A 569,629-nucleotide genomic window follows, 5' to 3' on the forward strand; every position below is an offset into this window, starting at 1 on the left:
GCTGGGCTGAATTTTTGTTCTTGGGGCTGTGGGTGGGTTTGTGACCATATCTAACCAGGCTGCCTGAGGTTCCCAGTTGTCTGATGAGTGTTTCTGTCCAGCGCTACCTCGTTGGTGAAATGCTACCTGATTATATTAATCTTCAGCACTGTCACTGGGTGCAATGTAAAGTAGAAAAGAGATCCATCTTCCAGGACTACCCATCCTCATGGTAGAAAACACCAAAATACTTCCACTAACGTGAAAAGAGCTTTGGGTAATGGGATGTGTTACAGTGGTGCCCAGTTGATCAATAACGTATGCCTGTACTTCATCCCAAATGAGCCATTCGGATCACAGCTATTCTGTGGAAGATTTAGCACAGACACAGCTGTAATGCACTTCTCTTTTTCTCTTTCCTTTTTTCTCCCCCCCCCCCCCCCCACTGCCACCCCCCTCTCACCACCCCCTCCCCCCAAAAAGGGTATGAAAATTTTCTCATACAGTATGATTCCTATATTGGGATAGTCTGAGCAGATATTTTATCTGACTCCAGAGTGTGCTTTTGCTGCCATGTTTCCGAACAAAGAAGGCCATTATGGCCTTTCACAAATAGTGTGCTGGCATTACTGGAGCTGTCAGACTTGCTCTTAAAACAAGCCTGGCACTAGTAAACCCATCATTAACCAACAGTGAAGAGTCATATTTCTGACGACCTACTTTTTGGTAAACGGGGCCTCAATGGCACTAAAATTGCTCCAATTTTGCTATGGTTTAATATTGTTGACAATTTCTCTGACAAAGTCCAAATCCTAGGCCAAAGACTGCAAGGAATTCTGGTGCAGTAGGAGATGTGTTGTCCTAGACTGTGTATAGAGAACAGAAGTTGTAAATGACTTGAGTTACACCTGAGTGGGAACAGCAAACATGATCACTGGGTGAAAATCTGAAGTGTTCATCTCACCAGTTGTCACCTACCACCTTGTTCAGCACCTCAGATGTTTTTTTGTGTTCACATTTTTGTTGACAACAATAACAATATGAATGTATAACGTTCTTGAGGTGTTGACCAATATAACGTTGTGCACAAACCAGAAAAATAGATTACAGATTCAAAGTATACAAAAGACAACTGCAATCGAAATCTATCCAACTGAGATCATTGCAAATCAAATCCCCTTCTACATCCCCCCCTCCCCCTAGATTACCAGTAAACAAAAATGTAGCAACTACAATGGGGATAAATTTTGTCAGTTTTCTGACATGGAGAATCCTGTGTTAGGATTCCACCAAGAAGGAGAGATCAGCTCAGCCAATCTCACCCCACTGCAGTCACTCCTGCCTCATATCCTGCTTCTGCTCTGAGCCACATTGCTGTGTTTGATGTTCCACCTCCTATTGATGAAACAGAGCGCTGAATGCACTGCATATTTATAGAGGGGAAAGGGAGGTTAAGCTCTTTTAAGAACCAGGTGAAGAGGAGGCCTGCCAAGGTAGGAATTTTGAAAAACGGATTGAAGGACAGCGGGGACAGGTGGTGTTCATGTTAATTTTCTGCCATTGATTTGACTGTTGAGCTGGCAACATCTACACTAGTGAGAACTCAACATTACTTTGTAATAAGCGATAGCATTGTGAGTTTTGTTTGTTCCAAATTCTTTAGTGGCGAATGGGAGCCAAATCTCAAATCTTTAGAATTCAGCTCCTATTTGACATAGTAAACAAAGTATTAGTTAGTCCCCTAGCAGCACTGGTGGCAATCCTGGCAAAGTATGTGGTCTGCTGTGCCTGTCTCTCGGTTGAAGGAGATCAAGTGGAGAAAAATTTCATGGAAAAATAAATAAAACCAAATACAGCCTATGAGGACTAGACTGAGAAAACATTTTGGATATGTTTCCATGTAGAATAATGAGGTGTTTTGGCCTGTCAGACGAGTACCACACTAATTACCTGGCTTCCCAGATGAAGCCAATTATCATTCTGTTCTCCCACATGGATAAACATGTTTGTGTGTGCTTGTTGCTGCCCTCCTTTGGTGCCTGTTTCAGTCCCCTTTAAGTTAAAAGTAATTTAGTTTGGGTTGTATAACAGCAAATAGCTATCTTTTTAAAATGTTTCCCTGCAGAGTAGCTCCTTATTACCGCAAGCAATTATAAATCAAGGATGAAATTCTGTCACAAACATTTCTTAAAATGTTAGTGTGATAATTAAAAAGATTTGTGTTTATCGTGGTCTTTTGTGCAGATAGTACTGCCTTGTCTCAAGGTGAAGTCAAGTTCTATAAAGAACTGTGGCAATCCTGAGCTTTAAGCCCCACATCCAGTCTCTCGCCAAGACTGCCTTCTTCCCCCTCTGGAACATTGTCCGATTACACACCGAACTCGTTCCACCGCTGCAGAAATCCTAATCCATGCCTTCATATGACCTCAGGGATTGATTTCTCAAATGCTCTTTTCCTTGGCCTTCACACTTCATAGTCTTCAGCTAATCCGGGTGAGGTGTGGGACGAAAGGGGGGCAAGACCTCTCTCGCACAAAGTCCCACACACACACACACACATCCACCCCATCCCATCACGACCAAGCTCCACTGGTTCTCTGCGCCCTAGCAAATCAATTTCAGAATCCTTATCGTCAAACCGCTCCACATCCTTGCCCTTCCCTTTTCAGGAAAAGCTTCTCCAACCCCCTGCCCCCATCCCATCCCCTTGATGGTGTGCACCAGTGAGTTATTGTACCATGATGAGTATCATAGCCAAGCTGATGCTGTTCTCACCAGATGCACGCACAACCACACTGTCCAGCAGCAGCAACTGGAGAGCAATCAGGAATGAGAAAGCTGGCTGATTTTTTTTTTCCCTATTTCCCTAGCCCAGGAGAACTGTGGGAAATGTTGGCATTCTAGCTGCTGACCTCCAGTTGAGATCGGCCAATTCTGTAACTTTCTAATCTCTTGACTTTGCAGCTGTACAAGATGCGGGGCAATGGAAAGATCTGAGATAAAGTGAAACTCATTAGATAAGAGGTGGGGCTTACAATCATTCTCATGACAATTGAAATACTTCTTTTGCCATAATCAACAACAACAACTTGCATTTATATAGCGCCTTTAACGTAGTAAAATGTCCCTAGGCGCGTAATCGTAATCTAATAGTGAATAATTTAGTCAAACCAGCTGAAGGATACCTACAACATTTGCAAAAACATTTTAAATCAGTAAATCAATCACTGTAAACATACAAATCTGATGGTTATGACACTATAGCCTCCTCAGAGAATAAGTAAGAATATGAACCCTCACAGTTAAAACCATCTATGATTATTTACAAAGTATGCCTATAGATTTGTATTTGGAAAGTGGCCAAGTTCTGTGGGCGAAGAAAACCTGGGAGGTCTCCCAGTGGCCCCACAAACACTATAAACCATGTGGAGGTTTGACAGTGTGTTTGTAACATCCTCTGTGTAAATAGAGGTTTCTGTTGTTTTTGTTTAAATAGTTTGAAGCTACTGCTGATGGAATCAGCAGCCAAATGAAGCCAGCAGTAAGGATGTGAGTGAGAGCAACATAGATTAATGCTCACCATTCCACACACAGCGAGCTTTCAATCGCGCTCCAGGGAGATACGGGGCGAGGTACTCCCTCCACCCAATGAGAAAGATGGAAAACCAGGGGCATGATTTCAATTCACTCACCACTGTCGGACACCTCCAAGAAACTAGCTCTTGATTGGTACTGATACAAGCCCAAAGGTCAACTCCCACTTCCTCTCAAATGTCAGCTTGGTTCAGTGGTCGCACTCTCATCTCTGAATCAGAAGGTCATGGATTCAAGCTCCAGTTCAGGATTTGAGCACATTATGTAGGCTGATATTTAAGTGCAGCGCCAGAGGTGCCGTCTTTCAGAGCAAACATTAAACAGTTTTACTGTTCAGATGGATGTAAAAGATCCCACTATTTGGGATTTGAAGAGGAACAGGGGAGATTTTTAAATTACATAGTTAATTGGCAGATTGATAAATTAGCAATATCACACTAATAATGATTATGGAACGATGGTCCTTTAAATCATCAAAAAGAAAACTAGTAAAATCTGTCAAAAGTTTAACCTAATTGTAAAGGAAATATATTTTTAAAAAGTGAAATAAAACAAGATTTTGTGTCTGTGTGTATTTAGAGCACAGTGAATTTAGACATGTTAGATGGGATTGAAAGGTACAGTGGGTTGGAACACTGACTTTTTAATCTTGATTCAATCCAACACTGGCTGATGGGATGAAAATCCTTTCTCAGGAGTGAAATGAGTTTGAGGCAGTTTCAACGTAATTCTTTTAGAGTAGAGATCCACCACACAAACTAGCTTACAATTCAGCACTAAATGGACAGTATCAGTCAGAGAGGCCAGGAGAGTGGCTGGATGCGGGGAATGGCAATGTCACACTGGTGGGGTGGGGGATGTTCATCCATGTGTCATTTTGGGGGCAAAGTAGAAGCAGCTTCGGTATGTATCTAGCCTGACTTGGACGAGGAACGCACCAATGGCAGGTGCCAAACCATTGCGTGGGCAGCTGGTTGCCTTGACCAAAGGCAGCAGAGACCTGGGTCCTGCTCATTGGGGCTGAGGGTGAACCTTTGGTGAAGATGCTCTGTCATCCCAGCTCATGCACTGCTGCAAACTGTCCCAGTACTCTAGTTGCATCAGTGATTTCCACCCTTCCACCATCTACAAGGCACAAGTCAAGAGCGTGATGGAATACTCTCCATTTGCCTGGATGGCGTGCAGCTCCAACAACACTCAAGAAGATCGACACCATCAAGGACAAAGCAGCCCGCCACCTTAAACATTCACTCCCTCCATCACCAGCATTGTGGCTGCAGTGTGTACCATCTACAGGATGCACTGCAGCAACTCGCCAAGGCTTTTTCGACAGCACCTCCCAAACCTGCGATCTCTACCACCTAGAAGGACAGGGGCGGCAGGCACATGGGAACACCACGACCTGCACGTTCCCCTCCAAGTCACACACCATCCTGACTTGGAAATATATCGCCGTTCCTTCATCGTTGCTGGGTCAAAATTCTGGAACTCCCTTCCTGTGGGAGAACCTTCACCACACAGACTGCAGCGGTTCAAGAAAGCGGCTCACCACCACCTTCTCAAGGGCAATTAGGGATGGGCCAGCAATGCCCACATCCCATGAATGAATAAAAAAAAGTCATATTCACTGAAGAACTGGAAAAGTTTTTATTTCAGACACAGATTAGCAGCAAAATAAACTTGAGAGTTTTATGTATTCATCTGTTTATAAAAGTGTGTACATGTAGGGAGCTCTTCAATTTGATGTTATTTACTTGAAATTACCTGATCAAAACTGATTTTATATATAAAAGCAAAGTACTGCCGGTGCTGGAAATCTGAAATAAAAGCTGGAAATGTAAAGAAACTTTATTGTCCCATTACCCCACCCCCTTTTGCCTTGCACCATCATCTCTTTTGTCATTTAATCATTCCTGCTGGTCCAATTTTAAATGGAAAAAATTTACAGGGCTATGGGGAAAAAGCAGGGGAGGGGAACTAATTGGACAGCTCTTACAAAAAACCGGCACTGGCACGATGGGCCGAACGGCCTCCTTCTGTGCTGTAACTTACTATGATATATGATACATACTATGATACTATAACCTGAAAGTGCCTGGTGCAAATCATGAGGAACTATGCCTAAAGTCCAAATCCATCACTTTAATGAGCTCAAAATTCAACCCCCGCCCCCACAAATAAAATGAAGAATATTCTGATTGCGCACACATCTGCAAACACATCTCACACCCTCCTCCAGTTGGCGTGCACTGTTGCCCTCACAACCCCCCCCCCCCCCCCGCCTAATTTTATAAATATTCCATCCTGACCCCTGACTAGCTCTTTAAAAATAATGTTAAAAATTCTTGCATCTGTTCTCTGGTAGCAAGCATGCAGCTTGCAAAGTATGAGAGGGGCTGGTGGTGAGGGGGGGGGGGGCGTTCTTTCAGCAATACAGTGGGTCAATTGATACGATTACTCTAACTTTTTTGTAAGTGCAGTAACTTTGTTGTGGGTTGTCCCAAGTTCAAACTTTGTCCCCCCTTCTCTTTCTCCCCTCCCACACATGATCCCTGGCCCGACCAATCAGCGGGCGGGTGGAGCTTGGCAGGCGTTTCCTTCAACCTCTTGCTAATCAACAGTTTCACAGAAACAATGAGATCGTTCAGCAAGGGACAGGTTTGATGATTCTGTAGAACCTCCTGCTACTGCTCGACCCACCGCAAGTATTTACACACCAGCGCTCAGCCACCGGCTCTGAGAGAGCTGACGGGGCAGCAGATTGAGTGCATTAGGAATTAATAATTTGCTGCAAAGTCTCAATCTGTGAGATTTAAAAATTTTTTTTTTTAAAAAAAAGCATTTTTTAAAATTGCAAACCACGGGATTTTTTTCCCCCCCCCTCTTTTTTTTTTGCAATATTTATTTTTTGCACTTTTTAAAAACAATACTTATCGTTCGGGTAGGTTCTCGGCGACGATGGTGGGCAGTCTGAACCTGCAGGAGGTGACTGGCCCCCTGGTGGAGTCGAAGCGGCTGGGCGAGCGGGTGCTGGACAGTCCCGACTCCGGGCTGCCCCCGAGCCCGAGCCCCACTCCGAGCGGGTGGCTGCCGTCCCCGGGAGGCGCGGAGAACAGGCTGCTGGAGCAGGAGGAACACGGCTTCCCGTCCAGAGGACACACTCCACAAACGGTGGGTAAAAAGCAGTGAGTTTGGATAAAACGTGGCCGAATTGTTTAGAGGTTCAGGGACGCGCTGCAGGTAAAATATTAATTTGCGTTGATTGAAACTAAATAAGTTAGAAAGGTTAATGAAATGGAGTGGAATTTCTCGCCGAGAACAATTAAAACGGTTTCAAATTAAAGATGTGTATAAATGTTATTTGTTTTAAAAATATATTAAAACCTACTTGAGAAATTCCATGATTTTTTTTTTTGTAAATGTTAACTTTTTGCGAAATTCATTATCTTTCTCCCGGATTATGAAATGTTAAAATTTAAACTTCCTCTTTTTCCTCCCCCCCCCACAAAAAAAAACCCATAATTTTTAATTATGTACGGATAGAGATTAATTAGTACTAATATAATCCAATTAAATGAAGAACAATTTGTGTTTTGAGAGAAGTAGAACAGCGAAGCCAAGATCGTTGTTTCTAATTGCGGTTTATCTCCGGCTCGTTAACTTTACGGGTTTGATGAGTTTCTACTTGCACTCGGGCAGTTTCCAAGTACATATGGTTGAATGCTGTGAGCCTGCCCCGCATGGAATCTCTGGGAGAACCGGCTCTCGCCTTTGAAAGGTGGTGACAGAATAATTTCGGTATATGCTAAATGTGAACTGAAGAATTTGTATAGATACATATTAAAAGAAAACCCGGTGGCTAGTGACTAGACTGGCAGACGCTTGTGTGGTTGGTGGGTGGGTATGTGTTTGTGGGTGGGGGCGAATAGGTCCTCCTTGCTAGCAGCACACGTGTCACTTCTAGCAACTGGATATCAACGGATTGGCTCCTGGATCTTGTCCAGAACATTAAGCGTCACATTAATAGTATTGTCAATGTTAAATAACACATTTGAACACTGTTATCATTATTAATGCTAATGACATAGTGCTGGATAGGTTATACAAATTGTGTGTACACCTTGTTGATATTGTCCCTGCACTTTTATCAGTCATGAACCACCAACATATATTGATTTGTTTCAATCTCATCAAAAAGAAAACCCTTTCTTAATTGCTGTAAAATATCCCTGGTATCAAAATAAGATTATCTTTAGAAATTTCTTTACCAACCTGTTTGTTCAAATTGGCTGGCTCACAGGCTGAGAGTCTGAAACCTGATGGTTTGCATGTCTCCCTTCACTCTGACTAGTAATGTGGAGTCCGACATGAAATTACTTTGGGCGATGTCAACCTTAATTCCAATGGGTGAGAGTCTGTTATGAAACTACCTATAATTCAGCATTAAATTGGCAATCTTCCTCAGGGCGTCCATATGGATGGATGATGTGGTACATGCCACGTTGGTGTAGTAGAGAGCTTTTTTGAGGCCAGGATTAAGAGGTGTCTTGGGGAAATTTTATTCTGTTTCTTGAGGCATGCTGTCTCTGACCTGAGAGTCGCAATGCTGAAACTGAGTGGCCAAAGTGACAGTGTTTCCTTCCCCAGCATTGACGTTCCTCAATCTAATGCGTGCAGAAGTTCATTCCAATTTTTGGGAACCTGGATGGAGCTGTGATTAGCAAATGCACTATCCTTTCATCTCTCGAACTTGAAATCCAGCTCAGACTGGTTTAAAAATCCCTTCTCTTGATTCTGAAAACCCTCTGTGAAATGTGTTTGGCCAATCTCAACCCACTTCCCAGTGGATCTGGGCCTGCAGCACAGGTGCCCATAATTTGACACATACTGATGCCAAATTTGCATTCTTACTGGTGTGGAAAGTGGAGGAATTCACACAAAAGCAGCTGGGGGTGATCTTCTGAAGTTGAGGTGGAATAGAACACTTTGCTGTGCACCTGGCAATGTTGCATCTGAGCTGGAAGTGCTCAATGCCGACACTAAAGTGGAGTAAGTGTTCCATTTCCTGGCAGTGACATCCTTCAGCACTTTTTTTTTGTTCCTGACACGCTATTGTTTTACCCTGGGACATTAGATAATGGGCATCTCAGTGAGACTTTCAGAAAATTTTCATCTCTGTAGAAAATATCCACCTCTCGTTAACTGAGCAATTTTTTTTCCCCTGTTTTTTTACATTTCACACCAAGGTTGGCAAGAAACCATCCAAAAAGGACCCTTTGCTGATCTCATTGGAATGTTTTGTGGTTTCCCACAGAGGATTAAAAGGGTTCCATGGATACAATTCTCTCTTCAAATTTCATAGTTTTAAGACCTCTTCTGTTTCAGTGGAATGGTGAACACTTGCTGTTGATGTCTGGAAAGGTTCCTTTTAGCATGTTGGCTTCCTAACATAGGTGCCAATGGGAAACTACAACTGATTGGTTGTTGTTAGGAAACTGAATCAGTAAATGGAAGAGCTCTTGAGTTGTGATTTTAATCTCTGGTGATCTCAATGGTAAATCAGTAACTCCTCCCTTCCAGCCACCCCCCCCCCCCCCCCCCCCCCACAATTGTCTCCTTTCTTCTTCAAAGGGTTGGCTCTTGCTGTGTTATAGTCAGCAGCCACCAAGTACCTGGTTCAAGTGAGGATGGACATTGACCATAAGTGAGTTATTGAACCGTTATGTACATCGTGACCAAGCCCAATCCACTCTCTAAATGTACACTTTCCAGCAGGGGTCACTGAATAGCGATTGGAAGCAAAAAATTTGGGTGTTTTTTTTTCTTCCCTTTGCCCCAGCTCAGGGATGGGCACTCAGGCCATTTGTAACAACCAACTGCTGCCCTGGCTGAGTATCTAACTTGGTGCAGACTGATAATTATTGAAGCTTTTGACTTCTGGTCAATACTAATTGGTGCTATACCAGTCGGTGCTTCTACCCATAGGTAAACTTACCCCAATTCTGGCCACTTGTTCAAACCCGATTTTCATCGCTCCACCGTTGACGGCCATGCCTTCAGCTGCCTAGGGCCTAAGTTTTAGAAATTGCCTCTCTACCTCGCTCTCTTCCTTTTAAGACACTCTTTAAAACCTGCCTCTCTGACCACGCTTTTGGTTGCCTGTCCTAATATCTCCTTATGTGGTTCGGTGTTAAATTTAGTTGGATGTTTTATTACATTAAAGGCCCTATATATATATGCAAGTTGTTCCCTGAGCTCAATGGTACTTTTTTTTGGTAAGTTATCCCCATTTTTCACTTTGCCTGGGCGTGCTTCTCTCTTGCTGAGAGACAAGGTGGACAGCTGACACTGTTATATTTTGGGTGTTTATTTTCCTTGTGCTCAGCACCAAAGACCACTCCTGCAAGTGCGCCCTTGCTCCCAACAAATCAGAGTGTAACTTTATAAGCCTGCTATCTGGTACTGTAACAAGTCCAGGGGCCAAAGAGAAGTCCTGGTCACTGTACTTGGTTTACTGGATTTGGCATTGAGCTCCTTTGTGAGCTCTTGGGCTTCTGAAAGTGATAGAACAAACAATGTTTCAGATCATGGATTAAGCTATGGATCAGGTTTATTAAAAATAGTAGGTTAACAGTAACAAAGATAGAGTTTGTGCTGGTTCTGCAGTACTTTTAACTTAACTTATGCTCCCTTGGATGCAAAATAACATAATGAAGACTTTTTGAACTCTGATAAACCAGGAGCTGTGTCCCTACAATAACTTGTATGTGGGGGTTTCATTGGACACATGGAGTCTCCAGCCCCTATCTTGATAGCCTCAGAAAAACTGGTGAACTGACAGCATGCTTCCTGGGATGAATTTCTGGTGTACTTCTGAAGTTTGAGACCAGGAATAAAGGAAATCAAAATTATATCCATCAAAATCAAATTGTCAAACAGAAGGCACAGCAGGCGTCTCTAGTATTTTAATGGATTAGCTCCGGAGCATAGCAAATGGAAGAATGCCCTGTCTGTTCAATTGCATAGAAAAGCCACAAATCTCTTTTGCAGTGGCTTGTTTATTTGGAGCTGAATAATGACTGTGGTAGTAACCAAATATTTAAAACTACTGTCAGTTTCCTATACATAGCTAATAAAATAAAGCTTTATGATTAACATTGCGATCAAACTTCCCTATTAGTCACATCCTTCCAGAGCTCTGCTAATGCACCTTTTGTCCAGCTGTTGGGAAGTATAGAGTTTGGATATTTAGTACTGGTTGACCTATTATCCAATATGGCTTCAAGTCTCTTTGCAATGAGACCTGGATAGAACAATCACTTTGGTGTTTCTTTGCTCAGCTTCCACAAAGCTCTGAAAAGTGACTGACTGTCCATCACCTGATGATGCTCCTCGTGATCAGGGGCATGATCCAAGTGTTGGGTATCACTTGGACACATCACCAGCAGGACGTTGGGTTACAGCCCAGTCTATTTTTAATTTTTTTTCCCCTTTAGGATAAAATCCTAGTCTTCCCCACCCTCCCCCTTCAAAATAAACTTTGGCTCCCTGGCGCGCACACCATCCTGCATTGATGTTTCATTCCCATGAAAATAAAAAGGTTGCTTATCGAGGGGTGAGGGGGATAAAATCAAGAAGCCAGATTTGGTGGCCTGAGAATCAATAACAAAGGGAGCAGGTCCTTCTACTGCCCCCTTCACTGGCCCTATCTGTATAATGTTTCTTAAAAATGATAGTTTAACTATATACATTGTGGTATGTTGCCTGGTAATTTTCTGCAGAGAACCCTTTGGTATTGCCATAGTATCAGTCATGTGACATATCTTTTTTCAGATCGTGTGTTTCAACTCACTGTTCCATTTTCACTGATACCACATTGCCGCCTCTTCATTCAGCATTGCATGTGCTCTTTTAAATTTTGCTGAGCAAGTTGAACTGGATCTCCCGATTTAACACAGAAAGTCACGATTGTTAATCTCTGAGGAACAGTTTCCCTCCTGCTAGTTGGAACAGTGCTCCTGTGTATCTTTTTTTAAATCATCCTACGCAGTCTTGAAAATGTTGGTGTTGAACTTGCTTAATACAAGAGGCTCAGCGATGAGTACTTTTAAAGGTTATGATGCAGAACACATTATAAAGGTGTTATAACACTCTGAGTAATGGAATGTAAACATCCAGGTATTTGTGAAGGGAGTGTGGGAGGTTTTGCCAGTTCTTTGCAAGTGAAACTCCAGCCTTGATTGAAAATGATATTACCCTGGCAGCCTCATTCTATTCATGGTAATGGGGTTGACTGTATTTAACCTCCAACTGCTTGGTCCTGTTTGGTTTGCAATGTGGTTTGAATGTTTAAACTTATCTGGGTGGTCCTGCTCAGTTTGTGGTGATAAAACGTAAGATTTTCTTAAAACAAAAATCAATGGGGATGATTTTTTAAAAGAGGAAAAACTTGCATTTATATAGTGCCTGTCACAACCTGAGGACCAAAGTGCTTTACCTGCAATGAAGTACTTTTGAAGTGTAGTCATTATTGTAATGTGGGAAACGCGGCAGCCAATTTGCACAGGGCAAAGTCTCAAACAGCAATGTGATCAGATTTTTTTTTTTAAAGTGATAAATATTGGCCAGGGCACCAGGGAGAACTCCCCATTTCTTCAAATAGTGCCATGAGATCTTCTATGTCCACCTGAGGGGACAGACGGGGCCTCTGTTTACTGTCTCATCCGAAAGACGGCACCTCCGACAGTGCAGCACTTCCTCAGTACTGCACTGGAGTGTCAGCCTAGAGTTTTATGCTCAAGTCTCTGGAGTGGGGCCTGAACCTTCTGACTGAGGCAAGACTGCTACCACTGAGCCACAGCAGCCGCCCAGTTAGATATTTGAACAGGATACAGTTCTTTTTGAGATCGGTTTTACAGGCTGGTTGTTTGTTTTTTTAGACGGGGAGAGGAGTACTAGACGTTGGGTCTCATCAGTTTCTATCCAGATATCTCATCAGTAATTGACACGTAGGGAGTGGAAGTGTTCACTGAAAAGCAGAAGTTTAGATTTCATCAAACTTAATAAGAAACCTGAAGTTAACAGTTACCCAAACAAAAGAGAGGAAGCTTCTTGTGTTTAATGTTCCTAAGAGGTAACCTTGCTGTGTCACTGACACGCTGCTGTCATTGTATTGATGTCGAAACACTTCACGTAGCTGCAAACAACTTTGCTGGGGTGGGGCATTGGTATCGCTTAAGTGCACAAGTATTGTAGCTTTGGATCAGATATTAAACTGAGGCTCTGTCTGCCTATTCCGGATGGCTGTAAAAGATCCCACAGCACTGCTCAGAGCAGGGGGTCCATTTGGTTTGCTGGCCAACATTCCTCCCTCAACCAACACCACCAAAGTTGGTCATTTATCATTTTGCTGTTTGTGGGAGCTTGCTGTGTGCAATTGCCTGCTGTTTGCTTCCATAAACAAGTGTTTCACAAGTAATGAAATACTTTTGAAGTGCAGTCACTGATATTTGGCAGGTCTCCTGTTCTGTGACACAGTCCATTTAGTGTTGCCCCAATTGGACGGTATAAGGTAGTTGCTGTCAATTTATTTTCCTTGGCTTTCCAGGTAGATACAATAATTAAAATAAGCTGCCATCACCCAGGGGGAGGTGCAAGATACCTATTCATTACCCTTGCCTCAGTTTCTACATTAAGTGCTATATAAATGCAGGCTGTTGTTGACAAACACCTCACCTCTCTAACAATGGCCACCTTTGAACTACCAAAGCTCAATGAACTGGTTCAGGTGGGCGGCAGCTCCTGAACACAAAACTCTTAAGCTATCCAATTAAGAGTTAAAACCTCACGCAGTAGAATCATAGAATCATAGAAGTTACAACATGGAAACAGGCCCTTCGGCCCAACATGTCCATGTCGCCCAGTTTATACCACTAAGCTAGTCCCAATTGCCTGCACTTGGCCGATATCCCTCTATACCCATCTTACCCATGTAACTGTCCAAATGCTTTTTAAAAGACAAAATTGTACCCGCCTCTACTACTGCCTCTGGCAGCTCGTTCCAGACACTCACCACCCTTTGAGTGAAAAAATTGCCCCTCTGGACCCTTTTGTATCTCTCCCCTCTCACCTTAAATCTATGCCCCCTCGTTATAGACTCCCCTACCTTTGGGAAAAGATTTTGACTATCGACCTTATCTATGCCCCTCATTATTTTATAGACTTCGATAAGATCACCCCTTAACCTCCTACTCTCCAGGGAAAAAAGTCCCAGTCTGTCTAACCTCTCCCTATAAGTCAAACCATCAAGTCCCGGTAGCATCCTAGTAAATCTTTTCTGCACTCTTTCTAGTTTAATAATATCCTTTCTATAATAGGGTGACCAGAATTGTACACAGTATTCCAAGTGTGGCCTCACCAATGCCCTGTACAACTTCAACAAGACATCCCAACTCCTGCATTCAATGTTCTGACCAATGCTTAGAATGTTTTAATTTGAACGAAAGTGAAGTGATTTTATGTGTCACTTTTTTTCTTTTTCTTCCTCACTTGATTTGCCTGAACCAGATGCCACTGACTCCGAAGTTGGGATGGTCAACTGGATGCTAGGCTGCTGAAGCCAGGCATTGTGGGATAAAATGTCCTCCAGTTTATTTCCATCATTTCTCTTTTTCCTCCCCCTGCAAACCCCCCCCCCTCCCCACAAAACCAGTGGGATCTGGTTTCCCTATCACAGCGTGACTGACATTGGTAATTCAGAATGGGAATTGCAGGTTCAAAACTGTCTCCTGGTGCTGCTCTGGCACGGTATCAGTTTTTCCTTTTATTGAGGGGTGGAGGTAGGTCCTAAATCTGAGTACAGGCCTCAAAAGTATTAAAATCGGATCTCAATCCCTGTACTTATTTTCTTGCTGCATATTTGGGAAAAAAAGCCCTTCTAAAGGTAAATGACTCAAACTATGCGGCCTCCTTGTGGAATGGGAGGAACCATACCCGATGGGTGGTGGTGGTGTTATAATGAGGGTTATAAAGAATTCCAGCTGAAAGTATTTGCCTACAGCTAGGTGACAGTCCTACAAATATCTCCGCAGCTTTGAAGCATTGAGACAGAATGGAGCAGATACAGGTATCATTTTATACACTGCCTGCGCCCCGTGTGAGCAATTAGTCCAGGTTTGGTTGTATTTGCTGTTGGAAGATATTTATGTGCTGAGAGAGAGTGTTATTCCCAGCAGACAATCCTTGCCATGAAGTGAATGTTAGGAATTGTTCACAGCTCTGTGAAGCTGCTGTGCCCCACGCACTGACTTAAAACCAGATAGAGGCTGCTCATTAGCAGAAACTATTTGGTTTTGGAAAGCATAAAAATGTTGAAGTTGTCTTGTGTACACCCTTTTTAAGTACACATTCTGATAACTTCCACCTCGCAGCACAAAGCCTCTCCTGAGCTGGGAATTAGCAATGCAGGATTGAGGAGCCTGCAACTTAGAATTGGGAGGGGGAGGGCTCCATGGGAGAGAAATATTGATCCTGGACACACAAATTTGAATCTCTGCATCTGTGAAACCGAGTGTAAATTTGGGGCACTTCAAGTCCTTTTTGTCTGTGGTTCTAACTGGTGCAAAACTTGGACTGGGTTTTATTGTAAACTGTTAATGAGTGTTCTGTGATTCTGTAGGTTTTACTACTTCTGATGTATGATATTTAGAATAGTACTTTGCACAGGAAATTGTGTTTTGGAGGCTGCTGTGGAGTTTGATTATTCACAGGGCAAATTCAAATGCAGCTTCCAATTTCTGATAAATTTGCATCCACAGAGACAGTATGTGTGGTGTAGTTGCTTTATCAAAATAGCACTCCAGGATTGGCTGCTCATCACTCTTGATTTTACTCCAGCTACTTTGGATTTACATGTCGGGCTCGGGGCTGGCTGTGTGTTTTTAAAGGGGCCACATGCCAAGCTTATTTTAAAAATGGTTATAGGATATGTGCGTGTTGGTTCTGTCGTGGGGTTAGCTGATCTGGAACTGATTCTGTCTGCTTTTGATTCATGTTCTGTCTCGTTCTAACAGAAGGTCTTTATGTGATCTTAATGCTGCATTCAGACCAGCTCCTGAAGTGAGAATTGTGACCAGAGTTGTTTTGAGGCTGATTCTGGAGGTTGCGGGGGGGGGGGGGTGGGGGTTGCAGAGTGTTGCCTGGCTGCTCACCTGTGAGGGAGCCTGGAGTCCAATCTTGTCCTCATCTAACACCTATAGGCCTACAAATCTAATGGGGTGACTGGATTGCAATCAAACAGGATACCTAGCTGACCTTTTCCCCCCCCCGATCCCAATGGACGAGATATTGGGCCAAATGGTAGCACCAGCTGAGATCAGTTAACCCCAGCTCAGACTAGGGATTGAGTTTGGTTCATGTGGTCTGCATTTTCTGTATGAATTAATTTTACCCAAGAAAGCATCCCTTCATTTTAGCAAAATGTGTTCAGATCGTGCTTGGCTTAATTTAAAATGAATTGACCTTGAGTGACCAGACCTATTTATGAAAGTGTTCTGAATGGAAAATGCTGATTACTTTTTTTGAAAAATGTAAGTTGTGATTTTTGTTTTCTTCTTCGTGGCAACAAACTCTGGTCCAAGTTACATTCTCGCTGAACAATTATTTCATAGAAACAAAATATGTCCCTCAGGCCTGTAATAAGCCGAAAGGGAGTTTTTGTCAGTGGGGTGTCCGAGAAACCCAGTGCCTTGGTTTCTCGTACAAAAGCCAGAGGTTTCAAAACCACATTCCTTATTGTTAATCATTGAAATCAGTTCTTGGCAAAATCATTGGCCCCTGCAAAACAAAAATGGAATTTTTTTCTTAAAAATCCATTTTTAGATCTTCTGATTTGGCCAAATTGGTAAAGGCAAATAGTCATACTGACTAGATAGGACCCAAATTAAATTCCTGGTCTCTGCTGAGGTGCTGATTTCAACCAGAGTAGAAGTATGGGTACTATTGGCTTCAGTGCATTTTGGGGTTAGAAAAGGGGGTTTGGGGTGGGGGGGGTGGAGAGGAGGGAAAGCAGGAAGAGAGAAATCAACCAGTGCTCATGGTCCTTTTTGCAGTTCAATGACTCCTGCTGAAAATGCATATGTATGGCCCTCCGGTGAAGACAAAATTAGCAAATAGGCTGCCAGCGTTCACTATCTAGGCTTATGCATGAAGAATGGCCACCGGCAAACCATTGGCAATTGTAGGACTGTTTCTTTCCCATGCATCTCCCCCCCCCCCCCCCCCCCCCCCCCTTGACAGTTTGTCACCTTCAGGAGAGGACGAGATAAAACTGGAGATGAAACGATGTGCGGATTTTGAATTGTAAGGACAGGTTAGTGCTGTGGATTTTTCTGCGGAGAATTCCTAATGGCAACAGTGGGAACGTCACTTTTAAGGAAAAGGTATTGCTTTGATGACTTGGAGCTGAGGATAATGTACCTATAATATTTTTCTAGTTTAAAGCAATAGCCTGCTCTGAAACTTTAGATTTTTCTTTCCTTGAAATGCTCTAAGCCAAAGCAATACACTTTTTGCACATCTGCCAGTTTTTCCTTCTGCTCCCCTCCCCCCAAGCCATCTTTGCTAATATTTGCTGCCAATCCCCACCCTATCTCTTCCTGAGGTGTTGGCACATTCCAGAGTACAGTTACATGAATGTTGAAACTTGAGTCTTGGGCGGGAGAGGTGGGGGCATGTCACAGCCGAACCTGATCTGTCCCCACCCAGAATCCCCACACACTCATTTCCAGCAGGGGTCAATGAACAGCAATCCGAAGTGGAAATCTTGACTCACTCTCCCCACCCTAAACCTGGGGACACGGAGGCCAATTGTTACAGTCCCGCCACGGCCTAGGTGAAGGTCAGCTAACTCAGTACAGACCATGAATCAAATCTGGGAGTGTTCTGCTTTGTATACCTCAGCTACTCACTCTGCAAACTCACTGAGTCATTGAGGATTTACTTTTTTCCCTGCTTTAACCCTTCTTCATTTGGTTGTTTTTTGGAGAATAGGTTTTTTTTTAAAAAGGGATTGGTGTAACTCAGTCACTGAGCACAGATACTTCCCGTCACCTTATCTTCAGGTTGGGTTGAATGATGGGTGAAGTTGGCAAATTCTCATCAATTTAAAAAAAACTACTACTATTGGTAAATTTAAAGCATAATTTCTTCAATGGAAATTTTTTTCCCCATTTGGGAAAGGGGAACATGGTTTGAAGTAGGTGATTGAAAACTGTAAACCTATGAAAATATCACAATCCAGCCTTTGGGGCTGACCCACCACAGAGTTACCGTAAGAGGCCACACACATGGCTCTAAATGCCACAGTGTATGCCTGAGAATCTGGTCAAACAGTCTTTGGTCCTGACAAGGATGATTTGTTGATACAATGGTAACTTGCCTTGAGTGCATTTTTGTTTTGTAATATTTATAAAAAGATGTCAAAAGTATAAACCGACTGACTCCCTTCAGGAAGCCAAGGGAGATGGTTAAAGAGCCTGGTCACATCGTAAGCATCTGTTAAACCTTCACCCCAACATGCCAAGTTATCTTAAATTTTGGAAATTCTGGGTTGTTGTTTAAAGTAGAATAAAAATTCGATAATATTCCATCTAATCCAGACTAAGAATTCCAAAGTGTCCTTTCCATTTGAGAATGAATGAGGTTAGAAGTGTGTTATGAGGCAGTTAATTGCAAGGTGTCCAGGCATCGTAAACTACAATAGTGAATCTTGGATAATTTATACAGCCTCAAAGCTGCCTCTAAATAGTTTACTTTTCCTTATTGGCAATTATTCTATCACCATCATCAATCTCTGCCATTATGAAGTTTTTTTTCCCCCCCTCTGGGGTCCCATGTTGTCTTAATATACCAGCATTGCCTAAATCCTGAGAATTAAAAAATAAATTATATATTCACCCATCCAATTTGAAGAGGAGCAGGTTCTTTCAGTGTCCTGACCAGCTTTCCTCCCTCAGCCTATACTACCAAAAGCACATTAACCTGCCATTCATCTCTACTGTTTCTGGATCACTGCTGACATGGAGCAACTGCCTACATAAATCACTACTTCAAAAAGTAATTCATTATGTTAAGCAGTTTGAGACATTTGGAATTGATGAGGCACTATGTATGGGCAAGTTTTATAGTGACGTGTGTGAGAGAAGTACATGGAGAAATGCAATGTGAAACTGCTTTCTAATGTTTCATATTGCCTCGTAATGTTGTTCCAACCAACTGAGCCACCGTGTTTCCCAATTGATGCTATTCTTGGAGGGAGTGAGAGGTGTATTAGGATATTTATAGGACAGACAATATAACTATGAAATTATGCTGTACCCAGATAGACTGACTTTCCCTTCCTTGGCCCAAAGGATGGTGAGACCAAACCCCATCCCTTGCTTTTTAAAAAAAAAAGGTACCCTCCTTCTCCAACTGTTTAATTTACTGACCTCTAGATACAGCCACCATCCAAGTGGCTTGCACAAGTCCCTGTGGAGTATATGCCACATTGCTGGCTGACAGCTGGAGTTGTTTTTTTTGTCTTTGGAAACTGCTTTTGAATCAAAGATAATTGTGCATTGTCAGTGAATGAATACAGAGGGGATGGATGGAAAATTACATAACTGGTAATTATCTGGCACATTATCTTCACAGCCAAAGGATCCTTAAAAGCTAACCACCTTGTGTAATCAATTAGTGTTTGTTTGTGAATTAAATAAATTAATGTTTTTACAGCCTGTGAAAGTTAGAATGGTTGAAAATGTGTTTTTAGCACTACTTGGCCAATCTCCTTCAAAACAAGGGAATGGCAGGCATGGAAAATGGAACAAGGACAGGCTGTTTGGCACATCAGACCTGCTCCTTTGTTGGATCAGTACAATCTGCCCATTGTGGGCCTGAATACACTTATTTAATTACCTAGTGCAGGGATGCTTAAGCTTTCAGAAATGTGGGACTGGATACTTGTGACAAAAAGAGGAGGAAGAGGCTATCCATCCCCAGAAAAAGCCAGACCCCAACCCAACACATGTGTGAAACCCCACCCCTCCCCATACACCAATGTGACCTCTCTCACCCAACAGTTTCCCTTCCCCTGAAGCTTGAAAGCTTCAGTCTCAACCCTGTAAACTTTCTGGGCTGGAGGACTGGTGCAAAAAAGTCTGCTCTTTGACCGGTGGATTTAGATTAATTGGGGAGGAGCCTTTTCTCATCCTCCATGCCTCGGACGTTTAAAAGGGCTGCAGCTGAGCTGTTCATCCAGCAGAACAGAACCCGCTCCCAGTACATTTACAACACTGCACTGTCTCTGGGCCTGCAGTAAGTGCAGATCTTGGCAACATTCAGAGAGAGGATTCTTTTGCTGGGCCAGTACTTAAATCTGCACACCCATCAGGATAAACTGTTATAAATTCCAGAATACCCACTATAAACAGGATGTTAAAAGGTAGAGCGAGGTCCCAATGTTACTACGACTGTTCATCTGGCGCCAGGTCCCCTCCTTACTCATATTAAGCACACGAGGACAATTTCAACTCCCAATGAATGGGTTTTATGTGCTTAATATCAGAAGAATTGTAGGTGGATGAAAGGATCTCGTGGGCTGGATTTGGCCGTGTTGGACACTCCCGAACTAACAGTTCTGCAAAATTTATCTGACATCCCAAGATAGTTGAATAAAACTTCATTACATCAGTCTATACTTAAACCTCTTAGTAAAACCTAGCCAATCACTTGTCACTGTTCTGATGACAGGTCATTGACCTGAAACATTAACTTTGTTTTTCTCTCTCCACAGATGCTGCCTGACCTGCTGAGTGTTTCCAGCAATTTCTGTTTTAATTTCAGATTTCCAGCATCAGCAGTACTTTGCTCGTTTCACTTTTCACAGATGCTGTTTACGCGGTCCCAGCAGTATTTGGTTACCTCTGTCTAATGTTATCCCCTTTGTTAACCAGATATTTGAAATGTTTTTTTTTAACCCTGAGGTTGTTAATTGACCCAGCTTTTACTGGGATTCTGTTCCATGTGGGAATGTCACATTGGTGCAGTAGAGTCAGACATTGTGAGCATTCAAAATTTAGTTGAATCCAATAATGGTTGAGTTGGAGTACTGCAGAGATGAGCATCAATTGACTGGGCTTTACTGCTCTTTGCCTTTTTCATTTGTTAATGCATTGTCCATTTAGAAGACTGGTCATGTGACTAGGTAATGCTGTCCCTTTGCACTGTCTTCCTCCTCCTCCTTGATAAAGGCAAAATTCACAAGTTCCAAGTACATTTCTATTCTTAGGACAGAAACAGCTACTTACGTTTTGATGTCATCTTGTGACCTGGCTGGAAAAAAGACTCTGTTTCTGAAGGGAGATGACTATCTGATGAAAAAGGCAGCTCGTCCACTGTCTCACTGCACCATCTTTTGTACTCCAGGTCTTGAATCAAGGTTTAGTGAAATAAAAACAGAAAATGCTGGAAACACTCAGCTGGTCAGGTACCATCGAGAGAGAGAGAGAGAGAGAGAGAGAGAGAAGAGAACCCTGTTCAGGTCGATGACCTTTCATCAGAACTGGATGAAGTTAGAGATTTAACTCTATAAGAACAAGGTAAAAGACAAATGGAAATCCCCTCTGAGAGAAGAGCATAACTTTTTCAAGTTGGCACTCTCGAAGAGAAGTGGCAGTGAATTAAATGCTCAGTGAAATTATCATCTTTTCCAGACAGTGCCTGAATTGGGGTTTGCTGTTTTTCAGATATGCAAAGCAATTTGTTTGACTGAAGCCAGCTCTGGATTGTCCCTGGAGCTGTGGGTGGCTGTGCTGCATTGTCCATATTTAACTCAAAGATTTCATCTTTCCTTTTTTTTTGCAGGATACTCTGATTACTTCCCCTTTTCTAATCACGGGCTTTGGGCCAAGGCTGCATCCGCTGTCGTTTGGAGAAGGTGTTGAAGTCGACCCTTTGCCACCAAAGGAGATTAGGTAAATAATGGGACACCTCTGCCAGAACTGCAGAATGTTTTTGTGTATTATGGCCATTGAAACTGAGGTTTTTGTAATTAAGAAATATAATGCTCACCATTTGCCCGCAGTCGAGGCTTTATAGAAAATCCATGTTGGAATTATGGTTTGTACTGAATAAACCAAATAGGGTTGGCCACCTGACTTCAACACCGACTCTGTGTATCCCATTTATACACCATACCTGGCGTTACAAATTTTGGGTTTTCTCTAGATATGCTCTCCAAATCAGTGACTGGTCTCTCCCATAAGCAGATCCCTCATCCCTTGCAATCGGGAGTTTATCTGTGTTGCCCAGTATCTCTAATAAAATACGCCATACTGTTAGTGGGCTAAATATAACTCATCTGACCAAGGCTTCCTCTGGATCTCGTTGGCTCTATTTTAAAAGGAGTAACTGTTCTCTCCCTGTTTCCCTTACCAGTTCTTAACTGACTTAAACCATGTGATGCCTCTTGTTCCTTAGCTGGTCAATAAGCCAGCAGCTTGACCTCCAACCATCTCTGTCTGGGGGTTGGCCAAGTCGGACTGACATTCATATAGGTTACTGCATCCCCCCACCCCCACCATCAACCATGTGCCCTGGGTCTGAACTCCTTGACACTAACTGCTCCTGGAGTCAAATGAATGGGCCATTCCAGTATCTGATATGAATGTTTTTTATGTTTTTAATGATTCCTATGGTCCTGCAATGGAGTGAAAATCAGGAGGCAACATTCTGGATAGACTATTCATCTGAATTCTCTCAGCACTGCTATTCAGGGAACAAAGTAACATTCTAATATAAATCACACCAAGATCCTTCTGAAGCGAAATAGTCAGAAGTCCCAAAATGTGGTTGACTCTAAACTGCCTTGCAAGCCACTCCGTTGTATCAAACTGCCACAAATGGATTTTTACCTGGTTTTCTGGTCATTTTCAGCAGACTTGCCACTCATGGGCCAATGCTTCGATTCATTTGTAGATGTGCTGCCATCATCAAATGTCTAATCCTCTCTTTCTCGTTCTTTCCCTCTTTTTTCCTTTTGCACCTTGAGGTGACCCAAATTGACACTGCCTCAGTCCTCCTTCCCTCATCACCTCTGTACACCAGCATGGCTTCCTCTCAGATTACCTATTCCTGTGGGTAGCATTTCCGTTTTTTAAAAATCCTGCTGCTTGTAGAGCAGTGTTGTCCAATATAAATTGCTGACTAGCCACTGGTGTGACCATATGATACCATTTTAGTCACAACTACTTAATTTAGTAGAAAACACCTTGCATACACTCTCAATACAAGTAAATGTATTTTATGTGTGCATTTACTTAAGCACCTACCTGCATTCATAACTAAGGAAGTAAAGCACTCACTGATCAAAACAGACTCGCCTGTTCTGCTTTTCGTGTGTCAATGTAACTGAGTATTGAGATCACCTGCCCAACGATTTTTTTCTTTAATATTCAGAAGTGCAATTATCCACATCTGGATTCCCAATTAGCCACATGTGGCTTATGGCTAATATATTGGATAACACTATTGTAAGGGAAGACCAGTCAATCTTCTAGACCTCTGCTAATGCTCCTGGGATGGCTGCTCGGAATGGCCTGGGGGTGACAGGCATTTCAGTTATTACTCGTTGTGGAAAAGTACTTTGGCTTTGCTCATTGTATCCCCCCAATGGTATGGTTGAGGAACTTGCCATCTGGAGGTTTGCAAGGGCAAGCTGTGTACTATTCCCCCAGTGCATTGGTACAGCAACAAGCTGAGCCACCTATGTACTGTAGTTTTTTTAAAAAAACATGGTGGGGGGTGTGGATATTATGCGATAGATCATTGGACAGCATTGTATCACCGAAATGGTAGGAAATGGATTGTGCCTTTGATTGCCCAGTGGTGAGTTCCCAGTCTCAACTGTGATTTCCAGGTGACTGGCAAGCACAAGGTGGGTCAACCTGATCGCACAAACTCTTACCCTCTCTCCGTTGCAGCAGCTGATTTGAAGACAGCAGTAAGAGAGGCAGCCTTGTCATCTCCTCTTGGCCATGGTCCAGTGAGATTCAATGTTTAGATACACTAACTCGTAAAGGAAAATGAGTTTTTTGAATAAAAGCCCCTTGTCTGTATGTTCCAGATACACCTCCTCCGTGAAGTATGACTCTGACCGGCACTACGTCGACAACGTGCTCCTGCAGCATACCTTGGGCATCAGCTCCTGCAGCCAGACTGTCATCTGCGTTCCCAACTGCACGTGGCGGAATTACAAGACGGAGCTGAAATTTGAGCCGCAATACAAACCGCTGCGATTCCTCAGCACGGTCATCGTGTACCCGAAGTACGCAAAGACTGTCTACACGACCACCGTGGATTACAACTACAGAAAAGCAGCACGGAAATTTTTGTCCAGCGTGGAACTTGAAGCCACAGAATACAGCAGCAGTGAAATGGTGCTCTTGAATGGCCAGTGACTAAAATAACAAATATGGTGTGTTTTTTTTCTTTCAAAGAAGGATTTTTTTTGAATCCAGTCATTCTTTAGGCTGTCCAAAAATTGCTTCTAAACCGTGGTGGCTTCTGAACCTGTTCAATACTGCATTTCTTTTGCTCCTTGCAACATAGTCTACTTCGTTTTTTTTTAATCGCACAATAAATTTTAGGATTTTATTTTATTGCCATTAACGTGTATAAGGCAGGAATAGATTTAAGGAAGCAAAACGCAAAGGAACCAGTTCAGTTTTTAATTGTTTTAATATGCACGGACTAGAGACGGGTGCCGAGGTGCAAGATATCAGCCTTTCGTTCGTCCACTGGGAGCCCGGGTTTCAATCCGTGCAGGAATGGAGGCATCGTCCTCGACGCTTACACAAGGACCCACACAGCGCGAGTACTGTGTGTGGGGAAGGACACGAGGTATAAGTCGGCAAACTTGGCTACGCCTGGCAAGTGACCAGTGTACACAGAGACTGGAGATGGGTGTAGCAGAATACCCTGTTCTGTGTTTGGGCATGGGACTGGGTGCCAGGGCAGTGCCTGGCAAAAGACACAAAACATGACTCAAATGAAATCCCACTGCATGCGTCAAAATTTTTGTCCTAAACGTTACATGAAAATAATTTAGCACAGCCAATATCACTATTTCTTTGCATTCAATATATGTGGAAATAATGGTGAAAATGCTGTGTTTGAAACACAGAATAATTCAGTTGAAGTACAGTCCACATTGGAGGGTTTGGAATAAGTAACCAAGATTTGGTAGTCTGGATTTCTCCACTATCATGCTGAACTGAACAATCGCAATTAGGTTTTAATCTGGGGTGTTTTAACATTGTCCATGGCTTGCATTGTACTTGAGTAAGAGCCTGTACTGTGTGCGATGTACACGTAACCCCATACTTGCTGAAATATTATTGTGGGCCTCGGCTCTGATTTGGATTAATTTAAAGGAGAATTCCATTATGACCCTACAGAAATAGTGTAGAGGGATTTATTTTTCAAATGTACTACTTGCCTGTTAAAAGATAACATTACCACACTCCTAGTTGTGTTGAAAACAATTTAATTTGCCTTATTATAGGGGTTATTATCTATTATTGCTTGGGAAACATTATCGGAGTTGATTGGGTGTGGGGCCACCTCAGCTTTTTTAATTGAAACTAGCTCTTCACAGGTGTGAAAACTACATGGGTGTTGTATGACTAAAGGAGTTATTCTCCTGATAGAACTGAGCAGAGTAACAAGATGGATATGGATGAAGGCCTTCCAGAAAGACTATACAGTTTCTCTTCCCTTCCCCCTCCCCTGCATCATGGCATCCAGCTGTTTCTTTAATTGCAGGAGTCTTGCCTACACTACCCTACCTGCAGTCCACTCATGGATTGAGCACTGTTGTCAAGAACTTCCTGACTTGCCTAAGTTTACCTTTCACCAGTTTGAACCAGTGTCCTCTTGTCCTACTGTCATGGTTTATTTTTCTTGTGTATATGTGAGTCACATAATCTACTCCTCAAAATTGAGCATCTATCTGTGACAACACTTTATGAAACTCCTGCAGTTTTGAAAGAAAATCGTAATTTTGTAAATTATTTTGGGTGATTGGTCGGAAGTTGGCATAGTGAGGTTCTAATCCAATTAGAACTGATTTTTAACACTATCTACAAATTTGATTGCATTCATAGGCCATCCAATGCTGCTGGAGCGAATGACAGATTGTGCAAGGGTGTGTAGAAACATGAAGGCCTGTTTTGATGGTGGATAGGATGGACTGCTCCTTTAAGACACATTGGATATTAGCATTGAGGGGAAAAACAAGTTAATGCAATCAAGTCTTAGCAGCTACAGTTGGAAGATGCAGCATTTGTTACATTTCACAGCAAGCTACTTTTGGGGAGAGGTGGAGGGTTCAGCCACTTTAAAACTGCTCAAGCACTTGTAATATTTGGAAGGGAACTGGTGAAACCACTTCCTAAATGTTTTTTTTTTAAAGGGGTTAAAAAGACCAAAGGAGGAAGGAAGATTTCTCTTACTAATGCACTTGTTTAGAGTATGATTCAACAAATGTTTGTACGAATACCCCAGCTCAATCCAAGCAGTTTAAAAAATACTGTAGAGGTCTTGCGTCCATTTTTATATATATTATATCATATAATATATATTAGGCTCAATAAATGTGGAATATTTTAATGTATCTGTAGTTGTGATTATTAAGGTTACTATGTTAATCAGATTGTCTGAAGCCATTGATTAGGGCCCCATTTATTTTTTAAACGATAAATTTTGCAGGACTTTGGATGAAGCCGAGCTTGATGTTGCCTCAAGCTGGCACTGAAAAGGAGAATTTAACCCAGTTGAAGAGCATGTGTTAAGATACGTACTAAGTGTAACCAACTGCAAGCATTTCAAGTTTGCACGCACAGTTGACTTGACAAATGTGTTGCATACTGGATACCTGACTAGGCTTTGCCAGCAATGATTTAAGTGGGGGGGGGGGGGGGGGGGGAGAGGAGAAAAGAGAGAGAGAGAGAGAGAGAGATGTGACACTTGCCCTGATATAGTTCAGATAATCCGTGAAGCAGACCAGCTCCGCTGATGTGTTAATTGAAATTGACTAAATCGCTGCAGTCTTAAAAGGGCATGGCCATTTGACTCTGAATTCAGTAGTCTCTTCCACGTTCAAAGTTGGGAACTGATTATGTTTTATTGAAAACTTCTACTGGTTAAACCAATATTTTAGCATTAGAACTGGAAAAAGTTATGATTTTAGGTTGAATTTTGGAGCAGCAGAAGTCCGCACTATTTTCAGACTAGCATGACCTGAAAGAAACTGCCCCAAGGTCTGTTTGTAAGCCAATTGGGGATGATGTATGCAAATCCCAGACAACAGTGTAAATGGACTATACAAATATTATGTGAAGTGTTTTGTCACATACTCTTTCAATGGCAACCAAATGATTCCAGAATTTCTCACTGCATGTAATAGTGGCGTAGAAATATGTGGACTCCACTGTACATAGCAATTACTCAAATTCCATTTAAATGTTTCTCATGGCAACTTTTTTTAAAAAGGAATAATTATTTGGGCTTATTTTATGCTAAAGGTATAGGCCATAATGTGTTGGGGAATGGAAAACAATTTCACATTCTGTACCTAATGTGTACTTCAAGTACTGGATTCTGGCTCAGGACCCAGTGGAGAGGACATACCAACCTCCAATTCCTTCATTTTGATTTTTCTTCACTGAATTGCTTATTTGTGACCTCTTCGCATGGTAGGTGGAATGGGTTGGGTCACTGTATGATGTTGGCTGCCTTCTATGCTGCTGTATGTTTGGCCAGTGAAAGATACACTTCACAGTGAGGGATATAGGACCAGCAGCAGACTTTTCTTCCTTCATATGTAGTACTGCATCATGGTGAAGTGATCTGTGGCAGCCCAGATCTGGCTGAGAATGGACTAAACTTGGCTGCAACGTGCAGGTCAGAATGGAAGGGGAGAGGAGTGTAGTGAGTACGTGATGTTAGCACAATGATTACAATAATCCAGAGGAGCAGTGCTTTGAATAGTAGGCAGCTCAAGGCTGTGGAGAGTTATACACTTAAGTAGCAGCCCATTGGTAATGCATTTGAACACTTCAGTCCCTTCAATTGTGTTATGCTTGGGTCATAACAATAGTTCTTAAACCAATCTCTGGCTTTATTTTGGATAATGCACATTAATTTGCTGTGGGGTGGAGGTGTGGGGGGCCCACCAGATAGTCTCAGTAGAGTTATATATCCTCTTTGGGATGGATGTTCTAGGAACCTCTGCCTCTTTATAAAGATAACTTTCCTTCTACCCCATTTTGATCCCTGCAAAAGCTGGGTGCCAAGACTGTAACCTCACAGCCTATCCAACCTGAAACTGGCCACTAGTAGGTGCACGAGAGCAGCCTGAGCAGGGAAGCAGGGGGCATAGTTAAGATCAGAGCTCAGCATGTGCAGTATGTTGGTGACCCAATACATTATGATGCCAATACCTGTTATTTTATTCAAAAGTAACTCTAATGAGCATCAAAAAGTTGCCAGTTGATTCTCCATGAGAAAATAAAAGGATAGCTGAGTTAATGTGCAAGAAAAAAGTCTTTCTACTGCCCTGCCCCGAGATCCTACGGTGTGATCAATGTTCTACCAGGATGGAACAGGAGGAGATATGGGACACCAGACTTCTCTGGATCCCCCAGGGTTGCCAATGTACCAAAACTAATGAGTTGTGGAAGTCCTTTTCTCCAGCTTACCCCATCCTGTCTTTTTTTATAGGTGGAGATTTGAAAGTGTGCAACACCACCCCTGTCTATAAACACTAAATGAATAGTTATAGATTGGCTTCATTGTATTACAGTTTGGATTAAGTTGCAAATACTATTAGAGCCATGTACCAGGAATAGCATTCCAGAGCACTGGGAATTTAAGAAAAAGGCTGAGTGGCTTGGTAAAAGACTTTGTATTTTTACTCCATTTCCACTTTTTCTTAATCTTAAAGATTAAAGAAATGCCTATATTTGAAGCACTAAAGTCCTGTTCATTGTGTTTTTAGAGTTGATAATTGGGAAGTGAGATCTTTCCTGCTATTTACCCCTCATGACTGCTTAAACTCTGCTACTCATCACAATTTGTTCAGTGTATTGAAACATTGTTTGGCCTGTCATGGGTACATCTTGTTGAAAAGGCTTTTTAAGAGGTTTTGTATTGTTTGAAGTACAGAGCTTTGTGATTTGAAAAGGCTTTGAATTATAAATAAAAAGTGGAAAAAAAATTGCTTACACTGCAGATGTTGCCTTTTGCTGTGTTATGGTGGTGCTGTGGGCTGTTCATATTTTAAAAAAAATCTAATTTCCATCCATTTTAATGTACTTTACTGAAACAGGTGTCTGTTGGAGTGGTGTAGTGCACTGTAGTGCCAACACACTGCCACAGTGTGGTAGGGCATGGGTTTGAATCTGCAACACTGCGCAGACTATTCCGGATCTATCTGCCAATGGAGAGAAGTCCTCAGAAGAGGTTAATATGCAGAGTGTGAAAAATCAGACAGCAAGTTAGCTTCAGACCACTCTTGTACGTCCTAGGGGCGTAGCAAATAATGCAGCCTCTGGGGGTACCAAAGGGGGAGGGGGAAATGAGGAAATAAATTACAAAAATTGGGAAAATGGATACTAATTGAGTTGAACATTTGTTACTATCTGGGTATGGCTCTGGTCATCTCGATTTGTATTGATGCTCCTCAATTCCTGCTTTTGAGCTGGTCCTATGACATCAGTGCAACCTTTTCATTGACACATCACTCATGAGCCTTTACAGTAATGCAGGATTGCTAACTTAGTTGCTCATTGAAACCCAGTGAAATTGCAGCACACTACAAAACTTTCTACTAAGCCAGGCTACTTTACTGCAAGCACTTTAGCAGCAAGGAATACAGCAAAATGTAGCTTTTAGAAAAAAATACTTTAATAATTCAACATTCACTCGGTCCTATAAGTTCTGTATACAACAGAGCAGCGAAGACACGGTTGATTCCTGAGGAATAATTTGTAAACTGTTAATGTTGCAATTCTAAAGCACACAAGATCAATGTATTTTTCTTTTGTAAACCAGTATCTAGTCCAGAAGAGATGTTTTTGTACTAAATTGTTTTACAGTGAGGGGCATTTTAATTTGTATCACTTTATTAGTGAAGAGTGCTTTGAGATGGAGGCTACAAATGGTCAATGTAAACATTCATTTAAATTTTGTGCCATTTTCTAGTCTAACATATTTTGTTTTTGAAATCTGTAAAGAATAAATGAGTGAGCCATCTTTGTACTCTTGTGAAAGAGATGGCTGTTTTCAATTACCTACAGAAAGTGGAAGATAAACACGCACTCAACAGTTCTGTAATTTTTTTGTGGGGGGGTGGTCTTTATAGTAATGTGATCCTAAGTTGGAGCTCTGGTACTAGTCTAACTCCCTAACACAATACATAATAACCTTCCTCTGGCTGTCTGCTGGATCACTGAGTCTTGCTGTTACTGATTGCCACATGGATTTGGGATGACAGTCACATTAATAACTGCTAATTTATAGACGGTGCAAAATTTTGCATATGTATTCTATGATTTAAAGAGCCCATGAAGCTTTTATTAATTTTGTTCTTAACCATATCGAAGGTTTTGATCAAATAGAGAACAAAAAGTTCCAATTGCTATCTCACTAAACACTACAGGCCAAGTAAAGGTTTAGTGCATTTGAAGAGATCTACATAAATGTTTAATCTACAGCAGTACACTGGAATACCTGCTGCTATTGAGGTTTTTTTTTATGCACGAGAAATGAATCTTCAGTCAGCCATCCTTTTACTCTTTTTAGTGCTGCCAATGATTTTGTTCTACAGCAACACAATTATTTGCATTTTTCTCTCACTAAGAGGCAAAGCTGGGAGCTAAAATGTTTTAAAACAAAATGTGTGCATGTTATACTCAACTCATTAAGGCACTCTTTCTCTTCCCCCTTTTTTCCAATTATGTGTGTCTATGCTGTGCGCAATCCAATGGTAAGGCAAACTGGTTCTGGACTGCCACCAATATCTGAGACTGGTTGTTAGTGGGTGTGCAAGAGAACCTTGGCGGAGTCAATAAGAAGCTGGCAAAATTAAATACCACCATACATAGCAGCCACTGATATGTCTAAGTTGAATGTAGGTGGTTACTGATCCAGCCTGACTTTGAACTTGTGTGCCTCCATTTGCTGGCCTGCCCAATCATCCAATGATATTATAATTTGCGCTTATATAGCGCCTTTAATGCAGGAAAATGTCCCATGGTGCTTCACAGGAGCACCATAGACAAAAATTGACACCGAGCCAAAGGAGGAGATATTAGGACTGGCAACTAAAGGTTTGGTCAAAGAGGTAAGTTTAAAGGAGGAGTGGGAGGTGAAGAGATGGATAGGTTTAGGAGGGGAATTCCAGCGCTTAGGGCCTAGTCGACTGAAGGCACAGATGCCAATGGTGAGGAGAAAGGCGTGGCACAAGGCCAGAGTTGGAGGAACGCAGAGTTCTTGGAGGGGTGTCGGGCTGGAGGAGGTTACAGAGATAGGTAGGGACAAGGCCATGGAGGATTTTGAACATGAGGACGAGAATTTTTTAATTGAGGTGTTGGTGGACTGGGAGGTAATATGGGTCAATGAGCACGGGAGTGATGGGTGAGTGGGGCTTGATGCGAGTTAGAATTTGGGCAGCAGAGTTTTGGATGAGCTCAAGTTCATGGAAGGTGGCAGATGGGAGGCCGGCCAGGAGAGCATTGAAATAGTCGAGTCAGGAGGTAACAAGGATAGATGAGGGTTTCAGCAGCAGATAAGCTGAGGTAGGAGTGGAGATGGGCGACTTTACGGAGGTGGAAGTAGGTGGACTTTGTGATGGCGAGGATATGGGGATGGAAGCTCAGCTTAGGGTCAATAGGACACTGAGGTTACGAACAGCACCTATTCCTATAAAGCCTGTTCAATGCCTATAATGCCCTTTAACTTGATCTTTGGAAGCTAGGGCAGCTTTGATTCTGAGCAACATTCTTTGCTTTCTCTTGTAACAAGAAGCAGCAGCACACAATGAGAGTGACATCAGATGATAGGATGGGCTGGGAAATAGGGGTACACAGACACATTGAGCCTGATAGGGAAGTAGATAGCAACATGGAGTAGACTGGATATGGTAAGGGTGAGATTGAGAAAAACCATCTGTCCTGTCGGTGCATTTATATAGCACCTTTCACGACCTTAGGACATCCCAAAGCACTTTACAGCCACTGAAGTACTTTTGAAGTGTAGTCACTGCTGTACTGTCGGTAAGGTGCTCCCAACATAAACATCATCTGGCTGCCTTTGCCATGAAGGCATCAGCCAATATTTAACCTGGCCTAGAGGCACGAGAGTGCTCCAGCCCACTATGGCAGGAAAGGGGGAAGTATTGCTCAAAGTTTCTGTCCCTTTAAATTATCTGTGGGATTTGCCATAGCATAAGCTTGCTCAAAAAACAGCAATTAATACATCATTTCTATCACTTCTAAATACTTCAAAACATTTTCCGTAAGTTCTTCACCTATGACAAACAAGATTATTGGAAAACGTAAGTAATGGTCTGACGTGAGAGCCATTTCTGTTTCAGTAACCACAGCTCACGAATGTTCAACTGCTAGATTGACTATTCTAATTACTCTGTTCACATATATTCAAGCTAAAACCCAGTAGTTTACGGATTTAACATGATGGAATCGCGGTTTTGCATATAGGAATAGCAGTTCCAGGTCACATTAAGTTTTATATAGTGATATGCGTTTACCAGCACTAAATCTGAACAAAGTGCCTGTTTAGGGCTATTGTTCCATATGATATTTTAATATTGCATCACAGGATTTCATGGGTTAGTTATATTTGAATGTGTTAATTTAGACCTGTGCTTATTATTTTAATATTGTCAAATTTTAAAATATTGCCAGTAAAATGCCAGGGGATATTCCACCAGGTTATTGTGGGATACTCCCCTGACATTCTACTGTCAATATTTTAAGATGTCTTTTCCATTAACTTCGATGACAAGCTGGCAGGCTCATCTAGCTCTCCCACAGTGAACCAGCTACTGTACACCCTGACTGATTTCATAGCAGCTACAAGATTAAATACAAGGTTGGTACAAAACAGGGTAAATAATGAATCAAACTCATTATTACAGTGTAAGATTTAACTGGCATTGTGTTCCCCTTTCCCGTCCCTGAAAGCAGTGCGTCTTGCTTGGGGTACAGTTCTACAGGTGCCAGCAGCTCACCATTGTTACTGTTACCTATCCCTGTGATGCTACTATGAAAGCAGTTTCAATGTTAAATGCTGAGGTAAGAGGTCACACTTGCCTGTCATGTCATACTCTCGTGTGGAGGGTGCTGATAGCTTGGTAAAGATTGAGTACAGCTATATCGCCTTCTCTGGTAAGTATTTTTCAATATTTGTTTTAATCAATTTTTAAATGTAAATGTCTGCCATGGATGGTGAATTTTATTTCCCTCCCTGTTGAATTTTGTGCCTCGCACCTTTTCATCCTCATCTTGCCCAAATGGCTGCTCTTAATGTGTGAGGCTCTAGCCAGCAAGGGTTGGTAGGCTATTCAATCATGGAGGGTATCACAGGCAAGTGCAGTCTTGTCCTCAGCATATATCCATACTTTTCAGAGGGATTTGTGGACTGCGATCAGGAGCAAGAATCCAGGCTGATTTTTCTAGCCCAGAAGTGATGAAACCAATTGTGGTATTCCAACTATTGCCCCATCTAAGATCAGCTAACTTACTGCAGCCTATATGTTGAACACAGGACCTTCGGGCCTATATGGCCTAATAAAGTTTTCCAAATGGGCCTGGAGATGTATATTCTCAAACAACATTTATTGCTTGAATCCAAAAGGTGAGGTATTTTGCTACTATTTATTTACTGTTATAAAAATCCACTTTCAATGTTTTTTTATCCTAAATGGTGTACGTTGCCAAGCAAATTTTTATGATGTATCAGGAAACTGGTTATGATATACAGGTCATGCTACTAATGTAAATTCCTTTACATTAGTTGTATGGACTGTATATTGGTATTTTAAAGTGTAGTCTACAGTGTTCTTTTGATCAACGGTGTCCCCGTGTGTGCAGTGTACCACAGAACTTGTGATAGTCTGTGCCAATTGAACAAGTCCTTGGTTGACTTCACCACAAGGGCAGATGTTAAATCAGGAACTTTGATGCATAGAATAGTTCACAAAACCTGAGGCTGACAGCAATTTCTTGTAAAAGTAATTTGGCTGAGATATATTTGCATAAATTATTTAAATTTAAATGTCCAATAATCTTTAAATTTGTGGTAAGTTTAAATGCACAAATAGTGAAATTCATTGGTAATGAAAATCTCCTGAGTTTTAGTATATTTTCTTTTGGTATCTTTGAAATATTGAAAATTATTTTTTGATACATTTTTGCATTTAAAAGCAGTGCCAATCTTGTCTTAGTCTGGGAACAATGCAGCCCTATCCTCAAGTATAAAGGAAATATAAGAAGCATTTTGAATGTGGGGATTCCACAAAGACAAGACTGAGGCTGAATCTAAAAATCAGATAGATAAGGCAGGATCTTCAACAGGTTGAACTAGTCCTGCTGTGAGTGCAGCCTTATTTGTCTCACCTAAACAAAATCACTGCAATAATTTGAGGTCAATTCTAACCATGGCAAAAAGAAAAGTTTTCCATGTTTTTCAATGGGGCTAAGTAATCATTTTTAACCCTCCAGAAGACAAAATGGTGTTTGGGTGCACTAAACATGCTTCGTGGGTCAGTGCAACATCACAGAATTCTTCCTTTGTAGCTTTCAGTAAATATCACTACCTGGTAGGTTCATCAGTTGCTAAAGTGTCTTCATGTGTATTATTAATGAAATTGATCACAATATCAGTATTAAATCGATCATGTGCCATCTGAGAAGGCAGGAATGGTACGGCCAATGCCACACCTGGAATGGCCACTCGAAGATGTGGAAAGTAGCCAGAGATGGATTAACAGTATGATTTTTCACCCCCATGGAACCATTTCTTAACCTAGATTGGGCTGCTCATCCTATTTGAGAGAAATTGCAGGAGTGAACTAGTGTGTCTTACCAGCCACACTTTACTCCACCTTGAAATCAAATTATCACCATTTTATAACATCTCTCGCCAATGAACAAGACTTCATGGCAAGGAAGAGGATACTTGGCCTCCTAGGTTTTAAATTACACATGAAAATCTCTGCTCAAACAGCTCAGCAAGTTTGGTTTGGTCTGAATTTACACGAGGAAAAAAACAATTAGCCTGAGCACTTGTAGGTTTAAATACCAACTGGTTTACCCTTGTGCTAACAATGATAACTGAAAGACAATCAGAGTGGTCATTTTACATGCAAGGATCTCTGTTATTTTCCACACAAAAGGAAGCACAATCAGATTCAAACCCCTTATTTTCTTCACATAGCTTAAAATGTTACGTGAACATTTCACATTGTTGCAGTGCCTACCCAGATTGCCTCAAATGAATTGAAAAGAGCACGAGTCAACATTCTGAAACCAAAACTGAAGGGGTTTGAAACAAGGTGGTGGCCTTCCTATGTCCTGGTTGGTTCAATTTAAGATTTTCTTTTAAAGCATTTGAAAAACCATCATATAGAAAGGGGAATTTAAACCACATTCATATTTGCATTTGTAGATTTATAGCTACAGGAAACATAATTATGATTGGAGGGGAATGGACTAAGTCTCTGGCTCAGGCAATTTAAATGGCCAGTTATGAAATCTGGACTTCAGAGTCCTTGGCCCACAAAATAAGAATTGGAGTGATCCTTAGAGGCTAGTTGCTGGTACTCTTTACTGGCGATGATATATGGGTTCTCCTTCTGAGATTGAATTTTGGAAAGGTCTTCTTGGCAGAATTGAATATCCCTGCGCATGCTCTTCTGGGCAGCCAGGTATCTCGCCTGCCGATTTAGTTTGTAAAGTTTGATCCTTTCCTGTTCTGCCACGGGGTCGTCAAGAACTCCATCCCAGCGCAGAGTCTCATTTATGGAGGTAGCAAGCTGGTCTACAGAGTAAAAGGAGGAAACACCTGTCTCCTGATCTCCATCGGGTTTATTGCTGATAGCCGTAGGTTTTGGACATTGCTTGGCATCCCCTTGACTAGCTGACGTTTCAATGCTTGGAGATGCAGAATGAGCATGGCGTTTGCTGCTTTTCCCATGTTTATGAGCTAGAGAGACAGGAAATGTTAGGAGCTGGACAGCAATAACATTATAAAGAGACAGCATATTTGAGGAGTTTAGTCATTTTTCAGGTAGGCTACTAGAAACAGGTTCCAGCAGCTCAAGCTCATGTGATAAAGAAGCACTGATGTGTGTCCCTGGTTGGTTTAGGGTGAAAATTCATTATCATTAAAAGAATCAAGATTTTATTGCAATATCACTGACCCTTCATTTAATTTTTTGTCAGGCATGGGGAGACTGCTCTCATTATGGCTGTGATATGGAGTGTGATTTATATCTGCTCAACATTTTGTACTTATTTAACATTTAGCTCCTGCTCAGTGAATCCCTACATGGCATAACTGAAATTAGGAAATAGGCATGTAGGGAATCACTGGATGAACCTGTATCTTACCATTGTGTTCAATCACTTATCAATACATTAATGAAGTAGCACCATTGTGCTGTCTTTTTATCTCTTTAATTCCCATCATTCTCCTGATTTCTCTCCAGATTGTGCAAACTCCTCATATCTGTCCTAAATCCTGATGAGAAAGTAAACAAGCAACCTGCTCCAGGTGTCTGAATTGTTTGAAACAAGTGGGAGGGGGGAGTTTTAGCCCCCAAGAATGGGTGGGAAGTTAAAATAATAGATTCATCCAGCACAACAGCAACACGGCTCCAATGTGCCCACTTTGGGATTAACAGAGGTGCGTTTGGGTGCAACGAGTAACCTACTCGCTGGAGGCGGCTCCATAATTAGTGCAAATGGTCGGATACTTATGGGAGCAATTTACCTCGAGATGTTGAGTAAGTGTTTTTAAATTGAATTTAAGAGACCTTCAAATTTAACGCCTCCAGCATGGGTTTCCTGGGGCTCGTGAAGCTCGCCAGTGAAACGGATGAGAGAAGGGCTGGATCCATGAGGTAAGCCTTTATTGCGCTACTTATGGGCCAGGAGGAGCAGGAGTGCTAACCCGCAGCTCACCAAGCTCACCTTTTAAACAGTCGGCCGACCCCCCCCCACGATCGCCCCCAATACAAACTCCGAAGACTCCAATCTCTACCCAACATCCCCCATACAAACCCCGATCTCTCCCAGCTGCTTTCCCATCCAACAGGCAGCGAGCCTGTCAATCTGGCTGGCTACCGGGCGCAAGACCTGTTGAAAAAATTTTAAAGACGGCCCAACGTCAAAATTGTCATGATGTGCGGGAAACCCTTACTTCCTGATTTCCCGTCTGAAAATTCTCTTCCTGGCTCCAAGTTAATATCCAGGCTGTGGATTACTAATTCCATCTCCCTTATGGGCAGCTGATCATGTCCCTCGGTTGCTCCACTTAAGTCATGAACTTACTGCCATGGGGAAATTGCAGGGGTGACCCATATCTTAACATTTTACAGTGCAGGGCAGGAATTCATAACATACTAGAACAGCTAACTTGTATAGAATATAAAACCTAACCAAGATTGGGAGTGAGTTAACAGCTAAAATTCAATCTTAAATTTCAGCTGACATGTAAAAAATACTTCAACCTATGATGTTGCATGAACCCTGTGATTCTGTAAATGTCTTGCGTCATTCTCAGATACCTATTTATTCCGTAACATAGTAAGGGGCGACATAATATTTTCACCAGGGTTGGTCATTACTAATTCCAAACATCAGGACTCTTATTGTGCTCCGTTACAGTTTGTAATCATAGGGTGCCATCTACTGGAATCCAGCTAAACTGCAATAAAATAATCCATATCATAATCAGCACATCAACCAAAAGAATTTGGCTGAATTCTGATAATGATACCTTGCTGTGTGGGTGGTGCTGCTTTCATTATTCAGTGACAAGGAGCAAATAAACTGAGATTAAGGAGTTTGCATTGATCCAGAATGGGTCTGAATTCCGCAGGACTTCAGGGAGCTTTACACAGCACAGTGCAACTCTGACACAAAATGGTAAGCTGGAATCTTGTTGAAACAAATATAAATAAAAGTTTATATATATGCGCTGCCATTATCCTATTTCTCTGTGGAAAGCTATACAGTGGTCTGGGCAGGTAAATCATCTTGAAATGAACAAATTTGGAGCTGTCTGGGCTTTGTTTTAACTATTCCTTTGCCCACTTTGTGCATCTTTCTTCATGGTGTATGGCAGACGTAAATGGGATTTACAGTTGTCCATTGGTTTGCAACATGAAGTACAATTCAAATATATTTATTGCCGTAACATCAGCAGAAGTGGCTCAAGCTTTGCTATGGGGATAAATGCAGTCAGAAAATCATACCATGTGGTTGCTAAATTCTACACCTCTGTGGCTGTAGAGCTTCCACTAGCTGTGGAGTAAAACTGTGTCGATTGCAGTTTCTGTTTAGGCCATTATAACATTGCTAGGATAAAAGGAAGCAGAGCAAAAATCCACATAGGTGAGACACAAGAAGCAAAATCTGAAACAAAAACAAAAATTACTGGAAGCACACAGCCGGTCTGTTGGTGCCTGCGGGGAGGGGAGATGGGTTGGCACTTTGGGTGGGTGGAGGCCCTTCATTGGAACACAGTGCTGATGTGTAGGGAGGCTATACCCTCCCTGTTGACCTGCTCTGTATCAGTAGGGAGGGAGAAGGCTCGTGTGGAGCATAAACACTGGCATGGACCTGTTGGGCTGAATGGCCTGTTTCTGTGCTGTACATTCTATGTAATTTTAGGGCTGGGAGACCCACTGCTCTTTGCCAGAATCTTCCCTTTTAATTTCAAATCTTTTCCAAGTTTTCCATCTCTCCGATTTTCTTGCCTTTCCTTTAGGCTTTCCACTGCTTAGCTATTCACCTGTACTTTATGTCTTTAATTTCTTTAATGCTTCTTTCCGTGTCTGAGATGATGTTATATCATTCAGCTGATTATTCCGCTAGTGCTTCCTCTCTGTTTGTCTGTTTTTAAGTATTTTTTCCTTCCCTCCCCCCTTTTCTGATATATTTGTACATTCCTGAAGAAGTGTAGAAGTCCAAAATGTCAACGGTCTGCTCTCATGACAGGTGCTGACTGACCTACTGTTTCTTTCCAGCCTTTTTTGTTTTTGTTACAGCCTCCTATGGTTGGGCTCCAGCTATTAAGTTGCCTGTTTTAAAGAGAATATATACCTTGTAGTGCTGTAAAAGCCTCAGATATTTTTGAGTATATACTACACATTTTGATTTTAATAATTCAGATACAAATTTTAAATTTGGCCTACCCAAACCAGTCTCATCTGAAGTCGATGGTGTACTTGAAGAATTTCCTCTTTTCTTACAGGATTTCTTCTTATCCTTATCTCTCTTTTTCTTAATTTTCTTCTTTTCAGCTGTTGCAGCAGTCAGATTTGTGGTTGACTTTGCCTTATGTTTGCTGGCTGGAATTTTGCGTTCCATCATTAACTATTGGCCTTTCTTATTCCACACTTTAGCATTAGATTTTTTGGTACTTTTATAATTTCCTCCCTTTTGTTTAAAGCTTTATCTGGGAAATTTCTGTTTCATTTTCCAGAATAACGAATGTCTTCTAGGGGTAGGGATTTTCAAAAGAATATTTCGATGCACAAATACCCACAGTGAGTTACAGATTCTCAAAGACTCTTGCAGCAGGTTTTGAAGCTGATCACTAGCTATTTTCAATGCTTTTCTCCTCCAACCGTGCTGGGTTGGATTTTTGTCCTTTCTCCAATTTCTTTAGGGCTCTAGATTATTTTTATATATATCCTCGTTGTTGAAGCAGTTGCTGTCCAGCTATAGCAGACAGGCCAGCCTGCACTTCATGCTTATTCCATCTGTCTCCTGCTCAATTTCTTTCTCTTTTTTTTTCTCCCAGCCTGGTTTATGAATTAAATTATTGTTTTCTCTGTGTTTCAGGACACAGGCTCTTTCTAGCCTTTGGCTGCTATGTTTTGGCCTCACTCGCTCCAGCCACTCGTTCATCACGGCCTCCCAGGGACGCGTTACCATGGAGACGCTCTTCTCCTCCCCTTCGCAACCGAAACACATCCGCCTAGAAACATAGTTCCTTTAAAAAAAAAACTAAAATGTTGAAAGCACCGATTCAAAAAAAATCGCTGTCTCTGCAACGTTCGAACATTTATTTTGTTCGTGGCTCTGTTTCTGTTTTGAGCTCACAATTTAGATTTATATATCCTTCCGCGGCCGCACACCGCGTAGTGCTCAGTCTGAGCTCCGGGTGTGAATTCAAAATACGAGGAGGGTTTTCTGGTTTCCATTAAAAGTTTTAGGCCTTGGCGATCGGCAGGGAACAATGAGGGTCATCGATACAGAGAGTTTAATCTGTGGACAGATTTATGTGCGACTGTTTATGTGTGTTAAAATTCCAATAGGGAACTGACCTTCGGCATCGACTCTGAGGTTGGTGGAGGGACGGTTGATGGGGTTGCACGGTCGCGGCCGGAAGTTGAATGGGGGACAATGCAGCGGGATCTGTTTGAGATCAGCGATGCGGAGCTGCTCGCTCTGGATGTGGATCAGTTTTGCACGGACATAGCGGCCAACCGTGGTATATAGTCCATCACTCAATGATAAGGCAACGGGCAGTTGCAGGGGCATTCTGTAAACACCATGTATTGTTCTATATGTATAAATGCGTAGGCTTCGAGGAGCTCCTGAACATTTACCTGAGGAAGGAGGAAGCCTCCGAAAGCTTGTGAATTTAAAATAAAATTGCTGGACTATAACTTGGTGTTGTAAAATTGTTTACAATTGTCAACCCCAGTCCATCACCGGCATCTCCACATCAATGATAAGGCATTACACTGAGGCCTAGTCAGAGCTAGGCCATTCAGGAGAGAAGTTCGGAAACACTTCTTCACGCAAAGGGTGGTAGAAGTGCGGAAATCTTACCCACAAAAAGCAGTAGTTGTTAGCTCAATTAATAATGTTAAACCTGCGATTGATAGATTTTTTTACCAGCCAAGGGTATTAAGGGATATGGAGCCTTGACGGGTGGATGGAGCTACCATACCGATCAGCCATGATCTGGTGGAACAGGCTTGAGAGGCTGAATGGCCTACTCCTGTTGCCAGTCTGCCTGTCTAGGTGGACATTAAAGATCCACTTTCGGAAGGAGAGTAGACGAGTTCTCACAGTGTCCTGATCAACATTCTTTCCTCAACTAACATCACCAAACAAAGATTAACTGGTCGTGTATCTGATTTGCTGTTCGTGGGACTTCGCTGTGTAATTTTGGCTACCACATTTACCTACTTAATAACAGTAACTACACTTCAAAAAGTAATTCAGATTCTATTAAAGTGTTTTAGAAGGACCTGAGGACATGGTAAGTTGCTGTCTAAATGCAAGTTCTTTTTAAAACCCATCTTTTTGACTAAGCTTTTGGTCAGTCCCATAACTCAGCATCTGTTCCCCTCATCTATTTTCAATTTGTGAAATGACTTGAGTTTTTTTTAACATAAAAGATGCAATATAAATGCTAGATGTTGATTACTAGTCATGACATTTTTTTTCCCCGAATGTATTGTCTCCGTGCTGAGGTGTGGTTCCCTGAGTTTTGGTTGTCCTCTAGTGCCTTGGTAAAGTAGCCTTTCTTCATGATTGAATTTAGACAGTGTGTCAGCAGCAGTTGGGTGCTGCTCTTGGCCTTGACATCCAAAGGCTAGGGAGACGGGAAAAAAAGTAATTCAGAGTTTTCAGCAATAGGGGTCATTACTGCTAAGCACAATTCTGTCGTCCCCTGATGTCCACATATACACTTCCAGCAGGTGTTATTGGAGTGTGATCAGGAACAGGAACACTGTCTTTTTAGCATAGATCAGGGATCCAATTTGGATCTTCTGGTCTGTGTCTGTCAGTATAAGTTCATTTTGAAGAATTTGGGTATAATTAAACATTTTACATTTCAAACCAAAGTAGTGACCTTTAGGAAAACAAATTGATTGAATGCAGAATGTTCATTTGAAGGTGGTGACTTCAGGAGTATAGTTGTGAGAAAGATTTAATTTGAAGATACTTTCCTCTTTTCCCCCCCCCAAAAAAAAATCTTATCCTGTAAGTCATTCTGTGTGTTTGAACGTATATTAGTTAAATAGTATAAAAGATGTCTTTTGGTTTATGTGTGCAGTGCAGTAGAATAAGAAAGCCCAAGTAGTTGCCCAAGCTTGGTGATGGCATTTCCATGTTGAGCTGTATACTGACATTTATTTTCTTGTTAGAAATCAGGACTCACTCTGTGACTTTTCTGATAAAGTCTGTATTGATTAAATATTGATGGTTTATCATTTGGCAAAATATTTGGATTTTACATACATAACTCAGATCTTGCCCAGCTTTTTTGTCTCTAACCCATTAGATCCCATAGTATATTCTGTTTATTTAATCCATTGAATTTGTTTATCTTTCTCCTCCCCGCTCCTCTTCTGAAGGTATTCACTGCCTTAATGGGTATGGTTCCACCAGTCAACTGTTGCCCTCCAGTACCTCATTAGAGCCTTGGTGGTTAGTGTGAACAGGCTGTCTGACTGTGTGGCTACAGCCATTCCATATAGGCTTGCACTATGGAAGAATATTTTGATAGTTGCTGTACTTTGATGTAGCCAGAGATGCCTAGAACTAGAAATAGCCGTACCTTGCAGGGAAGGAAAAAGAAAGAATTTGCATTTATATAGCGCCTTTCACGACTCCAGGAGGTCTCAAAGCGCTTCACAGCCGATGAAGTACTTCTGAAATGTTGTTGCTGTTGTAATATAGGGAAATGTGGCATCCAATTTGCGCACAGCAAGATCCCACAAACACCCCTGAGATAAATGACCTGACAATCTGTTTTAGTGGTGTTGGTTGAGGGATAAATGTTAGCCAAGTGGGAAGATGTACTGGAATAATTTTGTTGAAAAAAAATCGCACAGGATTGCATTTGAGGTTCTCATTATTGTTACACAGCATTAACTATTGTTATTAAACTTTGTGCATCATGCCACTTGTAACAGGTAGTTGTACTCTTTTTTTCAATCTCCCTCAAAAAAAATTGCTTCAAGATGGCAAGTGCCATGAGACTATGGCTAGCATTGAAGTGCAAAACGTCCTATTTAGTTATCTGTATACGGTTATAATGTCGGATCCTTCAGATGCGTATTTCCTGAGATCTGATGTAGATATGTAGTTTATTGTTTTGTAGACAGCCATGTGGATAAGAACCAAGAATGTAGGCCAATTGCAGATTTTCAATCTTAGATCAATTGCAATTTTTAATTAATTTGAAAAAAAGAATGTATAGAGATAGGTTTACAGAAATATAGTTAATGATCTGAATTCCTGAATTCATAGAAGGGCCTGAACCATGTGAAGGAGACAATGATCACACCTCAAGCCTATCCACTGAGTCTTGCTGTACTGCCCCAGGGACAGCTGAAGCTACCTGCAGGTAATTTTAAGTATTTAATTTTATTGATGTATTATTGGTGCTAATCCTTACAGTGCATTGTAATTACACAAAGTCTTGGCTTGGAAGTGTGGATTAGATTGCACTTTTGTGGTTTATATGGCTGAGTGTCACATCATGCAATGCATACGGTGTGTTTTTTTTAAAGGGGTTCCTGATGATGGTGCTCCCACTAAGCACTGTGCCTGGCAATAGCAGTGTTTGTGAAATCCTTTAATACTTTAGTGATGAAATTACTCTTTTGGTGAAAAATAGAAGAGAGCCTGTTTTTCTTCAGATTTAACAATCTAATTAAAATGCATTCCCAGTAATTGCATGTTTTAAAGCCACAAGTCTCCCTGATTTTGATAGTGGGCCGTTAATTACAGAGAAAACCATTAAAAGGTGGAATTGATCCCAAGGTGTTCTTTCCTTTGTTCTACCTCAGTACTTGAGAGGTAAATTTTGCCAAAATCTTTTCTCCCAGTGGACATGAGCAATCCTCCGATCAGCCATCCGGGTCGGCGAAGGAAAGTGACCCGCTGTCTGAGGGCAGTGGCACCAAAAGGAGAAAGCGGGACAGGAGGACACCGCTGGAGCAGTTCGGTCGAAAGCACCTGCGTGTCACTGACCTGAGTCGACAGGCCTGGTGTGAGCAGCAGGTGGTCTATGGGATGGAACTGCCGCACATTCAACAACTGCGAGAGGAGGTACCAGTTGTGAAAGCTGGTAGCAGTATACACCTGGCAAGGGGTAACTTATTCGACTTGAATGAAATGTTGCTTGTGGCCCAGTATGGTGGCGAAATAGCCACATACCACAGAATGCAAAGATGCAGATCTGTACCCATGATTCTGTAAGCAGTGCTTTTCAGATCTCAGCCTCTTTGGGAGACCAATAAGCAGGAGCGAAGTGCTTCCCACAGGGAGAAAAAAAACCTACTAAGAGCAAGGGTTATCTCCTAAAAGCCAGCTCAAGAGCACCCCATGAGTAGGTTAAGAACATAAGAAATAGGAGCAGGAGTAGGCCAATCGGCCCTTCGAGCCTGCTCCGCCATTCAATAAGATCATGGCTGATCTGATCCTAACCTCAAATCTAAATTCATGTCCAATTTCCTGCCTGCTACCCGTAACCCCTAATTCCCTTTACTTCTAGGAAACTGTCTATTTCTGTTTTAAATTTATTCAATGATGTAGCTTCCACAGCTTCCTGGGGCAGCAAATTCCACAGACCTACCACCCTCTGAGTGAAGAAGTTTCTCCTCATCTCAGTTTTGAAAGAGCAGCCCCTTATTCTAAGATTATGCCCCCTAGTTCTAGTTTCACCCATCCTTGGGAACATCCTCACCGCATCCACCCGATCAAGCCCCTTCACAATCTTATATGTTTCAATAAGATCGCCCCTCATTCTTCTGAACTCCAATGAGTAGAGTCCCAGTCTACTCAACCTCTCCTCATATGTCCGCCCCCTCATCCCCGGATTAACTGTTGTCTGTGTTTTTCCTCCCGTCCCACCTGACAAGGGATTGATTGGCTGGTGTCACTGGGATAATCAAAAAGGGTGTAAAATAGCTTTAAAAATTGGGGCGGGGAAGAGAAGTAAAATGTTCCTGTTCTTCCTAGTAATTAAAATGAAGGCTGTCACTGGTGCTATTCAAATTGATGGCAGTTGACTTTATTTAAATCCAGCTCCACAAATGCGCTCTGCACATTTGCAAATCTCACTTTTAATTTCCATTTCCAAAGATAAAAACTTTTGTGATATTTGATAAACAAAAATTTGTTAATCCTATAAGCTTATACTATTCAGTGTTACCACCGAGTGCGGAGGCTATTGAAACCTTGACTGAATAGCCTCACTGAACCTACAGTGGGGAACAGAAAATTGTGGCCAGACTCCCAAATAATAGTTTGAGAGATCTGTTGTCTTCCCCTCCCACTGGTTTCCCTAGGCTGTGTACACAGCTCATACCTGTATGGTATCAGTTTTCCGTAGTTTTTGTTTTTACTCTCCTTTTCTCTTGTTCTTCTGAAGGTGCAAACGTGCTGGAGGGGCCCAGTAGCTCATCCAAGTGACCATGGTTCACTTGCGAGTCTAGATAGTTAGTTATAGTAGATTGGCTTGTTATTTGATTGTGAGGTGTATCACAGCCAAGTCTGATCCTGTCCGCACACGTGTATTTTTCCAACACGGACACTAAATAGTGATTTAGTTGTGGGAACCAAGGCTCGTGTTCCTTTTCTCCTCTGCCTATTTTGGCTGAGATAATGTAACTCAGGATAGAGGAGGAATCAAAAATTGGATCTTCCGCATCTGAATGAGTCACCATTTATCCACTCATTTTCCTGTGTTTTAACTGATGTTTTGGAAGACACAAAGCTCCTGTTGAGGGAATGACAGTTTGATAAAACCAGTACTGCCCACAGTAGTTTAAGATCTAGTACCATTTCATTGCTGAATGAGGTGGGCTAGGATTGAACTCCTTGCTCTTAAAGTAGATCCTAGTGACAGGTTTAAAGCCATGGATCTCCCATGTCTATCCAGTTTCATTCACATGCGTACAGCAATTCTGCTGTGTACTATATATCACAATGTTCCATTGAGGGGTGTGTGTTGATAATATGTATTTGTGCCTCTTCTTCTATTTTAGAGTTGGAGGTCCATGATATTGTCCCAATAAACGTAAAGAGCCGGGAAGATAGCTGGGCTGTTAAGCTGCTTAATCTTCTCTCAATGATCCAGTTCTTGCAGACCGGTATGTAAAAAGGCACTGGCAGATCGCTACATAAAAGGCACTTACAGGCAGGGAATTTGTATTTCATCAAAAAATATTTGAATGCGTTCACCATTTTTCCACAAAGCATCTCAGACTCCTTCGGCTGGGAAGTTTAGTTTGTAGCCTTTTCCACAGCGGCACCCAGTTTGCCTGACTTGCTGGATGGAGTCTGATTTTTTTTTTAACCAGTTGCCTTGCTGCCCTCTTCAGAAGGTAGATAGCCCCACCATGGTGAGCTGCTCCACTTATAAATTCAGCTGAGAACTGACAGAATCTAGCAGAAAGGCAGTCGGATTTGAGTGACGGGTCACAGGACTCAAAACCTATAACCTGCTTTAGTAATGAATGCCACAAAGGCTGTTGGCAGACCAGTCAACTATACAGTATATCTAATGAAGTAACATGGTTATACGTTGTACAGGAGAGCGTGTACGAGAGCTGCCTGTGTTTGGAGAGCTGGAGGGAATTTTCCTGGTTGGTGTTATTGACGAGCTATGTTATAATTCCAAGGGTGAACTGGAATTGCGTGAACTGAAAACACGTGGTCAGCAAACATTTCCCGGTGCAGCCCAAAGAAAGAGTCATCACTTACAAGTAAGTGGGTGGGGCAAGAATAATTTGGAATGGATTAAAACCCTAAAAATCAGTTTTGTATTGGACTCACTCTATTAAAATATTCCCATCAAGTTTAACATTCGGAACAAAAATTACTGGTCATTCCAAGACCTCGCTGGAAGGCATGCCCTGTTGTGTTGATAACGTGTATAGCACCGGGTTAGATTTGTACCACTCTATATAGGATCGAATCTACACGGCACTAACTCTACAGTTCAACAATGTCCATGGGGACTTTGTACTTCAGAGCGAATTCGAAGTTCATATTTTGGGAGTATTTTCATGGACTTTTCCGTCTGGCTTAGTTGGCAGCACTCTCCCCTCTGGGTCAGAAGGTTTTGGGTTAAAGCCTCACACCAGGACTTTAACACACAAACAAGGCTGATAGTCCAGTGCCGTAATGTGGGTGCACTGCATTGTTGGAGGTGCCTTCTTTCAGATGAGATGTCAAAACGAGGCACCATCTGCTTGAACCAATGGTTCAGGTAGACATTAAAGATCTTTTGCCAAAAACATAATAATCTCTATCTTTACTGTTACGCTTTTGGCTCCATTCTACCCTTCTTACTCCAGATTTCTTTGGTTTCTGTAGTTTTAGATCACTCTCATAGGTGATTCGTAACTCCCTGTGCCTTTGAGAGTGTCTTCGCTTGTCGTCTTATCTAAATAAGTGTTCAGTAATATTCCCAAAATAACAAACAGAACAAACTCCCTGTTAATTGTTTAGCTACTGGAAATTATCTTGTGCCTCCTCAAGATGATTCTTCAAAAGCGACAGAGCATCACCTCAGACCTCGTTTTAGGTTTATTAAGAGAATTTATTAATCAAACTATTAACAAACCATTCTATAACAATAGTATAATATATACAGCAGAAATTCTATTATTTAGATCCTTGAAAGGAAAACAGTAAAAGGAAACCATTTATACCTTAAGGTATTCTTTTATAGATTGTGCACAATTCTTTTTTTGTAATCTTTTCTACCTGTAGGAGCTATAGTCTATATTATCTTTCTGTGCAGATTCCAATCGGCGTGATAAAAATCCACTTAGGATTTGCAGGCTTTGATATCCATCGATCGGTTGCTAGGATTTGTTGGATTTAAATGACGTGACACTCAGATTCAAAAATAATTGTCTGTTATACTCATAACTGAACCAATTAGACTGTGTGTGTATTTGAAATATGTGGCTTGGTTTCTCTCTCAGGCCTGTAACCTTGGAAACCAATTGAAAAACCTCATATCATTTGTATCAATATGGGCTGGCTTTTAAACACTTAAGTATTGTTACTGAATTAAAGAGACAGCTACCAGATTCAAATAAGACAGAACTGCTTAATTTTTGTCTCACTGACCAGTATTCCTCCCTCAACCAATTTCTCATTACTGATTGTGGGACATGACTGCTGGAGAATTGGGCTGCCGTATTTGTCTACATGACAGTTCTTACACTCTTTAAAAAGCGAAATCCTGATGTTTCAATGACATAACCCACTATTTAAATGCAAGTATTTCTTTCTTTGTGCTGTTGTGTTCTGCATAAATCACATGTCCAGCAAATTGAGTGCCAGTAAGCCTTGCGACATGATCTTGCTCCTGTTCAATTGGGAGGAAGTTGTGGGTTGCTGTTATGTCACTTTGTTTCATGCTTAATAACCCTTGCACAATCTATGCAGCAATACCAGGGAGCCTGTAATGAGCTCCAGTATGTGAAATGAATAGCAAGCAGATGTTGGAGTAATGTTGTCTCTGCGATACATAGATTGCATAGCTATCATCTAGTAAAACTAAATACCTTTTATCACCAGGTCATTGTATACAAACTTCTCTTTGAGGCTATGATCAAAGGCCAGCTGAACAAGGACACCATCACTCACCATCTTCACTTACGGACAGAGCAGACCTTTGGGTCAGAGGTTATGGTGCAAGCTCAGAAGGTGGGATTTACCATAAACACATTTGGTGACCTTCTGGATTTAATGTTGTTAAACCTGACATACTCGGAGATCCCTACCATCGACATCATGAAGATAGAATACTGTTACCAAGCAGATGCCTCTGTGATCGGAACAGAAGTGGTGTGCTTTGAAGAGGAGAAGGTTAAAAGGGAGCTGAAGTATTACTGCTCCTTCTGGAAGGGCCAAAGGGAGGCCCTGGGAGTGGATATTGAGGAGGCGTGGAAATGTCGATCATGTGACTTTGCAGACATTTGCGAGTGGAGAAAGAGAAAAGCTGAAGAAGCTACACAGAAGAATCGAGCAAATCAAAGCAAATGAGGATTGTACTCAACTTGTAGTTTTAAACAGGGACCATCACATTTCTCCTCTTGACTCTTAGTATGCTAAAGCCAGGGTGCCACACTAGAATGCTAGCACACTAATATCCGAGTGCCTCTCGATAATGCTAGCATGCCAATGCCAGCGTATCACTCGACTGCCCAGAACACACAGGTGTTTGCTTGACAAAAATGGTTAAATTCATGACAAGCCTTGTTTGCTGCAGAGAAGATTGCTATTAATACTTTACTGCTGCATCACAGTCCTGTGCTGTCATGTAAAGCAGTTTCCAGCTGTGTTGAATTGAATATATCTTTGGATGTGAAATGCCTCATGATACTGTTATCCGTTAACTTTATGGCATTTTGGATAGTGGACTAGGTTTGCCACGAGCTAGTGTTTCTTGCAGTATCAAGCAATGAGATTGCTAGTTCCTTTGTTGAAATTTGTCCAAATGCCTTTTTTTTTGCATTTAAGAAGAAAACCTGGCCCTTCACATTTTTGGGTGCGAGTCTCCTGACCATGATTAGCTGATGTAAAAGAAAAACTTGCATTTCTGTAGCGCCTTTCACGACATCAGGACGTCCCAAAGCGCTTTACAGAAAATGAAGTACTTTTGATGTACGTAGTCACTGTTGTAATGTGGGATTATAATTATGTTGTAATGTACAGGTTATACTAACCGATGTAAGTAGTGATCCAACTTGCATATTTAGAGAAAGTTTACCAAATTCCTCAATTCATAGCTCTTTGCTGTCCTGTTTAACAGAACTAGAGCTTTATGCACTACAACCCGAGTGTTCTAACTGATATTGTCCAGGGAATCCTGCAATAATCAAGATACCTTCATTATAAATTACAAGGATGGAGTTTGGAGGGAAAGTAATTTTGTAACTTTAAATGCCACTTAATATGTTTTTCAATCCTCGGTCCCTTTTTTCCCTTCCCTGTTTTGAAAGAACTGACTCCTTGGTAAGGCATGGTTTCAGGCATCTACCGGTACCTCATCCAAGTAGCCATTATTCATATGTGAATTATGACACTGGATATCAGCAGGCTATTCTGTTGGAGCAGGGGCATCACATGCGCACCATTCCCGCTGTCACCCAATGTCCACACACACCCAGCTGGGGTCAATGGATAGTGGGAACTCCAGCACATTCAACCTTTCCTAACTCTTGCCCGTGAGGCCAGTTGCAGCTTCCCTACTGCTGCTCTGGCTGAGATCAATTAGTTAACTGAACAAAAACTGGGAATTGAACATGGGATTTTCCTGGCGTGGTTCAGCTTTGCACCGGATAAACCCGTGGCGCCATCAGAGAATCCTGGAAAATGATCTTGAAGGCAAAATGCTTCAGGAGTATATCTTGGTCTAACTTAATCTTATAATCAGTGCTGGATAGTTATGGAGTTCTAGTCAGAGGGTTTGTATTGTAAATTGTAAAACAGTCCTTTTCAAGCAGTGCTCTGTCACCGTATGTTGGGGCACCAGCATGTGGTGCCATACAGCGGGGATATCATTTCAATTTCCCCAGTGTTGCTGAATTTCCCCGATACCTGCCGTCCCGGAAGGGAAGGTTAAAAGAGATTTGTCCATGGGCTGCTATTGTGTGCCATCTGGAGGATGGCACACAAGACCAGCAAAGACAGAGATCTAGGAGTAGGTCACCTTCCCACTCTTTTGGTTGCAGGAGATACACAGCCTGCGGAAATATGAATGGAGATAAAACTGAGGGGGCAGGGGCCGATATAGTGAAACGAGAGGTTGATATATCCTGAATGAAAGATTGAGGCCTTGCAGTTACACTGTAGGATATTAACATCTGTAGATATTAACATCCGAATGCTTATTCTGTTCATACAAAATTCCTCTATCCAGTATTCTAAAGGAATAATTTAACCCGTTTATTTTAAATGGCAGGAAAAGGAATTTCATATGAACATATTAAGCATTTGCATGCCAGTATCCCATAGTGTAATTTCAAGGCCTTTGACTTGTTAAAGGAATAAGCTACACTTATTATTAATATAGATATTGCAATATTTTTTAAAAGTTCTAAACCAAACCAATACAAAAATGCATAAATTATTTTTTTGATAAAATAGGGTTTATGGTTCTCGCTTTGAAACTCAATGCACTACATAGATATTGCACGTATTGCACCTTTACATTTTTTTGCCCTAACCAATCTCTGCTAATATTGTGGTAATGTTTTGTATCCATTCTTCTACCTGGCTTCTTTAGTTTGGAGTATTTTAAAAGTATAATGGAAAGCATACTTTTTGTGCAGAATCTGCATTAGTCTTTTATAAAACAAAAATAATAAACACTTTGTGTCTCTTGTGGTTTAGTTAAAAATTGAATGTTATTTTGCCTGGCTAAAGTGCTGATGTATTCACAGAAGATAATTGTGTTTGCAAAGTTTCCATTGACGGACATTGTATGTCGAATTTTCTTCTTTTGTAAGGATGCTCCTGGCCTAACTGCAAAAATCTGTAGTTTTAGCAGCATTAGCATGGAAGATATATTTGCTTGTTCCATATATTATTTGCCTCACTGTCTCCACTTACATTAACATGACATGATGTGGAGATGCCGGTGATGGACTGGGGTTGACAATTGTAAACAATTTTACAACACCAAGTTATAGTCCCAACAATTTTATTTTTAATCCCACAAGCTTTCGGGGGCTTTCCCCTTCCTCAGGCCTGAGGAAGGGGAAAGCCCCCGAAAGCTTGTGGGATTAAAAATAAAATTGTTGGGACTATAACTTGGTGTTGTAAAATTGTTTACAATTAACATGACCGGCAGAGTCAAGTATGCATCCTGGTTTGTTAGGATAAGTGCAACGCATGGCGGAACTTCAAACATTCGTGAAATTCCTTTGCCCACTATTTTACTGAGGAGTTAACTCCATCCAAATACACGTATTAGCAAGCAGAGGAACTTAATGCAATTGCAGTAACGCAATGATGTGCTAATATTGCACAGCACAATTTCATTCTGTTTAAGTCTAAGGTTAGTTATTACATACAAGTGGAGTTAGTGGCAACTTCTTTGTAATGTAGGCAGCTGCTAAAGGCACATATACAGCCCGCCATTCAATAACATTTCTGGATCCCATGGATGCTTATTACACTGAAATACAAAAGATATCTTTAATAAATAATCCATAGCACATTATCGAATATAATTATATAATCGTTACAGCACAGAAGGAGGCCTTTCGGTGCATCGAGCCTGTGCTGGCTCTTTGTAAGAGCAATCCAGTTAGTCCCATTATCCTGCTCTTTCCCCGTAGCCCTGCAAATTTTTTCCCTTCAAGTATTTATTCAATTCCTTTTTGAAAGCCATGATTGAATCTGCTTCTACCACCCTTTCAGGCAGCGCATTCCAGATCATAACTACTCGCTGCGTAAAAAAGTTTTCCTCACTCTCTTTGGTTCTTTTGCCAATCACCTTAAATCTGTGTCCTCTGGTTCTCGATCCATCTGCCAATGGGAACAGTTTCTCTTTATTTACTTTATCTAAACCAGTCATGATTTTGAACACTTCTATCAAATCTCCTCTCAACCTTCTCTGCTGTAAGGAGAACAACCCCAGCTTCTCCGGTCTATCCACATAATTGAAATCCCTCATCCCTGGAACCATTCTAGTAAATCTTTTCTGCATCCTCTCTAAGTCTTCACATCCTTCCTAAAGTGCAGTGCCCAGAATTGGACACAATACTCCAGTTGTGGCCGATTTATGGTAGACCTGAATTCATAACAGCCCCCATTCCTGATGCTTATCCACTGAGCCCAGCTGAAAAGTGCACGTGTACATCAGGAAAGAGTGTAATATCGCCGAGCAGTTGCTTTGAAAGACTTGAAGTTATTGTATCGCTCCTGACTAGTTGAGCAATGATGACACTCAAAATGTGATTCTAAAATATGTTATGCAGGGAATCTACATCTATAAACAAGAACATATCCTGTAATCGTAGCAGTATACTATAATAGAGCCCAGAAATAAACTACTTTTTTTATGAATGGAGAAGAGTTCACATCATCATGTAGCACTTTATACTTTTTATTTAAAAATTTAATTTGATTCGGACTGAATGCTACTATCTTAGTGCTCATGTCACCAGGGATGGATTAAAGCACAGGCCTGTGCCCAGGGGCCCCAGCCAAGTATGGGGTTCCTGGTAACGTTCACCATAATGCAGAAAAACTACACACAACCACTAGATCAGAATATTCTTTAGTATTTAGAAATACTGTCAGAAGGGGCGAAGCATTGTTGGCAGAATACTGACAATGTATAAACTTTCTACGGGCCTATTTCTCCATACATTTTACAACAACAACTTGCATTTATATAGCGCCTTTAATGTGGTAAAACGCCCCAAGGCTCTTCACAGGAGCATTATCAAATTTTGACACCGAGCCAGATCAGGAGATATCAGGACAGGTGAATGAGATTGGTTTTAAGGGGCGTCTTAAAGGTGGATAGAGAGGCGGAGAGGTACAGGGAGGGAATTCCAGAGATGGCAGCTGAAGGCACGGCCACCAATGGTGAAACGATTAAAATCGGGGATGCGTTAAGAGGCTAGAATTGGAGGAGCGCAGAGATCTTGGAGGGTTGTAGGAGGTTATAGAGATAGGGAGGGGTGAGGCCGTGGAGGGATTTGTAAACAAGGATGAGAATTTTAAAATCCATTTTTAAAAATGTTAGTGTTTGTGTTTTAACGTGTTTGGGGTTGTAGAGAGGCCCCATATGTTTGTGGTGCACAGGGCCCCAAGAATTCTTAATCGGGCTCTGCACATCACAGGTAAACAACTTCCCTGGTTTGCTGAAGCCTGTTCTCCCTTTTCCCCCCTCCCCTCACTGTTGCCCCCTTCCTCTCCCTCTCCACTCACCCTGCCCCATTGTTTCTCCATGCCTCCCTCAATATTTCCCCCCTTTCCTTCCCACCCCTCCTCTGACCATTGCGCCTTGCCTCCTTCACTGTTCCCTCTCACTTCCCCATTCCTCCTCCAAACCTTACTTCCCTGCCCCCTCATGCGGCCAGTTGCCAGCAGCCTTTCATTCCTCTCTGCAGTGGCAATCATCGAAACTGATACTTCTTTCAAACTGAAAATTACCAGAAACTTCCGCATTAGATTCACGAAACCGAAAGTGTAACCGGCCAACCCCGATATTCCCGGTGATCCGGAATTACAGCGCGCAGAATAAGAATCCACCATGTTTTTGAAGATATTCCTTTTGCACTTTTGGATTCTTGCTGCCGGTAAGACGATCAGAAGCTTCCAAGCCAAAGGAGCAAAACTGATATTTATTTAATGATTGTATTTGTGTTTGAAATCGGCCGCTCAAGGGATGCTTCCAATATGAAACTAACAACGCCCATGGGATCCTTGTAATGCAAGCACAGGATAAAATGAAACGTTGATTTGGGTGGCATAACTGCATCGTTAGGCTCCAAGTAATAGCATGTTATTAGTCTCCAAAAGGGCCGCACTGAATATAAAAACACTATCAACACGCAAGGGCAAGTCAGAGCACCATCAACATACGGTGTCAATGAGTTGAGAATAAGATGCTCCTTGGGACTCATCCCCCTTCCAAACAAACCTGCAAACCCGGGGCGGGGTTAAAGGATTAGAAACCCACATTCAATCCTCCCGGTAAAATGCACCTGAAAACGGCCAATGCGATAAAAATTCCTCTGCTCATTACGTCTTACGACCTTGTAAACTTGTTTTGTGAAGATTTCCTCTGGAAATTTCCTCAGAGGGGTTGTACTGACCCCTCTGAGGCACAAGGTTGTACTCGAGCACATAATTAAGGCTGACACCAGAGTGCAGTGCTGAAGGAGTGCTGCATTGTCACAGGTACTGTGCTTTCCATGAGAAATAAAACTGAAAACCCCATTCAGCTGCCAGAGGTTCAGCTAGATGTTGAAAGATCCAGTAGTACTATTTAAAGAAGAACAGAGTTCTCCCTGGTTTCATGGCCAGCATTTATCCCTTAATCAACATCACCAAAAACAGATGAACTGGTTGCCGTTTGTGAGATCTTGCTGTCCGCAAAATGGCTGCAACACTCGCCTACGTAAGAACAATGACCACACTTCAAAATAATTAACTACATATGAGGCAAAGTGGGGGATGTTTCTGAGACATGTGATCAGGTGCTATATAAAGGCTTCTTTTGTCTATTGAAATCATAAACACTTTCCAAGAGAATGCATTTACAATGTTACTGTGTTTACAATGTGTATCCTCATAAACATGTTCACTTAGCATGTATTTACGATTTCACTAGAAATATTAATCTGAGGAGGACTTCACAATTGTATGTACCATGTTCCTACACACAGTGACCCATACGTCTTTTAATGCCTGGAGTCTGAGTTCCAATCTAGTAAAGACTGAGGGAATAAAGTTTACTTCTCTCTATAAAGGTCTTATAGCAAATATGTTTGGCCCCAAGCTCTCAGCACCAGACTCACCATGATTTGGGACTAAAGACTGGCTGCTGTGGGAAATGGAAATTTCACACTTGTGCAGTAGGAGGTGCTTTCCTGAGGTTATGAATAAATCGTGTTATTGGGCCGACGTCATGGGAGCTTTAATCGGCTTCACACTCAATGCTATATCTAACCTGGGGGTATTTGATGAAGCCATGGGGTACAAAAAAGGAAAATGCACCATTTCATCAGTACATGATGAATGCAAAGATTACCAACATCAATTCCTTCTTATTTATTTTTCCAAATTCTCTTGCACCTCCTGAAGAGGTTACTTTTTTTCTTGGGATTGATCTATGGACATTGGCAGCCTTCCGGTACCTGCCAAATGCCTATTCTTTATATGTGAGCCCAGACAGTGAGTATCAAAGGCTATTTGATCATTGCAGCTAATCCCGTTGCTGTGCACCAGGGAGCAATAGATAGCAATCATTAGCAGAAAGACTTGTTGATTTTCCTCCCCACTACCTTAGGGACTCTGAGGGCAGTTGTATCATCCCAATTACTGCCCAGGCACCTTATGGTCTTTGCCTTAGTACTATAAAAAGGATGCATTTAACCAGTCAGCCACTGGAGGGAGTTCTCCTTCGTATTTCTATTGGTTTTGACATCAGTGTTTTAGTAAATGCAAATCAGGAGTTTGAACCTTATATTTGTGATGGGAAATGTTTAACTGAATAGGAGTGAAACACATCAAAGGGACTCTGTGCACTGGTTATAGAGATCTAGGAGTTTTGGTTGGAGATTCTCTGTGGGATTGTGGTCCAAATGGACTGGATTTGCAGTGTAGGACAGTCTGGTCCAAAGTTTTTGAAGCCTAGCCTAACTACAACTGGATCTGATCTGTCGAGACCAGTTCATACTATGTTAGGGTTGAGGCTAGCTGGACCGCACCCAATATTATAATCTAACAGTATTATACATAGACACTTGGATTTAAGACTGCCCTAATTGCAGGAATAACAAGCAATCTTATCAGCAGACAGCGAGTTAGCTTCAGCATATAACCAAATAATTGAATACTTTTACAGCAGAGCAAAACCCCAGCTAATATTCTCAAGTTCCACAATCTTACTCTGAAATGGAAAATTGCTTGTTAAAAACTGGACAAATACTTTCAAATTGCAATTTATGTTTTTGAATTTTAACTTGTAGGCCACTGCAAGATTAAATTACTTGGAGGAGATGGGAGTTAAGAGTTTGATTTTTCAGTGAAGCTGCTGTGTAATGTGCGGAGTGACTGTTTCCATTCTCTGATAAAATCTTTCTTTGACACTCCTTCATTCCTTTTTTTTTTAGGAATTGTGCAGGCACAGAATGGACATACAATCCCAAACAGAAAGGTGGACTGCGTGTTTCTAGAAGAGAAACAAAATGAAGAGGCTCATGTGTTTGGGCCCATAATCACCAAGAGGAAGGCATTACTGTTGTTTGGTGATATCAATACAAATGAGGAGGCCATTACTTTTAAAGTTAAAGGTAATGTGAAAAGATCAAGCGCATCAGTAAATTAATTTTCTGTGGCAAGTACCTTCTATAGTCAGGGTGACCGTTCAAAATGGTTTACCCTAAAATTGCTTGTAATAGAAACACCAACCGTGATTATTCCCATGGCACTGCTCATGGTAAATCAGACGATTAATTGATTTATAAGGACAGGAGCAATGTATGATGTAAAACACATTATATTCTTCTTCTGCTAAATGTAGGCTACAAAATCTATTTGAATCCACAGAGTGAAGCTGAGCCAGGAAAGTCACAGGTTCAATCCATGATCAGCATGTGTCAGCACCTTCAAGATAGTGGGGGTGGGGGGTAGAATTACATGCACTGCCTTTTGATTGTGATTTAATACAGTATTTACACAAATAAATGCTGTCATCGGAGACTCCGGCACGAAGAAATACATCAACCATGGGCTGTATGGCTGGTATTGTCAGAGTGCACGGAACAAAAAAAAGACAAACAATCTTGCACACCTCAATCCAGTTTGGTGGAAGTGGAGTTTAATGCAGCGAAGCTATGCATTTAATGAGGCTAAGCCAATAAAGTGCAATGCCAGAGGTATACCTGAGCAGTGTCGCACTGTGTAAATCGCCTATGACAGTTTAAAATGAAGCTGGGAAAGTGACTGATGTTTTGAATTGATAATGGCAACTTGGATCTAAATAGCAGAATTTTTTTGTCTACTGAATAGCTAAGACATTGTGATTGTCTGGTAGAATGTAAAAGGCGTGAAGCTATGCAGATAAAAATGTATCTTGACGTCTGTAGGGTACTGTATTTAATTGAATGCCGCAGGAAGCTGTTTATATTTTTGAATTGTGATATCATCAGGCTTTGTCTGTTTGCTCAGGATCCTATCTGCAAGCAACAAAAAGCAATGTCCCCCTCCACTCAAATGGTGATGTCATTGTTTGCTCTTGCCAGAGAAGGAGGCATTGGAGATGTCTGAGGATGGATGCTCGAATCCCCCAACAGATTAAAAACTGCACAGTTTTACAGTCCACTAGTTCTTAGTTCTGAGATTTGGTCAGATGGTGGCATCTCTGTAACGTGAGACTAGCACTGTATACACCCTGATTCAAGGGCAACTGACAGAGATTGAAAACTGCAGAATTCATGAATCAGGGGTTATTGTTTCCCCAAAGACTTTTCTCAAAGAGGATAATTAACCCATTATGGAGTTTGCTCATTACATTTATATAGAATTACATAGAATGTACAGCACAGAAACCGGCCATTCGGCCCAACTGGTCCCTGTTGGTGTTTATGCTCCACACGAGCCTCCTCCCTCCATTTATGTTTAATATTTACACTCGGTAGTATTTACCAAATTCCATTTGTGCTTCACTTTCCATTTAATTAGAAATAAACATTCTTAATTACTTTAGCTCGTTAAAACTTTGCTCCGTATTTTAATATTCCACCAATTCAAAAAGAATGATGTCATGCTATCAGACTAAGTAAATCCAGCAAGTAAGGGTAGTTGTTCATTCTCAAGTCATGTGAAGGGCAGATTATTAATAAGAGTACAGCTTCTGCAACATAGAGGACAAGATACAGGGATGAATCCTTTGAGAGAGAAAACAGTTCTGTACAACATCTGAAATTGTAACAGTGAGAGATTTATATGCACACCTCCATGCTCGAAACTTGTGCGGACAGGACTAGTTTACTCAGTAAGGGAAACCTCGTTCAATCAAAGATTGAAGTTAATTGCCAGTGATTAGTTTGAAGATGCCTTTTGGGAGAGACAGAATCCACTGGTTGTTTTGCTCCCTAAGTCAGTCTTTCAAACTGGAATTGTCAACCATTGATGCAATTTATTGGGAGAGGTGGATTTTCAGTTTGAAAGGATACACCTCAGGTTGTAGGAGTGATTTCCAATATTTGAATGCCCTGGTTGTTTTTCTTTAAATCACAAGTTATAACAGAAGGATTTGCAGAATAGTGCTACATCAGAGCGATGTGCTGAGTACTCCATTCCAAATACTTAGCAGAGATTGGAACATAAACAAAGCCAGCTTGCAATCTGAAGAGACCCAAAATACTTTAGAGAGATGCATTACATGGAGGCTCCTTATGCTGTGGCATTCAGCAAGCTTGCTGCAATTGGTTATAAAGCAGATTCCTGGATAGAGAATTCCGTGAAGGAATTCTTTAAATGAGGATATTTTTAAAAACTGAAAGTCTAAATATAAATTCCTGTAGAGTCAGCTGTGCTAAAATCTTTATAAATCACGCATTTGAATTCATTACTTCTGCTGGATATTGGAAGCGAGTGTTTTTAGATTTATTGTTACTTCACAGCAGTAGCTATGCTGTGCTGTACAAGTTCGAACATTTCCAAGGCTGAGTGACACGGTATCTATCACAGGTTTTCCATTAGACCCCCCTTTTTAACCCCTCCATGTTCACTCCTCTTCTCTCCTGAAGGTGCTGATTTATGCATGTTCACCCAAGTGAGTGTCGGCACGCTGTTCGACTGTGGGTGCTATCACAGCCAAGCCTGGCTCTGTCCCCGCATGAAGTCCACACACACGCACCTTTCAGCTTGGGTCACTGGATAGAGATCAGGAATGGGAAACCTGGCTGATTTTTTTAGTTCTTCCTTCCCCGGCCTAAAGATGCTAAGAAAGAAAGAACTTGCATTTGTACAGTGCTTTTCACAATGTCAGGACATCCCAAAGTGCTTTACAACCAAAGAAGTACTTTTGAAGTGTACTCACGGTTTAATATAAGGCCAATTGTAGTGTCCTTCCTGCCCTCCAGTTGGAATCAACCATGTCCTCACAGATTGGGTATTGAACCCTCCTGGACTGTGTGGCTCAGGATCACATGGAATGGTGCATTTATCCACCAAACCATCGTGGAAGCTCTAGAAATAGTGTTTCCTTCCATGTTTAGTACTGGAACCCTTCTTGATGTAAGTAACCAGCACCTCCTTCCATTAACTTGCTGTCTAATCAGTGTTTGAATCTTTCCTTTTATTTACAGAACCTTCATTAGACATATTCCAGCATGTGGATGAGAAACCCGACAAACTGGAATGTGAAATTAGCAGGCATTCTACCCTTGGCATCCAGGTGCCATGGCCACATCAGGGTAAAGTGCCCAGTGAGCAGGTAGCGGACATATGGTTCACAGTGACTGTAAAGCACGGCAAGGGCAGATTCACCTTAACCAGCTTCATGAGGAAGATCGGAGAACCCGAAAGCCAGAAGGCTGAGAACAGTGAAACAAAAACTGATGCTGAAGATTCATCCATCGGCAGTACAGACACACTGTTGGTTCAAGGTAATGTTCTACCGCTGGTAGGAAGCTAACTAGGGGGCATAATCTTAGAATAAGGGGCTGCTCTTTCAAAACTGAGATGAGGAGAAACTTCTTCACTCAGAGGGTAGTAGGTCTGTGGAATTTGCTGCCCCAGGAAGCTGTGGAAGCTACATCATTAAATAAATTTAAAACAGAAATAGACAGTTTCCTAGAAGTAAAGGGAATTAGGGATTACGGGGAGCGGGCAGGAAATTGGACATGAATTTAGATTTGAGGTTAGGATCAGATCAGCCATGATCTTATTGAATGGCGGAGCAGGCTCGAGGGGCCGATTGGCCTACTCCTGCTCCTATTTCTTATGTTCTTATGTTCTAACCAGCCCAGTACAAGTTGGGACGGAGTGCTGCAAAAATATATGTGGTTGTGGACAATATTTGCCTTTCATTTTGTTTTCTGTCTTTATATGGGGTGACAGAGATGGATAATCATTCGGTCCTGAGGATAGATTTGAAACTCTTGCGATTTGTTGTATTTGGAGTTGTGATGGGCTTTGAATTTAATACTTAACCTTTATTCAGTGGGGTTGCAAAATGGTGGATTTTCAAGAGAGCAGCTAGCAAACACTACACCACCGAGTGAGAGGATGCCACTTTGCCATTCGCCACAAAGATTGTAGTTTCATTCCAGGTCTTGGTTGGACTGCAGTGATGAGGCACTTCTCCCACAGTGGAGAAGAGAGAATCGGGCGGCAATCCTCCAGGCAGCCGGCTGGAGAGAGCAGTATTTGGAGAGGGCGAGGAATAGGTTGGCTGCCCACCGCTATCAGCATGGAAATGATTTGTCATGACCTCAGGACTTTCCAAAGCACTTCACAGCCAATTAAGTACTTTTAAATAGAAGGGGAGAATTAGGGGCAAAGTAAAAATGCATTAAAAAAAATCTTCAGATGCAATTTAAGATTAAGGCTAGTCATGTCTAGAGAGAGACATGAGATGTAGCCACAGGGTCAGCAGGTTATGGTTTCAAACCCCACACCAGGGTCTGAGCGCATAAACCAGGCTGACACTCCAGTACAGTGCTGAGGGACTACTGCATTATTAGAGGTGAAGTCCTTTGAATGAAACATAAAACCAGGGTTCTCTTTGTTGATGTGGAAAGTTTTGAAGAAGAGCAGGGAGTTCTCCCAGTGTCTGAGTCAACATTCCTTCCTCAACCAATATCACCAAACAAAACGGATTAATTGATTCTTCACCTCACTGCTGTCTGTGGGATGTTGCTGGCACAGTATACCCGCCTCGTTCACTGACATAACAAAGGTCACTGGACTGCAAAAGTAATTCACTGTGTGAGGCACTTTGAGAAGTTTCAGTGACGTGATGATGTGCTACATAAGTGCAAGTTTCTGTTCTAATGGGGAGTGTTAAAGTCCCCTCTATTCCAATAATAATGCAAATGAACAAAAAACTGTGTGGCATAAACAGCAAATGAATGGATGTGTGAAATGATGAGCTTATGAGGAATATATCATTTAAGTGGTTTTACATGAGTTACTAATACTGATTACCTGGTGCGAAATGCAAGATAATGGCTGTTTCTTTTTACTTTTTAGTGACCTACATTATCCGCACCAGCACCCCATTTATCAGAACCAAACTGAGGCAAGACCTGGTTTTGGACTGTGGCTACAAAATTGATCACATTACGGACTTTAACATCGAGTGGAGGTACCAGCACAGGGGGACCAAGAAGAAATTGTTCTCCTACAATGGGCGGCATCAGCAGGTTGAACACATCGAGAAAGGAATGGAAGTGTTCATGGACCAGATCAAGAACGGAAACGCTTCCCTCCGCATAAAAAATGTTGGCATTAAAGATGAGGGATCGTACACCTGCTCCGTATATGTCCCTCCACTCTTTGGAACACACACCATCAACTTGGAGATTATGGGTAAAATGCTGTTTAATTAAATGGTAAAGAAAATGAGCGGGTTAGGGGAAATGGCGATTAGAATTTATTTGGGTGACGGACTAGCGTGGACTAATTAGCAGAAAATTGAAGGGACAGTTTTGATCTTGCTGTCTCCTGACGTAAACGAGGGTCTCTGCTCCAGAGATAATGCCTAGATTAATTATTTCAATCTACATACAGCCGAATACATACATTTGAACATCTGGAAAAATTGTACAGTGCAGGTAGTTAAGATTAGTACCAACACCTGGAAAAAATCTTCTTTAATCTTCAACCTGATGGTCAGCAATCAGCGTGGTTGGAATCAAGCTCCGCTGAGGACAAGGTTACACTCATTTCTTGTGGCAGGGTGTTTTACAACTGTGCCTGAGATAGTCCTTACGAGAGGTATAATGTCAGATCTGGGGGGTAGGCGTTCCATTGTGTTCCTCAGGGGTCACTACTTGGATCCCTGTTTTTTCTACTCTACATAAATGACTCGGAAACCAAACATCAGATTTGCTGACCACACTAAAATAAGGAGAACAGTAGAGCCAGAGGATGCAGCAAAAGGTTTGCAGAAGAATTGGCAATGCAGCTGGCATAGTAAATTAAGAAAGAACGATCTTGCAATTATATAGCACCTTTCATGTCCTCAGGACATCCCAAAGTGCTTCACAGCTAATAAAATATTTTTGAAGTGTAGTCACTGTTTTAATGTAGACAAATGCTGCAGTCAATTTGTGCACAGCAAGGTCCCAAAAACAAGAATGAAATAAATGACCAAATAATCTGTATTTAATGGTTGAGGGATGAATATTAGCTAGCACACCGGGAGAATTCTTCTGCTATTTGTCAAATAGTGTCTTTTCTTGCGTCCACCTGAGAAGGCAGACGGGGCCTCAGCTCAACATATTATCCGAAAGACGGCACCTCCGACAGTGCAGCACTCCCTCAGTACTGCACTAAAATATTATCCTAGATTATGTGCTCAAGTCACTGAAGGAGGGCTTGAACCCATGACCTTCTGATTCGGAGGCAGCAGTGCTACCACTGAGCCAAGGTTGACATTCAATTAAATAAAATTTAGCGATGATAAATTGGTTGGACTTCGGTCAATAAAACGTGTGTCACACGGTAAGTTCTCTGATTCTGTACTCCCAGCTTGAAACCACACTTGAAGAGAGCACGGTTCCCCACTGGGAACACGATCAGTGAATTTACCCTCATAGGTATGCAATGAATGGAATTGAACTGGCAAAGTTCAACTTGGAAAGGGACATGAGAGTAATGGTAGACTCATCACATTCAATGTCTGGACATGTGATTGTGTGGGAAAATATTACTATCAAAAAGAGCTTTGTGTAGGAAAAATTAAATAAAGGGATTTTTTTTTAGATTTGCGTTTCCCATATTGGTTACTTTTTGCTACGGAGACATGTTCATATTCTGGTCCTATGTGGAATACTAGATTATTCCAATTTGATTACAATTAAAAGGGGTGCAAGCTACGAATCTTAGAAAACCCCAAGCGTCAGAAGGCCTATAAATCATTAATGTATGTCCAGTTGTCGTGACTTATTCTGACAACAGTTATTTTTTGTTTTCTTTGTAGAGTTGCCCATTGTCTTCATGAACACTGATTCACTTTCCCTTAAGGAAGGGGATGAACAGAAGCTGCAATGTGATGTGGGGCGGTATTACCCACTTGACGTCACAGTGAAGTGGCTGCGGCAGCAGAGGGAGGAACATTTGCTGCCTGTCTACATGACCAATGTCGTCTTTTCGCCCCACAAGCAGAACATAGACGGCACCTATAATGTAACCAGTTACTTCAGGTTCAAGGCTTCCCTCAATGACAATGGCATTATATACACTTGTCGAGTTGAGCATACCAGCTTGGAGAAACCGATCAAACGTTCCGTCCGAGTAACTGTAGAGGGTAAGCAATGAGGAGAATCCTATGATACTGTTGACTTAGAATTGTTCCAAAGTGTTTCACAGAGTCAATATGGTTGAATATTGGATACCTAAGGATGTTCATGTCTTTTATTTTCCCTCTCAGATTAATATTGAAGTAGCTCCAATACAGTGAAAACATCTAAATGTACTTAATGTTGGAACAGTTTTGGAACCATCCTGGTTCCTGCGATTACTCAAAGGTTGACTTTTTGTATAAGTTTTCTGCCTGTCAAAAGGCTCATTTCCTCATAATCTCCTTCAGTTGGGAAGATAGCACTGAACAAATTATGAATTCTGCGCAAATTTGACATGTTTCACTCCAACCTCAGTCAAGTAGAGATGCATCTGTCAGTTATTTTCCTTCTTAATTTCCAACTCAGAAAACTTACAAAGGATACTAAGTTCTTCTAATACTTAGTATCTTTGCAAATACCATAGCGTGTAAAAATGATAGTAACAAAAGTTCTTGTAATACTTTTGTTACTATCAATTTTACACTCTCTGGTATCCTCATTACCATCAGCAACCTCTCCTTTAGCCTGCTAAGATGTGGTATTCTGGGCTGAACATTCTCACATGGGTGTTGTCAATGTCACTGCAAGATTTTCTGACAAGAGAGCATAGGTCAGTCTTTCCCCCTTCTCCCCACAATGGAGCACTCTGCCATTGCCAAGTGAACTGAGCTGTCGGGTCAAGAGCTCCTGAGAACCACCCTTGATGAGAGCCAGTGTCACAGAATGCCAGGGCTTGAGGTTATAACCTGTCAGTGAGAATGCACAGCACAACCAGTGCGACCTGTCGCAGTTTTGATTTTGTTCAAACTGGTCTTCTTGCCACATCGCCCTAAATATTATAAAGGGAGATTTCCACACTCTCTGTCCTGCCTAAGCGTATGTTTAAAACTGCTGGTAAAGAGCAACCGTGACACAGATTCCAAGCCCTGGGTCTCTTCCACTACCGGTCATTCACTCTGTGTGAGAATCACAGGTCTGCTCCAAGTCTTGGGTCTCTTCTACTACCAGTCTCCCAATCCTCTCCATGAGAGTGCCCAGTCTCCTCTGAGAGGCAGGTGTTTACCGTTTCCTGTCTTCCTCTCACATGAATATTAAATAATACAAACATTCAACCTTTATGTGGCAGATTGGATGAATGCAATTCAGTAAGGAAGTGGTAAAGAAGAAAGAAAGAACTTGGATTTATATTGTGGGTTTCACATCCTCAGGACGTCCCAAAGCGCTTAACTGTAATTGCTGTTGTAATGTAGGAAATGCAACAACCAATTTGTGCACAGCAAGGTCCCACTAACAGCAATGAGATAAATGACCAATTGTTTTAGTGCTGTTGATTGAGAGATAAATGTTGACCAGGACATTGGGGAGAACTCCCCAGCTCTTCTTTGAATAGTGTCATGGGATCTTTTATATCCACCCGAGATTTCAGATAGGGTGTTGGTTTAACATCTCATCTGAAAGACAGCACCTCCGACAGTTCAGCACTCCCTCAGTACTGCACTGAGGGTCAGCCTAGATTGTATCCTCAATTGTCTGGAGTGGAGCTTGAACCCGTGACCTTCTGATTCATAGGCAACAGTACCATCACTGAGCCAAGGCTGATACCAGTAGTAATTAAAGGAGCTGACAGGGATATAGGGAGTGGGTTACAGTGAGGAAAGCTGGCAAGCAACCCAGAAAGAATACAGGAGCAAAGCAGGAAATACCATTAACAAATAGGTTTCAGTGATTGGTTTACACAGGAAAAGGACCAAGGAATTGAGAAGAAGTCTGAGAAATTTGTTGGCAGTGGTTATTCTAGTGAACAAATCATTGACAATTTGTGATCTTCCGCAGGGTTGGAAGCAAGAAAGTGTAGTGCCTACGTTTGTAAAGGAAAGATCTCTGACTGAGGCAGTGGCAGGTCCTGGGTAAAATAATAGAAACTCTTGTAAGGATTGGGCTGGAGGACTGCCTATATAGTAATATCTGAAGAGTCAGCTAGCATGGATTTAGAAGGGAAAGATCCTGCTTGACACACCTCCTTGAGTTATTTGAGGACATTATAAACAAAGCAGTGGAATTCCTTGTGATATAGTTTAACTGGACTTTCAAAAAGTTGTTGGCAAGATTCAACAAGATTTATAACAAAACTAAAACCATGGGAATCCAGGGTAAAACATGGGGACTGGACACAAAGTTGAATAAATAGTAGGAAATAAAGAATTTGCAGGACGTGTAATGTTAGAGTGGGGGTGGGGATGATGAGTGGAGTACCCCAGGGGTCTGAGCTTGGAACCTTGTTTTGCATCAACATAAATGACCTTGGAAGCAGAAACCTAATGTAAGCTTCTTAAATGTTCAGACAACTCTAAAATAGCGCAAAAGGGGCAGAGGATACAGTTAACTATTTGAAGAAGTATTTAGATCTGCTATGCAACTGGGTAAACAAATGAAACTTAATACCGACAAATGTAGCATATAACATATTGGGTGAAAAATGAGTATGAGCTATCTGTTTTTGGTGGTGTTGGTTTGAAGGATAAATGTTGACCAAGGCACCAGGAGAACTCCTTTCGCTCCTAATTCTCCTTTTAAGGTAGTTCCAGTTTCCAATGTTTGTAGTGACATGTGACAGAGGTCTCAAAGCACTGACGCTGATGATCTTTTCTTTTAATTCCACAGCACAACCTCAGATACTTTTATTTATCCTACTTTCAATTCTGACCCTATTTTTCTTTGCCATTGTGATCATCCTGCTGATTCACTTGAAAAAAGGTGAGTATTTGCTATTGTGAGTTCTGTGCTGTTAATCAGCACTGGCTGACACAGTGCCTTAATGGTTCCTTTTACAGCCTTCACAATAATCAGCTTTACTATTATTTAATCTCTGTAGAAACATTTTTCAATATCACAAGAATCACAGGAATGCACAGAAATAGCAAATGTTTAATTTGGAATATCAGACAAGAGAGGAACTTTCTTTTATTTTAGGGATACAGACATCACTGCAGGCCCCAACTAGATAGAGCAAATAGCCATGAGCGAAATCAAAGCAGAATTATAAATGTGTCATAGCTCGTAACTTTGAACAAGGTATCGAGAGACAGTTATCAGTTGCACAAGATTTGCAGATCTAGTTGGGCTGCCTTATCAAGATTAGTTTACAAAGACATTTGCTCTATCTTAACAAACAGCTTTATTGGGATCAGATAGAATTTTAGCTATATAACTGGTAATGTTTCAAATCATCTGTATGAATGAAACAACGAAAAGAGTCAAAGATACGGACAGATTTACAAAAATGAGTTTTGTGTGACACAAAAACACAGACCCATCTGAACATTGAATGATTCTTTTTCAGCCAGTATGTTTGAAATCACAACTTCACCTTTTATTGGAATGTTCTGTTAGTGGTTGGCTTTCATTGAGCCCAATTGTGGTCGCTGATTGAATTGATTGCGTGAGAGGAGCTTGTGGTGGGGTCCAACAGAATGTGTGAGAGGAGCTAGTGGTGATGTGATTATGTCACAGCAGCTTTAACTGGTCTTTTCCCATAGAATGACAGCAAGAACAACCAAAAGGGGAATAGCAGCTTCCTGGATGGTATGACCAGGGAGTGCCTTTGACTTTGCTACCAGGTGCACTTAGATACAAGGAGTCCAGCAAGTTAATAAGCCAGTATCATTGACAACAACCTTTAACATAGTGAAATATCCAAAGGCACTTCACGGGTAGGAATGGAAGGGACACTGAGCAGGAGATTGGAAAACAGGGGCTGTGACTGAAGATGTGGCTGAAGAGATATGTTTTCAGGAGACTTTTTAAGATGTGGAGAGATATAGCAGGATGGAGGGGTTCAGGAGGAGAATTCTAGAGGGCAGGGGTGTGACGGTTGAAGGCTCTGCCACTGATGCTGGAGTGGAGGGAGTGGGGAACGCACAGTAGGCCAGTGTTGGAAAAGTGCAGGCTGTGAGATGGGACCACGGGCTGGAGGAGGTTGCAGAGGCAAAGCGGGACAGCATCACGGTAGAATTTGTAAACAAAGATGAGGATTTTGAAATCAGGGGTAACAGTAAGCCGGTGGATGTTGGCAAGGACAGGGGCTTAGTACCAGAAAGGATCTGTGGACTGAAATTTTGGACAAGTTGGACTTGAGTAGAATGGCGCTTGGAAGGCCAGAAATGAGAAGTGAAGCCTGGAGGTGACGAAGATATGGTGAGAGTTTTGGTACCAGCGGAGGTGAGGTAGGGACGGAGATAGGTATTGTTACAGAGATGGAAATGGGCAGCCTTGTTGATGGATATGATTTGGGGTTTGAAGCTCAGCTCAAGATGCCTACATCAGACGTCTAATAATGTCCAATTTATTTTTAAATCAAAAGCCTCCGTGGGAGTGCAGCAGTTAAACAAAAGTTTGTGCTCAAAAGACTCGTGAAGCCAATTCTTTACCTTATCCACTATACAAAAGAATGGAAAGGTGCTTGAGTGATATCAGAACTGATATTCTATCTGTTCACTGCATGATATGATTCCAAATGACTCTTTATCCTTTCCTTTGCAGTCATCGAGAAAAACAAGGTAAGAGCAATATAATTTGAGTTTTATTAGTGCCACAAAGTCTCACATAGAAAACCTGTGAGAAAATGATAAAGGTCATTTTAGTCAGATAAATGTATGGGGATCACTTAATATTTTGGATAGTGTAGCGGTGTTTTTTTCCCCCTGACAAACCCTTGCTGTGGCATGGTTCCATGCTCGTTGGTGAGCCTCCAATATCCTAATTGGCTAATCTGAGCTGGGGCACCAGTAGGGTTCTACAGTTTGGCCCAGCATTCCTGGACTAGAAAGGCTAAAAGTTTCAAAGTAGTAAGCAGCCCAAGGGATGTCACAGAGTGGGAAACAGATGCCAAGCAGTGGTAGAAGAGTTAGGAGGGACCATTGAAAGCATGATAGGTTTTGAGTAGGCTTTTAATGGCTAGGAAAAAGTAGTAAGGTAGTGAGATTTGGGGAGGGAACTCCAGGGAGTAGGACCAAGATGGCAGATGGGCCTGCCACGGCTGGTGGAGTGGAGGACGGGTAAGATGCACAGGAAAAGAAAGAAAGACTTGCATTTATATAGTGTCTTTTACGACTTCAGATCGTCCCAAAGTGCTTTACAACCATTGAAGTACTTTTAAAGGGTAGTCACTGTTGTAATTTAGGAAACGTGGCAGTCAATTTGCGCACAGCAAGGTTCCATCTAGGTGACAGCAATGAGATAATGACCAGATAATCTGTTTTAGTGATGTTTGGCTGAGGGATAAATAATGACCAGGATAGGAGGCCAGAGTCAGAGGCCTGAGGGAATGGGCTGGGTTGTAGGAATGAAGTTAATTGAAGAGATGGGGGTGTGGTGAGTCCATGGAGGCATTATTAGATGAGGAGGATTTGAAATCAATGCTTTGGGAGACAGGAAGCCTATGGAGTTTAATGAAGATGGAGGTGATGAGTGAGAGGGACTAACTGCGGGCCAGAATGCAGGTGGTGGAGCTTTGAATGAGTTGTAGGTGAAACTCAGGAGGCCGGTGAGGAGGACTCTTGAGATTTTGGGTCTGGAGTGGTTAAGGCCTTCCGCAGCAGAGGGGTGAGGTGGGGGTTGAGACGGGTGATGTGGGGGTTTAGTGATAGATAGGATGTGGGGTTTGAAATTCAGCTCAGGTTGAATCAACCATTTAGACCAACAAGTAGTGAAAATGAATATGATTTAATAAAGTTTTTTTATTCCTTTATCTTTTTAATTATACTCCTCAGTCATTAAAACCAACATGTGCTGTTATGTTATGTTATAGTATTTTTCATTGTTCTTCCTTTTATCCTTTCAACAGAAGAAACCATACTGAACATTGGAAAAGAGGATTCAGTGTAAGTATCGGGAAGTGCTAGTAAGGAAAGAAAGAACTTGCATTTATGTAGAACCTTATCATGTCCTTGGAGCATCCCAAAGTGCTTCACAGCCAATGAATTACTTTGAAGTGCAGTGACTATAGGTAAATGCAGTAGGAAAATTGTGCACAGCAACATCCCACAAACAGCAAAGGAGTGAATGACCAAATTAATCTATTTTTAATGGTGTTGGTTGAGGGAGGAATATGGACCAGGACACCGGAACAACTCTGCTCGTCTTCAAATAGTACCATTGGATGTTTTACATCCACTCAAACTACTTGAAATGGAGGACAGGGCCACGATTTAATGCCTCACCTGAAAGATGACACCTCTGATAATACAGCACTTCTTCAGTACTTTGTTGATGTGTCAGTCTAGATTATTTGCTCAAATCCTAGAGCGGGGCTTAACCTACGACTTTCTGACGCAGAGTCAAGATTGCTACCGACTGAGCCAAGCTGTACTCATCTTGGAACCCACGGTCACTGAAAAATGACAGAACTTGAGTTGGACCTGTGACTGATCACAGGATGAGGTCCAGCATAAGGCTCGTCCATCCCTGGTCTAGGGGGCTCTATCTTCTGCACTGATCCAGAGCAAGTTGATGCTGCCAACTAAGTATAGATCAGTTTTTTGGACAGCTGTAGAGAAGTTCACACCTAGATGGTGCCCTGCCCCTTCCATCCCCTGCAATATTCTATGGTATTAGAGAACTAATGGGATAGTCAGCTCCCGCTAACATTAAAATTTAGATGTCATCCAGATGCCAGAGCTCAATTTTTCCTGACCAAAAAAGTAATACAGAGCCAGCAGTATAACTCCAGTCTGCTGGCCATATGTTGCTGGAAGCAGTGATCGGTTTTAAACCAGTGCCTATAATGCACTAAATTTCTATTCAGTTTCCCGCTGGTACTGCTCTGTGAAGACTACTGCCCATTAATGTCATTCATCAGACAAGACTAAAAGCAAGACCAGGCACAGTTGACAGCTGTTCAGTCAATTGCCTTCAGTAATTCTCAAAGGCTGCAGCATCTATATTACAGACATACAGTGAACCCTGCAGTGTTTGTGCATCAGAAAAATATAGTTTTAACGTCTCATCCAAAAGATGTCATCCCTTACAATGCAGCACTCCCTCAGCACTGCACTGAAATGTCAGCCGAGATTATGTGCTCAAGTCTATGGAGTGGGACCTTCTCATTCTGTGGTAAGGATGCTACCACTGAGCCAAGACTGACACTTCCAGATATTCCAAATTTGCCTATTATTTGTTCTGAGGACTCTCACTATATGTAAAAAAGAATACAATAAAGATTATTCATATTGTGCCACATGAATTCAAATTGAATTGAAACTGACATTACTGACAGGATGTGAATTCGACCAAGGTGACTAATTCTCTTCTTTTTCTTCTACTAGGAGTGACCACATTGTCCTACGGAAATGGGCTGAACCACCGTGACCCAGCTGACAGGACACGACTTATTGCTTTGTTGGTCTCCCCCTAAATATGTTAAATGCCGACTCCATTCGCAAAACCAAGTCCCGACCCTGAAGGAGACTGATTTTCTTCAAGGACTGGCTAGGTTGATGACACAATTTTGGATTGGAACTGGAGTACGATGCAGAGGCGGCTAGCTTTTGGCTTCCTAAAGAAAGTAAAGTTTCTCAGGCAAAATGCGTTTGTATGGGTCAACTGCCAAGACATTTTTGTGCTGAGTGTGCCCAGATTGTCTCGAATATTGGTGTTAAACCAAATTTCTACAACATGGCCAGCTTGTTACATTGTAAATCTTCATTTCTTTCCCCTCCCTTCAAATTTAAAAATACTTCCATCTCCTTAAGGTTACGCGCTCTTCCAGAACAAGGGGGGTGTAACCTTAAAATTAGAGCGAAGCAGTTCAGGGGTGAAGTCAGAAAGCACTTCTTCACACAAATGGTAGTGGAAATCTGGAACTCTCTCCCCCAAAAAAGCTGTGGAGGTTGGGGTTCAATTGAAAATGTCAAAACTGAGATTGATAGATTTTTGTTAGGCAAGGGTATTAAGGGTTATGGAACCAAGATGGGTAGATGGAGTTAAGACACAGATCAGCCATGGTCTAATTGAATGGTGGAACAGGCTCAAGGGGCTGAATGGCCTACTCCTGTTCCTGTGTTCCTTTAGGTCTTCTGTGCCACGCTTTAATTCTTGACAACCTGATCCCAGGCTTTCTTTCTCTCCCACCCCCCTCTCTTACTCCTTGGTTCCTCGACTTGCTCTGTAGTGCCTCTCCGAGATGTATGGGGAGGGCCCAGCGTAAGTCATCTACCTGATTTTCCCTCCCTCCCTTGGATGAACTGCATGGATTATGACCCCTGTCCCATTGACCGCACCCCAACCAAGAACAGGAGCTTACCATATGGAGAATGGCAACCTCAAGCTCACTTGTCATTGCAGAGCACCGATGCACATTCTTCCTGATCGGTAGTGAATCTCGTCTTCCCCCTGCTGCTTTCCGTTGCATTGTATCCGCCCCAGAGGTGTCCTGAGAGGGGCCTGTGGGTCATTCTCCACCCCATCCCTAAAACAACCAAGCAATTGCCCAAGTCGTGCCCTCCTCTCAGAAAAATAAAACAATGTCTGGATTTTCTGGGTCAGAACAAACAGGAAACTTATGGACCCCTCCCCCCCCAAAAAAAATTCAATGAATTATATTTTTGATTAGAATAAATAAAAAATCCATACTTGAAGGAAAAGCTGCGGGTCGACTACCTTTTCATCTGGATACGTGGGTTTGGAGAGCATGATTTGCTGCCCATGCACTGCAATTTCCCGTTGAGGAGTCTCAGTGACCGTGAAAATGCCAGTGTCTGAATGACCACCAATCTCCTGCCCAGGTAATTATTCACCAGCTTTCCCAGACCTGCCGATCATTCCGTCCTTTTAATCCACCAAATCAATGGAAGGTGCCAATCCGTCCCATGGGAAATTAAGCCAGTAATTTGATTGCTGGAGTGCTTTGCTTCTTGCAGGGGCATCATTGGCAGGTAAAGTGGCTCGCCAGCCACCTTGTGGGCTACGTAAGCGGAAATATGTTGTAAAGCCAGCCCACTACCCGTTGCTAATATTTTAATAGTTAAACATAATGTTCATTACAATCAGATGCAAACCCCCCGCCCCCCCCCAACGTTGTAGTCTTTGAGATTTGGAGATGAATTCTGTGTGAACCCTTGCCGCTGGAGAGGACTTGCATTCAGCCAGCTCTTGGTGGAAAATTGCAGGGATGCGGAAATCAATGGACAGAAAGTGGAACCCGTGATTTCCTGAAATGCATTGGTTGCGTGTGAGGCCCAGTCGGTGATACGGAGGGAGAGGGGGTTGTGGGGGTTTGTCGGTTTCCGTCTGTACCGCCCGGGTGTTCTGCAGGGCAGAAGCTCGGGCGGGGATCTGGCACACAGCCCGAGGCCTCCTGATTTTACCTTCCATTCATTTCAACGGAGGGAAAATGCATAGGGATCCGTTCCGGGTGTGCAATCCCCTCCGCCTGATTCTTCCGTTCTGCGCACCTCCGGGGGTGCTTTAGGCACATATAGGCAAAAATCGACCCCGAGGTCTTGCAAAATTTATCCCCTGGAGTCTGCTGCAGTCTGACCTTTCTTAGACGACTTTTCTATACAAAGCCCTGGTTAGACCTGGAGTACTGTGTTCAGTTCTGGGCACTGCACCTTAGGAAGGATATATTAGCCTTGGAGGGAGTGCAGCGTAGATTTACTAGAATGATACCTGGACTCCAAGGGTTAAATTACGAGGAGAGATTACACAAACCAGGGTTATATTCCCTGGAATTTAGAAGATTAAGGGGTGATTTGATCGAAGTTTTCAAGATATTAAGGGTAACTGATAGGGTAGATAGAGAGAAACTATTTCCGCTGGTTGGGGAGTCTAGGACTAGGGAACATAGCCTAAAAATTAGAGCCAGGACTTTCAGGATTGAAGTTAGGAAACACTTCTACACGCAAAGGGTGGTAGAAGTTTGGAACTCTCTTCCACAAACAGCAGTTGATGTTAGCTCAATTGTTAATTTTAAATCTGAGATTGATAGATTTTTGTTAACCAAAGGTATTAAGAGATATGGGGCTATGGCGGGTATCTGGAGTTAGGTCACAGATCAGCCATGATCTCATTGAATGGCAGAACAGGCTCGAGGGGCTAAATGGTCTACTCCTGTTCCTATGGACCTACCTCCTAACCTGGTATTTTGTTGGCATTTAGGGTATTTGTTTTTTTAGCTGATTATTCTGGATCTGGAGCCTTGCACATCGGTGCTGCTGCTTTTCCCAGTACTCCTGCTTACTGTTTGGGTGTCCTGATTAAAATGGGACAGTTGATTGGTGTGCGTTCAGATTACGTGTGGTCCTGTATCCAAATTTTTGGAACCATCTGCATCTACCTGTTGCCAACCCTCCAGGATTGTCCTGGAGTCTCCAGGAATTAAAGATTAATCTCCTGGACACTGCTGCGGGCAACTGGGGAGAAAGATCATAGGGACGTTGAAAAAATTGTGTGTTTTTCTCATTTTCCTTGTACACTTTCATTTATTTGTTATAAAAATAGTGGAGATGGGAAAAAAGTTAGTTTGACTGGGTGGGACAGTTGGAGGTGGGCGGTCATGCGATTAAAACCTCCAGGAACACGTCCAAGCAGAGTTGGCCACCAGAGTTCCAGGACTGAATGACCACCAAAGCGAATACCTCACCTAACACCATTGTGGGAGCACCATCACCACAAGGATTGCAGCGGTTCACAGAGAAGGTCCACCGCTCCTTTCTCAGGGCAACTAGGGACGGGCAGTAAATGCCACCTTGCCAGCGTCGCATACGTTCCGAGGACAAAAAAAAGTACCAGGTGCGTGCCTTGTTAAACTTTCACTACCTCAATCACTCAATTGTTTTCGATTTTTAAAAAGTTTGATCACCACTTACTCTGACCGTTTTGACTATGGAGATTAACATTCTATTGGCTTTATTGATTGTGCGATACGTTGGTTGGACATGTTGAGTTTCGAGTCTACCAAGACTCCAAGCGTTCTTTAAACTTCATCCTTAGCTATTGCAACACCATTCATGGGCTAAGTGTGTTGCTTATGTTGCTATGATCAGTATGTTACACTTTTCTGTATTAAATGTCAGCGGCCATTGTTCCGCCTATTTAAACATTTTGTCCGACTCATTTTGTCATTTCTGAGCTGCCTCCTTGGATTTCACTGGCCCTTCTGGTTTGGTATCATCTGCAAACCTGACCACTTTACTTCGGGTTTCAGAACCCAGGTCAATGCTGACAGCCGTTTTACAGTAAAGTGGTTCTACTTTGAATCTGTCTCAGAGGCAGCATATTTAATGACAGGAATCCATCTTAAATACAACACGATACCATCAGGGGGCGTGCTTTACCTGCACTCGTTGTTTTAACCATTCTTGTAATGCAGTTGCAGCAACATTTAGGAAATATATACCACAGCTTCTTACTGTTTTGCCATCTCTCACCTGTCAACTTTTCACGTGCTGTACCAGCCATGTGATGTTCTTAATTAAAACCATTTGCTTACACATGTACACAATTACAGCTCTTCAAAGGGAAGGTCCATTTAATAAAGAGAGCTGTATACATTCTTTGATGTTATGGGTTGAATTACATTTTTTTTAATTGAGTTTGTAAGTGGCACAGGCTGTTGCAGCCTCATTAGTCTGTATTTTCATGGTTTCACTGGAATTAATGCTGTGACACCTCACAGGTAGCTGTGGTACAAAAATAAAACCAAGGAGCAGACAGAACGATGAGGTCTCTAATCATTTAATTCTCAATGAACAAGTGTTGACCATCAGTATCATTTTTTTTTAAAAAGGGCACGTATTAGCAATCTTACTCAGCTGACACTCCAGTGCAGTGCTGAGGGAGTGCAGCGCTGTCGGAGGTGCCGCCTTTCGGATGAGACCTTAAACTGAGTCTGCCCTCTCAAGAGGATGTCAAAGATCCCATGGCACTCTTCAAAGAAGAGCAGGGGAGTTTCCCCGGTGTCCTGGCCAACATTTATCCCTCAACCAACACCACTAAATCAGTCTTATCATCTCAATAATGTTTGTGGGACCTTAGTGTCGTGTTTGCCTACATTATAATAGTGACTACACATTAAAAAAAATTAGTTGGCTGTAAAGCACTTTGGGATGTCCTGAGGTCGTGAAAGGCGCTATACAAATGCAAGTTCTTTCTTTATTCAGAGAGCCCACAGGATAGCTGGTGTACGAAATGGAAAAATTCCGTACTGGTGCTGTAGAGGGGCATTCCTCTGCGGCACGAGCTGAGTTATGTCTTTGGGGCAGAGGAGTGGGAGCGTAACTCTGCATCAGATGGGGGCTATATCTGAACTGGCAGTGCTTGGTGCTGACACTGGGTGCCTGAAATGGAAAGTGATCCATTCCCCAGCCCTAATATGCTTCACTCTGATTAGCACCAAGAAATGGTTTTAAAAAAAAATCTAAATGTTACAAAGAATTAACATTTGCTTTTATTTCTGCATTTTTTAATGTTCAGATTCCATGTGCTGACGATACTGTTGGGGATTCTGTTCTGTTGAAATTGGTTCACCCCAACATTAATACTGATTAAGGTTAACTGACGTTGAACCTTAATCTTCACACTGTCAGGCTCAGTAACTCACCAGTGCAGCACTGGTGAACTCGTCGAGATTCACTACTTAATGTGAAAATAGAAACTAACAAACAGGTGTTGTAGTTAATGCTGATTCTTTGTAGTGGTTTGACGCCTTCTGAAAGAAAAAGGGATGGAATCATTGTTCATTAATGTCCACTTTGGTTTTCAAAGTGCGCATCGTTCCTAAAGACCACCCAGAGCTACTGGCCCATTCCTCCAGTGGACATTTAGAAAGTCAGCAGCCTGGGTCACCTGCTCACCCGAAGTAGTCGTAGAGGGAGGCGTGTGTATCAGGCAGAGAAAATAAAATACATTAAAAAGAGGAAATGAAAACAAATCAGAAACCAGTTTCTCATGCTTAGTGAAAGTGGTGGGACAGGTTTTTAATTGTAAGGCATCTGTAGGATTATAATATTGACACTGATGTGATCGTGTGGTTGTTAGTATAATGTATTATATATGGTTTTCTGCAGTAACCAAACCCATATCTTAATAGTTTTAAGATGGTTTTGCATATGTTATATTCCATCTATTAGCTGGAACAGGCATGGCGGGCTGAATTGCCTCCTTCAGTGCTGTATGATTCTATTCTGTGTAACACAGTGTGATGATTACAGCGTGACACGTTCTCAAAACTTACAAACATCCATAGATTTTTAGATTTTAGTTTTAGCCTTTTCTCTATTTTATTGCATGACTATGATCAAAGGGAAGTGGATAAGTGATTGAAAATGAAGGATATCGAAGGATACGGGGAAAGGATGGAGAAATCAGAATGGAGTAGCCAGCTGTCATTGAAGAGCTAGCGACTGGCACAGGTCTCATGGCCTGACTGGCCTCCTTCCGTGCTGGAAGTTTCAATGATTCATCAAGGAAAAAAAAAACGATTATGGGCAATCTGACATAAAAACAGAAAATGCTGAAAATACGCAGCATGTCCATCAGCATCGGAAAAGCAAAAACAGATTAACATTTCTAATAGTCGTTCTTCTTCAGACCAGCTCTGACAAAGGGTCGTAGAATCATACAGAGTAGAAAGAGGCCATTCAGCCCATCGTGCCTGTGCCGGCTCTTTCAAAGAGCAGTCCAATCAGCCCCACACCCCTGCTCTTTCCCCCTAGACCTGTAAATGTTTTCCTTTCCAAGTATTTATCCAATTCCCTTTTGAAAGTTACTATTGAATGTGCATCCACCACTCGTTCGGCCGGTGCATTCCAGATCGTAACAACTTGTTGTTAAAAAAAATTCTCCTCATCGCCCCTCTGGTTCTTTTGCCAATTATCTTAAATCTGTGTCTCTGGTTACTGCCAGTGGAAATAGTTTCTCCATCAAAACCCCTCATAATTTCGAACACCCCTATTAAATCTCCTCTGCTCTAAGTAGAACAATCCCAGCTTCTCTAGATACTACCCAAAAACATTAATGCATCTTTCCTCTTTTCAGATCCTTATCGATCTGCTGTGTAATTCCGAGTACTGTATGGTATGAAATACTAAACTGCCATGCCTATTTATTTTATAACATATTTGTGTAAGCAGCAGGTAAAGGTCAAGACTTTAAAGCTGCATGGAATGAAGAAGTTATTTGCTTCAATAAACCCACTCCCTCCAGCAGACAATGTAAAATGTGTTCTGAAGGAAGCGCAGGTAAAATCTCCATGGGAAAATCTGAAAATTCCCCTCCCCCCTGCCTCGCTCTGCTTTTTCAGGCAATTCAGTTCTAATGCTATGCATTATGGCTTATTGCATTTTCATGGAAGGTTTGTAGGGAATCATGCACTTAAAGATGCTGATAGGAAAAGTAATTGCAAAACTTTGTAAAGGATTTCAGGCTCTATTTCTTAAGTGTTAGGTTGGCTCAGAAGGCGGAACTTTCTTCTGAATGGGAACGTCAAGGGTTCAAGCACCGCCCCTCCCTTCCAGGAGTGAGCACACAGTCTAGGTTGGTACTTCGGTGCATTAGTTGAACGAGTGCTACATCATGAACAATGCTGGGGTACATTTCCGTCGTCACGTCCTGGGCGGTAATCTGGCGGAGGGGATCGCCCCGCCCCCTTGTAGTGCCCACCCGGTTTTCAGTTCATTGCTACAACAGGCGTGCGCTGTGTTCCTCCGGTAAAGATGGACATTTATCCTGCTGTCTTTGGGATAAGACATTAAACTGGGATCCGGTTTACCTGTTCAGATGGATGTGAAAGGGCGCTTTACAAAGAGTGAGCAGTTCTCCCGGTGTCCTGGTACGTTCCTCTCGGCACCAGCACCATCACAAAACAGGTGTCGTCTCATTTCCCGTTTGTGGGATCTTGCTGTGTTGCATCTGTCTCCACCACTGGCTACACTTCAAGACCAACTCAATGGGATGCTAAGTCCTGAGGATGTGATCAGTTATTATGTAAATGCAAATTCATTATCATGTTTAGGCCCCTATCTTATGTATGTATATGTTTTTATTTCAGATTTGCAGCATTTTACATATATAGCAAATAAAATGATCCTGTACTTATTAAAAAAGAATATTTCTGAGTTACCACATGTCAAATTATAACTATATTCTATATGTTTTTAATACTGCACTGGTTATGTTGATAACATTCACTGTTGAGCATTTAGTGAAATGTGGGTAACAATCCTCTGCTGCATTATTTCTCATTCCATTTTATTTTCTGCTGTGTGCACGTGACTGTGATACCTTTTGCTGTTGAATAGTCGACTGATCAAAGCAAGAATAATCGCTTCTTGGGCAAGGTAGTGGCAGGCAGCTGACACTGGTAGAACCAAATATAGCAATAGAGGAGAGAACCAAAAATAAAACTGAGTTAACAGGCAGTCTATGTAACATTTGAGAGCTCGTTATCATGCATTAGGTTACACTGCCTCGTTAAATGGAGCTGGCTGGACAGGGTCCCCAAGCTGTTTGTAGGAAGGTAAAAGTCAAGGAAGAGAAAAGGCCATTCGACTCACCGAGCTTGTCTGGTATCCTAACTCATCCAACTGTGAAGACTCTCTACTCTATTGCCTGTCTGGCAGATTATTCCACACATTTATCATCCGTTGTATGAAGAAGTCCCGGCTGACATCTGATCGTAATTGACTTTTCACTGGCTTGCGACCTCTGATCCCATTATCTTCTTTTAGTTTAAAAGCCATTCAGGATTTATCTCATCTACGTCAAGGTTCTCAACGTGGGCTCCCAAGAACTTTGGAGGCCCAGGAGTCAACCCAGAAACTTAACGAGGTCATCAGATTCCTTAATTGGTTGACTTACATTAAACCAAGGCCTCATCTGCCCTCTCAGGTGGACGTAAAAGATCCTCTGGCACGATTCGAAGAGCAGGAGAGTTCTTCCAGTATCCTGGCCGATATTTATTTCTCAACCAACATCACTAAAGCAGATTATCTAGTTATTATCTCATTGCTGTGTGCAAATTGGTTGCTGCATTTCTCTACATTCCAGCAGTGACTACACTTCAAAAGTACTTAATTGGCTGTGAAGCGCTTTGGGACGTTGCAAGGTTGTGAAAGGCGCTATATAAATGCAAGTTCTTAATTTCTTTACCAGCACATTATTTTTGTTCCTGTATTCTAAGAAAAAAACATTGGGGTAATTTTTACTTTTTAAAAAAAAATCGCTGAGCAAAAAAACGTGTGCTCGCGAGTCAGCATCACGTTTCACATTTTGCCCAATCTTCATTTCCAGTGTGGAAGGTGAAGTTTAAAGCGTGCCCACTGATTTGGGATGTCTTGTTGAAGTTGTACAAGACATTAGTGAGGCCACACTTGGAATACTGTGTACAGTTCTGGTCACCCTATTAGAGAAAGGATATTATTAAACTAGAAAGAGTGCAGAAAAGATTTACTAGGTTGCTACCGGGACTTGATGGTTTGACTTATAGGGAGAGGTTGGATGGACTGAGACTTTTTTCCCCTGGAGAGTAGGAGGTTTAGGGGTGATCTTATAGCAGTCTATAAAATAATGAGGAGCATAGATAAGGTAGATAGTCAAAATCTTTTCCCAAAGGTAGGGGAGTCTATAACGAGGGCATAGATTTAAGGTGAGAGGGGAGAGATACAAAAGGGTCCAGAGGGGCAATTTTTTCACTCAAAGGGTGGTGAGTGTCTGGAACAAGCTGCCAGAGGCAGTAGTAGAGGCGGGTACAATTTTGTCTTTTAAAAAGCATTTGGACAGTTACAGGGGTAAGATGGGTATAGAGGGATATGGGCCAAGTGCAGGCAATTGGGACTAGCGTAGTGGTATAAACTGGGCGACATGGACATGTTGGGCCGAAGGGCCTGTTTCCATGTTGTAAACTTCTATGGTTCTATGATTTGCTCTCACATGTTTTCTGCCCAGCGATAAAAATGACCCTCTTTATCTGCAGTGGTAGCTACCCAAAGGGGAACGATGCTAACACAGTCTCTCAGCAGTCAGGACTTGTTGGCTCCGGAGTGTGTTGATATCTACAGGGTGGTCCTCACACAGGCAAGTTTGAAGGTCACTGACCTAAGCCGTTGAATATTCTAGATACACTTCAGCGAGCTCCCTCCTCAGCCATATTCCTTCTGGCCTGTATAAATTGTGCTTGGTTAACCTTCCCTTACAACACAGTACCCTGTTAACGAGCCCATCGCTAAAAGTAGACAATTTATGACTCAAATCATTTTGACACAAAATACATTTATTATTGTGTAGCGTTACACAAAACACACTAACAGGAAACAAAATATACAAACAAGGTATTTGAGATCTTCCAGTTTTTACATCACAACAAAAGAAATTTGCCGAAGTAGCAATAAATTAATTGTACAATATTTACATCTATGGATAGATCAGCCAGCTTCGTAAAGCTCTGCCGCGTCTCAATAACACTTCCCCTGCGTCGTGTTTCTGCACAGCAATCGTTCAGCCACATTCACCTCGTAAAGGCCTCAACCGAAGACCCCATTTCCAGGTCCATTGACTCAGATTTCAAGTCTTCCGCATTCTGTGCTTGATCACTGTTACACATTGGCAGGATTATACCCCAAAAACCTCCTGCGTTTTGAAGTTGGGTTTGTTTATGTATATGTGTGTGTATGAGAAAGAGAGAGAGAGACACACACACACAGAAAAAAACACCTTACAATGGACTTGGAGTTAGTGGGTGCCAAATGATGCCACTGACTTCAGGGGTTTACCACAACATGAGCAACAAGAATCACATTTATATCGCATCACACCTTTAACAAAGTAAACATCCCAAGATGTTTCACAAAGCAAAAAGCATAACGCCAAACGGTAGTCGAAGAGCTAGGAGAAATGGCCGAAAACATAGGTGTTGAAAGGCAGACACTGAAGGGGCAAGGGAGAAAGTTTCAGAGAGTAGATCTGAGACAGCTGAAGGCTCTGGCACGATGGTGGAGTGGAGGGATTCACAGGACACCAGAGTCTGACACCAGCAGACATGCTGGCACGTGATGTCTGCGCACTCAAATCTCACCCAGAGAGCGTTGTCTGCCGAGGTCGTCTCACTTTGACCCGCTACCTCGCCCAGTTTGTGAGGAGGGAGGACAAAAGGGCCGGCCGAGCCCTCCCCGACCGCCAGTGATAATACCACTCTGCGCGAGAGAGAGCCTCTATGATTTTCACCGCTCTACAGTACAACACGAATGAGTCACCTGACCAAGAAGAAACATGGCCGTCACACCTGGTGAACCTCAGTGTCTATCTGTGTGCAGTCTCAAACGCCTGACCACAGGGAAAGTACCCAAAGGGGCATTAACTGCTAGCCCACCAGGTGGTCTTCTCTATCCTTTGAACATTTTAAAGAAACAGAATTTTGTGTCCATTTGTCCAATTAAACTGAAGTTTAAAACTCTCTAATCAAAAAGGGAACTCCAACACATACTCTTAATTTATTTCAGACTCTTAATACTTGCCAGTTCAAATAAATACTTTCTACAAACTTGCCAGCAAATCAGCCATTTTGATTAATTGTTACCCTCAACAGTGAAATTCAAACCGAGAAAAAAGGTGGCAGAACTGACACATGATGAACAAAGAAACCTAGTTTTAGATTTTTATGTCAACAGTTGCAATAATAAAAAGGCTAAGTGTTGCTTGTTTATTTTGTAGGTAAGTTTTTTTGGTTTCTACTCTGTTTCCTTGCCAACATACAGATAGGCTTCTGCCCATGTCATAAGGTTACTGGCTGATGATAGGCATTCAAGTGCAGCCTGAGGTGAATCTCCCTTAGATTTTCCTGCAGAAAGTGAGGGAGCGAGAGCGGAACGGGGAGGGATACCTGGACCCTATTTGTCACCTCCCTGGTACGGCAGCTAAGATGAGAAGTTTTCCATGATGTGAGAAATCAGGAGCACAAAATTGAGTTCAGTCACACAAGGGAAGGGCGGCTTTCTAAGTGATTAAATAATGAACAAATTCCTGCAAGACCAAATTTCACCTTTGATAGTGACCTTACAGAGCACATAGAAGAATGCAGAAGACTTGTTTTTTTTTGGGCCCAAACACAATACTGTACAGGATGACTTTCATTAAACCAGTTAATAGACGAGTCTTTGGGGGTGGAGTCATGTTGGCTCCTTAATCTGTTGCCTGATCCATAGTTAGTTCATTGAAAGGCACCATATATTAGGTTAACATGGCAAAACTATCGAGTGATGGACACTATTTCAGGTCTGGAAAAGGCCAAAGTTAAATGATACAAAGCATGCATTGAAATGTTTGGAAAACTGTATTTTACATACAAGATATTTTCAGATTTTGTTTTCCTTTTCTTTTCCCGTAGTGAGAGGGCTATTTAATGATGTGGACTTATTTTTTGTGAGAAACTGGAAAATGACCGGACAGGCTCATGTCACTTGTGACAGATTTGTGAGGGGGGAAATAAGACAAGTATAGAATTAAAATGAGTGGAAAACAAAGAGTTGCGGACGAAGGCGACAGATAATAAAAGTCCAAATGAATGGGAGAGGTAGGGAGGAGAGAGTAAGTCAAAATTTATTGGAGAGAAAGGAGCCAACATGAAGAGAGATTGAGGGAGGAGACAGCACAAGAGAATGCCAACTTAATGGGAGAGTGAGTGAGAGGACAGAAGAAAGAGAAACAGTCAAGACTTAGGAGAGTGACCAAGAATTAGTGAGAGGGAGAGAGAAAAAGAATGAGGGGGAATGAAGAAAAGAATAACGAGGAGAAAGAGAAACACTGTGTTACAGGAAGGTGATGGGGGTGTGAGAGAGAAAATTTTTATTCCTTCTGTCTAAACTACTTCAAATTCGGATCCGAGAGATTAAACACCTTGTGCTAACCGATCAGTAAGGGTTAACCATGGCAGGACACCAAGGCAGCTCATTCGTGCTTTGAACATTGGGCTCTCCATGTCTTCAGAACTTGGTGCAAATTTTGACGTAATGTTTTTATATTGTCTGAATTAGCTGAGTGATACTGCCTACAGGCAAGTAGGCCAAAGTTGTGAATTAAGCCACTTTAAATTAGCCAAGTGAGAACCTCCACATTTGCCCACAAACGTTGGCCCTTCACTGCTCCAAATACAAGCATTTAAACTGTTTTGTGCTGAAGCCCCGTTCATGACAATTATTGTTGAACTCTCATCTACTGGTTTCTGACAGTCACCACTGAGCTGATTTTGGGCCCCAAACATGGTCCAATGAGCTTTTTTTTTAAAAAAAGGACAAAATCTTCATGAAAAAGTGTTTGACAATCCCCCCTCCTTCCCCCGCCCCCCCCTCCCCATTACTTAAAAGTTCAACACCTAGATGCAAACTGCACCAAAATGCGTCGGCATATCTCTTTGTCGGCATTTTTATGAAAATGATACAACACGGAGACAAACACGGGCTCCGACTCCCCCGACAAACCGGAGAGTTTACCAAACACCTTTTCATAAAAAGAGCATCAATACAAGGCCAAACTTTTACCATCTTTACAAAAAATACAAATTTTGTTTTTTTTTGCTAATTTCTAATGCTGATTATTGTAAAGTAGGATCAGAAAAACAAACAGGACCATGGATCCCCCATCAGCTCTTCCAGGGCTAGAGTAGCATGTCTGCACCAAACTGTGGCACGGCTGTAATTTGTTTTTGAAAGTGTGTTTTAAGCAGGCTTTGAATTAAGAATTGTTGTTTCTGTACATCGCTCTCCATTTTTGTAACGTTCATCTTCAGGAAGGGACACAGGAGTTGTTTTGAAAACCTTCTCGAAAAGATACAAAGGGCGCAATATGAAAGATTGATCAAGTGGGGTAGCAGATGGTGCCGGGGAGCGCTGGTACACCCTGGAGCTGGGGGCGGGGAGGGGAGGGCTGGCACATGCTGGAGCCGGGGGCAGGGGGGCTGGTACACGCTGGAGTCGGTGGGGGCTGCTGGTACGCGCTGGAACCGGGGATGGGGAGCTGGTACACGCTGGGGTGGGGAGGGGGACACTGGAGCTGGGGGTGCTGGTACACGGTGCACAGAGATGGGATGGATGGAGGCTGAGGTCGTATTCACCTCAGTTCCTAATCCTAGCACAGGGAGGAACAATTGGAGGAGAGGATACCTCCCAGTGCTCATCTATAGGTGGCACTGGTGGCAGCCTGGGAACAGGCCGTGTGCCAGGCCCCTGAGGTTCAAAGGTCGCAGGCCGGTTGGACAAAGAAAAGGAGATAAAATGACAGAAAATTGGATAAGAAAAACTGATAAAACCTTTCGACACTCAAAAGGTATTTCATTCACATCGTTCTGTGAATAAACTAAAATTAATTGTAGTCTTGTTGAACATTTTGGTTTAGTGCAGACATTTTACTGTGATCCCCAAAGGATTAATTCACCCAAGACTAAAAAGGCAGATTTTTTTTTGCACATCTATCACGTTTAAATGTAATATCAGATATACAGACGACAAACCTAGCAGGACACAATGAACATTTTTGTTAATTGGCAGTGTAAACATGGCAGATAACAGATTACAACACGAAGTTTAGGCTCTGGTACAAGTACTGTGCAAAGCAACATCGGCAGGGGCTCAGGTATGCTGCATCACCACTTCAGGAGAATTAGACAAGGGGAGATGGACAACCTTAAGGTGTTTGAACACTGACAGCCCTGTTGATTTCTGACTTTGCTGCCCTGTATCCTTGGGTGGGAGGGGAGGCAGTTAATTCACCTCAGATTTTTCTCAGTGCGCTCAGAAATCATTGGCAGCTCTGGTTTCACAGATGTTCCTCCAACATCTGTCCCAGGTACTTCCCTTCACAAGTTGTGAGGGGCTGGCACATGGAAACCACATTAGGGCCTCCAACAAAATCTGCCCCAGGGCACTGTACAAATGCCTAAAGAAACCTTAATGTCAGAAGAGATAGCAGCAGGCAAGGAAGCCAAGGGTCTTTCAGGTTACCCATACCACATTCAATGTTGCCTTATACTTACATTAGACTGCTGACGTACTTAAATTGTTAAAGTCACACGTCTCCGGGGGCCCTGAATAAGTTTGCTCTGAAGGTGGAGCGTGCTACCTGAACCCCTGTAACAGCAGATAGGACGTCCTGGTGATCTCCTTCCTCCCTGGACAGAGGAAGGTGCGATTTAGATGCAGAAAGGACGGGATACAGCTCAAGTAGCGAAGGGCATGACTGAACCAGCTGTAGCTACATTTGCGATGAATGCAAGTTCCCACTAGTTGTTGGAGGAATGAAGGGCGCCTTTACTGGTAGCTGGATGATCCCTGAAATGGTGTTTACTGAAAAATAATACATTTTTAATGAATTACTTCCTTTATGATGAGTATAGAAGACAGATTTGAAGATTAATAAAAAATACATTTTTCAAAATACATTTTTTAAGTAGTTTAGAAACTAGGGCCTAGAAGTTAGCCTGTGCAATATTAACAAACCTTAATGCTTTGACTGCTATTTTAATAGCGACCTAGATCCATTCACTTTAAATTGCTTAAAGTCCCTATTATAACAGCATACAGAGGAATTAGATACTAGTGCGCAAATTTGTACTATTACATAACACTGTGATTTCCAGGCCCAAATATGTTCTGGATACTGGTTGCTGGTAAACACCAGTCGATGAAACTAACAGGTTAGCAAGAGAAATGCCGTCTTATTCTTAAAAGATTCCCTCCCCTCAATCTTCAAGGGATATGGGGATAGGGCAGGAAAGTGGAGTTGAAGTAAATGATCAGTCATGATCTGATTGAATGGCGGAGCAGGCTCGAGGAGCCATATGGCCTACTTCTGCTCCTATTTCTTATGTTCTCCCCATCTCTCCTGAAGGCACTGGGAGTGCAGCTGCACTGGTGTCAGGCACACTCAGATACCCTCTCCAAGTGGCCTTTCCTGCACCTGATTGCCAGACAGTGTCAACAGACTATTCGACCATCAGGATTCCAGTCCAATCTGCTCCTGTCCTCAATCCATGGATTTCTGCGGGAGTCAATAGACACCAGACTGATTTCCCACCTCTCCCTCTCATCCCTCCCCCTCCCACCTCCAGCCCCGCCAAACAGCCCACGGGCTCTGGGGCCAACTATGGTGATCCTATTGTAACCACGGCAGAGACCAGCTAACTCAGCACAGTCCAGCGGTTGATTTGGAACCTCCCAGTCTGTATTGTTCAGCTGCACAATTGGTAGCGGATTTAGCAACTGGGTCATTGGGGCAGCTTATTCTCTCCTTTTCATAGGTGAAATTGATGCTTGTTGAGGTAAGGGGTGCCAAGGCAAGAGATAATGTAAGGGATACTAAGCCAAGGAGTGCCAGGGCAAGAGAGTTAAGAAGAGGGGCACCAAGGACAGAGAAAATGTAAGGGACACCATGGTAAGACATGCTGAGGTATGGGATACTGAGGCAAAGGACATAAATGTTGGGAACTAAATTTCTTTCTGCACTTTTTGCTTCCAATGTAGTATCAAGCACTCTCAGATCAGGTATCAGATGGTTAGATGCAGAGTAAAGCTCCATCCAGGCTGCCCCAACCAATGACCTTAAACTTAGCCTTGGAAGAGTACATCTTAACTACCCCATTGCGACGTTTCTATTCCCTGCATCATTATGGACTTCCAAAGTAAATTTGCCAATTTAGTGTTGAATTATCTTTTTGCTGTGGACATATTGCTAACCGTCCTGACTCTAAGGGAGGATCGTAGTAAGGGTTTCCACTATCACCATATGGTAATTTAAGTCGCTGAGTTTAGCGCCAAGTGTGGTACTACCTAGATTTCAGATATCAACGTTCTCTCTTCTCCCCCATTAAAACAGTAACAGTAACTACTAAACGGGAAAATTAGGTGACAGTCTGATTCGTGTTAGGAACATAAGAACAGGAGTAGGCCATTCAGCCCCTGGAGCCTGTTCCGCCATTCAATTAGATCAAATGGATGACCTCACAGTTCCCCACTTTAAACTCCATCTGCCACAGTTTTGCCCACACACTTAATCGATCAGCTTTCTGCTCCCATCGACACTACTTACTGTGAGACACCTAACTTAGTGTCATCAGCAAACTTGGATATACGGCTCTCTATTCCTTTGTCTAAGTCATTTATAAATATAGTGAAAAGTTGAGGCCCCAGTACAGATCCCTGGGGGACAGCACTGGTCACATCTTGCCAATTTGAGCACATACCCATTATCCCCACTCTCGGTCCCCTACCTCCTAACCAATTCCCTATCCATGTCAATAGGAATATGTTGATTGTGACCATTGTTTAAAAAAAAAACACACATGCAAGGAATGGAGATTAAACAAATAAAAGGACTGACCTTACAAGTGCATGTTTCCAGGCGGGGTACTGACTCCTGCTAGTGACCCTGCTTAAAAGATAAGAACAAAATCAACTTGACCTGCTGATTAGGTTTTTAAGGCTTACTAGCAATACAGTAGTGACCCAGCTTTGAGTTCAACAACTTTACATCATAACCACTGCTCCCATTTCCTCAGGCAGCAGGTGCTGGTAATGGTTCTGCTGTAACCATTTACACATTCTCTGGACCCATCTTTTCTTTCTTTACTTCTCCCATTCCCACCTCCTTTTGCCTCGCACCCCCTTTTATCATTTAATCACTCCTGCTCTCCATCCTATCGCAGACTTTGTTCTTTCCTCTCGCTAACCCCTTTTTTTCACCGGCTCTGCACTTGCTTAAAAACTGTTAAATCTCTCACTTCTTCCAGTTCTGATGAAAGGTCATCGACCCAAAACATTAACCCTCTTTCTCTCTCCACAGATGCTGCCTGGCCTGCTGAGTATTGCCAGCACTTTCGGTTTTTATTTAATTCCTGGCATTGCTGGTTAAAACTAAAGGGCAGTGCAACTGTCACAGTGTTCTCTTCCTCCTTCCTTTACCTCAGTCATTGATCTCCACACTACAAATAGGTGCACAGGCCATGCAGTCAACCCTAAATCCCAAGGATCATTGGAAGTCAGCCACCATGTTCCCTCATATGCCTAAACCTGAGGGATCGAGAACAAATACATTATTTCACCCCTTAATTCTGCATAATTCCAGAGACTTGAGCAGTACTGAGGGGAGTGCTGCACTGCTGGAGGTGCCGTCTTTTGGATGAGACATTAAACAGAGGCCTGTCTGTCCTTTCAGATGGACGTAAAAGATCTCATGGCACTACTTGAAGTAGTGCAGGGAAGTTCTCCCCGGTGTCCTGACCAATATTTATCCCTCAACCAATATCATTAAAAACAGATTATCTGGTCATTATCCCATTGCTGTTTGTGGGAGCTTGCTGTGTGCAAACTGGCTGCCGCGTTTTCTACATTACAACAGTGACTACACTTCAAAAAGTACTTCATTGGCTGTAAAGCACATTGAGGACGTGAAAGGTGGTATATAAATGCAAGTCTTTCTTTGCATACTGCCAGTAAAAACACAACCATGCACAAAGAACATTTAATATGCCAACACATTCCTCCTGTAAGCACTGTGTAATCGTAATGTCTAAGGGCTTCGTAAAATATATATGTGTGTGCGAAATGGGAACTCTTGGAAATATATCATATAAAAAAAGTGGCCGTCTAATAGCAAAGGGAGGAGGAACGGCACAGACTCTCTGATTCTGGAGAAGCCTGGAACACTTCAGAAGCTACGGACATTACCCACCCCTTTAAATTGGCTGTTAGCTTTGTGCTAGGATTTGTGACAGCACTAGATATCTGCATCACTGACGGGTTTCCAGCCAGCAACCTTGTTGACACAGGCACCCAGTCCTGTTTTTAGTAATGTAACTTTGAATCTGAACCCAACTTACAACAGCTTTCCACTGTGGGAGAAATGACAAAAACAAGTTGGGGGAATGCAACCGTAGGAGTTTACAGCACAGAACAAGGCCATTCGGCCCACCAACTCTTTGCTAGAGCAATCCAATGCTATTCCCATTGTCCCTACTCTCCCCATGACCTTGTATCTTCCTCCACTTCAAATGTTTCTCTCTCCTTTTTCCTCCAAAGATGCAATGGTCTCTGCCTCTATCCATGCTCCAACAACTCTCATCACTCGCCCTACTCTTCTCGCAAAAATGTAAAGATTAAATCATTGAGAGAAGGGAGAGGATATTGTTGCTGCACTATTGTGATCCTGTCACAGAATTTCATGAGAAAATCTTACTGCACTTTAACCGAGGAATTACTAAAGGGTAATGAATCACTCTGCAGCAGGGGCAACACCGTACTTACTGGGTTTGAGCTGTGATGAAGTTTTTCAAATCTGAATTTCAAAGTATTTCTTGGAGAGGTTTTACACTTCGTTGTGTCTATGAAGGAAAGGAAAGGAAACGAGGTTCAAAAATTATTCCTACACAATCCAGTGCTGAGTGATGGAGAAGCCACTCGTGACTTTAGCTGGTGGAACTATGGATACCTCAGCTTTCTTTTTCAATTGGGAAACACAGGTGAAGAGACCAAGGCAGGACACACCCTCAAGGTTGGAAAGAAGAGAGAAGCTGAGATAAATCAAGATGTAGCAGTTAGCTCACTCGTCAACGATGTACCCGAGTGCACCTTATCATATTGAAACATCTCCAGATGCTTCACACAATCAATTGCTTTGCAGAAGTGCAATGACTGTTATTATGTAGGCGAACTATAGAAGGTTGAGTTACACCACTTCCCCATATTCAGGCTGCACTTAAAGGTTCAGAGCCCCTCCTCCAAAGCTGCCCATTGCCCCTCTTTAAACTACAGACACTGGGTGGGAGGGGAGGCTGGGCTTAATCCACCGAATGGGTTTATTGACCAACTGCCTTTTTACACCACAACTTTGGGACAAGTAAATGAATGAGGGTTAATAGACAAGTTGGGCCGAATGGCCTGTTTCTGTGCTGTACACTCTATGCGACTCTACGTAAGTGTGCGACGGGTCACTGACTGCATTCCACGGCTCCACACACTTTACTCCAGAACACCGTGCCCTTACACCGCTCGATCGCAGCCTTGTGAGAATACATGAAGCAACCACTCAGACTGCCTGCTCCTCGTGTACACCGATTAACACCAGCTTTTCCTGTTGTATGGTTTTATTTATATAGCCCTTGGTTTAAATAAATCAACCAAAACCTCAGCAATCTGACGGTCAGGTGATGTTCAGTGATGTTCTTGCCCTGTGAAAATGTTTCTTTTACTCATTCTCGGGATGTGGGAGATGCTGGCAAGGCCGGCATTTTTTGCCCGTCCCCGGTTGCCCTGAGAAGGTGGAGCTGGATCTTCTGGGTTTGATACAACGGAGTAGTTTGCTAGGCCACTTCAGAGGACAGTTAAGAGTCAACCACGTTGGTGTGGGATTGGAGTCACATATAGGTCAGACCGGGGAAGGTCGGCAGGTTTCCTTCCCTGAAGGACATTAGTGAACCAGTTGGCGTTCACAATCCGACAGCTTCATGGTCACTTTTACTGAGACCAGCTTTTTATTTCCAGATTTTTTAAACTGAATTCAAATTCTCAAACTGCCATGGTGGGATTTGAACTCAGTTCTCTAGATTATTAGTCCGGGCCTTTGGATTACTAGTCCAGCAACACAACCATCACATTAAAATTGGTGAAAGCTCTCAATGTCGGTACACCCTGTCCCTGCAATAAGTTATTCTGACAGGCTGAGGCCAACATCCAGCTACAGTGCCGCCTACTTTGAATGAGAAATATCCAGCTGGTGATTTGACTGGCTCTTTTATAGTTTGCAATATCCAATATTAAAAATGTAATTCCATTTCCTTTTTTTTTTATGTAGCCTAACAATGGTCCATATGAAACGGGTATGCAATTGGGGCAGCCAATCTCATCTCAAATCTTAACTCACCTTAAACCCAAGCCCGTCCCACAGTTGAATTCTGCTCCCACTATCTGATGGGCCATCCCTCTCACCCCAAGCCTCCAAACTCTCCTTCCAACCTTTCTCTATTTTGTTGACACTGCCTGAGGTCATTGTTCTCCTGAACCTTTCCCCTCCCCCTGATCCTCCTAAGTCTTCTTGTTGAAGTCAGGAGTCATTGTACCTCCTCCTCTTCCTCTAACTCCTTCTTTCCCAACACCCCCAAACTGTGTGGGAACTCCTTACCTCCCCTCAGCCTTACCCCTCCAAGAATCTGCAACCTTAAAAGCCAAGCTAGGTGTCCGCTATTTATCCCATTTTCTCTTCTGTTTTTACCCTCCTCGATGGGGGTCCTGCACAATCGGTGTGGCAAATCGACTAGGTTTCTGCATGAAAGGGAAGCTAGACCGGTGAGATTGTATGAGACCAGAGGTGCAGACCTGTGGGGCTCTTGCATGAGCTCACTTGGCTCGAGCCGCTTTGGTTTTCATTACTGTAGACAAAAACATCTTGTCGGAAAGGAGATGCTGTGGATGGCTGGCTACCCTGTAAGGACAAAAAGAACTTTTACCAATTAAGCAACTGATATAAAAATGATCAATAATTTATACCCTAAGTTACAGTACATGTACACATTATTATTTTCTGGTCTCCCCTTCTGAAGGTGGCGACTTAGGTTTCACGGGTGACGACAGCTCCCTCCCCCCTCCCAGTACCTTCCTTAAGTGGCTAATCCTCATGATGTTGGGTGTTGGATGGTTATGTGACTGTATTTGGGGGGACCATCACAGCAGAGTTTGATCCTGCCCTCATACGTAAGTAAACAGTGTAGATGAAAACATAAAATTACAAAGCGATATCAATAGATTAGGTGAATGGGCAAAATTGTGGCAAATGGAATTCAATGCAGACAAATGTGAGGTCATCCACTTTGGATCAAAAAAGGATAGAACAGGGTACTTTCTAAACAGTAAAAAGTTAAAAACAGTGGATGTCCAAAGGGACTTAGGGGTTCAGGTGCATAGATCATTGAAGTGTCATGAACACGTGCAGAAAATAATCAAGAAGGCTAATGGAATGCTGATCGAAGTTTATAAGATATTAAGGGGACGGATAGGGTGGATAGAGAGAAACTATTTCCGCTGGTTGGGGATTCTAGGAGTAGGGGGCACAGTCTAAAAATTAGAGCCAGACCTTTCAGGAGCGAGATTAAAAAACATTTCTACACACAAAGGGTTGTAGAAGTTTGGAACTCTCTTCCGCAAATGGCAATTGATACCAGCTAAATTGCCAAATTTAAATCTGAGATAGATAGCTTTTTGGCAACCAAAGGTATTAAGGGATATGGGCCAAAGGCGGGTATATGGAGTTAGATCACAGATCAGCCATGATCTTATCAAATGGCGGAGCAGGCACGAGGGGCTGAATGGCCTACTCCTGTTCCTATGTTCCTATGTTCATACCTCCCCCCCGACCCCATGTGCATACTGTCCATTAGGGAATCACTGGATAGCGACCTGGAGCAGGAAACTCTGGCTAATTTTATATTTTGCCCACTCCTCTCTAGTCCAAAGATGCTGAAGGCAATTGTACTCATGTTGCCTTGTCGAAGATCAGCTAATTCAATGCAGTCCAGGGATTGAAGCTGTGATCTTCCTGGCCTGTATCACTGAGTAGCCTCATATTTAAAACCTTTTACTCCATGCTGTCAAGTAAAAGTACCTTGTAACCATCTGCAGCAGGGCCCAAACGATTCATGTGGCAATGTTGAAGTTTTCTTATACTGATACTCTGCCACAGATACATTAACCTCACCCACCTTACTGTTCACCTATGGCCCAGCTCTCTGCCCGATAGATCCTGCAAATACTCACTGTATTAGTCTCGTATTCCTCCATTGCTTCACTCTCGCCAGCCGTGCTGCTGAAGCTACTCGTACTTGACGACGAACGCGAGATGTTCCCCTTGCCATTCTCCTTGAGTTTAATGCAGGTCCTGGTGAAGAATGATGAGAAGCAGCATGAGAAGCCTGGAGATTGCAGGACTCGGGGGAGGGGGGATCGCGGGCCTTGGGTGGGGGAGTACCGGCAGCCTGGGAGGGACGATCGCGATGGCGCTGGCTGCCTCTCGGCAAACCAATCTTGCAATGGGGACCTCAACCAGGCGTTAGGCTGCTTATCTGCATATGTAAAGGGCCTAACGCCTGTTTCAGGTGTGGATAAAGGATGCCTCTGGTTTGTCCATACCAATATGGCGGGCCACGCACCTCCAACCCACCATTTTGGGGACTTAGGAAGCCGGGTAGCACCTGAATAACAGGTACTATGCGGCCTATGCTTCTGACCACTCCCAGATAATAAATTTGAAAGAGTACAAGTACCTGTATTCTGGTCTCAACAACCCTCCCTGACAACCTGTTGACCACAAACTTGCCTATCACAATCCAAAACCAGTGCCCTCTTGTCCTTCCTGCCTTGGCATATCTGAAAGTATTGCTGCAGGTTTATTTTCTTATCCCATTAAGTATCTTCTTGACCTCTATAAAGTCCCCTCTGAGTCATTTATTTTTGAGAGCTCATTAGAAGTGAGCGATACACACTGTTGGAAACATGCGCCTGAGACGATGCAACCATAGAGTCCATGGATCATCAGCATGTGCCACAACTGATTCACTATATGATGCTGGCCCTCGTGATGCATATGTTTCATTACACAGAGTTTGTGACTTCAATAAGTATGCAGGAGGGAAAAAAGGCCACTCCGCACATCTAGAGCTCCCTTTTGTTTAGGTCCATGCAAAATACTTTCACCTCATTCCTCGGTCAGAAGCCCGTGGACCCCATAAGCTATTGAATGATGTCCCTTATTGCTCCTCAGATCGAGTACAGAAAATGGTCAGTTCCCCAACTTGGCAGATACATTGCCTGACGGGAGACATCAAAAGAAATACAAGCTGCTACAGATGCAGTTTGAAATAAATGGTGTTCCTGCAAATGCTGAGGGAGGCATGCGCTCGTGTTTCTAGAAGAGGCCGGCTGGTGCTTAGTGCTGCTGAAGTTACCTGTCTTTGTTGGGGCCCATTTCAGGTGAGCTTGGGTTGGAGGACGTTTCCCATTTGATGTCCGGTGAGATCTGGCCGCTCTCAGGGGTCCTCGACAAACTGGACAAACTTTCACTGCCGCAGAAAAATTAAAGTGAACATGTCAGTTTCATCTTGAGAATGTGTTAGCTATTCTCTCCTTGAATTCATGCTTTAATGTTGTGTTAACACCACAGAGAAATTTCCAAGTTCTTCTGCAATAGCCTTGACTCCTGGTGCTGTGGAATCGTCCCTGTTTATACCCGAGGGGTGGGTCCAAACAAACAGTGCAGTTCACGGATGATTACCGTCAGCCAAACCAGAACAAGTCCAGTTTCTGCTTTGGGTGTGAGTCAACCTATAGAAGGATATGCTGACAGGGTGAGATGAAGTAGTGTGGGAGGAGGCTTGTGTGGAACATAAACACCAGCAAAGACCAGTTGGGCCGATCGACCTGTTTCCATGCTGTGTAATCTATGTAAATTCTATGTAATTCCATGTAAGCTCAAGGAAACAGTCTTGCACTGGCTGCAATATAATTGTAACCAGTGAGAACTGAATTTTTTAAACTATAAAAATGGAATTGAGGGATATTGAAGATCACCAACATCAAGGGACCCTTCGAGTGCAAAGCAGGACAGCCGTCAAAAAGGAGAAAAGTCCGAGTGTGGGGAGGATTTCATGGGCTGTCCTTCCTGGCTGGAGCTCAGCACTATGATTTTGCTGCCTCCTCTGATCTTTAAAATGAACCACGCCTCTTTAACAGAGTCGAATGCGTTATCCCGAGCACACCTTCAGCCTTCCATTAAACTCGTGCATCAACAACAACTTGCATTCATATAGCGCCTTTAACGTGGTAAAACGTCCCAAGCCGATTCACAGGAAATTTGACACCGAGCCACGTAAGGAGATATTAGGACAGGTGACCAAAAGCTTGGTCAAAGGGGCGGGTTTTAAGGAGCGTCTTAAAAGGAGATAGAGAGGCAGAGATGGAGAGGTTTAGGGAGGGAATTCCAGAGCTTGGGGCCTGGGCAGCTGAAGCTACAGCTGCCAACGGTGGGGCAATTAAAATCGGGGATGCGCAAGAGGCCAGAATTGGAGGAAAGCAGAGATCTCGGAGGGTTGTAGGGCTGCAGGAGGTTATAGAGATAGGGAGGGGCGAGGCCATGGGGGAATTTGAAAACAAGGATGAGAATTTTAAAATCGAGGCATTGCCGGACCTCAAAAGTCGGCCCAGTATCGCTGAAGCACTGCATTGATCTAAGCTCTGGTCCTGCTGTTCATCTCAATTCAACAGCCGGCTGCCTTAATCAGTCATTTTTATTCAGAATGATCAGGCATCTAGTTTAATTAAGGTAGATCTACAGCTTCGTTAAGCAGCCCATTTAGCTACAATCATCATCTGTTAAAAAAAAATGGCAGGTCACTAATATAAATCACTAAAAATAAAACCTTAATCTGGACCTAGCAGCTGCCTTTAAAGAGTCTGGATTACTGTTAGGAGGTGATGATGTGGAGATGCCGGTGATGGACTGGGGTTGACAATTGTAAACAATTTTACAACACCAAGTTATAGTCCAGCAATTTTATTTTAAATTCACAAGCTTTCGGAGGCTTCCCCCTTCCTCAGGTGAACGATGTGAAAATGAGAGACTGCTACATCATTACAGAAAAGGAAGTTAATCTGAGGGGGTGAAAAATGGGACACAGAACTGGGACAACAGCAATTGTGGTTTGGATGTCTAGTAGGGTTGCCAACCCTTCAGGATTGTCCAGGAGTCTCCAGGAATTGAAGATTAATCTCCAGGACACTGCTACGATCAAACCCAGGAGAAAAAAAATCACAGGAGCAGTAAAACAAAAGTGATTTTTGTCATTTTCTTTGAACATTTATTAGTTCTAAAAATATTGGAGACGGGTTAAAAAAAAGGCTGTTTAACCTACAGTCAAGCATCATTTTCACATCGTTCACCTGAGGAAGGGGGAAGCCTCCGAAAGCTTGTGAATTTAAAATAAAATTGCTGGACTATAACTTGGTGTTGTAAAATTGTTTACAATTGTTAGGAGGTGGGTTGCCAACCCTCCAGGATTGTCCTGGAGTCTCCAGGAATTAAAGAGGAATCTCTTGGACACTACTGTGAGCAATCTGGGAGTAAAATTATAGGGTCATTAAAATAATTGCGTGTTTTTTTTCATTTTCTTTGAGCACTTTTTTGTAGAAAAAAGTGCTCAAAATTATTGGAGATGGGGGAAAGAAAGGCTGTTTGACTGGGCGGGACGGTTGCAGGTCCTGTAATGAAACCTCCAGGAATACGTCCAACCAGAGTTGGCAACCCTAGTTAGGGTTTATGCACAGAGTACTTCATCACTGGCACCTGGGTTCTGCAGCTTTTTTCCCCCCCAATCGAGGAACCTAGATGGAAGAGTCAAAGCCCATAGCAGAAGACATTGTAAGGGTTTATAGTTGGTTTAACACCACCACTCAGAAGAGTGTCTGCACCAGATCTCTCAAGCTTTATCCCAAAATGGCTGTTCATGGATCAGCGCACAAGGGAGGGGGGAGGGGAAGTAAAAGGTCATTTTAACTATAGTGTCAAACAGGCGATATCGGATTGCCCGATTTTCCTTTCCATTAACTTCAAAATCGGTCGGGGTGTATAACGGGCGGCTGATCCGATATCGTTGGTTTTACACTCTCGCCAAAAGTTAAAATGACCTCCTATGGTGTTTTTTTCCCAATATCAGTCCCTGACCATCTCTATTCAACTTTATTGATATCATTACAGACACCAGCAAGCTTGAAAAGTGAAGGCAAGGTAAATTGGGGAAGTACTGAGTAGGTAACGGGAGGAAGAAAAGGCAGCTAAGGAGTTCCAGAGTTCACACTTACCAGCGTAGCCTGCCATCCAGTTGACCATCTGAGCTTGTTTGGGGTCGGGGGAAGAGGGCTGATCTTCTTTTCACCGGGCTCTTCAGAAGTTTAGCTTGCTGTCAAAGAAAAAGAGAAGCTCACTACACAGAGAGACTGCTACATCATTACAGAAAAGGAAGTTAATCTGAGGGGGTGAAAAATGGGACACAGAACTGGGACAACAGCAATTGTGGTTCGGATGTCTAGTAGGGTTGCCAACCCTTCAGGATTGTCCAGGAGTCTCCAGGAATTGAAGATTAATCTCCAGGACACTGCTACGATCAAACCCAGGAGAAAAAAAATCACAGGAGCAGTAAAACAAAAGTGATCTTTGTCATTTTCTTTGAACATTTATTAGTTCTAAAAATATTGGAGACGGGTTAAAAAAAAGGCTGTTTAACCTACAGTCAAGCATCATCCAATCGGGTAATTAAGAGCCTGTTTGCCCGCCAATTGGCTTGGGAAGGCGGGGCAGCACGAGGATGGTCGTGTCGGGTGGCCAATGGCGGGAGTGTGGGGGGCGATTGGAGGCAGGAAGTCATGTGATGAAACCTCCAGGAATATGTCCAGAGTTGGCGACCCTAATGTCTACAGAAGCCAAGCATTTTCCAGATTCCAGCAGCTTCTCTTGACCCCTGATGACAGTGTGAGGGATTGCATATCATCCACATCAGGGGTTAAACTGCCTGTTGGATATATCCAGTGAAATAAAGCCTTCAATCAAGACTAACGTTATTCTGCCGAGAGCTGACCCCAAAACCCTCATGAGGTTGGACCAATTACCATAATGTCCCAACCAAATAGGATGAGAAGCACAAAATTAAAACATATATATTTGCTACGTGTGAAATACACATTTCTACTGCAAGGGAAATTTGATAAAATTTGACCAACCAGGTTTGATGGAGCAAATGCTGGATTGCTATTTTCCCCAGGGGAGATGGGGAAGGAAGTTAGGGGATGAATAGGTGGGTGGAGGGAAACCCATGATAGAATGATTATATATGGACTCTGGTTGCCTTTTATAATGTAACCAATGGCATCAACCAAAAATCAAATTAAATGTGTCCCCTTTTTAAAGGGGCCACAACTACTAACAGAACTTAACCAAAAGAAGAAAGGAAACTTATCAAACTAAATAACAATGCTATTCTGGACATCCACCAAACTCTCGGTTGTGGAAGGCCTCAAGTGTCTGCGGACTCCGCATGTTCCCTCCCCAAGGCCTCCCGGGTGCAGACAAGACTGAGGAAGAGAGGGAGGCAGGCAGGTAGAGCGACCCCTCTCACCCCCCGCGGGCCATGTCCAAGCTGGACCTGTGGATGGCCACACTGGCCAGGCCGAGGAGCAGACCCACGAGACGGTGTAGATACTGGATGAAGCAGACTTGATGGGCTGAATGGCCTTTATGTTTGATTCTTGTCTTTGTTCTTTTTGAGTAATCCATTGATCTATTTATTGTAACTTTCTTACACTGTTGATATTAAAAAAATAAATCTGTATTCAGTGTCCAGTCTGAGGTTGGGTAGTTCCCTCAGATGCTTCTTGCAGGATAAGGCTCCATGTCCTGTACAGTTACTAGTTATTTGACATGGATATCACTCCTCCTGCACCTGGGCTTCAGCAGGTCTGATGGGTATTAATAGGCCTCTCATGGCCTGACTAACTGTTGTTGTTGACATTGAAGGTATTTAGTCACGTTCTCTATGCTTTTCATGACCTTCAGTAAGAGAATGCATTTGGGAGGTTGGGCTATAAATGTGGGTTTATCTGCATAAAATCATTTTAAACTATTATTGTTTTATGTGCAATTTTAGTTATAAACCATTTCTAGTTCTAATATAATTTTAGTTCATGAAAATCCATTTAAATTATTAACAGTTAATGAAATCCCCCAAGGCGGAGGGGAACGATCTCACCATCTATTATGTAGACACTTACATTAATCTATTTAATCATAGGACCCTGTAGTTTTTTCCCCCCATTTCTGTGGAGAAGTGCCTGTCCTCATCTGGGCAGATGCCCGCGATGGTCTGATTGTGCCCGGGGAAATCCTGGTGCACAACTGTGACCCACCATCCCATTTTGTAACGTTTTGCTGTGAATGGGCCCTCCAGCAGGATGGGAACGAGGGCCTCAGCCAACAGTGAGACTCCGCTGCGTGGTTAAGGGTGGAGTGACATGTACTCACATTAGGAGGGTGCTTGATGCTTTCCATCACGCTGTGCGGGATCCCTCCACTCTGGCTGCCCGGCAACCCTCCGCTGTGGTGCTTCTTGTGGCTCGACACCATGGTCTCCATCGAGTGGCTGCGCACGCGAATCGCCCTCTGTGTTAGGAAGAAAGACACGGGTCTGTGTAGTGCACAAAAGTGCCCCTCTCTGATTCAATTCAAAATCAATGATATAAATCTGCATAATTTATTTTGACAGATTTGCATTTCCCAGCTCATTAAGATTTTCCACCTGGATGGCTCATCATTATCCAGTCTATCTCTATAGCTCAGCCTTGAATGTCAGCACCCCCCGTACCTATAATAATAGGCAATTACGGGCAGATATTAGTTTGCATACAATAGTTTAGGAGCCAGCCAAGTGTATTTTTTTTACTGTTTTGCTGAATTTGGTGAGAGATGTTAACACTGGAGAAACGGAACCTTTTTCATGTCAGGTCGTGCCAGAATCAAGAACTCCTAAGTCAGATGTAGAGAGTGTTATTTAATCATTCCTGCCCTCCGCCCCATTTTCCCTGGCTCTGTACTTGCTTAAAAATCTGTTCATCTCTAACGTCTTCCAGTTTTGATGAACAACCACCGATCTGAAATGTTAACAATGTTTCTCTCTCCACAGATGCTGCCTGACCTGCTGAGCGTTTCCAGCATTTTCGGGTTTTATTTCAGACTTCCAGCATCCGCAGTATTTTTGCTTTTGTTTCAGGTATGGTACGGTTGGTTGGCTGCAGAATATAGTGCCCTGTACCCAAGTCTCAGCACCAAACTCACAAGAGCATCCTATATTGCACCAATCTGATATTGTTCCACTTATCACACAGGACGTTTTATGGCCTCTGAGCAGGGTTACCAATTTAATGCTGAATTAGGGGCGATTTGTGCTCTGGGTCCTCAGCCAAAACCTATCCCAGCTTTAAAAAAGAAGTATCAGCAAGTGTAGACTGATTCTCAGCTCCGCACTACCCTCCTCCAGGTGGGTCTGTGGGATAGTTGGACTGCGAACCTTCATAGGCCCTGTAAACGTCAGCTGAGCTGTCCCTATATCACAAATCCATTTTTACGAAAAGAATTCCACGTTTATCCTCATTTATTTCCACACCTTATAATCTGTGGGCTATCAGGATTCTCACCATAAGCAAGCAAGACAACAGAATCAAAGCTACAATTCCACCCTTGCCCCTGTTTTAAAGGTATACATTACATAGGAACAGGAGTAGGCCATTCAGCCCCTTGTGCCTGCTCCGCCATTTGATAAGATCATGGCTGATCTGTGATCTAACTCCATATACCTGCCTTTGGCCCATATCCCTTAATACCTTTGCTTGCCAAAAAGCTATTTATCTCACATCTAAATTTAGCAATTGAGCTAGTATCAATTGCTGTTTGCGGAAGAGAGTTCCAAACTTCTACCAGCTTTTGTGTGTAGAAATGTTTTCTAATATCGCTCCTGAAAGGTCTGGCTCTAATTTTTAGACTGTGCCCCCTACTCCTAGAATCCCCAACCAGCAGAAATAGTTTCTCTCTATCCACCCTATCCGTTCCCCTTAATATCTTATAAACTTCGATCAGATCACCCCTTAACCTTCTAAACTCTAGAGAATACAACCCCAATTTGTGTAATCTCTCCTCGTAACTTAGCCCTTGAAGTCCGGGTATCATTCTAGTAAACCTACGCTGCACTCCCTCCAAGGCCAATATGTCCTTCCGAAGGTGCGGTGCCCAGAACTGCTCACAGTACTCCAGGTGCGGTCTACTATGGTCATTTTGTCCCATCCCGTACGTCCCTCCCCCAATCACCAAAAAAACCTCCTAAAGTATTTTTAAGCAGGTATTGGTTTCTGTTCCCTGTTTGAAGTGGAAAATTAATTGTTCAAGGATGACTGGGCCTAGAATGTGAAATATATTTCACTTTAGAAGCTACGAGAGCTTTTGTCAACTGGGCTTATGTTTCATTCCGGGCTCACTAGCTGCTAAAGCCAATGTCCTTTTGTATTATTTTTCTCTTGCAGAGAAAAGCAGCCAAGGGTGAAAAAGAATTTCATTATGAGAGGTTTAACTGCCTCTCCCAATCATTCCGAACTTTGATTCTTTATGTGATTCTGCAGGTGAAATTAAAGACTGGGATTAAACAGCTTTTTTTTTTGACATTGCTTTTGCTTCAAGGCAAAAGGCTGGAGATGGGGATGCAAAAATCTAAATACCAGAAAATCCTATTCTTAAGTAGCATCTCAGTGCAGAGTTATATGAGGCGCAGGCCTGAGGGTGCAACTTGTACACTGCTGTAAGAGATCCTTTCTCCTCGTTCTTTTTGCCTGTCTACTCATTTAAAAAAAATCACAAACAAAATTGCAAATTGTGTAAAAGGCGACAAGAGTTTCAATTTCTGAAATTTAAAGTAAAGAAAGAACTTGCATTTGTATAGTACCTTCTGCGTCCTCAGCACAACCAACTTCACAGCCAATGAATGCATCAGTAATGTAGACAAACATGGCAATCAATTTGCACACAGCAAGATCCCACAAATAGCAATGTGATAAATAATCAGATAATCTGTATCAGTGGTGGTGTTGGTTGAGGGATATATTTTGGCCAGGACACTGGGGAGAACTTTGATTTTCTTCAAATAATGCCATGGGATCTTTTACGTCCACCTGAGAGGGTAACTCAGGGCCTCAGTTTAACATCTCATCCGAAAGACCGCCCCTCCGACAGTGCAGCACTCCCTCAGTACTGTACTGAGGTATCAGCCTTGAGTGTGTGCTCAAGTCTATGGAGTGGGACTTGAACTCTTCGCCTGCTGACTTAGAGGTGAGAGTGCTACCAACTGGGCAGCACTGAGCCACAGCTAGACACTTTAAAATTTAAGGTATTCAGCACAGCAAATAAAGTAAGACCATCAATGACTCAAATAAAACCAGCAAATGGTAGTGATGCACAGCAAGTCAGGAAATGAAAAAAAGGAAAAGATATCTTGGGTGGAACCTTTCATCAGAACTGATTAAAAGGAAAAACTTTCCTTTATATAGTGTCTTTGATGTCTGTCCAAAATGTCTCAAAGTGATTCACATACAATCAAGTGCTTTGAAATAAAGTGACTGTTATTATACATGGAAATGTGGCAGCCATTTTGTGCGCAGCAATATCCCACAACATCAATTAAATGAATGACCAGTTAATCTATGTTTGGTGACGTTGGTTGAGGGAGGACATTGGCCAGGATGCCAATAGTGTCGTGGGATTCTTCAGATGATGTTACCTGTTTTTCAGCTAATTGAATCCCTGCCTGTAGTTCACTGACAGCCATCTGCTAATTTATATTATGGAGGGGATTGAATTTCTGATTTTCTTTCAAATGATTGATATCACCTTCCCAGCAGCATCATCTTTGATGTTGCAATGACATGCGTGCCTTTTGATGTAGGACCGCACAGGATATCGAGTCACATTGGATGGTGAATTAAACAAAATTTCACTTCTCTCCATATAATAGATCATATTCGTGTGTTGTTTTTATTGGGAAACCTCGGTGAAGACTGAAGACCCAGAGAAAAGGACACCAAGAGTGAAAAAAAAGAGGAGAACCTGGGTTTTAAAAGGCCTGTAGATATAGGAGGCAGGCAGGACTGAGGACCTTGCAATTTTGGGGAAAGAATGAGTTGAAAATAGTGTGTTGAGTCTTGATTTCAGCAGAATAATGATGCATGATCAGTGTGGTGTGTTAGTCTAGGGAGTTTTTTTGGGGAGATTCGGGGGAAAGAGAGGTATTTGACATGGGTTGGTAATTGGTTGGGAGGTAGGAGACAGAGGAGTAGGGATAAAGGAAATGTTCTCTGATTGGTGGGTCGTGACAAGTAGTGTTCCCCAGGGATTTACACTGGGGCCTCAGCTTTTCACCATGTATGTTAACGACTTGGATGAAGGACTAGAGAGTTGTACACACAAGTCTGCAGGTTACACTAAGTTAGGAGGCACAGTAAGTTGTGTTAGATGGAAACATTTTGCCAAAGGGGGATAGACAGACTAAGTGAGTAGGCAAAACTATGACAGATGAAGTTCAATGTGGGGAAGTGTAAACTCATCCACTTTGGATCCAGAAAAGACAAATTGTAATATTTTCTTCATGTTGAGAGACTAGAAGCTGTGGAGGAGCAAAAGAACTTGGGAGGCCATGTACACAAATCACTAAAGACTAATGCACAGGTACAAAAGTAATCAAAAATCTAATGGAATGTTTGCCTTTATCTCAGGGAGTTCGAATACAAAAGTGAGGAAGTTATGCTTCAGTTGTACAGAGCCTTGGTCAGACCCCATCTGGAGTTTTTGCATTCAGTTTTAGGCACCAATCTTTAGGAAGGAAAAACTGGCCTTGGATACAGCGCATATTCACCAGAATGATACCGGGGCTTAAAGGGTTAAGTTATGAGGACAGGTTGCATAAACCTGGCTTGTATTCTCTTGAGTTTAGAAAGTTGAGGGATGATCTAATTGAGGTTTTTATAATGATAAAAAGGAACCAATGGGGTATATGCAGAGAAATTATTTCCTCTCGTGAGGGAATCCAGAACAAGGGGGCATCATCTTAAAATAGCTCATAATCTTAGGCCATTTAGGAGTGAAATCAAAGGGTAGTAGAAATCTGGAACTCTCTTCCCCCAAAAGGCTATTGAGGCTTGGTCAATTGAAATTTTCAAGACTGAAATCGATAGTTTTTTTTTAGGTAAGGGGTATCAAGTGAAATGGAGCAAAGGCGGGTAAATGGAGTTGAGGTGCAGATCAGCCATGATCCAACTGAACGGCAGAACAGGCTTGAGGGGCTGAATGGCCTACTCTTGTTCCTATGTTTTTACTGAATTCAAATCAAATATCTGACAAGAGTACATCCGATGTGCCAGGTTTGGATGTAAGGTTGTCCTACTAGTTGGCTTTACCTTGAAAGACTCTAGGAATCCTCCATGGCCGCCATTTTCCATCTTCTCTTCATCAGAGCCCAGCCCCAACATAGCCTGTGTCTGGCTGTGGAGTTCGTCATGCAAGTTGTCCAGCAGCGCTGCTCGTGTACGGTCCTGTGTAGAGAAAGAACGAAAATATACATAGTGCTTAACGGGACATACAACGAGGGCTTCCTAGAGGTCTTATTATACAGTGTTCGAGTTACACCGAAGATTAAAAAGAACACAGCTTGACCTGGCATACAGTGAAGTACATTTCATTGTTCTGATTCTTGCCGTTAACCCCAAAAAAGTATCAAAGATAGTTTACTTTGATTAAAAAAGTTTCTACAACAATTATCCCTCCTGATTTTAGACAGCAGCATTGACATGACTGTGAAAGGAATATTTTAAATATGATATACATATTTATTTCACTCTCGTGCATTCCTCACATTGTTCCGTGAAACAGCCTCAAAATGTGCATTCTTACCTCCAGCTTTGCAAACTTCTCAGACTTGTAGCAAGCAGTCTCTGCGTTGATGAGCTTTGTGAGCAGAAACTCTCTGAATTCAGGGCCCTGGGAATAAAAAGTGCATGTTCATGAGCTCCGTTCCTGAGTAAAATACATTTAAGGATAGGATGGCGCAGTGCCCTGAGGATCCAAAGCGCTGTGCCACAAGAGTGCTGGGTGCGGTGGATTCATCCCTGTGGTGCCTTGCCAATGTATTCCCAATCTCAGCCAGTTGCCACGCAGAGGCAAGAAAAAGGTAAGCTGCTTCTCCACTGGAAGGGGCTGGAAGGAGGCAAGAAAAGTCTGAAGAGGTTCATGGATGCAAACCATGTTGTACTATTCTATGGCACAGTACATTGGTACACAGTTGTACCACCATGCTATCCTGGAGAATCAGTAGTGTAACACGTGAGAAGCACAATCACGTGTCTCTGGACAATGCCAATGGGAGGTCAACAAGTTGAAAAAAAAATCTATTTAAATAACCCAAGGGGCAAATTTCAAAAGCTTCGGGTTAAACATAAATCTTTACAAAATTCTTACTATAAAGAGGTCCTGAGGCTAACAGCCTCTTGCAAATAACATCAGGGATGAGAAAGAGGCATCAAAGCCATCCCTCTAACACATCAACTGTCCCATCATAACATCTCACTGCATTCTGAATAACCCCAATGATTTTACTTTCTTGTTTTGTTTGCTATTTTGTTACAAGCATTTACCATTTTGGGGATTTTCTGATAGCTGTATTTACTTTTCAGTTATTTGCATTTATGTCATCTGGTCCTACTTTCTTTGCATACTTCAAAGTAATGGAATCTTATTTATATCATTTAGTATTCTATATACTCAGTGAGCTCCTCCCTTAACTACCTATTTTCATGGCCTATGCCCTGGTATCTTGTTGCTTTTTTCAGTACCCTTGCCCTTTATACAAGGTACCCCTCTGCCTCGTATAAAAGTAAAGATCCTCCTCTCTAGATAATATGCACATCTTCTGTACAGAAGACACTGTTCTACTATATAGTAGGCATCTCCTTGCTCTATATAAAGTGCACCTCTCTTTTACATAAATAGTCACTCTCTTGTACTTAAGACGCCTCTGTAATGTATAACGCACCCTCTCCTTTCCATTCCAATGGAAGTAGTTAGTAATTGTGCTTCTGAGGTTGCTCTGTTTATGTTGTGGGATGGATCTGGCAACAACGTATCAACCAGTTCAATGTCACATTCACGTCCAAAACCAAAATGGTGGACCTGACAGTGCGCTGTTGGGAGTATTTTAAGCTTGGTACACATTCACTCTCTCCTGTATACAGACTCTTCGCTCCTTTATATAAGACATGCCTCTCCTGCATAATAGGCATCCTCTGTTGTACAGAAGATGTCCATCCTGTAAATACAAAATAGTTAACTGCACTTGGCAACATTCAGCACGTAAATCAGTCCTTCTTACCTTTCTAAACACAGGTGGGCTTGGTAATAGGGGGCCAAAGGGACGCACGCCCTCTCGAGCAGTGACTGAAACCTGGCAAGCGATGGGAAGATTATTATTAGAAAGTTTTTTTTTGAATGAATCTGAGCCCAGGTTAATCAGATATACAGTGGATGCCGTTTATCCGAATGTCAGTTAACTCCAAATGACTTCAATGAGAAAGAAAGTCGGGCATGGTGCAAAACATGCTGCCGATTCGCTACGAGCACAATTTACGTTACTGGCTAAAACTAATTTCACCCCCTTCATGTTTAAACTGCACTTCCTATGGATTGATGAGTTTACTGTATAAAAGATGGCAACGAGGCAATACCAGAATACACAAGCTGGCATTAATACACCATTTTTGTTTTGTGCCTGGTTCAATTGGGCCAGGGGAGCATTCCTCCCCTTTTTTTTTAAACCCAATATGTTACTGAATAGGTTAATGCTATTACCTTATAAGTAGTTTTATCTGTACAGGGAGTCTCCACCTGCACCACAATGTATGCGTGAAGGAAGTTTGAAGCAATCATATCTGGAACGAAAGGTGTGTTTTCCTCTTGGAACACGAGTGCCACAATGTCATTCCCGATGTGCCGTTTTCTTTGCAGCTGTGACAAGAGAAACTGAATATTTAGCCAAAGCGAATACTACATCTTAAACTAGGAAGAAATAGCATTTTCTAGATGCCAGGGATAATTTGAATGGAAGGTTATAATACTCATCCATTCACTGAGTTTGATATTGGGATATATCTATTTATTAACCTGTAGCTTTCTCCCCTCTTCTTGTGAAGGAGCTGTCTCACACTGGGGATGGTTCCAAGGGCATCAGCTGACCTCTGGTTCTTCACTCAACTGGGCAAACCGTGTATGGGCTTGGACAGTGAGCGTTAGCAAGCTTTTCCACTATGGTGAGCATCACAGTCGAGACTGATCCACAGATAACATTCAGGAGAGGAACCCTTGGCTGATTTCTTCTCTCCCTAGCTCAGGGACACTGACGAATATTCTGGCATCCATACTGAAGCTCCAGCCAAGGTCAACTAACTTAGTACAGACCTGGGACTGAGCCTGGGACCTTCCTGGTGTGTGGCTCAGGTTCTTACTGGCCATTATGGAGAACTAAGCCACTGACATTGGAATATTTCCATTTCTACGTTCTTTTTTTTTGAAAATCTATGCTCAGATCACATCATAATAAGTTTCCTTATGATTTTGGGTAATACATTGCTAGGATATAATGAATTGATGATAGATTACTCAGACATAAGAACATAATAAGATAAGAATTAGCAGCAAGAGTAGGCCATACGGCCCCTTGAGCCTGCTCCGCTATTCAATAAGATAATGGCTGATCTTCAACCTCAACTCCACTTTCCCACCCAATCCCTATATCCCTTTATTCCCCTAGACCCCAAAAATCTCTCTCAGCCTTGAATATACTCAATGACTCAGCATCCACAGCCCTCTGGGGTAGAGAATTCCAAAGATTCACAACCCTCTGAGTAAAGAAATTCCTCCTCATCTCAGTCCTAAATGGCTGACCCCTTATCCTGGGACTATGCCCCCCTAGATCTAGACTCTCCAGCCAGGGGGAACAACCTCTCAGCATTTACCCTGTCAAGCCCCCTCAAAAGCTTGTATGTTTCTATGAGATCACCTCTCATTCTTCTAAACTCCAGAGAGTATAGGCCCATTTTACTCAATCTCTCCTCTTAGGACAACCCTCTCATCCCAGGAATTAATTTAGTGAACCTTCATTGGACCGCCTCTGGGGGGAATATATCCTTCCTTAGCTAAAGAGACCAAAACTGTGCACAGTACTCCAGGTATGGTCTCACCAAAGCCCTGTACAATTGTAGCAAGACTTCCTTACTCTTGTACTCCAACCCCCTTGCAATAAAGGACAATATTCCATTTGCCTCCCTAATTGATTACTGTACCGGCATGCTAACTTTTTGTGTTTCTTATACGAGGACACCCAGATCTCTCTGAATACCAACATGTTCTATTCTTCCTACCAAAGTGAATAACCTCACACTTCCCCACATTATACTCCATTTGCCACCTTCTTGCCCACTCACTTAATCTGTCTCTATCCCTTTGCAGACTCTTTGTGTCCTCCTCACAGCTTACTTACCCACCGAGCTTTGTATCATCAGCAAACTTGGATACATTACACTCGGTCCCTTCATCTAAGTCATTAATATAGATTGTAAATAGCTGAGGCCCAAGCACCGCTCCTTGCGGCACCTCACTAATTACAGTCTGCCAACCTGAAAATGACCCATTTATCCCTACTCTCTGTTTTCTGTCTGTTAACCAATCATTTATCCATGCCAATATATTACCCCCAACCCCATGATCCCTTATCTGGTGTAAGCAACCAAAGAATAGCAACCAAATTGTTAATAGAAGCAAAGGACAAGAGCAGGGAGCTTCTTAACAATGCTTTTCTGGAGAGAAAAATGATTGAGGGATACGGTGAGATGCAGGTGGGTGACAGGTAGATCGATCAAGAAAGAAGCAGTTCCTAAAAATGCTTGCGTTCACTTTTACAATGTAGTGTACTGTCAAGGTCGTTTTTAACTGTACAATACTCCTTTTCCCCCTAGAACTGGGAAAAGTAATAGTAAATGGGGGAAAAAAAACAAGGTAAGGTCCAAGCCTTGAAAGTTTGTGGGCTGTGATCACGGCAGTTACGCCCCCGCCATTGTCCTCCAGCAATGACATTGCCTGAGTTTGCTAGGTCAGTGAGAGGCCACCTTATTTGCATGGGGCTGGCCTGTAGCCGCCTCTCCGGTGCCCGCATGCCCTCCACAGCTGGATCATCTGGCACCTGGCCACCTTTTGGGGGTGGGGAGGGAGTTGCCCAAGCCCCTCCTAGGCCCAATGATGCCCCCCTTGCCCAGCCTTTGAGGGACCAGACTTCTTCCCTGGCCTTTACCCTTCCGCCTCCGCCTCCACCCCCCCCTCCCCCCCCGGGGCTCTCTCATGCTCATTTTGGAGCCCACTATGCCTCATCTCACTTGGTGTACTGGCCTCCAGTCCTACGTCGAGTCCCAACTGAGCCAAGGAAGTGGGAAATCCTGGGGTACGGATTCCCTGACCTCTGGGGACCACGCCCAAAGTTATTTGCCTTATAAGGGGCGAGTGGCGGTTCTGCACCTCACAAAGGCCCCATGGAAAATCCCAGAAATGGCGGAGACCTGGCATAACGTGATGGGGTTCCTTCGGACTCTCGCTGGAGTCATTGAGGGACCTTCCAAACGTTAAATTAAAGGCCATTCTGTTCCAAAAGAAGGTACAATGTGGGCGCGAGCACATCTGTAACTCCTCACACAGACTTTCCGTCCTCAGCCGTGAAGTGATGTGAAAGTACAGACCTGAGGGGTGATTTTCCGTGGGGATTTCTCCCATTGGTCCCCCATAACTTTGGCAGAACAGCTGTGGAAACCCTGGGATAATGGCATAAATGCCCTTTACACTGTTTTTCCGGCATTTCCATGCTTCATCCGACGTAATTTCAGCGGATGAGGGGAAAACCCTGGCAGAAATTCACCCCCTGAAGATTGAGCAAGAAGAAAAAAAAAAATCAAGAGAGTCGTCCCAGATTGCTCTCATACCCTTCCTTAAGCCTGGGATTCAGCAATACTGGCAGAGCAATGGGCCTGCTTGTCCTATTGGCTTGGGATGCTTCATGGAGCAGAGATAACACAGGGGAAAAAAAAAAAAATGCATAAAATATCTTTTAAAAATCAATATTTAATCAGCTTCTTCTCATTTGTACAGAGGACCAAAGAAGGCAAAGAGGTGAAAAGGCAAGACCGACTCGAATGAAGAAAGACCTTCGGCCCATTTGACCTCATCCTTCGAGAATACTAACCTTTATTCCCATTTCTTAAAAATGTCCAGTGCCCTGGCCTCAAAGACCCTTCCTGAACCCATTCCAGAAGGAAATAAAGAAAGACTTGCATTTTTATAGCACCTTTCACTACCTCAGGACGACCCAAAGCACTTTACAGCCAATGTGTGGTCACTGGTGTAATGTAGGAAATGCAGCAGCCAATTTGCGCACAGCAAGATCCCACAAACAGCAATGTGATAATGACCAAATAATCTGTTTTTAATAATGTTGGTTGAGGGATAAATATTGGCCAGGACACCGGGGAGAACTCCCCTGCTCTTCTTCGAAATAGTGCAAGGGGATCTTTTACGTCCACCTGAGAGGGCAAACGGGGCCTCGGTTTAACGTCTCACCTGAAAGACAGTTGAGGATACACCAGATGACTTTTAAAATTACGACGGGTTTCGATAGAGTGAATAGGGAAAGACAATTTCCTTTGCTTGGGGAATCACTGATAAAGGGGGGCATCAAATCTATCGCTACGAGTGAGATGTTAGGAGAATTTATTGTCCGCATATGTTTGATAGAGCATGGAATGCTTTGCTACGGGAATATTTGAGACAGGGACCATTTTAAGGGAAGAATAGATAAGCATTTGAAGAAGAGGAAGATGCAGCACTATGAGGGAAGAGTGGAAGGGGGGGGGGATTAGTTTTGGATTACTCTAGCAAAGAACTGGCACTGACACCATGGGCCAAATGGTGTGCTTCTGCTCTATAAACGTCTAAGGTTCTATTAACTTACCTGCTGAGTGTCTCCTTCTGTAAACGGCAGTTTTGTGGAAACATGGAACATTATCTCTCTGTCTTTGAAGGTGGTGTAGACAGACTCTGACCCCGTTTGACCATGTGCAACATCAAGGCCTCCTCGGAAGCTGTATTGGGTAGACATTTTATATTCAAGTTACTCTTTTCTTTGTGTGAAGGCTTTCAAAATCAGATACATCCTGATAGTGGTTTGTTAAACTTCACTTATGTATATTTACAGACCGATGAGCAATACATCAAACATGGAACATGGAAACAGCCTTCTCTTGGAGATGCTATATAGTATCATAGTAGGTCCAACACAGGAGGAGGCCATTCGGCCCATCGTGTCTGTGCCGGCTCTTTGAAAGAGCTGTCCCATTCCCCTGCGCTTTTCCCATAGCCCTGTAATTTTTTTCCCTTCAAGCATTTATCTAATTCCCTTTTGAAAGTTACTATTGAATCTGCTTCCACCGCCCTTTCAGGCAGTGCATTCCAGGTCAGCTGCGTAAAAAAATGTTTCCTCATGTCGCCTCTGGCTCTTTTGCCGATCACCTTAAATCTGTGTCCTCTGGTCACTGACCCTTCTGCCACTGGAAACAGCTTCTCTTTATTTACTCTATCAAAGCCGTTCATGATCTTGATCACTTCTATCAAATCTCCCCTTAACCTTCTCTGTTCTAAGGAGAACAACCCCAGCTTCTCCAGTCTCTCCACATAACTGAAGTCCCTCATCCCTGAAACCATTCTAATAAATCTCTACTGCACCCTCTCTAAGGCCTTGACATCCTTCCTAAAGTGTAGTGCCCAGAACTGAACACAATATCCCAGCTGAGGCCTAACCAGTGTTTTATAAAGGTTTAGCACAACTTCCTTGCTTTTGTATGCTATGCCTCTATTGAAAAGCCCAGGATTCCGTATGTTTATTTTTTAAATAGCTTTCTCAACGTGCCACCTTCAAAGATTTGTGTATGTGCACTGCCAGGTCTCTCTGTTCCTGCACCCCCTTTAAAATTGTATATTGCCTCTCCTCATTCTTCCTACCAGAATGCACCACATACAAACCTAAACTCAGTGAGGAATCTCAGAACTTCAGTAGTTTATCCCCCAGGTCATCTGCTTCTTTCTGTTAATGTTGTGTTAGGGGTTGACTCACCTGTACAGGTGAGCAGGTGGTTTATAATGAATGTTATCAATCACATTGCCAATCAGTCAATCACTGCACATCTTTTCAGAACACAATATAATTTTGAAATATGTGCTTGCAAGCAAGTAATTTCTGCTGGTAAACAAAGGTACTGATATCAAAGATGGTAATTTCACTACATATAAAAAGAACAATTAGTGAGGGAACCATTGCATATACAAAATTAACTTAATCAATGGTTTAACCATAGGAAAAAAAAATACAAAGCACAAATAGGTCTTTGGGATTCCCAGCCAATATTAACAATGTACGAGTTTTTCACTCACCCTTTGAAATCCTGGAGTACAATTGTGTCTCCGAGTAAATTCAGGAATTCCTTAAAATCAGGGCTTTCTTCATTGTTCCCGAATAATTCCGCTTCGGTGGTCTGAAAAGTAGAAATAAAGTACTTTAACCTTAGTGACACAGATTTATTCGAATCACTTTTAACAACCTGTGATTGCAGGAAATGAACTCTTATCCAGGCAGCTATCAGATGGTATATTCTAGTACGCCTGAAAACAGTGAGACGGGTTCAGTTGTTCAACCCCTGGGTCTTGCTACATTTACCTTGATATTGGGCAGGTGACTATCGGGGACACAATTGGACAGAATAGTGTTAAGGCTCCGCACTTAACAGACATTAGCATATTAAACCAACAGGGACAACATATTAATGAATGCCTATCAAATTATGTGTCTTCAATCAGACCATCATGTGTGGTCTTTGCAGCATGCAGAAACAACTAGTGGAAGCCTTGTGGGTTCTGTGACTAGCAAGAAATAATTCAATAAATATTCCATTATGGATAAAGAAAACTTAATTTTTCTCTTGAAATAACGTGCTTCAATAGTTTGCATTGCAACAGAAATAGCACTGCTGCAACATTAACTTTCCTGGCAGCTAATATGGATGCTCTGACCTAGAAAGCAGCCCTTGGTTGTTCCAAAACCTGACCCTCGTCCGTGCAAGCTCCAAATTTGCTCTGATATCTCTTTAGGATAAGCAATAAGAATTCTTTAACTTAAGATCGCGTGACTCCACAGAAATCCATTTCAGGTGACAAACTTATACCTGCAACTAAACCCTTGGGCCTGGTTAAAATGGTAGCACATGCCTGTAGGTTAAATAGTTAACACAGCCCAAACAGATTGAAATTAATATTTAGATAATGTCTTTATAAATGTTTTGGCTGGAAGCCTCCTCATTTGTATGTACAGGAGGCTGTAAATGTACCAGTGAGTGATGTGGTTGCTATCTCAGGCCCTGTAACCACTCTATCAACAGGCTCACATTAACATTGCAGAACATTGCCTGGTAGTAGTCCCAAGTTGCGACCAGAAGATACCTAATAAAGTGGAGCTATTTTGATAAATGCTGGCTCAATCCAAGATTGAATCTTATATATATATTTTTTAGGACAGCCATTACTCACCTGTCTGAATTTCTGATAAATCACGCCAAACTTGAAGTTATTATTGATCTCATGTTCATCATATGTGACTATTAGCTGGGATGCCTTGGAGAAAATAAAACAAGTCAATGGATTGCACCTTGACAAGAAAAACTTGCAGAGTTTTTCCTCCCTAAAGTTTCTACTGACTTCTGAGGAAAGTTGGGAATTTGATCCAGAGAGAGAGAGAGACTCACTCCCCCACCCAGTGAGAGAGAGAGAGAGACTCACTCCCCTACCCAGTGAGAGAGAGAGAGAGAGAGAGACTCACTCCCCTACCCAATGAGAGAGAGAGAGAGAGAGACTCACTCCCCTACTCAATGAGAGAGAGAGACTCACTCCCCGACCCAATGAGAGAGAGAGAGACTCACTCCCCCACCCAATGAGAGAGAGAGACTCACTCCCCCACACAATGAGAGAGAGAGAGAGACTCACTCCCCCACCCAATGAGAGATAGAGAGAGAGAGAGACTCACTCCCCCACCCAGTGAGAGAGAGAGAGAGAGAGAGACTCACTCCCCTACCCAATGAGAGAGAGAGAGAGAGAGACTCACTCCCCTACTCAATGAGAGAGAGAGACTCACTCCCCGACCCAATGAGAGAGAGAGAGACTCACTCCCCCACCCAATGAGAGATAGAGAGAGAGACTCACTCCCCTACCCAGTGAGAGAGAGAGAGAGAGAGAGACTCACTCCCCTACCCAATGAGAGAGAGAGAGAGAGAGACTCACTCCCCTACTCAATGAGAGAGAGAGACTCACTCCCCGACCCAATGAGAGAGAGAGAGACTCACTCCCCCACCCAATGAGAGAGAGAGAGAGACTCACTCCCCTACCCAATGAGAGAGAGAGAGAGAGAGACTCACTCCCCTACCCAATGAGAGAGAGACTCACTCCCCCACCCAATGAGAGAGAGAGAGACTCACTCCCCCACCCAATGAGAGAGAGAGAGAGAGAGACTCACTCCCCCACCCAATGAGAGAGAGAGAGAGAGAGAGAGACTCACTCCCCCACCCAATGAGAGAGAGAGACTCACTCCCCCACCCAATGAGAGAAAGAGAGAGAGAGACTCAATCCCCCACCCAATGAGAGAAAGAGAGACTCACTCCCCCACCCAATGAGAGATAGAGAGAGACTCACTCCCCCACCCAATGAGAGAGAGAGAGAGACTCACTCCCCCACCCAATGAGAGAGAGAGAGAGACTCACTCCCCCACCCAATGAGAGAGAGAGAGACTCACTCCCCCACCCAATGAGAGAGAGAGAGACTCACTCCCCCACCCAGTGAGGGAGAGAGAGAGAGACTCACTCCCCCACCCAGTGAGAGAGAGAGAGAGAGAGAGAGACTCACTCCCCCACCCAATAAGAGAGAGAGACTCACTCCCCCACCCAGTGAGAGAGAGAGAGACTCACTCCCCCACCCAGTGAGAGAGAGAGAGAGAGACTCACTCCCCCACCCAGTGAGAGAGAGAGAGAGACTCACTCCCCCACCCAATGAGAGAGAGAGAGAGACTCACTCCCCCACCCAATGAGAGAGAGAGAAAGACTCACTCCCCTACTCAATGAGAGAGAGAGAGAGAGAGAGAGAGAGACTCACTCCCCCACCCAATGAGAGAGAGAGAGACTCACTCCCCCACCCAATGAGAGAGAGAGAGACTCACTCCCCCACCCAATGAGAGAGAGAGAGACTCACTCCCCTACCCAATGAGAGAGAGAGAGAGAGAGAGACTCACTCCCCCACCCAGTGAGAGAGAGAGAGACTCACTCCCCCACCCAGTGAGAGAGAGAGAGACTCACTCCCCCACCCAGTGAGAGAGAGAGAGACTCACTCCCCCACCCAATGAGAGAGAGAGAGACTCACTCCCCCACCCAGTGAGAGAGAGAGAGAGAGACTCACTCCCCCACCCAATGAGAGAGAGAGACTCACTCCCCCACCCAGTGAGAGAGAGAGAGACTCACTCCCCCACCCATTTGATGCATAGAAAGCATTATCGAGACAGCCAAGCTCCAATAAGAACTCAATTTTATTTTATCAGGAAGGGCCTGGTTTGTAAAGGCTAGGAAAGCATTTAGTTAATAAGGAAAAGGCTCTGGAAGATGCTGTGGGTTGGCACATCTCACTGTGATTTCACCCCTGGGACTTAGTTTGAATCTAACCCAGACTGAAGGGATGAAAGTCTCCTCTTTCTTTCTGTGGCTGTGAGGCCCTGTTTTGGAGTCTCAGCAGTCTCAACGGTTCCTAATTGACCCAAGTGCCCAGCACAAATCTCTGTAATTCAACATCTCTGAGCACAAATTGGTAATCTCACTCAGAGAGGCCACAGGGAATCCGAAACGTCACAATGGTGTGGAATGGAACGCTCTTCTGAGATTGTGATTAAAGGGCACTGGTAGGGTACATAGCGGAAGTTTCATGACTGTATTTAAAATCTAGTGCCCATTTGATTTGGCCGTGCTTGATCAGAAAACTGAACAGTGAATTTTCAGAAATTCTTGTTCTTTTCGAAACCTGCAAAAACCACGAACAAGCTTTATAATTGAAACAAACAGAACATTAAAAACATTTCTCACAAGAAGGATGTGATCTTTATCAGATATGAATCCAGTCGTGTCATTGGCACCTCTCCACATTTTGTCTAATTTTATCTTGCTGCCCAATTGGTTCGAAGCATCGTTCTCCAGCCCAGAGTGAGGAGCAACCAGAGGCACAGATCTCACCACAACCATCTAAGGTATGTCATAATTATCTGGCAGGATCTGTGATTGAAGCAGGTTAGGTTGGATGCTTTCCAGGGCAGTCATTAAAAGCTATTAAACATATTCTATCCACAAATATATCAGGGCAATGATTGCTATATGATATGTTATTTTCTGGTACTTCTCCCGAAGAAGAAAATGCAAAAGATAATTTGGACATGACAACTTCATTGAATACTTACCTTGGGATAAAGTACAGGGAAGAATTTCACACAGGTCAGGTCATCACAGAGAAGCTGAGGGAGAGACAACAATCCATTAGAATATTTAAACGCTCTGCTGCTTTTTATTGTGAGACCTGAACACAGTTTTAATCTCTGCACAACAGATGTGTTTTCCACCATGTCAAAGTTTATTTTTCTTCCAGGGCTACAAGCGTAATATTCAATGATAACATAGAAAAGGCCCATGGAGCCAATCTGTGATAGATGTTAGTTTTTAAGGCCCAATGGATGAGGGGCTCCTACATCTTTGCCCACAGTAGTTTTAGTTGTCTTGCTTCACTGCCCGGAAGAGACACCAACAAGAACTGCATGATTTATTTGATCAAATGACAAACTTTCTTGATTCTCCCTGCATCTTCTCACTGTTCCCAGTAGAGTAGATAAGCAATCTGCTCCCAGGCCTCCACCAATGTTGCTCTGAATCCAGTAGGCCTCTAGGCAATCCAGAAGAGTGGCTGCACCCCTTATTTTCTCTCCCTACCCGCTAGGAGATCTGTGGCCTCTGCAGTGCTTTCCCATCATGTCGTACTGGGTTTGGAACTCAGTTTAGAAAACACTGTGGTCATAAACCCTTGTCCAATTGTGCTGTGGAAGAGCACATGGCTGCTCCAACCCACTTCACCACTACACTGACCAACTCAAGCAGGGTACTGCACTGTATATCGGTTGGAGTCTCCTGTTAGGCGTTGGGGTTGCCATCTCAAAAAAAAAACAGGCAGAGAGCAGACCATGATGGTGCTTTAGAAAAAACACTTAAAAAGGATTGCATTAAAACAAATTATTTAAACTATTGCATGGCCTCACCATTCATCCGGCATGGACAGTACATTTATATCAGTGCAGTCTCTCTCTTGCTTTCTCTCTCGGTTCACTTTCTCTTTCAGGATTTCCTAGCTCCTGCCTGTTTGTTTTTGAATCTGCAGATTTAAATGTGGTGCCACTGGCTCTATATTATTTCTTGGTATTTATGTTTGATTTTGTACTAATTTTTATACTAGTTTCTACACAAATTTAAGGTAATTGGTAAAAGCAGAGGGGAAATGAGGAAAACATTTTTCTGAACGCACTGCCTGAACGCACTGCCTGAAAGGGTGGAGGAAGCAGATTCAATAGTAACTTTCAAAAGGGAATTGGATAAATACTTGAAAAGTAAAAATTTGCAGGGCTGTGGGAAAAAGAGCAGGGGAGTGGGAAATTGGATAGCTCTTTCAAAGAGCCTGCACAGACACGATGGGCCGAATGGCCTCCTTCTGTGCTGTATGATTCCATATACATTTGGAGGGTTATGTTAGAAATAAAAACAGACAACCTGCTCCAAAAGCAGACTCTCTGGCCAAAAAAACGAATGTGAGATAATCCTCACGTGATGAGATGCGAACCAGTTTTGTGGGGTGTCCCATCCTGAGGTTCACTTTGCTTTGCCAAATGGAACTAAATCGCAGGGAGTTATCAATCAAATCCCCAGCAGAGTGTTGAAGAATATATTTGTTCTTCCCGGCTGTTGCCATTCTCCCTCCGTACAGAGGCTGCACGGGAGTAATGGGAAGAACTTGTCTGTTCTTAAGCCGTGGAGAGTGATCAGTAAACCATTTATACTGAACGCTCTACTTACTCTTTGAGGTGAGGCTGGTTAATAAAAAACTATTATATATGAACCTTGTTTCATACAGCCCATAGGAAATCATTATAGCCCCGACAATGGCTATCAATGGAGTAATGTATTAATTTGATGTGCGTTTAAGGGGCTATAAAAAAAGCAATGGAGAAATAAAATGGAATTATATGGTACAATTAACTACCTTACCTTTGCTATTAGTGGAATACTGGGCAGTCGAGGTGCTCCAGCAAGAGGGAGTCGCTCATGTATCGTTTTGGATTTGGACCTAAGAAAACAAAAAAGTCTAAATAAAAGTTGTATGTGGTTAAAATTGAAACATGTAGCTTTTTTTTTAATATATGGTGAGTTCAGCTCTACAGAGAGGAAAGTCCACTCCGTAGGGAACCAATGTGGGTTAAACGGTTAATCACCAACTAATCTTCAATAAGTGTCAGATCTGTTTCCCATTTATCAAATGTACGCAGGTGCTTGGGTGAAGGATTGTGTGTCAACTCATTCTGGACTTCAAACCTGTTATGCGAGATACTCAGGTCCTGCCTGAGTCGGATTTGCTATCGCTCAGAAATCGGGATTTTCACCACTTCTCAGGATTTTTAAATACCAAATTCTCAGGCAGCAAATGGTAGAATTTCATGGGGTGTCACGCCCCATGACATCACTTGCCTTAGTAATAATACATCACTCTTCGTTACCTCAAAGACCAGTATTTGCCTGGGATCGAGTAACTATTCCGCAACGGAATCTTATGCCAAGCTAATTGCCGCACAACTGCAAAACTCCCTTTGTTCAAACTCAAAGCATTTCCTCTGGCAAGTTAAAAAAATAAAATAGATTTAACTTGACAAAGAAACGTTTTCAATTCAACGTTAGGTCTGTTGAAATGGGTTAGTTGCGGAGCTGACTGATTGGGTTGTCATGTGAATGCCGACAGGATCACAGACTCCAGTTTAGGGTTAATTTGGGAACTGCTTTAGAAGCAAACCTCCCGTGGCATTGCTCACGGTGAATCAGAGGTTACATTATTTTATAATAATGGGGGTGTTATCATCAAATTGTGATAGGTAAAGTGTTACAGGAAGCAAGTATGACATTTATAGGAAGTAAAAGCTATACTCAAGACATAAAATATATTATATATAAATAATTTTGACTCTATTGCACTTCAAAATGTACATGTCCAAATCTCAAAAATACAGAAAAAAGGGAAAGAAAGACTGGTTCCTTCCGCCCTGCTCCTGAAAATCTACGTGCAACTCCCAATCTACAAATTTCCATTGCCTACAACAATTATTCTCTAATTTACAACCATTAGATTTTGAGATCTTAAATGGACAAACCACAAAAAACACAGCTGCACCTTAACAGCAGAATAACAGGTAGGAGTATTATACCATGTACGGTCAGTATAAAACAGTGCATCAGTTGGTTTATTGTGAGCAAGAGCATGGGAGATTTGCTCGTGAAATAAAGGAAACTGTAGGGTCATGCTGTTTTGTATATTATACAGAAGAGCTGGCTTCAGTTACCTGAGTATTATCCTCAAATATTCTTGGGCATCATTATCTTCATACTTGACAGAAATGACCAAGTTTCCAAGGATGCTGCACGAGGTATAAAAATTCAAATGATCCTAAAAGAATGAAAATTGTTGTTTATATTGGCCCAAAGAGTTCGATACCAGAACATTCAAATTTAAAGAGATCTCCTCCTCCCCAAACTGGCATTACAACAAAGATTGCAATTTACATACTTCTTACTTCAAGATAATATCTTTGACTGCCAGTCAAAAATGCTTTGTTGTGGAAAAGTCATTCTCCAGAAGCAGGGATTTTCCGACAATCTCCAGGCCTGCACATCCATAATTGAGCTGATTTATCTTTGCTAATCTACGTAGTGTACTCACTGTGTATATAAAAAAATCTCATCTCTCCCCTGATTCTTTTGCATGTTTTAGAATATGTATTCCTCGTAGATCTCCCCTATCATTGCGCATAGATGACAAGGGAACTGACTCCAGTATTGGCTTGGAGTGCAAGAGGCATGCTGGGGCGTGTAAGCTTGCATCAGTGTTAACATGTAGCTGGCGCTGTGCCACTTGGTTGTTATGATCTGGAATGCACAGCCTGAAAGGTGGTGGAAGCAGATACAATAATAACTTTCAAAAGGGAATTGGATGTATCCTTGAAAAGGAAAAATCTGCAGGGCTATGGGGAAAGAGCAGGGGAGTGAGACTAATTGGATAGCTCTTTCAAAGAGCCGGCACAGGCACGATGGGCCGAACGGCCTCCTTCTGTGCTGTACGATTCTATGATTCAAAGTCGCATGACCACTGGCCTTCATCTCCCTCTCATGGGCTCTGAACAAATACTTTAGAATGTAAGTTCTGAGCTCAGAAGTTTAAAAAAAACACCTGCTGTATTATGGAGAGAAGGCACCAGTCCACATCCCAAAACATAATTCAGAGTAGGAATAGCAGGTTGGGATATGTAATTGAGTAGCTTTAAAGAGAACTTTTCTGAGGTCATGCAAGTTGTTGGGCCAGAGTTGGAGTTGCTGTGCCTGACCAGGGGGAGATCGCTGCTGCTGTTATGTGCCAAAAGTGGAAAAGTGTTCCAATTCCCCAAGTTGATGAGGAGAAAACAAAAATCACAAATTTTTTTTTATTAAAGTAAAATATACCGATACCATTTGTCCTCATTCTATTTCTTTTCACTTTCACATAAGCTTAAACTATTTCTTTAATGCCTGTTCCATTTGGTAAAGCATCTTACACAGCTTCCAATCCTGTGCTAGCTCCTGACTCCCAGTGGTCCAGGTACTTCGCCTGGAGCAGCACAGAAGTGAGGTTTGCCTGCACAGGTCATGTGGGATCTTCTCAAGTGACTTGCAAGTCATAACTTAGTAGCAACATTAAGACTTATGACCAGTTTTGTTTAGTAATTTCTCTTAAATGCTTTGAAGCACTTAATAAAAACACGACCGGTTTTGCCCATGGCTTTCTGCTTGTTAGTGATTGATATTTTCATTGTACACAACAAGCAGGCCATTTGGAGTTTCAATCACTCCCTGTGCCACTGACCTTGTTGAGAAAGTGCTTTCTGTAGATTCTGGCTGTGCTGTTGCATTCCAGTTTGTACCCAAAGGTGCTGGGACTCAGATTCTCCACCACATCTTCCTCGCAGAAGCTGCTCTCTGATGATGTTGGGGTGGTGACGGTTTCCATTCCTTCAATCCAGTATCCTCCAAACTGGGGAAGGATAATGGACTGATACGGCCCTGCTTTCTCTATTACCTGGATAACAACATTAATGCCATTTATTAATCCACAGCTAAATGCCTGGATCCTGTCAGTAAGCTATGGGTGGCCACAGAATTTTTCTTCACCTCTGGAGAATTTTACACTGAAGGGAACATTTTTTGTCTTCACTGCCTGGGCAGTAATCTGGTGGAGCAGATCGCCCACCCATTCTAGAACCCGTCTGATTTTCATCCAGTTGATGGGATGAAAATTGGGTGAGTTCTACATCAGGAGGGTGGACAGTGAAGATGAAATTTACCCCGGGATTTATTTTGGCAAGGAGACCCTAGTTGAAAACCCAGTCTTGACTGAAAGGTGCACCTCAGGTTTCCCTTGGGTGGGCAATGGCTGGGAGCACCTGTCTAGGAAGGAAACCTTTCCGCTTCACCTGAGTGAACTTCGTTGAGGTCCTGGTGGTTTTGCAGCCACAAGGATTATTCAAATGGATCTCATTTCGATATCGTATTGTACACCCAGCAATACTCAATCAAATAAATTTGCCGAAAACCCAGAAAACTGGGCTTTAGCTGTTCAATTTACAAGTAAAAAAAACTAATGACCTGCTCAAAACCCAGATATAGCAGTCATAAGGGCACAAAAAGATATTAATGACCTGCTAAAAAGTCAGGTCAGTGGAAAACCTCCCATTTGAAACTTGTGTGCAGATGAAGAGATAAAATTAATTAGTGCCAAGAATTAGATATTAAGAAGTGTCCATGAATTAAATAAAGTATTAAAGTCAGAAGATTTTTTACACCTTTAATATATTCCAAGGGAGTCGAGAAAGATGGCTCAATGGAATGGTTACTACTGGACAAAAAGTCTTGCCAATTCCATTTAAACCCTACAATGCTATTTTTCTGCAGTTGAAGTGTAGTTTGTAGGACTCTCCTAATTCCTATTCCCAAATATTTCATTTGTACCCCCAAAAACCAGACTGTCTGGATAGATACCTTAACTAGAGTTAAGATAGACTTACCTCATCAATACTGGGATAGGGGATGTAATCATCCTACAAAAGAAAAACACAGACACATTTGAATTTGTGTAAGTTAAAGACAAAATTGCCAGTTTAAATACAGCACGTGGTAAAGTGTTTGTTGTGGGAGAGGGCAGTATCTCCTCAACCTCCAACACCTGCCCCTGGTAGAAAGGGTGTGAAAATTCAGACATTGACCAGATATTCAAACTCAAGACTTGTATGTAAGTTCTGTGTCTAGCCCATGTCTAAAAAAAAACTAGGGGCCATAAATATAAGATAGTCGCCAATAAATCCAATATGGAATTCAGGAGAAACTTCTTTATCCAAAGAGTGGTAAGAATGTGGAACTTGCTACCACATGGAGTAGTTGAGGCAAATAGCATAAATGCATTTAAGGGGAATCTAGATAAGCACATGAGGGAGAAAGGAATAGAAGGATATGCTGATAGGGCTGGATGCAGAGGGTTGGGAGGAGGCACATGTGGAATGTAAACGGCAGTATAGACCAATTGGGCCGAATGGCCTGTTTCTGAGCTGTAGGCTCTATGTAATATATGCCCCATTTTATATTAAGCACCAACAGGTCACAACTGAACAATCTTAAAAGAAAGTACACAAAGAGTATAAAGAATGTCATTTCCTGCTGTTTCTTCGACCTTTCGGTAACTTGGCCTCTCCCCAAGTAGAGCAACTAAACAGCTGCCAACCTAACGAAACTTCCAACACCAACAGTAATTATCCAGAAATTGAGCTTTGGTTGAGGGGTGAATGTTGGCAAGAGTAACTCCATGCTTTGCTTTTGAATGGTGCCATGGGACCTTTTACATCTACTTCAACAGGCAGATGGTTTAACATCTAGTCTAAAAGACGGCACCCTCTGGCAATGCAGAACGTCCTCATTACTGCATTGATGTGTCAGCCGAGATTATGTGCTCAAATCCTGGAATTGGCCTTGAACACAGGTCTTTCTAATTCAGGCGCTGGAGTAAACAGTGAGACTTGACTGGGGGAAGCTGCCCTGAAGAAGTTACTCAATGTGAGGAAGCTTCAAACTGAGATTCAGTCATAAACCCAAGAATGATTTACCATCAGCCAATTGCTCCCTCACATCATCAGGCTCAGGAATCCTTCCAAGCCTCTGATGATGTCATCAGCAGCCACTGTTTTAGCAGCGAATCATAGAAATTTCAGCACATAAGGCCATTCAGCCTCTTGGCCTGTACCGAGTTATAAATCTACTTTAATCACATTGCTTCTTTTCTGGTACCGTTTAATGTTGTTTTCTTTAGATATTTATTTAATTCCCGTTAAAATACTGTGATTCACTTGGCTCCAATAGCCACTTGTGGAATACATTCCACTTTCTAAAAACCCTTCATAATCCTAGGGCCAATCTGCAAAAAGCAGACTTCTGGAATCAGACTAGTTTTATTATTTTTTAAAAAATGCTCGTTCAACATTTGTTTGTAACAAACCTTCTGCCTGTAGCTCTTGTCCTTCTGTTCTTCCAATTTTGGAGTTTGCTGCAACAAAAAGAAAGAACAGCACGTTTAGAAGCAATAATGTTGAAATGAGATAAATTAACAATGCGCATTCCATTCTGTAATTCGGCGCCATTAGCACTGTCTTAGGGGAGCAGGGAAGTTAGCTGGACGGTAGCTTGCTTGTCCATTTTGCAGTTAAATCAGCAGACTCAGATGTCCCATGTTTCAGAGTGTCACCCCATCAGTCACTGAGGCTCTGCAGAGCTTGGGAAAATTGACGCCAATGCATATCGTAGGGGGTGTTGGTGGTGTCGCAATGGTCAGCTGCTAACACCCTCTTTCAGTAAGGAGATACGAAAACATGAGCGGGAAAAGATCATCAGGCCCGTCAATGCTCACCCTATCCAACCTTGGACATCGTCCTCCTCAACCGCCAGTAATGCCAACTTCTTGGAGAAGGAAGAAAAACAGAAAAAAAGCCCGGGGCCAAATCCAAGAAACACTCTGAGAAATTCCTCCCCGGTTCCATAAGGAGTGCTCACTTGCCGTGTCCTGGGGCTCATGTTCTGTTAGGATAATAAAGGCTGATCACTTCTCTCGTGCACAGTGCCCTTTGGCACTAGCCTCCCCTCAGATGTTGTACTGGGGGAGCTAGTGGTGGAAGAAGGGTGCCAGCTGAACTGAGGTGCACATTCAGGTCCAATGTCCGTTCTGGTACATGCAAAATGGGTTCTGTGTGTCGACCAGTCCCACTTCAAGTAGGCCTCACCTACACCAGTGTTGTCACAAGCCATATTTAATGTTTGGTATTAAGAAACTAGAGAAAAATCACGATGTTGGGGAGGGGGAGCATTTTTGCATTATAATCCATTTTTAAAAACGTTGTTCTTGGGGATGTGGGTGACTCTGACAAAACCGCATTTATTGGCCATCCCTAGTTGCCCTGAAAAGGTGGTGGAGGACCTTCTCCTCAAATCACTGCACTCTTATGGTGATGGTAGGTCGGGGATTCCTGGATATTGACCCAGTGACAATGAAGGAATGGCGGTATATGCCCAAGTCAGGATGGTGTATGACTTGGAGGGAAATTTCGAGGTGATGGTGTTACTACGACACTGTTACTCTTGTCCTTCTGGATGATATTATATTGGATTACATCGAAACTACAGCAGAGAAACAGGCCATTCGGCCCAACTGGTCTATGCCGGCATTTATGCTCCACACAAGCCTCCTCCCTCCCTACTTCATCTAACCCTATCAGAACACCCTTCTATTCCTTTCTCCCTCATGTTATTTTCTAGCTTCCCCTTAAATGCACCTACGCTATTTGCCTCAACTACTCCTTGTGGTAGTGTGTTCCACATTCTCACCACTCTTTGGGTGAAGAAGTTTCTCCTGAATTCCCTATTGGATTTATTAGCGACTATTTCATATTTATGACCTCTAGTGGAAACATTTTCTCCAAGTCTACCCTATCAAACCCTATCATTATCTTAAATATCTCTATCCGGTCACCCCTCCAGCCTTCTCTTTTCTAGAGAAAAGAGTCCCAGCCTGTTCAGCCTTTCCTGATAAGAATATCCTCTCAGTTCTGGTATCATCCATGTGAATCTTTTTTGCACTGTCTCCAATGCCTCTGTATCCTTTCATAATATGGAGACCAGAACTGTGCACAATACTCCAAGTGTGGTCTAACCAAGGTTCGATACAAGTTTAACATAACTCATAGGGGAGGGATGGGCTGCTGAATTACAGTTATAGTTTGAATTATGAAGCACTGGTTGCAGGTCTGTCTTTGGTGGTGCCTGTGATTGAGGCAAATTGAGGTGATGAATTATCACAACCAGCATACTTTCCCACATTAAAGTGTGATGACTTAGCTGTGATTTTCCCTATAGTGTATCCCAACCAATACGCTGAATAATGACAACATTGCTCTCGCTCTTTTCTTGCATCAATGCTCAAGACAAGCATATTTCTCTTGGCATGAAATGAAAGTACTCAGCTTCTACACACACACTCTCAGTCCCATTACGACACGCTCCCTGGTACCAGCCATTTCGGACGTTACTAAAAGACGCATTAAATAACAAACTATGAACATGGCATGAGCTAGCCAGGTGCCAAGCTCCAACCGTCTTAAAGCAGAGGCAGTGTTATGACCTACAGCCTTATAACGAGTTGTGTGTACAGCACAGATTGGGGTCAAATCTCATAAAGTCTGATCAATTAATACTCTGGATCACAACAGTAACACAATAGCCGAGCAAAAGGACTGCTGAATTTAGTCATGATTTTGTATAAAACATTGATTTTCTTTTAAGTAGTGATGTTTCATGATTAATTGCAGTACAATGGAATCCTGAAATCAAGCCCTGGCACGTGCCCAGTATCACTCTTATCTGGCTTTTGTCAAAGTGAACGGAAAGCTCCAACTCCCACAGGGCTTCTTATTTGCCTGTATTCTCTGCTCTCACACAGCAAAGTGACAATGTCACCCTACATTCCCTTTTGACTTTAACTTCACCTCACTTCTTCAGTGCTGAGTTACTATTTGAACGTTCAAGCTGCTAATCGATCGCTGGCTCCTCTCCAGCTCCTTGTGCAGAACAAGGAGGCAGGCGACGGCCAGAATGTGGTAGAGAGCGGCTGGTAACTAATCTGCTTTTATCAGAATCATTTAATAGGCGGACGATTTAACCGAGAAGATCACATGCACTGTGAGACACAATGGTTTCCCCGTACTCCTGGGATTGATGGGGAGGGTAAATGCTCACTGGGGGACGACAGGTCGAGGCTCAAGAGTGGAAATGTGAGTGGATGGATGAATAGTCAGGAGCGCTGCTTGATTGCCTTTGGGGATCAGGGAGTATTTCAGCAGAGCATGTTAAATGGATGTCAATGAGAGGGTAGTTTGTACGTGGTCTGTTGAAGGAACATTAGATGACAATTGGTTTTTCTTGTTCGATGCTTTCTTGTGCAATAATATATAAAAAGATTTTAAAGTGTATTTTGTATAATGTATACATAATATATAAATATTATTCAACGTATATATATTATACATATATACGGATGCCTCTTTTTCTGCCCTCACCAATATGGCGGGTGGCGCACTTCCAGCGTGTAATGAGTGCCCGCACCCTGCCCACCATATTGGACGCTGAGGCGCCTTTTTTGCGCCTGAGAAATGGGCACGTGCCGTTGAATTTTGAGGCCATTGAGCGCAAAATCACGGGCTGCCCTGCGATTTCCCAAGATGCATTCCCTGCGACCTCCACTCCCTCCTGGGAGAGTCAAATCACAGAATCACCGGGGGGGGGGATCTCATTTCAAGTCTTCGAAGGGTTTTTGAGCATGCTATATTTTGCCATCAGACACAAATAACTGCGGGAGTTATTTCAGCAGAAATCTTTGGGTGGGGCTCCTGTAAAACCGCCCATTACCGTCGCTAACATTGCATTAAAAAAATAGTTTCTTCATTGTGTTGATGGCAAGTGCAGTTGAGGTAGAAGATCAGCCATGGTCCCATTGAATGGCGGAGCAGGCTCGGGGGGCCGTATGGCCTACTCCTGCTCCTATTTCTTATGTTCTTATCTTATGGAAGGGTTGGCGACAAAAAGAGGCCTGGAGCCAGCAATGGTTGCTGATTTAAAAAATTCAAGGGAAAAATAACCTCAGTATTTCCACAGAGGTTGGTGTTTTCTGTGTAAAAATAACTGCTCCTCACATATCTGGGGGTTTCAGATGACTTGGATGCATTTGTTGAGCATAGTTTACAGGGTTTCATTCCCTGAACATATTTCTGTAATAACTGTCTCACAGCTCAGGCATAACACTTCATTACTCCCTACTGTTCTAAAACTCTGTTATCAAAATATAAGCTGTACAAAGTACCCTGGCTCATCATCCTGCCAATGTGTGCTCCCCCCAGGGGATTATGCTTATTAACCGATCGCATGTAAACAGCGCAGGTAGGAGCAGAGTCAGGTGTTAACTGACTGCTCACTTTTACCATCTGTGGGTCTCCAGGCTACATGTTAAATTTAGACCTTGAAAGCAACACTGTCTTCTTGGAAAAGTGCCTCCTTGGCAAACACAAGATACAGTGACATAAATCTATTAATATGCTCTTAAAAAAAAGTATTAATACAAATCAAAAGGATCAAATCTCCCTCCTCTCTCTCTCTCTGCTCTTTGATGAAAACAGCACCCAGCAGCTCCACGGGGGGTTCATAGGCTAACTGCATCAGTTGATGTGCAAATGAGGCCGACAGACCAGGGAGGTCCCCAGTACGAAGAGCAACTTACCTGCATCTTCTCCAGCATGTCGAAGAAATCCGTAGTCTGTTGAAGAAAAAGAAAAACACAATTAGTAAATATAGACGTCAAAATATTGTTATACCAACAAACCATCGCTGTGCAGGCTCCGATACTTCAAGGTCCCTGTACACAGACTATTTACCATAGCTTCCTCTTATGTTAGCTGAGAGAAGCGGCCTACCATGGAGTGTATAGTGCCTGTAATAAATCAGACTGTTCGAATGTACTGGACTCAGTAATATCCATTTTATGTTACGGCTGCTGGCAGCCCCCACTTCAGTGGCAGTGGCTGTGATCTACATGAGGCAGCAGTTCTGCCTCTGGAGGTGACTTTTGAAGCAACCCCGACTGCCCACCACAGGCATAGGCTGTCAATGTTTCTGGCCGCAGCTGGGCCGAGCGCTCAGCTTCCCATGTAGGCCGATTCTGGGTGTGCTTGTATTAGCCCAGTGCTCAGGCCGCCCATATAGGCTCAGTGCACAGACCACCTGTATAGGTCCAGAACTAAGACTGCCCTATAGACCCAGTACTTAAGCTGCCCATATAGGTCCAGTATTCAGGCTGCATATGAGCCCAATGCTCAGGCCTCCATTTCGGTTAGCATTATGGTACATTGCTGGCCAGAAAGGAACTTCCCTTGACATTGGAGAAGACCACAGTAAGAAAATGAAAATTATGATCAAAACTTTTAAATAACTGTGCACGTGGAAGATTGTGCAATGTAAATAGGAAAAAAGGAACAGCAGCAGGCCATTCAGCCCCTCGAGCTTGTTCAACCGTTCAATTAGCTCATGCCCGATCTGTACCTCCATTTACCTGCCTTTGCTCCATATCCCTTAATATTCTTACCTAACAAACATTTATTGATCTCAGTCTTGAAATTTTTAATTGACCATCCAGAACCTTTTGGGGAAGAGAGTTCCAGATTTCCACTACCCTTTGTGTGAAAAATTGCTTCCTGATTTCACTCCTAAATGGCCTGGCTCTAATTTTAAGATTGTGCCCCCTTGTTTGAATGCCCCCACCAGTGGAAATAGTTTCTCTGGATCTACCCTGTTGAATCCTATTAGCATTTTAAACACCTCAATTAGATCACTCCTCAACCATCTAAACTCTAGGGAATACAAGCCAAGTTTATGCAACCTGTCCTCATAACTTAACCCTTTAAGCCAGATTCTGGTGAATCTGCAGTGTACCCCCTCCAAAGCCGATATTTTTCCAAAGGTTTGGTGCCCAAAACTGAACGCAGTACTCCAGGTGGGGTCTGATGAAGGCTCTATACAACTGAAGCATAACTTCCTCACTTTTGAATTCCAACCCCCTTGAGATAAAGGCAAACATTCCATTAGCCTTGTTGATTAATTTTGGACCTGTGCACTAGCTTTTAGTGAGTTGCGTACATGGACATCTAAATCCTTTAGTTCCTCCACAGCTCCTAGTCTCTCATCGTTAGGAAGATTTAACAATTTGTCATTCTTGGATCCGAAGTGGACGACCTCACACGGCCCCACTCCATGGGGCAGATTCCACCACACCAGCAGCTCCAACACTTTGAAAAAAAACTGCTTCAAAGAGAAGCAGCTCACCTGGATAAAAGTGATGCAAATGTCACTTTGAAAATGTTATTCCACACTGCGTAGTGGGAGAAGCTGAAGATTCCTGGATAAACTCCTGTGCCTGCAAACATCTGATAATGGACACTCTGTCAATTAGAATACCTGATTAAAGAGAACTTTTACTCAGGCATTAACTATATCTCTTGGGGATGGTGGGAAGAATTTGCTAATAGCGACTATTGTCATCTAACTTCTAGCAGTGAGTAAATGAACACAGACACACGCACACTTATACACTCAATGATACCATCAAGCACTCCCTGATCAGGTCTAACACAGGTCACATTCAGGTTAAAACTCCCTCCAACAACACTGCCTCAACTCCCTCAGGCAACTCTTTTTAATGCATATCCTATTCGTGCTACTTAATAATTGTTCAGCTAAACTATTTGCAGACACTTCAGCTATGCAAGAAAATAATTTAGTTTGCGCTAGGGAACATGTACACATATGGTGTGCCAGCACAAGTAAGAACACGCTGAGAAGTTACTAAACGTTTGATCTACTGCGATTAATAAACAGTTTATTTGCAGTTGGGGATACTTAACTTGCACGTGGACTGTATTTATTGTTCTGCTCTTTGGCCTAGTTATTTTTTTGTCTTTATTCTGCCAGAGTCAGCTTCGCTCAGTTAATAGTATTCTCACCTCCAAGTCAGAAGGTTATAGGGTTCAAGTGTTACTCCAGGACTTGAACACGTAATCCGTAATCGATGCTGATACTCCAGGGCAGCACTGAGGGGAGGTTAAACTGAATCCCCTGCCTATCTGTTCAGGTGGTCATTAAAGATCCCACGGTACTATTTCTATCACAGCGGCAGAGACGAAGACATTCCTAGCCCTGGTGTCCTGGCCAACCTTCTTCCCTTAACCAAGACGGCCATTATAGTGTTACTGTGCACAAAATGGCCGCTGTGCTTCCCACATTATAACCGTGACTGTTCTTCAGAGTAGTCCATTTTACATGAAAGGCTTTAACTCGCTTCTAAGTGACGTGACAAGGCACTATATAAACACAAGTTCGTCCATCTTCACAACCTGGCATCAGTCCCCCTGGTTAACACATCCACAGGCTTTAGTTATTCTTTAACGCAGTACCAAGCATATCCTGGCACACAGTTATTAACAAGCAAGGGTTCAGGACATCCACATTGAATAGGGAGGATGATTCTATCGAAATTCCATGTCAAATCAAGATTATCAGAATCGAAAACGTAATAAACTATGTTCGTGGATGGGCAGATTGGAGAATCATGAAATGTGCCGTTTTATAAACTCTCTTTCATACTTTACAGCTGCACCTGTTCTGCGGGGATCAAAATGCTTCGGAACAGATTTTCGTCTTCACTGCCTAGTCGGTAATCTTCTGGAGTGGATCACCCGCCCTTTATGTAACCTGCCCGATTTTCATCCCATTCTATTCAATGTTCACCTCCTTTAACAGTAGCGACGTTGATTGTATGTGTGGCGGTGAGATGTGATGAGGCGCTCTTTAAATGCCAGATCTTTCTTATACCCTGATGGCAGAATCGCAGGCGCGCGGACACCGCTCTCCCGCAATCTTAACTGTTCAAGCCACAAACGTGAACGCTCATTCTCGCACATATCCGACTCTGAGTAACAGCTCCAAACTTTGTTTATTCCACCCTCAAGAAAAACTGGTGGAGTCGAAAAAAACCAAGGCATTTATGTTCCTATGGGTGTCGAGGGATATGGAGCAACGGCAAAGGTAAATGGAGTTGAGGTACAGATCAGCCATGATTGAACAGGATGGCGGAACAGGCTGGAGGGGCTGAATGGCCTACTCCTGTTCCTACTTAACAGTTCTTAACAAGTGCCTGTTCCCTTTTGGTGGGCTAACTCAGCAGGGGGAGCAGCAAAAATAACATAAACTCTACGTTGGTGAATTCCACCAGCACTGTTCACCTGTCTACTTACATCTGCTTCACAAAACTTGACCCACAGAGGAAAGTAGAGACCCTTGGAGTGCTGACACAAACTGTTCGAACTTTTTCTCTAGGCCGTTTTTGACAGGTTTTCTGTGCTACTGCAAACGCTTTGCATTGGTCTGTAATCCTCATGGAGGGGCCTTTCTTAATAGATTGGTAAAGTTCCGCATGCTGGCAGTATTTAAAACAGAACAACAGACGGGTGCCAACTGCTGCTTCGCAAAAAAAAGGGGCAATGGATCTGGTGCTGCTGGCACAGCATGGCATAGGGAGTCCTGCAGGGATAATATACAGTGCCGTGCCTTCGTGCCACTAAATGGTACTGTAGCCTCATATTGTGCTGACAGTGTTATTTGGCAGTGACGCAACAGGAATTAAATCCGGCCCCATCGCCTCGATGCCAAGCTCTACTTATTTATTTGGGATAACGCCATCAACCGAGCCCGCTTGCACCTCCTGTGCTGTTACTGCGGATGAGCTGTGATCTGTTGCTCGGGCCCCTGTCGTTTTTGAAGTGCTGATGTGCAGGAAGGCGCAAAACGGAGGCACAAAGTGATAAAACTCCAGATGTTCAGAGGTTCCCTGCAAACGACAGTCAACGGCCTGACAATCTGCCCGCAGCAGTCGACAGTAAGACCATTTTGATTTGGATCCAATAGGTGGCGGCATCAAAACGGGTGCCCTCCTCTAGAGGGAGCCACTTGCAGTGCTATCTCTGTCATGGTGGCACTGGGTTACCATGACAGAGATAGCACTGCAAGTGGCTCCCTCTAGACGAGGGCGCCAGTAACGTAACACTACCACAGACGGTCCAGTCTCACGGAGAAATGTACAGAACAAAATACACCTAAATCACGATCATGTTTTCCTCATCAATGAACAGCCTACGGTGCCCACCGGTCGCAGAAGGCCTCACTCGTACCGTGTGGGCACAGCGTGACGTCTCTCCAGGGCAACCTGGCCGCATACGAGGCCGTGGAAGAGAGAGTTGACAGTCAGTTAGGCAACGCTTTCAATACACAAGTGTTTCTGCAGTAGGTACATTCCCTCTAAATGGCAGATTCATTTGAGAGTTTTTTTTTAAAGACGCTCCCTGACAACCACAATCCTAAAATGAGAGTTACATTGAGTTACATAGAATATAACGCACAGAAACAGGCCATTCGTCCCAAATGGTCTATGCCAGCGTTTATGCGCCACACAAGCCTCCTCTTACCCATCTTTATCTAACCCTATCAGCATAACCTATTCCTTTCTCCCTCATGTGTTTATCCAGCTTCCCCTTGAATGCATCTATGTTATTTGCCTCAACCACTCCTTGTGGGAGCGAGTTCCACATTCTGACCACTCTCTGGATAAAGAAGTTTCTCCAGAGTTCCCTATTGGATTTATTAGTGACTACCTTATATTTATGGCCCCTAGTTCTGGTCTCCCCTGCAAGTGGAAACATTTTCTACAGGTCTACCCTATCAAACCCTTTCATAATCTTAAAGACCTCTATCAGGTCACCCCTCAACTTTCTCTTTTCTAAAGAAAAGAGCCCCAGCCTGTTCAATCCTTCCTGATAGGTATAACCTCTCAATTCTGGTATCATCCTTGTAAATCTTTTTTGCACCTTCTCCAATGTCTCTATATGCTTTTTATAATATGGAGACCAGAACTGTGCACAATATTCCATTTGTGGTTGAATCAAGGTTCTATACTCGAGAAGGAAGGGACCCTTCTTTAGGAGCCATCAGCTACACAAAGATATAGCAAGTCTCAGCACAGGCTCCATATCAGGTTCTGTGAGTAAACTAACCACGAAAACACTTTCCATGTACTTACCGCATTCTTTAGCATAGCAATCATCTTGAGCAAGAGAAGTATCACATCAGAAGAGAATTAAGTCTCATTATCTGTGTTGTTTTAAACTGGAGGGGGGGTGGGTTGCGAGGGGAAGATAAGGGGACCTGGACCAGATGACACATTCAACCTTACTCCATATCAGTGACCTTTGCTGCCTTCTCCTTTGTGTCAGCTTCTCTCCCTGAAGATGATGCTGGGTCCTGACTTTTACTGTCCGACTGTGGGAGAGTAGAACTGCACCTTCGGAACAGGTTGTACAGGAAGTGGAGGGAAGGCTTAAGCTGCACATCTGCATTTTTCTCCACATTGGCCACAATTCAAAACCTGCCGTTTCGTTGACACAAAGGAACAGGACTGGGCTATAGGTGGAGGCAATGTGTGTGCACCAGTCATCTCACTGTATCTAAAGCAGTGGCGAAGCTTTGAAAATCACAGCATAACTTAATAAACAATAATGGACAGCTATGTGCATGTGTTGTATGTGGAATTAGCCCGTTGATCACAGGTCAGGGATGTCAAATTGACCTGACTCTCCTCAGTTCCCAGCTACAGTACAAGTATTTTATTGCTTAGCCATATAATTTGCTTGTGTCAAACTCTACAATTGCTTAATACAAGTAAATCGATTGGATTATGATGGGATAATTGAGCCCACCTTTACAAAGAATTACACAGAATGTACAGCACAGAAACAGGCCTTTTGGTCCAACTAGTCCATGCCGGTGTTTATGCTCCACATGAGCCTCCTCCCACCCCTCTTCATCTAACCCTATCAGCAAATCCTTCTACTCCTTTCTCCCTCATGTGTTTATCCAGCTTCCCCTTAAATGCATCAATGCTATTTGCCTTAACTACTCCTTGTGATAGCGAGTTCCCCTGTCTGGCCCTCCTGCCTGATCACGCCTCTCTCTATGGGAGGGTTTCCCTTTGGGCACTGAAATTGCGTCGGCCGGGAGCGCAAATTACAAAACTGCGTAATCACAGCCTGTAATTTTCCATCCGTTATGGAATATTGGGGTCTGGCGGTGTGCAATTTCCTGACGGGGCTTCCCAGTAGGAATGGTTCAGCACCAGGAGCACCAAAGTGGAAAACCTCCCATTATTCCTTTGGTGCGTGGATGTAGAAAGTGCAGCCGATGGGCTGTAGAGAGTCAGTATGGGTATGTAATAGGATTCTGGGGGAGGGGCGGGGTCAGTAAAGGGATCCGGGGGTGGAGGGGGGAGGGGGTCAGTAAGGGGATGGGGTGAAAATCGGTAAAGGGATTCTGGGGGGTCGGTAAAGGGATCCCGGGGATCAGATATTATGGGGTGGATGCAGCAGTGTTGGAGACACAGAGTGACTCATTTCATTCAGACAAATGGAGAGTGTTCAGGACACGTTTTTTAAAATTCCTTCACAGGTTGTGGGCGTCGCTGGCAAGGCCATTATTTATTGCCCATCCCTAATTGCCCTTGCGAAGGTGGTGGTGAGCTGCCTTCTTGAACCGCTGCAGTCCATGTGGTGACGGTTCTCCCACAGTGCTGTTAGGAAGGGAGTTCCAGGATATTGACCCAACGACGATGAAGGAACGGCGATATATTTCCAAGTCGGGATGGTGTGTGACTAGGAGGGGAACGTGCAGGTGGTGTTGTTCCCAAGCGCCTGCTGCCCTTGTCCTTCTAGGTGATAAAGGCCGCGGGTTTAGAAGGTGCTGTCGAAGAAGCCTTGGCGAGTTGCTGCAGTGCATCCTGTGGATGGTACACACTGCAGCCACGGTGCGCCGGTGGTGAAGAGAGTTAATGTTTAGGGTGGTGGATGGGGTGCCAATCAAGCGGGCTGCTTTGTCCTTGATGGTGTCGAGCTTCTTGAGTGTTGTTGGAGCTGCACTCATCCAGGCAAGTGGAGAGTATTCCATCACACTCCTGTCTTGTGCGTGGTAGATGGTGGAAAGGCTTTGGGGAGTCAGGAGGTGAGTCACTCGCCGCAGAATACCCAGCCTCTGACCTGCTCTCGTAGCCACAGTATTTATATGGCTGGTCCAGTTAAGTTTCTGGTCAATGGTGACCCCCAGGATGTTGATGGTGGGGGATTCGGTGATGGTAATGCCGTTGAATGTCAAGGGAAGGTGGTTAGATTCTCTCTTGTTGGAGATGGTCATTGCCTGGCACTTGTCTGGCGCGAATGTTACTTGCCACTTATGAGCCCAAGCCTGGATGTTGTCCAGGTCTTGCTGCACGCAGGCACGGACTGCTTCATTATCTGAGGGGTTGCGAATGGAACTGAACACTGTGCAATCATCAGCGAATATCCCCATTTCTCACCTTATGATGGAGGAAAGGCCTCCAACAACCACTACCATCTTCCTTTGTGCTTGGTATGACTCCAGCCACTGGAGAGTTTCCCCCCTGATTCCCATTGACTTCAATTTTACTAGGGCTCCTTGGTGCCACACTCAGTCAAATGCTGCCTTGATGTCAAGAGCAGTTACTCTCATGTCACCTCTGGAATTCAGCTCTTTTGTCCCTGTAATGAGGTCTGGAGCCGAGTGGTCCTGGCAGAACCCAAATTGAGCATCGGTGAGCAGGTTATTGGTGAGTAAGTGCCGCTTGATAGCACTGTCGACGACACCTTCCATCACTTTGCTGATAATTGAGAGTAGACTGATGGGGCGGTAATTGGCTGGATTGGATTTATCGGGCCTGATTTTACCAGGCCTGCGGGTTTCCGGCGGGTTGGGTTTCGGGAGCGTGGTCAACACGCTCGGAGAAATTAGTGGGTTGCCCGCGCGATCGTAGCAGGCAACACACTAATAGGAATCAATTACCTGATCCTCCGGGGTCCGCGGCGCTGGCCTGCGCTTCGGGCGGGCTGCGCATGCGCAGTACGATCTGTCAGCTGGAGGCTCTCTAGTTAAAGGGGCAGTCCTCCACTGACAGATGCTGCAACCAATGGAACAAATTGCAGCATGGAGCAGCCCAGGGGGAAGGCTGCTCCCAGTTTAATGATGCCTCACCCCAGGTATCATCAGATGGGGTGAGGAGGAGGGGGAGGACACAGATCTTCCACCCGGCGGTCGGGAGGAAGCAGCCTGCCTCTGCCACCAAGAAGGCCTGGCTCGAGGTGGCAGAGGGGGTCACCTGCGCCACCAACATATGGCCCACCTGCATACAGTGCAGGAGGCGCTGCAATGACCGCAGTAGGTCAGCCACAGTGAGAACACAAAGTCTTTCCCCTACATTCCGTCTGCCACAACACTGCCCCCACCCCACATCTCCTTCGGCACCGCCAACACTACTCTGTCACATCACCCTTCATACCCACTCAAACCCCATCCTCATCTTACCTCCACCTACTCACCTCGCCAGTACTCATCCTGCCACTAACACGCAACCCAATCCTCATACAATCTCATTGCTCCATCCCATACTCACCCTCTCGTGCATCTCCCTCACGGCCAGCCTCACTCAACCTGCCACCACCTGTGCTGCAGCCACAGGGCATGCATCACATATGTGCAGTAGGCAGCATAAGGCAAACGTGTCGTGAGCATGAAGGGGGTGCACAAGGGTGTCTGAGGGTTTGTCATGGGTGTTACCTATATTGAATTTCAGAGCAACAAACAGCACACATTATATTGACACCACCACTGCCACGTCTCCGCGAATCCTGTCCGCTGTGTCCAATAATGCCCGCTCCTGGGTATCACTATGAGGACCCACCACTGATGCCACCCATCGTGTTACTGCAGAGTAGGTGCAGGTGTATTTGCAGGGCTCGTCCGCGCAGACGACTGAGAGACATCGGCGGTGTAGCCGGCTGCACCCTGGAAGGATGCGGAGGAGAAGTTGTGGAGGGCAGTGGTGACTTTGACAGCGACAGGTAAGCAGATGGTGCTGGGGCCAGCCAGGAGCAGCTCGGCATGAAAGAGGCTGCAGATCTCCACGACTACATGTCGAGCGAATCTGCGCCTCCCTGTGCACTGCTGCTCGGAGAGGTCCGGGGAGCTGCGCCTCGGTCTGTGGACCCTGTGGCGAGGGTAGTGCCCTCTGCGATGCGTCTCTCTCTGCGGTAGCCCTCCCTCCTGCTGTGCAGGTGGGCGTGCAACAACACCGTGTTGGGGGGCTCCACGTCTCTGCGGCGGACGGCGTGGACTGCGAGGCTGCTGGTGCTGGTCATGCTGTTCGTCCTCCGAGGGTGTCCACACACCACCCCTTTGGCAGGTGTTGGTCTGAGGGGTTGTGCAGGGTAGGTGGGTGGTTCCTCGGACTGGGGCTGCGGTTTCGTGTCGGTCTGTCCTCTGGCTTGGCGGGGGGTGGTGGCGGACAGGGGTTGCCCTATGTGACGCGGTGGCCTCCTGAGTGGGTGAGGGCTCTCCCCCGTGGAGTGCACCTTGGCACCTGCCACAGGCTGCTGGCTGCAACACGCCTGGTTGGAGAGAGACTGTTTCACCCAGTGTGTGAAACTCACTGCCTTGAACCTAAAATCCCACACTTCCTCTTTTGACAGCTGATTCAGCTCATTAACTGACCTCAACAAGCAAGGTAAGTACTCTCAAGTGGAACCCCGCTGGCTTTAATTGCCTGCGGGATTCCCACCAGCGGGGCTTTCGCGCGCAGCCCCGCACGTCAGCGCGGTACCTGGAAGTGGCCGGGATTTCGTCGCGATCCGGTCACGTGACCGGATATCGGGATTTTCGGGGCCCCCCCGCTGGAAACCCGCCGCCAAAATCGAGCCCATCGTGTTTTTTTGTGGACAGGACATACCTGGACAATTTTCCACATTGTTGGGTAGATGCCAGTGTTGTAGCTGTACTGGAACAGTTTGGCTAGAGGTGCCAAGTTGGCTATTGAAATGACAGACTAGGTACACTGCGTAGATGCGTCAATACAAAGCAGCATCAGGTCGGCACTAAGGCAAACCATGCAGTGTAATTCATCTGTGAAATTTCACAACTTGAGGAGTTAGTCTCTCTCTGCTTTGCATTGCAATGACTGCACTATAACTTTGATCAGCATGAAGCTAAACTTACAAAAAAAAATCTACCTATCCTGTTTAATGCCTCAGACAGCCGGCCTCTTATCAGCTATTCTTTTTTTCTGACATCAGGTTGTAACTAGCGAGGGGAGCTGGCACAGATCTCTGTTTTCCTTGGCCAGAGTGCGACACAGAGCCAGTAATAGAACTCGGGTCGGATGGCCTGTGTTGCTCTCAGCAGCAGAAACGCAAAGCTGTTGTATAACAACAGCCACAGACAGCAGGCTGTAAAAGCCCGTCACTCACACGCTGTATTCGACTTTGAGCTTCACCCTCCCGTCTATGTAATTTATCAACAAACACATTCAAACAGCTCTACAATTTGTATTGGGGGGGGGAGGAATGGCAGTTGGCATCTTGTAGGATGCCAATCAATAACAAAGAGTGACATTTTTGGATTGTGATTTATCGATGGCTTACAATCCCTTTGCTGCCTACCAAAATACTCACTGTGCTATAACGTTAATTCAACCAGACAAAATTGCACTTTGCTGATGAAATCATCGACAATTAAGGAGGGACTGGAGAAGAATCTTTAGGAGATTAGGAAAAAAACGCTGAAATATCTCGTTCAGGGTGACCTTCGTTACCTCCAATCTGATCTTTTGATTCGCAGCGAGCCACCAATTTCATGTTCATTACACTTCTGTGAGAGGCTATAAGTGGTGAAATAGTTTGTCTTCTGTGGGAATAACTTGTGCGAAATCGCAGATCACCTCAATTTGGCAAAGAGAAGAGGTTGATTTAAAGAGCAAATGGATGATTTTTGCCCTTTAAACATTTAATGTCCTTTGCGGCTTTTAAAGAGCAAACTTGTTTTCCTAGAATGCTCTATGCCTCACTATAAAAACATACTTTGGTGAATTTTGTGCTTATTAAGATAAGGATTGTCATTGATGTGGATTAGAATGTTGTAACATGGGTTAGGTGCCTTAACCCCTTTCCTCTTAAAAGCTCCTCACATATTGCACTGCTGTGGCATTTGCATCTCGGACAACACTTTTCCTGACTGAGATTGTGCAATTTAATAGCAAACTGTGGGAGGTTTTCTGCTGTTGATTCATGCCCATTAGACACTTGGTTGGAGCTGCCTCAAATCTCCAGAACCCTCCATTCAAACAACAACCTGCATTTGTACAGCGCCTTTAACATAGTAAAATGTCCCAAGGCGCTTCACAGGAGCGTTATCAAACAAAATTTGACATCGAGCCATGTAAGGAGATATTAGGACAGGTGACCGAAAGCTTGGTCAAAGAGGCAGGTTTTAAGGAGCGTCTTAAAGAAGGAGAGAGAGCTAGAGAGGCTTAGGAAGGGAAGAAGAAGAAGAAACATTCATCCTATCAGTCTGGCAGGCTTTTCATCTGATTTGGATCTTGACCCTTCACCTCAATTAAAAAGAACTTTGACCCTAACTAATATCAAATAAGTAATACATTTAATACCCAGGATTCACCCCAGACACTCTGACACCTCTGTCTCTAGTTATATGAAAACATTTGCAACCTCTTAGTAAAGTTAAATTGTTTTCATATCAAGAGTTCGAGCCACATGGAGACCTGCTTTCCACCCTCCTGGCTGGAGGAGCTAAGTATGGGCCTTGAAGAGCTCATAAGTCCCAGAGACTTGAGCACAAAATCCAGGCTGACATCCCGGAGTAGTATTGCACTGTCGGAGGAGCCGTCTTTTGGATGAGACGTTAAACCGAAGCCCCGGCTACCCTCTCAGGTGGATGTAAAAAATCCCATGGCACGATTTCGAAGGAGAGTTCTCCCAGTTGTCCTGGGCCATTATTTGTCCCTCAACCAACATCACTAAAAAACAGATTATCTGGTCATTATTTCATTGCTGTTTGTGGGACTTCGCTGTATGCAAATTGGCTCCTGATTTCCCTGCATTACAACAGTGACTACACCTCAAAAAGTGCTTCATTGGCTGTGAAGCACTTTGGGATGTTCTGAGGTCGTGAAAGGCGCTATACAAGTGCAAGTTCTTTCTTATAGGGGAAAGAAGTATGTAGGAAGAGGGCAAGACACGATACAGGAAAACAAACATCAAATAAAGCGGGAAATGGGGCGCAAGCATTGGGGTGGGTTTGATCTATTACCACTTGCCAACAAAAATGAGGAAGTGAAAACTTACATCGTGTGATGCAAGAATACAACTGGACACATTTGATGAGTTAACTGGAACTCTCTCTGACGGTAACGCAAAGCAAGCTGAATTTCTTTTTAAAAGAACATAAGGACATAAGAAATAGGAGCAGGAATAGGCCGTACGGCCCCTCGAGCCTGCTCCGCCAGTCAATCAGATCGTCGCTGATCTTCGACCTCAACTCCACTTTCCTGCCCGATCCCCATATCCCTTAATTCCCTTAGAGTCCAAAAATCTATCTATCTCAGCCTTGAATATACTCAATGACTCAGCATCCACAGCCCTCCCAGGTAGAGGATTTCAAAGATTCACAAGCCTCTGAGTGAAGAAATGCCTCCTCATCTCAGTCCTAAATGGCCGACCACTTATCCTGCGACTATGCCCCTTAGTTCTAGACTCTCCAGCCAGGGGAAACAATCTCTCAGCCTCTACCATCAAGCTACCTCAGAATCTTAAATGTTTCAATGAGATCACCTCTTATTCTTCTAAACTCCAGACAGTATAGGCCCATTCTACTCGACCTCTCCTCATAGGACAACCCTCTCATCCCAGGAATTAATCGAGTGAACCTTCGACACACTGCCTCAAAGGCAAGTATATCCTTCCTTAGATAAGGAGACCAAAACTGTACACAGTACTCCAAGTGGAGTCATACCTAGCACAAAGGAAGATGGTAGTGGTTGTTGGAGGCCAATCATCTCAGCCCCAGGGCATTGCTGCAGGAGTTCCTCAGGGCAGTATCCTAGGCCCAACCATCTTCAGCTGCTTCATCAATGACCTTCCCTCCATCACAAGGTCAGAAATGGGGATGTTTGCTGATGATTGCACAGTGTTCATTTCCATTCGCAACCCCTCAGATAATGAAGCAGTCGGTGCCAGCATGCAGCAAGACCTGGACAACATCCAGGCTTGGGCTGATAAGTGGCAAGTAACATTCGCGCCAGACAAGTGCCAGGCAATGACCATCTTCAGCAAAAGAGGATCTAACCACCTCCGCTTGACATTCAACGGCATTACCATCACCGAATCCCCCACCATCAACATCCTGGGGGTCACCATTCACCAGAAAATTAACTGGACCAGCCATATAAATACTGTGGCTACAAGAGCAGGTCAGAGGCTGGGTATTCTGCGGTGAGTGACTCACCTCCTGACTCCCCAAAGCCTTTCCATCATCTACCACGCACAAGTCAGGAGTGTGATGGAATACTCTCCACTCGTCTGAATGAGTGCAGCTCCAACAACACTCAAGAAGCTCACCACCATCCAGGACAAAGCAGCCCGCTTGATTGGCACCCCATCCACCACCCTAAACATTCACTCCCTTCACCACTGGCGCACTGTGGCTGCAGTGTGTACCATCCACAGGATGCACTGCAGCATCTTGCCAAGGCTTCTTCGATAGCACCTCCCAAACCTGCGACCTCTACCATCTAGGATGACAAGGGCAGCAGGCACATGGGAACAACACCACCTGCACGTTCCCCTCCAAGTCACACACCATCCCGACTTGGAAATATATCGCTGTTCCTTCATCGTCACTGGGTCAAAATCCTGGAACTCCCTTCCTAACAGCACTGTGGGAGAACCTTCACCACACGGACTGCAACGGTTCAAGAAGGCGGCTCACCACCACCTTCTCAAGGGCAATTAGGGATGGGCAATAAATGCTGGCCTCGCTAGTGACGCCCACGTCCCATGAACGAATAAAAAAAAAAGTGAGGTCTCACCAAAGCCCTGTACAACTGTAGAAAAATATTTTCACAGGATTCAGATTCCAAAGGAACTTTCAAAAGGCAATTGGGCATGTACTTGAAGAGAACTAATTTACAAGGTTATGGGGAAAAAGCTGGGGTGTGGGGCTAAATTGGACAGCTCTTTCAAAGAGCGGGTACAGGCACAATGGGCCGAATGGCCTCCTTCTGTTCTGTAAGATTCTATTCTATGATCTTGAGTGGCTGCCCAGTTTACAATCAAGACTGTCTACTGTTCTTATTTACCTTTGACCCCAGCGAACAGGTATTTAACTCGATTCCTGAGGACTCTAACCTCCCGACTTTGTGCTTTTATTTAAATGAAAGGAATCATAAAACACTTCTTGGAAGATCCCCCTGGAGCGGGAGTCTGGAATATACCTACTGAATTGTAAAACTTGTGACTCCACTGGCCTGCTGTTGTGACAGAGGTGGGGACTGTGCACTTCATGTCTCATTTAGTTAAACTAGTCCACACATTTAGTAAACATTAAACTACCCACATTCTTTATTAGGCCTGGGTAAAGACTGCAGCTCAGAACCCATTAGCATTTGTTCATTTGCAAAAAAATTAAACTTTTACTTCATTGAACCATGTTGACATAAAATCCAATTTATAATATTTATAATTGTATGAGAATCTTCACAAGGTCTCAGGTGCGTTATCAATTTGACTGCAGCAAAGTTACAGACAGTCACAGAAAAAAAATCCCTGCCAGATTCTTAATAAGAGAAAATTGCTCAAAGCTCGTTGTCTGATTGTCAATCGCCCTCCTACATCAAACTACCATCTTCTCTCTCCATTACTATCTTGCTCGTCTTTCTCTATTTTATCAATACTGCAATGGTCAGTGTTCCTCTGAACTTCTCATTCTTGTTCCATCTAAACCCCAATGTACCATTCTACACGCCCTTCCTTCCCCTACCCTACATCCCCACTGACTTTGGGAGGGGGGAATTCTCCTCGTTGGGGCAGAATTCTGCCTGGGTGGGACTTCTGCCTGCACCTCCATTTTCACCCCGGCCCCGACCCATTTTCCTGGGTCGGAGCTCATTAGATATTCACCCCAGTCTCCCGGCGGGATTCCCACCATCAAGAGGGAACTCGCCAGCGTAAAGGAGAAACTCTGCTGGTATTGCAGCCTGGGTGTTGCTGTTAGCATCGTAATATCCAGAGAGGGACTTTAAAAGGGACATTGGCACCTCGAAGATCTGAAACCAAGACCCACTGGAGGCCTTGAAGACAATGGCCTTCAACAGGTGAATCACTAGGGACAGAATGGAGGGAGAGAAAGCAGCTACCAGGCCCTCTTCTACCATGGGGGCACCTGAGGGCAGTTATGCCACTTGCCCATCATTCTTTCCCATGCCTCTCCTCGCTTCCCTCAATCTACCTTCTATTCTACAATCGACAAGCATTTAAAATCCAAGTGTGGCATCACTCTGTCGCTACTTCTTGATTGATCTCACTTTATCACAACTCCTTTTGACCTTGGTGGTGTGCAGCACTAGGGACCTTCACCTTGGTCTCTCAATCAAAAAAAAAGGAAGAACTTGCATTTATATAGTGCCTTTTGCGATCTCAGGTCCTCCCGTAACACTTCACAGGACAAAGCAGCCCGCTTGATTGGCACCCCATCCACCACCCTAAACATTCACTCCCTCCACCACCGGCGCACTGTGGCTGCAGTGTGTACCATCCACAGGATGCACTGCAGCAACTCGCCAAGGCTTCTTCGACAGCACCTCCCAAACCCACGACCTCTACCACCTAGAAGGACAAGGGCAGCAGGCACATGGGAACACCACGACCTGCACGTTCCCCTCCAAGTCACACACCATCCCGACTTGGAAATATATCGCCGTTCCTTCATCGTCACTGGGTTAAAATCCTGGAACTCCCTTCCTAACAGCACTGTGGGAGAACATTCACCACACGGACTGCAGCAGTTCAAGAAGGCGGCTCACCATCACCTTCTCAAGGGCAATTAGGGATGGGCAATAAATGCTGGCGTTGCCAGCGATGCCCACATCCCATGAACGAATAAAAAGAAGTCAATTAAATACTTTTTGAAAAGTAATCACAGTCGTAATGTAGGAAATGCAGCAGGAAATTATATGCACAGCAAGGTCCCACTAACAACAACAAAATAAATGAGCAGTTAATCTGTTTTAGTGGTGGTAGTCGAGGGATAAATGTTGGCCAGGACTCTGCTCCTATTGGAATCGTACCATGTGGTCTCTCACGTCCGCCTGAGAGAGCTGACGGGACCTCACTTTAACATCTCTTCCCTTGGTACTGCACTGCCAAGATTATATACACAAGTCTCTGGAGTGGGGCTTGCAACCACAACCTTCTGACTCAGAGGTGAGAGTGCTACCATTGAACCAAGGCTGACACCCAATTGATATAAAGTGAGTTATATATTTAGCACTTAGGGGATACTCGATGTGGGGAATATAATACAATAAAAGAATTCAAATGATATGAGGAAGAGCAGGTGAAACTTGACTAGCCTCCTGCAAAGTCTGTGTTACAGACTACGAGTATAAATACACACCCAGTTAATCTGTTATCTCATACAGTATTTATTAACACTTGATGTGCTGTTGATGAATTTTCTGGTTAGGCTGCCAACTGCGCACACAATTTGTCCTCGTGACCTTTAGTTTGTTGCTAGAAAAACACATCAAAGGTTGACCTGAGTCAAAGATTCAACCAGAGATCTGGACCCTGATTGACCAGGAAAAAAACTGCCTTTGGAGGCAGTTAGTGGCCTACTTTTTTACGGTAGACCCTACCTCCAAAATGGACAGTGAAATCCACGTGGCCATGGATAAAAGATAAACAAAGACCCACCCTCCAAAGGTCCACGAGGAATTCCTGTTGGATATGGCATTTATCCAGTCAGTAGATCCAACGGAATCACACACAAACAGCAAATTATGAAGAAAAATGCATAGAAAGAATGGAATTTAGTTTATAAACGAAGTTTAAACTAAAGACAGAGCGAGGAGCACTTGTTTCTGACGTGTGTCATTATAAAGTGGTAATTAAAGAATAATTTAGATGCAGAGCTAGAAAAACATCAGGAATATCAGGGGCAGTGAAGAGAGAGAACTCAACAACGAACAAACTGCGTGCAGTAAACTTACCGAATGTTAACATGAGAAGGATTCATGTTGCTTCTGTGTTAAGTCCAAACTTAATTTGTGATAAAAAGTACTCATGATTGAAACAAAGGCGATTTGGTTCCCACCCAGTATCCTACAGAAAATTAATTCTATCTTCTGCAGAAATTTACTGTCGTTTTTGGATGTTGGTGGTGAATCCAATTCATTGGCTCGGTGATGCCCAAAAGTTGAGGAAAATAGTTCTGCGAAAATCTTTCATTCAGTTTACAATGGGGTAAGAGTGGAAGTGAGCAGGAGACTAAAGCCAAGAGATAGTTAGATGGGCCCCCAGTTCTACAAAATGCTCTCCATTATTGTGCAGCCTAGGTCTATTCCTGGCAATTCTGGTCAAGACAACTGATGAACTTTATTACACCATTAGATGGTGGACTTTGGTCTCTGAGCTCAGTGACTAGATAAATATTTAGCTTGTTCGCTAACAGGAATGTTTATTTTATAAATGTTTTGGGTCTAATTCCACAGCCTTTAGCATAATTAAACAATGGATCTAGTCAGATTGATTGTCACTCGCTAACCTACATCACAGCTTCTATAGAGCAGTGCTGGAATGAGCAGAAGAAGGGGTGGGCGAAAGAAATGAAGGAAGGACTTTGTCTCAGAGTGAGGGAAGAAGAAATGAGAGTGCAATCTGACCCAGTGATGTTATTGTTGATGGTTCTTTGGCCCAATCAATCAATCAATCAATCACAAAATGGCTACTTCCAGTACAAATTAAGTGATTGTTCATCAAGAGTGAAGTAAAAGTTGACTTTCTATTGAAAACACAGCTGCTTTAGTATGGGTTGTTGATCTGCCATTTCCCTTTAAATCACATTGCATTCATATATTGGAAGTTGGACAATGCTACTATTGTAATCCCCACAAAAGGGAACATCCCAGCAATGTGTATATTACACTAATCCCACCAAGGTTTTCTTTCCAGCAGTGCAACATTTTACCCAGTGCAAATTTGTTCAGATTACCAAGAGTATATATAGTTTGATGATCAGAGGCGTGACCATACTTTACGCAGCAGAGGAATCATTGAGACTTGCTATGGGCTTGGTTCAGGTCAGCTGGCAAAAATAATAGTCTTGTTTGAAACCACCTAACCCAGCTAGTACAATCTGTTCAAGGCAGTGACAGTTCACAATCCTGATTAATGCTAATATAGGGCTCTTGTTTATCTTGCCTAATAAAGCAGCCTTCAAAAGACGCACAGTTGAAGATTTAGGAGTCTGGATAGCCGTTGCGGTTCTTCCCCAAATTTGTATTTTAAAGAAAAGCAGACTTCAAGATTTGAAACAAAGCTGTTATGACTAAAAGCTGCCTGCTGAAGGTGGTGCAATGGCTTTGACTATCCCTTCCATGTATACTCTACCTAGTCACCAAATCATCTATACTGAGGACATCAAACACAAGTTTCTTTAAGTTCAGCAAAAGGCCAACTAGACCCGACAAGAGTAGAAATGAAATCTCATGTATTTGTGTTTCTGTGGTTCTCAGTCTCTCTGTCCCACTGTGTGTCCGTGGTTCTCGTTCTCTCTGTCCCACTGTGTGTCCGTGGTTCTCGTTCTCTCTGTCCCATTGTGTGTCCGTGGTTCTCACCCTCTCTGTCTGTGGTTCTCACCCTCTATCTCAGTGTGTATCTGTGGTTCTCACTTCTCTGTCTCAGAGGCTAGATTGCTACCTCTGGGCCACAGCTGACACTTGCCGACACAGGTGATAGTAACAGCTTTAGGATTTGTTCTGATTCAGGATTCATCCACCAGTGAGGCGACAGAACCAAGAACATCTCTTCCCAAATCTCCAGGCCCACAAACAGGATAAACCAGTGAATAAGAAATATAAGCACAAATGGGACTGATTTGCCTGGCCTTCACAGATTGGATTACCAGAGCTTAGGGCCGTGTGTGAGCCATGGGTCCTGGTTTGGACATCCCTGCTCCAGAGTTGATCTTAAGAGGGACTTCAATATATTGGAAACAGTAAACTAACTAATATTAATGGGTCTACCTATATTTACAGATAGACGTTGCTATAGTAATGTACTGCAGATGGGTGCCAAAACATGTTCAGTTAATGAATCAATAAACTCAGTGTAATCTATTTTGTTTGCCAATTGATATTATATCACGCCAATTCCGGAAAGTCATTTACATCATAAATTCCCTCAAGATAAATCATTAGTGTCATGTGCATTTTCAATCCCAGTCAGTAATTAACAAGCAGATAATAGCTTCCGGCCTCATTTACACACGCAATATGCAACTATAGGATCCCAGGGGACTCGCAGCTTCTGGATTCATAATAATGATGATGAGGACACTTTACACTTCGACAATTTAAAAAAAAATCTAGTATTTAAGATAATTGGCAAAAAAGCCAGGGGGGAGATGAGAATTTTTTTTACGCAGCGAGCTATGATGATCTGGAACGCACTGCCTGAAAGGGTGGAGGAAGCAGATTCAGCAATAACTTTCAAAAGGGAATTGGATAAATACTTAAAAAGGGAAAATTTACAGGGTTACGTGGAAAGAGCAGGGGAGTGGGACTAATTGGATAACTCTTTCAGAGAGCCGGCACAGGTACGAGGGGTCGAATGGCCTCCTTCTGTGCTGTATGATTCTATGATTTCGCGTCGAGCAAGTTAACCGCATGATGAGTTGCTCTATCAGTGTTATTAATGTTGGAAAGGACACTGCAGTGTGAAGGCTACAGACCATTGCCTCTTCCAATTGTAAATGATGATCCAGGTTTTAGACTCATTCCCAATGATCAAGGTATGGCTCTGGGTGGTAAGATAGCACATCACGTGGACCTCCAACACACTATGTCACAGGGTGGCATAAAATGGATTCCTGATCTTACTTGTGTCTCGGGTGATGTGCCAAGCAGAGGTCGGAAGCTACCTCATAAAGAAGGAGGGAGAATTGCAAGCTCCCTCATCCGGGGCCACCCGTTTGTCAGCTTGGCTCGGTTGCCCATGGGTCCAAAGATTCACGCCCCACACCAGGATTTAAGATCATAATCTAGGCCGACACTCTAAAACAGTACTGAGGGCACAGCTGCATTGTCAGAAGTGCTTCCTTTGAATCAGACATTAAACTGAGACCTTGTTCTGGTGGTTCAGGTGGACATTAAAGATCTCATGGCTACTATTTGGAAAAAGAGCAGGGAGTTCTCCTGGTGCCCTGATTAATAACTCTCTCTCAACCAACACCAACAAAAAAACACTTCATAAACTTGCCATTCATCTTGTTGCTGTTTATGCAATGTTGCTGGTACAGAATGGCTTTGTTTACTTAGCAACGGTCAGTGTGACTACAACTTACATTTATATAGCAAATGTTATTAATGTAGCAAAACATCCCAAGATGCTTCACAAGAGCATTATCAAACAAAATTTGACACCGAACCACATAAGGAGATATTAGGACAGGTGACCAAAAGCTTGGTCAAAGAGGTAGGTTTTAAGGAGCATCTTAAAGGAGGAGAGCAAGGTAAAGAGGCGTAAAGGTTTAGGGAGGGAATTCCAGAGCTTAGGGCCTAGGCAGCTGAAGGCATGGCCACTAATGGTGGAAATCGGATATGTGCAAAAGGCCAGAATCGGAGGAGCATGGAGATCTCGGAGGGTTGTAGGGCTGGAGGAGGTTACAGAGATAGGCGAGGCCGTGAAGGGATTTGAAAACAAGGATGAGAATTTTAAAATCGAGGCATTGCTGGGCCGGTAGCCAATGTAGGTCAGCGAGCTACACCGGTGACGGGCGAAAGGGACTTGGTGCGAGTTAGGATACAGGCAACAGAGTTTTGGATGAGCTGAAGTTTATGGAGGGTGCAGGTGAGAGGCCGGCCAGGAGGGCATTGGAATAATTGGAGTGCACTTCAAAAAAAGTAATTCATTCTGTGAAGCACTTTGAAACATTATCAGTTAATTAATGATATATGAATCCCTGTGGTAAGGCAACATAAAGGCAAGTATTTCTATCTCTTTTCACCATGTGGTGACCAGCTGTAGAGTGGCACTGGCTTAGGCCTGGGAGCAGACTTCCGGCCTAACTGCTTTGACCAGGTAAGATGGATAAAGATCAACATTTACACTATAAGAGGTGGTTATGAATCAGTAGGACAGTTATAGATAATCCAGGTATTTGGGGAGGATTGAATTTGACAATTTCATTAAAGGCATTATTGCAACTTTCTGAGATTCATACATCTTTAATGAACTAATAATGTCCACATTATGAGTAGTGAATGAGGTACTCAAAGTCTCATAAACTGGATGAATATAACTGAAACTAAGGCAATCTGTTATGTGTGAGCTTTATATGGTAATTGCCGTCTTCTCAGCACTGATATTGTCAAAGTACAGCTCCATATCTTGCTGCCTGAAGAAAGGATCACCTGATGTTTCGGATGAAGTAACATTCATCATCACACAGCTGTCAGCCCATAATGACACCTTGTCTCTGATCTGGAGACAGTTTGCGATAATGGTGACGCTAGTCAAAGAAAAATTGTGGGGCACTGATGATGCAGGAGACTAGACGCTGGCCCTTCACCTCAGGGAGACCTGGTTCAAATCCAGTCCAGATTCATGCAATGAAAATCTCCTCTGTCTTCTAGTTACAAGGGTCCCATGTGAAATAAATTCGGGCAGCTTCTATTCAGTTCTGACCCATCATGAGGCCACACGATTGCTACAAAAGCAAAATACTGCGGAATTGACAAGAGGAAACATTTTTTACGCAGTGACTTGTTATGATCTGGAATGCACTGCCTGAAAGGGAGGTGGAAGCAAATTCAATTAACAACTTTCAAAAGGGAACTGGATAAATATTTGCAGGGAAAAATTTGCAGGGCTATGGGGAAAGAGCAGGAGAATGGGACTAATTGGATAACTCTTTCAAAGAGCTGGCACAAGCACGATGGGCCGAACGGCCTCCTTCTGTGTTGTATGATTCTATGCTGGAATTCTGAAATAAAAAACAGAAAATGCTGGAAACACTCAGCAGGTCAGGCAGCGCCTGTGGATAGAGAAACAGAGTTAATGTTAAGGTCGGTGACCTTTCATCTGACGGTTAACTCCGTTTCTCTCTCCACAGATGCTATTTGGTCACTATCACATTGCTGTTTGTGGGACCTTGCTGTGCGCAAATTGGCTGCCACGTTTCCTGCATTACAACAGTGACCATACTTCAAAAGTTACTTCATTGCCTGTGAAGTGCTTTGGGATGTCCTGAGGTCGTGAAAGGTGCTATATAAATGCAAGTTATTTCTTTCTTTCTTCTTTACCTGGCCTGCTGAGTGTTTCCAGCATTCTCTATTTTTCTGCATCCACAGTATTTTGCTTGTGTTTTAATGTTTAATTCGTTGCCACTTCTCTTGCAGGAATGCCCACCTTGAAGAAGTTCTGCTCTTCTCACACAATTGCTCATTTGGCGATCTCACTCTAAGAGGCTACAGTACGATTGTTGTGGAAAACGTTGCTGTAAGGGATGCTCTTCTAAGGTTAAACACAAGAGGGAGCTTCAATCTGCATCGAACTGCGCTATACCTGACCGAGGAGTGCTTAGTGCTAACACTGGATGCCAGGTCACACGGTGCCAGACTGAGTAAAATTATTGACTGAGGAACTGTGCGAGCCCAATTTCATATTTCTAACGGAGCATTATGGTTATTTAGGCCCAGTTCCCAGAACAGCCTGAGCTACAGAACCTGCATCAAAAGCAAAACACCGTGGATACCTACATCCGCGATGCTTCCAATGCCCTCCGCCACTTTAACAGTTTCCAGTTCCCCGGCCCTAACCATCATCGTCTCACCACGGACGTCTAGTCCCTCTACACCTCTATCCTCCACCAGGGTGGCCTGCGGGCCCTCTCTGTTTCTTCCTTGAACAGAGGCCCGACCAGTCCCCATCCACCATCACCCTCCTCCGCCTGGCTGAACTTGTTCTTACGTTGAACAACTTCTCCTTTGACTCCATTCACTTCCTCCAAATAAAAGGTGTCACTATGGGAACCCATGCGGGTCCCAGCTATGCCTGCCTTTTTGTGGGATATGTGGAACATTCCTTGTTCCAGTCCTACTTAGGTCCACCCCCTCACCTCTTTTTCCGGTACATTGATGACTGTATCAGTGCCACGTCCTGTTCTCTCCCTGAACTTGAAAATTTCATCGATTTTGCTTCCAATTTCCATCCTCCCCTCGCCTTCACGTGGTCTATCTTCGACTCTTCCCTTCCCCAACTTCTCTATCTCCATTTCTGGGGATAGGCTGTCAACCAATATCTATTATAAGCCCACCAACTCCCACAGCTAACTTGATTACACTTCCTCCCACCCCGCTTCCTGTAAGGACTCTATTCCCTTCTCCCAGATTCTCCGTCTCCATTGCATCTGTTCTGACAATGCCACCTTCCACACCAATGCTTCCGATATGTCTTCCTTTTTCCTCAATCGAGGATTCCCCTCCACTGTAGTTGACAGAGCACTCGACCATGTTCGTCCAATTTCCCGCACTTCTGCCCTCACCCTTTCCCCTCCCTCCCAGAATCATGATAGGATCTCCTTTGTCCTCACCTTCCACCCCAACAGCTTCCACATTCAACGTATCATCCTCCACCATTTCTGCCACCTCCAGTGCGATCCCACCACCAAACACATCTTCCCCTCCCCTCCCCTTTCAGCATTTTGAAGGGACTGCTCCCTCCGTGACACCCTGGTCCACTCTTCCATCACCTCCAACACCCGCTCTCCTCCCCACGGCACCTTCCTGTGCGAGCGCAGGAGATGCAACACGTGCCCTTTCACCCCCTCCCTTCCCACCATCCAGGGCCACAAACACTCCTTCCAGGTGAAACGGCAATCTACTTGTACTTCTTTCAATTTAGTATACTGTATTCGCTGCTCACGATGCGGTCTCCTCTACACTGGGGAGACCAAATACAGATTGGGTAATCACTTTGCTGAACATCTCCGCTCAGTCCGCAAGTGTGACCCTGACCTGCTGGTCGCTTGCCATTTTAATTCCCCGTCTAACTCCCACTCTGACCTCGGCCTCTTACACTGTTCCAATGAAGCTCAACGGAAGCTCGAGGAACAGCCCCTCATCTTTCGATTAGGCACTTTACAACCTTCTGGACTCAACATTGATTTCAATAACTGAGATCATAACCACTGCTCCCATTTTTTCAGACAGCAAGTGCTGATAATGGTTCTGATGTTGCCATTTACAGCTCCTCTGGACCCATCTTTTGTTTCTTTACTTGTCCTCCTTGCCTTGCATCATCATCCCTTTTGTCATTTAATCACTCCTGCCCTCCAGCGTATCAGAGACCTTCCCTTTTGATCTTTCCTCTCCCCTCCCTTTCCCTGGCTCTGTGCTTGCTTAAAAACTGTTTAATCTTCAACTTCTTCCAGTTCTGACGAAGGGTCATTGACCTGAAACGTTAACTCTGTTTCTTTCTCCACAGATGCTGCCTGACTTGCTGAGTATTTCCAGCATTTTCTGTTTTTATTACAGAACCTGCATGATTGCTGTAGGTGAAAGTCCACATTGTTAAAGACTCCATGCCTTTCCTAACAAGGTTTTTACATCAATTCTTTGATGTGTATTTACAATCCAATCACATGCACGGTATCATGAGTATAATGCTATGGTATGAGCATTTATGGATGTTCCTTAACTTCAGTGGGTCTTTCAGACAAGTTTGAGCAAGCAATTTAGAGACTTTCCCTTTGCAATCAGTATCTGAAAATGCTTTAATTAAGCAACCAGTTTCAAACATGCTACCCGAGGCAGAGGACTGAGAATGGAACTTGTTAGTTGAGACTAAACTGCTGAATGCTGAGTAGATAATGTTGTTTTACATCTTAAAAGACTATTTCTTTTTTATTCAATCTAGGATTACAAAGCTTCAAAATTGGAAGGTTAAAATGATATTATTACACACACAATTTAGAGTCCCCTCAGATAACAGGCTATTTTACATAAACGTTTTAAGAGCATTTGTCATACTCTCGATATCACACTTTGTAGAAATGCTGATAAAGTACAACTGACCAATTTTTAAAAAAAAGTATGCTTAGGAGAAAGAAAGCCAGGTTTCTCCCACTGTTTTTCCTGACGATGAGATAGCCCAGAGAAGTTGTTGAAATAACAAGGAAGAGCCAATCTACAGAAACTCGAGTAGCAACAATAATTAGCTTCCTTTTGGCCTATTTAGATAATTTTTAGATAAAAACATAAAATTACAAAGGGATATTGATAGATTAGGTGAATGGGCAAAACTGTGGCAGATGGAATTCAATGTAGACAAATGTAGACATCCACTTAGGATCAAAAAAGGATAGAACAGGGTACTTTCTAAATGGTAAAAAGTTAAAAACAGTAGATGTCCAAAGGGACTTAGGGGTTCAGGTACATAGATCATTGAAGTGTCATGAACAGGTGCAGAAAATAATCAATAAGGCTAATGGAATGCTGGCCTTTATATCTAGAGGACTAGAGTACAAGGGGGCAGAAGTTATGCTGCAGCTATACAAAACCCTGGTTAGACTGCACCTGGAGTACTGTGAGCAGTTCTGGGCACCGCACCTTCGGAAGGACATATTGGCCTTGGAGGGAGTGCAGCGTAGGTTTACTAGAATGATACCCGGACTTCAAGGATTAAGTTACAAGGAGAGATTACACAAATTGGGGTTGTATTCTCTAGAGTTTCGAAGGTTCGGGGTGATCTGATCGAAGTTTATAAGATATTAAGGGGAACGGATAGGGTGGACAGAGAGAAACTATTTCCACTGGTTGGGGATTCTAGGAGTAGGGGGCACAGTCTAAAAATTAGAGCCAGACCTTTCAGGAGCGAGATTAGAAAACATTTCTACACACAAAGGGTGGTAGAAATTTGGAACTCTCTTCTGCAAACGGAAACCTGGCTTTCTGCTAAATTTAAATGTGAGATAGAAAGCTTTTTGGCAACCAAAGTTATTAAGGGATATGGGCCAAAGGCAGATTTATGGAGCAAGATCACAGATCAGCCATGATCTTATCAAATGGCGGAGCAGGCACGAGGGGCTGAATGGCCTACTCCTGTTCCTATGTCCTATGTTCCTATGTTTACTCAGGGAGTAAGTACCTGAGCAGTGGCCTTAAAGGGATAGGCTTACAATTACCTGTGAGCAACACCACGTGAGATCCACGAGTGCTCTTAAAAGTTCAGATCTTTGCAGTTTTTCTTTGGAGCGACATCATTAGAATGTAAACGTCATCTAAACTGTACGTATTTAAGTGGGTTTTTGCTGTCTCTGATTTACTACCGCACGAATAAAATGAAAATGTAAGTTAGCACACAATTTATCCCAGGTGAGAGTTCAGAGCGGGCGACATACCTTTGTGGTTGGGGGAGCTGTGTGAGGCGGTGATAAGTGTGGCTCGAGCATGCTCATATCGGCCCCGTTAGCCATCTCTTGCCTCCTGTCAAAGAAAAGAGAAATCGGTGAGGACATGAGAAAGCATAGGAAAGAGAAAAGGCCATTTGACCCATCAAGCCCACTCCTTACACAGACTGTGACCAGTCTACCCCACTCTACCCCAATTCTTTTACTTCCTGAGGGCAGGTTCTGTGTAAATAGTCCCTGATCCCCAGAGGCGATAGAATGAAATCGTAGGGTATTCAACCTTCCCGTGATGTCCGCGTCACCAATCCTTACCCAACTCTTTTCCCCCTTCTACCCAGCCCACCACCATCTCTCCCATCCCTCCATTGTCAGCCCCAGCAGTACAGGAGCCTTGGTCTTCTGTGAAAGAAGGAATAAAGACTTGCATTTATGTAGCGCCTTTCACAACATCAGGACGTCCCAAAGCGCTTTACAGACAATGAAGTAATTTTTTTTAAAAGTGTATTCACTTCAAAATGTAAGAAATACAGCAGCCCATTTGCACACTGCAAGGTCCCACAAACAGCAATCTGATAATGGCCAGATCATTTGATTTTTTTTAGTGATGTTGGTTCAGGGATAAATATTGACCAGGACACTGGGGAGAACTCCCCTGCTCTTCTTCAAATAGTGCCAAGGGATCTTTTACGTCCACCTGAGAGGGCAGAAGGGGCCTCGATTTAACATCACATCCGAAAGACGGCACTTCCGACAGTGCAGCACTCCCTCAGAGCCATGGCTGACATGTATTTGTGATAGAAGAATATGACAAATACAGTTTATAGTTTCCATTAAGACATTTGCGAAACGCTTTCGTGTGAAGGGGTGCTTACTGTTGGTAAAGGCAATTCACTGTTCTTAGCAACCAAGTTAATTGTTCATGAAAGAATGACCCATTAACAAGCACATAAAACAGCTGATTACTTGCTATTTGTGCCACACCTGGAAATCACACGGCTCATGTGTTCTCATTCCAAGCAATCTGTCCAGCTACCGTTGCGAAGAGACAGAGGAACAGAGGGTCTGTTTCTAAGGCAATCTCATTAGGGCCAATTTAAGGCTGGCTATTGATTATCCACTGGGTTATTTGTCTGTTTGCTCACAGCTTGTTTCCACATCTCAAATTAACAACAGAGTTAAGAAAGAACTATCCCGGCCTGTGTAGCAGCAACAAACTCTTAACTCACAGGCTGCGTGTTATGACAAGCTTTGTGCAGTTTAAGGCATGTCTTGTGGGGGGCAAAAAAGGGCCCTGTTAAAGTAGATCCAGTTAGGTGCTCTGCAGCACCAATGCAGTGTGTCACGGGGCAGGTTTAAAGAAGGACTCTTTCAAATGGCGTACCTTCTGTTTAAAAATTTGCAATTGCGACTTTCACGTTTGGCTGCGGGTTTTCCCCGGTTCTGGAGGGAGGTCCATACTGGTCGTCAGTGTAAAGGCTGCATTGTGTGTGGTCCTGTAACGCCTCAATTTTAAAATTCTCATCCTTGTTTTCAAATCCCTCCATGGCCTGGCCCCACCCTATCTCTGTAACCTCCTCCAGTCCTATAACCCTCCGACATCTCTGTGTTCCTCCAATTCTGACCTCTTGCACATCCCCAATTTTCATCGCTCCACCGTTGGCGGCCATGCCTTCAGCTGCCTAGGGCCTAAGCTCCGGAATTGCCTCCCTAAACCTCTCTGTCTCTCTACCTCTCTCTCATCCTTTAAGATGCTCCTTAAAACCTAACTCTGTGACCAAGAGGGGTCACTTGTCCTAATATCTCCTTATGCGGTCCGGTGTCAAATTTTGTCTGATAACGTTCCTATGAAGCACCTTGGGACATTTTACTATGTTAAAGGCGCTATATAAATGCAAGTTGTTGTTATTGTAGATCCAATTAGGTGCTCTGCAGCACCAATGTGACGTGTCGGGGGACAGGTTTAAAGGACATTTTCAAACGCGCACCAGCTATTTAAAAATTTGCAATTGCGACTTCCATTTTTAGCCGCGATTTTCCCTGGTGCTGGGGTAGGGGGGGTTGTGGGGGGGGGGGAAAGAGGGTGGGAGGGCAGGTGGGAGAAGAGGTCTATACTGTTCCTCAATGTAAAAGCTGCATTGCGTGTGGCTGTGCGCCACGGTGAGAAAATAAAAGAATCCAGTGGCATCAAACAGCACCACGACCTTTGACTTTTTGTGGTTAGCAGGTACCGCTGTGCCTCTGGGAAAACACTACCTCTTGCTGTGGCGCTCGCCCCTCGTTTACGTTACAGCGCTCCCGCTGACACAGGGCACTGCCCCCGGCGGCAGAGCTGTAATGTAACTGGGAAAACTGGAGAGCGAGCTGTCCGAGGGTTACACAGAATTACATAGATTACACAGCACAGAAACAGGCCATTCGGCCCAACTGGTCTGTGCTGGTGATTATTGTCCACACAAGCCTCCTCCCTCCCTACTTCATCTCACCCTATCTGCATATCCTTCTAAATTTTATTCACTAGTGTTTGTTTTGACCGTGAAGTTACTATGATACTGAGCACCAAAAGCACTGCTGTAAAGCTAACCACCTCCCCTTGACATTCAATGCAATTACCATCGCCGAATCCCCCACCTTCAACATCCTTGGGGTCACATTGACCAGAAACTTAACTGGACCAGCCACATAAATACTGTAGCTACAAGAGCAGGTCAGAGGCTGGGTATTCTGTGGCGAGTGACTCACCTCCTGACTCACCAAAGCCTTTCCACCATCTACAATATGATGGAATACTCTTCACTTGCCTGGATGAGTGCAGCTCCAACAACACTCAAGAAGTTCAACACCATCCAGGACAAAGCAGCCCGCTTGATTGGCACCCCATCCACTGCCTTAAACATTCACTCCCTCCACCATTGGGCTCATAGCGAATGGGTTGAAATTGGTCTTCACCAGTAGTGCGAAATGTGGTAAACAATATGGAGGATAGTATCAGATTTCAGAAGGACATAGAGAGACTTCAGAAGGACATAGACAGAGGGTACATTTTGGTTGGAAGAATAAGGAGGCCACATACTCCTTAAAAAATAGGAGTCTAAATGGGGTAGAGGAGCAAAGTGATCTCAGGGTATTGATACACAGATCTCTAAAAGTAGCATTACAGGTTAATAAGGCCATAAAAAAGCAAACAAAGCACTGAGGTTTATTTCTAGAGGGATAGAATTGAAAAGCAGAGAAGTTATGTTAAGCTTGTTTAGAACCTTGGTTAGATCACACTTAGAGTACTGTGCGCAGTTCTGGCGTCCATTTTATAAAAAGGATACAGGAGGCACTGGAGAAGGTGCAAACAAGATTCACAAGGATGATACCAGAACTGAGAGATTATGCCTATCAGGAAAGATTGAACAGACTGGGGCTCATTTCTCTAGAAAAGAGAAGACTGAGGGGTGACCTGATAGAAGTCTTTAAGATTATGAAAGGGTTTGATAGGGGAGAGAGAGATGTTTCCACTTGAGGGGGAGGCCAAAACTAGGGGTCATAAATATAAAATAGCCACCAATAAATCCAATTGGGAATTCAGGAGAAACTTCTTTACTCAGAGATTGGTTAGAATGTGGAACTCGCTACCACATGGAATAGTTGAGGAGAATAGCATAGATGCATTTAAGGGGAAGCTGGATAAGCACTTGAGGGAGAAAGGAATAGGTAATGCTGATAGGGTTAGATGAAATGGTGTGGGAGGAGGCTCGTGTGGAGCATAAACTCTGGCATGGATCTGTTGGGCCGAATGGCCTGTTTCTGTCCTGCAGGTTCTATGTAATTCACTATTAGAGAGTGGAGTCACTTCCCACATCTGTACTGCAGTCCCTGCTACATTGCAGATTTAATAAGACAGCAGCAAATAACCAAGTTATCAGAGCTCGGTGGTAGACAACCTGCACCCCGCAGCCACTCGATGAAACCTCCATCCTGGGATCCTGATGAGCTTCGATCTAGTGCAGGTTAATGAAATTACTCAGATCAGCGAAATGACCCAGCAAAATGTTTTAAATGGTTCAAAAGACAATCCCATTATATTATTCACTGTTCAAGAATATTAATTGCTTCCATTTTTAAAAAAAAAGTGTTAAAAAAAAAAGTTAAATGACCCATTTGGTGTTTTTGGTAACTTTAATGTAAAAAAAGTCTCAAGACACAGAGAGGCATATAGAAAACGGGTACTGAGCCAGCAAGGGAGAGGTTAGGAGGGGTGATCGACCGGGAGATAGGTTTGAAGGAGTTTAGCAAGATTGTCCGAATAGCAGAATAACACAAAATGTTGGAAATACGAAGCAAGTCATTCAGCAACTGAAAAGAGGAGTGACTGGTTAATGTTTCAGGTGCAGATGAAAGGCTCAGACTCAAAATTGCAACCCATCTTTTCCCTTTCAGGCACTGACTGCTACCCCGCTGTGTTTTTCCAGTATTTTCGGTTTCTATTTCAGATTTCCAGCATTAGCAGTTTTCTCTTTTTTTAATCTCCGCTCTTTAAGATCGCCTTGGTTTAAACCCTTTCATGAGCAAGTTTGATACTTTTAAAAGGCAGGCGTGTTATATTAAATAGTTACGTAATCCGAAATGTTATGAAGGGAGATGCCTGTCTCCATAGTCACTCCTCCTTACTGCGTTTATGTTAAAGTTAAAAACATTGCATGTAGCAGGATGCTATACAGACTCGAGGGCCCCAGATCCTATTCCCGACCTGTGTGGAGTTAACTGACCTCTGCCAGAGCTTTAGTTGCCGTGCTGGAATCGGACTCAATGCTTTCGGGCTAGTGAGAGGAAAATCATCCAGGATCTCCTGCTTCTGGTTGCTACCCGGTGAGTCCTGCTGGCAAATGCATGCGTGGATATCTGCTAAGGACAGGATCTAGCTAGGTTGTGATGCTCCCCACAGTTGAATAGCCGACTGCCATTCGGGCCAGGGTTTTCCGCCTGCCAACTTGCAATTCTTTGCCCATTTCCCCCTTTAATGGGAAGAAATCGTGGGATGGCAACTGCAGAGATAGAAAACCCCAACCTTGTCCAGATTGATACATGAAGAATAGCTACACAGGTGAGGCAGTTGGCCAGGACACTAGGAGAACTCTCCTGTTTGTCGTCAAATATTGGCACGAGATCTTTTACGTTCACCTGAACAGGCAGACAGGGACTTAGTTTAATGTCTCATCCAAAAGACATCACCTCCGACAATGCAGTGCTCCCTCGGTACTGGACTGAAGTGTCAGCCTAGATTATGTGCTCAAGTCTCTGGAGTGGGGCTTGAATCCACAACCTTCCTGACTCAGAGGTGAGAATGCTACCACTGTGCCAAGGCTGGCAATGTCCCAATATATGAAAGTTACGTGCGATACAATAATCCTGCAGCCAAATACTAATGGGTGTAAACTGTGGCCTCCAGCATAACACAAACCAGGGGTCCATCTGGCAGATTTTGAGTCATCTGTCTTAAGAGAATCACAGCTCCTTCACACCCCCAACTGTGAATACATTGGAACTGTGGGCGTATCATGGCACATATAATGTGCTCTGTACTGTAATCTTTTTCCTCTAATGGCTCCCAAATGCAGTGTTATTGCTAAGAGGGCAACTTATGGTGTCATTATCATTATCCAGTCTCTCAAAGGCATCATGAATCTATTAGAGAAAATGAAATATTTCTAGGTATGGAAGTAAGCAGTCCATTTGTTGAAAAGTGAGACATAAACCATCCACTCAGAGCTGAAAGCCCTGCGATAAATAATGCTTTGTATTGAATTACATTCTAGAAATCTAAAACATTCTTCCTTTGAAATATTTTTTGTCAGTGTGATTTGTTCTCCTTATCCTTGCCTAAAAGTTGTAATGGTACCAATTAGATTGTTTATATGGCCAGTGTAAATAGGTCCCTCATTTAACAGTCCATCACATCTGCTCTGTATAAAAGTAGAGAGATAATGAAAATACTGGAAACACTCAGCAGGCCAGACAGCATCTGTGGAGAGTGAAACTCTCTCAGCTCTTTGTTAGTGAGTGGGTTTTTTTGGTGCCTGTGTCTGAACATCCTAGTCAAGTGGAGCAATGATAATTCCATATGATCGTCTGTGTCTTGTTCAACAGTCAGCCTTTTGAAGCCAGTGTCCACTTGTCCATTTTTGATGCTGTAAACCAAATGAGCCGGTAGGTGAATGAAAGTGTGTGCTTGGTTTTGACCAGTGAAACAGCGGGCTTTGTTTTGGTTAGCTCAACGAAGAAAGTGGGGTTGGGATTGGGGTGGGCCAGTGAAAAAACAGAACAAGGTTTGATCAGCGCTGGTCAATAAGGTGGCTGCGTTTATACTGGAGGAGTGGTCAATATTGTCCCTGGAAGGTAGACATTAACTCGGGCTTCAGAATGGGAAGCAAGTAATCATCTCAGTTTCTCATGAGATAAAAATTATGTTAATTGGAGTGGCTAACCTCAGATCATCAGATTTAATCTTAAATGGTTTAGTATTGTACTGAATAGGAATCCCAGTGTGCTCTTACTACATGCATTATTTTCAGATAATGCGGGGTGGGGGTGGGGGGGGGGAGGTGGGATAGAGTGTCTACCTCGCAGCGAGAACGTAAAGAGAAATGAGTGGCAAGGACTGAAAATTAGAGGAGAAAAAAAGGAATCATTAATACACGCCCTTTATTAACATAGTAAAATTAATGTCATATTTGAATTCTTTTCAGCCCACTTTTTTTTTCTTTCAAAGGTGCACAATTTACCCAGTTTAAATGGTCGATATAAGACTCAAAGACTCCAAATACACAAACAAAGGATGCAATCAACCGCTCCGAGACAACCTGAACAATGTAAGAATGATCAATAAGAATACAATGTGCAAAGTGCGGCACAATGTGAGGAGGGGGAAGATTTAGCCTGCGCACTACGTGTAATGATATTGTAAGTCTGTCCTTGATAAGTTTTTTTTAGGATTTTGTTAGTCTGAGTTAATTTATTGATAAATCTGTAAAAAAAGAACACTGCTATTCTTTCCTGTACAAAGGTTCAATTTTATTTCTAACAAAGAGTTTAGAAATTGAAATTGCAGTAACTTTTCCTAGCTCTTGTTTCACAACCTGTAATGAGTTAGCTTGTTTTACAAAAAAATCCTTTCTTGTTCAGTCACGGAAATTTGCCAAACTTGTTTATCTGTTCAGTTATTAAACGTAGATTGATTCTATCAAAACCTTTTAAAAGTCAGGGTGTGCCAATAATTTATTAACTAATTGTTATTTAAGTTCTTTGCACCAATATGTTTGTTCCCTGAATCTTGTTTTATATGTCTACTTTAATGATTTTAAGGTATTGCTAGCATTGCTCACGGTATATTGGAGGAGATACTGTTTCATAAGAACAGGAGCAATATAAAGAAAGAAAGATTTGCATTTATATAGCACCTTTCACGACCTCAGGATGTCCCAAAGCGCTTCACAGCCAATGAGGTACGTTTGACGTGTAGTCACTGTTGTAATATAGGAAACGTGGCAGCCAATTTGCGCACAGCAAGGCCCCACAAACAGCAATGTGATAATGACCAGATAATCTGTTTTTTGTGATGTTGGTTGAGGGATAAATATTGGCCAGGACACCGGGAAGAACTTCTCTGCTCTTCTTTGATATAATGTCATGGGATCTTTTACGTCCACCTGAGAGGGTTTAACGTCTCATCTGAACGAAGGCACCTCCGACAGTGCAGCACTCTCTCAGTACTGCACTGAAGTGTTAACCTAGATTTTGTGTTTAAGTCTCTGGAGTGGGACTTGAACCTACAACCTTCTAACTCAGAGGTAAGAGTGCTACCAACTGAGCCATGGCTGACATTATACCATGTGACACACAGCTGTTGAAGATGACTTGTCCTTTAAGGCCACAAATTCTAAATGCTGTGAATTATGAGGTCCATTAGAGGTCAATTGCTGTTGCCGAGAGAAGTGTGCTGATTGGCAGATGCTCACAGATTTCTGGCTCCAGGTCAGAAGAAACCAGCATGAAACAACATTTGAAGTATTATACATCTATTATTATATCATTAAGCTATGTTTGGTTCCTGGCATCAGAGGACTGAATTATGAGATGAAGACTGGAAAGACATAGGCTATTCAGACTTGAAAGTAGGCAACCAGTAGGGGCCCTCATAGGGGTATATAAAATACCAAGTGGCATTGAAAAAGGTAAATCTGGGACAGTATTTCATGTAGGCTTTGTAAGTTATGTTCACTGTTTTTAACCTACAATACAATGAGTCACTCGTAACATCCCATAGGCCTGTAATCAGGGCTTTTATGAGTTGGGAGGGGTTTTGGGGCTGCCTCAGCTTGTTGGAAGCATTTGCTAGTTTTTTAAAAAAATGGTCCTGAAGGGGGAAGCTGGATTTTGGAGCGGCTGAATACTTTCAAGTGGATCTCTGGAATCAAAAGACCAGTCCAGGTGTGACGGTTTAATGCTGTGAGAATGATATTTATCAGACGAGATGAGGAGGTAAATCTTTTGCGATTAAGGTTTAGCTGGCAGATTCTGCAAAAGGCTTTAATGCTGGACCTCATGGCTCGAATCATGTTATTAAGCTCCCAGGGGATGATAATATCTTTGAAATGAGCTTCAGAAATATTCAACTGCTGAAATTATTTTGGGACACATGTTATGTGGAAAAAGTACAGGGATCCAATGGCAGAGATTTTGGCAGAGACGACTTCTTGAGCAAGAAATTGTAGCTGTACCAGGGCATCTATGCAATCAGTGGGAGTGTGACGGTGATGTAGAGACATGGCTAAAGGGGCAATGTCTGGTATTAACCCTGGCATCTGAAAATAATCAATGAGGACTGGATATGAACTGGCGTGTTCAAGTCCTGGAAGGGGGCTTGAAATCACAACCTTCTGACTCCGAGCCATCAACTGAGTTAAACCAATGTCCTAATACTGCACAACTAAATTTTCTTCAACTTTAAAAGCATAAAGTTCTTTTCCTCCAGGTAATTTTAATTTTTTTTTTACAATGTTACATTAGATTTTAAAAGAAATATCAAATCAAAGAACATTTAATATTCATATATTCTTGAATAAGGTGATTCTTGAATATGTAAGGAATCTTACAACACCAGGTTATAGTCCAACAGTTTTATTTGAAAATCACAAGCTTTCGGAGGCTTTCTCCTTCCTCACCTGACGAAGGAGAAAGCCTCCGAAAGCTTGTGATTTTCAAATAAAACTGTTGGACTATAACCTGGTGTTGTAAGATTCCTTACATTTGTCCACCCCAGTCCATCACCGGCATCGCCACATCATTCTTGAATATGTGTGATCTGATCATGTTTTCACTTTGAAAAATTGGGAAACAAAAACAAACTCAGCTAAGTCCTGCCCCAATTAAGTAACTAAAAGGGGGATAGAGCTGGTGGGGGGAGGGGGGAGGGGGGAGGGGGGATAGAGCATTGTGAATGTGAAGTATTGATTTCCCCTCATAGCTTTCAGACTCAGCAAACTAACTCCTCACAGAATGCACCTGTTGACCATCGTTGCTCACTAAGTAGACGGTCTTTAACAGATTAATTAGGACACTTATGTATATAACAAAACTGCTGGCTCCATCATTTATGCAGTGCACAATTTGATGCCATCATGACACATACTGGCTAATTCCCCACACTGAGTATTGTCATTCTTTGCTGGGGGGAGAACAGGTTTGATTGAACAAGTGATAGTGACCACAAACCCAAGTTTGGCCGATCATCTAATCGCAGGGTCCAGATGTTTAAACTGTGAGGACAAAGCGAGATTGTATTACTAACTTCAAATCACTTCAGAGGATTGGACTCTCATTAACATACACTGCTAACTCGAATACAGTAGTTTAATTAGTTTTGAATCTATCCCCGTGTGTGCTCTGTCTCGGATATATGCAAACATTCCCGCTGAAGCATTAGCAGTTGGGAACTCATTACCGTAAGTTTATCAAGAGATAATTTAAATATTTTAATAAATTTAAATAATTACATGGGGAAAATCTGCGCACCAGTACCTACGATTGTGTGATATTACTGAGTACACTGGAGCTAAAGTACACAAATCTTTGGGATCACGTCCGCAGATTGATGGCATTAATATCCCATTATGACTTAAGGATTGATGACAGTGACCTTATTACAGCAACTTTATTGAGGAGAGATTTGCAGTCAAATCTCAAATTCTGTGGCTTATATACATCATAAATATTTATTGGTCATTTCAATTTATTCAAAGAGGCACTTAAAGTAGCAGAGGCTGTGCTGCCACTGGATATCCCCGCCAGGGATAGGTAGAGATGTGTGGTCATTCACATGTAATTTAATAAATGGGCACACGGAGGAGGGCAATTTTGATGAAAATTGTGCCACCTGCCCTTGCCATAGGAAAGAGTTCAGAAAAACTTCTTTTACCCATATAACTACAGGAGGAACTCTGCCAGGACCACTCACACACTCCCCTGATGCCCCCGTTGGTAGATATACCACCTGGCATTGAACTGAGCCATATAGTTATCCCTATATGTGTTCCGACCTATATTTATCATTCAACCAACATCACTTAAAAAAAATAAAGATTATCTGGTCATTTATCACATTGCTGTTTGTGGGATCTTGCTGTGCGCAAATTGGCTGCCACGTTTCCTACATTACAACAGTGACTACCCTTCAATCATACTTAATTGGCTGTAAAGCGCTATGGGACGTCGTGAAAGGTGCTATATAAATGCACGTTAAAAAATATTTGTTGTTTGGTATAACCGCATGTTATTATTAATGCGACCAAGGGTTGTAAATCCCTCTTAACAATAACTCAAATCTTACTTTTTCTCTTTTTACGGAACAAGAAGGTCCCAGGCACGGTCTGTGCTGAGTTACTGTCCGTTGATCTCAGCTTCATTTACGAGCATATGAATGATGAAAGGCAGGAATAGACTCTCTGGTCCCATCCAGCCTGTCCCATACAACGGCGCTGCCTTGTGCATCACGATTTAATGTACACTCCTCACCCCACCCGAAAGTCACGGGAGAGATGATAAAGCAGAGAAAAAAAAACCCAGGCCAATTTGTGGAGGGGTAGGTGGGTGAATCTGGGAAATTCCTCTCCGACCATCTTAGGCAATTGAAATTTAAATGAGGCCCGGGAGTTAAAAAAGCCTGAGGCTGAAGCCGGGGGTGAGGGGGGGGGGGCGGAAGAAGAAAACTCAGCCTGCTTTCCTGCTCCTAACCGGCATTCTGCGATCCCTGCGGTGAAGTGCGTGCGCGAGGATGTTGAGCGAGGACGGGATCAGATTCCGCTGGAACGCCTCCCATAGTCGAATAGCATAAAAAGGGTGGGGTACCGGAGGGTGCCAAGCAGCTGTGGAACTGTACCCAGCATGGGTCAATGCCCTCCGCAGAGAAGGGGAGAAGGAAAGAAGCAGCCACTGTGGGTTTTCATGAGGTAGCCCCTCTCCGTCCCCCTTGTAGCGTTCTGACCCACTCACCTCGTCATCCTTGGGATTAGGTTCTGTTATAATAGTGACATTCATGTTGAGTCTGTTCCTATTACGTTCTGTCATATACCGGGAGCACTGACCTCCTACTTGCTAAACTTTCTTACATTAGGAAAACAGGAAAGATTCCTTGTACCAGTCAGTCCTAATGCTGATGTTGTCACATTCAGTGTCAGTGGCAGATGCAGCAGCAGGCCTCAGACACAGGGCCTGAATCAATTCTCCATCATAGCTGTCAAGTTAATCTTTGCAAATAACAAAAAAAAAAATCTACTCTCACGGCCATATCTTAAATCATACAGAGACAGCTAGCTGTGTTTCTGGGGAAACGCACATCTACTGACAGCCTGAGTCTGGTCTAAATTGGCTGGTTTACTATGACAGCCGTTTGTAACTGGGCACCAGGGCAGATGATGAACAGCTGCTGCTATTCCCCGGAAACAGCAGTCACCTCGTGTTACCGTAGCGAGGAGAAAGTTAGGGCGGGGGGGGGGAACAAAACAAAATAAAACTGGATCGAACGGCAGGGAAGGTCTGGAATTTTTGGAAAGAAAATAAAATGAGATGCCACAGGGACCTGACAGCGAGCATTCAGATTTCACTGTGCCCTTGGCAAACAGCAGTAACATCCAGTTAAACTTACCAATTTAACAATGGCACAGTCTGCACCCAATCTGCGCAGGCATTGATCCCACTACTAAATTTGTGGGGCGCTTTTTTGCTTAAGTGTCTCAGATAGAAGCTTAAAATAGGCGATAGACCCTTTAAATATGTAAATTGATGTCCGAACGCCTGCTGAACGAGCCCATCCAGAAATTAATTGGCGATGAGTGGGGAAGGCCTCGGGCCTGGCCTGCTCAGGATTCGTCAATGGCTCCCCCCCCCCCCCCTCCCATGGCCACCAACAAATAGTAATTATTTTTTAAAATGTAAAAACCATTCCGATGGAGGCAGCAGGAGCAAGAGTCTCGATCGTCACACCACATCCCACCCCACCGTCACTGGCTCCAACCCGTTTCCAGGGATCTACCCAAGAGCCATTTCCGGCCAGGTAGTCAGCATGACATTGATCTCTTCACTCAGGCGAGCTGCCCATGGAGGCGTGACCAGCGCCAATTGAGGCGCGATGACCAAATTCCACCGATTCTTGGGCCTCTCGGTTCAGCCCCAAGTCTGGGCCTGAAAACACGCCCAGACCCAAGATCTAACCCTGGATTTCTGTCAAGTGAATATAAATTGAAAGTGTCCCTCTGAGCTGCAACCCGCCCAAATGTGGAACTGAGGCATTCACTTTAGGAAAATCCCAGGTTTGATCCTTGGCCTGTGAAGAGTTGGAGTTAGAGTTAGGGTAGCAGGATGAGGCTCAATCGGCTGCAGCGCCCTGAACTAAGGAGCAGAAAATTGGGAAAGGGGTCCCACTCCTGATCACTATTTAGCGTGTGTTTGACCGACTGGTGGGGACATGTTAGGCCGCAGCTTTGGTTTATAGCCTGTCAATAAAACATTATCGAGGTTCGCATTTGAAGAATGGCCACTTTGGCAATGTACTAGAAGCTCACAATCTCCCAGCGAGGAGTCAGGGGAAGAGACAGAAAAAAAAGGGGGAGAAAACTGGAGGAATAACTGAAAATCTCTATCGACAGCCAACGTTCAATGCAACATTTTCTTAACTGTTGTTAATGTACTTCTTGTCCCACCTTACACACAGAACTTCTGACAAATTAAACTTTTGGAGTGTAACATCAGTGAAAGTAAGAAACACTGACACATTCTGGGAAAATATATATTGACTGAATCAGCCCAAAATGCTTCTCCCAGTGAATTACTTTGAAGTGCAGCAGTCCTTTTGAAAAGCAAGGTCTGACAAACAGCAATCAGATTAATTAACCTGTTTTTTTGTGACGTTGATTGAGGGAAAATTGTTGGCCTGGACACTGGCAGAACCTCAAGCCCCTCCTTTAATAGTGGACCTTTAATGTTCCCCACAACAGGTGTTTTAAGGCTTATCTAAAGGACACCATGTCCAATAATTCAGCACTCGCTCAGTACTGCTCAGTTAGTCTAAGTTACGTGCTCAGGTCCTGGAGTGGGCCTTGAACCCACATCCTGCTGTCTCAGAGGCAAAAGTGCTACCAACTGAGCCAAGACTGATAATTCAAACTGACATGAAGTAAATATAATCTGGAAAAGTGGCTGTTCGCTACACAGGACTGAATTTCAAGAATGGCATTCTAGTAATGGCAACGTTAAACTGCTCATTGCTACTGACACGGGGATTCTGACCTGTCCAGCCCTGACTGGACAAACGTCTCCATAAATGAGGCTGGCCACATGACTCACAAGTGGCAAAGTCATGACGGAGTTGTGCTCGTCACCTGACAGGAGACATTTAACACCCGTCAATCAGGGTGGGGCATAATCTATTTCTCAACTCAAATAACATTTATATCCGCTTTACATTACAGTTCTGCTTCCAACAGCTGCCCTGACTACAGTGGCAACTCTGAAAAGTTAATGAGGCCGACTCTGCTCCCTCTCATCGAGCAGAGAACTACTTGAGGAGATGGATTCGGCCTACTCCTCTGGAAGTAAAAGGCTGAATATTCAGCTGCCCGCACAGTTTCTGCATGACTGACCTTCATGGGCCTCCTCACTGGGAAAGGTGCAATGACCAGAAGTCTTTACATATTTAAGGGGCAGACTCGGAAAAATACCCTCTATATCTCAGCAAGCTTGTGGGTTGCATGGCACGTCCTGTACACTCAGACCCACATTATGACATATGCCTCAAGCTTTCTATCAGATCAAGCCTTCTCCCTTTACAAAATGCAAAAATCTGTTTCTGTGGCATGAGGAGAGGGGAGGCTGGACTGTGTCCTGGGGTCCCCTGAATCCACACCTCAGACTGGAGCGATCGAAGCTGCTCAATGAAGACGAGGGAAGAGTTCACGCTTCTCAGTGAGATGAAAACCTGACGACAGAAATCGACTGGACAAGGATACGGAAGCTGAGCTGAATTTCAGTGTGACCCGGTGACCCCATCCATCTGTGTGTGGATTTACGGCTATAATTATGATGGATTACAGTCATATCCCACACGTACATGAATGGAACCTAGAGGGGGGAAAGAAAGTAAATGAAATGCGTTGAGATGTCAAATCAATAGAGACAGAGTGTTCCATTCAAATCTAACCTTTCGGACCGTTATTATAAAGTGTAACCATAGCACCAGCCGCATGGTACAATACAGTATTGGTACCTCCCCTGTCTACCTCTTATTTTCAGCATAGATGGAGCAGTTATTCTCTCATTTGGAATAACCACCTACATTTAATTCTCAGTATGTTTATATGCAGCATAGATAGAAAGAACTTGCAATTGTATAGGAACCTTGCATGTCCTCAGGATGGAAAGGGAAATGGTCAAAAGAGGTCGAGGCAGCAGGTCAGATGGCCTCCATTTTGGACACAAAGAAACACTTTATGAGCTTCTTGGTGTCCAAGATGGACACGGGAGGTGCAGAGGTCAGAGGGTGAAGGTTGGAGCAGGCTGCTAGTTGTGAGAAAAGGGGAGTTTGGAGTCGTTTCTGCTTCGCAGGAAGAGGATTCGGACGGGGAAAGGCATGCGTCGGTAAAGCTGCTGAGTGCTCGGGCAGGGCAAGTCTTGGAAATACCACTGTCGGGAAATTGTGTGTCACAGATCGCTTTACCGCAGTTAAAAGTGTGGCCAACTCCACGGACATGCTAACTCGACATATTTAAAATCGGTTTGCGTTTTTATTTAAATTGGTCATAAATACAAGATGGTCACTAATAAATCCAAGGAGGAATTCAGGAGAAACTTCTTTACCCAGAGAGTGGTTAGAATGTGGAACTTGCTATTACATGGAGTAGTTGAGGCGAATAGCATAGATGCATCTAAGGGGAAGCTAGATAAGTACATGAAGGAGAAAGAAAGAGAAGGATATGCAGATAGGGTTAGATGAAGTTGGGTAGGAGAAGGCTCATGTGGAGCATAAATGCTAGCATAGACCAGTTGGGCCGAATGGCCTTTTTCTGCGCTGTAAATTCTATGTAATTATTCCCCCCATTTGTTTCAATGACATTAATCGCCATTAAAAAAAAATTGTACAGTGTTTATTTACTTTCATCCCATTTCCATCACTGGAGTCCAAAACAGGAGAATGCCGGTTTATTCTCTGACTAGCAATCTGCTAATGAAGTCACAGGAACACTTAATCTTAAAGCATGTCGTTTCTGAGAACGGAGATTTTATCAGTGACTTGTTAATCATGGAGAAACAGACACGCTTTCATTTTTCATCAAAGAAGGAATCTCAGGCTGTGCGTTTTGCCCCGGGCAGAAGAGACAGCAGGTGACTTATTCCCAGTCCTACGGAAGGAGGTGTGTGATATTCACTCACTCACTGTGTAGAAACATCTAAGCTCCAATTTTAACTAGGGGGATAAGTGCTGCGCGCAAAGAGGGGGGGGCCTGAAGTGAGTGAAGGGCTCGCATGGCCGTGCAGGTATGTGGCCCGATCCCTCTTAACTCCTGGGCCTCATTTAAATTTCGGAATGCTGACTCCCGCCTGAACCCGGAGGCAGACGGGAGCAAGGCTTCTGAAGGCTGGAGGCGGCCACTGGCAACCGAAGGGAACGGGCCCTGGCACTGAGGTTAAATCATCCTGCTCCCCCTGGCCCAGAAGGAAACCAATAAACATTTAAAAAAAAAAAATCTTATACCCTGCTGGGGCTTTTTCCGGCTCTTTAGCCGTCTAGCACCAGCTTTCCCAGGCGCGTTCGGCCCTCAGTGAGAGTCGAACAGCACGGGGTTAAATTCACGTCGGGGTCCGAACGGCATCATTGGATTCCGGCTTTTGAATATTTATTCCAGGTTAACGTTTGCTATATCCTTAACTATCTTATCTAACTCTGGGAATTCACCTTTCAGACGCCTCCTCTCTCAGCTGAAATTCCCAAATTTTTCCAGTCTGTCCTCATAACTCAGACCCCTAACGCTGGGAGATCAGCCTTGTGGCTGTTCTCTGTATTGCCTCCAGCCCTTGAATACCTCACTTGTTTCTTGGCTCCCAAAACTGGATGTAATGCTCAAGGTGCAGTCTGACCAGAGCATTATAATATTTGCTCATCACCTCCTCTAAATATATTGTATTGTTATGACTATGTAGTTCAACATCCTATTGGTATTGGTCATTGCAACTCTGCATTGGTTGGTATATGCAAAGAGTTTATATATTACATGCTATGCAACACAAGCACTAATAATAGCATGGCCCAGGACATCGCTGCAGGAGTTCCTCAGGGCAGTGTCCTAGGCCCAACCATCTTCAGCTGCTTCATCAATGACCTTCCCTCCATCATAAGATCAGAAGTGGGGATGTTCGCTGATGATTGCACAGTGTTCAGTTCCATTCGCAACCCCTCAGATAATGAAGCAGCCCATGCCCGCATGCAGCAAGACCTGGACAACATCCAGGTTTGGGCTGATAAGTGGCAAGTAACATTCGCGCCAGACAAGTGCCAGGCAATGACCATCTTCAATAAGAGAGAGTCTAACCACCTCCCCTTGACATTCAACGGCATTACCATCGCCGAATCCCCAACCATCAACGTCCTGGTGGTCACCAGTGGCTACAAGAGCAGGTCACAGGTTGGGTATTCTGCGACGAGTGACTCACCTTCTGACTCCCAGAGACTTTCCACCATCTACAAGGCACAAGTCAAGAGTATGACGGAATACTCTCCACTTGGCTGGATGAGATCAGCTCCAACAACACTCAAGAAGCTCAATGCCATCCAGGACAAAACAGCCCACTTGATTGGTACCCATCCACCACCTTAAACATTCACTCCCTTCACCATTGGCACACTGTGGCTGCAGTGTGTACCATCTACAAGATGCACTGCAGCAACTCGCCAAGGCTTCTTCGACAGCACCTCCCAAACCCATGACCTCTACCACCTAGAAGGACAAAGGCAGCAGGCACATGGGAACAACTCCACCACCTGCACGTTCCCCTCCAAGTCACACACCATCCTGACTTGGAAATATATCGCCGTTCCTTCATCGTCGCTGGGTCAAAATCCTGGAACTCCCTTCCTAACAGCACTGTGGAAAAACCTTCACCACACGGACTGCAGCGGTTCAAGGCGGCGGCTCACCACCACCTTCTCAAGGGCAATTAAAGATGGGCAATAAATGCTGGCCTTGCCAGCAACGCCCACATCCCATGAATGAATAAAAAAAAAGTCAACACTGGTGAAGTGAAAAATCTCTAAAAGTTTATTTCTTTGACAATGAAGTTACTTAGTGCCTACAATACAAATTCTTGACAACATCTCGCTGGCACTACAAGATTCCCAACCTTTTCTCTAATTGTCTTTCAAAAGGCACATTGGTATTGCTGTCTCACTAAGCTGTTACAGCAGCATTATTATTATTGAGTTGTGTGTGCAATATAGTCAACCATAACAAAGAGTTAAAGGTGAATGCAATGACGCAAGGACAAAAGTTCAGGTCATATATGTACCTTGCAAAGAGATAAATTGATGAGACTAAGGAGGCATCAGCTGCACGCTGCACTGAGAACGCTGTTTGTTAATCACTCAGGCATGATTGCAGCATGTCGCCCAAATCACTTGTCTTCCCATCCAAATCCCACCAATTTCACACTTTCCGGGAGTTGTTAGACCTGCAAATTGAGATTTCTATCAGAGACTCACACCTTTTTATTCCCAGGGACATCAGCAGTAAGACAAATGGTATAAGAACAGAATTGGATTGATTTATCGACTACTGCAGCAAATACTGCATTCAGTTTATCTGATATGAGTCGCATTCGTTGGGTTTGGCTCAGCCATCTGTCTGGGCACTCTTCTTGTGCAATGGAAAACTATTGTTACTTGTGCAAAATCGTTTCCTTTTAATGCTTAAAAAATAATTTTTAAGAAGGATCCTTTGCTCTTCATCCTTGCTGTCTTCCTGCCTCTCCCACGTCAAGGAGGATGGGAGAAATCGGGCCTGGGAACTTTGGGGGGACTTTCCGAGGCCCAGTGCCATCGGTGGGACCTTGCACGCAGTGGGCAGCTTATCAGAACATTGCGGGTGTACCGCAAACTATTTTCTGTCCAGTAATGTCAATAGATGGAAAATCAAGGGCAAAGCACTCATGATTTTCCAATACGTTGCCTGCTGTGAACAAGGCCCCCACCAGCGGCATGAAGCCTCAGACAGCTGCCCACGACTCCTGTCGGCCAACTGTGGAAATCTTCGGAGAGGTGTCACATAAATTGGCACGTAAATGGGCGCTCAGTCTCACCTGACAGCGGGCGTGCCTTGTAGGGGTTGGGATGGGCCCATAGGCATGTCTTGATGGTGCTTTGACCTGGGGTTCATGTAGCTGGAACATCTTGGAGAGGCCAGAAAAAGCAAGGGAAGAAGCAAAATCATCAAGTGGAACGACATGACACGTTTCCTGTCCGCTGATAAAGGGATATGAGGTAGTGGATTTGGAGAAGATATTCAAAATGCATAGTGATGGTAGAACTAGAGGACATCACTGTACAATACATGGGCAAAGGGCTAGGTTAGGTGCCAGGAGTTGTTTCCTCTCTCAGAGGGTTGTCACAGTATGGAACAGGTTAGTTGAGGAATGTAAATACAGATGCACTTCAGACCTTTAAGAACTAAACAAGTCCCAGAGTGAGGAAAACATCGCCACCTATCGCGGGCGTATGTCTAGACAAGTTCACCGAGTAACGAGTCATGGGCAAGCATAGTCCTGTGGCACTTACTTAATTGCCTTATGGAGTCAGGGAAGAATTCCCCAGTTTTTTTCTAAAACTAACCACAGGTCTTTTTCTCTTTTATTGTTGCTTCCCTCAGAAGGTGGCATGAGGGCAGGTACAAGAGGTTGCAAAATGCAACTTTTAGTTACTAATAACCCAGCTGTCAGAACCATGTTGATCTCCAATGACTATTTTGGCAACAAATGTTTTTTTTTCAGATCGCTATTTAATTGATTGAAGGAAATAATAGTTATCGCTGACTGTCTTTTCTCACCCTTCTTCTCGTATCCTCTCAAGAACACAAAAAAAAGAAAACACCTTTTCGCCTTCCTCGTTGCCACAGCAACTTCATCAAACCTAACTAAACCTGTCTGGTCCCAACAACTGAATTAAGGGAGATGAAAAAACAAAAGATAACTAAGGTGGCTATCCATTAGAAAGTCAAACGCAGCTATAATAAACCTTTACAGATTCTCCTACAATCACCACGTTGATGATGGATTTCAGGAATCAGAATGAAGATAAAATTCTCAGGTCACATTGCCTGTTTAAGTCAGTGAGCCTTGCAGTACCGTTTCTGTAGTTCATCAATAAAACCAAGATTAGCTGCTGGTTATGGGAATACTATTACCAGGAAGCAGTACTTAGTGAACTCATTGCCAGTCATCTTCATAATATTCATAATGAATTTTGAGAGGTAATTTTTCACTGGGGTACTAGACCTCTATGTTTAGCCTCAGACTAGAGCTCTCTAATTATGTTTACACCATATAAACACAGTGAGAGTACAGGAGAGTGAGAGGATAATATATATACGCAGAACCTCGGCTCTCCAGGGTTGTGGTATAACATGCATGGGCTCCCAAGGCCTTTCACTAGGCCGCTTTCTGATATACCGTAATATCTAATATAACCTGCACCCTCTCCAGAGCACATCCCTCACTATAATATGCAATCCGGCTGACTGCCTTGCAAAGAGGGTTTACTAGAACTTTCGAAATGCAGCCAATGTTGTCAGCTTGTCTTCCAACATTACATGGATGGAACAGCTACCTAAAAGGCCATAAATATAAGACAGTCACCAATAAATCCAATAGGGAATTCAGGAGAAACTTATTTACCCGAAGAGTGGTAAGAATGTGGAACTCACTACCACAAGGAGTAGTTGAGACAAATAGCATAGATGCATCTAAGAGGAAGCTAGATAAGCACATGAGGGAGAAAGGAATAAAAGGGTTTGCTGATAATGTTAGATGAAGATGGGTGGGAGGAGGTGTTCGTGGAGCATAAACCCCAGCATAGACCAGTTGGATCTAATGGCCTGTTTCTGTGCTGTAGATTTTATGTAATTCTATGTAATTTCACAGACCTGTCTATTTAATTTAAATCTGAAGCCAGGGGAGCCTTTAACATATATTAGGTTTATTGGGTATCAGGGACAAATAGCTGTTGAGGTGTTTGGAAAGCAGAATATCTTAGATCCAGTCCGCCTCTAGTGAAACATCATATCCTGCAGATTCAGAGGTACAATATTTAAGAAGGTATATGTCCCTTGAATTGCCCACTCGGTCCATCATCAAACCACCTGGAGGTGCGTCAACAAAATTCCCACCAATTATAGTCTGGACTCCCATTGTTTTGACTGCAACGCAGCCCAATATATTTATCCATTTACCACACGTTTTACTATTTCTAGGAAGTGTAGATTTCCAAACGATTCTAAGGCTATTGTGTCACTGCAACATGGTATCAGCGCCATGATGTCTGCTGCTAAAAATATTGGGAAGGACACAAACATATCAACCCTTATTAAATGCAGCACGATGTTTTAACACGTCTCAACTGGTGATGTGATGGTTTCAGTAAAATACACACTCCTGTGATATTGCACTGTTCAATTTTTCTCATTATTGCAACTCCGGCTTAATGGTGGACTAAGAAAGCTTTCACTACCATATGAGTCAGGTATGGGGAGAGAGCGGGCTTGAAGGGCCGAATGGCCTACTCCTGCTCCTATTTTCTATGTTTCGATAACAGACATGGTATTGGTACCCGCAGTATCAACCCGTCCTGGGACCTAAAATATTATATAAAGGAAAGAAAGTCCTGAGACTTCAAAGAGTTCCACAGTTTTGTGATCCTGGGAAGGAACTGGTTGCAGTAGAAGACAATGCAATAAACTTTGATTACAACTGGTCAACATTTATCCCTCAGCTAACACTACCAAAAACAGTTTATCAACTCATTGCTGTTTGTGAGACCTTGCTGTGTGCAAATTGGCTGCGGTGTTTCCCTACATTACACCAGTGAGAACACTTCAAAAATACTTCATCAGCTGTGAAGCGCTTCGGGACGTGCTGAGGTCATGAAAGGTGCTTTACAAGTTCTTTCTTTCCTTTAACACAGCGAGGATGTAGAGAGGAGTGAGAGTGTGTAGGATGGAGTATTTAGAGCTAATAAAAATAGTTTACACTATTTATCAACTGACCCCATTTTAGTCCTGATCTTTTATCTTAGGATGTGGAGTCTCACCAAAAACTCTACTACGGATTTAAGCACAAAATCTAGGCTGGCACTTCAGTTCACAACTGAGGAAATGCTGCATTGCCTTTTAGATGAGACGTTAAAGTTATCTCCCTGTTCAGGTGAACATAACAGATCCCACGACACTATTTGAAGAAGAGCAGGCGAGTTCTTTTGGTATCCCAGCCAAATTTTCTTCCTCAACCACTCCTACCAAAAATAGATGTAAGGAATCTTACAACACCAGGTTATAGTCCTTCGTCAGGTGACGAAGGAGGTAAACTCCGAAAGCTTGTGATTTTCAAATAAAACTGTTGGACTATAACCTGGTATTGTAAGATTCCTTACATTTGTCCACCCCAGTCCATCACCGGCATCTCCACATCACCAAAAATAGATTAACTGGTCAGTCATTCATTTGCTGTTTATGGGTCCTTAATGTGTACAAAATGGCTGGTGCATTTCTCTACATTAACAACAGTGACTACACTTCAGAAGTAATTAATTGTTTGTGAAGGGCTTTGGAACGTCCTGAGGGTATAAAATATTTATCCCTCAATCAAAATCACTAAAACAGATTATCTAGTCATTATCACATTGCTGTGCGTGGGAGCTTGCTGTTTGCAAATTGCCTGCCACATTTCCTACATTACAACGGTGACTACACTTCAAAAGTTCTTCATCGGCTGTAAAGCGCTTTGGAATGTCCTATGGTCGTGAAAGGCGCTATATAAATGCAAGTTCTTTCTTCTTTCTCTTATATAAATGCAAGTTTGTTCTTTTAGTTTCTTCTGCTAATGTTGGAATTTAAGCAGTTCCAACAAAAATTAAAACGAAAGGTGCACTTGAGTGGGGGGAGAAGAACAGATTATAAAAGTAATAATGATTGAGGATATAACACACCGAGAGCCACTCTCACTGTTTGCACCATCGGTAGAACACAATCTTTTGACAATCAAAGCCATTGTAGATTCTCCTTAAACTTGGTTTTGGCGGGAGCCGGGCGGGGAAAGAGAGCTAGAGCTGATGTTTATCACTGTATTTTACTTATTTTTTCAGAATTTGTTTAATGTTTCTTGAGGTCCCCCTTGTGAGATCCAGTGCTAAGTTTATACAACGTAATGTTGCATTTATTTCCAAAGAAATAAAATTAAATGGAATCAGCAAAACCCCAAATCACTTTTTATTGTCTAATAAGAAGTTGCATTTATATAGCACTTTATCACATCAAAACGTCTCAAAGCCCGTCACACAATGAATTCATTTTGGTGAACGTTGTGATGAAGGCAAAGGAAAATGTCTTTCCTCGGTGTTGATGCTGTTATCATAAATCTCAGTTTGTTATATAAGAGTATGAATTTATAATGTGTCTTAATGCAGATAGTCCTGTCACTCTCAATTACTCAGGGACAATGTAATCATTTCCTCTTGTTTTTTTTAAATGCCAGTGTCTCACGCATACCTCTTAAAGGGACCGTTAGAACACGGAAACAAAATCAGTTTTTTTTCCTGGTCTCATGTCAGGTGTACAGCAAGATATAATTGATACACTGGCCTCGTATCTGGCTGCTGTGTCCTGTGGTCTCAGAGCTGTCTCAGACTCAAATCTACTTGCTACACTTGTGATGGGTTTTGTCTGCTCTCAGCTGCGTCATTGTCGTTTCTCTGTGCGGCTCTCCTCATGGGATAGGAAGACAGACGCAGGCCATCTCGCTTCATTAGTGCCAGAGTCACGGTGATGTTTGCAGCTCACTTACCTCCTCCCCATCTCGGTTCAAGAAGGGGAGGAGGTATCAGATATAAGTATGTGTTCTTACCTAAATTAAATGCCAAAGGACTTGCGTTTATATAACATTTTGTCACGTCTCACAGAAACATCTCAAGGCTTCAAGCAGGGAATTATTTTGATGGCTCTTATGGCTGTTGTTATATAGACAAACGCAGCTGCCAGTTTGCACTCAGTAAAACTGCAGCCATGAGATGAATGAGAAATTAATCTGCTTTTGAAGGTGTTAGTTGAGTGTGGAATGCTGGCCAGCAGAAATCCCTACTCTTCTTCAAATAGTGCCATGGGATACTTAACACCCAGAACAGGCAGGTGGAGCCTCGGGTTAACATCTCATGTGAAGGATGGCATCTCTGACAATGCAGCACTCCCTCACTACTGAGGCAACAGTCTAGCAACTGAGCCAATTTGTCAGGCATGTAAAAAAAAAACTTTGTTCAAAATATCCGGGATTAATTATTCCATCTTTAAAGATGTATATATATATATACACACACAAATGCTCACTTGCATTAAACCTTTCAGTTTGGTTCAGTTGGTATCATTCTCACCTCAGAGGCAAAAGATTGCGGGTTCAAGGCATGACTTCAATGAAAATAAAAATTGTGAGAGATGTAAAAGGGGCGGCTGACTCCCTTTCACCCGTTTTACACTAATGCCCAAAGTCAAGGTCTACCCGTGTGTGTCTGTTTGGCCCAGTTGGTAAGACTATCAGCTTTGAGTCCAGAAGATTGTGGGTGCAGGATCATAATCTAGTTTGATAGACTGTCACATTTGAGCTGCTAAACAGAGGCTCCGTCTTGCCTGTTCTGGTGGTACAGGTGGATGGAGAGACACAACCCCATACAAAGAGTTGGGGAACACATCAGGACAAATCCAGGATTTGGAGCAGAGGAGAGCTGGACATAAACTTCGCTTGTAGGGTGGGTGGGGGGTGGGGCGGGCGGTGGCGGAAGAGAGGCTATGTCTCCTTCCCTGTGACTGAATCTTATGGGTAAATGCTAATGATCCCATCGTACAATTCAAAGAAGAGTGGAGAGCTCTTCTGGCTAACATTCCTCTCCTCCACCAATACCATCAAAAAACAGTTCATCCCATTGCTGTTTGTGGGATATTACTGGCACAGAATGCCTGCTATATTTGTTTATATAAGTCAATGCACTCCAAAAATTAATTCCTGGTGTGAAATACTTTGAAACTTTTAATTGTGATAAGGTACTATATAAATGCAATTAATATATTACTTCTGGGACTGCCATTCGATTTCGGTGCTAGAAAGTGTGCTTGCGCACAAAATGGACTCACCTCGCAGCAAGGTGACATGGTCTGTCGAATAATGAGCTTCATTTTATTGTTGTCATCACGGTGAATACAGGGACCATTCTAATCGGCTAATTTAGATCCTTGTTCAATGGCTGCTCGGGCAATATTTATTTGGTGTAGCATTTTCCCCAACTTGCAGGTGAGCGGTAGATAGCTGTTAGGTGTAAACAGTGAGCAAGTTCTCTTATGCCCATATAGGATCGTTTTTTGAAGTTTGTATCTGATGATATTATTTAAATGGTTTAACATTGTAGCCCTAGCTACAAGCTGTTTTCTATTGATAAGATATGACAATGTTGTTTTTTGTTGGGGTGGGGAAAGGTTATTACTGAGGAATAATATCTTCCTCTTTTGATTTTGATGTTTTCAAACACATACCCACATGAAACTGTCAACAGGCACATGATGAACAACAACAACAACAACAACTTGCATTTATATAGCACCTTTCACGTAATAAAACGTCCCAAAGTGCTTCACAGGAGCGATTATCAAACAAAATCTGACACCGAGCCAAATAAGGAGATATTAGGACAGGTGACCCGAAAGCTTGGTCAAACAGATAGGTTTCAAGGAGCGTCTTAAAGGAGGAGAGAGAGGCGGAGAGGTTATAAGGAGGGAATTCCAGAGCTCAGGGCCTCAGCAGCGGAAGGCACGGCCACCAATGGTGGAGTGATGGAAACCGGGACTGCGCAAGAGGCCAGAATTGGAGGAGCACAGAGATTTCAGAGGGCTGGAGGAGGTACATATGAGATTAAAACTAAAACATTAATCTCCTTCAGACACTGACTGAACTGCTGTGTATTTCCATAATCTGCAGGTTTTTCTTTAAATTTGTGGTCATTCATTTTTTAAATCTGATATTACGTACCTTGGTCTGTGTGTAGGAGAAAATAAATGTCTCCGAGCACTGAAAGGTCAATTTTGTGGAATACATTAATAAACATGACTGGGCTGGGAACTCTATGAATACTGAAAAGTTCTGTTATTTTTTATTTCCATCCATCTTGTCTGTAAATATTTATGAGGAAGCAACATTTGCAAACAATACCATCTCAAAGCCATTATACCACAGATTAAATTGCCGCGAATAGAAGAAACACAGAATTAAAAGCAACAGTTCAATGAGGATTTTTAGACGGCTGAATCAATGGATCGACAAAAAAAGGAATGAATCTGATTTATGTACTGGTTCAACACTGGCTGTTGTACTGCCGTCTAAAGCAAAAACTCACAGACAAAAAAAAAACACAGGCATTTATCAATTCAAAATCAGCACAAGGTTTCTGTCATTAACTGTGTCATCTAGTCTCTCATACTCAAGTTCTCTCTCACTCACTTTATCACTTGCCACACCTTTTCAATATTACTTGATCTCTTTTTGTCCGCCAATTAAATTGGGATATCAAAAAAATACTTCCTTTAAGAGGACACAAGCCCTTTTTGCTTTTATTTTCTGAATGTCAAAAAATTCCCCAGCAATTTTTAGAACCTGTTTGCTGCTAGCAAATAACTTTGTTTTTTTTCCCTCAAATGTTCGACTGTTTTCCACTCTTCGCCAGGACCGTTTTGATGGTGCGACCTCTTACTGCCACTTTTATATAGTGGTCACCTATTTAGTACAGCCAAACAGGCCAGGCCTGTGGATGACCTTAATAGACTGAACTGCATGTGTTCAATGCTGTACATTACTGGTAATTATTGATTAAATTAAATCAAAGTCATTTATTTTAGGTTTATCCCACCTCCCGTTCCCCTCTCCTGCTTTACTTTTTGATCTGTGTTAAGTTTGAGAGGTTTATTTTGAGGAACAGCAAAAGAAATCTGAATTGGCACCCCTCCCTGTACAATAATGACACATTCCACTCAGACCCATAGAACTTTTGCACTGAACTATTCATGAAGTGATTTAAGAGTGCAACCACTGCATTTTCTAGCAGGAAATCTGTACCACGGGTGTTAAAATTGCTGAGACTTTTTTTGACATCCAAGTAATAAAAAGGTGAGTCCTCAGCAGTGATCTCTCAAAGAAAGTAACAAATTTAGATACATTTAACATCCCGAAAATATTCAGCATCAGTGAGACTTTGGTTGATCCATTCATTCAGGGAAGCCATTTACTTAGTGTGGCCATACTGATGGTGCCAGGTCTTTGAAATTGTCAAAAAGCAACTGTTTATTCTCCTGCGGACTAATGCTTCAAAGTCTGCAGTTTGCTACATCCATACCAATCGAGCGTGAAGTGAGTGTGAGCTAGGAAGAGTGAATGTGAGTGAGTTAGCGTGACTGTGTGGGAGTGAGCGAGAGAGTGTTAGCATGGTGCAGGAGCGCAAATGGAATTTATTTAATAGTTATTTTCACCAAGAGAATTTTTTGTAACAGAACTCAATTTACATCCAGAGAGGTTCAAATGAGGGGAAAGCCAAATTTAGGATTGATAACAGAAAGACCTTCACACAAAGAGTGGTCAACACTTGGAACGGGCCTCCCAGTAGAGTAATGGAAGCAAAAACCCAAAACAGTTGGATGCTGTGGTGGAGGGTCAGCAGGTTCTTCCTTTAGATGGATGAGCTACGATTGGCCAAATGGCCATTGTCATCTGTATCTATCTTGTGAAACATTTTCTTTTTGTGTTGATGTTAAATGTTTAATATTTGAAACAACTGGTATTGCAACGTGAAGCCTTTGAGTTACTTACTCAGCAGAATGATGGCTGTGACATCTTGTGCACAAGTCTATATTTGGTGCTTACTTTTAATACCTCCAAGTATAAGGGACAGCTTTACACATCAGTGGGATTTATACATGTTTAAAAGGGAAGGAAAACCTAGATGGAGTACTTTCTGTTCAAAGTAATCCCAAAAGGGTCCATGCAAAAAAAAAAAGGGACCTGCCCACTCGTAGATTTTTTTTCCCTCCATAGTTCGTCTGGTGGGATGCGTGACGGGGAGGGGCATGTTAGGAATTTTTTATGAGCTAATCTGGAGGCGCCCACCCCCAGGAAGTTCTCTACTGACTGCAGTACATACCTGGTGGTGCTTTCCCCCAACATGGACATTGGTTTGAGCACTCTGAACCTTCTTCGTTAATCGCTTAGGTGCTCTGGTAATTTGCTGAGGTGAATTTGCGGCTGTACTCCTTCCTGAGCTGTTTTTGAATGTTCCGCATGGATTGGAGGGAGGTGCAGCCTCACGGGGAGGAAGAGCGGGAAAAAAAAATCAACAAGTGAGACATTGTAGGCCATTCTCATACACCTCCCAGTTACAGAGTGACAGTGGCACTGCCCATCTACTCAGCTGGAGATAGGGGCCTGCTCACTTGGAATGGAGGGTGGGAAAGAGGGAACAGAAGAACTCCAATAGAGGGAAGAAATAATTATTTTTGAGCTATGAATTATTGAACGAGGCTTGCAGATTTTGTAGGCGCTTGGAAGAAGTGTGAGAAGTGAGGCCTGGTGACAAACTGAACCGGATTCAGCTCACCATCCACAATTAGCAAAGTCTTCACCTAAACAGATTGCAACCTGCACTCCTTCAGGAAAAATTCGAGGGAGGGGGGAGGGCTCCGAATATTTTTAAGGGATATCCCAAGATCTCATGCTTCACTGTGTGAAATGCACCGAGACCTTTTGACAATGTGTATGATGCTATATAAGTGCAAGTAGGATTATCAGGAGATACAGTTATGGTGAGGAACAAATTAAGATGTAATTCTTAAATTTGCGGTTGGAGGCAAAACTCGGCTCTGATCACTCCGGTCTTCTGATAAGTTCCCTTTTTTTTTATTCCAGCATTGAAATGGAAGCCTGGATTTGAGCCAGATGTTCACCTAAATCCTTTAAGGTGCTGATGATGGATGTGGGATTTGAGCAAACAGGGGTTTGAGGTGGCGTGACATCAAAAATGGAACAAATACAACTTGCAGTCAATGTAAAAATGCAAGAAAATAACAGATCTTTTACACACATTTGTCAGGCTAAATCTTTCGCACTACACAACTAAAACCGTTCAACAAGAAGATACTGTTAAGGGATCGCAGGCAGGAAATAATTATATTCGGTACGTTAACTTTAGCTCTCTCAGGCCTGTCAACTTTCTGTGAAAGCATCACGCCTGACAACCTTGTGAAAGACAATCGTAAGGGGTTCAGTCTCATAGAGTTATACAGCACGGATAGAGGCCCTTCGGCCCTCTTTTTTTTTATTCGTTCATGGGCCAGCATTTATTGCCCATCCCTAATTGCCCTCGAGAAGGTGGTGGTGAGCCGCCTTCTTGAACCTCTGCAGTCCATGTGGTGAAGGTTCTCCCACAGTGCTGTTAGGAAGGGAGTTCCAGGATTTTGACCCAGCGACGATGAAGGAACGGCGATATATTTCCAAGTTGGGATGGTGTGTGACTTGGAGGGGAACGTGCAGGTGGTGTTGTTCCCATGTGCCTGCTGCCCTTGTCCTTCTAGGTGGTAGAGGTCGTGGGTTTGGGAGGTGCTGTCGAAGAAGCCTTGGCGAGTTGCTGCAGTGCATCCTGTGGATGGTACACACTGCAGCCACAGTGTGCCGGTGGTGAGGGGACTGAATGTTTAGGGTGGTGGATGGGGTGCCAATCAAGTGGGCTACTTTATCCTGGATGCTGTCAAGCTTCTTGAGTGTTGTTGGAGCTGCACTCATCCAGGCAAGTGGAGAGTATTCCATCACACTCCTGACTTGTGCCTTGTACATGGTGGAAAGGCTTTGGGGAGTCAGGAGGTGAGTCACTCGCCATAGAATACCCAGCCTCTGACCTGCTCTTGTAGTCACAGTATTTATATGGCTGGTCCAGTTAAGTTTCTGGTCAATGGTGACCCCCAGGATGTTGATGGTGGGGGATTCGGTGATGGTAATGCCGTTGAATGTCAAGTGAAGGTGGTTAGACTCTCTCTTGTTGGAGATGGTCATTGCCTGGCACTTGTCCGGCGCAAATGTTACTGGCTACTTATCAGCCCAAGTCTGGATGTTGTCCAGGTCTTGCTGCATGTGGGCACGGACTGCTTCTTGCAGTGCACTAGTTAATCTGTTTGCATAAAATACTTTTATGTAGTATTTGAATGCAGTCAGTGACCCCACTATTTTTAAAATAGAGCCTAAAGGAAATAATCAGTGCAGTGCCAGAGAAGGTGGGTGAAGTGGGGCTCCATCCCATACCTAGATAAACTAGTAAAGCCAATTGTGCTTTTATTCACTCTTACCCACAGTGCCGTCCCATGGCACACACACAAAATCTAGGCTGACGCCCCGGAGCTGTTCTGAGCCGGTCTGCTCTCTCAGGTGGACGTAAAAGATCCCATGGCACTACTTTGAAGAAGAGCAGGGGAGTGTCCTGGCCAATATTCATCCCTCAACCAACATCACTTAAAAAAACAGATTTTCTGGTCATTTATCCCGTTGCTGTTTGTGGGATCTTGCTGTGCACACATTGGCTGCTGTGTTTCCCCACATAATAATAGTGACTACACTTCCAAAAGAAAAAGTACTTCATTGGCTGTAAGGCGCTTTGGGACGTCCTGAGGTTGTGAAAGGCGCTATATAAATGCAAGTTCTTTCTTTCTTTTATTCATCATCTCCCGTTGACCTTGTGCAGAGTTCACCGTGTCAGATCTCACACAGCTGGCCGCTACGTCAAACTGGCAACCAGAAAGACACCTTTCTTTTCCCGCCGGGTCTTCCATCCCCCCCAACTGCTGTTAGTTTTCCAGGGGCCACTAAACACGTTGCTCCGGTGGCGGCAGCGCGCCTGGATGGTGACATCACGGCGCACAGTCAAGATGTCATCGTGCACGCACGCTGCTATTCGCTCCGCAGCGACATCCCGACATCATTGAGCGTCGGCCATACTGTCACTGCCAGTTTTGCGCCTGCAGGGAATGGCAGCTCTCTTCCCCGCCTCCCCCCCCCCAACCGACACTGTGGGGGTGATTTTAACCCCCAAGAACGGGTGGGAGTTGAAAATAGTTTTTTTGGGTCGCGACCGCAACCCGGCTTTATTTCCGGGTTTAACGTTGGCGCGGAAAAGTACAGGCTTTCCACTGGGAATGCAAAGTCTGAAAATTTTGTGGTTGCGACCAAAAAAAACTATTTTCAACTCCCACCCGCCCCCAACCCACCAATTCTTGGGGTTTAAAATCACCCCCTGTGTAGTTGGTTTACTGGAAAACTGGCTGCGCATTACAAAGGTTAATGCAGGACTGCTGCACAGTGTATGTGGACACAGTAGCCTCATGGTTATGACACTGGACTAGCGACCCAGAGGTCATGAGTTGAGGAATTTGTGGGCTAGCACCAGAAAAATGGCCATGGAAGATGCCGGATGGCTGTAAAAACCCAACTGGTTCACGAATGTCCTTCAGGGAAGGGATCGGCCACTCCTATCTGGTCTGGCCTACATGTGACTCCCATCCTACACTATGTGGTTGACTCTTAACGCCCTCAGGGCAATAAATGCTGCCTTTGCTAGGGTTGTCCAGAAAAAGTTAGCTTGCTCTCCCAAGACCAAGGCTGCAAATAAGTAAAACCAGCCTTAGAGCTTCTAATCAGTCTCAACTAGAAGATGACTGGAAGTACCAGTGGCAACAAGAGCATGGGGCATTGGGACAAATACAAAATCCTTATATTGGAACTTCATCAGGAATGGCATTGCATATATTATGCAAATTAATCCATATACTAGAAATTTGCATTTATGGAGCACTTCTCAGATCCTCAGGATGTCCCAAAGTGCTTGAGAGCCAATGAATACATTTTTGAAGTGCAGTCACTGTTGTTATGTAGGCAAACACAGCAGCCAAATTGCACACAGCAAAGTTGCACAAACAGCAATCAGATGAATAGCTGTAGTGTTTTTGGTGGTGTTGGTTGAGAGGTAGCTATTGGTCAAGATTTTTTATGTCCACCTGAGCAGGTAGATGGGGGCTCAGTTTAATGTCCTAACCAAAAGATAGCACCTCCAACAAGGCAGCACTTTCTCGCTGAAGTGTCAGCCTAGATTATGTGCTCCACTCCCTGGAATGGGGTTTGAACCACATGACCTTCTGACACAGAGGTGACAGCACTACCTCTGAGCCAAGCCTGACACTGTATTAGATTTTAACTCTCACAGCACTGAAGGGCAATCCTCTTTTATGCATTTTTCAGCTGCATCTGACAGTCTCACATCTGTACCAAAGACTCTGACAGACAAACCAACTCACTCAACTCTACGGGTTAATGAGGATGGCCTGGAGCTCCTGTTGGGGATGCAGTGAGAGAGGACCACACTTGTCTAGGCTGTGTTTAAGGTGCCTCCTGTTGGTTCACTGCCTTTAAGAAGAGCTTTGGGGAAGTACCTGGTGCATCCACACAGATTTTAGGTGATCTTTTCTCTCCTCCACTGGCCTGCCACCGGCCCTTTAAACCAAAGTCCTGCGCTGGAAAATTCTGGGCAACATTCCAGTTGGCAAGAGATAGCCAAACAACTTGAAAATAGCGCTACAAGGAGAGAAAGAGCCGCTGGCTTAAAGGTAAGCCTTTAAAAATGTAGAGTCCTTAGAATGAATTGGGGGGCATCGTGTGATCCCTAGGCTATTTTGGCCAGACACAAACTCCCTCCACCCACCATACCCACCCCTATCTCCAGTTTAATCACACTTTCTCCCCCTCTCGCTCTCTCCCCCTCCTGCCTCCGTATACAAACTATATATTAGGAGAGCGTCTCTATTGTGAATGGATTGTATGGGAAGTTACTGTCACTCAGGGTTTGATTGGCTGCAGGCTGGCAGTGTTACACACACCTCTCAAGTGCTATCTTGTGCACCTTCCTTACAACCACACATAAAATAAATCAGTTAAATGTTATCAGTTTGCTAATTTATTCCAAGCAGCTGAAGAATTAAGAAAAGCCATCTGGTCCCATACATCTCCAACATTCCAGTATACCACAGTCAGGTATTAGAAATACACCAAACATTTTTTAATTTGATAGATCGTGAGTATATTCCAAAGAGGCACCAATTGGTATGTTCAGCTATTAGGGGCATAGACCCTCAAGCCTGAGATGCTTGTGATGTTTTCCTAAGTTAAAGACGCTATATAAATGCAATGTGAGTTCTGTCTCCATATTTGAATGAATTAATACAACATTAATACTGTTGCATGTCACTAAAAGGTATGCAACCAAGTTAAAATGGCACTGTCTTCATGGAAAAGTGTCCAGCAAACTATCCCCCCACCCCACCCCAAACCCCATTTGTTTACAAACACATGACCCCAATGGGACGAACCTTGCTGAATCTCATCATCGCCCGACTTACGGTTGTCATGGTGATGAGAGTGACCTATCCCTCCTCTAACAAAAAAAACGGTTTGCCAAACATTTTTCTTTCCAAGAAGGCAGTACCCCTTTAAATAAACATCAACCTTGAGTTCATAGGTCCCGACGAGTGGTCGAACGTATAGTTAATAAGCACAATCCTATCCTTTCAATGCACTTGCAAACCACAGTTTGCACGGACAATGTCATTTTAATAAGTTTCCCCTCAACTGGGACCCTCTGCATGCAGTCTTATCAACGGCATTTAAGCAGTTAAGGAATTGGTAAAACAGAACTCCGACGAAAAGCAATTTTACCTTCTCTCCTTTTCCTTTCGGGATCTGTGCAGTAACCCTATCAGTACCACGGCTGCTCGAATGCCTGCCTTTTTCGAGGGCGCCCTTTCGCTCCTCTCAGCCATGTCTTGTCGGCGCGCTGGTTTCTTCGCAGCTACTTCTCGGTGCTTCCAGCTCGCAGCGCAGGATCCCCGCATGTAAAACAAGTCTTCACTCCAGCACCCCCCACCCCGGCAGCTCCTTGCCCGTTAGGTACTGCTCCCGACTCCTCTACTCGTCAGGTGATTTTTTTTTTCTCTCTCTCTCTCTCTCCACCTCCAGTGACCTTCAAGTCACCTGGCTGGCTTACCCAGCCACGGCAGCTGCTTCCCTCATGGTTCCTGGGACTGGAGCTCACAGAAGGCTGGCAATCCCAAGTCGGATGTGATCTGTTCTGTCCTTTACCTCACTAGATTTTAATATGTCAGCAGTCGTACGCAATCTCTGTCTACTGCTGTCAGCTGAGAAGTCCCTCAGCTCCTTAAAACACACTTACACACACAGGTGAAGCTTTCCTGACCAAACTGTCCACCCTTTCCATGACCTCACCCACCCCCCCCTCCCCCCCCCCCCCACTCACCTCCCTTCATCATATAAGTTGCTAGTACTTAAGGATTTAAATACATTATCTACTCAATAGCTCCCTTCCTCGTGCAACTGCTCGGTTTGCTAAGCCACCAGGATTTCCCATACCTTGTCTCATATGCACTTTTCCGACTGTGTGTTGCCACGGTGACATGACAACTGAGGAGGCTCCGCCCTCCCGTATAGCCGTTCCCTCCCAGGGCTGCTCACAGCTGCCTGGTTCATTAATGCTATCGTCAGAAGGTAAAGATTGTTCTTCTTCCCATTAACCCTTTTGAGACAAAAGGGAAAGTGGAAATCAGGAACTCTCCACCTCCTCCCCCCCCTCCCTGCCCCCCAAAAAACTGTTGAGGCTGGGGGTCAATTGAAAATTTCAAAACTGAGTTTGATAGATTTTTGTTAGGCACGGGCTTTAAGGGTTACGCAGCCAAGGCAGGTAAATAGAGTGAAGATACAGATCAGCCAGGACCTTATTCCTCTGGCTGGAGAGTCTAGAACTAGGGGGTCACGATCTCAAGATAAGAGGTTGGCCATTTGGGACTGAGATGAGGAAAAATTTCCTCACTCAGGGGGTTGTGAATCTTTGGAATTCTCTACCCCAGAGGACTGTGGATGCTCAGTCGTTGAGTATATTCGAGACAGAGACTGATGAATATTTGGACACTAAGGGAATTAAGGGATATGAGAAAAGGGTGGGAAAACAGAGTTGAGGTAGAAGATCAACCATGATCTTATTGAATGTTCCTATTTCTTATGTTCCCTATTGAATGGCGGAACAGGCTCGAGGGGCTGAATGGCCTACTCCTGCTCCTAAGAAGGTAACTGGCAAAAAGAACCTTGGGCTAGAATAGTCAGTGACGACAGCTAAAGTGGGCGGAGAATTCAAAAAAGGAAAAGATTCCTGGGATTGATTCCATAAGCGGACATTCCCAACGAGGAGTGGTCTCATAGGGCGGCACTGGCCGGCAAATTGTGGAGCCATAGCCTCCGATTTTCTTTGCTTGGAAAGTGCAATCAGAAATTCAAAGATGGGTTCCTGCTCCTGATCACTACCCAGTGATACCCAGCTCAAAAGTGCAAACGTATTTGCGGGGCGGAGGTGGTGCGAAGACAGGATCAAGTTCAACTGTGATAACTCCCCATGGTTGAATGACTTGCTGACATTCAATGGCCAGACCTGCACGTGGAAAATGGTCACTTGCAGAAGGAAATAGAAGGCAGCTGGTGCCCAGGGAACAGTAGCCCGGTATAGATCTCCTTTAGGAGAGGAAAATGTTTGTGAGGGAAAGGAGGGGGATGGCAGGATAAAAATGCAGCTTCTATAATATTTTTAACAAAGACATGCAATCAAATGTCACATACAGACCTGATATAGTGTATTTTGCGCAATTAGCTCATTTAAAGGGATATTAGTACTGCATATATTTGTGGGCCACGATTGCTCGGCCGTTCTGGCAAGCTCCTGCTGTAATTTCAGCAGGACTCTGCCGGAACACCAAGAAACTCTGCCAGGACCTGGAAATATCAGCAACTTGCATTTATATAGTGCCATGTAACGTAGTAAAAACGTCCCAAGGCGCTTCACGGGTGCGTTATCAGACAAAAATGAAACATCAAGTCCCGGCTTTGCACTGGAGTTCCCAATTGGCCTTGTGGGGGTGGTACCTCCACCCACACCTACAAGACCCGAGGCGATTGAGTTAACCATCTAGTGTGGGAATGGAGTTGGCAGAGCCTACATGGCAGCTGATATAGCAACAATGAATGGGAAATGCTAACAGAAAAGGTGGCAGGACAAGTGGAGAAGGTGGTTAAAGCCCAGGATCCCATATGCTTTTTTATTAATAGAGGCATAGAGTACAAAAGCAAGGAAATTATGCTAAACCTTTATAAAAGGTTAGGCCTCAGCTGGAGTATTGTGTTCAATTCTGGGCACCTCACTTTAGGAAGGATGTTAAGGCCTTGGAAAGGTTGCAGAAGAGAATTACTAGAATGGTTTCAGGGATGAGGGACTTCAGTTATGTGGAGAGACTGGAGAAGCTGGGGTTGTTCTCCTTAGAACAGAGAAGGTTAAGGGGAGATTTGATAGATGAGTTCAAAATCATGAACGGTTTTGGCAGAGTAAATAAGGACAAACTGTTTCCAGTGGCAGAAGGGTCGGTAACCAGAGGACACAGATTTAAGGTGATCGGCAAAAGTGCCAGAGGCGACATGAGGAAACATTTTTTTACGCAGTGAGTTGTAATGATCTGGAATGCGCTGCCTGAAAAGGGCGGTGGAAGCAGATTCAATCGTAACTTTCAAAAGGGAACTGGACAAATACTTGGGATAAAGTTTACAGGGCTATGGGGAAAGAACAGGGGGAATGGGACTAATTGGATAGCTCTTTCAAAGAGCTGGCACAAGCACGATAGGCCGAATGGCCTTCTCCTGTGCTGTACCTACTATGATATTATGATAAAAGCATGACCAGAAATCATGGCATCTGGTTTGTGGACAGAAGTGCAATCTCTACATAGGATTTAGATAGTTTGATAGTTAAATAGAGTAAGAGAGTAAACAAGCCAGTCTGTCAAAACTAAGTTTTCAGACAGTTCCCCTTATAGATGATTTTTTAAAAGTCCTAAATCTATCGCTCACGAGAGCCAGGGGGCCTTTCTAAATCTAGCATCTGGTTGAACACGATCAAATCCTCACACCCAACCTAACAGGAACAAATTTGCAAAACAAGCTTGAGCAGTTTTGCTGAGTGATGCGGGTAGGGGTTAAATTTCGTGATATTAAGTTTGGAAAGGGAGGAGTTGCATCTGCTGATGGACTGAGAGAGAGTTGCCTGCGTGAGACTCACGAGTGCATCGACTTTAAGGACATTGTGTCGACCTAAACTTGCACAAGGACAAGGATAAAGTAAAACCAGGATATCCTGGAAGTCTGGTCAGTGTAGTCTTTTTCTGTGAAGTCTTCCAACCTAAGCAAAGTTTTGAGATTGAAAACTCAGCCAAGTGCAGAAGGTATCTGGTGTAGCCAAATCTGACAGGGATTAAGGCAAAAATTCTCAGGTCTAATTGACTTCAGACACAATCCAAAACATGTCTGGGACTCTGAGAGGCATCCTGGTTTTTCGCTTTTTGGGATAAAACAGTCGAATCTACATTCAAAGCCTGCCCTCACTTTCAAGTCTTGTACCATCTTCCAAAACCCTTATGTTCCGACTAATAAATCAACAACTCTGTATTGTTGCCATTGGGATTTCCTGACATGCACGTTCTCTCAACCTCAGTGGAGCTCTGTCCTTATCTGGTTGGATGTTCGATAAGAAGAGGGGAGGGGATAAAAGGACTTGTGCACGGTCATGCGTAGGCGTCAGTGGTAGTATCTTGCCTCCCAGTCAGGAAGTCTGAGAGTTCAAGCTCCACTCGGGAGACCTCAGCACATAATTTAGGCTGATACTTCAGCGCAGTACCGCGCGAGTGCTGCACTGTCGCAGGTGCCGTCTTTTGAATGAGATGTAAAACAAGTCCCAGGCGAATGCAAAGGTCCCATGGCACTTTTAGATGAAGAGTTGGGGAGTTCTCCTGGTGTTCTGGACAACATTTATCCCTGAACTAACATCACTATAACAGATTATCTGGTCATTTATCTCATTGATGTTTGTGGGACCTTGCTGTTGTGAAATTGACTGACACCTTACCCTCCATTACAACAGCGAGTACACTTCAAAAGCACTTCACTGGTTGTGGAGCACTTTGGTACGTCCTGAGGCCACCAACGGCACAATATAAATTCAAGTCCTTTCCTTCTTTCTTTACCAGCACCAGAAGAATTAAAACTTGCCACCAGCCCTCCATTTATTGTCTTTGACACAGAATGTATCAGCAAACTTCGTGAGAGGATAATGTTAGCATTAAAAAAATGGGGGTGATGTTCATTGGTACATCACAATTTAGTTCTTTTTATGCCAAACATTATTCCTTAACCGAGATCATCCTGCCTAGAGCTGCCAAGTCCAAATCAGGACAGGGTGCAGAATAGAGGTGTGGGTGGGTAGGCAGTTGGGTCATGGTTTTGGTTCGGAGCCTAAATTTTCCTGAGCACACGGTGGAGGAGAGGAGCCCCTGCCTGCAGCCGGCGTGTAATAGAAGCTCGTGGGAGTGCTGCCCTTGATTTGCTGATTTGCACAGCAAGTGGGCGAGGCTCCTCACTTCCAATATTTACTTTGCTGATGACGAAAGTGAATTGAGAACCTTAATAACTGAAGCCTTTTCTTCATTAAAAACACAGAAATAAGAGGTATCTAAGACTTTAGGGAACCACTTTATATTTTACATATTTTGCAGAGGGCCCATTAAAAAGTGGACTTGTGGTGACCCAGACTTGCCATTTGTAGCCTCTGACCAGCAGGTGCAGAACCAGTCTCTTGGTTGTTTCACCCTTTTAATTTGCCTTTTGTCCTGCCTTGCAGAGGCAGAGATAGATGGCCCATTACTTCAAGGATGTTCAATTTCTTTCTCTGTGGACTGCACAGGTGTCTACCTCCAAATGGAACCTTGGGTGGGGAGACACATAGAATAATAGAATCATACAGCACAGTACAGACTGTGTCGGCTCTTTGAAACAGCTATCCAATTAGTCCCACTCCCCTGCTCTTTCCCTAAAACCCTGCAATTTAGTCCTCTTCAAGTATTTATCCAATTCCTTTTTGAAAGTTGCTATTGAATCTGCTTCCGCCAACTTTTCAAGCAGTGCATTCCAGATCATAATAACTCACTGTGCAAAACAATTTCTCCTCATCTCACCTCTGGCTCTTTTGCCAATTACCTTAAATCTGTGTCCTCTGGTTACTGACCCTTCTGCCAGTGGAAACAGTTTGTCCTTATTCACTCTATCAAAACCAGTCATGATTTTGAACGCCTCTATTAAATCTCCCCTTAACCTTCTCTGCTCTAAGGCGAACAATCCCAGCTACTCTCATCTCTCCACATAACCGAAGTTCCTCACCCTTGGTACCATTCCAGTAAATCCCTTCTGCACCGTCTCCAAGGCCTTGATATTCAAATTTTAAAGTTTAAATCCATATTCCATTAATTTGCAGATGTCTTGAGTTGCTGATGCTATCATATCTTGGTGTTCTGATTTAGGATTTATGCACCAAAGAGGCGACAGTGTTAAGAACAGCCCTTGAGAAACAACCAGGTCTACAAAATTCAAAGAGGACAAACCAGCGAATACGAAATATAAGCACAAATAAAAAGCAGTTGCCTAGGCTTCGAGGGCTGGAATACACACGTAGCCCTGGACATCCCTCCTCAGTGATCCATTAATAGCCATTGGGATGATGTGAGAATTGGAAACGCCATATTGGTGTCAATACTCTTCTGGGGTTAGGGCTGTTAAGTGGAGGATCGCTTGAATCTACATCTAGCCCAGACTATTCCTAATTTGGGAGTGTTTGATACTGACTCAATGAGCAAGAAGTGGGACAAAATGTCCCCTTCCACCACCACCCCCACCCTTTACTGGCCCGCCAACATTTTTAAAAAGGAGAAAAAAAAAACTGCGGGCTAAAGCAGTTTGGAATTGAAAGGCTGAGCTTCTTTATCCCTTTCATTTCTGGTTTTGGCAGCAACATCTTTCCCAACTGGCGCAATTTAAAGCAGCACAGTTGGATTTACCAGGCGCTCTAACCTGAGGCTGATCTGATTAACACCACAACTAAGCAGAAGGCTGCGAGGATATTATTACAGGCCATCTCCAGAGTTGTTTAATCAAAATTCATAACAATTCCTGACATATTCAATGGAGTCAAACCGATGCTTCCTATTAAACTGCAGGTGTTTGGAGAGCACAAAATAATATTAATAAAACAATTGCCATATTGGCTGCACTTTGACTGCTGATTCCCAATAAACCGCTTGGCACTGACGTCACCTCAGCACAGCCCAAGCTGGGGAGAACTATTTTACTAACATCTCTTTGGCATTAAATTTTTAAAAGTTCAATGTTGACTTTTCATATATTTCATGATGACTTAACAGCGGTTCCACAAAATGGTTTGATCGGAAAATATTGAAACATGGAACAGCCTGTACTAACACTGAACAAACCACCGACAGCACAAGATACATTAAGTACAGGTGATAAAAGAGATATTTCCCCAGCTCTTCAAACGAGAGACAGTTCCTGTAAAATATGCTGTCAAGTTCATTGCAATCAGCTCCTTTTAATAGAGGCTGAATGCAATTTTCCATGATATGACTTTCATAATTCACCCCCTCCCCGCCATAGACATTCTTTTTATTGTTTTATTAGTGACTCTCCCGTGTCTTTGCTCACAGTTAGTCAGAAGAAGTGGTTTGTCTTTTAGTTATGTTTGTTGCATGAAGGTTGAGAGAGGTGAAAGCAAAAATAGCTAATAGATATTACCCCTGAAGCAAGTAATAATAAGAGTTTACTGGTACAGCATTACTCATTAACATCAATAGACTGGAATGTGACAGTGACACCCACTGATTTCAATGGACTGGAGTGTGAAAGTGACACCCACTGATTTCAATGGACTGGAGTGTGAAAGTGACACCCACTGATTTCAATGACTGGAGTGTGAAAGTGACACCCACTGATTTCAATAGGCCAGAGTGTGACAGTGACACCCACTGATTTCAATGACTGGAGTGTGACAGTGACACCCACTGATTTCAATAGGCCGGAGTGTGAGAGTGACACCCACTGATTTCAATGACTGGAATGTGACAGTGACACCCATTGATTTCAATGGACTGGAATGTGACAGTGACACCCACTGATTTCAATAGGCCAGAGTGTGAGAGTGACACCCACTGATTTCAATAGACTGGAATGTGACAGTGACACCCACTGATTTCAATAGGCCGGAGTGTGAGAGTGACACCCACTGATTTCAATGACTGGAATGTGACAGTGACACCCATTGATTTCAATGGACTGGAATGTGACAGTGACACCCACTGATTTCAATGGACTGGAGTGCGACAGTGACACCCATTGATTTCAATGGACTGGAATGTGACAGTGACACCCACTGATTTCAATGGACTGGAGTGCGACAGTGACACCCACTGATTTCAATAGGCCGGAGTGTGACAGTGACACCCACTGATTTCAATAGACTGGGCCACGTCGGTGAAACCCACTGATTTCATTGGCCTGGAGCAAGTGAATAATGGGCTCCTATGTGAATACAGCCCATTCCTTTCAGTAGTAAGGGACATGTATTACAACAAAAACCGAGGGTGGAATCATTCATTCTGGAGGAAAGTTGCTACTGGAATTTCAATTAGCAATCAGGAGCAGGACCGCTGGTTGATGTCTTTCCCCCCCCGAGCTTTGGGCGACTGAAATCATTGCTTTGCACAACTTCCAGCCATGAAAATCAGCTGACTCGGATCAGGAATTACATCGCTGGTCTTCCTCCTCGGTGCCGCAATAGGCAATACATTTACTAACTGAGTCACGACACTAGTAAAGGTGAAATAAACGTTTTGATTCACAGATTGATACGTAAGGGCATGTTGCAAATGGAAAGAAACAGTTCAGGCTCGTCACTGGCTGCGGAGATGGCGTCACTGCTTTCTCGAAGGACCGGATTACTTTCAGAGACAGACCAATTTATTCTTTCTGGGCAGCGAACGGTACCAGAACTGAAATAAAACCACCACCACAATCTTTCAAAAGGTAAGTCCCACTTCTCAAAAATCTTGTTGACACAAAAGCACCAGCAAATATTGCAAAACCCATTGCCCACCTGGCCCTGCAGTTTGATACCTTTTGATGGGTGAACTGAGAGCAAGAAGTCACTACAAATGGAGAGCTGGAGTGACAAATATACAGTAGGTTTTTCAGCATGAGTCTTTTGACAACGAAAATGCCATCTTGTAAACTATAATCTTCCGGAGTTTTAAATAGCAATTCAGATGCTTCCTGGGTTGGTTTTATAAAGACAAACAGACCAGAAAAGTGCACGGTTTAATCTGCTGAGCTTTTCTGGAGTGGAAGTTGGGCACAGGTGCTCTCAGTAAGCCTGGGCTAGGGAGAGATAAATAGTCTGCTTACTATCCAATGAACCCTGCTGAGCACCATTTTAAATTTTTGTCTGATAACGCTCCTGTGAAGTGCCTTAGGACATTTTACGATGTTATATAAATGCAAGTTGTTGTTGTTAAACACCTTTGCCGATTTTCATTTGTATTGAAGTCAAGGAAAACAAAAAGCGGGAGAGATGTTTAATGGGCGGCCAAGCTAAAACTGTGCGTTTTATACTATTGTCTAAAGTCAAAATTACTCTGTGTGTGTGTGTGTGTGTGTGTGTGTGAGAGAGAGAGAGAGAATGGGAGCAGGCTTGGTTGTGATGCCCCATAATCAAATAACCTGGTTGTGATGCCCCATAATCAAATAACCTGGTTGTGATGCCCCATAATCAAATAACCTGGTTGTGATGCCCCATAATCAAATAACCTGGTTGTGATGCCCCATAATCAAATAACCTGGTTGTGATGCCCCATAATCAAATAGCTTCTTAACATTCATAGTCCAGACTCACATGTGGAGTCTTGGAAGAGGCACAGGAGGACGACCAATACCTGAGGACCATAAGCCAGCAAGCGTCAGGAGAGATGGGAACAGAATTGGATCAACCATTGTGAGGGAAAAAGATACATCAACCCATCGGAATTTCACCCCATCAGTGTTAGCGTAAAACAAGTTAAACTAGTAAAAATTATGCAGCCCACGCTCTGTACTGCACAGGTGCAACATGTGCCTGACTTCACTAGATACTGCAATGCTAGTCCATTTACATAATTTATTGGTGGCTTGGGTGTGTCGCTCACAATATGTTGGGAGCAACAGGGCTATATCGAGAATCAGCAGTCTGTTTGTCTTTATAAAACCAACCCAGGAAGCATCTGAATTGCTATTTAAAACTCCGGAAGATTACAGTTTACAAGATGGCATTTTCTTTGTCAAAAGACTCATGCTGAAAAACCTACTGTACATTTGTCACTCCAGCTCTCCATTTGTAGTGACTTCTTGCTCTCAGTTCACCCATCAAAAGGTATCAAACTGCAGGGCCAGGTGGGCAATGGGTTTTGCAATATTTGCTGGTGCTTTTGTATCAACAAGATTTCGAGCACTTTCCTGGCATGAGGTTGGGGGACATTCCTGGCATGGATGGGGAGGGGGGCATGGAGGGCACCAGTGTCAGGAATATTGAGGCAAAAGGCAGGAGGTGCCCAATGTTAAAAATATATATATTTTAATGGCAGCATCTTCTTCTGTGCCAGTTCCAAATGGACAATGTGCAACTTGAGTGCTGCTCAGGTGTTCCAGTGCATTTTGGGACAGCAGCCTAATTAACATAGGAGCTAATGAATCTAGTGCACAGCTTATGCATAGAGTGCCTATCCCCTGTGTCCTTGCCACTCAAATTTGGCAGACGTTGGGTACCTGGAGGCCTCAGGCTTCCACACCTGATTTTCTGAGGAGCAAGATTGGCCAACTTGATGCTCACCTTTTGCCAGGAGAGTAACAATATTAGCTGTCTCTTTTCATTCCCACCCCTTCTTCTCCCCCAAGCTGGAGCCTTCACTTTTGTCACATGTGTCACCAAGACACTCAAAAGACAAGTGGTGATAATTATCCCACGGCAGGTAGATTTGAGTGACCGGAAGAGATGGGCTCAAACCCACCTACAGCGGTTGTGATTCACCATTCCCTGTATAAAGATACACGCACATCTGGAGTATTGTGTCCAGTTTTGGGCCCCCTAATTCAAAATGGATATTATGTGCTTGGGCAGACTGGTATGTACAGCTCTCACTACAAACTGGGGGTCCAAGTTACATATAAAATGTTTTTGCCTTATTTTGGGGTAGGGGAGTGAAATGGATACCTGAAGCCAATGTTGTGGCTCAGTTGATAGTCTTGCCCCTGAATCAGAAGGTTTTGGGCTCAAGTCCCACTCCAGGGACTTGAGCACAAAATCCAGACTGACACTGCAGTGTAGTACTGAAGGAGTGCTGCACCGTTGGAGGTGCCGTCTTTTGGATGAGGTGTTAAACCGAGGCGCCGTCTGCCTTCTAAAATGGACGTAAAAGTTCCCATGGCACTATTCGAAGAAGAGCTGTGGAATTTCCCTCGTATCCTGGCCAATATTTATCCCTCAACCAATATCACTAAAACAGATGATCTGGTCATTATCTCATTGTTGTTTGTGGGACCTCGCTGTGCCCAAATTGACTGCTGCATTTCCCACATTACAACAGTGACTAAACTTCAAAAGTACTTAATTGGATATAAAGCGCTTTGGGACATACTGAGGTTATGAAAGGTGCGTTATAAATGCAAGTTTTTTCTTTATTTTTAGCCTGGTAGTTCTATGCTTGACAGTTTGCACTCAGCAGGCCTACTCTTCCACCCATCCCCCTCACAAAATAAATCTTGGTGTGTCATCCTGTTAGCAGCCCAGCAAAGTTACAGACAAAACTCAAACATGGAGGTGGTTGGTTAGTGCATCAACCATCGTCACCCCAGGGCATGAACCTGCCACCTCAACACTGTGAAACCAACACTTTCCCAGTCAGCTCAGAATAGATTAGAATTACAGTTCTCAGCTGCAAATACCTCCCCAAACCATAGAACAGAGCATAAAGCCAAGGTGCTGTAATAATTAGTTCTTATAATTTTTTAAGAACAATATATAACACTTTGAATTTCGATAGCACTTCCCAGTAAGATGTGTCCAAGTGTTTTATATTGAAGAAAACACAATGCACTCTGATCAGATGGGGATAAAGGGGAAAACAGTAAGGGTTTGGATGGGGGAGGAGGGAATTGAAAATGGGGGCTTAATATACAAGTATGAACTTATTGTCCCTGGCTCTGTACTTGCTTAAAAGCTGTTCATCTCTAACATTTTCCAGGTCTGATGAAAGATCATCAGCCTGAAACGTTTCTCTCTCCGTAGATGCTGCCTGACCTGCAGAGTGTTTCCAGCATTTTCTGTGGTTATTTCAGGTTTCCAGCATCTGCTGTATTTCACTTTGGTTTTAAACCTATTTCCTATTGTTTTCTGCCTCCCCACCCACTTTTTTTTGTTTTTCCTTCTCTCCTCTTCTCCTGGAGGTGGCGTTTCATTCTGGGCATGGCTCCACACATAGCTGACTGCCCATTCTTCAGATGTGAGCCTAGACAGCGAATGTCAGTAAGCTGTAGGGACCATCACAGTTGTGCCCGATCCATGCCTTGCCTGAAGTCCACAAAAGAAGGGCACGTGGTAGAACACAGCCAAGGTGAGTAACTAGTCATATGCAAGGACTAAGCAGACTTAAGCAGAAATACTTTTACAGGTTACTCTCGGATGAATGGGGGTAGTTATCGTGCTCAATCTAAGGCAACGAACGTAGCTATTAGAGCAGCCAAAAGGCCAGTGGAAAAAATGGTAATGGATAATTGCAGTAGCAATAGTAAAATCCTTTTTAAGTTAGATTAGGAGTCAAGTGGAGGAGGGGATCAGTGGCTGTGATCGGGAGCGTGCACTTTTCAGCATGGATCAATGAATAGGTAAGAAGCAGCGAGAAGGCTGGCTAATTTTTCTCCCCCCCTCTCTAGCGCAGGGGAACCAAGGCCAATTGATAGCGCCCCTATGGTCACCTCAGTTGAGATCAGGTAACCAAGCAAAGATTGGGACTTCAACCTGAGGAGAAAAATAATCCATTTCACCATTTTTTAGATTATATATTAGCCACGGCACCTAGCTTCTGTATTCTAATTACTTGGTTGTTGACATTTGAGATCATGGCATTGAGTGCAAGGTTTTTGTCTACCTCTCTGCAGCCAACTGAAAGATAGCGTTTGACAAATTTATAAATCCTGTAAGAGATAATTAGAAAGAAAGAAAACCCTCCAAAAGAGCTGAAATTGTAATTTGAATAAGATGTCCTGTTTGGCAATTTTTGTCACTGCAGCCAATTTATTCTGTCAGAGCTAGATGGCACATGGAGTGGTTAGAAGGGCACCTTTAAAGCCGGAGATAAAGAGAGCTGCATTTCACACTGTGCAAGGACACCGCACACATGTCCCACTAGGTTTAAAAAAAACAGGAGGGAGAGAGAAAAATGCAGCTGGGGCCATGATCTCTTGTGGACACAAGTTTTCTTCTTTCCAGGAAATATAATTCACTCTCGTTATTTGCAGCACCTTGAAATGGAACCTTTCCTTCTCCTCCCCCCCCCCCCCCCCTCCTTCTTTTCAGTTCTCTTGACATTATTCAGTACTGCTTAAAAGTATTTTGTGTCATGTTCGTTGAGGTGAAGGATTGAGAGCGCTGGAGGATGGAACATTATACACTCCGCTCCACATGACAGGACTTCGCGCAGAGGACGGGTCGAAGACTCAGGCTTCGCAGATTGGATGCTGAAATATGAGATGGGTGATCTGGCGCGCGTGGTGAATCGGAACTATTGTGAGGCAGCAGCGCGAATCTGAGCGTCTCTTCTTATTATCTCCTCCTCGTGTGTTAAGGGCCAAAAAGGTAAGTGCTTAAAGGGGGCTCACTGGGCAAGAGCGTTTGGATGCTATGCAGTCCCTGTGGCTGTCCAGGAGAGCTGTGGCCTGCTCGGACCCGCTCATTCAGCAGCTGGTTGCAGGCTGGAAGAGCACCAGGATGTGTCGGTCTCCTTACTGTCCACGCATTCTGCTCAACCCTCCCCTCCCCTGTATCGAGCCCCCGCCATAGCACTTAGAGCTGAAAATTTAGTGCTAGTACCAGATTTCAAAAGGGCTAGATTTGCAAAGGTGGCAGGGGGGACTTGAATTGGATGGACTGGTCAGCCCTACCAGGTATAGACATTACCAACACACAACAAAAAATGGAATACCTTTAAAAGCATCCCAATGCAAATGGCAGCCATGTCTGTCCCTAGAGTTAAAATAAGGGTGTATGGTAAAACAAAGTGGCTAACTGGTCATGTGCAAGGACAAAGCAGACTACTTCTACAGATTTAAAGAAAACAGTTCTCAGGAGAACGGGGATACATATCGGTCTCAGCTAAAGGCAACTATCAGAGCAGCCAAAGGTCTTTGGAGAAGATGATAGTGGATAGTTGTTGTAGCAGTAGCAGAATCTTTTTTTTAGCTATATTCGAAGTCAGAGGGCCATTAAGGACTGCAACGAGCCCTTGAAGGATTCCTCAGGCCAGATTCAGGTGGACTCTCAGGATATGGCAGAATGGTTACTTTGTATCAATAATACATCATACAGTTGACGCTAAAGTTGAATGGATCAAAGTGAATGCGGATATAGTCCTGGCTATAATAAGAGGTCTCCAAACGGGTTGGACTGTAGGGACAGGCTTGATGGACCAACTAGTCTTTTCCTGTCGTATGTTCGTATGTAACAATTCAAGGGAGCTTGGCACAACCCAATGTACAGGCAGTTCCAAGGCAACTTCTCTCTTCTAAACGCCCATAGGAACTATCCAAACACTGCCCAATAAACCCCATGACCTTCACTCTCCTGCTTAGCCTAAGCCTCCAGCCAAGGAACGGTCCTGGCGATGCAGGTCATCCAAACATACAATATAGTGTGAGCCCCACAATATACCACGTTCACACACCATGTAATCCGTCACTTATTGCAATGTAGCAGAATTTCTGTATTTGTACCATGACCTGACAAAACATATTCATTTTGTACAATTCAATAATATTTGATCAAAAAGTACAGATAGTTTGGGGAAACTGAGTATTGCAAAATACTGTCCTTTCCATTTAAGGATATGGGCTTGAATGTAGCCCAGCCTGATGGGATGAGAGTGTTGCACCTTTGCCACCATTAAATGCACCTATGTGAAAAGAGTTTGAGCAGTTTCAATGGGCACGGCTCAACAACATAGAACTGGATGCATTTTGACTCTTAACTAACTGTCTTACTCAGTGAGGCCACATGGGTGGCTGTTTTGGGAAATGGAAAATTTCACACCAGCCAAGTAGAGGATGCGCTTCTGACATTGACATTGAGGCGTGTCATTGGGGTTGGTACAGCCAGCACAGTTAGATTCTAATCCCAGTTTGAATCCAAGCCAGAGAAGTGAAAGGGCAGTTTGCTGGATTATTACAAGACCCATATTATTATTGACCGTGGGATTAGTGCCAATGAATTCTATCAGCAGGGTGTAACCTGGCTGCTGAATCCCTTGATGAGATAACTTGGGTAACTGATAGGGTTTCCTTTTTGGCACTGGAATTAAAAATCACCCCGGTCTTTATGACACAACCCAGTAAATCCTGAACCTCAATTAGCTGGAAAAATGTAGTTTTTTGAATCTGCTTTCTGTCTAATTGGAGGCCAATATTTACCATGTAAATGCCACCTTCAAAAAGGCTCAGGAAATGGTGAATAAAACTGTCTAAACACTAAACAGAAACTTAAACATTCAAAAATAGAAACTGAAGAAAAAGCACAGGAAAGAAAAAAGGAAGACACGGATTTTCAGGGCTGGCAAGGCGAACAAAATTGTTTTATATGAAATTATTTCTTTTAAATGCTCACTTTAGTTGCAAAGGAATTATATTAATAAACCTACTGCTGATATCTGAGCAGTTTTACTCCTGTAATGTTAGGATTTCTTTCTGCATTACAGTGTGAACTGAAAATTAAAAATAAAATGGTTGACCCAGGGTCCCATCAGCAGCTGGGAACCCAAGGGTTAAGAAGAAAACAGATTAAGGAAGTTAAATTCTATTTTTACTCCATGCACACTTGTAGATACCAACCCAGCAAAGATTTGGTAGAGAGCAATAATAGAATATTTCTGAATTTGAAGTGACATTTTAAAGATAGGTTCAGTCCAACAGCTAACAAAAAAAGCAACACCTCTTCCTGCTTTGTCTCCGGGGAGGTTTCTTGGACATGGCAGCTCTCTTAACAACGTCTACGCCTGTCACACCTTATCTAATGTAATAGGCAGTAAAGTCATAACAACACAAGAACAATATAAAAATAAAATGGCATTATGGTCAGCAGTCTGAAGGCTACCTAGTAGGCCCAGTCTCCCCATCAGTCTTACTGTATTACGAATGGATCTCTTGCGATGCTTCTCACTGGTAGTCTGAGGTCTGGAGCATGATTGTCATGTTGAGCTTCTAACCCCAAAAATGTCCTTTTAAGGCCACAGCTCAGCTACTCCCTGTGGGAATCCAGGTAATTATAGCTGCTCGTATAGAGGTTTAGTAAATTGCTTGTAAACTTGAGGCTCTAGGTTGAAATACCTGGCTTACCTTCTCCTTTCGAAAGATTGGCTTGCATCTGTAACCAAAGTGGGAGGTCTGAAATGTAATGGACATGTGCCAGTTGCAAGATCTCCTGGAGCATTGCAATGGAATGTAGAATATATTACAGCTACTGATTAACAGTGATTGAATAAGTCAAATTATTGCACTGGATTCCGGGAGTGTCACTGGTATTTTCAGGCGTGAATTACATGATTGTGTCCTTATTTTTGTGGACATTGACAATCAGTGGCCTTGATTATTACTCAATGCTTGTGTAGCTGTTTAAAAAAGATAAGGGATATAATTGAGTAAATCCAGGATACACAGAGAATATGTAGGTAAGAGACAAAAAGCATTACTGGGGAGTATGGTGGGAGGTGGTGTAGATTGGTAGCATTGGGAGGACGGTCATGAGGCTTGGTAGCACTGGGAGGGGGATACTGGGACATGCAAGCACTGGGCGTGGGGCTGTCAGATATGGCAGTAGTGGGACACGTTGTTAAGGTTGTGGGTGCATTAGAATGATGTCTTGAAGATCTGGGTACCATGGGAGGGGCTATTAGGTTTTGGGAGCTGCAGAATGGTGTGCCAGGATCTGGGAGAATTGGAGAAGAGAGTTCCTGGGTGCTCTTGTGAGACGAGCGCTGGAATCTGGCACCATTGATAGGGATTCCAGGAAAGCAGGAGAGGGGACTGAGGATGTAGAAGGATTGGGGAGAGGGGTTTTGGAGGTCTAGGTGTATTGGAAGGGCTAGGGTCTGTGCTTTTAGGAGGTTTAGAATTTGGTTGTGTTTAGGGGGGCTGGGTTCTGTTAATATTTCTGGAGGGAGAGGACTGCAGGAGAATAAGCCTTTGTTTGAGCCCTGCCCCAGAAGTTTTAAAAGTGGCTGGTTAGCTGGTTTTGTAAGACTGAGCTGAGAACCAGCTCTCACTTGTTTAAAACCCCTACTGTATTTAGATTATTATTGGCTGATGGCGTGTCCTTGCTCCCAGAACAGCCATGTATCTGTGACGCCAGCCATAACCTGGTTATCAGCTTTAAGTTCTGTCTTAGTAAGAACACAGTGATTGCTTTAAAAGAATGTAAAACTGGCTCCCAAATCATGGGCAAGAACACAGCAATATATCCTTTCTCGAGAGTGAGGAGGAGGGAAGAGGAACCAACTCTTGGGATGGGGTCAGTGGGTTGGGAGCACGGAGGGGATTCTGGCTTTTGAGACAGGCACAAGTCGGGAGCAGGTAGTGGCCAACAGCAGGACCGTGAAGCGGGGAAAGGCAGCAAGAATTTGGGTTGAGGGAGAGACTTAATCTTCACGGGCAATGGGCACGGTGGAGCTGATGCAACCTGGAGAGAGTCATGTGGGAAGAATGAACTAATCAGAGGTATATTTAAGAAGTAAAGATAAACACAGGCAAGATTTTCCTCTGGAGTTACGCTGGCTCCCTGTGCCACTTCTGGGATGTTTCATCAGAAAAGATGGGGGATGGGACATCCAATCCATCAAGGGGCCATTCCACCAGTCTGTACTTCCAAGGACACTCTAACAGAACACAAGTGGCCATAAGTTGTGATACGTTTTCTCTCTGCTCCTGATTAGATGTTCAAATTTGGCCACTATACACTTTGCTTATCTCATTCCATGTCCTTCCGGATCCCTTGATGTCCTACAATGTCCGACTAATATTTCGGAGCTTTTTTGTCGGTCTCAAGTGGCTAAAATTTTCCAGTAAGATACTCATGTACCCAAATACTATAATAGCGAGAGTTTCTTTTTCTATTTGTGCTTACTTTCCTTCTGTGGTAATCAATAATTGCGGGGCTATTGCTATAGGCAGCCGTTGACTGACTAATATTTTGGAGTACAGTACATTGATCTAGGAATCTCCAGATAAAGGTTTTTCCATCTTGAATCATCAATTGGCCTTGCCGTAGCTCAGCCTGGTAACAGTCTGCTATCGAGCTTTCGTTTTTTCAACCATTCCTCTGCCCTTAGATTTCATCTTCTTGAAACTTGTTCCTTATCTTCAGTAACTGATTTGCTGCAGCCAGCAAGCTGTGCAAAACAACATCTACATATGTATTTGCCTCTGCTTGAAAGCTTTGATCTGTCCGAATTCCTCCCTGATACTGGGGCTCATTGCAAGATATTGCCTGGTGTCGGATTTTTCTGTGAGTGATCATATACAAGAATCCCATAAGATGTAGGGGAATTTAAGAGACATTTTCCCAATATTTTTATGGCCCAGGAGAGGTATGAACGTCTTTTGGTCAGTCTCAAGTGGCTAAAATTTTCCAGTAAGATACTTGTGAAATCTCTCATGTACCCAAATACTGTAATAGCGAGAACTGCTTTCTCTATTTGTGCTTACTTTCCTTCTGTGGTAATCAATAATTGCGGGGCTGTTGCTATAGGCAACCGTTGCCTTTGTAGGGTCTTATATGCAGAATGGCACCTAAGCCGCACGAGGACACATCCACAGGGGCACAAGCCCCGATTTTAATTCGGGGCGGGTATCGTGCAGGCGGGGGCTAAAGTGGACGGCAAACCATCCGGCCCCCACCAGATCGTGAGGTGCAAGAGATTTTAACTCCCGACCTCATTGACACAAGCCAACATCAACTCTCGCCTGAAGCCAGCGGTAATGACGTCTCCGCTGGCGGGCAGGACTAAAAATCGGTTCAGGCTACTGGTGAGGACCCACGGACACAGTCCCCAGCAAGGTAAATAAGGATTTGGGGGAGGGGGGTGGAAATCGGGGAACTCCGCATGGTCCGGATTGTTGCTGCCCTCAGCTTTAGTTAGCAGGCCTAAGACTGTGCTGCCCTTAGTCAGCCTGTGGTTAAAATGGCCTGCATATCGCAATGACGTCACTGAGATGCGACTTTGCTATTTAAATTTAGCCCCCCGCTCCTCTGGGGCGGGCGGCCTTCTCGTGCCTGAAATCAGGCAGGTTAAAATGGTGGGTGGGGGGAGAACAAGGCCCGATTCCCCCACCGCCGCCTTAATCGCCCAACGCACCGTTCCCGCTGGAACCTACGGGTTGCGGTCATATAACATCATTGTGGGCGAGGCGTTTCATCCTCTTTTTATCTCTCAACATTCTCTCTATGCCGTGTTTATGTTTTGCTTGGGAGATCTCTCAAAAGTTTAGATTTCTGCGCCAAGATCAGTGAAAGCTTGCCTAATTGATTTACCGTTCCCACAGGAAGCAAAACCTCAAGCCTGGTACTTGCCAGGGCTGCTTTAACTCCTGAAAAATCGATTACACCCCCCCAAAAATTAGATTCTGACCTTTAGGAATTTGAAGTTATCATTGAAAGTAATTCCTTCCTCTTGCTTTTACTACAACAGTCCTGAGATGTCTGTCATACTCTGATTGAGTCTTTTCTTATACTAGAATATATACACACATCTTCGAAGTCTTCCAGGAGTATTGACTTACACCTGAGCTGAAAAGATACCAATTAGAAGTCAACGGGATTGCCCAATGCATGCGTCAAAGGTTGCAAACAGAACAGATTCTTTTACTAAGGGAAGGCTTGCCAAAATCTAGAATTGGCATCTAATTTTCAAAATACTTTTGTTTTCCTTGGCTGAGCTGGAGTGTGATGGACTGAGGGTGTCAAATGGTTTCCCAGCACACAATATCATCTAACTTGGTCAAGTCTACATAAAGTTGAACAGAGCTCTTTGGCTGCAGGGCCACCATGATTCCAAAAAGGTTCTTTCACTCTTGATATCAAACCCAACTTTTCCATCTTAGTCCATTCTTGTTTTATTTTCAATCTCAGTGAGATAGGAATTAGAGAAGATCTGATATGGAAAAGGGCTTCAGTTTACTATGGTATCCACCTAAGAGCTTATCTAGTCTTTGACTATCTAAAACTCTGCCTTAGAATCTGCCTCATCTACTTCTGCTGGAACTATCCACTCCAGAGACTTGAGCACAAAATCTAGGCCCCCACCTCAGTGCAGTACTGAAAGAGTGCTGCATGGTCAGGGGTGCCGTCTTTCAGATGAGACGTCAAACCGAGGCCCCGTCTGCCCTCTCGGGTGGACGTGAAATATCCCATGGCACTATTTCAAAGAAAAGCAGGGGAGTTCTCCCCATTGTCCTGGTCAATATTTATCCCTCACCAACACCACTAAACCAGATGATCTGTCATTATTACATTGCTGTTTGTGGGACCTTGCTATGCGCAAAATGGCTGCCGTGTTTCCTCCATTACAACAGTGACTATACTTCAAGAGTACTTCATTGGCTGTAAAGCGCTTTGTGACGTCTTGAGGTCATGAAAGGCGCTATATAAATACAAGTTCTTTTTTCTTTATATGATTTCAAGGACTTGAGGCTCTGGTCTCTTTTAGGGGCATGTGGGGGTAATTTTTACCTTTGGTACCTGGGCAGTAATCTCCTGCCCATTGTAGAACCTGCCCAATTTTCATCCCATTGAATTCGACAACCCTCTGCCAAAATTACTGGGGTAAAGGTGAACATTCCCTCCATGGATCTGGACTTCATGCTGCCATCGTGTTGAATTAGAGTTCAATGAGGATAGACTCAGACATGCAACACCAACAACAGTTCGTACATCTCTCCACAGCTTGGCGTCTTATTCCTTATCCAGTCTCCATTGGCTGTCATCTATGTGGACTCCTCCTGACCTTTTCTTGCACTACGTGTAATTAATTTATAATCTTGTATCATAATTAAATAACCCTACAAGTTTGACCTCAGTCCAGCACCCTGCTTGAATGATGCAGTGATTATGAATGTTAGGTACACTCAGATTTTCAGGAGGATGCTGGGGTTTGTTTGATAATTTGACTAATTTGTTCTGGTTTAGAGTTTTTGAGATAACCTGTACCACACGTGAGTCATTCTGGTCTACTACAGTGAAAAATGACTGTAGATGTGTTAATGCTGGTGCTATTTTAATCACTTATGTTGGAGATGGAAATATGAGATTAAAGACACACTAACAGTCCCTGTGAGTCACAGATACATAGAACATTTCTCACCTGTGCTGCTACAGCAATGCACACTTTTACGTGCACAGAATAATGGGTGGTAGTTGTTATGTTTTTAGGGTTTCTTTACTCTAAATAGCTTCTGCATTTCAGAGTCCTCCCATAGGTGAGGAGCAGTGCAGCAAGAAAATGAACAGAGATGCCTCTTGGGTTTGTTTCAGCTATTGGTTTTATCCTTTGATTTTTTTTTGTGATCCCCTTGTCTTCGTAAAGTGACAGAACAACATCACTCTAGACTTAGACGTAAGCTTTAACTGCCAAACAGTAAAAGAACAAGTGAACAGTGATACAACAAATAGTTAAACTATGCTAAGGTAACTCATGTAGTAGAATAATAAATAGTTTGGAACTATTGTGCTAAACTATGATATATGTAATATCGCTCTTTCACCATCTACGAAAGTTGTCTGACATGCCTCTTTATGAAGGCTACAGATTCCCTGCTTTAAAAAAGACAGGCTGATAAATACCTTCAACAAAGGGCCCAGTGAATTTAAATAATTGTCCATTAAAATCAAAAAGAGTTGCCAATCTAAAATCACACCAGATGTTTATATTTGAATTGAATACTTGGCTCCTCTCTCAGGCGCCTGCCCAACAGCAGCCACTCATTTGGCATCAATGGTATCAAAGTGAGTTAGAACATCTTCTGTGAGTGAAGCTGGTTTTCAACCAACTATAAACAGTGACAGAATTAAAGAAACTTATCGGGGTTCCTGATCCTGATTGCCAGGGACCGCTTTGCTGGAAAGAGAGTGATTGAGTGTGGGTGTGTGTATAGACACCCAGTCAGGACAGAACTGGCTGAGGTTGTGATGTCCACCATGGAAAAACAGCCTGCTGACACTCACTGTCCAGGCTCAGAGATGAAGAACGGGCACTTGGACAAGAACTGGAGAGTGGCCGTTATCCAAGGAACAAACTCAAGGTCAAAACAAATGATCCTTGCTATTTACTGCATAGTTAAGAGTGAAAGCTGACACGATTAACTCTTCCTACGCTGGTGATGTTTCCCATTTTTATCAGTGAAACATGTCTCCGGAATAGTTAAAGCAATTCTCCAATTACCCGAGTGTCAGAGCTGTGCCAGATTGAAGCCTACAGGTCAGTGAGCTCGAAAAAAAATGTTACTGTTTTAGTTTGTAAATATTTTCAGCTCAGTGCTCTGTATGATAAGGTGCACAAGGTCAAAAAAATACCTGCTTTGAGAAACATAGCTCTGGGGCCATGACAGACACTCCCCACATTCTGTGATAAATGATGAATAAAATGAACAGCACCTCTAAAGACATTGGAAACCAGCGCTCTATAATTATTCTTCACAGTGTTTTCTCAAGTATTCAGTGTAATCTGCAGATCTCAATTTAAAAAAAACACTCAAATCCACAGTAAGGTTTCCATGGTGCTGTTAGTTAAGTCAAATGCTAAATGCGCGCAAAAACGTAACGAAGTCTAACATTCCCTGGTGTTGCATATTGGCTGAGTAAACTGAGCACTTAGTAACTGATTAACTCAAACACTATTACTAGCAAATGTGGGGCTCATTTGTCAATTGAAATGTCTATTGCACCTTTAGTGGTTTTCACGGTCCCACAACACTGTTATTTTGTCGAGGCTGATTCAAGGAAAAAAAAGGAACATAAAGTCAGGGAGAAAAAAAAAAATCCCTAAAGGCCCAAACTAAATTCTTCCTGAATCATTGGAAAAATGCACTCCAAAAATCTCATTATTCTTGCTGTCGAGATTTCAGTGTTAATGCTGTACGGAATCAGGGAGCAGGGCGCCTTTAATTCTCTGCAGTCCTCAGCAAGTTGAATTTTTAATATATAGCAGAATCATCAGATGCAACGGTTAAAATAATGCCTCCTTTCCTCAGATGATTCAACACAACAGCGCATTAAATGGGCTGCACCTTACGGGGGTGTGGGTCCATGATGGTCCAAGCCGGGAATAGCCTTCGATAATGATGGTCTCTAGAGAAACGTTCTCCTTGCAATCTGCTGAAACTCGATATTTTTCTCTAGTGGCTTTCATAGAAATACACGGAATTTTTATCAAAAGAAAGACTTGCCTTTATATAGCGCCTATCGCGACCCCAGGACGTCCCAAAGCACTTTACAGCCAATAAAGCGTAGTCACTGTTGTATTATAGGAAGCTCAGCAGTCAATTTGCATGACAGCAAGCTCCAACAATGTGATAATTAATGATGTTGGTTGAGGGACAAATATTGGCCAGGACGCCAGGGAGAACTCCCTTGCTCTTCTTCTCTTGGGATCTTTTACGTCCACCTGAGAGGGCAGACAGGGCCTCAGTTTAACGTCTCATCTGAAAGACGGCACTTCTGCCAATGCAGCACTCCCTCAGCACTGCACTAAGGTGTTCAGCCTGGATTTTATGCACAAGCCTCTAGAATGGGACTTGAACCCACAACCTTCTGACTCAGAGGTGGGAATGCTGCCACTGAGCCTCAGCTAATGTAGAAAAAAATGATGATCCATGAAATTTCATGAAGCCATGATCATGCCCTCAGCATCACTAATAGTAGAATTCCGATACAAAAAACACTTGAGAGACACTGAGTGAGCAGCAATGCCTCCTTTTTACCTCCAGTTTCCTCTCCTAATATCCCAGTCTCTGCTGAGGTGCCAAAAGCTATTTGGCCTTGGAGGGAATCAAAATCGAGTCCAATGCTGTCCACACACATGCATCCCAGTAGGAGCCATTGGATAGCATCAGGAGGGATACCCTTACTCATTTCTTTCTTTCCTTGCCTCATGTGGGGATACTGAGGTTGACTGTAGCGCCCTGACTGAAATCAGCTAACTTGGTATAGACCAGGGATTGAAGCCGGGCACTTGGAATCTCCCGATCACCCGCCGTAAGCTTCAGTAGGAGATCAGCGGAAAACCCCTGGAGAAACACGATCGGCCATTGACGCCATTTCTGCAGGGTCTCTGCTGACCTTCCACCAACGTTACAGCGGGAGATCGAGGGGAGATCTGCGGGAATTTTACCCTGGGACGTTCTTCACTGGCTCAGCACCACCCCTGTGAAGGATTTTTGGACTTTACCTGGATTAATTACCTGTTAAAAGGAGCAGAGTTTGGCTAAAAGAACTGTTAAACTGACTGTTCAAGCGGGCATGCTGGGAAGGTTGACCAAACTGGAAAAATGTTACACAGACTGTCTGGAAGGCTACAGATAAGGAGGCCTTGAGAGACTGTGGGAAACCATCGTAAGCACCAGGTGCCGCTTGGTATCATCAGTCTGTGCAACCAGAGGAAAGAGAGAATGGAAAATTACTGAGAGGTTATGATTGTCAGCAAGAATGGTATAAGAGACAGCCCACGAGACCGACCAGTGCTCAGTACACGACTCAGACCAGAAGAACGTGACGCAGGAAGTCAGTGGATTATTAACCTCTTACCTCACAGGATGTCGGCAGAGAATTAAACATTCAGTGTTCGCGAAGCAGAAGAATTAGCCATTCTAAGTTTCAAATTGTACTACTCATTTAAAGGTTGTGTGCATCCCCATCTGTAAACCTGTACTGTTTTAATGTTCATAAAACCATTAGTTAGAAGTTGAAAGTGTTGGTCGATCTCACTTCTGATTACCCTAAAGAGTTAAAAGAGTAAAATCAAATACCCTACACCAGCCACTGAGCGATCAGTGGAACCTGGCAGTGCCTCATTGGCCGGAAAACATGGATTGGGAGACTCAACCGAGATAAATAGACACTCAAGACGGAATAGCAAGTAATACTCACAAATATCACGCAGCGTTACTGTTGAGAAAGCTATTAAGGACTCTGCCTACTGATTCCAACTTTATCAGGAGCAGAAGTGGACCTCTGCTTATTTTCAGGAGCTAGTTTATATCAGGGTTGCATACATGTGAATTGAACTGTTTGAAACAACTTGGGAAAAAGAACCTTTGAAATATGATAAGGACTGAAAACACACATTTGTAAAGGTCAATGAATACAGATAATGGTTTTTAACAGTGCGGCATTAGATGATTGACACAAAGCGTGGTTGGATAGATGGATATCAGACTCCGCAAACTAACCACTCAAAACGTCGTACCTTTTATCTTCAGGATCGGGATCAAAATCTCAAATGGCATTTGCTTTACAGTATTTTTAAACACGGCCCACCCACAATACACACACGCTTAATCTTTCTGTCCTAATAATGGCATAGATTCTTTCAATGTAGGTACACATTCTCCTAATTATATCCCTTATCGCTGTATATTTATATCCATTTCTGTGAAAGTCACAGCATTTCCTCCATGTATTTTGAAGTAGAATCATAGAAAGGTTACAGCACGGAAGGAGGCCATTCAGCCCATCGAGTCCGCGCTAGCTCTACGCAAGAGCAATCCAGCTAGTCCCACTCCCCCGCCCTATCCCCGTAGCCCTGCAAATTTTTTCCTTTCAAGTACTTATCCAGTTCCCTTTTGAAGGCCATGATTGAATCTGCCTCCACCACCCCCTCAGGCAGTGCATTCCAGATCCTAACCACTCGCTGTGTAAAAAAGTTTTTCCTCATGTCACCTTTGGTTCTTTTGCCAATCGCCTTAAATCTATGTCCTCTGGTTCTTGACCCTTCCGCCAATGGGAACAATTACTCTCTATCTACTGTGCCTAGACCCTTCATGATTTTGAATACCTCTACCAAATTGAATTTAGCTGCTTGTTGGCATCAACTCCTGCTTGCTTCATACGAAAAATTTAAAAGGGGAAAAGCAACATATTTCCCAATTATTTATTTATTTTCATTTAAAACATGTTTTTATTAAAAAGCATTCCGTTCCCCAGCAGGAACATCTCTTGCCAAAAGCTTGGTCAAAGAGATAGGTTTTAAGGAGTGTCTTAAAGGAGGAGAGAGAGGTAGAGAGGCGGAGAGGTTTAGGGAGGGAATTCCAGAGCTTAAGGCTTGGCTGAAGGCATGGCCGCCAATGGTGGAGCGATGAAAATCGGGGAAGTGCAAGAGGCAAGCAGAGCAAGTAGATTATGGATGTAACAGATAGCTAGGATGAACACTCCCAGAACACACTAAAAGCAGCTTTACAAGTGTCTACAGTTCTCCATGCACTACTCTTGTGTTATTCCCTTACTTTTCTTCCAAGCAAATAAAAGCTTAGCCAAGCAATAAAGTGTGTTACAAAAAGGTACAAAAGCCAATCACCTACAGATGGAAGAGGAAGCAAAGGAGCCTTCCTTCAATTAAAGTATGGATACTGCTTTAAATCTCAAAGCACAAGATACTGTCGGTTTGTGAGTACCATGTGAACCGATTAGCAGTGTCCAGAGCTGGTATCATTATTAGAATGATATGTGGCTAGATTTTACACAGACAAATTCGTTAGCACTGATGAAAAGACTCATACAAGGGACACTTGATTTGAAAGTAAGTCCCACAATTTAAATTACTAACAGCAAACATTTTAAAATTCTGACATAATTATTGTAGGGACCTGTATCGTGCAGGGGATTAGTACATTGTAGTTTCATCTCTGGGATCTGGATTCATATCCATTCGACTACCAAGGAACTTGCTGAATTTAATGTTAGAAGAGAGACAATTATTGCATAAGTGTTCTCCTAAAAATTTCACTCGAATTCAGATGCTGGTGAGTGGAGTGTTCACGAGCGCAGAGCAGTGCAGGAGGTGGCAGTGTCTGCAGGCCCTCCATTACTCAATCCAGGTACCAGCCACAGACCAGAATTGTTGTATTACCATTCACAAATAGGACTGCTCCATCTCGACCCCCATACCCACCCTACACCGTTCAACAAGGCAGAAAGTGCATTGATCAACTAATATGTCAAGACTGATAAAATACAGACTGCTGAACACAATCTGGCTCTTAGCCCACTGCTTGTTACTATCGAGCTTGAGAATAAATGTATGAAGTTCACTGATGTAGGGAAGAGATTGCAGCTTTGTACAACAAGGTAGGAAAGATAATGGAATCCTTACTCAAAGATGTAATAGAAAAACATTTAGAAACCGAAAATATAATAAAGAATAGTCAGCACGGATTTCAAAAGGGAAGATCATGCTTGACCAACCTTATTGAATTCTTTGAAGAAGTAACAGAAAGAGTAGACAAAGGTAATGTAGTAGATGTAATATATTTGGATTTTCAAAAGGCCTTCGATAAGGTATCGCATTGTAGACTCATGACTAAAGTCAGGACATGTGGAGTCAGGGGACAAGAAGCAGAATGGATAGGAAGCTGGCTACAAAACAGAAAGCAGAGAGTAGGGGTTAAAAGGTAATTATTCAGACTAGCAAAAGACAGGAAGTGGCTTTCCACAAGGATTGGTGCTGGGACCACTGTTGTTCACCATTTACATAAACGATTTGGTCTCGGGAATTGGAAGTACAATTTAAAAGTTTGTGGACGACACCATATTGGGGAGTATGGTTAATACCGAGGAGGACTGTGACAAGATATAGGAAGACATTAATAAACTTGCAGAATGGGCATGTACTTGGCAAATGGATTTCAATATAGACAAGTGTGAGGTATTATGTTTTGGTAGGGAGAATAAAGGGGCTACATACTGCTTGGATAATAAGAGTCTAAATGATGTAAAGGAGCAGAGGGATCGGGGGGGAACAGATAAACAAATCACTAAAAGTAGTGACGCAGGTTAATAAAGCCATTAAAAAAAAGCAAACCAAGCACTGGGGTTCATTTCTAGAGGGATAGAACTGAAAAGCAGAGAAGTTATGTTAAACTTGTATAGAACCTTGGTTAGACCACACTTGGAGTATTGTGTACAGTTCTGGTCTCCATATTATAAAAAAGGTATAGAGCCACTGGAGAAGGTACAAAAAAGATTTACTAGAATGATACCAGAACTGAGAGGTTATAACTATCAGGAAAGATTGAGCAGGCTGGGGCTCTTTTCTCTAGAAAAGAGAAGATTGAGGGGTGACCTGATAGAGGTCTATAAGATTGTGAAAGGGTTTGATAGGGTAGATGTAGTGAAGATGTTTCCACTTGCTGGGGAGACCAGAACTAGGGGCCATAAATATAAGATAGTCACTAATAAATCCAAAAGGGAATTCAGGAGAATCTTCTTTACCCAGAGAGTGGTTAGAATGTGGAACAAGGAGTAGTTGAGACGACTAGCATGGATGCGTTTAAGGGGAAGCAAGGTAAGCACATGAGGGAGAAAGGAATAGAAGGATATGCTGATAGGGTTAGATGAAGCGCGTGTGGAGCATAAACACCGGCATGGACCTGTTGGGCCGAATGGCCTGTTACTGTGTTGTACATTCTATGTAATGACACTATTTGATATGCAAAATACTTGGTGCTGTTCCTAGCGGGAAAGCCAAAAGACTAAACTTAGTAAAAAAGTAGATTGCGAATCAAGTAGGGAATATCATTTTATACTGGCATGTAAATTCTCCCCAAAATTAGCAAGCAAAATTGAAGAGAGAGAGAGAGTGTGTGTGTGTGTGTGTGTGTGTGTTAGTTAAGGAGAGAGTCAAAAAGACAGAATTTCTGAATTCCCCAAATCGTTCCAACTGAGCTGTAATGGGTTTCATTTGAGCCAGCTTCCTCATGCACTTTGTTGAGACTACCCAAGAAAATAATGGCATCTTGTCTGTTTTCTTTTACTATAAATAGACTTTTGCTAATTCTCCATTAGTTCTGTGCGAATATTCCATGTCCCAGCAGCAGATCTATGCTGGTAACTGGGGAGGAAGAAAGGGTTTTGACTCACACTTTTGGCTTTGATGGTGCTAGTTTTAGACTCTTGTTGGTACACATACTATAGTGCCAAATTGGATCAGACTGGTCCATCTCCTAGCCCAGGTATGTCTTTCATCTTTCATTTCCTATCTCCTGTCCTGCACCCTCCACCCTCCCCCAATTGAAAAAATGCCTTAAGATGTTCTTCTACACGAGGGGTACTATATAAATACAAGTTGTTGTCGTCAGATAGTTTGTGCTATTTTTAAGAAATGGTTTGGGTGATGTAGGGATAGGGTGAGCTGGCAGTGGTTTGGACTTTGAGTGTCAGTTTAACCTGGACTGATCCCCAGCTCAGTAAAGCGCTGAGTGCATTAAAATCAACAATGCTTTGGAAAACACGACTCAGCTTCAAGTTTTCTCTCAGTACAGGGTCGGGTTTCAGGGTATTAGGCATTGGCTTTATAAACGAGTCCCTCTTTTAATTCATGCGGCAATTCTCTCCATATTTAGCAGTTCTCCTGTTCTCATAATCCAATCACTGAAGGGCATCAGCTACTTTGAAGGGATTAAGTGTACTACCAGCTGATCTTCCACAGTTGAACATGTTGACCTCAGTTGTTCCTGTTTGTTATTTAGTTCATAGCAAATAGAAGACAGCTGCTCCCAGCATTACTACTTGCTATACCACAATGAACAATCCTAAAAGTCATATCTTAAAGAATGTGGTGATTTTATAGAAGACAACAAACAACAACAAATTGCATTTATATAGCACCTTTAACACAGTAAAACGTCCCAAGGTGCTTCACAGGAGCTTGGTCAAAGAGGAAGGTTTTAAGGAACATCTTAAAGGAGGAGAGAGGTAGAGAGGCGTAGAAGTTTAGGAAGGGAATTCCAGAGCTTAAGGCCGATGATTGCCACCTCTACAATACATTTTAATAAGTTTTAAAACTGCTACAAAAACACATAAAACTATTTTCCAGAGGTCAAATCTCAAAACACCTTCCATTGCATTGAGGTGATTTAAACAGAATCTCTCATAAGAGATTGGTGCCATATCTACAGTACCTGAGTCTTTGATCTCCTATGTTCAAATCTGTCTTAATGGGGATGGTGAAAAAGTCTGAATGCCCAAATCAACTGGGTCAATTAATTTCAAATTCAAAAACGGCCCTAAGGCACTGCTTAGGTAATCTTGCTCAGAAAGGCCTGAAGGATAATTATGGGGTAGCCTGTGAACAGGGTGGTGCAATGGGCTAGTCACTGGCCTTTCAACTCTGTGTTCAAACCCAGCCTGGAGTGATGGGATGAAAGTTTTGCTTATCCACTGGCTGTAAGATTCCTATGTAAGATGAGCTTGGGCAGGCTCAATCCAGTTGTTAGTAGGGCACGGGATCACAGCACAAAAGTGCCACGAATTGACAATGTCACTCAGAGGTTATAGGGATGGCTGGTGTGGGAAACAGGGAAAAATGTCACATTGGGGGTGCCTTTCTGAGGTTGGTACTTAAGCATGTTGTTGGGGCAGAATAGAGGGGTCTTTGTGGTGGGTGTGGCTGCATTATATCTGACATGGTTATCTGAAAATAGGAAGGGTTCCATTTTCCGGCACTAGCATCTGACACTTTAATAAACACAAAAAAAAAATCAATGGAAATGACTGTATGAGGAAAGATTTGATTGAGGAGATAGCATATAGTCTGAGTATGTGGGAGAGATGTACATTTGCATCCAGCTTTTGGCAAACTTCAGATTCAGGAGTGCTTGATCAAGCGGTTACTAATAAATGTCAAAACAATCAAATACATTTTATATTTTATTTCCAAAACAAAACTTTAAATAATACAAGTTACACTATTATCCCTCTTTGTTGGTAGAAATCGAAAGTAATGTTCACAACATTATGTGGGGGAGGCCAAAACTAGGGGTCATAAATATAAGATAGTCACCAATAAATCCAGTAGGGAATTCAGGAGAAACTTCTTTATCCAGAGAGTGGTTAGATGTGGAACTCGCTACCACAAGGAGTAGCTGAGGTGACTGGCATAGATGCATTTAAGGGGAAGCTAGATAAACACATGAGGGAGAAAGGAATGGAAGGTAAAGCTGATAGGTTTAGATGAAGAGGGGTGGGAGGAGGTTCGTGTGGAGCATAAAGAACGGCATAGACCAGTTGGGCCGAATGGCCCGTTCATGTGCTGTACATTCTATGTAATTTTATGTAAAACATATTTTAGGCAAAAATTAAATGTGGTGGATGTATTTCCCTTTGTGTGGCATTGAATGCCTTTTAATGGAAAGTGTACAGTGCTGTGCTCCTGGCTGAAGGTACACTGTGAACATGCCACCTGTTCAAATGTCATTGTGAATGTTCTGTATGTCAGTGGTAAAGTCATGCAATGAAAAATTGGAGTGGTGACCCTGGTAATAATCATTGATCAAAGGCAGAGGTTTATGCATTGAAAGTGCTTTGACACCACCAGCTAGTGGCCAACAAGTGTCTCACTGCAGGTGGGCAAGGGGCCGGGGTACCTTACTGCAGACGCAAAATAGCTGCAGGTAATCTGTGGGTCAACAGGGCAGTGAATTGTGAACAATTGCTTCTTTAATTTTGGTCTTTGCTTGGGTTCACTTTCCATCTATCCTGAAGTGGATGTAAACTCCTTCCCAGAAGTTTGACACAGCTTCCTTCAGCTTGGCAGAGAACAGGTCAAACAAGATGGGTGCCAGAACACACAACCTTGTTTGACCCTGTTGGTGGAGGAAAGGCCATCCCATTGGTAACCGCTGTATCCAAGGACTCATCGTGTAGCCGTCAGATCATAGTGATAAAATCTTGGGACAGCCCACTGGGCTAGGAGCCTCCATTGTGCCCTTCTGTTTACAGTGCCAAAGACTAATGAAAACCTTAACCAGTTCCTTGGTTTGATCTTTATATTTCTCCTGAATTTAACTGGTAACAATGTCCATTGTGCTTTGCTTGGAGTCTCAGGATGAACATTGTTTATTTTAGTCTTGTTGGGGTTGTTCGGGAGAATACTGCCAACCAACAGATAGGAACGAGATGCCATGGTAGTTTCCTGTCAGAATGGACACCCTTTCCTACATTACAACAGTGACTACACTTCAAAAGTACTTCTTTGGCTGGAAAGCACTTCAGGACGTCCTGAGGTCGTGAAAGGTGCGATAAAAAGTCTTTCTTTCATACATTTGCACAAAGCGACTCTAGACAAATCCTTCAGCTCCAGAGGAACCGCCTTTTCATCACAGATTAGTTAGAAGATTTCTGAAAAGATGTTTTGCAATGACGAGGCTTCCATGGTCAGATATTTCAGCTGATATGCCATCTCAACCTAGTGCATTATCATTGAAATGAGCTCATCGAGAATGATAGGTAGATCAGAGAATTTTGAACTGGTTGCTGTCGAATTCTGGCTATGGAAGCATCATTTATTGATAAGGGTCTATTGAGAAGCTCATTTTGAGGAGTCAAAAGGTAAAGTACATTGACAGGGAGGATTGCTTAAGATCCAAATTTGGCCAATTTAAGCATGGATGTGCTGATCTTTGGTCTGTGGAAGGAATGAACTTGATGGGCTGAATGGCCTTTTCTCATTCCATGCTTTCCCTCCACCAAAAACAGATCCACTGGTCATTTATCTCATTCTGATTGTGAGTTCTTGCTGTCTGCAAAATGGCTGCAGTATTTGCCTAAATATTGGTCATTGCACTTCAAAGTAATTCACTGTGAAGTGGTTTGAGACGTTTCTAATAGATGTGACGAGACACTATATAAATACATGTTTCTTTATAACTTGTCCCTTTTAAAAAATAATAGGGTTGTGCCTATGCCACAGTCAATCTGCATAATGCTAATTTCTGCCGCTTGTTAAACGTTTGCCTCTATCGTGGTATTTGGTTGCAGCTCAGAGTAATTGGAAAAGTGGATACAGGTTTGTTCACGGGCACCTTGCCCAACTGTCCATTCTACATGGGTGAGCCTAGAAAGTGAGTGTTAGCAGGCTAATGCAACCAAGCGGAGGGTAGGAGCATCACAGACAAGCCCAGTGTCATCCTCACCCGAGGTCACACATGCACACTTTCCAGATTCATTGGATAACCAGCACTTGGGTTTTTTTCCAGATCATTTCCCTTTACTTTGTCCAAGGGCATCAAGGCGAACTGTATCATCATCATCCCAGATGAGAGCAGTTAATTCAGCACAGGTCAGCGATCAAACCATCCTGGCCTGTACGATACACAGCCACAACAGTTGGTGAACTTACGTACGGACCACTGGATGAACAAAATACCTACTGAGTTAAAAGTTCAAATAACTGCCTACTGCTACTATATCTTCTTCAGTTGTTTAATTTAAAATAGTGGTACAGAAAAATAACACTTTTTTATATCTCTCTTCTTTTAAAGTTATATTTTTGACCCCATTTATTGCCCCCTTCCTCCCCAACACCCCACATCAGTAAGGTACGGTAGCATAGTGGTTATGTTACTGGACTAATAATCCAGAGGCCTAGACTAATAATCCAGAGTCATGAGTTCAAATCCTACCACAGCAGCTGGGGAATTTAAATTCAATTAATTAAATTAAAAAATCTGGAATGAAAAAAAAATTAGTATCAGTAATGGTGGCCATGAAACTACTGGATTGTTGTAAAAACCCATCTGGTTCACTAATGCCCTTTAGGGAAGGAAACCTGCTGCCCTTACCTGGTGAGACTTTATGTGACTCTAGACCCACAGCATTGTGGTTGATTCTTAATCGCCCTCTGAAGCCATTCAGTTGTACAATCAAGGCGGCAGCTCACCACCACCTTCTCAAGGGTAATTAGGGATAGGCAATAAATGCTGGTGACGCCCACATCCGATGAATGAATTTTAAAAAAAATTCTGTGAAAAAGAGGCCAGGTTGGCGGTCTACTATCAGGCCTATTCCCAATGCTGTTCTGAGAAGATGTATAACAGCATCTGATGATGCTTACTCATTCCTTCGCTGCACATTGTACTCCCTGGGAGTTTTGAAGTGAGGCGGAGTTAAATCTCAAAGTCAGATAGCCAAAAATTGATTCACGATGAGGTCTGATGTTAGGCCTCAATCCTACCATAGCCCGGTTAGAGGGAAGACACCTGGCCTCCATACAGCATGATCCCACCACTCCCTGATGGCACAGGCAACTCTTGTAGTGAATCTTGGAGGTGGACTTGCACCTTCCTACACACTACACTGCCAACAAACTGCTTCAACTTTCTTTTATACAGTTCAAATAAGACTGGCTGCTTGGAGTTTCTTCCTTTAAAAGTTCCCCAACACAATGGTGAATCTATTTCCACATTTATATTTTCTTCAAGCTACACGTCTTCAGAGGTAGTCAATGGGGACAATTGGATTCAGACTTGAATCAGGCCCTGGTAGGGATCAATTTGGAGATAGGAGATTTGTAGATTTTGCACTTTTCTTTTTAAAAGTCTCACTTCAAAGTCAAAGGCAACAGAACATGCTTCTGGTTCTTTTTATCGATCAACCACTTAAAATTTTTTCCAGATCCTTACACACAGGTTCAGATATATTCTAATTGAAAGTGCTGCTAGATATTAAGTGGCCACAAGTTGCTGGCTCAAATGACCTTTGCGAGCACCAGGCAGCGCTCGGATCTAAAAATAAAATCAAACGGAAACAGCAAAGGAGATTTAAGGTAATTCTTCAACATAAGCTTCTCTCAGAAGAGAGGAAGAACAAAGCCATTCTTTTAAAGAGCCAATATCTTCATGATTTTTTTTTTGCTTGAAGTAATTATTTGTCTCATTAAAGGTCAGAACAGAAAGCCTGGGTCCACTGCAGTTTAAACTGTCTCAGTAGATAGGGTGATTTTGTTAGCCTTTTTGGAGGCTAAGTCAATAGTCCATTCAATAATATTAACAACCATATCTTTAAAATAAAGTGACCACCAACTTGTCCTTTATGATCTTTGATGAATTTTATGGAAGGTGTCACATATTCGAGTCTGCCAAATCAAACAGAAATGGCACAAGGAGATTTTAGATAATTCCACAACATAAGCCTCTCTTAGAAGAAAGGAAGGAACAAAAACCATTCTTTTCAAGAGTCAATGGGGTAGATCTTGACTTTGTGCGATAGTGTAAAACAGGTGATAGCGAGTCGGCAGCCCGTTTTACATCTCTCTCCATTTTTATTTCCATTGGATGGTGCCCATGAATCTGTAGATTGTACATGGTTTGTGAAGAAGTGGGTTTGATAGGCCCATTTTGTCTGAGCTTGCTTATGTCTTGATCGGAATAATGCTTCAATCAAGCTTACGATTAGTTGGAGTCAACAGTCCTAAACATGAGGGGGTTACTAATTCTTTCCTGCCGCAATAGATTACAAATGACATTTCAGCTCTCTGCTTTCCTGAGCTGAGACACTGTCAGGTCCAATGGGGCAACCAAAAGACGTTTCCCCATCTGGTACTTAACTTCATTCTATTTTACTAAGCTGGATTTTAAGCAAACTGCTCGAGACTAGTTCTAATACAATGTACCGTTTGAAGTCGGATAGCTCAACTCCTTGACCTTGAAGCACAGGACACAAGTCAATTGGTAAGTATAAATGTTCAGCTGATCACTGTAATTCATGGCAAATAAATCAGCACAGCTACACTGTCTACAGGAGTTTAGACATAGATTTACACCAGTTTTATCATCTCTATTTTTGGATTCTCAATCTTTCTTGGAGAACTTTTCATCTTCCCAAATTAACAATTTAAGTTCTGAATTACTTGTACAGTTCATGCTGTACGAAGTGGCATTTCATATCAGTGAATAATGGTTCCAATATGAGGCTTTGCATGTAATGTTTAGTAATATAAAGGAATATTTAAATGGATTTAAAAGGGTTGTATTGGCACTAGAGCCTAGTACAGCACCTCTCTTTTTATCTCTGTGACTTGGGTTCAAATTTAGCCTCGGGAGTCGCAAGAGATGAAACACTTTCCCATTTAACAGTCATTAAGTGTTTCAAGTGCAGCTTCATTCCACACACAAAACAAAAACAAGCCTCAAACTGGATACAAACGAACATGAGCGCAACAACCTCACTATGAGGCCCCGATAGTAACAGGGAGCCAGGGAGGATGCGGGGGAGGCCCATAATCGGCCGAAGAACCCGACAAGGCCAGGAGCATGGAGGCCCTGCCGATCTTAATGGTGAGGCTTCATTAGGATATTCTTGGGCTGCCTCTCACCCGGCAGCTGGGGACCGGTGGGGTTAAAAACAAGGCCTGAGAATCTGTGGGGATTAAGAGGAGTGATTGCTGACATTCCATTTACTGATGGGCATGATAGGGTCAGGCAGAACTCTAGAGTTACATGGATTGCCCAACTGAAGACAAGGACATACCTACATTAGCTTCTTATTAGAATAATGGGAATGCTCAGGTCCAGAAGGAGCCATTGCAGTCCATTGAGTTAGGTTCAAAGTTCTTTTTACACCTCTCAATTGCTTTCTCTACCCAATATCTATCCAGTTTACTCTAAACCATGTCAGTTTGGCTCAGTTGGTAGTACTCTGATTTATTAAGGTTGTGGACCATGGTTTTGAGAACATAATCTAGGCTGACCCTTCAGTGCAGTACCAAGGAAATGCTGTATTGTCAGAGGTGCCGTCCTTCTGACTATTCAAAACGAGGAGGTAGTTGTCCTGACCAACATTCTTCCCTCAATCAACATTAACAAATACAGATTATCTGGTCATTTATTTGTTTTCTGTACATGGCACCTTGCTATGTGCAAATTGCTTGCCACAATTGCCTACTTAACAAAGGTCACTGCACTTCAAAAGGAATCTATTGGTTATAAAGTGATTTGCACTTTTACTTGAATTTGTTGATACTATTCAATTTCACTGTCTCCCTGGACAGTCCAATCCTTCTAGTCATTACTCTCAGTATGAAGTAGTTAAATCTAAATTGTCTGTTCCTTTCCTTTTCTGAGCTTGAGTCAATAGCCCCTAGTAGAGTTAGTGATATATGATCTATTATTAGGGTTCATTTCTCTATACCCCTTGGAATCTTGAATACCTCAGTGATAACTCCCTGAGCCTTCTTTTCTTCAATTAAACATTCCCACTTTCCATAGCCTCTGTTTGTAGCTCAAGTACCAAATCTAAGGTATTCATTTCGATGCTCTTTGCTCTACCCTCCCTGCATTCCCCAAAGCCACAATGGCCTCACTGTACAACACTGACCAGAATTGCATGCAGTATCCCAGGTGAGGCCTAATCAATGCTTTGTACACGCTGATTATCAATTTCTGGGCCTTAATGCACTATCCCTCTGGCTATACACCCTAACACCTCCTTCACTGCTGAAGGTTTTTTTTATATGTAACATAATTGCTGATAGCAAATTTCATTGGACCTTGGGTTTTTTTTCTGTTTATTTTTACCTCTCCCAGGAGATCACATAGCTGCTGGTAGGTAGGAGGTGTCCAGTCATGAATGCTCCAGCCACCATCACCAAGTGGGACAGGCTTAATGCTCCATATGGTCTTTTCCTGCCCGTCATTCTCATACGTATGTATGATTCAAATACTGAATGGTCCATTTAAACTGAGATAATACTGCGTGCAATTAAAGCAGGTACCTTCATTTCTGATTACTGAACATTTTGTATTCATGTGCAGTGATTATTAAGTTTATATAAGCATGTTAATGATCAATTAAGATTCTAATAGGACTGTGACAAAACACAGTGAAGTATCGTGGTTATGAATGGTTATGAGTGATTTATACAATATAGTAATCAAGGGTGTAATTATAACCACAATTCTGGTCTTAAAATAGTTGTTAATTGTTATATGAAAAAATGCTCAATGGACAAGATGTTCATGCTAAATAATTATAGTTGTGAAAGTAGTTTTAGCACAGAGATAGCTTGAGAAATCTATTATTGGGGAATTGGGTGATGCAGGGGGTTAGGTCACTCTCCTTCTGGGATTTGGGTTCAAATTCAGCTCAAACTGAAAGATGAAAATCTCTCCCTCTCTCTCTCTCTCTGTGCTTGGTTTATCCTACGTGAAATAAGCGTGTGCAGTTCAAAGCCATCTTCTAGTGGGTGCAATCTGCCCTCAGATCAGCAACAATTGCTATTAAATCAGCAATCTTACTCAGGGGATGGCTGGTGTGGGAGATGGAAGAGGAAAATCACTCTGGTGCAATAAAAGGTGATCTTCTGAGGCTGTTGGGGCAAAGGAGAAGGAGTTTTGTTCTGCGTCTGGAATTTTTGAGCTGAGCGCTGGAGCCTGGATTTTCTAATCAGACTTATTTTATCACAGGTGGTACTCCATTTAAGATAACACGGTTAAAATGACACCGATCAGTAGATTCAGGCTTGGGTTCAAAAACTTGGGAAAAAAACATCCATTTTCCAGCACTGACACCTCTCACTCTATTAAGAAAAACATTTCCCTGTATATATATCGAGACACACATCCCCACACCGAGAAGTAACAAGACAACTAGAATGCAACCTCCATTTAAGACTGGGATTTTCCATCCTTTCACTAACGGTCAGAAAATTATGGGCTGGCAGACACAGAAGCAGAACACCCCAACCTAAGTATTTGCTTGCTCGATTATCCACCAGGGTATTTGCAAAACAACGACATGATTGAAACATCAGCTCCACGCACAGACATCTCTATTGTTAATGAGAAATGTACTTGTTTTCATTCCCATGCCCAGGGTTTTGCTGCACCAGTGTACCACCACATTTTGAAGACTCTCAATTATCCATCAACATCCAATATTCATCCAACTCTCTCCAGAAAGGAGGGCCCACTGGATTTGACCATACATTTCATAGATATTTTAGTAAGATTGGTTCCCTTCAATTTTCTATCCTCGGCTTGGATAAATACTTGAAAAGGAAAAAATTTTAAAGGGTATGGGACTGAACCTAAGTAGGAAGCTCTTTAAATGAGCCGGCAGAGGCACAATGGAAAGAATGGCCTCAGTTTGTGCTGCATGGTTCTATGATTCCTGTAAAGACATGAAATGTGCTGGGATATGGTTCCAAAGGCACCAGGCACTTCATTCAACTACAACAAATTGCATTTATATAGCGCCCTTAACTTAGTAAAACGTCCCAAGGTGCTTCACAGGAGCGTTATCAAACAAAATTTGACACCGAGCCATGTAAGAAGATATTAGGACAGGTGACCAAAAGCTTGGTCAAAGAGGTAGGTTTTAAGTAACATCTTAAAGGAGGAGAGGTAGAGAGGTTTTGGGAAGGAATTCCAGAGCTTGGGGCCAAACTTCACATGTGAACCTGGCCAGTGAGTGTTGTCAAGCTCTTTGAAGATGGTGTCGGAGGTGGGGGGGGCACGGGTATCACAGACAAGCATGATCCCGTCCCCTCTCGATCTCCTCACACACAAGCACTTTCCAGCAAGATTCACTGAATAATGATCAGCAGCAGGTACCCTGGGGGATTCGTCATCTCTAGGACCATGGCACGGAGGCCAAATGCACCATCCCTGGCCAGATGAACTAACTCGGCACATACAGGGATTGAACCTAGGACATTCCTGGACTGTGTACTGAGTAACACAAAGGGCAGTGCATATACTCACTTACCCATTGGGACGCTCCCTACACCATTTCGCTATATCAAAGGTTTGTATGTGTCTAGTTGATTGAGCTGTATGTGATGTGTGAAAAAGACATCACTGAACACAGACGCCAACCTTAGACAGAGCGAGAAAACAAAGATGGGTCAACATGTGCGGAGCAAAAACAGCCTGTTAACCCTCGCTGATGAAGAGAAAAATGACTGAATGAATTTAATAATTACTTGCACAGAATGACTCGTCCCAGAAACTTAATTTAACAACAAAAGAAAAACTGAAGCAATAAGAACTGATGCACAAGAAATCGGAGATAAGATCAGGAACTAATAGAAGCAAAGCTGACCGAAGAGATCCTGAGGCATTTAAAAATGATCAAGCTTAGGAATGAGTGCTTTACAAAGTCAGTTAGTGCACAGGTGCGGATTATATTTATAACTGGAGCACTATTAGTATGTGAAGTATATTCCACTCCCACATGTAGACTCAACAATAGATAATTAGCTTTCACTATAGGCAGGTTGTCCCTTCATTATAACAGGTGTGTTGCTCCATTCAGTTATAGAGTGAGGGGTTGAATTTTTCCGGGGTGGGGGTTCTCCCAATCGTCCACTATAAACATGGCAGAAGATCCGTAGAAACCCTCGAAGAATGGAGCAAATAGCTCCGGATTTACGCTGCTTCTCCAGGGCTTCTGCAGCTCTTTCCCCGCAATTAAGTTGGATGATCCGAAGAACCCCAGCACATAAATAACTGGCGTAAGTAACATAGGATGTTGACCCCTGCCCTCCTTCATAGTCAACTAGGCTGCTGGCACTCACCATTTCAGCCTACACTGGTACTGAACAACCTCCTTTGCTTGTGGAGTTGTACAGCTTCTGGAATCAACACCGTCAGAAAAGGCTGGACAAGATTGGAGGGCGAAAAGAAAGAAATCCAAGCATTATCTGGTTGGGAGTTACTAGCACACACAGAGCCAAGCTGCCGAAATAATACTTGGACTTGTACGTCAGAAAGAGCTGCAATTATAGTCTCCTAACTTTTTATTTACACCATCAGGTTGCCCGTGGCATTGCTCATCAGAGCAGGCACTATTTTATAACAATAGAGGTGTTATCACCAAAGTGTGACAGGGAAAGAGTGATGGGCATAGTGTTAAAGGAAGTAAGTGTGACACAGGAAGTGCACTTTATTAAGCAAGACTTTTAATATATTATAAATATAGAGTAAACCTGCTAAATACTGACTGTAATGCATAAAGCTTATCTAAGGCAGTCTTTTCAACCAGTGAACTTTTTTATATATCTGAATTAATAAGCAAATTAACACGCATGATTTGGTAATATTACCGTTCCATTCTGTTATTATATTGCACTAGAATTACATTTTATTGCACTGTGCCTCAATCCCACCTGCCTCTCAAGGGTCCATTTCATTAAAGGGCTGAAGCAAAATTAATAATAAAGGCACATAGATAAGAAAGCTGCAACAAGTAAAGATGCAGCAAGCTAATTTATTTAAAACTGCACTGGATTCACAAAGTAAACACAGACTAACTGAACCATTGAGCAGTCGTGCAAACAGTGTAGAAGCTGTAATTTCTCCATTCATGACATTACTGGAGATTGGAATAGATTCTAAAGATCAAAGGCTAAAGAATATTAAGAGTATTATGAACAGTCAGGTAATTCCATAGATCATAGATTTTCAAACTGGGATCCCTGGACCCTGGAGGGAGGGGGGCTCTGCAGGTAGATCCCAGGGTCACACCAACATCAGAAAATTTTGGTCCATTTGTGGCAGGGCATACCATACCATACACCATGAGCACAGTGCCTCTGCATTCTACATTTTATCTGCATTACCGTAACTCAGACACTCTAACTTCTGATTGTTGTCTACTCCTGTTAATTCAAAGTCATTTGTCTAGTAATTCAAATTAAAAATTAACAGGAGTAATTTGTACAATGTAATACAATATAGTAAATACGCCACTGTATTGGGACAGTATCAAGTAACCCCAACACAAAGGGACAGTGCTGACTGATCACAACATTTGAAATAGTGTCACTAACCCCACTGTGCTGGGACAGAACCAGCTAATGCTACTACACTGGGACAGCACCAACCAACTCCGTGCGCTTGGACAGTGCCAACTGATCACAACATTTGAGATAGCGTCACTAATCCTATTGCTTTGGGACAGCACCAACTAACTCTATTGCACTGGGGCAGTGCCAACTAATCCCAATGCACTGGGACAGTGCCAACTAATCCCAATGCACTGGGGCAGTGGCAACTAATCCCAACGCACTGGGACAGTGCCAACTAATCCCAACGCACTGGGGCAGTGCCAACTAATCCCAACGCACTGGGACAGTGCCAACTAATCCCAATGCACTGGGGCAGTGCCAACTAATCTCAACGCACTGGGACATTGCCAACTAATCCCAACGCACTGGGACAGTGCCAACTAATCCCAACGCACAGGGACAGTGCCAACTAATCCCAACGCACTGGGACAGTGCCAACTAATCCCAACGTACTGGGACAGTGCCAACTAATCCCAACGTACTGGGACATTGCCAACTAATCCCAACGTACTGGGACAGTGCCAACTAATCCCAACGTACTGGGACAGTGCCAACTAATCCCAACGTACTGGGACAGTGCCAACTAATCCCAACGTACTGGGACAGTGCCAACTAATCCCAACGTACTGGGACAGTGCCAACTAATCCCAACGTACTGGGACAGTGCCAACTAATCCCAACGTACTGGGACATTGCCAACTAATCCCAATGTACTGGGACAGTGCCAACTAATCCCAATGTACTGGGACAGTGCCAACTAATCCCAACATACTGGGACAGTGCCAACTAATCTCAACGTACTGGGACAGTGCCAACTAATCCCAACGTACTGGGACATTGCCAACTAATCCCAACGTACTGGGACATTGCCAACTAATCCCAACGCACTGGGACAGTGCCAACTAATCTCAACGTACTGGGACAGTGCCAACTAATCCCAACGTACCGGGACAGTGCCAACTAATCGAACGTACCGGGACAGTGCCAACTAATCTCAACGTACTGGGACAGTGCCAACTAATCCCAACGTACTGGGACATTGCCAACTAATCCCAACGTACTGGGACATTGCCAACTAATCCCAACGCACTGGGACAGTGCCAACTAATCCCAACGCACTGGGACATTGCCAACTAATCCCAACGCACTGGGACAGTGCCAACTAATCCCAACGTACTGGGACAGTGCCAACTAATCTCAACGTACTGGGACAGTGCCAACTAATCCCAACGTACTGGGACAGTGCCAACTAATCCCAATGTACTGGGACAGTGCCAACTAATCCCAACGTACTGGGACAGTGCCAACTAATCTCAACGTACTGGGACAGTGCCAACTAATCCCAACGCACTGGGACAGTGCCAACTAATCCCAACACACTGGGACAATGCCAACTAATCCCAACACACTGGGACAATGCCAACTAATCCCAACGCACTGGGACAGTGCCAACTAATCCCAACACACTGGGACAATGCCAACTAATCCCAACACACTGGGACAGTGCCAACTAATTCCAACTCACTGGGACAGTGCCAACTAATCCCAATACACTGGGACAGTGCCAACTAATCCCAATACACTGGGACAGTGCCAACTAATCCCAATACACTGGGACAGTGCCAACTAATCCCAACTCACTGGGACAGTGCCAACTAATCCCAACACACTGGGACAGTGCCAACTGATCCTAACTGGGATTATATGACCAGCCCCACTGTACTGGGATGGTTGGGGACAGTTCCAACTAACCTCAAATGTGCTGGGACAGTGCCAACTAATTCCAACACACCGGGACAGTGCCAACTAATCCCAATACACTGGGACAGTGCCAACTAACCCCAACACAATGTGACAATGCCAACTAACGCCATTGTACTGGGACAGTGCCAACTAATTGCAACACACTGGGACAGTGCCAACTAATTCCAATACACTGGGACAGTGCCAACTAATCCCAATACACTGGGACAGTGCCAACTAATCCCAACACACTGGGACAGTGCCAACTGATCCTAACTGGGATTATATGACCAGCCCCACTGTGCTGGGATGGTTGGGGACAGTTCCAACTAACCTCAAATGTGCTGGGACAGTGCCAACTAATTCCAACACACTGGGACAGTGCCAACTAATCCCAATACACTGGGACAGTGCCAACTAATCCCAACACACTGGGACAGTGCCAACTAACTCCACTGCACTGAGACAGTACCAACTAATCCCAACACAATGTGACAATGCCAACTAACGCCATTGTACTGGGACAGTAATTGGCTGGGCACAATTTTCCTCTTACATTTTATAAATAAGAGAATAATTCCAGTAAAGGTACTTCTTGGCAAATGAACTTGCCTTGATATCCCCTCCTGCCCAGCCTCCATAAGGGGTTCCCTGAGGCAGGATGAGGCTGTATCCATTGGTTCAACAATAACGTAATGCAAATTACTCCTAAAAATGCCGACGAGAACCCTATGAGTTGAGATTAAAACTATTTGGCTGGGAGATGGACATTCTTCCACTTGTCCCTATAGATCTAAAACACTACAGGTTTATTGGAGGGCGGGGAAAGGGAATTCTGCTTTTCCACAAAGATTACTGCATCTGCAGCAGATATCCACGTAGCAGTGGCAATAAACAAAACACAACACTTTTGTGGCCAGTGATCAACTCAGATATTATTGGGTCAGCAAGATTTTGTGCACTCAGATCTAGTGGGATACTCCTGAATGTTTTCACTGTTCTAGTTGTAGAGTGTCCTGAAATCAAACTCCCATTCAGAATTATCAATCCGGGATTCAAAAATTCCAACATCTGGTCCCTCTGACTCAAAGTCATGGATCGGATTGATTGTATTCAAGAGTCTTCACTCTTCAGTTGCCTATCAACTCCTTCCCCAACACTGGATCCATCCAAAAAGGCATTCAGAAGTTAAGACATGCAAGATGATGGGGTTGTTTGGTGTAACGAGCAAACAGATTCAGTTCTCAGATGAGTAAATTTCATCCAGACACAGAATTCTCCCCTTGGAACCATAACATCAGTTTCACAAATTGCTACTTTGGGAGATAATGATTGAGGATAACACGTCTACAAATCATATCCTGTTGTACACCAATACAGAAAAACAGAGAACATTTCAGAGCTGTCATTACGCGCGTATGAAAGAACCCCACAGTAATTATAACTGCTGACTGTGGTTGTTGAAAGTAGAGTATTCAATATTCGCAAGCCAGATTCGAGCTAGCAAACGCTATGACACACTCGAACTGGCGCTCACAAGGGAATCATAAAAATAAATAGTGTCAAGTGTCTGAAAAACAGATTTTTTTACTGCTGAAAATAAGCTGGGGAAAAAAAATTCATTTTAATTATCTCAATCTTTTTATTATGGGCTAGACGGGTTGAATACTGAGCCAACTGACAAAACGATGGGTCGACTACTTAACCTCAGCAAATTACTATGCCTCACAGTGGTGCAATAGCCATACGTTTATTGCATGAGCTAAAAGGAGCTCAGAGAATGCTGAAGGGCAAGTGACGTTTTCCCAAAGACTACAGTGTGTATTGTGGGGGGGAAGAGGCAATTTACAGCACTTGACAATGGGGCGATTTGAAAAAAATCTTGTGACTGGAGAACGGATATTAAAAGAAACCATTTTTATTGATCGCATTGGCTCATTGGAATTGGGGCCATCAAGAATGAGAGCCAATTAGTCAATATACTTCTGTGAAAAACACTTTCTCTGGGTGTTTGAATATTCTTCTTCTTCCAGTATTCTTTGCCCTTCTACTCTGAAGGCGTGACTCCTTGCCAGTTCCATGGAGGCCAGACATCATCCAATACACCACCGAATTGGCCATTCCTTATGTGCAAGCTTAGACAATGTCAACAGGCTATTTTACCGAGCGGGTCGTCACAGCCAAACTTGATCTCTTCTCATCTGACATATACGCACTTACAAAGGGGGCTGCTAGGTAGTGGTCAGGTGCGGTAACCCTGGCCGATTCATCCGTCCCCATCCCAGGGATGTCACAATAATTGCAGAACCCCTACTGCCTCCTTACCCGAGATCGGCAGACTCCGCGCAGGCTGGGGAGTGCAGCTGAGAGATTCCTGGACTACTCTTCATTGCCGTAATCAGCAGGGCATTCAGGGGAGGCCAACTTTCATGTCTTTAATGAAACTTGGATTCATTACTGCAAGGACTCTGTCTGATCGCATGTGTCTCTGGAACTAGCAATTTATAATAGTTGTAAGGCATCACTTGAGACTGCAACGTTTGACTGCATTAGAGTGACTAAAGGAGGGGTGGAGGGGCAAAAACATCAGTTCTAATTTTAGAGAAATATAATGATGGGTTGGGTTGAAGGAACTCGACCGTTTGAGCTTTGATGATTCGGTGTATGTCGATTTATAGGGTGGCGTTCACCTTCCCCAGAGCTGTGTGTCTTTGACTTTTTTTTAAAAGAGGTAAATGTGAACCATGCAGAGAAAAATTGATCAGAACTGCACAGAGAAAGCTTTTATAAAAAAAAATTGTTCTTGCAACTTTTCTGTTCTCAATTTTTGTTTATTTTTGCTTTCTTACTGAGACTGACACCCTTGAAAACTTAACAGGGCACAGTATTCATGAAACAAAAGTTCCTTTTTTTCTTTTAATTTCCAGGCATAAGACACAATGACATAAATCACATAAATCATATCGAGACGGTTCATTGTGTCACCTGCACAAGACGTAAGTGGGGACGCAGATTTATTGTGATGAAATTGATCCTCCCAATACACAAAAAAGCCTGCCAAACATATTTTTATGCAGATAATGCCCCTTTAACAGGCACATGAACAGAAATATGACAAATGATTGGCACGGGGCCAGGGTGGTAGGATATGTATATTAGTGTCAGACGTGGCTCGGTGGTAGCACTCTCACCTCTGAGTCAGAAGGTTGTGGGTTCCAGTGACTTGAGCACAAAATCTAGGTTGACACTCCAGTGCAATACTGAGGGAATGCTGCACTGTCGGAGGTGCCGTCTTTTGAATGAGACATTAAACCGAGGGTCCGTCTGCCCTCTCAGGCGGACATAAAAGATCCCCCGGCACTATTCGAAGGACAGCAGGGGAGTTCTCCCCGTTGTTCTGGTCAATATTCATCCCTCAACCAACACCACTAAAACAGATCATCTGGTCATCACCTCATTGCTGTTTGTAGGACCTTGCTGTGTGTAAATTGGCTGCCGCGTTTCCTACATTAGAACAGTGACTACACTTCAAAAAAGCACTTAATTGGCTGTAAAGCGCTTTGGGATATTCAGAGGTCGTGAAAGGTGCTATGGAATTGCAAGTCTTTGTTTTCTTTATAAATTAAACATTACAACGTGTCCGTTGTGAAGTTCTTTGCATAAACCACCTTAAAAGATGACACGACTCCTGGTGCTTATTACCTAAAGATGACATCCCTGAGCTTTTGAAAGTTTATATCACAGAAAAGAAGATGCGACAGAAACCATCACCTTGACCTTATCTGTGGTTCTCATTTATGATGAATGATGTCATTGTACATCCAGGTTTGTAATAGATTTATGGAATTAAAACTGCAACTGAATCGAAGGATAATTGCCTGGATTCCAAATGCATAGGTGGCTGTCTGTTGCAAAGTCAATCTCAGACCTGTTGAAGAGGGTTTAGATGTCTTTCACCGACTCGGCCTCCCTTGTTACAAAAAAAGAAATCCAATCAAGGACAACGATGATTCTCATTATGAGGGCTCCTGCCAGCGAGTGGCAAGGGGTGGCATAAGTGGGCTAGACACAGTCAATTTAGATTGGAAGATGGATAGCTGAGGACAGTCTCAAGGGTGAACATGTAAAGGAAGCTGGAGCTGCACTAAAGCCCACAAATTTAGTGGTTGCATAACCGTTCAGAAAACTTGTTTTTTGTTAAAAGCCGAAAACATACAATCTATCTATAATGAGTTTAACATTAAAGAATAAAATGATGACTCTTTAAGGGCCATTCAGGCCAGGAAGGTCCCAGGTCATGCATGAGGCTACTAGAATCATCGAATCTTACAGCACAGGAGGCCGCCATTTGGCCCGTCGAGCCTGTGCCGGCTCTTTGAAAGACCTGTCCAATCCCACACCCCAGCTCTTCTCCCATAACCCTGCAAATTAATCCTTTTCAAATACATGCCTTTTGAAAGTTCATATGGAATCTGCTTTCACCATCCTTTCAGGTAGCGCGATCCAGATTTAACAAACCTCTGCGTGAAAAGATTTCACCTCATTTCTTCTCTAGTTCTTTTGCCAATTATTTTAAATCTATGACCTCTGGTTACTGACCCACTTGCCAGAGGAAATGGTTTCTCCCTACTCGCTCTATCAACACCCCTCATTATTTTGAATACATTTATTAGGCCTCCCCTTAACCTTCTCTGCTCTAAGGAACATAATCCCAGCTTCTCCAATCTCTCCACATAACTGAAGTCCCTCATCCCTGGTATCATCCTGGTAAAACACCTCTGTATCCTCTCCAAGGCCTTGGCATCCTTCTTAAAGTGTGGTGCCCAAACTTGTTCACAATACTCCAGCTGAGGCCTAACTAGTGATTTGTAAAGATTTAGCATGACTTCCTTGTTTTTGTATTCAATGCCCCTATTTACAAAGCCGAGTATCCCATACGCTTTCTTAACCGCCTTATCAACTTGCCCTGCCACTTTCAAAGATTTGTGAATGTACACTCACAGATCCCTCTGCTCTTGCACCCCCCTCATTTATATTTAGATTATACTGCCTCTCCATGTTGTTCCTCCCAAAGTGCATCACTTCACACTTATCCGGATTAAATTTAATCTGCCATGTGTCTGCCCATTTCACCAGACTGTATCTGTCCTTTCCTGAAGTCTGGTACTATCCTCCTCACTATTTAGTACATTGCCAAGTTTTGTATTATCTGTAAACTTCGAAATTGTAATCCCTATACCCAGGTCCAGTTCATTTATACATAACAAGAAAAGCAATGGTCCTAATACCAACCCTTGGGGAACCCCACTGCATACTTCTCTCAAGTCAGAAAAACATTCATTCACCACTACTCTCTGCCTCCTATCCCTTAGCCAATTACGTACCCAAGTTACCACAGTCCCTTTAATCCCATGTGCTTCTATTTTCCGAATAAGTCTGTTATGTGGTGCTTTATCAAATGCCTTTTGAAAGTCCATATATACAACATACAACACCTGCAGCACTACCTTCATCAACCCTCTCTGTTACTTCATCAACAAACTCAATCAGGTTATTCGGACACGATTTGGCCTCAGTATTCCAGGGTTAGAGTGGAAATAAATAACCAGGGTCTCTGCTCCTGGCTGTTTACTCAGTAAACATTGTCGGAAAGTTTGAAGGGTGAACATCAGGTGAGGATAAGGCTCAACAGTAAGTAGATACATTGTGTGGTGTGGTACTATGCCACAAGGGCCAGGAAGGTCCCAGGTTCAGTGCCTGGATTGTGTTGAGTTAGCTGGTCCCAGCCAAGGGAGTAGTGGAGACTTTACAAATGGGCTCAGTGCCCCCGGACTAGGGAATGGAAATATTGGCCAGGATTCCTGTTCCTGATCACCATCAGGTGATATCTGCTTGAAAAGCATATGCATGGATACTGGGCGAGAACAGGCCAATACTCCATGGCCTAGGTTTACCAATCAAAATCATGATCTAATTGAAGCTCAAGGGACTGAATGGCCTGCTCCCATTCCTATGTAAAACACCAACAGTAACCCATTAAAATGAACAGGCTACTGTCAGTGTTAACAATTTTTTAAAAATTCATTCTCGGGCTATGGGCGTCACTAGTAAGGCTGCTATTTATTGCCCATCCCTAGTCAGAAGATAATGGTAGGCCTTCTTCTTGAACCGCTGCAATCCATATGGTGAAGGTACTCCCATAATGTTAGGTAGGGAGTTCCAGGATTTTGACCCAGCGACAATGAAGGAACGGTGATATATGTTCAAATCAGGATGGTGTGTGAAATGGAGGGAACTTGGAGGGAATGGTGTTCCCATACATCCGCTGCCCTTGTCCTTCTAGGTAGGTGAAGTCGTGGGTTTGGGAGGTTCTGTTGAAGAAGTTTTGGCAACTTGCTGAAGTGCATCCTGTAGGTGGTACACACAGCAGCCACGGTGCGCCTGTGATGGAGGGAGTGGATGTTTATGCTGGTGGATGGGGTGCCAATCATGTGGACCAAGGAATTGGATGGTGTTGAGCTGCTTGAGTGTTGTTGCAACTGCACCCATCCAGGCAAGCAGACAGTATTCCATCACACTCCTGACTTCTGCCTTGTAGATGGTGGATATCCTAGGCCTATGTTTGGGTTCACACATGAACAATGGCTATTTGACCGAGATGCCAAGGGGCTGTCAGTGCTTGTGAACCAAACCCCAACATTATTCAGTGCCTTTAGGAAAGAAGTTGTTAAAACTGGTGAACAAAGCCAGATCATAATTGGTAAAATTAACATTTAAAATGCGTCAATCATTATTATCCTATGGTAAAGGACAAATAATTTTAGGTACATACAGAATTTTTTAAAACAACTAGCATTTATATAGTGCCTTTAACATAGACAAATATCCTAAGATGCTTCGCAGAGGTATTACACACAGAAATGGCCACTGAGCCTAAGAAGGGGATATTAGCTGGGGGGAGGGAGAAGACTAAAAGCTTGGTGAAAGAAGTGGGTTTTACAGAGGAGAGCGAAATGGAGAGGCGGAGAGAATTCCAGAGCATGGGGATAGACAGCTGAAGACATTGCTGCCAATGGTGGGGTGAAGGGGTGGGGGAATTCATGAGAGAAATCATGAAATATCTAGAATACAAAATATTTACTCTGCCGAAATATTTAATCTTCCAGAAAATATTTAATATTTTTGCAATGAACCGCTCAGTTGCCCAAATGTTATAGAGAGCACAGCGGGCTCCAGGAATAGGTAGCTCTGTGTTCAGAGGGCAAGAGGAGACCACTTTTATTCTCATGGGGACCGTTTGAGACCCTTCCTCGTTTGTTGCTTAAACTGATGGATTTGCAAACAAGCAGGTTCATTTAGTCGAGAGTTCTCTGTCGCTGGGATGCAGAGAACTGCCTGGCGTTTGAAGTCTCTTTACACAATCTGCCAGATGGTGGTCTTATCAGTCTTTCTTTTTTATTATTAACAACAGAATTTATGCACTTTGTTAAGCTTGTTATTGCTTCAGACAACCACTCGCCAGTTATCATTAAACAATGCCTCATCTCTGAGCCTTATTTGGAGTGGAAAAAAAAGCCATGCAAGTTGATTATTTAGTTGGTGCTGTCCAGAGCATGCTAATTAGGAAGCAATACAGGCCATTAATACGCTGCCCACTCAGAGCAGATTTATTGGGCCGGATCTTGCTGGGAAAAATAACGGAGTGTTAACGATGTACACCGTTGTAAATGTGCAAATCGGCCAGCAAGTACAGGGAGTTAAGAAATAGGCCATGAGTTGCAAATTTCCAGAACTTGCTGGTCGATTTACGCCACTCCGCCATTTGCTTTGCTCAATTGGCATCTTGCCCTTAGTCTCCCTGTTATTTTTAAGAACTTGCTGGATTTGCATATCAATTGCCCATTAAACTCGCTGCAGAAAGTTAAGTCTGGCAATTAAGAGTGTAAGTACCTTTTTAACAACGTGATACTTGTTAATGCCTCAGGCCCAGAAATTGAACAATTTAAACTGGGGAGTCTCATTCCTTCAAGGTGGTAAATTGTTTCTGAAGCGAATTTTAAAATTTAAAATTTTCCATTTTTTTTCTTATTTTTTCTTCCTGTCTCTTTTTTCTCTCTCTTAGTGCAATTTTTCTTTCTCTCTCTTTATTTCTCTTTCAGTACATGATCTGACTCTAATTCACTCACTCTAAATCACCCTCCTTCGCAGTCGTTCCTCTATTTCTTTCTCAATCCTTAAATCTCTTTGATTAAGGAGACAGACTGACGGTCCCACCGTTCACGGAGGTCCCAGGTGCCCCGTTGCCCTCACCATGTCGTTATCAGCTCGCACTTCCAGCAAATTAGGGTGCAAAATACTTTTGAGCTGATGGGTGTAGGAAAAAGTCTAATTAACGGGGAATGCTGCTAGATACCCAGCTCCAGCACAACATCTAGGATACCAGTTAAAACACGTATGTAGCGCTTTATTCAACAAAGCCTTGTTAAAATGGGCAAGCTCTAATTTCTCACCCAAGCTAGAATCATAGAATTTAAGCACAGAAGGCCATTCAGCCCCATCCTCCTGTGCTGGCTATTCGCTCAGTTCCAATCCTATGCCCTATCATTATACTGTTTTAAATTTCTCTTTTTCAAATATTTAATCCACTTCCCTTTTGAAATCCATTATGGATTCTGTTGCCAGCACTGTTGCTGGTAGGTCACTCCATGTCCTAATGACCCTTGGTGTAATAAAAATTTCCCCTTGTTCTTTTGGTGCAGTTCTTAAATTGCTGCCCTCAACAATGCAGTGAAAATAGTTTTTCCCGATTTACGTTAACAAAGCCTCTCAGTTTTGAACACCTCTCAGTTCTCCGCTTAATCTTCTTTGTTCTGGTGAAATGAGCTCCAGTCTCTCCTAATAACTCATCCTGGTATCACCTTTCTGAATCTCTTCAGCACCCTCTCCATGACCTTGACATCTTACCTGACGTGTTTTACTGACATACGGGGGTTGGTTTTGGGTTTTGAGTGACCGACCGGCAAAGTAGCGGCTCTGATTTTGAGCCGTGGCCTCAATAACACCAGGCTGGCAACCTGTGGGGTGCCAAATTGAGGCCTACCAGTATTGGGCTGCCCCAGCTGGCAGAAAGTTAAGTCTGTGAGGGCTATCGTGACAGTTGCGGGGGGGGAGGTGGGAAAGAGCGGGGGGAGCCCACAAAAATATCAAGCTTTTTTTTATTATTCGTTCATGGGATATGGGCGTTGCTGGCAAGGACAGCATTTATTGCCCATCCCTAATTGCCCTTGAGAAGGTGGTGATGAGCCGCCTTCTTGAACTGCTGCAGTCCGTGTGGTGAAGGTTTTCCCACAGTGCTGTTGGGTAGGGAGTTCCAGGATTTTGACCCAGCGACCATGAAGGAACAGCGATATATTTCCAAGTCAGGATGGTGTGTGACTTGGAGGGGAACGTGCAGGTGGTGTTATTCCCATGTGCCTGCTGCCCTTGTCCTTCTAGGTGGTAGAGGTTGCGGGTTTGGGAGGTGCTGTCGAAGAAGCCTTGGCAAGTTGCTGCAGTGCATCCTGTGGATGGTACACACTGCAGCCACAGTGCGCGGTGGTGAAGGGAGTGAATGTTTAGGGTGGTGGATGGGATGCCAATCAAGCGGGCTGCTTTGTCCTGGATGGTGTCGAGCTTCTTGAGTGTTGTTGGATCACTCTCTTGACTTGTGCCTTGTAGATGGTGGAAAGGCTTTGGGGAGTCAGAAGGTGAGTCACTCGCCGCAGAATACCCAGCCTCTGACCTGCTATCCTAAGCTTACCTTAGCTGGGCCTCGTCACCTCTATCGCCTGTGGAAACGATTGGAGCCTGCATGGCGCACACTCCGACCATTTCCAAATTGAACAGCAATTGGGGTCCTCGGTCCCCAATTTGCATTTTAAAGGGGTCGACACCCTGAAACAAGTAAACGCTTTGGGCGCCCAGAGGTAGGTCCCTTTCAAAATGACATCGGGCCGCATCACCGGGGTTAACGGGACGGAAGGGCTACCGACCCCACATGGAGGCCGTTACCAACTCATTAATATCAGCCCACACAAGTTAGAATCAACCCCATTGTCTCCCATTTTTTTTTTCCTGTTTGTTTTTTTGTTGAATGTGTATTTGGGGGTTCTGTAGGTGACACCTCTCTGTCTGAACACGGTGATTGCCTTGGCAACGGGCAGTTGCAGGGGCAGTCTGTAAACACCATGTATTGTTCTGTGATGTATAAATGCGTAGGCTTCAAGGAGCTCCTGAACATTTACCTGAGGAAGGAGGAAACCTCCGAAAGCTTGTAGATTTCAAATAAAAATCGTTGGACTATAACTTGGTGTTGTAAAATTGTTTACAATTCCCATTTTGGAGTAATAGCTCTCCTTTCTCCTTCTTGCTGGGTCAGTAAGGTCGTCAAGTGACCCAATATCAGACCTCTTGCAGCACTTACGAGGCAGTGGAGTCTCCAATTGCCTGTCAGGGCTCTGACTGTGGGAGTCCATTAAAACTCCTCTGCACATTTTCCAGAATCCAATATTGAACGCAAGGGGGAATAAATTCAACACCGTGGTGGCCTGTTTTATGGGCGTAAAATGGGCACAACAGTAACTAATTTAACAAGACATGAACCTGCCCCCCAAAATCTTCCCAGGCGTTTGGCCCACTGCTAAATTGGTTATGCTGTTTTTTTCAGGCGGCAATGGCGGCTGTCTGAAATGATCGCAGGACTAAAATGAGACGCTCCTGCGCCCATTTCCGACTCGGGTCCTTAAATTTAGTTAGCGTGGTCGGAGCACGTGTTGCTCATCTCCGCTGCTCGGGTCTTGAGCGGCCCAAGTAGTCGTCCTTAAACTGGAGGCGGCTCAGAAAAAAAAGGCCGCAATACTTTAAGAAATTTCCTACTCTGTTAACTCATAATTTGTCAAAAACCTTCTTCAGTCCCCAAATAATTTCTCTACGCCACATTTCCTTGCCGAGTGTTCTCCTCATAAATATGTTTTTATGGTTAAAAAAATTAAAATTATGCAAATATTCAAATCATACATACATAAAATATACATAACTGATTGATGTTGCGAGTTAATGTCCTCATAACTCGCTCATGCACATTGAAGAGGCAGACTCTTGGAATAAACCTCACCTTTCCTTTCCCTGGGGAGGGTCCCGTCTTCTACACCAGAATCAGTTTCCACTTAAAAACTCTAGTCAGAACAATTTTGAAAGTGACAGGCAGAATAAGTGACAATTACAGAAGCTGATGTCTGGCCTGTGTTCCTGGAATCGTGACTCATCGCCCTTTCTTCTTATTCCCCCCCCCTCTGCCGCACACCACTGCTTTCCTAAGAGGCGAGTAATTTCTTTACCAGTACAGTGCAATGTCACACTGTCACACTGTCGCACGTCGCTATAGCTGCAGTTATCTCCCAGAGAGAAATGTTACTTGTCTGACTCCAGTCATGTCACAAACATCATCATTTTCCCAGGGAGAGGTATTGTGCTGGAGTGCAGAGCCCCTGAGGTGCACGGTTACCCAGAATTACAGGTACGAATACTGAGCAATGGGAGTTTTGAGCTATGATCGTTCTGTACATTGGATTATTTCACTAAATCATGGTTCTACATTGACACATTGGGTTGGGGATTAATAAATAAGTGATGGGGGAGGGATGGAGAGATTACCTCTTCATGCTATTGGTAGCAAAATTGTAACTTCATTTGTGAAGAATGTATATATAATTACTGCCGCAAGATCGTCCCCTGCAGCCCTCTAGTTGTTACAAGCAGAATGACAAACATCACAAGTTATTAACCTGTATGAAACACTTTTAACAGACACACAATAACCCCTCACCACTGCATTGAGATATGCCGCACCCTCTAATACAACACGCATTGTTTATGGTTCCCTTGGTGATGCAGAAGTGTGTAAACTCCCTGATGGCTCAGTCAGTTAAGATGCTGCCCAGGGTGGTGCTATACAGTAGATAAGGAGAAACTGCTTCTACTGGCAGGAGGGTCGGTAACCAGAGGACACAGATATAAAGGTCATTGGCAAAAGAACCTGGGGGAGATGAGGAGAAATTTAAAAGTAACCATTGGTTGTAAAGCATTATAGGATGTGAAAGATGCTATATAAATGAAAGTTCATTCTTTCTTAATGCATTGTGGGGAAATAAGAATTCGTAGTTCCTGTAATTTGACTCCCCTCAAAGTGCCAATAGTACAGAAACATGTTTTTTTGAGGGGGGGAAACGTGGAAACAGAATCTCTCCATTTCAATGGTTCCACACAAGAGAGTGTTAGGAAAAATGGAAGAATATGGAATTGTAGGCAACCCATTGACACCAGTAGGGAATTGGTTAGGAGGTAGGAGATGGAGAGTAGGGATAATGGGTATGTTCTCCAATTGGCAAGATGTGACTAGTGGTGTCCCTCAGGGTTCTGTACGGGAGCCTCAGCTTTTCACTATATTTATAAATGACTTTGATGAAGGAATAGAGAGCCGTATATCTAAGTTTGCAGATGACACTAAAGTTAGGTGGACAGTAAGTAATGTAGATGGGAGCAGAAAGTTGCAAAGGGACATTGATGGATTGAGTGAGCAGGCAAAACAGTTACAGGTGGAGTTCAACATGGGGAAATGTGAGGTCATCCACTTCGGACCCAAGAAAGATAGATCAAAGTATTTTCTAAATGGTCCAGAACCAGGGGGCATAACCTTAAAGTTAGAGCCAGGCTGTTCAGGGGTAATGACAGGCAGCACTTCTTCATACAAAGGGGAATGGATTTTTGGAACTCTCTCCCTCAAAAAACTGTTAAGGCTGTTACTTGTAAATGTCAAAACTAAGGCTGATAGATTTTATTAGGCAAGGGTATTAAGGGATATGAACCAAGACAGGTAAATGGAGTTAAGATACAGATCAGCCATGATCTAATTGAATGGCGGAACAGGCTCGAGGGGCTGAATGGTCTACTCCCGTTCGTATATTCCAAATGCTTAATTGTGGCAAATTCAGCTGAATTCAGTGCAAGCTACATATTTCTGCAGTTCACGAATAGCCCAAGCTATTATTATGCCTTTTACAATTGAATGACCTGGAGATTACTGCACAGTTCAATGAGACAGACCAGAGGAACATCAACATGAACCAAGAAAGACGCTCACAGGACTAACAATCCAATTTGTCCGTGCTTACACGTTCCGTGGGATCTTCCTCAATCAACAAGATTTCTTATGTTAGCAAAGGGCATTCTTCATCACTAGGAGTCTCAGGACACCCGCAGTCATTTGCTGCACGTTTCCCCATCACCTGTGGCCTGCAGCAGACTTGCTGGTCTGTGTCTCTCGGGCTCCATTAATGGACTGCTCAGCTGTAGGATGTGGGCCAAGCTGGGATTCAGCACTGTTGAAGAGGAGACGGAGAGGGCTTCATTCCCCAGTGACCTGGCCAATATTTATCCCCTCAACCAACACCACTAAAACAGATTATCTGGTCATTACTGCTGTTTGTTGGACCTTGCTGTGTGCAAATTGGCTGCCGCATTTCCTACATTACAACTGTGGCTACACTTCAAAAAATACTTCATTGGCTGTAAAACACTTTGGGACATCCTGAGGTCGTGAAAGGTGCTATATAAATGCAACTCTCTCTTTCATTGTCAGACTTGCCATCTTTCAGATAGGTTCCATCTGTCTGTTCAGGTGGATATTAAAGATCCCATGGCACTAATTGGAAAAGAGCAGAGAGTCCTCCTGGTGTCCTGGCCAACATGCAGCTCCAAAACCACCAAAGAAAAACAGGCTAACATTTCATTGCTGCTTGTGGGATCTTGCTGCGTACAAATTTGCTTACATAACAGCAGTCGCTGCACTTCAGAAAGTAATTCACAAGAAGCGCTGTGAGGTGTTTCTCATGGCAGTGATAAGATGCTATGTGAATGCGAGTCTTCCTTTTTTTCTTTTTATCCCAGCTTTAATAAAGTGAGTCCTTTAAGAGACAATGAAACAGAACATTTGGCCCAATAGTTTTATTGCTCCCTTCTTGCTGTGTGGGGAAGTGTCTGGTTTCCACTTGCCATGGCCCACAGTAAGATCCATAAAGATCCATAAGAAATAGGAGCAGGAGTAGGCCATACAGCCCCTTGAGCCTGCTCCGCCATTCAATTAGATCATGGCTAATCTTTCCCACCCGATTCCCACATCCTTGATTCCCCTTAGTGTCCAAAAATCTATCGATCTCAGTCTTAAATATACTCAAGGACTGAGGATCCACAGGTCTCTGGGGTAGAGAATTCCAAATATTCACGATCTTCTGATTGAAGAAATTCCTCCTCATCTCAGTCCTAAATGTCCGACCCCTTATCCTGAGACTATGCCTCCTAGTTCTAGACTCTCCAGCCAGGGGAAACATCCTCTTAGCATCTACCCTGTCAAGCCCTCTCAGAATCTTATACGTTTCAATGAGATCACCTCTCATTCTTCTAAACTCCAGAGAGTATAGGCCCATTCTACTCAACCTCTCCTCATAGGACAACCCTCTCATCCCAGGAATCAATCTAGTATCACAATTCAAATCAGCAGTTCACTCTGTGGGGAACTGCATGTTCAGACCCATATCCCATCCCGCCATGGCGCACAATGTTTTACAGCATGCCCGAGAGTAGCTTATTGATTAGGATAGTGGCCTTCAACGATTCGTTATTGGGGATCATTTTCCTGAGTCTGCGTTGGAATATTGGAAAATCTTGCGTGCGCTGCCTGGAAATTTTCATCCAGTGAAATCAAGTAGCACTCGTTCAGATTTCCGCTATGCACTGCTGGTGGACAGTGCTCCTCACCAGCAGCACAGATTGTCCAAGGGTGGTCAAGACTATTCAACTGAGGAGAGCATCGCAGATGAACCTGAGATTGTGTAATGACAGCATGGGCTGGAAATTGAAGTGTTGGACCTCACTGCTACCCCAGGTGGTGCCTGTACCTGCCAGGTCAACAGGGGAACTGGATTCATCTAGCTTTAAGTTACCTCTGCAAAGTTATCCCTTCATTCAGACATCTCAATTGGCTTCTGAGACACGGAGCTAATCAGCTGAGTCCGTTTTTATTTCACTGTTTCTTGTTGCTGAACTAGAAACAGTAGCATTAAGAAGCCTGCAAGGACTTTATTCCCCACCCAATTTATCACTATTTAGTGCAACATTTAAATCCACTAAAAGCAGCAAATTAAATGAAGGTTAAATTCAGTTGACAGTTTTACACATCACCACCACCTTGGAACTTGGAGGAGTGTAAATTTGGTCAGTGACAAAAGCTATTAAACCGGCAGTGTCCTCAGTGGCTCATTGAGTTCCTGCCAAAGCTTGTATTACAACACAAGTTTCCGACTTACTATGTGATTACAATGAAGTTCTGTACTTAATGAAGGTGGTAATTCTTCCTACAGGGACAGTTCCATCATTGTCAGCTGCTCCCCATATAGTTCCTTCCTCACCTCAAATCACTCGCTCTTCATTCTCTTCTCCCTTCCTGTTGTGAAGGGGTGAACCCCTTTACCAGGGTACTGCTGCCAGCATCCTATCACCACCCCACCCAAGTGACCAGTGAGTGTCACTAGGCTAGTAGACCTCAGTTTGGGTTCCGCCAGGACCACTCGGTTTGGGTTCCGCCAGGACCACTCGGCTCCAGACCTCATTACAGCCTTGGTCCAAACATGGACAAAAGAGCTGAATTCCAGAGGTGAGGTGAGAGTGACTGCCCTTGACATCAAGGCAGCATTTGACCGAGTGTGGCACCAAGGAGCCCTAGTAAAATTGAAGTCAATGGGAATCAGGGGGAAAACTCTGCAGTGGCTGGAGTCATACCTAGCACAAAGGAAGATGGTAGTGGTTGTTGGAGGCCAATCATCTCAGCCCCAGGGCATTGCTGCAGGAGTTCCTCAGGGCAGTGTCCTCGGCCCAACCATCTTCAGCTGCTTCATCAATGACCTTCCCTCCATCATAAGGTCGGAAATGGGGATGTTCGCTGATGACTGCACAGTGTTCAGTTCCATTCGCAACCCCTCAGATAATGAAGCAGTCCGAGCCCGCATGCAGCAAGACCTGGACAACATCCAGGCTTGGGCTCATAAGTGGCAAGTAACATTCGCGCCAGATAAGTGCCAGGCAATGACCATCTCCAACAAGAGAGAGTCTAACCACCTCCCCTTGACATTCAACGGCATTACCATCACCGAATCTCCCACCATCAACATCCTGGGGGTCACCATTGACCAGAAACTTAACTGGACCAGCCATATAAATACTGTGGCTACGAGAGCAGGTCAGAGGCTGGGTATTCTGTGGCGAGTGACTCACCTCCTGACTCCCCAAAGCCTTTCCACCATCTACAAGGCACAAGTCAGGAGTGTGATGGAATACTCTCCACTTGCCTGGATGAGTGCAGCTCCAACAACACTCAAGAAGCTCGACACCATCCAAGATAAAGCAGCCCACTTGATTGGCACCCCATCCACCACCCTAAACATTCACTCCCTTCACCACTGGCGCACTGTGGCTGCAGTGTGCACCATCCACAGGATGCACTGCAGCAACTCGCCAAGACTTCTTCGACAGCACCTCCCAAACCCGCGACCTCTACCACCTAGAAGGACAAGAGCAGCAGGCACATGGGAACAACACCACCTGCACGTTCCCCTCCAAGTCACACACCATCCCGACTTGGAAATATATCGCTGTTCCTTCATTGTCGCTGGGTCAAAATCCTGGAACTCCCTTCCTAACAGCACTGTGGGAGAACCTTCACCACACGGACTGCAGCGGTTCAAGAAGGCGGCTCACCACCACCTTCTCAAGGGCAATTAGGGATGGACAATAAATGCCGGCCTCGCCAGCGACGCCCACATCCTGTGAACGAATAAAAAAAAAAGGAGCAGGTGAGTCCTACCCAGTGTCCTGGCCAATATTTATCCCTCAACCAACATCACTAAAACAGATTATCTGGTTATTATCACATTTGTGGGACCTTGCTGTGTGCAAATTGGCTGCCACGTTTCCTACGTTATAACAATGACTATTCTTCATTGGTTGTAAAGAGCTTTGGGAAGTCCTGAGGACATGAAAGGCACTGTATAAAAGCAACTTTTTTCCTTCTTATGGGAGATGAAATTTAACAAGTGGAGAGGCTACAAATAGGAAGGAAAAGCAGATAACACTCGTACTCCATGAATAGTGCTGAACTAGCCGATAATATTGAACGAGACCCAGGGGTCTTAGTAAATTCGCCACTAAATATGTCCATTCAATGCAGAGCAGCAATTAATAAAGCCAAGAGGAATTTGAACCACACAGTCAAAATAATAGAATGAGAAAGTGCAAGATTTACAAGCATGATACCAGAACCGAGAGATTATATCTATTATCAGGAAAGACTGAACAGGCTGGGGCTCTTTTCTCTTGAAAAGAGAAGGCTGAGGGGTGACCAAATTGAGGTCTTTAAATTTTGAAGGGGTTTGATAGGGTAGACGTAGAGGAAATGTTTCCACTTGTGGGCTAATTCAAAACTAAGGGCCATAAATATAAGATAGTCATTAATAAATCCAATAAGGAATTCAGGAGAAACTTCTTTACCCAGAGAGTGGTTAGACTGTGGGACACACTACCACCAGGAGTAGCTGAGGCGAACAACATAGATGTATTTAAGGGAAAGCTAGATAAGTACATGAAGGAGGGAGGAAGGAAGAGAAGGTTTTGCTGATCGGGTTAGATGAAATAGGGTGGGAGGAGGCTTGTGTGGAGCATAAACACCGGCATAGACCAGTTGGGCCGAATGGCCTGTTTCTGTGCTGTAAATTCCATATAACTCAGAGGAGGTACTGATCAAACTGGATAGTGTCCTACACCTCGAGTCCTGTGTCCAACGTTAGTCACCAAGAAACAATTGAGGTTGATCGCCAGTGTTGGGGTTCTGAATTATGAGGAAAGACGGGAGAAACTGGAAAGGAGATGTCCGGCAGGTGATCTTTATAAGATTGTTAAGGGTATAGAAAAAGTTAACCTGGAGTAATACTTTAAATTAAGCTGTGGGACTAGAACTAGGGGCCACAGGATCAAAGTAGAGATGGGCACTTTTAGGAAAGATATCAGGAAATTCTTTGTCACATAAAGAATGATCAACATGTGGAATAAACGTCCAGGCAGAGAGTAGTGAAGGTAAAAACCCTGGAATTATTGAAGAAACAATCAGATGCTACAATGGGGAGGGGCTTTTAGGATCTTTCTGACTGGATGAATTAAGATTTAAGATTGACCTTCCCCGTCTGTAATTGTCTTGTGACTTTATGAAACCACAGCCTGTCCTATTTGGTCTCAATACTCACTATGCCATTGGTTGCCATGGTTACTTAATGGCTATTTAATATAAACTGACTGATGAAAGCAGTAAGGGATGCTGGGAATGCTAGCTGAACGCTGAAGTGACCCCATTTTGGGAAGCTTCAGGTTAATCACCAATACCCAATTTAGCCAAACTTGTGCAATGTTAGGCTGCAGTTAATCTGTCCATTTAAAGACAATGGTATACAGAGATACAAGATGGATAATCTCTTGATGGTGTGATTTCCATCCAATCCCCAGGCAGTTAGTGCAAACGTGACTACATTAGTCAATTTCAAGGGTGGAGACAGTGACAACCAGATTTAAAGAATGGTCACTGCTGACTTGATTGGCTGAAGCCTCCTGCTGCTCCTTCGTAATGAACATGTGGCCTCAGTCACTCAGGCTTGATGCAGTCATGTATCTTTGGCCACCATTTTTGCCAGGCAAGTGGGTAAAGCCCCTGAACGTAACACTTTGCTTTGACCCTACGACCTCTGCCTACTCTGCCTTTCTGATGAAGCACGCGTGTCGTAACCTGTGTTTTTTCTCTCCCCCCCCCCCCCCCCGCCCGTGTATTTCCAGTATTTCATTTTTATTTAATATCTGATTGTTCTGTTGACTGAAGTGAGGCTGGTGACTGTCCTTTGGTTCTCCTGTTAACTGCGGTTAACCAAGTCAGGGAAGCCGCTAAACTGAGGTAAACCTCATTCCAGATGATGCTGTAATAAGATTGGTTGGCAGCACCAAAGAGTTACATAGAAATAGCAACATGGAAACAAGCCATGCAGCTCGACCAGTCTGTATTGGTGTTTGTCCTCCATGTTAGCAGTAGTCCTAATCACATGGCCCCTGCTTTGTTCCCGTGTCCCTTTAACCCCCTTTTCTTCAACCACCTATCTAACCTATCCTAAATTTTGACACGGTCTCTACTTCCATCGTTAACTCTGCTCGTACATCATACAGTCTCAAAACCCTATGTCATAAAAAATAAGTTTCTCCTGCATTCTGTCCTGAAACTGTCACATTTAATCATGGCTATATCCCCTTGTCCTGGACCCCTCAATCACTAAAACCTGTCTGTTTTCTATCTACTCCGTCCCACTTCGGGTTGCCAACTTTGGTTGGACGTATTCCTGGAGGTTTCATCACATGACCCCCCCTCCTCCGACAGCCCCGCATAGTCAAACAGCCTTATTTTCCCATTTCCAATATTTCTATAACTAATAAACAAAAATGTTGAAAGAATAGGAAAAAAAATGTTTTTAATGCCCCGATGATTTTTATCCTGAGTTGTTTGCAGCAGTGTCCAGGAGATTAATCTTCAATTCCTGGAGACTCCAGGGCAATCCTGGAGGGTTGGCAACCCTATTCCCACTAAAGCTGACAGGCCGATTAGAGTGACAAGTTCCAGGGATCTACGTGCATATTTATATTGTCTCTTTTTGTTAAGATAATCACTGTTGAGCTTAACGATTTGTTCATGCGATTGGTTTTTAAAGCTTGTGTTGTGTTTCTTTAGCGTGTAATCCAATACCTAGAATCCTAAGAATGTGCAGGACTGGGAAAGGCCATTCCAGCTCACAAGTTAAAAAAAAAACACCTCCGTCGTTTCTTTCACCCAAAAACAAACCTATCCTGCTCCCTCTTGTACTTATACTCACGTATGTTTTATAGATATGGAACAAAACTGCTAAACAGGGTAATCAGACACATCAACCACAGAGCACGATGGACACCCTAACACTGACCTCTACTGGCGTTCCTGCGCACAGCAGCTGGTGGCTTGTTAACAGGTTTTTCAGTCAAAAGGATCTCGCCGCTAATTAATGTTTTGTCATTTGTGAGTTCAATCCACAACAGAGCGAGAGGATTAAGGACCTGAGTTTACCGTGAATACAATCTGCAGCTCCTTGAGTAGTTAACTGTTTATAATTAGCTGGAAGGGAAGGTGTTCCTCGAGGGAACACTCAGTACACTGGTAGAGGCTCCGGCCAATGACCTAGATTATGTGTTACGTGCTCCAGCAATTATATCCTTGACAATCCAATCTTTCAGCTGCACTTGGAGAGGTTGTTTGCAGAGATGAGACTGGGCATCTGGGGTCCAGTGTCAAAGTGATGCGTTATTTAATCAAACACAACGGCTGTGTAAAAAAAAAATCTTTCTAAAGGTCAGTGGTTGGCATCTGGTCTGATATTTCAAGTTTTATGGAATACGAGGGAGGTTCTCAAGTATCCAGACTGGGAGGAACACATTTAAAGCATTTATCCCTGTGATTAAACACTCACCCTCTGTAAACGTCTGCTCATCCAAAACTCTTGTCTGTTTCCTATTCCGTACCAAGTCCTGCTAGCCCATCACCCCTTGTTGACTCCCCAAGTCCCCCATTTGGCTCAAATTTAAAATTCTCATCCTTGTGTTTAAATCCCTTCATGGCCTCACTGTCTATCTCTGTAGCCTCCTCCAGCTTTACAACTCCCCCCCACCCCTCCCCCATGAACTCTGTCCCACTGACCCTCGCCTCTTGTGCTCCACCCTCTTCCTTCATGCCACCATTGGCGGCTGTGTCTTCAGCTGCCTAAGCCCCAATTCCCTCCCTGTAACCTCTCCACCTCTCCTTGGCTTGAGACCCTCCTTAAAACCCACCTCTTTGATCAAGTTTCTGGTCATCTCTCCTAATATCTCTTCCTTTGGCTTAGTGTCCACGTTTTTTGACAGATCAACGACGTCCCATGGTGCTACAGACCTGACTGCCTCAGGTACCAGATTACCAAATCCACCACAGACCATCGACTCAGTCCCAACCTCCGATTGTCAGTCGTGTCATCTTAGAGCTAACTCGACCCCCAGAGATACTAGCTGGCCACTTGCCATCTAAGAGAAGCCTATAATCTGTGGGGGCTGGTGTCACGTGAGATCCCAAATGATGAAACCAATAAGCAAGTTCATGAAGGAGCAGCCACCATTTTGGAATAAAACCCCCATAAACTTCATTAATTGTAAGAAATATCAGATACGTATCAGAAGGCTTCAGCCAATCATCTCTCCCAGCCTTCAACTAACAAAATAAAGAGTGTAAACTTCATTTTTGCAGTCCATGACATGATCTGGACTGTTTGATTAGAATCAGATTACATCGAAACTACAGCAAAGAAACAGGCCATTTGGCCCAACTGGTCTATGCCGGCTTTTATGCTCCACACGAGCCTCCTCCCCCCCCCCCGCCTTCATCTAACCCTCTCAGGATATCCTTTTATTCCTTTCTCCCTCACGTGTTTATCTAGCTTCCCCTTAAATACATCTATGTTATTTGCCTCAACTAATCCTTGTGGTAGTGCGTTCCACTCTCTGGGTAAAGAAGTTTCTCCTGAATTCCCTATTGGATTTATTAGCGACTATTTTATAGTTTTGGACTCCCCCACAAGTGGAAAACAGGGAATTCTGCCCTGTAATCCACTGTCAGTCACCCAGTACCCTCCATGTACTCAACAGTCAGTCCTGCTATCTTCATGGCTGGTTATAAGTAACAACCTATTGTGTACAACAACACTGCCACTGTAGGTCAGCTCTCACCATGAACTGCTGCTCATTGTATTGAAACCTGATTCACTGCACTGTGTCTGGGCACCAAGGTCAGCTGCCAGCTACTCACTGCTCGTGATTCTGCCGAATTATAATGGGGAACAATCTTGCAGCCAGTATTATCTGGCTGTCATTTCCACATGAAAAGGGCTGCAGCTGATTTATTCATTGCTTTCATGTGGTTCAAAAAACTATTTACACAACGAGCCTGGGACTCGTTTCCCCTCCATTCGCCCTGCCATTCCAAATCCTGGAGAAGCCCCTCGTATCTCCAATACCTCTTGCTATGTGGTTGGACCTGTATGGCGAAGGGATCTGGTTCTAATTCATTGCACCACCTGGTCCCCAATGTAAGCATTAATTAAATTCTCGAGCTCCCTCCCCTTCCCTCCTCCCCAAACAATGATTCTGTTGATAGACGCACTCCCCATTGAGAAACTAAGCCCTAAGCACGGAGAATCCTGCGTTTGAGGTGACAGCTGGGGGTTGCTACAGCTGCCCTCATCAGCCTGGGCCCACCAAGAAGAGGGAAAATCAGCTAAGGTTCCTCCTTCTGATTGCTAGGCAGTAATTGCTGCTGAAAAGTCTGTGTGTGTGTGTGTGTGTGTGTGTGTGTGTGCGTGTTTGTGTGTGTGTGTGTGTGTGTGTGTGTGTGCGTGTTTGTTTGTGTGTGTGTGCGTGTGTGCGTGCGTGTGCGTGTGCGTGTGTGTGTGCGTGTGTGCGTGTGCGTGTGTGTGTGCGTGTGTGTGTGTGTGTGTGTGCGTGTGTGCGTGTGTGCGTGTGTGTGTGCGTGTGTGCGTGTGTGTGTGTGTGTGTGCGTGTGTTTGTGTATATCGGAGATGTGAAAAAAGTAGCTACTTGGGTGAGGAAATCAAAGAGCACGGCCCCCATGTGGACTGCATCCCAATCAGAGTCAGCACCTTCAGGACAGTAGGAACAAAAACACGGCCCTGAGGGAGTCTGAATCGTGCATTTGGGTACGGTCCCTTACAACTCCTCACCAACAAGGAAAATCAATCAATCAATCAATCAATCAAGGCACATGCTCTTTAGGGTTGTTGTTAACTTTTGAAATCACCCTGCGAACAGCCATCAAGTTCTTGGTTATTGCTGTTTCCATGGTTACTTCATCTGCACTATGGCCTAAATACAGCGAGGTCACAGGGACATCTCGAGTATTACTGGGCTGTGGTGCCACCTGGTGGAGGAGAGTAGCTAGAGCACTAAGGCTTGGTCAATTTCATTGGACTGGTTTGCAGAACGCACCCTGGGTAAAAAGCCAGCCCTGACAAACAGATCGAAAGAAAGGCAGACTTGCATTTATACAGCACTGTTCACCACCTCAGGATGCCTCACAGCGCTTTACAGCCAACTAAATGATTTTTTGAAGTGTAGTCACCGTTTTAACGTGGGAAACGCGGCAGCCAATTTGCGCACAGCAAGATCCCACAAACAGATATGGGACAAATGACCAGATAACGTGTTTTAGTGATGTTGGTTGATTGATAAATATTGGCCGGGGCACTGGGGAGAACCCTCCTGCTCTTTTAAAAGTGTCTTGGGATCTTTTACGGCCACCTGAGAGCGCAGATGGGGCCTCGGTTTAACGTCTCATCCGAAAGACGGCACCTCTGACAGTGCAGCACTCCCTCAGTACTGCACTGGAGCTTCAGCCTAGATTTTGTGCACAAGTCCCTGGAGTGGGACTTGAACCCACAGCCTTCTGCCTCAGAGGTGAAAGTGCTACCACTGAGCCACGGCTGACACCAATGGTCATTAGTGACTTACCAATGGTGTCTTAACACAACACCTCTTTGTGTGAAGAATAAATTCCTAACGTGAATCCTAAATTTGCTTTTCACCAGTCTGAACATCTCCCTTCTCCCATTTGTCCAAATCTTAATCAATAGGATGAACATTAGTCTTTTCCATACAGAGGGTGTTTAACATAGGATGTATGTTAGGATAAAGCAAACACAGTAAATAATATATTTTAGACTATTTTTCTCTGCTTTAGGTATAAAGTTCGTTGAGTCAATTCCTAAAACCAGTCTGCCCTCTGGTGGTCATGGACTGAAAAGTGAGTGATGTTGCTTCATAACATTAAATGAGTTTCTCCATAAGCCATAGGTTGTGGGAAACTGTTCAGCATTTAGACCAGTGACTATTAATTAATTTACAATCTTTGTGACAATGGAAATTGGCATTGAGGTGTATAGGCTGACAGAAACAAAGAAACTGAGAAGCAGAATGAAAAAGTGTCCCACATCTTATTCTTGATTATTGCCTGTCAAGGTCGACTGAGACCAGAATGACTAATTGTATCCCAATTATAGCGTGGTAGCTGACATCTGTCTAAAATGTAAAGGGGAAAACATCCAAAATTCTCTCTCTGAGGAGATATGATGGAATTTATTATTTTCTTCCTTTCCCTCCCTCTTGAAATCTGTGTGCCAGGGTTAGCAGGTGATCAGCTACCATCCCTCTGTCTGTAACCGGTCACTGGGAGGTATGTGAGGGGGAGTCTGTCACCCTGAGGGGTCACAGTCAGTCTCTGCGGCAGGGTTAGTCGGTCCTGTCTGTTGGCTAACTCTGCTGCCCATATCCTAACTTGCATCAAGTCCCGTTCTCCCATCATCCCTCTGCTCGTTGACCTACGTTGGCTCCCAGTCTGACGATGCCTCGATTTTAAAATCATCATCCTTGTTTTCACATCCCTCCATGGCCTCGTCCCCTCCAATCCTACAACCCTCCGAGATCTCTGCGCTCCTCCAATTCTGACCTCTTGCGCATCCCTGAGTTTCACTGCTCCACCGTTGGCAGCCATGCATCTGGGAATATGATATTGAGATGGGAATATGGTATTGAGATAGAGGATCAGCCATGATCCTATTGAATGGCGGAGCAGGTTGGAAGGGCCGAATGGCCTACTCCTGCTCCTATTTTCTATGTTTCTATGCCTTCAGATGCCTAGGCCCTAAGCTCTTGAATTCGCTCCCTAAACCTCTCCGTCTCTCCTCTTTTAAGACGTTCCTTAAAACCTACCTCTTTGACCAAGCTTTTGGTCACCTGTCTTGATATCTCCTTATGTGTCTCGGTGTCAAATTTTGTTTGATAATCGCTCCTGTGAAGCGCCTTGGGACGTTTTACATTAGAGGTGCTATATAAATACAAGTTGTTGCTGTTGTGGTTGCTAAGTCCCATGACAGCATGGCTAGGACCAGGGAGTGGCTGGTCGGAACCACAAGGTACCAGTCTGTGGCATGGTTGCAGCATGTTGTGCCACAATACTGCCCATAAACTGGGCAACGCTGTTCCACAAACAAAGATGGTTGTCTCATTCTAAGAATTCACCCTTAATAGGATACTAATAGGAGTTAACAACAGGCAGGGTCACTACGCATCAGACAAGTGAAACTTAGAAAATTCAAAACATTCCCAGACACAATGGCACGGTTATGTATGAAAGAAGGTGCCCTCTATGATACTTTTACTACTGGGGAAAAGAGCAGAGCAAGAGAGAAGCAGTGAGACCAGGCATTTTGGAAAATCAAAATCAAGAGAATTTGGCTGTTATACAATTCCTAATCAATATTATCTTCATAAAAAAGTTTATTTTTGATCCCCCCAACAGGACAAATACGCATCGAAATCTGCTGGCTAGAGCTTTTCTCCATGTTGCGATTGGATCAGCGATGAAGTAGAACTAAGACATACAGAGCAAAGAGGTTTGATCCCTTGTCTGCGCTGAGTTAGCTGACCTCAGGCAGAGCATTGGTCAGATGCTACAATTGGCCTTTCATAGAATTACATAGAATGTACAGCACAGAAACAGGCCATTCGGCCCAACTGGTCTATGCCGGTGTTTATGCTCCACATGCACCTCCTCCCCCCTTACTTCATCTAACCCTATCAGTACAATCTTCTATTCCTTTCTCCCGCATGTATTTATCTAGCTTCCCCTTAAATGCATCTATGCTATTCACCTCAACTACTCCTTGTAGCGAGTTCCACATTCCAACCACTCTCTTGGTGTAGGAGATCCTCCTGAATTCCCTATTTGATTTATTACTGACTATCTTGTATTTATGGTCCCTAGTTCTGGTCTGCCCCTTACATCGTCACGATCTGTGCCCACTCGGGTAAGGTACCATATGACTGCTAGTTCTCACAGGACCACTGGTGCCCATAGAACTGTAGTCCTAGCAGCAGTTAGTCCTTCAGTAAGGGAGGGGTTAAAAGTGGAAATAAATAAAAATATTTGATGGGCACGCTGCTTCCGCTAGTAAAACCTGACATTTATTCATAATAACGACAGCTTCAAGCGTAATGTTCAAATAAGGCCACAGGTGTGAGTGCAGTGTTCACGTTGTGGTTAAGAAGTAGTTGCTCCCACCTTTGTGGCTTCGGGGTCAAGAGCGGGGCAGCTGTCAAATGTGTGATAAACACTTTTGGGTGTGCCCCCTCGGCATTTAAACAACTGCACTGCTTCAGAACTGGGATGTGGGCTTTTATTTTGTTTCGTGGTGAACCCAAGGCAACGACTCACTTTATTTTTAAAGTTGTCGAATGGCCACGATGAGGTGGGGAATCCCAGCTCTTTTCCTTTGTCAGAGCTCGAGGCCATGAACTTGTTCCTTTACATCTGCAGAGATTGATCGGGGAGCTCATGATACGTTTAGGATTTGTGTTATCAGCACTGCCTGTGGTCTGTGTGATACTAGAATTACATAGAAAATGTAAAGCACAGAAACAGGCCATTCGGCCCAACTGGTCCATGCTGGTATTTATGCTCCACACGAGCCTCCTCCCACCCCTCGTCATCTAACCCCATCAGCATAACCTTCTATTCCTTTCTCCCTTGTGTGTTTATCAAGCTTCCCCTTAAATGCACACTGAGCTGTAAAGACCAGGAAGGGCCCAAGGCTTGATCCCCAGCCTGTGCTGAGTTTGCTGATCTCAGCCAGGGTGGTGGTAAGGGGTGTTATTATCGGATTTGTTACCCCCTGAGTTTTAGGGGAGAGGGAAGTCAGCCCATGATCGCGATCCAGTGACCCCCTGCGTGGATGGATGTCGAGCGAGGCCAGGATCGGGCTCAAGTTTTGATTCCTCCTGGGTGGGCCTCACTGTCCCTCACCAAATAACCTGTTGATAATCAATGGCTGGGCTCATGCATGAGGAATGACGGCTCGTACGAGATACTGGAGCCCCACCACCACCACTCCCAGTGCCTTCAGGAGCGAAGGAGAGAAATAATTCCCTTCCAGCAATTTCAGCACAGTTGTCAATCCTCCAGATTGCACAACATCACGCACTAAAGGCGGCAGAGCTCACTGGCCTTTGGTGTGTTCTAGGTACGAAGCAGAATTAATATGAAATAAAACCAGCCCCATGAACCCCACAGTAAATATAAGGGCACGTGGAAGAGGTTTGAAGGTTGCAATTCATCTCTGGTACTGGTGATGGCTCCTTGTAGAGATAGGATGATCACAAGGCCCCTCTAATGAGGTTGTAATCTCCCTGATTAATATTCTCTACAATAGATGGGAGGTGTCCAAATGGGCCACTTAAGTGCACACCATGGAACCTCGGGGTGGGGGGGGGGGGCAGAAGTTGAAATCCTTATTCCTACTACCTCATGTTGCTGACCCTAAAAAAGAAATCTTGGTATTTAGATGTAGGATTTATCAGCGATACAACAGTGTGAGAAAATAATCCTTTCCGATTCACCAGGCCCACAATGTTCAGACAAGACAAACCAGTCAGAATTAGAAGTGCAAAATTGCCTGGATTGAAAGAAAGACTTGCATTTTTAGAGTGTCTTTCACGACCTCAGGACGTCCCACAGTGCTTTACAGCCAATTAAGTACTTCTGAAGTGTAGTTACTGCTGTAGTGTAGAGAAACACAACAGGCAATTTGTCCACGCAAACAGCAATATGATAATGACCGGATAATCTGTTTTACTGCTGTTGGTCACAGGATATTGGTCAGGAAGAACTCGCCTACTCTTCTTTGAAATCGTGCCATAGGATCTTTAACATCCATCTGAGAGGGCAGACTGGGCCTCGGTTTAATGTCTAATCTGAAAGACAGCTCCTCCGACAGTGCAGCACTCCCTCAGTACTGCACTGCAGTGTCAAACTAGATTTTGTGCTCAAGTCTCTGCAGTGAGTCTTAGAACCCACAACCTTCTGACTCAGAGGTGAGAGAGCTACCCACTGAGCCACAGCTGACATGGGACCTGTTTTTGTATCTTTGTAAGAGGAGGATTGAACTAATTTTAAAACTGAACTTATGACAATTAACAAGTATTTTAATTCCCCTGCCTTAGATAGAGGTCATTGATTCAAACCATCCTCTGCTAATCTTAGCGAGAAAATCTGCTGAATTCAAAATATTGCACAGTGCATATCATTTTTTGAAAACTATATACAGATTTTCCTTGTGCCACTTTTGTTATGGAAGTTATATTTATATTTGAACAAATTGCATTAATTTTGGACTGCAAAATTTATCTGGAGTTGAAACAATGATGACTCACAATTGTGTGTCATTGTGTGGATGAAAGAGATATGAAACTCATCTAAGTAAATAACAATTTTTGCAGAATTAGAAAGAAATTGTCAGTAATCAAGAGGCAAATGCAACACTGACAACCACTTCTCAAAGACCAGGACATAGTGTGGTACTGACAGCTCCTGCACAATCACAACTCTACAGTCACAGGATTCATTAAAAAAACAAACGCATTTTGGGGATTTGTTACCACCCAATTAATATGTTACATAGAATTACATAGAATTTACAGCACAGAAACAGGCCATTCGGCCCAACTGGTCTATGCTGGTGTTTATGCTCCATACGAGCCTCCTCCCACTCTTCCTCATCTAACACTATCAGCTATTCCTTTCTCCCTCATGTGCTTATCTTCCCTTATTTACGGAAGGTGGCTTAAGCAAAATCCAAATACCATTATTTAATTAACTAAATAAATACCACCAGATCTCCCAAGGCATTGTTCAAAGTAAGTTGGATGATATGTTGTTATGTTATGACAGGTGTGTTATAAGGAACTGGAGCCTGTGAGCCACATGTAACTCACAAGCCTAGCAATTCAGCCCTCAAAGTCCAATGACTCATTTCTAATTGTACCTGTATTTCCTATACTTGCTAGTTTGTTCTTTTCTTTCCCCCAGTTTGTGGGCCTGAATGTTTGGATGTGCTGTACTTGGCACAGCTGGATAATTTTTTCTTTTTATTCATTCATGGGATGTGGGTGTCACTGGCGAGGCCAGCATTTATTGCCCATCCCTAATTGCCCTTGAGAAGGTGGTGGTGAGCCACCTTCTTGAACAACTGAGTGGCTTGCTAGGCCATTTCAGAGGGCGATTAAGAATCAACCTGTGGGTCTGGAGTCACATATAGGCCAGACCAGGTAAGGACAGCAGGTTTCCTTCCCTAAAGGACATTAGTGAACCAGATGGGTTTTTATGACAATCCAGTAGCTTCATGGCCACCATTACTGATATTATTTTTTTATTCCAGATTTTATTTAATTAATTGAATTTAAATTCCTCAGCTGCCATGGTGGGATTTGAACTCATAACTCTGGAATATCAGTCCAGGCCTCTGGATTACTAGCCCAGTAACATAACCACTATGCTACCGTATCCGTAATTCCTAAATAAGGACACCATGATCTGTTGGTACCAGTAACTTAGAGATGTATGCAAATGAATGGGAATGTAGATTTAACACAGGTGTGGGCCAGCGATGCTCCATGGTATATACTTAAAATCAAAAAGCTCGAGAGGCCAGCCGCTCACCACCTGGTAGAAATGAGCAGAGCTGTGTGTGGCGCGCGCTTCGCTCATTCACGTGTCAGCCTTGGCTCAGTCGGTAGCACACTCGCCTTTGAGTCAAAAGGTCATGGGTTCATGTCCCACTCCAGAGACTTGAGCACAAAATCTAGGCTTGCACTAGAGTACTGAGGGAATGCTGCCGTTTCTCGGATGAGACGTTAAACAGAGGTCTTGTCTGTGCTCTCAGGAGAATGTAAACAATCCCATGGCACTATTTCGAAGGAGAGCAAGGGCATTCTCCCCGGTGTCCTGGCTAATATTTATCCCTCAGCCAACATCACAAAAACAGATTATCTGATCATAATCACATTGCTGTTTGTGGGAGCTTGCTGTGCGCAAATTGGTTGCTGTGTTTTGTACATTACAACAGTAACTACACTTCAAAAGTACTTCATTGGCTGTAAAGCACTTTGGGATGTCCTGAGGTCATGAAAGACACGATAGAAATGTAAGTTCTTTCTTTCCTTCTTCTTTATTTGTACCTGAAAATTGCAAAAGGGGTCCTGCAAACCCGATTTGCCTATTTAAGCAGCCTTACATCCGAAACGGGCAGGCATGTTGCTCACTCTCTGACAGGCCGACCTGAGTATTGCGTCAAGCAAGCCACAGGTGTGGTGCCCTCTCCCCAGTCACAACCCCCAACCAATTTTCAAACTGCCGACTGCCCAATTTTCCGGGCGGGAAACGGGTGGCCAGCAGTTGAAAATTGACGGCCCCGGAGAGCGTCTCCCTCTCACTCCGAACACAGAAGTGCCGCAGCATTTTTGAGCTGGGACGTTTGGTGAGATGGGACGGGCACTTCCACTGCTGTACTCACCAGTCCAGTATCTGCCCGCCATTCACTCTTAATGAGTGGAAAATCGGGAGCTGGTTAAAGGGCAGAAGTGGAAAACCTCTGACCAGGGAGTTACAAGAAAGGAGGGAAAGAATGTATTTTCCCCCACGGATTTTGTGCTCATCAGGGTGAGGATTGTTAGTACTGGAGAATGGAACAATTTTCATTTCAGACACACACTCCCAGGTCAGATACAACAGCAACAACTTGAATTTATATAGCGCCTTTAAAGTAGTTATACGTCCCAAGACGCTTCACAGGAGCGTTATCAAACAAAATTTGACTCCATGCCACATAAGGAGATATTAGGACAAGTGACCAAAAGCTGGGTCAAAGAGGAAGGTTTTAAGGAGCGTCTTAACGGAGAGAGATAGGGTGACTGAGAGGTTTATGAAGGGAATTCCAGAGCTGAGGGCCTAGAAAGCTGAAGGCAATGCCGCCAATGGTGGAGCGATGAAAATCGGGGATGCGCAAGAAGCCAGAATTGGAGGAGCGCAAAGATCTCGGAGGGTTGTAGGGCTGGAGGAGGTTACAGAGATAGGGAGGGGGCGACGCCATAGAGGGATTGGGAAACAAGGATGAAAGCAAAACTCCCTTCTCTGAGATTGCCAGTGTAATGACAACAAGTACTGAATGGGGACAGCTTTGTGCTGTGGGCCCATGCCGACTGGAATTTGGATTGAGGCTGCCCAAACTCATTTCACATTGGGTCTTTACAGAATGAATTTGAACTTTATTTGAAACTTCTCAAGTGCCCAAAAATAGAGGTTCCTTAAGCGTTCTGCTTGTGATAGAGGAAATGATACTGTGCTTTTCTGCTGCCTCATGGGTGTAACCATTGTATTTCAGTGGTTCTGATCTCAGCCTATTTACGGCTCCACTGCAGGGACATACCGCACACCGCATTCTTGAAACTGGGCGCCCTTGTAGTGGTTTAAATAAGGTTACAATGAATACACCCAAACAATCCCTGTTTTTGTCTTTCATGTACTGTAGGCCATTCTAAAATAGAAATTATTGAATGCACATATACTGGGCCTGAATTTGCTTCAAAAAATAACAGCGTGTGAATGCTGCACGCTGCTATTGACGTGCAAAATCGGCCAGCAACTTGTGGCGAGGAAGAGATACTCCGTGAATTGTCACCAGTTGCTGGACGATTTGCGCCACTAGCTTGGCGAAAACAGCATCTTGCCCTTAACCTCCCCGTGAGTTTCATGACGTTACTGCACTTGCACCTTAATTGCCCATTAAACTCACCACAGAAAGTTAAGTCTAGTGATTAATAGCGCAAGTACCTTTTTTAGTGACGTGATAATTGTTCATGACTGCCAATCAACCTCTCTGGCTCAGAAAGTGAACAATTAAAAGTGTGGAGTCTCATTCCTCCAGGTGGTGAATTGTTGGAGATTTTAAACATGTCAAATTTTAAATTTCAATTTTTTTTTTCTTACTTTTCCTTTCTGTCTCTTTTTTTTTCTCTCTCTCTTAATCTAATCTTTCTTTCCCTCTCTTCATTTCTCTTTCTGAACCTGATTTGACATTGAATTCACCCTCCTTCTCCGTCCTTCCTCTGTTTATTTCTCAAGCCTTAAATCTCATGGGTTAAGGAGGTAGATTGTTGGTCCCGTTGTTCACTAAGGTCCCAGGTGTCCTGTTGCCTTTGCACTTCCAGCAACTTACAGGGCATAACATTTCTGAGCTGAAGGGTGCAGGAAGAACTGTAAATAACTGGGCAAGCCATGAGATGCCCCACTCCAACAAATTCCAGCCCAATATATACAAGATTACTTAATTTCTATAACAAATACTGAGTATCCCATACCTCTTTAATACAGTACAGTATGTTATTCCCTGTAATCTATACAGGATGTGCTATATCCCTTTTATATAACAGGGTATGTTACTCCCTATAACATAGATATGGAGATGCCGGTGATGGGCTGGGGTTGACAAGTGTAAGGAATCTTACACCAGGTTATAGTCCAACTGTTTTATTTGAAAATCACAAGCTTTCGGAGGCTTTCTCCTTCATCAGGTGAGTGTGGGATACCTGACGAAGGAGGTAAACTCCGAAAGCTTGTGATTTTCAAATAAAACAGTTGGACTATAACCTGGTGTTGTAAGATTCCTTACATCCCTATAACATATACAGGGTATGTTACACCTTCTGCCCCAGCCTCAACCCACTTCCCTTGGTTGCAGCTCATCAAATAAGCACAGCAGGCTCCCAACATAGTATTAAATGGGCCCTCTCCCGCTGGGCACGGGTATTGTCTTGCCCTCACTGCAGCAGGATTCCAGGTGTGTGTTTATCCTGCATTGGGGGTGAGGTAATGCTTTAGAGATTTCTTTAAGAGTTCAAAACCTCACTGCTTGAGCAGGATTTCTTCATAGTGCTGCCTGCAACCGGGGGAAAGAAAACTGCCTAATGTCAAATTGGATAGTTATTTAAACATTCACATGCACTCGTCCTGCTACAGCTGGAAACGGAATTACTGCTGATGGCAACTGAAAGAAAGAACTTGCATTTCTGTAGCTCCTTTCAGGACGTCCTAAAGAGCTTCACAGCCAATGAGGTACTTTCGAAGTTTAGTCACTGTTGTAACGTAGGGAAATGCAGCAGCCAATTTGCGCACAGCAAGGTCCCACAAACAGATTATGATCAGGTGATCTGTTTTTGGTGGTGTTGGTTGAGGGATAAATGTTGACTAGGATATCCGGAGAACTCCTCCGCTCTTCATTGAATAATGCTGTGGGATCTTTTACTCTACCAGAGAGGGCAGACGTGGCCTCGGTTTAATGTCTCATCCGAAAGACTGAGTTCCATCCCAGCTGTGAATGGAATCAAAGTCAGTAAACGTCTTTACCCCACCTAAGCCTTGTAGAAGGTGACCCCCCGCCCGCCCGCACCCTTCCCCCTCGTTCACTTTTCAGTCTGGTGTCGGTCGAGGTGGGTCCCATTGTGTAATTTGAATAGATTGCTTTAAAGCTCAAACTCAGAGGACCAACTCACCCAGTGCTTACTCTACAGGGACTGAGCTCGAATAGCAAGTTCAGGGACTGACCATGCCATCAGTTCCAGAGAGGTCAGGTTGTTTGTACAAAGGAGAACAGTGAACAGAGGGAGACAGGGTGTCTGCCATTGCACTCCTCTACTATAAAAATGTCGATGGACCTTTCCTAACATGGCTCTATGCTTTACACTAAATTTCTTTCAAGCCCATTCAGAGAAGCTGAATTTAAAGCTGTTGTAGACCTGACCCATGGCAGTTTATCAAAACCCCTTGCATTATAAAATTTTGTATTTACGTACAAACATATGGAAAAGGAGGACAGGAAAGGACCAGCTGGTCCATTGAGCCTGTCTTGTCCTGGCGTGGTGTAACTTACACACATTATCACCTCCATTGTCGCCCTCTCCCCCCGCAACACACACACACACCCACAGTCATGCAATCTCCTGGAGAGGCACCAAAGAAAAACCTTAGGCCAATTTAGGGAAAAGTGTCTGGGAAATTCCTCTCCGACACGCAAGGGCGATCTTGCTAACTCCAGAAGACATTGCCCCCTCATTGATACAACCACCTTCTATAAGTAGAGATGCTTACTACCTGTAGGTACTCATCCAGCTGCCTTTTCAATGCTTGCAGTGTATCCACACCCACTGCATGTGCTGGTAACTTGTTCCGGAGGTCGACAACTCTCTGTGAAAGTACTTCTCAGGATCTAACCTAGTTCTCCGCTTTTGTATCTTGTATTTATGTCCCCTGGTCCTCCCTAACCTATCTAGCTCAAATAGCCTACCTATACAGAGAGAACCTAATCCCTTCATTATTTTAAAGATCTCAGTCATATTTCCTTGAACGCTTTTCCAAAGTAAGAAGCCCCAACTCTCTTTGCCTGTCCTGGTAACTAATGGCCTTTAAACTAGGCATTAATCAAGTGTCTGAAAGAGAATGAAGGGCTGATTCTGTTGTTGAGCGCTCCTCGCGTGTGCTGCTCTGTGCTGGGAGTTCCTGACCTGAATCGATCTTTGGGAATCCATAAGCTACTTTGTGCAAACTCTTAAAAAGAAAAAAGAAAGACTTACATAGAATATTACAGTATAGAAACAGGCCAACAGGTCCATGCTGGTGTTTATGCTCCACACGAGCCTCCTCCCACCCTACTTTATCTCACCCTATCAGCATATCATTCTATTTTTTTCTCCCTCATGTACTCATCGAGCTTCCCCTTAAATGCATCAATGCTATTCGCCTCAACTATTCCATGTGGTAGCGAGTTCCATATTCTAAAGAAATTTCTCCTGAATTCCCTATTGGATTTATTAGTGACTATCTTATATTTATGGCTCCTAATTTTGGTCTCCCCCTCAAGTGGAAACATCTTCTCTATGTTTACCCTATCAAACCCTTTCATAATCTTAAAAACCTCTATCCACCAAGGAGCCCTAGTAAAATTGAAGTCAATGGGAATCAGGGGGAAAACTCTCCAGTGGCTGGAGTCATACCTAGCACAAAGGAAGATGGTAGTGGTTGTTGGAGGCCAATCATCTCAGCCCCAGGGCATTGCTGCAGGAGTTCCTCAGGGCAGTGTCCTAGGCCCAACCATCTTCAGCTGCTTCATCAATGACCTTCCCTCCATCATAAGGTCAGAAATGGGGATGTTCGCTGATGACTGCACAGTGTTCAGTTCCATTCGCAACCCCTCAGATAATGAAGCAGTCCGAGCCTGCATGCAGCAAGACCTGGACAACATCCAGGCTTGGGCTCATAAGTGGCAAGTAACATTCGCGCCAGATAAGTGCCAGGCAATGACCATCTCCAACAAGAGAGAGTCTAACCACCTCCCCTTGACATTCAACGGCATTACCATCGCCGAATCCCCCACCATCAATATCCTGGGGGTCACCATTGACCAGAAACTTAACTGGACCAGCCATATAAATGCTGTGGCTACGAGAGCAGGTCAGAGGATGGGTATTCTGCGGCGAGTGACTCACCTCCTGACTCCCCAAAGCCTTTCCACCATCTACAAGGCACAAGTCAGGAGTGTGATGGAATACTCTCCACTTGCCTGGATGAGTGCAGCTCCAACAACACTCAAGAAGCTCGACACCATCCAAGATAAAGCAGCTCACTTGATTGGCACCCCATCCACCACCCTAAACATTCAGTCCCTTCACCACTGGCGCACTGTGGCTGCAGTGTGCACCATCCACAGGATGCACTGCAGCAACTCGCCAAGGCTTCTTCGACAGCACCTCCCAAACCCGCGACCTCTACCACCTAGAAGGACAAGAGCAGCAGGCACATGGGAACAACACCACCTGCACGTTCCCCTCCAAGTCACACACCATCCCGACTTGGAAATATATCGCCGTTCCTTCATTGTCGCTGGGTCAAAATCCTGGAACTCCCTTCCTAACAGCACTGTGGGAGAACCGTCACCACACGGACTGCAGCGGTTCAAGAAGGCGGCTCACCACCACCTTCTCGAGGGCAATTAGGGATGGGCAATAAATGCTGGCCTCGCCAGCGACGCCCACTTCCCGTGAACGAATAAAAAAAAAAGGGGTCAGCCCTCAATCTTCTCTTTTCTAGAGAAAAGAGCCCCAGCCTGCTCAATCTTTCCTGATAGGCATAATCTCTCAGTTCTGGTATCATCCTAGTAAATCTTTTTTGCACCTTCTCCAGTGGCTCTATATCCTTTTCGTAATATGGAGACCAGAACTGTGCACAGAACTCCAAGTGTGGTCTAACCAAGGTTCCATACAAGTTCAACATAACTTCTCTGCTTTTCAAATCTATCCCTCTAGAAATGAACCTCAGTGCTGTTTGCTTTTTTGTTTAAATGGTCTTATTAACCTGTGCTGCTACTTTTAATGATTTGCGTCCCTGTACCCCTAGATCCCTTTGCTCCTCTACCCCATTTAGACTGTTATTTTCTTGTGATCCTGAGGGAGAAAAGAATAGAAGGATATGCTGATAGGGTTAGATGAAGTAGGGTGGGAGGAGGTTTGTGTGGAGCATAAACATTGGCATAGACCTGTTATGACAAAGAAAACTGATACATCCATGGCTAACTAAAGAAGTTAAGGATAGTATTAGATTAAAAGAAGAGGCTTGTAATGTTGCTATTATAAAGTAAGCCTGAGGATTGGGAGAGTTTTAGAAACCAGCAAAGGATGACCAAAAAATTGATGAAGAGGGAGAAAATAGAATATGAGAGTAAACTAGCAAGAAATATAAAAAGATTGTAAGAGCTTCTACAAATATGTAAAAAGGAAGAGAGTAGCGAAAGTAAACGTGGGTCTCTTAGAGGCTGAGACAGGAGAAATTATAATGGGGAATAAGGAAATGGCAGAGACTTGAAACAACTATTTTATATCTGTCTTCACAGTAGAAGACACAAAAAACATACCAGAAATAGTGGGGAACCTTGGGTCTAATGAGAGTGAGGAACTTAAAGTAATTAATATTAGTAAAGAAAAAGAACTGAAGAAATTAATGGGACTAAAAGTTGAAAAATCCCCTGCACCTGACGGCCTACACCCTAGGGTTCTAAAAGAGGTGGCTGCAGAGATAGTGGATACATTGGTTATGATCTTCCAAAATTCCCTAGATTCTTGAACGGTCCCAGTGGATTGGAAGGTAGCAAATGTAACATCGCTATTCAAGAAAGGAGGGAGAGAGAAAACAGTGAACAACAAGCCAGTTAGCCTGAAATCAGTCGTCGGAAAAATGCTGGAATCCATTGTTAAGGACGTGGTAGCAGGGCACTTAGAAAATCATAATATGATTAGGAATAGTCAACATGGTTTTATGAAAGGGAAATCGTATTGACAAATCTATTAGATTTTTTTGAGGATGTAACTAGCAGGGTAGATAAAGGGGAACCAGTGAATGTAGTATATTTGGAATTTTTTTTTATTTGTTCATGGGATGTGGCAAGGCCAGCATTTATTGCCCATCCCTAATTGCCCTTGAGAAGGTGGTGGTGAGCCGCCTTCTTGAACCGCTGCAGTCCAGGTGGTGAAGGTTCTCCCACAGTGCTGTTAGGAAGGGAGTTCCAGGATTTTGACCCAGCGACGATGAAGGAATGGTGATATATTTCCAAGTCGGGATGGTGTGTGACTTGGAGGGGAACGTGCAGGTGGTGTTGTTCCCATGTGCCTGCTGCCCTTGTCCTTCTAGGTGGTAGAGATCGCGGGTTTGGGAGGTGCTGTCGAAGAAGCCTTGGCAGGTTGCTGCAGTGCATCCTGTGGATGGTACACACTGCAGCCACAGTGCGCCGGTGGTAAAGGGAGTGAATGTTTAGGGTGGTGAATGGGGTGCCAATCAAGCGGCCTGCTTTGTCCTGGATAGTGTCGAGCTTCTTGAGTGTTTTTGCAGCTGCACTCATCTAGGCAAGTGGAGAGCATTCCATCACACTCCTGACTTGTGCCTTGTAGATGGTGGAAAGGCTTTGGGGAGTCAGGAGGTGAGTCACTCGCCGCAGAATACCCAGCCTCTGACCTGCTCTCGTAGCCACAGCATTTATATGGCTGGTCCAGTTAAGTTTCTGGTCAATGGTGACCCCCAGGATGTTGATGGTGGGGGATTCGGTGATGGTAATGCCACTGAATGTCAAAGGGAGGTGGTTAGATTCTCTCTTGTTGGAGATGGTCATTGCCTGGCACTTGTTTGGCACGAATGTTACTTGCCACTTATCAGCTAAAGCCTGGATGTTGTCCAGGTCTTGCTGCATGCGGGCACGGACTGCTTCATTATCTGAGGAATTTCAAAAGGCATTCGATAAGGTGCCACATAAAGGGTTGTTATACAAGATAAGGGCTCATGGGGTTGGGGGTAATATATTAGCATGGATAGAGGATTGGTTAATGGACAGAACACAGACAGTAGGAATAAACAGGCCATTTTCAGGTTGGCAGGCTGTTACTAGTGGGGTGCCGCAAGGATTGGTGCTTGGGCCTCAGCTATTTACAATCTATATTAATGACTTAGATGAAGGGACCGAGTGTAATGTATCCAAGATTGCTGATGATACAAAGCTAGGTGGGAAAGTAAGCGATGAGGAGGACACAAAGAGTCTGCAAAGGGATATAGTCAGGTTAAGTGAGTGGGCAAGAAGGTGGCAGATGGAATATAATGTGGGGAAATGTGAGGTTATTCATTTTGGTCGGAAGAATAGAAAAACAGAATATTTTTTAAATGGTGAGAAACTATTAAATGTTTGTTTCAGAGGGATTTGGGTGAACTTGTACACGAAACACAGAAAGTTAACTTGCAGGTACAGCAAGCAAATAGGAAGGCAAATAGTACGTTGGCCTTTATTGCAAGGGGGTGGAGTACAAGAGTAAGGAAGTCTTGCTGCAATTGTACAGGGCTTTGGTGAGACCACACCTGGAGTACTGTATACAGTTTTGGTCTCCTTACCTAAGGAAGGATATACTTGCCTTATAGGCGGTGCAACGAAAGTTCACTGGATTGCTTCCTGGGATGAGAGTGAGGAGAGGTTGAGTAGAATGGGCCTATACTCTCTGGAGTTTATAAGAATGAGAGGTGATCTCATTGAAACATATAAGATTCTGAAAGGGCTTGACAGGGTAGTTGCTGAGAGGCTGTTTCCCCTGGCTGGAGAGTCTAGAACTCGGGGGCATAGTCTCAGGATAAGGGGTCGGCCAATTAGGACTGAGATGAGGAGAAATTTCTTCACTCAGAGGGTTGTGAATCTTTGGAATTCTCTACCCCAGAGGGCTGTGGACGCTCAGTCGTTGAGTATATTCAAGACTGAGATTGATAGATTTTTGGACTCTAAGGGAATTGAGGGATATGGGGATTGGGCGGGAAAGTGGAGTTGAGGTCGAAGATCAGTCATAGTCTTATTGAATGGCGGAGCAGGCTCGAGGGGCCGCATGGCCTACTCCTGCTCCTATTTCTTGTGTCTGATGTCTTATATAATGCCTTTCATGATGTTAGGACGTCCCAAAGCACTTTACAACCTTTGAAGTGCAGTCACTGTTGCAATGTAGGAAACAGCCAATTTGCACATAGCAAGGTCCAACAAACAGCAATGTGATAATGACCTGATAATCTATTTTAGTGATGGGGCGTAAATGTTGGCCAGGACACTGGGGAGAACTCCCCCAGTCTTCTTCAAAATAACACCATGGGATCTTTTACGTCCATCTTAGAGAGTGGACGGGGCCTCGGTTGAACATCTGAAAGGCGGCACCTCCGACAGTGCAGCACTCCCTCAGTACTGCACTAGCGTGTCAGCTTAGATTTTGTGCTCAAGTCCCTGGAGTGGGACTTGAACGCACAACCTTCTGACAGTGGCGAGAGCACTATCACTGAGCCACAGCTGACACTGTATTACTTACCACACTGATACGACATTCCTTTGTCCACTATTTTATTGGGGGTGTCAACCCAGGTTAAAGATAATGGACAAGGTAACGGAATAATAAAGACATTCAATTCCCATAAACTGATATCCCAGATAGTAGTTTCTAGAATAAGACATTAAAACAGATGAAAAAAAATCCACTAAATTGAATAGTAACTTTTTTTTATAAATTTTACACATAAAATCTATATCGGGTAGACCTGAGCAGCAGTGGGTCTCTGGTTAATTAATGTCTTTGTGATCCTTATTTTCTGCGGACCCTCTTCACCATCGTTTCACCCATTCCCTGGATGTCAAACGAAAAGCAATTTGGACAAAAATAAAGTGAACTCACCAGAACTTCTTCGGTCTCCTGTGTTTTGCTGCCGGGCAGGACATTGCCCTTTCTCTCCTGCAGGATCACGACTACTATCTCCCACTCAAACCCCAACCCCCCCCCCCCCCCCACCCCCCCTCCACCCCACTCCTCCAGAAATAAATGAGCAAATGGACGGCAAGCAACGCAGAGGACAAATCTGACTCAGGCTCGAAAGAAATTTAGGAGATGTCGAAAACGCCAGAGTTTTTTTTTTCTTCTTCTTCTTCTTCTTCTTCTCCTCACAAAGATGGTCGGACGGATTATTTTGCGAATCGAAGAGCAGGACGGCTTTGCTTCCTCAAGCCCAGCTGCGAGCCCTCTCCATTCTGCAACGCTGCGATAGTTTTCCTCTACATCCGAATCCCTCAACAATCGTTTTGCTGAGTTGCCATGGAAACTAATGAAAAAAATGAATTCTGGAAGTGCTTGTATTCTCGTGAACCGCTGTGCCGCATAATTGAATTTATTAACATGAATGAAAATCGAGGCAGCTGACAGGATAATGATGCAGAGTTGAGCTGCTTTGTGATCAGATGGACATTAGACGATCCCTTTTATATCGGGGGCGTTTAGAAGAGCATTCCGGACCCCGTAGCTTTGTAAATTTTCTCTGCTGTTCTTATGGGAGGACTGGTCTTTCACACTGAACAGGTCCAATTAAAGGGGTGTTGTCAACAGCAATTTCTGCCCCCTGACCTGGCATTTTCCCAGTTGGGGATGTCTTCACACACTATAACCAAGTCAATGTCAAAATTCAAGTGAAAAATGTAATGGTAAAAGTCTCAAAAAATAAAAACGCTGCTTCTGGTACACGAAGAAGGGGGAAGAAAAAAAATCAGAAAGCAAATGACCCTTAAAGGGACAACCAAAAATCAGCAATTTCTCATTTGCTAACCACAAACTCCAGTGGGTAAACAAATCAGATAAGCAGCATTATTCAGTATTATTTTTAAAACTGAGAAACCTAGAATGGGAGGCCGACAGTGCAGCAACTAACCAAGAGCACCTGAAAAGAGTGGGGCAGAAGAGGAGGTGAATCAGGGGTTAGGGCTGTGTATCCTGCACCAAATTCACTTTTTTTTTGTTGCAAATTTCAACACTTTAAAAAAATGCTACATTTAAAACGTTGCCAGGTGGCAGATGTCTTGTGAGAGTAGGAACATAAGATTCCTAAATTCAGTTCTGGGCACTGCACCTCAGGTAGGATTTATTGGCTTTGGAGGAGGGTTTGCAGCACAGATTCACCAGAATGATACCAGGGCTTAAAGGGTTAAATTATGAGGACAGGTTGCATGGACTCGGCTTGTATTCCTTTGAGTATTTTTTTATTATTCGTTCATGGGATGTGGGCGTCGCTGGCGAGGCCAGCATTTATTGCCCTTCCCTAATTGCCCTTGAAAAGGTGGTGGTGAGCCGCCTTCTTGAACCCCTGCAGTCCGTGTGGTGAAGGTTCTCCCACAGTGCTGTTAGGAAGGGAGTTCCAGGAGTTTGTCCCAGCGACGATGAAGGAACGGGATGGTGTGTGACTTGGAGGGAAACGTGCAGGTGGTGTTGTTCCCATGTGCCTGCTGCTCTTGTCCTTCTAGGTGGTAGAGGTCGCGGGTTTGGGAGGTGCTGTTGAAGAAGCCTTGGCGAGTTGCTGCAGTGCATCCTGTGGATGGTACACACTGCAGCCACAGTGCGCCGGTGGTGAAGGGAGTGAATGTTTAGGGTGGTGGATGGGGTGCCAATCAAGCGGGCTGCTTTGTCCTGGATGGTGTCGAGCTTCTTGAGTGTTGTTGGAGCTGCACTCATCCAGGCAATTGGAGAGTATTCCATCACACTCCTGACTTGTGCCTTGTAAATGGTGGAAAGGCTTTGGGAGTCAGGAGGTGATTAAAGGGTGATCTAATTGAGGTGTTTATAACGATTAGAAGATTTGATAGGGTGGATAGAGGGAAACTATTTCCTCTGGTGGGAGAGTCCAGAATAAGGGAACATAACCTTATAATTGGAGCTAGGCCATTCAGGGTGATGTCAGGAAGCACTTCTTCACACACAAGGTAGTGGAAATCTGGAACTCTCATCCCCCAAAATGCGGTTGAGGCTGGGGGTCAATTGAAAATTTCAAAATTGAGATTGATAAATTTTTGTTAGGCAAGGGTATTAAGGGTTACGGAACCAAGGCAGGTAGATGCAGTTAAGATACAGATCAACCATGATCTAATTGAGTGGTGGTACAGACTGAGGGGCTGAACGGCCTACTCCTCTTCCTATGGTCCGAGTATGGAGCGACTAAATTTGCCAAGTGTACTCGCATATTGCTGTGCCTCCGCTGCAGCTTTGCTTGTTGCCAACACTCCTCCTCGCCTCCTGATTTCAGTCACCACGTGGATGTTGCACTAGGCCCAAGTGAGCTGTCTGTTGATTTGATGTGCAGTACACCAGAAAAGCCTAAAGCAGCAAGGCCCAAAGACAAGCACTGCCAAATGTAAAATACATTGCTTCTCTGCTAACATCCCTTCTTCCTCCCCCCCCCACCCCCCCATTCGTTTCTGCTGATGGAGAAGCAACTGAACATGTAAATAGGTTTGACATTGTCGACCTTCTAATTTGCTCCATCGCTCCTAGCCTCTACAATTTTTTTTTTGCCATGATCACTCTATTCATAATTCTGGTAATCAAAGAGCAAAGAACCCACGCCCAGTCTGCCCCCCACGCCATTCCTCGACAAACACAGGGGAGGCTCTCCCAAAATCCTGGCCAACATTTATCCCTCAACCATTACCCCCCCCACAAAAAAGCAGATAATCTGGTCATTTAACTCATTGCTGATCATGAGATCTTGCTTTAAGCAAATTAGCTGTTGTGTTTGCCCACATTACAACAATGACTGCACTTCATAAAATACTTCCACCGCTACGTGCCATGCTGGGACATCCTGAGGATGTGAAAGGTGCTATATAAATGCAAGTCCTTTCTTTTTTTTTTCCTCCTTCACCCTGATCTGATTCGTGTACTTCAAGTTACTGTTTGTTTACTTGAACATATTCATTTTCGAGGGAATGCCTGTTTGTGAGACCCTTTGTGGGGAACTTGGAGATGCTTGTGGTGTTACTGAGCTTTGCCCAATCCTACCAGCCACCAGCATGTACAAAACTGGATGCATATCGAAGTAAGCAGACACCTATAAATGCTGCTACCGTAAGGTACATTCACCAATCCTGCACTTGCAACAAGGGAGCCACACTCAAAAGGAGTGTGGTTGGAGATAGTGCAGGTTCTCTGACCTCCAATGCCTCTGAACACAGGTACACGTGACGGTTTGTTGGATTAGCACACATTTAACAACATACAGGCACTCATTTATCTTCATTATCATATATTTACACAGCTCCATTTTATTAACTGAACTGTTCATTGTTTTAGTTCCTATTATACAATCAGATCGCTACGTGGCAGAGGCGACAATGAAATCAGTTACTGTTTCATCAATCGAAAATCATTCTCTATTGATTGAACTTGTTTGTAATAAGCAATTAAGAATGTTCCGAAAAAGGCTAGAAAGATATTGAATCTGATATTACAATGGTAGCTGGCAAATTCTTATTAAATTAATATGAGCATAATATTAATTAGGGCTCTTTTGTGACAGCAAATCACCAGATAAATAATTACCGTAAAGAACACCTTCTGGATATCTGAACAATTCTTGTAATTACAGTTACTTGGTTACATAAATTACACGTTAACTTTGCAACACATCAAGTATAAAAGAGACCTCAATTATTTTTGCACAAATTAGGATGTTCAGGGAGGGAGGGAGGGAAGAGAAAATATACAGAAGGAGAAACGGGCAGAAAGAGAGAGAAAGACAAAGAGAAAGAGAAAGGCAGAAGCTCAAACAGGGACAACGTGAAATAGAGACTGAGAAAGAGAAAGGCACGGAAAGGAGAGAGAGGCAAAGGCAGCAAGAGAGAGCATTGTAGACAGGGAGAGAAAACAAAACAGAGAAGCACAGACGATGAGAGAGAAGCACAGAGAGAGAGGCAGAACAGTGAAGCACAGAAAGGGAGGGATCGAGAAACACAAACTGAGAACCATAGACAGGAAGAGAAAAATAAAGGATCACGGACAAGGAGAGATAGACACACAGACAGGGAGAGAAACACAGACAGGAAGACAGGGAGAGAAAGAGAGGGAGGGAAACAGACAGGGAGAGAGAGAGAGAGAAACATAGATAGGGACAGACAACCGCAGACAGAGAGAGAGAAGCACAGACAAGGTGAGAGAAGGAAGCAAAGACAAGGAGGGAGACACATGTAGACAGGGAGAGAGAAGGCAAGAAGCACAGAAAAGGAGAGAGAAACACAGAGAAAGAGAAGCATAAGAGAGAGACAAACAGAAGCACAGAAAGGGAGAGGAGCACAATCAAGGAGTGAGAGAGGTACAGAAAAAGAAAAAGAGAACACAGACAGGGAGAGAAGGAAAGCAAAAAGCACAGATAAGGAACAAGAGAAGCAGAGACAGGGAGAGAGAAATAGAAGCAAAGTCAAGAGGAGAGAGAAGCACAGAAAAGGAGTGAGAGAGAGGGAAGCACAGACAGAGAAAGGAGAAAGAAAGCAGCACAGACAGACAGACAGACGAGAGAAGCACAGCACAGGAAAAAGAGAAATACAGAAAGGGAGGGAGAAAGCAACATAGGGACATGAAGCAGGAGCAAGGGTTTTTGGTCATTGTCGTCAATGATAGACATGTTGCGTGAGACAGTGGTGCAGGAAGACAGGCTCACAAAATACAAAAATAAAATAATTTTGCTCCAGAGCTGCAGCACTTGACTCCCAATCCCGAGAAGCATTAATTAAATCACCTCAAACTCGTGCTTGGGTTTTAAAAGGCAGTAGAGTGTCGGGGGAAGGGAAGAAATTAAGAATATTGAGATCCCAAGAAAAAGTGAGCTACAGTAGACGACAGATGGATGAGTTCTTGAGGGTAAATTCACCAATCCCACACTCCCAAGGGGGAGCCGTGTTCAAGGGGAGCACAAGTTGAGGTAGGTGTGACAGCACTGAATCTTTGACCCGTTTACCCCCTTCCTCCACCCCAGTGGTTGCATAACTTGTCGACATTGACTGTCAAGATTCACATGAATAATAAGCACTTGAGCAAGGCACTGGGTAGTGCCTGGTGTCTGTGAAACCCTGAGAAAGGAGGGAGAAAGTTAATGAGAAAAAAAATACATTATTTGAAAAAGTACATCATCCCATTTAATATGCATTGCTTGTGGTGATATAGATTGTGTCTCAGTAATCTCTATACAGAAATTCCACAAATCACGGTGCTATTTTTGTACAATTCCGGTCATCACCGAAAGTGAGTTTAGACATAGGATATATCCCTAGAATCTAATTAAGCCAGAGAATTAAGTAATTACACCAAAGGGATATTGGTTGTTGTGACTGATCAGTGTATAGGATGCGGTTGATTTATTTTCTGGTTACACATCTCATTGGGAACTGAATGATCTGCCAGCTCCCAATATCTAACTGTGTTTACCACTCACAATGCGTGAGCAACATTTGAAAACATTCAACCAATTTCCCTTAAGTATCAAGGGTCAAGGGATAAAAGCATTTACTTTCAATTAGATTGGTATCATGGGAATCAAAGTGATTTTTATGGTATGTCATGAATTTTCTTTCCAGTTATATCGAGGCTGTTGTGCTGCCACTTGTACCAAGCCATGCAGCTATAAAACTAATTACAGAAAGCAGTGTAGCAAGATGATGTAACGCCACAAATCCACAAATGCTCGAGGAATTACTTTGGATCAGCAGGGTTTACACTTCCCTACTTTGGATCATTAATCATTGATAATGTAAACCCTACTGATCCAAAGTGGGATAATGTATGGAATCGGTTGATGGTAAATGCATGGCACAGACTGGACATGTCTATGTTCCTATATCAATAGTAATGCAAATAACATTAAATCATACCTTCCCTGCCTGGTTTGGTGAAAGGTGGATTGGATGGGTTGGAAGCAAGTTGGATCAATTTTAAGTAATAGCTGAGGGAGGTGAGATTTTAAATTTAATTTAAAACTAAATTTTTTTTTTAAACTGTAGGTAGCTGCTTGTCGCATCTCTCAGAAACATCTCAAAGCACTTCAGTTATAGTGAGTTATTTTGAAGCCAGAGTTATACAGACAAACTATTTTGCATACAGCAAGATCCCACAAATAGCAATAAGACAAATGACCAGTTAATCTTTTGGTGGTGTTAAAGGAGAGTGGGATTTTGGCCAAGGCAGGTTACATGACAGATCAATGAAGCAGGCCAAGAGCCCCTTTAAGTGGCATTTTTGCTTAAAAATATAATTCAATGTTTTGCGAGAGAATTTACTGAATCAATTAGTGAGAAAGGTAAACTTTTTCTACTTTCTGTATTTCTGTTCATCGAGGCAAAGGTTATTTCCACTGCAAGGAGTCAACGAGAGAGAAAGCACCTCTGCCCAGTTTCACAGAGAGAGAGAGGCAGACCGAGAGAGCTAAACTCTTATCACTCTGATTTTTCTATCAATGGGTCTCGTTATGGTTTAATTTGGCTTCTCCACCTGCTGCGGAATGACTTGTTCTGGGAATTGAATGTGTGATTGCTCGATTCACCTTCCACTGCCACCAGCAGCTTTGAATTTACTCCTTGTGTGTTAGTGATGGCTAACCTGCAGCCACAGTGTTAATGAGAAAACACAGAAAGAAATACATTGCAGATTACAAAACACTTGAGCTGCTTCCCAGGCAATTTCACAGCTCATCTGAGACGCAATACAGGCAAGTGACATTTTATTAAAAGAAAAAAAAAGGGGGCATATTTTCTGGATAAACTGTCACATCGGTTTATACGAGAACTTGCCCAGTGCTATGTTTTTGCTGATCTAATTTATAGGATGAAAAGCCTACGGCAGCTTTTTGGTATTTTAAACACAACTAGACTCGGAATTCATGCATTCCCAATGTGTGTAATACAAGTTACCACTGATACTCCGTCTAATTAAAGTGATATGGAGGCACTGGAGAAGGAGCAAAAATCAGAACAAGGATGAAACCAGAACTGAGAGGTTATAACTATCAGGATAGATTGAACAGGCTGGGGCTCTTTTCTCTAGAAAAGAGAAGGCTAAGCAGTGATCTAATAGTCGTCTTGAAAATTATGAAGGGGTTTGATGGGGTAGATGTAGAGAAGATGTTTCCACTTATGGGGGAGTCCAAAACTAGGGGCCATAAATATAAGATCGTCACTAACAAATCCAATGAGGAATTCAGGAGAAACTTCTTTACCCAGAGAGTGGTTAGAATGTGGAACTCACTACCACATGGAGTAGTTGAGGTGAATAGCATAGATGCATTTAAGGCGAAGCTAGATAAACACATGAGGGAGAAAGGAATAGAAGGTTATGCAGATAGGGTTAGATGAAGTACAGTGGAAGGAGGCTCGTGTGGAGCATAAACACTGGCATAAACCAGTTGGGCCGAAATGCTGTAAATTCTATGTAATTCTATGATACCCCAACAAGCTCTGTCATTATTCGTCCACTAGTACCAGGGATACAAGCTATTGTCCAATCTCGACTGTCAAAACACTGTCTTTGCAGGTAGTAATCCTTGCTGCATCTTGGGCTCCCATCCAAAACACTGTGCGCACTGTACAACTTGCTTCGCACTGACCAGTTATCAGTTCTGCTGCTAACTGAGGGCAACTGCATGCCAGGTGTCTCTGCTAGTGGATTAAGAGATGGAGCTAAGAAAAGCTTAGGACAACTTTCTTGGTGGCACCACAAGCACTGTATTATAAAATGATAAAAATTGTAAACAAAAGAAAAGGATGTTTACTTTTCAGTGACTTTTCTTCTGGAGACAATGTTAGATTTTTACCTGTACCCTCACCAATTTTCCAGTTCTCTCTGTTACAGGCACTGCTTTGGATGATACCCATCATACCAAAATGTTTAAACAGTCACTGCAGGAAACTTTCATGGAAATTGGGCCTTCTCGACATCTACAACAGTGCCAGTGCTTGTAGATTATAAACAGGGGTCCATCAGTGACTGGAATGGACACCAAAACTGAATTGTAAACTGGTGAAATTTATTGACATCACTAAAATAGGGAGAGCAAATAGAGGCAGAAAATGCAGCAAAAGAGATTTGAAATAGATCTACCATAGATCAGTTAAACAAATGGGGAGACATATGGCAAATGAAATTTAGAATTAATAAAGATAAAGTATTACAGAGAGGTTGAAAACATATAAGGTATAAATATATGATAAAACTGAGTTAAAATAGGAAGGAGTACTAGTAAGACTTATCACTTTCCATGTGAAGCATTGAAAAAGCTAATAGAACGCTGGGATATATTGCCAGAATAGTAAAGAGAGAAAGAGTGCATTTATATAGCACCTCACCACATCCTCAGGATGTCCCAGTGTGCTTCACAGTCAATGAGTTACTTTGAAACGCAGTCACTGTTGTTATGTAGGTAAATGCGGTAATCAATAACTGCACAGCAAAGCTGCGCAAACAGCAAATGAATGATCAGATAATCTGTTTAATCAATAGAATATAAGCCTGCAGAAGTTCTGCTAGGGTTTTACAATGTACTGGTTGGGCCACGTGTCGACCACAAAAATAATATACTTGCATTAGAAAATACACAAGAAACAGCTCCAAAGTATAAAGGGTACAAGCTAAGGGGAAAGGTTAGAGAAGCTACAGTCTAGAAATAAAGATACATACAATAATAAATGGTATATTTAATTTAAACCCAGATTATTATTTCAAAATATGGTAAGAAAGTAGGGCCAGAGGCATAAATGGAAATCAGTGAAAAGTAAATCTAGAACAGATATCAGGAAAAACATCGTTATTCAATTATAAATAATTGAATTAACCGACCAAGAAATTTAAGAGGCAAAAACATTGGGTTTATTCAAAATACAATTAGGTGCCGTAACAGATGAGTTAATGTGCTAGAGAGATAAGCTTGAATGGCCTTTTCTGGTCCCAAATTTTTCTGATATCCAACAACTCCCAGATTATATCACTGGTCTGTATGACTTTTATAGAACGAGTGGTTTGATACAGCTCCTTTCTTAGCCCAAGGTCTCACCAGTAAATCCCAAGGAGCCAAGGCACCTTGACAAAATGCAGTGGAAACGTAGGATTCTTCTTGACACCTCACTAAAATCAATGTATGTGCGTTTCCTTTCCTGCTGGTTATCTACGACTGTGCCAACAGTCCATGTCCACTTAGCAGATCAACTTGAAGTTCAGTCTTACAACAACTTGCATTCCTTTACATTCTTGCAATTAACGTTGCAGTTCACTGCCAAAATTCCTACTTCTCACACCACTCCAGTGTAGGACCTACCACTTTTGTTTTGAATTTGCTGTGCATTATATAAAAAAAAAATTCAAGTAACAATTCAAAAACAGAATTGCTGCATTAGGTACAATAAAGTCTGGTCTGGTCAATAACTGCATTCACAAAGTGCGAGTTGTGTGTTTCTATGCAACGGTTAGCAAAATCAGATTAATATTTAGCCAAATTAAACAAAATGTACAAATTTCATACCTGTCATCAAAGTGAGCTGGTGTTTACTCAATTTGACTCTAAATCTGTGCGGTAACCTGTGTTAGGCAATTAAAGTTAATTGTTTGTTTAACGGGACATTACACACATGATTTAGGAGAACGCAATTTCTTCTTCTCGGTTGCCATGGCGCACACAGGTTTTATCGAACATTTACAGTATCAGAAGATCTATTCTTTTTTGGAAAATGTGTTTAAATGGGTCCCGAGAGAGTTTGGACAGGAAACTGCCAGAACCTACGTCATAAAACAAAAAGCCAGTGTGAGAAACTTCTTTTACTCAGAGAGTGGTTAGGACGTGGAACTCACTACCACATGGAGTAGTTGAGACCAATAGCATTGATGCCTATAAGGGGAAGCTAGATAAGTACAGGAAAGGAATAGAAGAATATGCAGACAGGGTTAGATGAAGTAGGGTGACAGGAGGCTCGTGTGGGGCATAAGCACCAGCATAGAACAGTTGGGCCGAATGGCCTGTTTCTGTGCTGTAAGTTCAATGTAATTCAATGTGATAACGCTACTGCACACCCTGACTGGTGCCATTATCCCTTTGTCACCCTTGAGTTCACTGTGTGGATGTACACTGTCTGGGAGGTTTATTCTCCTGCAGCAAGCTATAACGAGCCTTAACTACAATTAAAGACTGCCTTCGCTTATCCCTTTAATCCCAAAAGGACACTGTTATCTTGCAAGCCATCACCTCTCAGCTGGTGAGCGGTGGGCACATGCAACGACAATGTGCTGTGCATATTATATTTATATGTTTCAATAACAACAACTTGCATTTACGTACCATCTTTAACGTAGTAAAATGTCTCAGGGCGTTTTACAGGAGCATGATCAGACAAAATTTGACACCGAGGCACATAGGTCAAAGAGGTAGGTTTTAAGGAGTGTCTTAAAGGAGGTGAGAGAGGTAGAGAGGTTTAGGGAAGGTAATTCCAGAGGCGCTGGATATCATCATGCTGGTGAGGCTCTGTAGGACTGGAAGCGGGCAACTATAGTATGTATAGTTAAAAAGAACGACAAATCTGAACAAGGCAACTACTAACCCATTAGCCTAACATCAGTAACAGGTAAAATAATGGAATCTATTCCAAGGTGTTGGCTGTAGTGGTAATTGTTTAATAAGGAACAGTCAGCATGGATTGACGAGTGGAATTTCAAACATCCTTGATGTCTCTGAGAATTTACAGATTCCCAGAGGCATGGCTTATTAAGGTTTGCAGAAAGCTTTCAACAAACACTTAAAAAAAAAAATCGTTCATGGGATGTGGGCGTTGCTGACAAGGCCAGCATTTATTGCCCATCCTTATTGCCCTCGAGAAGGTGGTGGTGAGCCGCCTTCTTGAACTGCTGCAGTCTGGGTGGTGAAGGTTCTCCCACAGTGCTGTTAGGTAGGGAGTTCCAGGATTTTGACCCAGCGACGATGAAGTAACAGCGATATATTTCCAAGTCGGGATGGTGTGAGACTTGGAGGGGAACGTGCAGGTGGTGTTGTTCCCATGTGCCTGCTGCCCTTGTTCTTCAAGGGGGTAGAGGTCGCGGGTTTGGGAGGTGCTTTCGAAGAAGCCTTGGCGAGTTGCTGCAGTGCATCCTGTGGATGGTACACACTGCAGCCACGTTGCGCCAATGGTGAAGGGAATGAATGTTTAGGGTGGTGGATGGGGTGCCAATCAAGCGGGCTGCTTTGTTCTGGATGGTGTCGAGATTCTTGAGTGTTGTTGGAGCTGCACTCATCCAGATCCAGGCAAGTGGAGAGTATTCCATCACACTCCTGACCTGTGCCTTGTAGATGGTGGAAAGGCTTTGGGGAGTCAGGAGCTGAGTCACTCGCCACAGAATATCCAGCCTCTGACCTGCTCTAGTAGCCAAAATATTTATGTAGCTGGTCCAGTTAAGTTTCTGGTTAATGGTGACCCCAAGGATGTTGATGGTGGGGGATTCGGCGATGGTAATGCCGTTGAATGTCAAGGGGAGGTGGCTTAGTAAAGGATAAACTATTCACTAAAACTTCCAGATGATCAGAGAAGTGAGTTGAAATATGAATTTTTATTTCATTTTAATTCTTTTGTTAAATTTTATGCAGATAAAGGTGAGGGCTATTGGTGTTTTGCACCCAGTGTCAACATCAAGTCCTCCAAGGCAAGTACTATGTGGATTAGGTAAGGAGTCAAGCTCCTTCTACTCTGCACCAAAAATGTACTTGTTCCACATTACACTCTAACCATCTTTATAGCCTTTCTGAGTGAGACCATGCATTTGTGCTGATGGTTTTATGCTGCAAAACTGTACCAACAAGAAAATGGGTTGAGAGCACTAACATTTACAGCATTTAACTTGGGAGCCTTAGGCAGAGAGAGTAAAAGGAGATTGGGATTCCAACCCAAATCACAGAAGTGAAAGGACAGTTTCCTACCCACTGCACCACCCTGTCCCCATAAATAGGATATTTACTTCCACTGGTGTTTTGATACTAGTACAATATTTTATAATAGTCTTCTCTTTTTGGATAATCCAATTCTAAACACTCTCACTTCAATTTCATGTACAATGTAGTTTTTAGGAAGTTAGAAGCTTCGACTCTGTGGAGGTTACAAACCAGATATAATCATAGAATCATACAGCACAGAAGGAGGCCATTTGGCCCATCGTGCCTGTGCCGGCTCTCTGAAAGAGCTATCCAATTAGTCCCACTCCCCTGCTCTTTCCACATAGCCTTGCATTTTTTTTTTTCCTTTTTAAGTATTTATCCAATTCCCTTTTGAAAGTTATTATTGAATCTGCTTCCATCACCCTTTAGGCCATGCATTCCAGATTACATCAAATAGCTAGAGAAATTTTATTAATCATTTATCAATCATGAAATGAGAGGTCTGGACTGTTGGCACAGTGGTGCAGTGTGTTGGTTCACCGATACATGGTACCATGGAGTACCTCCCGAGGTTGTTCATTGCTCCTCTCAGGTTCAGGCTGGGAGCATGGCTTCTACCTAACCTCAGTTGTCGAAGGTGCATGGGCTGTGAAGATCAGAATGGGCAGATAGTGTGGCACCAAGGAGCCCTAGTAAAATTGAAGACAATGGGAATCAGGGGGAAAACTCTCCAGTGGCTGGAGTCATACCTAGCACAAAGGAAGATGGTAGTGGTTGTTGGGGGCCAATCATCTCAGCCCCAGGACATTGCTGCAGGAGTTCCTCAGGGCAGTGTCCTAGGCCCAACCATTTTCAGCTGCTTCATCAATGACCTTCCCTCCATCATAAGGTCAGAAATGGGGATGTTCGCTGATAAATGCACAGTGTTCAGTTCCATTTGCAACCCCTCAGATAATGAAGCAGTCCGTGCCTGCATGCAGCAAGACCTGGACAACATCCAGGCTTGGGCTGATAAGTGGCAAGTAACAATCGCGCCAGACAAGTGCCAGGCAATGACCATCTCCAACAAGAGAGAGTCTAACCACCTCCCCTTGACATTCAACGGCATTACCATCGCCGAATCCCCCACCATCAACATCCTGGAGGTCACCATTGACCAGAAACTTAACTGGACCAGCCATATAAATACTGTGGCTACAAGAGCAGGTCAGAGGCTGGGTATTCTGCGGCGAGTAACTCACCTCCTGACTCCCCAAAGCCTTTCCACCATCTACAAGGCACAAGTCAGGAGTGTTATGGAATACTCTCCACTTGCCTGGATGAGTGCAGCTCCAACAACACTCAAGAAGCTCGACACCATCCAGGACAAAGCAGCCCACCTGATTGGCACCCCATCCACCACTATAAACATTCACTCCCTTCACCGCCAGCGCACTGTGGCTGCAGTGTGTACCATCCATAGGATGCACTGCAGCAACTTGCCAAGGCTTCTTCGACAGCACCTCCCAAACCCGCGACCTCTACCACCTAGAAGGACAAGGACAAGGGCAGCAGGCACATGGGAACAACACCACCTGCACGTTCCCCTCCAACTCACACACCATCCTGACTTGGAAATATATCGCCGTTCCTTCATCGTCGCTGGGTCAAAATCGTGGAACTCCCTTCCTAACAGCACTGTGGGAGAACCTTCACCACACGGACTGCAGCGGTTCAAGAAGGCGGCTCACCACCACCTTCTCAAGGGCAATTAGGGATGGGCAATAAATGCTGGCCTTGCCAGCGACGCCCACATCCCATAAATAAATGTTTTAAAAGTATAAATCCCTAACCTAGGAGTCTTACATGAAATCCTGTGGATGCAATCACTCACAAGGCTTATGATTCTTTTTAAAACAAAAGGTAACAGTAGAAACAAAATAACAAAATAAGGTAATATACATTCTAGACTGCAGAGGAACAACTTGAGTTATGTGGGGTGACTAGAGAAGCAGGGATGGTTCTCTTTAGAGCAGAGAAGGTTAAGGGGAGATTTGACAGCGGTGTTCAAAATTATGAAGGGTTTTGAAAAAGTAGACAGGGAGAAACTGTTTCCAGTGGCAGGAGGGTCAGTAACCAAAGGACACAGATTTAAGATAATTGGCAAAAGAAACAGGGATAAATGAGGAGAATTGTTTTACGCAGGGAGTTGTTATGATCTGGAATGCACAGTCTGAATGAGTGGTGGAAGCAGATTCAATGGTAACTTTCAAAAGGGAATTGGATATAAACTTGAAAAGGAGAAATTTGCAGGGCCATGGGGATGGAGCAGGGGAGTGGGACTAATTGGACAGCACTTTCAAAGACCTGGCACAGACACGGTGGGCCGATTGGCCTCCTTCTGTGCTGTACGATTGTATGAACTTGTGCTGTTTGGGTGTGTAATGAAAGAGATAACTGGCATGGCTGAATGCTACCGAGAGACTGAGAGCAATTGACTGAAACCAGGTATCAATGCGATGAACATTACTGGATTGTGACAGTTTGACTTTTTAAAAAAATTCTGGATATACCTTAGATTTCCCATGAGGAAGAAAAATCCATCATTTAAAGAGGCGCGGTCACACTGACTTCTCAGGAGAAGCTCCAACCTTAGAACAGTCTGCTCCAAATAGGTCATATTCAGCACCCCCAGTTTGGCCATCTGGGAGAGGCTGTGTTGCGGCCATTACAACTGTCAGAATGCAAATCACAGTGGGGCAGTTCTTGGCATTTTATTATTCCTTTGGAAGCATATCAGTAAAAAATGTTTTGTGGTGGATACGATTGTTGATCAGTAACATAATCACAGCCCTCACTGCATCATTCTGAATTTCTCTAGCAAGACGTGACCCACAGGTCACTTCACCAGCACAGCAATGCTCCTTTAAAGTCTAGCAGGTAGATTTAAAAATCTGGTACTGCAGGACTTCCATATCCATTCATTGACTTCAGTCTCCTCATTGGGCACAGAGTTGCTCTGCAGTCATCATTGCCTCACCATTAATCATCACTGCCTTTCAGCTGTGTCATTTTCACATTTCCACGTTCAACCTATTTATGGGATTTATTTACTGAGCTGCGCAGTTCCCGTACGAATGCTTAATGTGCTCTTGCTAGATCCCGGCCTAACATAGGCACGAATCCACACATTGCTTCGGGCGAATTTGACTTTTGAACCAGCATAAAAAGATGGCGGAAGCTCCACCGTAAAGTGCTTATCGGCGTAACTCACTTACACTTAAAATTCTTTTGCGCTATTTCATTTCATTCTGCCCAGATTCGGTTGTTATCTGGGCAGAAATCATGTGGAAACTCCGGGCCCCTATCCAGTTTATTTTAAACGCGTTTAAAACAGGTTAATGCATGTGTTCAAAAAGACACACAGAAAGATTCATGTGTTCGCATTGAGCATTCATATAGAAACAGCGTCAGTCAGAAAATATAACCATACATAACAGGGTGAGATTCCTACGAGGTTCTCCCGATTTCACAAAAACATAAGAAAGAGGAGCACGAGTAGGCCATGTGGCCCGTCAAGCCTGCTCCGCCATTCAATAAGATCATGGCTGATCTTTGGCCTCAATTCCACTTTCCCGCCCAATCTCCATATCTCTTGATTCTCCTAGAATCCAAAAATTTATCTATCTCAGCCTCAATGGGGTAGAGAATTCCAAAGATTCACAACCCTCTGAGCAACGAAATTCCTCCTCATCTCAGTCTTAAATGGCCGACCCCTTATCCTGAGACTATGCCCCCTAGTTCTAGACTCTCCAGACAGGGGAAACAACCTTTCAGCATCTACCCTGTCAAACCCCCTCAGAATCTTATATGTTTCAATGAGATCGCCTCTCAATCTTCTAAACTCCAGAGAGTAGATGCCCATTCTACTCAATCTCTCCTCATAGGACAACCCTCTCATCCCAGGAATCAATCTAGTGAACCTTCGTTGTACCGCCTCGAAGGCAAGTATATCCTTCTTTAGATAAGGAGACCAAAATTGTAACAGAACTCCAGGTGTGGTCTCACCAAAGCCCTGTACAACTGTAGCAAGACTTCCTTACTTTTGTACTCCAACCCCCTTGCAATAAAGGCCAACATGCCATTTGCCTTCCTAATTGCTTGCTGTACCTGCATGTTAACTTTTTGTGTTTCTTGTACGAGGACACCCAGATCTCTCTGAACACCAACATTTAATAGCTTCTCACCATTTAAAAAATATTCTGCTTTTCTATAATTCCTACCAAAGTGAATAACCTCACATTTCCCCACATTATACTCCATTTACCACCTTCTTGCCCACTCATTTAACCTGTCCATGTCCTTTCGCAGACTCTTTGTGTCCTCCTTACAGCTTACTTTCCCACCGAGCTATGTATTATTAAAAAAATTGGATACATTACACTCAGTCTCTTCATCTAAGTCACTAATATAGATTGTAAATAGTCAAGGCCCCAGCACCAATCCTTGTGGCACCCCACTAGTTACAGCCTGCCAACCTGAAAATGACCCGTTTATCCCTACTCTCTGTTTTCTGTCCGTTAACCAATCCTCTATCAATGCTAATATATTACCCCCAACCCCATGTGCCCTCATCTTGCATAACAACCTTTTATGTGGCACTTTATTGAGTGCCTTTTGGAATTCCAAACATACAACATCCACTGGTTCCCCTTTATCTATCCTGCTAGTTACATCCTCAAAAGAACTCTAATAAATTTGTTAAACACAATTTCCCTTTCATAAAACCATGTTGACTCAGAATATCATAATATGATTAGGCAAAGTGCCCTGTTTCCTTTCCCACCATAACGTCAGCAGGAGACTATCGGAAATCAGCGAGAAATGGCTTAAATGCAGTTTTTATGTAATTTCTCTGGGGGGGTGGGGAGGAGTCTGCTGATCTTCCGCTAAAGTTATTACAGCAGATTGGGAGTAAATCGTCACGGAAATTTTGGGCGAACACATCTAAAACATTGACTTATAACGTGATTTTATAATGGCACAAGATAATGAACAAACTCTACACAGCATTAGGCAATGACATCAGGCAACAAAGAATGGCATCAAATGGCCGTCAAAAGCATTAGCAGAGTACACTGGAAGTATTTTGTGATAAACAATCTGCCCCACCCCCCAAATCCCAGCATTTCAAACAGTAAAAAAAAAATCAGACTTCACCAAAGTCACGTAAATAAGCCAAATGACAAGAGGCAGAAAATTGCTCAATGCTCTTTCAAACAACGGCACTGAGCACAGCTACATAACATTCTGACCTGAAACTTGGAATATGATTAGCCTACAGTCACAGACTGTCTTGCACTGTATCCAACCCCCAAGAGGCCAATACCCAGTAAGATTACTCACTTCAGTCTCAGGGCAGCCACAGTAGATTTGTCAATCCTGAAAAATAAAAGATGAAACATAAATCAATCCACAAATTAAGGGTAGAAAATAATACTTGCAATAAAATAGCCTTCCTTTTGAACCAACATAGCTCTCCCGTGAGAGAATGGCGTGCATCCGGGGTCAATTTTTAACCTGTCCGTAAGTCAGCAGTTAAAATCGACCGCAAGACTTACCCACTGACATCCTGCCTGGGTCCTGCCGTTTTCCTTTTTAACCTGCTCTTCTGAGTGGGGGACAAAGCTATTTTAACTGCAACCTGAGCAGGGAAAACCCTACGGCTTTCCCGCCAGGTAAATTTAAGTCGGAAGAAGAGCGGATGCAGGAGATGCATTCCAGGTTAAATGTTTTTACTTTCCTTTGTGGGGCCTGGAGGAGCAGGAGTGCTTCTCTGGACCCCACAAAGAAAGTTTAGGCCTCTCCTGCTCCAGATTTCCCCCCAATGAGCCCTCCACGTACAATCAAAGCCTCCTAATGTGTGGACTCACCCTTGCCAATGAATAAAACTATGTAGGATCCTCTGTGCACTTAAGTGCGACACCAATCCATTAAAATGTATTGGAAAATAAAGATCGGAATCAATCTGAAAAATCTGTTAACTTGGGACACATTTGGAAGAAATGTCTCCATTCAAATTGATTCCTAGCCTTCCACATGCCTAGAATCAGACGGGAGATTTTACACTTGATTACTCCGAGACACAGTGGCGGCACACAGAGGGAAATTGCACACTCCCAGCCCTGATTTTCTGCCCGTAAAATATAATGGATGAAAAGTGACGAGCTGGGAGCTCGCAATTGCCCACCACGCACTGCCAGTGTGCGCCAGGAGCAGTGAAGCAGAGTATCTCTCTTCATATCCCTCTCCTGTGGATCTGTGGCGTAATATTTCTTGTTTTGTCAACCATTGAAATAATGCACTGACACGTAGCACAGTGGATTTCTTCCTCTACCAGCTGTAATTACTGTGAAAAAGAAAATGTTTAAAGACCGTTTTAGTAAAAAGAAAAAGGGGAAAGTCCCAGTGTCGTCATTGATTTGGAGACGATCTGGGTACGAGGTGAGAGTTAGTACCTGGCCCTTTCACCTCTGGGATATGGGTTTGATGTATTTAAGAACAAGGAATACTTCCAAAAAACAGAAAGTTCACCAAATGTTTTCCCTGATCCTGGAAAATGATCGAGCAAAAATTCCAGGGTTACAATTTAACTACTCAAGCTGTATAGATTTTCTGATTGGTGTTATTTAAATGGGTTCACATCAGCGTTAAAATCATGCTGTTGGAAAAATTAAGCCTGTGATTTAATTCATTCCATACATTACATTTCCCATGGTTCTGGCAAGGCAGCATATTGCCTCTTCTGCATGTCTATGGTGTCATATATCTCATTTGGTTGACAGCCATTGAAATAGTGCAATGCCATGTGTTTCAGTATCTTGCACTGCCAGCTGCTGGGATAGTTGAAGAGTGCTGGTTATTCCAATTTGAACCGAACTAGCAAACAAACTCCAACTCATTCAAATCTCTGCAGCCTGTATCCTGTTCCAATCTTAGTCTCAATTGCCCATCACCACTTCCCAACAATCTTTGCTGCCTCCTCGTGCCCCAGTGCATTACAATCAAAATCCTCATCCTCATCCACTGCTTCGCCCCACCTCCTCCGGTCCTATGCCCTAGGCTGTGCCCTTCAGTCTTTCGGCCCTGGTTTCCTGTGCATCTCTACCTCCCTCTGGCCCACCATTAGCGGCAAAGCCTTCAGTCATCTCGGTCCTTCTCTCCCTAAACCCCTCCGCTTGCTTCCATTTTCACTTAGCTTCAAAAGCCTCCTCAAAACCCACTTCTTTGGCCATCTTCTCTAATTCTGCCATTACTATTTGGCATCCATGTTTTCCTCTGCAAAGTGCCTTGGGACGTTAAAGACGCCTTGGGGGTGAATTTCCTCGTGGCTTCTTCTGCCCCACCACCGTAGCTTCGGAGGAGGTTTGCCAGAAACCCTGTTTATGCGCGTCAGTGGGGTCACCTCCAAAGTTACGGCAGCAGAGCAGGAAAAGCCGCGAAGAAATTCTCTCCCTTATATAGATACAAGTTGCCCCTTCATCTCGAGGTTTGAAAGTCTCCTCAGGGGTCCTACGTGAAAGGAATTTGAACAATCTCATATAGATCTTAATAGGCGAGTCTCTCCAGCACAAGTCCACCAACATACAGAAAATCTGCCTCACTGCATTTACAGTTAAGAGGTTCTTGTCTGTAACCCTGATAATCATGTACCATGAATAGGGCAACAGGAAGCATTAACTTTCTAAATTATGCAAAACTCAAACTGTTTTCACAAAAGCACAGTACAGTTGGACAAACAAATGGGATCATTCGCTGTTTAATCACCGTGCCTGAATACTGTATCCCATGCATTATTAAAGGATGGCCTGAGGCTAAAGTTCCTTGGGATATGATCGCAGGGGTTACACCGGGATTGTGCCAGAGTCTGCAGGGTCAGTGGGAGGGCACCTAATTAGCATGGAGCAGGCAGGTACAAGCGCCACTATGGATGCACGTCTGGTACTTACCCCCCCAATGCAGCTGGAAACTCTGCCTGCCGTTGGGTGGGTGTTTGCTCAGGGCCTCCCCAACCCTGGCCATGATTTCTGAGCACAGAGGCCAATCCTGAATTTATTTATTTAAAATCACGTTTATGGTTCTTCGGGTGGTTAAGGCCGCTTCCCTGGCCTGGACCCTACCAGTGGGACCTACATTTGTCCACGTGCTGGTCTGTACACCTCACTACGGTACTGTCCTCCACTGTGTTCCAGAGTAAAAGGAGTGGGAACTCCCAGTGTAGAGTCTCTCCATTCCTGGCTCCATCCCCTTGCTGCCCTTTCTCCTTGTAAGGGATGGATGGAGGTTCCACCAGAGTCATGGCAAGAGACTGGCAGAACCCCTGAGGAGCCTTGATCCCCATACCTGTTTGCCATGTTATGCTTTATTTCAGAATAGCAAATAAAACATAACACATACGCTGGGCTGCTAATTTAATACTGCCAAATAGATGAACTGAAGCGGGAAGCTTGGGCATCCTGGCGCTAATCCAAATCATGTGCATTCAAAGTTAACACATTTTCAATTTGTGAATGTAGCTGAAGTGCTTGTTTACACCACTTCCCATTTAAGGAACAGAGCTCCTGTTCAGCTTGGAACCAGCAGTCAATACACCTGATGTTGTTTCACAAAAGGGTCCGATTACATTACTGTTCTCTTTGTTAAAGTATTTGCATCTGTAACTGGTCAGAGTCTAAAATAGCCTGTTTCTTGATGTTTACAAGAGCATGTGGTGAAAAGGGACACGTGAGAGGCCACTGTTTCACAGAGAAAGCTCATGGTCCTATACAGTGCAGCTTCAATCAATAAGTTCCAGGCTTCTTGCACTTCAAAGAGTATTTTAACTGATGTTGGTGACATTTCCAAATATTAACAGTGACAGTAGGTAAAAGCGGGGAAAACTCTCTGATAACTTTTAGAGAAAAAAAAGTGTTGGAACAAGGAGCTAAACATCAGGTTAACGGGAGGGGCAAGATGACCATTTTTGGCTGTTCCTCTTACCTAACGATCTTTTCTTCCCCCTTAAATTTTCTTCCCTCCTCTCTTGAAGGTGCTGACTCACATTGGGGTACAGTTCCCTGGCACCAATCATCCACCAGTACCTTGCCCAGTTATTCTTGCTTCACTCACGAGCCTAGACCACCAGTGCCAGCAGATTCCTTGGCCATGTTGGGGGCATCACAAAGAAGCCCTACTCTATCCTCACCCAATGTCCACATATGTGCACTTTCCAGCAGGAGTTAGTGAAGCCCCAACCATCACCCTAGCTGAGACCAGCTAACTCAGGATAGATCAAGCAGGCTGGCCTCGAAGCATGTGTTAGGCATTTGGAAAGTAACAATTTCATAAACTCTTTCTTTGCTTTACATATTTAGTGTGGCAACTCTCGCTTGTTTCTACTGAGTTGGAACAGTGAGCTGAGCAGAACACATTTTAAGTTGCAGTCAATGGTTTCCTCTGCTAAGATTACAAACATTCATTTCTTGGCTTAAATGGCAATATAAAAAAAAAATCAACAATGATGTAAATCGAGCTTCAGCATGAGTCACTTAAAGTTTTATTCCTCTTTATTTTAGGTTGTGCTAAAATATTTTAATTAAAAAAAACAGAATAAAGGGTTTTTAAAGCAAACCCTTATTTCAGTAACAGATTGCAAGGCCTTCTTTCTGCTCTAGTTTTGTCTCTTGTGTCAGTTCTTGTCCTCAGTTGGGTTTTTTTTGTAGTGGATTTCCTGTAGTGACTCATGATTTTCTTTTAGTTTTATGGTCAGTTTGGATTTTTTTTTCATCTCATTTCCTCTTCTGGGAATCAAATAATCTGTTATTGGTGATGTTAGTTGAGGGATAAATATTGGCCAGGACATTGGGGAGAACTCTTCTGCTCTTCTTCAAATAGTGCCATGGAATCTTTTACATCCACCTGAGAGGGCAGGCGGGGCTTTGGTTTAATCCGAAAGACGGTACCTCCGACAGTGCAGCACTCCCTCACTACTGGATTATATGCTCAAGTCTCTGGAGTGGGATTTGAACTCACAATCTTCTGACTCAGAGGCAAGAGTGCTACCACTAAGCCAAGGCAGACACATATTTGGCTTCTTTCCCTTCTCTATCATCTCAGTTTATCTCTGATCATCCATATCTAGGTTGTCCTGTATCACACATCTGGCTGACAACGTGCACTGGAATCCCAAACTGCAGGTTCTTCCACAAGAATCATTATGTTCCATTGTTCTTATTTATCTCTTTCAATTCAGATCCCTATCATCTTTAATCTAATTTCTAACCAGATAGATTTAGAGCTCTATTTGAGGGCTATGTTTTGCTCTTTTCACTAATCCAGTTATGTACTCACATATATTGTAGAAACTAATGAATCAAAATCAAGTTGGTGGATGAAATCAATTTTGAATTCTGAAATTTTTATGTCTGATGACAATTGTAAACTGATTGATCAGTGCCCATCTGTAATAACGCTGCCTTCACACTTCTCAAGCATCTACATTGGGATGAAATCGAGAAAACTGACAAACAATTCTTTAATCAGTCTGGGGAGTACGGGAAGCTTAAGCAAAATGGCCCCAAAGAAGCTTTTGCAAATCCTAACCCGACACAACCCGACTTCCACTTCCACCTCCAACCAGGCCGAGTTGGAAACTATATTAGCGACCTCTACTAGGTCTTGCTCACTTCATAGAATCATAGAATGGAGAATGGTTACAACATGGAAGGAGGCCATTTGACCCGTCGAGTCCGTGCCAGTTCTCTGCAAGAGCAATCCAGCTAGTCCCACTAGCCCGCCCTGCAAATTTTTTCCCTTCAAGTACTTATCCAATTCCCTTTTGAAAGCCACGATTGAATCTGCCTCCACCACCTCCTCAGGCAGTGCATTCCAGATCCTAACCACTCGCTGTGTAAAAAAGTTTTTCCTCATGTCGCCTTTGGTTCTTTTGCCAATCACCTTAAATCTATGCCCTCTGGTTCTTGACCCTTCCGATAATGGGAACAGCGTCTCTCTATTTACTCTGTCTAGACCCTTCATGATTTTGAATACCTCTATCAAATCTCCTCCCAACCTTCTCTGTTCCAAGGAGAACAACCCCAGCTTCTCCAGTCTATCCACATAACTGAAGTCCTTCACCTCTGGAACCATTCTAGTAAATCTCTTCTGCACCCTCTCTAAGGCCTTCACATCCTTCCAAAAGTGTGGTGCCCAGAACTGGACACAATACTCCAGTTGTGGCTGAACCAGTGTTTTATGAAGGTTCAACATAACTTCCTTGCTTTTGTACTCTGTGCCTCTATTTATAAAGCCCAGGATCCCATATGCTTTTTATCCACTTTCTCAACCTGCCCTGCCACCTTCAAAAGATTTGTGCACATATACCCCCAGATCTCTCTGTTCCTGCACCCCTTTTAAAAGTGTACCCTTTAGTTTATATTGCCTCTCCTCGTTCTTTCTACCAAAATGTATCACTTTGCACTTTTCTGCGTTAAATTTCATCTGCCACGTGTCCGCCCATTCCACTAGTCTGTCAATGTCCTCTTGCAGTCTATCACTATCCTCCGCACTGCTTACTACACTTCCAAGTTTTGTGTCATCTGCAAATTTTGAAATTGTGCCCTGTACACTCATGTCCAAGTCATTAATACGTATCAAGAAAAACAGTGGTCCCAGCACCGACCCCTGGGGAACACCACTGTACACCTCCCTCCAGTCTGAAAAACAAACATTCACCACTACTCTCTGTTTCCTGTCACTTAGCCAATTTCGTATCCATTATGCCACTGCCCCTTTTATTCCATGGGTTTCAACTTTGATGACAAGCCTATTATGCGGCACTTTATCAAACGCCTTTTGGATGTCCATATACACCACGTCAACCACATTGCCCTCATCGACCTCTCTGTTACCTCATCAAAAAACACAATCAAGTTAGTTAAACACAATCTGCATTTAACAAATCCGTGCTGGCTTTCCTTAATTAATCTACAGTTGTCCAAGTGACTATTAACTTTGTCCCGATTATCATTTCTAAAAGTTTCCCCACCACTGAGATTAAACTGACTGGCCTGTAGTTGCTGGGTTTATCCTTGCATCCTTTTTTGAACAAGGGTGTAACATTTGCAATTCTCCAGTCCTCTGGCACAACCCCCGTATCTAAGGATGATTGGAAGGTTATGGCCAGTACCCCCACAAATTGCCACCCTTACTTCCCTCAGCAACCTAGGATGCATCCCATCCAGACCGGGTGACTTATTTACTTTAAGTACAGCTAGCCTTTCTAATGACTCCTCTTTATCAATTTTTAGCCCATCCAGTATCTCAACTACCTCTTCTTTTACTGAGCTTTGGCAGCATCTTCTTCCTTGGTAAAGGCAGATGCAAAGTAGCCACTTAGTACCCCAGCCACACCCTCTGCCTCCATGAGTAGATCTCCTTTTTGGTTCCTAATCAGTCTCACCCCTCGTCTTACTATCCGTTTACTATTTATATGCCTATAGAAGACTTTTGGATTCCCTTTTATGTTAGCCACCAGTCTATTCTCATATTCTCCCTTTGCCCCTCTTATTTTCTTTTTCACTTCCCCTCTGAACTTTCTATATTCAGCCTGGTTCTCACTTGTGTTATTAACCTGACATCTGTCATATGCCCCTTTTTTCTGCTTCATCTTACTCTCTATCTCTTTCGTCATCCAGGGAGCTCTGGCTTTAGTTGCCCTACCTTTCCCCCTCAGGGGAATGTACCAAAGACTGTACCTGAACCATCACTTCTTTAAAGGCCACCGATTGTTCAATTACAGTTTTGCCTGCCAATCTTTGATTCCAATTTACCCGAGCCAGATCGGTTCTCATCCCACTGAAATTGGCCCTCCCCCAATTGAGTATTTTTACTATAGATTGCTCCTTGACCATTTCCATAACTAATCTAAATCTTATGATACTATGATCGCTGTTCCCAAAATGTTCCCCGACTGACACTTGCTCCACTTGGCCAATCTCATTCCCCAGAACCAGATCCAGCAATGCCTCCTTCCTCGTTGGGCCAGAAACGTACTGGTCAAGAAAGTTCTCCTGAACACACTTCAAAAATTCCTCCCCCTCTTTGCCCATTACATTATTACTATCCCAAACTATGTTAGGATAGCTGAAGTGCCCCATTATCACTACTCTATGTCTTTTCCATTTCTCTGTAATTTCCCTGCAAATTTGATCCTCCATATCCTTCCCACTAGTTGGTGGTCTATAGAATACACCCAGTAGTGCAATGGCACCTCTACTGTTTCTTAACTCTAACCAAATAGATTCTATCCTTGACCCCTCCAGGACATCCTCACTCTCCTGCACCGCAATATTCTCCTTTATCAATACTGCCTCCCCTCTCCTTTCTTCCCTTCCTTATCTTTCCTGAACAACTTGTATCCAGGAATATTTAGTACCCAATCCTGCCATTTTTGAGCCAGGTTTCTGTTTTTGCCACTACCTCATATCCCCATGTGGCTAATTGCACCTTTAGCTCACCAACCTTGTTTACTATGCTTCGTGCATTTACACACATGCCCTGTAAACCTATCTTAGACCTTGCATTCTCTCTTAGTCTGATCCCACCTAATATTGTACTGTTTCTTACTCTAGTGCTATCTGTCTCTCCCAATCCTTAGTGCACCTTGTTTCTCCTTTCCAATGCTACATCCTGGTTCCCAATCCCCCTGCCAAATTAGTTTAGACCCTCCCCCACAGCACTAGCGAACCTCCCTGAGGATATTGGTCCCAGCTCTGTTGAGATGTAACCTGTCCAGCTTGTACAGGTCCCACCTCCTCCAGAACGGATCCCAATGCCCCAGGAATCTAAAGCCCTCCCTCCTGCACCATCTCTCCAGCTGCGCATTCATCTGCTCTATCCTCCTATTTCTATACTCACTAGCACATGGCACCGGGAGTAATCCGGAGATTACTACCTTTGAGGTCCTGCTTATTAATCTCCTCCAAGTTCCCTAAAATCTGCCTGCAAGACCTCATCCCTCTTTCTATCTATGTCATTGGTACTGATATGGACCATGACCTCTGGCTGTTCACCCTCCCCCCTCAGAATGTTTTGCAGCTGCTCAGTGACATCCCTGACCCTGGCACCAGGGAGGCAACATACCATCCTGGAATCACGTTTGCGGTTGCAGGAACACCTGTCTGTTCCCTTAACTATTGAATCTCCTATCACTAATGCTCTCCTCTCCCCTCCCACCCCCTGTATAGCTGAGCCACCCATAGTGCTGTAGACTTGGCACTGGCTGCACTCCTCAAAGGAACCCTTTCCCTCGCCAGTACCGGTTAGAAAGTGAGATGCACTCAGGGGACTCCTACACTACCTGCCTGGTCCTCCATGTCTGTCTGGAGGCCATCCAGTCCATCTCTGCCTGCACTCTCTTAAGCTGTGGAGTGCCCACCTCTTGAAACAAGCTATCCACGTAGCTTTCAGCCTCGCGGATACACTGCAGTGACACCAGCTGTTGCTCAAGCTCTGAAACCCGGAGCTCGACTCCTCCAGCTGATGACACTTCCTGCACCTGTGGTTGTCCAGGACACGAGAAGCGTCCTGGAGTTCGAGTTCCGACATGGCACAAGATGTGCACTCGACGGGATTGAGGTGCTCTGCCATGCCTCTATTTATTTATTTATTAGCTACTAACTAAACTTACCAGAAATAAACTTAAGACTTAAAAAAATACTTACCAGCTACTCACCAATCTGCTCCTGCCCTTGTGATGTCGTCAATCTGGTTTTATTTAATTAGTTTTTAAAAGTTTTCACTCAATCGGTTATTTATAGTTTTCTTAATCTAGTTAATAAACTAGTTTAAGTTATTAAATTTAATTTGTTTGCTGACATCAACTTTTTCATTAAATTTAACCCACAGAGGAAAATGTAGACCAAAGGGAGTTGATGAACATATTAACTGTCATTCTGTCCTATAGCTCCATTATATGGGGGAAACAGAGGCGAGATATTATTGGGTTTGAGATTGGATGAGAAACCTGACATTGCTTTGCCCACATCTTAGCTTAGATTCAGTAAGAGGTTGTTCACTGCTCTCTGGGTTGCAGTCATACTTTGTATTAAAAAAAAAGACATTCCTTTTTAGTTACTGAAGAATATTCTTTTATGAAGAAGTGCCTTCTGGTTCTGTGCTCTTCAATAGCTCCATCTTAAAATATTCAGTAGGAGGATCGTTTTGAAAGTTCTGAATAGATATTGATTCCAGAAATATTAGAAATATGTCTGAAAACCTGCCAAACATACCAGAAATTAATCTCATATTTTAAATACTATTCAAGTCAATGGTTAGGCCACAGTTAGAATATTGTGTCCAGTTTTAAGCACCTTACCATGAAGCAGTGCAGAAGAGATTCATTAAGATGACACCAGGGGTGAGAGGCTTTAATTATGAGGAGAGACTAGAGGCTCTTTTCACTTGAGCAAAAAAGCTTATGAGAGATCTGATAGCTGTGTTCAAAATGATGAGAGGTTTTGGTAAGATAAATAGGGAAAAACTATTTCCACTGGTCAGTGAGTCAGTAAATAGAAGGCATACATTTAAGATCATCACCAAAAGAATGAAGGGAGAGGTTAGGAGATTTTTTTTTTATGCAGAGGGTTATTAGGATATGCAATACCCTGCCAGAAACAGCGGTACAAGCAGAATCCATGAAAGCTTTTAAAAGGGAAGTTGATAAGTATTTGAAAAAGAAAAAATTAAAAGCACACGGGGAAAGGGCAGGGGAATGGGACCAGATAGAAAACTCTTTCAAAGAGTTGGCACAGGCACATTGGGCCAAATAGCTTCCTTCTGTGCCATATCTGTGGTTCTATGACTAAGCTGTTTATATTACCATAATAATGATGCTTTTAAAAATAAATATACTCATTTGAACCAGCACAACAAAAATAATGTAAGAAAACTGAGTGACAGACCTGATTCAGCTGTCAACTTTATAAAACCATTTCTTATGTTGCCTACAAAATGACCAGAAATTTTCTTTTTTCATTGGTTAAGTGCTTTAACTTCTTCCTCACTGATTTAATCTCTGTGTTTTCCTCCTTTCTTATTGATTACTTTGATTACTTTCTACTTTTGTCATTCACCAATCATATTGCTCGCTCCAAAATTTTCTCACCAATCACATTGCAGCAAAAAAAAGAAAAGCCCAATCACATGACACCCAATTTTTGTCCCCATGATAAACTCAACACTCCCAAACCAGGGTCAGGCTAAGAGACAAGTGTTTGATAATAGCATTGCTTTATATGTTGTGATTTGTGAGGTGACTGGAATGATCATATGGTCTAGGAATAGAGTGACGGAGAGAGTACCTGTACAAGCCTGCAACTCCATTTACAGCATGATGATTAGAGATCACAGAATCCAAAGAAACAACAGCACAGTAAGGGATACTAGCCATTAGCTCTTCAACTACAGCTGTCTGCTTCAATTCCATTGCCCTACTTTTCCCCTGCAACCAACAAAGCCAACCAACCAATGAAACCAACCAACCAATGAAATCAACCAACCACTTTCTCTTTCTTATGATTTATTCTCTGCCTCAATTGCCACTTGTGGTAAAGCATTCCCTGTTCTAATTATCCGGTGTGAAAGATATTCTCCTAATTTCCCCTTTCATTACTTTAGTGATATTCCAGAGTCCTGGCCTCCTTGTTACCAATTTATTAACCAGGGATAACAATGTTTCATTGTATATCCTCTCAAAACCTCTCAGAATTGTATAAACATCCATTAGGTTCCCCCCTTAAAGTTCTCTGTTCCAGTGAAAAAAAAGCCCAAATTTTTCAAGCCTCAGCCTCCACAATCCTTGGACTCAATTTAAAAGGACCCCTGCCCTCCCGCACAGCCACTTCTGCCCCCCATTTGTACTCCACCCCCAAGCCAGAGTGTGTGGCACCCTCCCAGGCCCGGTTGTACCTCCTTCCCAGACCACGTGTGCTCCCCTCCTGGGCTTAAGTTTTTATTTTTATTTAATTTTCTTTTCTAAAATGAACCCCCTCCTCATCATCCAGCGCTATCCACACAGCTCAAGCCTCAACTTGTCACCCACCCTCACCATAAATCTCTGGTCTTGCCTTCACTGTCCAGTGGAGTCTGCTTTCCCTACACCCGGCCCCATCACACATACAGCGGATCTCCTCGGCCCAGAAGCAGCACTGCTTAATTTTTTTTTTAAAAATCAGATTTTTGTAGAATAGAAAACTCATTATATAATGAAAGCTATAAAATACATTCTCTAAGGCTGAATGTTTACAATTCCTTTCAATAAAATATTTTATGCGAATTTGGTTGCTAGGCTCAGTTGCTAAGTAATATACTTCTGAATTCTTAGAAAAGTACTGTGTTGCTATTGGTAACCAATAGGTAACAAATAGCTATTTTGTGAATTGGTTGAAAGGCTATTGCTCCATTATCCAATTTCTACGAGTGACATTATTTTTACAACATGTACACACCCTCGTTGAGCTTTAAACTAGATCCTATTCACTATTTAACACAAATAATTTTTTATGTTTCTCAAGGTAAGAGAACTCAGCATTTGGAAATGGAACAACTCTTCATGGTCAACATCAGCACTCTCAGGCAAAGTATAATGTACAGCAAAGCTCCCTGTACTTTGCCTCGATAATGATGACTTAGCTTCGACCTCCAAAGAGTATCTGCTACTGCATTTACTCCATAAACTTGAGCTCATTCAAATCTCTGCTGCCCGTATCCTAACTCGCACCAAGTCCCGTTCACCCATTACCGTTGTGCTCGCCGACCGACATTGGCTTCAGGTCTGTCAATGCCTCGATTTTAAAATTCTCATCCTTGTTTTCAAATCCCTTCATGGCCTCGCCCCTCCCTAACTATAACTTACTCCAGCCCTACAACCCTCCAATTCTGGCCTCTTGCGCAGCCCCGATTTTCATCGCTCCACCATTGGCGGCCGTGCCTTCAGCTGCCTAGACCCTAAGCTCTGGAAATCCCTCCCTAAACCCTTTTTGCCTCTCTACCTCTCTCTTCTCCTTTAAAACGCTACTCAAAACCTACCTCTTTGACCAAGCTTTTGGTCACCTGTCCTAGTATCTCATGTGGCTCGGTATCAGATTTTGTTTGATAACGCTCCTGTGAAGTGCCTTGGGACGTTTTACTAAGTTAAAGGCGCTATATAAATGCAAATTGTTGTTGTTGCTTTAGAGTGACACTTTTCCCTTTTTTCCACACCAACCATCCTTGCGGCTTCTCTGTGTGAGATTGCTAATTGAGTTCCAATTTAGGAACAGGTCTGTGCTGTGGGTCCAGAGCCCTCAGGAAATCTGTCCCGAACACAGAAAATACATCCAAGTGAATTTGTTTTCCAAAGCACCGGTGACACAATTGATCCAAACACATTTTCTTCTTTTCGTAAGAGGAGGTCGGAACGTTGTTGGAAGTCAAAGTTAAGAATAGAATCGCCAGGGCAGCATGGGCCGCAAAATCCTAGGAATCTCACAAAAATGTCTAAACGTGCTCTGGGAGAGGAACACACTAGAAGAACAGTTTGAAACAAAGCTCAACACTTCCATGTCACAGTGCGTCATTTTGGAGCATCACTGCACGAGAGGGTTGCCAACCCTCCAGGATTGCCCTGGAATCTCCAGGAATTAAAAACCAATCTCCAGGACACTGCTGCGAGCAACTTTGGAGAAAAATCATAAGGGAGGCATTAACGAAAATGTGTTTTAAAAAAATTTTCTTTGAACACTTTTGTTTATTAGTTATAGCTGTTGGGCTATAACCTGGTGTTGTAAGACTCCTTACATTTGTCCACCCCAGTCCATCACCGGCATCTCCACATCATAAAAATATCGAACACGGGGAGTAAAGGTTGGTTGACTGACAGTCGATAATCATCCAATTGGGTAATGAAATGTGCATCCACTTTCCGATTGGCCTGGGAAGGCGGTGTATGGCAAATATGGATGTGTTGGGCGACCAATGGCAGAAGTGTAAGGAAGAGGTGGTTGGAGGCAGGAGGTTATGTGATGACACATGACCTCCTGCCTCCTTAGATGAAGGGGCCGAGTGTAATGTATCCAAGTTTGCTGATGATACAAAGCTAGGTGGGAAAGTAAGCGGTGAAGAGGACACAAAGAGCCTGCAAAGGGATATAGACAGGTTAAGTGAGTGAGCAAGAAGGTGGTAGATGGAGTATAATGTGGGGAGATGTGAGGTTATTCACTTTGGTAGGAAGAATAGAAAAACAGAATATTTTTAAATGATGAGTAACTATTAAATGTTGGTGTTCAGAGGGATTTGGGTGTCCTTGTACATGAAACTCGGAAAGTTAACATGCAGGTACAGCAAGCAATTAGGAAAGCAAATGGTATGTTGGCCTTTATTGCAAGGGGGTTGGAGTACAAAAGTAAGGAAGTCTTGCTGCAATTGTACAGGGCTTTGGTGAGACCACACTAGGAGTACTGGGTACAGGTTTGGTCTCCTTACCTAAGGAAGGATATACTTGCCTTCGAGGCGGTGCAACGAAGGTTCACTAGATTGATTCCTGGGATGAGAGGATTTCCTATGAGGAGAGATTGAGTGGAATGGGTCTGTAATCCCCGGAGTTCAGAAGAATGAGAGGTGATCTCATTGAAACAGATAAGATTCTGAGGGGGCTTGACAGGGTAGATGCTGAGAGGCTGTTTCCCTGGCTGGAGAGTCTAGAACTAGGGGGCATAGTCTCAGGATAAGGGGTTGGCCATTTAGGACTGAGATGAGGAGAAATTTCTTCACTCAAAGGGTTGTGAATCTTTGAAATTCTCTACCCCAGAGGGCTGTGGAGGCTCAGTCGTTGAGTATATTCAAGGCTGAGATCGATAGATTTTTGGACTCTAAGGAACCGAGTGATCTGGAGATCGGGCAGGAAAGTGGAGTTGAGGTCGAAAATTAGCCATGATCTTACTGAGTGGTGGAGCAGGTTTGAGGGGCCATATGGCCTACTCCTGCTCCTATTTCTTATGTTCTTACTATGACACCTCCAGGAATATGTCCAACCAGAGTTGGTAACCCTACTGCACTCTGAAAATGAAGATAGCAAGTGCGAAATGGTTCTGACCATCTCAGTATGTGCTATGGCCTAAGGAAAATTTTCAAACAAAAAACATAGGTAAATAAATGTAAGTTTAAATTTCATTTTTCAACCTGATATCAGAAAGTAAAGCTCAGAAATCTAAATCTCGTAAGCCTCCCCTGGACTATTTCTATAACATTCATTATTTGTGCTACAACATCCTGATTACATGTAAGAATTGTTACCGTTACAGATTTCTGTAGCTATATTTTGCAGCCCATGGTAGAATTTGGAACACAATAGATTATTTGAGAGAAGGCCTGGAAATGTCATCGGTCCCAATCATCCCTCTGCTGGTTGATAGGAGCAAGTTCTCCTAAAGAGCCAGTTTTAATCAATGCTTGGGTTTCTCTCCTATTCAATTCTCTGGCTTTATATTTTGATTAAATCTGAGTGTTTTCAGTTTGATTTCCAGCCTCAAAGATTTTCACTGATCTAAAGTGACATTATACTCATTTGCCCCAAAGGTTCCCTTATTCTCCAGACATGAATAGGGCACACTGAATCAACTAGGCCGTGGAGCATGTTAATAGTCAGTTCTTTAAAAGGTGAGAAAATAAGTTAGTGTTTGCTTCAATTATATATAAGAACAGGTTTTATGTGTATTTCCCAAGTCTCTAACTTAACAGATTAAAAAAATGTTTCCTTCGGCCTAAAGTAAAAAACATTTTTATTATAAAATACAATACAATAAATATGCAACTCTGCCCCCACTCCAGATTTGAGAGGGGAGGGAGAAGGAGACCCAATGTCAGGTCTCTGCAAATACTGTACTTGACCCAGGATTGGAAGATGCATAAAAGGAGCTCAGGTTGCCTCATTCTGACTTATTCCCTCTCTCCAGGTGGAACCCACCCCAGCCCTTGACAGCAAGGTCCAGATCTATACCTTATTTTTACAGTTAAGTAGTAAACCTCGTCAGTCCCACCTAATTATTCTTCTGCAAGTGAGAGTCAGGTGAAACAAGTGAATCTCCCATCTCTATAAAAATTTAAATTAAGACATGGATTATCTTAATTTACAGGACATATTAATTAGTCTCCAATACCCACTTTATGTTTCAAAAAAGTGGGATACTGCTCAATGAGAAATGGGAGTAGATTCGAATATCTCAGTATTTACAAATCTAAAACATTACTGAATGTGCCCTGATTTATTTGATCAGAGTTAGCTGCTGATGTCTTGCATAGGAGACTTAATACAGCATGAGGGATAATACAGATCATAAGAAAACATGAATGTGAAAAGGCCATTTGGTCCATCAAACCCACTCCTTCCCCAAATCATGTACAATCAACCCCTATGCTGAATACACTCATTTAATCTCCTGAGGGAATGTTCTACAATAAGCACATTCTGATCTCTCAAAACTAAACACCAGAATATTCATCTCTCCTCGCCTCTCCATTTCTATTCAACCTGGAAAACCACCTGTCCCTCCACATCTCTTGAGCCCAGCAACACAGCACCAATTTTGTCTCATGGAATACTGAGCATCTCAATCTCTATCTGATTAGACAACCTTTGGTTCCATTCCCTACTAGGGCCTGGAGTTTCCTCTGCATTTGCACCCAGATACACTCAAATGAATAAGGCTGCCAAGGCCTTGGAGAGGGTGCAGAGCAGATTTACCAGAATGGTACCAGGAATGAGGGAATTCAGTTATGTGCAGAAACTAGAGAAGCTGGGATTGTTCTCCTTAGAGCAGAGAAGGTTAATGGGAGATTTGATAGAGGTGTTCAAAATGATGAGGGGTTTTGATAAAGTACATAGGGAGAAACTGTTTCCACTGGCAGGAGGGTCGGTAGCCAGAGGACACAGATTTAAGGTAATTGGCAAAAGAACCAGAGGGGAGATGAGGAGAATTTTTTTTACACAGCGAGTTGTTATGATCTGGAATGCACTACCTGAAAGGCGGTGAAAGCAGATTCAATAATAACTTTCAAAAGGGAATTGGATAAATACTTGAAAAGGAAAAATTTGCAGGGCGATGGGGAAAGGGCAGGGGAGTGGGACTAATCGGGTAGCTCTTTCAAAGAGCCGGCACAGGTACGATGGGCCGAATGGCCTCCTTCTGTGCTGTATAATTCGATGATCTCCAGTCACAAAAATGGCCATGGCCCCAACTCTCAATTGCAAGTATCATCTACTTGTCCTTGTCCAAAGGGACTCTTCACACAGATTTTCATCCTAATATGCTGAATTTTAATTTATTGGATCTCTTCTGACTCAGACGCAGGAGCACAACAGCTTTGAAAACCCACAGCCACACTACAGGAAGTTGGCAGGTCAATCTGTATTCAGTTATAACCAGAATTTCCAAATGTATTGAAGCCTAATGAGGGAAGCAAGAGATTCATCTGTTAATTAATTGTAAATAAACTCCAAACACAACAGACTAGTAAGATATATTCATAGTATGCAGAGAATTCCTGGCACTCACATTGGTGCTGATGCCTTACAAGCTCTTTCACTGGTGTGTGAGACTTGTAACTCACAACCCTGCAAACTAGTGTGAGCAAAGATGTGCAACACACATCTCCTGGAGCTCACTGACCATTGTATCATTTTGGATTCTAAAACTAGATGCTGTTTAGGACTTCCATGTCTAGTTTTCAAGAGTCCAGTATTGGATTCAAAGAGTCATGGTGGGGAAAAGGATGATGCAGTCATGCTGTTTTGCCTCCAGATGTCCCAAGCATTCTTTGCGATTAAGAATGGAAGAAACACTTATTAAATCTAATCATGACAAACAATGACAGAACATCAACACTGTATTAACTGTGCTTTATGCGTATTCATAGGCTGGACACTTGGATTCCTTTTAGAGTGTCTAATTTTAATGTTATCCCTTGATACAATAACTAGATCTAACACTACTGCAAAGAAAAAGGAAAGACTTGCATTTATATAGTGCCTTTCACTTCAGGACGTCCCAAAGCGCTTTACAGCCAATGAAGTACTATTTTGAAGTGTAGTTACTGTGGGAAACAGGGCAGCCAATTTGCGCACAGCAAGGTCCCGCAAACAGCAATATGATAATGACCAGATAGTCTGTTTTAGCGATGTTGGTTGAGGGATAAATATTGGCCAGGACACCGGGAAGAACCCTCTTGCTCTTCTTCGAAATAGCACCATGGTATCTTTTACGTCCACCCGATCTTGAAAGTCTCATCCAAAAGACGGCACCTCTAGCAGTGCAGCATTCCCTCAGTACTGCACTGGAGTGTCAGCCTAGATTTTTGTGCTCAAATCTCTGGAGCGGGAGTTGAACCCACAGAGGCGAGCATGCTATCCACTGAGCCACAACTGTGAGATCTGGTGAGATACGGGGGGGGGGGGGATAATTTCACCTTCACTGCCTGGACAATAATCATTGAAATCAACAGGACCGAAATGCGTGGGGGTTCCACAACAAGCGACTGAAAGCTCCACCAGATCACCACCCAGACGGTGGAGGCAAAAATTCCTCCCATTATTTTTACTTCTGACAGAATCCTAATTGCATTATCGAATTATTTTTGGAACACAACAACCTACTGTTGATGATATGAAATCTCACATGTGTGAAAATATTAATCCCATAGCAGGGAACATTATCCCTCCCCATAGAATATTATTGAGCACTATGCTAAAAACAGCTCCAATTAAACCATCGTTGAATTGCTCAGCATCAAAGATGTCTGGCTGGTCAAAGACACAAGGCTGTTTCTCAACAGATTACAACGTTCGTGCATCAAGCAAGTCAACTGTGGTTCATAAGAACAGAAAAAAATCTTCCAAACAGATCAATATTGAGAATCAAAGAATCTTACAGCACAAAAAGGAGGCCATTCGGCCCATCTGGCCTGTGCCAGCTTTTTGAAAGAGCTATCCGATTAGTCCCATGATACAGGCCAGCAGAAGACTGGCTATTGCTTAACGCTTTGTGTGTGCAGCTTTCCAAATGGGTTTCTCATCACATTGTGTCAGAAATTAGTGTTGTGTACATTTCTTCCCCCTCACCCTCCATTTTTGAAATGTTTCCCTCCGCCCTTTTTAAACCACTCCCTAAATCATCCCAATCCTCGGTATGAGATATGGCCAGGTGATCTTTTCTAGGTGGCAACCAATTCCATTACTGGGTATGTGCAAATAAGTAGGTGAGTTCCCTCTCACCCTTTGGGTAGTGCTTGACATCCACCTCTGTGCTTCTCCTTGGCAGTCACAGTAAGGAACTTGCCCTAGGGGAATGATGGTTCAACCCAGATTCTACCACAAAACCAATACCCGCATTTTTATTTTTAAGTCTACTTTTTAAAAAGTGCAGAACAAAGAAATAAATTCACTGGAAAATAAAAGCCGAGTTGCCATGCCGCTGTTATCTTACCTTCAATTATGCGATTTACTGCTATAAAACACCATGAATCAAGTGAAGAACTTTAACATGTTGTATCTCTGCTAATAACCTTCCCCAGGCACTATAATTAGACTTGAACGCAACACATTTTGCAAGCTATCTTAATGCTTCATCATAATGACATGGGTTGTTAACAGAAAGCCTTAATGATAATGATTGGTGCAGTTGGGAAATGGCGAATCGGAAAACTAAGATCAAGTCGACATGGTTAATGTGATTTCTTCTAGGTGTGAGTGAGTGTAATCTGAAGTGGCTGAATCAGGCCATTTTGGATCCATTTGGAAAAGTTCTAATTTGGTCGCTTTTGGAGCCACTTTTGCTTCAAAGGCTCTGATCCCCGTTTTAAAAATAAAAACAGTGCTACACATATCCTTCCAATCCCTGGCAAAGAATAGTAGGACCTGAGTTTACGGCCATCGTAACTCCAAATGATGTTCTTAGATACTAAGTAATTTAAACCAAAGCACTGTAGACTAAGACTGAGCGGAGCATAAAGGGAGCCACACGAGGAATCTAAACAAGGCAAGAAGGAGCGCCGAGGGCAAGTCAGTATTTAGTTCATTGGGTGGTGTAAATCAGCCCACTACATCTTCAATTCCCGAGGAAGGGCACAGTGGATCTCTGAGAACTGTAGGTCTCTGATGGGTAGAGCTGTAGATTGAGATGTGTCTGTGTTTCTTGTAATGGATCATGATGGAGAATGCAGGTGGTGAGGCCTACTGCTGCCTCATGGCCCTGACCGAGAGTTACCTCGCCCTGCCCCGTCCTGTACCACCTCTGGCCTTTCCTTTCCTGCCTGCCATCTACAAATAGTGGTGGGATTGGGGCCCAGGTCCCTGGAGGATTTCCCTTCTGTCTGTCCTTCTTACTATCGTTTCTCAGGGCCACCATGTGAAAGATGGTGGTTGATCCCAGGAAGCCGTGGTACCAATGGAGGGAGAGGGCCTCCTGGCGGCCTCCTCTCCCTCCAATCTGGCCCTTAAATTACCTACCCACATATCGAAGCCTACAGGGCTGCAGCTCCATCTGCCTTCAGGGAGTTTCTGCCTCTTTAACTCTATTCCCACCTCTTCACGTGCTGCAGCACTCTTAGCATTTTCTCTCTTTGCACTGGCTGACTGGCTCTTGTCAGTACAAATTGGAGCCTGCCATGCATATTTAACGAGCTCCGACCCAGGGAAATGGGTCAGGTCTGGGGTGGAATCGGAGGGGCAGGCAGAATTCCCAGCCCTCCTCACCGGAACTCCGCCCTGGTGGAGATAATCCCGACCGGTGCATCTGTTCTCGGGACGGTATCTATTCTCAATCTGTTTTTTTTCCTCCGGTGAGGGAGAAGGGCCAGAAAAACAACGTGCGATTTTAATTATTTCACATTTAAGTGTCAGCGTCACGAATCTTGCTGCAATTTACCTCAATCTGTCAAAAAGTAAGAAGTTTGCCAAACACATGTTTGTGAAGACAGCGTCCCTTTTAATGTCTGGCACTAGTCCATCTTGCTGAATTAAGCCAATTGAATGCTAATGACATTTTTCCATTAGAGAGCTTTGCTGTTCAGTGCTGTTAATCTCTTTGCATCTTTGACTTCCTGCTCATCCATCCTCATTTGCAGGTGCAGAGTTACAGTTCTTGGCCTCCTACCAATTGAGCATTTTGAAAAACACAAAAACAGAGATAGTGTTCTGGATTCAGTTTCTAATTAGCAGAAGTTCAACACAGAACAAATTCCCTTACTCATTACCTTAATTTCATTCATTATGTCAAGAGTTTATCAATCACTGCATTATGTATCATTTTTTCAAGTGACATTTTCACACCAACTTTATATCTGTTAAGCCTTTGAAACTCCAGTGGCACATTTGAGCAATGACAATATGACCAGGTTACAACCTACACAGTCTTCATGGTTGTGCTAACGAGGCCCATTGTTTGTCTCCTCAGTTTCCCCCTTCCTTTTATTCTCCTCATCTCCTATGCTGGGGTATAGAGGTCCATACCAGTGCTGGCAACCTATAAATGGGTGTTCTTGGTTCCAGCCTGGACAATGAGCATCGAGAAGCCATTCCACCATTGGAAGGCACCACGGCCCAAGACAGACACATTCGGTACCCAATGTCCCCACACATGGCACAAGAAGGGGTTAATGGATAATAATGAATGGGAGCCTTGGCTGATAGTATCCCCCTCCCTAACCCAAGGCTACGAGCTCAATTGTAGTGGCCTATCATAGAGTGGCTGAGATCAACCACGTCAGCACAGAGCAAGGATCAAACTTTGGATCGCCCTCGTCTGTATGGCTCAGTGTCATACCAGATAGGGCATGAACCTAGAAGGATTTGTTTTCTTTGTTGCTAAAAAAATTACCCTTAGTCTTAGAGGGATATTTAAATTTTATTAATATTAAAATCAGTGTCTCACAAAGATGAATTTATCTATCTACAGAGCGTGTGGGAGCAAATCCAGCTCATAGGAATTCCTAGAACACACGGAAGAAAAGCAGCATACTTCCAAGCATAGTTGGCTGAGTTGGTAGCACTCTCAGAAGGTTATGAGTCAAAAGGTTAGGAGTTCACGCTCCACTCTAGGACTTAAGCACATATAACCTGGAGTAACACTCCATGACTGACGGAGCGCTACATCGCTGGAGTTACTGTCCTTTGCTTGAGAGGTGAAACCGAGGGCCTGTGCCTTTCCATTGGTTCATGTGGATATTCAAAGATCTGCTTGAAGAAGAACAGGGAATCCTCCCAACAAAAACAAATGAGGCGGCCATTCATCTTGTTGCTATTTGTAGGATCTTACTTCATGCAAATGGCCGCTGTGCGGCTACGTGACAAAAGGCCACTCTAATTGAGCTACAAAAGTAATTTATTGTACATGAAGTGCTTTGAGGTATTTGAGTAATGGGATAAGAGCTATATACGTAAAATATATGCAAAGCTTTCTTCTAGCCCACTGAAAGGTTAACTAATTTCAAACTACAGTGGAACGTAATTTTTAAGACTGAATACAACTGCAATATTTTGGCTGGAATTAATCATCGACGAGAGACCACTTGCTGAATGCATCCAGCACCTAGATTCTAATCTAAACCAAGTCTAATTGCTTTATCTCTAATCAACAATCACACTAGTCCCAGAAGGAAGCAGCATTTGGAAGTAAATTTAGACAATGGGATTTTGTTTGTAAAGGAAAAAATGAACAAAGAACAGTTTTATGGGCCGAATCTTGCTTGTGGATTGTCACTTGAGGCCATGATTGAAAATCCTTCCAATCTGTATTGTGCTGAGGTGGAGATTCTAGATGTAAGTGAGGATCTCAGTGGTTGTGGTGCCGGGAGCTTGCTTTACGTTGTAGTGCACGCACGATCCAAATGTTGGAATCAAAACCCTACAGACCTATCAACCAGGTGCCAGTGATTAATTGACCCTAAATATTGAGAATCTCACTGTGGATCAAGTGCTGCCAGAGCTAGAAACATAAGAACATAAGAAATATGCAAGAGTAGGCCATACGACCCCTCGAGCCTGCTCCACCATTCAATAAGATCACGGCTGATCTTCGACCTCAACTCCACTTTCCCGCCCAATCCCCATATCCCTCGACTCCTTTAGAGTCCAAAAATCTATCAATCTCAATCTTGAATATACTCAACGATTGAACATCCACAGCTCTCTGGAGTAGAGAATTCGAAAGATTCACAACCCTTAGTGAAGAAATTCCTCCTCATCTCAGTCCTAAATGGCCGAACCCTTATCCTGAGACTATGCCCCATAGCTCAAGACTCTCTATCCAGGGGAAACAGCCTCTCAGCAACTACCCTGTCAAGCCTTCTCAGAATATTATATGTTTCAATGAGATCACCTCTCATTCTTCTAAACTCCGGAGAGTATAGGCCCATTCTGCTTAATCTCTCCTCATAGGACAACCCCCTCATCCCAGGAATCAATCTAGTGAACCTTCATTGCAACACCTCGAAGGCAAGTATATCCTTCCTTAGGTAAGGAGACCAAAACTGTGCGCAGTACTCCAGGTGTGGTCTACCAAAGCCCTGTACAATTGCAGCAAGACCTCCTACCCTTGTACTCCAACCCCCTTGCAATTAAAGGCCAACATACCATTTGCCTTCCAATTGCTTGCTGTACCTGCATACTAACTTCCTGTGCTTCGTGTACAAGGACACCCAAATCCCTCTGAACACCAACATTTACTAGTTGCTCACCATTTAAAAAATATTCTGTTTTTCTATTCTTCCGACCAAAGTGAATAACCTCACATTTCCCCACATTATACTCCATCAGCCACCTTCTTGCCCATTCACTTAACCTGTCGATATCCCTTTGCGGACTCTTTGTGTCCTCCTCACAGCTTACTTTCCCACCTAGCTTTGTATCATCAGCAAACACGGATACATTACACTCGGTCCCTTCATCTAAGTCATTAATATAGATGGTAAATAGCTAAGGCCCTTCATCTAAGTCATTAATATAGATGGTAAATAGCTAAGGCCCAGCTCTGATCCTTGTGGCACCCCACTAGTAACAGCCTTCCAACCTGAAAATGACCCGTTTATTCCTACTCTCTGTTTTCTGTCCATTAACCAATCCTCTATCCATTCCAATATATTACCCCCAACCCCATGAGCCTTTATCTTGCGCAACAACCTATCATGTGGCACCTTATTGAATACCTTTTGAAAATCCAAATATACTACATCTACTGGTTCCCCTTTATCTACCCTGCTAGTTACATCAAGGGGAACCAGTGTCAGAAAGGCCTCTGGACAGAGAGAAGTAATCTAACCATAGATTAGTGCTGCCTGCCAAGGACAGAGGGTTCCCTGAATGGTTTGCTGAAATAATAATCATAGTTCAAGATACTAATGACAACAAGCCTGTTTCTCTGCAGTCAGTGTATAGGGTTAGCATGTTAGAAAATGAATGCAAAGGTACCTTGGGTGATCACATGAAATGCCACCAACTTGGATGATGTTTCCAATGGGGAGATACAGTAGTATGCTCTTTCAGTAGCCGTACTTCTGTTAGAGTCCGTAAAGTGTTTAATATATATATATATATATATATATATATGTTAATTTTTGTCTGCTCATTTCCAGGCTTGCTTCATGCAATGTCCCTTCACTGTTTTGAGAGACCACTTTTTCTTGGCAGAACAGGTTTTTGGCATTAGTACTTCTTGACGCAAAGAATAGTGGAAATCTGGAACTCTCTTCCTCAAAAAGCTGTGGAGGCTAGGTCAATTGAAAAATTCAAAACTGAGATCGGTAGATTTTTGTTAAGTGTTGTAAACAATTTTACAACACCAAGTTATAGTCCAGCAATTTAGTCCAGCAATTGTTAAGTGTAACAAGGGATATGGAGCAAAGGCGGGCAAATGGAGTTGAGGTACAGATCAGCCATGATCTAAGTGAATGGCGGAATAGGCTCGAGGGGCTGAATGGCCTACTCTTGTTCCTATGTTTCTATGTAGTTTTAAAAGGCAAGTTGCACTGCACAGATGACCAGTGAAGCCAATTCTGAAGCAGTCCCATTCAGCTGGAATTCAGGCATTCTGAAAACACCGAATTTCAGACTAATTTACATTTAGAGCAATACCACACGTAGGCAGGGGGACATCGTGCTGAGTTTGTACCTTCAGTCCATGTGAGTTACTTTATAAAAGTTGGAGGAAATGATCCCCTTCAGGCCTGTTGAAGGTGTTGCTGGAGATAACAAAGAGGGAAGCCAGTGGCTAGAAGGATGTGACTCAACTCAATGGTTTTAAAAAAACAGAACAAAACTGATCTCATTTGTCCTGCTGGCTCGAATTCCATGTCATTCGGGGAGGGGAGGGAATTGCATTATTGGACTTCCCTGCTGGTCTGGGGAGGAAATGTCTCTTTGCATTTTAATAGAGAATCTGGGTGGATCTCCAGCCTCTCCCCATCCTCCCATTGGCCCCAGTCCAGGGTGGGTTTCTAGGCTTTTCCCCATCCCCACATTAACACAGTTTCCAGGTTGTCTCCACCTTCACGCTGACCCAGCCCAGGGTGGGATTAACAGATGTGTTACAGATGCTGGTTACTGCGTGTAGATGAACTAATGTAAAGTTGACTGTTGGTCCCTGGTGTGTGATAGGTTGCCCAGTCATACATCTGCTAGACATAACTGGGGGTAAATTCAACTTCAGCAGGGGAAGCAAAATGGAATCAATGGAAAGGAAAATCGGGCAGGATACGGAACGGGCCGTCGATCCACTAGCGTCCATTTTGCACCATTTGTCTGTCATCGGACTGTGTTTCGTGATAATTATAATAAAGTTATGTCAATGTCCAGTTTACTGTCCCTGCTGAAACATCCTTTCAAACATCACTATTGTGCCAGCAGCGCATTACAATCCATAATATTAAGCTTTCCACATATTTAACAAGGATTTACAAATGTACTCTCAGGTTTTGGTGATCGCTAAGATTGTATGAATAGTCTAATGACCCTACTAGCCAATCACTATAGGCAAGAGACTACTACGTAATACTGTCATCAGAATTTAGTACGTTACAAATTCATAAACATAAGGGTGAGCATGAAGTGTCAACAACTTGGGGGGCGGGGGGGGTGGGGGGAGGCACTCCAGTCCACCAGAGGTGCTGTTTTGAATCACCTCATCACTTAAGGTTTAGTTCTCCCTTTCTTTTAGCTTCTCATTTTTGATCCTCCAATCCCCTCCCCTCCTCTTCCTGAAGGTCTTAACTCCATTGCTGACACTGGTTCTACAGGAGGCAGGCTTCTTCTGGTACCTCACCCAAGTGGTCACTAGTCACGTGCTCGCCTTGACAGTGAATGCTGGCAGACAGCCAATGGTGGAGAGCACCTCAGCTAAGCCCAATTACTGTTCTCATCCCATGGGTGGTGGAAGCAGATTCAATAATAACTTTCAAAAGGGAATTGGATAAATACTTCAAGGGGAAATATTTGAAGGGCTATGGGAAAGGGCAGGGGAGTGAGACTAATTCGATAGCTCTTTCAAAAGAGCCGGCACAGGCACAATGGGCCGAATAGCCTCTGTCTGTGATGTATCATTCTATGATCCAGGGTCTATACTGTAGGGGAATCCTGGCCAATTTTCTCTTCCCTAACCCGGAGAAACTTGGACCAAAGTTAGTTCTCTTAAGCAAAGATATTACATAATGCATCTCATTCAAACTTTCTGTAGGGATTTGCAAAGACAAAGGGATTTTCATTTTTGTCCTGTTGAAACTCCATGTATCTTATAAACACAATGGGATTCAAGTAGGAGTGTGTATGGAATTCAAATGCAATTCTCTGGTGGAAGCACCTGTAGTCAAAAATCTATTTCGATCTTAAAAGAAGTTTAATTCTCTTATAAAGCTGTTCCCTTTGAGCAGTATCTGGTAACTTCAGCAGCACAGTGCTGGATTCTTCTGTTACCCCGCCCCACATAGCCTCTAGTTTGAAGTCCAATGTTAAGGCAGATATTCAAACTCAATTCCTCTTCATATGAATGGCAAGTTTCCTGAAAATAATCAATGCTTCTCAACGACAGGGCACTCCAGTTGAGGTGGGAGTTACGGTGAGAGGGAAAATCTGACAGGAGATATTCCATGGATATGTGGCTTCTGCCTGCCAATATCCACAGAGGAATCTGTTGGCCGGCCTGCAATGATATATCAGTTTGAGTATGAGAACTTAGAAATGTTTCTTTAGCACTAATTAGTGCTGTATCAATGTTATAATTAAGCAATGGGTTAGATCCAGACTAGAACGGTCAGTCAGATGTCATTTGTAAACTACCAATAAAGTTGAAGTTCAAGACTATAATATAATCATTATACCATGCTAGATTATTAGGAATCCTAAAAATCCCTACAGAACAACACACAGTCTGCACTTCTCTCCCCCAGCCTAAGGAGATAATGGTTGAGTTTGAATAGCAAAGCACGTGGCTTAAAATGGGAAGAGAGTATTTTGTTGTCCGTTAAGGAACGGGAACACGAATCTGTCAAAAATGACGTAGCTCATAATTTATCTCTGGCTTTTCAAATTCACTGGCTCAGATCAGCCTCAGTCAAAATGAACACATTAGAATCAGTTCAGGATTAATGGATATGAATTGAGGTTGTGTCCTAGGTCTGTAGGCAAGCATACAACATCTCGAAAGCCACCGTATGGTTGTAAAAGTCATTGGTGCCAATCTGATCCTGGGAAGTTCAAACATTTCTCATTAATTGACCAGAGATAATCCCCCCACCCCCTCCTCGCTTTCTCTCCCCTGTGCGCACACTGTTCAGGTGCGTCTCCGATTACTTACACGATCATTTGTGCCTTTGGTGCCACAGATGTCGGTCATATCAGCAGGGAATTTTATACACTAGTAGAAACTGATGAACCGCAAGATAATCGGCACACAAGTAACGCAATGGGGTGAGGAGGTCAAACATTACCAACTAGTAGATCTCTTTTGCTGAAGGGGGGACACTGTTCCATAAAGACAGAGGCACCACACTACGCAATGCACAGAGTATTATTCTGCTGCTAATGCACAGCTGTATCTAACTGATAGTGTCCCTTTAAGGTCACATGGTTAATGTGCCTCTCTGGATCAATTAAATAAACGCCAATAGTTATTAAGCAGATAGTTAAGTCAGTTAGGAGATCAGACTGGCTTTTTTTTCAAAGCATAACTGTTGAAGTCAATTAGAAGGTATTTTCTATTGGTGGGATATTTTCTCTGTATATTTGAAATCATTGCTTTTTAAATTACTTTTAGGTGCGACACAGGTGTTTTAATGTGTGATACTTTGAGTGCGACAGGCACATCTCAAAACTTCCATATGTACTAATGGATCTCCCATTTTTACCAGTGCTTTGGGGATCAATTTGACCATTCTTTCCAGTTTTCCATGCAAACAATAAATCAGTGGCCTTGATTATTGTCATTAATTGTTCGTTTGACAAGAGTTTCAATTTTTATCTTAACTTTTTTTAAAGCCAGGAATAAAAAGCAAGATTGTACATAGGAACAGGAGTAGGCCATATAGCCCCTCGAGCCTGTTCCGCCATGCAGTGAGATCATGGCTGATCTGTGACCTAACTCCATATACCCGAATCAGCACCATATCCCTTAATACCTTTGGTTAACAAAAATCTATCGTGCTCAGATTTAAAATTAACGAATGAGCTAGCATCAACTGCCATTTGCGGAAGAGAGCTCAGCAAGACTGAAGGCAAGATGTACCAAGTTCGAGGTAGATATGTGGCATTTAGCAGAAGTAGCAGGTAGGAATGTGTAGCGCTCCTGCCTCTTCTGGGCCCACAACAATACAAACAAATTTTCCTGGGCTGTTCTTGAGATGCCGCCAGAGGTCCCTTTAACGACCGCTGGTTAGGTCGCTCAACGCCTGGTACAACTAGATGGAGCTGACACGGTGCATAATCTTGCCCATTTGTATCTGAATTGGGGTCCTGCACTGGGCATACGGCCAGTATCATAAAACAGTCTTGCTCTCGTTTCAGGCGGTCGGGCTGCCCGCCCATTTATAGACCCGCCTAAATATTGCATCAGGCGGGTCTTGAGTGTCAAAAGGGGCTGTCATTCACAAAAAACAAAGAGGGTGCTAAGCACTTAACAATTGGCATGTTGCAACTCAATTAAAACTGAGCACTCCCACCACATTAATGTACATAATAAGTGAAAAAACTATAATCTTGGGCTGGACTACAACAATAACAACAGACTGCGTTTGTATAGCGCCTTTAACATAGAGAAATTTCCCAAGTTGCTTCACAGAGACGTAATCAGACAAAAATGGACGCCGAGCCAAAGGAGGAGATATTAGGAGGGGTGACTGAAAGTTTGGTCAAAGATGTGGGGTTTTAAACGTGGAGAGAGAGATGGAGAGAGGAAGGAGTTTAGGCAGGGAATTCCAGAGTGTGGGGCATAGACAGCTGAAGACACAGCCACCAGTGGTGGGACAAAGGGAAGGGGGAATACACAGGAGCCCAGAGTTAAAGGAACAGGGAGCTCGCAGGGTGCGTTGTAGCACTGGAGGAGGTTATAAAGATAGGTAGAGGTAAGACCATGAAGGGATTTAAACGCGAAGATGGGACTAACAACCAAACCATTCACTTTGTTTTATTCAATTATTGCTGGCTTGCATAACCACAGTTTCTTTTAAAAAAGGAAAAGCAAAAAAGCTCTGATAGATTTACTGGCACTGTACCACAATGGGTGTGTGCAGCTTTAAGTCAAGGGAGGGGTGACACTTCCTGGTAACAATCCTTTAAATCAGCAGAAGTTATCTGATGGTGTGATCGAGCAAGTGCTGAAAACCTAGCCTACTTTCCACACTGAGCTAGAGTTCCACATTGATCCAACACTATAAGACAAATGGCCATTTAAAACATCTTACCCAAACTGGGCAACATGTAGTTATAACGAGGGGCGACACATACAAGTACAGGTAGATAACAGTGCAACATAGATACAATTATTCTGAAACAAAAAGACACTTGAAACCGAAATACAAAATTCAAAAATATTAATTGTCGACAAAGTGACAGGATTGTTGTCACAATGTTTAACCTCTTAATGTCAATAAGGTCAAGGGTGGTGGCAACACCTCTGTATTGACGATCGCTTTTAGAGCAAAGCCTAGGCCCCGAGCTCTGGAATTCCCTCCCTAAACCTCTCCGCCTCTCCACCTCTTTCTCCTCCTTCAAAACGCTCCTTAAAACCTAACTCTTTGGTCACCTGTCCTAGTATCTCCTTATTTGGCTCGGTGTCAAATTTTGTTTGATAACGCTCCTATGAAGTGCCTTGGGACGTTTCACTACGTTAAAGGTGCTATATAAATGCAAGTTGTTGTTAAAGGCAAACCTGTAAAATTAACACATACTGCTGTGGCTTCAAGGTAGGAATCTAAACTTGTGCAACTCCAACATCATGAGATTCCTCCCAGGCATCCACGATACTTAGACTATTACTATATTAATAGTAGTGGGCCCAAATTCCTGGGTCTGAAGGCAGGAGGCATGCAGTTGCAATGGAATCAGAGCAGGCGGGCCAGAATTTGGAGTGGAGTCAATGTCTACTCCTTCTTTTGTATGTTGCCAAATTTCACCGAGGCAGGGCTGGGCGCTTCTTGCATCTGCACCATTGGAAGAGACAGGTCTGGGTGTAGGGTTGCCAACTCCGGTTGGATGTATTCCTGGAGGGTTCATCACATGACCTCCCACCTCCCGCTCAGCCAAACAGCCTTTTCTTCCCATCTCGAATATTTCTATAACTAATAAACAAACGTGTTCCAAGAAAATGAAAGAAAAAAACACACCATTTAAAAAAAAATCTCCTGGGTTACTTGCAGCAGTGTCCAGGAGATTGATCTTTATTTCCTGGAGACTCCAGGACAATCCTGGAGGGTTGGCAACCCTAGTCTGGTGGGATGATGTCCCCTACCGGAATCTGGCCAGTTTTGCCCCCATTGCTAAACACAGCTGCATGTTGTAGATGTCTGAGTGAGCCTGGGGCACATACTGGTGGAAGTGAGGTGTCCATCTGCTTCAAATGCTGGTGTCCCCACGGCAGTCGATCACAGAATGATTAACTTGCAATTGGAAAAGCATTAACTTTGAATTTTAGAAAACTTTCTCCTTTTCTGCCCATCTTAGGGCAAGGTGCTGCTACTAAAGTCCTGGATTATAAACAATCCTTGCTGGCCTTCCAAGCTTTGCCCTACGCAAACTCCAATTTATTCAAAAACTCAGATCAAGAACATGGGACTTTCCTAGTCAGATTTCCTTGCCAGATTTTTCACTGCTGGTTGACGGTTTTAATCAGTAATTGTTTTTAAACTGTCAATTGGCAACCAGTGGCAGTTTCCTAAAACTGGCTTGGCGTTAACTCCCTAGTGTATATTGCTCGGCACCACATCACACAGTGCATTTACCTAGTGAACCATTAGCACAATTCACACCAAATATAAACTCTTCAATTAACAACAGCTTGCATTAATACAGCGCCTTTAACCCAGTAAAATGTCCCAAAGCGCTTCATAGGAGCATTATCAAACAAAATTTGACACCCAGCTACATAAGGAGATATTAGGACAGGTGACCAAAAGCTTGGTCAAAGAGGTAGGTTCTAAGGAGTGTCTTAAAGGAAGAGAAGAGAGATGGCGAGGCAGAGAGGTTTAGAGAGGGGATTTCAATGGGGGAGCGATTAAAGTCGGGGATGGGCAAGAGACCAGAGATCTCGGAGGGTTGTGGGGCTGGAGGAAATTAGAGAGATTGGGAGGGGCGAGGCCATGGGGGGGAGGATTTGAAAATAAGGAGGTCAATGTCGGTCAGCAATCTGCAGGGATGCTCTCTACCTTTATGTTCAACCCTTTGAAAATGTAAAAGTCACAGCCCATTTAAAACAAAATTAATTAAAACATTACTGCTTTCTCCAGATTAGGCACTATCTCCAGAACCTTGCAATACTTTGCAGACTTCGGCATGAGCCGACCGCACCCTTCCCCACCTGGCTGAACATTTCCGCCACTCCCCAACCGTCTCCTGGGAACACCTGTACATTATGCTCTCTTTCATGACCAAAGACAGGACAGAAAACCTGAGGGAAGCCTGGGAACAAGACCCAGAGCGTCTGTTAAGGGAGGAGGAGTAGCAAGAGGTACGGAGACGGAGCCTCAACACTATTACCTGCAGCAAAATTACATAGAATGACACGAATTTTGCAGCACAGAAACAGGCCATTCGGCCCAACTGGTCTATGCCAGTGTTTGTGCTCCACACGAGCCTCCTCCCACCCTATTGGCCATCAGTGTGGTTTTGCGGAGGAAGCTCAGTTCCTGGAACTGCCAGCTCTGAAGCAGCAGCTCCAGAGCTAAAACCATGACAGGCAGATAAAGATCACACAACGACAGATGGGATATTGCACAAGCCTATTGAGGCAGGGATTTCACACTGTGGTAGTTATCTCAATAAATTGGAACGTTCTGTTTGTGGAGATAAAAATAAACAATTGGAAATCTGAAATTAAAAAGGCTGGATCTGCACAGCAGGTCACAAGTTAGGTTCAGGTAAAGAAGATCCTTCAGCTCATTTGATTTAATTCGTTTAAAACACCGACCCTTCTGTTTTACCTTGATAACATCGACCTGCCCAGGTAACACTGAATAGAAGGCATTAGTCTTGTACCGCCAATCATGTCATTGCATTTTCCATGACATACCAGTTGTATCACCAGGGTGTAACAGCATCTCAGATTCACTCGGTGTTATAACTGGGGAGAGATCTCTGGCCTGATTCACTGTACCAGTGGGACTCAGGTGATCCACCCAGCTCATTATGGGGCTCAGCATCTGGCAATTGGCCATCAGCATCTGAACAGACAAAAGTTATGGTAACTGTTCAAGTTGAGATCCTTCATGAGAATAGAGCCTGGCTTTTTCCTTACACATGCACTTTAGTTCTGATGAAGGGACTCCATCCACAATGTTAGACCTCTAATTGAACTGTTAAATAGGCCACTTGTCTTGATGGACGCTAACTGATTTATTTGTATTTCCAGCATTTTCTATTTTTTTTTAATGCACTATAATTGTAGTCTAACTCCATTTTTATTCTCCTGTTACTGGTCCTGACAGGTCACGTGTGAGATGTGGCTCAGTTGGTGGCAGTCTCGTCTCCGAGTCAGAGGGTTGTGGGTTCAAGTCCCACTCCAGAGACTGACTCGCCCAGTGCAGTACTGAGGGAGTGCTGCATTGTCGGAGGAGCCGTCTTTTGGATGAGATGTTAAAATGAGGCCCCGTCTGTCCTCTCAGGTAGATATAAAAGATCCCATGCCATATAGGTAGCGCTACCAAACTGCAATGAACGGAAACGTTTTAGACATCTAGGACTTGGAAATATATTGCCGTTCCTTCATCGTCGCTGGGTTAAAATCCTGGAACTCCCTTCCTAACAGCACTGTGGGAGAACCTTCACCACATGGACTGCAGCGGTTCAAGGGCAATTAGGGATGGGCAATAAATGCTGGCCTCGCCAGCGACGCCCACATCCCACGAACACATTTTTTTAAAATTAGCAACGCATCATCACTTTATCGTCCGTTGTGTAACTCCATCCTTATGTTTAGAAACCTGATAATCATGCAAAATATTTCATCAGAATAACAAGACCCCATTCATCGGCTGGTAATAGGGCATCAGACAGTTGATAAAGTTCACACTGAACTATTCATAGTGATTTATAGAATGCAGCAGTGCCATCTATAGGCAGTAGAACATTATCCACAAGTTACTTTTTTGGGAATACAAATAAAACGGTTATACTTTATTGTCCTCTCAATAACAGGGAATGAAAATCTGGATCCTCTGACCACCCGTACATATCTCCTGCTATTACCATAATAGGAGTCAAACTGCTCAAGTCAAAATGATGACAGCACAGTTTTACAGAGCAAGAAAGACGTTCATTTATTACGACCTGCCTCTCACGACCTCAGGATGTTCCAAAGCACTTTACAGCCAATGAGGTACTTTTGAAGTTTAGTCACTGTTGTAATATAGGAAGCACAGCAGCCAATTTGTGTACAGCAAGGTCCCACAAACAACACTGAGATAATCTCTTTTTTAATGATGTTGGTTGAGAGATAAATATTGGGCAGGACACCCCTGCTCTCCTCCAAATCAGTGCCAAGAGATCCATTACGTTCACCTGAGAGGGCAGAAGGGGCCTCGGTTTAACATTTCATCCGACCTCTGACGATGCAGCACTCCCTCAGTACTGCACTAGAGCGTCAGCCTGGATTTCATACTGAAGTCTCCGGAGTGGGACTTGAACCCGTAACCTACTGACTCAGAGGCAAGAGTGCTACCAACTGAGCCACAGCTGGCACTTGTAAATTTTATAAGTGTGTACCTCATATGCACTTACGACACAATGGCAGAGATGACACTTGGCTTTGCCAAATTGTAATCCCAAGCATCCAAACTTTGAACTTAAACCTGGAGAACCTCTGTCATTTGGATTTGGAGTAGGGCAAAGTCAACATCTGGTCTCACATTTCCAGGAATGGGCAGATGCAGTGTCTGCAGACTGAACTGATCTTAAATTAAAAAGCTCAGATCTGAGTTGGGCTTGGAAGTATCGTATTCTCCATCCTACCATTCCTGACCGAAATGAGACTTGAATTTGTGCAGCAAATTCCCAGCTGTCCTTAAACCCTGGAGCTTTAACAGGTTACTTAGAATAATAACATTCTCCTCAGGGGAGCTGGTTACCAACACCAGTATGTAAAAGAACAAACAATACTAGCAACATAGCGTCTTTATTTGTCTCTCTGCTTCTGATTCTTTGCTCCCCCAACTCTTCTCCTTTCCTTCCCAACAGTGATTTGTGGTGGAGTGCAGTTTAATGGCTATATCAGCAGCCCATTGATAGATTGCCGAAGCAACCATTCTTCACCCGCGAGTCAAGGTAAACGGCAGGAATTTCCTCGGGGTTTCTGCCTCTCGGTCGACATGACTTCGGTCGAAACCACAGGAGGCTCCAAACTTCCGCCGTGGGAGAGGTCCTGAGGAAATTCCCGGCCAAAGAGTTTGGGCAGGCTATTTAACCACGGGAGGCATCACAGTCAAGCCAGTTGCTGTCCACAGCACAGGCATTTGCTAACGGGCACCACTGGATAGCAATCAGGAACGGGAACCCTGGCAGATTTATTTTAGCCCAGGGTACTGAGGCCAATTATAGCTCCCCCAACCACTACCCTGGCCAGAAGCCAGTTACTGACCGGGATTGAACTTTGGGACTTTCCTGCTCTATGTGGTTCATTCACTGAGTGGTGTATCTATCCACAAACTCATCAACGGTGCTGTGCTCCGCACGTGTAATCACAAAACACTACCGCAACCTACTACAGTTACAGCTAAAGGAACTTCATAAATGCAGCATGATCTTTTTATCCGTATAACTCTTTTAAACGATTATCTTTCAGTGCTAGGAATGGTTGCACAGCACACATTGCTTTGCACAGCTTGCATCTTTTAAGTACACCAACAGCTGGAAGAAAATAATCACAAAGTGACAAAAGGCTATACAGGTCACAACCATCACAACTGTAAAGCAGGTAAAAGCACTTACCATCCGAACCCCCCAAAGGAAACACTGCGTTTTCTTCGAAACATAGTTGCTGGAGTCTATCTGTGTGTGCTTATGAGCAAGAGAGACAGTGTGTGTGTGTGTGTGTATGCGAACCTGCTGCCTTTGAAGTCAGGCAAGAGATGCTCTCTCTGACGATGTGTACATAAGCTTCCAATTACTCAGTACTTGAAGCAGTCGAGCAGGAAATCTATTTACACCACTTCCTTGATCTTTTTGCATAGATCACTCTGCCACCAACTATGTAAAAGATTGGTATTAAGGGGCATCGTTGCTTTTACATTGGGGTGTAGGGGGGTGGTGGTGACAGGGCAGGGCAGGCTTCAGCTGGATTTCGAAAACTAGAAAAGCAGCATCAATTCCTCTTTTCTTACTTCAGCCACATACAGGAAAAGAAAACAGATTTCCCTTTAAGCGAAGAATGCAGGGAGCTTTAATTTATATTTTTTGGCCTGTTTTTCAAAATTGAAGATTGCGCAATTTTTTTTTGCATCAGACACTAGTAGAAATCTGCGTTCAATAAAAGCGCCGATATAATCTTTGGACTAAAGTGCGTTGAATATTTGGCTATTCATTTGCCTCAACCCCAGAAGCCATACAAAGTTTCAGATCATTTTTTAATATCTACACAACCATGTTTTTTTCCAACCTTGATCGGACACACTTACAGGAGGTATCAGTTCTTCTACTGATTAAATGCTTAGAATTTAATATTAACCCTGGGGCTAGAAAGGACTAAAAAAATTCAAACATTCACGACACAAGTTTGCTGTGCTGAAAGGATTCATTACATGTCCGATTTTCAGCATCTCTTGTCATTTTTGCCTTTGCCACAGCACAGAAATAATTAAATCAATAAAGGACACGGTGCTTCATCTGGTCTGTGAGCAGTGCAAATAATTCCTCTTTGCCCCCAGAGTGAAATTTTCAATCAAAGCTCCTCTCCTTTCCAGAAAGTCTTGCAAGTATAACTATCAGGAAGGATTGAACAGGCTGGCTGGGGCTGTTTTCGCTAGAAAAAGAAATCTGAGGGGTGACCTAATCGAGGTTTTTTAAATTATGAAGGGATTTGATAGGGTAGACATGGCAAAGATGTTTCCACTTGTGGGGGAGACCAAAACCAGGGGACATAAATATAAGATAGTCACTAATACATCCAACAAGGAATTCAGGAGAAACTTCTTTACCCAGAGAGTGGTTAGAATGTGGAACTTGCTACCACATGGAGTAGTTGAGGCGAATAGCATAGATGTATTTAAGGGAAAGCTAGATAAACACATGAGGGAGAAAGGAAGAGAGAATAGAGTAAGGTATACTGATGGGGTGAGACGAAATGGGGCGGGAGGAGGCTCGTGTGGAGCACAAACACCAGCATAGACCAGTTGGGCCGAATGGCCTGATTCTGTGCTGTACATTCTATGTAAGCTATCTTGCACTGCATTTTGAACACAGAGGCACATGGAGGATCACATCACCCTGCTCTCAATCTGTGTTGAAATCATTTCAAATAAAAGAGTTTCTCCAGTCTAATTTGGGAGCATCGATGCGACTGAAGGAAGGTTAGTGCAATGGTGTGAAGCATTGAAGCTTCAACATGCTGTGCTGTGGTGTGGTGTGGAGTCGCTTCCATGAATCGAAAGGAGGGGGGAAAAATAATGACCAGTCCCCGGAGGACATTTGTTTAATGATCTAATAGCTGGCCTTTTTCCTTGCCTATTCGTCTCTGCCTCCCCCTATTCTGAAGCCATTAACACTCACTAGGGTACAGCTCCCTAGGCACTTTGCCAAAGTGAGCATTATTTATATATCAGCTTTTGACAGGCTATTCGACTGCAGGATAAAATCCCAAAATCTGCCCCAACATAGATTTTTAGCTGTGAAACTTGAGTGGGAACTCTGGCTGATTTTCCTCTCCTCTAACCAAGAAACACTGAGGCACCCTATCCCTTACCTAACTTGGCATAGATCCGGGATTGAACCTCAGACCTTCCTAGTCTGCATGGGTGAGCTACTCACTGCCTTAACTAACAGAGCTAACAGGTACTTGTTTTTAAATATGGCTACATATAGTGACAACACAATTCACGGCCAGAATGTTGATGATTGGGTAATTCTCCTGACAATTATGCCTGGAGACCGCACTGCTGTAAGTGTCTGGGATTGATTTTACACACATAATTTGTATCATGTAACGATCCTCCATTCACTGCATTTTGCTGGAGAAATAAACCTGCCTTTATCGGGAGACTCTGCTATCATTTCGTTCATGAGTTCTGTTTGCTGTAGTTCGTAGAGGCTCTTTTTAAATAGACTTTGTTTGCCGAGTAAATAGACCGTGTTTGCTGCAAGTCCTGCTGTAAGTCCCGCCCCGCCTCCAACTCATTGGCTGACAGTGGTGTCTACACTCACTCCGTTTAAATATAGGCAAGCTCGTTCAGCGATCCTTCATCCCCTCCTCTTTTCTTCTCCTGAAAGTACCGCCTCATGCTACGGTACAATTCCACAGATGTTGGCAGCCCTCCTATCCCTCACCCAGCTGCTCATTCTTAACTTGTAAGCTTTGAAAGTGAGCAGGCTGATCAAGCACAGCGTAAGAGCTGAGCATAATCCTGTCCACACCTGACATCCATACGGGCACACTTTCCAGCAGGAGTGCTTGGATAATCGTCAAGAGCAGGAATCATGGCCAATGTTTCCCCTAACTTGCCAAAAATGTTTTCAGCAAACCACAGCAGCTGTATAATACAAGTCAGCTGAAATTATTACAGTCCGGATCTAGAACCATGATATTGTTTGTAAATTTCCTGTCATGTGACACCCAGCCGCACAGCTCAACTCAATTGAATGTTTTTTTTTGCGTTATTGAGAAAGCTTCAGGCAAAGGCCCAGGGGTCACAGAGCAGGTCAGCACTCAGCTTGAAAACAGCAGTTGGGATGGACAAGAAAGATTAAGAAGTGGTGACTAGGTGACCTTAAGCTTGCATTTAAAAGCCTGGAGATTGGAGGAGGACAGAAAGACTGAAGGAGTTCCACAGTTCAGATGGCAAATGCATAGCTTGTGCAACGGAAGGTATAGGAATTGATTTTCCTGGTCCTGCACTTCAGTGCATTGGATCGCCTGGGAACAGCAAATACAGGAAAATTGGGCAGGGAGGTGTGCCCAATTCTGTATCCAATAAATCAAATGGTCAGAAATTAGACAGGAAGAGGGGATCCCGTACAGGTGTGTACTCCAACCCCCCGATTTTCTTGTATCTGTTGCCCCCAGGTCATCCAATATGTCCAGGTGCAGGACCAAGAAAATCTGCCCCAAACAGCTAATGCTGGGAAACAACAGTATTGAAATTCTGTGTCTCTCTCTATATATAAATATATATACTATATATGTATGTGTGTGTATATACGTGTGTGTATATACATATGTCTATGTGTGTATATACGTGTGTGTATATACATATGTCTATGTGTGTATATATACATATGTCTATGTGTATATGTGTGTATATATACATATATCTCTTAGTGTATATGTGTGTGTATATACATACGTCTGTGTGTGTATGTGTGCGCACACATATGTCTGTGTGTATATATACTAATGTTATGTATGTGTATTTGTGTATATATACACACACAAGTTATGTATTTATGTGTGTGCATATATGTGTATATATATATATATATATATATATATATATGTATGTATATATGTTGAATATATCTCCACACACACATATTATGGATTTTTACAGCTGTAACCTATTCTCACAGTCGAGGTGACCATGTGAAGCTTTTCAGTTTCATTCACACATGAACCCCTCTACATATTACTGCCTTATAATTATTGGGGCTTATCTCTATATAGTTAAAAACTACCGTGCATAACTGTATCAATCTACAACATACGCCGCAGTCCTTAATTTAGAACTGAAGATTTCAATGTCGAAATATGCAGGAAAGGGATGTTTCTCCTGCCTTGGAAACAGACTGACCTGTCTTCGAAATACAAGCTTGACTACTTTAAAACACATAAAATATATTGTGTTACTCACTCACCTCTCTCCCCCATTGTCAGGTGCGTTATGAACAGACTGTACCATTCAAGGTACAATAGGACTGAGTTTCCAATGTTCTGTTGCAATCCCGGAATCTGTGATAATCAATGTGATGATATCAGCGTGCCAGACTGTTCTTGATTTATACGAGTGTAAACGTTTATTACGTAGGGCCATTAGCTGAAACACTTTTTCCAATGGGATTAGTTCCAATTCCTACTAATGCAGCAGGTATGATGCGTTATTCTGCAGAGGAAACGTCCATTGGAATAACCTAAATATATTCTCAATCTACCAGTGCATAGTATGGTTGCCAACCCTCCAGGATTATCCTGGAGTCTCCAGGAATTACAGATTAACCTCCTGGATGCTGCTACGAGCAATCCAGGAGAAAAATCATAGAGGTATTAAACAAAGTGTGTTTTTCCCCCCCATTTTCTTTCGTTTATTAAATCATTTAAAGGTTGGAGATGGGGGAAGAAAAGCTATTTGTCTGGGTTAGGGGTGGGAGGTTATGCAATGAAACCTCCAGGAATTCATCCAACAGGAGTTGACAACTCAAGTACACAGGCCTGAGCTATGGCCAAGGATAACACAGGTAAATAGAAAGGAATACACGCCAGTTTCTAGCAGTCCTAATCTATCAAAATACAGTCTGGATAAAGGGGTTTGATTTTCTTTTTAAATAAGAAACCTGAGCAAAGACCCATGCTGAGAGACACTTCCATGATTGGAAAGAGTGCGAGATAAGATGAAATAAATCAAGTTTGTATTTTAGAAGCCTATGGGTTGTAGAAAGAAGAAAGACTCATGAAAGTATGAGTTCCAGTCTTGAAGTTCATTTTAAAAACAAATTATTAGGTGGATTAGTGAATCATTTCTGCCATTCTAAAATGTTGATGTGATTGCAAATATTAAAATCTACATTCGTTACAGATATTCTGGAGCTCTTGGGCTGGGTTTTGCTCCATTATCCAGCCTGATATTGGGTGGGATAGCGGTGGTCACCCCTTCTCCACCCACCCCATGCAAAGCTGAACCATGGCGGTAGGCCCAGGGTAGTGGTGAGAAGGGCCTCAAATGCTCCAAATGGAGAGGGCCTTGTAGTGGCCTCCTCTCCCTCCAACTCTTCATGATGCCTTACCTGCTAAAGGCTTTGGCCGAACCCGAGGCCTTCAGTCGACAACTTAAGTCAGTTTTGGGGGGGTTTATTTTCATTTAAGGTATCTCCTGTCTCGGGTATATCTTCCTGGGGGTCACTGGCAGGCTCCTGCTTGCTGACCAGAATCTCGCTTGGAGCCCACCATGACTACTGACCCAAAAAACAAGGCCAGGGCCGGGGCCGGTGGGCTTAAGCCCAGCTCCTCATCTCAGTCTATTTTATGTCACCTATTAAACGTGTAAATAATAGGCTGAAGCCAAAGATTTCTTGATCGTCAGACTTGGGATGTCAGAAAGGTTTTGATGGATGATTGCATTTTATGAAATGGAAGCCCAACTAATGAAAACAGTCAATTCCTTATCCCCGAGTGGTGTCACAGCAACAATATGGTGAATTCAGTAACTAACTAGGGATGAGGGGGCGCAGTAAATAAATTAGTATGAAAAATCTTTTAATTAACCATAGGACATTTGAATAGGAAGTTTATAGTGGGAAGGCACAGGTGAATTTCTGCTCTTATGTTTCAACAGGAAACCTACTCTCCACAGTTAAATCAATGTGTGTGGAAGAGGCTGCTAAAATAGGCTCTGAAATTCCCATCCAGCGATAAAGTAGATTTGAGTAAAACCTGCTGTTTCACCATTTCATACTCCAAATTTTTCACTAAAGTGAGCACACACCAGAATTTCAGATCCATGTTTTCAGCCATTTTTTAAAAACACAATTGCAATTATTGAACACAAATAAACCATCTCAGAGTGACATCAAAAATTAGGCTTAATATCATCTTTAAAGTTAGCTTTTCTGACATCGAGATACAATTTACACCTTTTAACTCAAAGTTGCTTTATTCAAATTATCTGGCAATGCATCTCTTTTTAACCACTGAATTCCCACTTTGCTGTGTTGTTTACTACAAATATTTTCAATACAGAAGATGGCTTGATTATCAGGAGTAGACAGTAGCTTATTTCTTAGCAGTCTGCTGTTTGAAAAATACTTTTTTTGATGTCGGTATTGTCATATGACATTATTTCACCTAGTCACTTCACTCAGTGAGGCTGCTGCATAACTGCAAGAAAATCATGAACCTGATTAAAATGGAAACCATACTGTAGTATAAAAACTGCCAACCATTTGGCACTGAGCATGAGGCTATAACTCAACATTCTGCTAACATCCATGAACCACTTGAACGTTGGTCTCATAATCTAGGACTTCACCAAATCAGTTGCCTTGAATTACTGCCTGTAGTTCACGGCCAGTTATGTATTAGCCTAACAAAGCATATGCTGTCTCTTGATTCACATCACTGCATTGACAGACTATGTTCTGTCTTAATAGGGTAGATACCACCAAATGATTTGCACTTCGAATAGCTGTGCTTTGTAAGCACATTTTGTTTCCATCATGTCAGTATTGTGATTCTTCTGGATTATTTCAGTGGTCCAGTTTAGCAGTTTGCAGAAATGAACTCTTCTCTCATGGAATATATTAATACTTATTACACATCTCTCCTTTTCTCAGAGTGTAGCTTTTGTGACACATGGTTGCTGTAGGAATGTAAAAGGAATATGTTAAGCAGGCCTTGCTCTGCTGGTAAAAGCAGGACGCAGCCACAGCATTCTGTTGTGCTCCCTGTTGCTTAACTTCAATGCATTCCTTATTCTATCCTGCACAATCATACTTTCTAGAGGGAAAGAGTAACTGACTTGCAAAGTGTAAAGTTTCCAGTCTGAAGCAAAAACATGCAGTCAAAATACTTTATGCTTACATGTGCTTAATTCAGAGACTCCATCTACAGGACATCACATCTGTACACAAGAGATAATGAACAATTCAAGACTCCGGTCTGTGGTTTTGATAATACAACTTCCCCACTGATTCAAAGCCATCTTTGAACAGATCAGGTCACAACAAATCCAACCAGCATATTATATCCATCAAACCACTGATAGCCAAATAGGCTTGGTGGGGGGCAGAAATTGTGCATTGTATTTTGAGAGTTCACACTATCAGAAGGAAACTGTTTTCTTGGTTATCATATCATTACATGATTTTCTTTAAATTTGTTCTCAGGATGTGAGCGATGCATCTATTGCCCATCCTTAATTGTCTCTGAGATGGTAGTGACGGTGGACTTGATCTCAATAAGTCTGGTCATTTGTGGCTAGCACCAGAAAAATGACCATGAAGGCTGCCAGTTTGAAAACCACTAATGCCCTTCAGAGAAGGGAACCTGTTACCCCTGCTCCATCTGGCTTGCACAGTGACTGAATGTGATTGACTCTTTGATCCCCTCTGCAAGCCACTCACTTGTAAAAAAAAACAATCGCCACAAAGCAAAGAAAGACAAGTACACGAGGGAGAGAGAAATAGAAGGATATGTTGATAGGGTGAGACGAAGAGGGGTGGGAGGAGACTCATGTGGAGCATAAACACCGGCATAGACCCATTGGGCTGAATGGCCTGTTTCTGTGCTGTAAAATTCGATGTAAAAGCCCAGCACCACCACAGGGCAATTGGGGAAGGGTAATAAATGCGGCCACATCTGATAACAAATAAAAACAAAAATATGTAAAGCAAGTTTCCTGTGTGATTTCAACTAACCGCTGAGAGACACCTAGAAGGGGGGGGGGGGTCTGTCTTCTCACACAGTGGCAGGAATTTAAAGGGATACATCATGATTTTTACTTGCTGCAGAATTGAAAGGGAATGTGGACTGAAACTTTGACATAGCCACGTCAACGAAATATCGCATGGGTTACAGCAGCACAACTGAAGCTACTTCTGTAAGAGGTGCTCCAAAGAAGGGATGCCCTGTTTGACATCCCATAGCACCCACCCCGCAGGAGAGGAAGGCAGAGAGTGTGTCTGGTAGGAGGTGATAGCTTTTGAGAATGGCAACAGCGTCATGGAGGCAGAATGTTTTGGGCATCCAAAAATATGCAAAGATATGGCTACCCATTATTTCCCTATAGTAAGATTACAGGCAAAAGTGTGCAAGCTAGAAAGTGTTTTCTATCAACCTATTATACATTGTTTGCAGCAATGCACTCAGACAGCAACACTGTTCTTTCATTGTTTAATACTCATGGCCATATATATATATTTTATAGCTGTTACTTACAACTGGAAAGCTTCTTGTTGCATTAACATCTTAAAGGGTTTGCTTTAAAAAAAATTCTTCCAACAAAACCTAGCTACATGATGCTCCTTCATTTACTTGCCCTCACACAGAAACACACAGGGATGTAGGATGGACAGTTAGATTTCACTGTGTGCATTCCCGAGACTTCTAACATCTCAATACTACTTCTCTGCCCGCAGGGCAAATTGGCTCATAGCACAAGGGAACAAGTTTCAGGTCTCCATCAGCCTTCAAGGAGGCCTCTCTGAATATAATCGGCATCAAAGTGGGTGAAACCCGAAGCTTTCCCCAACCTAAGGGCCAGAACCGTTCTTCTCATTTCTTCTCCCCTATGCTCACTCACTCACTCACATACAGGCATACATTCAAGCACATCACCGTGACACACAACATATTGATATGTAAACAATGATTTAAAAGGGTGTCTTGCAGCCAACAGTATAATATGCATTCCTCTTCTGTTTCAAAGGGCATCCCCAAAATATTGCTGCAGCTCCCATGACCGTGGGAGTACGTAACATCTCACAACCTCCCTGTGTCACTCACCCCATCAACTTCGAGCAGAGGTGCATCCACCTCCAGGGATTTAAATATTCACAGCTTGTGGAGAAGGCACTGGCTGAATTACAGGTCATCAGTGAGAAACGTGTGATGGTGGCAGTGCAGGAGCAGGAAGCTGCTGGCTGGAGGGCCAGTCCTTATCCTTCCTTAGCTGCACAGCATAAGGACTTGGACCTCATGTGGGCTGCCTATAGAAGAAGGTTGTTACTGAGACTGATCTTCTCCTGGAGTCATGTGATGCACTGCACCCCTGTAAGGATTGGTGGTGACTGAAGGGTTCCAATACCTGCATTTGTGCAGTCGTGTATGGCCACTTATCAGAACTGCAGTCCACCATATAGCTCCCAGGACACAAAAAAGGCAATAAAATGAATAGTTTGCTCTAGAGGAGGACCTCAGTGAGACTAAGAATAGCTCCACCAGTCAGCTGGTAAAACCAGTGACATATGTGTGGAACTCAGATGTCCAAACTGGTCAGAACCCTGGTACAATTCCTGGTTAGTTCTTCTCTGACATGCTGGAGATAAAGTGCTACAATTGGACTCCACATCCACGGTCTGGGGGTAAAAAAAAATTCAGCCAGTCCATAATATCCAGTGCCTCTTGCTGTGAAGTTTGGACGTGGGGACGTCAGGTGACGACAGCACCAAGCTAGAGTGTGATGCCTCTCCACAATCAAATAGCCAGTCAACGCTCACACATGAAGAATAGCCAGTTGGCGGGTATTTCTGGCGGGAGGGCAGTTCCTGCGCAATCGTACTCTGGAGTGAATCAGGAGGTGAGGGGAGAACAATTGGACTGGGGTTAAAAATAGACGTGACAACCATAAAGAAACAGCCAGGGACTGGAACGAGAGGAGCAGCTGTGTCGAAAAATGGGAGATGGGGGAACAAACTTACTGATGTTATTAGCAAGCTGGCGAGTTGCTTTGATTTTTCATCACAGCAGAATTGGAAAGCATCTTTCCTTTAGCGAGTTGAATCTTTCCGGCCTTGATATGATTGGTCAGTCTGCATGATTTTTTTTTACAGCATGTGAAAACTGCTCAGTTGCATCACTGGCCCATCCTGTCAACACGATGAGGTTGTGCTGAAATTTTCAGCACCAATGCACATCTTTTCCTGTGTTATGACATAAAAGCCACTGATGCCTTCAGAAGAATTTCACAGCACACTTCACGCTCAATGCGGGCTGACAACATTAACAGCCATTGGTAAATGAACAAATTGCACAGCAGAACCCTTCATTGTAGTTGGAATTCAATTCTGTATCATTGTTTTTTAAAAATGTTAATCCATAAAATGGGGGGGATGAGGACACAGTCCTTTCACCTTTGGGACCTGGGTTCGACTCCAACCCACAGTCAGATGGAATGAAAGTCTCTGCCATCTGTTGGCTGTAATGATGTCATCGGAACTGAGTCTGGGCAATGTCAACCCAGTCACTAGTAGATGCAGTCCTGCAGCACAAAACCTCCTATAAATTGACAGGTGTCAATCTCACTGAAAGCCACGAGGAAGACTGGTATGGCCAATGGAGAGATTCATACCAATGCAGGATGGGATGTTGTCCTGAGATTAGGGGGGCCGGTGTCGGGGAAGGGTTAAGGCACGTTGTTAGGACAGAATAAAAGCAGCTTTCATTTGTATTTTTTGTTTTATTCGTTCATGGGATGTGGGCATCGCTGGCGAGGCCGGCATTTATTGCGCATCCCTAATTGCCCTTGAGAAGGTGGTGGTGAGCCGCCTTCTTGAACCGCTGCAGTCCGTGTGGTGAAGGTTCTCCCACAGTGCTGTTAGGAAGGGAGTTCCACGATTTTGACCCAGCGACGATGAAGGAACGGCGACATATTTCCAAGTCGGGATGGTGTGTGACTTGGAGGGGAACGTGCAGGTGGTGTTGTTCCCATGTGCCTGCTGCCCTTGTCCTTTTAGGTGGTAGAGGTCGCGGGTTTGGGAGGTGCTGTCGAAGAAGCCTTGGCGAGTTGCTGCAGTGCATCCTGTGGATGGTACACACTGCAGCCACAGTGCGCCGGTGGTGAAGGGAGTGAATGTTTAGGGTGGTGGATGGGCTGCTTTATCTTGGATGGTGTCGAGCTTCTTGAGTGTTGTTGGAGCTGCACTCATCCAAGCAAGTGGAGAGTATTCCATCACACTCCTGACTTGTGCCTTGTAGATGGTGGAAAGGCTTTGTGGAGTCAGGAGGTGAGTCACTCGCCGCAGAATACCCAGCCTCTGACCTGCTCTCGTAGCCACAGTATTTATATGACTGGTCCAGTTAAGTTTCTGGTCAATGGTGACCCCCAGGATGTTGATGGTGGGGGATTCGGCGATGGTAATGCCGTTGAATGTCAAGGGGAGGTGGTTAGACTCTCTCTTGTTGGAGATGGTCATTGCCTGGCACTTATCTGGCGCGAATGTTACTTGCCACTTATGAGCCCAAGCCTGGATGTTGTCCAGGTCTTGCTGCATGCAGGCTCGGACTGCTTCATTATCTGAAGGGTGGCGAATGGAACTGAACACTGTGCAATCATCAGCGAACATCCCCATTTCTGACCTTATGATGGAGGGAAGGTCATTGATGAAGCAGCTGAAGGTGTTTGGGCCTAGGACACTGCCCTGAGGAACTCCTGGTCATGACGAAGGAGAAACAAGCTGTTGCTCCATTAATCATGAAGAAGCTGACCCACAACATAAACACTAATGTTTAATAACATTGGGACGACACATAGCTTATCATTATCTAGGTTTAAGATCAACTGTATCAAATACTGTGGCAGGCTGAAAGCCCAGCCGACTAGTAACATCCTTGTACCACAGTGAGAGAAATGCACCCAAATTGTTGCATAAAATAAATCAATGGTAATAACCATCATGGCTAGGATCATCCTATCTCTGGTAATAGTTAGAGCTATGGTTTACTTCTTGTAACCCTGCTTTTTGACAAGAGTGCTGCAAATCTGAATCTTCTGAAGCAAACTAGCTGCAGGTATGAGTATACACTGACAAACATGCCAATGAAGCCATTTCCAGTCACCTGACTGGAACGAGGTAAACTGCATTTTTCCAATTGGAAGTTTTGTCATTATTCCACATGTTCTATAAGTGATTACTGGAGTGCCAATTGCACACCTCCTTACTCCTTTAGTTGCACAGGAGCAATGTCGTCTGACGGGAGCTTTCGTTTTGGTTCCAAAAACTTTGCAGTAACCGACAGGTGACGACTCTGGAGCATGAGGCCTTATATCCTCTTTAGAAATTCACAGGCCAGAGACCAGCCAGCTGGCACTGACCATGCAGCAGCATCTACATTACTTCTCATCTCAGCAACGGTGTGCTGTTGGTCACAGTATCTGTGATAGCCACAGTGCCACCTGCAATGGCGAAGGTGAAAATGGCTATGAATTTCTAAGCTACCGGTTTTAGTGCTTTGGTGATCATACTCGCATAATCCAATCCACAATGTCCAACTGCATCCAGCAGATCAGAGACACATGAATAATGACAAATTCCAGATTTATCCACATTCCTTAATTTGAGAAGCACTAGCTACACACTACTATTCACTCCAATAACAGTCTCCACAAGTTCTAGTTCTAGTGGACTGTACATGTGAAGTGGTGAACCTGGCCACAATACAATAACGTATGTGGATAAGGGCATCCCTCAATAAACACTGCCGTGTTTCCCTACATTACCACAGTGCCTACACTTCAAATGTACTTCATTGGCTGTAAAGCGCTTTGGGACCTGAGGTCGTGAAAGGTGCTACATAAATGCAAGTCTTTCTTCTTTCTTTCTTTGTGCTGTTTCATGCACAACTTAGAATTCAACAGGACATTGGTCTCATTGATCCTGAAGATCATTCATGGGTCTGGAGGGGAACTGGTCTGTGAAGGAGATGCCTTGTCACTGACCTAGAAATTAAGGAAAATACAATCCAGGGACATTTTTCACAAAACCAGGAAAAACTTCATGACAGCTGTTACCTTTCTTAATGGGAAATGGGAAACAACATCCTCTTGTCAAATTCATAATCGGAAGCAGTACAAACATGTAACCTACAATGCAATTGATACGACTTTGGACAACCTGCCTGAATGTTTCACACTTTGTATACACAGAGATGAAGCTGACATGCAATAATTGTTGTTTCTACAAATATAATGTTGGAAACGCTGTATCAAGTACATACAATGTATTCAAAATAATGTTGCAATATTTTCTGAAATGCTATTTACTGTCAAACTCTTGTATGTGACATGCCCTATTTGGTAAACTCAGTTCTTCTGAGGTCCACGTACTCCTCACTATTTGTACAGTTGGGATCTATATTTACAAACCTCAGGGTAGAAACTGGTTATCATTGCGCTCATTTTCCGGATGGAAAATGGGGGCAAAAATGACTAATTTCACAAGGCTAAGCCCTGCACCTGAAGCACGCCTGAAAAACATTCAATGCCAACTTGTTCACCTTTCCTAATATCTCTTTATATGGCTCAGCGTCAAATTATGTCTAATAACGCTCCTGTGAAGCGTCTTGGGACGTTTTACTACGTTGAAGGCGCTACATAAATGCAAGTTGTTGTCGTTGTTGAAGTGAGAGCTTAGATTATGTGCTCAAGGTTCTGGAGTAGGGCTTGAACCTTAACCTTTTGATTCCGAGGGGAAGACGCTTTCGGATGAGACGTTAAAAAGAGGCCCTGTTCGCCTCTCGGGTGGACGTAAAAGATCACATGGAACTTTTCGAAGAAGAGCAGGCGAGTTCTCCCCATGTCCTGGACGACATTTATCCTTCAATCGGTACCACCAAAAACAGAATATCTGATCATTTATCTCATTGCTGTTTGTGGGACATTGCGGTGCACAAACTGGCTGCCACGTTTCCCTTCATTACAACAGTGACTACACTTCAAAAGTACTTCTTTAGCTGTAAAGCAATTTGGGATGTCCTGAGGTGATTGCAAGTTATTTCTTTCTTTCTATCACTGAGCTAAGGCTGATACCTTCCAAAGCACAATTCATTGTTCATTTAGTAAATTTCTAGCACTTAACTTCCTCAATATCTTTATGGGTCCTTGAGGCACTGTGCCATAAAGTGCAGACGGTTACAGATTCAAATTCCAATCTGTGCAGAGTTAGCTAGGCCAGCAATTAGGGCAATTCGATTGATCAAAGCATCCCCTGCACTAGGGAATGGGAAAAAACTAGCCAGGATTCACACTGCTGATCACTATCCAGTGACCCATCCCAGAAAGTGCTCATCAGGAGAGTGTGGCATCGGCTGATGCCCTGCATGCTCGAATAGCTTGTATGGGCTCACACGCCGAGAATGGCAAAGTGGTTGAGCTATTACATGGTTGCTAGCACCTGATGACTCTCAGTGCAAGAAAGGAGGAAGAAGACGTTTTCAGTACTGCACTAGGCCATTACTCGAGCTCCTGAAATGGTCCCAAAGCTATTTCTGTATCCCTGCGACAGAGCAGCGAACCAAGTGGTCACTTGAAACACTTCTGTGGGTGTTGGGGTTTCATTTGAAACCATTCTGTTTGCCTACATAACACTTCATAGGAGTTCATTGTATTTAAGAGCTTGCTAAGAAATATCATAAGGTGCTAAATAAATGCAAATCTTTATCTTTTATTCTACTGCTGTTTGGTTGGGGGAAAGAAAGTCGATCGGGGAATATTTCTGTTCAAGGTTTTCTCTCTTTTTATATTAAAAAATCAAAGTCTTACTTGAAATTTCTTTGATTTTTTTTTGAATAGTCTTGTTAACATGGTGATCCTCCAGAGGTGTCATTCAATAGAATGTACAGCACAGAAACAGGCCATTCGGCCCAACAGGTCCATGCCGGTGTTTATGCTCCACACGAGACTCCTCCCACCTCACTTCATCTAACCCTATCAATGTATCCTTCTATTCCTTTCTCGCTCATGTGATTAGCTTCCCCTTAATCGCATTTATGCTATTCGCCTCAACTACTCCTTGTGGTGGTGAGTTCCACATTTTAATTTATCATCTTCTCTCCTAGTACACTGAATTAGTACCCTACGACGAATCATCACATGTAATTATTAGAAACCATATGCTTTCTGCTCTCTTTCCCTCAACGATCAGTGCATCAGCCATACTGTGCGTACAGGATGTGGCCTATGGATGGTCAGCTGTATGATATCTTTTGATTTGTATCAGCAGACTGCCAGCAAAGAAATGCAGGGGGGAGGAAAACAACAGCAACAACTTGCATTTATATAGCGCCTTTAATATAGTAAAACGTCCCAAGGCGCTTCACAGAAGCGTGAGATAGAATTTGACACCGAGACACAGAGAGATATTAGGACAGGTGACCAAAAGCTTGGTCAAAGAGGTAGGTTTTAAGGAGCATCAAAGGAAGAGAAAGAGGTAGAGAGGCGGAGAGGTTTTTTTTTATTCATTCATGGGACGTGGGCGTCGCTGGCAAGGCCAGCATTTATTGCCCATCCCTAATTGCCCTTGAGAAGGTGGTGGTGAGCCGCCTTCTTGAACCGTTGCAGTCCGTGTGGTAGGAAGGGAATACCAGAGTTTAGGGCCCAGGCACGGCCGCCAACGGTGAGGTGAATGGAAATTGGTGATGCACAATGGGCCAGGATTGGAGGAACGCAGAGATCTTGGAGAGTTGTAGGACTGGAGGAAGTTACAGAGATAGGGAGGGGCGAGGCCATGAAAATGTAGCAATATGAGTCATGGTGTGTGTGCACGTTTTAAACCTGTATTGATTTGTATTGACAAAAAAAACCCACAGAGATATCTGAAACACAAACAACTACGTGTCATGAATTTTAAACCCTCCTGGACTGGGTGATGTGGTAAGAATACATTTAGGGCCTCGGCTTGAACCCCACCCCAGACTGCGGAGGACAATCTCACTGGTTGCCAGGAGCAACCATTCTGAAAAAGTTTTGGGCAGGCTCAACTCAGCTTTGACACAGTCGTAAAGAGAGACTGCTCACAATTCAGTACTAAATTGCAGCACAGAAGGAGGCCATTCATCCCGTCGTGTCATGCAGATGCTAGCTCTTCAACTGGAGCTATACTGTTCCAATCCCATTTTTCTGCCTTTTCTTTGTATTCTTTTATATTCTTCCCTTTCAAAAATTTATCTAATTTCCTTTTAACAACAACTTGAATTTGTATGGCGCCCTTTACTGTAGAAAAATGTCTCAATGATGTTGTAGTCTCTGGTACTGAAATTCCTGGATTCAGTGAGGGGAGAAAAAAAATGTAACCGGGGGTGGGGAGAGGGCCAGGGATTTGGGGTGGAACCCGGTTACACTGGGATTATGCCCCTTTTACAGTGCCTCTTTAAATTCTGGGCACTACAGGCAGGTGTTGCTGTGAGGGCATTTCACACTGTTATTTTTCGTAAAAATCTCAATCAAGATCATTATTCTGAAGTTCTCAGCACAAGCAATGGGTGCTTGAAATTTCTTGCACGCTGTCTTTTGCAGGTTTTAGCTGTACAATGGGATAGTCTAGCCATCAGTCAGTGAACACGCTGGTGATTCGACTGAGATTTAACAAATTCAGTACCAGAATTTAATTCTGCATTGTAATTGTGTACGCTTTATGTCTCCGTCAACATCTGGGATGTCCTGAAGGCCTGATAGGTGCTAAATAATTGCAAGTTCTTTCTTTATGCAGGATTGTAGATGACGCTACCTCATTAATTGGCTGAGGGTTTTCTACTGCTGCGCCCGCCAGACTGTGATTTTCTACCTGTTCACTTTAAAGGGCAGAAAACTTGGGAAGGAGGGGAGAAGAGAGGGAGGAGGAGGGCAGGGGAGAGGAGAGGAGGGAGGGAGGGAGAGAGGAGGGAGGGAGGGAGAGAGGAGAGGAGGGAGGGAGGGAGAGAGGAGAGGAGGGAGGGAGGGAGAGAGGAGAGGAGGGAGGGAGGGAGGGAGGAGAGAGAGAGGGAGGAGAGGAGGGAGGGAGAGAGGAGAGGAGGGAGCGAGAGAGGAGGGAGGGAGAAAGGAGGAAGGAAGAGAGGAGGGAGGGAGGAGAGAGGGAGGGAGAGAGGAGAGGAGGGAGAGGGAGGGGGAAAGGAGAGGAGAGGAGGGAGGGGGAGAGGAGGGAGAGGGAGGGAGAAAGGAGAGGAGAGGAGGGAGGGGGAGGGGGGAGAGGGAGGAGAGGAGGGAAGGGGGCTGGCCAAAGGGGAAGTCCCAGCCTATGACTCACTCTGGAACTCTTCCACTGGTTCCTTTTTTATTGCCTCAGGGTTTATTAGTTCAAGGGATGTCTAGGCAGAACAGCAACTGTATTTCATAATTAAAAAATAACTTTATTTTTACTTTAATGGAAGTGTTTTTGTTTCCAAAGATGTGAGACATCAAAGCAGAAGTGGATCTCCATGGAGCTGCTGTCAGATCGATAAATTCTGGCGTGAACTTCCTGTTGAGGCAGAGCTGCAGCTGTCTGCATGGTATGAAAACTGACAAAGTGCCTCTTAAACAATTTGCTTTTTTAAAAAAAAAGTTAGTCAGGGCGTGGTGGGAATCTAGAGGTCAAACATACCCTCATGAACCACCAGCTATCACAGGAAACCCTGATATATCGAGCCACTCGAGCTGTTGATGTGCACATGAAACATGAACGTAACAGAAATTCTCATGCCACTCTTCAGCACCGCTGTTTCCAGCATTATAATGCCGTGCGTTTTTGTTAAGAGAAAATATTCGATATTGTATTAAACGTTAATGTGAGGAGGAAGTGCAGATTTGCTCTTTTTCTTTTACAGCTATAGATATGAAAATCTTGCAAATGGTCTTGGGTGTGGTCAAAGTGCTTTAAACAGCCCACCACCTACACATCATTTTCTGCAGGGTCCTGAACCTTGTTTATTGTTATTTACTTGCTGTTGTGCACATGGTTGAACTGCTGAAAACCACAGTTCATCATTTTAAGTGGTGCGTCTCCATTTCACCTAACGTGAAAACACAAGCTAGAAGATAAAAATGTAATGAGTCCCTAATGATGATTGCTCCGAGGGCCATTTTCACTTTGGGCTCAGATGGTAAATCAGCGGTTGCCAATCATTCGCCCGTTATACGCCTCGCCCAGTTTTCCCATTCTATTTTGTCTTTTAAAAAGCATATGGACAGTTACATGGGTAAGATGGGTATAGAGGGATATGGGCCAAGTGCAGGCAATTGGGACTAGCTTAGTGGTATAAACTGGGCGACATGGACATGTTGGGCCGAAGGGCCTGTTTCCAAGTTGTAAACTTCTATGATTCTATGTAATTGAAGTATGAAGGGCGGCCAATCTAGCAATCGCCAATTTGCTGCCCGCACTGCAAGGGTAAAAACAGCCACGTGGTTAAGGGATAAATGTTGGCCAGGACACTGGGAGAACTCCCCAACTCTTTTTTGAATAATGGATCTTTTACGTCCACTGGAAAGGGAAGTTTAACGTCTCAGCCAAAAGACGGCACCTCTGACAATGCAGCACTCCCTCAGTACTGCACTGAAGTGCCAGTCTAAATTATGTGCTCAAGTCTCTAGAGTGGGACTTGAACCCATCACCTTCTGATTCAGAGGCTACCCACTGAGCCCAGGCTGACACTTATAAAGAAATTTAAAAAAAACAATTGTCACCTTGTGGCTAATCTGCAAATACAGGACAGGCACCTGTTCATATAGGAAAATTGCCTTCAAAATGTTTACATACCATTTTAATGTCAAAAATCATGATAACAGGAAGTTGGGAAGTACAGACATGTGCAAGATTTTCAATAATAGTTATGTGGCATTGGTAATGCAGGGGAACTGTAAAGATGCACATTTTATGTGATGCATTCAATTGAGTTCCGTTTTGTTATTGTAGGCAGAATCCAGTCATTGTGTTGTATCCTGGTCTCTGTTGCTTTGCTTTAGTAAATCTCTTCACTCACAATAAAAATGGAATTAAAAGGAAAAGCAGCTGCAAACTTGAACTGAGTAAAGGAGGGTGGAATTTGGGTTGGGCCCAAGCACACTGATCTATCATTGCCAGTGCTGCTGCTCCAACTGCACTTTGTGCCAATCGATCATGGCTGCAAATTAAGATGGATGCACTGGACTGAGACCAGTACAAGTAGCACTAGGCCGCTGACTGTGCTAGTGTTTTCTGGCCCAATTGGGCCAAAGGATGCATTCAAATGCCAACAAGTGCTCTGACACTCAGCAAGACTGTCACACTGACCTTTAGCAGAAACCGCCCGCAGCAAACCTTCATTATGCTCTTAAGTTTATATATTATGGGAGCAGACGTGTATATATCTTTTTTTTTTAAAGTGGCAGACAAGTGAGCTACTTGTTCCTGTGGCTAGCATTTGTGTAAATATCACCTTAAGCCCTTCAGGCTATAAAGAATGGTGTTTGTGTCAAAATCATAGACTGCAAAGGTTAAATGTTGCCTGGACAAATAGTTATATTAAACTTTTAAATGGCTTTCTGTCACCGAATGGATTCTGAGATTATATTATACGTAGAAGGCATTTTAAAACAAATAACTGAGATTTGTGGGAGAACATTTTACGGACTTCATGCAAAATATATCTGGCAATTTTATTTGGTCAGAAGAGGGTTGTAGATTTTGACTTATTACACTGAACGCAGAAACAAGTGACAGTTTAAAAGGGACGGTTTCACCACATTCAAGTAAATTGAGTAACTACAATGGGCAAGAACAGGCTGAAAATCACACTGCAGAGCTGCCACGTTGGTTTCCCCCAGAATTGTGTCTTAACATCAAACAGTCAGCCCTGCCCCACAAATTTCTAATATATGCTAGTCAATCTCCCTGGGATGAAAGCATTGTCCTATGAAGAGAGATTGAGTAGAATGGGCCTATATTCTATGGAGTTTAGAAGAATGAGAGGTGATCTCATTGAAACATATAAGATTCTGAAGGGGCTTGACAGGGTAGATGCTGAGAGGCTGTTTCCCCTGGCTGGAGAGTCTAGAACTAGGGGCATAGTCTCAAGATAAGGGGTCGGCCATTTAAGACTGAGATGAGGAGGAATTTCTTCACTCAGAGGGTCGTAAATCTTTGGAATTCTCTACCCCAGAGGGCTGTAGATGCTCATTGAGTATATTCAAGGCTGAGAATGATAGATTTTTGGACTCTAAGGGAATCAAGGGATATGTGGATCGGGCGGGAAAGTGGAGTTGAGGTAGAAGATCAGCCATGATCTTAATGAATGGCGGAGCAGGCTCGAGGGGCCGTATGGCTTACTTCTGCTCCTATTACTTATGTTCTTATGCTGATGTTGCACATGGGGAATCAAGACCCAGGTATAGTCTTGAGGTGGAGCAAGTCTAGGGGGCAGGGGATAATTGGACCAATGTATGCAATTCAATCCCCATTTTAAAGTCACATATTCTTTGCATGGAATTACATAGAATTTACAGCACAGAAACAGGCCATTCGGCCCAACTGGTCTATGCCAGTGCTTATACTCCACACGAGCCTCCTCCCATTCTATTTCATCTAACCCTATCTGCATATCCTTCTATCCCTTTTTCCCTCATGTGTTTATCTAACTTCCCCTTAAATGCATCTATGCTATTCGCCTCAACTACTCCATGTGGTAACAAGTTTCACATTCCAACCACTCTCTGGGTAAAGAAGTTTCTCCTGAATCCCTCATTGGGATTTATTAGTGACTATCTTATATTTATGACCCCTAGTTTTGGATTCCCCATAACCAGAAACATTTTCTCTACGTCTACCTGATCAAACCCTTTCATAATTTTAAAGGCTTCTATCAGGTCACCCTCAGCCTTATCCTTTCTAGAGAAAAGAGCTCCAGCCTGTTCAGTCTTTCCTGATATCAGAACTGAGAGGTTATAACTATCATTCTGTCTCAATTTTTATACAAGATACTTTTATTTTGTATGAATATCGATATGAAATTGGTAAACTTGTGGCAATTTGGGAAGCATTGAATTAAAGTGAGTTGGACCATCAGAATTTCTCTGCAGCTGAGGAGATGACAGCACAAAACCGAGGTATCACAGAGCACCTACTGGCAGGAAGGTGTAATAATACTGTGACAACTTTATAGGGCGGAATTTCTTGTTTATTTGCACCCAGAGACATGTGTAATCGGGGCGTAAAGTAAATACCCGGAGTAAAAGATCGAGGAAAGTTGGCGCAATTGTTTTACGTTACGCTGATTGTAAATTGTAATTTCCTACATTGCAACAGTGACTACACTTCAAAAATATTTCATTGGCTGTAAAGGGCTTTGGAATGTGCTGAGATCATGAAAGGCGCTATATAAATGCAAGTATATGTATTAAAAAAATGGACAATGTATCAACTAGGCGACCAGTTTGAGATAGACTGCCCTGTCGCGAGACTAAAGAGGGAATTTTGTACGCTGAGGTTGAACTACTGAATGCAGCTAAATATGTATAAAGCACCTTTTAAACCTTAATAAAGTTCTTCCTTTCTCATTCAATCTTGAATGATTAAGAACCTTAAAACAAGCTCAAAATAAAAACATTATTTTAGCCGAGCACCAATTTATACAGTTGAATTTTTTTTCACCTCTTCTGGAGAAACGCTTGGAAGCGAGACACCTGCCAAGTAATTGTCTTGTGTAACATGGGCAAAATAATAACCCTCTGTTAAGTGGAAAAAGTTATAGAACACCATGCCCATTATGTCAGTTATTTATGTTGACCCTCCCACTCTCTCCTCCTCCCCAAGGTCAGCTACACCGTACCAAGTAAAAGTCCGTGCAAGGTCACAAAAAGCCAACCCAAAGTGTCACGTTTCTGGATTTTTTTTGACAGAAAGGATATAGATTTGAGTAATTTTAAAATGTGCTTTAAAGTTAAAGCTCACTTTAAAAGGGCTTCAGTAGAAACTTAAGCAATTTAGAGCATGTTCCAAGGTCAATATCACCTTAAAACACATACAGTAAGAAAGGAATATTTCCACTTCGCTGTAGTTTTTTTTGATTTCTTCTGGAGTAAATAGATTCACATTGTCACAGTCTTTTCTTCAATAGCATTGTGCGGTAAGATGAATGGTTTCCGGTTGAAACAGGAATTCGTGCTCTACTGCCCATGTGTAAATAGTCCAAAATATATATATTTTTTGCAGTGTGTTGAGATTCATACTTCTGGCTACTCAGTTCAGGACTGTTATAATTTACCAGAAGAACATCAGGCCAGTCAGTTTAGCCTCGGTGGTGGGGAAGCTTTTAGAAACATTAATCAGGGACAAAATTAAGAGTCATTTGGACAAGTGTGGATTAATAAAGGAAAGCCAGCACGGATTTGTTAAAGACAAAATGTGTTTAACTAACTTGATTGAGTTTTTTATGAGGTAACAGAGAGGGTTGTAAGGGTAATGCAGTTGATGTTGTGTATATGGACTTTCAAAAGGCATTTGATAAAGTGCCACATAATAGGCTTGTCAATAAAATTGAAGCCCATGGAATAAAGGGGGCATTGGCAGCATGGATATGAAATTGGCTAAGCAACAGGAAACAGAGGGTGGTGGTGAATGGTTGTTTTTTGGACTGGAGGGAGGTGTACAGTGGTGTTCCCCAGGGGTCGGTACTAGGACCACTGCTTTTCTTGATACGTATTAATGATTTAGACATGGGTGTACAGGGCACAATTTCAAAATTAGCAGATGACACAAAACTTGGAAGTGTAGTAAACAGCGAGGAGCATAGTAATAGACTTCAAGAGGACATAGACAGGCTGGTGGCATGGGCGGACACATGGCAGATGAAATTTAACGCAGGGAAGTATAAAGTGATACACTTTGGCAGGAAGAACGAGGAGAGGCAATATAAACTAAATGGTACAATTCTAAAGGGAGTGCAGGAACAAAGAGATCTGGGGGTATATGTTCACAAATCTTTGAAGGTGGCAGGACAGGTTGAAAAAGCGGTTAAGAAAGCTTATGGGATCCTGGGCTTTATAAATAGAGGCATAGAGTACAAAAGCGAGGAAGTTACGTTGAACCTTTATAAAACACTGGTTTGGTCACAACAGGAGTATTGTGTACAATTCTGGGCACCGCACTTTAGGAAGGATGTGAAGGCCTTAGAGAAGGTGCAGAAAAGATTTACTAGAATGATTCCAGGGATGAGAGACTTCAGTTACATGGCTAGACCGAAGAAGCTGAGCTGAAACCTCCTTCGAGCAGAGAAGGTTGAAAGGAGATTTGATTGAAGTGTTCAAAATCATGACTGGTTTAGATAAAGTAAATAAAGAGAACCTGTTCCCATTGGCGGAAGGGTCGAGAACTAGAGGGCACAGATTTAAGGTGATTGGCAAAAGAACCAAAGGCGACATGAGGAAAAACCTTTTTTACGCAGCGAGTAGTTACGATCTGGAACGTGCTGCCTGAAAGGGCGGTGGAAGCAGATTCAATCATGACTTTCAAAAAGGAATTGGATAAATACTTGAAGGGAAAAAATTTGCAGGGCTACGGGGAAAGAGCGGGGGAATGGGACCAACTGGATCGCTCTTACAAAGAGACGGCGCGGGCTCGATAGGCCGAATGGCCTCCTTCTGTGCTGTAACCGTTCTATGATTATATGTAGGGAAGGTCAAAGGTGAGCAAAAGGCCATTCGGTCCATCGAAGCTCATCCTCTCACACATAACTAATAAAAAATTTGAATGGTCAGGGAAGCTGGGCTGCTTTGTTGGAACAAATTGCTTGGAGGAACAGAGATAATTACTCGAGCATGAAGGAGAAGTAACTGGCAATAACCTGCATTACACAGCAGAAAGCCAGTCCTCCCCTGTGTACATGAAAACCAGCCCTAAGGAAAAAGTCACCCAAAAACATTAAGTCCACAAAGGCATAGTTGAGGCAGCTTCTGTCCGTGAAAGAGCGAGTAAAAGAATTTCGATTTTCAAGCCATGTGCAGTCAGCTGACCAAATTTGCATCTTCTATTCCGGACACATAAGTAACTGGTAAAGTAGCTCATTAGAGATGGCAGGCGGGAGGGGCAAAATGACTAAAGGTTTAAAAAGAAAACTAATGAGCAGGATAAAACCAAGATGTTTGGTCAACGTACAGTGAAGGCAGGTAGTAGTGGGTTGCAATTTTCTGCCAATGAATGTTAGGACTGATAAAACAGAGATTGAGTGAAACATGCTCCTATTATGGTGAATGTCCTGATGGAGTTCAGAGCGCTAATATGTCCCCACATGAGGATGTATAGAACTGATTACAAACAATCATTGAAAGGAGACATCGGGAGGAGGAGAGAAAATTGGAAAATAATAATTGCTGGGTTTGGGACTCAGTAATGTCGCTGATAGTGTTTTATTTATAGAAACAGATTAATAAAGAAATTAAACTGGCTGCAAATTATGGAATTTGGATCATTAACTCTTTGCTTTCTGCACTCATTGGACAACTTGTTTTAACCTTTGCTCCCTGGTCGCATAGATTTCCTATTTAATAGGTTGTAACAATCCCAGAACATTCATAAAGTAACATCACCAATATACTGGACATTCCAGACTCCAAGTGTGCTAAACTGCATGTACCTTCAGTCCACCTCATGATGTTACCAGGAATGCAGAGAAAAAGGGGCTGTGATAACACACCTGCCCCCAAGCTGATGGACTCCTTGATTGCACTCTGGCCCTCCCCCTTCATTGGAACTGGGACCATCTCCATTTGGACAGCTGGGTTAGTTTATGTTCCTCATATATTGTGGATGTATTCCAATCATAATCACACGGTGGAACAGCCATACCTGGTGTGACTTCCTCTGGGAGACAATTACTATGAAACACATTACATACATCTTCTTAGCAGAACCTCTTACCTAAAACATGGCTTTCCCCACATTTCTTTTTGCAGCACAACAGAAATTTGCCGAAAACAGTTCTGTACACGACTGGGGGAAGACAATATTGAGAGGAGCTAATCATATGAAACGTTGAGGTGCCCTGGCGAATCATGAACTTTCTCTCTCCAGTTTTGTTTTCTCTCTCCAGTTTTGTTTTCTCTCTCTTCACCCCCCGCCCCCCCAGTTCATCCATTTTACTCTACTGCAATTCTTTGTTATGATGCAGGATGGTCAGCATGCCTGAGGAATTGACAAGATATGTGTTCTCAACTGTATTGCCCTGATGATGACAATTCTGTTACAAAATTGTCACAGAAATACGACTGTGATGATGCATTTAAGGGGAAGCTAGTTAAGTCCATGAGGGAGAAAGTAATAGAAGGATGTGATGATAAGGTGAGATGAAGTAAAGTGGGAGGAGGCTCGTATGGAGCATAAGTATCGGCATAAACCTGTTGGGCCGAATGGCCTGTTTCTGTGCTGTAAAATCTATGTAAAATGCAATAAACATAATTTTATTATTAAAAAAGATTTAAAGTGACAGGGATTGTGATAGATATAACTTTGCAATCTGTTTTCAGTTTGCTTATCTGAGCAAGGACACCCAAGGGTAAGAACTACCCCAACTGCTACGTGTAGTGAGATCTTAAATGCATTCATGAAAATTTCCTTTGTTTGGAATTTCTGGTGAAATTGTACATATGCTCCGTTTGAACACGTTAGCATACAAACACTGGAGAACCCACAAAAGAAATCTTGTATGATGTCCCTACACATAGAAGAATTCTTCCTCTCCACCCCCGCCCCATAGCTAATATAGTCGTAAAAGAAAATCTTATCACAGAAAGATTATAAAACAAAATGTCTAGAATCCTGTCCCAACTGGAACTGGTGTCAAGGAGTTAAAGATATTTCCAAAACATAATCACAAGTGTAAACAAATTGCAACCTTTGTACTCTTGATACCAGATGTACCTGGTCATATTTATAATTATACTACGCAAGTTGGTGAGTGTAATCTAATAGTCCGCACATCATATGATGCAGACCAGAGTGAACTTGACATGCAACATTCCTCAGGTTACCATTCCAACATCCTATTGCCAGGTCAAGATGATAAGGAAAAACATGATAGGGTACTTCTATGGGACAAACTAGGGACGAGCATGTGGTTTTACTTAGGATTTGGCACGTCCTATAGTTGGATCTTCACAATGTAAAGCCAGTGTTATACTATCCTAAACTGCCAGGGAGATTTACAGAAAGTCATACCACCACTAGATAATTAAGGTTTAGATGGATGCTTATCACTAAACCTGCAGGGATTACATTGCTGCAGGAGTTCCTCAGGGCAGTGTCCTAGGCCCAACCATCTTCAGCTGCTTCATCAATGACCTTCCCTCCATCATAAGGTCAGAAATGGGGATGTTCGCTGATGACTGCACAGTGTTCAGTTCCATTCGCAACCCCTCAAATAATGAAGCAGCCCGAGCCCGCATGTAGCAAGACCTGGACAACATCCAGGCTTGGGCTGATAAGTGGCAAGTAACATTCGCGCCAGATAAGTGCCAGGCAATGACCATCTCCAACAAGAGAGAGTCTAACCACCTCCCCCTGACATTCAACGGCATTACCATCACCGAATCCCCCACCATCAACATCCTGGGAGTCACCATTGACCAGAAACTTAACTGGACCAGCCATATAAATACTGTGGCTACGAGAGCAGGTCAGAGGCTGGGTATTCTGCAGCGAGTGACTCACCTCCTGACTCCCCAAAGCCTTTCCACCATCTACAAGGCACAAGTCAGGAGTGTGATGGAATACTCTCCACTTGCTTGGATGAGTGCAGCTCCAACAACACTCAAGAAGCTCGACACCATCCAAGATAAAGCAGCCCGCTTGATTGGCACCCCATCCACCACACTAAACATTCACTCCCTTCACCACCGGCGCACCGTGGCTGCAGTGTGCACCATCCACAGGATGCACTGCAGCAACTCGCCAAGGCTTCTTCGACAGCACCTCCCAAACCCGCGACCTCTACCACCTAGAAGAACAAGAGCAGCAGGCACATGGGAACAACACCACCTGCACGTTCCCCTCCAAGTCACACACCATCCCGACTTGGAAATATATCGCTGTTCCTTCATTGTCGCTGGGTCAAAATCCTGGAACTCCCTTCCTAACAGCATTGTGGGAGAACCGTCACCACACGGACTGCAGCGGTTCAAGAAGGCGGCTCACCACCACCTTCTCGAGGGCAATTAGGGATGGGCAATAAATGCTGGCCTTGCCAGCGACGCCCACATCCCGTGAACGAATAAAAAAAAAGTGGAGCCCCACAGCCAGGTCAACAGCAAACACAGAAGCATCTCCCCCAAAGAGATCAACAAGGAAGACACACTTATTTTCCCCTTCCTCTTCCAACCCCCCAGTAACTAGGCTGCCCAGGAATGTAGCTTAGTGCGAGTGCCAGCTATAGTGTCAGCCACCAACACCAGCCGGGTATCTGGCAAGCGAGGGAACTCATTCTATCTATGTAGAATTTCTGCTTGCTCGGTACAATGAGGACTCTCTACCCTTTCTCCCTCTCTACCCCTTTCTCCCCCTCTCCCCTAAGACACACTCGACTTACATAAGCCCAGATCTTGCACATGGGCCAGAGGAGGCCCCGCAGCTGCAATCCTAGCAGCTCTGAACCATGAAGGAGAACTGTTTGTGCATGTCTTATACACCACGAGCCTGGCCTGCAATGGGACTTTAATGTCATTGAAGAAAGACAAAAAAGACCAAAGTTTCCTTCATCCCATCAGCACAATCCCAAAGCATTATATCTAGGCGAAAGTTGAAAACAATGTAAATGGATTTCCCCTGACCCTTAAGACACTCTTCGATCTTAAATAGAGCCACAAGCATCCTATATATTCATTACAAGATTGGAATTCAGCCTGTTCATTTCAGATTACTCCCCAAGCTGTCAGAGCATCTGGTATACTGCTGTGATAACCTAAAGAACCACTTCAGGAACCACTGATTCATTGGTACTTTTCAGGTTTAGCAGGATCCCCTTTATTGTGGCTAAAAACCACAACGGTGATCTGGAATATCACAGGTTTGCATGCTTCAAAAATCAATCCTATTCATCAGCTTCAGAAGAGCATCTCCAAGATGAGTCAGTGATTCCTGACACTGTTGCCAAGACTATTGCTGTGGTCTCCCTGGCCTACTGCAGCTTTTAGGAATTCAGCATGAATTCCATCCATGCCTGCTGCCCTACCAGTAGCTAGGCAGTACAGTGCAAGGTCCACTTCCTCCTGTTGAACTGGTTTATTAAGGCTTTCTATTTGTGCAGCACACTCCATCTGACCTCCGTACAGCCTGTTGGGTAAGACACCAACTCAGTATAGTGCTCACTCCAGACCCGAGTATACCCTTGTAGATTCGTTAGAGAGCACCAGACCTGCCAGTCATTGGTATTGGTCCAGAGCAACTGTTTTGATCATGATTGATAACAGACTTTAGCCAATGGAAAATGACAGAATCGTTTTTGAGCAGATGCATGTACTTGTGGATAAACATAACCCACTGATCCCACTGTATCCTCCTAATAAAGTGTCCTGGCAACCAACACCTGAAAAAACAGATTATCTGGTCCTTATCACATTGCCGTTTGTGGGAACTTGCTGTGCGCAAATTGGCTGCTGCATTTCCTACGTTACAACAATGACATTACTTCATAAGTGCTTTGGGACGTCCTGAGTTGTGAAAGGCGCTATATAAATGCAAGTCTTTCTTTTAATAGCACTCCGGACCTCACAACATGTTTTATTATAACCTACCCTTGCAACCACTCTTGATCACTCTTAAGAGGCTCTAAGTACCACTTTAAAGGCTCTTGGCTTTTGCCTAACGGATCTCCTTGCCTTTAAAGTTAGTTTAACCGGATACACTTCCTTGAAAAAAACACAAGAAGGGAGCAGATGCATACAAGCATGAAATGTCCAACATATTTGTACACTTTGATTCTCTCCACCCTGTTATGAGGCACTGTGGGTTTCAATAGCGCACAGGATTGGAGCACAACGGAAATGGAAGCTGGCCTGGGCCCAAACACTGCTCAGCTTACCCAGAACGATGGTTCAGCGCAATGTCACTTCTCGTACGATGATTCTAAACGCTAGAACATGGACTCTCACACGCAATTCCAATTGGCCATGTTATTGGCCAAGGCTTGATAGTTCCCCTAACAAGAAGTCAGCCACTGGGGAGAAAGACAAATTAATTTAGGAAACAAATGGTTAGCAATCAAATCTTTGACCTTTACTTTCCGCTCTTCAGGTGAAAAAAAAGTTATTTCCTCCATGATGGTTTTTCTAGAAGCACCGGCCAAATTGATTTTTTTGTAAAAGTTCGATCAACTTACTAATAGGATAGGTCAGTAATACTTGGCTGAAGGCTCCAGATATAACCATGCAATTACAAAACAACATGGTAACAATTCAGATGTCTGACGTGGATGGAAACCATCACCATACATAAGAGTCTCCAAGCCAAACTATTAAGAAAATCCTCATGAATAGAAATTTGGTGTACCTGATTTGGACTGTGCACACTCTCCCTTTAAGTACATACCCCACTTACCTAAGCTTAGTGTATTTAACTGTGGACTGGCAAGATTTAAGACTTAGGGATCCCCAGGTGTGCATAGCAGTGCTGCTGGAATTTAACCAGCTACAACTGCACAGCTCACCACTTGCTGCTGCATATCCAGCTAGGACCACCATGCCTATTCGGGAATTGACTTCCAGGGATATCTGGAGCTGTGTGTGTGAAAATTCCAGCATTCAGTGACAGGTCGACCTCTCCACATCCCATCGATGAGTCATAGCTGGTCAATCATCAACAGTGTCCAGGTATACTGTGAACTTGACTGCATCAGGTATTGGATTACTGAGTCTACCATAGAATCTTACAGATTGGAGGCCATTCAGCCCCTCGTGCCTGTGCCGGCTCTTTGAAAGAGCTGTCCAATTATTCCTACACCCCGGCTCTTTCCCCATAGCCCTGTAAATTTTTCCTTTATAAATATATATACTATTGAATCTGCTTCCACCACCTCTTCAAACAGTAGACTTGATTCCAATCACCCAATGTCAGGTGTGTTACCCTGAAGCCAACTTGTTCGCAAGGAGATCCTGCTTACCTCTCCCCTCAAAAAACAATAGGCAACAATTCTGTTGAAAATCTTAGTGAAATGACTAATGGCTTAGTCAATGAATATAGTAACATTCCCCTCTCACATCATATCAGATTATGTTTTCTGCAATGAACCAATTAATTGGATGTCAGTGATAGTTGATAGCTTTATTATTTGTGGACAAGAAACTCCTGAAGATCCATTATGTCCAGGAGGCAAATATTCGATCAAACAAGAAAACCCCTCTCCCAATCTCTTTCTCTTCATTCCAAGGGCCCAATATAAACAAGTATTGTTTGGTTCACTGTTAGTTAGAGAAATATTCAAGTGTCTGGAATCATATCAGAACCTTCTTTCAGCATTTTGACAACAAAGAAAACCTGTGGGTTGGTTCAACAGTCAGAAGAGTTGCAGACCGGGAGAGTGTTCAGGAGCAGAGACGGACAGAAACAAGAGTCTCCCAATTCATTCTGTCTTTTTGTCAAAACACCGTTAGTAGGGCAGCCTGTCGAAACTCCAGTACGGTGTGCTGTGCGTTCCACATCTGCTGAGTCACTGATCTGAGCCACACCACGAAAGAGGAATGGGGTGGAGACCAGTCACTGCTCAACATGGAGTTTGAAGGGGAAGACCATTGAAGGGAAAGAAAGACTTGCATTTATGTAGTGCCTGGCCACATCTCAGAAATGACTAAAAAGCAATCTACACAATTCATTACTTTGAAATGCATGAAATTTTGTGCATAGCAAGATCCCACAAGCGGCAATGAGAAAGAGAGTCACCCCCAGGCCACTGGCTAGTGCCTCCTAATGTGAAGCTACAGCAACAATTCCACTGAGTATTGATTTGTTTTTTTCCTCTCTGGTTTTCCATCTTCTTATTGTTAATAGTTTTCCCAGGAGACACCTTTAAGGTGTATGAAGCTCCAAAAATGAATGCCTTACCATCGGGGAAACAAATTGTTCTCTCCTCGAATATAAGTTGATTTAAACTGACTTTTTATTGCTATTCCCCAAAGTTATTAGGATTAAATTGTTGGAAAATCATTTGTTATCAATCTTTAACATACTTTGGGAAAACCTGCTCTATCACAGGTCATTTCTCAATTATTCTTTTCCTAATTGAATCATTTCACCCTCTTTGTTCCCCGCCTGCTGCTCAGTCTCATCACTTCTCGTTCTGCATGATTAAATCATTCACGCTCGGGGGATTGTTGGATGTCACAGTGCATGGCTAACACAATTGCATAAAGCACAACCCGCGCACAATGAGCAGAGAAGCAGTAAATGGAGTAAGACACTCGGAAGCTTTCAGGCCTTTGTCTGAATGGAAACATACACAACCATTTGTGAGGCTGATGGTTTGCTAATTATGTGCTTTAATGTAGTAACATGTAGAAAACATCTACAAACTGCAACAATTTCCCTTACAACCAATGCTCGTAGTGAGCTTTTGATTCCTTCTCTCGACCCTTCTCTTGCTGCAGGATCATTTTTCTTCCTTCTTTCCCTGAAGTTCTACACATGCTAGCCCAAGTCTCTTAACCCAACCCCATTCTTCATGTGTCAGCCTAGATAGTGAGTACTGGCAAGCTATGTTATCATGGGGGCCAATCGCAGCCAAGCCCAATATTGTTCTCACATGGTGTCCACACTTTCTAGCAGGGGTTTCTCCATAATGATCAGCAATGGATGCCCCGGTTGACCTTCTCCTCCCTCGCTCAAGGGCACTGAGACCAATTATGTTGACCCTACTACTCCCCCAATTGAGACCAGCTAATTCAGCACAGATCGGGGATTGATCCTGGGGCCTTCTAGTCTGAATAGCTCAAGTAGCACTCCAACCAGTTACCTGCTAAACCATCCGGGGTGGGGGGGGTACTAACGCACAGTAAGGGCTCCATAATCCTCTGCTACACCGCCCAGGTTAAAATCAAGGAAAATTGGGAGGGGAGGCCTACCACTACATCCCCACCTGACCTGGATTTTCCTCCCCTCGCCCCAGCGTGAAAGGTCACCAGCTGCCCATTCTCTGCCCCGCTGCATGTAAATGATGGAGAAATGCAGATGGTTTATAGGGTTTCCTTTTGAAATTTCTCCAGGGGTCTGCAATATTCCCTAAAGAGCAACTCTCACTCAATTCCCTTAATCCCCCACCGCCTCCTTCTCAGTTCCACATCCAGATTGTCGGATAACTCAAGACCCCAATTAATAGACTTTGTCGAGTTTCCCATTCAAAACTTTTCTTTGGATCTTTCAGTGCTCGACTTAATACAAACTTTATCCCTTCTACAAATCCTTCACCATCACTCTAACAGTCAATAGGCCAGAGCTCAATCAAGCACTTCACCAAAGCCATCTTAATGCCTTACGAATTTGAGGTACCTAATCAAAGCTTTAAAGATGTCATTTGGGGAGTTTCTCAAGTTTGCTGGGATTCAGCAGTTCTCAGTTAACGTCAGAGATGTGTCTTTGAATGGGTAAATTTTCTGTGTTAAGGTTCCTAATGGCTCGAGGTTGTCCATGCTTGAAATTCAATGAATAGCAAAAAGTCAGAGCCAATAAAAAGATGAACCATCCTTCTGACATCGCCTCTATCCACTCCCAACCCAACCACTCAAGAAGCTGCCAGTGGAATTCCATAATTCAAACAGCTCTGGCACAAAAATGGAACAACCACAAACCTTTCAGAATACGTTTTACGATGTCCATGAACATGACTCCGATTCCTGTCTGGATCATAAGACCTCATACTTCAGTCTTACAATTAAAGGAGCTTTACACTTTAATCAGCGCTATTGGTGGTAGAATTGTAAATATGATTTTACTGCCAGTCTGCAAAATTAGATATATAGTTTTAAAAATGTGTTTTTTTAAAAAAAAACAACATAAAATGCAAATGGAGGAACATTCCTGTCACCCTGCAGGGCAGACATTTTCGACCTGGGCACGTTGACCAGTCTGGGTGATGAGTGATCCACCCACCTGAAGTCGGACCCATTGTTTAGACAAGAAGCAGCTGAGAACGCTCACTATCACATTCAACACACTGCCCGACAGGACTGGACAGGGCATATTGTTGTAGTGGTGCCAACTATAAACAATTAAAATAAATTGCAATCATTTTAAAGAAACCAGTGCCCTCTGGAGGAATGAGAACACATTACAGTCATTAAAAATGAATGCAATAACAGTACACAGAATTTACAGCAAAGAAACAGGCCATTCCGTCCAACTGGTCTATTCTGATATTTATGCTCCACACAAGCCTCCTCCCACCCTAATTCATCCAACCCTATCTACATATCCTTCTATTCCTTTAACCTCGTACACTTTTCTCGCTTCCCCTTAAATGCACCTCAACCACTCCATGTGGTAGCAAGTTCCACATTTGAACCATTCTCTGGGTAAAGTAGTTTCTCATGAATTCTTTATTGGATTTATTAGTGTCTATCGTATATTTATGGCCCCTAATACAAATAAGACCTGCACCTCCTCTGAGGACGGAACTGCCCGGGAGTGTTCATTAATTATTTGCCACTAACATTATACCCAGGGTTGTGAAATTTGCAGTTCCTTCGGGCTGCAGTTACGGGCCTGAGACCAATAGTTAGAGCTCGACCCATCCACATTTACATGCTTGTGCAGAGCTGACTCCATGTCGATCAATTCTGATCAAGAGTGAAAGCAGAAGGACCCGCTTTCTCAACAACAAAAAACTTGTAAGTGCCCAGGAGTGTGAAAGAAGCCAAGCTTGGGCCTGCTACAAATTATAAAATAGTATCAATATTTTTTTTTTCTTTCGTAACTTTATGTGTAAGGAGATGTGAATGATTCTGAACTAACTAGGGTTAAAATGGAAACTGTCTTTCCTTGTGAGACCACCAGCTGAAAATGGGCTCAGGCTACCTGCAAAAATAGCAGACCAGATTGTTATGATCAGATAAAGGTAAACCTTATTTATATAAAGGGGCAGATGATTCATTGCCCTCTGTATTTAGTCATTCCTGGGAATGCAAAGTGTAGATGAGGTCAAATGATGTTATGTTCAAGAGAGGAGTGGAGTGGGCATCCTTACTATTTCAAATTTAAGCACCCGCATTACAAGGGGTAATAAACAGGAAAATGATTCCCAAAGCTCTACATCACTGGGGTCTTCCTCGTGTCATGTCTGGGACTGTTCTACACTAACTGGTAGAGGGTGATTGCTATGATTAGTCAACAACTTCATTATTATATGCTGCGACTACCAGGATAGTAGAAGGCGAAGTAGATGGACCTTGGGTCTTTTATCGTCTAGCAATTCCTATGCATAAAAAAAGAGAAGCTATCAGTGCTGGGAATTTGAAATAAGTACACAGCAGGCCCAACAGCATCTGTAAAAAAAAACAGGTTAATGTTTTGGGTGAGTATAAGGACAGATCATAACAATCACCACCGGCGCACTGTGGCTGCAGTGTGTACCATCCATAGGATACACTGCAGCAACTCGCCAAGGCTTCTTCGACAGCATCTCCCAAACCCGCGACCTCTACCACCTAGAAGGACAAGAGCAGCAGGCACATGGGAACAACACCACCTGCACGTTCCCCTCCAAGTCACACGCCATCCCGATTTGGAAATATATCGCCGTTCCTTCATCGTCGCTGGGTCAAAATCCTGGAACTCCCTTCCTAACAGCACTGTGGGAGAACCGTCACCACACAGACTGCAGTGGCTCACCACGACCTTCTCAAGGGCAATTAGGGATGGGCAATAAATGCTGGCCTCGCCAGCGACGCCCACATCCTATGAACGAATAAAAAAAAATCTGGTCTGCTACTTTTGCAGATAGCCTGGCATGGACATGATGGGCCGAAAGGCATCCTTCTGTGCCATAACTTTCTATGATTCCATGATTCTTTTGGTTAACCCTGCCGCATGCTATCCCAGTCACTTCATGCATAAGTTTTGGTTGGTAAGAAACTCAGGCCTGCTTACAGAGGCTGCTGTTTACAGTGAGTCAAATTGTAAGAAGGAGGTCCTATCAACCACCAGAACTTAGGGCTGCAGCAGAGAACTTGAGGTAGAGTTTCCGCTTTGGGCGCAATCGGGAAATTGCACTGAAAATGCACTTGAAATTACACTGGTTAGTTACAGTTCAAGTTTCCGCTAAATTACAAATGTAAAATCTTCCATGAACCAGCGCAATTGGGCAGCGTAATAGTTTATTTCTCTTTTCTTTCCATTAAAAAGTATTACTTGATGTATTTAAGAGTGGTAACCTGGTGCAGTTTTATCAATACAGCTAAAAGTGGGTTAATCACCAAAAATCAGCATTTTTAATTAAGGTGTCCAGTCCTCCATCTGTGAGTAACCTGGTACAAAATCGCTGAAAATGACTTTTAAAAAAATCTATACTGAACCATTTACTAGTTTCATTGGTGTACACTAGTGAGTTTCTTTGTAAATTAAATATTTTTTGAAAACATTTTTTAAAACGTGCCTACTAGAGCCTGTGCGCCTAGGAAAACGAGTGTGATTTGAAGAGCCTTCCCTAACTAGCACAATCAGTGGAATCTCGCACTCTCGACCTGGAGGCGGGGCCAGTATGGTGGGCGGGGCCTGATTCGGGCAAATTGAATCTTGAACCAGTGCAAAAGATCGCGGAAAACACGAATGGTTTTGGGTGTGACTCACGTTTAAAATTCCCCGATCTTTTGCGGTGGTTCGGTCGATTCCGTCTGGATTGCATTGATATAACTAGTGGAAGCAAGCAGAAACTCAACCCTGTACTCTATGTGGGCCTAAGTAGTGTGAGACAATCACCCCCTGGGGGTTTCATACCACTGTCAAGAGTCAGATCAGAAACCGCCGCACATCAATGTGAAGGTGACTGTGCAGTTGTACCCTTAGACTCCCACATCCAGTTCTCTTGAATTAAAATATTAAAAATCAAGGAGTGAAAACAGACCTTAAGGTTGACTTTTCTACCCTGAGTATCTTTGTCATGATTGCATATACTGGCAGATCTCCTTCCTCTTTCCCCTCTCCCAGCTTAGCTCCTCTCTCTACTCCCTTTTCCCCCACCCCTATCCCTCAAGCTTTGGCGGGGTCAACAACAGAGTTCCCTGGCAGATATACCCTGGCATTTACTCCAGGTTTCAACCTGCCCCTCACACAGGTTTTAATTCCCTATGTCTCTAGATGCAAAACCAAGAGTTTCACTTGCCTTTTTTTTATGGCTTTATCCTCTTGTGCTGTCAACTTTATTGGTCCCATTATGGGTCCTGGCTCTACATCTAGGTTTCTCAAAAAATAAAATGGTTGAACTGCTTGCTGACACCGACTGCTTCAGGCTCCCGCCTGAAGAATGAGCAATTGAGTGAAATGTCGTACTCCAGCACGTGTCAGCCTTCAGTGGGGAGACAGAGAGAATGTATTCATTGTGGCTGGGTCAAAATCCAGGAACTCCCTACCTAACAGCGTTATGGTAGCACCATAGAAGGCGGCCCCACCACCATCTTCTCAAGGTCAACCAGGGATGGACAATAAATGCCAGCCTTGCCCACATTCCAAAGAATGATTAAGATAGATAGCTGTATGGAACTCGTGATAGTTGGAGTGCCGTTATCACTGATTTCATCGCAGATGGCGATTGCACAGATGGAGAGCTTAATTTTTAGATTATGATATTGTCACCAAAAGAAGTGAAATGTAGAAGTGATATTTCACAGCAGTACTCTGGCTCTGTTTGGAATTTAGAAAATGGACAGGAAGCATAGGAAATTCCTCAGCTGAAAGAAAACTTATCAAAAGAACTAGTAAATTGCCCATTGTAAGATTAGTACAGTGGGCAAGTGAAATAGCTATAATAGTGTCTATATGGATATCTCTTCATGATTTTGTGTAGTTAAATACTTTGGTGCTGGATGTGTAAATTGAGCCGGACTGCGATCAGGGCAAACCATTAACTGGCAGGAAAGGCAGCCTTAGCATTCCACCATCTGGCCGGTTTACATGAACAAGCTAAAAGATGAAACAAACAAGTATTCTTGACTTAGTTAGGGCTGGGACTCTTATCAGATGCTGGGTAGTCGGAAAACAATGAAGCCTTTAGGCTGGTCCAGGACACCTGGCCTGGAATCTAAAGGAGTGAAAGGTGGCCTGGGGGACCATGAATTCCCAGCCTTGATGTAAAGGCAGGACCAGGTAAGGTGAGGCAAAACAGTCTTAAGCCACTGTGTAAGGTGATGTTTGGTTAAGGCCCGAGGTGGGACACAAGTTGGTTTTGCAAACCCCTGAAAAGTGGGGAAGGCTGACCCTTTTTCCTAAAAGAAACAAAGAACTCGAGGCACCATTGGACACCTTGCCTTTTGGGAGACCCCAATAGGGCAAGGGCCCATGTCAACAGCAAACCCTGGGTCCACCCCCAAAAGGGGCATAAAAAGAGCACCCTGCACTGATATCAGGTTGTAGTGACTTAGCAGGAGTAACGTAACTTTGATCAACGATCCAGATCAATAGAAGTGGCTCCAGGTGGAGCAGGACTGAGGACGAGGAGTCCAAGTGGTCACCCCAGGCGGGGCAGAAAACGTGTGAATTGATGAAGATATCCCAGGCAGGGTGGAAAGTGAACTTTCTTCAAGACTCCTGGACAGACATGACCCTACCCAGTGCAGAACGGGTGATATGATCTCTGCTCTGTGTCGTAAACCACTGCCCCAACACTGCGTGTGTTGGTCCTTTTGTGAATTTCAATATAGTACCTTTTTACCAAATTGGAGTCAGGTCAATTACCGGCAACTGAGATTAAAATCTCACACCATGATCAAACTGATGACTATTTTGGTTTTTACACACAAGATGGTGACAGAGTTGGGAGAGAGATTTCAAACTCTACAGAGCCTCCTAGTGGTCAGATCCTACAACTATATCATGACGGTTGACATAGCAAAATTGGATTGTAAATGTTGACACCAAAGTGTGAGCAAAAATTTCAACATCAGGAAGTAAAGTTTGTAGACGGGAAGTGTACAAAATTTTAAATAACATATGTCGATGTACTCAATATGTAAAAATATTTAAAGCTGCTGAGGTGAATAATACTGCCCCACGTGGGGAAGGAATGATAAGAGTTAAAGTTGGAGCATATTTTACTGAAATGTCACAGCATCAAGAGGGACAGCACTACATGGCACATCTCATTGCACGTTTTCTCCAACTACATATTGGTAAGACTGAAGCCATTGTCTATGGTCCCCGCCACAAATTCCGTTCCCTAGCCACCGACTCCATCCCACTCCCCGGCCACTGTCTGAGGCTGAACCAGGCCGTTTGCAATCTTGGTGTCCTATTTGACCGAGATGAGCTTCCGACCACATATCCGCTCCATCACCAAGAATGTCTACTTCCACCTCCGTAACATCGCTCGTCTCCGCCCCACCTCAGCTCACCTGCTGCTGAAACCCTCATCCACGCCTTTGAAATAGTCGAGTCTAGGGAACATAGGAACAGGAGTAGGCCATTCAGCCCCTCGTGCCTGCTCCGCCATTTGATAAGATCATGGCTGATCTGTGATCTAACTCCATATATCTGCCTTTGGCCCATATCCCTTAATACCTTTGGTTGCCAAAAAGCTTTCTATCTCACATTTAAATTTAGCAATTGAGCTAGTATCAATTGCTGTTTGCGGAAGAGAGTTCCAAACTTCTACCACCCTTTGTGTGTAGAAATGTTTTCTAATCTCGCTCCTGAAAGGTCTGGCTCTAATTTTTAGATTGTGCCCCCTACTCCTAGAATCCCCAACCAGCGGAAATAGTTTCTCTCTATCCACCTTATCTGTTCCCCTTAATATCTTATAAACTTCAATCAGATCACCCCTTAACCTATCACCCTCCATGAACTTTAACTCATCCAAAACTCTGCTGCCCGTAACCTAACTAGCACCAAGTCCGGTTCGCCCATCACCCCTGTGCTCGCAGGGAAAACCTCGATTTTAAAATTCTCAATCTTGTTTGCAAATCCCTCCAAGGCCTTGCCCCTCCCTATCTCTGTAACCTCCTCCAGCCCTACAACCCTCCGAGATCTCTGCGCTCCTCCAATTCTTGCCTCTTGCGCATCCCTGATTTTCATCGCTCCACCATTGGCGGCTGTGCCTTCAGCTGCCTAGGCCTCAGCTCTGGAAATCCCTCCCTAAACCTTTTCGCCTCTCTACCTCTCTCTCCTCCTTTAAGACGCTCCTCAAAACCTACTTCGTTGACCAAGCTTTTGGTCACCTGTCCTAATATCTCCTTATGTGGCTCGGTGTCAAATTTTAATAACGGTCCTGTGAAGTGCCTTGGGACATTTTACTATGTTAAAGGCGCTACATAAATGCAAGTTGTTGTTGTTTTACGCTCAAGGCAGGACTCCCAAAATTTGACATCCCAAATGGAATTCTGGATGGTGGGTTAAAACAATATACTTTCACCTCTCAGTCCTGAGCTTGATTCCAGCCCTAGCCCACTACCTAAAGTTCAGATTACAGTACACAGCTGGCTATATTTTGGCATTGATAGGCAGTGCCACTCGCAAGGGCCAACAAGAATGGCTGGTGTGGGGAATGGGAAATTTCACACTGTGTGCTTCTGAGAGGTTCTGGTACCTTGCTGGATTGGCGGAAAGGGAATTTTAACTTGCGCTGACCCGACACTGCACTGAGCAGGAGCCAGTGTGAACCAGGTATCCAGATAGTGTTTGAAGCCACATTCCAATCTTGAAGCATTTGCACTCTACCTCCCTCTGTGTTAGCTCAAATCCCCTTCTCTCCCTGGCTGGCATCCTTCAAAGTCCTTATCATATCCCACCCAATCTATTTTCCTCTGTAAATAGCAGTGCTTCCTTCTGCCTCGTACCACAGGGCAGGGAGCAGCACTATAATATGGAGGAAAATGTAATGGCCGGGGATGGGACAGGGAGAGTGACTCGGTGGCACACGGGGGAAACTCAGATAAAATGCAAAAATCACTTGTCAGCATGAAATCAAAACTTAGCAAAAGGAGAGGCAAAATCAGAGATAGGGGCATGGGGAAGGAGAGGGGTCAAAGCATGAAAGATAAATCAACTTGGAAGGGGTACAGCACAGAGTCTCCAGAATGATACCGGGGCTTAAAGGGTTAAATTATGAGGCCAGGTTGCATAAACTTGGTTTGTATTCCCTTGGGTTTAGACTGTTGGTCGGGGGTAGTTGGTGGGGGGGGTTGATCTAATCAAGGACTTTAAAATGATAAATGGATTCAATAGTGTAGATACAGAGAAACTATTTCTTCTGGTGGGGGAATCCAGAACAAGGAGGCATAATCTTAAAATTAGAGCCAGGCCGTTTAAGAGTGAAACCTGGAAGCACTTTTTCAGACAAAGGGTAACGAAATCTGGAATTCTCTCCCCCAAAAGACTGTGAATGCTGGGTCAATTGAAATTTTTAAGACTGAGATTGATAGATTTTTTTTGTTAGGTAAGGGTATCAAGAGATATGGAACAAAATCAGGAAATGGAGTTGAGATACAGATCAGCCATAATCTAATAAATGGCAGAATAGGTTCAAAGGGCTGCATGGTCTACTCCTGTACCTATGTTCTTACAGCGTGACTCAATCAGTAGATTCAGTGAAGGCCCGCAACTAGGAACCTAGGAACAGCAGTAGGCCATTTAGCCACTCGAACCTGTTCAGTCATTCAATGAGATCATGATTGATCTGTGACCTAACTCCATGTACCTGCCTTAACCAAAGGTATTAAGGGAAAAGGGGTTAACAAAAATCTATCAATCTCAGATTTAAAATTAACAACTGAGCTAGCATCAACTGCCGTTTGCAGAAGAGAATTCCAAACTTCTACCATCCTATGAGTGTAGAAGTGTTTCCTAGCTTCACTCCTGAAAGTCCTGGCTCTAATTTTTAGGCTATGTCCCCCTAGCCCTAGATGTCCAACCAGCAGAAATGGTTTCTTTCGGTTCCCCTTAATATCTTGAAAACTTTGATCAAATCACCCCCTAATCTTCTAAATTCCAAGGAATACAACTCTAGTTTGTGTAATCGCTTCTCGTAATTTAACCCTTGGAGTCCAGGTATTAGTCTAGTAAATCTACACTGCACTCCCTCCGAGGCCAATATATCCTTCCTAAGGTGCGGTGGCCAGAACTGAACACAGTACTCCAGGTATGGCCTAACTAGGGCTTTGTATCGCTGTAGCATATTCTACCCACTTGCATTCTAGTCCTCCAGATGTAAAGGCCAGAAATCCATTAGCCTTTTTGATTATTTTCTGTACCTGTCTATGACATTTTAATGATCTATGTACGTGGACTCCTAATCTCAGCTGGTGGGAGAGAGTTTTAAAAAGACACAGCAGTTAAAATACATGTCTTTCCATTTGTTGCGTAAACATATTTCATACACAGTTGGGAGGGCCGTGCAGATTTCTAGCTACTCAAAATCATCTTAGTAATTAAGTCACACGGACTTCCTGCCCATGTGATAACAGGTCTTCATTTTACCCCCATTTCAAAGTAAAACATTGCTCTTTTTGTCCCAACTGAATGACAAGGTTCTCAACTTTTGCTGTTTTTTTATGCCATTCAGAGGTGGGCACACATACTAGTGCCAGCCTGCCAATAACACCGCCTGTACCCAACCGATGGGAGGCTCCCAGGGCTGCTCTGGTGTTGACCCATCTGACTTTCCCTTCCTCACTTCTGGGAGAGACTGCAGCCTCTGCCTGATGTCCTCCCACTCTACATGGCTCAGATCAGGAACTGAACCAACGTCAGAGTGTTAGCAAGATAAATTCCATTTTAAATGCTTGCAGTTCCCCTGACTCTAAGCTTGTTCATTATATTAAATTACACAGTTTCAACTTCCTGCCTTTGGGCAAACTGCGATTGCCTGAACCTTATCGTGGGGACATGTACTTCGATGATCAGCGAGTCCTCCTGGATCATACTTTCCCCCCCTCTCCCCCTCTAACTGATTGTCTTTTTGATCATATGGATGAAGTCCTGTCCCATTGAACATTGAGGAGTGCAGAGAATGTATTTTTCACTCAAAGCCAAAAAATATACTCGCGTTAATTGACCAGATCTTTTCTGCCACATTAAAAATGGGAGCTTCAGCAATTCTATCTCCCTGCCTCAGTTTACTCTATACTGCCCCTTAGGAGGTAACTCATTATCAAGCACCAGGAGGCGAGTAGTTTGACAGGTTTTTGAAAAATTCTAAAATTATTAAAAATTCAGCAGATTACTTTACCATGTAAATCTGACCCGAATATAATTATGGACGGGTAAATTTAAGACTAACTATAATTATAGCTGGGTAAATTTAAGGTGGATATAATTATGGCCAGGAAAATTTAAGGTGGTTACAAAACATTCATGTTAATCTAAGTTGGTTACAACATATCCAGCTAACATAAGGTGGATACAATATGTGTAGGTAAATCTAAAGTGGGTACAATATATGCAGGGAGATACAAGACATGATACGAGATATACAGGTAAATTTAAGGTGTAAATAATATACGCAAGTAAATCTATAATATACGCAGGGGAAATTATGGCATGATACAATATAATGCAGGGAAACTTAAGGTGGATACAATATGCACCGATACATTTAAGGCGTGATACAATACATACAGGGAAATTTAAGGCGGATGCAACATATATAAATAAATTTAAAATGGATACAATGTATACAGCTACATCTAAGACATGATACACTATATACAGGTACATTTAAAGTGTAATAGAATATTTACAGGCCATAGAATTTTATAGGCAATCAACCGCGGATTGTTCCTCTCTAAACTTGCAGTGAGAACATTAGCAGCCTGGTATGACCATCACCATCCAAAAGCACACAGACACTCAGCTGTAGCAACAGCTGCTCCCGATACGAATATAGACTCAAAACTTCACACTGCGCAGGGGTTTTTAAACAATCGATAGAAAAAACATAAAAGCAGCTAGTGTGGACTGATCTGAAGGCTGCAGTTTTATCTTAGAGTTCTGAAGGTAGGTATAAATGCTCAGGCTTCACTCCATTCTGGAGGTCATCTGCACGCCCTCAATTATGTTGCTGCTTTATAATCATTCCCAGTTATTCAAGTGAATTTTTTTTTTAAAAGTACTATGTTACAGTATAAAACCCATTTGTGTTTTTTCTTAAACCAAGCTCTTATCTAAACATTGCTAAGTTTTTTTAAAAATCGGTCAATTCAACATGATGTCGAACCCTTTCCCCCCCCACCCTAAATCTGGAATTCAATTAGGGAATACATGTCATTTGTGGTTCACTTTTTCCAAAATGTTATGCCTTGTACCCACAGGACCCTCTATAAAGGGTTGAAACCCCTATTATGTGACCCACTGCATGCCATTACATGAAAGACAAAAGATATGATTTTTAAAAAATAATCACAACTCAGACCTTACAAACATTAATTATTCAGATTTGCCTGCCTAATCAGGATTTCCACTCATTAGTAGCCCCATTTTCATTAGCTTACACCCGTCCCATTTTATATTTGCATCTTTCCCTCTATTTCAAATACACTCATTTTATCCCTTGTTGCATCAGTACTTTCTATTTTACTGTTTCGCTCCCTCTCTCAATCTGGCTCATCCTTGTGGTTTCCATACATCACAGTGCATTTATATATATATATATTTTATCTTTACACCAAATTAATATCTTCTCAGTATCTGTGCCATCACCCTCGTCGAATCAAGAGAAAAAAAAATACTTTTCATTTTTTTTTTAAGAAAAGACCAAAGTATTCGATGTCTTACCTTCTGCTTTCCACAAAACACTTCAGATGGTAGGGAACAGCCAGCAGCTTGCCAGAATGATGTCAGCACTTTGCTGATGCAGTTGCACAGTAACCAAGCTTTCCTGAGGTGGAGCTACAGACAGCAAGTACTGTGTTAATTTTTTACCAGATTATCAAGAGCCGTTCTCTAACCTGGCTTTGAGAGCTCCACCGACTCTGGGCATGGGGCCAGGGAGGTGTTGACACCCAATACCAATGACAAAACAAGTTTAAGATGACCAAGCTGCTGGGATTTCCAGTCCCCGAGCTCGGATGGGGTTTTCTCTCGATTAAAAAAAAAACAAATCCCTCTTGATTGGCAACCCCTTTCTTTACCGGGTCGGCTGGGCAATATTGGTGAGCACAAAGGGTCAGGAGCCAAGGCCTACTGAGCCTGAGCCAGGCCCTTCAGTTCAATCATAGCATGAAAGCTCGTCATAGCAAACAACTTAAAGGGGGATGATAGCTCTTTAATTTTTGTTAATGAGGTCAAACAAATGGAAATCCTCATTCCATGGAACAGATGCACTGAAAGGAATCCCCTGTCTGATATCGTGCCAGCGCCTCTGCCTCACACGTGGGTTTCTGAAATGGCTCTGTGGAGCAGCTCTGCAAATGATGATTATTAAAAAAAAATTAAAACATTTTATCAGAGGTCCGGGGAGAAATCTATGGATAGAGCCATCAGTTTACACTAACTGAATAAGTCAAATTCATTTTTTTTTTAGGAGAAGGAATTCCAGGATTTTTCCCCATACAAAGGGTAGTGGCAATCTGGAACTCTGTTCCCCAAAAAGCTGTTGAGGCTGGGGGTCAATTGAAAAGTTCAAAACTGAGATTGATAGATTTTTGATTGGCAAGGGTATTAAGGGTTATGGAACCAAGGTGGGTAGATGGAGTTAAGATACAGATCAGTCATGATCTATTTGAATGGCGGAACAGGTTCAAGGTGCTGAATGGCCTACTCCTGTTCCTATGTTCACATGGTGTTTTGAGGTCCACATTCCTCTGTTTTTCTATGAAAACAGAAAAACAGTGGCTTAGTCTATAAAATAAAGAGGGTGCTGTTGCCTATGATCAGGGGCACTGATTAACAGTGACTGAACAATCAAACTCTGTCTCTGTGAGAACTGCCAATCAGAAGCCATGGGTAATCGTTGATCATTGATGGTTTGCATCCATACTGCTATCTCTCTCTTTAAGCTTCTTCAATTGATTCTCTGCCACTATTGATACCCCTAAAACAATCTGGACATCCATGGGTTGGTGGGGGGTGGGGCGGTGGGGGTGGGTTGGTGGGGGGGTGTTGAGAGAAGAAGTGAGTTTCATCGCAAACTCAGCAATTCTGGAATCAGTGTGTCTGGTGAGCTTGTAAAGAGACCTAAAGACGAGTTCCTTTCTGGCAGCATCTCCCTGTGGAGTGCAGAAATCTCTGAATAACATTAAACCGAAAGCTTTAGCTGTTTTGATGCAACTCTAGTCACAAACCAGAGCAGACACTTAAACACCAATTGTCATTACACAGGAAATGAATGAAAGGAAGAGGGAGAGGAAAGGCAAATTGATCTTGAACAAGAACAGATGGATTGTTTTGGCCTCTGTACAGGTCGACCATTTTTTAAAAAGGGATAGACACAGCTGAATCCAAGATATCAACTCAGGTAGTCAATGGATTAACTGGAATTGTCCTTTTTGATTTGGCTCATTGCCAGCAACAAATAATTGGATTATTGCAGGTTGGTATTCAGCATTTTATATTGATTTATTTTGATCGATATATATATAAAATGATGAAAACACACACAGAGTTAAAAACATGATGTGATCAGTTGATATCCCATAGCAAACCTGATGAGATCAGCTGATAATGAAGACTGTTTTATAACCACAAACAAAGTCCACTATCCATACACAGCTAGGTTCACTCACATATGATGCATACAGCCTATGTTGAATTAGGTGGAGGTGTGTGAAATGTGTTTAGAAAAGGTTGTGTATTGTATTTGGATAGTGAGGGCACATATTTGAATTGCAAAATATTTACCATCATTATCTGTGTGTAGTGTGCACTTTTTTTAAAATAAAGATGACAACCCTTCCCACCCTGCAATGTAACACATCATTGCTATATCATCAAACTTACAGGAATAACAGATTCCTCTTTCATTCCCATCCCTCCTCAAAGCAACAACTCTCACTGGGGTAGTTCTACAGGTGCCAGCTGCTTTGTGGTGAATCAGCCAAGTGTGAGCCTCGCCAGCGAGTGTCTGCAGCATATCCCACCACACTGTCGGGTCTGATGCCCATCTCACCCAATATCTACACTGATCACACTTTGCAGCAGGGGTCATGGGCTAGCAACCAATACTGGTAACCATGACTAATTCTTTCCCCCTCTGTAGCACAGGAGAATTACGACAATTGTATCACCTCAGTTGAGATCAGTTAACTCACCACAGACCAGAGACCAAACACGAGGCTTTATCCAGGGAATGGCTCAGTGAATTTATCAAAACAAGTTGCTTCTATGCATTGCTAATGTGATTAAGGATGTTTCTATTGTCCTTTACTTGGGGGATTCATTTGTCTGTTCTTGTTGCCTATCCACTTGTGTTTTGGTCCCAATTGAGTTAGACATGTGCCTTTCCATTATTTTGGTCCAGATCACAATTTTGTTCAGTCCCAAGGCTGCAGTTTTATCAATGGAAACTGCAGCACTCGAAACACTGCTACTGAAAACAGAATGATTTGTTGCATAACTGCACAAGACAGACACAGCCCCTTTTGGATTTCTATCTCAATCAGACATCCAGAAAGATTCTCACACCTCTTCCCCACAGCTTCATTGCAGCTTGGTTGGATCTTTACAGCTGAGAGGGCCAGTCTTGCACCTTGGGCCATCTGTTCAATCAATCACATTGCTGCCTTCCCTCTCAAGTAACTACTTTAGGTCAGAAGTTCCTGTCAGGAACCCCTGAAGCCCTGTCTGAAACAAGTGTATCGCAATTCCCAGGAGCTGAAACACAGCAGAGTCCTTTGCAACTGTCACTTTCAATTTGCTCAATTAAAAAGACGACTGTAAGTGTGAGGCAGCATTAAGAATGTTTCACTCGGGTGTGATCTCGGTCCCCTCAGAGAAACAGAAGCCCACTTTACCCGTTGCAAAAAAAAAGCCACTTACTGCAATGCCACAAAAAACAAAACAAATAAAATTTGCACAAATGAACATAGAATTATTAGAATGTTAGAGCACAAAAACGGGACATTCAGCCCATCAATTCTGTGCCAGGCTTTCCCCCCCACATAAGCCACCTAATTGAATTCCATTTTCCTGCTCACTCCCCATATATTCATTAATATTTTTCAAGAAATTATCTAATTCTCTTTTGAAAAAATTTATGGCGTTTGATTCAACAATGGTGGAAGGATCTGCTGATAGGATCAGATGAAGAGGGGTGAGAGGCGGCTCTTGTGGAGCATAAACGCTGGCAGTTGAGCCGAATGGCCAGTTTCTGTGCTGTAAACACTATGTGACTCTATGGTTTGTGGCAGAGAATTCGACATTCTAACCACCCTTTGTAGAAGATGATTTTTATAATCTCTTTAATTTGTTTTGTGATTATCTTAAATTTATTACCAGCTTGCTGACTAGTGAAAGCAATCAACTACTATTTACCTCATTACAACCCTTCGTTACCTGGGAAACCTTTATCAGGTCACCCTTTAACCTTCTCACCACTAGTTTAAAAAAAATTCTCAAGGCTCTCTCCGCAACTGTAAACCATAAATTCATGATATGTGAATCTATTCTGCACCTTTTTCTATTGCTTCCTATAATGAATGGGGTGTCCAAAACTATACACAAACTGCAGTCTGAATCAGGATCAACACTAAGTTCAACATTACCTCCTTGCTTTTGTATCCTATGCTTCTAGATACAAAAACAGGGATTCTGTTTACTTTTTTTTTATGGCTTATCTACTTGCGTTGGCACTTTCAATGACCTGTGTCTCTGCATGCCAAAGTCAATCTTCTTTCATAATTTAGGGAGTATTTTCTTTCATTATTCTCAACTCCAAAATGTATTTACTTCATGTTTTTCTACATTGAACTCCATCTGTCACCAGCCTGTCCATGTTCTCCCAAGTCCATCTTGTATTTTGTTCAGATGTATGATTTGTGGGCAGCTTTTTCTCATTTAAAAATTCTCCTTCCTAACAAACCCCATGGGTCTCAAAACCCATCAATAAAACACGCAATCCCAAACTACTGCTTTAATTAGTGGACTAAATATTAAACCATTCAGGCATGCTTTTGTGTCCCTGGACACATAGCTAACTTGTAGTGGCAAGACCTGGATATGGCAGTCACTTATTCTTTTATACTGAGATCTGGAAAAAACTCATCTCCAATTTAATTTGTGACGTTGCTATTCTGGCCTCAGATCCTTCCCTATAAAAGAGGAGGATTGAAGTAGGCAATAACTACATTGCTAGCTCATATAAGTGAATGGAGAGGTCAGCCCAACCACAGCCAGGATAAAATGGCAGCCCGAATACCATCAATGTCTGTGGTACCAGTTTAATTCTGCCGCAACCCACCCCGCCTCATGGGGATGGAATAAAAGCATCTTGTGAGCTAGCGTTCCCTGCCTCTAATGACATGTACATTAGTTCATTTATATTAGTGCTACATGGAGAGAGAAAACTCTTAATATAAATGAGTTCTGCCCAACTGTATCACTTTCACATGACTCAGTAAAAAATTGAATGGTAATCCTTCTTCAGAGTCGATGAATTAAAATAAAAATAGTGGTGCTGGCTTTGCTGATTTTCAATCATTTTTAACGCAGCTAAAATAAAGAGCAAGGTTTCTGAGAATTTTATAGCAGAGAAGGGGACCATTCGCCCATCATGCCTGTGCTGGCTCTCTGAAAGAGCTATGTGCTTGTGCCTATGCCCCTGCCTTTTCCCCATACCCATTAAATGTGTGCTCCCAGTGGGAAGCCTCTCCCACCAGTAGTGCACATTGGGAAATCGCAGACACGCTCCCCAAGATTTTCTGTCCATTAATTGAGGGATGAATGTTGGCCAGGACACCAGGAGAACTCCCTGCTCTTCTTTGAATATAATGCCATCGGATCCTTAGTGTCCACCGGAACCATGTGGAACAGGCAGATACAGCCTCAGTTCAATATCTCATCATGTTGATGAACAGCACCTCTGACAATGTAGCACTGCCTCAGTATTGCGCTGGATCGTCAGCCGAGATTATGTGTTCAGGTCCTGAAGTTGCAGTTGAACCTATAATCTTCTGACTCAGAGCTGAAAATACTACCACTGAGCCATGCTAACACAAGGGTATTCTTTTTATTTTTTTCCCCCATTCATTGCATCTTATAACGTGGAAGTATTAGTTATTAAGCAATTGATCGTCATCAGCAGCAAAACAAAACTGAGAACTCCAGCCGTGGCCCATTCCTCACTTGCCTCTAACCTGGCTGCTGTCCAATTTTGTACTTGGTAAAAGTTTGCAAAAGGACAGAACTGAACTCGGTAACAAAATCTGTCAAACAAGTATCAGACTGCGAAACCCTGAAACCCTGTTGAACTATTTTATGGGGATTCTTCATCACACCAATCAATAGCACAGCAAAGATCACATTAACAGCCTGCCTTAAGAAACCACGGTGTTCCTGCCAACTGCAATTTAGAGAATCAGAGCTGCACTGTCAGAAAATCTACAGAGAAGGTAACCTACTTTAATGCAATGGAGATGCCGATGGTTAATGGCTGCTCTGTTAACAGCTTGAAGGACGATCCTGTATTTCAGCACTATTTTGTCAAGCATCTATAGTAAATGTGACAGGACAGCTGTCTTAATAGAACGGGGTAAATGTGACTGGCCAGTCCTACACTCTGTTTATTTTGGTACTGGAAAGGTTTAATTTTTTTTTTGCTCATCATGGAATTCTTCCCATTTCATGGGTCCTTCCAGGTCAGGTAGAACAGCCAGATGTAGAGGAAATCTCTCTGTATTCTGCCCCAACAATGTGCCTCAGCTCCAACCTCAGAAGAGCACCCTCTACTGCACCTGGGTGACATTTTTCCAGTTCCCACACTAGCCACTCTGTGCTCCCCCTAAGTAAGAGTGCCAATTGGTGCTAGGTTAGGAACGATTTTGTGCTGTGGTCCCATGCCTACTAGAAATTGAATTAAGACTGGATCCTTCTTTTCAGCAGACTCTCATCATTCTAGGCTGGATTTCAAACCATATCCCAGGGGTCAAAGGTCAGTGGCCATACCCACTGCACCACTCAGTTCCTTGTCGCGCAAAGATGATATTACTGTAATAAAGTTGCTCACCATATTTGAATATCTATCATATTATTAACGTTGGTTTCCGCATCATTGGGGCTGACTTTAAATGCCTCCTCTGGTGTAAACAGAGCGGGGTAACAGCCTGAAAATGGTGTTGGGTCACTTATGGCCCTCTTTACACTGGCGTTTTTGCCGCTGCTATCTTGGGTATGGCCCCGAGAAGGCCAGCTGGAGGGCCTACCTGTCTCAGGTGGGAGGCATCAGGGTCCTCTTTACATATTGCAATTTTGAGGTACAAATGGGCGGAGAATGTGCCACTGACGTTTCGCTAGGGTTACCATCCCGAGTCTCCAGGAATTAAAGATTAATCTCCTGGACACTACTGCGAGCAAACCTGGGAGAAAAGTCATGGGGGGCATTAAAAATAAATTGTGTGGTTTTTTTTCTTTTTTTTTGAATACTTTCATTATAAAAACATCGGAGACGGGAAAAATGGCAGCTTGACTGGCAGAGCAGTAGGAGGTTGGAGGTCTTTTGATGATACCTCCAAGAATACGTGAAACCAGAGTTGGCAACTCGATGCTCCGCCCGTTTGTACCGGCTTTCAGCAGCCTAACCATTGATCACTAAAAGGGACTGCCGGAGGCCACTCAGAAAACAGCTGAAAATATTTTTAAGTTGTACTTTTGCGGGGCCAGGAAGGTGGGACTGCTCCTCCTGAGCCCACAAAAAAACTCCGACCCACTGTTGGCCCGTGCGAGCTCCCTCTCTTCCAGAATCACTTCCCCCTTCCCCCCCCCACCCCAGCCCACTTCGAAGTGCCTGTTTGGCGCCCGCAACATGCAAACGAGCCCAGGACTCAAAATGGCTTGAGCCTTACGTAGGGTTGCCAACACTGGCTGGAAGTATTCCTGGAGGTTTCATCACATGATCTCTCACCTCCCACCGCCCCGCCCCCTGGCTCCCACTAATACGTCCATCCTTGCAATGTACCGCCTTCCCATACCAAGTGTAAAGTGAACAGACTCTTTGTTACTCGATTAAATGATTCTTGACTGTCAGTCAAAACAGCCAATTTTCCCATCTCCAATATTTGTACAACTAATAAATAAAAGTGCTCAAAGAACATGAAAACAACATACAACTTTTTTTATGCCTCTATGATTTTTCTCCTGGGTTGCAACAGTGTCCTGGAGATAAATCTTCAGTCCCTGGAGGGTTGGCAACCCTAGCCAGACGGCAGTAACAAGAGGTGGGCAGCGGGCAAGCTCTGCCCTCTGGCTGCCCATTGTGCACCTTCAATTAAAATCAGTCCCTTCGTATGTGAGCTGAAGACCGCAAGAAATAAAATGGCTGACCCGGGGAATTTCCCTTGACCTACCCGGAAGCCTAAGGTTAAAATCATTTGTCAAACAACAAATAGATTTTTTTGTGTAATTTAAATTTGTTTATGGCAATCAAGATTTTGAAATATTTTCCAACACAATTAAATTCACAAACTATCACATTTATATACTGACATTAAAAAGTTCATTAATGAGAGGTTTCATTATTTATTCCTACTGAACACAGCGTGCTATTTTATAAGCAAAGCTGTTCAATGAATTTATTCATCTGGAGAGAGAAACTGCTGAGAAAGGTTTGAGTTTCCAAACTCATTAAACTGTGTATGAGAACTCGCAGGGGTTCATCCAATTAACAAGTTCCTGTAACTTCAATCAGTTTCCATCAGAAATGCTCTGATTAGTTTGACGGGTATTAATATCTTTCTTCCCCGTCTTATAGACAGCCATCGAAGGACCAAGGTAGTAAATTGTATGGGAAACATTTCAGTAGCAGTGGCTTGACTTTTTCTACCGCTTGGTTATGTGTTATCCTGCAGTGGTCCCAAGGGGAAGGTGTGAATGTACAATTGAAAGTACTTCACTTGCAACAATATTGATGTGAATTAATAAACAGGGCTGGTGGACATCATTATGTATTGTTGTAGCTGCTGGAATTAGAGTAGGTCACTACATGTATTTAAGGACTGAAACTAATGGGAACCAGTTCTGAGCCACAATATTTTAGTTTGTGTGATTTTGTGAGCAGTAAGGAGACATTGAGCAGTAAAGGACCTAAGGGTTTACTTTCCTCTCGGAGTGCTATTTTTAGCCACTGGTTAACATGTTTGTGTTGAATTCCTGTCCGTGCTACTTTAATAGAGTTTATTTATTCAAATGGGTTAAAAGGAAATTGTACCACCTGCTGAATTTGATGTGAATGAAAACATTAGTCATGTTATCATACAGACACTTAATGTGCTCATTTCAAATTCCTCTCTCCGATATTATAGTGGAGGTGTTAACCTGTTTAAAATAACTGTTAAAATAGCAGAGAAAAGAATCTGATACAAGTACGTTAAGGAAAGGCGTTAACATTCAAACCCTTATCTATATTTATATTATTAATAGACCACTAGAGGACGACAAACCAGCAATGCATCGTTAACTGATCAGGGGGTGACTGGGACAGCATTTCAGCTCAGCACCACTGCCAGGTGGAACTGTACGCTTCTGATCAAATTGTAATCAAATCACCTCCACAATACACAGTCCATTAAACAAGTGTATGCAGTACACACCGATTAAGATCTGATACTTCACTCCTGTCTACTGCTGTAGGCTCGTTTGTGCCCCGATAGCTGGAGAGCTTGGTACTTTCAAAATGCCCACTATTCGGAGTGAAAAGTTGTTTATCCCCCTAACCTCTGACCTTGCTTGACCTGGTTAAATTTGTGTCCTCTAGGTTCATGCTTATCGTCCAAGTTAAATCGGTTTACTTCAATCTCATCTATACCTTTTATTATTTTGAATACCTATATTATGTTTCCTCTCAGCGTTGTTTTCTCCAGTGAAAATCAGTCTGAGCTTGTCTTTATAACTTAGTCCCCTAATGCCTGGTATCATCCTGGTCACTCTTCTCTAAACCCTTTCTAATGCATCTATATTCTTTTTGAGGTGGAATGACCATAACTACGTGTGTACTCCAGAAATGGCCTCACCATTGGTCTCTATATAGATCTTAACTGTGCTACTATGCTGCACTGGGAGGTACCACAAAATGCCCATAGTTTCCATTGTCATGCACCTCCAGCCAGAGGCAGGATGCCACCCTACCCTCCAAGTAATAGAATCATGGAATCTTACAGCACAGAAGGAGGCCATTCGGCCCTTTGTGCCTGTGAAGGAGGTGCCTCATAGGAGGTGTCTGTTAAATTGCCTATTGGGGATCTGCAAAAGGGAGAAGATGGGGAAATACAAACAGTATGCCCCAAACTGGAGCTTAAATACCCTGAAAGAATAGGAATGAGGAGTTTATTGAGTCCACCCAGCACACTATCATTCAGATCAAATTATTGTTCCCAGTGCAGAGATTCACATGACAGCAGTGCACATTGAGAATTCAGGTGCAGGGGTCAGTCTGCTCCAAGCAATCTATTAATTCTAATGGGCAGAAAGTCAGGCAGGGTGCACTCACCTCTGCAGCCCAATTCCCTATCTGTGCGTGAAGTTCTGAATCAAAGGCATTAATTTGTAAAATCTCCCACCGTATTTAAAACTCCCTCAGACCATTTCCATTTCCTCCCTCCCTCGGACCCTGGTCTGTATTCCATTTGTCTGCTGCAGTAGGGAGGGCAGTCTATTCCATTCTAAGTGAGAAGTACTTAGTCCTCAAGCCATGTTAGCTACATCTTAGCTTTTATTAATGGTCCCTACTTTCTTCTCCTGACTCAATGCAAAGAACTTCTCCAACATCCACCTTACTGATTCCCTTCATGATTTGAAAAAAAAACAAGTTATGTTCACCCTTAAGAGAGACCAGGGGAGGAAAAAAACCCAACTGGTCCAGAGAAGAAGAGGAGGCACCCATTTCCGATGTGGAAACGGGCACCTCTTAACTTAACGTCGGGTAAACCAATGTAAACTCAATACTGTGCAGAGCGACAGGAGTCAATGTAACCATCCCTGAGACCAAGGCTTTGATTGTTTAATTTAAGCCTTACAAGTTGCATGTGTTGTGATGTGAATACCATGAAGAACAAACATTACAAAGGACAGGTGGTGCAATGAGTTGGGAAAGCATCGTGAGGTGTGGGCTCTTGTTCTGCAGACCCACCCCCTTCTCACAACCCTTCTGACTTCCCCTCGGCATCATCAGATCACTAGGGAGAAGCCAGCCCTTCACACTGTCCACATCAATGCTCCAGGAGTCTGCGTTCTGCCCAAATGCCATTCGACCCCCTAATCCAATCTCTCTGCAAGCCCTAAGCCCCCTTTTACCAAGCAAAGACTCAGGCCCTGTCAACACACAATACCTTGTTCACCAAAATATAAAGAACTGCGGCCTGCAAGACCTATAATAGGTAAAATTGTATAGTACTGAGTAAAAACCATTAAAAAAATTAGAGATGGAAGGGGGTGATGTGCTAGAGAAAGGGGTAGGTTTATAGGACCCTGATGACAAATAAAGTAAATTTAATCCAATTTGCAGTGTTTGTTTATTGCCGTCGTTTGTTTATTGCCTTCAGTCATTAATCGACCAACTAACTCTGGTGAGAGCAGACTTCAAGTCGTTGCTTTGTTAGACCCTTCTGATAGGTACAGAAGCCATATAAATGATAAAATTCTGTGCCAAGAACATATGTCTGAAACATAAATGATATGCACAGGCATTACATAGTTTGGATTGTGTTCTAGACATACAGGGCTTGACTTTTCTCCATTTGGCTACCCATTTTCGAGTACCCAGCTTGGCCAACGGCAAAAAACCAAGGGGGCGCGGGAGGAGTGAGTTAAAGCTCAACGACAGGTCTCTGCCCCAAAAATTTACCATTAGATCCTCTTTGGGCCCCACTAGGGGCAAACATCGTTGGCTGCTGCTCCTGTGCCCCACATAAGTGATGGTGGGTGTCCCAAGTCCCGTTCACTCATCACCCCCGTGCTCGCTGACCTACATTGGCTCTCGGTCCTGCAGTGCCTCGATTTTAAAATTCTCATCCTTGTGTTCAAATCCCTCCGTGGCCTCACCCCTCCCTATCGCTGTAACCTCCTCCAGGCCTACAACCCTCCGAGAATTCTGCATTCCTCCAACTCTGGCCTCTTGTGCCCCCCACTTCCTTCGTACCACCATTGGCAGCCCTGCCTTCAACTGTCTAGGCCCTAAACTCTGGAGTTCCCTCCCCAAACCTCTTCGCCTTTCCACCTCTCTCTCCTCCTTTAAGACTCTGCTTAAAACCTACCTCTTTGACTAAGCTTTCGGTCACCTGTCCTAATGTCTGCTTCCTTGGCTTGGTGTCAATTTGTGTCTGACTATGTTCCTGGGAAGTGCTTGTCATCAGTATTGTCTCTGTGTCACCATCCAAGGGCAAAGCAGTATGCTTGATCGGCACCCCATCCACCAGCTTAAACATCCACTCCCTCCACCACCGGCGGACTGTGTACCATCTGCAGGATGCACTGCAGCAACTCGGCAAGGCTCCTTTGTCAGCACGTCCCAAACCCATGACCTCCACCACCTAGAAGGACAAGGGCAGCAGGCGCATGGGAACACCATCCCCTCCAAGTTCCCCTCCAAGTCACACACCATCCTGACTTAGACATATATCACCGTTCCTTCATCGTCGCTGGGTCAAAATCCTGGAACTCCCTACCTAACAGCACTGTGGGAGAACCTTCACCACATGGACTGCAGCGGTTCAAGAAGGCGGCCCAGCACCACCTTCTCAAGGGCAACTAGGGATGGGCAATAAATGCTGGCCTTGATAGTGACGCCCATAACACGAGAATGAATATAAAAAAAATTAAAGTGTGGAAGGAAAATGTATTTAATGGGATTCTGTGCCACAATTATGTCAGGCCACATGGAGAAAGTGTGACTTGTGGTAAACTGGGAGCGGCATGTAAGAATTAGAAAGTGTGTTTTATTAGAAAATAAACACAAAGTCAAAGCATGAAAAAACCATGAGGTATTTTTTCAGTAAAAACTGACATGGTAGAGGTTTAATCATGCTCATTAAAGAAATTACACCCTGCCATCAGGCTTTGAGTTCTTGTAACTTCTCAAGTCAACAATTATTAAAAGGCTGACTGCTGTATCACAGCAAGTGTGCAGAGGTTAGTCTTTTCCTAGCAGATCTGAGAGTTATTTTCCAGCTGCCATTTATGGCAAGATGCCCAATTGATGAAAGCAGATCCCAGGCACAGTGGTAAGCGCAAGACAAACAGTATGATTGAAACCAGATCCTTGTGGGACCCTGCCTCTCCTCCCCCCCATCCCCCAAACAAGCTCAGATCACATTCAACTACCTGACACCCCACCAGCACTTCGACCTGTGAAGAATGTAAATCTTTTATAGTTGGCACTAAATGCTGGTGCAATTAGTGGTTATCAAAGCCTTCAACCATTAGAGCATAACTGAATTACTTTCATTCGGAATTAAATTCTGAGTCAGCTCCATGGTCATAAGGATGGATAGTTAACTTGAGATACTGCCAAGGATGAGGTAAAGGTCCCACATTGCCGGGAGCTTACATCGCAAAGTAGCGGACTCCCTACTTTTCCATTAACTTCTCAGCCTTGGCTCAGTGGAAGCACTCCTGCCTCTGAGTCAGAAGTGTGTAGGTTAAAGCCCCCCTCTAAAAGACCTGAGCATATAACATAGGCTAATGCTCCAGTGCAGAACTCAGGGAGTGCTATACTGTCGGAAGGTGCCGTCTTTCAGATGTGATGTTAAACCGAGGCCCGGCCGCCCTCTCAAGCAGACCTAAAAGGTCCCCGTGGCACTATCCGAAGAAGAGGAGGGGAGTTCTCCCGGTATCTTGGCCAATATTTATCCCTCAACCAACATCACTAAAATGGATTATCTGCTCAATTATCTCATTGCAGTTTGTGAGATCTTGCTGTGTACAAATTGACTGCTGTATTTCCCTACATTATAACAGGGACTGCACTTAAAAAGTAATTCATTGACTCTGAAGTGCTTTGGTTCGGCCTAAGGTTCTGAAAGACGCTATATAAATGCAACTTTTTTCTTTCTTTGTACCTAATGGGCACAAAATTGCTGGTTGGGAGTGTGTGATTTTGCGATATACGCCTTCCAGGAGCACCAGCAGCAGTGGAAGTTTTACCCTGATATTTCTATCTTTTTGATTATTGAGAAACCAGGGTGAAAGGCCGAGGCCCAGAGTGCAAGACACCATGAAGGGTAAAAGCAGTAAGAGAGATGAGACAAATCAGGAAGTGGTTTGCATATCCCACTCATTACATTTGCAGTTCCCACTGTGATTACAAATGAGGAAGGCCATACAGCCCATCTTAATTCATCTAGCCAGAAAGACCCTACAGAATCCCCATTGCAGCATCCAATTGGGTCGTAAATGATTTTAGGGATTTTGCCTCCGTTACTCTATTGCATGGACTCCTGGAGCAGATGGTGAAGATGAAATCTCTGGAAACACTTTAATATATAAAAAAAGGACACTGTTTCACAAGGTGCCAACAGTGATGGCTTTTATTTCCTATGGTCCTTCTCCACCCAAGTGTTGTAAACTATTGCTTCACTGTATAATCATATCAGTCCCTGTCAAACCTCCATATACTCCCTCAAGAGTGTTTATTTCTGAATTTGAATCACCCTTTGTGCACTTCTGCATAAAACTGCTGCTGCAGCATCATTATTCCAAGTTTACACTCTGCTGGGAAACCACACTGCTCTCTAGTTAGAGGTTTAGAGAGCTTTTCTTCAATATTGCGAGGATATGAGAATAGCACATACCCAGGAGTGATTACCAGGCAGTAATCTCATCCAAGGGTTCAGCTGATATCCTTATCTTGTAAGGCACTTGCTAACATTTCAGGCTGCTTTAAACAGTTACCAAAATAGGTTTTTTTTGCCCGCATTCGCGACAGAGGCGACACTTACCCTTTAATAAAGGGGACATGAACACGAGGAAGAAGCCACTGGAAACATTTTCATTTGTACCACTGAAAAACCTTTATTTAGAAACCTATTATATCTTTTTTTTTAAAAATCACAGGATTATAACAATTTAAACATCGCAAAGAGAGACTAAATCATGAGACACAGTAGGAATATGTCCAGCGATTCAGAACAGGTTTCACCCAACATCTTGGGGGAAAAAATAGCTGAAGGAGTTTCTGATCCAGTTTCACGTTGTGCAGTAGAGGCCAAGAGACAGGTATTTAAAACATGTTCAGAAATTTTACATGTCTCATTCCCATCACACACTCCTTGTGGTAAACTACACGTGTTATATTGAGCATACTTGAGCCTCAGTTGGAAAAACTATTCCATTTGAACAAAGTGTAAATAAGAGAAATGTTTGAAGCAGGTGACACGGTCAGTAAGTAACCAGGGTCTGTTGCAAGCTGTTAGTCAATTGCACCCTGACCTGGGAAGGCAAACCTTGTAAAAAGTTTTATTCAAGACCCCAGGTAAAGCTCAGGACCACCATCGAAGTTATAACACAGATACAGGCCATTCGGCCCTACCAGTCCATGTCAGCATGTATCCTTCATGCCAGCAGAAATACATAGAAGCTAAGCTGAGCTCCTTTTAGTCCTGGTGCAATTCAGAGCTTGAAACATTTACAAATGACTTTCCGAAACTAACATTAGAGCCGTAGGGAGCTTAAAAATAATATTCCTCTTCACTCCACAACAGAGATATAGCAGAACAGTTAAACTCCATCATCCCAAAAGCTAACAAGGCATCACTTCAGAAATTTTATAAGGGATAAAAATTTTAATTCAGAATAGAAGTAACAGAAGATGTTACATCCCCTTTTGTCACTCAAGAAGTCAGATTACATGTGAAGATTATAGACACTGCCTCAGCGTTAATGTCTGATCTCTACTTCGTTCAGTGGTAGCACTCTTGCCTCTAATTCAGAAAGTTGTTGGTTTAAGCCCCACTTCTGGGACTTGAGCCCACAATCTAGGCTGACACCCCAGTGCAGTACTGAGAGAGTGCTGCATTTTAGATGAGATGCTAAACTGAGGTTCCATTAACCTGTTCAGGTGGTTGTAAAAGACTCCGTGGACAATTTGAAGAAGAGCAGGGGAGTTCCCCCTCGTGTTCCGGCCAACATTTAGCCCTCAATCAACATCTCCAAAAACAGATCAACTGATCATTTACGTCCTTGCTGTTAGTGGATCTTGCTGTGTGTAAAATTGGCTGCTGCGTCTGCCTACATATCAACACTTTGAAAATGATTCATGGGCTTTGGGTGTCCTGAGAAAAGGAAAGACGCTATAGAAATGCAAGTTCTTTCTTCCTACCTGTTGGGACTCTCCAGATCAGCTCTGCTGACGATGCGATGCTGGTAAGGAGTGTATAACCAGTTGAAAGCTGTGAGGGTCCTTTCTTCCATTTTGAATTTCCCTTCTCTCACATACCTGTAAAATAAACCAAAGTGTTTGGGCACCCAGTCTGAACATCAACAGGAGTAATCAATTAACAGGATTTATTCATTGGTCTATATTACATTGCCATGTCTACATTTCTCATTGAAACATACAAGATTCTGAAAGGGCTCGACGGGGTGGATGCTGAGAGGCTGTTTCCCCTGGCTGGAGAGTCTAGAACTCGGGGGCATAGTCTCAGGATAAAGGGTTGGCCGTTTAGGACTGAGGTGAGGAGGAATTTCGTCACTCAGAGGGTTGTGAATCTATGGAATTCTCTACCTCAGGGGCCTGTGGATGCTCAATCATTGAGTATATTCAAGACTGAGATCGATAGATTTTTGGACTCTAAGGGGAATCAAGGATATGGGGATTGAATGGTGAAGCAGGCTTGAGGGGTCTTATGGACTACTCCTGCCCTATTTCTTATGTTCTTATTAGGCAACCAATAACTTCCAATGGAAATGCTGCAGGTTTGTATAACAGTTGACACTGGACTTTCTGCTTCATGAACACAATTCTTAGCCATCTCCACTGGCCTGTTTCTGTGCTGTAAATTCTATGTAATCATCTATGTAATTTCTTCCAGGACATTCCAGTGCTGACTATTTGGCATAGCATGTGTCTTGATCATATCACTCCACTATTTAAGAAAGGTGAAAGAAAGAAACTAGGGAATTATAGATAGCCTAACATCTGTTGTCGGGAAATTACTAGAGTCTATAATTAAGGATGGAGTGACTGAACACCTTGAAAATTTTCAGCTGATCAGAGAGAGCCAGCATGGATTTGTAAAGGGTGGATCATGCCTGATGGACCGGTTTTGAATTTTTGAAGAGGTGACTAAAGGAGTGGACAGGGGAATGTCTATGGATGTTATTTACATGGACTTCCAGAAGGCATTTGATAAAGTCCCTCATAAGAGACGGTTAGCTAAAGTTGAAGCTTATGGAATTGAGGGCAAATTATTGACTTGGTTAGGAAATTGGCTGAGCGGCAGGAGACAGAGAGTAGGGATAATGGGCAGTTACTCAAATTGGCAGGATGTGACTAGTGGGGTCCCACAGGGATCTGTGTTGGGGCCTCAACTATTCACTGTATTTATTAATGACTTAGATGATGGGATAGAGAGCCACATATCCAAGTTTGCCGATGACACAAAGATAGGCAGCATTGTAAGCGGTGTAGATTGAAGCATAAAATTACAGAGATATTAATAGATTAAGTGAATGGGCAAAACTGTGGCAAATGGATTTCAATGTAGGCAAGTGTGAGGTCATCCACTTTGGACCTAAAAAGGATGGATCAGAGTGCTTTCTAAATGGTGAAAGGCTTGAAACAGTGGAGGTCCAAAGAGACTTAGTGGTCTATATACATAGATCATTAAAATGTCATGGACAGGTACTGAAAATAATCAAAAAGGCTAATGGAATGCTTGCCTTTATATCTGGAGGATTAGAATATGAGGGGGTAGAAGTTATGCTACAACTATACAAAGCCCTGGTTAGACCACACTTGGAGTGGTGTGTTCAGTTCTGGCTGCCGCACCTTAGGAAGGATATATTGGCCTTGGAGGGAATGCAGAGTAGATTTAATAGAATGATACCTGGACTCCAAGGGTTAAATTACGAGGAAAGATTACACAAACTAGGGTTGTATTCCCCGGAATTAAGAAGATTAAGGGGTGATTTGATCGAAGTTTTCAAGATATTAAGGGGAACTGAAAGGGTAGATAGAGATTTTCAGGAGTGAAGTTAGGAAACACTTCTACACGCAAAGGGTGGTAGAAGTTTGGAACTCTCTTTTGCAAATGCAGTTGATGCTAGCTCAATTGTTAATTTTAAATCTGAGATTGATAATACCTTTGGTTAACCAAAATCTAAGAGATCTGGGGCTAAGGCAGGTATATGGAGTTATTGAATGGCAGAACAGGCTCCAGGAGCTAAGTGGCCTACTCCTGTTCTTATGTTCCTATCAGTTGGTTGACTGGCCACAGTTAAATGAATTATTGTACCTGAATTCTACTGTACTCAAAGGATGATGATATGGTATATTTTATTCAGTGCACTTAACCTTACACAGATAGTAACAACACAAAGTGTCGTTAATCTAGCATCATTAATCTCTCTGCTTTTTCTAGACAAATTTAATTTGTTCAAGTAATTGAAGGCCAACAGCAATGACATCACTTCAGTTGATACTATGTATTTATTTCAATGATTTATTTTTAGATGCTGCAATTTTACAGCGGCATTAGAGCTTTCAGACAGGGATTCGGAGCAACAAATGCCCGGAAAATTTTCTAGGACAAGGTAGGGATCATGCTTGATTTTAACCAGCAGTTGAGAAAGATCACTGGATCGTTACCTCAGGGACCAGTCACAATCTTTGGAACATAGGTACAAAATGTGGCTTACCGAGCAAACAGAAAATCTTGTTGATTTTATCATCTGGAAGAGCTGGTTGGAAAAGCAGGGAACGATAAAAAATAAATAAAAAGAAAAATAAACTGAAGATTTTGGAAATCGGAAACAAACAGAAAATGCTGGAAGTACACAAACAGGTTCATCAGCGTTTGTAAAGCTGAGGTCCGGCAATTATCGTTTTTGCCTTGCGATTTTCCGCCTATTTACTTTCGTGGGCAGAAAATCACAGGCTGACGAATGAACCTCTGTCAAAGGATTATACCCAAAATGTTGACCTGTCTGTTTTCATTGCTGACTGACCTGGGGTGTATATCTAGCATTCTCTGTATTTAAGCTATTTTTTCTTCCTTGAAAAGCTGAGAGCTTGAGCGTTGAGTTAAAAGTTGTCAGACACAGAATCATGGAAAGGTTACAGCACGGAAGGAGGCCATTCGGCCCATCGAGTCCATGCTGGCATGATGCCACTATTACATTTCATGTCTACACTATCTGAAACATTCTCAATTAACATGTAGCATTCAATATAGGTCCTACCAGCTCTTCTGAATAATTAGATATTAGAGGTGCTAGTTTTAATTTTGCTTTCCAAGACCACAATACTTCATTGTCCATTGAAATTATGGACTACAGGCATTTATCTTTTAAAATGGATAAAGCAGGAGTGGAGCAACTGAGTTTCTTCATTTATGACCATGTGGAGGGTGTTGCTAGAGATTAGGCTGGTTATTAACGGTATCATGTAAAGATCAATCTCTAGTGAAGTAATCATAGAATCATAGAAGTTACAACATGGAAACAGGCCCTTCGGCCCAACATGTCCATGTCGCCCAGTTTATACCACTAAGCTAGTCCCAATTGCCTGCACTTGGCCCATATCCCTCTATACCCATCTTACCCATGTAACAGTCCAAATGCTTTTTAAAAGACAAAATTGTACCCGCCTCTACTACTGCCTCTGGCAGCTCGTTCCAGACACTCACCACCCTTTGAGTGAAAAAATTGCCCCTCTGGGCCCTTTTGTATCTCTCCCCTCTCACCTTTAATCTATGTCCCAAATGTTCCTCAAGGGCGGGATTGCCACCAGAAGTGGGTCAGGACGGGTTTTCCAATCCCACCGGTGAACCCCATCCCATGTTTTCTGGATCAGGGTCAATTATGCTGCAGCCAGTGCCCACTGCAGTGCCACATCTGTTGGCTCCCTGGCAGTGGCAGACTCTATTGTGGAGTGGAGACACTGCTGGGAGCCTATCCTGCCAGGGAGGTAAAGGTTCTAGTGTTAAAGGAGGAAGGGACAATTTTAAAAAGGTACAGAAGCCTCCTAGAAGTGCAGGACAGGAAATTGTTGATTGGCTCTGGATGAGCCCAGCTGAAGGACAACAAGCAGTTTGCCGAGTTACGAGAGGAAGAATGTGACCAGACCTACTAACTTTGAGCCGGAGAATCATTTAGCCGACATCTCACCGCCACCACCGTCTCCTTCCATCTGGTCTTCCCCTCCATCAGTGATGCAGAGGCGAAAACTAAGGCGAATTGGCTCAAATCATAAGACCCGCCCTTGTCATCATTTACATGAGGAAAGGTGAGAAATGGGTGGGCAGCTGTCATCAACAACAGCTGATTTTAGGGGGAGGGATTTAGTGGGAGGTCTCCCTGCCCCGTAATCCTTCAGTCTCCATCAAGGAATCACCAGCTTTAGAACCATATAGCACAGGAGGACGACATTTTAATCATTTTAATCATGCCAGCTATTTGAACATAGGAACTGCTAGACAAAAGAGACCACGGTCCATCTAGTTGCCTTCTACCATCCTGGTAGTCTCATGATACAATGAGAATGGAGTTTTTGATTAATTGTAACAATTAACCACCATCAATTAGTCTATGACAGACCCAGAAATGTCACAAGGAAAACTCCAGTGGTGGAGAGCTTTGGGAACCATAGGTCCAGAGTCACCTTTAGGAGAAGTGTTCAAACCATAATAAGAACCGCTTTATGGTCCCTGCTTGATTGCAGTAACACTGTCTGACTTATGTATTGCATCGCCTCTGCTCTCCTTGCCATTTTAGTCCAGAGTAAAGTGACAAACTCTCACCCAAACAGAAAAGATTGCAGCCAACAGTTACTGCTGAGTCGATCAATATTCGGATATCGGTCACAATTAAATCAGGTCTAAAATCACACCTCACCATCTCCTTCCATTACACAGCATACAGTCACCCATCCTCTGCAAGGACAGAAATAGGCCAAGGCTGGCTTTAACCGAGTATCTCGTTAAATTTGAATACAGAGTGTTAGGGAAGCAGTGATTTTGCTGTTGTGGCGGATATATTGAAATTCTCTGGAGAGGTGCTGCCTCAGTGAGCTTTGGTATGGATCAGTAAACTTCCTTTGATGGGGACGAACCTGTGCCCAAATCTTGAATGCGGACACATAATGGCTCAACGCCAACTTGAGACAACAAACTGCTCATCCCTCAGTTTATATACATAGTGCATTCAAGGCAATAAATTATTCAATATCAAACTATAAAATAAAAGTTTTGGAATGACCTTGTGCGAGCATGAATTGAGTTACAATAGCTCAGAGAGACTTACAGCAGCAGGCAGAATTCCATGAAACTACAGAGAAAATGATGGTAACAATCAGCAGGTCAGTCAGCAGATGAATTAATCAGAACTGATTCTATGATGTACCTTCAGAAGAACATCAGCCTTATTTAAGCTGGGAAGAGCTCCAAGTGTGTTCAGCCTATATTTTCACTTTCAGCATCTTGACATAGAACTTCATCCACAGAGATTGCCTATTGTAAATTCAGGAGCATGCCCAAATTTCCAATAGGCGTTCCCAGCTGGAGAAGCTCTATGCTGGGATAGTGAAGATGATAATCTAGGCTGAAACCTGGTGGTCCATTCTTCAACTCACAGGCTCTTTGCAGATTTTGACTGGTCCGTTGTGACAATGGGGTCCACACACTAAAAGTTAGCCTACTTTTCAGTATCTTTTCAGACGCTGTATATATTCAATATTTTCAGCTTCCATTTCTTGACTGGTTTACATCTTGTAAGGAGCTGGGATCAAAATACCCTGAACCTTATTGCTCCCTTTGATTTAGGGATCCTTAAGAAACATCTGATCTGAAATGTGGTATCTTTAATGCTGTTTTCATTCAGACTTCTCTCATTGCCATTGTTACCCTCCAAGTACCATTGTAACCCACCGAGTACCATTGTTACTGTTACTCATTGCTACCCTCCGAGTACCATTGTTACCCGAGTACCATTGCTACCCACCAAGAACCATTGTACCATTGTTACCCACCGAGTACCATTGTTATCCTCCGAGTACCATTGCTACCCGAGTACACCAATGTTACTCTACCATTGTTACCCACCGAGTACCAATGTTACCCTACCATTGTTACCCACCGAGTACCATTGTTACTCTACCATTGTTACCCACCGAGTATTATTGTTATCCTCCGAGTACCATTGCTACCCGAGTACCATTGCTACCCACCAAGAACCATTGTACCATTGTTACCCACCGAGTACCATTGTTATCCTCCGAGTACCATTGCTACCCGAGTACACCAATGTTACTCTACCATTGTTACCCACCGAGTACCAATGTTACCCTACCATTGTTACCCACCGAGTACCATTGTTACTCTACCATTGTTACCCACCGAGTATTATTGTTATCCTCCGAGTACCATTGCTACCCGAGTACCATTGCTACCCACCAAGAACCATTGTACCATTGTTACCCACCGAGTACCATTGTTATCCTCCGAGTACCATTGCTACCCGAGTACCAATGTTACTCTACCATTGTTACCCACCGAGTACCAATGTTACCCTACCATTGTTACCCAACAAGTACCAATGTTACCCTACCATTGTTACCCACCGAGTACCATTGTTACTCTACCATTGTTACCCACCGAGTATCATTGTTATCCTCCGAGTACCATTGCTACCCTCCGAGTACCAATGTTACCCTACCATTTTTACCCTCCGAGTACCATTGTTACCCTCTGAGCAATGAGATTTTCCTCCCCTCTTACCAAATAGTGATTTTTGTAGTATCTGCAGTGTTTGAACCAGAACCTGCTTAATCACGAATATCCAGATATTAGCTAAACAGATATTGAGAAATCTTTGATCATTCCTGACTGGAATAGTACAGTAACTCCTGATTGCCATCAGTTTGTTTTGTGTATCACTGCATGTTATATGTAACTGGATTGCCCCGTAATTGACTGTAGTTACAAATGATAATTATCTCTTCAAATAAAATTAAAAATATATGACTGAAGATGAAAACAACACTCTTGTAAAACAGTAGCTGCACCTGCCATCCTCAATTACTTTGCACCTATGTGAAAAGGTTCAGGTCAGTATGACTGATGATGGGCAGGCACTCCATTTCCTTTAAGCTGAAATATTTCAGCAATATCTGGGAACTATTCCAACAATGGATTCATTCAACCAGCAACCAGTCTGTCCTCTATTGTTTTAAGGCAGCGAAGCGATGAAATTCGACCAGGAAAGCACGACTCAGTTTATATCAAATAATCTAAATACAACTTGAGTTCAATGAATCATTGCAATTTTGCGTTTAAAAATTTTTTTTGGAACTGTGCCCTATGCTTAACAGTTTTAAAACTGCCAAATTAAGAGCAGGTTTGTGTTATGAAATCACCTCCATCAAGAAGGTGACTGAAATTATAGGGCTCATTTTATGCAAGACTTTCACCAGCTATTACAAGAACACTGCTATAATTCACTCTGACTTCTGGTCCTTTTTTTTAAGGCCTGTTGCTCAGAAGGTATTTCAGTTTAAAAGGTCAAGTGATAAGATTTTTCACCTTCTCAAAAAAGGGACGCTTTACATAATTTCACAGTAAGCAACCGCCACAAGGAATTTATTTAATGAAAATTGATCGGACTTGAGTGGGAGCGAATGCATCACTTTTTTGCCTGGCGAAGGCTTGATTCACATGAATGGAAAGCAAAACAATAATGCAGAAGACCATCACTTGGAAACAGACATCTGCCCACGACATTCCAGAAAAAAACTTGAAAGGTTTCGTGCCCTTTCTTTGTATAAAAAAAAAATCAACAAACCTTAGATGAAGGGACCATAGTGCAGTACATCATCGAGGCTGAAAACAGTAGGAGTGAGGTAAATCAGGATATAGTGCTTAAACGACACGGTGCAGGGGTTTTAAAAGCCTGCAGTTCTAAGGTGGAAGAGAAGACTGAGGGAGGTGAGGAGTTCCAGCGTTTTCAGGACCTGGGAAAGAATGAGTTAGAGTTCAGAAACGGTGTGCTAAATGTTGATTTCAACCCCGTGAGAATGCATGGGGAACCAAGAGCGTGTAGGGAGGTGTATTTGGAGCTTACAAGGAACAAGACAGGAACGTTTAGGAAAGTACTGGCAATGATACTGCAACATAATAAAATAGAGGGTATTAAAGGTTACGGAACCAAGGGGGTTAGATGGAGTTAAGATACAGATCAGCCATGATCTAATTGAATGGTGGAAGAGGCTCGAGGGGCTGAATGGTCTACTCCTGTTCCTATTATTTTTTGGTAAATACTAGAGTCAAGGACGAACGGTTAATATGGCAGTCATCTGTCTGTTCTGTTAACACAGGCATTAAGCAGTTCATTTAAAATGTGTCCATCCCTCCACTAAAATACCAGACAATGGATGTCATACAAACGGGTTACCCGTTCATCCTTTACTCTCACCAACGGTCAGATCTAGCCTCATATGTCTCCTGTGTAAATGGCACACAGCTCCCTAGCCATCCAAGTACAATACTTTTACCAGTGTTGGATTCATTAGGATGTGCGCGCTATGTCTGATTGCATTTATGTACTGCCAGACCCACTGCACGCCCAGACCCACTGTATAGTGGATCGTGCCATGGGATCTTTTGCATCCACCTTACAGGGCAGACGGGGCCTTGGTTTAACATCTCATCCAAAAGATGGGAATAGTTTACATTGGGATCAATTCTTACTGCAGCTGTCGATTTGCTCATGCAGAGTACAGTTTTGCTATCTGTTTTTTCTTTTTCTGCCCCCTTTCCCCAAAGTTGCCGACTCTCACAGTTCTAGCAGAGCTTGAAGCACACCGGTACTTCATCCTAGTAGCCATGCTTTTTGTATGAGCCTAGGCAGAGGATGTCGGTAGGCTATTTGCCCACAAGGAGGCAATAAGAGCCAAACCCAATCCCATCCTCCTCTTTCCGTTGCTCATCATAAGACACTCAGACCAATTGTAGTGAGATCAGCCAACTCAGACATGTGATTAAATCTGGGATCTTCCTCATCTGCAAGGCTCATTGAAAGTGTATTTACCCACTTTCTTTTTAAGTGAACTTAAAGGGACGGGCATGATCAGTGACATAATAAGGTCACGACCCATTGCATGCACCTCTATGTACAGACTTAGTGAACTGACCAGCTGACCCGTTAAGGATTGCATAAGAATCAAAGGGTTCCTGTCTCCAACAAAACTCACCAATGAGCTTCAAGTACAATTTTCATACAGAACACACCTCAATGCCAACTGTTACGCAACATGAGCTGTACAGTAACTCAGGCCCATTTAAATCATGCCTCTTTCAGAATGATAATAGAGGTAAATATTTAAGTCATTGAGAAGTCCATCTCTCTCTCGGCATGTGGAAACTACAAGTTGAATTGCACCGAGGAGAAAATATAAGAAAGTGTAGCCAAAAAAAAAAGAACAGTTTTTGACATAACTCAAGATTACACTACAGGACATATTTTATTTCCAGTATTAAACAGCTTTTAAGCAGCACTGAGTCTTGCAGTTCTCTTAGTCTCCTCCTAACCACATTAAAGACAAGGCAACGTCATAGATAACTACATTTTATTAAATGTAGTTATCCTGGAGGATGTAATGGCATGCTTTGATGTCATGATATCACAGCCATAATGCTGTCTACTACCTGAGCCTTACTAATATAATTTAAGTGATGGATAACTTCTATAAGCAAAATTTAAATGAATATTTAAAAGCCTCTGTTGGCAATAGGTCACTTGTGCTGAAGGCAATTTGAACCCATTCTGTAGTTTACTGTCTACTGTAGATGGGAATTGTAAGCCTCTAATTTTAAATGTAATTTGTATTTCCTGGTGGTCATTTAGGGGACACGTGGAAGGTACACCACACGTCCACTGCACACTGAACAGCTGGCATGGCGGCTGCCCAGCACTGCAGCATTTCCTCTCACTCCATTATAGAGCAGGATGGTGCTGAATGCAGCAAAACAGGAATAATTCAAAAGTACTTCATTGGCTGTAAAGCGCTTTGGGACGTCCTGAGGTCATGAAAGGCGCTATATAAGTGCAAGTCTTTCTTTTAACAAAAATCTATTAATCTGAGTTTTGAAATTTTCAATTGATTTAGCCTCAACAGCCTTTTTGGGAGTGAGTTCCGCATTTTGCGATATCTTTTTCAAACACTCGCAGCGCTTTTACATAAGTGTGTGAACGATTGAATCAATTTTTGGGATAGTTTCCATTATGACCCAGGGAATGCGTCTATTAATGCTCAGTATCATACATTAGGAATGCACAGAGCCACATTTTATCTCCTACAGTAAATGAGGAAATAGTTATCCGATTCCTTTGTGTCAGTGAAATCTTAAGTGCTCAAAGAGCTAAATGCAGATTTCCATTCCACAAGCTCCTGACGAGTGGATGTCGGTTATACGGTTTCCATCAATACACATCAGTGTTTGTGCAAGAGGTCCAAACAATTACCTCATGCAAAATACATCATCTTGTGTTGCTCACTAGTCCTTTGTTGCCTTCAAAATATTTCTGACCCAATACAGTGAACTGCCAACTGAAAACCAATGTGGAGCCGTACAGACCAAGAGGCCCCAGCTTCAATTCCCAGCCGGTGCTGAGTTAATGGATCCCAGCCAGGGTGGCAGTAGGTCTCAGTGCTCCGAAACTAAGGGGAAATTCAGCCAAGGGTTCCTACTCCTGATCACTATCCAGTGACCCCTGCAATGGTCAGGATTGGACTTGGCTGTGAAAACCATGCCGTTCCCCCAACGGTTGAATAACCTACCAACACTCACCAAAGAAAGAATTAACTTGTATTTATATAGCGCCTTCCACCAGCTCGAGACGTCCCAAAGTACTTTACAGACAATTAAATACTTTTGAAAGGTAGTCGCTGTAGAAAACGCTGCAGCCAATTTGCGCACAGCTGGCTCAGTCAGCAACATTCTTGCCAGAGTCAGAAGGTTGTGGATTCAAGTCCCACTCCAGGACCGGTGTATAAATTAACTCTTCAATGCAGAATTGAGGAAGTTTTTTTTTTATTCGTTCATGGGATGTGGGCGTTGCTGGCGAGGCCGGCATTTATTGCCCATCCCTAATTGCCCTTGAGAAGGTGGTGGTGAGCCGCCTTCTTGATCCGCTGCAGTCCGTGTGGTGAAGGTTCTCCCACAGTGCTGTTAGGAAGGGAGTTCCAGAATTTTGACCCAGCGACGATGAAGGAACGGTGATATATTTCCAAGTCGGGATGGTGTGTGACTTGGAGGGGAACGTGCAGGTGGTGTTGGTCCCATGTACCTGCTGCTCGTCCTTCTAGGTGGTAGAGGTTGCGGGTTTGGGAGGTGCTGTCGAAGAAGCCTTGGCGAGTTGCTGCAGTGCATCCTGTGGATGGTACACACTGCAGCCACAGTGCGCTGGTGGTGAAGGGAGTGAATGTTTAGGGTGGTGGATGGGGTGCCAATCAAGCGGGCCAAGCAAGTGGAGAGTATTCCATCACACTCCTGACTTGTGCCTTGTAGATGGTGGAAAGGCTTTGGGGAGTCAGGAGGTGAGTCACTCGCCTCAGAATACCCAGCCTCTGACCTGCTCTTGTAGCCCCGGTATTTATGTGGCTGGTCCAGTTAAGTTTCTGGTCAATGGTGGGGGATTCGGCGATGGTAATGCCATTGAATGTCAGGGGGAGGTGGTTAGACACTCTCTTGTTGGAGATGGTCACTGCCTGGCACTTGTCTGGCGCGAATGTTACTTGCCACTTATCAGCCCAAGCCTGGATGTTGTCCAGGTCTTGCTGCATACGGGCTCGGACTGCTTCATTATTTGAGGGGTTGCGAATGGAACTGAACACTGTGCAATCATCAGCGAACATCCCCATTTCTGACCTTATGATGGAGGGAAGGTCATTGATGAAGCAGCTGAAGATGGTTGGGCCTAGGACACTGCCCTGAGGAACTCCTGCAGCAATGCCCTGGGGCTGAGATGATTGGCCACCAACAACCACTACCATCTTCCTTTGTGCTAGGTATGACTCCAGCCACTGGAGAGTTTTCCCCCTGATTCCCATTGACTTCAATTTTACTAGGTTTCCTTGGTGCAACTTTGTCAGAAGTGCCATCTGTTGGATGAGATGTTAAAGCAAGGCCTGTTTAGCTGGATGTTAAAGATCCCATGGCACTATTTGAAGAAAAATAGGGACTTGTCCTGGTGTCCTGGCTAACTTTCATAGCCCATTTTTATGCTACATCCAAATGGGACTGAAAGCCGATAAGTCCCCAGGGCCTGATAATCTGCATCCCAGAGTACTAAAAGAGGTAGCCATGGAAACAGTGCATGCATTGGTTGTCGTCTTCCAAAATTCTATAGATTATGGAACAGTTCCTGCAGATTGGAGGGTGGTACGATTTAACCCCACTATTTAAAAAAGGAGGGAGAGAGAAAACAGGGAACTACAGACCGGTTAACCTAACATCAGTAGTAGGGAAAATGCTAGAATCTATTATAAAGGATGTGATAACAGAACACTTAGAAAATATCAACAGGATCAGAGAAAGTCAACATGGAATTATGAAAGGGAAATCGTGTTTGACAAACCTACTGGATTTTTTTTGAGGATGTAACTGGTAGAATAGATAAGGGAGAACCAGTGGATGTGGTGTATTTGGATTTTCAGAAGGCCTTTGATAAAGTCCCACATAAGAGGTTAGTGTGCAAAATTAAAGCACATGGGATTGGGCGTAATATACGGGCAAGGATTGAAAATTGGTTAACAGACAGGAAACAGAGAGTAGGAAAAAATGGGTCTTTTTCGGGGTGGCCGGCGGTGACTAGTGGGGTACCGCAGGGATCAGTGCTTGAGCCCCAGCTATTCACAATATGTATCAATGATTTGGATGAGGGAACCAAATGTAATATTTCCAAGTTTGCTGACGACACAAAACTAGTGGGATTGTGAGTTGTGAGGAGGGTGCAAAGAGGCTTCAAGGCGATTTAGACAAGTTGAGTGAGTGGGCAAATACATGGCAGATGCAGTATAACGTGGATAAATGTGAAGTTATCCACTTCGGAAGGAAAAACAGAACGGCAGAGTATTATTTAAATGGTGATAGATTGGGGAATGTTGATGTACAAAGGGACCTGGGAGTCCTTGTACACCAGTCACTGAAAGCAATCATGCTGGTGCAGCAAGCAGTTAGGAAGGCAAATGGTATGTTGGCCTTCATTGCAAGAGGATTTGAGTACAGGAGCAAGGATGTCTTACTGCAGTTATACAGGGCCTTGGTGAGACCATATCTGGAGTATTGTGTGCAGTTTTGGTCTCCTTACCTAAGAAAGGATATACTTGCATTGAGGGAGTGCAGCAAAGGTTCACCAGACTGATTCCTGGGATGGCAGGACTGTTGTATGAAGAGAGATTGGGACGACTCGGCCTGTATTCACTAGAGTTTAGAAGAATGAGATTGGAGGGTGGCACATGTATAAAATTCTGACAGGGCTCGACAGATTAGATGCAGGGAGGATGTTTCCCCTGGCTGGGGGGTCTAGAACGAGGGGTCACAGTCTCAGGATATGGGGTAGGACATTTAGGACTGAGATGAGGAGAAATTTCTTCACTCAGAGAGTGGTGAACCTGTGGAATTCTCTACCACAGAAGGCTGTGGAGGCCAAGTCACTGAATATATTTAAGAAGGAGATTGATAGATTTCTGGACACAGAAGGCATCAAGAGGTATGGGGAGAGAGCAGGAATATGGTATTGAGATAAAGGATCAGCCATGATCATATTGAATGGCGGAGCATGCTCGAAAGACCGAATGGCCTATTCCTGCTTCTATTTTCTATGTTCTCGATCTTTTACGTCGATTCCAGAAAACCTTCATTAACGTAGCCCCGTCCCCATGCAGAACTGCAGCTCAGGCAAATTTCCTGAGTTTACTCCAGTTCTGAACAGGCTGCAAATTTATGCCTAAAATTTTGACGCCCGATTGTTTACGAGAATTTCCACTTGTTTTACACCGGGTTTTTACGTTCCGACGTATACCAATGAGATTCTCAGGAAATTTTGGTGTAACTTGCTGACGGACAGATTGGCTCAAATTTCAGCGTAACTAGTCGGTTACGCCATCTCAGGAAATTCAGGGTCACCCGCAGCTGTGTAGGAATTGAACAGCAGCATCCATAAGCACATCTCTGTAGGAACTGACTAGCAGATGACACAGAGAGCCCAGTAAGCAAAGGGCAATCCTCAGCAAAATAGTACATTCCACAGATTAGTTACTTTACAGCTTTAACCTTGCTCCCTGCTGCTTTTAATAGATAAGCTGATCCGTTATCTACATAATTAATTATCTTGACGGCTTTTGGCTGCAGCACAGCTTTATTAGTTGGTTCTGTTAGTGAAATAACTGAACAGCAGAAAATGCTGCAACATGACGTCCACGGAAGAGCATTGTGCTGGTCTATCAAGAGAAAAATCGGGAGCTGAAAGAGGAGGGTATTCCATCATGTCATGCTCGTGGTTTGATTCCTTTCCGGAGTCAGGCCAAGCCAGGAGCCAATCTTCCAGAGTGTAACCTGCAAAAAATACCTTGATGTATAGATGTGACATTGTGTTGATGTCAGAGAACTGACTGATCTTTCAGCGGAGGATTTACGCTCAATAAAGCAAGTCAACTGTTTTGTGCTGGCAAATGGTATTTGTATGCAGAACAAATGGCCTCCCTGTTGCTGAGAGAGAACTCAGAGGGTGTCGACTAAATGCTTTGTCCTTGTCTGGTTCTTAAGCTGCAAAAGAGTCGAGACTACATCTCGGAAATTGGAGCATTTACGTAAATGGCTATCGAGCTTTTCGTATGACCATGTAAGGTTCATTTGAGAAACAGAACATGCAGCTATTCTGCTCCAGTGGATAGATTTGATTAAGTTACTGCATTCTTAACCCTTGGCATGCCTTGGAGGAGTATATTCATCTGTCAATAGTCCCATCCCCACTTGACATGGAAAAATGTAGTAGGTCTATGAACTGATAACCAAAAACAGGCCTTTGGAGTTGCTCTTTAACCAAATGATAAAAGAAAACACTTGCATTTATATAGCGCCTTTCATGACCTCAGGACGTCCCAAAGCACCTCATAGCCAATAAGATACTTTTGAAGTGCAGTCACTGTTGTAACGTAGGAAACGTGGCAGCCATTTTGCGCACAGCAAGGTCCCACAAACCGCAATGTGATAATGACCAGATCATCTGTTTTAGTGATGTTCGTTGAGGGATAAATAGTGGCCAGGACACCGGGGAGAACTCCCCTGCTCTTCATCGAAAGACGGCACCTCCGACAGTGCAGCATTCCCTCAGTACTGCGCCGGACTGTCAGCCTGGATTTTGTGCTCAAGGCTCTGGAGTGGGACTTGAACCCACAACCAAGGTGAGAGAGCTACCAACTGAGCCAAGGCTGACATCTAACCCAGCAAAATGAAGGGACGTGTGAAACAGGAATTGTGACACAGAAAGTGTTACGTGAAGCACAATAGACAACAACTTTTTCTTTATATACATCATGGGGCCGATAATATGGTGTCGGTGGGACTGTTGCTCCATAGGCGTTCCATTTCCTGTCAACTTATTCCATGCATCGGCACTGAAATGAACTGACCTAGCATGATCGTGCAGGTTAACTCATTCAAATAATTTAGTGCCGCTCACTGGGAGCACCATGTGGTTCGGGAGTCAAAACATCAGGCACCAGCAGCCTCTGAAGGGCTGTTGCCTTCCTGTCAGGTGGATGGCATTTGTTGCTTGGGCCTCAATCACCCTTGTAGGAAGTGGCCATCAAGGGCCACTTCATTGAGGAAAATGGAAGGGAGACCCTACAACAAGGAGAGGACACCTGGATCAAAATTTATAATATTTTACGCTGATCTCCGCATCAGTGCCCGTTGAAAATGGGACACTGCGCGACTGGGAATTTAATGAGCCGTGTATAAAGTTTGCAGACAGGAGCCTAGCACAATGCTTGCTGCCCGGATGCATATAGGCATTGTGAGCCCTTGGATATATTGACGGCTTTGGGCTTCTGTGCTCGATAGCACGGGGCACCCGCCATCACTGAAAACCTCATATATAACGTACCCCATCACGCACTCCCTGTAATCCGTCTGTGTAATACTTCATGTGATCCTGCTCTGTAACACTTCCCAATCTCACATAATCATAGTCAAATTTATTTCAACCCTAATCAAATTTACCTAGCCAATTTATTCCACCACATCTGATTGAATTACTCTTCCCATATGATGGGCTCCCAGCCCTGATGTGTTAAATTAAACTAAAAGTGTCTGAGCAGCTTCAATCTGGGTGGCTCAAAGATTGGTGTGGGAGAAGTGGGTTTCGATTCATGGGGCACTGGCTCCAGTACTGGGGAAAGAGGGAGCTGTTCTGTTGGGACGGGCTTCACCTGAACCATGCTGGGACCAGTGTTCTGGCAAAGTGAATAACTAGGACGGTCGAGAAGGCTTTAAACTAAATAGAGTTGGGGGAGGGGGGGCGCTCAGGTGGGGCAAAGTTTAGATTGATAAAGAGAAAAGACAAGGAAGTAGTACAGGAAAGTGATGGAGGTAATGATAATCAGAGTGTGTCAGGAAGGGACAGAGCGTACAAACATAAGAGCGCACTAGCAAATGGGGCCAGGGTAGGAAAGAATGGTAAAAAGACAAAATTAAAGGTTCTTTATCTGAATGCGCGCAGCATTCGTAGTAAGATAGATGAATTGACGGCACAAATAAAAACAAATGGGTATGATCTCGTGGCCATTACAGAGATGTGGTTGCAAGGTGAACAAGGTTTCAGAAGGATAGGAAAAAAGGTAAAGGTGGTGGGGGAGCTCTGTTAATAAAGGATGAAATTGGTATAATAGTGAGAAATGATCTTGGCTCAGAAGATCAAGATGTCGAATCAATTTGGGTGGAGGCAAGAAATAGCAAGGGAAAGAAATCACTGGTGGGAGTAGTATATAGGCCTCCTAACAATAGCTACACTGTAGGGACTTGTAAAAAAGGTAATGCAATAATCATGGATGATTTTAACTTTCACATAGATTGGACAAATCAAATTGGCAAAAATAGACCTGGGGAGGAGTTCATAGAGTGTATTAGGGACTGTTCCTTAGACCAATACGTCGGGGAACCAACCAGGGAACAGGCCATTTTGGATCTGGTAATGGGTAATGAAACAGGATTAATTAATGATCTCAAAGTAAAGGATCCCTTGGGAAGCAGTGATCATAACATGATAGAATTTCACATCCAGTTTGAGAGCGAGGATCTACTGTTTTAAATTTAAATAAGGGCAATTATAAAAGGAATGAGGGCGGAATTGGCTAAAGTGGACTAAACAGATTAGATGGTATGATGGTGGATAAGCAGTGGCAAATATTTAAAAAGATACTTTATGACTCGCAACAAAAATATATCCCCGTTAGGAGGAAAGACTCCGCAAAAAGGGTGAACCAACCATGGCTAACTAAGGAAGTCAAGGATGGTATCAGGTTAAAAGAAAAAGCATACAACATGGCAAAGATTACTGGTAAGCCCGAAGATTGGGAAAACTTTAAAAACCAGCAAAGAATGACTAAAAGATTAATAAAGAGGGAGAAAATAAATTATGAGAGTAAACTAGCAAGAAATATAAAAACTGACAGTAAAAGCTTCTACAAGTATATAAAAAGGAAGAGGGTAGCTAAAGTAAACATTAGTCCCTTAGAGGATGAGACTGGGGAAATAATAATGGAAAACAAATAAATGGCAGAGGAATTGAACAGATATTTTGTATCTGTCTTCACAGTAGAAGACACTAATAACATATCAATAATAGTAGAAAATCAAGGGGCAAAGGGGAGGGAGGAACTAAAAGCAATCACTATCACTAGAGAAAAAGTACTAGGTAAACTAATGGGTCTAAAGGCTGACAAGTCCCCTGGACCTGATGGCTTGCATCAGAGGATCTTAAAGGAAGTGGTTACAGAGATAGTGGATGCATTGGTTGTAATCTTCCAGAATTCACTAGATTCTGGAAAGGTCCCAGCGGATTGGAAAACCGCAAACGTAACACCCCTTTTCAAGAAGGGAGTGAGACAGAAAGCAGGTAACTATAGGCCAGTTAGCCTAACATCTGTCATTGGGAAAATGCTAGAATCCATTATTAAGGAAGTAGTAGCAGGACATTTGGAGACTCATAATACAATCAAGGAGATTCAACATGGTTTTATGAAGGGGAAATCATGTCTGACAAATTTATTAGAGTTCTTTGAGGAAGTAACGGGCAGGGTGGATAAAGAGGAACCAATGGATGCAGTATATTTGGATTTCCAAAAGGCATTCGATAAGGTGCCACATAAAAGATTACTGCACAAGTCAAGAGCTCATGGTGTTGGGGGTAATATACCGGCATGGATAGAGGATTGGCTAACTAACAGAAAACAAAGAGTCGGGATAAAAGGGTCATTTTCAAAATGGCAATCTGTAACTAGTGGGGTGCCGCGGGGATCAGTGCTAGGACCTCAACTATTAACAATATATATCAATGACTTGGATGAAGGAACAGTGTGTCTTGTGGCCAAATTTGCTGATGATACAAAGATAGGTGGAAAAGCAAGTTGCGATGAGGACACAAAGTGTCTGCAAAGGGATATTGACAGGTTAAGCAAATGAGCAAAAATTTGGCAGATGGAACATAATGTGGGAAAATGTGAAGTCATCCACTTTGGGAGGAAAAATAAAAAAGCAAATTATTATTTGAATGGAGAAATACTACAAAATGCTGCGGTACAGAGGGATCTGGGTGTCTTCGTACATGAAACCCAAAAAGTCAACATACAGGTACAGCAGGTGATCCGGAAGGCAAACGGAATATTGGCCTTTATTTCCAGGGGGGTGAAGTATAAAAGCAGGGAAGTCATGCTACAACTGTACAGGGTGCTGGTGAGACCACACCTGGAGTACTGTGTACAGTTCTGGTGCCTTTATTTAAGGAAGGACATACTTGCATTGGAAGCAGTTCAGAGAAGGTTCACTAGGTTGATTCTGGGTATGGAAGGGTTGTCTTATGAGGAAAGATTGAACAGGTTGGGTCTATACTCATTGGAGTCTAGAAGAATGAGAGGAGATCTTATTGAAACATACAAGATTCTGAGGGGACTCAATAGGGTAGATGCTGAGAGGATGTTACCCCTCATGGGGGATTCTAAAACTAGGGGGCATATTTTTAGAATAAGGGGTTGCCCGTTTAAGACGGAAATGAGGAGGAATTTCTTCTCTCAGAGGGTTGTGAATCTTTGGAATTCTTTACCCCAAAAAGCTGTGGAAGCTGAGTCATTGAATACGTTCAAGGCTGAGTTAGACAAATTTTTGATCAGCAAGGGAGCCAAAGGATATGGGGAAAGGGCGGGAAAGTGGAGTTGAGGTAAAAATCAGATCAGCCATGATCTCATTAAATGGCGGAGCAGGCTCGAGGGGCCGAATGGCCTACTCCTGCTCCTATCTCTTATGGTCTTATGGGTGTAAATAAATCATTCTTACAATTTGGACAGTTTACATTTTCTGTCTCCTGCACTCAACTATCATTCTCAGAGATGCAAACCAATTTTAAAATGCTGCGCCTCGGCCCTCTCTGTCCATCAATATATCAGTTCCACATAATCTTCCAACTTCTTAATTGACCCATCAATCAAACAAAGCCAGGGTGCTAACAGTCTGCAACATGATCGGACACGAACCCCAGAAATTACATCTACTAGCCTTAAAAGGGACACACACTTACTATTTATTTAGTATAACGTTCCTGTCTTTATAAAGCAGTAGGTTCGATTTGGTTTCCTGTGATCAGCACCACAGGAGAATCGCTATTATATATATATAAAAAATCTTACCTCTGCATACACTTCCTGTCCATGCCACCTCTGGTGGGAGGGTGTAATGACAGTGTGATAAGTTTACTGAGGCAATTCCCATTATAAATGGGAATTTTTAATGGAAATATAAAAATAAGGACAGAATGTATGACTTTAAAATGGGGATTACATTGTGGCTGCACACCCTGAACTGATTATCTCCCTGAACTGATTATCTCCCAGCCTCTAACTCCATTTCACCTGATGACTGCACTATATCCTGACTCCCCAGGTGCAACACCACAGATGATCAGCAAGTAATATATTAAAAATGTTACTTCTGCATACATTCCCCGTCAACTTTTTCCATTATTATTTCCTATGTCCATAATCAGAAGGGAAATTGCCGATGCCAACTTGCCACATTGTTGTTATACCGTACGCAGTGGAGGTCTAGATTCCCCGTGTGCCACGCCATGTGAGATCGACTGGTCATAATATAAATCAAAGTATTATGTAAAAATAAGAACAGAATCCATGACTTTAAAATGGGGACTGCATTACTTCTCTGCCCTTTAAACAAATTATACCCTGCCCTCTAACCCCTGTTTGGTGAAGACTATGGGGTAGATTTACCCTCCTTCCCAACCTCCCTCCCCCCGACCAGTATGGTTTTTGAGTGGCCAGATGGTAGAGCATGACATCCGGATCCCAATAGTGCCAATGGGAGGCCTGGTCCATTTTGAGGTCCGGGCCTCATTGACATAGTGCCAGTGGGCTGCAGGCAGAAAACAAGAGCTCCAGGGCAGCCAGCCAATTCCGGGCCACCCCAATATTGGACGAGCCAGCCAGCCTCGAGGCCCAGAAAAAGGTAGGTGAGGTGGGGGGTCCTTTCTTAGGAGGAGGCGGGGAGCTGGTGCAGCAGCAGCCCAGGTTACTTTTGTGGAGCCCCGAGGAGCACTCCTGCTCCTCCTGACCCCACACAAAGAATAAATAAAAACTTTCCTTTGGGCTCTCTTTGGCTGGACAGTCAGCTGATACTTGGTGGAGAGTACACCGGACGGCTTGCACCTCAACAGATCCGGGACTAATATCCTTGCAGGGGGGTTTTGCTACTGATGTTGGGGAGGGTTTAAACGAGAGTGGCAGGGGGATGGGAACCTGAGTGGGGAGTCAGAAGGGAGTAAAGTTGAAAGCAGCAAGAGAGGGGAAGACCCAGGGGAAATTTACAGTACAAATAGTAGTTCAAGAACAAGTGAAAGGGAAAAGCGTAGAGCAGCAGAAAGAAAGTGTACTTTGGGCACTACAGATAAAGTGAAAACTAGAAGGCGTAAGGCGATTAACCCAGCATCAAAGCTGAAGGTCAGGCTAGGGTGTGTGGCCCAACTAAGAGTTCTATATACAAATGCACGGAGTATAAGGAATAAATTAAATGAATTACAGGCACAAATTGGAGGGTATGACATGATAGCTATTACAGACACATGGCTGCAGGATGGTCAGGATTGGGAACTAATTATACCGGGTTATAAGGTCTACAGGAGAGATAGGGAAAATGGAAGTGGAGGAGTAGCCTTAATGATTAGAGATGAAATCACTTCAATGATAAAGGAGGATATAACGAGAGGTAAGCAGCCAACAGAGACCTTAAGGGTTGAATTGAGAAATAGGAAAGGATCTAAGACTATAGTGGGAGTCGTGTATAGGACCCCTGGCAGCAGCTCTGAAGTGCTAGATTATATAAATGCTGAGATTAGACAAGCGTGTAACAAAAGCATAGTGGTCTTAATGGGGGACTTTAACCTTCACATAGATTGGGAAAAGCAGACTAGCATCTGTCAGAAAGGTAGTGAATTTCTTGAGTGTGTCCAGGATAGTTTTCTACAGCAGTATGTCCTAGAGGCAACAAGGGGGCAAGCCATACTAGATTTAGTAATGAGTAATGAACCAGATTTAGTTAACGGCTTAACTGTGCGTGAACATCTATCCAATAGTGATCATAACATGATCGAGTTCAAGATAGTGTTTGAAAGGGAAAAAAGTGAATCAGCTGCTAAGATTCTAGACTTGGGTACGACTGACTTCAATGGGATAAGACAGAGACTGTCCGCAGTAAACTGGGCAAATCTGTTGATGGGTAAAACGACTGATGATCAGTGGGAAATGTTTAAAGAAACATTTAACGTGATACAGAACCGGTTTATACCCCTGAGGGGCAAAAACTCTACTTGCCAAAAAAAACAGCCATGGACAACAAAAGAGGTAAGGGACAGTATAAGACATAAGGAAAGGACATACAAAAAGGCAAAAAATGGCACAGATCCTGGTGAATGGGAAAGATACAAAGATCAACAAAGGGTCACAAAACAGATAGTAAGAGCTACAAAAAGAGAGTATGAAAAGAAACTTGCAAGGGATATCAAAACCAATACAAAGAACTTTTATAGTTATATTAGGGAAAAGAGGGTGGTCAGGAGCAGTGTTGGCCCCTTAAAAACTGAAAGTGGGGATATTGTCATTGACAATGGGGAAATGGCGGACATGTTGTACAATTACTCTGCGTCAGTATTTACAGTAGAAAAAGAGGATAGCATGCCAGAAATCCCAAGAAAACTAATATTGAATCGGGGACAGGGACTCCATAAAATTAACATAAGTAAAACAGTAAGGAAGAAAATAATAGCTCTAAAGAGTGACAAATCCCCAGGACCAGATGGTTTCCATCCCAGGGTTTTAAAGGAAGTAGGTGAGCACATTGCAGATGCCCTAACTATAATCTTTCAACGTTCTCTAGATTCAGGAACCATTCCTCTAGATTGGAAAATTGCACATGTCACTCTGCTTTTTAAGAAAGGAGAGAGAGGGAAACCGGGGAATTATAGACCAGTTAGCCTAACATCTGTTGTGGGGAAAATGCTGGAGTTTATAATTAAGGATAGGGTGACTGAACACCGCGAAAATTTTCAGTTAATCAGAGAGAGCCAGCATGGATTTGTGAAAGGTAGGTCGTGCCTGACAAACCTGATTGAATTTTTTGATGAGGTGACTAAAGTAGTGGACAGGGGAATGTCAATGGATGTTATTTATATGGACTTCCAGAAGGCATTTGATAAAGTCCCACATAAGAGACTGTTAGCTAAGATAGAAGCCCATGGAATCAAGGGAAAAGTACGGACTTGGTTAGGAAGTTGGCTGAGCGAAAGGCGACAGAGAGTATGGATAATGGGTAGGTACTCACATTGGCAGGATGTGACTAGTGGAGTCCTGCAGGGATCTGTCTTGGGGCCTCAATTATTCACAATATTTATTAACGACTTAGATGAAGGCATAGAAAGTCTCATATCTAAGTTTGCCGATGACACAAAGATAGGTGGCATTATAAGCAGTGTAGATGAAAACATAAAATTACAAAGGGATATTGATAGATTAGGTGAATGGGCAAAACTGTGGCAAATGGAATTCAATGTAGGCAAATATGAGGTCATCCACTTTGGACCAAAATAGGACAGAACCGAGTACTTTCTAAATGGTAAAAAGTTAAAAACAGTGGATGTCCAAAGGGACTTAGGGGTTCAGGTACATAGATCATTGAAGTGTCATGAACAGGTGCAGAAAATAATCAAGAAGGCTAACGGAATGCTGGCCTTTATATCTAGAGGACTGGAGTACAAGGGGGCAGAAGTTATGCTGCAGCTATACAAAACCCTGGTTAGACTGCACCTGGAGTACTGTGAGCAGTTCTGGGCACCGCACCTTCGGAAGGACATACTGGCCTTGGGGGGAGTGCAGCGTAGGTTTACTAGAATGATACCCGGACTTCAAGGGTTAAGTCACGAGGAGAGATTATACAAATTGGGATTGTATTCTCTGGAGTTTAGAAGGTTAAGGGGTGATCTGATCGAAGTTTATAAGCTATTAAGGGGAACGGATAGGGTGGATAGAGAGAAACTATTTCCACTGGTTGGGGATTCTAGGAGTAGGGGGCACAGTCTAAAAATTAGAGACAGACTAGAAAACACTTCTACACACAAAAGGGTGGTAGAAGTTTGGAACTCTCTTCCGCAAACGGCAAATGATGCTAGCTCAATTGCTAATTTTAATTCTGAGGTAGATAGCTTTTTGGCAATCAAAAGGTATTAAGGGATATGGGCCAAAGGCAGGTATATGAAGTTAGATCACAGATCAGCCATGATCTCATCAAATGGCGGAGCGGGCTCGAGGGGCTGAATGGCCTACTCCTGTTCCTATGTACACAGAGCATAGTCCACCCAACTGAGTCCTAAAATGCTCTGGGGTCCTAATGACGTCTTGAGATAAAGTAGCTGCGTGCTCGTTTCAGGCAGCCAGCTGTGCTGCCTATTCCGAAGATCCCGGCAAAATGTGGACAACAAGAACAAGGTGAGAGTTTCCCATCCCCCCCATGATTTTCGTGGTGCAACCATCCAGTCTACACTGAGCAGGAGGCCTCAAGATCTCCCTCCACATTTGATCTTCCTCCAACTCCCATGTGCATTGGGAGATCAATTGTTCATAATTCACATTTCAAAGGAGTTTCCCATTTAGTTGATACAGAACACTGGGCCATGCAGATAACGGAACATAATTAGAGGAACTAGATGTCGTTCTTTGGGCCAATTCCCTGCAGCTCCCATGGTTCAATTCTTTCTCTGCCGCAAACCGTCGCGGAAACAGAGTCCCTAAATTCTTTTTAAAAGCAGCTAAGTGGTTGCGTGAATAAAATGAATAGTCAAGGACGTCCTGTGGCATTGCCCACAGCCAAAGTGAACTTCCCTCAGAGTACAACTGATGCTGTAGTTATCGGGATCCTGCAGCTTATCAAGCTCCAGCTAGTGGTGGAAATGTACAGCTGCAGATGTGACCATGTGACAGGTGGCTTTACAATGGAAAAAACCTATTAAGATGCCACCTCAAGGCATGACAATGCTGATGCCAAAATAACAAATGCGTGACATACGTAGCAAATTTAATATATTATAGATGGGGAACAATCGGGAGGGTGAGATTGGACTAGGTGGCTTACATGAAGAAAAATATCCACGCAAACTTGATTGGCCAAACGGCCTGTTTCTATGTCGTAACATTCTGCGATTCTATGTAATAATGGAAGGCATCCCAAACTCAACAAAGGAGGTTCAAAACATTTGGTGGGAAGGGAGGGGGTGGGGAAAGAGAGTGAGATCCTTTCCATAACTTCAGGTTGTCTTATATAAAAATAAGACAATTTTCTGAATTTGAGAAATTCCAGACCTTTTAATTCTTACATGATGCTGGAACAAACCTTAGTTCACATATACACACTCAAAATAATATCTATGATGAATAACACACTTTAGTTGGTGCCAGCTTTCATTTCCATTTATAAAAAGGAAATGTTAAGTAAAAACAGATTTGTTTGAAAGAGGAGATTTTCCACCTACAGTGAAGCCTCGAATATCCAGTAACATGAAGGGTGCAGTTTTGCTGGAGAATGAAAAGTGATGGTTAATTAAGAGTCCCAAAATTTTGATCCTACACGCACTGTACAGCAATACCTAGGCATGTGAATGAAAACAAGTACCTCACAAATAACAAAAAAACATTTATGACCTGTTGAATGACTTGATTTTTTCCTGCAAGGCTTTGTCCTATGAAAATTCTAGTGGATAATAATGTCAGCCGTGGCTCAGTGGAAACACGCTTACTTCTGAGTCAGAAGGTTGTGGGTTCAAGACTCACTCCAGAGACTTGAGCACAAAATCTAGGCTGATATTGCAGTGCAGACTTGAGGGAGTGCTGCATTGTCAGATGTGCTGTCTTTTGGCTGGAATGTTAAACAGAGGCCCCGCATTAAACTCTGAGGTGGATGTAAAAAAACGATGGCACTATTTCTTAGAAGATCAGGGGAGTTTTCCCCGGTGTCCTGGTCAATATTTATCCCTCAACCAACATCACTAAAACAGATTATCTGGACATTATCACATTACTGTTCGTGGGACCTTGCTGTGCACAGATTGGCTGCCACATTTCCTGCATTACAACAGTGACTTCACTTCAAATGTATTTCATTGGCTATAGAGGATTTGGGACATCCTGAGGTTGTGAAAGGTGCTATATAAATGCAATTCATTCTCTTCTTTCTTTTATAATCAGGAAGGCAGAAACTGGAGGTTGCCCTGTATTATGAAAGGTTAAGGACAACTCAGAAAAGGTGGAAGGTTGAATGATTTGCCTTTATTTCATATTCAGTCTGAACACGCACAGTAAATGAAATCAGTGCATTCCCATTCAATCAGTGGCTGGCGTCAGCAACATACTGCAAAAAACAGATATTATTGAACTTCCTGCAAATCAAATATTGCACCACAAACACAACCTTGCTTTACCAGTCTACCTATCTTAATGTAGACTAATCTAGTCATGTCTCTTATCATTTAATCCTTCTGCACATATAAATGCCAATGTTTAAGATGACATTATCATATAAAAATGGTGTAATTTTATGTTTAAGTAGCTAAAAATTGCCTTTTAGTGTACAAGCCAGAGTTAATGGGCTGAACTTTCAGTATTTGTAATGTGTAATGCCTTTAACCTACTGTTTATATCTTAAGTGTCTTATAGGAAAGCTACCAAGAAGTCAATTAGGGCCAAGAGAATGAAATGCAATTAGATTCTGCCCTCAGTAATTTGGGGAACACACAGTGTACACTGGGAAAAAAGATGACCATTTGCTCAAACCTTGGCTCCAATATCTGAGAATATCACTGGCCGTGTTGGTAATGCAAGAGTGGTTTTCATTTTTCTAACATCTCAGGTACAGCAGGCATCTAAATAGTGGATTTAAAAAAAAAAAATTTCAAGTACTAAGAAAGCTAAATGAAGGGCCAAGACCCACAGTGCATACATACACTGATGGTGTATAGAATAGGAGAGAATGAGCTTGGATTTTAGAAACCTGCAGATTATCGGAGGACGGGATGACAAAGGAAGGTGAAAAGTTCCACAGTTTTGAGGTACAAGGGAAAGAATAAGAGTAGGATATAATGAGATAGTGAAATGAGTCACGATTTCAACAGTGAGATGCGTGGAAGAGAAAGAATATGTGGGATAGTGTATCTGGAGTTCAGAAAAAACAATGACAATAGTAATGCTGATAAAATGGAGAATGCCAGGTAACCACCACAGAGGAATTTTTCTGACGAAAGGTCATCAACCTGAAACGTTAACTCTGCTTCTTTCTCCACAGATGCTGCCTGACTTGCTGAGTATTTCCAGCATTTTCTGTTTTTATTTCAGATTTCCAGCATTCGTAGCATTTTGCTTTTCACAAAGGATTTTTTTTCTCCTTGTGCTATGTGTGAAGACATCTTGATTAACAGGTTTACAATTTTGGTACACATAATACACCGAGGTAAACTTCCCCCCTTGTTAAAGATACACAGCTCCCATATGATACAAGTACAATGCCTGTAGCAATTACAGATCTTACATAGCAGCACAATGTGTGTACACTGGTCGATCTCCCATGGAGAGGGTCATCTTTAGGTGAAGCAAGGTTCGAGGGCAGGACATAATTCAACCAGGAGCAGAAGTCATTATTTTTATATATAATACTTAGATTTTTAAAAATTATTATTTATAATGAAATAGCAAAGCTTATAATTTGGAAAGCAGAGTTGGTTGGAGCGTAGGGGTTTCTCTGCAGTACAGGCTGAAGCACTGGGAGACACAAAACTGAGGCCCTACAGCACCAAACTGGTGGGAAGGATGTGAATAAAGTGTGACACATCTACACAGGCAGTTTCCATTGTAAATGTGGACATAGAAATTTATAATGGAAGTTCACAAAGACACAAGCTATATATGTATTTTTTTTTTAAGTGGTGCATATTGCATGCACTTCCTGTGTCACTCTTAGTTTCATTAATACTTCATAATACTTTGTTGATAACACTCCTACTGTTATAAAATAGAGTATCTTCTGACTCCGCATGAGCAATGCCACAGGAGATCTGCTTAAAACCTTTACATTACACACACAGACGTGTGTGTGTGTGTGTGTGTGTGTGTGTGTGTTATATATCATTAAGTTTCTCTACAGTTCTCCCAGTCTTTTCCAGCTGTATGAACCCCCCACCCCCAGCTCTGTCTGGTAACAATCAAAAAACAAAATTACCTCAATTGTCCAGGACCAGTGAGTTATGTGACAGGAACACAATTGAAAGTACAGAACACTGTTCACTGTTACATATCTATATATCAGGGTAAAACTGGACATTTACACCCTTTGCACTGAACGACATATTTTTTTTATGTAACAGGTCAGTGCCCATAAGCTACAGTGCTGATTCACCCAGTGACATATTCAATGGCACAAAGTGCCATCTAGTGCCAGTCAATAAGGAGTTCCCAAATCCCATACTGTTGTGTTGAGCAATAGGGATCACAACGGGGTGTAAGAGTACAACTGCCATACTGAATAACAGAAAACCATTTCGAACCAGCATGGAGGAATAACTTAAGATCAATCAGTGGTCAGATTTGTATATTGACCCCCAGACATAAATAACCATGCTTGTTCCCATGTGTACATCATTAATCTATGGAGAGGGTTTCCTCCTGGTGAGCAGAGAAGGTGCTCCACTAAATATTAAATAACATTTTCATGCTGCCGTCTCGGTCAGTTCACCAACGCTGCCTCTCACCCTCCTCCTCGTGGCACAACACAAACGAAAATGAGACCAGCTTATGACCTAAAATTTGCATCATGACAATGTGCCTTTGCATTTTGTAACTTTGCCTTTGCATTCCAAGATGCAAACTACAAATAAGATTTACTTTACGTCTTGTCCTTTGTAATAACAGAAAAGTCCAGAAAATGAAATGGGGATTATATTAACCCCAAGAGTTAAGCTCTGGTCAACCATTTAGACAACATGGGAGAATATTTCCTAGATGTGGCAAAATTGTAAAGATATTCCTCATCAACGGGTGCATATAGCACACAGGAAATCTTCTTTCCTTGATCTACTATTTTTGACATAATCCCAGCCTTTCTTGCTTAAAACCCTCATTAATATCACCCACTCTCTTTGGTAGAGTGAAGTCTATCTCATGAGGGTCCTGTGTGGATCCAGCTCTTACATAAATTAAAACCTGCAATGCATTTGATGATGAAATATGTATTCCTTTTCTATCAGGATATTAAATACAGCAGGCAGCACTAAACCAAATGTCAGCAGTGAAAAATATATCTAGTCCAATGTAATGACTCCACAAGGAGAAATCACTGAGCTGTACCAAACCGGGCTTTAAGTCAGTACCTAATAATATGTTGACACTTCAGTCAATATTTAATGCAATCTTAATATTAATTTAACTGTATTCAAATGTAATGAAAATTATATCAAATGTAAATTATAAATGTAATGTTATAGACATGGTTGTGGTATCTATAGAAATGACATTTCACTTATCATAGAGTTTAACTATTTAGATGTTGGGCTCATAAACAACACAGGCAAGAGTTTCAATATAAGCAATAGACCAGAATTCATGAATCGCTCTGAAAACAATACAGTCACACTTTAGTCAGATATTGGTAGTTACTATATTATTTTGAATCAAATCAATATATTGGGACTCATGAGAAGCATTGACCCATTTATGTAATTTAACACTGCCCCCATGTGCTGTGTTGAGCAGCTCCAGAACTTTATTTTCATGTGGATTTATAAAATGGAAAGGAAAAAAAAATCCTCTTAACTAAATGTTGGACTGATCCAAGTACAGAAACAGCTGTGGGGCTTAGAAAATAAACCCACCTTTCCCTCCAAGTCACATCTGCAAATCTGTTCATTTCATTGAACAGCCGTTAGAATCAGTAAAACCACACAGATCTACGGATCACGTCTTTCTGGTCTCGGCTTAAAGAATTAGCAATGGTTTTTTCATTTCAGCTGCTCGATATGGACAAGGGAACCACAGCCCTCAAATAGTTAAACACCTGGCCAGTGATTCCTTAAATACTTCTCTCTCTGTTTAAATAATGGACAAGTGAAATGACTCAAATTCCGTTTGCTTTTCTGTCACTTCAATAATTGACCAACATAATCAAAAGGAGGAGAACTCCCCACCATTAGATGCAGTGCTAATGTGACCTCATTTAAAACCATAAAGAGCAGTGGCTGGAACAGTCAACACTGAAACATAACTTAACAACATGGCAGGTTATCAATCATCCTTCATTTAATTCAACGCAGGTGCCCAGCCATCAAAAGGCAGAAAATAAATGAATAAAAAACTGAAAGCCTCACTCACCATTTAACAAGTTCCCATTTTGTTTCTCCTGCTTGTTTTTTGCTTGCCATAATTCAGAGTAGTTTTCTCACTCGGATGGGATTGCCTACATCTGCAGAACAATGAGTCTAAACAGCCTGGTCTAAGCACCCCAGCCTGCAGCACAGGGTAAATCTCCATCAGATTAGCTAGCTGCACAAAGACTCTTGTCAGTTTCTCCTCTGGTCCTACTGGAAGATTAGAACAGGAAACTGACTGGGTTGTACCAACGTAACTTTGTTCCTTTCCTATAGGCAACAAAAAAATAAGGACCCAAGACAAACCAAGCACTGCTGGCATAGCTCAGAGGCTGCTGGAGGCAGTGTTCACCTTTTTAGAAACTCTTCCTGCTGCAATGCCATAATTCCGGCTTTTCAATGCTGCAAAGAAGCTAACTGTCCGGTGAAAGTGGTACGGGCCGACTTCTACCTATTGCAAAAAATGCTCAGATAATCCGAAGTTGTAATCAAAGACCATCTCTCCAGAGGCCGAGGGCAATGAAACACTTGGACATTCTATGAAATAGCTAAACTCTACAGTCCTGATTTTAAGACAGTTTTTTTGAGAATTGCATATTAGCCAGTCAAAGATCAATTTGCTAAATTTTTTTTGGCCGAACAAAAAAAAAGCAGCAGTTTGCAGAAAACCGCAATTTAGCAATTCAGCGAAAAGCCTCAAAGGCCCATCAGGAGTCCCAAGTTATAGAAGCACAGAATGATACAGCACAGAAGGAGGCCATTTGGCCCATCGTGCCTGCGCCGGCTTTTTGAAAGAGCTATCCAATTAGACCCTTTCCCCATAGCCCTGCAAATTTTTCCCCTTTCATATATTTATCCAATTCCCCTTTGAAAGTTATTATTGAATCTGCTTCCACCATCCTTTCAGGCAGCGCATTCCAGATCATAACAATTCGCTGCCTTAAAAAAATTTCTCCTCATCTCCGCTCTGGTTCTTTTGCCAATCACCTTAAATCTGTGTCCTCTGGTTAGCAACTCTTCTGCCACTGGAAACAGTTTCTTCTTATTTACCCCATCAAAACCATTCATGATTTTGAACACCTCTATTAAATCTCCCCATAACCTTCACTGTTCTAAGAAGAACAACCCCAGCTTCTCTCGTCTCTCCATGTAACTGAAGTCTCACATCCCTGAGACCATTCAAGTTCTGCTTGAATTGGAGAATTTGGGCTCTACCTTTGTTTGGGATTTGGGTTCAGGATTCTAACAATTTGGATTTTCCCTATTGGCTAATCTGACCAATTGCCAGAGAACATGGCCATTTCCTTCACTGTAGCATTAGGAAAAACAGACAGGTGCTTGATACGATACCTGCATGATAGTCCCTCCTGCCTGCATGACCAATAGATCCATCAATACAGCAGGGATAACAGACACAAGGAATCAGGCATGCCCCCATAATTGCCCAGTATTGCTGGCAGTGGGTGAGGGCCTCCACCATTTGGAAAACCAATGAGTGGATGAGAAACCACGAGGGTCCCTGAAAAGGAATGGGAATTTGTGTTGCAAGATAGTGAAATGCACTCTGTGTTTGTGAGTCTTGAAGTATTTTTTGATTGATTGCTTTGTAGTCAATGTGATATTTGATGCAATCAGCATGTTTTGCCCCCTTTAGACACACATCAGATGTCAAACTTTTATTCGTATTGATAAAGGGACCTATGTGAGAATTTGGATCGTCAAGAATGAAACTGAAATCAATCAAATTGGGTCACTTTGGATTCAGAGTTCACTTCAGACCTCAAAGTTAGCAGGATACTTGAATTAACTCATACATTAACCCTTTAAGCCCAGCACGAATATTGAATTAACTTATACGTTAACCCTTTAAGGCTATCACCAATATTGAATTAACTTATACATTAACCCTTTAAGGCTATCACCAATATTGAATTAACTTATACATTAACCCTTTAAGGCTATCACCAATATTGAATTAACTTATACATTAACCCTTTAAGGCCATCACCAATATTGAATTATCTCATACATTAACCCTTTAAGCCCAGCACTAATATTGAATTAACTCATATTAACCCTTTAAGCCCAGCACTAATATTGAATTAACTCATACATTAACCCTTTAAGGCCATCACCAATATTAAATTAACTCATACATTAACCCTACGTTTTGCAGCGAGACAAATAATTAAGGACTTTGACTTTGTCAGTGAAATCTCTTGTTTTATTTCAGTTGTTAGAATTAAAGCTTTGTAGGAAATCTTTGTGACTCCAACTCACTTACTTCACTTAGGTGAGAATTGCCTATCCTGGAAGGACATTAGATGGAGAGCCATGCAGAATCACCTCAGGACTGGGAGAGAATAAAGAGAGGGTATACAGATGAGCTTACTTGACCATCAAAAAAAATTCTGTCATGGAAAAAGCCACAGTCCAAAGACTCCATCCTCCCAGTGGAGGATGGAACTGGTGGTGAACAGCACCATGCTGGAAAATGGGGCAGGATATTGTTATTTTAATTGATTTGGTTAATGTTACACATTAGAGAAAGGAATGAATGTAAACTGTGAAAATTAGAAGAAATAGTTCGAATTTTTAAACTCAATTTTTAAAAAATGCTCTTGAAAAGCAGACTGGGTAAAAGCTGAAGTAATTGGAACCATAATTGGGTGGCACTGAATGGAGATCAGATGGAAGGAAAACCAGAGATTTTCCTTAAACTGCTTCCCTGCACCTCCCACAAAGTCAGTAGTAGAACAGCACTCGTAGAGGCATAGAAGCAGGCCAGACTCTCACTTGTCCGGTGTCTCAGTATGCTGCAGTAGTCACAAGCTGTAAATGATACACCTCCTGTATAAATGTTGTGGAGATGCCGGTGATGGACTGAGGTGGACAAATGTAAGGAATCTTACACCAGGTTATAGTCCTTACATGTATAAATGTTGTCCATCTCCGATATAAATGGCCAGCAGCTTCTATATGTGTGATACACCACTCAAACTCCTACAATACCAAGAACTAAACATGCTGCACCTCAGAATGCTGAGATGCAAGTTCATGCATGTGATTACCCCATGCTCTGAATTGCTGCTGTGGAAAGGTGCTGAGGCAGATTTTTAATGAAAAGTGGCAAGAGCTTAATTCAAAGAACCAGTGAACTGCATTACATTGGTAGAATACCTTGTTCTGTGGAATGGTTGACAATTTTCCAGAGGTCCAAGTTCCTGGCTGTGATCATACTACCAGGAAGAGGCATGAAGCAAAGACTAATATAGACCAGGAGCTTCCAGAGACTTGAGCACAAAATCTAGGCTGAGGGAGTACTGCACTGCCAGAGGTGCTGTCCTTCAGATGAGACGTTAAATCGAGGCCCCGTATGCCCTCTCAGGTGGACGTAAAAGATCCCACTGCACTATTTTGAAGAAGAGCAGGGGAGTTCTCCCCGGTGTCCTGGCCAATATTTATCCCTCAACCAACACCACTAAAACAGATTATCTGGTCATTATTTCATTGCTGTTGTGGGACCTTGCTGTGTGCAAATTAGCTGCCAGTTTTCCCTAAATTACAACAGTGACCACACCTCAAATATACTTCATTGGCTGAAAAGCGCTTTGGGACGTCCTGAGGTCATGAAGGGTGCAATATAAATGCAAGCTTTCTTTCTTTATAAAAAGGGAAGATAAATCTTATGGCCAGTCACTGCTGGCAGTCAGTAACACTTGGCCAGCATCAGAGGCCTGGAAGCAGTTATTCTGCCCTGTAGGTCAGGGAAACCAAGAGAGATTGGGAGAAATTATATAAACTAGGAGAGGTGAACATGAAAGAACATGCAGACAACAGCTGTTTGAGAGATTGGATGGAGTTATGTGAATCCATAATATTCACATTAGAAAGACTGAGGTAGAATTATGCATTCATATTCCTTTAAGCCTACGATTCCCTTATTAAATCTCAATAATCACCAGCACTAACAGACTTCCTCCTTCAGTCAGAAGATTGGAATGCACACTTCTTCATCACCGTCAATGCAAAACCATCATCAGCGACCACGAAATGTGCGTCAGTTGATTTCCTTTGATTTTGGCCTCCAAAAATAGGATGATTAGCCACTGCCAGAACCCACACAGCACAATCTGTTGGTTCTGACCAGGCAACCCTCTTCTTTATAGCCAATACCAATTTTTTCATGGCAGTCATCAGATTCATCCTGAAATCTAACCTCTAGTCACTGCTATAAATCAACCATGTTATATTCCTTGAATTGGGACCAATCCAGACTCAACTCAGAGGTAGGTATCATGAAAAATAGGGTGAATGCCAACATAAACTCTCAGTACAGTCACAACCAAATTCCTTTCCCCCACTTTTATGCCCAACACTCTGGTTCCCATTCCCAGTGCACCTGTCTATCACAAATCTGCCTGTGGTCCATTCTGGCCTCCATTTCACCTGAAATGTTAATGGTTTCTGCGTGATATGATAAGCAGTGTGCAAAAACAATCTTTGCAAGGGCAGTGAAGCTGTTCTGCTGAGGACAGTTTCACTCAATGTACCCAAACAAATTAATACACTGGATTATGGAACTGATATTCAGCAGGTCACTTGATAACTTTATAATGCGGCATAAATAACCAACAGAAAGTGATGCTGCTTTTCTAATTAACCGCCTCTTTAAGCTTTCTATATAAAGATAATGTATTCATACTTCCTGCCAAGAAGTGAGGCTCCCTTGATGAGATTTTCTCAGTATTCATTACCTTTCTATTTTAAGCTTATCAAGTGATGTACGGTGCTGCATAGTATTACTGTGATACACTTATTCACTAGGAGCTGAACGTTTGCAATGTACATTGGGAGGCTCGACTGAGCAGTGGGCAACAATGGCACATTCAGAAAGACTCCTCCAGACCTGCCGGGTCGAGCTCATCAGCAGCCTGTCTAGGAACATTCCCACTTTACTGGATTATATGCAAGCTGAAGAACTGGTGACCAGTGAAGACAAGCAAATCGTCAATTCCAAGATTACAGACACGGAAAAGGCACGCGAGATCCTGGACCTGGTACAGGCCAAAGGTGAAAAGACTTGCCAGCTGTTCATAGATCTGCTGCTGAAGTTACATAAAATCTGGCCTGATCAGGTCTCGCTCTTTGGTCAATTCATTGAATATTTGAGACCCAACAGTGAACTTCAGAAATACACCACAGGTATGTTAAGTTTAAGACTTTGGGGACGTTTGCCTGAGGTAGTTTAATTCCTTGGAGGTAATTCTGCAACCTAGGGCCCCACATTTCTTCAGAGACTGGGTGTCCATGGCAGCGTAGATATAGCAGTCTCTCGCTGGAAAACATTTGGACATATAACCAGCTCTGTTGCAATGGACATTGGGCTGTATTTGAGACTTGGTATGAAAGTGCAAGTCGAGTTACTGATGCACGTTCAAGTCTCAAACTGGAACAAGTGAAGGTTTTGCTCCAGCGTTAGCGCCAATGGCAGCAGGAACACTGTAGAGCTAAAATCTTCATTATATATAGTATCATAACATAGCATTATAGTATATTACAGCAAAGAAGGAGGTCATTCAGCCCATCATGCCCTTACCGGCTCTTTGAAAGAACTATCCAATTAGTCCCACTCCCCTGCTCTTTCTCCATAGCCCTGTAAATTTTTTCCCTTCAAGTATTTATCCAATTCCTTTTTGAAAGTTGTTATTGAATCTGCTTCCACCGTCCTTTCAGACAGTACACTCCAGATCAGAGCACCTCTCTGCCTCTGGTTTTTTTGTCAGAAGTCAATTGCCAGAAGGGTGGTTCATTTGGATTTCCTTGTGTTGGTGTTCTAGATACCCCCCTCTGAAAACAAGACAGAACATTTGTGCAACTACCACCAGCCAAGAGCTGGTGCCAACATGCAGCATGAATGGTGTTGAAAACTTAAGGGTGACGTTGAACAAGATCTAGGGTAGAGTAGTAGATCTAGGGTAGAGTAGTAGATCTAGCACTCAATTGCTGCAGTACAGCAATCAACAAAGCAAGTACAATGCCAAACTAACCAGAAACAGTCGAGTACAAGTTATTTTCTTGTTGGGAATTTGTACCAAGAGAAGAAAGAATGAACATTTTGGCTGAGTAACTTTTCGCTCTGTGACTGATGCCAATTTTACAACAGCCTGACTCCAAGGCCACTCCACCAGAGCAGAGCAAGCTGCATTTCTGAGAGATCAAAAGCGTTGATTTTTCTTTTTTAAGTTGGTGCCTAATTATTTTGTGACAAAAACTTCCATTTTGCTGCCAATACTAAGGTTTTGTACTGGGGTCCATGCTAGGCCTGAATTAATGGAAAATTAATGCATGTTTGTAGCTTAACCTGCATCAGTAGTCATGCTGTTATTACAGGTTTCCAGAATTTGCAGTTATTTTTGTCACCATATTATTTGCAGTTCCCTCACTAAGAAAGAAACCATCCAATGCTACCCACTATCAGACAATAACAGGCATTGCTTATATGATTCCTTCACTATTACAGTAACCACATAATACACCCTCCCACAGCTTATGTAGGTGGCCTTGTAAAGAGGCTCTATTTTGCTACAAACAAGAAGTGAAGAACTGAGTAACTCATTTAGTAAGATATCAGATAAAGTGAACAGAAGTAGCAGCATGATCGCCACAGAATACTTGATTACTGATACAAGTTAAGTTATGAGCAGGCATTAAATTGGAAGAAGGAAAAAAGGGAAGAACAAACTTACATTTATATTGTGCCTTTCACAACCTCAAGACGTACTTTTGAGGTGTAGTCACTGTTGTAATGTATTTTAGGGAAAATACCCCAGTACGTGCTGATACTCAGTAAAAACAGTCAGCCTTTCAAATTTGATTGTAAAAAATATTTTAAATGTTAGTGTTACTGTATCAGAAATGTTTTTAAGATTCATTTTTATTTGTTCATAATTTTGCCCCTGCCACCTTTGCCCACTCGTCCCTGACAGATTCATTAGGGATGGTTGTCCAAGTACATACCAGCAGTGGAGAACTTTGCCAGCTGCCAACAGATATCAGAAAGTCCCAGGCCTGCTGCCCAAGATTTTCTGCCCATTGAGTGGGCACTGTGCCTGCAATTTTCCAGTATGCGCTGGTGGTGGGTGAGGTTCCCTGTTGCTGGCTTGCCCTAGGAAAATTGCCCTCACTCTATTAATGTACAACTTATATCACCAAACATGCAAGCCAAAAATTCCTCCATTTAAACAGAACTCAATATGGCGGAGATGGTGACTGAAAATGGCAAATTTCTGGAACTTTCACAACTAGGACCGAATTGTCTACGAATAAAGGACAATTCCATTCAGGACATCTTTTTGAATACTTCCAGAGTTGTATGCTTCTTGGAAATTTCGGGATAGATTTTCCTGTTCCACTACCTTGATATTTTGGACCACCTGGATACAGTGAATACGGGAAATTGGGCAGGGTGGATAGCTCCTGTGGAAACACACCCGATTTTCAGTCTGTTCATTTAAACGGGCGGAAAATCGGGCAGGCTGTCTCTCTGGCATGTGATCCTCTCTGCCTGATTTTCCTCCACTCGCTGTACCCAATTGATCCAAAACGCCCTGGCACAGGAACAAGAAGACCTTTCCCTATATCTTTCAAATGGTTTAGTTAAAAAAAAACAACAGATTTAAAATGGCTCTCTCAACTTTAATCAGTCTCGTTGTGTACAGACAAGAAGCTACTCACAACATTGCCCCTTTAAAGTTCGATATTAACCTCCCCTTTGCGAAACATAATCTGTTTTTATCAACTTGAGATGGTAAAAATGGCTGCTTTATATGCTGTTAACTAGTATTCATTTTCTCAAGGTGGTGCAGGTCACTTTTCCAATGGAGTCCTCACATATAGATTCGCAAACCTGTAAGTCCCCCTCTGGTGAGATCCCGTTCCATGGTGGGGAGGTGCTGGGTGAGAGTCAGCACTTAGCACCAAGAAGGGAGGGAGAACTGGAAAGGCTGGTCAGCCTGAGCACCTTCAATTGCCAGTTACAGAATGGCATTGGCAGAAACCTGGAAAACAGGTAACCTGTCTGTCTTCTAGAAAAATATTGGGTATGGCATCAGGGAAGGGGAATGAAGAAAGAGTTATTTCACCAGAAAAAAATTCTGATAATTTCATGTCATCTGACAACCAAATTTAGATAAGCTAATAAAAAGGAAGACAAATATTGCTTAACCCTGAAGTACATTTCCCTACTGTTGGTTTCACATGAAGTCAAAGGTTCCTCTCTCTTCTTTTCCCATCATAAGTAATTTTCAATGGTAAGACACATCAACTCCCTTCTAACTGGTTCGAGCTTGGGCTAAAAAAAAAAGGCTATTTCTACAGGACAGGGCTGTCATCAATCTTGCTCCTTTTCAGAAATCAGTTCAGTTGCAGAAAAGAACAGAAATCACATCAAGAAAAAACTTGTGACGGAAGAATTCATTCTACATTGCAATTACATCCCAGTGGAGCTGGTTGAACGCCAGCATCGAACCAAAGTGCCCGTGGAAAAGAAAATAAAGGTACAAGAGATGTTCACCTCAGCTTCTTCAAGGGGAGATGGGATTCCTAGACTTGTCATCTTAGAAGGACATCCAGGAACTGGAAAAACGACATTAGTAAAACACATGATCTCTGTTTGGGCATCATCTCAGCTGTACACAAATTTTAAGTTTGCATTCTATTTCTTCTTGGAGAGGGTGAGCCCCGATATTGACACCAGCCTCGTGGAATTGATCAAGACATTCTGTGACCATCTGAACTCTGAAGAGGTCCTCTGTGCTTTAGAGGACGATGCTGTTTTGCTGATATTTGATGGAGTACAAGATTTTCTCAAACCCCAAAACACAAGGGAAAGAGTTAAGAGTTGCAATCCATTACAGCCAATGCCAATGAGCAAATTAATGGACCATTTGATTCGAGGCTCATTGCTATCAAACTGTTTCATTTTGCTTTTGACTAGACCTGAGGGGGTCTCACATATCCCAATGCCACAGGACGGCAGGTTAGTGGAAATAAAAGGGTTCTCCGATACTTTAAAACTCAAATTTTTGGGGCAGTCCATTGATGAGGCGCAGAGAAATTACGTCGCAGGAGACCCGTTGTTGTGGGACATGTGCAGCATCCCTGCTTTCTGTGTGTTCCTACACTCCACTGTCCTCACCTACATCCATGAGTTATGCGCCATCACCACATCGGAAATTCTGCTACACTATTTTAGATATTTCATCGCACACCATGTCAGTCCTTACAGATACCAGAATGAGGACCAAACATTTCTACAGATGCACTGCATTTTGAAAACACTCTCAAGCGAGCTCCTCAGCATTGGCAAGGAGGCTTTACGGAGCCTGGGAGGAGAGCTGTCCCCTTCGGTGAAGAGTATCCCTGACATCCCATTCCACGAATCCAGCATCACTGCCAATTTTGTGACAAGGCATTTAATACGAGATTCATTAACTTTTATAAGAGCAGATTATGCTTTCCCGTGCAAAGCTCTGCAAGAATTTTTTGCATCCGTTGATCTGACTCGTGAAATTGTCTCAAGGCGAGATAGTGATGATTACTCAGGCATCGTCTCAGCAGCTACAAGCAACCTCATCGCACTTATCTGTGGATTCCTCTCCACAAGCTGTGGCCACTTGCTAGAGGGGCTCTTGGACTTTGAACATAGTTCAGCAGATGATAACTTCTGTAGCTTTTTGCTGCAGTGGATAAAGAGGAGCCACGATGAAGCATCTGATGAAAATGAAGGAGACAAACTCTTCGCCGTGATAAAGTGCCTCCATGCTAACTCTGCAGTGCAGCTGATTCCGAACTTTTTTAGTCGTGTAGGATCACTGATTGACCTCAGTCTTGTTCGCCTGTCGCCTGCAGACTGTGCTACCATTGCTTATATCTTACAAAATACCAAAGACACGACACATTTGGATCTGTCAGAGTGCAAGATAGGTCCAGAAGGCTGTGCAGCCCTTTCATCGGGGATAACGCACCTGCACTCACTCAGGTAAGAAGTTTTTCAGAATTACCAACTTTGTTCTTGGTCAGTGTTGACTGACTGAGATGTGCAAATAATCCAGGGGCATGATGGCTCCTGCAGTGGGGGAAAGGGAGAAGAGACATTGTCTGGAGACAGCAAGCCAGGGCTGAAGAGTAGCAATGTGGGGATGGATGAATGTTCTGGAGTGTTACTTTAGGGATCAGGAAGTACTTGTATAGAGATTTCCCCTCAGGCGATTAAGCGGGTACACTAGGGCCTTTAATAAGGTAGATTGATCTGTGGAAGGAGCTTACTTTGATGAGCTTAATGGCCTTGTCTTGTTCCATGCTTTCTTATGTTCTGATAGGGAACTTTGCTCCTGCAGCAGGAGTGTCTGTCTAACATTTCAAATTATGGCCTTCTATAGATGTACTGTATTGCAGAGGAGGTCATGCTGTTTACACAAACCTGATTCAAATCATGGCGATTTGCAGCCAGCGTAAGGACAGCAATAAACAGTCACAGCCGAGTAAACAGGCTCAGGCCATCTCCACAGCACCCACAGAAATATGGATGGTTGGATACAAGCAATGTAATTTAATTAGAAATACTGTAACAGTACATCTCAAAGTGGTTTATGAATTTCATCAAAACCTCAAGTTTGAATTACAGCCTTTTACTCACCCTCTAATGATCTCAGTAAAGTGAAAACAATACCCAAGAACAGTTTAAAAATAGTGCTGCAATAACAAATATTGAAATTCATTTGCCAATTATGCGCCCATTATGCAAGTTTACTAATATCTTCCTATATTTTGTCGCAGTCCTCCTCGGTATTAACTATACCCCCCAATTTGGTGTCGTCCGCAAATTTTGAAATTATTCTTCCGATTCCCAAGTCCAAATCGCATGTGTAAATGGTGAACAACAGTGATCTCAGCATCAATTCTTACCACTTCCCACCTTTTGCCAGTCTGAGTAACTACCTTTAACATCAACTCTCTGTTTTCTGTTTTGTAGCCAGTTTGCTATTCATTCTGCTACTTGTCCCCTGACTCCACACACTCTGACCTTAGTCAGGAGTCCACTATACGGTACCTTATCGAAGGCCTTCTGAAAATCCAAATATATTACATCTACTGCATTAGCGCGGATGCAACCCATCCAGACCAGGGGTTTTATCCTCTCTACGTTTGAATCGTTTATCAATTATCTCCCCCCTTTCTATCTTAAATGTCTTTATATCTTTTTTGATCTCTTCTTCTAATGTCATGCCCACCCTGTTAGTCTCCCTGGTAAATACTGAGGCAAAGTAATTATTTAATATTTCTGCCATTTCGCTGTCATTACCTGTGAATTTATCGTGTGTATTCCTTGGTGGCCCTATCCCTATCCTGATTTTTCTTTTGTTATTTATGTGTCTGTAGAATACTTTACTGTTTCTTTTTATATTCCTTGATAATTTAATTTATTAACTCTACTCCCCGGGGATTTGGCACAGTTTGTGCAGTGCTGTCAAACCAATTACTTTCTTCTTTTTACAGATTACGCAGCAACTCATTGGGTAACGTGGGGATCTCTTGTCTAGCCCAGATGTTATTGGAGAACACCACAATCAGGGAGGTTGAGTGAGTACCAGTCTCCGCCACACACTCATCTTCATCCACCCTCCTTTAAAAGCAGTGACTGACACTGACATATGGTTTCAAGCGCACTAGAAATCCTCTTTTACGTTGACCAAGTGGCCATACTTTCATGTGTGAGTCCAGAAAGGTTATTCAACCATGGGGAGAGGGGGGCTGCATGATAACCAAGTATGGTTCTGTCCTCACACCATTGTCCACACACGTTGTACCAGCCTTATATAGAATGCTGCAAAATGTATTCAGACTGTAAACGGTGAAAATATAATTTGTGCCTCTTTGAAAAAAGATTAAAGTTCCTTTACGTCACTTGCCATTTGTGACACTGCCTCTAGAGAGAGAGAGAGAAAGAGAATAAGAGATATAGATGAAAACACAGCAGTAGGCACGTCTCCATATACAGTATAATCCAAATTTTGCTGTGTAATCTAATGTTTGTCCTCAGGAGCACAGGGGACGGAGTAGCTATGCTGAGCGATACAGTTACCTTGGGAATTTACTGCAGTGTAATAGTTTCTTTCAGAGGACCAGTAAACAATGTGCTTTAGCAAGCAATATTGGTTTATCTAATTTTTAACACGGATACCTCCTATCGCTTGCATACAAATGGTGAGGGTTTTTAAACCATCCACATTTGATTTGAAAACCTCCCAGACAGCAACGGATAATCAGTAAATTTGCCAGAATGAGCAGCAAAATGGTGATTCAAACTGAGAGGGGGGGAAAGAAAACAGGCCAAATAAAAACAGAAACCACTTGAAATACACAACAGGCCCGCAAGTGTCACGAAAGAAAAAAGATTGTTTATGGTTTCGGTGACTCTTAAATTGCCAATTATCTTCTAGCAACCACCAGCATAACAACATCTGATGTGTGTTTAAACAGAGAATCATTATTGTCTCTGATTATTCTCTTTTTCTTTCTTTAACCTATTTCCCCTCCCCTCGTTCCCTTGATGTCCCTATCGCCATGCCCGAAAGTTGTCGGCTTGTGGCCTCCAGCTGTGGAGCTGGCTGCTGGGTGGGTATACGAGAGCAGCCTAGGGTGGGGGACTCTCCCTCCGATCTCTCTCCCCTCTCACGAGGAAGCCCCCCGACCGTCTCTCTGTTGTCTCTTCACAGGAACGTAGCCGAAGCTGGTAACTCAGTGCGTGGAAAATTGGAGGCACGCACGCGCCATTAAATTCCCCGGAGGGGGAGGTTCTCCGATCGTCTGCCGTGACTTTGGCGGAACATTCGGCGGAAACCCCCCTGGAGAAAGGCAGCGGCCAAAGTAGCTCGAAGCCATGCAAACCAGAATGCTGGAGCTTCCGTTCCTGGTGTGTGCTGAACAGTTGGAGGTGCCTCAGTGCCTCAGAGCGAAGTAGGGAGAAAATATAAAAAACAGCCAGGGTTCCTGCTCTCGATCGTGTCTGGTGACTCCTACTGGAAATTGCACATCTGACCATCACGTGAAATCAACTTGCATTTATAGAGCCCCTGTAACGTGGTGAAACGTCCCAAGGCACTTCACAGGGGCATAATCAGACATAATCAGGGGCACCAAGCCAAAGAAGTAGACATTAGGACAGGCGACTAAACGCACAGCCAAAGAGGTAGGTTTTAACGAGCTTCTTAAAGGGGGCGAGAGAGGCGGAAAGGTTTGGGGAGGGAATTCCAGAGCTCGGGGCTTAGACAGCTGAAGGCACGACCGCCAATGGCGGGGCGAAGGAAGTCACGGATCCGCAAGAGGCCAGAATTGGAGGAACACAGAGTTCTCAGAGGGTTGTCGGGCCCCCCCCCCCACAGTCGAATAGCCTGCTGACACTCTGGGGTAATTATCTGAGTTGGCGATCATGCCCCCCACAGTCGAATAGCCTGCTGACACTCTGGGGTAATTATCTGAGTTGGCGATCATGCCACCCACAGTCGAATAGCCTGCTGACACTCTGGGGTAATTATCTGAGTTGGCAGCCTTGCCCTCATGCATTGCACGTTGGAAATTCAGGCACGCACTGCCCTCGATTTCCCATCCATTTTGGGTAGAGCCAAGTGTCACAAGACCAGATTTCTGTTATACACCGATGGTGAGCAAGGCTCCCTGCCGGTAGTAAGAACGTGGAAAATGACCCCCTCGTTGTCTATGCTCGCAGGTGATATCGGAGGGGTGCCAGGTCTTGTGGAAAAGGGTGGCCCAGCAGGAGAGAAGGAAGCAACACAACAATGAATGAAAACCGGGGCTAACGGGTTAAACCAGTCCGAGCCACTTGTTTGACATCACTGGCTGCGACAGGACGGGATTAATAATGTTAAGTTGGAACAGGAGACACCATCCCTGGCACTTTACGCAGCTTCTAATCACATTAATCTGTCTATAATTGACATTGATGCCTTTTTGTCCGTTACGATTGTGAAATGTATGCTGGGACAATATGATTAAGTCAGTAAACTGACTCGATAATTGATCGCCTAAATATGACAGTTAGAGTCCCACTTCTGCTGGGCCATTTACAAATTCCTATTAAAATGTAAAGTAAATATAGAATAATCAATGTGTAGCAGTGAGTTTCAAGGCACTTAGACAATCAAGGTTATCTGCTGATATGGTTAGTGGCTTACATAGACCAATGCATTTCTGGGTAATGGTTTAAAAGGTGCTCGTCTCACTGAGGGTTCTCATCATCTGAACTCAAGATTGGACCACATTCAAGGCTGATTTCATTTTAAGCAGGGGCTTTATTCAGTTGTAGGTGTCCTTTTAGAGCTGGTAAATGTTCTCTGTGCCATTTGCAACTCTCAGTGAGCTCACGTCATTTATGTGCGATGACTCCAACTGATTCTCCTTCCGTCCCGGGCGATCTTAAACCTTATTTTAGCTCAATTTATAATTCATAACCCAACCCCGTCCATGGTAAAATGGTTGAAAATCCCAAAGCGACACAAGTGCATTAAAGCTATTGACGTTCCATTATTGTTTTGCAACAAGCTTTTCAATATATAACTGGAAACACTGCTACTTCAAAAATGACAGTGACACCGTGGGGGTCAATTTTAACCGAACCCACCCGTCGGGAAAGTGACGGGATCAGGTGCAACACTGGTTTTACACCCCGCCCGATTTCACTCTCCACTGAAGTCAACGGAGGGTAATTTCAGGCGGGGGCAGAAAACTCGATCCCATCAGTTTCCCGGCGGGCGGGTTCCGTTGAAATTACCCCCTCCTCGTGTGTCAGGAATAGAATCAGGTTTCTGCAGCAGAGCTTGTGGTCGGAATTCCATGGTTCCTGGACGGCTGACAGTGACCCCTCCACTTCTCCCTGAATTCTGGCTCTGTGATTAGCAGGAGCACAGGGACAGAGGTGATGATGTAAACACACAAACCAATGTATTACTGAAATGGACCCAGGCTACAGGAACATTTCCATTATGGATGATGCCGGGTTTATCGATTTTAAGGCTTCTAACCCTATGTCAGCACATGACTGCAACGGTGAGAACTGCACTGGGTTTCTCATACCTTAATAATGATCCACATTGTAGCTTTAAAAATACAAGTGAGTTGATGTAGAAACTATCCTTTTAACAGTTAAGTAATCGGTAATTAAGTTTCTCTTTTTCTTTCTGGACAGACTTCAGTGGAATGGCATAGGAGACAAAGGAGCGAAAGAAATAGCAGCCGTTATAGAACGGAATTGTACCCTCACTTATATTGGGTTTGTATAATACTATCACCTTTAACTAGAGCGCACAATGCTAGTGTTAACAGTGGCTGCGGAATCGCAGTGACCTCCTGTTGGAAGCACTTTTTCTGCAGCTTGGGGCCCCGTGAAAGAAACATAGGTCACCTTGATGATCAAGTGTTCTATTGATTATTGATTGCACTGTTTAGAATCATAGAATTATAACAGCACAGAAGGAGGTCATTTGGCCCATCCAGCCGGTGCTGGCTCTTTGTAAGAGCCGTCCAATTAGTCCCACTCCCCCGCTCTTTCCCCATAGCCCTGCAATTTTTTCCCCTTCAAGTATTTATCCAATTCCTTTTTGAAAGCCACGACTGAATCTGCTTCCACCGCCCTTTCAGGCAGCACATTTCAGATCATAACTACTCGCTGCGTAAAAAAGTTTTTCCTCATGTCAACTTTGATTCTTTTGCCAATCACCTTAAATCTGCGTGCTAGGACCCAGATCGCATGGGTATTTGCCTAAAAAGAAGGATGTCTGAGGAACATCAAATCGACTGAGGTCAGTGCAAAGATACAATGAATTACTAAAATTGACCATCTGGTCGAACATGCTCTCGGGTTCTTGCACAGTAATGCACAAGTACCTGAGTTTGTTTAAGTTGCTTTTAGTCAAAGGGCAGCGTAAACTCATTATTAGGGCCAGTGGTCTTGTTTGGCCCAATATCCTGCAACAAATCAAATTCCTTTATTTATTCCATGTAGTTTGATTTGATACCCAAGTGCTGCAATGTCCTGGAGACAGTCTATATGTCAAATTCTGAGTGGATCCGACTGATATCAAATCAACCGCTCTACTTATTATTGACTGGACCTTCTACCCAATCGTGCCTTAGTGCCAGTCTTCCATTTTCAGCATTAAAGGAGGAAGAAAACAAAAATGTTCAATAGTGTCCTATAAAGGGCATGGTGGCCATGATGGTCCATGATGGGCACAATGTTCATGATGGGCACAATGGTCCATGATGGGCACAATGTTCATGATGGGCACGATGGTCCTTGATGGGCACGATGGTCCTTGATGGGCACGGTGGTCCATGATGGGCATGGCGGTCTATGATGGGCATGGTGGTCTATGATGGGCATGGTGGTCTATGATGGGCATGGCGGTCTATGATGGGCATGGTGGTCTATGATGGGACATGATGGGCACGATAGTCCACGATGGGCATGGTGTCCTATGATGGTCTATGATGGGCATGGTGTCCACGCTGGGTATGGTGTCCACGATGGGCATGGTGGCACAGCACAATGGAATTCCAGTAGGCGGTGCCATCGAGTATTATTAAAGAAAGAACTTACATTCCTATCGTGCCTTTCACAACCTCAGGACATCCCAAAGCGCTTTGCATCCAGTGATGTACCTTTGACATGTAGTCACTGTTACAATGTAAAAAAGCACAGCAGCCAAGTTCTGCAGAGCAAGATCCCAAAAACGACAATGGGATCAATGACCAGATAATCTGTTTTTGGTGGTGTTCGTTGAGGGATAAATTTTAGCCAGGACACCGGGGAGAACTCCCCTGCTCTTCTTCAAATGGTGCAATGGAATATTTTACGTCCACCTAAGAAGCCAAATAGTGGCTCGGTTTAATGTTTCATCCAAAAGACGGCACCTCCGACAGTGCAGCCTATGGACGGTGCTGCCTTTATACATTTTAAGAAAGTTGTCAGAACAATTTGACTGCGAGGGTAACTAGATTATGTGCTCAAGTCTCTGCAGTGAGGCTTGAACCAATGACCTTCTGACTCAGAGGCGAGAGTGCAAATGCACTGAGCCAATTATGTGGGTTAATAATCGAAACTAATGCTTACTTAGTCAGTAATTCCCAGCCTTGCTACCTCTACTACCAAGGAGGACAGGAGCAGCAATATCATGAGAACACCATGACCTTCAAATTCTCCTCCAAGTCACACACCATCCAGATTTGGACATATAATCGCTGTTCCTTCATTGTTGTTAGGTAGGGATTTCTAGGATTTTGACCTAATTCTGGAGTGGGTGCATCCTAACCGCAAGGACTACAGTGGTTCAAGGCGGTGACCCATCACCTTTTCAGGGCAACTAGGGATGGGCAATAAAATGCAGTCTTGCCAGCATTGCCTGTATCATGTGATCAAAGAAAAGAAAATTCCCACACATGGTGAATTCCAAATCTTGGTCATTGGAAGGAAGCACAGGAAGAGAGAGGGAGAAAGAGAAAGAGAGATAGAGAGAGAGAGAGAGAGAGAGATAGAAAGAGAGAAGGAGAATGAAAGAGAGAGAGAGAGAAAGAGAAAAAGAGAGGAAAAGAAAGAGAAAGAGGAGAAGGAGAAAAAGAGAGGGAAAGAAAGAGAAAGAGGGGGAGAGAGAGAGTCAGTCCCCCAAGTCCATTTCCATGCTTTTCCTGGCCATATGTTAGAAAGGGGAGGGAAAAAATTGAAACTAAATAAATAACTTAAAAATTGCAAAATGGGCGAACTGAGAGCACGAGATGATGAATAAAATAACACGTTCATGGAGCAAAGACTTGGGTGATTATGTTCTTCCATTCTTGGGATAAGCAGCAAACTGTCAACAAAGTGCTTGATGGCAAGAGGGTGCGATCAGCACATGTGAAGAGCCATAGTGGCGACTCCATGATCTGGACAGAATGGATTGACGGAAAACCATGGGCCCGCAGCAACGCCTCACGCCCACAGTTTTCCGAGAGGTGCTCCCTGTGAGTACCGCTCCCTGCTGGGAACGATAGCTCATGGAATCACCTACATGTCTGAAAACACTGCAGCTCTCGGCAACAGAAGCAATGAACACCGAGCACTGTTTAAATGAGACCTACTCTGCCAGCTCACTCAAGAATTCATGGTTATTTTATTTTGTTGTCCTTGAGGCCATTCACAGCTGTCCTTTGTTTCAATTGACTAAGGCCTCAATAGTCTGCTTGACATTCCTCTGTCCATGAATTTAGCAGCGGTGCGAACCCATTTATAATAAACAGTTTATAATAAACAAAATCTGCATTAAAGCTGCGGACAGAAGGACATCACGTGAATGCATTCAGCACTTGGCTGCCAATCTCAGCAGCAGTAAATCCCAGAGCTCATGTCTCCTTCAGGCATAAAGGTGGGGAGTTCAGTGTCTTCAATTTAACCATTGGCGCTTATACGTCCTGCTTGATATTCAGTGCCATTGAAGTTAATGGCATGGAGTATTGGACAGGATCTATTACAAGCGCCAGAAACCCGTTTTACGTCCTCGCCCAAGTCGAATTTTACTGCTTTGGTGTCGTAGTAGATTAACATATACAGCACCACATGCAGCCTCACACAATCTGAAGTAATTTAAATGATCCCTGGCTTTTAAGTTCTTCTTTGTCGTTAACAGGTTGGCAGAGAATATGATTGAAGATGAAGGTGCCTTTTCTTTATCCAAAGCATTAATGTCCAATATAGTTCTTAAACAACTCAAGTAAGTGATTGATAAACCTTTCCTCCAGCCACACTCTGTGTGCAGGTTTCCTGCTCTTGATGCTGTATTTATGGGTGATGCTCAATGTGGTGGAGAGCTTTGAGAACCATAGGTCCAAGGTCACCTGTTCCTTCCAAGCTACACTCACCAGGTCATGTCTCAAATTACTCATATACTGTATCCCAAAATGCAACCCTCATCCCACCCCACCCCCCCCCCCAAGTTCCTGGTCCGTGACTGATTGGGTTCTGTCGGGTGAAGTGCTCCTATGTTGGGAATAATCTACCAAGATAAATCATTGGAGTTGTTCAAAGTACAATTAGATGCCATAATGGCAGAGTTAATGTACTAGAAGGGTGAGCTTCAATGGCCTTGTCCCAAGCCTGATATTACACCCTCTCAGGAAGGCCGGTAAAAATCACAAGAGTGAACCACCTGAAGCTGCTCTCACTTGCCCCCTAGAGGCTGGCCACAGAAGGGCATCAACGGAGGTTTGTTGGGAATGGATCACGAGTTAAAAGGATAAAGATAAAGAAAAAAAAATAGAAAAACAAACATATGTAGATCATGGAAATGTTCAATTAGATAATTTTGCTCTGAGTAATGACATCCTTCGACAGGCTGCAATAATGAAATCTGAATGATATCTTTCTTTGTTAGTTTGTACAACAACCACTTTGGGCCTCTGGGGACAGAAGAAATGATGAAAGTGAAGAGAAAGAAGCTGGATATGATCATCGTGACATGAAGCTGATCTCAATTTAACCGCATTCACAGCATACGCCAATGAAGACATTAAGACAAATTATTAATATGTGGTTATATTACTGAACTAGTAACCCAGAGGCCTGGACTAATAACCCAGAGAATGTGAGTTCAATTTTTAAAATCTGAAATAAAAGGCTGGTATCAATAACAGATTGTCGTAAAAACCCAACTGATTCATTAATGTGCTTTAGTGAAGGAAACCTGCCATCCTTACCCAGTCGGGCCTATATGTGACTCCAGTCCCACACCAACGTGGTTAACTCTTAATTGCCCTCTGAAGTGGCCTAAGCAAGCCACTCGGTCGTATCAGAAGAAGGCCCACCATCATCTTCTCAAGGGCAACCAGGGATGGGAAATAAATACCAGCCTTGTCAATGAGACCCGCATCCTGAGAATGAAAAAAATATGAAAAGTGATACAAATACATCTTAACAGAGGTGTGCTGTATCCAGAATCAATCACTCAAAGTTCTACCTATGTACAATGCTCACTGCACCGTGGAACTCTCTCTCAACCTAGAGATTTGGTATCTTAGTTTTTATTTTTGAATACATTTCCGAGGAATTCCTTAGGGCTTTAGTTTGATCTTTTCAAAGAAAAGGTGGTTGGGGGGAGGACGGGGGAGGGAGGGGAGGACGGGGGAGGGAGGGGAGGACGGGGGAGGGAGGGGAGGACGGGGGGGGGGGGGGGGGGGGAGGACGGGGGAGGGAGGGGAGGACGGGGGAGGGAGGGGAGGACGGGGGAGGGAGGGGAGGACGGGGGAGGGGGGCGCGGAAAAGCCAAATGCTGAATGGGAAAAAAAATCTACTTACACAGTTCAAACGGGGGTTTAGTGCAGGAGCTCATTCCCAATGTGTTCCTTGTGTGTGCAAGTGTGAAAACTTTTACACTAAAGTCTAGAAATGACTGTTGGCGATATTAACAGATGAACATTTAATGCCCGCTTGATTGGCACCCCATCCACCACACTAAACATTCACTCCCCTCACCACTGGCGCACTGTGGCTGCAGTGTGTACCATCCACAGGATGCACTGCAGCAACTCGCCAAGGCTTCTTCGACAGCACCTCCCAAACCCGCGACCTCTACCACCTAGAAGGACAAGAGCAGCAGGCACATGGGAACAACACCACCTGCACGTTCCCCTCCAAGTCACACACCATCGCGACTTGGAAATATATCGCCGTTCCTTCATCGTCGCTGGGTCAAAATCCTGGAACTCCCTTCCTAACAGCACTGTGGGAGAACCTTCACCACACGGACTGCAGCGGTTCAAGAAGGCGGCTCACCACCACCTTCTCAAGGGCAATTAGGGATGGGCAATAAATGCCGGCCTCCCAGCGACGCCCACATTCCATGAACGAATAAAAAAAATAAGACATTCCCCTGACTGCTATTTTAATGGAGTTGTTAACCTGGTTAAAAAGAATGCAGTCGGTGCCTGTGTTGAAATAGTGGACAGAGAAACATTGTACGAACATTGAGTGTCCGTCCCTAACATGACAGATTCCTGGGTTTAGGACTCCATAACTTTGGAAGGCAAGGGAAGGAAGAGAAAGTGCAGATTACTGGGAAGCCAGAAAAAGCATTTGCGGTTCAAATCCCGGTAAAATAAATAGAAAATCCTGGTTTTTATTGGGGGATAATGGGAGGCCAAGAAAGGACAGAAATCAGAACCAAACAAATGGTAAGATTTACAATTCCTAATCTGAGCTTGGAGAGGTAACCTCTTACCAGATCTCTGCCACTCTTGACCTATCACCTCAGCGGGTCACACCTATAACATGCCAGGGTAACTTGGCTTTCAGTTTACCCTCTCTCTGGCCCACCTCCGTCTTTCCTCAAACAATGACGATGAACAACTACAGATGTGGCAAAAAGAACAGTCACTAATTGTGTGGTAGATTAGAAACATGGGTACCACCGCTCTATATTCATTTTTTTTTCTGTTGCTGACCCTTGTTAACATTGATGATGAACACACACCAAGTGACATCTAAAAGATTGCGTGAGCTGCACAACATTCAGGCCTCCACCGGGATCAGGTGCCAATTTTCTCCATCAGACCCGTGTTCCTGACCTATCACTTTGATGGCTAATTTACATTGCAGCATCTTTCAAAGCATGAGGCACGAGAAAACACAATCAAAAATACCGTTCACTCTCTGCTGCTTTGCTCCCATGCTATCGTATTTGATTTGAAAAAAGATCAATTGAAATTCGGAACAAATAGCTTTATAAAAGGGAACGGACAGGCAAACCCCATTCAACCATTCTCTGAGCATGAAGGGTTCAGGGGCTGGTTACTTTCATGGCTCGAGCTACAAACTGCCTTATTATGTAATGGGTAGTACATTTGTAAGCTCTACAGAGTCACGGAAGTTCATTGTGTATTAGATTATTGAAACGATTAAATGGAACTCAGCAAATACGTTCTTCAACTTCACCTTGAGGCAGTTTCTGAAATGCTGCTAGTAGGAAATTGGAATGGATGTAGGAATGTGGAGCGAACACTTTCCTCCATTATCCCTTCATTCAGTTCAAATCATTGTCACAAGGTTGATATGGATGAGGAAGAGCTTTAGGCTCATCCCGGCTCCTCCATCCAGTCCTCCCAACACAGCTTCCGGCTATCTCTTAAACCATTCCAGAGTTTTTTTCCTCCTTTATCCTACCTCATGGAGCGAGCTTTTGGCTTAATGGTAGCATTCCCGCCTCTGATCCAGAAGGTGCAGGGCTCGTACCCCGCTCCAGACAGTCCCAGCTCCAAATCCTGGGTTGCCATCCAGCAGGGATACCCGCTCCCCTCCACTTCATCGCCTGGGTGGTGGGAGCCCAGAAAAAAACCCTCCTACCATATAGGACTAACAGCCCTAACGTCTGGAATGAGGGTTACGGCCATGGAAGGAGCATTCATATCAAGGCCTGTCAGACCGTTAATCAGTCTGCGAATCCTTCCACTACTTCACACTGTTCCAATGGAAGAGCGTGAAGATAAGAAAAAACAAAAACCCTACCTCATAAGTTGATCACTATTTCTACAGCAGTTCTAAATTTGAAATCTAATTTGAATTTTACTTGTTTGAGCCTGTGGACCCTTGTCCTACTGATACGGTTTAATTTTAAGGAGTTGTTTTGCATTTAACGTTTCGGTACCATTTACTATCTTAAATATCTCGAAAAGGTCATCACTATTCAAGGCCGAAAGACACAAGATTCTTTATCTTTCCTTCTAACTTTGTCTTCTGATGTTAAGGATCAGTTTTGTTGTGTAAGTGAAACTCATATCTTAACCTTTATCCTGCTCATTAGGCTCTAATCCTGGGCTACACAGGACAGACAGTGACTTGGGGTTTAAACCCAAATAAACAAAACTCTACAAAGTAGGAGGATGCAGTTCATGACAACAAAGGCAAAAGTCTTGAATACAAGAGTGATTTATTGATCATAAATTTGTACCGGAAAAATAAGTGGACAGGGAATTGGACAATGGGTCAGAATCAAACAATTCTTCTTCTTTTGAAAACTGGATTTGATTCCAGCCCGTGATGAGATGAAAGTCTTTTCTATCCAACACCCCTAAGGGTGTGAAATGTCTTTGTTTGAACCCAGATTCTAGTTGGAACAAATCCATCGCACAAAACTGCAAGTAATTCTGTGCAAAGTGGCACTAAATTAGTAAACTGACTCAGAAAGGACACGAAGGCAACTTGTCCGGGAGCCAGAAAAATTCATACTAGTGCAGTACGGGGCGCTGATGTTAAGATATTTTAGAATTGCTGGTAAATGTATTCGAACAGAATGCGTCCGCAATTTCACTGCACATACCGACCAGAACAAATCTCTTCCCCCTCGGCCCACTTTCATTGAGTAAAATGCATTGTTGGGGAAGTTCAGGAGGATGTCCACTCTGAACTTATCCCAATGAGGTGCTCAAAGCCGCCACAGCTTGCAGAAGTGGAGAAATGTCCTATTCCGTGGGACTGAATTCCTCTGATGAGCACAAAATTCGCCCAAAATGCTACAGAATAAAGAGTGTTTCTGTTCTTGTTTCACTGGGTGTAAAATAAATATGTTAACTCAGTTTGCTACATTCATTTATTTTCTGCTTATGCCGACCCTTGTTAATATTGATGATGCATTCACATCAAGTGACATCGAGGGGATTATGTGAGCTGCACAACATTCAGTCTTTCACCAAGACCAGACACCAATTTTCTTCATTGGACCCGTATTCCTGGCCTATCACTTTGATGGCTAATTTAACTCTTATCACCAAACGCCAGTCTACCCCAGGATAACAGTAAACTACTGAAATATCGTTTTCTGGCAATCGGGAGAAAGGTCAAAAACTCCACACTCCCCCTAAGTTAAATCTGGAAGTCTGACATTGAGAATTTACAGGTCCTGCAAAAAAAAGACCAAGGAGCTCTCAGTAAAGCAGAAAGTTATTTCCAGTCCTATGCAGTGAAAGGGCTGCCCATCAGAGGGCGCCATGCATTCAATTACCAATAGTGAAAATCTCCTGTCCAAGGTGCTGAAACTTTAAACTCGCAGCTTTTGCTGAAGGTTTCTTGGATTTTTACTGTTACAATTTTGTAAAATTCATTGTTTAATTACAGAGGGAAAACCAGACAGAATTCTCATCCAAAATTGCTCCCCTGCTGGAAGTGGGCCGATGTGGATATTGGGTTGGGGCAATATTGGGCTCGGCTAAAATGATCCTCATCCCCCACCTGCCCGCCCCTCCTCTCCAATGGATAGGCTGCCAATGTTCACTGTCCAGGCTCAGAAATGAAGAATGATCGCTGGAGGGAGCTCGAAGAACTTCACCCCACAGGAGTCAGCACCTTCAGCAGAGGAGAAAGGAGAGACAAAACTAACAGTTTGTATCGTAACGGTCGAGGCACCTTGATTGCAGGAAGGCTGCAGACCTCCTGTAAAGCACAATCAATGCCAATAAAATGGAGAGAAGAAATAAAACATTAAAAACATAAGGATTATATGGAGTTATGGACAATACAAGGAACTGGGAAAGAAAGGAAAGACGGTTACATGTAAAAAGCAAATGATGGATTACAAAATATAAAATAACCAATAAACTAGAAATGCAAGTTGTGCTGCACATTATGCAAAGAGAAAAAGTTATTTGTCTCTTCTGGTGAATTTCTCACTCAGTGAGGAGTGTCAGCATTAGGGAATGGAATATTTTATCTTTCAATTTTGACACCAGGATACCCAGCCTCTGACCTGCTCTCGAGTGACCTTAATGATCAAACGGAATTGGAAATGTTGCCTTTTTATTTATGTACTTGCTGCTCTTCTGTGGCACTGTGCATAGGCAGTCTGAGGTCTGCGGGATAGTTGTGATGTTTTGCTGCTAAGATAGAGCTACGTTCAACCTGGCCTGCCCCTTTAAGGGACAGGCTACCCCTTGTAGGAACTAATCTAAATAGACACACCCTATCTATAAGAGGCTAACCGTTGAGGGAAGGTTCTATAACTTGGCAGCTATTTGTAAACCTCTAGGCTTCTGTCCTTAGGGAGAAGCCAGGTGATCAGGGTCAGAACAACTGACAAGAATTGACTGGCTTTCCTTCTTTGCTTATACTTTTAACACTTTGACGTGCGATGCCTGAAGTGTGTTGGATGCATGCGAGATCCAACACTTTTATATATAGAAATATTTCTTATCACCCCATTGATTTTAATTCAGTTAATTTTCTCTTTCTCCCCTCATAAATTCCATCCCCTGGCATGCACCATTTGTGCAGCAATAGCGGAAGTGGGTAACCTAACCCCTGACCTTTGCCACTGACTGGAAGTGTGCGACTGCAGCACAACTTGAGATGCTCCCCTCGTTCTCTCAGAAAATGGTCCTTCCCTCCTCAGTCAGCTCTTGCTGAGATTAGGAATTCACCATTTGAGATATTTCAGGGGAAGGGCTGGTGTCTTATCACTCAGAAGCCCAGTACGCTAATGTCCTGTCACTGTAGGCCACATTCATATATTCTTACCTTTCAATAGCACAAATTAAAGATGTACATACAGTTCAGTTTATGCCAAACTCACTAGAAGAGGGCTTTCCATTATTCATTTACTTTGCCCTTGCCTCAGTTAAAAGGTGAAAGTTGATTTGGTGTCCGTCTACCATTTAGGGGCTGTGTAAACAAATATTGCCGTCTCTTCTCATCCTTGCTGCTCTGGAACCTGCTTACTCATTGTTCAACCATTCCTTTAAATTCCATATATAGTCACCAAAAACAAGCTAAGGCTCCAATCCCTGGCATAAAAACACTAAAGTGCTGAGAAAAACATATCTGATATTGAGTATATTGACCTGAATAGCAATCTGCTGTGCTTATGTAAAATACACCCAAATATAGTTCATCCATGTGCAACAGCAGCCTAGGAATAGCCTATGGAAGAATATGCCACTACAACTAATTGATGCATGGCTTTGGGTTAGTGCCATACACTCAATATTCGTTTGGCACATCACATGGAGGGAAAGGTAGCCATGAAAACTGTGTAATTACTGCCAGGGATCTCCCCTGGTGTCTCAGTGAGTAAATGCACGGCGTGCTGCAGTACTGAGAGGTTTGATCCCCGGTCATATGGACACTGGCTGGAGAGGATTGACCTTGGGTGTGATGGTGCCCGCTGTTAAATGGCTGCCGACTTTCTCTGCCAAGTCTCACACAAGAACGGGAACTTGGCAGACCCCCGAATGGCAGCACTTTCACAAGAAAAGGGGAGAAAATTGGGGGTGAGGGGGGTGGAGTATTGCTCCTGGGGATCACTCCAATTTCAAGAGGTGTATCATAGATTTCCCCCCCCCCCAACATTGACAGTTGACTTGACCAGTAGGAAAAAAAAAATCAATTTAAACAGACTTGAGTATCTGTCACAGGAGGCTGGGGAAGGGGATAGAAATTGAGCCAAAACTCAATTCCAGTCCTTACCACAACCCCAGTGTAAGGTCTTCTACAAAGTACACTAATGTATTTCTTCTAATGTCTTTAGAAGAAGGTGCATTCATATAGCGCCTTTCACAAAGTCAGGTCATCCCAAAGTGCTTCGTAATGTGGGAAATGCCAATTTGCGCACAGCAAGATCCCACAAACAGCAATGTGATAATGACCTGGCGATTTGTTTTCGTGATGTTGGTTGAGGGATAAATATTGGCCAGGATGCCGGGGGGAACTCCCCTGCTCTTGTTTGAAATGGTGCCATAGGATCTTTTACATCCACCTGAGAGGGCAGACGGGACCTCGGCTTCACGTCTCATCCGAAAGACGACACCTCCAACGGTGCAGCACTCTTGTGTCAGCCTAGATTTTTGCGCTCAAGTCCCTGGAGTGGGACTTGCACCTACAACCTGCTGACTCAGAGGCGAGAGCTGAGATTCTACGATTCATAAGTGACCACAAGCACCAAGGAGTCAAACTGTCCATTACACGTGAGGATTACAACTAAAATTGTGTATAGCATTCTACTACATTAAAAAAAACTTAGCTCACAGGAAACATTTTTACCACATTCAAAACCCATCAACTTTGAGGCTAGAAATGACAATAGTCACCTAGAGGACTACCCTTCCATTTCCTGGTGTGAACGCAGGGGCTGCTTTTTAAAATTCATTCTCGGGGTATGGGCGTCATTAGCGAGGCCGGCATTTATTGCCCATCCCTAATTGCCCTTGAGAAGGTGGTGGTGAGCCGCCTTCTTGAACCGCTGCAGTCCGTGTGGTGAAGGTTCTCCCGCAGTGCTGTTGGGGAGGGAGTTCCAGGATTTTGACCCAGCGACCACGAAGGAAAGGCGATACATGCCTTACTCGGGATGGGGTGTGACTTGGAGATGATGGTGTTCCCATGCACCTGCTGCCCTTGTCCTTCTAGGTGGTGGAGATCATGGGTTTGCACTAACAAGGCTGCAGGCTGCAATCTTGTTCATGCAAACATCAAATGGAAACTGATGGCTTTTTTTTTTCAGGACAACTATGGTTCAGAGGGTGACATCAGCACTAATGCATCCCTCCCCCTCCTTTTCAGGGAGCTGCCCTGATCTTCCGGTCACGTTGGACCGTGTTTACGGCGGTGGATCAGCTGTTCCGCCGAGTGACGGGCGCTCCGTCCTTCAATCCACAACTTGGCAGCGGGGGCAGGACGGGCTGGGATCGCGGTCCCCTCTCAGCGATGCTCGGGTCCGGGGGAGCTGGGCGGTGAGCGGCTGGTGTGGGAGATTTGTGCAGCGATGTTAATACATTTCTAAATCCGATATCCCCCCCACCCCCTCCTTGTGTAGCAGCCCGTCCCTGGGCTGGTGTCTTTGTTCCTGGCTCCTGAACGCCCCTAGTAATTCCCACAGTTCATAGACTGGGAGCTGCTTGTTTATCTGGTGAGTACAGGTTGTTTATTTCAAATCACTTTCAACTCATTTAAAAATGTTTCATTTCCAGCTCTACTTTGGTTACAGAAACTAATAGATTTTTTAAAAAAAAAATTTAAGGTTTGCATCTTTAATTGTTTAAGATCCTTTTTTTTAAAAAAAAAAGTCTGGTTACTATGCAGCCTGTGTTCTTTTGGTTTTAAGAGTAAAATAAAAGTCTGATCTGGGCCGCACTGTGATGTTCTTATCTGCCTGTGTTTGTTTACAATGGCTCCAGCCTTCATCAAAAGAAACGCGAGAACCGTGAGTCCTGTTAGGATGTGACAGAGAGGCTCTGTTCGCACTTGCAGTTCACCGATAGGAATCGACTTGCTCTGTCGGTGGGCGGCCGGGGAGGGTCGAGTCTGTCCCCTAACCCCTGCCCCTTTCCCTCTCTCCCTCCGTCCCCTCTATTCAGTCACATTTTGCCTCTTTGGAATTGTAAACAAATCAGGTCATGTTAATGTTCATCATGCTGCATGTCCTTGTCCGGTGGGTGAAGGTGGATTCGATTATAAAAAAAAAATTACATTTATATAGCGCCTTTCAGCAGCTCAGGATGACTCAAAGCACCTAATAGCCAATGAAGTATTTTTGAAGTGTGGTCACTGTTGTAATATGGGCAATGGGCAGCCAATCTGCACACAGCAAGATCCCATAAACAGCAATGAGGTAATGACCCGATGATGTGTTTTTAGTGACGTTGGTTGCGGGATAAATACTGGCCAGGACCGGGGAGAACTCCCCCGCTCTTCTTCGAATCGTGCCATGGGATTTTTTACGTCCACCTGAGAGGGCAGACGGGGCCTCGGTTATATTCCTAACAAGCAGAATGTTGTAGTTTCCTCTTCGGGTGTGGTATAATCTGTGATTTCATTTACTGGGAGCCTGGCTCAGTTTGGGTCAATGCAACAAGGCTAGCAAAATATTCATCATGTCTTCCAACAAGCAACCAGTCTTGGTCCTGTCACCCACTAACATCATTTTGGAGAACATGCACAGTGATAAATAAAACAGACTCCTGTACAGCAAGGCTAAATTAAGTGTAATCGTGGGCCTGGGGTATTCATTCACCTTTACCAACTCTTCCTCAATACCAACTTGGCGATCCAAACTGGACCACCGCCAACAATATAACACTTCCTCAGTACTGCACTGAAGTGTTAGCCTAGATTATGTGCTCACCTCTGTAGTGGGGCTTGAACTCATAACCTTCAGACTCAGAGGCAAGAGTGCTACCAATTAAGCCAAGTTGACACTCTATGGAGACACACATGATTATTTCCTATATAGAAGTCAGTAAGAAGTTTGTCATTTTATGCAACTGTAGCATAGTTTGCTTTAGAAATGTAAATGATATTGTCTGAATCCCCTGCCCTGTGTCACCTTATGTGATGTTGTATTTTCTACCATCTTAATCCAATTCTGCCCCAGTTCTGTTGTCGGTTATCGCCTGCCTTTCTGTCAGTCCCCCCAACACTAAGAGGTAAACACAAGACATTTACAAATGGGAAATCATCATTATCTGTGCCTGACACTGCACCTCAGAATAAAACAAGTGGAGCCCAGCTTTACGAAAGTTCAGCCTCAGTTCTCCTGGAAAATCCGAGATATTTGTCCGCAGATCCCATGAGCAATAGCAATGGTCAGGGGCAGTTGGTTTCTGTTTGGGTGTATTACATACAATGGGATTGAGTGTATATAGTGTATTACGAGATGGGATGACCTGTTTCAGTCATCTTATTGTTGGTGTGGTTGTCATAGAAAATGGTGCAAATGTGTGAAAGCTATGCAAGATGGGGGCTAGCAGCCTGCCTACTTCAATAACACACAACCTCTGTTTATACAGCCCTGTTATATATCACACGCTCAAATTAGAAAAGCATTACTAACCGAGATCATGAAATTTGGGGGTAGGTTCCTGAAGTAGTTCTAAAGCCCAGCCTTAGGGGGGTGAAACTGGACATGGGCAGGAGACCAAAACAGTCAACGGAACTAAATATCGAGCAAGGTGTGTAAGACGAGACCAGTCTGATACTGCCTGTTTTACTCAGGTCCAATTTCACCTGAAACTGTGCAGAACACTTAATATCCATAATCATTCCTTACGGTCATGTACAACGTTTAGAATTGTAGGGGCCTTGGCTTCCAACATTTACACTTTACTACAGCTTTCCTAGGGCCTCACTAATGCATAGTGCACCATGATCGTACATACGTTTGCCGTGCTTGGTCAAAAAGGTGTGGGTGACCATCGGATCTCAATCTCTGGATTCTTTCCACAGAATGGAGAGTCTGAAAGGATTTAACTAAGTGAAGGGGGGGGGGGGGGAGGAGAAGGAAGGATGCCGAGGAACCAAAGGCCACACATATCCTCTTATAACTCGTGCGATTGGACAGTCAGGTGGACAAGGAGATCGACCTTAAATTTCCAGTCCAGCTGATACTTGTGCTGAGACTACCCAATGGGAGTCGGTCTCAGCCAGGCTATTTAAAAAGAGTCAAAACTGCTCATGGGATCCATTTCAATTTATGTTTTGTCCGCTAGCAGGTTAACCAATGAGTGACATTGATGCATCCAGTGCTCCGACAAACGAGAGAGCAGAAAACGAGCTTCGGGAAGGGGAAGAGGGTAAATAGGGGGAAAAAATGGAAGGAGAGAAATCTACCATAGTGAATATACTTGTAATAAATGCTCACTTGGAAATGGTAGAAGCATTGCTGCCTGTCACCAGAACACTCCACACGGAACAGAAAAAGACCGGATTGTTTTAGGGGGAACTCGGTAATGGTGCACCTTTGAGAATTCTCAACAGCTCTTTATCACCTCAGTAACAAAAGCTGGCCCAAGCTATTTTTAGTTTAGGCACAAAACACTACAGGTGAAGGTACATCATGTGATCTGGTGCATTTCTCTGGTGATTTGGATTTTGCAAAGTACTGCAGGCATTTAGAACCTAGAATTATAACGGGGCTCAGAGGGTTAAATTATGAGGTCCTGGCTTGTATGCCCTTGAATATAGAATGTAAGGAATCTTACAACACCAGGTTATAGTCCAACAATTTTATTTTAAAATCACAAGCTTTCGGAGATAATCTCCGAAAGCTTGTGATTTTAAAATAAAATTTGTTGGACTATAACCTGGTGTTGTAAGATTCCTTACATTTGTCCACCCCAGTCCATCACCGGCATCTCCACATCTTGAATATAGAAGATTGAGGGATCTGATCGAGGTGTTTAATATGTTAAAAAGGATTCGATAGGGCAGAGACAGATAAACTATTTCCTCTGATGGGGGAATCAAGAAGGAGGAGACATCTTAAAAGTAGAGCTAGGCCATTTAGGAGAGAAATCAGGAAACACTTTTCCTAGGAGAAATTTTGAATTCTTCCCCCCCACCATAGGCTGTGGATGCTGGGACAATTGGAGCTTTCAAGGCTGAGGTCGATAGATTTTTGTTCGGTAAGGGTATTAAGGGATTTGGAGCTAAGGCTGGTAAATGGAATTAAGATACAGATCAGCCATGATCTATTTGAAGGCTGGAGGGACTAAGTGGCCCACTCCTGTTCCTATGATCCAAAAGGGAGACAAGTTGGGGGATTCCAAATTCCCACTGAACAGCTAAAGGTGAAATCCTTGAAAGGACAGCACACAGCGTAACCACCACTGACCAAAATTTTACTCAACCTTTTCTATCTTAATCTATCAGAGCTGTCAACACTGGGGAAATGTTAGGAGTGAGATTTCTATATGGTCAGAAAGAACAAGACCAATTGTGAACCCAGTTAAACATTCGGGGCTGTGTTCATTTTAAGGAGCAAGATCGATTAAAGTAGGTTTAATTTTAAATTGAAATGAGAGAGACTGACCTCAAACGAGGGAGACTTGATGGGTCGAAACTACGCAGAATCTGACCCTTGTTCTTCAAGTAGTTAGGCTGTAATATTTTATTCTTTCATTTAACTTTTAAATTAAGAATCATTCGGGGTCACATTTAAATGTTAATGTTGCTAGGTATTCCTCACTAATAATTCAAACCTTTAAGGGATTCTGTGATATTTATCTGATGTGAATTTGAAAAAAAAATAATTGTCCATTTCTATTTGTCCAAAGGTTTTGTTTAAGGACTAATATCACTGTGTGGCCTGTCACTCGCTCACACACAAATCTCATGGGACTCAGTGGTTCACGGTGGTGACATTTTAGCCTTGGATTGGAGGAAAATATTCCACTTGTGCTCTCTCCTGACAACATTTCCTCCCACCTCCTGTTAGCTCACTCAAATCTCCCCATGTAATCAAATCCACATCTTCCTCATCAAAATCTTCACTTGCAGGTCACTGGTGATGGACTAAAAGAACCGGTTTTCACCACTGATGTACAATATCCTTGGACACCAATCCCCAGATGTTGGTGAGGAGGACTGGGCTGGGTCTATCTTTATCATCTCCTGATTCGTCAGCATAAAATGGTTATGTACTTAACCAATTCCATTTCCATTTCCGCCACCAATTTTCTTCCTTCCCCTCCTCTGCTGTAAGCCCTTGCTACAGTCTAGTTCCACAGATCTTGGTCCAACTTCACCCAAGTGGCCATTATTCATGTGCGAACCGTCACGGTGACTGTCGGCAAGTTTACTTGACTATTGGGAAGGAGGCGTCATGGCTTTACCCGATCCTGACCACCTCCAATGTTCACCCACGCACACTTCCAGCAGGAATCACTGGATAGTGGAAATGCTGGCCGATTTTCACCCCCCAAAATTGGGGGTACTAAGGCCAGATATATCTACTGCAGCTCTAGCTGTGACCAACCAACTCAGCAGAGACTGGATTGAAGCAGAGATCTTCCTGTCCATGTAGCTCAGTTACTCATGAGATTAATGCACTGAGTCACTGAGGAATCCTAGAGTTTCAGTTTTAAATAATATACATTATAGACATTTAAATGGAGAGTACATAGGAACTGGATTAGCCATTCAGCCCCTCGAGCCAGCTCCGCCATTCAATCAGATCATGGCTGATCTGTACCTCAACTCCATTTACCCATCTTAGCTCCATTTCCCTGGATACCCTTACCTAACAAAAAACTGTCAATCTCAGTCTTGAAAGCTCCAATTGTCCCTGCGTACTCAGCCTTTTGGGGGAGAGAATTACAGATTTCTATTATTAGACGGCTTTGGGCTAAGGAACTAAAGCAGAAACAGCGGATACGGAGTCAATGGACTCAGTGATTGCGTCGATAAATCTATATCATGAGGACAGTTTAAATTCAGACATCAGCAAGAAGAAACATTTTCAACACGAGCAGTCGTTGCCAGTACAAGTAGCAACCTTGGGAGAGGCAAATGGCTTGGAGGAGGAGTTTGAGAAGAGGTGATGATACAGGATATCTCAAGAGAGGCAGCAGCAGGAGGGAAGTAAACAGCGCAGGATTTCATTTTGCTCTGTTCGGCTTCCACTATTATGAGCTTTAGGACGTTAAATATCGTTTACAACCCAGACTGGTTATTAAATTCAATGCAGGAATGGCCCAAACAGGCTAATACTGGCAACGAAAGCCTACGACAGGCTAATATTGGCAACGATGGCCTACGACAGGCTAATATTGGCAACGATGGCTTACGACAGGCTAATATTGGCAACGATGGCCTACGACAGGCTAATATTGGCAACGATGGCCTACGACAGGCTAATATTGGCAACGATGGCCTACCTCAGGCTAATATTGGCAACGATGGCCTACGACAGGCTAATATTGGCAACGATGGCCTACCTCAGGCTAATATTGGCAACGATGGCCTACCTCAGGCCAGTATTGGCAACGATGGCCTACCTCAGGCCAGTATTGGCAACGATGGCCTACGACAGGCTAATATTGGCAACGATGGCCTACGACAGGCTAATATTGGCAACGATGGCCTACGTCAGGCTAATATTGGCAACGATGGCCTACGTCAGGCTAATATTGGCAACGATGGCCTACGACAGGCTAATATTGGCAACGATGGCCTACCTCAGGCTAATATTGGCAACGATGGCCTACGACAGGCTAATATTGGCGACGATGGCCTACGACAGGCTAATATTGGCAACGATGGCCTACGACAGGCTAATATTGGCAACGATGGCCTATGACATAAGCCCTTCCTATACTTCGGGGGTGGCAGTAAAACTAGTGGTGGGACTTGGAGCCCCATTACTTGATGAAGTTGCTTTATTTAACTAATGGCAGTGGGAATTGCACATTCAGACTTTTTTTCCCGCTTTTAAGCTTACCAGTGACGTATTTGCTTTGATTTGTTCCTCAGCCTCTTTTTCCCCATTTTGCATCTTTTTAATTTTCTGCGCTCCAGAATTTATTGGCTGTGCCGTTGATTTTCTGCAGCCAGTTACTACAATAAACCCTTGGGTAATGAAGAAACTCTTAACTAGTGCAAAATCTGTAATAAAAACAGAAAATGTTGGAAAGGCTCAGCAAGTGAGGCAGCATCGGTGGAGAAAGAAACAGTTAACGTCTCAGGTCGATGACCTTTCATCTGACGAAAGGTCATCAACCTGAAACGTTAACTCTGTTTCTTTCTCCACAGATGCTGCCTCACTTGCTGAGTCTTTCCAACATTTTCTGCTTTTATTTCTTAACTACTGCATATTTGTTGAATGTTGGTATTTATACAATACAACCTCTCTTCAGAGCTTGCTGATATTGGGTTAACAATAAATGCCATGTCACCATTACTCTAGGTTCTTTCACGATTCACTATAAATATACTTTAAGATCCATTAGAAAATTGGCAATACCAATTTTCCTATCGGATACAAATATTAGTTCCATCTGACTTTTAACGGTGCTGCAGTCCTTATTTTATAGCCCTAATTTATATTCTTGGTACTTAATTTATATTTCTAACCATGAGGGCCATTGATCCCACCTTCCTTCAAGGTCCAAAAAAAGACCTAAAGGTGTGGACATCAACTACATCCCATACAATGAACAGAACCGAACCTGTGACAGGTAGGTAGCCTAACATTTATGGCCTAACTGGTGAGAATTGCCTGGACTCGATGGCGGCGCCACCTCCTCCCACATGCAGTCAAGACTTGCAAGGAGGTGGAAGCGCCATCGAACACGATGGCGCTGCCACCTCCTTGCAAGTCTTGGCTGCATGTGGTTTTTAACCCCTCCGCGAGACATTTTACTGATATTACAGTGCTGCACAGCGCCAGAAATTCAGTCCCATAGCCGTATCCCCTCACTTGATCATTTCCTTGCAAGTTTCCAGTCCATGTGGTGTTTATCCCCCAGTGTTGCATTTTACTGGTGTCACAGTTTTATATTTGATGCTGCACTTCCTATTTCAAGTAATCGATTGTAACAGTATTTTCAATCCAGTGCTCTGGGTAGAATATCCTACCTGGGATAATTCTTTAACTGAGAAAGCTTTTTTATAATGAAGTTAGTCAGAACATAGAAATAAATCTAAGTAGCACTGCTTGCTCACTGAAAAAAAATTGTAAGCAGCATTGATTCACAACACCGCTGCGTACCATGGGATTATGCATGAATGAACTTTTCTTTTTGTGAAATCATGCCACGTTCTTCCTTCAGGATCAGGTCAACAGATCTGAAATTATGGGCATTTTATTAAAATTATAATGTGCAGAATCGGTGAGGGCAAAACTTTGCACTGACAGTCACAAGCTGTAGCTCCCCCCTGGTGGCTCAGTTTGTAAACGCAGTGGCCAATGGAGAACTGAGCCGCATAGACCAAAAATGCACCAGTTCTGCCAGGATGGCATTCGGAACACTACAATTGGCGATCCTAAAAAGCTCAGAGTCGGGGAGGGGGGGTTAACAGCCTCTCCTGATCATTATCAATACCTGCATGCACGGTTGATGGGGTGAAGAAAAAAATATGCCCTTGGAATTGCCTTCATAGAATCATACAGCACAGAAGGAGGCCATTCAGCCCATTGTGCCTGTGCTGGCTCTTTGAAAGAGTTCTCCAATTAGCCTCACCCCACCTTGCTCTTTCCCCATAGCCCTGCAAATTTCTCCTTGGACGAAAAGCCTGCTATACCTGTGAAGAAAGGGCACTGGGGTAAGGGTCAGGAAGGTCGGGGGCGTTCATGGAAGCTCACAGAAGCATGGCTCAGCCCCTTTTGAAGGAGAACATTATAATGCCCATTTGTTTTCCTATCTCACTATTGCACAGTTTTGGGAGCTCAGAAAACCAAAGAGTGCGCATTGGGTAAAAGCATTTCCAAAAACTGGTGCCCAGTTCACCACCTGAAAATAAAAATAGAACGCAGCCCTAACGTGAGCAGATAGATGGTTGGAGACATTTCACAGCGTATCAGTTATAACCCAAGTTTTGCCCGCTTTAAGGCAGCAGCCATGTTTCCTCTGGATGGATGTGCATTGCTGAGGAAGTGCCATTCAGAGTGTGCGAGAGAATGAATGGATTCTTATTGGAATGAGAAAGGGTTAAAACTTGGCAGGCTATAGTAGGGAATTGTTGACTGGTTTCTGATAGAGAGATCCCATAGTGCATTCATTGAGATGTTGATTCGCGGCTTGGCGGCCAATTAAGCGTGATCAATTGGTTTAAAAAAAAATGGCCAAGTATCAGAAATTCACAGCAGGCCAGTCAGCATCTGAAAAAGTGTTTTGGGAGGGACCGTCATCAGAACTGGCACAATCTGGCCGGAGGAGGTCCTTTATGGGACTGACCAAAACAAAGAGGTAAGAGAAGGTAGAGTTTAAGAGATCAAATGTGCCAAATCCTTTCACAGGAAGGCAGAGCCTTCCGTTTTATTTCAGACAGGTAGCCTGATCGTCTTCGTGTGGTGGAAAATATAAATGGTCTTACCAGAGGCAACTGTCAGTGCAGAGAAAAGTAACACTGAACCATAATTTATCATTTTTACAATCAAAGCAAGTGATACTTATACCTGCACCGACAGTGCCTCTAGTAAGGCCATTTATATTTTGCTATTCCCGTGAAATAAACAACATTTATAAAAGAACAAATTCTTAATTCAAAGGACACTGTGAATTAAACAATGTTTAACTCTGCACGTGTCTGTTCACAGAATGTCATTTTGGAGATGCCATGATTTATAATCAGAGCATTTCCAAAATGATATTCTGTAAAGAGACACATGCACAGTTAAGCATTATTTAATTCACAGTGTCCTTTCGAATTAAAAAATAATTGTTCTTTTATAAATGTTGTTTGTTTCACGGGAACAGCAATGTTGGTGCTCTATGGGTTGAAGATGCTGATTCTTTTTATTGTGCAACAACAGAGGGGGAGGATTTATTGCAGTGTCCTCTGGGTCTCTGAATGTGTGACTATGTTCCACATCATTGTCTTTCCTGATCATTAATCTCTATTTTCCTCCGGGCTCAGACTGTTTACTCGGTCACCATGGAGACCTCATCCCTGGAGCGCCAGCTGCAGAGCGTTCAGCGAAACATCGTCTTCTTAAAGGGAGAACACATGGACTTACTGCACGGGCTGCACATGGAGATCCTGCAACTGCAGAAACGCTGCACCGGTGAGTTTCTGCCGCAGTCCTCAACCAATTCCAGAGGGGGCGGGGGGGGAAGGGTTACCAAGTTTCGACAAGTCCTAAACTAGATGGGGCGGGCAAAATCATGGCTTGGGTTCTGAGTTTCGCTCTGCTGTTGATGCCAATAGCAGCTTTGCTCTATCGGATGATGTCGAATTTAAAAAAGACTAGCTGATCTCCCGTGGTGTTGCTCCCATGTAGTGCAGAGCACAGGCCGGGTTATCAAGGTCAGAAATAAAACCAGGAAATAACTGGCTTTATTCAGACTGTAGACTTTGTTTTAAGAATGTTCATTTGTGATTTGCTATATATATATATATATATATAATCTAGCTAGATCTATATATGTGTATATAGATATATCTGTATGTGTGTATATAGATATATCTGTATATGATAAATCCAGGTGTGTCCAAGCTTTTGTCTTTGGGAGCCATGGTAGCGCTGGTATTTTCATGGAAAATATATAAATTACAATACAATGTACTGTTGGTGCCTTTTTTGGACTCTCTCTGGTGTATCAGTGTCACTCTAGAATCATGCCCTTCCATTCACCCATCCAGTATAAGAAGGAGCTGTCTACTGACATTGAGGAAGAAACCATCATAGAATCATAGAAGTTTACAACATGGAAACAGGCCCTTCGGCCCAACATGTCCATGTCGGCCAGTTTATACCACTAAGCTAGTCCCAATTGCCTGCACTTGGCCCATATCCCTCTATACCCATCTCACCCATGTAACTGTCCAAATGCTTTTTAAAAGACAAAATTGTACCCGCCTCTACTACTGCCTCTGGCAGCTCGTTCCAGACACTCACCACCCTTTGAGTGAAAAAATTGCCCCTCTGGACCCTTTTGTATCTCTCCCCTCTCACCTTAAATCTATGCCCCCTCGTTATAGACTCCCCTACCTTTGGGAAAAGATTTTGACTATCTACCTTATCTATGCCCCTCATTATTTTATAGACTTCTATAAGATCACCCTGAACATCCTACTCTCCAGGGAAAAAAGTCTCAGTCTATCCAACCTCTCCCTATAAGTCAAACCATCAAGTCCCGGTAGCATCCTAGTAAATCTTTTCTGCACTCTTTCTAGTTTAATAATATCCTTTCTATAATAGGGTGACCAGAACTGTACACAGTATTCCAAGTGTGGCCTTACTAATGTCTTGTACAACTTCAACAAGACATCCCAACTCCTGTATTCAATGTTCTGACCAATGAAACCAAGCATGCCAAATGCCTTCTTCACCACCCTATCCACCTGTGACTCCACTTTCAAGGAGCTATGAACCTGTACTCCGAGATCTCTTTGTTCTATAACTCTCCCCAACGCCCTACCATTAACGGAGTAGGTCCTGGCCCGATTCAATCTACCAAAATGCATCACCTCACATTTATCTAAATTAAACTCCATCTGCCATTCATCGGCCCACTGGCCCAATTTATCAAGATCCCGTTGCAATCCTAGATAACCTTCTTCACTGTCCACAATGCCAACAATCTTGGTGTCATCTGCAAACTTACTAACCATGCCTCCTAAATTCTCATCCAAATCATTAATATAAATAACAAATAACAGCGGATCCAGCACCGATCCCTGAGGCACACCGCTGGTCACAGGCCTCCAGTTTGAAAAACAACCCTCTACAACCACCCTCTGTCTTCTGTCGTCAAGCCAATTTTGTATCCAATTGGCTACCTCACCTTTGATCCCGTGAGATTTAACCTTATGTAACAACCTACCATACAGTACCTTGTCAAAGGCTTTGCTAAAGTCCATGTAGACCACGTCTACTGCACAGCCCTCATCTACCTTCTTGGTTACCCCTTCAAAAAACTCAATCAAATTCGTGAGACATGATTTTCCTCTCACAAAACCATGCTGACTGTTCCTAATCAGTCCCTGCCTCTTCAAATGCCTGTAGATCCTGTCTCTCAGAATACCCTCTAACAACTTACCCACTACAGATGTCAGGCTCACCGGTCTGTAGTTCCCAGGCTTTTCCCTGCCGCCCTTCTTAAACAAAGGCACAACATTTGCTACTCTCCAATCTTCAGGCACCTCACCTGTAGCTGTCGATGATTCAAATATCTCTGCTAGGGGACCCGCAATTTCCTCCCTAACCTCCCATAACGTCCTGGGACATTCTCGGACTGGCAACCTGTAGCCAGTGGTGTTCCGCAGGGGTCGGTGCTGGGTCCCCAACTCTTCACAATCTATATTAACGATTTGGAGGAGGGGACCGAGTGTAACATATCAAAGTTTGCAGATGATACAAAGATGGGAGGGAAAGTAGAGAGTGAGGAGGACATAAAAAACCTACAAGGGGATATAGACAGGCTGGGTGAGTGGGCGGAGATTTGGCAGATGCAATACAATATTGGAAAATGTGAGGTTATGCACTTTGGCAGGAAAAATCGGAGAGCAAGTTATTATCTTAATGGCAAGAAACTGGAAAGTACTGCAGTACAAAGGGATCTGGGGGTCCTAGTGCAAGAAAATCAAAAAGTTAGTTTGCAGGTGCAGCAGGTGATCAAGAAGGCCAACGGAATGTTGGCTTTTATTGCTAGGGGGATAGAATATAAAAACAGGGAGGTATTGCTGCAGTTATATAAGGTATTGGTGAGACCGCACCTGGAATACTGCATACAGTTTTGGTCTCCATACTTAAGAAAAGACATACTTGCTCTCGAGGCAGTACAAAGAAGGTTCACTCGGTTAATCCCGGGGATGAGGGGGCAGACATATGAGGAGAGGTTGAGTAGATTGGGACTCTACTCATTGGAGTTCAGAAGAATGAGAGGCGATCTTATTGAAACATATAAGATTGTGAAGGGGCTTGATCGGGTGGATGCGGTAAGGATGTTCCCAAGGATGGGTGAAACTAGAACTAGGGGGCATAATCTTAGAATAAGGGGCTGCTCTTTCAAAACTGAGATGAGGAGAAACTTCTTCACTCAGAGGGTAGTAGGTCTGTGGAATTTGCTGCCCCAGGAAGCTGTGGAAGCTACATCATTAAATAAATTTAAAACAGAAATAGACAGTTTCCTAGAAGTAAAGGGAATTAGGGGTTACGGGGAGCGGGCAGGAAATTGGACATGAATTTAGATTTGAGGTTAGGATCAGATCAGCCATGATCTTATTGAATGGCGAAGCAGGCTCGAGGGGCCGATTGGCCTACTCCTGCTCCTATTTCTTATGTTCTTATGTTCTTATGATACATTTCATCAGGTCCCGGAGATTTATCTACCTTGATGCGCGTTAAGACGTCCAGCACCTCCCTCTCTGTAATATGTACACTCCTCAAGACATCACTATTTATTTCCCCAAGTTCCCTAACATCCATGCCTTTCCCAACCGTAAATACCGATGTGAAATATTCATTTAGGATCTCACCCATCTCTTGTGGTTCCGCACATAGATGACCTTGCTGATCCTTAAGAGGCCCTACTCTCTCCCTAGTTACTCTTTTGCCCTTTATGTATTTGTAGAAGCTCTTTGGATTCTCCTTTGCCTTATCTGCCAAAGCAATCTCATGTCCCCTTTTTGCCCTCCTGATTTCTCTCTTAACTCTACTCCGGCAATCTCTATACTCTTCAAGGGATCCACTTGATCCCAGCTGTCTATGCATGTCATATGCCTCCTTCTTCTTTTTGACTCGGGCCTCAATCTCCCGAGTCATCCAAGGTTCCCTACTTCTACCAGCCTTGCCCTTCACTTTATAAGGAATGTGCTTACCCTGAACCCTGGTTAACACACTTTTGAAAGCCTCCAACTTACCAGACGTCCCTTTGCCTGCCAACCGACTCTCCCAATCAACTTCTGAAAGTTCCTGTCTAATACCATCAAAATTGGCCTTTCCCCAATTTCGAATTTTAACTTGTGTTTTATCATGTGTGTGTTTCTCATCCCTCCCCCCCACACTTCTGTTTTAAAGGCAGATTGCTGTTCTAGACACAGTCTCTCACACACCCAGCTTTCACTGTGTTTGTGCCATTACTGTTGGCAATCGGGTCAACAGTAAAATTGCAGGAACAGATCCATTTACCCCACTGCACTGTAAAACACCGAGGCTGCTGATAACTGTGTTCCTCCTTTAGTTGCTAACCTCAGTTAGTTTTTAACCCATTACTAACTGGTGTTAGGAACTTGGGCTGAGGGTGGATGGGAAGCTCAGACAGGTGTTATGTCAAAGATCAGGGAATCACCACATGAAAATTCTCATAGATGAGATGAAACTCTCTCTTTGGGGAAACTTGACATTTCAGCCTTGAGAGGAGGTGAGTGAGAGGTGATCTTGTAGAGGTTCTAAAAGTTTGTAAAAGGTAAGTTCTTTTTTATTCATTCATGGGATGTGGGCGTCGCTGGCAATGCCAGCATTTATTGCCCATCCCTAATTGCCCTTGAGAAGGTGGTGGTGAGCCGCCTTCTTGAACCGCTGCAGTCCGTGTAGTGAAAGTTCTCCCACAGTGCTGTTCGGTAGGGAGTTCCAGGATTTTGACCCAGCGATGATGAAGGAACGACAATATATTTCCAAGTCGGGATGGTGTGTGACTTGGAGGGGAATGTGCAGGTGGTGTTGTTCCCATGTACCTGCTGCTCTTGTCCTTCTAGGTGGTAGAGGTCGCGGGTATGGGAGGTGCTGTCGAAAAATTCTTTGCGAGTTGCTGCAGTGCATCCTGTGGATAGTACACACTGCAGCCACAGTGTGCCGGTGGTGAAGAGTGTGAATGTTTAGGGTGGTGGATGGGGTGCCAATCAAGCGGGCTGCTTTGTCTGGATGGTGTCGAGCTTCTTGAGCGTTGTTGGAGCTGCACTCATCCAGGCAAGTGGAGAGTATTCCATCACACTCCTGACTTGTGCCTTGTCGATGGTGGAAAGGCTTTGGGGAGTCAAGAGGTGAGTCACTCGCCACAGAATACCCAGCCTCTGACCTGCTCTTGTAGCCACAGTATTTATATGGCTGGTCCAGTTAAGCTTCTGGTCAATGGTGACCCCCCCCCCAGGATGTTGATGGTGGGGGATTCGGCGATGGTAATGCCGTTGAATGTCAAGGGGAGGTGGTTCGACACTCTCTTGTTGGGGATGGTCATTGCCTGGCACTTGTCTGGCGCGAATGTTACTTGCCACTTATCAGCCCAAGCCTGGATGTTGTCCAGGTCTTGCTGCATGCGGGCACGGACTGATTCATTATCTGAGGGGTTGCGAATGCAACTGAACACTGTGCAGTCATCAGCGAACATCCCCATTTCTGACCTTATGATGGAGGGAAGGTCATTGATGAAGCAGCTGAAGATGGTTGGGCCTAGGACACTGCCCTGAGGAACTCCTGCAGCAATGTCCTGGGGCTGTGATGATTGGCCTCCAACAACCACTACCATCTTTGTGCTAGGTATGACTCCAGCCACTGGAGAGTTTTCCTCCTGATTTCCATTGACTTCAATTTTACTCAGGCCCCTTGGTGCCACACTCAGTCAAATGCTGCCTTGATGTCAAGGGCAGTCACTCTCTCCTCACCTCTGGAATTCAGCTCTTTTGTGCGGAAATGGCTTGAAATTACGAGACTCAGTGGGCACAGGTTCAAACTGGTAAAAGGCAAATTTAGAACGAACGTCAGAAATTGTTTATTCAAGAATGATCAATACATGGAATGGACTCCTGCATGGAGCAGTGGAGGAAAAAACCCTTGAGTCATTTAAGAACCAATTGGATGTTGCAATGGGGTGGGGGCGGAATGTAAGGTCATTCTGGATGAATGACCTAAGATGGGCCAAATGGCCTTCATCATCCACAATCATCCTGTGATTTTTCAGATGCTCACTGACCTGTTACGCACTTTCAGCTGTTTTTATTCAAACTTTCATCATGTTTGATTCAGCAGTGCAGAGACTTGCGAACCATGTTTCAAGTTCGGATGCATAGACCTAATGAAGGGCTCCCATTCAAAACATTAACCTGTCTTTCTCCTTCAGACGCTGACTAACTCACCGCGCTTTTCCTGCATTTTTATTTCAGATTACCAGCATTGCTGTTAAATTCTCATGTTAGTTTAGCATTGCATTGGGCCACATCCAGAACAAAATCGGGTTTGGACCCGATTTACCACTTGCACTGGTGAAAACCATTCACCGTGGTTCTCTCATCTGAAAGTGAGCAATATTACACAGGCTCTGACTGTCGCCTAATAAGCACCGTATCTAACCTAGACATTAATCATCTGATGTGGCCTTGCACTAAGAGCATTTGCAGCTGCACAGAAATTTTTTTTTTTATGATGATCTCATCCAGCTTGCTGACACTTCATCCCTGCTGAAACTGTATCATCAGAGGGCAGGAGAAGAGGAGACTGTCTGTCTGATTGGGCTGCCATTAATCAACTGCATTGATCGCTCAGACTCTTTGCAGTGGGTCGCTGGTGAGCGCTGGAACCAAATTAACTGTGCCTGGTACGACATCCTGTGCCAGGCCTGAAATGCGGTTAGCTCACGGAAAAGTGATATCACCCACAAAAGCAAGGAAGGATCAGGCCATTTGTTTCTGGTCCAGCTGCGATACCGTGGATATCAAGGCTGAGACGTGGATGTGGATCAGTAAAGGGAAGGAAGCAGAGTGGTTGCAAGGGGAACCAGATCGCAATGGGTGAGGAGGTGGGGTACAGAAGGGCATTGAACAAGATGCAGCAGGATCCATGCTGGGACACTTCCTGTTCCTGCTACACATAAATGACTTGGATGGAATCCTAATCAATGTAGGGTAGTTAAATCATTCAGAAGGCACCCAAGCTCGTGGGAGTTTGTAGACTGAGAGGAGTCCGCCAAGATCTCATAAGGAGTACTCAGCATCGGTTGCACCTGGGCTGACCAGTGACAAATGAAATTCGATATTTGTTCAAAATGTTCAAAAGGCAATTGGACATGTACTTGAAGAGGGCTAATTTGCAGGGTTATGGGGAAAAAGCTGGGGTGTGGGACTGAATTGGACAGCTCTTTCAAAGAGCCAGCACAGGCACAAGGGGCTGAATGGCCTCCTTCTGTGCTGTAAGATTCTATTATAATGGACAAGTGCAAGGTACTGGATATGTGAAGTACAAATAAGAAGCACGTCTACTCCAAGCATGGAATAGAGCATTTCCAAACAGGAAGTTGAAAGGGACATGGAATGCTTAGTGATTTCACTGGATCAATGTGAGTCAGCAATTTAAAAAAAAGGAAACTAGGATGCTGGGTTTTACTGCCTAATCAGTCGAGTTCAAATCCCCAGAGTCCTGCTGAACTGGCACCCATGTACAGGCAGAACTGGAGTACTGCATCCAGTTCTAGTCACCATGATATAAGGCAGCCATCCAGCCCCTGGAGCAACGCAGAGGACATCAATGAGGCTGATCCCCAGCCTCAGACAGAAGAACTCCTCACGTTTGAAAACATGACATTTCAAGGTGACCTCAAAGAGATGATTGCTAAATTTGCTGTTGACACAAAGTTAGGTAGGAACTAAGTTGTGAAGAGGACATAAGGAGTCTGCAAAGGGATATAGATAGGTTAAGTGAGTGGGCAAAAATTTGGCAGATGGAGTATAATGTGGGAAAATGTGAACTTGTCCACTTTGGCAGGAGGAATAGAAAAGCAGTATATTATTTAAATGGAGAGAGATTGCAGAACTCTGAGGTACAGAGGGATCTGGGTGTCCTAGTACATGGATCACAAAAAGTTAGTATGCAGGTACAGCAAGTGATTAGGAAGGCAAATGGAATGTTGTCATTTATTGCAATGGAATATAAAAGTAGAGATGTTTTGCTACAGTTGTACAGGGCATTGGTGAGACCACATCTAGAATACTGTGTGCAGTTTTGGTCTCCTTATTTAAGAAAGGACATCATTGTTTTGGAGGCGGTTCAGAGAAGGTTCACTCGACTGATTCCTGGGATGAGGGGGTTATCTTATGAGGAAAGCTTGGACAAGTTGGGCCTGTATACACTGGAGTTTAAAAGAATGAGAGGTGATCTTATTGAAACATATAAGATCCTGAGGGGACTAGAAGGGGTAGATGCTGTGGGGATGTTTCCCCTTGTGGGAGAGACTAGAACTAGGGGCCACGGTTTAAAAATAATGGGTCTCCCATTTAAGACAGAGATGAGGAGAAATTTTTTCTCTGAGGGTCGTGAGTCTGTGGAACTCCTTTCCCCAGAGAGCGGTGGAGGCAGGGTCACTGAATATTTTTAAGGCTGAGTCAGATAGATTCCTGATTAAAAAGGGAGTCAAAGGTTATAGTAGGTAGACGGGAAAGTGGGGTTGAGGTCACAATCAGATCAACCATGATCTTATCAAATGGCAGAGCAGGCTGGAGGGGCCGAATGGCCTACTCCTGCTCTTAATTCGTATGTTCGTACATATGTTCGTACTGGAAGAGGGAAAGCAAATGCAAAACAAAACTTGTAGCTGTGCCAGGGCAGCAGGACAAGAGGGCACAGGTTCAGGACTGTGAAAGGCAAACTGAGGGCGGATGTCAGGGACAGAGTGATCAACAGCTTGAACATGGTGCTCGGGACACTAGACTCATTTAAGAATCAAGGAGATACTGAAATGGGGAGACGGTAGACCTGGTATTCTGGAAGGATGAGGTCAAATGGGCCAAAAGGCCGCCTTCATCCAAGTCTACCTTGTGACGACAGCTCAACCAGCACCAAGTTGCATCCAAAATGTCAAGTTTCTGAGAGCCAGAATGGCTGCAAAAAAACAATTATGGTGATAGCCAGCGATCTTTTAGAAACAACTTATAAAGCTGGTTATTGGAAGTGCCCCTTAATTTTCTCCCCTAACTCTTGCAGCATTTAGAGGATTCCTCCCATGTGTTTGACTACGTGACCAGTAAAAGCTGCAGTCCCTGACGGCCGAGAGCTTGTCTGCAACCTTCAGTTTAACTGCAGTGGGTGGAATGAGAGATTAATATTCTTCCTCACATGATGAACAAATAGACTTTCACCTTAACCTTCGTATATTGCACAGCAGTCTGAATTTCCATCCGAACGACCAAAATTATTGTCTAAGCTACACCGTACAGCAAAGGGAGACCCAGAACACTGCTGCAAGTGAAAAGATGACAGTCGGACAAGGTTCAAAGTCAAATTTAGGACCGGTGTCAGGAAATTCTTTACACAAATAATGATCAACACTAGGAATGGTTGTTTGGGTAAGATAGGCAGACAAAAATCTTTACAAACCATTTAAGAAGTGACTGGATGCTGTGATTGGGGGTGGGTGGTGGTTGTAAAGTAAGAGCCTACCTCATCCGTATTTAGTTTTTGATCATTAAGAATTCCTGTTGTAAATAGTTGTTTAAGAGGTCAACGGTAAAAGTGTACCATAGGTTAAATGTATATCTTCTGTACAGCCCCATATCAAAGCAGTAGTGTAGAAATAGAGGCCGGGGGTCTTCCATTTCCGCACTCAACCAGCCAGCAATTTTCTGCCCATTCACTTGAATGGGCTGGTAGGTGCAGAAGCACCTCGGTAGAGGAGATACCTGCCAGCGTCTCGTTATTGCCTCGTTAACAGGCTGCAGTGATTTCAAAACAGGGACATGAGGGAGAACAGGCAGGATAGGTGCACCCTCCATGGGGATGCAACCAGGCATCGCCAGACTGGTATTTTTCACTACAGGGGAGTTCTGGTCAATATTTATCCCTCAACCAACATCACTAAAAACAGATTATCTGGTCACTATCACATTACTGTTCGTGAGACCTTGCAGTGGGCAAATTGGCTGCCGTGTTTCCTACATTACAACAGTGACTACACTTCAAAAGTACTTAATTGGTTGTGAAGCGCTTTGGGACGTCCTGAGGTCGTGAAAGGTGCTATAAAAATGCAAGTCTTCCTTTTCTTTTACATGGGCCTTACTGTCATGGTGGCACATCTGTGGGTTAGGAAGTACAGTCTCAAACAAGGAGACAATGGCCACTGTTCATAAAAATATTAGTAGCCTCATCCATTCCATACTTGATGTCCTTTTCTCTCTCAGACAGAATGGGGGTAAGGCTGGGGAGAACAAAAAAAATCATCCAAAAAAAGCACAGAATTAAGGGAAGTGGGTCACCCATGGAAAAGATTGATCGTGATTCTGGAGCATCATTTATTTGTCCCGAGTTGCCTCCCTGCAAGCAAGAAGTAACTTCTCTCTCCGTCCAATTAAGAGGCTCAGTCTGACTTTTCCGTCCTGCATGGCGACTGCATCAGGTTTTAAAGAGCTGCTGTGATTACCTCATTGATTGAACGCCAGAATCATTTATGAAAGTAATGAAGTTGGACTTAAGCAATTTTTTTTAAAACATATACTCGAGCAAAGATAGCACAGAATTTCCGACTTTGCCCTTTTTTGTTCCCTCAAATACGACCCCAGTGTTGCGATGCAGATTGTTCCTAAAACCAAACCCATCCAACAACACTTTCCCAGGAAGAGGACAGTTCATAGTATCATAGTATGGTACAGCACAGGAGGAGGCTATTCAGCCCATCGTGCCTATGTTGGCTCTTTGAAAGAGCTTTCCAATTAGTCCCACTCCCCTGCTCTTTCCCCATAGCCCTGTAATTTTTTTCCATTCAAGTATTTATCTAATTCCCTATTATAAGTTACTATTGAATCTGCTTCCACCACTCTTTCAGGCAGTACATTCCAGATCATAACTCGCTGCGTAAAAAAAATGTTTCCTCGTGTCGTCTGGTTCTTTTGCCAATCACCTTAAATCTGTGTCCTCTGATTACCCATCCTTCTGCCACTGAAAATAGTTTCTCCTTATTTACTCTATCAAAACTGTTCATGATTTTGAACACCTCTATCAAATCTCCTCTTAACCTTCTCTGCTCTAAGGTGAACAACCCCAGCTTCTCCAGTCTATCCATATAACTGAAGTCCCTCATCCCTGGTACCATTCTAGTAAATCTCATCTGTACCCTCTCTAAGGCCAAGACATCCTTCCTAAAGTGTGGTGCCCAGAATTGAACACAATACTCCAGCTGAGGCCTAACCAGTGTTTTATGAAGGATTAGCATAACTTCCTTGCTTTTGTACTCTATGCCTCTATTAATAAAGCCAAGCATCCCATATGCTTTTTTTTTTAAACAGCCTTCTCAACTTGTCCTGCCACCTTCAAAGATTTGTGTACATACAACCCCAGGTCTCTCTGTTCCTGCACTCTCTTTAAAATGGTACCATTTAACTTATATTGCCTCTCATTCTTCCTACCAAAATGTATCACTTCACACTTCTCTGTGTTAAATTTCGTCTGCCCATTTCACCAGTCAGTCTGTGTCCTCCTGAAGTCTGTTACTAGCCTCCACATTGTTTACTACATTTGAGTTTCTTGTTATCTGCAAACTTTGAAATTATGCCCTGTGTACCCAAGTCCAGGTCATTAATATATATCAAAAAAAGCATTGGGCCTAATACTGACCCCTGGGGAATACCACTGTATACTTCCCTCCAGTCTGAAAAACAACCGTTCACCACTATTCTCTGCTTTCTGTCCCTTAGCCAATTTTGTATCCACACTGCCACTGTCTCTTTAATCCCATGGACTTTAATTTTGCTAACAAGTCTATTATGTGGTGCTTTATCAAATGCCTTTTCAAAGTCCATATACACAATATCAAACGCACTACCTCAATGTTAATCCTAGTCCATAAATATCTCTTGGCAACAATCCCAGCTATTCTATTTAGGGCCATGCAACTACTATGATGGTCTTGTTACCCAGACAACAATTATCAACACTGCTGCAGCAGTGCTAACCTAGTGGGTTTTTTAAATCTCATATTTTTCGACCAATTTCCTCCCGTCCCGAAGGTGTTGGCTGGGTTGCTGACTCTACAGGTTTCCCACGAATACCTGGCCCAAGCGTGAGCTTAGACAGTGAGGGTCAGCAAGGTATTCAACTGCAGGGGGGCATCACGGATGAATCCAATCCAGTCCTCATCTGACGACCATTTAGTGCCCCCTATTACCGTTCTGAATGAGATCATTAATTCAGCCCAAACTGGGATTGTCTTGATCTATATCGCTCAGCTGCTCTTTCAGATGAGACGTTAAACCAAGGCCCCGTCTGCCTTCTCACGTGGACGTAAAAGATCCCATGGCACTCTTTGTAGAAGAGTAGGGGAGTTCACCCTGGTGTCCTGGCCAATATTTATCCCCCAATCAACATCATTAAAACAGATTATCTGGTCATTATCTCATTGTTGTTTGTGGGACCTTGCTGTGCTCAAATTGGTTCCTGCGTTTCCCTGCATTGCAAGTGACTACACTTCAAAAGTTGGTTGTAAAGTGCTTTGAGACATCCTGAGGTCTTGAAAGGCACTTTAGAATTGCTAATTCTTTCTTCCTTTGATCGAGGCTTGTGTATTTTGTACTAGTGACCTCTAACCTACGCTTGTTGAAGTTTGCTTGTTTCTACCTTATCTATTCCTTTAATTATTTAAGACACTTCTTGTGGCTAAAGGAGGAAGTGTGACAGCAGTAGGCAGCAGGAGGCAACCATTCCCGAGCCCACTCTTCTCTAAGTTTTTACTGGCCAAAGGGTCTCCTCCCTTCTACTTTTTAACTTCCCACCTTGCCCTTTGCTGTGTACTCTGAGCGAGACTGGAAATTGTACTGATTGCGCCATATCCACTGGAAATTGTACTGATTGCGCCATATCCACTGGAAATTGTACTGACTGCGCCATATCCACTGGAAATTGTACTGATTGCGCCATATCCACTGGAAATTGTACTGATTGCGCCATATCCACTGGAAATTGTACTGATTGCGCCATATCCACTGGAAATTGTACTGATTGCGTCATATCCACTGGAAATTGTACTGATTGCGCCATATCCACTGGAAATTGTACTGATTGCGCCATATCCACTGGAAATTGTACTGATTGCGCCATATCCACTGGAAATTGTACTGATTGCGCCATATCCACTGGAAATTGTACTGATTGCGCCATATCCACTGGAAATTGTACTGATTGCGCCATATCCACTGGAAATTGTACTGATTGCGTCATATCCACTGGAAATTGTACTGATTGCGCCATATCCACTGGAAATTGTACTGATTGCGTCATATCCACTGGAAATTGTACTGATTGCGCCATATCCACTGGAAAGTGGGCTCTTAATAACTGGAGAGGCAGACAAGACACTTACACAATTCAATCCATTAGTCTAGGTTGGAAGACTGAGAGGTGAACAGATTGTATTCTAAACCACTGCAACACGCATGACTTTGACCGACTGACTGGGAACGATTCAGTCCCATGTTCCCAAGGCGAAAGAACTTGTCCTAACTGGCTGCCGTCTGTGTGAAAAATGGTTCTCTCTTTTGCAGCCGTAGAAGAATCAAGAGTAGAAGGCAGGCTGGCAATCAGTCGTCTCTCTCCAGCAAATGAGAACACCAGGCTTTCAGAGTCACTGAATTCTCGAGGTAGAATGAGGTTTAGAACTTAAATATGAAGCATAAGGTCAGCTGCCAGTAAGTTATTGACTGAAACTGAGTACATACAGGAATGCAGCTGAGGAGAGTGTGGTAATGCTGAATGCTCATAGCAAGCGACTGCACTTCTAATAAGTTCCACATCTCCTTCTCTCAGTGAAAGAGGGAAAGGGCACAAGGAGATACTGGATTACATGCATTATGCCCTCTCCGTAAGGCAATATTTTAATGACAAGGATCACTGGGTTAAAATCTCTGCCCCCGTCAATCATGAATGAGTGGAAAATGTACATTTTTGAAAAACGGGGAGCCCGAATTTTCCGCTAGAACGGAATCCCATCGCGTCCTGGGAGGAGCGGGACCTCCGCCCACCCCAAGGATAGACCCCCGATATGACAGCTCTTCTGCTGTTGGGGGGATTTGTATTTTTTAAGCAAGCTGCCCTGGGAGGGGGTGGGGGTGGTGATTTGCTGCAGCAGGGCTCGGGGGCCTGCTGGGTGTAGGGTTGCCAATCCTGGTTGGACATATTCCTGGAGCTTTTGTCACATGACCTCCTGCCTCCAACCACCCCGCCCCCGCATTCCCGCCATTGGTCACCCATCATGTCCATCCTCACAGAACCCCCACTTCCCAAGGCAATCAGGAAGTGAATGGACTCTCAGTTACCCGTTTGGATGGCTCTTGACTGTCAGTCAAACAGGATTTCCCCCACCCCCGATGTCCAATATTTTTATCATTAATAAACAAAATTGTTCAAAGAATTTTTTTTTTAAAAAACAACAATTTTTTTAATGCCCTTATGATTTTTCTCCTGGATTTGCTCGCAGCAGTGTCCTGGAGGTTGGTCTTTAGTTCCTGGGGACTCCAGGGCAATCCTGGAGGGTTGGCAACCTTAGCTGGGTGGTTGGCAGCCTCTTTGATGCCAGTTGAAGATTTGACATTTTTCTTTAAAAGCAACAGGCATAAGCCTTTCGGCCCTTCAAGCTTAAAACAGTCCCTCCATCTCCAATAGCAAGGTGGACACCAGAAAGGAACAGGCATCCCTTGAGTTGCGACGGCACAAATAATGGAAAATACGTTCAAGAGCATATTTCCATCACTTGTATAATATATTGCAGTCACTGCCAGTGGGAAATCCCAGAATTAGCAGGGGGCCGGTGGACCAGTTCCCAAAATAATTTTGCCGGGTGGGGCCAGCATAACTTGAGTGGAAAATCTGGCCATGGTATTTGTGTGGTCTCCGAGGAGAATGCATGTCACAGGTTAACTCCATGGCAGGACAGCCATGGTTTACTGACCTTTGAAACTCATTCAGTCCCCACCAAATCCTCCCAGTGAGTTGGGCAGGGGGCTATGGGGCTGGAGAGGAGGAGGGGGCTGGGGGGCACCCTGCTACTTTCCTTTTTCTCAGCAGCTACTTCAGCTTTTATTCTAGCCCTTTAGCTCCTGCCACTAATGTGGGTCATTGAAATTATATGGATCTGACAGAGAGCTTCTTAAGGGGCAAGTACAGAGTCAGGGAAAGGGCGGGAGGGGAGGAAAGAACAAAAGGGAAGGTCTGTGATAGGGTAGAGGGCAAGAGTGATTAAATGACAAAAGGGATGATGGCGCAAGGCAAGGAGGGTGGTAATGGGACAGGTAAAGAATCAAAAGATCGGTCTAGAGGAGCTGTAAATGGCAACAACAGAACCACAGCCAGCAGCTGCAGTCCCACAACAAAAAAAAATTAAAATGGGAGCAAGTTATTAAAATCAATGTTGAGTCCGGAAGGTTGTAAAGTGCCTAATCGAAAGATGAGGTGCTGTTCCTCGAGCTTCTGTTGAGCTTCATCGGAACAGTGTAAGAGGCCGAGGACAGAGAGGTCAGAGTGAGAGTGGGGTTATTATTTGACTGTTGTATTTTCAAGAGTTTCTTCTCTCATATATATTTGATAAGGCTGCTGTATGTTTTTGGTTTCATGGTGTTTATGGAAGGACTGATACATTAAGGTTTCTTGGCATGGTCGTGCTTGTGCAATGCAGGCTTAGTGGTTGAAGTAATTTGTTTGTGCTTTGTCCCTAGGGCTCAGTTGGATGGAGGTGGGGGAGGAGATCTATCTATTAATAGTTTTAGTTTTGTATATGCATTTTGGCTGTTGCTCCAGACCCGAGTCTATTTCATTTTTTTCCCTCTTGGTCCCTTTCAGGTTCTTCTCTCCTCCCCTTCCCGCCACCCGGTTAAAGCACCTTTAATTTCTTCCCTTGAGTAATTTGCCGTACCACAATCCCGACCCCAACCCATCACTACTCCTTCACCTTCCTATACTCCTGCCACCGTTCCAGGCTTGTATCCCCCTTGGATAAGCCCACTGCTACCCTCTGTGCCTCTCTTGGAATTCTCTAAAGTGCCCATCGAAGGTACCCATCGCTGCCTCCTCACGAGCAGCAACCCATGCTGCTCCGTCCTCCTCTCTCGCCGTCTGTCCTGCCCAGCATGCCCGCAGGGTGCTAACCTCGCCAACCTTCCTGTTCTGCTCACCTTACCCACCGCCTTGGATTCTGCCAGCGGATCACCAAACACAATTTCCTCCAGCTAAACATTGAGAAGACTGAAGTCGTATACTCTTCATCAAAGACCGCCTACCTCCGCCTCCTTAACATTGCCTGCCTCGACCCGCCTCAGGCCAGCTGCCACTGAAATCCTCAACCATGCCATGGTCGCCTCCAGACCCGACTGTTCCAATGCCCTCCTGGCCGGCCGCCCATCCTCCACACTCCGTAAACTTCAGCTCATCCAAAACTCTGCTGCAGTATCCTATCCCACACCAGGTCCCACTCGCTTATCATTCCTGTCCTTGCTGACCTACATTGGCTCCCAGTCCCCCAACACCTCAAATTTAAAATTCTTATCCTCCTGTTTAAATCTCTTCATGGCCTCACCCCTCCCTTTCTCTGTAACTTCTTCCAGCCCTACAACCCCCCCCCCCTCCCGTTATCTCCATTCCTATGACTCTGACCTTTGCGCATCCCCTTTCCTTTACCCCACCATTGGTTGCAGTGCCTTCAGCCTCCTAGGCCCCACACTATGCAATTCCCTCCTTAAATCTCTCCATTTCCCTCTCCTCCGATAAGACCCTTCTTAAAACCCACCTCTTTTACTGATGTTTTAATATCTCCTTCTTTATCTTGGCGTCCAATTGTGTCTTAATCGCACCTTGGTGAAGTTTTTCTATGTTAAGACGCTATACAAAACCAAGTTGTTGTAGTTGTTCGACGGACTAAGACAAAGGCTTGTCGTCAAAATGGGGAGGGTTTCCTAGAATGCTCCTGGGACTGTTTCCTTCATCAGTTCATTGCATGTCCAACCATGGAGGATGGGTTATAAAGCAGGACAAATAAACAACCTGGAGGTGGGAGAACACCTGGGGAATAGTGACTGTAAACCTCATTAGATTCACATTGAAAATAGATTTTTTTTTAAATGAGTCCAAGATAAAGGTGTTTGACTGGAATTGAACCCATTTCAGTGGGACAAAAGGGGATTGAACCCAGAATAACAAGTGGCAAAAAATGGCAGATCAAACATCAGACCGTCAGTGGGAGATATTTAAATGCAACAATAGATACCAGGAATGTGATTGTAGTTCTGAATAAAGGCACGCAGCACCCTGCGATCCCTCGCTTGACTGGCCTAGTGTGAACCGAACCATCAAATGTCAGCAGACTATTCAGTCCTCGAGGACATCATAATCAAGCCCAATTCGGTCATCAGTTGACCAGACTTGTTCACTTTCCAGCGGCAGGACCGACTGATTTAATTTTCCTTCACTTGCCCAGGAGCCCTAAGGTCCATTGTAGCGCCCCAACAGAACCTGTCCTTAACCATTTGGAAATTATATATTAAAAGTATCATTTTCAGGGGAGAATCAAGCTTCCTTTTACTCCACTTCAACAAGTAACTCCCAGTCAATGAATCCCACTGTACTTCAAATCAATGCCCCCTGTATTGAGTCCTGTCGTCCGATTCACTTTAGTTCGTTTGTCCCGACTACATACTTTACAAATGCAAGGAATCTTACAACACCAGGTTATAGTCCAACTGTTTTATTTGAAAATCACAAGCTTTCAGAGGCTTTCTCCTTCGTCAGGTGAGTGACACTCACCTGACGAAGGAGAAAGCCTCCGAAAGCTTGTGATTTTCAAATAAAACAGTTGGACTATAACCTGGTGTTGTAAGATTCCTTGCATTTGTCAACCCCAGTCCATCACCGGCATCTCCACATCACACATACTTTACAGGCCATGATACACGTAAGTCACTGACAATACAGCTTTCCGCCTGTCGTTTCAACAACCCACAAGTAATGAACTAACAGCTTGAGACCACTTGCCTTTTGGAAAATCTTCAAATGATCTTTGAAAGCATCAAAATAAATTGGAGAACAGGAAGTTTTGTACAAATGCAAATTCCTGATTAGCAACCCCTCCAGATTTATGTGAATACAATACTTGTGGCAAAAAACACGATTATTCCCTTCACGGCTTCTGACTATTCAGCTGGTCCCAGTGTAACAGAGGTTGTTGTACAGAGATAATAACACACGGTCTGTTCTCTGCTGCAATTCTTGTATTTTCAATGGCAGTGATAGCAATACATCTCACTGCACAAAAAAAATTCAAATTAAATCTTCACACTCTGTATAGTCATAGCTCATTCCTTTTCCCCAATATTCAGACAGATTTTATATCTGTTAAGATATTTATTTTCCTGCCCCCAACTTTCCTTTCCTGCCCCACCCATCCCAGTGCCACACCGCACTGGCTCAATTGAGTGATTAGGCAGGCAGCCTACTCCAGGCCTCGAGTCACTGAAGGTTCGCAAGAGCAGTACAGGATGATTAGAATTATGAGGATTTTACAGCACAGAAGGAGGCCATTCGGTCCATTGCACCTCCGCCATCCCTCCGGAAGGCTTATCCATTTAGTCCCATTCCCGTTCAAATTTTTCTTTTTTCAAATATTTTTAATCTACTATTGCTCTGACTTTTCCTCCTGTTTCTGTCTAAACGTAAGAAATAGGAGCAGGAGTAGACCATACGGCCCCTCGAGCCTGCTCCGCCATTCACTAAGATCATGGCTGATCTTCTACCTCAACTCCACTTTCCCACCCTATCCCACTATTCCTTGATTCCCTTGGTGTCCAAAAATCTACTGACCTCAGTATTGAATATACACAACAACGGAGTGTCTACAGCCCTCTGGGGTAGAGAATTCCAAAGATTCACAATCCTGATGGAGCCCAACCTCCCGCCAAGCTAGTGAGATTAACAGACTCGCCATATGAGCAGTTGTGGGCACTTAGTGGCATCATAGAACCATACAGCACAGAAGGAGGCCATTCGGCCCATCATGCCTTTGCAAGCTCTCTGAAAGAGATATCCAATTAGTCCCACTGCCCGCTCTTTCCCCATAGCCCTGCATATTTGTCCTTTTTTAAATAGAGATCCAATTCCCTTACTATTGAATCTGTTTCCACCACCTTTTCAGGCAGTGCATTCCAGATCATAACAACTCACAGAGTAAAAAAAATTCTCCTCATCTCCACCTCACATAGCTTTTTCTCCCAGCTCGTGGCATGAAGTCATGTACAAATGTAAGCTCGGTGTTGTCTGTTCACCACTGAATAGCTTATTTCCTCTTGTCTCATACGCTTTTTAATCACCCTGGGCCTTCCAATTTATAAAGTAATGTGGCAGTTGAGATACTTGTTCCCCACAGCCTCCATTAGCAGATTGGAGTCTTATCGCTGGATGACACACAAATCTATCAGCCGGTGTTTACTGTGTTCTTCTATTAATGATACAGCTCTATGTACCTGGGGCTGCATTGAACGGAGACAGAAATCTCTGCCAAATTGAGCTGGATTAAGTTTTACCAAGGCAACTTTTGTGTAAATGGAGAGTAGAATTGCTGGCACAACAGTGCTGTCGAATGCTGGAGAAGAGGCCACCCCTTACCCACAGGGAGGGGGATCAGGCGTTCACACTAGGCCGCACTCACACAGCTTGGTTTCAGAGCAACATCGTCAGAAGCCTAAAAGCAGGCCCGCACCAGCAAAAAAAAAGGTCCTAAGACAGATCCCTGGGACATCCCACTATCCACATCCCACCAATCCAAAAAAAGGATCCATTGATCCCTGCTGTTTTGTGTCAAACCCCGAGCCATCTCTTTATCCAGGTAGCTACATTCCCCTCAATACCATGTGTCTTAATTTCTGTAGGAAGTCCCTAATGCAGCACATTATCCGTCTTGGTGCATGGTATGAGGAGACCCACTCGGAGAAAAGAAGAAAATAAATGAAAAGGGAAGAGTCATAACCGCAGTAGTGAAAAATAGGAGTGTTTGATAGGTGCAAGGATGTATGAGAGATACAGGGAGCCTCAGAACAGGCATGCCTGCAGTCTGAAAGCTTTGGGAGTTATTGCCACCACTGCAGAATGCAGAGTTTCTGTGGCTTAATGATAATACAGCAGTGCGCAGGCAGCAGCGGGCTCAGGAAGTGTTTAACTCGACTGTTTTGGTGAACACACAGGAGTCGTGCTTGATTTTTCTTTGCTCCGTGGTTAAATCAATAAAGTTTGCATAATAAATACAAAATTTTCACGTTCAAAGAAGGTGTTGTGTCAGATTGGGGAATCTTGTAAATGGCTTAAGCTCACAAAGTACCAGGAACAATACATGATTCATAAAAGCTTTTTGATGGCCTCTTTTCACTTTTTCTCCCACAATGTGAATTTTGACCAGCTGTTTTCCTACATTAAAATTACTTATTTGTACAATACTTTGGATCCCACCACGACACCAGGGAGTGGGGGAGGGGATGAAGTTAGGATCAGTGTAACACTGGGTGTGGGGATGAACTAAAAGCAGTGTAACACTGGATGTGGGGGGAATGAAGTTAGGAGCAGTGTAGCACTGGATGTGGGGGGAATGACGTTAGGAGCAGTGTAGCACTGGATGTGGGGGGAATGACGTTAGGAGCAGTGTAGCACTGGATGTGGGGGGAATGACGTTAGGAGCAGTGTAGCACTGGATGTGGGGGGAATGACGTTAGGAGCAGTGTAGCACTGGATGTGGGGGGAATGACGTTAGGAGCAGTGTAGCACTGGATGTGGGGGGAATGACGTTAGGAGCAGTGTAGCACTGGATGTGGGGGGAATGACGTTAGGAGCAGTGTAGCACTGGATGTGGGGGGAATGAAGTTAGGAGCAGTGTAGCACTGGATGTGGGGGGAATGAAGTTAGGAGCAGTGTAACACTGGATGAGGGGGGGGGAATGAAGTTAGGAGCAGTGTAGCACTGGATGTGTGGGGGGGAATGACGTTAGGAGCAGTGTAACACTGGATGAGGGGGGGGAATGAAGTTAGGAGCAGTGTAACACTGGATGTGGGGGGAATTAGAACACTGGGTGGGGGGAGGGGGAGGGGGAGGTAAATCTAGGAACAGACTCAGGAACCACGTTCAACAATACCTAACCCACAACAACCTGCAATTACTCTGCGAGAAAATCTCTGAAATTCTGATACAATCTTGTGTTATACAAGTGAGGAAATAAGTGAGGAAATAACGGACATACAGCTTAAGTGATGATAAGCCTGTGCCCCACTGTTCTTTCAGTGCATCAATGTAACATGGGCCTATGTTTCGGCCTGTTTTTGAGCTGTCAACCTCATCAAGGCTGTTGCTCAGTTTTTCTCGTTCTCCAGGTTTCCACGTATGAATCTTAAATTGCCCCACTCTCCCACTGGTGCTGTCAGCGGGGTACAGACCATTAGCCATTTGGTCACCTGTGAAGGTTGGCTTTTATCCTGACCCGTTTTCTCCCCTCTCGAAGGCGATGACTCTTTGGCGGGGTACAGTTCTATGGGCATCAGTCACCCTCCTGTACTTCTTCCATGTGACCGTTATTCCTGTGCGAGGCTGGACGGCGACTGTCAGCCGGCTATTCAGTCACTGGTGTCAACCCCCGGGGTGCGGCGAGGGGAGGAGGTGGGGGAGGGAAGAGTATAAAATAACCCAACGGCACTGAGGGTCAATCATAGCTCCCCTACCGAGATCAGCTAACGTAGCACATACCAAGTTGAACCTCGGGCCCTGCTAGTCTGTGTGGCTCAGCTCCTTATTGGATAAACTCCCTGAGCCATTGGGGGGAGCATCATACACAATGAGTTAGATGAGATTTTACTGACTAAACAACAGAATGAAACGAATACCACAAAGCAAAATGTAGGTTACTGCTGACCAGGGTGCAAGCTATTCAATCCTATATTTAGATTGTGGCAGGTAAGGTATTAATTTTTAAGGTTCCGCTGAGAAGCAGTGTGGAGAGTTGCTATTTGGAAGTATTAATGGAGTTATGGGAGTAGGTCTTGGGTCACGAGCACCTTAGTGAATCCATGGTCTTAGCATGTGGACTGGCCATTCCAGAAGGGCACCCATGAGAATGCTCTCTTGAAAACAGATGAAAAACCAAATATCAAATTACTTACTTGCCTGTATTTCGCACTAATTGGAGGAGTGAGGCAGTGACTTTACACTCTCTACGGCTTCTGCTTTTTGTCTATTCAAAATGTACTGTGACGCACAAGAAATTGCTTTTGTGTGGGACGGGCTGGATGGACTAGGTGGTCTTTTCCTGGTCCGTCATTGTTCGTATGTTAGTCAAATCCAGATGAGTGGGTAAGTTAGTGTCGTACAGGGGACGAGATCACGTCTCTGGCACGCTTCCCCCAAGCCCTTCTGCCTTGCTACCTCTCTCACCTCCTTCCAAGGCCTCCTCAAACCCCATCTCTTTCACTGTGCTTTCAGTCACTTCTCCGAACTCAGCTCACCATCCATTCCACCTCTGTGAAGTGCCTTAGCACATTCAAGGTTGTTGTCCAGAGTTCTTAAAATTGCTTTATTGCTGCTGATGTTATAAGTGATGTTGATGAAGTTACTAACTGATGCCTTCATATTTTAAGACACGGAAGCAGAGTGGGATAAGAAGTGACTTTTATTTTTTTTTAAAAAGCAGACTTTTTTGGGAGGGGCTAATTTTACGAGTCCATGCTCTCGATGGGAAGCCTTGTCTGCTGAAAGCATACATCAGAAATTCAGGCATGCAACGCCCAGGATTTTACAGCCGTGCTCAGAAGATCGTGCATGTCAGGACATCTGATATGAGCCCCCAGCAGGCAAAACTCCCTGCTGGGAGCGTGGACTCGTAACGTTACCCTCTTAATGTCCATTTAGACATTTCAGACAGCCGACTCAATAAAAGAGACAGATGGCCACCCTATACCTCTCCTCATCCTCCCCTCCCCTCCACCAGCCCTGCACACACTAATGGCTCTGAGGGGTAAACCTTCTACCTACTGATTTGTGCTGTTGACTGTCTTTTACAGAGTTGACGTATGAACTAGCATTGAAGTCGTCAAAAAATGGCCAATCAGGTAAGAGACACACATCCTGGTAACCTACAGTCATTATGTCAAGTACTTTTATTGGTGTTTCTTTGTGTGACGTTGCCTCATAAAGTTAGAAGTAACAGCTGAAAGTCATCAGCCGAAAGAAATGATCAGTACCTATGTAAACTATTGCACCAGTATGAGAGCCTCCTAATAACACCAAGTTGCATCTGCACAGACCCCACCTCCACACCATCAATACTCAGGGCTGTAACTCAGTGGTGCGTGTGAGTGACTGTACCAGTAACATGTTTGACTCACAATGGGAAATAGATACCATCTTAAGGTGCTAAGCCTCCAACTCCTGATAGCACTGGCTAGCTAAACTGAAAGTGGAGCAGATCTGAATGCCTAGCATTAGTTTCTTGCATTCAGTACAACTCTGCCGATTTGGGGTTTTCTTCACAATGCGAAGCTCCCCAGGTGGGTCCACCCCACCAGTGCAACAGCAACCAGGCCTCAGCAGTCCTTTTAAGCGTTAAAATTGACCGTTATAAAGAACTCTGAAGGGCTGCGGAACCACCTTTATCTTTGTGATGATGGGAGAGTCAGCTATCTTCTAACTTTAAACGTTTCCTTGATTTGAGAGCAGTTTGAACACTGTCCTCTCACACTACTGCAGAAATTGTGTTGGTATAAATTTTAGTGCCAACTGAAGCATTAATAATGTCCGTTGGACCAATTACTGCCTTTGATGGATGAATTTACTGTGTCGCTTATAAATAATGTTGCCAAATAGTCATTTTCTGGGATTCTTTCATTTAGATATATCCATTGCAGTGAGATACTTACAACTACACCTCATTATCCTACCTCCAGACTTGTTTGGAGGATAGGGATGTAAAGCAGGAGGCTGTGGACCAATGATACAGGATGGGCAAAACCAGGAGTTAGCTGCATAGGAGCAGGGAGAAGCTGCATTTAGAGAGTGGCCATGCAGATCAGCACAGGGTGCTTTCAGTTGGTCGCACAAGCTGGTCACAGATTTGCCGACAGCCATTTAATTTTTATTGCATCCTAAAGATAAGCATTGCAGACGGCTGTCGATATGAACTCACTAATGCAGTTCTGGCTAAAGGCAATGGCTTAAATCTGTTGCATCAACAAGGTGGCTGTCTTTTACACAGCTGGCCTATGGCCCTGCAATGAAGTCTTCAGAAAATGACCAATTCGGTAAGAGATGTACATTGTGGAAGTCAGTAGCACCATTACCTTAACTGGAAATGTAAAATTAATAAACGGTGGCTAAAGAATTAAACTGGGAGAATCAAGCCAGCCCTCCCTTCCTGATACTTTCTGTAATTGTTTTCCATGTAAATTTTAAGTCACTCCCACAGACTGAAGGCAACAGATGGCACAAATCCAAAGGGTCCGATCTATTTCTAGTTAACCCTATAGGAACTAAAGCACTTTGTGAGGTACAGTAACAACCTCGGATAACCAGTGATAAGAGTAGGTGATTTACAGTGACTGAATATCAATTTTCAATCCATGCCAGTATATTCCCCCAATTCCATGTGCTTTAATTTTGCACACTAACCTCTTGTGTGGGACCTTATCAAAAGACTTCTGAAAATCCAAATACACCACATCCACTGGTTCTCCCCTTTCTATTCTACTAGTTACATCCTCAAAAAACTCCAGTAGATTTGTTAAGCATGATTTCCTTTTCATAAACTCATGCTGACTTTGTCCAATCCCGTTAATGCCTTCCAAGTGTTCTGTTATCACATCTTTTATAACAGACTCTAGCATTTTCCCCACTACTGATGTTAGGCTAACTGGTCTGTAATTCCGATTTTTCGCTCTCCCTCCTTTTTTTAAATAGTGGGGTTACATGTGCCACCCTCCAATCTGTAGGAACTGTTCCAGAGTCTATAGAATTTTGGAAGATGATCACCAATGCATCCACTATTTCCAGGGCCACTTCCTTTAGTACTCTGGGATGTAGATTATCAGGCCCTGGGGATTTGTCAGCCTTTAGCCCCATTAATTTCCCTAGAAATATTTTTTTACTAATACTGGTTTCCTTCAGTTCCTCCCTCTCACTAGACCCTTGGTTCCCTAACATTTCTGGAAGGTTATTTGTGTCCTCCTTTGTGAAGACAGAACCAAAGTATGTGTTTAATTGTTCTGCCATTTCTTTGTTCCCCATTATAATGACCTGGGTGTCCTTGTACACCAGTCGCTGAAAGCGAGCATTCAGATGCAGCAAGCAGTTAGGAAGGCGAATGGTATGTTGGCCTTCATTGCAAGAGGATTTGAGTACAGGAGCAGGGATGTCTTACTGCAGTTATACAGGGCCTTGGTAAGACCACATCTGGAGTATTGTGTGCAGTTTTGGTCTCCTTTTCTAAGGAAGGATGTCCTTGCCATGGAGGGAGTGCAACAAAGGTTTACCAGACTGATTCCTGGGATGGCAGGACTGACGTATGAGGAGAGATTGGGTCGACTAGGCCTATATTCACTAGAGGTTAGAAGAAAGAGAGGTGATCTCATCAAAACATAAAATTCTAACAGGACTAGACAGACTAGATACAGGGAGGATGTTCCCGATGGCTGGGGAGTCCAGAACCAGGGGTCACAGTCTCAGGATACGGGGTATGCCATTTAGAACCGAGATGAGGAGAAATTTCTTCACTCAGGAGGGTGGTGAACCTGTGGAATTCTCTACCACAGAAGGCAGTGGAGGCCAAGTCATTAGATGTATTCAAGAAGCAGATAGATATATTTCTTAATGCTAAAGGGATCAAAAGATATGGGAAAAAAGCGGGAACAGCGTACTGAGTTAGACGATCAGCCATGATCATTTTGAATGGCGAGGCAGGTCCAAAGGGCCAAATGGCCTACTCTTGCTCCTATTTTCTATGTTTCTATGTTTCTATTGCTCAAAGGGGGAAGGTTACTGAGTGTCAGAGTTCCACTGTTGATGGATATTTACCAATAGACATCTTCAGTGTTAATTGGTTATCTTTCACATTTTCAATTTTTGAATTATCTAAGTCTTGTACACTTGGACTGGAGTAAACATTTTACTCGTTACGTTTCAGAATTTGGTTAGTCCAGCTCTCAAAGGGTTTGTACTAGTAAGATCCAGGAAATCATCTCAACTGCTGTGAATTCGATACCTACAGTTACAGAAGATTGTAACCAGAGAAGGAAAGTACTGCGCATTATTTATTCTATCGACTTAGATTTCTAAATTATGCTATACTAGAATCTCACACCAAATTTACACCGGTCGTGGTGAAAATTTAGCACAAAACTCCCACTGTACAACAGCTAAATTCATAAACAGAGGTTAGAAAGTTGTAGCTGTGTAAAGGAAGGCCAGAATAGTGTTACAGGGCATGACAATAACCTACTGCATCATGGAGTAGTAGGATGTGGGTTGGCGCAGTGATTTGTCCACACACACCAAATTTCCAATTTCAACCTTGGCACTGCAGACAGACCAAGCACTACCCAGGGGTGGGGCGGGGGAGGGAGAATTGCATCCTCAACTATTGCTATACATTTTCTAACTACCATCTACAGAGTAGGAGCGGCAGTGCCTTGTACCAGTGTCTACAGCCTGCCTTCCACTCTGAAGGTGGCATCTGACACAGCGAGGCTCCAGAAAGGGAAAAAGGGAGAAACAAATGACTAACAAAATGATAATGAGTATTTCTCTGGGGTCACCACCTCCTTCAAACAGACAGCAGTTTTCATTAGAAGGGAATTGGTAACAGTGTGCTGTGGAAGACACTGAATGTTTGTGTGAGATTATTAATGACTGTTAAAATCAGCCTTCACAGGAGGACATGATGGACGATTCTTATTCTACAATATTGTCATATTACATGACCCAAGGAAGCATATAACGAAGCTTTAAAAAGAGCAATGTTTTGTTGGGTTAGTACTGTACCTATTGGATAGAGGATATGGCAGTACGTCAGGAGACTGCTGTATTTGAAGAGTGTGAACCTATCTTGTTGGAGCTCGAATAGTACAGGTCCCCACTCAGGATTCCTAGCAGGCCAACTCCCTGATCTGAGCCCAGCACAAGTCATGTGCTTCCCCTCAGGGAAAAGTTAATGAGCAAGAGTGAGAACCCTAGCTGATTGCCCCCCAACCCAGCAGTGCTGAGGCCAATTATAGCAACTGTATCGCTGCCCCAGCGGAGATTAACTAACACTGCGCAGATCAGGGCCTGAACACGAAACCTTCCCGACCAACTCCCTCACAGGTTCTGATAAAAGGTCATCGACCTGAAACGCTAACCCTGTGTCTCTCTCCACAGATGCTGCCTGATCTGCTGAATTTTTCCAACATTTTCTGTTTTTATTTCACTCACTGGTTAAACTCATTGAGCCATCTGCAGAGCTCAGAGTGCTTTAAGTTTCATGATAATTAACAAATGGTTTCAAAGATATGGAATTTCCATATTGCAACACCTTGTTACCAGATAGTGTAGCCTTTAGAAGAAAACAATCCCATATCAGTAACTATCTGGGACCAGAATGGGGAACAAAATTTCTTTACAACTTGTAATATTTTCATATTTTGAGAACTCAAGATTTGAAGATAATTTATGACAGAATGGATAAGAAAGGATTTACATTTATGGAGCGCTTTTCACGATCTCACGACGTTCCAAAGCACTTTACAGCCAATTAAGTACTTTTTGAAAGGTAGTCACTGTTGTAACGTAGGCAATGCAGCAGCCAAATTGTGCACAGCAGGGTCCCACAAACGGCAATGTGTTAATACTCAAATAACCAGTTTCAATGATGTTGGTTGAGGGATAAGTATTGGCCAGGACACCGGGAAAAATCCCCTGCTCGTCTTTGAAATAGTGCCTACGGGATCTTTTACTTCCACCTGAGGGGGCAGATGGGGTCTCGTTTTAAAGTCTCATCCAAAAGATGACACCTCTGACAGTGCAGCACTCCCTCAGTACTGCACTGGACTATCAGCCTAGATTTTGTACCCGTCTCTGGAGTGGGACTTGAACCCACAACCTTCTGATTCAGAGGCGAGTGTGCCACCCACTGAGCCACGGCTGACACCAGGCATTACAAAGTCCTGGTTGAAGAGGACAGCCAACTTTTGGGTTAATCTCAGTCAGGATCTACTATGCTGCTCTCACCAGTATGACAAAAGTTTCCAATTTTAAAACTTAAAAATTCATATTCAGATCAATAATTATGGAAGATATTCCTTTCTCCTCTGAGGATTTCACAGAATTTGTAATGGTCATCATAATGAACTGGATGGATCCAGCTGGATTCACTACAGTTCCTTTAGCACTTAATGCAATCTAAAGCTTACACAACACATCACTGTGAAATGCTGAGTTTAAGATTTATGTTATGTGCTAGAAGCATTTTCAATCACATTTCACAGTTATTTTTTTTAAATTTATTTCTGGGAGCACTCATGGGAAATCAAGCTTTATTCATTATTACTAAGCAAATGATGTCTTTAAAATTGAAACCAAGATAGTCTGAGGTAATCTTAACCTTTTCTGAAGTTGAATTTTGATGGAAACCCAATGTCAAAATTCCACATTTACCTCCTCGGTTTTGAACCACAAACGTCCCATAACAAAAACAGTGCCAAAGACCACCCAATTTCTCATCTATAAATGGACGTCATTAGCCCAGTAATGGCAGAGTTCAAATCCCACTCTCTACCCTCACTTGAACCAAATTGCCCACCATGAGCAAGTTTTGCTCATTCTCGTTTGCCCACTACTTGGAGCAGGAATGGTTCTCCTCACCAGCTCCTGCAAAAACTTACCCATCATCCGGTCAATGGAATGCCATTCAACCTCCAGTCTCCAGTGACTGTAGCAGTGGGAACCTAATTGGTGAAATAGAGCAAACCAGGTAAATAAACAGTACTCGTTCTATATGCCACACCCTTATTTTTCCTTTTATTTCCTAGATGATTTACTATATATTTTCCCCCAAATCATACAACCTGCTTAAAATATTTAAACTGTTCACTTGTTTTGATTTGTGGGGCCTTATTATTTAATCCTCATAACACAGGAAAACCAAGAAATACAGGAAAATTCTCACCAGAATCTGACAACACTTTGTCTGCCTGAATACCAGGAGAAAGATGATTGGAATTACTTGCTGTGATACAGCAGCATGTGACAGGAAGCAGATTGTCACAAGGATAGCTTTTGCAGTATGCATATCATTCATTTGTACATATGTTAATATAAAATAATGTACATGTGTTAGATCCTCTTCGTTTAACCAACAAGTTGAGCAGGGTTGCACACTTCATGCGTATTAATAATCACACAATCCAGCCATCTTCTAATATATAGAATATTCCTTCTTTTAAAAAATACGAAGAAACTAGTTCGAAGGGTGAGGCCCATAGTGAAAGACGCCACCAAGGTTAGAAAGAATAGAGGACAAGATAAATCAAGTAGTACAGGTTAGGTGACACCAAACTTGGGTTTTAAAATCTATAATCTGTACATTGCAGGAGGAAGGATAGACTGAGGGAGGCAAAGAGTTCCACAGTTTTGATGGCCTGGGATAGACTGAGTTATAGTGGGGGGTGATGTGATGAGTCTTCATTTGAACAAAAGGGAGGAGGAAGATCATGTGGGGTGATGTGTATAGAACAAGAGGGGAAACTTCAGAGAAACAATAATCATAATATCAATAAAGTTAAGCCCTTGTGGATAACCTCACTTCTCATTAAATGGGTTTATGTCTATGATTTCATCACAAAACAACGACCAGAAGAAATCTTTCCCCACCGTTCCTTATGGCTGTTAAGAACAAGTGTCAGCTTGGCTCACTGCTCGCACTCTTGCCTTGGAGTCAGATGGTTGTGGGTTCAAACTCCAGGACTTAAAAGCACATAATCTAGTCTGACATTTCAGTGCAATACTGAAGGAGTTCCGAATTTTCAGAGGTGCTGTCTTTTGGTTGAGTGGTTCATTGGTTTACACACTGGCCTCACACCTCTGGGACCTGGGTTCAAATCCAGGCCAGATTGATGGGCTGAAAGTCTCCACAGTCTGGTGGATGTGAGGATACAATGCAAGATGTGTCTGAGCAGTCTCTATCCAGTTCCTAGTGGGTATGGGCCGACAACATAAACGACCCCTAATTCAGCATGAATTCACTTAGATAGGCAGGTATAAGAAAAAAATATACACTGGTACAACTGGGAGCCCATGTCTGAGGTTTTGATAGAGGTATGTTGATGTGACACAGTAGAAGGAGCTTCACTCTGTATCTGGCTGTGCTACACCTGACCTGAGTTTTCCATTGCCTCAGCAGTAACAACCTTCTCATTGAGAACTACTGAAAAAAAATCCTGCATATTGTCCCACTGTAGCTTTTATATCTTTCTGATGTAAGCATCACCTCACAAAAGATTTGCAGTTGATTTTGTGTAAATATTTAAATTGCTGAATGCCACACTGACTGATTTTTTTTAAGCTGCAGTCTTCACTGAGTAATCATTCACACTTCACATCAAGATGATAAACCATTTTATAATCCTTTCTGGGAGGTTATTCTTTTCTATGGCAATAACTTAAACCACTCATTCAATAAGGTCTCAGCTCCATGTAGTTATTTTGGTAAGTATTTAATTTGATGGTCGAACATGCTTAGTACTCTATAATTTATTCATAAATGAAGACATCCTCGTGCAAGGCTTCTTCGACAGCACCTCCCAAATCAGTGACCTCTACCACCTAGAAGGACAAGGGCAGAAGGCACATGGGAACAACACCACCTGCACGTTCCCCTCCAAGTCACACACCATCCCGACTTGGAAATATATCGCCGTTCCTTCATCGTCGCTGGGTCAAAATCCTGAAACTCCCTACCTAACAGCACTGTAGGAGAACCGTCACCACACGGACTGCAATGGTTCAAGAAGACAGCTCACCATCACCTCCTCCAGGGCAATTAGTGATGGGCAATAAATGCTGGCCTTGCCAGCAACGCCCACATCCCATGAACGAATTTTTAAAAAAAAGTTATTGCATACGCATTGCAGTCTCGTCATCTTCGCATTTCTGAATTGGATGAAAGTGTGGAATGAACTCTTCAGTAATCATAGAATGACATTGAATTTTACAGCATAGAAACAGGCCATTCGGCCCAACAGGTCTATGCAGATGTTTCTGCTCCACATGAACCTCCTCCCAACTTATTTAATCTCATCCAACAAACGTATCTTTTAGCAATCAGCTTTTAGGGAACTGGTTTGCCTCTTAAGCCAAGTCAGGTAACGCTCACGACGCTGGGTGCTGAGGAACTGTTACTAAACGTGGCCCTTTCCTCCCTGTCAACACTGTCCGGGTGGATGACCAACTGGGCGAAAGCGTTGAGAAGTGCTGTGATTGGGAAGGAACATCAAGGCAAACTTTCAGTGGTGGTTTCAGTAGAGAAGAACCTCAGTCCCTCTGGCGAAGGTGATGGATGGAAATGCCTGTGTCTTTACACAAATGAATACACAATGAGTGTCAGCCTTGGCTCAGTGGTAGCACTCTAACCTCTGAATCTGAAGGTCGTGGGTTCAAGCCTCATTTCAGGGCTTGAGCACGTAATCCAGGCTGTACCGCAGTACAGTACTGAGGGAGTGCTGCACTGTTGGAGGTGCCATCTTTTGGCCCCGTCTGCTGTCTCAGGTGGATGTAAAATATCCCATGGCACTATTTGAAGAAGAACAGGGGAGTTCTCCTGGTGTCCTAGCCAATATTTATCCCTCAACCAACATCACTAAAAACAGATTATCTGGTAATTTATCTCATTGCTTTTTGTGGGATCTTGCTGTGTGCAAATTGGCTGCCACGTTTCCCTACATTACAACACTGACTACACTTCAAAAATACTTCATTGACTGTAAGGCGCTTTGAGACATCCTGAAAGTGTTCTTTCTTACACTTGGAATCAGCCTGTGGAGTTCTTTTGGACAAATGGGAACCTTCCACTGGAGTTACTGAGTGATTTCTCTGAGAGAGTTTACCAATTACTGCCAAATTAGAGAAAGTTTTGTACCAAATGCTCTTGTTCACCAAGAACTGGATTGAAATTATCCAAATTCATTCTGAATGGCTAAGCTAAAATTGGCCAAAAGGCTCTCCATCTGTATTTATCTTATGATTACCATGAGAAGGTGGAAAAGGGGAAAGAGATTGTATTTATGTAGTGCCTATCACATCCTTAAGATGTCCCAAAGTGCTTCACAGCCGATGAATTACTTTTGAAGTGAAGTCTCTTTTGTTTTGGAGGCTAATGCAGCAGCCAATTTGTGCACAGCAAGGTTGCACAAAGGACAAATTAAATGAATGACCAGTGTGTTAATTGTATCCATGTGATTTATATCAATTAGTGTTAATTGTATTCAGGTGGTGCGTATCAATTGGGAACTCTCTTATATCCATTTATGAGAGAGCTGATCTGTGGTGTGGGTGTAATGTGGATCTCTGTGAATAAAGGCTTGGAAGCAACTGAAGACCAGGCTCTTGTATTCTATCCTTCACCACCTGGCTATCCAATTTATAACACAGTGGTGTTGTTTGAACAATGACTGCTAGGACACCCGGAGAACTGCCTGCTTTTCTTCAAATAGTGTCCTGGGATCTTTTGCATCCATCTAAGCAGACAGACAGGACCTAGTTAAAACATCTCATCCAAAAGATGCACCTTCTGACAATACAGCGCTCCTGCAATACTGTACTGAAGCGTCAGCCTTGATAACATGCTCAAGTCTATCGTGGGGCTTGAACCCATAATCTTCTGACTCAGAGACTAGAGTGCTATCAAAGATCCACCCAAACACTACCTATACAAAACTGAAACTCAATCTCTTTAAGAGGTTCATTTCAATATGTAACATCCCGAATGAATACTTAAGAGATAGAGGGCAGAGTACAGAAGAGCTAAATTCCAGATTTATGGAGGCTTACAATAATCACAACATCAAGAAAGCTAAAATGGAGTATCAGTTGTCACTGTGTACCACAACACTGGAACAACAAGGCCCATCACATTCAACACGCAGAACAGCGTGCAAGTACAGCAATGTGGCTTCTTTAAACCAGCTTTTTGTGGCATCTCATTTTACAAATCCTTCATTCCTTTTCAGTAACCCATAACTAAAGAAATTCCAATTATTACTAGCCCCCAGCCCAACAAAATCTTGGAAGTCAGGCCGATTATCTGGCTACCCGCTGTTGCAGGAGTTCTCTGTGACCTTGAGCTGGAAATGCTGAGTTCCCATTATTTGATCGGGCTGCTGAGTCCCAGTGCAGGGATCACTTTTGTACTTTAGCAAGGATCTGAAGAGCGGATTTAGCAGAAAATCTCACTCGCTTGTGTTTTAATAAACGCTGTCTTATGATCATATCCCTGCTAGTTTGGTTGGTCTTTTTTTTAAAGAGACAGTAAAAATGTAAATCTTCAAAGTAAAATGACACAGTAATTATTTTCCAGTTATAATCGGATAATCTACCAGTGAATGTTTGTGCTTTCCATTCCATGTTGTGATGGGATCAACACCATGAATGATGTCTTCAACTCAGGCAATATTAAAATGTCAAAGAATCTGCCCTTATTCAATACGCTGGGTAAAATTCTGTCAATCATTATTCGCGTGACATGTTATTAAAAATGGCATGTTACATTAGATATTTATCTGCTTTACCAATTTGTCTTTGGTGAACTTGGGAGAAAGAGCAACTGAATCTTTTTCAGATTGTGGAACTGTTTACACCATGAGCCTCTCCTTCACCCTACAGGCTTTTAAAAGCCAAACTTGGCCTCACCTAATCACTCCTCGTTTTGTCTGGTCTTCTCTCCTATTCTTTTTAACCTTGATGATGTCTTTTTCCTAGAATGATATATAAGCATGGAGCTATGCCTAGGATTTGAGAGTCTTAAGCCAACTGTAGAAGGATACAACACTAGTTGAAGAGTTAGTACCAGCACAGGCCCAATGGGCCGAATGACCTCATTCTGTGCTGTACCAGTTCTCTTTTAAATTACATTATAGTCTCTGCATCAATAGTCACTTGTAGTAAAGCATTCCAGGCTCAAAAAGTCTTGTGTGAATAAAAATTTAAATATCCTCCTTTGTTATTCTACCAATAATCCCAAGTCCACGTCCCCTTGTTACCAATTTGCCAACCAGTGGAAACAACCTTTCACTATTTACCCTGTCAAAATCATAACTTCATAAACCTCTATTGGATTCCCCCATTAGCTCTCTGTTCCAATGAAAAAAAGTCCCAACCTTTTGAGTCAATCTTCATATTCTCTTATTTCTGGTAGCATTCAAGTGAATCTTGGTTATACAGTTCAACATTCTATTTGCTTTGTTGTTTGGACTCCACAGGGGGTGCATATATTGATCACATAGTCTAATAAGCCCCAGATCTCTTTCAATTTCATCTTTAGCTACCTTGACACCATTTGTAGAGTACTTATGCCACATTTCAGGATTTTTTGACCATCTTTCCCTTAGAAAGAATTTGAAAGTAAGAGTTACCTTTAATTTTTTTTTAAGCAAAGTGCATTCTCACAAGTTTCCTAAACAAAAAAAGGCACCCAGTTGAAAGGTGGATAGTAGGCAAAGTAAAAATTGTTGTCCCCAGAGAATAAACAATAACCAATTTGTTAACATGTTAAGGTGATCAAAAAACTATTGCCCATTACGTTGGAAAATCATTTGATCCCGGTCTGTCTGTAAAGAGAGAAATAAAAAGAGAGAGGCTTTTTGAACCAGGAAGGCTGCGAGGGCTTTCACTGAGGCAAAGAGCTGGGAAATGCTAGAGGATAGTTAGAAGCCATCTTGTATACTTCATGTAAGATGACCCACTGATGTGGGGTAGTGCGCCATTTAAAAAAAAACTTGTATTATGTGTAGGTAAACTGTACAGATTGAATGAAGTGAGTCCAATCATAACTGGTGATCTGTATGTTCACTCTACTGTGATATAAAGCAACTTAATGATTTGTATCATTCCTCACCTCACCAAGTGTTTATTTGGTTTGCTTTTGGAGAGACTGAAGATGCACTTGTGTGAAAAACATAAATATCCAGTCCAGATCACAAGGAGATGCCATTGTATGTCTTTGGATTGCGGTATCAAACAAATAGATTTAGGCCAGTGTGAATCAACTCCCTCAAAAGTAAGACACTCAGACCATTTACGGGAATGACTGACACCGATGAACCCCAGAAGGCCATCTACAGCAAATCCAAACATGTAACAATTTACATCACCTAATTTTTTTCTTCCTATTTGCAGTACTTTACACTTGCCTATAATAAATTTAATCTGCCATTGTTTCATGCACTTAACAGATTCTCCTGGTTGGGAGTGCATTCTGGTGGACAACGTGCAAGGACAGAAAATGGGAACAAAAAAAAATTGCCAATTTTTAACCCAATTAAAGATGTTCCATTCTCTTCTCGCCATGTCTTAGTTTTCTTGTTGCTTGCAATATCTTAACTAAGGCTACAGGCAGACATTCCGCTTTTAGCCTTGTACCAATGTCATTGTATAGTTCACTGCTAGAATCTTCACAAAAGCAGATTGGGGTGACTTCCCCTCTAATTTCAATTCCCCCCTATAAGGATGTGTGTGACCTCAGCTCAGCAGCTCCCGACAGTGTCACATCTGGGAAAGGGACCTAATACTCAGGGGCTCACTGATGCAAACCATATATCCTATCTCTATGGTAAAGCTCAGATGTCCCACTCTCCTCCTCAAAATCCCTGATCCAAACAAAAAAAAAAGCAAAGTCTTTAAATTATGTTCGGCAAAAGCAGGCAAGAAAGGGAAATTGCAATAGCACACAGTGAGAGTAACCTTTTGTGACACTGCGCAATCTATCCTGCTGCAGTCTCATCATTCATTTTCTTTTGATAGATTACAATTTTGTTCTTAGTAATAAACTTCTTCCAGTGGAACCTCAATGTTGTCAACCTCATTAATTGCTCATTAACTGGATTCACTTACTGTCCCAACACCAGTTTACATGTTTTCATTATATCATATGCTGGCTTATTCCTCAGAGGCTGAGCCATTGATTAGCCATTTAATCTTAACACATGGGCCTGCTTTCACAAACAAATCTTATATTCAATTATCCAATACATGAAAATGTACACATCCTGCAGTTAAAGTGACTTCTAAAAGAACCTTTCAAAAGGTGACAGAAAGCACAGAATGAGAAAAGGCCATTTGGCCCATCATGCTCTCTTCAACACACCATGTATAATCCACCCTTTCATACACTCCACCTCAAAATGTCTCCATGACCCCAAAGGATACTCCAATAAATCTATCCAACTCATTAGGTCCATTGTTCAAAATTAGTCACAGCAACACAAGAACCATCGTAAGTGGGATCCCATTGAGACATTCCAAAGATAACAAGCCTTCTGATGAAAGTGAGAACTGAAGTAGACATCTGTGGCAAACTTGGTAATCCTATTCCCGGGTCAGGGAAGTCCAAAGTACTCCGGGGCACTGTTGATGATTGACCAGCTAACGTGACTCATTAGGTGCCAACCTTGGCTCTGTGGCAACACTTTAGTCTCTGACTCTGAAGGTTGTGGGTTGAAGACCTGAACAAGTAGTCTAGGCTGGCACTTCAGTACAGTACTGAGGGTGTGCTGCATTGTCAGAAGTGCTGTCTTTCAGATGAGACGTTAAACCAAGGCTCTGTCTTCCCTCTCAGGTGGATGTAAAGGACCACCAATGCCACCAAAGCACATGATCTGGTCATTTTCTCATTGCTGTTTGTGGGAGCTTGCTCTGTGCACATTGGTTGCTGTGTTTGCCAACATTACAACAGTGAATATACATCAAAAGCAATTCATTGGCTGTGAATTGCACCACATAAATTCAAATTCATTCTTTTCTCCTTTCATTAATGGGGCCTGGAGAAGAAGGCCCATCACTGGTGCTGGAATTCTTCCCACTCAGCTCCACATAATCCTGCAAGCCAATGCCCCGACGAGTAGGATGCCCCTAGCTGGACAAGCAACGGAAAGTTTACCAGTGCTCTGTGCTGGTAAGTGGCGCAGCATTAGCTGGTTAAATTCTAGAATTAGGTAGATTGGGTGTTACCTTATGTGGAGAAAGTGTGCATTCCATATTGGGCAAACAGAAGCTCTGTCTGTGGATTTCACAGTAGTTTGGTTTGGAGACTCTTAAGCAGGGTAATGGGTTCACATAAATGTCAGGCACCCCGCTGACCAAACTGAAAACATGAATCATCATGTTCAATAAGTACTTATAGGTAACTAGAGCTGACTTAGGACATTAATGAGGTTGTCATAATACATACAAACTCCCCCCACCCAAAGCGATAATGCTTTCTGTCCATCATACCCCCTATAGTACGACCTTAGATCAAACCCTGTTTAAGATGAAAAGAAGCCAATCCTTTGGGGAATACGCTCGCAAAATCTGATGTGTACCATTCACGCTATTCTCTGGTAATTCTTAGACACCACCAGGAAAGGTCTCCTCCTTCCACCAGCTCCGCCACCATTAATAAAGCACAAGGAGCAGAAGTTCGAGCTGGGTGGTGACAGGTGTGAGACAATTGGCCTCACCGCAGGTGAGCTACACAATGCGGCTGGGTGGGGGGGGGGGGGGGGGGGGGAGTGGGGGAAATTAGTCAGTGTTCCCGTTCTTGACCACTATTCAGTGACCCTTGGTGGAAAATTCCACATATGTGGAATGGGCTGATGACAGGATTGGGCTCAGTTGTGATGCAGAGGACTGCTGTGCCCATGTTATGCTCCAAGAGCGACATCTGCACAAAATATTTTTCATACTCATACATAGAAGTCGCAACACGGAAACAGACCATTCGGCCCAACCAATCCCTATAGGACTAGCTTCTTTCCAATTTGAACTGGGTTTGGTTCAGGTTGTGATGTAGGTAGGGTTGCCAACTCTGGTTGGACATATTCCTGGAGGTTTCATCACATGACCTCCTGCCTCCAACCGCCCCTCCCCCACACACTCGCCATTGGTCGCCCGACATGTCCAACCTCACGGTGCACAGCCTTCCTACACCAATCGGAAAGTGAATGGACTCATCATTACCCGATTGGATAATTCTTGACTGTCAGTCAAACAGCAGTTTTTCCCATGCCCAATATTCTTATAATTAGTGAACGAAAGTGTTCAAAGAAAAATTGTTTAAAAAAACAATTTTTTTTAATGCCCTTATGGTTTTTCTCCTGGGTTTGCTCGCAGCAGTGTCCTGGAGACTCCAGGGCAATACTGGAGGGTTGGAAACCCTAGATGTAGGATGTGACAGACAGAAAGCATCATTCCAGCACAGCGTCGCATTTTAATCCTGTCACCATTAGCAACTCCACATAGGATAGTTATGTTCATATAGCTATCACATTCAATTACTGGAATTATTCCTCCCATCTCTTTACGATTTATTTGAGCAGACTGTCTAAATGCTGTACCCACTCACAATAACTCAACTGCCACTTCAGATTTTTCATGAATAGCCAATGGGCGAGAATCTAGCCTCAGATGTCTCCAGCTCCCCTGACACCAAACCACTAAGGAATATTCTCCACTATTAAATCCACTTTTTAAATCTCTACCTAATTCTTTAGCAGATCAATTTTGAATGAATGGCCTAAGCAGGATTAGCTGGGCAGACCCAGGAGATATGATTTATATCCGACCATTGCCTTTGACTTATCGCTCGTAAGTTATAAGGTTCTCCCCAGTCTCGGGATAGGGAATCAGAGCCCATGGATCTTCATAGTATATTTTCTATTTCTCCTCGAGTCTCCTCCAAGTGCCAAAGGCTCAATTTTATTCCCTTCACGTCGCTTTTGGTATTAGCATCACATCCCATCACTGTGTTGTATTTTAATCCTATCATTGTTAGCAGCTGCGTAGGATTGTTGTGTTTCTGTGGAACAAGTGTGGACAGAAAAATCAGCATTACTGTGACTCTTTATCAATGGCAGCTTGATGGCACCAATAATGCCACCTCAGAGGGCAGTAAAATGACGGTACCATAAGATGGTGACTTAAAAATACATGAATATCCATCACCATTGGGGTAGGAAGTAGAGAACTGAAATCTGCAGATCAACAGAATACCGACTTGGAAATTCCTCTTTTTGAGGTGATCGATTCTGCTGATTGACACATATGGCACACACCAGCAAAACAGCGTCTTGATTATCAGTAGTGTTGTGACGATTTTTTTAAAACCAGGAGTGGGTTACAGTGTCATCGAACAAGTCAGTGGGAGTTGGTAGAATTAGTACAGCCACTGCAGACTAATACTGTTCTGCCTTGTTTAAAATTTCATCTCTAAACATGGCTACACATAGAGCCTTCAGGACAGAAACAGGCCATTCGGCCCAACTGGTCTGTACCAGCGTTTATGCTTCACACGAGCTTCCTCCCACCCCTCTTCATCTAACCCTATCAGCATATCCTTCTATTCCTTTCTCCCTCATGTGTTTATCTAGCTTCTCCTTAAATGCATCTATGCTATTCACCTCAACTATTCCTTGTGGTAGCACATTCCACATGCTTACCACTCTCGGGTAATGAAGTTTCCCCTGAATTCCCTATTGGATTTATTAGTGACTATCTTATATTTATGACATCTAGTTTTGGACTCACCCACAAGTGGAAACATTTTCTCTGCGTCTACCCTATCAAACCCTTTCATAATCTTAAAGACCTCTATCAGATCGTCCCTCAGCCTTCTCTTTTCTAGAGAAAAGAGACCCCAGCCTGATCAGCCTTTCCTGATAAGTATATCCTCTCAGTTCTGTTATCATCCTTGTGAATCTTTTTTGCACCTTCTCCAGTGCCTCTAAATCTGTTTTATAATATGGAGATCAGAACTGGGCACAGCAAGAGACAAGACCGTGGCACCACGAGTGACTCAGCTGCACAGGAGGGGAGGAAAAAGAATGGGAGAGCAATAGGGATAGGGGATTCCATCGTAAGGGGAACAGACAGGCATTTCTGCGGCCGCAGACCTGACTCCAGGATGGTATGTTGCCTCCCTGGTGCTAGGGTCAAGGATGTCACGGAGCGGCTGCAGGACATTCTGAAGGGGGAGGGTGAACAGCCAGAGGTTGTGGTCCATATCGGTACCAACGACATCGGTAAAAAAAAGGGATGAGGTCCTGCAAGCAGAATATAGGGAGTTAGGAAATAAATTAAAAAGCAGGACCTCTAAGGTAGTAATCTCAGGATTACTCCCAGTGCCACGTGCTAGCGAGAGCAGAAATAGGAGAATAGACCAGATGAATGCCTGGCTTGAGAGATGGTATGGGAGGGAGAGGTTTAAATTCCTGAGGCAGTGGGACCGATTCTGGGAAAGGTGGGACCTGTACAAGCTGGACGGGTTGCACCTAAGCAGAACTGGGACCAATATCCTCGCGGGGGCATTTGCTAGTTCTGTTGGGGAGGGTTTAAACTAGTATGGCAGGGGGATGGGAACCAAAGGGCAGGTACAGATAGGACAAATTCAGACCAGAAAACGGGAAGTACAAAAGCAGTTAGTGACGTAGTTAGCAACTCAGAAAGGCAAAAGAAGCAAAGGTTAAATAGTGTTCAGCACAGGAATTTGACGGGGTTAAAGGGTATATACTTCAATGCAAGGAGTATTACAAACAAAGCAGATGAGCTAAGGGCACAGATAGACACATGGCAGCATGATATCATTGCTATAATGGAAACCTGGCTTAAAGAGGGGGATAATTGGCAGCTTAATATCCCTGGATATAGAGTTTTCAGGCAGGATAGAGTGGGTGATAAAAAAAAGGAGTGGGGGTAGCATTATTGGTTAAAGAATCAATTACAGTTGTGAGAAGGGATGATATGCTAAATGGATCATCAATTGAGGCCATATGGGTTGAGCTAGGAAATAAAAAAGGGGCAGTCACACTACTAGGAGTGTACTATAGATCCCCGAATAGCGAAAGGGAGATAGAAGAACAAATATGTAGGCACATTTCTGAGTGCAAAAATAAGAGGGCAATAATAGTAGGGGACTTCAACTACCCTAACATCAACTGGGATTCAAACAGTGCGAGGGGCACAGAGGATGCAAAATTCTTGATCGGTGTCCAGGAGAACTTTTTTAGCCAGTACGCGACAAGCCCAACAAGAGGGGATGCAATTCTAGATTTAGTCCTGGGAAATGAAGATGGGCAAGTGGGTGAAGTGACAGTGGGTGACCATATTGGGGATAGTGACCACAATTCAGTTAGTTTTAGCATTATTATGGAAAAGGACAAAGTTAAATCAGGAGTAAATGTTTTAAATTGGGGGAAGGCAAATTTTACAGAAGTAAGAGGTGATTTGGCAGAAGTGAACTGGACATAACTACTTGAGGAGAAATCAGTGGCAAGCCAGTGGGAGGCACCAAAAAGTGAAATTCTATGGTTACAATGCAGACACGTCCCCTCAAAGAAAAAAGGGTGGCACTGCCAAATTTAGAGCCCCCTGGTTGTCTGGAAGTATACGAGACAAGATAAAGCAGAAAAAGAAAGCTTATGACTGTCACAGAAAACTAAATACTGCAGAAAGCCTAGAGGAGTATAGAAAGTACAGGAATGACGTAAAAACGGAAATAAGGAAAGCAAAGAGAGGGCATGAAAAAATATTAGCAAGATTAAAGAAAACCCAAAGGTGTTTTATCAGTACATTAAGAACAAAAGGATAGCTAAGGAAAAGGTGGGACCTATCAGGGATGATAAGGGTAACTTGTGTGTAGAAGCAGAGGATGTGAGTAGGGTTTTAAATGAATATTTTGTCTCCGTATTCACAAAGGAAAGGGATGATCCGGACATAGTAGTTAAAGAGGAGAGGTGTGAAATAATTGGATAAGGTAAACATTACGAGAGAGGAAGTACTAGAGGGACTGGAATCCTTGAAAGTTGATAAGTCACCAGGGCCGGATGGATTGTTTCCTATGCTATTGAAGAAAGCCAGGGAGGAAATAGCAGATGCTCTGAGGATCATTTTCCAATCCTCACTAGATACAGGGGAGGTACCGGAGGACGTAGTACCATTGTTTAAAAGGGTATGAGGGAAAGGCCGAACAATTATAGGCCGGTCAGTCTTACCTCGGTGATGGGAAAACTATTAGAATCAATACTGAGAGATAGGATAAACTGTCACTTGGAAAGGCATGGTTTAATCAGGGATAGTCAGCATGGATTTGTTCAGGGAAAGTTATGCCTTACAAATCTGATTGAATTCTTTGAGGAAGTGACAAGGAGGATTGATGAGGGTAGTGCGGTGGATGTTGTCTACATGGATTTTAGTAAGGCATTTGACAAGGTTCCACATGGCAGACTGGTCAGAAAGGTAAAAGCCCATGGGATACAGGGAAATGTGGCGAATTGGATCCAAAATTGGCTCAGTAACAGGAAACAAAGGGTAAAAGTCGATGGATGTCTTTGCGAATGGAAATCCGTGTCCAGTGGTGTGCCACAGGGCTCAGTGTTGGTTCCCTTGCTGTTTGTGGTATATATTAATGATTTGGACTTGAACGTAGGGGGCATGATTGGCAAATTTGCAGACGACACAAAAATTAGCTGTGTAGTTGATAATGAAGAGGATAGCTGTGGACTCCAAGAAGATAGCAACGAGTTGGTGGAGTGGGTGAAAAAGTGGCAAATGGAGTTCAACCCGGAGAAGTGTGAGGTAATGCATTTAGGGAGGGCAAACAATAAAAGGGAATACGCAGTAAACGGGAATATATTGAGAGGGGTAGAGGAAGTGAGAGACCTTGGAGTGCATGTGCACAGGTCCCTGAAGGTGGCAGTACATGATGTGGAGATGCCGGTGATGGACTGGGGTTGACAATTGTAAACAATTTTACAACACCAAGTTATAGTCCAGCAATTTTATTTTAAATTCACAAGCTTTCGGAGGCTACCTCCTTCCTCAGGTGAACATTGTTCACCTGAGGAAGGAGGTAGCCTCCGAAAGCTTGTGAATTTAAAATAAAGTGGCAGTACAGGTAGATAAGGTTGTGAAGAAGGCATATGGAATGCTCTCCATTATTAGCCGAGGTATAGAATACAAAAGCAGGGATGTAATGATGGAACTGTATAAAACGCTGGTAAGGCCACATTTGGAGTATTGTGCACAGTTCTGGTCACTACATTACAGGAAGGACGTAATTGCTCTGGAAAGAGTACAGAGAAGATTTACAAGAATGTTGTGGAGATGCCGGTGATGGACTGGGGTTGACAATTGTAAACAATTTTACAACACCAAGTTATGTTGCCAGGGCTTGAAAATTGCAGCTATGAGGAGAGATTGGATAGGCTGGGGTTGTTTTCCTTGGAGCAGAGGAGGCTGAGGGGAGACTTGATTGAGGTGTACAATATTATGAGGGGCCTAGATAGAGTAGACAGGAAATACCTGTTTCCCCTAGTGGAGAGTTCAAGAACTAGAGGACATAGATTTAAGCTGAAGGATTAGAAGGGATATGAGGAAAAACTTTTTTACCCAGAGGGTGGTGTGTGTACGGAATTTGCTGCCCGAATTGGTGGTAGAGGCAGGGCCCCTAAACTCTTTTCAAAAGTACCTGAACCTGCACCTAAAGTGCTGTAAGCTGCAGGGCTATGGACCGGGTGCTGGAAGGTGGGATTAGAATGGGCGCCTGGTTGTTCTTCGAGCCGACACGGACACGATGGGCCGAAAGGCCTCCTTCTGTGCTGTTCTTTTCTATGGTTCTATGGTTCGACTCCAAGTGTTGTAACCAAAGCAATGCTTGGTTTCCTTTTTTTAAGGCCTTATTAACCTGCGTCGCTACTTTTACTGGTTTGTGTATCTGTACCCTTTGCTCCTCTACCCCATTTAGACTCTTATTATCCACAGAGTCACTTTTTTCTCCAAATGATAATAGGTGGAAGACGGATATTATGAGATAGTGGAAATCCAGAGCAAGTGGCTAAATGCACCAAATGGTATGGTACTGAGCCATATAGACCAAGAAGCTCCCAGATCTGAACTCTGATCTCTGGGACTGCTACATTTGGCCTCAGTGAGCTGGGGCTGGCAGAGAGGAAAAAAAAATAACATAAGCCAGAGCTCGTCGCTTCCGATCGCCATCCAGGGATTCCTGCTGGAAAGTGAATGCGTGTGTGGCATGGATGTTGGGTGAAGACAGGGAATGATTGCAACGTTCCCCATCTCCCAATGCTCCAACAACCCACCAGCACTCACTGTCCAGACTTTCATGTGTAAGCAGGGCAGCAACTTGGACAACATACCATAGAGCTGAGAACGTACCCCATCATGGGCGGGGCAGGGCGGGGGAGAAAATCGGAGAAGGAAATAAAAAGTGGAAGCTAGCTTGGGATCATAACCCATCACACAATACTCTAAGGAACAGTTACCACCTGTCGTCTTCTCCTAAATACCCAGTCGGGGATTCTCAGGTGTAGAGTACACTATTACCTGCCTTTAATTCCATTTTGTTTTCTGGGTGATAAAATCTTCACAGTGAGACAGTTGCTAGGAGACCAGGCATTGAAGAACAACAATAGTTAAACAATTAGTTTCAGGCTTGTCTATTGGTTAGTACAGTAGTTCATTACTGTGTTTCCTCATTAATAAAGCACTTCACTTCCAAAGGTGGTATAAAAAACTCAATTGGATTCCTCCAAGACCATTCAATCCTCATTAAGTTTAGTTACTTCATTATCTGCTTGCAGATTAGTATAAATTCAGGGAAGCTCACCCTGGCACAGCCGGTGGATTCCTACTTCATAACCCATCGTAACACACTGCATTTATTCAGTAATTCAAGGCAGGAAGCTAAAGGTCACAGTGAGCCCTGTTCTCTCTTTGCCATTTCTAACAGCTTTTTCTCAACCCGTGGCTGTGGAGCTCATTACAGAATGACACCAAAGTAGATTAAAAGTGAATTTCTCCTTATTTCATTACGCTCGTTAAAAACCTTTTAATCAATTTGCACTTCTTGTGGATTGTGCTCCCAGTTGGATGTTTCTGTGTCAGTGTTTTAAAAGAAAAGAACTTGCATTTGAATGGTGCCTTTCACGACCTCAGGACGACCGGTGCGCTTTGCAACCAATGAAGTACTTTTTTGAAGTGTAGTCACTGTTGTAATGTGGGAGTGTTACTCTATAATATAACCCCCGACACCTCCTGCGGCCCACATCCCTCTCACCTGCAGCCCTGCCACTCCATATGCCTCTGGGCCTCAATTCATAAGTGACCACCCCTGTGACGTTACTGTAGCTGGAATTTAGAGCAAAGGACAGAAAGAGAAACAAAAGCGTTTTTGTTTTGTTTAAAAAAAACTTGTGGGATTGCTTACAATCCGTTGTATAAACGATTGGTTTATATTAACAGCAGCGTCATACCACGAGATGCACAGTGTGATATTCTGCTGCTAAAGTGGATCTGTGTTCAAGCAGGCCTGTCACTTTAAGGTCAGAAAGTCTCATTTGCTGTTAAGTAAACACAGTCAGAGTTTCATTGCTGTTTGATGAGGGAGGTACACAGATTAGAAGGTGCTTGTAAATTTCTAGCTCCAGATCAGGAGGAAAAAAAATGTTGAAATGACTGCTGTTCTTTCTCTTTTTTTGGGAAAAAAAAAGCTAGTGGATCTTTGAAAGATTTTTTTGTTCAAAACCTTATCTCTTTTAAAAAAATTACTTTTCTTTTTCTTTCCCTTCTTCTCTTCCAGCTCCAGCAACATCTCAGGGCTGGCCACTTAATAACTGAGGCGCAGGGGGTGGCAGGTGTACTGAGGACTGTAGAGGAGAGGGAGGTGGGCTACAGGTAGTGTTGAGGGTAGGGGGCATATTATGACTATGATTGCCTCTGCAATACCCAAATAGAGAGTACAATCCACAAGAAATGCAAATGCATTAAAAGTGTGACGGACACCATTACATAAATAAATTGATACAAGTACACAAAGTTTCTTTAGGCCTGTGGAAGCAGTCCTAAAAAGTTCCTGCTCAAAATTGTAGCCCGCGACACATTTAAGGGGAAGCTAGATAAGTACATGAGAGAGAAAGAAATAGAAGGCTACACTGATAGGATGAGATGAAGTTGAGTGGGAGAAGGCTCATGTGGAGCATAAACACCGGCATAGACCAGTTGGGCCGAATGTCCTGTCTCTGTGCTGTAAATTCTTTGTAATGTTAGTGAGTACCACATTATAGTGTACTTCATAAAAAAAGAATTACTTGCATTTATATAGCCACTTATCACGTCATCCAAACATCTCAGTGTTTCACGCAATGAATTACTTTTTTGGAATGCAGTGACTGTCATCATTAGGCCAATAACTGCAGATTGCTTAAAGGAGGTGGAACTCGTCGCTCTATGGATGTCAAAGAATGTTCCAGGACTAACCAAGAATTCCTCACCCAGGTTTTTGGGGGTGTTCTAAAACAAATGTTTAGTTCCCCATTTCACCAACTTTCCATCGTTCATCATGCCCCAGTTATGGACAGGGACAACAACCTGGATAACAGGGCTCCCCAACTGACTCTGTGAGGGTCCAGCAATTCAAACAGGTTCCTATCAGTTGAAGTAATGGCGAGGAATTACAATCTGTAATACACTGAGGCCAGTGCACTCTGTTCCTATAAATCAGATGCTTTGCTATTGGAACATATATGAAATGAGTGGGTGCCTGTACACATGTCCCCTTTAAACAACAGCTGCTAAGTGCTAGGTTTACAGGTGATTCACTTAAATGGTACAGGATAGGACAGGTATTTCCTTCTTTTGCTGGACAAACTCTGTCAATGTTAGTTTAACTCATTCTTCTCAGTGAAAGCCTGAGTGTGATGTACAGCCAAAACTATGAAACCTGAGCTTGGATCCTAAATTACTTCTGTTGTAGCTACCAGGTAGATCCAGCTATCACCCATATGAATCATTAACCGTGACTTTGCAGAAATGCACCTACTAGCTCTTAAACACTATACTTGCTTGCGTATTTGGGGCTTCTGCTTATTTTGTTTGATCGTTAATTATGTTTCTGATAAAGGAGGACGTCTGAGGCACTGTTACTTTGTCAGTGCTACCTAATCTTGCAGTATGGCTCAATATTTACCTACCCTCACAGTACGAGTTGGTCTAGGTTCAGTGACAAAACAAATGCACTGCTTCTGTTTTATTAAAAAAAGAGGCTTGCATTTATATCAAACTTTATCACATCTCACTGAAATATCTCAAAGGACTTCACATACAATGAATTACTCTGAAGTGCAGTGACTGTTGTTTTGATGGTCTTGATTGAAGGAGGAATATTGGCCAGGACCCTCAAGAAAACTTCCTACTCTTCTTCAAACAGTGACACGAGATCTTTTAAGTTCTATTTGAACCATCAGACCAGGCAGATGGGGATTCAGTTTAACATCTGATCTGAAGGATAGCAATTCCAACAATGCAGCACTCCTTCAGTCTGCCTAGGTTATGTGCTCAAGTCCTGGAGTGGGCCTTGAACCCACAATCTTCCAACTCAGAAGCAAGAATAAAGATTCACAAGGATGATACCAGAACTGGGATGGTACAACTATCAGGAAAGACTGAACAGGCTGAGGCTCTTTTCTGCAGAAAAGAGAAGGCTGAGAGATGGCCTTATAGAGATCTTTAAAATTACGAAGGGGTTCGATAGGTTAGATGTAGAGAAGATATTTCCAGTTGTGGGGGGGAAGACCAAAATTAAGCAACATAAGTATAAGATAATCACTAATACATCCAATAAGGAATTCAGGAGAAATGTCTTTACTCTGAGAGTGGTGAGAATGTGGAACTCGCTACCACATGGAATGGTTGAGGCAAATAGCGTAGATGAACTTAAGGGGAAGCTAGATAAGTACATGAGGGAGAAAGGACTAGAAGCATATGTCGATAGGGTGAGATGAAGTAAATAGAGTGGGAGGAGGCTCATGTAGAGCATGAACATCGGCATAGACCAGTTGGGCCAAATGACCTGTTTCTGTGCTGTACATTCTATGTAAGAATACTGCCAACTGAACCAAGCTAACAAACCAGTGAAAGACTGAAGATCCTGTCAAATTACTGAGGAATCTCATTTTAACAGAAAAGTCTTTTGTTGATTTATATTAATGGGCTACTGAGCTAAACCTACATATAAAATTGATTAGCACTTTAGTGTTTTCAAGGAGATGTAGTACAGTGTCTTCTCATTTCTGAGACCTGCTTTGAATGCAGTCCAAGATAATGGAATGAAAGTCTCTCTCTATGCTTAATCCAGGGAATGTACCATTAAATTATCATTTAAATACTTATTCAAAATGCAAAGTAGAAACATTACAATAACAATGTGAACTATAACATTCACTGACAAAATTTCCCCTCTCAAATCACTTCTCACTCACCAGACTTCTGCCTTTAGGTTTCCATATCCAGAAACCCTCCATCATGTGACCACTTCCTGCCTTGCTACTGGCTAGCCTTTTTTGAGCACTGCATCAAATTTTCTGTTTCTCCTTCTAACAGTGTGTAATGTTGACATTAACTACAGTAATGTGACAAAAACTAAATTCTAATATAATTTACAACGAAAAAAGTAGCAGTGAAGAGCGACCTCTGACACTCAAAGTAGCAGGAATGACCTTTGAACTAACAGATACAAATAGATCCCATGGGCCCGATTTTACCAGGCCTGCGGGTTTCCGGCGGGTTGGGTTTCGGGAGCGTGGTCAACACGCTCGGTGAAATTAGTGGGTTGCCCACGCGATCGTAGCAGGCAATCCACTAATTGGATCCAATTACCTGCTCCTCCGGGCTCCGCGCTGCTGGTCTGCGCGTCGGGCGGGCTGCGCATGCGCAGTACGATCTGTCAGCTGGAGGCTCTCTAGTTAAAGGGGCAGTCCTCCACTGACAGATGCTGCAACCAATAGAACACATTACAGCATGGAGCAGCCCAGGGGGAAGGCTGCTCCCAGTTTAATGATGCCTCACTCCAGGTATCACCAGATGGGGTGAGGAGGAGGGGGAGGACAGAGATCTTCCACCCGGCGGGCGGGAGGAAGCGGCCTGCCTCTGCCACCAAGAAGGCCTGGCTCGAGGTGGCAGAGGAGGTCACCTGCACCACCAACATATCGCCCACCTGCATACAGTGCAGGAGGCGCTCCAATGACTGCAGTAGGTCAGCCACAGTGAGAACACATAGTCTTTCCCCTACACTCCGTCTGCCACAACACTGCCCCCACCCCACATCTCCTTCGGCACCGCCAACACCACTCTGTCACATCACCCCTCATACCCACTCAAACCCCATCCTCATCTTACCTGCACCTATTCACCTCGCGAGTACTCACCCCGCCACTAACACGCAACCCAATCCTCATATAATCTCATGGCTCTATCCCATACGCACCCTCTCGTGCATCTCCCTCACGGCCAGCCTCACTTAACCTACCACCACCTGTGCTGCAGCCACAGGGCATGCATCACATATGTGCAGTAGGCAGCGTAAGGCAAACGTGTCGTGAGCATGAAGGGGATGCACAAAGGTGTTTGAGGGTTTGTCATGGGTGTTACCTATATTGAATTTCAGAACAACTCACATCACACATTATATTGGCACCACCACTGCCATGTCTCTGCGAATCCTGTCTGTTTTGTGCAATAATGCCCGCTCCTGGGTATCACTATGAGGACCCACCACTGATGCCACCCATTGTGTCACTGCAGAGTAGGTGCAGGTATATTTGCAGGGCTCTTCCGCGCAGACGACTGAGAGACATCGGCGGTGTACCCGGCTGCACCCTGGAAGGATGCGGAGGAGAAGTTGTGGGGGGCAGTGGTGACTTTGGCAGCGACAGGTAAGCAGATGGTGCTCGGGCCAGCCAGGAGCAGCTCGGCATGAAAGAGACTGCAGATGTCCACGACTACATGTCGAGTGAATCTGCGCCTCCGTGTGCACTGCTGCTCGGAGAGGTCCGGGGAGCTGCGCCTCAGTCTGTGGACCCTGTGGCGAGGGTAGTGCCCTCTGCGACGCGTCTCTCTCTGCGGTAGCCCTCCCTCCTGCTGTACAGGTGGATGTGTCACAGCACTCTGTTGTGGAGCTCCACGTGTCAGAGGTGGACGGCGTGGATGGCGAGGCTGGTGATGCTGTTCGCCCTCCGAGGGGGTCATGACTGCAGCTACGATGGCCCCCATCCGCAATATGTATATCTGAGGGGCACATGTCTCCGGACCCCGGGGTGAGTGTGCAGGTTGGTGACTTTGACCGTCAGGAGGGGGGTGGTGGAGGCCACACTTTGTCCCAAGTGATAGAGCGGCCTCCTACAATGGGTGAGGGTCTCCCACCGCCCCCCCCCACCTGTCAAATGGACCTTTGCAGCTGCCACAGGCTGACGGCTGCAACACGTCCAGTTCAACTAGGACTGTTTCCCCCAGTGTGTGAAACAGTCCCATGTTTCTCCAAAATCACACACAGTCCCTTAATCAGGTCAGTTAATGACCTGAACAAGCGAAATAAATACACTCAAGTGGCATCCCGCTGGCTTTAATTGCCTGCGGGATTCCCACCAGCGGGGGCTACGCACGCACCCCCGCACGTCATCGGGGAACCCGGAAGTGGGCGGGATCGTGGCGCGATCCGGTCACGTGCCTGGATATCGGGATTTTCGGGGCCCCCCCCCCCCCCCCCCGCTGGAAACGCACAGGAAACCCGCCGGTAAAATCGAGCCCCATGAGTTTGAACAGTCTCAACCCAGTTCAAAGCCCAAAAGCGCTGATGTAGAAATTGAAAAAATTATACTGGTGCGGTGGGAAGGGTGTTCTTCTTAGATTGTGATTAAGGCAAGTTGTTGATGTAGATGGAGCTTTACTCTGCATCCAATCTGTGCTGTACCTGACTGGGGTTTGCTGGTGCCGACACTGGTTAATAAAAGAGGAAAAGGTTTCCACACCTCAGCATTGGCAACTCTCACCCCCTCCTGCCCCTTACCATATCACTGCTCTCATACCTTTAAACTAATGAGAATTATTTCTGGTTCCCTCTATAATAGATAAAATCCCTCTGTATAACATGACCCCAGCTATAGCACTCTTAATAATAACCATCTTGAGCAGACTTGGGAACATTGTTATTATGACACTTTCCAGAAGATTGAGTATTTACAGAAGCACAGTTCTCTGACTCTGGATGTCAGGAATATTTAAACATTTTAAATGACAGATTAATAAACAAAAAGAAAAGTGGCTCAGTGATTAAATGGGTTGCATATCAACGCAGATCAAGGAGGTCCCAGGCTTAACCCCTGGTCTGCGTTCAGTTAACTGATCTCGATCAGGAAAGTAGCCAGGGTCCTACAGTTGACCTCCCTGGATTAGGGAGAGGCGGACAAGAACGAGCATGGCCTCTGGCCATTGGCCCCGATGGAAAATACACACATGTTCAGGCTTGGCCGCGATGTGACCCCCACACGCCCTCCCCAAGACAAACATACTGCTGAGACTCACTGTCTGGGGCTCAAAGAAGGTTAAGGGGAGATTTTTTAGAGGTGTCCAAAACTATGAAGGCTTCTGATAAGAGTAAATAAGGAGAAACTGTTTCCACTGGCAGGAGGGTCGGTAACCAGAGGAGACAAATTTACGATAATTGGCAAAAAAACCAGAGGGGAGAAGAGGAGAATTTTTTTTACGCAGCGAGTTGTTATGATCTGGAATTCACTGCCTGAAAGGGTGGTGGAAGCAGATTCAATAGTAACTTTCAAAAGAGAATTGGACATATACTTGAAAAGGAAAAATTTGTAAGGCTATGGGGAAAGAGCAGGGGGAGTAGGATGAATCGGAAAGCTCTTTCAAAGAACCAGCACAGGCACGGTGGGCTGAATGGCCTCCTTCCATGAAGGTGAGATACTGGAGGTCTGTAGCACTCTGTAAAATTGTACTCCAGAATGAGTGAAGGTCTTTAGAAGTCAAGAGAAGAAAAACTTAAAAATAGAGGGGCACAAATGGAGGAGGTGCACCTTCTGTGAATGCGGTGGCCAAAGTAATTGGAAAATATGGGGACATTGGCCATTATAGGTGAACAGAGGGAAAGTTAACAAGACCACCTTCTTTTGGTCCATCATGGGTTGGCATTCATGGGCATAGAGAGGGCCAGGGCCCAAACATTACAGCTTTTCCCGTTTTAAGCATTGGGACAATTGCAGACTGAGCTCGGGGTTTAAATGGCTTAAAACATTTTTTTTTGGAAAGGAGCCTGTTCCAAGTTTCTGATTTTAAATCGACCTCTCTTTCTCATTTCCTTTGCAGACGATTGTGAGCAGCAGGAAGACTGTGCCCCTATCGAGTCACAAATCAGGGAGAAAGAGCTGCAAAATGCGACCCTGAGAAAAGAGCTCCACCACAAAGAGGCCCTGATAACCGCGCTGGAGGACAGTATGAGGAGAAGGGAGCGGCTGTTCCTGGAGGAACTGAAGAGGCGGAGTCATAGGATGACTGTCCTGAATAGTGAACTGCAGAAGCAGTCCGAGACTGCAGCCCATCTCTCATTTCAGTTGCACAGTGTCAAACAGAAACTAAGTAACTCTAGGCAAGGTAATAGGCCTTCAGACAAGCCGTCTGATAAAGCCATCCCTACGTCTCCAGTATATACGTCGATATCACTGAAGAGGAGCCATAAAATCCATTCAAGAACGACTGATGTCATCTGCACTGACAAAGCAATGGGGACAGACTCTTTTCGGCAAAGGCGACTGGCATGCTGGGACGAACTGGACCCCATGCCTGACCCTGCACTTTTCCTACAAGCGAGGTGGAAATATGGTCAGCGGCAGAACCAGCCAACCAGTTTGGCTGCCCCCGTTAGCCAGAAGGCCGGACTTGAGAGCGGTGGCCTTGCTGCGGCATCGCAGACGCCCAGAACTGTCCCAGAGGAGAGTACAAAGTGTTCGAGCGTTCTGGGACCCCCCGCTGACACAGAGATTTCCCTCACCGACGAGGAAAACAATGGCAAAGATTTGCAACAAGGACAGGAGAGTTTTCGAAAATAGTGGCCGCTTTGTTATGGGTTTTCAAGGTTAACAATCAGTTAAAACAAAGAACTTGCATTTAGACACCACCTTATCAGATCAGAAACGTCTCAAAACACTTCGCAAACAATGAATTATGAAATCGGTCACTGTGTAGGCAAATGCGGCAGCTATTTTGCACAAAGCAAGACCCCACAGACAGCAATGGGATGAATGACCAGCTATTCTTCATCTGTAGCCTCCTCTTATATAGTACAGTGAGACTATGTGTCATTAATCTCAAATCCTAATCTGAGCCTGGAGCTAACTAAACCATGACATGGAACAGCAGTTCATCTAAAGTGAAGGGAAGGCAAGGAGAGCACTGGCAAGTACTACAGAGCTTCCTTGTTAACATCAGGAGCCTGATCATCAGAATGATTTATTAAAATAAATCAGCGGGTGACACTCTTTTATAATAAATTTTTGAAAATATAACATTTATCTTTAATTAAAAAAATTGTCTAAAATATTACAAAAACTCTAGGTATGTACATGTCTCCTGCCCATCTATCAAATGCAAATTTCTGACACACTGGAAAAAAATACAAAGCAATAAAAGCAATCATTTGGAACTTAGAGAGAGACTCCAGCAACAGAAAGCAGCAAACCCACAATATCTTCTTCATTTAACTGACCTATGTATGAACTCATCCAGTGTTTACTTAACAGCAAGCAGGCTTAGAAGCCTTAAAGGGACACGCACCTACACTTTAGCAGCAGATCCATGTTCCTGTCCTTACAAAGCAATACATCTACTGATTTACCACGAGCAGCGTCATGGGAGGTTCACTAGTCTGGATATAAAACCATTGCTTCTAGCACACGGTTTGTCTGTAACCCTCCAGATATGACCTTCCCAATGTCGCACCTCAGACATCACATATCGCACATTGTTTCAGATGCAAAGCAATCTTAAATAAACCATGGGGTGCTTCTGCCATGCACACTGAGACAAACATTTTCCAATCCTCACCAAACAACAATCAGACTCTGGTTACTTACCAATAATTAGATTTTATGACCTTAAAGGGACACAGGTCCCCCTTAGCAACAGACCAATACACCATGCACATCATGGATTAACAGTCCCGTTGTTATAACACGTCCAATTTATTGCAATCAATGCCTCAAGAGATCTGCTAGTCACTATATAATCGATTCAAATTTACTCAAAACCAAAAAAAAACCCAAGACTTCACTATTTACTTATCCTTTTTGGTTAAAAGATTAAACCAGTAAGAAAGCACTTCACTGCTAACAAGTTATCCTGATTGGTTCCTGGAAAAAAATGAGCCAATCAAAAAATGTTTTATTCCCACCAACCACTCAGTGCACTGTTTCCCTCCACAGCTCACAAACTTTTACAGAAGCCTCTAACTCACCATAAGCAATACTAAGGGAGGTTCATCAGTTTCTATATAGGTTTGCTGTCGAGCGACACACACAGAGACACCCTGGGCTGAGCTGTGATTTAAATGACGTTTAATCAGACCTGGATTGTGCCGCAGTTACCAGTTACACTTTCTGATCGCTGCTTAACTGACTAACCTTGAAAACCTTACCACTGATGGGAATACATTAACGCTTTACCCTCACCCACATAATCTTTTGTGGGTGGGAGGATAAAGGAGAAAGAGTTGGAGTGGAAATCTCAGAGTGAAAGCAAAGGGTTAACACATTTAGTAACTCATCTGCCCGACACTATTCAGAATTGGCAGTGTCCCTGTTAGCAATTACAAATAAGGGCCTAACAGTTTTTTTCATTATTAGCAAAGTGTATATAAACTGCAATACCAAAATACTTATTTGTATAAGCTGGCTTTGATACTGTAATAATCACATGCACTGCAATTGACTTTCCATACTTTCTCGACATGAAAGCCTCAGTTGAGACTAATATTTAATAGTTTTATTTCTACAGCGAGTTTAAAAAGAACAAAGCAAAGCAATATCACAATGTTCGAAAGGTATGTGATGTAATTGTGGACGGATTGGCCTCCATTGACTGATATCCAAATCATATCCAATGTGATCTTGCTACAGAATTTTTTTTCTGTTGCCAAGTTAAAGGGGCACTGCCTTCATCTTTAACGAAACTTTATTTTGTTTGACGAGGCGAAATTCTCAGAAGAGCAAAAGGAGGCCATCATACGCAAGTGATGTGACGATATTTCAAGAGGATTTACATCATCGGCAAGCAAACAAGAAAAGGATTTGCCCAAAGCTCGCTGGTGTCTCAGTCGGTGTGTGCACTGCACTGTAAACCACGCAGTGCAAATTCCTCAAAAAACCTCTGCAGGAAAGTCCATGTGTGTGCATGTTGGGCGAGGTCAGGACCAGCCTTGACTGTGATGCCCTTCTTTATGGGAATAGATTACCAACACTCAGTGTCTCAGCTCAGGCGTGAAGAATGGTCACTTGTACAGTACGATCAGGAGAAGAGCGGAGAGAAGGAGAAAGTACATTTATAAAAATTGCCAGTTTAAAAAAAATGAAGGCAGTGCCCCTTTAGGAAGGATAAGTATTTAGTCACATTCTGTTGCTTGGGATACACAAATGAAGGGAAGCTTACAGTGATTCTCATATCTAACAAGTTGGCTTCAAGTTAATGAGATCTTGGTGATCTCTTAATATTTGTTCCCCTGTTTCAGAATTCATATTTAATGCATTAATGTCATATTTACTGAGTGAGAACCAGTTGTATTCCATAAATAATAGTAATTTTACAGGAGTGTTAAAGCTGCATTAAATTGTACTGCTCCATTGTCGCTTAAATTACCAGTGAATGGCGAAGGAAAAAGTTAACTAAAATCAATATTCAACAGGAATTATCAGGATAAATATTCCATACTTATTTTGCAGTGGTTGACTGGAAAATCAGAAGGAGAGGATAACCTTTCATTTTTAGCAAATAACTGAGGAATGCCAATTTTCTTCATGATTAACAACATGCTAATGAATTCCCGCTCTCGGAAAGAGCAGGTTTCAAAGCTGCACAATCCCCAAATTATAGAGAGAAGCGGGCATTCTCCTCTTTTCCCTTGAAATGGGAATTTTGCCGGTATGTTTTATAGGTAGGCAGTCCTGGGGAGGGGGGGGGATTCTTCTCATTAACACACAGGAGTCTTTCCGTTTCTTGCTCACTCCCAGTTTTCTCCTTTCCTCTCCTGAAGGTGTTGACTATGACGCTACAGTACAGTTCCCCAGGCACCAGCTGACATCTGCTAATTTCCCAAGTGGCTATACTTCACGTGTGTACCTAGATTTTTTTTTACTCGTTCATGGGATGTGGGCGTCGCTGGCAAGGCCGGCATTTATTGCCCATCCCTAATTGCCCTTGAGAAGGTGGTGGTGAGCCGCCTTCTTGAACTGCTGCAGTCCGTGTGGTGATGGTTCTCCCACAGTGCTGTTAGGTAGGGAGTTCCAGGATTTTGACCCAACGGCAATGAAGGAACGGCGATATATTTCCAAGTCGGGATGGTGTGTGACTTGGAGGGGAACGTGCTAGTGGTGTTGTTCCCATTTGCCTTCTGCTCTTGTCCTTCTAGGTGGTAGAGGTCGTGGGGAGGTGCTGTCGAAGAAACCTTGGCGAGTTGCTGCAGTGCATCCTGTGGATGGTACACACTGCAGCCACAGTGCGCTGGTGGTGAAGGAAGTGAATGTTTAGGGTGGTGGATGGGGTGCCAATCAAGCGGGCTGCTTTGTCCTGTATGTACCTAGATGGTGAATTTCGGTTAGCTATTTGGCCATGAGGTACATCACAACTGAGCACGTTCTTGGGTTGACATACTTACCACCAGGAGTGGATGGAACAATGGTCAGGAGTGGGAACCCCCTCCCTAGTACAAGGTTGCTGAGGCCACAGTAGGACCCCTGGCGCCATCTTGGCTGAGATCAGCCCAGGCCACAGATTGAATTGTGACCATCCTGGTCTGTTTGGCTCAGCACCACATTGGGCAGTGCAGTTAGAACGCATCGCAGCAGTTTCACTGAACATTACTCTCCAGTGATGTAGGTTCCAGGGGTTGGGTGGGTGGTCCTCATGCAGCATGCCTACGAGCCAGCACCCGGTTTTGCAGCTCCTGCTCTTAAATAAGCAGATTGTAAGCTGCCCCTCTCACTGTGAACTCAGCAGAGGTATATTCCGACATCAAAATATTTGCCCTCTCTTCTTTGCAGTTGTTGATTTGCTCTGAAATGTTAGTTCTACCCACAGAGATTGCAAAAGAGAACGCTATTATGTAACATAAGAACTATGGAGCAGGAGTAGGAGTAGGCCATTCGGCTCCTCGACCCTGCTCCGCCATTCAATCAGATCATGGCTGATCTTCGACCTCAACTCCATTTTCCTGCCCGATCCCCATATCCCTTGATTCCCTTAGTGTCCAAATATCCATCGGTCTCGTTCTTGAATATACTCAACGACTGAGCCTCCACAGCCCTCTGGGGGAGAGAATTCCAAAGATTCACAACCCTCTGAGTGAAGAAATCTTTCCTCATCTCGGTCCGAAATGGCCGTCCCTTTATCTCGAGACTACATAAGCAACTGTAACTTCCAGTCAACCAAAAACAAATCTGACTCTGAATCTGCTGCTCTGTCATGTTGTATCACACCATGATTGACAGGCCAGAGCATGAGCCCCACACAAATGCAATTTACAAAAATAGATCTTAAATTAAATTCCGAAAGTGTTGTGTTTTAAAATCTCAAACAGTAAGCATACATAAATGGTGAATAAAAGATTCCTGGGAATGAATTCACAGTGTCTTAATCTAATTGAAAGGTTCAACCAGTCTGATAAACCACAAGGGCAAAGTTAGAGAGTCATCCAAACAGTGTGACTGGGTTACAGTCTTGAACTAGCTGCAGTTTATGCTTTCTAATTCTATATATCTACTGTTTAATTTCCTTGCAAGAAGAGCAGGTTTTAGTTGATGTTTTTGTGCTGCTGCTGCTTGATCAACACACTCCATCCCCTTGATGTGTGACATTGCCAAGAAAGGGGGAATAATGAGTTTTTTGGCCCTGATTTTGGAGTACTGAGTCCTCAGTACCTATTTTAAGATGGAGAGGTGCTTTTTTGTTGGCGAGTTGGGTAAATTTCGACACAAGTTATGTTAATTGCAGTGAGACAGAAGATGACCTTCACTCTTGTGAATTTCGAAGTACTTCGTAAGATTTTGCTTGAAGGTGTCAAACACTGAATGGAAATTAATTAGATGTCAGCCTTGTTCTACAGCAACAAGTTAGTAAAGGTGCTGCCTCTATCACACGGTGTCAGCTGCTTCCACTGGCAGCTTGTACATTCTCCTTAACCCTTTAAACCCTATCTAATTTTTTCCATTCGGCGGTTTGTTTTCGTTGTTAAAAATATTTCAAAATCTTGAGTTGTTCACCTGTAGCATTATTTGAGGGCAAAAATGCTAAACAAATGTGTTTGACTGTAACTAATTCTCTGCTTCACATTCTGTAACTGACTCTGCGCTTTTTCTCCATTCTGTTGTCCTTTCAGGCTCCCTCTGTTTGCCTTTCTGTTTGTCTCCTGCCCCAGCTCTCTCCTCCTCCTTCTCACTCTGTATGCCTCTCACACACTTGTTTTATGATTATAATTTATATTAAAAAAAAGTCACTGTTTGGTTTTGTTAAAGATGAGGCTGTTAAAGGGTTATATCTTATAGAATACAATGATGCAATTATTTGAGGAGAAAGGTCAGTTAATTTCCGATGTCTTATTTTTATATTTTTCTTCCCTTCTGTGCACACCAAGTTTATGGATCAACCATACACAATATGGCCAGCTTGAGAGGGGTAGTGTGCATGAGTGGTTATCCAATTCTCTTTCCTTCCCCTTTTTTTTGGGGGGGAGGGGTAGGTTCTCCTGGACAACCCCCCACCCTCCCTCCCTCCCTCCCTCCCTCCTTCACACCTGCCTCTGACACCACAGCTGAGATTGGAAGCACATCTGCATCCTCTTGGAACTCCCAGTTCAGTCTGTCAGTTGCAGGAGCTCCACCTCACCATCCCCGTAATATTTATCTAATTTCCACTTAGTCTCTCAAAACAAAATGATTATTAATTTTTATAGTTTCAATTTTGTACATTTCCACATGTTTACAATTTTTTTTTTTAAAACATCGACATCTTGCAAGAAGGACTAGCAAAACAGAAATGGCTTCCCTAAGGTTCTAGTGCCTGACAAGTTACTGACACATTGGCTTATTCAGCAGCACCATTGTTTTCTGCACATTTTAAAAAAGAAAATTGGTCAAACAAGCAAAGGATTGAGTGAAATTATATATCCATTTACATTATAGTACACGTCGAGAGAAAGGTAACAGTTCATGTATGTCTGGTACTGAAGTACCAGCTTACATCTTAATAATCAACTCCTGGTGCACAGACTGTATGTTGGCAGAATTGTGTGCCCAGCAGAGGAGAGTGGAACAGGCTGTTTTGGGGCAAAATTGTGAATTCTGAAAATATGAAACAGAAAATGCTGGAAAGAGAAAGGTAGATTAACCTTTCATGGAGACCCTTCATCAGAAATTTATGAGACATTTCCTTCCATTTTGGCACCACGTCTGACTCAGACTCACCTTTTGCTTATTCTTTATTCTTCTCAAGATGTGAGCATGGCTGGCAAGGCTACGTTTATCGCCCACCTCTGGTTATCCTGAGACAATGATGGTGATGGGCCTTCTTTCATAGGCCGCTTCAGAGGATAATAAGCATTATGGGAATACCTTTTCCACATGGGACTGCAGCGGCTCAGGAGGAGGGCCCACCTCGACCTTCCCAAGGTCGGCTAGGGATGGGCAATAAATGCCGACCTTGCCAGCAACGCCCATATCCTGAGAATTTTTTTTTAAATGAAGAGTTAAGTACAAAGTAGAGTCACATAGAAGCCAGACCAGGTAGAACATTAGTGAACCAGGTTTTTTTTATTCATTCATGGGATGTGGGTGTCGCTGGCGAGGCCAGCATTTATTGCCCATCCCTAATTGCCCTCGAGAAGGTGGTGGTGAGCTGCCTTCTTGAACTGCTGCAGTCCGTGTGGTGAAGGTTCTCCCACAGTGCTGTTTGGAAGGGAGTTCCAGGATTTTGACCCAGCGACGATGAAGGAACGTCGATATATTTCCAGTTGGGTTTTTCAACAATCTCACAGCTTTCATAGCCATTTTTTTTCAGGCTAACCCACTAATTATCAGAGTTTACTAAATTTAGTTTCACAATTTGCTGTGATAGGATTTGAACTTGTGACCTTTAGGCAGCTAGTCCAGGAACGATAACCACTACACTACCATACCCCAATCAGTCTGTTTCTAATGCTTTTTCAACTGCTTGAGTGAGACGACCTTTGTCCACTCTGCACCTCTTCCCTGTATTTTAAAATCGATTTACACCCAATAGTTTTCTCTTTGTGAAAGGACTTAGCAAATCTGAACTCTGGATCTCAACCTGATGTCTTACCTGTGCCCTTTTCTTTTGGTCACGTCCTATCAAGGCGCTTCTACCACTTAACCATGCATGCTCTGATGAAGGGTCCCTCCTGAAACATTTGCCTATTTTTCTTAAATCTTTCAGATGCTGCTATGCGTTTCCAGCATTTCCTGTTTTTGTTGCGAGCTGGTTTAGAGTTCGACAGCTCAGTGGTTGTATCTTTAACATCCCCAATGGATGCAGCAGCATGTTTCCCTTGCTAACCTCGCACACCCCGCTTGCGTAATGTGCGGGTGGTTTACCTATGCCACTAGTTACCTTTTACATTGTGGACTATAGCTAGCAACCCCTCTGCTTATCTGGAATGGCATTTTTATCAAAATACCATGAAAAAATAAAACAATAGAAATCTTAAAATAAAGTAATACTATAGAGAATAAAGTATATTAGTGCTTGTGGTTTTTTTTTCAGTGTTTACCCAGTCGTTGTCTCTTTGCTTTCTTTAGGTCGTCAGCTGCACTGTCCTTGGTACAAGGAAGGTTATCATTAGGGACCCAAAGGAACTGATGGCATTTCTTAGATAATGTACAAAAAAAAGAATGAGTACACTGCCAAATGAGAGAATAATAAGCGCATCCTTAAACAGTCTATTTCCACTCGGTGCTAAACTGGCTGACGGAAGACCCTGGGTTCATTCAGGCTTTCGTCCTTCCAAGGATGAAATGAGTACCACATCTTGGAGTTAGATCACAGATCAGCCATGATCTTATCAAATGGTGGAACAGGCACAAGGGGCTGAATGGCCTAATCCTGTTCCTATCCTAGGACGAGAGAGAACGGGAGACTGCAGAGACTATGTGCAGTGCTTGCCTTACTGCTTTCACAAACTCCTGGCAGCGATCAGCACGGCCTCATTGGTACTGTTCGGTGGTAATGAGAAGTTTCTCTGTTTTGGCAATACAGAGCTCTTGGGAGACACCAAGGTCATGTGCCATTCAGCGGTAGGATTTGGGGGATACCAATGCTTTCCTGGACAGTGAGGTGCCAAGATCAATTATGCCGTTAGGAGGATGCATTGAGTGGAGGCCAGGATGCGTACCACTCACCCCCAAAGGAGGAAGGGAAACGGAAAGGGCATTGCCTTTTGAAATTCCAGGTGTCTGTATAGAAGGAATGGCAGTGTGGAGGAGGTATCAAGGCAACAGGCACTGTGGCACGAGTCAGTGTCTTCAGGAGTGGAGCTAGAAAGATGTGGGCAGAGGAAATGTAAATTTTGAAAACAATGAACAAATTTGCATTTATATAGTATCTTTCACATCCTCACACTGTGCCAAAGAACTTTACAAGAGATAAATGATCAGTTACGCTGTGGGTGATGTTCATTGACAGAAAACCGTTGGCCAGAACACCTCCGCTGCTCTTGGAACAGTGCCATCGGGTCTTTTACATCCACCTGTGCAGGCAGATGGGTCGCAGGTTAACGTCTCATTCAAAACACAGCACCTCTGACAATGCAGCACTGCATTGAAGTGTCAGCTCAGATTATGTGGTCAAGGGCTGGTATAGGTCTTGAATCCATGATCTTCCTACTCGTTTAAGAGTAGCACCACTGAGCCAAGGAAAACAATTAAGGCAAAATAGTTTTTTTTTAAATGACATGGTCCTGTTGTCAGACTAGGGTGATGTTTTTCCCAAAAAAAAATCCAGCGACGCCCACATCCCATGAATGAATAAAAAAAAATATTACGAAGGAGGTACGAATGGCGACTCATCCAACTTTTAGAAAAGGGCACATTCATTACCAAAGACCAAGATTCTTTCTCTAAGCAAGAACTCAAAAATGTCAGTAGTCTTTTGACTCCAATCCAAAAGACTCAAATGAAGTACCTGTGCCTACAGATTACAGTAACACTATTTTGTTAATAAGGCACAATCTTTGTTCTGCTCCTACCTAGGAGTCAAAATACTTCAAGGACTGTACCACTTCATGCAAAATGAGGGCAATAATGCATTTGGGCCTAAAACACTGTTGTAGTGCTGAATATAGATGCTCACCTGCAGTTTTATACAAGGTGAGTTCTATTAATTGTGGAAAAAAAAGTGAGGCACAGATTAGAAGTCTGACACTTCACTGAAAGAATGTAACTATTTAACTGGGGGAGGGGGGGGTTGTGGGCAATGAGGACACTGAGTAACAGACAAACATATCTTGCTTGTATAAGGTTACTTTGTTTTCCCAAAAAAAAATTTAGTTGGGTTGATTGTGATACAAGCAAAGTCACAAGGAGTAATTCACAGGAGAGTTATTCAGCACATGACAATTTGTTTCCTGGGTAACTAATGGGACATAGGAACAGGAGTAGGCCATTCAGCCCCTCAAGCCATGATCTAACTCCATATACCTGCCTTTGGCCCATATCCCTTAATACCTTTGGTTGCCAAAAAGCTATCTATCTCTGAGAGTTCCAAACTTCTACCACCCTGTGTGTGTAGAAATGTTTTCTAATCTTACTCCTGAAAAAGGTCTGGCTCTAATTTTTAGACTGTGCCCCCTACTCCTCGAATCCCCAACCAGCGGAAATAGTTTCTCTCTATCCACCCTATCCGTTCCCCTTAATATCTTATAAACTTCGATCAGATCACCCCTTAACCTTCTAAACTCGAGAATACCACCCCAATTTGTGTAATCTCTCCTTGTAACTTAACCCTTGAAGTCCGGGTATCATTCTAGTAAACCTACACTGCACTCCCTCCAAGGCCAATATGTCCTTCCGAAGGTGCGGTGCCCAGAACTGCTCACAATACTCCAGGTGCAGTATAACCAGGGTTTTGTATAGCTGCAGCATAACTTCTGCCCCCTTGTACTCTAGATATAAAAGCCAGCATTCCATTAGTCTTATTGATTATTTTCTGCACCTGTTCATGACACTTCAATGATCGATGTACCTGAACCCCTAAGTCCCTTTGGACATCCACTGTTTTTAAACTTTTTACCATTTAGAAAGTACCCTGTTCTATCCTTTTTTGGTCCAAAGTGGATGACCTCACATTTGCCTACATTGAATTCCATTTGCCACAGTTTTGCCCATTCAACTAATCTATCAATATCCCTTAGAAATTTTATGTTTTTATCAGTACAGAAGTAATTAATGTACAAGGATAGTGTCCTAAAACTTGTAATAGTCACATTGCCAGTGTTCGATTCACAGAAATTACATTTTTTAAAAAACCATCTTGCTCAGTTGAAGTCATGTTCTTGTGAAACAAAAATCAGTGTTTCATTTCAACTTAGTGCAGCATCACCTTGTGTTGATTATAATATTTACACTGGTTACAGAATTGCACAGGGGTGGGGGAAGAGAATTCCAGGATTGCAAGAGATTTCAGTGCAAACAATGTAATAGAATCAGAGCAAGGATTTTAATATAAGGCCATTGAAATATCCTCAAGAAAATGCTATGACAGTAAAGCAACAGCAGTAATTAAAGTCACTACTGGGCTGCATTAGTGCCCAGATATTTTGGGAGTAAGGAAACACCTCATGTATATAGCACACCAGTCTCAATCCCATATTGACAGGGCAGAATAGTACAAATGTCAATCAATTCATGAGCTAAGGCGAGCAGCAGGCCAGTGATTTCACTTAGTGCAGGATGGCCATTTGAAACATGGGTTAAGGGAATCAAAACAAGTGTAACCTCAAGGGCTATAAACCAGTGTTTTGTTTTTCTTTCAGCTTCTGTTCACTCCTCTCCCCCCAAACTTAGATTTGGACTACAAATACCAGGACAGGCCTGATCATACCACCTGCATGCTGATTGCAGAGGGCTGGAGGGCAGCAGGGAAAAGCCTGGGAACTACAGACCGGTGAGCCTGACATCTATAGTGGGTAAGTTGTTAGAGGGTATTCTGTGAGACAGGATCTACAGGCATTTGGAGAGGCAGGGACTGATTAGGAACAGTCAGCATGGTTTTGTGAGAGGAAAATCATCTCATGAATTTGATTGAGTTTTTTGAAGGGGTAACCAAAAAGATGGATGAGGGCTGTGCAGTAGACGTGGTCTACATGGACTTTAGCAAAGCCTTTGACAAGGTACCGCATGGTAGGTTGTTACATAAGGTTAAATCTCACGGGATCCAAGGTGAGGTAGCCAATTGGATACAAAATTGGATTGACGGCAGAAGACAGAGGGTGGTTGTAGAGGGTTGTTTTTCAAACTGGAGGCCTGTGACCAGCGGTGTGCCTCAGGGATCGGTGCTGGGTCCGCTGTTATTTATATTAATGATTTGGATGAGAATTTAGGAGGCATGGTTAGTAAGTTTGCAGATGACACCAAGATTGGTGGCATTGTGGACAGTGAAGAAGGTTATCTAGGATTGCAACTGGATCTTGATAAATTGGGCCAATAAATGTCAGATGGAGTTTAATTTAGATAAATGTGAGGTGATGCATTTTGGTAGATCGAATCGTGCCAGGACCTACTCCGTTAATGGTAGGGCGTTGAGGAGAGTTATAGAACAAAGAGATCTCGGAGTACAGGTTCATAGCTCCTTGAAAGTGGAGACACAGGGGGATAGGGTGGTGAAGAAGGCATTCGGCATGCTTGGTTTCATTGGTCAGAATATTGAATACAGGAGTTGGGATGTCTTGTTGAAGTTGTACAAGACATCAGTAAGGCCACACTTGGAATACTGTGTACAGTTCGGGTCACCCTATTATAGAAAGGATATTATTAAACTAGAAAGAGTGCAGAAAAGATTTACTAGGATGCTACCAGGACTTGATAGTTTGACTTATAGGGAGAGGTTGGATAGACTGAGACTTTTTTCCCTGGAGAGTAGGAGGTTTAGCGGTGATCTTATAGCAGTCTATAAAATAATGAGGGGCATAGATAAGGTAGATAGTCAAAATCTTTTCCCAAAGGTAGGGGAGTCTATAACGAGGGGGGCATAGATTTAAGGTGAGAGGGGAGAGATACAAAAGGGTCCAGAGGGGCAATTTTTTCATTCAAAGGGTGGTGAGTATCTGGAACGAGCTGCCAGAGGCAGTAGTAGAGGCGGGTACAATTTTGTCTTTTAAAAAGCATTTGGACAGTTACATGGGTATAGAGGGATATGAGCCAAGTGCAGGCAATTGGGACTAGCTTAGTGGTACAAACTGGGCGACATGGACATGTTGGGCCGAAGGGCCTGTTTCCATGTTGTAAACTTCTATGATTCTAATTAATACAGGACATATCCACTTTTCCAACCAGTTAGTTCATTGATTGCAATTTCCTGTTGCCTCTACACTTGTAAGGACCAAGCTACCAACACCTACCCAAAAACATTGACACTGGGTTCTTCCACCAATGTACCATGTAGAAGTGCTGGGCTGTGATCTGCCACATTTAGTGGAGTACGCAGATACTCCATTAACATTAGATTCCCAAAGCTTCAAATTCTGTGCCAGGTAGTCATCAGCAATCCATATAAATCCAAAAACTATTGGAGCACCTCAATTTTAATCAGTTCCCATTCTCCATTAGGAGATCAATCTTTAACTGGCAGCACTTATTGAAGTGCATGGCTGGTTTGAAACTGAGCAAGACCAGGTACAGCACATGGAATAAAAGGCAGCTGCTAACTAGGTTATTAATTCTATGTGGGAAGCGCTCTATCAGCTTCTCTTAGTTGATTTAAAATCCAAGTGCCAATTTTTTCCCCTCACCATGTCATCTCAATCTTCAGTGTGTAGAAGCTGATGTCCATTCTGTACCACCCATCAGCTCATGTGGCAAGGGCACTAATCACCAATGTGCCAGTATATAGCAAGTTGAAATACCACAGCTGCTTAGTGAACATTAAGGAATTTCCCTCCCCTTACTGCATTTTATGTTCCAGATGTGAATACCATCAAGTCTGGCTGGAGATATTTCGATAAAAAGACATCACTCCAGATCAGCAGTTCCAATATTAACAAAATGTTCATTAGAAATTGTATGAGGAGTTAGTGCACAAGGTGAAATACAGATGTTCATTTTTAAAGCCTGGTCCTATACATATTATCCATGTCTCTAAAATGGATGTAAGCCATTACACTAAAACCTCACTACCTTCCCCATGTTCCTTTAAATAGAAGGACTTCAGCAGAGCATTTGCTCAAAATCAAGTGTGGAACCAACAAAGTGAAATTTCTCCAGCAATTTAAATACCGGCAGGAAATCCAGTTTTGGAGATTTGTACCAACTGAGGAAACTGCACCCCCTAGTGTTTAAACTTTACCAATGGGCATGAGAAAAATTAAGTTTCAGTATGCCACAAGGAAAAGCTACCTCCCAATTTTGCCCAGCTGAAAGTCATGTAGTACATGACCTACTTTACCAAGTATGTAAAGATGCAAAACTTTCTAACAAAAAAGTTCAAATCATGCAAGACACAATTGCTTAGTCTTGGTTAAAATAGGCAGACAGACAGTCATGTTAATAGTTTTGATTCCCACTCCAGCAATATGCCAACTTTCAAAGATGTTGAATAACCAATTTCAGGGATTTAGCGCTACATTTCAAAAGGCAATGTACCCCTGTTGGCAAGTCATCATTGATTCACCTTTGAAGAGACCATTTGGTTATAAGCCAAAGTTTAAATTAAGAAATCTGCCCTTCCCATTTTGTATGGGACAAGAGAAAGATTCATTTACAAGAGCTTAATTTCATTTTCAGCAGTTATTGTAGCACCAGGGCTGCATAAATTCAAACTACTACAAAGTTACTTGATTTATAAACCTTTAATACTGTATTTTGGATCCCAAAACTTATGTTGAACAGAACTCAAGACTTGTGCTTGTACATTTGTTTACAGTTCCAGCATAGAACTAGTCCAGAGATCAAGGCCAATGCAAGGGTTGTCACAACTGCTGCAAGTAGGATGGCATCAACTATATTTTCTATAAACAGAGAGGTCAAGTTTAGTGAGATACTTATACCAATGGTTACATGCAATGAATCTATCCTCCCCATTCAACCTTAAAAATTCCCACTTTACCCTTAAAAAGTTCCAGGTAGTTTACCAATATAATTCACCCCTCCAATACCAAATTTTTAAAACAGGCCTCAAGGCTACATTAGATTCATAACCAGATGCCTCAAAATACAATCAATTCTCCTTCAAAATTGACAGATTCCCTAATGGGCTGATCAGTTCACTTCACAAATCTAGTAGTCAGTGACTAGATTCAGAGTAGCAACTCTGCAAAAGAGAACTGAAATGTTCTTGTAGCTCATGCTCTTCAATATGAAGCCAAATAGCCTGATAAAGGAACGGTCACTGACTGATGATCCTATAGTAAAGGCATTAAAACTAGTAGAGCACTGCAAATTTACACCATAATCCAGTATGGTTAGTTTGTCTTATCCAAGTTCAAGATAAGGTCCATTGACTACAGCTGAGGCAGATGCAGCACAGCAGATTACCAAGCTTTGCCTTCAACCTGGGCTCTTGCCTATGATGTTCTTTTGGTACCCATGTGCCTATTGTCCAAAGGGTTGAGTGCAATTTAACCCTGTTTATAAATGAAGGGCAATTGTTAATTGTACTAGTGCCAAAAATTAGTTTGTACCTTTTGCAATGATCTACAGCAGGAGTGAATGTTCAATTTATTCCACATTTGTTAGTGAACTTCAACAATTTGGGCACTGCAGTGACTGTGCACAAAGCCCATTGGCACACAAGACATCCAATAAAGGTGGAGCAAGGGAAAGGAGCTGCAGGAAAGTACTTCCCAGAGGCAGGAAATGCTGCGGTGGAAAATAGCAACTTCCCCAGATAAGCCAATTAAATGGTTAGGGTCTTTTACAAAATGCACAGGACTAGACTAGTATTCCATTTGAAATGGATATCAATTTTGCAAGTTCATACAAAGTGCCCTTTAAAAAAGTTCATTACCTGCCAGTTCAGTCTTCACATTACAATTACTCTGGATTAAGATGCCAACATATTGTTAGGAATAAGCATGCAATACATTTCATACCATTTGCCTGGGTGGACTCTGCAACACTATTTTCCTCAGCAAGAGTGAAAATTATGGGGCTCTTCAGTGTTACCAGTCCTTGCTGTAGGGACTCAGTTGAAGTGTCAAAGTCTGAACTTCTGGCTATTCCTGGTAAAGGAGAAAGTGTTAATGATTTTATCCATCTTGGGCAATCTACAAGCACTAAAGTTCCACTTCAATTTCAAAACAGGCTGAAATTTTGAAGGAAATAGTTTGAAAAATTTCAAGCAGATGGTTTTCTAGAGCAACTAGCAAGACTCTCAGCACCCTGCTATTGTATTTTAACCATGCAACACTGTTCAAAGATTCCTGCATACAGCACAACGCAGTTTCATGGAGCTCAAATTGCATCTTGGTCAGAGTCAGGACAGCTAATGAGATTGTACTAAAATCTGATTCTCAAATAATGTAGATGTGAAACTAGTTGAAGTGGAAGAGTTGAAGCCAAGATTAGTCAGCCTTCAAATACTGTGAAAGTCTCAGGTGCTTCTTACTTTTGCCAGTGTCACAAGTTGTGGCACACTTCTCCATTTCAGACAGAAGGCACACAGTTGCACTACAATGGAAGTAGACCTACAGGAGAGAGCACAGTTATTCTTAAAATCTTCCTTACTGAGTTGGTGCTTAATACAATTATATTTAAAAACCTAACCTCGCCATTCAAAATTGCTTGAACTTCCCGGCCCCAAAATGCAAAGGTCTTCACTTCAAACCGTTTGTGATGCATTGGAAACGGCAAGCTGGAAGTTGCCTCGACCGCATGTAACTGGGTCAAGTAATTATCACCATAATATGGGCACCTGGAGGACAAAACAGACTTGGTTGTGATGGTGTTCTTGATTCTCAAGGTGAAATAGAAAATGTCAAATAGAGAATGCTTACTTGCCATCCAGTTCAGCTCCTGTGAAAATCATTGTTACTACTTTAGGATTGCTTAAAACTCCATAACTAGTTATACTATGGTGAAACCAGAATGTTGGGGGAAAAATAAAAGACTCCTTTAACACCCAACCTAGTTCACAACCAATGAAGTGTAGTCTCTGGTTGTTTCCCCTATTAATCAATTCACAGCACCCTGAAAAGCAGTAAAGGACACCATCCTTCACTAAGTGGTGTTGCTGGAGGGATAATGTTTGCCAGGACACCAGAACTCTTGCTCTTTGAAAGGTACCAGGAAATCTTCCACATCCACCCAAGAGGATGGATGGGCCTCAGTTTATTATTTCAGCAGAAAGACCACCAAGTGCAGCATTTTCGTTCTGCACTGAAGGATCAGCCTCGATCACATGCTTATGTTTTGGTTGAGTGGTCGTGCTCTTGCCTCGAGGTTCAAGCTCCACTCCCAATACTAAACTGGTGTTGGAGAAAGGAAACTGGATCTTAGCCAATTACAGACTCAGCTTCAAGTTAATAAAATTTGTCTTGCATGACTATAGCAGCCCTTGGAGGAAAGTGGCAATTAAGGCCAAGAAAATCAAACTAAGTTTCAATGCAGCAGTCACTTTCAAGCCATGAACCCAGATACAAAAGCAAGCACTGCATTATCTATTGGGAAGTAAACTCTGCCCTGGCCATAATCCCAAGGTGAAGGAGTTTCTATGTTGCTAGTCTCAGACTGCGAGACAAAGCTCACTGAGCAAATGTTTTGTTCCTCTTTCCTGCCCCAACACAAGGATTCACACAGGACATTTGCTTTCTATCTTGTGATGGTTACTCAGCCAATAAGAAAAATGAATCACCCATGTAGCCAAAGAATGGGGGTAATTTCAAGATCACAAAAGGAACCACAGTTGATCATATAGACTAGTTGACTGGGATAATGATTTACTGGAATTAACATGCACTTCTGTTCACATATTGGGTTGTCATAAACTGGACAAGTTCAACTAACTTTAGTACACCTGTTTGAGTGCTTTTGTATCATGCAAGAATTTAAACAGCCACGGTCAAATCTAGTCTAAGGAACTTCCCATCTCATGTTAACTCAAACAGCATATTTTGCTCAAGCCCTCAAGGATGGAGGCATTTTAAGAGAAAAGGGAAATTGGAAGTATACTTGCCCATTCACAAGAATGCTCCATTGTTTGCCATGATGAGGGTCAGATGTTTGGGTTGCCCAACAGTCATTCAGGACCAGTGCAATATTAGCATCCACTCTGTGGAGAAGATGTACTTCTACATACACTGGCTCCCTCAGAAATTTCACTATCGGGTAGTCTTCATCAGCAAACCAAGTACTGTATGACTCCTCTGTGGAAATAAACTAGATCAGCAACAAAGTGTACAGGCCTAGTATTCTTCAGACTAAGTTAAGCCTTCATTACCTTTTGCAATCCTCATTTCCATTTTGAGGACACCATCCTTCACTACAAAAGGCAGGGGCGAAGGAGTGTTCACCACCAGCATCAAAGGAATGTTCCTACTGCCAGTTAAGTGGCATATCACATGCAGCCTATGAGAGCAACAACATTAAAGCATAACGGTTAAAGAATCATACAGAATATTTCAATAATGCCACAGTGCAAAACTACCAAAACTGGATGAGCTGAAAGGAAGTGCCAATCAACTAGGTGCATCAGGCCTCCCAAGCTTTTAATTCTAGTTATGAAACCTGACAAGAATAAAGGTTGATATTTTGGGGCAGGGGTATGGACGAGAAGGAGAACAGCAAAAAAGGGTCGCTCTTCAATAGGGCCAGGTTTAACCCCCTTCCCATTTCATTATTGTCTCCATTACCACACAAGAAATGGACAAGCTCTTTGAGCACCCAATTAAGGAAGGGCTTATGACTACTTTAGCAATGTGACAAAGTACATCAGTTAGAACTTTAATATGCAGAAGTGGTCAGTCTCTGGGGTTGGGGGGGGGGGGGGGGGGGGAGAAGATACATTTGTTGGCTGACATGACCCTTGGGGTTAAGAACTTGTGGCACTAGCCTGATGGAATAGTTGCCATTATTGCATTGTAGTCCCATGTTCAAGTAATTAACACATGGTGTTAGGGAGCAGGACCAGGTCGTGAAAGTATGGCTTCTGATGCCAAGTAGGCAGCCAGTCTTTGAGCTTCCTTCTGGGGGGGGGGGGGGGGGGGTGGGGTCCTAAAGTTTAAGGCTTGGAGTTTACCATAGGTTCTTTCTCTTTGTATTTTTGCCTCTTTAGTTGCATTACTGTCAATGGTGTACAAAGCCATGCCATCTTATGTATAGTAATCACATGATGGGTCTGGTCTCCAACCCTTCAGATAAGCTCCCATGACCTCACCAACTGCCACAGTGCAATTTTTAAATCTTTTCCAATTGGAACCCAAGTACAAGTTAGAAAGCTTGGTTTTGGTCTATTGAAATAGTTGCCACTATTACCCAGTTCAGTATTCACAAGCTTACCTGAAAGTACTGTCTCTGGTTATAGAGCCACGAGGTCCATTTCGGATTCTCCTTTTTGCCATGATATCGACTGTGTAAGTGATGTTTTGTCCATCAATCTATATAAAAAAGGGTTTTGATGAGACACTTGCTCTTCTCCTTCCCCCACCACCAAGCAAAACCACTTACCATTTGCATGGACCCGCATGAATTCAAAGGAAAGCTGAAGACAATAAATTCAGATGTCCTGGCAACAGGGATGCATTCAGAACTTGCATTATTCACCAAGTAAACAGAGCCAAGATTCAGTGGGGGCACTGTTGCAACCCTGGGGACTACAATGGTAAATAGCCCATTGTTTGTGCAGTCAATATAAGCTGGGGGAAAAGTCATATGCAATTAGCAAAGTGTTCCATGTAACAAAGGTTTTTTTTTTTAAATGAAAAAATGCAACAGCACTGAAGGAAACAGTATCAGACTAGATCAGTGGAACATTAAACCTTCAAATTTACACTAAATTCAGTATAAAATTTCAACAGGCCTCAAGCTTTCTGCATGCACTTCAGCCCCAGTTAAAGTGATACCATAGACCCATGCCAACAGAACTTGTTCACCTCAAGTGACATTGAGGTTAAACATCAGCCATGATCTTACTGAATGGCAGATCAGGCTTGAGAGGCCACATGGCCCACTTCTACTTATGTTCAGTGGCAAATTCTGAACAAGGCCTGCATGTGCACTAGACTAAGGGCTGAAGTCTGAACCTGAGAAATTAGCAAAGCTCCCATTCATAGTCACTTTCTGGAGAACTAAATAAAACCCAACCTGTTTTTCCATAAAAGCAAGGGGTCTGCACATTGACTGGATCATAGCAGCATCCTTTAGCACCACATGCCAGCTCACCAAGTGTAGCATTTCCACAGTCTACATGGTCCTTGGCATCAATATCACAAATCATATCTACAAGGAGGTAAAAGGTTACAATGAATACCAAGTGGTGAATTGCAGTTTAAAAAATTAAGTCAACACAAAACACTAGTGTTTATTCCAATTACTCTTGCTTCAGACATACTTTAGAAATCTACTGCCCATTAAAAATGTGAGGTTAATTCAAAGGTCTAATTCTAGGTCAATGATTCCTATTCAATTTTGCGACATTGATCATTATGTAGCTGCCAGCTCTGGATCAACTTTGGAATCTCCCATCTGGCACAAAGTTATGAAGTGTGGACAAACACCATAGGTAATTTACCTCTACTTCAGTGATAAAATCATGTGAAACACAAGTTAGGATGGATATCTGGATTACCCAAACTGAATGTGAAATCAAATGCAAACACTCGTTCTACTTTAATTTCCACTTACGACACTGGACAAACATCTTCGAGAATTTGCTTATCCACCTGTACTTCGAGACGACAAGCCTCAAGGTCTGTCAGACTATGGCCTGCATGGGAGAAATCACTCACTACACCAGGAAGTCCCAGGGTGCTTTATTTTTAAAAGCATGGGAGAAAGACTTTTTGCCACAATCCAACTCTTCCCAGGAGAGATTAAAGAGTTATATTATCTGGATCACTAAAGACTGCATTTCAAATCTAATCCTGCCCTATCAACTTTTACCAAGACAAGTTGACCAGCAGCTTTACACTCCAAGCCTCATGAAGGCCAACCTCACTGGCAAACTGACTTCAGGTGTACACAGGCATACTATACCTCCATTAATCTTCACATCCACTGGGGTGGCTCCTGGTGTCGCATTAACTGGCTTCACGTCCACTGGGGTGGCTCCTGGTGTCGCATTCACTGGCTTCACAAATGGAGTGACTCCTGGTGTCGCATTAACTGGCTTCACATCCACTGGGGTGGCTCGCGGTGTCACATTCACTGGCTTCACGTCCACTGGGGTGGCTCCTGGTGTCGCATTCACTGGCTTCACAAATGGAGTGGCTCCTGGTGTCGCATTCACTGGCTTCGCTCCTGGTGTCGCATTAACTGGCTTCGCGTCCACTGGGGTGGCTCGCGGTGTCGCATTCACTGGCTTCACATCCACTGGGGTGACTCCTGGTGTCGCATTAACTGGCTTCACATCCACTGGGGTGACTCCTGGTGTCGCATTAACTGGCTTCACATCCACTGGGGTGGCTCCTGGTGTCGCATTAACTGGCTTCACAAATGGAGTGACTCCTTGTGTCGCATTAACTGGCTTCACAAATGGAGTGACTCCTTGTGTCGCATTAACTGGCTTCACAGCCACTGGGGTGGCTCCTGGTGTCGCATTAACTGGCTTCACAAATGGAGTGACTCCTTGTGTCGCATCAACTGGCTTCACAAATGAGGTGACTCCTGGTGTCGCATCAACTGGCTTCACAAATGGAGTGACTCCTGGTGTCGCATCAACTGGCTTCACAAATGGAGTGACTCCTGGTGTCGCATCAACTGGCTTCACAAATGGAGTGACTCCTGGTGTCGCATCAACTGGCTTCACAAATGGAGTGACTCCTGGTGTCGCATCAACTGGCTTCACAAATGGAGTGACTCCTGGTGTCGCATCAACTGGCTTCACAAATGGAGTGACTCCTGGTGTCGCATCAACTGGCTTCACATCCACTGGGGTGGCTCCTGGTGTCGCATCAACTGGCTTCACAGCCACTGGGGTGGCTCCTGGTGTCGCATTAACTGGCTTCACAGCCACTGGGGTGGCTCCTGGTGTCGCATTAACTGGCTTCACAGCCACTGGGGTGGCTCCTGGTGTCGCATTAACTGGCTTCACAAATGGAGTGACTCCTTGTGTCGCATTAACTGGCTTCACAAATGGAGTGACTCCTTGTGTCGCATTAACTGGCTTCACAGCCACTGGGGTGGCTCCTGGTGTCGCATTAACTGGCTTCACAAATGGAGTGACTCCTTGTGTCGCATTAACTGGCTTCACAAATGGAGTGACTCCTGGTGTCGCATCAACTGGCTTCACAAATGGAGTGACTCCTGGTGTCGCATCAACTGGCTTCACATCCACTGGGGTGGCTCCTGGTGTCGCATCAACTGGCTTCACAGCCACTGGGGTGGCTCCTGGTGTCGCATCAACTGGCTTCACAGCCACTGGGGTGGCTCCTGGTGTCGCATTAACTGGCTTCACAGCCACTGGGGTGGCTCCTGGTGTCGCATTAACTGGCTTCACAAATGGAGTGACTCCTGGTGTCGCATCAACTGGCTTCACAAATGGAGTGACTCCTGGTGTCGCATCAACTGGCTTCACAAATGGAGTGACTCCTGGTGTCGCATTAACTGGCTTCACATCCACTGGGGTGGATCCTACTGTTGTCCAGGTTGGAACTGTAGTTTAAACAGACGGTTACAAAGGAGCAAGAGTAGAGACTGTGCTTATGAAGCAGCAAATACCATAAACATTTCCACATAATCTTGGTCTGTGCTTCCCCCCCCCCCCCCCCCCCCCAATGATTGCATTCCTGAACAAGTTGGAATTATGAGCCAAACTGTGCAATATTTTAACATTGCAGCACTGCAAGGCCTCTATTTTTGGGAGGGTTTCTTGGCAGCGCAAAGGAGTGGCAGCATTGAAACGGATCAAGACTGCCCAATGCACTTCATATTTAGTGGGTTAATTTTATTGTCACCATGTGCAACTTGGAATGCCAATTTGAATGCAGTAAGTTCAAACTGCAGAGTGACCAAATGTTTGATGACTGTTGGCCAGAGCATCTGATGAACTGGACGCCCTTCAGGCCACAGGGTCTCAACCCCTCATTTAATGTCACCTGACAGTGCAGCGCTATTGGTGCTGACAGTCAGCACATATTACATGTTGGAGGCCATAGTGGTGGGGTGAAAAAAAGCAGCAAATCTGATTTATAGGAGTCCACATTAAGCTGGGCTAAGAAAGGATTGAAGATTGTTTGAAATGTCAGCACAAAGACTTCCCACTGCAGGGCAGCAGACAAGTCATCATGCATTGGAGATAAACACTTTTTGCAACAAAAGGTGACCAAGACTTACCGATCACTGAAGGAACCAATGGAGGCAGCAACGATGGCAGGGTACAGTTTACAGGAATGCGCTCTATAACTATTATCCTTCTGGATGCATCGATTCCATCAATCCTCAACTCCATGCTTACTGTTTTATTCTAGAGGCGGGGGGGGGGGGGGGGGGGGGAGAAACAGCATTAACATCCAATAAATTGATAGAAAGCAATCTTAATACAAACAGTCCTGCAAAGTGATCAACTACTAATCAAGCAGAAGCATATTTCTATCCAGCACCAATCCATGCAGGGTCATAGTCAAATGACTATTAGAAATATTGACTAAAACAGATGCACTTACCATTAAATGAACATAGCATCCATTGTATGGAGTACTGAAAAGCAGTGACCCATCTGCCTGTGGAATGGTTCTATATTTACAACTGCTGGGCAATGAACGGAAGTCTCTTGGTATACCATAGTCATCTGTTTAACCAGAAACATGCTCATTAAGCAAACATCTGAATACAATTGTAAGTTCAGAAGCAAGTGCTTCAGTCAAGACATGTTCATCTCAATTTAGATATTAACAGCACAGAATTAGCTATCTCATAGAAATAGCTACAAGAGCAAGATAAATCAGCCCATTTCCCAACTTGGATTGTGAGCTCACATCACTTATGAACCAATTATACATGGAACTGCCTGGGAGAGTGTACTTCACCATTATCCATTTATCCTTGTGCCATAAATAGTTCAGACTGCCCACTGACTTCAGTCAATAGAAACAATATTTCAAGCTAAAGACTTATTGCAGAACAGGCTTATACAAAAAGCAATACTGCCCTTAAAGGAAGCACAATCAAAATTGAATTAAAGTCCAAATTCAACAGAACAAAAAAAAGGGAACTTATAAACTAAAAATCAGTGTGTATCAGACACTTCACTGCAGTGCTTACTGGTTACAGAAGGGCTCAAGCATACCAGGGGACCACCACATGCTCCCTCTCCAGGGCCATCAGAGAAAGGACAAAAACATGACAGGCAGAGAAACCCCTCTTCTAACTAGGCTTATGCTGGACCAGTGAGTCCTTATTGATCTTGGATAGATGGACATAGTTACTCTCGTGACACTTCAGCCAAGGGAACTATAGACATGAAATGTCACTTAGCCTATTCTATCCTTGCACAAGTTGACTGGCATGTCTCTATACCAGCAACCACATTTCAAAAGCAATCTATTCACAAGTGCTTTGGCACATCCTGACAACACAATAAAGCACTGTATAAAAAGTGAGTTTGTCCTTCAAAGAAGCTCTACAGAGAGAATGGTCAGATTAAAGAACAGACAAGAAATGCTCACACCCACATCACTCCAGAATTACCAATGCTAATTATAGCTGGTTTCAGCACCACAGCTAATTACCATTTCCAATGGCTGACATTCTGTGACACCTAATGAGGTCCTTCAAAAGATCCAGATTGGTTAGCGATACCTCAAGAGCTTCGGAGACATGGAATCTCCTAGCCAGAAGACTTTTTTGGATGTTGTGAAAAAAAAAGGTGATATATCAATCCAAGTTATTTTCCTTCCTACGGGCTAACAATTCATAACCAGAAAAAAATCCACAGGAAGAAGGTGAACAATTATGATCAACAAGGTAGATTGAGGCTTTTGAACAGTGGGAAAGCAGGAGTGTGGGGCCAAAACAGTTAAAGGCTTTGCCAGCAGAGGGAGGAAGAATTGCTGGAACGAGAAATACCACTGGCAGGTACGATTACTATAGGAACCGCCTTTGGAAAGATTCTGGAAGTAGAGACTGTTTACAAGAGCTTCCATGTTAATTTACCACCAGGGAAAGGAGTGGACACGACTTTTTCCTCTGAGTAATCATCGTCAGATAAAAGCTTTCCTGATTCAGATTTAACATCCTCGTTCAAAGGGATGGAAACGAGCGGAGTTGAAGGGAAAGAGGATTGAAGTTGAGCACTAGGAGCAAAAGGGACCTCCAGCAGAATTAGATACAATGAGAAATAATAAGGGAAGTTTAAAGCATCGACGGTTCATAACTTACCCACGACTGAAAGCCGAATGGACATCCCCTGAAACGAGTCATTACGAATTCGCACCATGACGCCCAACGGCGTGCAAGCAATCTCCTCGGGATAGTCGAAATATTGGACCGATACATGTCTCCGAAATCGGGGGGATGAGGGTGAGTCCAGCGCCCTAACCCTGAAACAGCTGCCCCAGAGAAACAAAAAGATCACCGAGAGCTCCATCTCGAAGTGCTGCTTTCCTCACAGTGAGCGCCTGAGTGCTTTTCAAGAAAAATTCTCTGCCCTGTGAACCATGTTACAATTGCAAATTAAACCTCCCTGCATTCGATTGGGTGCGGTTAACTAGCGAGCCAAATAAAAATACACTTAATGCCATTTGTTTGCAATGGATCATTAACTAATCCGCAGGGAAATGCTTATGCTTATTTGATGCTCCCCGGTTTTCCTGTTAAACTGATTCCCAATATATTGTGATGATTTATCCACAAACAGCCTGAGTCAATGGAAGTGATTGACTGATGGGCAGGGCGTTATAGCAATGATTGACAAGTAGGTCCTTGCACTTCATCTTTTTGCACCTTGCGGTTGGAATTTGGATTGAAAACCATCCGAGCTGATAGGATCAGGGCCTCTTCTTTCAGACAATCAATGCAAGTTTGTTTTTTTGACATTGACATCTGTGTTGAAATTTTATCTAAATCATAATCCTTTCATCCATATGTTCTATATGTATCACTAATACATTTGGGCAGGAGGTTTTCATTGAATCATATGTTATTATAACATCTGGAAATTATTGACCTGAAACAAAATTCAATATCCCGCTTCTAATAAAACAATAACGAATGATCCTGCAGATTCTGTACTGAAATAAGATGCCTCCAGCAGATTAATTGCCTCCTGCTTTAATCAGCTCAAGCCCTTATTCCAGTATTCGATCCCGAGGATTGCTATTTTATGACTATTTTTGGCAGATGTGAAAATGAAGACCATCAGAGGTTTTTTTTCTGCTCAGAGAGCTCCGCTCTGACCTCCACTCACTTGAATACTTGGATATTGTTTTGGTCACAGCTCCAGTCCAACAGACACTTCCACAATTATTTCAAGAACACGGGGCTTGAAATGACACAATCAGATCTTTTTTCTATTTTTTTTTCGTTAGTTCAATCTGCTTGTTCAATGACTGTGATTAATGATGCTTGTTTTTTTTTGTGTTTTTAGGCCCCCCTTTTATAAGAAGGGGGGCCTAGGGTGTGTTTATGTGCAACCAAAGAAAACTAAAACCAAGTGTCAAATTAAAATGTTATTATCCTTGTCCAGGATGCACTCCAGCCCCTGCGGTGCCCACCGGTCGCGGAAAGCCTCAAGCCTTCCGGTAGACACCGCGTGCTCCATCTCCAGGGCCACCAGGGCGCGGAGAATTCCACGGAAGAGAGACAGACGGTCTGAGCGACCGCCCCCACGGGCCACGACCAACCTGGGCCTGTAGATGGCCAACTTAGCCAGGCCCAGGAGCAGACCCACGAGGAGGTTCGCCGACTTGCCCCACCCCTTTCTGCACCGGGTGACCAAAGATAAGGAACAATATTGTGTATGTAAAAGAGGGAAAAGGGCATCTTGTTAGAATCATAGCCCTGTTGAACCCAGCTTGGTGATATGCTAACAGCTCATGGTATGAAGCAGAGGCTGTGGAGATGGGAAGAACGGATTGATTTGTTTTGTGAAATGTCACATTTCAATTTTCGGTCAGAAGATTGCAAGTAAAGATGGACTAGTATGTTCCTTGGTTTGTTTTTTTAACAAGATCCTAAGGTAGATACAGTCGAAGAGAGTCATTCAGTCCACTCGACTTCAACCATCCACAACACACATCTAAGTGTTTCTTAATGATTCCACTACCCTACCCCGGGGTCTCGTAGATAGCCCTTGAATTCCTTAGCGTTTCTGCTGTATTTCAAATAACATTAATGTGTTTCCTTATTTCTATATTTATTATATAGGGGAAGGTGTATGAACACATCCCAGTCATTACATTCAGCTGATGAACGCTTGGCTTACAGTGAGAGACAATGACAAGATAAATAAAGGCTGTGTAATCGGCACTAGTAAGGTGCAATAAATTTACTAGTGAGGGTGACTAGGTAACTCATGGGTGAAGGGATTGAGGAGGAGTTACAGCCAGTCCAACGAGTGGAGATATTTATCATGTTTCATTGCTGCCCATGGCCTGCTCTATTCATAATATGTTTATATCCACTCTGTGCCAATGATCCACAAACAACAAATGAAATGAATAATGATTATAGACAGGATAAATCTAATTGATCTCTTCTGAGCCAGTTAAAAAATGTTTTTAACGACAGAAAATTAAATTTTTGTAATTTTGTCATTTTTGTTTTGGCACAAGAAAATCAGCTAAGTTATTTTTGTTTAATCAAATTCTATTATAAAACACAAGAAATCTTAAAATAAAGTAATACTGTAGAGAATAAAGTATATTAGTGCTTGTGGGGTTTTTTTTCAGTGTTTACCCAGTCGTTGTCTCTTTGCTTTCTTTAGGTCGTCAGCTGCTTTGTCCTTGGTACAAGGAAGGTTATCATTAGGAACCCAAAGGAACTGATGGCATTTCTCAGATAATGTACAAAAAAAAGAATGAGTACACTGCCAAGTGAGAGAATAATAAGTGTATCCTTAACCAGTCTATTTCCACTCGGTGCTAAACTGGCTGACGGAAGACCCTGGATTCATTCAGGCTTTTGTCCTTCCAAGGATGGATTGAGTACCACATCTTAGGACGAGAGAGAACGGGAGATTGCAGAGACTATGTGCAGTGCTTGCCTTACTGCTTTCACAAACCCCTGGCAGTGATCAGCACGGCCTCATTGGTACTGTTCGGTGGTAATGAGAAGTTTCTCTGTTTTGGCAATACAGAGCTCTTGGGGGAAGCACCAAAGTCCTGTGCCATTGAGCGGTAGGATTTGGGGGATACCAATGCTTTCCTGGACAGTGAGGTGCCAAAATCAATTATGCCATTAGGAGGATGCTTTGAGTGGAGGCCAGGATGCAGACCACTCACCCCCAAAGGAGGAAGGGAGACGGAAAGGGCATTGCCTTTTGAAATTCCAGGTGTCTGTATAGAAGGAATGGCAGTGTGGAGGAGGTATCAAGGCAACAGGCACTGTGGCACGAGTCAGTGTCTTCAGGAGTGGAGCTCGAAAGATGTGGGCAGAGGAAATGTAAATTTTGAAAACAATGAATAAATTTGCATTTATATAGTATCTTTCACATCCTCACACTGTGCCAAGGAACTTTACAAGCGATAAATGATCAGTTAATCTGTGAGTGATGTTCATTGACAGAAAACGGTTGGCCAGAACACCTCCGCTGCTCTTGGAACAGTGCCATCGGGTCTTTTACATCCATCTGTGCAGGCAAATGGGTCGCAGGTTAACGTCTCATTCAAAAGACAGCACCTCTGACAATGCAGCACTGCATTGAAGTGTCAACTTAGAATATGTGGTCAAGGGCTGGTATAGGTCTTGAATCCATGATCTTCCTCCTTGTTTAAGAGTAGCACAACTGAGCCAAGGAAAACAATTAAGGCAAAATAGTTTTTTACAAAAACTTAATGGTCCTTTTGTCAGACTATGGTGATGTGCCTGCAAAAAAAAAAAAATTCTTTGAATGAAGCTTGCTGAGCAATTGCTATGAGTGGCTTGTCAGAAAGATCACAGTGTCTCACTTTAAAAATATTAAACAAAATGCAAAAATGAGAGAATCCCACAGAAGGATATTTTGCTTGAATCCTAATCTTGCAGCTATGTGGCCAAAGTGAATACCCTTTCCAGCAGCCTAGTTACAGAATAAAATGATTCAGTACATTAGGCAGGCAGCAGAGCAGTGATGCCCTGTCCGCTTTAGGGAAATCCAGGGAGTGTGAGTGGTGCTGGATATATAACATTATATAGAGGGAGGCACGAATGGAGACTCATCCAACTTTTAGTAAAGGGCACATCCATTACCAAAGACCAAGATTCTGTCTCTAAGCAAGAACTCAAAAAGGTCAGTACTCTTGACTCCAATCCAAAAGACTCAAATGATGTAGCTGTGCCGACAGATTACAGTAACACTACTTTGATAATAAGGCACAATCTTTGTTCTACTCCTACCTAGGAGTCAAACTACTTCGAGGACTGTACCACTTCATCCAAAATGAGGACAACACTGCATTTGGGCCCAAAACACTGTAGTGCTGAATATAGATACTCACCTGCAGTTTTACACAAGGCGAGTTCTTTTCGTTGTAAAAAAGGCAGATTAGAAGTCTGACACTTCACTGGAAGAACTAACTATTTAACTGGGGGAGGGGGGGGTTGTGGGCAATGTGGGTACAGTAACAGACAAACATATTTTGCTTGTATAAGATTACTTTGATATCCCAAAAAAAAATTCGGTTGGGTTGATTTACTCCTTGTGACAAGCAAAGACATTCAGCACATGACCATTTGTTTCCTGGGTAACGAATGGGACAGTATCCTTGTACATTAGTTTGTTACTTCTGTATTGTCCTAAAAATTGCAAATGTAATTGTTAGATTCACAAAAATTACTTTCTTTTTTAAAGACCATCTTGCTCAGTTGAGGTCATGTTATTGTGAAACAAAAATCAGTGTTTCATTTCAACTTAGTGCAGCATCACCTTGTGTTGATTATAATATTTACACTGGTTGCAGAATTGCACAGGGGTGGGGAAAGAGAATGCCAGGATTGCTAGAGATTTCAGTGCAAACAAACAATGTAATGTATTAAAATCCTTGCTCTTATTCTAAGGCCATTGAAATAGCCTCAAAAGAAAATGCTATGACAGTAACACAACAGCAGTAATTAAAGTCACTACTGGGCTACATTAGTGCCCAGATATTTTAGGAGTAAGGAAACACCTCCTGTATATAGCACACCAGTCTCAATCCCATATTGACAGTGGTACAAATGTCAGTCAATTCATGAGACAGAGAGCAGCAGGCTAGTGATTTCACTTCATGCAGGATGGCCATTTGAAACAGGTTTAGGGAATCAAAACAAGTGTTAACACAGGTTTATAGCCCTTGAGCTATTTGTTTTTCTTTCAGCTTCGGTTCCATTATCCTCCTCCAATTAATAACTTCACTCCTCCTCCCCCCCAAACTTGGATTTGGTCAACAAATACCAAGACAGGTCTGATCATACCACCTGCATTCTGATTGAAGAAGAATACAGGACACATCCACCTTTCCAACTGGTTAGTTCATTATTGCAATTTCCTGTTATCTCTGCCCTTCTTGTAAGGGCCAAGCTACAAACACCTTCCCAAAAACATTGACAATGGGTTCTTCCACCATTGTAGAAATGCTGGGCCGTGATCTGCCACGTGGAGTATGCACAGATACTCAACATTAGATTCCCAAAGCTTCAAATTCTGCTCTTGCTTGAACCACACAGGATAATGCCAGGTAGTCATCAGCAATCCTTATCAATCCAAAAACTATTGGAGCACCTCAATTTTAATTAGTTCCCATTCTCAATTAGGAGATCAATCATTAACTGGCAGCACTTATTGAAGTGCATGGCTGGTTTGAAACTGAGCAAGACCAGGTACAGCACATGGAATAAAAGGCAGCTGCTAACTAGGTTATTAATTCTATGTGGGAAGCATTTTCTGTATCAATTTCTCAGTTGATTTAAAATCCAAGTGCCAATTTTTTCCCCTCACCATGTCATCTCAATCTTCAGTGTGTAGAAGCTGATGTCCATTCTGTACCACCCATCAGCTCATGTGGTAAGGGCACTAATCACCAATGTGCCAGTTTATAGCAAGTTGAAATACCACAGGTGCTTAGTGAAAGTTAAAGAATTTCCCTCCCCTTACTGCATTTTATGTTCCAGATGTGAATACCATCAAGTCTGGCTGGAGATATTTCAGTAAAAAGACATCACTCCAGATCAGCAGTTCCAATATTAACAAAATGTTCATTAGAAATTGTATGAGGAGTTAGTGCACAAGGTGAAATACAGATGTTCATTTTTAAAGCCTGGTCCTATACATATTATCCATGTCTCTAAAATGGATGTAAGCCATTACACTAAAACCTCACTATCTTCCCCATGTTCCTTTAAATAGGACTTCAGCAGAGCATTTGCTCAAAATCAAGTGTGGAACCAACAAAGTGAAATTTCTCCAGCAATTTAAATATCGGCAGGAAATCCAGTTTTAGAGATTGTACCAACTGAGGAAATTACACCCCCTAGTGTTTAAGCTTTACCAATGGGCATGAGAAAAATAAAGTTTCAGTATGCCACAAGAAAAATCTACCTCCCAATTTTGCCCAGCTGAAAGTCATGTAGTTAGTACATGACCTACTTTACCAAGTATGTAAAGATGCAAAACTTTCTAACAAAAGTTGAAATCAAATCATGCAAGACACTAAATTGCTTAGTCTTGGTTAAAATAGGCAGACAGTCATGTTAATAGTTTTGACTCCCACTCCAGCAATATGCCAACTTTCAAAGATGTTAAGTAACCAATTTCAGGGATTTAGTGCCACATTTCAAAAGGCAATGTACCCCTGTTGGCAAGTCATCATTGATCAGTTGATTCACCTTTGGCAGAGACCATTTGGTTATAAGCCAAAAAGTTTAAATTAAGAAATCTGCCCTTCCCATTGAGTATGGGACAAAAAGGCAAAGATTCATTTACAAGAGTTTAATTTCATTTTCAGCAGTTATTGCAGCACCGGGGCTGCATAAATTCAAACAACAAAGTTACTTGATTTATAAACCTTTAATACTGTATTTTGATCCTAAAACTTATGTTGAACAGAACTCAAGACTTGCGCTTGCACATTTGTTTACAGTTCCAGCATAGAACTAGTCCAGCGATCAAGGCCAATGCAAGGGATGTCACAACTGCTGCAAGTAGGATGGCATCAACTATATTTTCTATAAACAGAGAGGGAAAGTTTAGTGAGATACGTATACCAATGGTTACATGCAATGAATCTATCCTCCCCATTCAACCTTAAAAATTCCCACTCTACCCTGAAAAAGTTCCAGGTAGTTTACCAATATCATTCACACCTCAAGACTACATTAGATCAGATTCATAGCCAGATGCCTCAAAATACAATCAGTTCTCCTTCAAAATTGTGGGATTTCCCAACGGTTAACACATCCAGCCATGGTGCTGATCGGTTCACTTCACAAATCTCGTAGTCAGGTGACCAGATTCAGACCAGCAACTCTACGAAAGACAACGGAAATGTTCTTGTAGCTCACGCTCTTCAATGTGAAGCCAAATATCCTGATAAGGAACTGTCACTGACTCATGATCCTACAGTAAAGGCATTAAAGCTAGTAGAGCACTGCAAATTTACAGCATAATCCAGTACAATTCATTTGACTGATCCAAGTTAAAAAGAATGTCCCTTGACTACAGCTGAGGCAGATGCAGCACAGCAGATTACCAAGCTTTGCCTTCAACCTGGGCTCTTGCCTGTGATGTTCTTTTGGTACCCATGTGCCTATTGTCCAAAGGGTTGAGTGCAATTTAACCCTGTTTATAAATGAGCATGAAGTACAATTAACAATTGCCCTAGTGCCAAAAATTAGTTTGTACCTTTTGCAATGGCCTATAGCAGGAGTTAATGTTCAATGTTTCTACATTTGTTAGTGAACTTCAACAATTTGGGCACTGCAGTGATGATGCACAAAGCCCATTGGCACACTAGACATCCAATAAAGGTGTAGCAAGGTAAAGGAGCTGCAGGAAAGTACTGCCCAGAGGCAGGAAATGCTGCGGTGGAAAATAGCAACTTCCCCAGATAAGCCAATTAAATGGTTAGGGTATTTTACAAAATGCACAGGACCAGGCAAGTATTCCATTTGAAATGGAGATATCAATTATGATGTTTGCTGGACCTGTGCAATCAATTTTGCAAGTTCATACAAAGTGCCCTTCAAAAAAGTTCATTACCTGCCAGTTCAGGCTTCACATTACAATTACTCAGGGTTAAGATGCCAACATATTGTTAGGAATAAGCATGCAATACACTTCATACCATTTGCCTGGGAGGACTCTGCAACACTATTTTCCTCAGCAAGAGTGAAAATTATGGGGCTCTTCAGTGTTACCAGTCCTTGCTGTAGGGACTCAGTTGAAGTGTCAAAGTCTGAACTTCTGGCTATTCCTGGTAAAGGAGAAAGTGTTAATGATTTTATCCATCTTGGGCAATCTACAAGCACTAAAGTTCCACTTCAATTTCAAAACAGGCTGAAATTTTCAATTAAGCCTTTCTTGAAGGAAATAGTCTGAAAATTTTAAGCAGATGGTTTTCTAGAGCAACTAGCAAGACTCAGCACCCTGCTATTGAATTTTTACCATACAACACTGTTCAAAGATTCCTGCATACAGCACAATGCAGTTTCATGGAGCTCAAATTGCATCGTAGTCAGAGTTAGGACAGCTAATGAGATTGTACTAAAATCTGATTCTCAAATAATGTAGATGTGAAACTAGTTGACGTGGAAGAGTTGAAGCCAAGATGAGTCAGCCTTCAAATACTGTGAAACTCTGAGGTGCTTCTTACTTTTGCCAGTGTCACAAGTTGTGGCACACTTCTCCATTTCAGACAGAAGGCACACAGTTGCACTACAATGGAAGTAGACCTGCAGGAGAGAGCACAGTTATTCTTGAGCACCAACTCAGTAAGGAAGATTTTAATACAATTATATTTAAAAACCTAACCTCGCCATTCAAAATTGCTTGAACTTCCCGGCCCCAAAATGCAAAGGTCTTCACTTCAAACCGTTTGTGATGCGTTGGAAACAGCAAGCTGGAAGTTGCCTCGACCGCATGCAACTGGGTCAAGTAATTATCACCATAATATGGGCACCTGGAGGACAAAACAGACTTGGTTGTGATGGTGTTCTTGATTCTCAAGGTGAAATAGAAAATGTCAAATATAGAATGCTTACTTGCCATCCAGTTCAGCTCCTGTGAAAATCATTGTTACTACTTTAGGATTGCTTAAAACTCCATAACTAGTTATACTATGGTGAAACCAGAATGTTGGGGGAAAAATAAAAGACTCCTTTAACACCCAACCTAGTTCACAACCAATGAAGTGTAGTCTCTGGTTGTTTCCCTATTAATCAATTCACAGCACCCTGAAAAGCAGTAAAGGACACCATCCTTCACTAAGTGGTGTTGCTGGAGGGATAATGTTTGCCAGGACACCAGAACTCTTGCTCTTTGAAAGGTACCAAGAAATCTTCCACATCCGCCCAAGAGGATGGATGGGCCTCAGTTTATTATTTCAGCAGAAAGACCACCAAGTGCAGCATTTTCGTTCTGCACTGAAGGATCAGCCTAGATCACATGCTTATGTTTTGGTTAAGTGGTCATGCTCTTGCCTCCAGGTTCAAGCTCCACTCCCAATACGAAACTGGTGTTGGAGAAGGGAAACTGGATCTTAGCCTATTACATACTCAGCTTCAAGTTAATAACACTTGTCTTGCATGACTATAGCAGCCCTTGAAAGAAAGGGGCAATTAAAGGCCAAGAAAATCAAACTAAGTTTCAATGCAGCAGTCACTTTCAAGCCATGAACCCAGATACAAAACCAAGCACTGCATTATCTATTGGGAAGTAAACTCTGCCCTGGCCATAATCATAAGGTGAAGGAGTTTCTCTGTTGCTAGTCTCAGACTGCTAGACAAAGCTCACTGAGCAAATGTTTTGTTTCTCTTTCCTGCCCCAACACAAGGATTCACACAGGACATTTGCTTTCTATCTTGTGATGGTTACTCATCCAATAAGCAAAATGAATCACCCATGTCGCCAAAGAATGGGGGCAAATTCAGGGTCACAATATTCCAATTACACATCACAAAAGGAACCATGCAGTTGATCATATAATTAGACTAGTTGACTGGGATAATGATTTACTGGAATTAACATGCACTTCTGTTCACATATTGGGTTGTCATAAACTGGACAAGTTCAACTAACTTTAGTGCACCTGGTTGAGTGCTTTTGTATCATGCAAGAATTTAAACAGCCACGGTCAAATCTAGTCTAAGGAACTTCCCATCTCATGTTAACTCAAACAGCATATTTTGCTCAAGCCCTCAAGGATGGAGGCATTTTAAGAGAAAAGGGAAATTGGAAGTATACTTGCCCATTCACAAGAATGCTCCATTGTTTGCCATGATGAGGATCAGATGTTTGGGTTGCCCAACAGTCATTCAGGACCAGTGCAATATTAGCATCCACTCTGTGGAGAAGATGTACTTCTACATACACTGGCTCCCTAAGAAATTTCACTATCGGGTAGTCTTCATCAGCAAACCAAGTACTGTATGACTCCTCTGTGGAAATAAACTAGATCAGCAACAAAGTGTACAGGCCTAGTATTCTTCAGACTAAGTTAAGCCTTCATTACCTTTTGCAATCCTCATTTCCATTTTGAGGACACCATCCTTCACTACAAAAGGCAGGGGCGAAGGAGTGTTCACCACCAGCATCAAAGGAATGTTCCTACTGCCAGTTAAGTGGCATATCACATGCAGCCTATGAGAGCAACAACATTAAAGCATAATGCTTAAAGAATCATACAGAATATTTCAATAATGCCACAGTGCAAAACTACCAAAAATGGATGAGCTGAAAGGAAGTGCCAATCAACGAGGTGCATCAGGTCTCCCAAGCTTTTAATTCTAGTTATGAAACCGGACAAGAATCAAGGTTGATATTTTGGGGCAGGGGTATGGAAGAGAAGGAGAACAACAGCAAAAAAGGGTCGCTCTTCTTCAATAGGGCCAGGTTTAACACCCTTCCCATTTCATTATTGTCTCCATTACCACACAAGAAATGGACAAGCTCTTTGAGCACCCAATTAAGGAAGGGCTTATGACTACTTTAGCAATGTGACAAAGTACATCAGTTAGAACTTTAATGTGGTGGGGTGGTGGTAGATACATTTGTTGGCTGACATGACCCTTGGGGTTAAGAACTTGTGGCACTAGCCTGATGGAATAGTTGCCATTATTGCATTGTAGTCCCATGTTCAAGTAATTAACACATGGTGTTAGGGAGCAGGACCAGGTCGTGAAAGTATGGCTTCTGATGCCAAGTAGGCAGCCAGTCTTTGAGCTTCCTTCTGGGGGGGGGGGGGGGTCCTAAAGTTTAAGGCTTGAAGTTTACCATAGGTTCTCTTTGTATTTTTGCCTCGAGTTGCATTACTGTCAATGGTGTACAAAGCCATGCCATCTTATGTATAGTAATCACATGATGGGTCTGGTCTCCAACCCTTCAGATAAGCTCCCGTGACCTCACCAACTTCCACAGTGCAATTTTTAAATCCTTTCCCATTCGAACCCAAGTACAAGTTAGAAAGCTTGGTTTTGGTCTATTGAAATAGTTGCCACTATTACCCAGTTCAGTATTCACAAGCTTACCTGAAAGTACTGTCTCTGGTTATAGAGCCACGAGGTCCATTTCGGATTCTCCTTTTTGCTATGATATCTACTGTGTAAGTGATGTTTTGTCCATCAATCTATATAAAAAAGGGTTTTGATGAGACACTTGCTCCTCTCCTTCCCCCACCACCAAGCAAAACCACTTACCATTTGCATGGACCCACATGAATTCAAAGGAAAGCTGAAGACAATAAATTCAGATGTCCTGGCTACAGGGATGCATTCAGAACTTGCGTTATTCACCAAGTAAACAGAGCCAAGATTCAGTGGGGGCACTGTTGCAACCCTGGGGACTACAATGGTAAATAGCCCATTGTTTGTGCAGTCAATATAAGCTGGGGGAAAAGTCATATGCAATTAGCAAAGTGTTCCATGTAACAAGGAAGGAAACAGTATCAGACTAGATCAGTGGAACATTAAAACCTCAAATTTACACTAAATTAATATCAAATTTCAACAGGCCTCAAGCTTTCTGCATGCACTTCAGCCCCAGTTAAAGTGATACCATGGACCCATGCCAACAGAACTTGTTCACCTCAAGTGACATTGAGGTTAAACATCAGCCATGATCTTCCTGAATGGCAGATCAGGCTTGAGGGGTCATATGGCCCACTTCTACTTATGTTCAGTGGCAAATTCTGAACAAGGCCTGCATGTGCACTAGACTAAGGGCTGAAGTCTGAACCTGAGAAATTAGCAAAGCTCCCATTCATAGCCATTTTCTGGAGAACTAAATAAAACCCAACCTGTTTTTCCATAAAAGCAAGGGGTCTGCACATTGACTGGATCATAGCAGCATCCTTTAGCACCACATGCCAGCTCACCAAGTGTAGCATTTCCACAGTCTACACGGTCCTTGGCATCAATATCACAAATCATATCTACAAGGAGGTAAAAGGTTACAATGAATACCAAGTGGTGAATTGCAGTTTAAAAAATTAAGTCAACACAAAACACTAGTGTTTATTCCAATTACTCTTGCTTCAGACATACTTTAGAAATCTACTGCCCATTAAAAATGTGAGGTTAATTCAAAGGTCTAATTCTAGGGCAATGATTCCTATTCAATTTTGCGACATTGATCATTACGTAGCTGCCAGCTCTGGATCAAGTTTGGAATCTCCCATCTGGTACAAAGTTATGAAGTGTGGACAAACACCATAGGTAATTTACCTCTACTTCAGGGATAAAATCATGTGAAACACAAATTAGGATGGATATCTGGATTACCCAAACTGAATGTGAAATCAAATGCAAACACTCGTTCTACATTAATTTCCACTTACGACACTGGACAAACATCTTCGAGAATTTGCTTATCCACCTGCACTTCGAGACGACAAGTCTCAAGGTCTGTCAGACTATGGCCTGCATGGGAGAAATCACTCACTACACCAGGAAGTCCCAGGGTGCTTTATTTTAAAAGCATGGGAGAATGACTTTTTGCCACAATCCAACTCTTCCCAGGAGAGATTTAAAGAGTTATATTATCTGGATCACTAAAGACTGCATTTCAAATCTAATCCTGCCCTATCAACTTTTACCAAGACAAGTTGACCACTAGCTTTACACTCCAAGCCTCATGAAGGCCAACCTCACTGGCAAACTGACTTCAGGTGCACACAGGCATACTATACCTCCATTAATCTTCACATCCACTGGGGTGGCTCCCGGTGTCGCATTCACTGGCTTCACAAATGGAGTGACTCCTGGTGTCGCATTCACTGGCTTCACAAATGGAGTGACTCCTGGTGTCGCATTCACTGGCTTCACGTCCACTGGGATGACTCCTGGTGTCGCATTAACTGGCTTCACGTCCACTGGGGTGGCTCCTGGTGTCGCATTAACTGGCTTCACGTCCACTGGGGTGGCTCCTGGTGTCGCATTAACTGGCTTCACAAATGGAGTGACTCCTGGTGTCGCATTAACTGGCTTCACATCCACTGGGGTGGCTCCCGGTGTCGCATTAACTGGCTTCACAAATGGAGTGAGTCCTGGTGTCGCATTCACTGGCTTCACATCCACTGGGGTGACTCCCGGTGTCGCATTAACTGGCTTCACGTCCACTGGGGTGGCTCCTGGTGTCGCATTAACTGGCTTCACGTCCACTGGGGTGGCTCCTGGTGTCGCATTAACTGGCTTCACGTCCACTGGGGTGGCTCCTGGTGTCGCATTAACTGGCTTCACAAATGGAGTGACTCCTGGTGTCGCATTAACTGGCTTCACGTCCACTGGGGTGGCTCCTGGTGTCGCATTAACTGGCTTCACGTCCACTGGGGTGGCTCCTGGTGTCGCATTAACTGGCTTCACAAATGGAGTGACTCCTGGTGTCGCATTAACTGGCTTCACATCCACTGGGGTGGCTCCCGGTGTCGCATTAACTGGCTTCACAAATGGAGTGAGTCCTGGTGTCGCATTAACTGGCTTCACATCCACTGGGGTGACTCCTGGTGTCACATTAACTGGCTTCACATCCACTGGGGTGACTCCCGGTGTCGCATTAACTGGCTTCACATCCACTGGGGTGGCTCCTGGTGTCGCATTAACTGGCTTCACATCCACTGGGGTGGCTCCTGGTGTCGCATTAACTGGCTTCACATCCAGTGGGGTGGCTCCTGGTGTCGCATTAACTGGCTTCACATCCACTGGGGTGGCTCCTGGTGTCGCATTAACTGGCTTCACATCCAGTGGGGTGGCTCCTGGTGTCGCATTAACTGGCTTCACATCCACTGGGGTGGCTCCTGGTGTCGCATTAACTGGCTTCACATCCACTGGGGTGGCTCCTGGTGTCGCATTAACTGGCTTCACATCCACTGGGGTGACTCCCGGTGTCGCATTAACTGGCTTCACATCCACTGGGGTGACTCCCAGTGTCGCATTAACTGGCTTCACAAATGGAGTGACTCCTGGTGTCGCATTCACTGGCTTCACATCCACTGGGGTGGCTCCTGGTGTCGCATTAACTGGCTTCACATCCACTGGGGTGACTCCTGGTGTCGCATTAACTGGCTTCACAAATGGAGTGACTCCTGGTGTCGCATTAACTGGCTTCACAAATGGAGTGACTCCTGGTGTCGCATTAACTGGCTTCACATCCACTGGGATGGATCCTACTGTTATCCAGGTTGGAACTGTAGTTTAAACAGATGGTTACAAAGGAGCAAGAGTAGAAACTGTGCTTATAAAGCAGCAATTACAATTAACATTTCCACATAATCTTAATCTATGCTTTTCCCCCCACCACCAATGATTGCATTCCTGAACAAGTTGGAGTTATGAGCCAAACTGTGCAATATTTTAACATTGCAGCACTGCAAGGCCTCTATTTTTGGGAGGGTTTCTTGGCAGAGCAAAGGAGTGGCAGCATTGAAACAGATCAAGACTGCCCAACGCACTTCATATTTAGTGGGTTAATTTTATAGTCACTATGTGCAACTTGGAATGCCAATTTGAATACAGCAAGTTCAAACAGCAGAGTGACCAAATGTTTGATGACTGTTGGCCAGAGCATCTGATGAACTGGACGCCCTTCAGGCCACAGGGTCTCAACCCCTCATTTAATGTCACCCGACAGTGCAGCGCTATTGGTGCTGACAGTCAGCACATATTACATGCTGGGGCCCATAGTGGTGGGGAGAAAAATAAATCAGATTTGCTGCTTTTTTTTAAAATAAAAAATAACAGTCCATATTGAACTGGACTCATGATTGAAGATTGTTTGAAATGTCAGCACAAAGACTTCCCACTGCAGGGCAGCAGACAAGTCATCATGCATTGGAGATAAACACTTTTTGCAACAAAAGGTGACCAAGACTTACCGATCACTGAAGGAACCAATGGAGGCAGCAACGATGGCAGGGTACAGTTTACAGGAATGCGCTCTATAACTATTATCCTTCTGGATGCATCGATTCCATCAATCCTCAACTCCATGCTTACTGTTTTATTCTAGAGGGGGAGGGGAACAGCATTAACATCCAATAAATTGATAGAAAGCAATCTTAATACAAACAGTCCTGCAAAGTGATCAACTACTAATCAAGCAGAAGCATATTTCTATCCAGCACCAATCCATGCAGGGTCATAGTCAAATGATTATTAGAAATATTGACTAAAACAGATGCACTTACCATTAAATGAACATAGCATCCATTGTATGGAGTACTGAAAAGCAGTGACCCATCTGCCTGTGGAATGGTTCTATATTTACAACTGCTGGGCAATGAACGGAAGTCTCTTGGTATACCATAGTCATCTGTTTAACCAGAAACATGCTCATTAAGCAAACATCTGAATACAATTGTAAGTTCAGAAGCAAGTGCTTCAGTCAAGACATGTTCATCTCAGTTTAGATATTACTAGCACAGAATTAGCTATCTCGTAGAAATGGCTACAAGAGCAAGATAAAGCAGCCCATTTCCCAACTTGGATTGTGAGCTCACATCACTTATGAACCAATTATACATGGAACTGCCTGGGAGAGTGTACTTCACCATTATCCATTTATCCTTGTGCCATAAATAGTTCAGACTGCCCACTGACTTCAGTCAATAGAAACAATATTTCAAGCTAAAGACTTATTGCAGAACAGGCTTATACAAAAAGCAATACTGCCCTTCAAGGAAGCACAACCAAAATTGAATTAAAGTCCAAATTCAACAGAACAAAAAAAAGGGAACTTATAAAACTAAAAATCTGTGTGTATCAGACACTTCACTGCAGTGCTCACTGGTTACAGAAGGGCTCAAGCATACCAGGGGACCACCACATGCTCCCTCTCCAGGGCCATCAGAGCAAGGACAAAAACATGACAGGCAGAGAAACCCCTCTTCTAGCTCGGCTTATGCTGGACCAGTGAGTCCTTATTATCTTGGATAGATGGACATAGTTACTCTCGTGACACTTCAGCCAAGGGAACTATAGACATGAAATGTCAATTAGCCTATTCTATCCTTGCACAAGTTGACTGGCATGTCTCTATACCAGCAACCACATTTCAAAAGCAATCTATTCACAAGTGCTTTGGCACATCCTGACAACACAATAAAGCACTGTATAAAAGTGAGTTTGTCCTTCAAAGAAGCTCAACAGAGAGAATGGTCAGATTAAAGAACAGACAAGAAATGCTCACACCCACATCACTCCAGAATTACCAATGCTAATTATAGCTGGTTTCAGCACCACAGCTAATTACCATTTCCAATGGCTGACATTCTGTGACACCTAATGAGGTCCTTCAGAGGATCCAGATTGGTTAGCTATACCTCAAGAGCTTCTGGGACATGGAATCGCCTAGCCAGAAGACTTTTTTGGATATTGTGAAAAAAAAAAGGTGATATATCAATCCAAGTTATTTTCCTTCCTACGGGCTAACAATTCATAACCAGAAAAAAATCCACAGGAAGGTGAACAATTATGATCAACAAGTTGGATTGAGGCTTTTGAACAGTAGGAAAGCAGGAGTGTGGGGCCAAAACAGTTAAAGGCTTTGCCAGCAGAGGGAGGAAGAACGAAAGAGCGAGGAAGAATTGCTGGAACGAGAAATACCACTGGCAGGTACGATTACTATAGGAACCGCCTTTGGAAAGATTCTGGAAGTAGAGACTGTTTACAAGAGCTTCCATGTTAATTTACCACCAGGGAAAGGAGTGGACACGACTTTTTCCTCTGAGTAATAATCTTAAGATAAAAGCTTTCCTGATTCAGATTTAACATCCTCGTTCAAAGGGATGGAAACGAGCAGAGTTGAAGGGAAAGAGGATTGAAGTTGAGCACTAGGAGCAAAAGGGACCACCAGCAGAATTAGATACAATGAGAAATAATAAGGGAAGTTTAAAGCATCGACGGTTCATAACTTACCCACGACTGAAAGCCGAATGGACATCCCCTGAAACGAGTCATTACGAATTCGCACCATGACGCCCAACGGCGTGCAAGCAATCTCCTCGGGATAGTCGAAATATTGGACCGATACATGTCTCCGAAATCGGGGGGATGAGGGTGAGTCCAGCGCCCTAACCCTGAAACAGCTGCCCCAGAGAAACAAAAAGATCACCGAGAGCTCCATCTCGAAGTGCTGCTTTCCTCACAGTGAGCGCCTGAGTGCTTTTCAAGAGAAATTCTCTGCCCTGTGAACCATGTTACAATTGCAAATTAAACCTCCCTGCATTCGATTGGGTGCGGTTAACTAGCAAACCAAATAAAAATACACTTAATGCCATTTGTTTGCAATGGATCATTAACTAATCCGCAGGGAAATGCTTATGCTTATTTGATGCTCCCCGGTTTTCCTGTTAAACTGATTCCCAATATATTGTGATGATTTATCTATAAACAGCCCGGAGTCAATGGAAGTGATTGACTGATGGGCAGGGCGTTATAGCAATGATTGACAAGTAGGTCCTTGCACTTCATCTTTTTGCACCTTGCGGTTGGAATTTGGATTGAAAACCATCCGAGCTGATAGGATCAGGGCCTCTTCTTTCAGACAATCAATGCAAGTTTGTTTTTTTGACATTGACATCTGTGTTGAAATTTTATCTAAATCATAATCCTTTCATCCATATGTTCTATATGTATCACTAATACATTTGGGCAGGAGGTTTTCATTGAATCATATGTTATTATAACATCTGGAAATTATTGACCTGAAACAAAATTCAATATCCCGCTTCTAATAAAACAATAACGAATGATCCTGCAGATTCTGTACTGAAATAAGATGCCTCCAGCAGATTAATTGCCTCCTGCTTTAATCAGCTCAAGCCCTTATTCCAGTATTCGATCCCGAGGATTGCTATTTTATGACTATTTTTGGCAGATGTGAAAATGAAGACCATCAGAGGTTTTTTTTCTGCTCAGAGAGCTCCGCTCTGACCTCCACTCACTTGAATACTTGGATATTGTTTTGGTCACAGCTCCAGTCCAACAGACACTTCCACAATTATTTCAAGAACACGGGGCTTGAAATGACACAATCAGATCTTTTTTCTATTTTTTTTTCGTTAGTTCAATCTGCTTGTTCAATGACTGTGATTAATGATGCTAGTTTTTTTTTCCTTTTTTGTGTTTTTAGGCCCCCCTTTTATAAGAAGGGGGGGTTAGGGTGTGTTTATGTGCAACCAAAGAAAACTAAAACCAAGTGTCAAATTAAAATGTTATTATCCTTGTCCAGGATGCACTCCAGCCCCTGCGGTGCCCACCGGTCGCGGAAAGCCTCAAGCCTTCCGGTAGACACCGCGTGCTCCATCTCCAGGGCGACCAGGGCGCGGAGAATTCCACGGAAGAGAGACAGACGGTCTGAGCGACCGCCCCCACGGGCCACGACCAACCTGGGCCTGTAGATGGCCAACTTAGCCAGGCCCAGGAGCAGACCCACGAGGAGGTTCGCCGACTTGCCCCACCCCTTTCTGCACCGGGTGACCAAAGATAAGGAACAATATTGTGTATGTAAAAGAGGGAAAATGGCATCTTGTTAAAATCATAGCCCTGTTGAACCCAGCTTGGTGATATGCAAACAGCTCATGGTATGAAGCAGAGGCTGTGGAGATGGGAAGAACGGATTGATTTGTTTTGTGAAATGTCACATTTCAATTTTAGGTCAGAAGATTGCAAGTAAAGATGGACTAGTATGTTCCTTGGTTTGTTTTTTTAACAAGATCCTAAGGTAGATACAGTCGAAGAGAGTCATTCAGTCCACTCGACTTCAACCATCCACAACACACATCTAAGTGTTTCTTAATGATTCCACTACCCTACCCCGGGGTCTCGTAGATAGCCCTTGAATTCCTTAGCGTTTCTGCTGTATTTCAAATAACATTAATGTGTTTCCTTATTTCTATATTTATTATATAGGGGAAGGTGTATGAACACATCCCAGTCATTACATTCAGCTGATGAACGCTTGGTTTGCAGTGAGAGACAATGACAAGATAAATAAAGGCTGTGTAATCGGCACTAGTAAGGTGCAATAAATTTACTAGTGAGGGTGACTAGGTAACTCATGGGTGAAGGGATTGAGGAGGAGTTACAGTCAGTCCAACGAGTGGAGATATTTATCATGTTTCATTGCTGCCCATGGCCTGCTCTATTTATAATATGTTTATATCCACTCTGTGCCAATGATCCACAAACAACAAATGAAATGAATAATGATTATAGACAGGATAAATCTAATTGATCTCTTCTGAGCCAGTTAAAAAATGTTTTTAACTACAGAAAATTTAAATTTTTGTAATTTTGTCATTTTTGTTTTGGCACAAGAAAATCAGCTAACAGTTATTTTTGTTTAATCAAATTCTATTATAAAACACAAGAAATCTTAAAATAAAGTAATACTGTAGAGAATAAAGTATATTAGTGCTTGTGGGGGTTTTTTTCAGTGTTTACCCAGTCGTTGTCTCTTTGCTTTCTTTAGGTCGTCAGCTGCTTTGACCTTGGTACAAGGAAGGTTATCATTAGGGACCCAAAGGAACTGATGGCATTTCTCAGATAATGTACAAAAAAAAGAATGAGTACACTGCCAAGTGAGAGAATAATAAGTGTATCCTTAACCAGTCTATTTCCACTCGGTGCTAAACTGGCTGACGGAAGACCCTGGATTCATTCAGGCTTTTGTCCTTCCAAGGATGGATTGAGTACCACATCTTAGGACGAGAGAGAACGGGAGATTGCAGAGACTATGTGCAGTGCTTGCCTTACTGCTTTCACAAACCCCTGGCAGTGATCAGCACGGCCTCATTGGTACTGTTCGGTGGTAATGAGAAGTTTCTCTGTTTTGGCAAGACAGAGCTCTTGGGGGAAGCACCAAAGTCCTGTGCCAAAATCAATTATGCCATTAGGAGGATGCTTTGAGTGGAGGCCAGGATGCGTACCACTCACCCCCAAAGGAGGAAGGGAGACAGAAAGGGCATTGCCTTTTGAAATTCCAGGTGTCTGTATAGAAGGAATGGCAGTGTGGAGGAGGTATCAAGGCAACAGGCACTGTGGCACGAGTCAGTGTCTTCAGGAGTGGAGCTCGAAAGATGTGGGCAGAGGAAATGTAAATTTTGAAAACAATGAACAAATTTGCATTTATATAGTATCTTTCACATCCTCACACTGTGCCAAGGAACTTTACAAGAGATAAATGATCAGTTAATCTGTGAGTGATGTTCATTGACAGAAAACGGTTGGCCAGAACACCTCCGCTGCTCTTGGAACAGTGCCATCGGGTCTTTTACATCCATCTGTGCAGGCAAATGGGTCGCAGGTTAACGTCTCATTCAAAAGACAGCACCTCTGACAATGCAGCACTGCATTGAAGTGTCAACTTAGAATATGTGGTCAAGGGCTGGTATAGGTCTTGAATCCATGATCTTCCTCCTTGTTTAAGAGTAGCACCACTGAGCCAAGGAAAACAATTAAGGCTTAATAGTTTTTTACAAAAACTTAATGGTCCTTTTGTCAGACTATGGTGATGTGCCTGCAAAAAAAAAAAATTATTTGAATGAAGCTTGCTGAGCAATTGCTATGAGTGGCTTGTCAGAAAGATCACAGTGTCTCACTTTAAAAATATTAAACAAAATGCAAAAATGAGAGAATCCCACAGAAGGATATTTTGCTTGAATCCTAATCTTGCAGCTATGTGGCCAAAGTGAATACCCTTTCCAGCAGCCTAGTTACAGAATAAAATGATTCAGTACATTAGGCAGGCAGCAGAGCAGTGATGCCCTGTCCGCTTTAGGGAAATCCAGGGAGTGTGAGTGGTGCTGGATATATAACATTATATAGAGGGAGGCACGAATGGAGACTCATCCAACTTTTAGTAAAGGGCACATCCATTACCAAAGACCAAGATTCTGTCTCTAAGCAAGAACTCAAAAAGGTCAGTACTCTTGACTCCAATCCAAAAGACTCAAATGATGTAGCTGTGCCGACAGATTACAGTAACACTACTTTGATAATAAGGCACAATCTTTGTTCTACTCCTTCCTAGGAGTCAAACTACTTCGAGGACTGTACCACTTCATCCAAAATGAGGACAACACTGCATTTGGGCCCAAAACACTGTAGTGCTGAATATAGATACTCACCTGCAGTTTTACACAAGGCGAGTTCTTTTCGTTGTAAAAAAGGCAGATTAGAAGTCTGACACTTCACTGGAAGAACTAACTATTTAACTGGGGGAGGGGGGGGTTGTGGGCAATGTGGGTACAGTAACAGACAAACATATTTTGCTTGTATAAGATTACTTTGATATCCCAAAAAAAAGTTCGGTTGGGTTGATTTACTCCTTGTGACAAGCAAAGACATTCAGCACATGACCATTTGTTTCCTGGGTAACGAATGGGACAGTATCCTTGTACATTAGTTTGTTACTTCTGGATTGTCCTAAAAATTGCAAATGTAATTGTTAGATTCACAAAAATTACTTTCTTTTTTAAAGACCATCTTGCTCAGTTGAGGTCATGTTATTGTGAAACAAAAATCAGTGTTTCATTTCAACTTAGTGCAGCATCACCTTGTGTTGATTATAATATTTACACTGGTTGCAGAATTGCACAGGGGTGGGGAAAGAGAATGCCAGGATTGCTAGAGATTTCAGTGCAAACAAACAATGTAATGTATTAAAATCCTTGCTCTTATTCTAAGGCCATTGAAATAGCCTCAAAAGAAAATGCTATGACAGTAACACAACAGCAGTAATTAAAGTCACTACTGGGCTACATTAGTGCCCAGATATTTTAGGAGTAAGGAAACACCTCCTGTATATAGCACACCAGTCTCAATCCCATATTGACAGTGGTACAAATGTCAGTCAATTCATGAGACAGAGAGCAGCAGGCTAGTGATTTCACTTCGTGCAGGATGGCCATTTGAAACAGGTTTAGGGAATCAAAACAAGTGTTAACACAGGTTTATAGCCCTTGAGCTATTTGTTTTTCTTTCAGCTTCGGTTCCATTATCCTCCTCCAATTAATAACTTCACTCCTCCTCCCCAAACTTGGATTTGGTCAACAAATACCAAGACAGGTCTGATCATACCACCTGCATTCTGATTGAAGAAGAATACAGGACACATCCACCTTTCCAACTGGTTAGTTCATTATTGCAATTTCCTGTTATCTCTGCCCTTCTTGTAAGGGCCAAGCTACAAACACCTTCCCAAAAACATTGACAATGGGTTCTTCCACCATTGTAGAAATGCTGGGCCGTGATCTGCCACGTGGAGTATGCACAGATACTCAACATTAGATTCCCAAAGCTTCAAATTCTGCTCTTGCTTGAACCACACAGGATAATGCCAGGTAGTCATCAGCAATCCTTATAAATCCAAAAACTATTGGAGCACCTCAATTTTAATTAGTTCCCATTCTCAATTAGGAGATCAATCATTAACTGGCAGCACTTATTGAAGTGCATGGCTGGTTTGAAACTGAGCAAGACCAGGTACAGCACATGGAATAAAAGGCAGCTGCTAACTAGGTTATTAATTCTATGTAGGAAGCATTTTCTGTATCAATTTCTCAGTTGATTTAAAATCCAAGTGCCAATTTTTTCCCCTCACCATGTCATCTCAATCTTCAGTGTGTAGAAGCTGATGTCCATTCTGTACCACCCATCAGCTCATGTGGTAAGGGCACTAATCACCAATGTGCCAGTTTATAGCAAGTTGAAATACCACAGGTGCTTAGTGAAAGTTAAAGAATTTCCCTCCCCTTACTGCATTTTATGTTCCAGATGTGAATACCATCAAGTTTGGCTGGAGATATTTCAGTAAAAAGACATCACTCCAGATCAGCAGTTCCAATATTAACAAAATGTTCATTAGAAATTGTATGAGGAGTTAGTGCACAAGGTGAAATACAGATGTTCATTTTTAAAGCCTGGTCCTATACATATTATCCATGTCTCTAAAATGGATGTAAGCCATTACACTAAAACCTCACTATCTTCCCCATGTTCCTTTAAATAGGACTTCAGCAGAGCATTTGCTCAAAATCAAGTGTGGAACCAACAAAGTGAAATTTCTCCAGCAATTTAAATATCGGCAGGAAATCCAGTTTTAGAGATTGTACCAACTGAGGAAATTACACCCCCTAGTGTTTAAGCTTTACCAATGGGCATGAGAAAAATAAAGTTTCAGTATGCCACAAGAAAAATCTACCTCCCAATTTTGCCCAGCTGAAAGTCATGTAGTTAGTACATGACCTACTTTACCAAGTATGTAAAGATGCAAAACTTTCTAACAAAAGTTGAAATCAAATCATGCAAGACACTAAATTGCTTAGTCTTGGTTAAAATAGGCAGACAGTCATGTTAATAGTTTTGACTCCCACTCCAGCAATATGCCAACTTTCAAAGATGTTAAGTAACCAATTTCAGGGATTTAGTGCCACATTTCAAAAGGCAATGTACCCCTGTTGGCAAGTCATCATTGATCAGTTGATTCACCTTTGGCAGAGACCATTTGGTTATAAGCCAAAAAGTTTAAATTAAGAAATCTGCCCTTCCCATTGAGTATGGGACAAAAAGGCAAAGATTCATTTACAAGAGTTTAATTTCATTTTCAGCAGTTATTGCAGCACCAGGGCTGCATAAATTCAAACTACTACAAAGTTACTTGATTTATAAACCTTTAATACTGTATTTTGATCCTAAAACTTATGTTGAACAGAACTCAAGACTTGCGCTTGCACATTTGTTTACAGTTCCAGCATAGAACTAGTCCAGCGATCAAGGCCAATGCAAGGGATGTCACAACTGCTGCAAGTAGGATGGCATCAACTATATTTTCTATAAACAGAGAGGGAAAGTTTAGTGAGATACTTATACCAATGGTTACATGCATTGAATCTATCCTCCCCATTCAACCTTAAAAATTCCCACTCTACCCCTAAAAAGTTCCACGTAGTTTACCAATATCATTCACACCTCAAGGCTACATTAGATCAGATTCATAGCCAGATGCCTCAAAATACAATCAGTTCTCCTTCAAAATTGAGGGATTTCCCAACGGTTAACACATCCAGCCATGGTGCTGATCGGTTCACTTCACAAATCTCGTAGTCAGGTGACCAGATTCAGACCAGCAACTCTACGAAAGAGAACTGAAATGTTCTTGTAGCTCACGCTCTTCAATGTGAAGCCAAATATCCTGATCAGGAACTGTCACTGACTCATGATCCTATAGTAAAGGCATTAAAGCTAGTAGAGCACTGCAAATTTACAGCATAATCCAGTACAATTCATTTGACTGATCCAAGTTAAAAAGAATGTCCCTTGACTACAGCTGAGGCAGATGCAGCACAGCAGATTACCAAGCTTTGCCTTCAACCTGGGCTCTTGCCTGTGATGTTCTTTTGGTACCCATGTGCCTATTGTCCAAAGGGTTGGGTGCAATTTAACCCTGTTTATAAATGAGCATGAAGTACAATTAACAATTGCCCTAGTGCCAAAAATTAGTTTGTACCTTTTGCAATGGCCGATAGCAGGAGTTAATGTTCAATGTTTCTACATTTGTTGGTGAACTTCAACAATTTGGGCACTGCAGTGATGATGCACAAAGCCCATTGGCACACTAGACATCCAATAAAGGTGTCGCAAGGGAAAGGAGCTGCACGAAAGTACTGCCCAGAGGCAGGAAATGCTGCAGTGGAATATAGCAACTTCCCCAGATAAGCCAATTAAATGGTTAGGGTATTTTACAAAATGCACAGGACCAGGCAAGTATTCCATTTATAGAATCATAGAAGTTACAACATGGAAACAGGCCCTTCGGCCCAACATGTCCATGTCGCCCAGTTTATACCACTAAGCTAGTCCCAATTGCCTGCACTTGGCCCATATCCCTCGATACCCATCTTCCCCATGTAACTGTCCAAATGCTTTTTAAAAGACAAAATTGTACCCGCCTCTACTACTGCCTCTGGCAGCTCGTTCCAGACACTCACCACCCTTTGAGTGAAAAAATTGCCCCTCTGGATCCTTTTGTATCTCTCCCCTCTCACCTTAAATCTGTGCCCCCTCGTTATAGACTCCCCTACCTTTGGGAAAAGATTTTGACTATCGACCTTATCTATGCCCCTCATTATTTTATAGACTTCTATAAGATCACCCCTTAACCTCCTACTCTCCAGGGAATAAAGTCCCAGTCTGTCTAACCTCTCCCTGTAAGTCAAACCATCAAGTCCCGGTAGCATCCTAGTAAATCTTTTCTGCACTCTTTCTAGTTTAATAATATCCTTTCTATAATAGGGTGACCCGAACTGTACACAGTATTCCAAGTGTGGCCTTACTGATGTCTTGTACAACTTCAACAAGACATCCCAACTCCTGCATTCAATGTTCTGACCAATGAAACCAAGCATGCTGAATGCCTTCTTCACCACCCTATCCACCTGTGACTCCACTTTCAAGGAGCTATGAATCTGTACTCCTAGATCTCTTTGTTCTATAACTCTCCCCAACGCCCTACCATTAACGGAGTAGGTCCTGGCCCGATTCGATCTACCAAAATGCATCACCTCACATTTATCTAAATTAAACTCCATCTGCCATTCATCGGCCCACTGGCCCAATTTATCAAGATCCCGTTGCAATCCTAGATAACCTTCTTCACTGTCCACAATGCCACCAATCTTGGTGTCATCTGCAAACTTACTAACCATGCCTCCTAAATTCTCATCCAAATCATTAATATAAATAACAAATAACAGCGGACCCAGCACCGATCCCTGAGGCACACCGCTGGACACAGGCATCCAGTTTGAAAAACAACCCTCGACAACCACCCTCTGTCTTCTGTCGTCAAGCCAATTTTGTATCCAATTGGCTACCTCACCTTGGATCCCATGAGATTTAACCTTATGTAACAACCTACCATGCGGTACCTTGTCAAATGCTTTGCTGAAGTCCATGTAGACCACGTCTACTGCACAGCCCTCATCTATCTTCTTGGTTACCCCTTCAAAAAACTCAATCAAATTCGTGAGACATGATTTTCCCCTCACAAAACCATGCTGACTGTTCCTAATTAGTCCCTGCCTCTCCAAATGCCTGTAGATTCTGTCCCTCAGAATACCCTCTAACAACTTACCCACTACAGATGTCAGGCTCACTGGTCTGTAGTTCCCAGGCTTTTCCCTGCCGCCCTTCTTAAATGAAATGGAGATATCAATTATGATGTTTGCTGGACCTGTGCAATCAATTTTGCAAGTTCATACAAAGTGCCCTTCAAAAAAGTTCATTACCTGCCAGTTCAGTCTTCACATTACAATTACTCAGGATTAAGATGCCTACATATTGTTAGGAATAAGCATGCAATACACTTCATACCATTTGCCTGGGTGGACTCTGCAACACTATTTTCCTCAGCAAGAGTGAAAATTATGGGGCTCTTCAGTGTTACCAGTCCTTGCTGTAGGGACTCCGTTGAAGTGTCAAAGTCTGAACTTCTGGCTATTCCTGGTAAAGGAGAAAGTGTTAATGATTTTATCCATCTTGGGCAATCTACAAGCACTAAAGTTCCACTTCAATTTTAAAACAGGCTGAAATTTTCAATTAAGCCTTTCCTGAAGGAAATAGTCTGAAAATTTTAAGCAGATGGTTTTCTAGAGCAACTAGCAAGACTCAGCACCCTGCTATTGCATTTTTACCATACAACACTGTTCAAAGATTCCTGCATACAGCACAATGCAGTTTCATGGAGCTCAAATTGCATCTTGGTCAGAGTCAGGACAGCTAATGAGATTGTACTAAAATCTGATTCTCAAATAATGTAGATGTGAAACTAGTTGACGTGGAAGAGTTGAAGCCAAGATTAGTCAGCCTTCAAATACTGTGAAAGTCTCAGGTGCTTCTTACTTTTGCCAGTGTCACAAGTTGTGGCACACTTCTCCATTTCAGACAGAAGGCACACAGTTGCACTACAATGGAAGTAGACCTACAGGAGAGAGCACAGTTATTCTTGAGCACCAACTCAGTAAGGAAGATTTTAATACAATTATATTTAAAAACCTAACCTCGCCATTCAAAATTGCTTGAACTTCCCGGCCCCAAAATGCAAAGGTCTTCACTTCAAACCGTTTGTGATGCGTTGGAAACAGCAAGCTGGAAGTTGCCTCGACCGCATGCAACTGGGTCAAGTAATTATCACCATAATATGGGCACCTGGAGGACAAAACAGACTTTGTTGTGATGGTGTTCTTGATTCTCAAGGTGAAATAGAAAATGTCAAATAGAGAATGCTTACTTGCCATCCAGTTCAGCTCCTGTGAAAATCATTGTTACTACTTTAGGATTGCTTAAAACTCCATAACTAGTTATACTATGGTGAAACCAGAATGTTGGGAGAAAAATAAAAGACTCCTTTAACACCCAACCTAGTTCACAACCAATGAAGTGTAGTCTCTGGTTGTTTCCCTATTAATCAATTCACAGCACCCTGAAAAGCAGTAAAGGACACCATCCTTCACTAAGTGGTGTTGCTGGAGGGATAATGTTTGCCAGGACACCAGAACTCTTGCTCTTTGAAAGGTACCAAGAAATCTTCCACATCCGCCCAAGAGGATGGATGGGCCTCAGTTTATTATTTCAGCAGAAAGACCACCAAGTGCAGCATTTTAGTTCTGCACTGAAGGATCAGCCTAGATCACATGCTTATGTTTTGGTTAAGTGGTCATGCTCTTGCCTCCAGGTTCAAGCTCCACTCCCAATACGAAACTGGTGTTGGAGAAGGGAAACTGGATCTTAGCCTATTACATACTCAGCTTCAAGTTAATAACACTTGTCTTGCATGACTATAGCAGCCCTTGAAAGAAAGGGGCAATTAAAGGCCAAGAAAATCAAACTAAGTTTCAATGCAGCAGTCACTTTCAAGCCATGAACCCAGATACAAAACCAAGCACTGCATTATCTATTGGGAAGTAAACTCTGCCCTGGCCATAATCATAAGGTGAAGGAGTTTCTATGTTGCTAGTCTCAGACTGCTAGACAAAGCTCACTGAGCAAATGTTTTGTTTCCTCTTTCCTGCCCCAACACAAGGATTCACACAGGACATTTGCTTTCTATCTTGTGATGGTTACTCATCCAATAAGCAAAATGAATCACCCATGTCGCCAAAGAATGGGGGCAAATTCAGGGTCACAATATTCCAATTACACATCACAAAAGGAACCATGCAGTTGATCATATAATTAGACTAGTTGACTGGGATAATGATTTACTGGAATTAACATGCACTTCTGTTCACATATTGGGTTGTCATAAACTGGACAAGTGCAACTAACTTTAGTGCACCTGGTTGAGTGCTTTTGTATCATGCAAGAATTTAAACAGCCACGGTCAAATCTAGTCTAAGGAACTTCCCATCTCATGTTAACTCAAACAGCATATTTTGCTCAAGCCCTCAAGGATGGAGGCATTTTAAGAGAAAAGGGAAATTGGAAGTATACTTGCCCATTCACAAGAATGCTCCATTGTTTGCCATGATGAGGATCAGATGTTTGGGTTGCCCAACAGTCATTCAGGACCAGTGCAATATTAGCATCCACTCTGTGGAGAAGATGTACTTCTACATACACTGGCTCCCTAAGAAATTTCACTATCGGGTAGTCTTCATCAGCAAACCAAGTACTGTATGACTCCTCTGTGGAAATAAACTAGATCAGCAACAAAGTGTACAGGCCTAGTATTCTTCAGACTAAGTTAAGCCTTCATTACCTTTTGCAATCCTCATTTCCATTTTGAGGACACCATCCTTCACTACAAAAGGCAGGGGCGAAGGAGTGTTCACCACCAGCATCAAAGGAATGTTCCTACTGCCAGTTAAGTGGCATATCACATGCAGCCTATGAGAGCAACAACATTAAAGCATAATGCTTAAAGAATCATACAGAATATTTCAATAATGCCACAGTGCAAAACTACCAAAAATGGATGAGCTGAAAGGAAGTGCCAATCAACTAGGTGCATCAGGCCTCCCAAGCTTTTAATTCTAGTTATGAAACCTGACAAGAATCAAGGTTGATATTTTGGGGCAGGGGTATGGAAGAGAAGAAGGAGAACAAAAAAGTGTAGCTCTTCTTCAATAGGGCCAGGTTTAATGCCCTTCCCATTTCATTATTGTCTCCATTACCACACAAGAAATGGACAAGCTCTTTGAGCACCCAATTAAGGAAGGGCTTATGACTACTTCAGCAATGTGACAAAGTACATCAGTTAGAACTTTAATGTGGTGGGGTGGTGGTAGATACATTTGTTGGCTGACATGACCCTTGGGGTTAAGAACTTGTGGCACTAGCCTGATGGAATAGTTGCCATTATTGCATTGTAGTCCCATGTTCAAGTAATTAACACATGGTGTTAGGGAGCAGGACCAGGTCGTGAAAGTATGGCTTCTGATGCCAAGTAGGCAGCCAGTCTTTGAGCTTCCTTCTGGGGGGGGGGGGGGGTCCTAAAGTTTAAGGCTTGAAGTTTACCATAGGTTCTTTCTCTTTGTATTTTTGCCTCGAGTTGCATTACTGTCAATGGTGTACAAAGTCATGCCATCTTATGTATAGTAATCACATGATGGGTCTGGTCTCCAACCCTTCAGATAAGCTCCCATGACCTCACCAACTTCCACAGTGCAATTTTTAAATCCTTTCCCATTCAAACCCAAGTACAAGTTAGAAAGCTTGGTTTTGGTCTATTGAAATAGTTGCCACTATTACCCAGTTCAGTATTCACAAGCTTACCTGAAAGTACTGTCTCTGGTTATAGAGCCACGAGGTCCATTTCGGATTCTCCTTTTTGCTATGATATCTACTGTGTAAGTGATGTTTTGTCCATCAATCTATATAAAAAAGGGTTTTGATGAGACACTTGCTCCTCTCCTTCCCCCACCACCAAGCAAAACCACTTACCATTTGCATGGACCCACATGAATTCAAAGGAAAGCTGAAGACAATAAATTCAGATGTCCTGGCTACAGGGATGCATTCAGAACTTGCGTTATTCACCAAGTAAACAGAGCCAAGATTCAGTGGGGGCACTGTTGCAACCCTGGGGACTACAATGGTAAATAGCCCATTGTTTGTGCAGTCAATATAAGCTGGGGGAAAAGTCATATGCAATTAGCAAAGTGTTCCATGTAACAAGGAAGGAAACAGTATCAGACTAGATCAGTGGAACATTAAAACCTCAAATTTACACTAAATTAATATCAAATTTCAACAGGCCTCAAGCTTTCTGCATGCACTTCAGCCCCAGTTAAAGTGATGCCATGGACCCATGCCAACAGAACTTGTTCACCTCAAGTGACATTGAGGTTAAACATCAGCCATGATCTTCCTGAATGGCAGATCAGGCTTGAGGGGTCATATGGCCCACTTCTACTTATGTTCAGTGGCAAATTCTGAACAAGGCCTGCATGTGCACTAGACTAAGGGCTGAAGTCTGAACCTGAGAAATTAGCAAAGCTCCCATTCATAGCCATTTTCTGGAGAACTAAATAAAACCCAACCTGTTTTTCCATAAAAGCAAGGGGTCTGCACATTGACTGGATCATAGCAGCATCCTTTAGCACCACATGCCAGCTCACCAAGTGTAGCATTTCCACAGTCTACACGGTCCTTGGCATCAATATCACAAATCATATCTACAAGGAGGTAAAAGGTTACAATGAATACCAAGTGGTGAATTGCAGTTTAAAAAATTAAGTCAACACAAAACACTAGTGTTTATTCCAATTACTCTTGCTTCAGACATACTTTAGAAATCTACTGCCCATTAAAAATGTGAGGTTAATTCAAAGGTCTAATTCTAGGTCAATGATTCCTATTCAATTTTGCGACATTGATCATTACGTAGCTGCCAGCTCTGGATCAAGTTTGGAATCTCCCATCTGGTACAAAGTTATGAAGTGTGGACAAACACCATAGGTAATTTACCTCTACTTCAGTGATAAAATCATGTGAAACACAAATTAGGATGGATATCTGGATTACCCAAACTGAATGTGAAATCAAATGCAAACACTCGTTCTACATTAATTTCCACTTACGACACTGGACAAACATCTTCGAGAATTTGCTTATCCACCTGCACTTCGAGACGACAAGTCTCAAGGTCTGTCAGACTAGGGCCTGCATGGGAGAAATCACTCACTACACCAGGAAGTCCCAGGGTGCTTTATTTTAAAAGCGTGGGAGAATGACTTTTTGCCACAATCCAACTCTTCCCAGGAGAGATTTAAAGAGTTATATTATCTGGATCACTAAAGACTGCATTTCAAATCTAATCCTGCCCTATCAACTTTTACCAAGACAAGTTGACCACGCGCTTTACACTCCAAGCCTCATGAAGGCCAACCTCACCGGCAAACTGACTTCAGGTGCACACAGGCATACTATACCTCCATTAATCTTCACATCCACTGGGGTGGCTCCCGGTGTCGCATTCACTGGCTTCACAAATGGAGTGACTCCTGGTGTCGCATTCACTGGCTTCACATCCACTGGGGTGACTCCCGGTGTCGCATTAACTGGCTTCACGTCCACTGGGATGACTCCCGGTGTCGCATTAACTGGCTTCACGTCCACTGGGGTGGCTCCTGGTGTCGCATTAACTGGCTTCACATCCACTGGGGTGGCTCCCGGTGTCGCATTAACTGGCTTCACAAATGGAGTGAGTCCTGGTGTCGCATTCACTGGCTTCACATCCACTGGGGTGACTCCCGGTGTCGCATTAACTGGCTTCACGTCCACTGGGATGACTCCCAGTGTCGCATTAACTGGCTTCACGTCCACTGGGGTGGCTCCTGGTGTCGCATTAACTGGCTTCACATCCAGTGGGGTGGCTCCTGGTGTCGCATTAACTGGCTTCACAAATGGAGTGACTCCTGGTGTCGCATTCACTGGCTTCACATCCACTGGGGTGACTCCCGGTGTCGCATTAACTGGCTTCACGTCCACTGGGATGACTCCCAGTGTCGCATTAACTGGCTTCACGTCCACTGGGGTGGCTCCTGGTGTCGCATTAACTGGCTTCACATCCAGTGGGGTGGCTCCTGGTGTCGCATTAACTGGCTTCACAAATGGAGTGACTCCTGGTGTCGCATTAACTGGCTTCACATCCACTGGGGTGGCTCCCGGTGTCGCATTAACTGGCTTCACAAATGGAGTGAGTCCTGGTGTCGCATTCACTGGCTTCACGTCCACTGGGGTGGCTCCTGGTGTCGCATTAACTGGCTTCACATCCAGTGGGGTGGCTCCTGGTGTCGCATTAACTGGCTTCACAAATGGAGTGACTCCTGGTGTCGCATTAACTGGCTTCACATCCACTGGGGTGGCTCCCGGTGTCGCATTAACTGGCTTCACAAATGGAGTGAGTCCTGGTGTCGCATTAACTGGCTTCACATCCACTGGGGTGACTCCTGGTGTCACATTAACTGGCTTCACATCCACTGGGGTGACTCCTGGTGTCACATTAACTGGCTTCACATCCACTGGGGTGACTCCTGGTGTCGCATTAACCGGCTTCACATCCACTGGGGTGACTCCCGGTGTCGCATTAACTGGCTTCACGTCCACTGGGATGACTCCCGGTGTCGCATTAACTGGCTTCACATCCACTGGGGTGGCTCCTGGTGTCGCATTAACTGGCTTCACAAATGGAGTGACTCCTGGTGTCGCATTAACTGGCTTCACATCCACTGGGGTGGCTCCCGGTGTCGCATTAACTGGCTTCACAAATGGAGTGAGTCCTGGTGTCGCATTAACTGGCTTCACATCCACTGGGGTGACTCCTGGTGTCACATTAACTGGCTTCACATCCACTGGGGTGACTCCTGGTGTCGCATTAACTGGCTTCACATCCACTGGGGTGACTCCTGGTGTCGCATTAACTGGCTTCACATCCACTGGGGTGACTCCTGGTGTCGCATTAACTGGCTTCACATCCAGTGGGGTGGCTCCTGGTGTCGCATTAACTGGCTTCACATCCACTGGGGTGACTCCTGATGTCGCATTAACTGGCTTCACATCCACTGGGGTGGCTCCTGGTGTCGCATTAACTGGCTTCACATCCAATGGAGTGACTCCTGGTGTCGCATTAACTGGCTTCACATCCACTGGGGTGGCTCCCGGTGTCGCATTAACTGGCTTCACAAATGGAGTGACTCCTGGTGTCGCATTCACTGGCTTCACAAATGGAGTGACTCCTGGTGTCGCATTCACTGGCTTCACATCCACTGGGGTGGCTCCCGGTGTCGCATTAACTGGCTTCACATCCACTGGGGTGACTCCTGGTGTCGCATTAACTGGCTTCACATCCACTGGGGTGACTCCTGGTGTCGCATTAACTGGCTTCACAAATGGAGTGACTCCTGGTGTCGCATTAACTGGCTTCACATCCACTGGGGTGACTCCTGGTGTCGCATTAACTGGCTTCACATCCAGTGGGGTGGCTCCTGGTGTCGCATTAACTGGCTTCACATCCACTGGGATGGATCCTACTGTTATCCAGGTTGGAACTGTAGTTTAAACAGATGGTTACAAAGGAGCAAGAGTAGAAACTGTGCTTATAAAGCAGCAATTACAATTAACATTTCCACATAATCTTAATCTATGCTTTCCCCCCCACCACCAATGATTGCATTCCTGAACAAGTTGGAGTTATGAGCCAAACTGTGCAATATTTTAACATTGCAGCACAGCAAGGCGTCTATTTTTGGGAGGGTTTCTTGGCAGAGCAAAGGAGTGGCAGCATTGAAACAGATCAAGACTGCCCAACGCACTTCATATTTAGTGGGTTAATTTTATAGTCACTATGTGCAACTTGGAATGCCAATTTGAATACAGCAAGTTCAAACAGCAGAGTGACCAAATGTTTGATGACTGTTGGCCAGAGCATCTGATGAACTGGACGCCCTTCAGGCCACAGGGTCTCAACCCCTCATTTAATGTCACCCGACAGTGCAGCGCTATTGGTGCTGACAGTCAGCACATATTACATGCTGGGGCCCATAGTGGTGGGGAGAAAAATAAATCAGATTTGCTGCTTTTTTTTAAAAATAAAAAATAACAGTCCATATTGAACTGGACTCATGATTGAAGATTGTTTGAAATGTCAGCACAAAGACTTCCCACTGCAGGGCAGCAGACAAGTCATCATGCATTGGAGATAAACACTTTTTGCAACAAAAGGTGACCAAGACTTACCGATCACTGAAGGAACCAATGGAGGCAGCAACGATGGCAGGGTACAGTTTACAGGAATGCGCTCTATAACTATTATCCTTCTGGATGCATCGATTCCATCAATCCTCAACTCCATGCTTACTGTTTTATTCTAGAGGGGGAGGGGAACAGCATTAACATCCAATAAATTGATAGAAAGCAATCTTAATACAAACAGTCCTGCAAAGTGATCAACTACTAATCAAGCAGAAGCATATTTCTATCCAGCACCAATCCATGCAAGGTCATAGTCAAATGATTATTAGAAATATTGACTAAAACAGATGCACTTACCATTAAATGAACATAGCATCCATTGTATGGAGTACTGAAAAGCAGTGACCCATCTGCCTGTGGAATGGTTCTATATTTACAACTGCTGGGCAATGAACGGAAGTCTCTTGGTATACCATAGTCATCTGTTTAACCAGAAACATGCTCATTAAGCAAACATCTGAATACAATTGTAAGTTCAGAAGCAAGTGCTTCAGTCAAGACATGTTCATCTCAGTTTAGATATTACTAGCACAGAATTAGCTATCTCGTAGAAATGGCTACAAGAGAAAGATAAAGCAGCCCATTTCCCAACTTGGATTGTGAGCTCACATCACTTATGAACCAATTATACATGGAACTGCCTGGGAGAGTGTACTTCACCATTATCCATTTATCCTTGTGCCATAAATAGTTCAGACTGCCCACTGACTTCAGTCAATAGAAACAATATTTCAAGCTAAAGACTTATTGCAGAACAGGCTTATACAAAAAGCAATACCGCCCTTAAAGGAAGCACAACCAAAATTGAATTAAAGTCCAAATTCAACAGAACAAAAAAAAAGGGAACTTATAAAACTAAAAATCTGTGTGTATCAGACACTTCACTGCAGTGCTCACTGGTTACAGAAGGGCTCAAGCATACCAGGGGACCACCACATGCTCCCTCTCCAGGGCCATCAGAGCAAGGACAAAAACATGACAGGCAGAGAAACCCCTCTTCTAACTAGGCTTATGCTGGACCAGTGAGTCCTTATTGATCTTGGATAGATGGACATAGTTACTCTCGTGACACTTCAGCCAAGGGAACTATAGACATGAAATGTCACTTAGCCTATTCTATCCTTGCACAAGTTGACTGGCATGTCTCTATACCAGCAACCACATTTCAAAAGCAATCTATTCACAAGTGCTTTGGCACATCCTGACAACACAATAAGACACTGTATAAAAAGTGAGAATGTCCTTCAAAGAAGCTCGACATAGAGAATGGACAGATTAAAGAACAGACAAGAAATGCTCACACCCACATCACTCCAGAATTACCAATGCTAATTATAGCTGGTTTCAGCACCACAGCTAATTACCATTTCAAATGGCTGACATTCTGTGACACCTAATGAGGTCCTTCAGAGGATCCAGATTGGTTAGCTATACCTCAAGAGCTTCTGGGACATGGAATCGCCTAGCCAGAAGACTTTTTTGGATATTGTGAAAAAAAGTGATATATCAATCCAAGTTATTTTCCTTCCTACGGGCTAACAATTCATAACCAGAAAAAAATCCACAGGAAGGTGAACAATTATGATCAACAAGTTGGATTGAGGCTTTTGAACAGTAGGAAAGCAGGAGTGTGGGGCCAAAACAGTTAAAGGCTTTGCCAGCAGAGGGAGGAAGAACTAAAGAGCGAGGAAGAATTGCTGGAACGAGAAATACCACTGGCAGGTACGATTACTATAGGAACCGCCTTTGGAAAGATTCTGGAAGTAGAGACTGTTTACAAGAGCTTCCATGTTAATTTACCACCAGGGAAAGGAGTGGACACGACTTTTTCCTCCGAGTAATAATCGTCAGATAAAAGCTTTCCTGATTCAGATTTAACATCCTCGTTCAAAGGGATGGAAACGAGCAGAGTTGAAGGGAAAGAGGATTGAAGTTGAGCACTAGGAGCAAAAGGGACCACCAGCAGAATTAGATACAATGAGAAATAATAAGGGAAGTTTAAAGCATCGACGGTTCATAACTTACCCACGACTGAAAGCCGAATGGACATCCCCTGAAACGAGTCATTACGAATTCGCACCATGACGCCCAACGGCGTGCAAGCAATCTCCTCGGGATAGTCGAAATATTGGACCGATACATGTCTCCGAAATCGGGGGGATGAGGGTGAGTCCAGCGCCCTAACCCTGAAACAGCTGCCCCAGAGAAACAAAAAGATCACCGAGAGCTCCATCTCGAAGTGCTGCTTTCCTCACAGTGAGCGCCTGAGTGCTTTTCAAGAGAAATTCTCTGCCCTGTGAACCATGTTACAATTGCAAATTAAACCTCCCTGCATTCGATTGGGTGCGGTTAACTAGCGAGCCAACTAAAAATACACTTAATGCCATTTGTTTGCAATGGATCATTAACTAATCCGCAGGGAAATGCTTATGCTTATTTGATGCTCCCCGGTTTTCCTGTTAAACTGATTCCCAATATATTGTGATGATTTATCTATAAACAGCCCGGAGTCAATGGAAGTGATTGACTGATGGGCAGGTCGTTATAGCAATGATTGACAAGTAGGTCCTTGCACTTCATCTTTTTGCACCTTGCGGTTGGAATTTGGATTGAAAACCATCCGAGCTGATAGGATCAGGGCCTCTTCTTTCAGACAATCAATGCAAGTTTGTTTTTTTGACATTGACATCTGTGTTGAAATTTTATCTAAATCATAATCCTTTCATCCATATGTTCTTCTATATGTATCACTAATACATTTGGGCAGTAGGCATTCAGGAGGTTTTCATTGAATCATATGTTATTATAACATCTGGAAATTATTGACCTGAAACAAAATTCAATATCCAGCTTCTAATAAAACAATAACGAATGATCCTGCAGATTCTGCACTGAAATAAGATGCCTCCAGCAGATTAATTGCCTCCTGCTTTAATCAGCTCAAGCCCTTATTCCAGTATTCGATCCCGAGGATTGCTATTTTATGACTATTTTTGGCAGATGTGAAAATGAAGACCATTAGAGGTTTTTTTTCTGCTCAGAGAGCTCTGCTCTGACCTCCACTCACTTGAATATTTGGATATTGTTTTGGTCACAGCTCCAGTCCAACAGACATTTCCACAATTATTTCAAGAACACGGGCCTTGAAATGACACAATCAGATCTTTTTTCTATTTTTTTTTCTTTTTTTCGTTAGTTCAATCTGCTTGTTCAGTGACTGTGATTAATGATGCTAGTTTATTTTTCCTTTTTTGTGTTTTTAGGCCCCCCTTTTATAAGAAGCGGGGTTAGGGTGTGTTTATGTGCAACCAAAGAAAACTAAAACCAAGTGTCAAATTAAAATTTTATTATCCTTGTCCAGGATGCACTCCAGCCCCTGCGGTGCCCACCGGTCGCGGAAAGCCTCAAGCCTTCCGGGAGACACCGCGTGCTCCATATCCAGGGCCACCAGGGCGCGGAGAATTCCACGGAAGAGAGGCAGACGGTCTGAGCGACCGCCCCCATGGGCCACGACCAACCTGGGCCTGGAGATGGCCAACCGAGCCAGGCCCAGGAGCAGACCCATGAGGAAGTTCGCGGACTTGCCCCACCCCTTTCTGCACTGGGTGACCAAAGATAAGGAACAATATTGTGTATGTAAAAGAGGGAAAATGGCATCTTGTTAGAATCATAGCCCTGTTGAACCCAGCTTGGTGATATGCTAACAGCTCAAGGTATGAAGCAGAGGCTGTGGAGATGGGAAGAACGGATTGATTTGTTTTGTGAAATGTCACATTTCAATTTTCGGTCAGAAGATT

General features: G+C 43.3%; 10 protein-coding genes and 2 long non-coding RNA genes across 19 annotated transcripts; 7 read left to right on the forward strand and 5 right to left on the reverse strand.

Annotated features, from left to right (window-relative positions):
- The first annotated feature begins 6,189 nt into the window (after positions 1-6,189).
- On the forward strand, positions 6,190-26,287 carry rflnb (refilin B). Its single transcript, XM_068008324.1, has 4 exons — positions 6,190-6,231; positions 6,519-6,744; positions 21,478-21,587; positions 23,738-26,287. Exons 2-4 carry the CDS (start codon positions 6,532-6,534, stop codon positions 24,069-24,071), a joined length of 657 nt encoding a protein of 218 aa, XP_067864425.1. The 5' UTR covers positions 6,190-6,231; positions 6,519-6,531; the 3' UTR covers positions 24,072-26,287.
- A 7,761-nt stretch (positions 26,288-34,048) lies between these two features.
- liat1 (ligand of ATE1) lies at positions 34,049-40,290 on the reverse strand. The gene is made up of 2 exons (XM_068008327.1): positions 39,119-40,290; positions 34,049-35,901 (listed from the first exon to the last, which is right to left on the reverse strand). The coding sequence occupies exons 1-2, from the start codon at positions 39,294-39,296 to the stop codon at positions 35,459-35,461; spliced, it is 621 nt and encodes a 206-aa protein (XP_067864428.1). The 5' UTR covers positions 39,297-40,290; the 3' UTR covers positions 34,049-35,458.
- Positions 40,095-51,289, forward strand: exo5 (exonuclease 5). 2 transcript variants are annotated; one of them, XM_068008325.1, is made up of 6 exons: positions 40,095-40,422; positions 43,203-43,299; positions 43,784-44,049; positions 45,947-46,051; positions 46,494-46,666; positions 48,498-51,289. In XM_068008325.1, the coding sequence occupies exons 1-6, from the start codon at positions 40,335-40,337 to the stop codon at positions 48,963-48,965; spliced, it is 1,197 nt and encodes a 398-aa protein (XP_067864426.1). In that variant the 5' UTR covers positions 40,095-40,334; the 3' UTR covers positions 48,966-51,289. The 2 variants fall into 2 exon arrangements, with proteins under 2 accessions (XP_067864426.1, XP_067864427.1); XM_068008326.1 differs by lacking the exon at positions 45,947-46,051.
- Positions 51,290-54,001: 2,712 nt separating this feature from the next.
- LOC137345001 (tapasin-related protein-like) lies at positions 54,002-75,282 on the forward strand. Its single transcript, XM_068008328.1, has 9 exons — positions 54,002-54,241; positions 56,783-56,962; positions 59,984-60,283; positions 61,872-62,210; positions 63,826-64,152; positions 66,848-66,940; positions 68,726-68,742; positions 70,029-70,065; positions 71,509-75,282. Exons 1-8 carry the CDS (start codon positions 54,196-54,198, stop codon positions 70,041-70,043), a joined length of 1,317 nt encoding a protein of 438 aa, XP_067864429.1. The 5' UTR covers positions 54,002-54,195; the 3' UTR covers positions 70,044-70,065; positions 71,509-75,282.
- Positions 75,283-81,431: 6,149 nt separating this feature from the next.
- Positions 81,432-326,283, reverse strand: LOC137345002 (rap1 GTPase-activating protein 2-like). Of its 6 annotated transcripts, XM_068008332.1 has the most exons (25): positions 326,036-326,283; positions 290,698-290,733; positions 156,103-156,187; positions 129,194-129,229; positions 124,874-124,921; positions 123,396-123,428; positions 122,198-122,410; positions 120,645-120,748; positions 119,305-119,383; positions 117,459-117,512; positions 114,506-114,589; positions 113,357-113,457; positions 111,882-112,011; positions 107,684-107,839; positions 107,208-107,279; positions 105,734-105,820; positions 105,241-105,375; positions 100,274-100,411; positions 98,062-98,159; positions 95,154-95,267; positions 93,967-94,087; positions 92,533-92,638; positions 90,466-90,542; positions 88,544-88,594; positions 81,432-86,511 (listed from the first exon to the last, which is right to left on the reverse strand). In XM_068008332.1, exons 1-24 carry the CDS (start codon positions 326,077-326,079, stop codon positions 88,583-88,585), a joined length of 2,163 nt encoding a protein of 720 aa, XP_067864433.1. In that variant the 5' UTR covers positions 326,080-326,283; the 3' UTR covers positions 81,432-86,511; positions 88,544-88,582. The 6 variants fall into 6 exon arrangements, with proteins under 6 accessions (XP_067864433.1, XP_067864436.1, XP_067864435.1 ...); XM_068008335.1 differs by lacking the exons at positions 290,698-290,733; positions 326,036-326,283 and adding an exon at positions 205,642-205,681; XM_068008334.1 differs by lacking the exons at positions 290,698-290,733; positions 326,036-326,283 and adding an exon at positions 205,400-205,608.
- Positions 326,284-427,193: 100,910 nt separating this feature from the next.
- On the forward strand, positions 427,194-435,332 carry LOC137299282 (leucine-rich repeat-containing protein 74B-like). Its single transcript, XM_067967944.1, has 4 exons — positions 427,194-427,249; positions 430,872-430,955; positions 434,347-434,430; positions 435,091-435,332. Exons 1-4 carry the CDS (start codon positions 427,215-427,217, stop codon positions 435,176-435,178), a joined length of 291 nt encoding a protein of 96 aa, XP_067824045.1. The 5' UTR covers positions 427,194-427,214; the 3' UTR covers positions 435,179-435,332.
- An 8,035-nt stretch (positions 435,333-443,367) lies between these two features.
- Positions 443,368-514,110, forward strand: ccdc92ba (coiled-coil domain containing 92Ba). Its single transcript, XM_068008336.1, has 4 exons — positions 443,368-443,598; positions 453,045-453,192; positions 476,109-476,156; positions 505,486-514,110. The coding sequence occupies exons 2-4, from the start codon at positions 453,063-453,065 to the stop codon at positions 506,223-506,225; spliced, it is 918 nt and encodes a 305-aa protein (XP_067864437.1). The 5' UTR covers positions 443,368-443,598; positions 453,045-453,062; the 3' UTR covers positions 506,226-514,110.
- LOC137299224 (uncharacterized protein in mobD 3'region-like) lies at positions 449,095-449,766 on the forward strand. Its single transcript, XM_067967888.1, has one exon. It carries the CDS (start codon positions 449,095-449,097, stop codon positions 449,764-449,766), a length of 672 nt encoding a protein of 223 aa, XP_067823989.1.
- Positions 514,111-514,321: 211 nt separating the features above from the next.
- On the forward strand, positions 514,322-535,438 carry LOC137299285 (uncharacterized). The gene is made up of 3 exons (XR_010957869.1): positions 514,322-515,759; positions 517,424-517,576; positions 533,680-535,438. It is a non-coding gene; the product is annotated as an uncharacterized lncRNA (long non-coding RNA).
- Positions 520,435-527,209, reverse strand: LOC137299283 (zona pellucida sperm-binding protein 4-like). 2 transcript variants are annotated; one of them, XM_067967945.1, is made up of 9 exons: positions 526,794-527,209; positions 525,903-526,037; positions 525,099-525,196; positions 524,041-524,168; positions 523,777-523,966; positions 522,369-522,516; positions 522,211-522,289; positions 521,696-521,824; positions 520,435-520,612 (listed from the first exon to the last, which is right to left on the reverse strand). In XM_067967945.1, the coding sequence occupies exons 2-9, from the start codon at positions 525,990-525,992 to the stop codon at positions 520,497-520,499; spliced, it is 978 nt and encodes a 325-aa protein (XP_067824046.1). In that variant the 5' UTR covers positions 525,993-526,037; positions 526,794-527,209; the 3' UTR covers positions 520,435-520,496. The 2 variants fall into 2 exon arrangements, with proteins under 2 accessions (XP_067824046.1, XP_067824047.1); XM_067967946.1 differs by lacking the exon at positions 526,794-527,209 and adding an exon at positions 525,267-525,454 and having other exon boundaries at positions 525,903-526,036.
- LOC137299284 (uncharacterized) lies at positions 528,362-531,361 on the reverse strand. The gene is made up of 4 exons (XR_010957868.1): positions 531,135-531,361; positions 529,421-529,545; positions 529,092-529,221; positions 528,362-528,410 (listed from the first exon to the last, which is right to left on the reverse strand). It is a non-coding gene; the product is annotated as an uncharacterized lncRNA (long non-coding RNA).
- A 2,483-nt stretch (positions 535,439-537,921) lies between the features above and the next one.
- LOC137299225 (mucin-17-like) lies at positions 537,922-568,142 on the reverse strand. The gene is made up of 26 exons (XM_067967889.1): positions 567,858-568,142; positions 566,130-566,254; positions 565,818-565,947; positions 565,008-565,129; positions 563,012-564,920; positions 562,121-562,255; positions 561,522-561,709; positions 561,354-561,451; positions 560,338-560,465; positions 560,074-560,263; positions 558,638-558,785; positions 558,480-558,558; positions 557,952-558,080; positions 555,297-555,410; positions 546,764-546,888; positions 546,452-546,581; positions 544,271-545,539; positions 543,380-543,514; positions 542,781-542,968; positions 542,613-542,710; positions 541,598-541,725; positions 541,334-541,523; positions 539,899-540,046; positions 539,741-539,819; positions 539,213-539,341; positions 537,922-538,094 (listed from the first exon to the last, which is right to left on the reverse strand). Exons 1-26 carry the CDS (start codon positions 568,063-568,065, stop codon positions 537,979-537,981), a joined length of 6,438 nt encoding a protein of 2,145 aa, XP_067823990.1. The 5' UTR covers positions 568,066-568,142; the 3' UTR covers positions 537,922-537,978.
- Positions 568,143-569,629: the final 1,487 nt, after the last annotated feature.

This window comes from Heptranchias perlo, chromosome 28 (assembly GCF_035084215.1).
Source record: "Heptranchias perlo isolate sHepPer1 chromosome 28, sHepPer1.hap1, whole genome shotgun sequence".
NCBI classification, from domain to species: Eukaryota; Metazoa; Chordata; class Chondrichthyes; order Hexanchiformes; family Hexanchidae; genus Heptranchias; species Heptranchias perlo.

Bases quoted from the DNA above. Each gene is read 5' to 3' on its own strand.
- rflnb (XM_068008324.1), top strand. From the start codon at position 6,532: ATGGTGGGCAGTCTGAACCTGCAGGAGGTGACTGGCCCCCTGGTGGAG. The intron at 6,745-21,477 runs GTGGGTAAAAAG...TTTTTTTTGCAG, and splicing joins GAGGACACACTCCACAAACG to GATACTCTGATTACTTCCCC. The intron at 21,588-23,737 runs GTAAATAATGGG...TGTATGTTCCAG, and splicing joins TTGCCACCAAAGGAGATTAG to ATACACCTCCTCCGTGAAGT.
- liat1 (XM_068008327.1), bottom strand. From the start codon at position 39,296: ATGATGGAACGCAAAATTCCAGCCAGCAAACATAAGGCAAAGTCAACC. The intron at 35,902-39,118 runs GTAGGCCAAATT...CTGTCTCTCTAG, and splicing joins TTCAGATGAGACTGGTTTGG to CTCATAAACATGGGAAAAGC.
- exo5 (XM_068008325.1), top strand. From the start codon at position 40,335: ATGCAGCGGGATCTGTTTGAGATCAGCGATGCGGAGCTGCTCGCTCTG. The intron at 40,423-43,202 runs GTATATAGTCCA...CTGAATTCATAG, and splicing joins GGACATAGCGGCCAACCGTG to AAGGGCCTGAACCATGTGAA. The intron at 44,050-45,946 runs GTAACTTATTCG...CTTCTATTTTAG, and splicing joins CAGTATACACCTGGCAAGGG to AGTTGGAGGTCCATGATATT.
- LOC137345001 (XM_068008328.1), top strand. From the start codon at position 54,196: ATGTTTTTGAAGATATTCCTTTTGCACTTTTGGATTCTTGCTGCCG. The intron at 56,963-59,983 runs GTAATGTGAAAA...TTTTATTTACAG, and splicing joins CATTACTTTTAAAGTTAAAG to AACCTTCATTAGACATATTC. The intron at 60,284-61,871 runs GTAATGTTCTAC...TTTACTTTTTAG, and splicing joins AGACACACTGTTGGTTCAAG to TGACCTACATTATCCGCACC.
- LOC137345002 (XM_068008329.1), bottom strand. From the start codon at position 189,830: ATGGCTGAGAGGAGCGAAAGGGCGCCCTCGAAAAAGGCAGGCATTCGA. The intron at 156,188-189,726 runs GTAAAATTGCTT...TTTCTTTGACAG, and splicing joins CGAAAGGAAAAGGAGAGAAG to GAGGCAAGAGATGGCTAACG. The intron at 98,160-100,273 runs GTGAGTACATGT...TTTCTTTGACAG, and splicing joins GCATCAAGCACCCTCCTAAT to CAAGCTAAACTTCTGAAGAG.
- LOC137299282 (XM_067967944.1), top strand. From the start codon at position 427,215: ATGTTATTGGAGAACACCACAATCAGGGAGGTTGA. The intron at 427,250-430,871 runs GTGAGTACCAGT...CTTTCTGGACAG, and splicing joins ACCACAATCAGGGAGGTTGA to ACTTCAGTGGAATGGCATAG. The intron at 434,431-435,090 runs GTAAGTGATTGA...TTTCTTTGTTAG, and splicing joins ATAGTTCTTAAACAACTCAA to TTTGTACAACAACCACTTTG.
- LOC137299224 (XM_067967888.1), top strand. From the start codon at position 449,095: ATGAGCTTTAGGACGTTAAATATCGTTTACAACCCAGACTGGTTATTA.
- ccdc92ba (XM_068008336.1), top strand. From the start codon at position 453,063: ATGGAGACCTCATCCCTGGAGCGCCAGCTGCAGAGCGTTCAGCGAAAC. The intron at 453,193-476,108 runs GTGAGTTTCTGC...TGTCTTTTACAG, and splicing joins ACTGCAGAAACGCTGCACCG to AGTTGACGTATGAACTAGCA. The intron at 476,157-505,485 runs GTAAGAGACACA...TTTCCTTTGCAG, and splicing joins GTCAAAAAATGGCCAATCAG to ACGATTGTGAGCAGCAGGAA.
- LOC137299283 (XM_067967946.1), bottom strand. From the start codon at position 526,035: ATGATTTGTGATATTGATGCCAAGGACCATGTAGACTGTGGAAATGCT. The intron at 525,455-525,902 runs GTTGGGTTTTAT...CTTTTCCCCCAG, and splicing joins TTGCTTTTATGGAAAAACAG to CTTATATTGACTGCACAAAC. The intron at 523,967-524,040 runs GTAATGAAGGCT...TTATTTCCACAG, and splicing joins GGAAATGAGGATTGCAAAAG to AGGAGTCATACAGTACTTGG.
- LOC137299225 (XM_067967889.1), bottom strand. From the start codon at position 568,065: ATGGAGCTCTCGGTGATCTTTTTGTTTCTCTGGGGCAGCTGTTTCAGG. The intron at 566,255-567,857 runs GTAAGTTATGAA...CTGGTTAAACAG, and splicing joins CATTCGGCTTTCAGTCGTGG to ATGACTATGGTATACCAAGA. The intron at 538,095-539,212 runs GTATGAAGTGTA...CTCTGTTTATAG, and splicing joins AGAGTCCTCCCAGGCAAATG to AAAATATAGTTGATGCCATC.